The sequence below is a fragment of the Theropithecus gelada genome, chromosome 6, assembly GCF_003255815.1.
Source record: "Theropithecus gelada isolate Dixy chromosome 6, Tgel_1.0, whole genome shotgun sequence".
Taxonomy (NCBI): Eukaryota; Metazoa; Chordata; class Mammalia; order Primates; family Cercopithecidae; genus Theropithecus; species Theropithecus gelada.
Genome location: NC_037673.1, coordinates 157,083,606 through 157,660,321, shown reverse-complemented (window position 1 = coordinate 157,660,321; position 576,716 = coordinate 157,083,606). Strand labels below are relative to the sequence as shown.

The 576,716-nt window shown below is 40.1% G+C and overlaps 2 protein-coding genes and 1 pseudogene across 3 annotated transcripts; all 3 read left to right on the top strand.

Annotated features, from left to right (window-relative positions):
- Positions 1-173,284: 173,284 nt before the first annotated feature.
- On the top strand, positions 173,285-180,142 carry LOC112626731. The gene is made up of 3 exons (XM_025389034.1): positions 173,285-173,452; positions 175,871-175,990; positions 178,325-180,142. The coding sequence occupies exons 1-3, from the start codon at positions 173,340-173,342 to the stop codon at positions 178,572-178,574; spliced, it is 483 nt and encodes a 160-aa protein (XP_025244819.1). The 5' UTR covers positions 173,285-173,339; the 3' UTR covers positions 178,575-180,142.
- Positions 180,143-262,348: 82,206 nt separating this feature from the next.
- ATP10B (ATPase phospholipid transporting 10B (putative)) lies at positions 262,349-536,588 on the top strand. The gene is made up of 26 exons (XM_025389215.1): positions 262,349-262,620; positions 318,128-318,372; positions 389,262-389,387; positions 411,447-411,628; positions 412,290-412,584; positions 414,127-414,321; positions 430,211-430,415; positions 448,322-448,407; positions 458,879-458,985; positions 462,543-462,674; positions 466,869-466,996; positions 468,627-468,879; positions 470,836-471,074; positions 480,624-480,815; positions 482,234-482,837; positions 485,206-485,315; positions 487,366-487,492; positions 490,397-490,581; positions 496,134-496,455; positions 499,415-499,491; positions 500,873-500,998; positions 504,629-504,829; positions 506,328-506,408; positions 507,781-507,885; positions 529,686-529,873; positions 533,803-536,588. Exons 5-26 carry the CDS (start codon positions 412,310-412,312, stop codon positions 534,248-534,250), a joined length of 4,386 nt encoding a protein of 1,461 aa, XP_025245000.1. The 5' UTR covers positions 262,349-262,620; positions 318,128-318,372; positions 389,262-389,387; positions 411,447-411,628; positions 412,290-412,309; the 3' UTR covers positions 534,251-536,588.
- LOC112626845 lies at positions 519,604-519,971 on the top strand (annotated as a pseudogene). Its single transcript, XR_003119967.1, has one exon. The product of XR_003119967.1 is annotated as a 60S ribosomal protein L36 pseudogene (transcript).
- Positions 536,589-576,716: the final 40,128 nt, after the last annotated feature.

Sequence of the window (576,716 nt, the reverse complement as noted above, 5' to 3'; positions counted from 1 at the left end):
ACAATCTGGACAGAAAAAGTACGTCAGTCTCCGGGTTAGACTATCACTTAAGATCATCATAAAGGGGTCTAGAAATATTCGATACATTGGTGCAAATTACCTTCAGAATGAATTTCAACAATCTTTTGATACCATAAAAATGCCGCAATATGATTTGTGGGAGATACAACCTAAAAGGCAAATTACATTTCAGTTAGATGTGTAGCCATACATTATGACATTCTGAGTTCTCTAAAAGTTGAGCTGGAGACAAGCACTTGTTTGCAGGTAGTTTATTTGGGAAGAGATATCAGGAAACAGCAGTGGGGAATTAGAAATGGTATGAGGGTATGAGGAAAAGGATGTGTTATTGAGTTGATCACTGCTGTGTCAAGGACCAATCCTGTAAAGACTCCCTGAAGAGCTGTGTAAAGTGCAACTAGAATGGCCACTGAGGGCTGGAAGAAGGGAGCATTTATCCACCAGCTTTGATCTTTCACTTGGTAAACCTCCCTTGGGCTGTTAACTAGGTTAATACTTCTAGGTTTGTATGTGCACCAATGCCAACTGGATTTCCCCCCATATCCCTCAACTCAGCCACATAAAGGTCCAGACTCAGAAACTGAGAGACCCAATATAGCTGTGGCGAGGTGAATGAGGTGCTATCAGGCCGCTACAACATGAAGCTAGTTACTAGCAGTGGCTGGAGTAGAAAGCAGGTTGAGAGGACCTGAGGCCGGACACAGGAGGTGTCCAGTATAGTATCTGATGTTTATTAAGTGCTCTGGGTGTGTAAATTCTTGGGTGGGAAATGCCTTTTCTTCCTTATCCCATTAACTCTGATACCAACATAACGAGCTGAACAAGTTCCTTAAACCACATTTGATGGTTTTTAACCACTTCTGGTCTTTAATCACATTTGACAGTTAAAGAAATCAGTAGGGGAATTTAAGTTAGAGATACTAAATAACCGTAATAGGAGATTGATATTTATTTCTTGAAATTTTATAATATGCTAGCTAATTCGATAATTTCTTTACTTCAATTGACTCATTAATCCCCACAATAAACATTCCAGGCAGGTAAAATTGTTAACTGTATTTTATGGATGAGTAGCCTGAGGGTTAGGAACGGTTAAGCAACTTGACTAAAGATATATAGCTAGTAAATGGCAGAACGTAGTTGAGACTCAGACTCATGTCTCCCTGGCCCCAGAGATCATGCACTTAAATGTTTTGTCATGTGCTTTTGAAAATTCTTAGAATTTCCTCTGGGCCAAATTACAAATCTATGATTGAATATACTTTCCAATAGAATTTTTTAGAGCATTTGAATAATTCCTATACTATGTCTAAGCTGTACATTCAATCTAGTCCAGTAAATAAAAAGATTGAAAACCCCAACATGTTTATCATTAAATTGGTCATTCTAATCACTTATTACTGATTAGGTGACTAGAGAATGGTGTACATCTGGACTAAATTATAATAAATAAATATGCTGGAGTCTTCATCAACTTCTTGTGGGCTTTCAGTCATTCATTAGTTAGCTTGTAAGTAGTAGAAAAATGATTCATGACTGTAAATTTTATTTAAAAACACATTAATACATTTGTAAAATGATTTCCATGGCATAGCATACTACATCTTCACATGACAAGCAAAAGCAATGTCACAAGGTGAAAAATACATTAGGTCTCACAGTGGCCTGAGGCAACGAGAATAGTTCTGAAACTAGAGTCAGAAGTCATGAGTTCACAAGGCAAGTCCTTTAACCCCTCAAAGAAAGTTTATTGATTTTCAAAATGAAGTACGGTCTACCAGCCAGACCACTGTAAAGTTTCAGATGAGATAATATACATGAGAACACTCATTAAACTTTAAATATGATATAAATGTAATGGTTACCTTTGGTATCTTTGAATACAGTCAGCAGATTTTTGCTCTCAAAACGAATAATCGTATATTATGTTAAGTGAAATAAGCCAGGCACTGAAAGACAAATATCACACGTTCTCACTCATATGTGGGAGCAATAGAATGACAGATATCAGATGCAGGGAAGAGTGTGTGGGTGGGGAGTAGATAGTGGTTGGTTAATGAATACAAACATATAGTGAGATAGAAGGAATAAGTTCTAATGTTTGGTAGCAGAGTAGGGTGATTTTTGCCAAAAATCCATACTCTTACTTTGATGTTGGCATTTCAAAGTTTAGGGTAAAATTGTTTCTATGTATTGTGTATTTCAAAATAGCTAGAAGAGAGGACTTGAAATATTCCCAATATATAAAAATGACAAATACTCAAGGCGATCACACCTCGGATACCCTAATTTGATTATTACACAATCGATGCATGTAACAAAATATCACATGTATCCCATAAATACGTACAAATATTTGTATTAATTTTTAAAATAATGCAGCTATACTAATATATTTTAGAGCTAAAAACCATTGAAATTTAAAAACTGCCAGGAAATCTGTCAAGATTCTGGATAATTGTGATTACCACAGTTATAAGTAGTGGGATACTAGTCAATAAACTTGGTGCTTGAGAATATTAGCATTTTTTCTTTTTCACGTTGTAAAAACAAAACATGAAATCTATATCTTAACCATTTTTAAGTGTACAGTTCAGAATAATCAAGTACATTCATGCTGTTGTAAATAGATATCCAAAACACTTTCGTCTTACAAATCTGAATCGCTATACTATACTCATAAAACAGCAACTTCTTTCCCCTCCTTTTCCAATCCCTGGTAAACACAATTTTTACTAATTGCTGACCTTTACTGAGTGCTTACCGTGTGTCAGACATTTAGCTAAGCACTTTCTGTTCTTTCTCATCTTGTTGAGAAATCCACCTTCTACTAAATACTCAAAAATGCCATAAAATAATTTACTCTCTCAGTTTTGTTTTGTTTTGTTTTTTTTCCCTGTACTTACAAAGTCATATAAAGTCATGGGGATGATATTTTTTCCTTCTATTTCTGGGTAAAATGTTCTGCTAAATGATTCCAGAATTCGAATCTTCTTCATTTGGATTTAGATTCATCAATGGCTGGTGTAAGTAGGAAAGTAAGTCAAAGCATATCTAGATAACAGCAATGGCCCGATCCTGCAAGAGAACAAATTGACAGGTCGGGTTGAAGTTCATTTACTTAAAAAAAACAAAACAAAACAAAACAAAACAAAAAACTCCTTTGGGAAGCTTAGACTTTCTTTGTCCCTGCCTTTGAAGTTTCAAAGGAAAAGTTTTCCCTGCCAAAGCTCTAGGACAAATAAGAAATGACCTACCTGTTCTCCATCTCAGAGCACAAAAGCCCGCAGGGAAGTGGTATTAGTTAAAATGAACCCTATGTGATGTTGTTGCAGCAAAGTACATGCTGACTCTGCCATTGCTCCTGATTCTTTTGTCAAGCTCTCCTTGTATATTCCTCAGTCCGTGATTTCATCCCTACTTTTATTTTTTTAACAGGGCCTTTCAAAAAGTTCCTGGCCTACTTCATTCTGTATCCTAGTAGGTTTGGAATAGAGGCCTTAGGTGATACATTCTTCCTGTTCACAGGACTCAGTGCTGACATGTTTTTAATCTATTTACCTACACACGTACACGCACAATAAGACACAACTAGTAGCATGTAGATAGACTCTGACTCATAGATGTGTTTTATTATTGTTATTTTGGTAATAGCACTTAATATGAGGTCTACTCTCTTAGCAAATTTTTAAGTGTACAATCCAGTATTGTTAACTCTAGGGACAATGTTTTATAGCAGATCTCCAGGAGTTATTTTGTGTAACAGAAACTTTAGACTCATTGAATAGCAACCCCTCATTTCCCTCCTCCCAGATGCTGGCAAACGAAATTCTACTCTCTGATTTAATGAGTTTAACTATTGTAGATACCTCCCATAAGTGCAATCAGGCAGTACATATTGTTCTGTTGACTGCCTTGTTTCATTTAGCATGATGTCCTCAAGTTTCATTCACATTGCCACATATTCCTGGGTTTCTTTCTTTTAGAACTATCTTATGATCCAGCAGTCCAGCTCCTGCGTATTTATTCCAAAGAACTGACATCAGGATCTCAAAGAGATGTTAGCACTTCAAAGTTTATGGCAGCACTATTCATGATAGTCAAGTGTGAAAACAACCTAAATATCCAACAACAGATGAATAAATTTTAAACATGGGACACACACAATGGAATATTATTCAGCCTTAAAATAGATGTGTATGTTTTTTTTTTTTAATTGACAGAGTTTTGAGTTTTATTTTTTGTTTTTACTTTGAACTAATCTTACATTATTTAAAAAATTGAATATTTCACACACTTAAAAATAAGATTTCTACCTTCTCTTGGAAGATTGTTAGTTTGACACCACTAGTCTACATTGTAATATTGCCATAGCTATGAGAGCTGGGAAAATGCTGCTATTTTAGACTAGGTTGATGCTCTTTAATATGCTACTGTCACCTCTGGTCCATTTTCTTTTACATTTCCTGGCTGGCTCCAGTGATATGAAAGCAGGTATCTTTTAGGTAATAAGCCTGATTTTTCACCTCCAGAAGGTATATGTCCCTTTGTCTAGTCATCAGTCCCCCAAAAGAAAGCAAATAAGCTCTGGTTGTCCCTTGCCAGTGGTGAAAGCTTTTTTTTTTTTTTTTTTACATTACCTAGGCTGACTTCGTTTCTTTTGATTCAATATGAGAAACTAGAATATAAATTTCATAAGGAGAAGAATTTGTTTGTTTCCTCCTGTATGTGTCATGCCTAAAATAGTGTCTACATATAGTAGGTGCTCAATACACATTTGTTGAATGACTAAATGAACTGAATTCACATGATATATATAGATACATCTTCCAAATTCTTAAGGTAGAAGAGGGTTATGTTACTCAATTTTATTTGAAAACCATTCTAAACCATTACTATTATTTTTTAAGGGACAGAGTCTTGCTCTGTTGCCCAGGCTGGAGTGGAGTGCAGAGACACAGCCATAGCTCACTGTAACCTTGAACTTCTGGGCACAAGCGATTCCCCCACCTCATCCTCCCAAGGTGCTGGGATTGCAGGCACAAAGGATAACGCCCAATCTAAATCTTTACTTTCAGCTGTGAATGTGATCTTATATCTTGGCCAAAGAATAAAATAAAAGGTTTAGACCATTTGATTTCTATAGACAGAGAATTAATAGTTAAAGCAGTGGGGAGTTAAAATGCTTAAGTTTACATTCCAGTTTACTATTTATAACTCTCTGACCTTGGAGAGGTTCCTTATGGTCCCAGTATCTCTACCTATAAAATGGTAATTACCTTATGGAGTCATGAGATCATCTATGTAAAGCATTTAGAAGAATATTTAACATATAGTACATGCATGATTAATGCTAAATGTTAATATTGCCATACCTGGAAGCTCATTTTAAAATAGAGCTTACTAAATCATTTTATCTGGAGCAAATAATTCATGTTAGGATGGTTGCTGGGGGAGACAGCACTAGAGCTAAGTAGACAGCCTAGAATTTGGTATTCCAGGCAGCAAGAGTTACACAATGGGCTGAAGCATGGGTTTAATTTCACCCCCACGCCCCACACACATACACGTACTGTGCACTAAAAAGGTTAATCTGGTAGTAGCAGAGGGTGAGCTGAATTAAAGGAAGGCCCTACCTGCAGTCTCTTTTATGTACTGACAAATGTAGATTCTAGGTTTTCTTTTGCTTGTTTTTATGTCATGCATATGGAAATAATTCTCATTTTCATTAGTTTGAGAAATTTGATTTAATTCAAAAAGGTTCATTAGTTCCAAAATGTGTAAATTAGGCAAAGCTAGAGGCTCTGGCTCCCCTCCTCCGAGTCGGGACAATCTCCGTCAGCAATTCTCAGAATAATGCACCAATCAAGGAAGAAAATTTCACCCACTCCCTTTGCTCTCTCTATTGCACTTAAGCCTTTCAAAATAACCGGCCCTTGTGACCAAGAGGTCATCTGGAAAACTATCTTGGGAGCTCTTCAAAGTCAGCTCTCTCTGAGTCTTTCTTTATGACTCAGTAAGTGGAGAAGCAAAGAAGAACACATTGTTTTGAGGTTATTTTCAATTCCTGCTCCACTTCGACTCTCTTCATCCTTGGATGGAAAATTCAGCAAAGTTCAATTTTTTGGCTATTTCTCTGCAACTAATAAAAAGTATTTCCTAGAATGGAAAATTATTGAACTAAAGGCATCTTAGAGATTTTTCCAGACAAATGCCTAAAGGAAGGAAACCACTTAATAAATAGCATCCTTAAGAGTAATCTGGTTTTGTGAAGAAAAATGAGTTGATTCAATTTTATGTTCATTCATGTATATATTTATTCATTCATTCAACAAATATATACACACAAAATACACACACACACACACACACACACACAAACACACACCCCTGGCCCTACCTGTATAGCTAAATGTTTATCAAGACAAACAATACCCCAGTCAACAGGGGACATATATACAGACTTGCCTTATATTTGTCATATGCCAGCTCATGGCTGATACCTTTTGGAGGCTGTAGAGAATAATTAACAGTTTGAATTCTGGAGTCACACAGAGCTGAAATAGAATCTTATACAAGCTATCTTGGGAAAATTACTTAATTTATTTAAGTGGCAACTACTTCATCAGTAAACTGGAAAAAGTAATAGTATTGATCTCATATATTGTGGAAGGATTAAATGAGAAAACGCACGTGCACAGTGATTACTGTCATGCCAGGGACATAATGAATGGTCAATAAATGTTAGCTATTATGGCAAAAGTGATGCTATTTTGAAGATACACTACTCATTGATTCTCACTTTTTCAGAATAGCTCATTCCAGTAATAGAGTCTATCCTTGCTTCATTTATCGCTAGATCTTTTGAATGTATCTGTCTATGAACAAAAGGAAGAAGGAAAGAGAGAGAGAAAGGAAAAGAGAGAGAAGGAGTAGAAAATAATACCCATGCTTTTGGAATAGGTAGAAAAGCAGTAGATACAATTTATAAACTTGAATTCATCAATAATATCAAGCCACCATCAAAATGTGAGCTAAAATATTTAAAAGGTTGATTGCTTTTAAGAGTTTTCCATTTTTGATTTGTGATAGGTGGTGATAATAATCAAATCAAATAAACTACATAACATTTAATCAATTAGGCATTAGTAATTATTAGAAGGATAAAAATTAATCGTTTGGTTCCAAATAATTTTTGTCATTCTCAAATTGTTGAGTCAGTGAAATGATTTTATTCTAATTCAAAAACTAAACAGTCAAGAAGCACCAGAGTTAGAAAGAATGAATATGACAGTATTTGATAGCACAACAGGGTGACTATAGTCAATAATAATTTAATTGTACATTTAAAAATAAGTAAAAAGGTACAAGTGGATTGTGTGTAACACAAAGAATAAATACTTCAGAGGATGGATACCCCATTTTCCATGATGTGATTATTACACATTGCATGCCTGTATCAAAACATCTCATGTACCCCACAAATATATACACCTATGTACCCACAAAAATTAAAAATTAATAAAGAAGTAGTAGAGGCCAGGTGCGGTGGCTCACATCTGTAATCCCAGCACTTTGGGAGGCCGAGTGGATGGATCACAAGGTCAAGAGATTGAGAACATCCTGGCCAACATGGTGAAACCCCATCTCTACTGAAAATACAAAAATTAGCTGACTGTGGTGGCATACACCTGTAGTCCCAGCTACTCGGGAGGCTGAGGCAGCAGAATAGCTTGAATCCAGGAAGTGGAGGTTGCAGTGAGCCAAGACCGCACCACTGCACTCCAGCCTGGTGACAGAGTGAGACTCCATCTTAAAAAAAAAAAAAAAAAAAGAAGCAGCAGCTAGAATAAAAGAATAATTTAGGGATTTAGGGAAATCCTCAACTTACATATTTCTAACTTGTCTTTAGGCAACTAATCAGAATTAATGGCATATAAGGTTTTTCACTATTATGCTAATAAATGTTTCTCATTTTCCTGAAGATTCATCTTTCTTCCTTTTAATACCAAAGGGAAATGGTTTGCTTAAGAGAGAGCTAAAAAAGTAACTGCCTACACTGTATGATTTTAGAGGCCAAAGAGGTTCCATATATATTTTCCCCATGTTTACCTGGAATTCCATTCAACTCCTTTAATCACTCTCTGAAACTCAAATTCTCATGGGAAAGTTAAGCATTTAAGCTGCTATCAAGGGTTTATTTTTTTATGAATAAATTTATTTATGCAGCCTGTTTACATGTGAACATATTTGACCAAAATTCAAACAGTCCTGAGGATTAGAAAGAAAAATTGAAAACTTAGCCCTTTTCCCTGAAAAAAAATTCTCAAAGTTTCATATACAAACTTATGTACACACACAAACATTTTTACATAAATGTGGCCATATTATAGATATTGTTTTTTCATGTACTTTTTTTACATAAGACGTATTTTGATGGTCTTTTTGTGTTTGCACCTTTAGGGTCTCTCTTTTTTATGGCTACATAGTGATGATGATTTATTTAACCACTTTTCTTCATGGTCAACATCCTTTTATTTCAAATTGTTTGTTATTACAGAGTGCTGAAATCAATGTTCTTGTATACATGTCTTTGTGTATGTGGGTGAATATTTCTTTAGGATAAATTTGCAAACATGAAGTTGCAGTAATACTACTTAGTGCATTCATAATTTGATAATTATGTTCAATTCCCCTCCCAAAACATTTCATCAATTTAGAATCCCATTATGTTTGTTAGGAATTTGGCAAGTAACAAAAAGTCCTAATGAAAAATAATCTAATTAAATGAAAGTTAATTTTTCTCACAAAACAGCGGGTTTGGAGGTACTTGTTCAATGGCATAAAAATACCATAGCTGTGTATCTGTGAGTGGCTTGGTCTTTCCCCTATGATGACACAATGACTGCCATTGCTTGTGGCATCACGTCTACATTCAAAAATACAATAAAGCAGAGAAGGGAGGCAGCTACTACAACTCTATCTTCTTATCTAAAATACTTAGTTTCTCATACACCCCCACAGTATGTTTATTACCTATTGTTTATTAGATCTCCAAAGCATTTTACTTGTTATAATGGTGTCGTATTACCATCACAGTTGCAAATAAAGCTGGGAAAATGAGTATTTATGTTTCTTGTCTCTAAAGTTAGGCAGGAGCCAGACGCAGTGGCTCACACCTGTAATCCTAACACTTTGGGAGGCTGAAGCAAGTGGATCACTTGAGGTCAGGAGTTTGAAACTAGCCTGGCTGACATGGTGAAACCTCATCTCTGCTAAAAATACAAAAATTATCTGGGCGTGGTGGTGGGCGCCTGTAATCCCAGCTACTTGGAAGACTGAGACAGAAGAATCACTTGAATGGAGGTAGAGGTTGCAGTGAGCCCAGATCGCTCTACTGCACTCCAGCCTGGGTGACAGAGTGAGACTCTCTGTCAAAAAAAAAAGAAAAAAAAATCTATATATCTATATATATATGTATACACACATAGACACACACACACACACTATATTTAGAACAAACTTTAATTTAATCTCTGGTATAACTGAATCTCCAGGGCAATTTGCTGGTTTTAATAAATATAATTTTCACTTTATGTATTATCTTGAGGGAAATTCTGAATGCTGTCAAAATTCAAGAGGAATGTTGAGGGATTTACTGGCCTAATCTGCTAGCAAGTCACAAGACCAACTATGTTTAAGAATTGGGAAAACTAGGCCAGGCTCAGTGGCTCATGCCTGTAATCCCAGCACTTTGGGAGGCCGAGGCGGTGGATCACCTTAGGTCAGGAGTTCAAGACCAGCCTGACCAATATGTACTAAAAATACAAGAATTAGCTGAGCGTGGTGGTGGGGGCCTGTAAACCCAGCTACTCAGGAGGCTGAGGCAGGAGAATCACTTGAACCACGGAGGCGGAGTTTCCAGGGAGCCGAGATCATGCCATTGCTCTCCAGCCTGGGCCACAACGTAAGACTCCATCTCACCAAAAAAAAAAAAAAAAAAAAAAAGAATTGGGAAATCTTTGCTCTGCCTCTTGATGGCAATCGCTTCAAAGCCACATTGCAAAGTATGGAAGAAGTTGGTGCAGCTATGTTTGGAAAGAATCTCCCTCGTGCTGTGATACCATTTATTATTACAAATGAGTGAAATCCAAAAGAAAAAGTTTGGTTTGGTCTATTCTTTTTTGTATACTATGTGACCTTATTTATTTTTGATCCTATAACTTTTCTGTGAAGAGGTATTTTAGTTGTAAGTTTATATATGTAGAAACTAAGGAATTGGAAAGTTAGTCTATTACCACTTCCCACCACTTAATAGAAAATTTCTTCTCATATATCTGTCCTAAACTGTTGGGCATCATAGTAAAAGAGTCTGAATTGTTTAAATGAGAGGTGACCAAAAAAGTGTTTTAGAGGGATCAGAAAGGAAGAGCAGATGGATAATTAAGGAAACAATCTGCCCATTTCAAGATTTTCCTAGAATCTGCCCTGTTTTTTAACATAAAGTATTATTGATTGGGAGGAAACGAGGCCTCTACTATAACACAGAGAATAGGCTTTTGCAAACCAAAATTAATGCATCCATGTAGCACAGTGAAATTTACTGAGTAACTTGTTGAATACAAGCAATCAACAAGCAGGTATCTGTCAGTGTCCTGACTTTGAATGTATAAAATACACAAATAACAGATATTGTTCTATTTATACTGTTTTATATGTAAATAAAACAATCGCTGTCTCTCAGAGAAAATCCATATATCAATCTCATCTCTTGGAAAGAGAAAGAGAGATGTCATTTTTAGGTAAGTCGGGTGGGTACATTTTTAAATATAGGCCTCAATAGTCCAGGAATGTAGACATAAGGATTGGCTTGGCTTGTGTAATTTATCTTCACTGGATGATTTTCACTCTTTTCACCCACCAATCATTTTCCCACCCCACCTCCACCGCAAATTAACTTTCTTACCTGTGTGTTCGCCCTCATGGCCTGACATTATTCAATTTATCAAACCAGAGAAGAACTATATAAGAAATAGTTATCTCTCCTCAAAAAAGACAAAGTTATATATGAGAAACTTGAGTTATAAACCTGTTAGTAACAGCCTCAAAGATCTGAAGGCTTGGGTCTTATCAGGAAGTTCAGAAAGAATATATTTTTGTTTATAAAAATTTCATGTCCAAATGAGAATTGGCTTTTCTCAGAGCGTGCTCGCTCTCGTGGACTCAGATGCTGAAACAAGTCCATCTGGGGACGGGGTGGGGGTCACAGAGAACTTAGCAACTTACAAATGATAGTGACACATAGTTTCACCAGAAGGTCTTTGCTGTGAAGTCACCTGGATATGTTTCTGAGAAAAATAAGTGGTTTGCTTTCAATTATTAAAATGGCTTGTCAGCAATAACAAATGCCAGATCACATGGGCAGGGTAAAATATAAATCTTTTATTTGCTATGCCAAAGAGGGAAATTAGTGATAGAAATTTTGTGTCTTGCCAGAAAGGCCAGAATGATGTCTGAAGGAAAGAGATCATAGAGTTCACTGCTGTGATAGTGCTGGGGACCAAAATCACATTGAACACATGAACACTTCAATACCACAGGGGCCTAACTATTCTAATTATTAGGCAGTGGAAGCAAATTAATAGAAACTACATTAGAAAGGAAAGATAATTTATTTTTAGCCATGGGAACTGTCTAATGTCACTTGGGAATGGAATTACTTAGGGAAACAAATGAAATTGAATATGGTAGCTTTATGATATAAGTTTAATTTATGCCTATAATTTAATTGACTTGACTGATAGCCAAGCTTATTCAGTCAGTCGGGCACACAATAGCTTGAGTGGTAATTGGTCAATTTTTTCACATCACCCTTGTTCAAAACAGGATCCTATTTGGGATCCCTAAGTCTCCCTTTTACAACTCACCAAACTCATTTGGTGCTACATTTTGTGGATGCAATTAACTAGCATTAGAAAACCCTGATTAAAGCATTATGATTAATTCAAGCATATTCATTTCCACTTCATCAGTTCTGTTCATTTGAATCTGTGTTCAATGCCTCTTTTTAGCTACTGGTTCTTTATTTAAGTAAAAAAAAATAAAATAAAAATATCTTTTCTATGCCAGTAGCAAAGAGGGGGAAAACTGGGGTGCTGTAGGGCTGTGTTTTGATCTATTTGCAGATTCTTCCAGATCTGGTAGCCTATAAATTTATTATGCTAAGAGTATTTTTAGACTCAAGTTTTATATCCAATGTGGATTTCAAAGGAACTTCAAGCAGCACATTTCCCCCTCATTTAAGTATCAAGTATCAAAATGATATTTGATGTCCAAGGAACTTATAAAGCATCTTTTTCCTTTGAGCATAGAAGGTCGTAATTTTCCACTATTAAAACGGAGTTAAAGTCTCAGTTTCTATATTATCTTCACCAGTGCTCTCTCCTTCGCTTTGACTGCTTTCCCCTCTAGCTTCTCCCCTCTTTCTTAATGTTTTTTTCGGTTTCCATATTGCTTGGACTTCCTCAGTAAAATCATCCTGTGCCTGCTCAGGGCCATCTATCCCTGATGAAGAAGAGGAACTTGTCTACTGAATAAAATGCTGAGTATTTCACTGAAAATGGCCTTGATGAGCTGGCTTATAGGCAGATAAAGTAACAGAAAACGAGGTCATTCCCTAACAAATGCATGGGAATAGGGACATTTCAGCCACACATCCTCACATATATTAATTCCTTACAGGTTTTTCTACCTCTGTGTGCCCTGGTGAGTCATGTTTAGGTTGACACTTGTTTGTTTCGTTCCTTGAAAATGTGGCATTTTTAGAAGTCAGTAACTGACAATGTCATGAACATTATGCTCAGGGCATTTTCAGCATCAAAAAACTATTCACTCATAATTTATTCCTCCTGATATTACCATTAAATCCCTCCTTTGGTCAGGAAGGCCTCTAATGATTAAGGGAGGCAATTATATCAGAGAAATGGCCGACTTGAAAACTGCTTCAGTCATGACCACATGCCCTGGCTATGGTACTAATCATCTAGAACATTTTTTGTAAATAAATAGCTATTATATTATATTGACATGGTGCAAATTTCTCCTATTCCCAGAAATCAAAACAAAATATGAAAGGAAAACAGGTTGACACTATCAAAACCATAAAACTCAGTGAGATGAACCATCTGAAAGTGATTTCATGAAAGGAAATTTAGATACATGTTTCAACAAAATGCATGGGTGGTACATGCTGGTATGAGTGTGGACATGGGGGCAGGGCTTTTCCAAAGAGTTTAATTATGTGAAGGTCTATTGTCAAACAAACATATTTTCAATAATTCATGCACCAATTTTGTTTAACTTTCATTTTAAATTCAGGGATACAAGTGTGGGTTTGAAACATAGGTAAACTTGTGTCATGGGAGTTTGTTATACAGATTATTTCACCACCCAGGTATTAAGACTAGTATCCATTAGTTATTTTTCCTGATCCTTTTCCTCCTCCCCCCATCTACCCTCTGAAAGGCACCAGTGTGGGGTGTCCCAAATGTCCAGGAGTACTATGCATCCACTAAAAAATGAGATCATGTTCTTTGCAGGGACGTGGATGCAGCTGGAAGCCATTATCTTTAGCAAAGTGACACAGAAACAGAAAACCAAATACCGCATGTTCTCACTTATAAATGGGAGCTAAATACACCAATTTTTTATGCCACTGAATGCTTTCAGTGGGTGATAATTCACACAGTGAAATTTTAAGGTGTTCAGCTGGGACTGTTGAGTCTCTCAATAGAAGGCTACCATATCCCAAATCACCTGTGTTTAGGCTCTTGAAAAAAAGCAAACATTTTAACTATGTTAAGGCACAACATTATCGAAGAGGTAATATTATTATAGAATTGTATTTGATAGTATTATAATGTATAGTATGTATCATATATAAATATATATGTAAACTACCTAGAACATATTCATCTGATTAACCAATTATTATTAATTCCCATGTAGGAGTGAGTTTGTGGAAGTGAGAACATTGGACTAAAAGATAGACAACTTAGATAGAAGTCCAAACCTTGCCTCTTAACTCTCCAAATGGTCTCGAGTTAACATGATTATCCTTTACAAATATCAACATCCCTATCTGGAAAATAGAGATGTATAAGATAAACTTTGAGTCCCTATGAAGATTGTTGTGGAGATCTAACGAGATGATGAATTTTGTAAAAGTATAAATGGTTTTAGCATGAGGGTTACATTCCAAAATCTGTACATGAAATGGAAATCAGTTAATATCAAAAATACCAATGGAAAAATTATCAAAATATCCCTTCAAGTATAGGATTTAAGGTAGGGTTGCCAAATTTCACAAATATAAACATACTGAAAAAGTATTTGTTGTTTATTTGCAATTCAAGATTAACAGGATGTCATCATTTATTTGGGCTACTATAATAAAACACCATACAGTAGGCAGCATATACACAACATAAATTTATTTTTCAAAGCACTGGAGGCTAGAAAGTCCAAGATTAAGGCGCCAGTAGATTTGGTGTTTGGTGAGGGCTGTCTTCTGGCTATAACTTCATATGGTGGAAAAGTGGAAGGCAGTTCCCTGGGTCCTCTTTTACTGTGGCATTCATCCTTTTCATGAGGCTTGAGGTCTCATGATCTAATCTTCTTCCAAAAGCTTCACCTAATACCATCACATTGCTATTTAGGTTTTCAACATATAAATTATGAGGGACTCACACATTCTGACTGCAGCACTGGGCATCCTGCATTTTATCCGGCAACTCAACTTCACTCATGCCACGAGACAGCTAATGTGAGCAGCTCTCAGTAAGTTCAATACAGTCTATTTTTTCTCCAGTCTTGTCACTTGAAAACTGGCATAAGATCCATATTGTGCAAAGAGAAAAATTTTTAAAAATGTGCACCTTCGACCAGCAAACTGACTCACACTCAGTGAGCTGAGGGTTTATCCATAGAGAGGCCTACAGAACCTGAAATAAAGAAGAGCAGATTTATTTCTCTCTTCTGCTCACTCTAGTTCATATGCTTACTGAATGGAGGGGGAGAATGAACCGCAGTCTGTTTTTGCTTTTGTTTTGGTAAATCAGAACAAAGCAGCATAAGTTAATGCACAACGTAAGTGAAACAGGTCAATGGTCACTGGTCTCATCTAAGGCATTATCCGAGCTCGTTGTCTCATGATCAAGAAAATTAAGGAGCATGGACACAAGGGGTGAAGTCGGAGTGAAAGTTTAATAAGCAAAAGAAGAAAGTTCTCCGCAGCAGAGAAGGGAGCCTGAGTGAGTTGCCGCTTCTACAGTTGAATCCAAAACCTTTTATGAGTAACTCCTCTCATCTCTGTAGCTGTGTGATTAAACTTTCTTATCTGAAAAGCTCTCTGTACAACGCCTCCTGTATATGCAGGCGGGATGTCACCAGGTAAGCACAAACCACAGCTGCTCTTGTTGGTATAACTGTGGGTTTGTTTTAGGCAAGCCCCCCCTCCCTTCCCTATGCTAGTTCCCATGGAGTCCACCATGTACATGTCTGAAAAGTGGAGGAAACTTTCTTGGGAGCCCATAATCACACAAAGAACAAAAGACTTCTGTGCTGGACCCTGCCTGCTTATCTCTGCAGGCGCAGTGTGAGTTTTCCCCAGGCTGCTCTATTTTTGCCTGTAGACATGATTTTTCAGGCAGGATGCTTCGCCAAGGACCAGCCGTAACTGTCTGCCTAATTGATTTTTCCTTTTCTTCTCCCTCATAGGGTTGTATGCAGTATATAAAATGTGAGAAAATATCATTGTGGTGACTACTAATCAAAACCTTATATGTAATCTCTGAATGAAAAGAGAAACTTTGCTTCAAAACTTAAGACACATCTTGGTAATCATTAGTCAACATTGAAAGCCAGTATCACATTCAATATTTTTTGTTCCAAGGCAGAGCGCAGTGGCTCAGGCCTGTAATTCCAGCAGTTTGGGAGGTCAAGGTGGGCAGATCACTTGAGCTCACAAGTTCAACAGCAGCTGGGCAGCATGATGAAATCCAGTTTCAGAGGCAGAGGTTGCAGTGAACCAAGATTGTGCCACTGCACTGCAGCCTGGGTCATAGAGCCAGACTTCGTGTCAAAAAAAAAAAAAAGTTTTCACTTCAACAAAGTCACCATTACTGTTTGGAACCTTACTACTCTGCACTTCCGGCAACAGTTTCACAATGTAGAGAATACCCAGGATGAGCATGAAGATCTTCACACAATCTCATTATCATGAATCAGAAACTAACGGTAGAAAACATCAAGCACATGTATTCATTGCTCTGAAAGCCTGTTATAAAAAAAATGAACCTTTGAAAAAAATTAACCTTTTAAATAGAATTTTAATATATATATACCATGGAGATTACAAAATGTCTCTTCTTTAAAACCCCAATACATTATTTGATATAATCTATTACAATCCACAAGGCAAAATAAAATATCTTTATTTATTTATTTTAAATGGACAAATAAAAGTTATATATAGTTATGGTATATAGCATGATGTGTTGAAATGTATTTGTTGTGATATGGCTAAATTTATGAAATATCTTTGTAAGAATATTCATTGCTATTGTCAATTGTTTAAAAGAAATCTCTGTCTTTTGAAACCAAATTATTATAATTGAGAACTCATCAAATGAAGATAAAATGCTATGAAAATCATTGATAGTATAGCTCTTGAAGAAGGTGAGCTATCTAATCAGTAGTTGTTTTCATCTAATTTATTTTAAATTCAAAATATTCATTATATATTGTTTTTAAAAATTTGCTCATGCAACTTACCAAACTAGAGAGTTAATGTGTATCTATGTCAGATTTTTTTTTATTTGACTCACTTTAGCACAGTTTATTGTCAAAATATCCACAATGGCTTCAGTGATTTCCATGTGGGTGAATTCCCAAAAACTGAAAAGCTATCTTAATCTGAAAAGTGACTTACTATGATTTTCATTCTAAAGTTTGGTTCCTGTGTCATCCCTGGCTTGTGAGTAAGATGGCAAATACTTGGAGCTATGCCCTGAGTATTATGAATGAGGGAGTCACTTCCAGTAGCTGTAGATAGCATACAGTTTTGGCTCTATGTTTCCTGAAATTTAACTAAGTTAAGTGATTTACCCCCTAGTTACTGAGATTCTTTCAGGTACCAAATATACCCAGTAAATTCCCAAATGCCCTTCAAAAGAATATTTCCTATAGCTGGCCCAGAAGGGGAGCAGGTAAGAACAATGGTGATTTAAAATACTCACTTCTTTGTCTGTGTCAAGACTTATCACACTACCCAAAGTTATGGTTGTTATGAGATCTTTAGGGTGTCACGTTTTGGCCAGAAACCTCTGTGGCCAGTGATGCCTTTGTTCACAAGTTCTTGTCCTCTGTCCAGGGAGAATGAGGTATGCAGACAAGCAGAGGCTGAACAAAAGAAACAGGAACTTTATTGAGTGTTAGAATAACTCAGAGGAGATATGCAGTAGGCAGCTTCTCTCTGTAGGCAGGTCATCCTATCGAGTGTTTAACTCTCAGCAGAGAGGAGGCCCTGGAGAGGGTTGCTCCTCTCTGCAGTCAGGTTGTCCCATCATCTCCCCAGCTCCTAGCAGAGAGGAGGCCTTGCAGCAGGTTCCTCTCTGCAGCTGGTAGTCCCAACATTTCTGCAGGTCTCTGAAGCTATCAGCAGAGAAGAGGCCCTGGAGTGAATAGCTCCTCTCTGCTGCTGGTCATCCCATCTTCTCCTCAGCTCTGGCTGAGCCCAGGGCTTTTATGGACCTCAGAGGGGAGGAAGTGCCTGCTGATTGGTCACTGGGTGGCGATGGGCAGCCAGAAAAGGCCCAAGTTCCCAATCTTGTCAGTGGGACTGGCAGCCTGGCCCCCAGCCTTCAGGCCTTCTCTGGCCTGAAGGTGGAGCCTCACTGGAGACTTCTCCCTTCTGCCCAGAAATCTGTCTGCCTCCTGCTGCCATTCATGTCACTGGGGCTCAGGGCTCCTCTGGACTTTGCTCCAAGATGAGCAGGCACCGACAGCAGGGAGAAGCCAGGTAATGGGAACAGATACTGACCAGCCTGATGACAGGAAGGCCTTCCCAGATCCCCAAGGGTGCAGGGATGCCTGAGTCTTAAGCTACGGTTTGGGCAGCTGCAGCTGCACCCTGGACGGCAGGGATCCTGCCTGCTCCGTGCCCCCGTAAGAGCACAGGGAGGCTCCTATCTGCAACCACAACTTGAATGCCTGCAGTCTCGCCTAGGAGGGGTGGGGCTTCTGCCTGCTCTTTGGAGTGGGAGGCCTGGGTCCACAGCCAGGAAGGGGTGGGGATCCCACTTGTCCCCTGCTCCCACCAGCTCCAAGGAGCTTGAAGCCCTGGCTGTGCCTCCCTGATGCAGCCAGCATGATGGCTTGACAGGCCATCTGGAGCAGCTGCTGCCATCATGGTGACCACAGAAATGAGTAATAGTTTGAGTAATAGTTTGAGTAATAGTTTGGTAGATTCAGACAGGGAGCACCACATCAGAGCATCCAATATAAACAAATTTCCCTTGTGCAGACATCAGGGCTGGAAATGTAGGTGGAAGAGGTAAAGAATTTGTTACCAAAATGCCAGGCATTGTATCTAAGTCCTGCTGCTCACTGTATAGACAGCTGATCACTGAAACAACGGGTATTGCCGGGGAAAAAGTCTTTATTTGGGTGCCATAGCAGAGGAGATAAGTCTGAAATCCATCTCCCTGATGGACTAAAATTCAGTGTTTATATAATAGGGAAGAAAAGTAACCGTGTGTAGGAAAACCGGAATTAGGGAAGGCTAAAGAAGAGAAGTTGGTTAACAGGAAGCAGGTGATCAGTTAGGCAATCATGATGGATGAGGGGTCTGATACCTCATTGTCCAGATGTGATGATTTGGTGAGTTTCAGCTCCTTGATACTATTTGGGAGGACTGACGGTGATTTCCTGAGAAAGAAACTCAGATAAGACAAATGTAACTTTCTCAAATTTTAAGACTGGGAGTATCAATTTCTACTCAAAAGAAACCAAAAATGTTAGTTATGTGAGACAATTGGGCCAGTTTCATAATCAGGATGGTGCCCATATGGTGTTTTCTCTTTACTTTTCCCCGTCACCATGTGGGTACTCAAGTGTTCAGCTTTCAGAAGATGCTAAAGTCTTGAATTGTTCTGATATCTTATTTGTGCCTTGATAAAACTTTTGTATGTTTAAAGGTGGTTGGTAAACAAAACAGGGATTCACCCAGAAATCCTAGGAATATACTGTCTTGGACTCACCTCTTCACTTCTCTGGGAAGTGAAGTTTACTTTACATCTGTAAAATGGGAGAGAAGGGGAAGTGTTAGATGATTTCCTAACTAGGATTCCTCTAACATTCTCAAAGAAAGTTGTTAAAGTTGGTCGGTAATAAGCTATTTTCTCTGAAATGTTTGAGACTAGATGGTGTCAAGGCCAGACTTAGCAAACATTGTGGCAAATGCAAAAATAGGTCTGCGGATATAAAGTCATAACAGTACTTTTATTCTCTCACTGTTATGCAAGTGAGAGCAGAATGCTGTGGAAGAATCAGTAAAATTCAGTGAAAGTTTCCACAAGCACCTTCTTTTTTCATAGGCCAAATGTTATGCCATCGCATAGACCACAGTGGTTCATGTATATTTTACTTTCTCAGCAGAATACCACAATGGGCTGTGTGGGGTGGGTGGGAAGGCAGGATTAAAGGTCACATGAGTTTTATGTCTTTGTTAATTGATTTTCATCACATGTTAATGAATCCATAGCCCTCAAATGACTCACAGTCTCCATGGTCAGTTTGTTTCTTCCATTGCTCATACTTGTTTTGCATTGCAGCAATCATTTTACGCTCAGTAAAAATACTTACAGTTTTTGCCTGGCAATTGTTGATTAAAAGTGTGTAGCCTTGAGAAACTATCTATTACAAAAACCACTCTGTAAGGCCTTCTTGATTGTTAAACTGTATTTTACCCAACACGGTTTCATACTCCTGGTATTGTGATCCACTTTATTTCTCTTTTTATTAAGAAAGCAAATTCAGTCTCTAAATTTGTTTACACTAATCAGCCACTTCTGCTGGCTAAGGCAGAAATGATAGGGTGGAAAGTGAGGTATTCGATAATATGTTCCCATTTCCTTATACATTTTTCTAAAATACATGTATTCAAATACATTTTTAAACTATTTTTTGTTGTTTTTGTTTTTTGTAAGAGACAGAGTCTCACTCTGTCACCCAGACTGGAGTGCAATGGTGTGAACCTAGATCACTGTAGCCTCAAACTCCTGGGCTTGGAAGATCCTCCTTCCTCAGTTTCCTGAGTAATTTGAACAATAGACATGTGCCACCAGGCCTGGCTAATTTTTTTTTTTTGGTACAGATGGGCTCTCGCTATGTTGTCTAGGCTGCTCTCAAACTCCTGGCATCAAGCAGTCCTCCCTCTTCAGCCTCCCAAAATGCTGGGATTATAGGTGTAAGCCACCATGCCCAGCCTAAAACTATTTTTAAATTGCCCCATTGTACTCACCAAAAAGTCAAAAGAAAAATTCAAATGACCATGTCCAGTGGTGAATTGAGGAAACCTAGAAGCCGTGATCAAGTTTCCCATTCCCACTGAGTAGCTTGTTAATACTGTGCCCTATCTACACATGTCCATCTAGCTTTCTCAATCACATGTGCACTAAAAATGCTTATACAATCTTGCAACACACAGGGACATTTGGGTCAACGATGGATCACATAGATAATGGAGTTCATAATAGAGCTGAATAGATAAATAAGATCAGAATACAACTGAAAATTTCCTATCACAGTGGTAATGTCAAAGAGCAATGTAGTCATTCTGTTGGAAACAGATCAACTGTGCTACCAGTCATGTAAAAGTGTAGCAATACAATCATGTATTGTGCATGTACTTGATAGTGATAAATCATTATATTACTGGTTCATGTATTTACTCTACTAAACTTTTAGAATGTACTCCTACTTATAGAAAAAGTTAACTGTAAAACAGCCTCGGGCAGGTCTTTCTGGAGGTATTCTAGAAGAAGGCATTGTTTATAATTGTTTCTGGCTAAAGTTTTAAAGAGTCATTTAATTATCCTTACTGACAAGTCCAATAGTTTAATTTGTGGTTCACCTGTCCATCTTAAAAATAATTATAGCTAATCAGTAGTTTCAATGTGTATAACAACTATCATTTGTATTAGAGTATCAGGGCAAATGAATGAGGTAAATGTGATTGTGAAAAGCAGGTACATGACTTTATTCTTCTAACTAATAATGTTTTACATCCGGAGACTGCTGGTAACAATAATATTAATGTTTGAATAAGTTTAGAGATCAGATGTACAACATGAGGACTATAGTTAATAAAATTGTGGTATATTCGAGGTTTTTGTTAAATATAGTAGATTCTTCACAAAATCATTTTTAAAAAAGAAGAAAAGGCATCGTTATCATAGAAAATGACAATATCATGCATGTTATTGCCCCTGAAGACCTTCCAGTGAGGCAATAATGAGGACTGGGAAAGTTGTGGCAGTGGAACATGGTAATATTGATGATTCTGATTCCATGTAGGCCTAGGCTAATGTATGTGTGTGTGTCTTACTTTTTAATCAAAAAGTTTAAAAACTAAAATAATAAATAAATAATTCTTAAAACAAGCTATAGAATAAGGGTATAAAGAATAAAATTTTTGTAGAGCTGCACATGTGTTGGTTTTAAGCTAAGTGTTATTATAAAAAAGTCAAAAGGTTAAAAAAAATTAAAGTCTATAAAGTGAAACAATTACAGTAAGCTAAAGTTAATTTTTTATATAAATTCAGCTTTTATTTTAGATTCGGGGGAAACATGCAGGTTTGCTACATGGGCATATTGCATAATGCCAAAGTTTGAAGTACAAATGATCTTGTCACCCAGGTAGTGAACATAGTACCCAATGGGTAGTTTTTCAGGCCTTCCCTTCCCCCTTCTCTCCCCTTTCTAGGAGGCCTCAGTGTCTGTTCCTATCTTTATGTCCATGTGTACACAGTGTTTAGCTCGTACTTATAAGTGAGAACATGCAGTATTGGTTTTCTGTTCCTGGACTAATATGCTTAGGATAATGTCCTCTGGCTACATTCATATGACTGCAAAGTATATGCTTTTGTTCCTTTTTATGGCTGTATAGTATTCCATGGTGTATGTGTACTGCATTGTCTTTATCCAATCCACAACTGATGGGCTCCTAAGTTGATTCTATTTTTGCTATTGTGAAGAGTGTTGTGATGAACATATGAGCACATATGTCTTCTTGGTAGAACAATTTATTTTCCTTTGGATATACACCTAGTAATGGGATTGCTGGATTGAGTGGTAGTTTTAACCTCTTTGAGAAATCTGCAAACTGCTTTCCACAGTGACTGAACTAATTATCTTATCATAAATTATTTTGCAAATTAATACAAGTCCAGAGTTCATCACTCTGTGTATCTTAGTTCTTTCAAGCTGCTATTAAAAAATACCATAGACTGGGTGACTTATAAACAACAGTACTTTATTTCTCATATTTCTAGAGGTTGGGAAGTCTGAGGTCAAGGTCCCAACAAAGTCAGTGTCTGGTAAACGCTCATTACCTTCATAGATGGCACCTTCTCAATGTAACCTTACATGGCAAGGAGGATAAGGGATCTTTTTCAGACCTCTTTGATACAAACACTAATCCCATTCATGAAGGCATGGGCTATTCCCCTAATCTCCTCCCAAAGGCCCCACTTCTTGATACCATCATCTCAGAGTTTAGGATTTCAACATATGAATTTGAGAGTTACACAAACATTCACACTATAGCTCTAAGAATACTTAAGAAACCCTTATAAAATGACAAAATTATGCTGGTATTTATTTTCTTGTTTTAAACAAAGGTTAAGGAAAATATTAGGTAGCCTTCCATTCTCCCAAGCAGCTGAGAAAATATATTGCATATTATTCATATGCTGAAATATCCCCCCGGATTTTTTGTCTGCTCACTCTGTCAATTACTAAAAATTGAGTTCAAGGAGTTCTAATTGTCATTGGAATTTCTATCATCTTTTCCACTGTTCCACTGTTAAGTTTAATGTAGTATCCACATCAATATCTTTTTTGACAAAAGCATTAGTGATTCACAATTATTCTGAATTTCTCTCATTGCCTTAGTTTCACTGGTTTTAAGCATATACTTAAAATATCCTAGTTTATTTAACAATTTGTGTTTCTTGTTGCAAGTGAAATTATTGCAATTTGAGATATAAGAAGAAACTAGAAACCTCAATACCCATAAATTTGGGGCTTCTTTTGTTACATGGGAACTGAATTGAGGATAGTCTCTTGTTTGTGAATACAACATTTGAATGAATATATAGGAAGTTAAATTGATTTGCGGAAGCCTGTGGTTTTTTGTATATGTAATCAGTACTGAGGGGAAAACAGGCACCTCCAATTTCTAAGGTAGCAAGTAAACTTTCCAGAAACAACAGTCTTAAAAAATAACAAATGCTGATGAGAATGCAGAGGAAAGGGGACTCTTACACACTGTTGGTGGGAATGTAAATTAGTTACAGCCATTATAGAAATGAGTATGGAGGTTTATCAAAAAAAAAAAAAAAAACCTAAAAATAAAACTACCATACAATCTAGCAATCCCAGTACTGGGTATGTATCCCAAGGAAAGAAAATCAGTATATCAAAGGTGTACTAACACCCCCATGTTTATTGTAACACTATTCACAATAGCCAAGACATGTAATTAATCTAAATGTCCATTAGTAGATAAATGGACAAAGAAAATGTTCATTTACAATGAATTACTATCCAGTCATAAAAAAGAATGAAATCTTTTCCTTTGCAGCAATATGGATGGAAGTGGAGGTCATTATGTTAAACAAAATAAGCTCTTCACAGAAAGAGAAATATTGCGTGTTCTCACTCATATGTGAGAGCTAAAAATTTTGATCTCATGGAGCTAGGGAGTATAATGAAGAGGCTGGAGGGGGTAGGGTGAGGAGTAATAAGAGGTGGGTTAATGGGTGCTAATACACAGGTAGCCAGAAGGAGCAAGTTCTAGTGTTGTGGCACAGTAAGGTGGTAATAGTTAACAATAATATACTGTGTATTTCAAATAGTTAAAAGAGAAAATTTGAAATGTTTCCAACAAAAAGAAATGAGAAATGTTTGAGGTGAATGAATATCCATTTTAAATACCCTGATTTAATCATTACATAATGTATGCATGTATAAAAATATCACATATACCCCATAAATATGCACAAATATTATGTATCTAAACAAACACACACGAATAAATTAAATAAATAAATAATCAGCAGTTTTTGCTCATCTATTGCAGCTGATTAGTGATATTAATGTGCTGTTTTATGATCAGAATTATGACCTCCCTCACTTTGATTTAATGCAGCACAAACACCACAATATGTGTGAGGTCACACAAGTATAAAATCCTCTTGTTACCCAGACACAAAAAAGCATTCTGTTCCTTGGGCTTGCATAGAACCTAAGTGTGAAAACATGAAATTGATCATTAGAAGAGGCATTTTCTTAGTTTACTGGTCCATGTATGCGTTGCAAAACCCTATACGAGAGAAAAAAGAGACTGTTCCCTCCAAAAATTCTCCCAGTAAAACTTGTAATATTCCTCTGCTTCTTGTGTTACGCAGTCTACCACCAAGTGCTTTGTTTCAGATAAGCCCTTCAGTGCAGGGAAAAGAAAATTTTCTAAATGTCACCCAGAACAGATCTCTTTTGCATGACATTGTTTATAACCCCTCCTAGAAAGTATAGTATAGTAGTTCCCCCTCATCCTCTGGGGATAAGTTTCAATACCCCTAGTGGGAGTCTGAAACCTCAGATAGTACTAAACCCAATATATGGTATTTTTTTTTTTTGATCTGAAAACTCTGAGAGAGCGATGACATGACTAATGGGAGAATAGCATATAAAACAGGGATTTGCTGAAAGGAGGGATGATTCACGTCCTGGCCAGGATGGAGCAGGATGGTGCAAGACTTAATCATGATACTCAGAATGGCATGCAACTTAAAATGTATGAATTGTTTGTTTCTGGAATTTTCTGTTTAATATTTTTAGACCACAGTTTACCAAGGGCAACTAAAACCATGGAAAGCAAAACCACCGACAAAGGGGGAATACTGTAACTGAAATTCCTGCTAAAATGTCTGAACAATTATCTGATTGCTTTTAATCACATTAACAACTTCCTAAAAAATGAAATCTACTTCCTCCTCTCAATCCGTATTGTCTAGAAGTCGTAAACCAGATGTTTAAAGATACAATGCCCTGAAGTCAGCCTGTGAGTCTCTCCTGATAATCTTTGATTGGACATTCATTTCTTTGCATTGTTTTCCTTATGCCTTTATTAAGAGAGAAATATTTATATTGGCTTTCTCTGGAGTCTCTTCCCTTGAAGCCAGCTAGATGAAAGAATTTTTTTCCCGTTCATAATCAATTTATCTGATAAGTTAGCAGGGCTTCTGAAGAGGGGAAAATTACACGCATCCGGGCAATGATAAGGCTATCGTGGAAAGGCAGTTATCGGCACAACTTTAAAGATTTTACACGCAAAACTGAGAAAGGGCATTCCAAACGGAAGAAAATTGGAAATTAGTATTGTGATTTTTCCAAGACTTTTGCTCACACCACTCCACATTTAAATTAAAATTGAACACTCTAAGAGTGCTTGAAATTCCTGCAAAAATTTGTGGGATAAAACACCAATTTTAAATTATTCAAATCATTCTCACAAGCTAAATAAATATTTAGTTACTTTAAAGCATATCACTTACCTGTTTAAATGCACATATTAATACCCTAATTTGCTGCTATATTATAATTACTAACTGGCTCAATCAATATTTGGTAATGTACATTAATTACATGAGTTCCCAAATAATCCTGTATTAAATGTTTACTTATTACATTGAAACTTCAAGTCTTGTTTCAAAAAAATAATAAAGTATTATATTATCTGATGTTTTTCTAATATTAGTATTATTAGAAAGTATCATTTCCCTGCACTTTGGGAGGCCGAGGCGGGTGGATCACGAGGTCAGGAGATCGAGACCATCCTGGCTAACATGTGGAAACCCCGTCTTTACTAAAAATACAAAAATTAGCCGGGCGTAGTGGCGGGCACCTGTAGTCCCACCTGCTCGGGAGACTGAGGCAGGAGAATGGCGTGAACCCGGGAGGCGGAGCTTGCAGCGAGCCGAGAGGGCGCCACTGCACTCCAGCCTGGGCGGCAGAGCGAGACTCCGTCTCAAAAAAGAAAAAAGAAAAAAGAAAAAGAAAGTCTCATTTCAAGATTAAAGCATAGAAACAGAATACGTATTTTTACATAGAAAATCCACATGACAAAGGATTAATAAGGACTGTTTTTTAAAAAACCTCATACGTAAAAAATCTATATTAGATCTCTAAACACACTCAATTCAGTTTGTATGTTCCCTTTTCAGTAAATGTGAACTCTGCTATTAGAGTGAAGAAGTAGGCAAAAGCTGATAACACTGCTATGGTTTGAATATGTTCCTCAAAATCGTGTGTTAGAAACGTGATCCCTACTGCCGCAGTGTTGGAAGATGACGTCTTTGGCGAGTGCTTAGGTCATGAAGGTGCTGAACTCATAAGTGGATTAATACAACTCTAAAATGGGATTTCAGGGGTGGGTTCGCTCCCTCCTACTATTCTGCCATGTGAGGACAAAATGTTACTCCTCTCTGGAGGATGCAGCTACAAAGCACCATCTTAGAACCAGAGATTGAACCTGCCAGCCTCTTGATCATGGACTTCTCAGCCTCCAGAACTGTGAAAAATAAATTTCTGTTGTTTATAAATTACCCAGTCTATGGCATTCTGCTATAGCAGCACAAAAAGGACTAAATGCAAAAATATACAAATAGCTCACTATTCCTAAGCATCTTTTTCTCCCGCTCCTCAGTGAAAAACTTAAAGCTTTAAAACAAATTATTGTAAAATCTAAGTAGACTGTAATCGTAACAGCTGCTTCTGCTGCCATCGTACAAGTCACAATAGGTGAAGGGTTCTAGTTCCAAAAACAGAAGGCTTTTAAACCATCAATCTCAAAACTGTTTTAGTAAAGGAGACTTTTTTTTCAGGAGTAATGAGTATATTTGGGTTTAAATATTATCCTGGAAGCGTTTTCTCGGCACTAAATACACATCTGAACATTGAAACTCAAATATGCTAACAGATGTTTCTAAACAAGAGCATTATGATGCCAGATTTCACTTAAGTTAGGAATATGTTTTCCACCATTTTAAAAATAATTTCTATATCTTACAATAGTTTTAGATTTATAGAAAAATTGGGAAGATCATACAAAAGCATCCATATAGCCCATGCCTAGTTTCCTCAATTATTAATATCTGTTACCAGTTAATATGACACACTGGTTACCAATAATGATACCTTATGATTAACTAAAGCTTAAATCTTATTATTATTTTTCACTTGATGTTCTTTTTCTGATCTATTTTCTTATCAAAAATATCACATTTCATCATTATCAGGCTTTTCTTTGGCTATGACAGTTTCCTTATTTTTGAGGACCATGACAGTTTTGAGGAATATTGGTTAGGTGTTTTATAGAACATTCCTCAAGTTTTTTAATGCTTAGACTGGGATTATGTGTTTGGGGAGGATGACCACGAAAGGAAAGTCCCATTCTTATCATATCAGGGACATAATACTGTCAATATGATGTATCACTGTTGATGTTGACCTTGATCACCTGGCTGAGGTAGTGTTGTCAAGTTTCTCCACAGTGAAGTTTATCTTTTTCCCACTTTTCAGATTGTTTTCTTTGGAAAGAAGAGACTGCACAGCCCACACTCAAGAAGTGGAGAGTTATGTCGGATCTCCTTGAGACTGAAGTATCTAAATAAATTATTTGGAATTCTTCTGCCTAGAAGATTTTTCTCTTCTCTCCCATTGTTTATTCAAGCACTTGTTTATAGGAGTATGGACTCATGAATATTCATTTTATAATTTGAGATATAATCTAATACTAATTTATTTTATTCCTCATACTGTTCCAGCTTTGGTCATTGGCAACTCTTTACTTTGGTTTCTGTGCATTGGCAACTCTTTACGTTGGTTTCTGTGCATTGGCAACTCTTTAAGTGGGTTTCTGTGTCCCTGTGACATTGACATACCTTCATAATTGTGAGGTCTTTTAGTCCTTCTTTTTTTTTTTTTTTTTTTAAATTTATTTATTATTATTATACTTTAAGTTGTAGGGTACATGTGCATAACGTGCAGGTTTGTTACATATGTATACTTGTGCCATGTTGGTCTACTGCACCCATCAACTCGTCATTTACATCAGGTATAACTCCCAATGCAATCCCTCCCCCCTCCCCCCTCCCCATGATAGGCCCCGGTGTGTGATGTTCCCCTTCCTGAGTCCAAGTGATCTCATTGTTCAGTTCCCACCTATGAGTGAGAACATGCGGTGTTTGGTTTTCTGTTCTTGTGATAGTTTGCTAAGAATGATGGTTTCCAGCTGCATCCATGTCCCTACAAAGGACGCAAACTCATCCTTTTTTATGGCTGCATAGTATTCCATGGTGTATATGTGCCACATTTTCTTAATCCAATCTGTCACTGATGGACATTTGGGTTGATTCCAAGTCTTTGCTATTGTGAATAGTGCTGCAATAAACATACGTGTGCATGTGTCTTTATAGCAGCATAATTTATAATCCTTTGGGTATATCCCCACTAATGGGATGGCTGGGTCATATGGTACATCTAGTTCTAGATCCTTGAGGAATCGCCATACTGTTTTCCATAATGGTTGAACTAGTTTACAATCCCACCAACAGTGTAAAAGTGTTCCTATTTCTCCACATCCTCTCCAGCACCTGTTGTTTCCTGACTTTTTAATGATCGCCATTCTAACTGGTGTGAGATGGTATCTCATTGTGGTTTTCATTTGCATTTCTCTGATGGCCAGTGATGATGAGCATTTTTTCATATGTCTGTTGGTTGCATGAATGTCTTCTTTTGAGAAATGTCTGTTCATATCCTTTGCCCACTTTTGGATGGGGTTGTTTGTTTTTTTCTTGTAAATTTGTTTGAGTTCTTTGTAGGTTCTGGATATTAACCCTTTGTCAGATGAGTAGATTGCAAAAATTTTCTCCCATTCTGTAGGTTGCCTGTTCACTCTGATGGTAGTTTCTTTTGCTGTGCAGAAGCTCTTTAGTTTAATTAGATCCCATTTGTCAATTTTAGCTTTTGCTGCCGTTGCTTTTGGTGTTTTAGACATGAAGTCTTTGCCCATGCCTATGTCCTGAATGGTACTACCTAGGTTTTCCTCTAGGATTTTTATGGTATTAGGTCTAACATTTAAGTCTCTAATCCATCTTGAATTAATTTTCGTATAAGGAGTAAGGAAAGGATCCAGTTTCAACTTTCTACTTATGGCTAGCCAATTTTCACAGCACCATTTATTAAATAGGGAATCCTTTCCCCATTTCTTGTTTTTCTCAGGTTTGTCAAAGATCAGATGGCTGTAGATGTGTGGTATTATTTCTGAGGCCTCTGTTCTGTTCCATTGGTCTATATCTCTGTTTTGGTACCAGTACCATGCTGTTTTGGTTACTGTAGCCTTGTAGTATAGTTTGAAGTCAGGTAGCGTAATGCCTCCAGCTTTGTTCTTTTGACTTAGGATTGTCTTGGAGATGCGGGCTCTTTTTTGGTTCCATATGAACTTTAAAGCAGTTTTTTCCAGTTCTGTGAAGAAACTCATTGGTAGCTTGATGGGGATGGCATTGAATCTATAAATTACCTTGGGCAGTATGGCCATTTTCACGATATTGATTCTTCCTATCCATGAGCATGGTATGTTCTTCCATTTGTTTGTGTCCTCTTTTATTTCACTGAGCAGTGGTTTGTAGTTCTCCTTGAAGAGGTCCTTTTCATCCCTTCTTTTAGTCCTTCTTAACCTTCTGGCACTACAAAGTACTCAGGACCAACTTGTATGTTTCTTCTGCTATTGTAATATCAGTCACTTCTCCCAGGAGCTCTGGTTTCTTTTAATGGAGAATATTATTACAAGCCAATATCTATGCATAACATGTGCTGACTTCCACTGGGATATCCTTTCTTCTAGGCCCGTTCAGCTGACAGAACAAGGAAACATAAGTATATGTACTAACCCATGTTTGTATGCATATCTATGAATATTTCTATGTGAAACAGCCATATCTATGTAAGCTAAAGATGAGTTTATTCTGATGTCTCCAACTTTAATTTATTATCCCATGGATTATTCTAGCCCTCTGATGTTGTTTATCTTTAACTTCCCTCTCCAACAGTGAGAAATCTGAATCCCGCTATCCACCATCCATTTATTTAATCGTTTAATGCCAGTGTACAAGCATAGTGGTATCAGAATTGTTAAACCACACCTTCATGGAAACAACTGTATCAACCAGGGCATGGTGCTTATGGACAGTTTCTTTTATCTTTAGTCTTACAAACTCTATTTATTTCCAACATTATTTAGGTCAACAAATTTTCCCCTGCCCAGTTAAGTAGTTCACACATTTGTAACACAGTTAAACTATTTTTTCATATTCCACATTCCACCCCCAAATTTTGCAAACCTCCTAAATTATTTTCTAAATTTGTTGTGCTATAAAGTTCTACGTACTTAAACAAATTCATAGTGTCATGCATCCACTATTACAGTATTATACAGAATAGTGTCACCACCCTAAAAATATCTGCTGCAATTAACCTATTGAACCTCTCCCCCCACCACCATTTTTTTAAAATCAAATTATTTTGACTCATAACCACCAAATTTGAAACCAATTTTATGCATGAAAGGAATTTCTCAAACTACCATAGTTAAGAGAAGACCCTAACAACATGGGCCCCTTTCTCTGAAAAGTCAGGGTCTGAATATGACAAGTACTAGGACACTGGACAACTATAACGGAAGGAAGAGCAGAAAGATAACATGAGAGTATCAGCAATAAATGTCAACCATTTCATAATTTAAACTGCAATGTGTAATTGTTTTAATTCATAAAACAAAACAAAAAACAAGTTTATAACATTATTCATGCAATAAATATTAACTGAGCACTTGCTTTAGGCTAGACATCACCCCACATGACTTAGCATAAATTGTTTTTTCTTCATATATAAAGTGACAGCCTCTACATCATAGAAATGTTGGAGGGACTCTGCAAGTTATGTCATGAAGAGTGCCTGGAGCATCATGATTCTCCAGTGTATAATTCTCCAATCCTCACTATTTTAGAGTAGAAACGAGAGAGAAAGGGAAGAAGAATTCTCATCATTTTTGCTCTTGCTTTTTCTCCCTCTATCAAATTTGATCATGGAGTTGTCAAAGGGTGATGAGATAGCCTTGTGAGATGTGAGTCCCTCTCTAAGCAATCATTTAAGTCACTTATTAAAAATAGGCTCCTGCTCCCAACCCAGGATCTACTAAATCAGAATTTCCAGATGAGGGAGGGGGGTTGGGGGGCCTGATGAACAGGACAGAAGGTGATTGTTACCATCACAGAAGTTGAGAAAACCTTGGCAGTGTCTTTCTAGATTGCACTCAGCGCTGAGAGCAGTCATGCCCACGACCTCACAAAACGAAATGGTAAGAAAGTGTGGCATTGTGGTGGTGACAATTAATATTCATTGAGTACTCTATGCTTGGCTCTGAGCTGAACAGTTTACAAGCATTACGTGACTGTATCCTCACAATGTCTTTACGAGGTAGATATTATTTTCCCCTTTTTGCTTACAGATGAATAAATGAGCCTTAGACAAATTAATTAACTCATCCAAAGTCACCACTAGTGCATAGTGAACACTTGTTTTGTCCGACTTCTAAGTCATTTTTCTCAACCACAACACAAAAATAATGACAGGAAAAATGTTGGAGACTTGGGTACCAGGCCAAGCTTTTGTCTTGTCCATAAGCTCCACTAGACTATAGAATTCAAGTATTTGATATAAGAATAATTTTAGATCAGCCATTTTACATGCCTCAGTTTCCCCATGTGAAAGACAAATGGGAGTACCACATGCTCATCTAGTTCCAATATTTTGTGTTTCTCTTTCTTGTCCACTCTCCTCCCATTTTCTGTTTGTTTCAGCCTTGATCTGTGTATTAGTTTTCTGTCAGAGAAAAGAAAAATGAATCTGTAATCTTCACTTTGATTTTCACAGTACAGCCTTTCTGATTACATTGTTTAGCTATTCCATACTAGATAGAATACTGATTCTGAAGGTACACAAGTTCAATCAAATAAGATGTTATGATTTTGACTATTTCACTAATTATTTTATTTAAACACCCTTAAAAATTGCTGAAACTCCAGTTAGGAATTCCGTCTTTGAATTGAGTTTATATATATTTGGCAAAAGAAATATAGAGCTATTTTCCCAGCAGTTTACAGACATTTTTTCCTTACCTCATGTGCCACAATTGAGGCCTATAAACAAAGCCACCATATTAGTCCATTTTGTATTGCTATAAAGCAGTGGTCCCCAACCTTTTTGGCACTAGGGACTGGTGTCATGGAAGACAACATTGCCATGGACCTGGGGGTTTGGGGCAGTGGGCGGGTTATGGTTTTGGGATGAAACTGTACCACTTCAGATCAGGCATTAGGGTCGGGCAAAGTTGGCTCACGCCTGTAATCCCAGCACTTTGGGAGTCCTAGGCGGGTGGATCACAAGATCAAGAGATTGAGTCTGAAGGCTGGGAAGCTGAGATATATTTCCTTATTAGTTAAGATTAACAAATATTATAAAGGAGTTGAAGACCTACTATCATCAAACTCTGAGACTCTCTCATTCAGGTGATCAGAAGGAATTGAAGAGAATACAAGAGAGAATACGTGTGTCACTCTGTTATTTCATACTACAAGTTCATTGATGGAAAATAATCATGAGTGCACCTAGCATGAAAATACCTGTGATGGCCGGGCACGTTGGCTCATGCCTATAACCGGCAGTTTGGGAGGCCAAGGTGGGAGTATCATGAGGTCAAGAGATCCAGACCTTTCTGGCTAACATGGTGAAACTCCGTCTCTCCTAAAAATACAAAAAAATTAGCCGGGTGTGGTGGCAGGCACCTGTAGTCCCAGCTACTTGGGAGACTGAGGCAGGAGAATGGCGTGAACCCGGGAGGTGGAGATTGCAGTGAGCTGAGATCGCGCCACTGCACTCCAGCCTGAGCGATAGAGAGAGGCTCCGTCTCAAAAAAAAAAACAAAAAAACAACAGATCAGGCATTAGATTATCATAAGGAGCATGCAACCTAGATCCCTTGCATGTGCAGGTCACAAAAGGGTTCCTGCTTCTATGAGAATCTAATGCCGCCACTGATCTTACAGGAGGTGGAGCTCAGGCAATAATGCAGTAATGCTCACTTGCCCTCTGCTCACCTTCTGTTGTGCGACCTGATTCCTAACAGGTCACGGAACAGTCGAAGTCTGTGGCCCCGAGGTTGGGGAACCTTCCTATAAAGGAATATCTGAATTATCATGGGTAATTTAAAAAGAAAAGAGGTTTATTTGGCTGATGATTGGGCAGACGGTACAAGAATCATGGCAGCAGCATCTACTTCAGGTGGAGTCCCAGGAGGCTTCCAATCATGACAGAAGGGGAATGGGGAGGAGGGTGAGCAAGAGAGAGGCCAGGCTGCTTTTAAACAATCAGATCATAAGGTAATGAATAGAGCAAGAACTCACTCATTACTGCAAGGACGGCACCAAGACATTCATAAGGGCTCCACCTCCATGACCCAAATACCAAGCCACATCTCCGACACTGAGGAACAATTTACAACACAAAATTTGGAAGGGACAAATATCCAAACTATATCACCACCTCCTAACATGAAATGCATCTACCACAGGGTCTTTTTATGGCTCAGATCTGCAACCACTGCTAAATCTTAGACAAGTCCCACTACTTCTCTGAATTAGAAGTTCACATCTAGAAAGTGATTTAAAACAGTGACGGATTTTCAACACAAATCTTAATACAAAGGTTAACAATTTGAGAAACATAAGGCATTTGGAAAGCATTATCTAGAGGCTTTTTAGCTAGACTTGGGATGTTTTCATAACGAACTCTGTTTCTGAAATTTGACTGCACTAACAGAAAATTTTAGTATAATAAGAAAGGCTACACATATGAGCTATGGTTTAAAACAACTAGATTAGAGACTTACTCAAGGTCAGGAAGTTAATGGGAGAGCAAGCACTAGAACCCCCCCCCTTTTTTTTTACTCTTATTCTAGAACCTGAGATGCCACTTTGCTTTCCTTTTCCTCCAAATTCTATAATAATCACATTTAGTAAAAGTGCTTCAGAAAATCTGAGCATACAGCAGTGTATATAGAGGATAACTCTAATTAAGAACTGCCTGGAGACAGGGGAGTGAGTTGGGAGGTTGTTACTAAAGTCCCTAAGATTAGTAAGAATGCCACACAGGAAAGCACAGAAGGGTGACTGATGGGAAGGTCATAGGGGGGTTACCCAGCTGGCCACCCAATAACCACGTGGGACAGAGTCCCAGTTCTGAGAGCTCCTGAGGAAGACAGGCAGTAAGCCTCAGACTCTGTGCTCAGCAATGATGAGTCACCGGATTAGGTCTGTGTCTTCACTTCTCCCAATAACCACTGAATAAATAAATATGCCTTTAGCAGAAAGAGGATGAGATTTCAATTCAGCAAACTTGGATTTGCATCTAAGTTCATCCATTTATAGCTACTTGAACTTATTGTGACATTTAACCCTTCTGAGACACAGTTTCCTATTTTACTGGGTTGTTGGGAGGAAGAAAAAGCCAGTGTGTGCCTTATTTTAGGTACTCAAAAGAAGGACTGTTACTATTATTTACTGCAGGTGTTCCCTTGGAACAGAAGGAGTGGTAGAGAACTTGGAGGGTAATATCAAAAAGCTTGTCTATGACACAGTTCCATCTTTTCTCCTTTTACCCTCAACTAAAATGGAACTTAAAGCAATTTGTCCCTTCTTGCTTACATATATGTATAGCATATTTGACAAATGTCCTGTTGATGAGAAATCGATTTTTTAGACCTTACTTATATCCTTTTCCAAAGGAGAGAAGAGTCTCATAGACATTTGGATAAGAGTTAAAATTAAATAAAACATGCTCTGTTTAATTCGAGGCTCTCTTTACCATGACAACTAGCACTTTTCATTACACATTCAGCACACCTCTTCTAACCTCCATTTGCCATTGTACTTTTTGAAACAAACTTAATAATATAGCACCATACATTTTTAACAGTTACATACTTGTAGAAAATTAAGCTTCTGAGCCACTGCTTGCCACTTCCAGAAAGAACAACACAAACTCAGAAATCATAAAAATACATAACATTGAATGTTTGCTCTGTGCTGTGAATTTTGCTGAAGTCTTACATGATTATCTCACTTAATCATCAAGAAAACCTTAATAATAAGTAAGCAATGAATGTTAGTGGATAGTAATATTATTGTTGCCACTCTGTAGCTTTTTAACTATTAACAATAGCTAATTTATTAGGGATTTTTGTTTCCCTGAGCCTCTCGTTTTTCCAAGAATTTTTCTTTCATTCTTCAGCTCTCCCTCTTCTCTTTGGCCCCCACCCCAAATAATATGGAGGTAGCAGGCCAAAACCTTTCCCTCTGTATAGACTGAATTATGTATTTTCAAAATGTATATGTTGAACTTCTAATCCCCAATACCTCAGAATGTGACTGTATTCGGAGACAGAACCTGAGAGACATGATTATTATTAAATGAGGCAAGATGGGCAGGCCCTTAACCTGATTGAACCACTGTCCTTATTTTAAAAAAAAAAGAGAAAAAAAAAAGGGGGAGAGAAAGCCCAGAGGTGCAGGCAAAGAGAGGAAATGACATGTGAAGACACAGTGAGAAAGGAGCTCTTTGCCAGCCAAGGAGTTCCCTTGAGAAACCAGCCTACAGGTACCTTGAACCTGGACTTACAGCCCCCAGAACTGAGGAAGAAAATTCTGATGTTTAAGGCACCCAGACTGTGATACTTTGTTATAAAAGCTCTAGCAAATTAGTAATACCATCTGAAAACATAATCTTCCAATTTTACTTTTATTTTTAACAGTTGTTAACTATAAGGGTCTAGGTTACAAAATAATTATTTTATTTTATTTTATTTTATTGTACGTCTACTTTTTTTTTCTTTTTTTGTACTTTAAGTTCTAGGGTACATGAGCACAACGTGCAGGTTTGTTACATAGGTATACATGTGCCATGTTGGTTTGCTGCACCCATCAACTCATCGTTTACGTTAGGTATTTCTCCTAACGCTACTTCTCCCCCTGCTCCCCCACCCCATAACAGGCCCCGGGGTATGATGTTCCTTGCCCTGTGTCTAAGTGTTCTCATTGTTCAGTTCCCACCTATGAGTGAGAACATGCGGTGTTTGGTTTTCTGTCCTTGTGATAGTTGGCTCAGAATAATGGTTTCCAGCTGCATCCATGTCCCTGCAAAGGAAATGAACTCATCCTTTTTTATGGCTGCATAGAATTCCATGGTGTATATGTGCCACATTTTCTTTATCAAATCGATCATTGATGGACATTTGGGTTGGTTCCAACTCTTGCTATCTTGAATAGTGTCAGAATAAACATACGTGTGCATGTGTCTTTATAGCAGCATGATTTATAATCCTTTGGATATATACCCAGTAATGGGATGGCTGGGTCAAATGGTATTTCTAGTTCTAGATCCTTGAGGAATCGCCATGCTGTCTTCCACAATGGTTGAACTAGTTTGCATTCCCACCAACAGTGTAAAAGCATTCCTATTTTTCCATATCCTCTCCAGCATCGGTTGTTTCCTGAGTTTTTAATGATTGCCATTCTAAATGCTATGAGATGGCATCTCATTGTGGTTTTGATTTGTATTTCTCTGATGACCAGTGATGATGAGCATTTTTTCATGTGTCTGTTGGCTTCATAAATGTCTTCTTTTGAGAAGTGTCTGTTCATATCCTTTGCCCACTTTTGGATGAGGTTGTTTTTTTCTTGTAAATTTGTTTGAGTTCTTTGTAGGTTCTGGATATTAGCCCTTTTTCAATTGGGCAAATTGCAAAAATTTTCTCCTATTATGTAGGTTGCCTGTTCACTCTGATGGTATTTTCTTTTGCTGTGCAGAAGCTCTTTAGTTTAATTAGATCCCATTTGTCTATTTTGCCTCTTGTTGCCATTGCTTTTGGTGTTTCAGTCATGAAGTCCTTGAACATGCCTATGTCCTGAAAGGTATTGCCTAGGTTTTCTTCTAGGGTTTTTATGGTTTTAGGTCTAACATTTAAGTCTTTAATCCATTTTGAATTAATTTTTGTATAAAGTGTAAGGAAGGGATCCAGTTTCAGCTTTCTACATATGGCTAGCCAGTTTTCCCAACAGCATTTATTAAATAGGAAATCCTCCTTTTCCCATTTCTTGTTTTTGTCAGGTTTGTCAAAGATCAGATGGTTGCAGATGTGTGGTGTTATTTCTGAGGCCTCTGTTCTGTTTCATTGGTCTATGTGTACCAGTACCATGCTGTTTTGATTACTGTAGCCTTGTAGTATAATTTGAAGTCAGGTAACATGATACCTCCAGCTTTGTTCTTTTGGCTTAAGATTGTCTTGGCAATGCGGGCTCTTTTTTGGTTCCACATGAACTTTAAAGTAGTTTTTTCCAATTCTTTGAGGAAAGTCTTTGGTAACTTGATGGGGATGGCATTGAATCTATAAATTACCTTAGGCAATATGCCATTTTCACAATATTGATTCTTCTTATCCATGTGCATGGAATGTTCTTACATTTGTTTGTGTCCTCCTTTATTTCGTTGAGCAGTGGTTTGTAGTTCTCCTTGAAGAGGTCCTTCACATTCCTTGTAAGTTGGATTCCTAGGTATTTTATTCTCTTTGAAGCAATTGTGAATGGGAGTTCACTCATGAGTTGGCCCCCAGTTTGTCTATAATTGGTGTATTGGAATGCTTGTGATTTTTGCACATAAATTTTGTATCCTGAGACTTTGCTGAAGTTGCTTATCAGCTTAAGGAGAGTTTGAGCTAAGACAATGGGGTTTTCTAAATATACAATCATGTCATCTGCAAACAGACCATTTGACTTCCTCTTTTCCTAATGCAACACCCTTTATTTCATTCTCATGCCTGATTGCCCTGGCCAGAACTTCCAACACTATGTTGAATAGGAGTGGTGAGAGAGGGCATCCCTGCCTTGTGCTGTTTTCCAAAGGCAATGCTTCCAGTTTTTGCCCATTCAGTATGATATTGGCTGTGGGTTTGTCATAAATAGCTGTAATTATTTCAAAATATGCTCCATCAATACCTAGTTTATTGAGAGTTTTTAGCATGAAGGACTATTGAATGTTGTCGAAGGCCTTTTCTGCATCTATTGAGACAATCATGTGGTTTTTGTCATTGGTTGTGTTTATGTGATGGATTACATTTATTGATTTGCATATGTTGAACCAGGCTTGCATCCCAGGGATGAAGCCCACTTGATCATGGTGGATAAGCTTTTTGATGTGCTACTGGATTTGGTTGGCCAGTATTTTATTGAGGATTTTTGCATCAATGTTTATCAGGGATACTGGTCTAAAATTCTCTTTTTTTGTTGTGTCTCTTCCAGGCTTTGGTAACAGGATGATGCTGGCCTCATAAAATGAGTTAGGGAGGATTTTCTGTTTTTATATTGATTGGAATAGTTTTAGAAGTAATGGTACTAGCTCCAATTTGTACCTGTGGTAGAATTAGGCTGTGAATCCGTCTGGTCCTGGACTTTTTTTGGTTGGTAGGCTATTAATTATTGCCTCAATTTCAGAGTCTGTTATTGGCCTATTCAGCAATTCAACTTCTTTCTGCTTAGTCCTGGGAGGGTGTATGTGTTCAGGAATTTATCCATTTCTTCTAGATTTTCTAGTTTATTTGCATAGAGGTGTTTATAGTATTCTTTGATGGTAGTTTGTATTCCTGTGGGATCAGTGGTGACATCCCCTTTATCATTTTTTATTGTGTCTATTTGATTCTTCTCTCTTTTCTTCTTTATTAGTCTTGCTAGTGGTCTATCAATTTTGTTGATTTTTTTCAAAAAACCAGCTCCTGGATTCACTGATTTTTTGAAGGATTTTTTGCATCTCTCCTTCAATTCTGCTCTGATCTTAGTTATTTCTTGCCTTCTGCTAGCTTTTGAATGTGTTTGCTCTTGCTTCTCTAGTGCTTTTAATTGTGATGTTAGGGTGTCAATTTTAGATCTTTCCTTATTTCTCTTGTGGGCATTTAGTGCTATAAATTTCCCTCTACACACTGCTTTAAATGTGTCCCAGAGATTCTGGTACATTGTGTCTTTGTTCTCACTGGTTTCGAAGAACATCCTTATTTCTGCCTTCATTTCATTATTTACCCAGTAGTCATTCAGTAGCAAGTTGATCAGTTTCCATGTAGTTGTGTGGTTTTGAGTGAGTTTCTTAGTCCTGAGTTCTAATTTGATTTCACTGTGGTCTGAGAGACAGTTTGTTGTGATTTCTGTTCTTTTACATTTGCTGAGGAGTGCTTTACTTCCAACTATGTGGTCAATTTTGGAATAAGTGCAGTGTGGTGCTGAGAAGAATGTAGATTCTGTTGATTTGGGGTGGAGAATTCTGTAGATGTCTATTGGGTCTGCTTGGTGCAGAGCTGAGTTCAAGTCCTGGATATCCTCATTAACCTTCTGTCTTGTTGATCTGTCTAATATTGGCAGTGGGGTGTTAAACTCTCCCATTATTATTGTGTGGGAGTCTAAGTCTCTTTGTAGGTCTCTAAGGACTTGCTTTATGAATCTGGGGTACTCCTGTATTGGGTGCATATATATTTAGGATAGTTAGCTCTTCTTATTGAATTGATCCCATCACCATTATGTAATGGTCTTCTTCCTTCTTTGTCTCTTTTGATCTTTGTTGATCTTTGTTGGTTTAAAGTCTGTTTTAATGGAGACTAGGATTGAAACCCCTGCTTTTTGTTTGTTTGTTTGTTTGTTTTTGTTTTTGTTTTCCATTTGCTTTGTAGCTCTTCCTCCATCCCTTTATTTTGAGCCTATGTGTGTCTCTGCACATGAGATGGATCTCCTGAACACAGCACATTGATGGGTCTTGACTCTTTATCCAATTTGCCAATCTGTGTCTTTTAATTGGGCATTTAGCCCATTTACATTTAAGATTAATATTGTTATGTGTGAATTTGATCCTGTCATTATGATGGTTATTTTTCCCGTTAGTTGATGCAGTTTCTTCCTAGCATCAGTGGTCTTTACAATTTGTCATGTTTTTGCAGTGGCTGGTCCTGGTTGTTCCTTTCCATGTTTAGTGCTTCCTTCAGGAGCTCTTGTAAGGCAGGCCTGGTGATGATAAAACCTCTCAGCATTTGCTTGTCTGTAAAGGATTTTATTTCTCCTTCACTTATGAAGCTTAGTTTGGCTGGGTATCAAATTCTGGGTTGAAAATTCTTTTCTTTAAGAACGTTGAATATTGGCCCCCACTCTCTCCTGGCTTGTAGGGTTTCTTCCAAGAGATCTGCTGTTAGTTTGATGGACTTCCCTTTGCAGGTAATTCGACCTTTCTCTCTGGGTGCCCTTAACATTTTTTCTTCATTTCAACCTTGGTGAATCTGACAATTATGTGTCTTGGGGTTGTGCTTCTTGAGGAGTATCTTTGTGATGTTCTCTGTGTTTTCTGAATTTGAATGTTGGCTTGCCTTGTTAGGTTGGGGAAGTTCTCCTGAATAATATCCTGAAGAGTGTTTTCCAACTTGGTTCTATTCTCCCCATCACTTTCAGGTACACCAATCAAACATAGATTTGGTCTTTTCACATAGTCCCATATTTCTTAGAGACTTTGTTCATTTCTTTTTACTCTAAACTTCTCTTCTCACTTTATTTCATTAATTTGATCTTCAATCACTGATACCCTTTCTTCCACTTGATCAAATTGGCTACTGAAGCTTGTGCATGCATCATGTAGTTTTCATGCCATGGTTTTCAGTTCCATCAGGTCATTTAAGATCTTCTCTACACTGTTTATTCTAGTTAGCCATTCATCTATTCTTTTTTCAAGGTTTTTAGCTCCCTTGCAATGGGTGCAAACATCCTCCTTTAGCTCAGAGAAGTCTGTTATTACTGACCTTCTGAAGCCTACTTCTGTCAACTCATCAAAGTCATTCTCCATCCTGCTTTGTTCCATTGCTGGCAAGGAGCTACAATCCTTTGGAGGAGAAGAGGCACTCGGTTTTTAGAATTTTGAGATTTTCTGCTCTGGTTTCTCCCCATCTTTGTGGTTTTATCTACCTTTGGTCTTTGATGTTGGTGACCTATGATTTGTTTTGTGCGACCACCAGAGCAGGCGCCAGAGAAAAGGCAAGTAGGCAAGGTAAAAAGAAACTTTATTAGCTAGCCAATGTGAAAGAAGAAAGGGTGAAGTTCACCGGTCTCCGGCAGTGGAGGCCAAAGAAGTCGCTCCGGCGTTCTCGGGCGAAGTTCCTGGGTCCGCATGTGAGGAGGGACCAAGGAAGTTCGCGCCGCGTGTCTGCCCGGAGCGGCTTTATGTCTTGGGCCTGGGAGTAGGAGGGCAGTAGGCCGGACATGGGCGGGTCGGGGGCCGTGTGGTAGGCACGGCCAGGTAGGTTTCGGTTTCCTCGGTCGGACGTCAGATTGCACCTGCGCAGTTGGCCTGCATCTTTTCCCGGGCGTGGGAAAGTTGGTGATGAAGAACCCAGAAATACACCATCTTAGTCCCTTTTGTTCTTTGTTTCCCTCCTCCCTCCGTCCAGACAACCTACAAATGGAGTTTTGGTCTGGATGTCCTTTTTGTTGATGTTGATGCTCTTCCTTTGTGTTTGTTAGTTTTCCTTCTAACAGTCAGGTCCCTCAGCTGCAGGTCTGTTGGAGTTTGCTGGAGATCCACTCCAGACCCTGTTTACCTGGGTATCACCAGCAGAGGCTGCAGAACAGCAAACATTGCAGAACAGCAAATATTGCTGCCTGATCCTTCCTCTGGAAGTTTGGTCCCAGAGGGTCACCCGCCTGTATGAGGGGTCAGTTGGCCCCTACTGGGAGATGTCTCCCAGTTAGGCTACACAGGGGTCAGGGATCCACTTAAGGAGGCAGTCTGTCTATTCTCAGAGCTCAAACACCATGCTGAGAGAAACATTGCTCTCTTCAGAGCTGTCAGAGAGGGACGTTTAAGTCTGCAGAAGTTCCTGATGCCTTTTGTTCAGCTATGCTCTGCCCCCAGAGGTGGAATCTACAGAGGCAGCAGACCTTGGTGAGCTGCAGTGGACTCCACCCAGTTTGAGTTTCCCCAGCTGCTTTGTTTACCTACTCAAGCCTCAGCAATGGTGGATGTCCCCCCTCTACCGGGCTGCTGCCTCTCAGTTGGATCTCAGACTGCTGTGCTAGCAGTGAGCAAGGGTCCATGGGTGTGGGACCTACTGAGCCAGGCATGGGATATAATCTCCTGGTGTGCCATTTGCTAAGACAGTTGGAAAAGTGCAATATTTAGGCAGGAGTGTCCTGCTTTTCCAGGTACAGTCGGTCATGGCTTCCCTTGGCTAGGAAAGGGAAATCCCCTGACCGCTTGTGCTTCCCGGATGAGGCAATGCCCTGCCCTGCTTCTGCTCACCCTCCATGGGCTGCACCCACTGTCCAACCAGTGCCTATGAGATGAACCGGGTACCTCAGTGGGAAATGCAGAAATCACCTGTCTTCTGCATCAATCACACTGGGAGCTGCAGACCAGAGCTGTTCCTATTCAGCCAATATTCAACATTCTTAAAGAAAAGAATTTTCAAAGACGGTCCAACAAAATAATTTTAAATGAATGTATGTCATTTTTCCATTTTTGTTCCATTTCAAAATACTTTCTAATTTTCTTTAAGTTTTTTTTTTTTTTTACATTTTAAAGGTAGGGGATACAAGTAAAGGTTAGTTACATGGGTATATTGTGTCATGCTGAGGTTTAGACTTCTATTGATCTTGTCATCCAAACAGTGAGCATAATACCCAATGGGAAGTTTCTCAACCATTGCCCCCATCCTCCCTCCCCTCCTTTGGAGTTGCCATGTCTACTTTTCCCATCTTTATGTCCGTTTGTATCCAGTGTTTAGCTCCCACATTTAAGTGAGAACATGCAATATTTGCTTTTCTATTTGGGTATTAATTCACTTAAGATAATGGCATCCAGCTGCATCCATATTGCTGCAAAGGGCATTATTTTGTTCTGTTTAAATTTCCCAACTTTTATTTTAGATTCACTGGGTACATGCACAGGTTTGTAACCTGAATATACTGCATGATGCTGAGGTTTGGAGTTTAAATGATCCTGTCACCCAGGTACTGAGCATAGTACCCAGTAGTTAGCCCATGCTCCCCGGGCCCCAATAGGAAGAGTTGCTGCCACATCTGCAGCAATGCACTGGGGAGGTGGATTGGGGCAAGATATGTGACCCCTTCTTCAAGTCCATTCCAAGGCATTGATGTTGCCTCCTTCAGTGGCTGGCACTATACTCACATTTCCTTTGACCAAGGGGAATTTTGTTGGCTGTGCTCCTCCCTCCCATAGGGGCAGTCCACACTGAGTGTCAGATTTCTAGGAAAATGGGGTCTACCTCCTTACCTGTCCGCTGAGCTGGTGGGGCACCCTGGCACAACTGACCATGGGAGCAGACTGGGGCACCCAGTAATGATACATACAGACCAGTTTCAAGTTGCAAAGCTGTTCCTGGCTGGAAGTCACACAGCTCAGGAGAAACTTTGGTTTTAGCAACTCTTCTCCTGCCCCAGTCCTGTGACGAAAGAGAACCTAATCCAATGCGTACTGCTGGGGCACTCTCCACACTCACCACTGAAGTCTCGCTGCGGGGGCCCTTCTCCCACTCCAGAGCAAGCACTCTAATCTCCGGGCCAAGTCTAAACTGACTGCAGTGGCTGCTGCCGCCAGATCACCAATAACTGATTTTGTATGAACCTGGGTTTAAAATGGTGTCCTCATTTTAGTCCTGGATCTGAGAAAATGCTTGCAGATTTTCCTGGTGTTTTACTCTCTCTCCATCTCTTAGTCTCTCTCTAAGCTAGTTCCTGGTTTGGGGAGAGACAGGATGCTCTCCTTTGGCCTGGGTTGCAAGGATTAGTAGCAGAAAAGTGAGACATTGGGTCGGGGGTGGAGACTGGCTGCTCCTCTTACGCACTGGAGCTTTACTCACATTATTACCTGAATGCTGGCACAGGGGCTGCTTGGCCACCTTCTTCCCAGGATCTGGGGTTTCTTTCACTGTTCTGATGAATTATCATTTTCCTTGCTGAATTAAACCTCACAGAATCGATTGTTTTTAATTATTATTTTTTTATTTTTAGACAGGGTCTGGCTCTGTCGCCCAGGCTGGAGTGCAGTGGTGCAATCTTGGCCCAATGCAAGCTCCACCTCCTGGGTTCAAGCCATTCTCCTGTCTCAGCCTCCCAAGTAGCTGGCATTAAAGGTGCCCGCCCCCACGCCTGGCTAATTTTTGTATTTTTAGTAGAGACGGGCTTTCACCATGTTAGCCAGGATGGTCACAATCTCTTGACTTTGTGATCGGCCCGGCTCAGCCTCCCACAGAATTGATTTTTATCCACTATTTTGCTATTTGCCAGTGACTGAGGCAAGCGAAAGCCTCTAATCCACCATCTCGGAAAACAAATTTTTTAAACTATTTCTAAATTTCATGGTGACTTCTTTGACCACTGGGCTACTAAAATGTATGCTACTTAATTTCAGAACATTTGGGAATAGTTTATTATTTTTGCTATTGATTTCTAATTTAATTCTACTGCAATAAGAGAATATATACACACCATGATTTTGGTCTTTTGAAATTTGTTGCTTTTGGCTCAGATATGGGTTTATTTTAGTAAACATTCCATATGTATTTAAAAGAAATGTGTGTCTGTACTTGTTGAATGTTGTCTCATAAACACTAAATCTACATCCTAACTGGTTGCTGGTCTGCTTTTTCTACCACTTACTGGCAGTGGTGTGCTAAAATGCAAACTAAGGCTTTGTATATTTCTATTTCTCCTTTTGGTTCTGTCTTAGTTTTGCTTTATATATTTTGATGCTATGTTATTAAGTGCATAGAAATATTGAATAGTTATGTCTGCCTGTTTAACTATCCTTTTACTATAATAAAAAGTCATTTTTTTGCCGAGTAATACCTCTAGTATTAAAGCTATATTTGTTTAATAATATTGCCACTCAGTTTCTTTTGTTAGTTTTCCTAGTATATCTTGATATTTTTATGTCAGATCCTCTATTAGCTTATCTGTAAAATCTAGCTCTTATAAACAGATTTCGTATTTTTAATCAAGTCTGAAAATCTTAGTCTTTTACTTGGATTACTAAGTCTATTTACATACAGTGCTATTACTGCTATAATTTGCTTTACGTTTACCATGTTGGTATTTATTTTATTTTTATTCCATTTGTTCTATGTTGATTTCCTCCTGTTCTACGTTATTTTCTATTAATCGAGTATTTTGTTATCCCTTCCATTAGCTTTTTGGTTATACCTTTTGCCTATTTATTTTAATGGTTATTCTAGAGATTTTACGATATTTTCTGAGCTTATATTGTCTACCTTTAATTAGTAGTGCTTCCCAAATAATGCAAGAACTTTATAATATTTTAATGATTTTACAATATTTTAATGGTTTTACTCATTTCCACCCTTCAAGCTATTGTTTTTCTGTATTCTACCTCTACATGGTAAAAACACCACAACACTGTTATTAGTGTTGCCTGAAATAGTCACTATTTATATAACTCTATATTTTCTAATCCTTTTAATTGTTTTATTGAGTTTTTTATTGTCTCTAGGATAATTCTCCTTCAGCCTGAAGAATTTCCTTGGTGTATTTCTTGTAGTGTCAGTGGGCTGACCACAAATTCTCTGAGCTCTTGTTTTTTGAAACATCTTTTAAGTTTGCATTTATTTTTGAAATATATTTTTGAGAAACAAATCATTTATTATTATTCTTAAATTAATATATATTAGAAAACAAAACACCAATGACAAGAAGTCCACTGTGGGCTAGGAGGAGAAAAGGATCCTATGATAGGAAGGAGGCTCATTTCAACTTTAAATAACTGAATAAAATGAAGGTTGGTTTTCTCTCTCTTTATTAATTAAGGATATCTCAGCACAAATAATTTAATAATTGGGCTTGCCATGGCTTGGGCTTGTAGGGAAGAGATCTGCTTGGTGGATATGCTTATGTACCAACCACCTTGAAATAAGTCCCTCAAGCCAGCTACTAAAAATGGGCCTGTGGCATTTTTGTGTTTAATTCAGCTGGACAAGCTTTGGGGAAGGTCTGGTGCAATTTTTAACCTAGTCTGAAGATGAATGATGATGAATAGCTCTGTAGAGAGCCTGGGACAGAGCACAAAAAGAGGAAAAGTCCCTGGACTGAGGGCTGGAAGCCTGATGCCTTCATACCATGGCTGCCTCTCACAAATTACAATCTTAAGCTAGTGTCTTTAACTTTCTGGCCTTTACTTTATCCATCTATACAATGAAAAGTGAGACAAGATGAGTCTGCGGTCCCTTTCAGTTTCAAAGTTCTGATGCTTTAGGAAAGGACCTATCACCAGAAATGGATTGATGGTTTAGAAAGCAACACATAGAGGACTATTCCATGGCCTTCCCTGGTGAAATAACTAACCCCAGGGTCTGATCATTTATGTCTGAAACTACCTTTTAGGTGTCCAAGGAAAGATTGTAGATAGTTTGTGTCACAAATCAAATGCAACAAAGGGAAGAGAAATGTGGATTATTACATTAAACTCTGCCAGAGTCAGAACTGTAGACCAGCAAAGAAATGAGTCTACCTGAGACCACAAAAGAAAAGAATTTGGAGATATGTCTTCTCTCCCATCTTCACCCCTCTATTATACAGCCCTTCACTGGCCCTGTAGTGTGTGCTTCCTAGAATAATAGGACATCAAATTATGTAGTGCCAGAGACTTTTTTAAAAAGACCAGACAAACAACACAGCACAATATGACAGGAAGTTGTGACTTTACCAGCAGAACGGGCTGGTTTCTCTCAGCCATTAGTTCACTTGCAGGGCCATGAGAAAAACACGTATTGAGTAGCAGTGTTTCAATGAAGTTGAATTCCATTACTTATATTTAGCCTCAGTTGTTCTTAGCTGCAAATGATTTTATTCTGGCCATTTGTGAAGATCCTTTACGTACCATTACAAATAGTAAAAAGCAAAACAATGAACTGTGACAAAATGTATGTGAACTCTACAAGCCCAAGGCTAAGTGTAGACCGAAACCTGACTGAACTCTGCATAACAGGAAGCATCCGCTTGCTGCAGGATGCTGAGGAACATGGCAGATTAGTATGTATTTTATTTTTTTCAACTTTTATTTTAGATTCAGGGGGTGCATGTGCAAGATTTGTTGTATTGTGTGAATCTGAGGTTTGGGCTTCTATTTATTTCATTACCTGAATAGTGATTGTAATACTCAATAGGGAGTTTTCCAACACTTGCCCCCTTCCCTCTCTCTCACCGATTGGAGTCCCCAGTGTCTGTTGTTCCCATCATCATGTCCATGTGTACCCAATAGTGAGCTCTCTTTTTATAAGTGAGAACATGCTATTTGGTTTTCTGTTCCTGCATTTATTTGTTTAGGATAATGGTTTCCAGCTCCACCCATATTGCTGCAAAGGACATAATTCCATTTTTTTTTATGGTTATGTAGTATTTTTATGGTATATATGTAACATATTTTCTTTATTCCATCCACCTTTAATGGGCACCAAAGTTGATTCTATGTCTTCACTATTGTGCATAGTACTACAATGAACATATAGGTGCATGTGTCTTTTTGGTAGAATGATTTATTTTTCTTTGGGTATATACCCAGTAATGGGATTGCTAGGTCAAATGATAGTTCTAGTTTTAGTTCTGTGAGGAATCTCCAAACTGCTTTCCACAGTGACTGAACTAATTGACATTTCCACTAACAGTGTGCAAACATTCCTTTTTCTCTATGGCCTTATCCACATCTGTTAATTTTTTTATAATAATAGCCATCCTGACTTGTGTGAGATGGTATCTCTTTGTGGTTTGTATCTGCATGCATCTGATGATTGATGATGTTAAACACTTTTTCATGTGTTTATTGGTTGTGTGTATATCTTCTTTTAAAAAATGTCTGTTCATGTTCTTTGCCCACTTTTTGTGTAGTTTTGTTTTGTTTTGTTTTGCTTGTTGAACTTTTAAGTTCCTTATAGATTCTTGATATTAGACCTTTGTTGGATGCATAGTTTGCCAATATTTTCTCCCATTCTGTAGGTTGGCCCTTCACTCTATTGATAATTTCTTTTGTTGTCACCTTGGTCATTTCTGATTGTGCTTATTAGCATCTTCCTTCTTTTTTCTTTGTTAATCTAGCCAGAAGTCTACTGATCTTGTTTATCCTTTCAAATAATAAATTTTTAATTTAGTTCACCTTTTGTATGGGTTTTGGGGTCTCCATTTTGTTCACTTTTGCTATGATTTTAGTTACTTCTTTTCTTCTGCTAGGTTGGGTTTAATTCATTCCTGTTTTTCTGGATCTTTATGTGTGATGTTAGATTGCTAATTTGAGATCTTTCTGAGTTCGTGATATAGGCGTTTAGTGCTATGAAGTTTCTTCTTAATGCTGATTTTCCTCCATCCCAGAGATTTTCACATATTATGTCTCCATTTTCATTTATTTCAACTTTTTAAAACTTTTGTCTTTATTTGATTGTTTATCCAAAAGTCATTCAGGAGCAATCTGTTTAATTTCCATATAATTTTGTGGTTTTTGAGAGATCTTCTTGGTATTGATTTCACTGTGGTCTGAGTGTATGCTTCAAATCATTTATATACTTTTTAATTTATTGAGACTTGCTTCATGACCAAGTATGTGGTCGATCTTAGAGTATGTTCCATGTACAGATGAGAAGAATATATATTTTGTGATTGTTGGGTGGAGTATTCTGTAGATGTCTTAACTCCAATTGGCTAAGTGTTGAATTTAAGTCTAGAATGTCTTTGTTCATTTTTTTGCCTCAATAATCTGACTAATGTCAGTGAGGTGCTAAAGTCTCCTGCTATTATTGTGTGGCTAAGTCTTTTCATAAGTTTAGACTCTAGAATTACTTGTTTTATGAATTTTGGTGCTCGAATGTTGGATGCATATATTTAGTATAGTTAAGTCTTCTTGTTGCATTAAATCCTTTATCATTATGTAATGCCCTATTTTTGAAAGATATTTTTATAGTAAAGCTTTTTGTTCTTTCTGCAATGTAAAGTTAATCTATTTTTTCCTGACTTCCATAGTTCTCATAGAAATGTCTCAATATCATTTAGTTTTGTTTTATTTCTGTTTCTGGCTGCTTATTTTCCTTTGTTCTTGGTTTTCAGCATTTGACTTTGTACCAAGGTGCAATTTATTTTTATCTTGCTTGGGATTTGCTTCTTGAATGTGTAGGCTGATGTTTTTAACCAGTGTGGATTTTTCATCATGATCTTTCGTATACCTTTGTTTCTCTCCTTGTGTTTCTGGAACTCTGACATGAATGCTTGGACCTGTGTCCCACGTGTCTCTTATGCTCTGTGCTTGCTTCTTTCATACTTTTTTTTTCCTCAAAGCTTCAGCTATATGTTTTCAATTGGCCTATTTTGAGTTTACTAATTATATCTCCTGCTCCTAATGTCTACTGTTTGACTCATTCAATGAGTTCTTAGTTTCAAATGTATATTTTCATCTTAGAATGTCCATTTCTTTATAGATTAGAAATCGCTAAGGAAAAATTTTCTCCTTCATCTCTATTGTCCATCTATGTTCTTTGACTCATTTATAGTAGTTATTTTAAGTTATTTTTCTGTCTTCCCTATCATCTTGCTTTATCCGTGTCTCTGCTTCTATTGGTAACTTTTTCTCTTATCTGTATCTGTTATATTTCATTATCTGTCTCATGTTTCTAGTATTTTTTTGAATGCCACTTACTGTATATTAAAAGTTTGTACAGACTAAGGTTGATGTCATTTTCTCCCAAGGAATGTTGCCCTTTCCTCTCGGAAACAGGCTGAAAGGCTGATCACTTCAATCCAAGTGAGCATTGAGCAGAGTCTGAACTGGTTGTAGCTTTGGTTGAATTCAATCTATCTCCACTTTCAACATCTCCAGCCCTTTTGTGTGTTCATTCTAAGTATCTCCCATGAGTGGGATTTTTCTATCAAGCACGCCAAAACTGTACAAAATTGTATTACTTGTTTCCTGCCCAGTACCACAGCCTCCCATATCACTTCAGTCTGCTTCAAATACTCTGGTGGAAAAAAAAACAGTCATTCAAAAGGAAATCTTCTAGGCTTCAGATTGCCATAGCAGGAACCATGATCATAACATGTTTTACAGGTTTCCTTTACTCCTAGAAATGCCCCCACCCTGGCAATAGCAAACCAGACTAACAGCCTACTTTCAGACTTGGCAAGTGCCTTCAGAAAAAAATAAAAGGACATATACCTCATGTTACCTGGAAAGGGCTCTTTTCTCTCAGGAATTTAATCCACCTATCTCTTTTGCTTCCATACATTTCCAATACATTTTAAAATAAATTTCCAATTATTAATTTAGCTATATCTGGTTATTGCATAGAAGCCATGGCTTCTTACCACTTATTTTATTCTACTTGAAAACAGAATTTTCATAATGAATTTGAAATGGGAAATTTCTCCATAATCTCCCTCTTCAACCCATCATCAGGCCTTCCATCTTGAAAAATCACAAATTTATTTACCCATTTATTCAACCAACACTTATTGGGTGCTTATTAAATACCAGGTTCTATGCTAGGTTCAAGGAATACAAGCCTGTTCAACACATTATATGTCTCTTGCCATTACAGAGCTTACAACTGAATGGGAGAGTGAATTATCTTTTTGAAAAAAAAAAAAAATCAGCACACAACTAAAAGTGTCAAATGCCATGAAAGAAAAGCATGAGGTTAAAGAGGGCAAGAGGCCACTGATTTAGATTGCAGGGCCAGGCAACTCCTCTCTGAAGTGACAATTTAATGAGACCTAAAAAATAAGGAGAAAATTATTTAAGCAAAGAGTGGAGGTAAGATTATTTCAGGCAGGAAAAATAGTGTATGCAATAAGCTGAAGTAGAAAATAGATGGTTTTTATCAAGGATTTGAATGCACACAAGCTCGCATGAGAGGGAGCATGCTGGTAAATGAGTTTAACAAGAGATTTGAGGCCAAGTCATATAAAGCGTTATGATGGTGGTGTGGTTTTATATTTTATATTGGATCGTTCTGAGCTAGGAAGTGCCAACTTGTTTTGTAAAAAAAGCATTGAAAGGAAGAGTTAACACAGGGAGACGTATTAGGAGGCTACCGAATGTGTCCAGGTGAAAAATGGCAATGGCTTACATTAAGATGGTGGCAGTGGAGGTGAATGTCTGGTTGGATTTGAAATACATTTTAAAAGTATAATCAATAGGACTTCATGATGGAACAAATAGAGAAATGATAGGAAAGGAGATATTAAAAGTTGTGGCTTAAAAAAGTACAAAAGTTTCCATCTTTCCATGCCTCGATAGTGCATTTCTTTTTAGTGCTGAAAAGTATTCCATTGTTTGGATACACTGCAGTTACCTATTGATGGACACTTTAGTTGTTTTCAAGTTTCAGCAGTTATGAATGTAGCTGCTATAAAAATCCATGTACATTTTTTTCTGTGTACATATGTTTCCACTCCTTCGGGTAAATACCAAGGAAACCTATTTTTGGATCATATAATGAACATGCTCAGTTTAGATGTGGAGGTATCTTAAAGGCATATGACTAATTGAAAGAAGCCAATCTGAAAGGCTGCATGCTGTATGATTCCGGTTATATGACATTTTAGAAAAGGCAAATCTACGGAGGTAGTAAAATAATCAGTGGTTGCCAGGGGTTTGGGACAAGGAGGGATGAATAGTTGAGCACAGAAGATTTTTATAGCAATAAAACTATGCTGTATAATTTTGTAATGGTAGATACATGTTATTATACGTTTATCCAAATTCATAGAATTTACAACACTAAGAGTGAATTCCAATGTAAACTATGGACTATTGGTGATTATGATGTGTCATTGTAGGTTCATTGATTGTAACAAATGTGCCATTCTGGTAAGGGATGCTGATAATGAAGGAGGCTATGCACGTGTGGGGCAGAGGGTAAATGGGAAATCTTAGTACCGTTTGTTCAGTTTTGTTGTGAACCTAAAACTGCTCTAAAAAATAAACCCCATTAATAATATACATAACACATGTATATATATATATATGTGCATATATGTGTGTGGTGTGTGTGTATATGTATAATATATATAGGATTATGCTTTGTTTACATAGATTTTATGAAATATTTCACATGCATTGTTTGATTTGATCCTCTCAATAATACAATAAAATCTACATATTATTCCTTTTACAGTAAGGAAAAGGAAGATCACAGAAGTCAAATGTACTGTCTGTGGTTAATCTAGTAACTAATTCACAACTAAGGTCAGAACTAAATTCTCTAATACTGGTCCAGGGCTCTTTTTCTCTGTATAGCTTTATTTGCTTAGAATGTGTTTCAGAAATACAAGAGAGAGTTCTTATGGCAATTGTCAGAGAATTGATGTTTCTGCCATATCCTTAGTAACTACCAAAGTCTCAGCCAAACTCATCATCAAGTAATTCAAAGCCAATAATCTAGAATGTATAATAATAATCATAGCAATATTTGATGAATTTTATTGAAACCTTCACAATATTTCAAACATTTAACATGCATTATCTCTTTTCATTGTCATGATAATTATTTGGAATAGATACTAATATTATAACCTACTTATAAAGTAAGGAACCTGAGGTACAGAAAAATTAAATAACATGCTAGGATGACAGAACTAGTAACTGGCAAAACCAAAATATGCCAGTCTACACCGTGCAGTCTATGAGTTCCAGAGGAAAAATTTTAATAGTGAAATCAAGAACAAGATTCTGTGATTGTAAGAAAGCTTAACTCGGATTTAAGGGATTGAGATTTCACTCCTGTCTTTGTCACTGATAAATTCTGTAGCCTTTCATGCATTCCTCACATCTCCACTCCTACCTCACTCCTGACCTCAGTTTCTCCTCCTGTAAAATGGAAGGCTTTTATCACATTATTTCTTGGGCTCCTTCTAATTCTGATCTTTTTGGGTTTCGTCTGCTTCTAGGTAATCATATTTTTGGGAGTTGGTTAATACAGTTTGTGTTATTGCTAGTCGGTCCCCTCACTGGTAACCATCACCCATTTTTCTCTTTCTTCCTGAAAACCTCCCTTCACCCTACGGTCCCAGAGTTTGCTGGATAATTCTCAGCTGGTTTAGAGAGTGCTCAAGAAACATCAGTTCAGCTCAGTTGATAGCTTGGCAATTAACTCATCCTGCAGTTCACTCTCTGTGTTCAAGTGCTAAATTGCAGAGGGTGTTTATCATATGTCAGGCTGACAGCCTCCTGCTGTCGGCTTTGATTTGTTAAATATCTGCAAAAGATTTGGTGACTGAAACACCTGGTCTGCAGAACATGCTGCACCATAAAGCTATAGGCAGCATCTCACGAAATCCCTGCATGCCTTTCTTCAGCTGCTCCCTATCCTCTCCTTTTCAAAGAGAAATAAAGAGAAAGGGACAGCACCTTGATTGAACCAAGACACATCTTAGACTGGACTGAAATTGATAAGGAAAATGGGAACCTCCGCCCTCAGCTCTCTGCCCTGGAAGATGCTATAATGATAAGTCAATAAGCAATTCTGGAATTCTTATTGCTATGTGCCAGTATCTACACCTGCATAAACTTCTTTGATCTTTGCAATGCCCACAGGGGTTTAAATAACTTGCCCCTACTCACCCACAGGTAAGGTAGTATGGCAGAATCAGATTTGCTTTGTTCACATCTCAGCCCAGCCTAAGGCAGGCTTGTCCAACCCCCCCACCCTCAGGCTGCATGTGGCCCAGGACAGCTTTGAATGTGGCTCAACACAAATTCATAAACTTTCTTAAAACATGATGAGATTTTTGTGTGATTTTTTTTTGAGCTCATCTGCTGTTGTTATCGTTAGTGTTAGTATATTTTATGTGGCCCAAAACAATTCTTCTTCTTCCAGTGTGACTCAGGGAAACCAAAAGATTGGACACCCTGCTAAGGATTTGCCACCAGGTTTCCCAGTCTTTCCTGCTGTCCTGTTCTCCACATCAAGGTAGTAATGAGTTAGCAAGTAAAATACTTTCCGCTGTGTTTTTCTTGTCAGTTATATAATATCACAGCTCAATACAAGTCCAATTGCCCTTAATTACGTTTTGAAGAATCAGTATTGTTAATAACTTCTCAACACCTAGGTTAAACAGGAGAAAGAAGTTAGGGTTCATGTATGGCTAATTATACTATAATTTTGAGTCTACCATTTCCTCTATTCATATATAATGCTGACTCTGATTGGGTGCCATCCCAGTCTACTAATTTGGAAGTTGCAAATCAATGGTCAGTTGGCTCAATTGGACAGTATTTTATTTTTGTAAAAAATAGAGATCCTGAAAACCAGGTACTATTGCTAATATTTGTTGGAGTCAAACATATTGGAATGAGAATTTTGTTTTTTGCATGTGTAAACTATGCCATTTTGGGCAATTTACTTAACTTCTCTGAGCCTCAGTGTAAAATGAAGGTAATAGTACTTACTCAAAAGCTTGTATGAGGATTAACATGTAAGCTTTACAGAGATGAGGAAGCATGGTATTGTGAAAATGCATATGCATTTCAACCGAGTCTTTGGGGCTTCATGACATTGTGTAAGCCATCCAGTGTCTGTGAGTCCATGTTCTTTGCCTATAAATGGGAATAATAATACTGTGTTAGGGTTGTGTTAAGAAGCAATTCAAATAATCTAAGTCAAACACCTAGAACAGTAGTTGGTACAGAATACTTGCTCAGTTAGTGTACTTCCCTCTGTTTACATGCATTTATATTTAATTTCTTATTTTCTTATATTCACATATAAACTAGATGACTCTGCCAAGTCAGTAAGGAAGGGAATATTAATTGGGTTGATAAACATGAACATCACTAGGAAATTTTGTAGATTTAATATATTTGTGAACCAATTAGTTTTTTCGGTTTATTTTGTGGCTTTTTTCTTTCTTTCTTCCTTTTATTTTTTGAGATGAGTCTCTATCACCCAGGCTGGAGTGCAGTGACCTGATCTTGGCTCACTGCAACCTCTGTCTCCAAGGTTCAAACAATTCACTTGCCTGGGCCTCCCAAGTAACTGGGACTATAGGCACGCACCACCATACCCAGCTAGTTTTTATATTTTTAGTAGAGACGGGATTTCATCATGTTGTCCAAGCTGGTCTGGAACTCCTGACCTCAGGTGATCCCCCGCCTCGGCCTCCCAACGTGCTGGAATTACAGATGTGAGCCACTGCATCTGGCTCCAATTAGTTTATTCCAGCTTTATAAGCATGAGTTATGGAGTCTAACTACAAAAGTACATAGGTCTGTCTTCATCCATTTGTGCTGCTATAACAACAACCATAGTCTAGGTGGTTTATAAACAACATAAATGTATTTCTCACTGCTCCGGAATCTAAGAAATACAAGATCAAGGTGTCTGCAGATTTGGTGTCTGGTGAGGTTCCACTTCTTGGTTTGTAGATGGTGCCTTCTTTCTGTGACCTCACATGGCAGAAGGGGCAAGGGAGTTTTCTAACATCTCTTTTATAGGGGCACTGTGATGGTTAATTTTAGGTGTCAGCTTAACTGGATTAAGAAATGCCTGGGGAACGGGTAAAGCATGACTTCTTAGTGTGTCTGTGAGAGTGTTTCCAGAGGAGGTTGACAGGTGCGTCTGTGGACTGAGAGGGGAAGATCCATCCTCAGGGTGGGCAGATACCATGCAATCAGCTGGGGGCCCAGATGGAATGAACAAGGAAAGCAAAGGATTTCCTCTCTCTCTTTCTTAGTGCCGGGACTGTCTTTGTCCTGCCCCTGGATATCAGAACTTCAGGATAAATAGCCTGGGCACTCCAGGACTTATACCAGCAGGGCCCCTACCTCCCGAGGTCTCTGACATTTGGCCTAGGACTAAGAATTGTGCCACCAACTTCCTTGGTTCTGGGGCTTTAAAACGTGGACCAAGGCATGCTCTCAGTATCCCAGGGTTTCCAACTTGGAGATGGCTTGTCATGGGACCTCTCAGTCCCATGTGTAGGCCAATTCCCCTAACAAATAACTCCTCATTTATATCTATATATAAAATCTATATCTATGTATATCTATATATACCTTGTCATCCTAAATAATAGAGAGGAAGATTCTCTAAAATAAAATGATAATTATTCAGGAATGGGCATTGCAATGGGAATACATAGTTTATTAATACCATAATAAACTATGTGTGTATTCAGGGAGGAAAAAGAGGACAAATATTTTTTAAAGGAAAAATGAATAGTATTACATAATTATTCTGTGATAATTATCTGTGGCTACAAGGATCAATAACCAGAATGGTGCCAATCTAAGACTGGGCAGGCAGTTGCTGGGAAGGTATCTTCACAGAAGTATTTTTTAATATAAGGTTGCAGCAGACTTGGTGCAAGGTTGCATTCTTTGCAGAGTTGTTTGTGATCATTTTTGTTCTCAGGCATTTGTGCATAAGAAGTCTCCCTTCAGTCTTTTCTGACTCTGTTGTTTGTTTTTTCCAAGATATATGACTATATTTTGATTCTGACAACTTTCCCAATATATTTCTTATTGGTTCTCTCTGAACCCTGCCTAATACAAATTTTGATACTAAGAGTGGTTTTAGAGGAACAGAATTTTAAGGATGAGTTTCCTTAATTGGTTTTGGAGCTTTGGGAATTAGCTGTTTAATCTAATTAGACCTAAAAAGTCTAAGGGCTCTACCTGTAACAGTAGAGAGAGCCCTAATAAATAGCCCATGGCATGAACTGCTTACAGAAATGTGCACAATATCTGCATTCGATAATCCTAATCAATCATTTATAAGAAGCAAGAAACTTGGTGGTTCTGTGTATGGTACTTTCGAACATTTTTGGAAAACAGACTATGACGACCATTAGTTGGTTGCTTCTAATGTTGCTGGACAAGGATCAATGACCAGGATGGTGCCAATCTAAGACTGGACAGACAGTTGCTGAGCAAATATCGTCACAGAAGGATTTTTCTTTTTTATGTAAGGTTGCAGCAGACTTTCCTTCATCCTGATGAAAGAAAAGGATGAGGTCAGGGATGCAAATTTTTACCTCCAGCTCCAGTAAAAGCCTATGACCTTCTAAGTGTGCCCTGAGCCAGAATCTTCTGTTCTATAGCCACAGGGCTGAAATTGCTAAATCAAACACATGAACTTACCATGTGATTAGCTTAATTACAATGAAAATTATACTCTTAGCCTCACAGGGTGTCTACTAAGGGCATTGACTGGGAAAGAATGGGATTCTATAAATTGGAATGGGGAAATGTGGGAAATGCTGATGAAGCTGGGGACATTGAGCTTCTAAATTCTGATGAGTCTTGTTTTCCAGCAGAAATGGCCTCCCGATACCCACCCCAGTGGCAGAAGCATCCCCACCCACAACATATAGTCCTTTCCACCTCTGTTTCAGGGATTCACTCTGCATTGCCTGAGGAAACAATAATAGTCTCCCCTGAGACAGTTGCCAGGCAAGACACTGCTTATTATCCTCAGGACTCACCCCCACCACCGCTTTTTGCTTCTTGACCTATAATTAGATGCAAATCCCAGCAGACCCCTAAAGGTGAGGAACGAGTAAGACCCATGAGGAGATGTACTACATTCCAAAAGAACTACTTCAGTATTCTAATTTATGCATGCAGAAATCTGGGAAATACATGAGAATAAACATTAAGGGTGTGGAAAAATGGTGGAAGGAACATAAAGTTGAATCTGGCTTAATTTATTGACATGTGTCCACTAAGCAGAGATTCTGCACTTAATGTTGCAGTTCAGGGAGTTAAGAAAAGTGCTAACAGTTTAGTTGTCTAAAAATGGGTCCAAAGATGGCCCACATAGCTGAGCATGGTGGTACATGCCTGTAGTTCCAGCTACTTGAGAGGCTGAAGTGAGAGGATCACTTGAGCCTGGGAGGTTGAGACTGCAGTGAGTCATAATTGCGCTAATGCACTCCAGTCTGGGTGCATTAAAAAGAAATTTTTTTTTTTAAAAAAAAAAGGAAAATGGACTACCATGAGCAAGCTGGAGATTCCAGATCTCCCTTGGTTTATTGTAGAGGAAGGGATTCAAAGGCTTAGGGAGACTGGAACGCTGCAGTGTATTTGTCACTTAAACCTACTCACCCACACTGGAAGAATCCAGAAGACACACCTTTCATGAGCACATTGAGAAACAGATTTGTTAGGGGAGCCCCAGCATCCCTGAAGAGCTCCGTGATTACTCTTCTCTTTAGGCTGGACCTTACAGTGGGAACCTCAGTCAAACGCTTTCTTGGTATCTAGTGTACATGAATGATGCTGTACATGTGTTTGAACGACTTAAGGAAGGACACTGTCCTCAAGTATGCTCAAGAACTTTAGAAGTCCTCAATAACACATACGGGATGATTAACAATTGTTCTTGTTTATTCATTAAATCAAACTACCTCAACTGGGCAAACAGTTGAAAAACTTACATGTAATGGAAATAACTGTATTCTGAGGTGGCAAGGGCCAAGTGCTGGCACTTAATCATCAAAGGCAAGGTGAGCACAGTTGCCATAATGGATAATAGAGACAAAGCAACAATTAGAATAGACTGATTCATGGAGTTCTGTGCTGTTAGCTAGTTAACCATGGTGTTCTAGAAGTGAACTAGGTAGAAAACCTACTAAGATCTCATTTAATCTCTATAAGCAGAAAATTTTCAGGTAAAAGTCTAATTTGAATTATAGAAACAGAGAATCATGGTCCCTCAATCAATTCCCAGACTTAAGCTAGTTTACAGAAACAGATTCCCTTTAATGAAGGGAAGCCTGGGTCCCCTCCAGGAAGGACCTTGGTACATTACCAAAAATTTATACTGTTGATCTTTTTGCCATCTTTCCCCAAATAAACTTATAACCTTTTACCAGGGTCATTATGCATTGAGGAAAGAGAAATAATCAGACCTTTTGGGAACTACTGGACACTGGCTCTGAACTGATATTGATCCCAGGAGACCCAAAACACTACTATAGCCCTCTAGTTAGAGTAGGGGCTTATGTAGGTCAGATAATCAATTGAGTTTTAGCTCAGGTCCAACTTACAGTAAGTCCAATGGGTCCCTAAACCCTTTCTGTGGTCATTTTTCAGTTCCAGATGCGTAATTGGGACATTCTCAGCAGCTGGCAGAATCTCCACATTGGTCCCTGACTCATGAAGTGAGAGCCATTATGGTGAAAAAAGGCAAATGGAGCTGCCTCTACCTAGAAATATAATAAATCAATTACCTCATCCCCAGAGATATTTCAGAGATTAGTGCCACCATCAAGGACTTGAAAAATTTTCACCACATCCCCATTCAACTCTCCTATTTGATTTGTGCAGAAGACAGATGGAGTCTGAATAATGACGGTATATTATTGTAAGCTTAACCAAGTGATGACTCCAAGTACAGCTGCTGTACCAGATGTTATCTTATTGCTTGAGCAAATTCACACATCTCATCACCAGCTGTTGTGGTAAATTCCTTTTCCTTCATACCTGTCCTTAACTTCCACCAAAAGCGGTTTGCTTTCAGTGGGCAAGGCCAGCAATACACTTTTGCTGTCCTCCTTCAGTAGTATATCAAACTCTCTAGCTCTAAGCCACAATTTAACCTACAAGGATCTTAATAATCTTCTTCCACAAGATATCACAGGAGTCTGTTACATTGGTGCTAATTGAAACTAATGAGTATGAAGTAGAAACTACTCTGGACTTATTGTTAAGATGTTTGCCTGTGAGAGGGTGGGAAATAAATTCAGCTAAAATTCAGGAGCTTTATACCCTGGCGAAATTTCCAGGGGTCCAGTGGTGTGGGACATGTGAATCAGATATCACATGTTGCAGAACTACAGCTCCTTTCTGGGACATCCCTGAAGGGTGGTGGTGAAGGATAACCTTCTCAATGCATAGAGACTTTGAGCACTGCACCCAGTTGTGCTTAGAGGGAGAAATGGGCAAATGTGCAATAATATGTTAATTCATGAGCTGTACCCAATGATTTGGTCAGATGCTCAGGCACTTGAAAGTAATATGATTGGAAATTTTCTGACTAAGAAAAATGAGGAAGAGACATCTGGATAGAACTCTCTGAGTGGGAAAAAATATGTGAGAATATCTGTGTCCCATGTGAATGCTTACCAAAGGGTGACCTCAGGAGAAGAGGACTTTAACAATCAAGTGGAAAGAATGACCGATTTTCTGGATATCAGTCAGCCTCTCTCTCCAGCCACCTCATCATTGTCCAATGTACTCATGAGCAAAGTGGCCATGGTGGCAGGAATGGAGGTTCACCATGGGTTCAGGAATGTGGACTTCAACTCACCAAGGCTGACCTGGCTCTGGCCACTGCTGGGTGCTCAATCTACCAGCAGCAGAGACCAACACTGAGCCCCTGATATGGCACCATTCTCTAGGGTACTTCGTGGCAGGTTGGTTACATTAAACCACTTCCATCATGGAAGAGGCAGTGTTTTGTTTTTATTGGAACATACACTTAAATAAACATAGATTTGCCTTGCATGAACAAAATGCTCTGACAAAACCAGCATCCATGGGGTTACAGAATGCCTTATCTACCATCATGTTATTCCATACAGCATTGCTTTTAACAAAGGAACTCACTTCATAGCCAAAGAAGTACAGTAGCATTCTCATGCTCACGAAATTTGCTGGTCTTACTAAATCCCCCACCATCCTCAATCAGCTGACTTGATATAATGGAATCACCTTTTGAAGTCACAGTTACAGAGCCAGTTAGGTGACAATACTTTGTAATGCTTGGATAAGGTCCTCCAGAAGGCTGTATATGCTCTGAATTAGTGTCTGTATATAGTATTGTTTCCCTTATAGCCAGAATTCATAGATCCAGGAATCACGGGGTGGAAATAGGAGTGGCACCAGTCACCATCACCCCTAGTGGCCCACTAGCACAATAATTTTTGCTTCTTGTTTCTCTGACTTAATGCTCTGCTAGCCTAGCGGTCTTACTTATGAGAGAGGAATGCTTTCATCAGGAATACACAGCAGTGATTACATTGAACTGAAAGTTAAGACCGCCACCCAGCCACTTTGGTCTCTTTGTGTCTCTGAGTTAGCAGGCTAAGACAGTGTTACAGTGTTGGCCAGGGTGGTTGATTCAGACCACCAAGGAGAAATTGGACTACTACTCCACCAGGGAGGTAAAGAAAAGTATGTCTCCTGGAATACAAGTGACCCCTTAGAGTGTCACTTAGTATCACCATGCCCTGTGATTGTGTCAATGGAAAATATTACAACCCAATCCCAGCAGGACTACACATGTCCCAGACTCTTCAGGAATGAAAGTTGAAGTTACCCCAACAGGCATAACGATGACCAGCTGAGGTGCTTGCTGAAGGCAAAGGGAATACAGAATGGCTAGAAGAAGCAGCTAGTTATTAATACAAGCTATGACCACCTAACCGGTTACAGAAACAGGACAGTAATTGTCGTGAGAATTTCCTCCCTATTTTTTAAAGAATGTTTGTGTGTATGTATACATATATTAAGCCAATATCTTCATTTTCATTCCTCTCTTACTCCTTTATCATGTAACATAAGATATATTGACTTTATATCAGTATTTAAGTATTATTAACTTTACACCACAGTATTTAATCTATGGGATATCAGAATGACAGTTTGGATGTCTGTACCCTCCAAATCTCATGTTGCACAGTAATCCCCAATGTTGGAGGTGGGGCCGGGTGGGAGGTGTTTGGATCGTGGTGGTGGATCCCTCATTAAATGCCTGGTGCCATCCTCGTGGCAATGAGCAGTAATGAGTGAGTTCTTGCTCTATAAGTTCACATAAGACCTAGTTGTTGGAAAGATCCTGGAATCCCTCTCTTGCTCGCACTCTCCCACATGACATGCCTGCTCCCACTTTGCCTTTCGCCATGATTGAAAGCTTCCTGAGGGCTCCACAGAAGCTGAGCCAATGTCAGTGCCTCTACAGGTTTCCTGTACAGCCTGCAGAACTATGAACCAATTAAACCTCTTTTCTTTATAAATTACCCAGCCTCAGGTATTCCTTTATAGCAGCACAAAATGGACTCACACACACAGGAGAAGAGTAAACATCACCCAGGGACTTTACCTCCTCTTCTGGGGAAGAGATTAGTGTGTTTTCAATTTTATGCAGAATTACGTTAGGCAAAACTACTGTCTTTTTATGGACTTTATTTGGAGATTACGAATGGCTTAAGGAGATACATATAAGTGCCAAGTTGACATGAAGTAAACTTATGATGGTTAATTTTAGGTGTCAGCTGGACTGGATTAAGGAATACCTAGCAAACTGGTAAAGCATTATTTCTGGTCTGTGGGGATGCTTCCAGTGGATATTGATGTGTGAGTCACTGGACTGCGTGGAAAAGATCCTCCCTTAACATGAGCAGACACCATGTACTCAGCTGGGGGCCTGCACGTAACAGAAAATGAGAGGAAACGATTTTCTCTCTCTCTTAAAGTTAGGACACTCTCCTCCTCCTAGTCTTAGACACCAGAACTCCAGACTTGGGACTCCAAGATTTACCCCAGCAACCCCTCCAAGTTCTTAGACCTTCAGTCTCAAACTGAAAATTCACCCCAATTGAGGTGAATATCATAGGTTCCCTGGTTCTGAGGCCTTCTGACTCGTATAAAGCCATGCTACTTGAATCCTGGGGTCTCCAGCTTGCAGCCTATTGTGGGATTTCGCAGTAATTTTGTGAGCCAAGTCCCCTAATAAATATCCTCTCATATATCATATATCTCTAGTATTTATGTATTTATCTAGCTATCTATGATATACCTATTATCTGTCTATCTATCTATCTAGCTTCTCTGAAGAATCCTAATACTATAGCCGCTTTTATGAGTGCTCTGCCAAATTCCAAAGATTAGGGCTCTACCTTAATGACCTAATGACCTCCCGAAGATTCTGCCTCCCCATATCATCACAGTAGGTTTCAACGTATGTATTTTAGAGGGACACAAGCATTCAGTCTATAGCTTGGTTGAAAGTGGGATAGTTGAAATGTGTCAGCTACAGTCAAAGTGACAACTTGGGAATGCAATATGTGGATATCATCACAGCATTCAAAACCTAAGGAAGTGTAATTTCCTCTCAAATTTGTTAAGCTAGAGTAATAAACACACTGAGGCCAAGTATGTCATGGGAAGACAGGACACTTGCTGGGGGCAAGGAGTTCCATACTGCCTCTGCCCTTCACAGATTAGGGCTCTTGTACCTGAATCTTGAAGTCCTACACTTGACAAAATACCTCCCAATGTTTCTCAGTTTTTCCTCACCCAACAATTATCCTTAAGTGTAAAGTTATTTGACTGAATTATTCAGTTGGGAATAGGTAATTATAGCTCTTGGGAAGTATCAAAAAATGTTTCTATAAAGATTTATATAAAAACGTGATTGTAATGATCTTTGAGAGAAGGAGACTCGAATTTGAAGAACACATATGCAGAATCTTTCTGTAGTCCTCTGTAAGAAACCTATCCTTAGGAGATACATGAGCAACTATTTCCTCCAGGAGATGTCTGCACATACAAAGGAAGTAAAAGTTGGCAGATTTCTTGCTCTCCAAAGCTAACTTCTAAGCCAAGAAAGGAATGTGGTAACCACAGAGCCCTGGTACAAAAATGTCTAGTAGATCAGAAGCCAATACCCAAATTATACAGGTGTGATATATGATTTGGATTTGTGTTCCCACCCAAATCTCATGTCAAATTGTAATCCCCAGGGTTGGAGGAGGGGCCTGGTGGGAGGTGATTGGATCGTGGGGGTGGACGTCCCCCTTGCTATTCTCATGATAGTGAGTGAGTTCTCACAAGATCTGGTTGTTTAAAAGTGTATAGCACCTCCACCTTTGCTCTCTTTCTCCTGCACCAGCCATGTAAAATGAGCCAGCTTCTTCGCCTTCCCCCATAACTGTAATTTTCCTGAGGCCTCCCCAGCCATGCTTCCTGTATGTACAGCCTGCCAAACCGTGAGCTAATTAAACCTCTTTTCTTTATAAATTACCAGTCTTGGGTATTTCTTTATAGCAATGCAAGAATGGGCTAATACAAGGTGAAATCATGTACGCGTAACGTGAACCACTGAAACACTACAGCTAAACAAAGGAATTTGTTGAAAAAGAGACAAATTGGTGAGCTGAAGACAGTACTGGGTTTGGAGTCAGAGAGACCTTGTTTAAACTCCTAGCTGTATGACCCAGAATGAGTTATCCATTCTGTCTCAACATCAACATATTTCCTTTAAAAAAGGAAGAGAGATACCAATGTTCACTTAAGTGGGGTTTTATGAGGATTACATGAAATAATATACACAAAATCCCTAGACCAATTTCTGGCACCAAGCAAGTGCAAATGATTGGCAGCTTCTTTCATTCTCAATTTCTTGTGAGGAAAAAGGTACTCTTTCAAAGCATTGCAAATTTTAAAGCTTGTCCAGATTTTAAATCTCCATGTTTCAAAGAAGCACTCAGTCTTAGGCATTTAGTGATAGAAAGGGCCCTTTGTTGAACATTTATTGCATAGATGCATGAAGCCAAGTAATTGATATGTACTCGGACATTAACATGTAATTTTATTATCACTTCCATTTGACAGATGAGAAAACTGAGGCTTTAGCTTGAAGCAACCCCATCAGTAACCTAGCTAGGAAGTAGTAGAATCAGGATGGACTTCCAGTCTACCAGAATTCAGGGCCAGTATATTTAACTGCTGTACTTTTTAGTCACAATGAATTATGGGTTAGATAGCCTCATTTATCCCTATGCCCTATTTTTTTCTCTCTTGACTTCTTTTAAGTATCCTTCTCTACAGTAAAGTCATAACCCATTTGGGATTTGTGAGCATTTTGATGGTGAGCCTGCTGTTACACATTGTTCAGCAAACACTTTCTTGGTATCTAGTGTAAATGAATGATGCTGTACATGTGTTTGAACTACTTAAGGAAGGACGCTGTCCTCAAGTATGCTCAAGAACTTTAGAAGTACTCAATTACACATCGAGATGATTAACAATTGTTCTTGTTTATTCATTAAATCAAACTACCTCAACTGGGCAAACATGTATCAGTATAACTCATTTCCTACTACTTGTGATGCAGAGCTAGAAGTAGCCTTAGGGTTTATCTTTTCCATCTTTCTCATTTTACACCCATCGACACTGAGGCACAAGAGGTTAATGGTAGCGGTACAGTAGAGGTAGCAGTAGCAGCAGCAGCACAAGAGGTAGCAACAGCCATAATCATAGTAGTCACAGTAGCAGCACTAAGTGCTTACTATGAACTACATGCAGTGCTATGCACTTTATCTGCATTATTTCACTTATTCTTCACAAACATTTATGAAAAATTGACATTATTTTATCTCCTTTTTTACATGAAGAAACAAGGAGGTTAGGTAATTTGTTAAAAAAAAGCAATGACACTAGCATATCTGCACAATATGTACAACAGAACTATATAATATCATTATATAATACACAATTGAAATATAAAATATCAAATGCATCTTAAAAGTATTGTCGCCTTGGAACCCCACATACCAGCCCAGATGAATTTGGTGAGTGAATATCTACCGAAATGTGCAAACCCATATAAGTAATGTTGATATACATTATATAGCTAAAAAATGCAGAGAAAACTGTGAACTGACTGTGCAGAATTAGAACAAGCACCAGCAAACGGTGACCCATGAGCAACATCCAGTCCATTGTCTGTTTTTGTAAATAAAGTTTCACTGAAACGCAGTCATACTCATTCATTTATTTATTGTCAGTGGCTGTTTTCATGTGACAATGGCACAGATGAGGTGTTACAACAGAGATCTTGTAGTCTGCAAAACAAAAATATTTACTATCTGGCTTGTCACAGAAAAAAAAGTTGTCGACCCAGACTAGAACATCACCAGTTCTAACGATGTGCCTTCACTCTTCCCAGCTTGTATTCCAACCTCTCTACTGATCTGCAGAGACAACTTCTATTTCAAATTCTGGTTTCACTTTTACCTTGCTCACTTGAAAAAAAAAAAAAAAAAAGAGTTTCTGCACATATGAATTCATTGACAATATTTTATATAGTTTTGCTTGCTTTGCTATTGAAGTATACACATAAAATGTACAAACCACAAATTTGCAGCATGTTGGACTTTTACAAAATGAAAATAGTACTAGTAGTAGTGGTGGTGGTGGTAGCAAGTGTTACCCCATGTAACCACTACCCAGATCCAGGTACAGCACAGAATTAGGACCCCAGAACTCCCCCATGTTCCTTCCCAGTCACTAGCTGCTCCCCAAAGTAACTAATACTCTGACATCTATCACCATAGTTATTTTCGCCTCTTTTTTGATCTGTATAAAGATGGAATCATTGTGTACATTCAAATTTCTGAATCACACTAATTTTTTATATGACTTAAAATTTAAAAAGATATATTGAAAACTTCCACTACAATGGTGGATCGATAAGTGTGTATATGTATTTCTATCATATACGTACCCCCGTATGCATGTATAGTTACATGCATGTATGTGTATATATGAGATATTATATGAGATATATACAATTTTATAATTATTGTATCAATTTGGTAAACTGAACCTGCCATCATCATCTAATAATTTTTATATTACTAATCACGCTCTTTATCTTAAAATATAATTTGTCTTATGACTCAGTTTTCTTTCATTTAGTTCTAGCCTGACATGCCTCCTTTCATCATTTTTCTTTCAAACTGCCCATGGTCTTCTGTTTTAAATGTGTGTTCTTTACGCATCATAGAATTTAATATAAAAAATTCTTATTTGACTCTCTGTCTTAAAATTGGCAAGCATAATCCATTTTAAATGTGATTGCTAACATATTTGAACCGATTTCTACCCTCTTATTTTGTACTTTCTACATTTTAGATTTTTTCTTTCTTTTTTATTCTATCTCCTTTACTGTCTTTTTATTTGATTGACTATTTGTTTTCTAACTCCATTTTTACCTTTTAGTCTTTTGATAGTTATGTACTGTATTTCTACTATTTTACCCTTAACTTATACTAGGATTTAAAATTAATGCATAGGAAAAAAAAAAAAACCTCTCAGCTGTAAAACTTCACCCTATTTTAAAAGCAATTGGGTTATAAATGATGTTTTGTTATTCTATAGTATAATAGTTTAGAGTTCACTTCCAAAGGGAATCCCTATATTGCTCACTTTCAGGGACCAGTAATAACCAAGATACAGACATTTATATTCCTTCTTTTTTTTTTTATTTTCAAATTGTCAAACATCCTTACAGTTATTGGAACTTAAAAGCATTCAAGGCTAGGCGTGGTGGCTCACGCCTGTAATCCCAGAACTTTGGGAGGCCGAGGCGGGCAGATCACCTGAGGTCAGGAGTTCAAGACCAGCCTGACCAACATGGAGAAACACCATCTCTACTAAAAGTAGCCAGGCGTGGTGGCACACACCTGTAATCCCAGCTACGTGGGAGGCTGAGGCAGGAGAATCGTTTGAACCCAGTAGGCAGAGGTTGCAGTGAGCCAAGATCGTGCCATTGCACTCCAGCCTGGGTAACAAGAGTGAAACTCCATCTCAAGAAAAAGCATTCAAAGGAATGCTTTGAAAATGTGAAAAAAAAAAAAAATAGGCTTTTTGTAGCCAGACTGTGAGATTTCACAGAATATGAATAAGGTTCAGTCAAGATAAGGCATTATGACCATGTTTGGAGCAAGGCAGAGGCGAGGCCACACTCTACAGCCACCAATAGCTACACTCTGCCTCCTTTGACTGACATCAGTGATTTGTTGCTTCTTTACCAATGATAACTCTAGGCCCCTGTGATTTTCCTACCTTCTAGATAAAATGCATTAAGATACCCAATCACTAAATTACTCCTGTTCTTTGAAGAGCCTCCAATCGAGAAGGAGCCCCTGCTTCCTTAATCTCACCTGTAAATTAACCCGTTCAAATAGAAATCCTATGAGGAGCCTGCACTAGCCTTCTACGCTTTTAATAAGATGTTCCCATGGTTGCTGTAAAAGGTGTTCTCCCCTGCTGCAGAAAGCTAAACAAATAACATTTTTGCCTGGTGTTTCCAGTGGCTTTTGACCAAGGTGCTTCAATCACCTTGACCTTTTTTTTTTTTTTAATTGTTATTTATTTATGAAAAACGTAAGAAAAAAGAATAAGCCCTAGCTATCCTACCACTCCATAGTCTTTCTCCTCAGAGGAAAGAAACTACTGTTAGATGTTTCTTTTCTATATTTTTTCATATAAGCATTAAATATATTTATACACACACACACACTGCTTGATTTTTAATTACAAAATGTAAAACATTCAGAAATATGCACACAAAAAAATGTACAGCTCAATGGTTTACTATCAAGCAAACATTGATGTAATCACTACCTAGGTCAAGAACTCTGCCAGCTCCCCAGATGATCTTTATTTTTAAAAAGAACGAATATATAAAGTGTATAAGTAATAATGAGATTATGTTGGTATTCCTTTGATTCTAATTTAGCAAGACTTCTAGAATAACCTATACGAAAAAAAATCAAGTTGTTTTAATAAAACATGCTTTGGGTGATAGGGTTTAAAAAAGCATGCATGCAATAGATACAGTCTAAGTTTTGAATACAGTAATTTATGCCCTACTAATGACAGAGGCAATGTGGCAGCACAGAAAAAAACATCAGCAGAAAAGCAACGTTGGCCGGGCGCGGTGGCTCATGCCTGTAATCCCAGCATTTTGGGAGGCTGAAGTGGATGGATCACCTGAGGTCAGGAGTTCGAGACCAGCCTAGCCAACATGGCGAAACCCCATTTCTACTAAAAATACAAAAATTAGCCAGGTGTGGTGGCAGGCGCTTGTAATACCAGCTTCTTGGGAGGCTGAGGCAGGAGAATCGCTTGAACCAGTGAGCTGAGATCGCACCACTGCACTCCAGCCTGGTCAACAAGAGCAAAACTCCATGTCAAAAATAGTAATAATAATAAAATAAAATAAAAATAAATAAAAATAAAAAATAACAGCAACATTGTAGGGTAAACTTTATCATAATTACCTCTTCTGTGTAACTTGTCCTCTCTAAATTTTATTGTGTCCATTTGTAAAATGGGTACATTAATCATCTACCTGCTAATATCACAGTTTTACTGATAAAAGAACACAGGCACATCACTTACAGTTTATTTACAGAGATCTATCCATGAATATCTGTAAATGTAACATGTGTGACAGTGGTAGTTCTCAAACTTTGCTTCACATAAAAATCACCTGGGGAGGCTGGGCGCGGTGGCTCACGCCTGTAATCCCAGCACTTTGGGAGGCCGAGGCGGGCGGATCACAAGGTCAGGAGATGGAGACCATCCTGGCTAACACGGTGAAACCCCGTCTCTACTAAAAAATACAAAAAATTAGCCAGGCGTGGTGGCGGGCGCCTGTAGTCCCAGCTACTCGGGAGGCTGAGGCAGGAGAATGGCGTGAACTCGGGAGGCGGAGCTTACAGTGAGCCGAGATCGCGCCACTGCACTCCAGCCTGGGCGACAGAGCGAGACTCCGTCTCAAAAACAAAAATCACCTGGGGAACTAAAACAAAAAACAAAAAACTCAATGTCCATACCAACTTAATCAGAATTCTGACAGTGAAACCTAATACTGATATTTTTGAAAATACCTCAGATGATTCCAGAGTGCAGTCAAATGTGAGAGCCAGTGGATTAGAATAGTGCTTTCCAAACCTTAATGCTCATACAAATGACTTTCAATCTTGTTAAAGTGTAGACTCTTATCCAATAGGTCTTCAGTAGGGCCGGGCATTCTAAGTTTCTAACAAGCTCCCAGGTGATGCTGATGCTGCTCATCTATGGACCATTATGGGTTAGCAAATAGAGACTCAAAACAATGTATTTAATAGACTGAAAGAGAAATAAAAAGTGTCAACACTTTCATAAATCAGTCAATTTGATAGCAAAGCTGACATAACTTCTTAGTGTCAGAGATAGTCACTACCAAAGAACCTGGCAAGGAAACGAAAACACTTCAGTTGTATACAAAAGAACGTTTTGTGCTTATAATTTCTTCCACCTACCCCCTCACTTTCCCACTGGACTAGGAGAAAAACAAGCTGGAAAGGTTCAGCATACAACTGAAAAGAAAACAGAAAAAGGCAAAAGATAAAAAAAAATTTAATGAACTTAGTTTATAAGGAATTAAGAAGTGTTTAATGGCCGGGCGCGGTGGCGCAAGCCTGTAATCCCAGCACTTTGGGAGGCCGAGACGGGCGGATCACGAGGTCAGGAGATCGAGACCATCCTGGTTAACACGGTGAAACCCCGTCTCTACTAAAAATACAAAAAACTAGCCGGGCGAGGTGGCGGGCACCTGTAGTCCCAGCTACTTGGGAGGCTGAGGCAGGAGAATGGTGGAAACCCGGGAGGCGGAGCTTGCAGTGAACTGAGATCACGCCACTGCACTCCAGCCTGGGTGACAGAGCGAGACTCCGTCTCAAAAAAAAAAAAAAAAAAAAAAAAAGAAAGAAATGATTTTCGATTTATTTGTCAAATTAGAAAAAATATTAATATGTACAGTTAAATGTTGCTATTTTATAGCACACTTATAAATAATGCACTATTTAAAAAAATAAAACATGAGCCAATGTATGTTAATGCATTGTGAAATGTTTCTGAGTTTACTACAGACAGATGCTTCATTAGGAGAATCATAAAAAGAAACTGGAAAGGCTCTGAGCGTTAAAGAATCTTCAGCATCCAGTGAGGCTAAGTAAATGTGTATTTTAGGCAGTTCCACAGCTCTAACCAATATTTCCCAGACACCAATTAATTGGCTTGAATCACAGGCCCAATTATAATCTCCCAAGAGAGATACTCTGCAAAGAAACTTTCAATATTGAGTGTCTACTATGCACTAATGTTAAAAGATACAAGCGAAATAAGGTGTGACCCTTGTTCTTCAGTAACTCAAACATTTGGTAAGAACGTTGTAATATCACTGCCAGAAATTAGACTCTTTCCATTCTTCTCTGAGCAGGGAGATTGGTCTTGTGCTTGCCATTTCTTCCCTTTCTACCTCCCAGAGTTTTGCCAACAGCACGAGACCCTCTTTGATTCTTGCTAATGTAATACCCTTTGAGGATAAAGGGAGTAAGAAGATTAGAGTAGAAAATTCTTCAATTGTCTTGATTTGCCCAGCTGAAGACCTATTTCAGGTACCATAAGCCAGTTGTCGATGAGATATTGGCAGATAAGCTAATGCAAGGCTTTATACTTTCCCAGAGATTGTCATCTGGGCTGCAAATTCACAGTAAAGAAAGGTGTGTTGCCCAAGAAATTAGGGGAATAGTACAGAGAATGGGTGGCACTGAAGATGGAGTTGTATTATTCCTGAGCACTTTGTGCTTTGATTTGAGCAGTCAGTTCTCAAGAGTGCGATTAGAAATTTCTGCTTAAAGAAGTCAACCTAAATTGGGTGACTCTCTGGGAGTGAGAATGGACAATCTTGGAGGTTGGGGAGAGAGAGACTAGACATCAGCAGCTGGGCCTAATGAACTGCTGCTAATTATGTCAGTCCATTTTATTTATTAAGAGTTTCCTGGATGCCCTCCCCCAGATATAATGTCTCTGTCACCATTTTCAGAAGTGGGAAATCCTTACCATCTTCTCTGGGAAGTCCAATGTGCCTGAAATGCTCAGAGCAACTGACATATTCCCCAGTCAAATGGTTCATTCCAGATGTACCCTGCCAAGCTAGAATAACTGTTCTGAACATGGCCAAGTCATGTGGATTTTATCATTAAACTTTTGTGTACGTGATATTATTCCTCTGTTCTGCAGTCACAGACAGAACACCATATACAAGTGATTGTAGCAAAGACTTGGAACCAACCCAAATGTCCATCAATGATAGACTGGATAAAGAAAATGTGGCATATATACACCATGGAATACTATGCAGCCATAAAAAAGAATGAATTCACGTCCTTTGCAGTGACATGGATGAAGCTGGAATCCATCATTCTCAGCAAACTAACACAGGAACAGAAAACCAACACTGCATATTCTCACTCATAAGTGGGAGTTGAACAATAAGAACACGTGGACACATGGAGGGGAACACCACAAACTGGGGGCCAGTCAGGCGGTGGGAGGCAAGGGGAGGGAGAGCATTAGAACAAATATCTAATGCATGCGAGGCTTAAAACCTAGATGATGGGTTGATAGGTGCAGCAAATCACCATGCCACATGTATACCGTATGCCTATACATGGTACATGTATCCCAGAACTTAAAGTTTTAAAAAAAAAAAAAAAAAACTGCTTTTGATGAAACTGAGATAGGGATCCACTAACACCTGCTGTCCAGGTATGCCTCTGGCCCCAGGAAAGAAGTGACTTACTGGTAGAAATCGGGGAAACAAGTCTTCCAGTCAGGGCTTTCTCCACCTCATTTCCTCATCTGCTGAAATATTGGAGGAGTATTCTCTGTAACTATAGGATTCCAGTCTTGTCTTTATCAGCCCAGAGATAGCTTACCAAGGTATAACGTGGACATCTGAAAGTTCCATAGTCTTTGTGGGTCTCTCTAAAAAAATAATAAAATCTAAAGTCCTGAGCTCCTATCTTGGCTTTATTTTTAACTAGCAAGTTGTGAAACTCATATTCAGTTTTCTCACTTATAAAATGAGGATAGGGGAAACATAATACCTTTATCATCATATAAGTCAGCAGGTGATTTTTGTAAGTGCTTAATAAATGATTATGCTGGTGGTGATAACTATCATTACTATTCTTATTAGACAGAAAAAAACAGTCTAAAGTAGTGGCTCTTAACCATCTCTGGTGTTATGGATTGAATTGTGTCCCCCAAAACGGTATGTGAAAATCCTAATTCTCAGTACTGGTGAATGTGACGTCATTTGGAAATAGGGTCTTTATAGATGTAGTAAAGTCAAGTTGAGGTTATACTCGATTATGGACCCTAATCCAGAAACTGGTGTCCTTGGAAGAGGGAAATTTGTACACAGATACACAGGGAGAACAGCACAGGGAAAAGATTGGAGCTCTGTATTCACAAGCCGAGAAACACCAAGCACTGCTGACAATCATCAGAAGCTGGGACGAAGAAAGAAAGGATCCTCCCCCAGAGACTTCAGAGAGAGTACCGCGCGGCTGACACCTTGATTTTGAACTTCTAGCCTCTGGAGCTGTGACAGAGTAAATTTCTTTGTTTTAAGCCTCCCTGATTGTTGTAATTTGTTGTGGTATCCCTAAGAAACCAATAAATACAGTTGGATAACAAAATCACCCAGGAAACATTTTGAAAGACTGCATGTTTGGGTCTCATAAGAGGAATTTTTTTGTTCATGAGATCTAAGAGAAACTAGAAAATCAGCATTTCTTCTCACAGCTTTTGGATAATTCTGTGGTATAACAAGAATTGAAAATTGTTGGCATATAATACCATTGACATTTATATAAAGGTGCATATGTCCTTATATACAGGTACAAATGTTTGAAATTGACAGTGAAGTGTTTCAGAATGAGTGAAGCATCTTGTTCTCTTTTCCTCACACCCAGTGGCTATGGTGTAGCTTGCCATGATGGATAGTGCATATTAAAAGTAATACCTATTGAGCTAAAAACTGATTCTACCCTAAGTGGTTTACATGGGCTATCTCATTTAATCTTAATGACAACACTCTGAGATAGATTCTGTTTATTCTACTATCAATTCTCATTTTAGAACACCATGCTTCAGAGAGAAAAAGTAATTTTCCCAAGATCATGTAGATTAGTATATGGGTAGAGCAGGAATTCAAACCCAGACATTCCAACTCAAGAAGAGGCTCTCTCTGGAACAGCAAACATTTCCTAAAATGTAGGATGTGCATGTTAGGTGCACACATGATGATGATGATTTATTTATTTATTTATTTATTTTTGAGATGGAGTCTCGCTCTGTTGCCAGGCTGCAGTGCAGTGGCGCGATCTCAGCTCACTGCAACCTCCGCCTCCCGGGTTCAAGCAATTGTCCTGCCTCAGCTTCCCGAGTAGCTGGTACTACAGGCGAGTACCACCTCGCCCAGCTAATTTTTGTACTTTTAGTAGAGACAGTGTTTCACCATGTTGGCCAGAATGGTCTCGATCTCTTGAGCTCGTGATCCGCCCGTTTCGGCTTCCCAAATTACTGGGATTACAAGCGTGAGCCGCCGTGCCCGGCCACATGATTCTTTTTGATCAATAAACCTGTGGTTTGAAATAACATAGTGACACAAAGCTTTTTGTTTGTTTGTTTATTTGACAGAGTCTCGCTCTGTCACCAGGCTGGAGTGCAATGGCACAATCTCGGCTCACTGCAACCTCTGCCTCCTGGGTTCAAGCTATTCTCCTGCCTCAGCCTCCCAAGTAGCTGGGACTACAGGCGCCCAACACCACACCTGGCTAATTTTTGTATTTTTAGTAGAGACAGGGTTTCACCATGTTTGCCAGGATGGTCTCAATCTCTTGACCTCATGATCTGCCCACCTTGGCCTCCCAAAGTGCTGGGATTACAGACATGAGCCACTGCGCCCAGCCAACACAGATATTTTCATGCTAGGTGCACACATGATTATTTTCCATCAATGAACTTGTAGTATGAAATAGCATAGTGACACACATATTCTCTCTAGTATTCTCTTCAGTTCCTTCTGATCACCTGAATCAGAGAGTCTCAGAGTTTGGTGATAGTAGGTCTTTAACTCCTTTATAATATTTGCTAATCTTATCTAATAAGGAAATATATCTCAGCTTCCCAGCCTTCCGCAGGCAATAAAGTCCAGCAATAAATGGTATGAATTTGTTTTCACTGTGCTTATTTTTACAGTTTCCCTTTATTTATGGCAGATAACATCTTCCATCTGTAGTAGCGATCATTACTTTTTAAATAAACCGATATATGTTTTAAATAGAGGAGTTTGTTTAAAGAAGTATATAAAGTAAATATGAGTATTTATAAGAGATCAAAATGGTCCCCAATCTAAAAGTCTCGTGAGGAGAATGTTTAACCAAGGGAAGGAGAGGAAAGACGCTGACCATGCTTGGTTACCAATTTCCTGTTCTTTTCAAAGAACTCCTGGAAGACACTGAGTAATGGAGGCCACTCAAGGGATCAATACTGTGCTAATAAGCATGTGAGACACTCTAGGAAGCCGATACACTCCATAGTCTAGAGGCAGAGTCATTTGAGGATAGGGAAACAAGGAGGGCAGGCCCTTACTTGGAGTGTAGCTGAGTACTTTTTTGAGACCTTCTTCATTCCCTCTTCTTACACACACACAGGTGTGGCTGCTGGAAGCCATATTAGTATTATATGACCCTTTCTCCTTGGCTAATGCTTATTAAGCAGAGGTTGAAAACTGTCTCTAACTGAGCTCAATACAAAATACCTCTCACTGAAATTTAGCATTGAAACGAGAGGTACTATTCACTTTTTATCATCTCTTGATCTAAAAGGATGTATAAACCAGGGAGCTGTACTATGACCAGTTCTTGCTATAAGCACAGAAAAATAGAGGAAGTTAGCCCTCGGGGGAAAGAAAATGACAGAGGCCTGTAAAAAAGAAAGATGATGGAAGACTCTATAGGCTCATAAAGCCAAACAGAATAGTCTCTGGTTAACAGTCCTCGATTCTAGAAGTTATTAATACAAATTTGCTGTGCAGCATATTAACTTCAAAATTAGTGTGTTAAACAACAAACATTTTATTATATCTCATGATTTTGTGGATTAGGAATTAGGGCAGAGCTTGTTTGGGTGGTTCTCTTGCTTCATGTGTCTTCATTGGCTAAGGTTACAGTTTTCAACCTCTGCTTAATAAGCATTAGCCAAGGAGAAAGGGTCATATAATATTAATATGGCTTCCAGCAGCCACACTTGTGTGTGTGTGTAGGCAGGGGGAATGAAAAAGGTCTCTAAAAAGTACTCAGCTACACTTCAAGTAAGGACCTGCCCTCCTTGTTTCCCTATCCTGAGTAACCTTAGCCAATGAAGCTTGTGGACAGATTGGTCTGGAGCACTCAAGATGGCTTCATTCTCATGTCTGGTGCTTTGGTGGAGTTGGCAGGAAGATTCAAATGGGAATGTCAGCCTGACCATCTACGTGTGGCCTCTGTATTATGACAGTCTCAAAGTAGCCAGGCTTCTTTCAAAGTTGTTCAGAATTCAGCTTGAAGGAATTCTAAAAGAGAGAAAATGGAAGGTGCCAGTCCTGGAAGGTCAGGACTGGAAATGCACTGCATTCTTTTCTGCCACATGACTAATGAAGCAACTCACTAAGTTCAGTTCAGATGCAAGGGGAGGGGAGCTAGGCTTGCCCTCTCAATGAAAAGAGTTTAGTGAAATGTGTAACCATCCTTAATCCACTACAAGGTCCTTCACGATGGCTGGCTGTACTTGGGTTCCCTGAGAATGTTCTGTGCCTCCAAAGGAAGTAGCACATTTCAGGTAAAGTAATTTGAGCTGCCTTTGTTATTTTTTAGCTATCATATCTATGAATCAATGAATCAGTTACTAGTACAATGCTTTGCATTTAGTTGGCACTCAAAAACCCTTTGGATGAAGTGCGCTGAGTGAAAAACTAGGCTTGTAAGAACAGGTTTAGGAGTTTAGAGTTTGTTGCTAGATAAACAAAGGTTCAAATGCTGGTTTTACAACTTTCTAGTTTTGTGACCCAAGGTAAGTTACTTTCTCTTAGCTTCAATTTCCTTATCTGCAAAGAAGAAATAATAGCAGTGCCTACTTCATTCAATCGTGACAAAGACTCAAGTGGGATCACACACATAAAATTCTTAACAGTTCCCAGCATATAGTCAGCATCCAGTGAATGTTGCCATTATTATTTTCATTCATTGTCAGAGTTTCAACTCCTAAGAGAATGGTTATAAACTCAGGAATATACAACCTAACTGAAGGGACAGAACATTTCTACCAATAGAAAAATAACCTCACAGTCAGCATTAAATTAGAGAATGGTAGAGAGTTTATTAAAGGAGAGGACAACATTATATATCAGGCAGTCAGAAAAAGTTCCAAAGTCAAGGTAAGATTTCTGATGAGCTTTATAGGATAAACAGGGTTTGGCAAGAGTGGAGGCAAAGAGAAGGAATTCCAGGCAGTTGGAATACAAGAAGCAGAGATTGCCACAGGTGAGAATGCTCTTGAGCTCGTCAAGAATTCTTTGTGGACCAGTACAGAGATGAGGGAGATGAGATAGAGAAAATGTAGGTACCAATGGAGTGAGACTTCAATGCTAAGTTAGGGAATTTGAAATTTATGTTTCGTACTGGAAAATATCATAACTTTTAAAATAGTGTTTAGCAACAATATAGTAACTTATTTAATTTTTTTTTTTTTTTTTTTTTTTTTTTTTTTTTTTGCTATAAGCATCAATGGGTTCAGAAATGTCTCTTTGTAAATTCTTCAAAAAGAGTGTTTCCAACCTGGTGAATCAAAACACAGGTTCCGTTCTGTGAGATGAATCCACACATCACAAAGCATTTTCACAGATAGCTTGTTTCTTTATTTTACTATTATTATACCTTAAGTTTTGGGATACATGTGCAGAACATACAGATTTGTTACATAGGTATACATGTGCTATAATGGTTTGCTGCACCCATCAACCTATCATCTACATTAGGTATTTCTCCTAATGCTATCCCTCCCCTTGACCTCTACCTCCTGAAAGGCCCTTGGTGTGTGATGCTCCCCTCCCTGTGTCCATGTGTTCTCATTGTTCAACTCCCATTTATGAGTGAGAACATGAGGTGTTTGGTTTTCTGTTCCTGTGTTAGTTTGCTGAGGATGATGTTTTCCAGCCTCATACATGTCCCTGCAAAGGGCATAAACTCATTCTTTTTTGTGGCTGCATAGTATCCCGTGGTGTATATGAGCCACATTTTCTTAATCCAGTCTATCATTGATGGGCATTTGGGTTGTTCCCAAGTCTTTGCTATTGTAAATAGTGCTACAATAAACATACGTGTGCATGTGTCTTTATAGTAGAATGATTTATAATCCTTTGGGTAGATAGCCAGTAATGGGATTGCTGGGTCAAATCATTTCAGGTTCTAGATCCTTGAGGAATTGCCACACTGTCTTCCACAATGGTTGAACTAATTTAACTTCCCACCAACAGTGTAGAAGCATTCCTATTTCTCCACATCCTCTCCACCATCTGTTGTTTCCTGCTTTTTTATAATCTCCATTCTAACTGACATGAGATGCTATCTCATTGTGGTTTTGATTTGTATTTCTCTAATGACCAGTGATGATTAGCTTTTTTCCATATATTTGTTGGCTGCATAAATGTCTTCTTTTGAGAAGTGTCTGTTCATATCCTTCACCCGTTTTTTGATGGTTTTTTTTTTTCCTTGTAAATTTGTTTAAGTTTCTTGACGATTCTGGATATTAGCCCTTTGTCAGATGGCTAGATTGCAAAAATTTTCTCCCATTCTGTAGGTTGCCTGTTCACTCTAATGATAGTTTCTTTTGCTGTGCAGAAGTTATTTACTTTAATTAGATCCCACTTGTCAATTTTGGCTTTTGTTGCAATTGCTTTTGGTGTTTTAGTCATGAAGTCTTTGCCCGTGCCTATTTCCTGAATGGTATTGCCTAGGTTTTCTTCTAGGGTTTTTATGGTTTTAGGCCTTAGGTTTAAGCCTTTAATCCATCTTGAGTTAATTTTTGTATAAGTTGTAAGAAAGGGGTCCCGTTTCAGTTTTTTGCTTATGGCTAGCCAGTTTTCCCAACACTATTTATTAAATAGGGAATCCTTTCCGCATTGCTTGTTTTTGTCAGGTTTGTCAAAGATAAGATGGTTGCAGATGTATAGTGTGATTTCTGAGGCCTGTGTTCTGTTCCATTGGTCTATATATCTGTTTTGGTACCAGTACCATCAAGTTTTGGTTACTGTAGCCTTGTTGTATACTTTAAAGTCAGGTAGCATGATGCCTCCAGCTTTGTTCTTTTTGCTTAGTACTGTCTTGGCTATGCAGGCTCTGTTTTGGTTCCATATGAAATTTAAAGCAGATTTTTCTAATTCTGTGAAGAAAGTCAATGATAGCTTGATGGGAATAGCATTGAATCTATGAATTACTTTGGACAGTATGGCCATTTTCACATTATTGATTCTTCCTGTCCATGAGCATGGAATGTTTTTCCATTTGTTTGTGTCCTTTCTTATTTCCTTGACCAGTGTTTTGTAGTTCTCCTTGAAGAGGTCCTTCACATTCCTTGTAAGTTATACTCCTAGGTATTTTATTCTTTGTAACAATTGTGAATGGGGTTCACTCATGATTTGACTCTCTGTTTGTCTGTTATTGGTGTATAGGAATGCTTGTGATTTTTGCACATTGTTTTTGTATCTTGAGACTTCGCTGAAGTTGCTTCTCAGCTTAAGGAGATTTGGGGCTGAGACGATGGGGTTTTCTAAGTATACAATCATGTCATATGCAAATAGATATAATTTGACTTCCTCTGTTCCTATCTGAATACTCTTTATTGCTTTCTCTTGCCTGATTGCCCTGGCCAAAACTTCCAATACTATGTTGAATAGAAGTCTTGTCTTGTGGTGGTTTTCAAAGGGAATGCTTCCATCTTTTACCCATTCAGTATGATATTGGTTGTGGGTTTGTCATAAATAGCTCTTATTATTTTGAGATATGTTCCATCAATACCTAGTTTATTGAGTGTTTTTAGCATGAAGGGGTGTTAAATGTTATCGGAGGTTGTTTCTGCATCTATTGAGATAATCAAGTGGCTTTTGTCATTGGTTGTGTTTATGTGATGGATTACATTTATTGATTTGCATATGTTGAACCAGTCTTGCATCCCAGGGATGAAGCTGACTTGATCGTGGTGGATAAGCTTTTTGATGTGCTGCTGGATTCGGTTTGCCAGTATTTTGTTGAGGATTTTCACATTGATATTCATCAGGAATATTGGCCTGAAATTTTCTTTTTTTTGTTGTGTCTCTGCCAAGTTTTGTTATCAGGATGATACTGGTCTCATACGATGAGTTAGAAAGGAGTCCCTCTTTTTATATGGTTTTGAATAGTTTCAGAAGGAATGGTACCAGCTACTCTTTGTATCTCTGGTAGAATTCACCTGTGAATCCATCTGGTGCTGGGCTTTTTTTGGTTGGTAGGTTATTAATTACTGCCTCAATATCAGAACTTGTTATTTTTCTATTCAGGGATTCAACTCATCCTGCTTTAGTCTTGGGAGAGTGTATGTGTCCAGGAATTTATCTATTTCTTTTAGATTTTCTAGTCTATTTGCGTAGAGGTGTTTATAGTATTCTCTGGTGGTAGCTTGTATTTCTGTGCAATCAGTGGTGATATCCCCTTTATCATTTTGTTTTGTTTTGTTTTGTTTTTGTTTCTGGTTTTTTGTTTGTTTGTTTGTTTGTTTGTTTTTTGAGATGGAGTCTCGCTCTGTCACCTAGGCTGGAGTGCAGTGGTGCGATCTCAGCTCACTGCAAGCTCTGCCTCCTGGGTTCACACCATTCTCCTGCCTCAGCCTCCCAAGTAGCTGGGACTACAGGAATCCGCCATCACGCCCAGCTAATTTTTTGTATTTTTTAGTAGAGATAAGGTTTCACTGTGTTAGCCAGGATGGTCTTGATCTCCTGACCTCATGATCCACCCGCCTTGACCTCCCAAAGTGCTGGGATTACAGGTGTAAGCCACTGCACCCAGTCCCCAACTTTATCACTTTTTGTGCAACAATATACTAATCTTATAACTGTACATAACAGTGAGTGAAAGGAAAAAAAATTTTTAAAGGGACAGTGGACATAATATAGATGTAAGGTGAGAAAGCATAAAAGCTGGATGGTGACCTTGGGAATGAATGAAGGGATGGTAGTCATATGTGAGATGCCATGCAGGCAACATTGACAGGGCAGACAGAAATTATGAAAGACTAGATGTGAGGAAAGAGGACAAGTAGATGATGTCATCCAGGCATCGATTCTGAACAAAAGGAACCATAATTGCCCCACTGACAGAAATGGCAACATCTGGGAGATGGCTACTTTAAAGCAAGAGGACAACTGGATGGCAGAGGAGAGAGAGAAGCCTTGTGTGGAAAGACAAAGAGAAGATAAGAGAACAGAGGAAATTAATAAGGTACAAGACATCACCATTGCTTTAACCTTCGAAAGAGAAAATATATAGCCAATGCCATGAATCATTCAGATTAGAAATACAAGCGTTTATACACTTGAATTAGAGCTTCCAAAATAATGGGTCATGTGGGAGACAATTTGTAATCCCAAATACCAGAGATCATCTGTTGCTATTTTCAAAAGCACTTAACTGCAATCTAAGCATTAAACTCACAAGTTGAGGTATGAAACAAGGGGTTCTTCCCCCAGCCCGCTTTCTGCATTTATTCACATTTATATTTTGAGATCATAAATTATTTTACTTTTTATGTGTGTTACTAGGTCCCTTCACATTCTGTGTGCATGTGACATAAATATTCCATGAGGGAGCCATTTAATCTCTCACAGAAAGAGTGCTCTGAGATGTAGTGGGCTCAAAGTGGTTACCTCAATCCATGAGCCGTTCTTCCAGACACAAGATTGTATGTCTGCCTCTGTGTCTTCAAATGTATTTCACGGTGGGGGCAAGCAGAGAGCTACCTGACTCACTCAGCATCACATACCCTCCACCCGGGTAGGCAGGAGCAGTCACTCTGTAACCCACAGAGGCTGGAAGGAATTACCTGGAGTTCAAGCACACTCAGTGCAATCTGAGGACACTATGTTCAATGACTGCTTGTCTCAGAGGTGGCCACTAATGTTGACGCCAAGGTAGAGAGAGTTCTTAACTCATCTTCCTATCTCTAGTTTACTCCATATACTGTTACTAAATTAGTCTTGTCAGAGAAAGGCAGTGGCTGTATCTCTTTCTTGCACAGGTAAGCTATTTTATAGATAAATGGCCTTGCTTCCTTCCAGGTGATTCCCTAGCGTCCCTTCTCCCTCCTAACATTCTCATACTCATTTGGAGAATTCCTCTTCCATTGCATCTTGTCTTGGCATAAGAATTTCCAGTTTCCCCTCTCCCTCTCAACTACAGTAGCATGATACTGCTTTTTACTGCTATCTGGTCCTCTAGAGTCAGTCGGGAGACCCAAACATGGCCAGTCAGAGGGCTTCTCCCTGGATCTTGAATCTTGAATCTCGAAAGACTACCAGTGGCAGAGGCAGCAGCAACAAAGGCAGACCTTTCCTGAATAGGCTTTTCTGGTGATTCTTGGTCCTCCAGGACTTCGTTTCTTCTTCTAACAGGTCCAAGAAGGTGTGCTTACCCTGAGGTCCCTCATCCCATTCTGGATATTGAGGGCCCTAGAATTCTCTGCCCAACTGGTCCCAGCCTACTTTCAGTGGGTCACCATATTCGTAATCCTGAGGGTAGACCACGCTGCCCTTGGTGTCCAAACGCCTAGGACCTAGGGTTGGCCAAAGGGTGGCTCATTGCAAGCAGGCAAGAGAGTGTGGCTAAAATTTGGTCTGCGGTGTCCACATTTGCTCTGGCTAGGCCCTTCCTGGGGCCTATGAGTGGTGAGAAAAGTGGAGAGCAGAGGTTCCTTTGCAAACTATGAAAGCATAATGCCAGCAGGGGCAGAGGTGGGGGTCAGGGAACTCTGTGAACAGAGGTTACATAATTTGGACTGTGAAGGATAAAGAGAAACTTTGTGGCTTATGAAATAAGTGCCCAGAATGGGAGGAAAAGGAGTGATTAGTGGATAAGCAGCTGAACATAAGAATGAAGAGCCTCCCAGAATACCTCCAAGAGAGAGAAAAATGGGGAGCTTCTTTTATGGATTTACTGAGCCATCAAGAGACTGAGAAAGGATCCAGCAAGCCAGAAAGAATTCTTCTTTTTCCTCTCTCTTTATTCCTTTGCTGTGTCTGCATGGCCCCAGGGCAAATGTGCATGCTAGTCACAGTTATTTGGAAGTAACTGTTGCTTTGCACATGTTTTTTGTTGTTATGAAGACATATTTGGAAGGGCAAAGGATAGACCATTTTTTATTTAATAGCTTATTAGTTTGATTTATAATTCATGAATATTTAAACATATAGTATATGAGCCACCCTTTGTACTCTTATCCTGGCCCCACAAATGTTCAATGTGGCCTACTTGTCTTTCTCCAGCCTTGCCTTCAGGCTTCTCACCGTTCTAGAAGCCCCAGGTATTTTTCCAATAAATCTTTTTGTTTTAGCATGTCAGGGTTGACTTCCACTGTTTGCAGAGAGCCTGGAAGTGAAGGTTTGCTTTGTTTAGTCTAATCAACCTGATGCTTTATTTTTGCTTTTGTCCTAGTGGTTATTGTATGGGAGGGGTGTGTACGTGTGTGTGTGTGCGCGCGCATGTGTGTGTGTTTCAAATACAGAAAACATAAAGAAAAAAGAAAAAAATCACCCAAAATCCAATTAACATCTCTGTGCCATCTTTTTCAATATTTCACTTTTGGTAGAAGTGGTATTATATTTGCATAATTTTATATCTATTCTTTTCATTTAGCATAATCATTTCTTCATTATTAAAAATTCTGTTCCTGAAGAACAGAATCTTGTCTGGATATTTCATTACACACCTAAGAAATACCTGAGATTTTTTATTGGAATAAAGGATGTAGAGATTCAGATCATTGTTCACAAATCCTTTTCCACATTTCTTATTGTTTCTTAAAGAAGAAAATGTGCATTTTACATTGATTGATAAATATGAACAGATTATCCTAAGGCATGGTTTTACCAATTTGTCCTCTAGCCTGCCACACTTGAGAATGGCTGATTTCCCCACACCTTTACTATCCAGCTCTCTTTTCATCAGTTATCCCCTGGGGCTATTGTTGGCAGCACATTCTAACCTCAAGGGAGACCCCCCCCCAACATACACACACACACACACACACACACACACACACACACACATCCCCATCACACCTCGCTTCTCCTTCAAGGAAGAGATGTTCCTATAAGCTTTAAGAACAAAATGGAAGAAACGGAGAAGATGAAAGAGATTGTAAATTGAACTAAAGGTGTGTCTCTCTTTTGATAATGTTTAGTTCTTTTGGTCTGTGAAGTTAGAGACCAGACCCCCCTCCTAGAAGTCTACAGGAACTCTTTCTCTCAAGTTGGAAGGCCAAGAAGAAACAGGGTGATGCTAAAGGGAACACTTAGGCCAGTCACTAATCTAGACAAACAACATGTTAATGGATCACATTTGTTCTAGGCCAGTTCAGCAGTGTGTAAAATACAAAGGAATTGGAACTAGAGCCTGGAAATTATTGAGTGAATATTTCCCTGAATTAATTTCTGAGTATCTCTCTCTCTCTGAGGATGGAGATAAGAACAGAGTTGCCAGGGCTGTGCTAGACAGACAGTCATGCGTTTGATGATTTTAGATCTCGACATCAGAGACATAATGCTACTACCTTTTATTTTAAATTCACTTCTAACCGACATCTGCCACAATGCATATAAGATGGACGAGATACAGTTATCTGGTGAACTAGTAGAAAAGGGAGCTAAATGATGCTTATCAGGTGGACCTGAGCAAGGACAAAGGGATGCCAACTAAGTCTGCTCATGTAGGTGGAAGCATCTCAGAGGCTGGGGTTGGAGTGAACAAGGTGGTTTTCCAGAATGACCTACTATGGAAAAAAACAGATGTTAAGTGCAGGGTGTATAGGAAAGAGGAGCTGCCTGAAAAAACAGAGTCTGCCCAACTCAGGTGGCCTGAAATGGAAAAATACGCTCATGAAGGCTGGAACAAAATGCAAAATGTGAAGGCAGGAGAATGTAAGGGAGTTAAGAGAGAGTTTTCATGGCAGTAACCATTGGAATGCTCATTTTTATGGAGAGTGTACTCTCCAGAAGGTGAGTATATTGGCTAGCTTAAAAGCACAGCTTTGTCTCTGTGACAGGCTATTAATATGTGTTAACATAATGGAGGCATACTATTAAAACAGAGTGAAACAATTTATCTGAATAAACAGCAAACTTTATAATGCTGCACTCCTCCAGCCCACCCAGGACCCATCTACCACTGGAAATTTGATACTTACATGCAGATGGTTCAAAATTCAACCTGTGCATTTTGAGGACATTCCTGTTAATCACTCCTACTCTTTTACCTTTATCTCTTTATGGCTAAAAGGCTAAAATCAGGATCCAGATTTACTTCTTATATTTAAAAAAAAAAAAAAAAGGACAACCTGGGCTCTTTAACAGCGAAATGCCAATCTTTGTTTCAGAATATCTGAGAATAGTTGGAATAATTCCAAAGTGCTGTTTATTGTGAATACTAGAAAGATTATGTATATAACACACATATATATCACTCTCAGAAACATAAACACTCTGGAAGTGACTCTGTGGTCTATGTATACCAGAAACAATGTACACTCTTTTGAGAAGGGCTGGAGATATCACTTTGCTTTCTCTAGTTGAAATTACGTTGTCTTTTCTTAGTTATCTTGATATTCCAAGAAAGCCAAAACTGCTGGAAGAGAATGTCCCAAGCCATAACACAGATCAACTGAAGAAAACTGATTGCACTGAATTAAAGTAAGCTTACCACCAGCCCTGAATTAAATGTCAGAAGGCATCGGGGTCCCATATTCATTGTCCTAGCAGAGACAGATGGTGGAGGGCCTTCCTGGCCTCAGAGAAGGAAGCAGAAGTGATTCGTACCCTAAGGATGAGCAAATTTGCAGACCCTGAACTCAGGAAATGCATGTCCCATAGTAGAGAAACATACAAAGTACATGTATCCTCCCAGCATTTGTGAATGTTCGTTCCAAGTTTCAAAGCTGAGGAGGAAAGGACAGTGGAGACAGAAGAAAAAGTCAGTTATTCTCCTTCAATGCACATCAGATTTGGAAGCTAATCTTTGAAACTGCATTTGCTTTTTTCTTTTTGACTTAGGTTAATGGGATGAAAATAGCTTCAGAATACATCATTTCTTTTCCAATTTCACATAGCCACAAACCCTTTATTAAGGAGAGCTGACCTTCCACACTCTAGTGAATGTGTTTTATTCTCTTAATTTATCCAGCCAGCAGATAAGCAGTCCAATGTCACTTGCCAACCCTGGCATGGGACAGTGAGCATCTAATTTGCCCTGTTAGGTGTAATGTAGACAAGACCATTATCAGAGGGAAAATATTATTCCTCCCCATTTGGCCACAAGTGCAGACTCAATAGGGATTGTGATTTCATAACGCGTGATGGAATGCTTCCAGTATAGGGATCAATACAAAGGATGTCCATAGCAGTTTGTTTTGTTTTAAGTTACCTGGAAAGATTATCAGTAAAAATGATTAAACAAAAAGAAAGTGAAATTTGGAATCAGACCTAAATTAGGTACTGGTCCCATCACCCAGCAGTAAAGTCTTAGCCACGTCATTTGACATGATGCTAATTACCCAAACCTGGTCACACATCAAAATCACCTGAGAAGCTGACTTAACCCACATAGACCCTCCCTAAAAGCTCCTGAAACAGAGTTTCTGTTCGTCTCAGAATCTCTTCTTAAGCCAAGAAGCTGTCTTTAAAATAAGCACCCCAGATGATGCTAATAGGCAGCCAGATCTGGGAGCCTCTCATCTAAATGTTCTGCACCTCAGTGCCTCCATCTGTAAGATGTGGTTCGATATCTACCCCCCTTGTGAGTACTAAGGGAGAAAAATGACACGAAACATCTATTTCATTGTCCTGCACTCAATATGTATTAGATATGCTCTTTCAATTAATATGTTTGAGGTGGTTTCTTCCAGAATATTTCAGTGTGGTTTTAGGATGCAACCTATTGATCATAACTGCCATGTATCTATTAATTATTTACCTCAGGGGGTGGTTATAGCCGTATTGTGGCTAAAGGAAACCAACGACAAAATCAACACATAACAAACAAAACATCTTCTATCAGAGAGGCATAAGGATAAAGTCAGAGAAACATTTTTCTTCTTCTTAACCAAAGATTTAACTCTGCAAAATCAGTAAAAATAAAAACCAGGGTAACGTGTCCTTCCCCCATTTTCTTTTCATCTGAAAGCAAATGAAGAAGTAAGAACCACTTTGCAGCAGGTGATCATGCTAATTTTCTGGGCCATTTCCTCAAAGTGTCCTTAAAAGTAGCAATCATCTCTGTTCAAAGCAATTCCCTCCCCTTAGATGCATCAGCTCCCTAAGTGTTTGACATCTTCTAATAGCTGATTCTGTTACCTCAAAAAGCATAGCCTGTGTGGATTAGCTGTTTTACAGCCTTATCCACTGTGAAAACTGCAGCATTTAAAAAAACCACCACCACCACCACCAAATTCCTACCATGGCAATTTTTCAGGATAGATGATCAATGATTGTATCCATATATCTATGTAGCTTTTTTGGTTTTTACTTTCAAAACCATTTTACAGTCTTATCACATTAGCTCTCACAACGTTGGAGGCGGGTAAAGCAGTCATCATTGCTGCCTTTTTAAAGGTGAGAAAACTAAGGAATCTGAGATAAATTGAGATCACAGAGTTGGTTGAGTGACCAAGCTGGAGTCAGCAACACCAGATTCATAATCTATACACTTCAGGACTCCAACCAAATGGGCTTAAGAAAAAGAGAACTTTGTTGGTCTTAGAGCCAGGAAATCCAATGAACAGATATAGTTTTAGGTTCAGATGGTTCTAGGAATTCCAATGATACTATTAAGAGATGGTGGCATTGAGTCCCTCTGACTCAACGGAGTCTCTCTCCATGCATATCTTTGCATGTGTGTGTACGCGTGTGTCTATATGTGTCAGTGAGTGTTGCACCCCTGTCTATGTGTGTTTCTGTGTAATCTCTATGCATATGAGCCTAGGGTTTCTCCTCTTTCTCTGCTTGTGGTTCTGTCTTCCTTTCATCTCTTTCTGCCTTTTTCTGTCTATCAATCTCTTTCTGCCCATCTCTCTGTCTCTCATTCTCCAGCTGTTTTCCTTCATCTGGTTCTCTCTCCCAGTTATCAACTCTTTCATTCTTTTTAAATTTTATTCTCAGGAAAGTTTGTCCCATTTGGTGGCAAGATGACATCTTGACGTTTCAAACTTCCATGCTTCAGTCAAAGATATAATGCAGCTCTCCCACTCTCAAAAGTCAAATCAAACATCCAAAATGGACTCTAGTTGACCCGACATGTGCCCTCTCCCAGACCACACTGGCACCCTGATTGGCCACTCTCTGTCACATGCTGGCCCCTGTCAGGGGGCCTTTATGATTCAGCCCCATCAGAATCACGTGGCCTGCAGAATAAGAGTTCCGTCAAGAAAAAACATGAGATGCTTACCAGAAATGGGAGAAAGGCTGCCCAGTAGATAAAACCAACACATTCACATGGCCTTCATTTGACTGCACCACAGACTGCCTCTTGCAAAGGGTATTTTTAGGAAATCTTGTTCTTTTAAAGTTAGGTTAAAAAAAAAAAAAAGAATTCCATATACTACCTGACATAATGCCATGTAATCATCACTGAGGGTGAAAGCCAGGTAAACAGGCTAAGCTCACATTTCTTACAGATAAACCCCACCCACAGACGACCTCTACAAGAAAATCTGGCTACTTATGCAAAAAGAACATGGCAGAAGGAAGGAATATGTAGGCAAGTCACGTCATCCCTGAGCCTCAGTTTTTCTGTTTGTCAAATGAAGTAATATAAATTACAGGGACTTTTACAGACCACAGAATCCACTCAGCCTTGTTTAAACAGAAAATGATTTATTATAAGCATACATAATTTCTGGGAAACATACTGGGTTGCCATTTAACCAGGAACAAGTGCACTTAAGACACATGGCCAGCCACACCATTGGCTATTCTGTGAAAGCTCTGTGGAAGATGTCGCCCACCACTCAGATCAAAAATGACAGAAGTAGGGAATAGAAGTTTCATGGAGGCTGCCTCAGAAGAAGCAAACACCTCCACCACTGTGCTTGCCAGGAGATCCAGTCTCAATGTACATAACCCCTCTTCTTGCTAGTTTCCCACACACAGATATAGAAACCACAATACAAACCTGCACTATACATGAGAGAAAGGTCTGAAACTGTCGCTTATCTTTGGCATAGGCTCTCTGAGCACTTGCAGAACAGTAGAGTATTAAGTTAAAAAGCACAGGCTTTAGATCAAAGCCAACCTGGACTCAAAGATGTGTGATATTACTTTAACCTCTTTCAACCCTTCATTTTGACCCTCTGTTAGAAAGGAATTCTGTAAATAGAGATCAGGAATGCATAGTATCTAGTACATAGCATACACTCCATGCAAAGCAGCTATTAGCATTTTCTCTATGACACTCAGAAATATGTGAAAGTATATAATAGACATGCTTTTGCCTTCTTTCCTATGAGCATCTCCTTGGCCCACTTTCTACACACAACTTCATTGGCTTTATTTCTCTGCAAATGTTTGTTGCCACAGCCTTCCTAGGTGAAATGTCAATAATTGGCAACCTTCATTTCCAGTTTCTAATACACCTCTCTGAGACCTTCCTCTGCAGCCCACAGAGCAGCACAGCCACCTCCTACCACACACATGCTAGGCTCTGCACCTGGCCCTGAAACAGGAGTCATGAGGCACTCCAGGACAGATTGCTTGAATCTCTACTTCCTGGACACCAGGCCTGTCTCCATGGCACCATTCAGCTGAAAATAGACAAGAGGTTTATTTCAAGATCTAGGGAGGGGAAACAGATAGATGGGAAGATGATTAAAAGGAGAAACTGACAAGTCTTTCTGCAAATTTGAGAACTAACCCCATTCCTCTAAGAGCTTTCAGGCCACCCAGCTTTGTCACTCTCTCTCATTCCTCCTGGCCCGTAGCAGTCAATTGTTAAATGTCATAACTTGATCCAGGATTTCAATTTCATTTTTGCTATTTCCATCTCTTATTTTTTGTATCCTTCAAGACTATAAGGTTCTACAAGAAAAGAGTCAAGATTTGTTTTTTTGTTCTATATTACCTCATTTCCTAGGTTAAAAAAAAATGTGGCTTTGAAGTAAACTTTTATTTTTATTTCTTGCCTACTTAATAGCTATGTGGTATTAGGAAGGTCATGCAACTTCCCTTAGTTTTAGGTTTTGGAAAGAGATGTTAGTTTTAAAGCATCCAGCATAATACTTGGCATAATAAGAGATAGCTATCACCATGAACAGTGCCCAAAAATGTAGGCCCTAAACTCAGACTGTCCAGGTTTTTGTGTTGGTTCCAGCACTTATTGGCAGATTTATGTAACTACATTGTAATTTTCACATCTTCAAAGGTGAGTCCAATAATCCTCCAAAATATATCGCATTGCTATGAGAGTTGAGTGAGACAAGCCATGAGAAGGACTTAGCAAAATGCCTGTCCCAGAGTAAACTTCAGCAAAATCTCCCACTGCCTTCTCTTCAGAGGCTAAATGTGGGTCAGCTGAAAGAATACATGCCATCTGAATCCTCTCTGTATTTCAGAAACATTCTTTGGCTTTCTTTTAAATCCAATCAACTAAATATTTCCTTATGACCTACTCTTCTTTTATCACCATATCCATCCTTCCTTCCTAGACTATCACTTGCACTTCGTGTTTGATACTGTTACCAATTGGACAGTGAGGGTACCTTCTGATAAATTAGTTATCATGGAGCATCAGGGCATTTAAGTACAGCGAGTGAGTACAGACTTTTCCACAGATCCTGCCTTTTCACCTCCAGATGCCAATGGCCGAAGAGCAGAGATGGCCTCTTCAGGCTACATGGCTTGTGGCTCTGTTAAAATGGAAGGAAAAGAACAATACAAATGTAGGAGCACTCTTTAACTTCCCACACCACAAACTCAGCTAGAGTGTTCCGTAGGGTGTACTTTTCTAAACATGACTCTGGCAGCTGAACACGACACGAGGCTCTAGCCCACAGTCACCTTCCCTTTCTCAGAACTCTTGTTATGCCTTTGTCTAACTTGGAATGGCTTAGATTTTGCTTATATTCTAGTTGTGTTGTCATTCTGTTAAGTTTCCTCAGCCTGCCTGGTATTCACCACTCTTATCTATATATGATTTTCCATTTACAGATTACTCTTACATACATAAATACACTCCTGAAAGTGAACCTTGAACTTCTCTTCTCTTCCTTCCTAGTTCTGTGCCTGCATGGCCCAGAAGACTAAGCAGGACTTCTCCAAAATAAGAACACTGAAAGCGGAGACATTCCAGAAGCATGTTAAATAAAATAAAACATGTATTAAGCGCTGCCTACTTTGAGCCCTCACAAGTGAAAGGCTCACAAGCTGGTGAGGAAGACTTCTAAAGAACACATCGCTCTATGACATGAGAAGTCACATCTGTGTTTGACCCTGAGAGGAAGAAGCCACTCTATTAATGGTTCACACAAGGTTCAGGAACCTGTGAATTTATCCTTTCACTAGAATGAGCTATATTTTCTGTCTTTTTCCCTTTACGAGCATCCGATCTCTTTTGGTTAGAGAACACTCGCCTCTTTGGAGGACTTCTCAAAAGCTGAGGAAGTGGTATATTTCTTTCTCTCTCTTTTTTTTTTTTTTGAGATGGAGTCTCGCTCTGTCACCCAGGCTGGAGTGCAGTGGCGTGATCTTGACTCACTGAAAACTTCGCCTCCCCGGTGCAATTCTCCTGCCTCAACCTCCGAGTAGCTGGGATCACAGGAGCACACGGCCACACCCGGCTGATTTTTTGTATTTTAGTAGAGATGGGATTTCACCTTGTTGCCCAGGCTGGTCTCGAACTCCTGAGCTCAGGCAATCCACCCGCCTTGGCCTCCCAAAGTGATAGGATTACAGGCATGAGTCACCACACCCGGCCGGGACATTTCTTTAACTGGAAGCTCTGTACTCTTTTGCAATATTTTCAACTATTGATGTCTTTTCTTTTTCTTCCCCATTCACTAGTGTTTGAGTCTTCTTACCTTAGTATTTCTTGCTGATGCTTTTATTGCTTAACTCAAAAGCTGACAGGGTGTTATGAGGCTACCTTTTGCTTTGGCCGGAACCGGAATTTTTCATTGATACTCTTAGTTGCTGAGAAGAAAAGGCAAGCTTAAGATCATAGAGTTGTTTGTGTGTTTGTTTGTTTTTAATTCTCAGTCTTTGAAGAAATATCAGCTCTTCTTGGTCACACATTCTTAGAAGAACCAGATGTAAGTGGATAGGATTTCCCATGTAACAGGACTTTGGTGGTATCAAAATAATACAATATTATTAGCCTGATATCCAAAATCCAGAAGAACCATGAGCCATCAGCAAATCACAAAATCATTGAATCAACGCTGCAGTGGGAGGAAAGTGAAACGTGCACTGGGGTTTCTTACACTTTGAATGTTGGGTGTAGAAAATGAAGCTGAATCTAATGGGTAATCTAATGTACCTGCAATAAGAAGAAAGAATCCTATAGGATAATGTTAAGACAGCATCAAACTTCTAATTTGGGAATGAGCCAAATTATAGTTCCAATTCGGTTCTTGCCTTCTGATCTACCAAGTGGCAGGTGTGCAAGCAGATTGTAGAGAGCTATTTTCTCTCGTCCTAGTGCACAGAAGAACGGGAAACATATTTAATAGACTGAAATAATATAAAATCCAGAAGCAATTTTTGAGATCTCTGTTACTGCCTACACAGGTTTTAAGTAATGAAATCAGATCCCAGGTAGTGTAATTGGTATGCCAGGTGCTACACAGCTATCAATGGCAGAGCTAAGATTTGAACTCAGCACCTTCAACTTTTGTCCACCAGTCTTTGAGATATGTATGTGTGTGTGTGTGTGTGTGTGTATAAATATATATATATGTATTTGTTTTGTTTTGTTTTGTTTTGTTTTGTTTTTGAGACAGAGTCTCACTCCGTCACCCAGGCTGGAGTGCAGTGGCGTGATCTCAGCTCACTGCAACCTCTGCCTCCCAGGTTCAAGCAATTCTCCTGAGTCAGCCTCCCAGGTAGCTGGGATTACAGGCACCCACCACCATGCCTGGCTAATTTTTTTGTACTTTTAGTAGAGATGGGGTTTCACTATGTTGGCTGGTCTTGAACTCTTGACTTCAGGTGATAAGCTCTCCTTGGCTTCCCAAAGTGCTAGGATTACAGGCATAAGCCACCACACCCAGCCAGTCTTTGAAGTCTAAACACCTCATGTCTTTGAAGGAATACTCATCCTTGATCCTCATTATTAGAGGAATGCTAACTATTTTCATGTTTTAAAAATTGCCACTTTGGTATTATTGGTTCTCCAATATGACAGGAATTTTAAATATTGTTCATCACCCAGGCAAGTATTCTAATAACACAGTTTGAGTCAAGGTTACAAAGTCACTAATCGCAATTAAAGTGTGTGATGTTTGGCCATGCTAATGTCAGAGAAGCAAGCAAATAGTACATTGAATTAACATGGCAGAAATCAATTCAAGGATGTCATATCTCAACAGGGGACTGGTTTCTGAAGTCACCTTCTAAAGCAAACACAACACATAGTTGAAAATTACCTTTCAATGCCCCTCAGAAGGCACTACACTGGATATCATAATACTAACTCTCAGAATATCCAACACAGACTACATTTGCTCCAATTTTGGAACAGATTGCTCTCCCTTCAGTTGAGCACCAGATGAAGTGGTGAGTTGGCTTCCATTCAGGGGCAATGTTGTATGAAAAATATGTATCTTTAAACACTAAACACTCCGCACAGCGAGATGCTCACTCCATGGGAAACACAAGAGAACTTACTACCAACGGAGGAATGGCAGATCGAGGCTTCCATGTTGGGCTTGCCTCAGGCCATATGTTTGAGTCGAGGGACTGGTGAGATTGCCTGCATTATTTAAACTCTTCCCCTTCTCCTTCCTTCTCATAATCTCTGCTGAGCTCCTAGAGTTAAGTTTGCCAGAAATAAATGTATGTTGAGACTTGACTGAACTTATCTATGAAATTTAGCCAGTTTGGTTGTTACAAGTCACTGACTCAGGATAATGAAATGACATATATACACATATATACTTATTTATACTGACTTCTCTGCACAAGAGCCTCTGTGCTTTCATCTCAACTGCATTTATTATTAATGGTAGGGTGAAAATTGTTTAAAGGTAATGTAATTGGGACTCAGAAGAACTAGGTTCTAATCTTGGTTCTACAATTAGCTGAGAGACTTTGCAAAACGTGTCTAACCTCTAAGTCTCAGATTTCTCATCTTCAAAGAGGGGGCTCAGACAAGATTCTAAATTTATATTAAGAGTTTATACTGCCAGTTAGTGCAAGCACTGGGACTTCAATCCAAAATAGAACACAGACTGCAGATTGGTAATATTGTGCATCTTGCTCTTTCTCCCCTTCTTCCCTCTCTCTCTCCTTCTGTTCCCTCTTCTCTCCTTTCCTAGTCTCTTTCTGATCCCTGTTCTTTCTGATTCTCCCCTCCTCTTGCTACTTTCATGCCCTCCTTCCTTTCCTCTCTTCCTCCATCCCTCTCACCCTCCCTTTCTACCTTCTTTCTGCCCTCCCTTTCACTCTTCCCTCCTTCCTTCCAAACCATATTTGGGTGTCTATTGTATGCTAGGGACTGCGTAGACCCAAAGGATACAAAGATAAACTTGAGATTATACCATACTGTCTCTTGTACTTTGAAAATTATTTTTCATTCACTTATCGTAAATGCAGCTGAGCAATCCAGTCTGATACTATTGTCATAGAATAATTCATTGTGAAGTTTCTTTGGAAAATCACATCCTTTATTCAATTTAGATAAGCAAAAATAGTTTTTAAGTTTCAGTAGGAAGTCACAAAAATCATTCTAAAGTATTGAAAAGTTTCCTGAAGCTCTCTATGCTCTATTAATTGATAAGACATAAAGACTAAAAGCATCTATCATAGTATCCAGGGCCATGTGAAATCTTTCTCCTACTATACTTCATTTAGCCTTAGGGCCAGGATAGGAAGGTAATGTGGTTTCCTAGAAAGAGCCTAGCTATGGAATTAGACAGACATAGTTCACATTGTAGCTCCACCACTTACCAGTTGGGTCACCTTGGATGCATAACTTCACTTCTCAGAGTAGCTGATTGTGCAATTATAAAATGCAAGTTACAATATTTACCTTGCAAAACTGTGGTGAGGAATGACACAGTGCAGGCGAAGTGTCATTCCTCACCATAGTTCTGCACATATCATAGGTGTACACATCATAAGTATGTGAGAGTGCTACACACACAGTAGATATAGAAGAAAAGATAACAGTGCATAATTATCAACATAATTCTAGAGAAAGGAACTCACACTCACACAGCACCTTCCATGTGTCAAGAGTTGCGTTATTAGGTTGGGACAGGAGAGCATCAAATTGATCTCAAAGTGTATGATGACTCAAACAAAACAGACATTAATTTATCACTTATCTAACAATGCAAGTGGATGTTCCTGATTGGCAGCTAGCTTCCATACATGTAGTGATTCTGAGACGCAGGATCCTTCTGTCTTGTGGTTTGGTCACCCTGATCATCACATATATTCCACTGACAAAGAGAGGATGAAGAGGCACCCCTGCTTCCTGGACATATTGGTCTAAAAGTGACATATAAATCACTTTGTTCTCAGCCCAATAATGAGAACTACTCACTCACATGGGCACAGCCTATTGTAAGGGAGAGCTAGGAAATGTAGTTACGGCTGAACAGTCACTTCTCAAAAATGACTCTATATCAAGAAAGGACAACAAAATGTTGGTGGGCAGTTAACTCTCCCTGCTACAATGACTGCAACCATATCATGCCTTTAAATCTATGAAGTTTGTATTATATTATTATAGGTAGGTATTATAAAACCCCAAATTATTGATAAGGAAATTGCAAGTCATTTCGTAAGTAATCTGCAGGTCACACACATCCATATGTCCACTCCAATGCTGACTCAAGCATTCCCAATCCCGCCTCACTGTAGTCCTGTGGAACAGAATTCACAGATTCCTAAGTGCTATGCGGACTATACCCTCATAGCTTTGGCCCAAAGGGCATAATTTACATGCAAAATATGTAGTTGTAGGCTTTCTTGAAAATCAGAACATCTGGCAACTCTAAGTCCCCATTCCTGCAGGGATGAAATTGCCTGAAGTTGAGTACTTGCTCCCAGCTTTCAATGCTTTCAAACTGGCACATGTCTTGTGATCCATTCATCACTATCCTTTCCCTCCCCAATTTATCCCTGATCAGCTCCACCTATTATCATCATCTACCTAGACTCTCTGGGCATGTGAGCAGATTATATCTACTATAAGGTATCTTTTTTTTTTTTTTTTTTGATGGAGTCTCTCTGCAACACCCAGACTGGAATGCAATGGTGCAATCTCAGCTCACTGCAACCTCCACTTCCCGGGTTCAAGCAATTCTCCTGCGTCAGCCTCCCGAGTAGCTGGGACTACAGGCACATGCCAGCAAGCCCGGCTAATTTTTGTATTTTTAGTAGGGTTTGACCCTATTGGCCAGGCTGGTCTCGAACTCCTGACCTCAAGTGATCCACCCGCCTCAGCCTACCAAACTGCTGGGATTACAGGTGTGAGCCACCGTACCCAACCCAAAGTATCTTTATTATTTTAGTTCTTGAAAGGGAGCATCAACACTTCATTCTAAAAACTTGTAACAGTGATGAGGAGATAAAAGACATTAAATATGTATTTCTTTTTGAAACTGTCAAAAAGGGATTAATACTCTTTGTGCCCCTTCAAATTTTGTGGATCTCACTCCTATCTTACACCTCAGATGATTATTTCTTTCTGGTTTGCAAACACATCTAAATAAATTTCCCTGCAACCTGGTCCCTATGGGTACAAAATGAGTTCTCCTACTCTGCAAGATTGGTTTTGTGTCTTTTGTCCTAGTTCCCTCCCTCCCTGTACTTATCCATACTCCTCATTCCACTCACAACAATAGCTTGACTTCTATCAGTTCCATCCATCTAATCAATGCATCAGCTATTTGTCAACAGAGCCCAGTGAGTTTTGACTCCATGTTTGCCAGATTAGAGTTCAGTGAAGAAGTTGAAAAGCAGAGGAAAAAGGACGTAGAGGGAAGATGGACATTGATTGTAGAGCTGCATGAGCTGCTAATCTTCTCCCTCTGAGCCTGAAAATCATCTTCAGCTTTGCAGTCTGAGGCACTGCACCTTAGAGGATGCAGATTGTCCAGACAGGCCAATCTCATCAGATTTAATTTCATGCAACTTTAATTCAAAGTCATAACTCTCTGATCCATCAACCAGGCTCTGATATGACAGTGTAGTGACTTGTAGCATGAAAAGCATTCATAGAATTCTCAATATCTAAAATTTATCATTTGAGTTCCCCAAGAGGAAGTTTCTTTTTAAAAGTTGCTTCACTGTATGTAGTTTCTATCATCAGGTGGACTATTTATTCAACTCTTTTCATGCTCTATCTCTGAATTGAGTTTTTATCTTAAAACAATTGTTTTAACATTGCTAGAAATAGATTTATTATAATCTCCTTTTAGCTGTTTTTTATTTACACTATTCCCCCATTATTCAAGAGGGATATGCTTTGTGTTAGTCAGGGTTCTCTTAGAGGTACAGAACTAATAGGATATATGTATCCTATATATACACACACACACACACACGCACATGTGTATATATACACGTATATATATGTGTGTGTATATATATGTATATATGCATGTGTGTATATGTGTGTGTGTATATATATATAGAGAGAGAGAGAAAGGAGTTTATTAAGGGTATATATATATGGATATTATATATATGGAGAGAGAGGAGTTTATTAAGTATTAACTTATATGATCACAAGGTCCCACAATAGTCTGTCTGCAAGCTGAGGAGCAAGGAGAGCCAGTCTAAGTATCAAAACTGAAGAACTTGGAGTCTGATGCTTGAGATCAGGAAGCATCCAGCACAGGAGAAAGATGTAGGCTGGGAGGCTAGGCCCGTCTATTGCTTCACATTTTCTGCCTGCTTTATATTCTCTGGCAGCTGATTAGATGGTTCCCACCCAATTAAGGGTGGGCCTGCCTTCCCCAGCCCACTGACTCAAATGTTAATCTCCTTTGGCTACACCCTCACAGACACACCCAGGATCAATATTGCAACCTTCAATCCAATCAAGTTGACACTCAGTATTAACCATCACATGCTCCAAGACCTCCAGTGGATGCCTGAAACTAGAGATGGTACCAAATCCTATAAATACTGTGTTTTTTCCTATACATATATACATATAATAAAGTTTAATTTATCAATTAGGCATGGTAACAGATTAAAAACAACAATAATAAAATAGAACCATTATAACAGTATACTGTAATAAAAGTTATGTGAATGTGGACTCTCTCTCTCTCTCAAAATGTCTCATACTGAACTCTGCTTAACTCAAACCACAGAAAGCAAAACCACAGATAAAGGGAGACTGCTGTATTTTATTATTTTTTTAATCTACCGACTTAAAAAATTATAAATGTACAATACCATGTTGTTAACTACAGGCACAATCTTTTATAGCTGATCCCTAGAACTTACTCATCTTGGTTAACTGAAATTGCATACCCATTTAACGGAAACTCCCCATTTTCCTCCACCCTCAATCCTTGACAACTGCCATCATACTCTCTGATTCTGATTCTGAGTTTTGGCTATTTTAGATACCTCATAAGTGAAATCATACAGTATTTGTCCTTTTATGACTGATTTCTTTTCCTTAGCATAACGTCCTCAAGGTTTATCCATATTGTCTCTTGGCAGGGTCTTCCTTTTTAAGGATTAATAATATTTCACATAAAAACATTTTATTTTATTATAAATATTTTTATCTATTCATCTGTCAGTGGACATTTAGCTTGTTTCCATATATTAGCTATTGTGAATAATGCTACAATTAACATGGTAGTACCTATGTATCTCTTTGAGATCCTGATTTTCATTCTTTTGGAGATATACTCAGAAGTGAGATAGCTGGATCATTGGTAATTCCATTTCGTATTTTTTGGAGGCACTTCATACTGTTTTTATGTAGTTACTGCAACATTTTACGTTTCCACCAACAATGTACAACTACTCTATTTTCTACACAGTTTTGCTAAGACTATCTTTTCTTTTCTTTCTTTGAAAATAACCACTCAAATAGGTGTGAAGGGATATCTCATTGTGGTTTTGATTAGCACTTCCTGAGTGATAAGTATCTTTTCATGTATCTGTAGCCATTTGCATGTCTTTTTTGGAGAAATGTCTATTTAAGTCCTTTGCTCACTTTTTAATTAGTTTTTGTTTTGTTTTGTTTTCTTGCTGTTGTGAGAGTTATTTCTATATTTTGGATATTAATTCCTTATCAGATAGTTTTCAAATATTTTCTCCCATTCTGTAGGTTGCCTTTTCACTCTGTTAATTGCTTTCTTTGCTATGTAGAACCTTTTAGTTTGATAGTCTCACTTGTCTAATTTCATTTTGTTGTTTATGCTTCTGGTGTCATATTCATGAAATCATTGGCATTCTCAATGTCATGAAGCTTTCCCCCTGTCTTCTTTTAGAAGTTTTAAAGTTTCAGATTTTACATTACAGTTTTTAATCCATTTTACTCACAGTGAAAAACTGAAAGCTTTTCCTCTAAGATTAAAAACAAGGCAAGGATGCCCACTCTCATCACTTCTATTCAACATAGTACTGGGAGCCCTACCCAGAGCGATTAGGCAAGAAACATAAAGAAAGTTATCTAAATCAGAAAAGAAGGACTAAAACTATTTGTTGATGATATGATTCTATATGTAGAAAATCCTAAAGACTACACACATACACACACACACACACACACACACACACACACAAACATCTGTTAGAACTAAAAATAATACAATAAAGTTGCAATATGCAAAATCGACATAAAAATCAGTTGCATTTCTAGATACTAATAAAAAATATGAAAAGGAAATTAAGAAGACATTGCACTTACAGTAGTATATTTTAAAATAGTTAGGAATAAACTTAATCAAGGAAGTGAAAGATTTGTTCCTTGAGAGCTGCAAATCATTGATGAAAGAAACGAGAAAAAAATAAATGATAAAACATCTCATATTTATGGATTAGAAGACTCTTCATTGTTAAAATGTCCATACTACCCATAGCAATCTATACATTCAGTACAATCCTTTTTGTAAAAAAATCTCAATGCTATTTTTTACAGAAATAGAGAAAACAATTCTAAAATTCATTTAGAATTACAAAATACAATGAATAGCCAAAGCTATCTAAAGAACGAACAAAGCTGGAGGTATTACACCTCTTTATTTCAAAATATATTACAAAACTATAGTAATTAAAACAGTATGGTACTGGCATATAAAAGATGCATAGATCAATGTAATAAAAAGCAGGAAAATAAACCCATGCATATACAGTCAACTGATCTTTGACAAGGGTGCCAAGAATACACAATGGGGAAAGAATACTCTTCCACAAATGGTGCTAGGAAAACTTGATCTCTATATGCAAAAGAATTAACATGGACCTTTATCTTATATCCTACACAAAAATTCTTCATTTAGCTTCCTAATTGCTCATTCTTCTGTCCTCACTAACTTAATCATTCTTCAAATCCCCAAAGTAACACTTCTAAGAGAGACCAACAAAACTGTTTCATCATTTAACACAGTATATCCTGAAATGGGTCCCACAGATCACTAGTCCAACAAGAGGAGAGTTGCTCAGGATCCTAAAAGGAGGGTTTCATGCTCATGAAGGTTTGGTGAGTCTGTCCACTGTATTGTTTTTAGCATATATTCATGACACAGTTAACGAATTAAAAGTTCTCAACTTGCCTCAGTTAACAAAACAAAAACTATTTAAATGTAACTCGGCATTTCCCATGTTTATTCTACTATAAAATCTTAATCATCCCCTCTTGTATTGTAAAACACCTAGCCATGTCTACTGGAATTAGTATCCCATAATAAACATTCTGAGAAATGTTTTTCTACCACGAAAATGTGTTTTATTAGACAGAAATGCTTATTTGTCTCTTTCTTTTTTGCGTTTTTCCTCAATCCTATTACATGTGCTAGAGTGAATTATTGATTACAACTTTTCATCCCTTCCAGTATCCACAATCTCTGCCGTGTAACTTTTCAGTTCCTCTCATAAGTGCTGACTTTGACCATGGAACTTGTTTTGCCCAGTGGTATATTACTAACAGACAAAATATGAGCAACAGATTTAAATGGGCATGCATAATTGAGCTTGTTCTCTCATACTTCTGCCATAGTCATGAGAAAAACATGCCTCAACTAACCACCTGTTCCAGAAAAGGATGAAAGACACATAGGACAAAGCAGCCCCAGCCAACTCACAGACCTGCAGCCTGAAGCAGGGCTTCCCCAGCTGAACAGCAGAGGATGATCAAGAAATTAATACTTATTTTGTCTGCCTCTGAAATTTTGAGGTTGTTTGGCAGGCAGCTATAGTTTACTAACATAACATGCTAGCTTCTATTCCAGAAAACATCAGATACAAATTGAAAAACAAAACAAACAAAAAGAGGTGCTCTTTACCTTCAAAGATCTCATAGTAAGAGAGAGGAGAAATAAACAACAAGCTATAGTTCAAGACAAAATAAAAATAAGGGTGCCAAAAGAAGTACTAATAATTTGCTATGGAAACATAAAAGTAAACTGAGGCTATCCAGATGTTTTTGACCAAGAAGGTAGAATTATGGCTGGTTTTTAAAGGATTATACTAGAAGTAGAATCAAGAAAAAAGACATTCCAGGCTAGTGAAACAGCATGCATGAAAAGTATAAACTTTTCCCCCTCGAGGGAGTGATAGTTTTCTGTTTGCAACTGAGAAAACTAGATACCTGCTGGAGATCACATAACTAGTATATGGCTAGGTCTCCAAACTCCAGTTCTAGACCCTGTTTCCTATGTATTTACATAGCCTGGTATTAAATAAAAAAGCAAAAAATGGAAAACTAGCTTGCTGCTGTGCCTGAAAATATCCAAAAGTGTATAGAAGAAAGCAAATGAAGTAAATTATGTATATCAGTCTGGTAGTAATGATCATTATCATCATCATCATCATCATCATCATCACAACAAAAAGAACAACTGCAATAAAAACAAAACATGCAGTAGCCATAATAGTTGATATGTATTGCTCACTTAACACGAGCTAGACTCTGTTCTAAGTGCTTTTTATATGTTATCTTATTTGTTCTTCATAACGATAACACTATGAGGAAAGTACTATTATTAGACCCACTAAACTAGGTAAAATAAGTACAGAACAGATAAGTTATACCACTTTTCCATGGTCACACTGTAACTGGGGAAGTTAAAACTATTCCTGTCTATTCCAGAGGCTTAAGTTCTAACAACTGTTTAACTTCAACAAAAAAATTAGAATCCGCTCTGGGGGCTTTAAAAAAACACTCATGTCCAGGTTCTGCCTATACCAGGAAAACTAGAGCCTCCATTGTGGGGTCTCAAGCATCAAACAATCTTTAAAACTCACCTCGTGATTCTTTGGCACAGCAAGTGTTCAGAGCCACAGTTAAAGCAAGGCTGGACAGAGTCACAGACAGACAGATGGGCTGGAGTCAGAGTGTTCACAAAGAGCAAGAAAGCAAAACAAAACAAAAAAAACCTATCAGACAGAAGTCAAACAGGGTAAAACTGGCCTACGAGTTTGCTCACAAGTTTATAAATCAATGGGGAAAATCTTGGAATTAATTTCCTGGTAAGGGCAGTCTTCTCAACAGAGAAAGATTTCCAGAATAGCCCACTGGAGCATAATTGACCCACATTATGAGCAATCAAAGGTAGTAATAATACTAGATAGTATTTGGGCTCTTCAGAGGAAAGGAAGAAAGAAGAGATGACAGATTCTGTCATTTTTCCTGGTCTGAATCTAAATAAAATTGTGAAATGGTTCAGGGTAGAGTGAACCACCATCTCACTTCTCTTTCTGGATTCTCTTGTATTCCTTTCCCTACGTGTGAAAGACCTACACATTTTCCTTAGCTCCCCAGTGCAGTGGGCATGCTCAGGTCCTCGAGGCAACTGGGCCTATGATACGTCTGCCCCTAAAATGCATAGTTCCCCTGGGCAATACTTGCTCATATAAAACTCCTCACTGAGACTGGACATAGTCTGAGAAGCCTCAGCATTAGGCAGCCCCTGAGAATCAATCAGCACTGGCACATAGGTGTACAAATCAGCCTTGCCACCACAGTCTGAGAACCAAGTAAGATGGCTTTGAGGCAGTGGGACAACTTCAGCACCAGAAGAGGTCAAGTAATGGCAAGAAGGTACAGCTGCTGGGTGCAAATGATTCCCTTGCCTCCTCTATTTGATTAATTGTTCCTTGCATATTTCTTTGTCACATACAAAAGAGGTTTTTGTTGTTGTTGTTTGTTTGTTTTACTTACCAAACCAGACCTCACATTTGCGTGTTCCTGGTCCACTCAGTTTTGGCGAAGACCTCACTGGCTATAGGTCCAACAGCACATGATAGAAGATAAAGTCTTTCACATGTGTGCTTTGCTTCATAGAAGTCCACATCCGAGGGCAGTGTCACTTTGATCCCCTTCAAAACTCTGTGAGTGATGCAGGGTAACTGAATGATGAAATGGAAGCTCAAAATGTAAAGAGTGGTTTTAGAATATTAGAGTTGGAAGGGAATTGTCTCAGCTCATGACATAGTTTATCTTAGGATTGGAATCATGTATGCAGCCAACAAACGTTTTCTAAACACCTATCCTGTGCTGGGTATCAGGTTCTATCTGGTAGAAATAGATACATAAAACAAATTTGATGTCTTAAAGGAGTCTGTATTCTAGAACAGAGTTAAGGGGAAAGAAACAACAACTATGGACTGTGGGCCAAATTTGACCCAACACGTGTTGTGCTAAATCAAGTTCTACCGGAACACAGCCATGCCCGTTTGTTTACATACTATCTATGGCTACTTTTGTGTTACAACAGTAAGAGTTGCATAGTTGTGACAAAAACTGTGTGGCTCGCAAAGCCAAAAATATTTACTGACCCTTTACAGAAAGTTTGCTGATCCCTAATGTAGTAGAAGGAAGGTTAAGTGAAATCAAGTGTGGCAGGTGTGACTATAGAATTCTATGTAAGCTATATGGTATGGGCTAAATCAAGCAGGTGAGTTCTCAGGAAAAAATAATAATAATAATAAAGATGCCTTGAAAGGGATCCAAGCAGAGAGGCAGGATACAGAAATGCCAGGTGGAGGTAACAGGGTCAGGAAAATGATAGAGAGGAAACAGCAGGTTCATGAGAGAACTATGAGTAATTCAGCATAGCTGACCACGTATGGTGCGGTGAATGGGGCGTGGGAAAGGAGGAAGAAGAGTCAGTAGAGAGTCCTCCAGGAGGACTTAGTACAGAAAGCTGAAGTCCCTAACTCTGGTGCCAACAACCCTTGAAACTTGTTTGTGACAAATACAGGTTATACTAAAAATGAAACCAGTATTTCTCTTCCAGGCTGAGCAATCCTCCAGGGGCATTTAAGTTTCGGCAATCATGATGCCATGATATGATCATATGAGTTATAATTTTAAAGAATAAATTGAATCTCTGTTAAATGGATTTTGAACTATTTTATACCCTTATAATAGTTCATAGCAATAGAATAATAACTAATAGCTAAGGAGAGTTACAGGGCAATGTGAGAGCATATTATCAGGAGATCTGGTTTAATCCAGGGGGAATCGAGAAGTTGGTCCCCAGGAACTGACATTGAAGACAGATTCGAGAGGTGAGTAGACACTAGCCAGGGAAAGAGTCAAATAATCACGTGAGATTTCTTAACATCTCAAAATCTGCAAAACCAACTTATTCCAAGATAGTACTCTCTTCTCTGGGTTAAAATCTCATTGTGTCCATCTGTAAAATGAAAATGATAACGGTACTCACTTGGTAGCATTGCTCAGAAAACAAAAGCAAGTGATGCACGAAAGATGCTTCACATAAGGGCTAGCACACAGTAAGCATGCAAGACATGTTAGCCATCCATCTTAGTACCTGTGTTTTTCTTCTAGTCTCTAAGAATGCTAAGTCTGTCTTTATTGCCATGTGTGCCTTTCAGAGTCTAGGTGGAAAAAAATTTAGGTCTATAAATCAAAATGCTGATTTTGGAATATCATCTACTACAGTATTTTTGGTGAATCCGTGAATCTCAGAGTCACCAGGAAACCAGAATCAAAGAAATGCCACCTCCCACTGACTGTGGGACTCCCTTTTCAAAATCTCGAGAAGATGGTTCTTTGAATACCCACTTGGATCATGTCAGTGATGGGGCCACTTCCTCCCTGACTGGGCAGCTCTGATCTCAGGAAAATTTTTCTCCACATGGAGCCCAAATTAACTTTCCTGAGATAGGCACACATCGGCCTTAGTTCTGTCCACTGCCTCACATAGAAGGTGGCTTCTGTCGATTCCACGTGACAACACTTCAAACCACCTGACTCCAGCCTTCTCATGCAGAGCCCAGGCCACAGGATGGGATCCCTCCCCTGCACTGTGCCATCTTTTCTCTCTGAAATCAGTGATTTGAAAAGACAGAGGTCTTTTACACCACAAAGGTCACATCTTATTCATCTCTGTATCCAAGTCCTTAGCATAGCGTGTCTTACATAGTAGACACTCAGGAAGTGTCTGTTTATAAATAAAGGAAAGCATGCCTACTTTAAAGCATATAACTTTTTAAAAAGCAGCATACAACTGAATAAGCTTTTGATCAGTTTTATTCCAAATGCTAATGTGCATCAGAAAACATCATGAAGTTAGTAAAGCTGCAGATTTCTGGACTACACCCTCAGAGACTCTGATTCCATCAAGTTGGAGTCCTGGGCACTTGCATTTTTATCAAGCTCCTTGGGTATCTTTGAATTGGGTGAGCTACTGAACACACTTGGATAAACATGCCTTAAGCACTCCAGACAGCAATCCAACTTTTACTAAACTTGATATTTGGGAGTAGCAAACACATTTTAGTTACTTTTACTTAGAACAACTTTTCATTTGCTCTCTTATTTTTTTCTCCTTGAAGCATTTTTTTCTAGGTTACCCAGCCATAGTTACCCTCTCATGCTGAGTGGTAAGTACGCTCCATCTATTACCTTCTTTGCAGACCTCCTAAGGAGATAATTAGGCACTGCAATTGATTGCAATTTATTAATCAGAGCAGGATGTTATAGTGTTGGGGCGGAGGAAGCACAGTGCTGAAGTTTAGTACAAATGCAAGGCAAGTACACAGATTGACAGGGGAATAAGACAAAAATCACCACCAAATCACGGGGTGTCTTAAGCAGATGCCCTATTTTACACTGTGGTTTCCCAATCTATTAAATGGAAGTCTTAAAACCTCCCTGGTCTACCCCTACAGCCAGAGGTGAGGTTCATTTTCTAAATATTTACTAAGTGTCTACTATGCAATAGGTACTGTCCTTGGTGCTAAGAACACATCAAGAAAAAAAGGCCAAATCCTCACTTTATGAAGAGACAGATGATAAACATGTAAACACATACACTTATACTATACTATATTATACTACACAAAAAACAAGTAGAACTGAATGGAAGGATAGAGAGAGAAGAATATAAGAGTGCTGGTGCAGTCTCCTGTCACATAGGAAGGTCAGAGAAGAACTCTCCAAGGAGGCAATATTTGAGCAGAAATCTAACTGATAGTGTGTGCCTCATGAAGACTAGAAAGAACCGCTCAGGAAAAGAGAACGTCTAGGTGGGTGTCAGTGGGTGAGGAGTGAATGCCACAAGTTGGAGAAAGAACAGGAAGGCCTGCATGACTGTTGAGAATGAGTGAGGAGGAAAATGGTGGACCCAAGATTACACAGGTGGAAACATTGTGAAGTGTAGTATATAAAGGGATAGTATTATTTTTACAGAATATTAAATCAGCAGAAATCTAAGCAGTTACCTAATCCAACCTATTCATTCAACAGGTGGGATTACACAAACCCAAAGAGACTAACAGATCCCTTTTAAGTAGAAGAAGGGTTCCCAGGTCCTATGGTGTGTAATAGGGCTTTTGTCGTCATCATTCTTGGGTTTCTTCTTGCTCTACTTTCATTGTTCTTTTCTTTCCTCCAAATTTCTTCCTTTCCCATTCTTAATGCCTCTTTCTCCAAGTTCCATTTCTTATCTTCCTTTTATCCTTTTCTTTCTCTCCTCCCCTCTCTCTATCCTGTTCCTCTCCCTCTTTTCCTCTTCATAGAATCGTATTTTCTGGCTCCATGACTTGTAGTCAGTGTTATAAGAAGTGAACAACATTCATTGCTCTCTGAGAATAGTTCTAACGTCAGATAATTTTTAAATCTTAACATTCAAGAACCGAGGAATACCACTCCCCAAGTTCTCTCTCTTTTCTCTTTAAAGACTACTTGTTATTATGACTGAAAATCTCTTTTTCTAGTGTCTGATGCACAGCCACATCCAAGATCACAGAGGTTGTATGTATGTACCCCAATGCTAAGTATTTGGCATAGAAAGTGCAAAGAAAGACCCAACTGCAGCAAAATCCAAACAGAGTATTCAAATATAATGAGCAGGCATGAAGTACAGGTCACCATCACCAGGGATGAGGGAAGTTAAGAGACTTTAATCAAACCGCAGTCGATTGACACCTCTTTCAAAGAGGTCTGTTTGTTTATTCCTAGCCCATTTCTGGGAGCAGATATCTTTTTTCAGCTCAGAAGCCTGTGAGAGATGCTAGGGAATGGTGGTGTGCTCTGCGAATTAAAATCAGTGATTCAAGCATATTTCTGACTCTTAAACTAGGAGTATAGAAGCAATGCGAGTTTATCACACCCTTTCTGCAGCATACATCCCTCATTGAGTCTTAATACAAACCCCTGATCATTATATTTCAATTTTGTATTTCTAACCACGTAGCAGGAGAATGCAGAGCTGGCATCTGTAGAAATTGATTTTTCTTTTTCTGTAGAAACAGTCCTTTGCTGTCACAACAAAGCATATTCTTTTCCTTAGAAAGAAAGTAAAAGAAATTACTACCAGTAGTTTTATCCTGCCAAACAGTGAAAATCAGTCTGCCACACAGCTTTTCAACTCCTTCAGCTCTTTCTGCCACTGCTCTAGGAAAACAAAAAAGGTAGCTAGTAGCACTCTAAAATTTATTCGTCTAGCTAATCTCCCTGGGACTCGGTTTGTTTATCTGTAAAGTGAAAGAGTCAAATAAACGACGTTTAAATCTGTGCAATTCTATACTGTTTAATTCCTGCTAGGTTCTAAATTCCTCACATTAGAAATGTGAACACTAATTAGAAATGTGAATATGTTAGGAATGTGAACACTAATAATATAATAAAACCTGGACTCCTCTCTCCTCTCTCTCCTTATGGCTGGTCAAAGAATGAAATATTTTTAGTTATGTTGTATGTCTTTTAATCTTGATATCATTAAAATTATTTATTTTGTATGACATTTTAGAGGGAGCATGGAAGAGATTAAAATTTGCTTATGGATTTCTGTGGGGTACTGGACAGTATCTTACGATAGTGTTGGGATTCAGCTATGGAACTTGATTACATTTATAAATAGTGTTCCACAAAATGTCAGAGAAGAGATTTGGCAAATCTTCTCCCCCAAAAGGCAATGATAAGCCTGAATAAAATAGTTAAAAAACAACCATTCTAAGACTCTGGAAATTGACCAAAGGCATACAATAAACTTGGAAATATTCATTCAAGAAAAACTACTAAATACCTATAAAGACATGGGAGTCTGCAACTTTTTAGGCTATTCCCATCCTCCCTTCTAGCTCCATGGCGTGGAAGTTCTACTATGATTTGGCACAGTGTGAGAACAAACAGCTCTGCCACCAGAGAGAACTGGCTTGAATTGGAGCAGAGTGGAGAAAAGCTACATGCCCAAAGGCATTTAAAAAAAATAATCACAATCTCAGTGCCAATCTGGGAGGGCAAATATCAGAGCTGCCTGAAACCGCAATACTGACTGAACCAAGCAACAGATTAGCCAGAAATGTAGTAGAAAAATCCAAGGAACAAGGCAGACAGAGTGGGTCTCCCTAATATACCAGGGGTTATTGTTGTTGTTGTTTGGTTTTATTTTCTTTTGTTTTATTGTCTGAAATGCTATGTGCCTGTTCAGGAGAGATGAGAGAGGAGTCCTAGCTATCTACTCATCTTAGTTGGAATGAGAGATCTTGCACAGACAGAAAGTGAAAGCTGGCAAATATTCAATAACTGCCTCAACTTTGAAGGCATTCTGCAATTTACACAGAGTGTCATAAGCAAAAATTAAAACTTTCTTTTTTTTCCTTTTTTTATTATTATACTTTAAGTTCTAGGGTACATGTGCACAACGTGCAGGTTTGTTACATATGTATACATGTGCCATGTTGGTGTGCTGCACCCATTAACTCGTCATTTGCATTAGGTATATCTCCTAATGCTATCCCTCCCCCTTCCCCCTCCCCACAATAGGCCCCAGTGTGTGATGTTCCCCTTCCTGTGTCCAAGTGATCTCATTGTTCAGTTCCCACCTATGAGTGAGAACATGCAGTGTTTGGTTTTCTATTCCTGTGTTAGTTTGCTGAGAATGATGGTTTCCAGCTGCATCCATATCCGTACAAAGGACATGAATTCATCCTTTTTTATGGCTGCATAGTATTCCATGGTGTATATATGCCACATTTTCATAATCCAGTCTGTCACTGATGAACTTTTGGGTTGATTCCAAGTCTTTGCTACTGTGAATAGTGCTGAAATAAATATACGTGTGCATGTGTCTTTATAGCAGCTTGACTTATAATCCTTTGGGTATATACCCAGTAATGGGATGGCTGGGTCAAATGGTATTTCTAGTTCTAGATCCTTCAGGAATCACCACACTGTTTTCCACAATGGTTGAACTAGTTTACAGTCCCACCAACAGTATAAAAGTGTTCCTATTTCTCCACATCCTCTCCAGCACCTGTTGTTTCCTGCCATTCTAACTGGTGTGAGATGGTATCTCATTGTGGTTTTGAATTACATTTCTCTGATGGCAAGTGATGATGAGCATTTTTTCATGTGTCTGTTGGCTGTATGAATGTCTTCTTTTGAGAAGTGTCTGTTCATATCCTTTGCCCACTTTTTGATGGGGTTGTTTGTTTTTTTTCTTGAAAATTTGTTTGAGTTCTTTCTAGGTTCTGGATATTAGCCCTTCATCAGATGAGTAGATTGCAAAAATTTTCTCCCATTCTGTAGGTTGCCTGTTCACTCGTACAGTAGTTTCTTTTGCTGTGCAGAAGCTCTTTAGTTTAATTAGATCCCGTTTATCCATTTTGGCTTTTGTTGCCATTGCTTTTGGTGTTTTAGACATGAAGTCCTTGCCCATGCCTATGTCCTGAATGGTATTACCTAGGTTTTCTTCTAGGATTTTTATGGTTTTCGGTCTAACATTTAAGTCTCTAATCCATCTTGAATTAATTTTCGTATAAGGAGTAAGGAAAGGATCCAGTTTCAGCTTTCTGCTTATAGCTAGCCAATTTTCCCAGCACCATTAATTATATAGGGAATCCTTTCCCCACTTCTTGTTTTTGTTAGGTTTATTAAAGATCAGATGGCTGTAGATGTGTGGTATTATTTCTGAGGGCTCTATTCTCTTCCATTGGTCTATATCTCTGTTTTGGTACCAGTACCATGCTGTTTTGCTTACTGTAGCCTTGTAGTATAGTTTGAAGTCAGGTAGCACGATGCCTCCACCTTTGTTCTTTTGGCTTAGGATTGTCTTGGCAATGCGGGCTCTTTTTTGGTTCCATATGAACTTTAAAGCAGTTTTTTCCAATTCTGTGAAGAAAGTCATTGGTAGCTTCATGGGGATGGCATTGAATCTATAAATTACCTTGGGCAGTATGGCCATTTTCACAATATTGATTCTTCCTATCCATGAGCATGGTATGTTCTTCCATTTGTTTGTGTCCTCTTTTATTTCACTGAGCAGTGGTTTGTAGTTCTCCTTGAAGAGGTCCTTTACATCCCTTGTAAGTTGGATTCCTAGGTTTTATTCTCTTTGAAGCTATAGTGAATGGGAGTTCATTCGTGATTTGGCTCTCTGTTTGTCTGTTACTGGTGTATAAGAATGCTTGTGATTTTTGCACATTGATCTTGTATCCTGAGACTTTGCTGAAGTTGCTTATCAACTTAAGGAGATTTTGGGCTGAGACGGTGGGGTTTTCTAAATATACAATCGTGTCATCTGCAAACAGGGACAATTTGATTTTCTTTTCCTAACTGAATACCCTTTGTATCTTTCTCTTGCCTGATTGCCCTAGCCAGAACTTCCAACATTATGTTGAAAAGGAGTGGTGAGAGAGGGCATCCCTGTCTTGTGCCAGTTTTCAAAGGGAATGCTTACAGTGTTTGACCATTCAGTATGATATTGGCTGTGGGTTTGTCATAAATAGCTCTTATTATTTTGAATATGTTCCATCACTACCGAATTTATTGAGAGATTTTAGCATGAAGGGCTGTTGAATTTTGTCAAAGGCCTTTTCTGCATCTATTCAGATAGTCATGTGGTTTTTGTCTTTCGTTCTGTTTATATGCTGGATTACATTTATTGATTTGTGTATGCTGAACCAGCCTTGCATCCCAGGGATGAAGCCCACTTGATCACGGTGGATAAGCTTTTTGATGTGCTACTGGATTCGGTTTACCAGTATTTTATTGAGGAATTTTGCATCGACGTTCATCAGGGATATTGGTCTAAAATTCTCCTTTTTTGTTTTGTTTCTGCCAGGCTTTGGTATCAGGATGGTGCTGGCCTCATAAAATGAGTTAGGGAGGATTCCCTCTTTTTCTATTGATTGGAATAGTTTCAGAAGGAATGGTATCAGCTCCATCTTGTACCTCCGGTAGAATTCGGCTGTGAATCTGTCAGGTCCTGGACTTCTTTTGGTTGGTAGGCTATTACTTATTGCCTCAATTTCAGAGCCTGCTATTTGACTATTCAGGGAATCAAGTTCTTCCTGGTTTAGTCTTGGGAGAGTGTAAGTGTCCAGGAAATTATCCATTTCTTCTAGGTTTTCTAGTTTATTTGCGTTGAGGTGTTTATAGTATTCTCTGATGGTAGTTTGTATTTCTGTGGGGTCGGCAGTGATATCTCCTTTATCATTTTTTATTGTATCTATTTGATTCTTCTCTCTTTTCTTCTGTGTTAGTCTTGCTAGCAGTCTAACAATTTTGTTGATCTTTTCAAAAAAACTAGCTTCTGGATTCATTGATTTTTTTGGAGGGTTTTTTGTGTCTCTATCTCCTTCAGTTCTGCTCTGATCTTAGTTATTTCTTGCCTTCTGCTAGCTTTTGAATATGTTTGCTCTTGCTTCTCTAGTTCTTTTATTTGTGTTGTTAGGGTGTCAATTTTAGATCTTTCCTGCCTTCTCTTGTGGGCATTTAGTGCCATAAATTTCCCTCTACACACTGCTTTAAATGTGTCCCAGATTTTCTGGTATGTTGCATCTTTGTTCTCATTGGTTTCAAAGAACATCTTTATTTCTGCCTTCATTTCGTTATGTACCCAGTAGTCATTCAGGAGCAGGTTGTTCAGTTTCCATGTAGTTGAGTGGTTTTGATTGAGTTTCGTAGTCCTGAGTTCTAGTTTGATTGCTTTATGGTCTGAGAGACAGTCTGTTATAATTTCTGTTCTTGTACATTTGCTGAGGAGTGCTTTACTTCCAACTATGTGGTCATTTTGGAATAAGTGCGATGTGGTGCTGAGAAGAATGTATATTCTGTTGTTTTGGGGTGGAGAGTTCTGTAGATGTCTATTAGGTCTGCTTGGTGCAGAGTAGAGTTCAATTCCTGGATATCCTTGTTAACTTTCTGTCCTGTTGATCTGTCTAATGTTGACAGTGGGTTGTTAAAGTCTCCCACTATTATTGTGTAGGAGTCTAAGTCTCTTTGTAAGTCTCTAAGGACATGCTTTATGAATCTGGGTGCTCCTGTATTGGGTGCATATATATTTAGGATGGTTAGCTCTTCCTGATGAATTGATCCCTCTACCATTATGTAATGGCCTTCTTTGTCTCTTTTGATCTTTGACGGTTTAAAGTCTGTTTTATCAGAGACTAGGATTGCAACCCCTGTTTTTTGTTGTTGTTGTTGTTTTCCATTTGCTTGGTAGATCTTCCTCCATCCCTTTATTTTGAGCCTATGTGTGTCCCTGCATGTGACATAGGTCTCCTGAATACAGCACACTAATGGATCTTTACTCTATCCAATTTGCAAGTCTGTGTCTTTTAATTGGACCATTTAGTCCATTTACATTTAAAGTTAATATTGTTATGTGTGAACTTGATCTTGTCATTATGATATTAGCTTGTTATTTTGCTCGTTAGTTAATGCAGTTTCTTCCTAGCATCGATGGTCTTTACATTGTGGCATGTTTTTGCAATGGCTGGTACCTGTTGTTCCTTTCCATGTTTAGTTCTTCCTTCAGATCTCTTGTAGGGCAGACCTGGTGGTGACAAAATCTCTAAGCATTTGCTTGTCTGTAAAGGATTTTATTTCTCCTTCACTTATGAAACTTGGAGTGGCTGGATATGAAATTCTGGGTTGAAAATTCTTTTCTTTAAGAATGTTGAATATTGGCCCCCACTCTCTTCTGGCTTGTAGAGTTTCTGCCAGGAGATTTGCTGTTAGTCTGATGGGCTTCCCGTTGTGGGTAACCTGACCTTTCTCTCTGGCTGCCCTTAACATTTTTTCTTTCATTTCAACTTTGGTGAACCTGACAATTATATATCTTGGAGTTGCTCTTCTCGAGGAGTATCTTTGTGGCATTCTCTGTATTTCCTGAATTTGAATGTTGGCCTGCCTTACTAGGTTGGGAAGTTCTCCTGAATTATATCCTGCAGAGTGTTTTCCAACTTGGTTCCATTTTCCCCATCACTTTCAGGCACACCAATGAGATATATATTTGGTCCTTTCACATAATCCCGTATTTCTTGGAGGCTTTGTTCATTTCTTTTCACTCTTTTTTCTCTACACTTCTCTTCTTGCTTCATTTCATTCATTTCATCTTCAATCACTGATACACTTTCTTCCAGTTGATTGAGTCAGTTACAGTTACTGAAGCTTGTGCATTTGTCACGTAGTTCTCTTGTCATGGTTTTCATCTCTATCAGTTCTTTTAAGGTCTTCTCTGCATTTATTATTCTAATGATCTATTCATCCATTCTTTTTTCAAGGTTTTTAGCTTCTTTGCACTGGTTATGTAGTTCCACTTTTAGCTCTGAGAAGTTTGATCTACTGAAGCCTTCTTCTCTCAACTCATCAAAGTCATCCTCCATCCAGCTTTGTTCTGTTGCTGGCGATGAGCTCCACCTCCTTTGAAGGGGGAGATGTGCTCTGATTTTTTGAATTTCCAACTTTTCTGCTCTGCTTTTTCCCCATCTTTGTGGTTTTATCTGCCTTTGGTCTTTGATGATGGTGACATACTGATGGGGTTTTGGTGTGGGTGTCCTTTCTGTTTGTTAGTTTTCCTTCTAACAGTCAGGACCTTCAGCTGCAGGTTTGTTGGAGTTTGCTTGAGGTCCACTCCAGACCCTGTTTGCCTGGGTAACAGCAGTGGAGGCTGCAGAAGATAGAATATTGCTGAACAGTGAGTGTTGCTGTCTGATTCTTGCTCTGGAAGCTTCGTCTCAGGGGTGTACCTAGCCGTGTGAGGTGTGAGGTGTCAGTCTGTACCTAGTGGGGGATGTCTCCCAGTTAGGCTACTCAGGGGTCAGGGACCCACTTGAGCAGGCCATCTGTCTGTTCTCAGATCTCAACCTCCGTGCTGGGAGAACCACTGCTGTCTTCAAAGCTGTCAGACAGGGACTTTTACATCTGCAGAGGTTTTTGCTGCTTTTGGTTTAGCTATGCCCTGTCCCCAGAGTTGGAGTCTACAGAGGCAGGCAGGCCTCCTTGAGCTGCAGTGGGCTCCACCCAATTCTAGTGTCCCTGTGGCTTTTTTTTTACCTATTTAAGTCTCAGCAATGGCAGGCACCCCTCCCCCAGCCTCGCTGCAGCCTTGTAGTTAGATCTCAGACTGCTGTGGTAGCAATGAGGGAGGCTCCGTGGGCGTGGGACCCTATGGGCCAGGTGTGGGATATAATCTCCTAGTGTGCCATTTGCTAAGACCCTTGGTAAAGCACGTTATTAGGGTGGGAGTTCCCCAATTTTCCAGGTGTTGTGTGTCTCAATTTCCCTTGGCTAGGAAAAGGAATTCCCTTCCCCCTTGTGCTTCCCAGGTGAGGCGATGCTTCGCCCTGCTTCAGTTGTCACTGGTCGGGCTGCACCTATGGACCAGCATCGACTGTCTGACACAGTGAGATGAACCCGATACCTCAGTTGAAAATGCAGAAATCACCCATCTTCTGTGTCACTCACACTGGGAGCTGGAGGCTAGAGCTGTTCCTATTCAGCCATCTTGGGTGCCCCCTCTCCTGCCTGTATAAAAAAAGAAAACTTTCAAGGTGTTTAAATACAACTTTTGACCAACTTTTGACTCATCATTAAGCTATGCTGACACAGGAGTAAAACAAGCAAACAAAAGACAATCTTAAAGTTTAAAAAAAGAAATAAGAAAAAAAACCTTAATGAAGAGATCACTGTTTACAAGACACAAGGGAGAAATGTTCGACAGAAATAATCCAGTAAAGTCACTAAACAAACTAAAGCAATAACAAAAACATCCCCTGGGAATGAAAAATCAGATTTCAGAGTATTATGTTATCTAAAATGTCCATTTATTGACAGTAACATGAATAATGGAACAAAATTTGAAAATATGGCCAACACATAGTAAAAAAGCTATCAGTAGAAATGACCTGTGAGAGGATCCAGATGTTGGCTTTAGCAGACAAAGACTTCAATGTAACTATTACAATAAATGTTTTGGAAGGAATAAAGGAAATCATGTTTAAAGAATTAAAGGAAAATATGACAACAATGAAATGTGACAACAATGAATAACCAAATAGAGAATATCAGTAAAGGAATAGAAAATATATAAAAGAACAAAATGGAAGTTCTGGAGATTCAAGTAAAATAACTGATAATAAGAAATATATTAGAGGGGCTCAGTAAAAAGTTTAAACTGGAAGAAAAAGGAAACAGCAAGCAAGAAGAAATAAATAGAGACAACACAATCTGAAAGGCATATTAAAAATGAAGAAAATTAACAGTGCCTCAGAGACCTGTGGGACAATATCAAGAGTAACAACTTGTGCATGTTGAAAATTCCAGAAAAAGAGAAGAGAGAAAGAAAGGGACAGAAAAAAATATCTAGAGAAATAATGGCTGCAAACTTGCAAAATTTAAGAAAGATTAACCTATAAATCCAAAAAGCACAATGAAATTTAAGTATAGTAAAGACAAAAATACTAGGTTGGGTGTGGTGGCTCATGTCTGTAATCCCAGCACTTTGGGAGGCCAAGGCAGGTGGATCACTTAAGGTCAGGAGTTTGAGATCAGCTTGGCCAACACGATGAAACTCTGTCTCTACTAAAAATACAAAATTTGTCTGGGCATGGTGGTGCACACCTGTAGGCCCAGGTACTTAGGAGGGCTAGGCAGGAAAATTGCTTGAACCTGGAGGCAGAAGCTGCAATGAGCCAAGATTGCACCACTGCACTCCAGCTGGGTGACAAAGGAAGACTCAGCCTCAAATAAATAAATAAATAAATAAATAAAGACCTCAACACATTATATCTCGACAGTAGAAGCAATAAAAATGGGATAATATATATTCTATATGCTGGAAAACAAAATCAATGAATAGTTTTATATAATTCAAAACTACCCTTTAAACCTGTAGGTGAGGGAGGTATCATATTGATGGCTGACTGGACATGCTCAATATTCTCCTCCTCAACAAAGAAGAACCAAAAAACAAGTAGACAACTGGACATCAAATAGCTTGTCTAGGGGAGAACAACAGAATTCAACAAGAAACTAGTGAAGACTTTCAGAGACAGAGAAGCCTGGGATGGTAGCATAGGAAAAGAAGCAAAGTACCTAAGTGTATTAGTCCATTCTTGCATTGCTATAAAGCAATATCTGAGGCTGGGTAATTTATAAGAAAACAGGCTTAATTAGCTCATAGTTCTGCAGGCCATACAGAAAGCATAGCGGCATCTGCTTCTGAGGAGACATCAGGAAACTTGCAATCATGGCAGAAGGCAAACTAGGAGCAGAAACATCTCATGGAGAAAGAAAAGCAAGAAAGAAGAGAGAGTGTAGGTGGCAAGGTGCCATATACTTTTTAATAACCAGATCTCATGAAACCTCACTCAGTTTTGCAAAGACAACACCAAGCCATGACGGGTCCTGCTCCATGATCCAAATGTCTCTCACCAGGCCCACTTTCTGCATTGAGGATTAAAATTCAACATGAGATTTAGGTGGGGACAAAAATCCAAATTATATCACTGACCGAGGTATGTTCAGAGCCAACAGGGACTCCCAGTGCAAGAAAAGGGAAAGGAGATACCCAGCAGTTCACATTCCCATCACAGATGCCTGCAATCCCAGCTGCAAGAGAGCCCCACAGTCCTCACAGGCCCCAAGCCCATCGTAGGGAACTGCCTGTAATCCACATGATTGCAGTATTCAAGAGAGGGAACTCATGCGGGGTCCTCCCCTAAATACCCAGGACCCAGGCTGCTGAAGTATGGCACCATTTTGAGGATGGAAACACTGCCATAGTGCATACTGCCCAGAAGCTCAGTAGCCCCTGCATCTCCACATCCCTGGGGCCTCACTGCCATCCCACCATACCCACACATAGGACTACAGGCAAGACCCTAGCTGGAACCAACAGTGCAGCTATTAAACTGGCACCCAAGCCAATGTGGCATCTGACCCCCTGGGGAACAGGTAGCAAAGCACAACAGGGAGGCAACCTCCAAGACAAAGTAAGCCAATTAGTGCACTCCAGAGAGCTGCCAGCTGACAGCTTGGGACTTGCCTCTACCAGCAACCCCGACTGTTCAGCAGCAGAGCAACTGTGCACCCCTGTGTACCTGAAGACTAGCCCACCCAGGGCCTTCTATCACTGGTGACCCTATTCATTCTGTGGAACAACGACCATACCTCTGTGCAGGTACCACAGAAGTTCAAAGATTGGTCAGCCTGGTGGTCCTTGACTCCATGAAAGCCACACCATACACTCCTCAAACACCTGTAGCAGAGGCCACTGAGACACTTATAGACACCATGAACACTGAATACAGTCATAAAGAGTACACTACGGCCCCCACTGAGAACCAAGCCAAAACATCCTACCAAACATACTATGGACACACATACAGGAAAAAGATTTTTCCTGTGAAATCTACTTCATAAAATTAGAAGCTGTTGGTCCACTAAGTGCATAGATATCAATGTAGAAACAAAAGAAGAAAAAAAAAGAAAACATGGCACTTTCAAAGGAACAGAATACTTCTCCAGTAACATATCCCAACAAAAAAGAAATCTATGAAATGTCAGAAAAGAAATCCGAAATAATGGTCTTAAGGAAACTCTGTAGATATAATATAATACCAAGAAACAATTCAACACAATCAGGAAAATAATTCATAATCTGAATGATATATTCAGTAAAGGGATATTATTTAAAAAACCAAATGGAAATCTTTGAGCTAAATAATTTAATGAATAAAATAAAAAATGAAATCAAGAGCTTCAATAATAGAGTAGAGCATGCAGAAGAAAGAATTTCTGAACTTGAAAACAAGTGTTTTGAAATAACCCAGTCAGACAAAAAAGAAAAAAAAATTATTTTAATAAATGAAGGAAGTCTATGAAACTTATGGGACAACATTAAGCAAACACATATTACGTTGTGGAAATTTCAGAGGGTGAACAGATAAGAAAAGACATTTTTAAAACCCTATTTAATAAAATTATAGTGGAAAACTTCCCAGGCCTTAAGAGAGATATAGACATCCGGACCCAGGAAACTCAAAGACCTCCAAGTAAATTCAACACAGAAAGTTCCTCTTTAAGGCACATTATAGTCAAACAGTCAAAAGTCAAAGACAATGAAAGAGTTCTGAAAACAGCAAGAAAAAGGTATCATGTCACATACAAAGAAATCCCATCAGACTAAGCAGATATCTCAGTAGAAACTTTACAGGCTAGGAAAGAATAAGATGATATATTCAAAGTGATGAAAGAAAAAGAAAACAACAACAACAACTACTCTTAGCCAACATTACTATACTCAGGAAAGCTACCCTTAAGAAAGCTATCCTTAAGGAATGAAAAAGAAATAATGGAGAAATAAAGTTTATCCCAGATAACTAAAAACTAAGGAAATTTATCACCACTTGACTGGTTCTACAAAAAAAAAAAAAAAAAAAAAAAAATGCTTATGGAACTCCTACATCTGAAGCAAAAGGATGATGACTACCATCATAAACATCCATGAGAGAATAAAACTCATTGGTAGATCAGATACACAAATAAGAGAAAGAAATCAAACCTTATCACTACAGAAAAATACCCAACTGGAAGGATAAAGAATAATAGAGGAAGAAAGAAAAAAGGATATATGAAACAACCAGAAAGCAAAAAATGACAGGAGCAAGTTCACGCCTATCTATAGTAACTCTGAATTTAAACAGTTTAAGTTCTCCAAGTAAAAGATATGGACTGACACAATGGTTGGGAAATAAATAAGACTCAGCTATATGCTGCCTACAAAAAAAAAACTCAACGATAAAGGAATCAATTCATCAAGAGGATAAAACAATTTTAAATATGTATGCACCCAACACTTGAGCACACAGATATATAAAACAGATACTGTTAGAGCTAAAGGGAAAGATAGACCCCAAAATAATAATAGATGGAGATTTCAACATCATACTCCTAGCAATGGACAGATCACCTAGACAGAAAGTCGACAAAGAAACATCAACCTTAAACTGCTCTATAGGCCAAATGAATCTAAAAGATATTTACAAACCAGTTCATCCAACAGCTGCGGAATACACATTTTTCTTTTTAGCACATGGAATATTCTCTAGGGTAGACTATATGTTAGACCACAAAACAAGTCTCAACAAATTTTTTAAAATGAAAATCATATCAAGTATCCTTTCTGATCACAATGGAATAAAACTAGAAAGCAATAACAAGAGGAATTTTAGAGACTACAAATAGATGAAAATTAAACAACAGACTTCTAAACAACCAACAGATCAATGAATAAATTAAGAAAAAATTTAAAAATGGAAACAAAAATAGAAACACAAGATATCAAAACTTATGGGATACAACAAAAGCAATACTAAGAGGGAAGTTTATAGCAATAAATGCCTGCATCAAAAAGCAGGAAGATTTCAATAAACAATCTAATGTTTCACCTCAAGGAACTATAAAACCAAGAACAAACCAAACCCAAAGTAGTAGGTGAAAACAAATAATTAGTATCGGCATAAAATTATCAAAAGAGAGACTTAAAAAGTAGAAAAGATCAACAAAATACAAGTTGACTTTTGACAAGGTAAGTGAAATGGACAATTAGCTAGATGTTTATTTTAAAAAGAGAAAATACTCAAATAAAATCAGAAATAAAAAGAGACATTACAGTTGATATCACAGAAATACAAAGGATCATTAGAGATTACTATGAACAACTAAACATCAACAAGTAGGAAAAACTAGATGAAATGCATAAATTCCAGGACACATATGACCTACTAAGATTAAACACAGAAGAAATAGAAAATCTGAATAGTTCAGTAATGAGAAATGAGATTGAATCAGTAATAACAGGTCTAACAAAGAAAATTCCAGGACCAGATAGCTTCACTAATAACTTTTAAAGTTAGAAAATTTCACACCAAACTTTTAAAGAAGAACTGACACCAATTCTCCTCAAACTATTTCAAAATATTGAAAACAAAGAAATGCTTTCAAACTCATTCTATGAGGCCAGCATTGTCCTGACACTGAAACCAGACAAAGACACACATACACTAAAAACAAAACTACAGGCCAATATCTTTAATGAACCTATATGCAAAACATGCTCAACAAAACGTTAGCAAACTAAACCAATAGCCATCAAAAAGATTATACACTATCATCCACAAAGATTTATTCCAAGGGTTCAAGGATGACTCAACAAATCAATAAATCAATAAAGCAGGGGTTCAAATCAATAAATGAAATACATCACATCAGGAGAATGAAGGACAAAAACTACATGATCACCTCAAAAGATACAAAGCATTTGAAAAAAAAGAAAGAAAGAAATACTGCTTTATGATTAAAATAACTTTTGACAAATTAGATGTGTAAGGAATGTACTTCAACACAATAATGGTCATTTCCAACAAATTTGCAACTGACGGCATATTAAACAGAAGAAAGTTAAAAGCTGTTCCTCTAGGAACTGAGACAAGACAAGGTTGGCAACTTTTACCACTCTTATTCAACATAATACTGAAAGTATTAGCCAGAGCAATTAGAGAGGAGAAAGATATAAAAGGTATCCAAATTCGAAAACAGGAAGTCAAATTGCCCTGGTTTGCAGATGACATGATCTTATACATAGACACATTTAAAAATTTCACCAAAGAACTCTTAGAACGGATAAATGAATTCAGTAAATTTGCAGAATACAAAATTAACATACAAAAATTGGTAATGTTTTTATACACCAATAATGAACTGAAAAAGACATTAAGAAAGCAATCCTATTTACAATACCTACCAAAAAAAAAAAAATGCTAGGAATAAATTTAACCAAGAAGGTAAACAATGTCTACAATAAAAACTACAAAACATTGATGATAGAAATTGATGAGTACACACGAAATTGTAAGAACAACTATGTTTAAGAACTGAAAGTATTAATATTGTCAAAATAACCATATTAGCCAAAGCAATCTACAAATTCAATGCAATCTCTGTCAAAATACTATTTTTCACACAAATTTTATTATGAAATCCTAAAGTCCATATGGAGCCACAAAAAAAAAAAAAAAACCTCATGTAACCAAAGCAATCCTGAGCAAAAAGAAAAAAGCTAGAGGCATCAAACTACCCAACTACAAAATATACTACAAAACTATAGTAACCAAAAAAGCAGGTATCGGTATAAAAACAAACACATAGATCAACGAGACAGAATAGAGAATCCAGAAATAAAGCTGCACAACTACAACCATCTGATTTTCAACAAAGTCAACAAAAATAAACAATGTGGAAAGATCCCCCATTTAATAAATGGTGCTGATAAAACTGGATATCCATGTGCAGAATAAAACTAGACTCCTATCTCTCACAACATGCAAAAATCAGCTGAAAATATATTAAGACTTAAATGTAAGATGCAAAACTATAAAACTACCAGAAGAAAACATTGGGAAATTTTTTTTGAACTTTGGTCTGGGGAAAGGTTTTATGGATAGAACATTAAAAGCACAGGCAACAAAAGCAAAACTAGGCAAATGGGATTATATCAAACTAAAAAGCTTCTGTACAGCAAAGGAAATAAACAATACAGTGCAGAGACCCTGAAGAAAGGGAAAAATGTTTGGAAACTATTCATTAAGCATAGAACTTATATCCAGAATATACAAGGAACTCAGACAACTCGACAACAACAAACAAATAATAGAACAAATGTTCTGAATAGACGTTCTTTAAAAGAAGACATTCAAACTCCCAAGTATAAAAAAAGATACTCAACATCACTGTATCAGTAAGGGTTCTCTAGTGGGACAGAACTAATGGAATACACACACACACACACACACACACACACACACACACACACACATATGTGAGTTTATTAAGTATTAACTCACACAATCACAAGGTTCCACAATAGGCCAGTCCGAGTTCCAAAACTGAAGAATTTGGAGTCTGATGCTCAAGGGCAGGAAGCATCCAGCACAGGATAAGATGTAGGCTGGGGAGCTAGGCCAGTCTCTCTTTTCACATTTTTTCTGCCTGATTATATTCTAGCCATGCTGGCAGCTGATTAGATTGCACCCACCCAGACTAAGGATGGGTCTGCCTTCCCCAGCCCACTGACTCAAATGTTAATTTCCTTTGGCGACACCCTCACAGACACACCCAGGATCAATACTTTGTATCCTTCAATCCAGTCAAGATGTCACTCAGTATTAACCATCACAAGTCCACCCTTTGTCAGCTTGAACCCATACACACCTCCTGAGATCATACATAATCTTCAAATAAAGACAATAATAAGGACATAATTATTCCTAACATAATGCAACTATCCTTGGTACAACAAGAAATGCACCAATCCCCAACCCAAATACTATTACATAAAATTAACAATACTTATTCCCAGAAAAGATGTCCAAATAGGAACAGCTCTGGTCTGCAGCTGATCAACTCAGAAGGTGGGTGATTTCTGCATTTCCAGCTGAGGTACCCAATTCATCTCATTGGGACCAGTTAGACAATGGGTGCAGCCCATGGAGGGTGAGAAGAAGCAGGGTGGGGCATCGCCTTACCTGGCAAGCACAAGGTGTCTGGGAACTCCTTCCCCTAGCCAAGGGAAGCCATGAGGGACCCTGCCTTGAGTGATGGTGCTATTCAGCCCAGATTCTATGCTATTCCCACAGTCTTCACAACCCACACACCAAGAGAGTCCCTCTGGTGCGTACACCGCAGGGGCCCTGGGTTTCAAGCACAAAACTGGGTGGCCCTTTGGGCAGACATTGAGCTAGCTGCGAGAGTTGTTGTTTTTCTTTTTTCATACCCCAGTGGCACCTGGAATGCCAGTGAGACAGAACCCCCAGGCTGAAGCCAGTGAACCAAGTGGTCTTGCTCAGCCGATCCCACCCCCACGGAGCCAACAAGCTAAGATCCACTGTCTTGAAATTCTGACTGCCAGCACAGCAGTCTGAAGTCGACCTGGGAGGCTCAAGCTTGGTGGGAGGAGGGGCGTCCACCATTACTGAGGCTTGAGCAGGTGGTTTTCCCCTCGAAGTGTGAACAAAGCCTCCTAGAAGTTTGGACAGGGCAGATCCCACCACAGTGCCACAAAGGCACTGCAGTCAGACTGCCTCTCTAGATTCCTCCTCTCTGGGCAGGGCATCTCTGAAAGAAAGGCAGCAACACCATTTACTAAATAGGGAATCCTTTCCCTATTGCTTGTTTATGTCAGATTTTTCAAAGGTCAGATAGTTGTAGATGTGTGGCATTATTTCTAAGGCCTCCATTCTGTTCCATTGGTCTATATATCTGTTTTGGCAACAGAACCATGCTGTTTTCGTTACTGTAGCCTTTTAGTATAGTTTGAAGTCAGGCAGCATGATACCTCCAGTTTTGTTCTTTTTGCTTAGGATTGTCTTGGCTATATGGACTCGTTCTTGGTTCCATATGAAATTTAAAGTGTTTAATAAACGGTGTTGGGAAAACTGGTTAGCCATATGCAGAAAACTGAAATTGGACCCCTTCCTTACATCTTATACAAAAATTAACTCAAGATGGATTAAAGGCCAAAACCTAAGGCCTAAAACAATAAAAACCCTAAAAAAAAAAAAAAAAAAAAAAAAAACCTAGGCATTACCATTTAGGACAAAGGCATGGGCAAAGACTTCATGACTAAAACACCAAAAGCAATGGCAACGAAAGCCAAAATTGACAAATGGGATCTAATTAAATTAAAGAACTTCTTCACAGCAAAAAGAAACTATCATCAGAGTAAACAGGAAACCCACAGAATGGGAGAAAAATTTTCAATCTACCCATTGGACAAAGGGCTAATATCCAGAATCCACAAGAAACTTAAACACATTTACAAGAAAAAAACAAACAACCCCATCAAAAAGTGGGTGAAAGGTATGAACAGACACTTCTCCAAAGAAGACATTTATGCAGCCAACAAACATAGAGAAAAAAAGCTCATCATCACTGGTCATTAGAGAAATGTGAATCAAAATCACGAGATACCATCTCATGCCAGTTAGAATGGTGATTATTAAAAAGTCAGGAAACAATAGATGTTGGAGAGGATGTGGAGAAATACGAACGCTTTTACACTGTCAGTGGGAGCGTAAATTAGTTCAACCCTTGTGGAAGGCAGTGTGGTGATTCCTCAAAGGTCTAGAACTAGAAATACCATTTGACCCAGCCATCCCATTACTGGGTATATGCCCAAAGGATTATAAATCATTCTACTATAAAGACACATGCACACGTATGCTTATTGCAGCACTATTCACAATAGTAAAGATTGGAATCAACCCCAATGCCCATCAATGATAGACCGGATAAAGAAAATGTGTCATATATACAACATGGAATAGTATGCAGCCATAAAAAAGAATGAGCTTTTGTCTTTTGCAGGGACATGGATAAAGTTAGAAACCATCATTCTCAGCAAACTAACACAGGAACAGAAACCAAACACTGCATGTTCTCACTCATAAATGGGAGTTGAACAATGAGAACATATGGGCACAGGGAGGGGAACATCATGCACTGGGGCTTGTCGGGGGGTGGGGGCCTAGGGAAGGGATAGCATTAGGAAAAATACCTAATGTTGATGACGGGCTGATGGGTGCAGCGAACCACCATGGCACATGTATACTTATGTAACAAACCTTCATGTTCTGTACATGTATCCCAGAACTTAAATTATAATAATAAAAAAATTTAAAATACTTAAATGCTGATATGAAGTCAATAAATCTTATGTCACATGATAAAGCAGAAAGGAAATTAAATGAAGATATTTTATTAGTCCAAGTGTATACATGCACAAACATGTTTTTAACAAAAGAAGTAGGAAATATTCATGACAATTACAATCCTTGTGTCTGCAGCTGGTCACGTGGTCATAGCTGGTATTGATGATGACCTTCTTCTACTACCCATTCTATATTTCCTTTACCTTCAGCAAGCACCTCAGCAGGTGCTTGGTTTTTTCCCTGGTGGAGTAACCCAAACCTTCATTCCTGAAGGGTCTGGGTCATTTGTAGTCCTACCTGGATTGGGCTATTGTAGTTACCCATTGACCTTAATCACAAAGCATGGTAATACTAAGAGACACCCTAATGTATCTCCTTTATTTTTTGCATACTCTTTCTTACCTCTGTTGTGGAGTAGTAGACTGATTTCATCTTGATAGCCTGGGTCAACCAACCCAGACAACACTGTAACTCTTTTCTTGCCTGTTGATTTAAAGGAAGGAAGAGCCGAAAGTGTCCAGGTGGCAATCTTAACTTCCAGTTTAATGGAATTGTTGTTGTGTCTTCTGGTGGCAGTGTTCCTCCCATCTGGAACTAAGACCTCTAGGCCAGCAGAACATAATGACGTGGGAACAGAAAGCAAAAATGTTGCTAGTGGATCACTAGGGGTGATTGTGAGTGATGTCACTTTCACTTTCACCCCTTGATTCCTGGACCTGAGAATTCTGGCTATGGGAGAAACAGTACGATATATTGGAAGCTGATTCAGAGTGTACATGGCCATCTGGAGAACTTTGCCCCAGCCCTGCAAAGAATTGTCACCTAGTTGGCATTGTAGTTGTGACTATAAAAGACCATTCCACCGTTCTATAATCCAGCTGCTTCATGATGATGGGGAACATGGTAAGACCAGTGAGTTCCATGAGTATGAGCCCACTGCCACACTTCTTTAGCTGTAAAGTGAGTTCCTTGGTCAGAGGCAATGCTGTGTGGAATATCATGATGGTTGATAAGGCATTCCATGAGTCCACTGATAGTAGTCTTGGCAGAAGCATTGCATGCAGGATAGACAAACCCATATCCAGAGTGTCTATTCCAGTGCGGACAAATCTCTGCCCTTTCCATGGTGGAAGAGGTCCAATATAATGAACCTGCCACCAGATAGCTGGCTGATCATCCCTAGGAATGGTGCCAGATCGAGGGCGCAATGTTGGTTTCTGCTGCTGGCAAATTGGGCACTCAGCTGTGGCCATAGCCAGGTCAGCCTTGGTGAGTGGAAGTCCATGTTGCTGAGCCCTTGAGTAACCTCCATCAATGCCACCATGGCCACTTAGTTCATGGGTCCATTGGGTGATTACAGGGGTGGCTGGGGAAAGAGGCTGAGTGGTGTCTACAGAATGGGTCATCTTATCCACTTGATTATTTAAATCCTCCTCTGCTGAGGTCACCTGCTGGTGAGCACTCACATGGGATACAAATATCTTTAGAGTTTCTGACCACTCAGATAGGTCCATCCACATACTTCTTCCCCAAATTTCTTTGTCACCAATTTTCCAACCATGCTTCTTCCAAGTCTCTGACCATCCAGCCAAACCTTTGGCTACAGGCCATTAATCAGTATATAATTGCATATCTGGCCATTTTTCCTTCTATGCAAAGTGCACAACCAGATGCACTGCTCAAAGTTCTGCCCACTGGGAAGCTTTCCCTTCACTGCTGTCCTTCAGGGATGTCCTTGAAAGGGACTGTAGTGCTGCAGCTGTCCACTTTTGGGTGGTGCCTGCATATTGAGCAGCACCATCTGTGAAGCAGGCCCAAGTCCTCTCTTCCTCTGTCAAGTGACCATAAGGAACTTGCCATGAGGCCATTGGTGCAGGCACAGGGAGAGAAGGCAGTGTAGCAGGAGTAGAGACTATGGGCATTTGAGCCACTTTCTTATGTGACTTACTTGTGACTTCAGGACCTGCTTGAGCCTGATCACGTATATAACACTTTCATTTGATGGAATGCTGCTGTGCATGACCCACTTTATGGCTAGATGGGTCAGAAAGCACCTAGTTCATGATAGGCAATTCAGGTCACATGGTGACTTGATAACTCATGGTCAAACATTCAGTGTCCACCAAAGCCTAATAACAGGCCAAGAGCCATCTCTCAAAAGGAGAGTAGTTATCTACAGAAGATGGCAGGGCCTTGCTCCAAAATCCTAGAGGCCTCCACTGTAATTCACCTATGGGAGCCTGCCAAAGACTCCAAACAGCATCCCTATCTGCCACTGACAACTCAAGCACAATTGGATCTATTAGGTCATATGGCCCGAGTGGCAGAGCAGCTTGCACAGCAGCCTGGACCTGTTGCAGAGTCCTTTCCTGTTCTGGACCCCACCCAAAACTGGCAGCCTTTTGGGTCACTCGATAAATGGGCCAGAGTAACACACCCAAATGAGGAATGTGTTGCCTCCAAAATCCAAACAGGCCCGTTGGGTGTTGTGCCTCTTTCTTGGTCGCAGGAGGGAAAAATTGCAGCAACTTATCCTTCACTTTAGAAGGAATATCTCGACAGGTCCCACACCACTTGATCTGTAGAAATTTTACTGAGGTAGAAGGTCCCTGAGTTTTAGTCAGATTTATTTCCCATTTCCCATCCTCTGGCATGCAAACGTCTCACCAATAAGTCCAGTGTGTTTGGTACTTCTTGCACACTGTATCCAATCAGCATAATGTCATCAATGTAATGGACCTGTGTGATATCTCATGGAAGCAAAAAGCAATCAAGTTCTCTCTGAATAAGATTATGACACAAAGGCAGAGAGTTGATATACCCCTGAGGTAGGACAGTAAAGGTTTATTACTGGCCTTGCCAGCTGAAGGCAAATTGCTTCTGGTGGGCCTTAGGAATAGGAATGGAGAAAAAGGCATTTGTCAAGTCAATGGCTGCATACCAGGTACCAGGAGATGTGTTAATTTGTTCAAGAAAATTGGTACATCTTGTACAGGAGCTGCAATTGGAGTCACCACTTGATTAAGCTTACAATAATCCGCCATCATTCTCCAAGATCCATCTGTCTTCTGCACAGGCTCAGTAGGAGAATTGAACAGGAATGTGGTGGGAATCGCCACTCCTGCGTCTTTCAAGTCTTCGACGGTGGCATTAATCTCCACAATCCCTCCAGGAATGTGACATTGTTTTTGATTTACTATTTTTCCAGTTAGAGGCAGCCTTAATGGCTTCCCTATGGCCCTTCCCACCATAGTAGCCCTCACTCTACCAGTCAGGGAGCCAATGTGAGGGTTCTGCCAGCTGTTAAGTATGTCTATGCCAATTATGCATTCTGGCACTGGGGAAATGACCACAGGATGAATCCAGGGAGCCAGTGGACCCACTGTAAGTCATATCTGAGCTAAAACTCCATTAATTACCAGACCTCCATAAGCCCATACATTAACTGGAGTACCACAATGACGTTTTACGTCCCCTGGAATAAACATCAGCTCAGAACCAGTGTCCAGCAGTCCCAGAAATGTCTGATCATTTCCCTTTCCCCAGCACACAGTTACACTGTTAAAAGGCTGGAGGTCTCCTTGGGGAAGGATGGGAGAAAGATTCACTGCATAAATTATCAGTGAGGTAGTGGGGTCCTTCCTCAAGAGGACCTGGTCTCCTCTTCATTCAAGGGGTTCTGGGTCAGTAAACTGGCTCAAGTCTGGAATCAACTGAGGGGGCGTGATTCTTTATTTTTATAATTCAAATCAGTGTTTTGTCCATTCAACCTAGAAGTATTGTTTGTGTACTGTAAGTAGGAATGCAGTAGGCTTCCTATCAAGTTTACTTCTAAGAACATTATGATTAATTAATTAGCCAACGCCAGGGCTCTACACAAGTCATACTATTCTGATTGCCTCTTTGCCTCTGTTTTCCATTACAGTAGCTATACCCACCTTGCCTTTGACAGTTGACTGCTGCCACTTGGCCCCTACCACCTCAGAATCCAATTATTCCCATTGTATTTAGATTTTGTAGTTGAGTGACTGTGGTTCCCACTATTAGCTCTGACATAGAGAGAAGAGGAATTGCAGGGTTTACGAAGATTCAGGTGCTGCCCTCACAAATCTATTTCTCAAGGCTTTGGTCAAGGGTGTATCTTCTAGACTCCCCTAGATTTGATCAATAGGTCTAAAGTGACTAATCCACTCCACCATCCCAATCTCCTTCACATTAAACCAAGGGAGATCAGGCATTTTCCACTTACTCATGGGAGGCCATCTTTTAATCCATATTTCAGCTAACCAAGCAAATAAACTCTCAGAACCTTTTTTAACTCCCCAAGCTGCAACATTAAATGCAGAGTCCCTACTTAGTGGACCCAAATCAGCAAATTCAGCCTGATCCAAATCTATGTTCTTTCAACCATTATCCCACATCCCTAATATTCATTTCCATGCCTGTTCTCCAGATTTCTGTTTTTATAAATTAGAAAAGTCAAGCAGTTCTTTTCAAGTGTAGCACACCTCCTTATGGATCACACTCTCAACCTCACCTTAAGGTGCCCTCCAGGACTTTAGTTATAGGTCTAGAAGCAAACAGGGGTGTTGGTGGTTGTTCCTGAGGAGAATCAACATTATCTTGCCTGGCAAATGCCTCAGGGAAGGCCATCGCTGTTACTTCAGGCAGCTCAGGGTTTATATCCTCAGACAAAAGTGGAAAGGCTGATTGCAGCGTGGGTCAGGGAGAGGATGTTGCTACTACTGAGGGTGGGGAAGCTGTTTATTCTGGCAAAAAATAAAAAATAATAAGATTCATCAGAGTTTACAAACTCAGTGTTTCCAGCTTCATCAGGGTCCTTCCTTATGCCCCCATTCCAAGTTTCAGGGTCCCATTCTTTTCCAATCGATGCCCTCACTTTAACAGTAGACACCTGGCAAAGCTGTGCATGCACCTTTCATTGCAGGTCAGCCACTCCCATAAGAGCTTGTGATATTTTTCCACAATTTCAGCTCTTTCTCTACAGAAGACTCGCACTCAGGGCAATCTTAGCAGATTTGAGGCTCAGTATCTGCTTCTGAAGCCAGAAGACAGAATTTCCGAATTCATCATTTTCTTTCATCACTTTGTCTACTGAACTTAGGAGCAACCAATCAACATCATTGTGTTCCTTGGTTCTCCACATATGGTCAAAAATGTTATGTATAGAGTTGCTAAACTCCTTGCCTCTCATGAGCAGTGAATCAGGAGTGTCAAATGCATTTATTTTGCATAATTCACTAAACAGTTCATGCCAAGGACTATTAATGTTCTCCATACTATTGGAAATAGAGTCCTTAGCATTTTGGGGTCTAATTATATTAAGCACCCAACTTCAGAAACCCCCAAACCAACAAAAGAGCTCCATCTTTAATATTCTGCTCCTCTAGAACCACTTCTGATTCCAAAATCTGTATTAATCAGGGTTCTCTACAGGGATAGAACTAATGGAATAGATATATACATATATAAAGGGAAGTTTATTAAGTATTAACTCACACAATCACAAGGTCCCACAATAGGCCATCTGCAGGCTGAAGAGCAAGGACAGTCAGTCCAAGTTCCAAAACTGAAGAACTTAGAGTCCAATGTTTGAGTGCAGGAAGTATCCAGCACAGGAGAAAGTATAAGCTGGGAGGCTCGGCCCGTCTCTCGTTTCACATTTTGCTTCCTACTTATATTCTAGCCATGCTGGCAGCTGATTAGATTATGTCCACCCAGAATAAGAGTGGGTCTTCCTTTCCCAGCCCACTGACTCAAATGTTAATCTCCTTTGGCAACACCTTCACAGACACACCCAGAATCAATATTTTGTATCCTTCAATCCAATCAAGCTGACACTCAATATTAACCATCACAATCACTAATCAACAAAGAAATGAAAATCAAAACCACAATGAGGTATCATCTCACACCAGTTAGAATAGGTATTATCAAAGAGACCAAAATAATAATAATAAATGCTGGCAAGGATGTGGAAAAAAGGAAACTCTTACACACTGTTGGTGAAAATGTAAATTAGCATAGCTATTATGGAAAACAGTGTGGAGGAGTCTCAAAAAACTAAAAATAGAATTTTCACATGATTCAGCAATCCCACTATTGGGTATTTATCTAAAGGAAAGGAAATTAGTATATCAAACAAATATCTGCACTCTTATGTTTATCACAGCAGTATTCACAAAAGTCAAAATATAGAATCAAGCTAAGTGTCTATCAACAAATGAATGGACAAACAAATGTGTGTGTATATATATATGTAGCTATACACATACATGTATGTATCTATACACACCAACATACACACATGCACAATGGAATGCTATTCTGCCATTAAAAAAAAAATAAAATCCTCTGATTTATAGCAATGTGGATGAGCCTGGAGGATATTATATTAAGTGACCTAAGTCAGGCACAGAAAGATAAGTAATACCTGTCCTCATTCATATATGGGAGCTAAAATAGTTGAGCTTATGGATATAGAGAATGGAATTGTTTTTACTAAAGCCTGGGAAGAGTAACTGGAGGAGGACACTAGGGAGAGGTTGGTTACTGGGTACAAAATTACAGGCAGATGGAAGGAATCAGCTCTAGTGCTCTATGGCACTGTGGAGTGACAACAGTTAGCAATAATTTATTGTATATTTTCGAGTAGCTGGAAGAGAAGATTTTTAATTTTCCCAGAACAAAGAAATGATAAAGATTTGAGGTGATATATATGCTAATTACTCTAATTTGATCATTACACATTTTATACTTTTATTAAAACATAATTCTGTACCTTATAAATATGTATAATTAGTACATGTCAATTAAAATAAACAACCAATAGCTCAGAAAAACCACAAAGAAAACTAGCAAATATTTTGAAGTGAATGGAAGTAAAAACATATCAAAATTTATAATGTATCAATAAAATGGCACTTAGAGGGAAAATTTATAGCTTTAAGTGCCTATATTGGAAAAGAATAAATATCATAAGTTAATAATCTAAGCTTCAAATTTAAGAAATGAGAAAAGAAAAACCTAAACTCTAAAGCCATAGCAAAATATGGAAGGTAGTAATAAATATTAGAGAAAAAATCAATAAAATAAAAATTTTAAAAAATAAAATCAATTTAACAAAATATTGGCTTGTTGAAGATATCAACAAAATTAACCAAATATTTGCTAATTTTCTTTTATTACTTAGACTGACATAGTAAATAAGGTAAAAGAGATTTCTAAAATTAAAAATGAGAGTGGGCATTATCACCAAATTGATTAAAATAATTTTCAGAAATACTATAAATAACTTCCTATCAGTAAATTATACAACTTTTATGAAAAAGAAAAATTTCATAGTATGAATGGGGAAAAAATGGTTTTTCCTGTTTTCACACCTCAACAATCAACTTAGAGGAATTTTGTGACCAAATTTGTAGGGATTTCTCCCCATTAACAAGCAAGCAATCAGTTCTGCAGTGGACACCAGTTGGGTGTCCTCCAACTAAATTTTGACACTATCCACCTGGAGACAGCTAAAGATCACACAGGCTAAGTAAGGGCTCAGTCCCACAGGACAGTCCCCACTTGAGACACCAGTCACAAGTCCAGGGCTGCAGAACTTCTAACTAGCTGGCATCAATTTGGGATTCCTAGGACCCTCTCTTTGGATTCAATTAATTTACTAGAGTCACTCACAGAACTCAGGGAAGCACTTAGTTATGTTTGTCAGTTGATTATAAAGGGTATTACAAAGGATACAGATGAAGCAATGCATAGGGTGAGCTATGGGGAAAAGGGCACTAAGCTTCCATGCCCTCCCCAGGGATGACAAGCTCCAGGAATCCCACATGTTCAACTACCTCAGAAGCACTTCTAACCTTGTCCTTTTGGGTATTATGGAAGCTTCATTATGCAGGTATGATTGATTAAACCATTGGTCATGGGTGATCAGCCTAACCCTTCAGCTCCTCTTCCCTCCCTAAATGTCGAGACAAGCCTAAAAATGTGAACCATCTAATCATGTCTTTTCTTATGACCAGCACCATCCTGAAGTTACCTAGGGGCTGCCATCCAACAGTCAACTTATTCGCATACAAAAAGACAGCAGTTTAAAGAGTCTAAGAATTGTAGAGGTTTGTGATGTCAGGAAACAGCATTGAAGACCAAACATGTATTTCACAATATCACACATAAAAACACACAAATTACCAAAATTGATTCAATAATGAATTAAAAGTCTCATTTATCCCATATGAGTATGGGTTGAAATATTGGAACCTCAGTTGTGATACAGAATTTTGGCTGGGACAGCACCTAACAGGGTTTTCAGTTGATTTACCACATTTCTGGGAGCCTTGTATGATGGACGTAGTGAAGTCGGAGACTCTCAAAGTGGTGGTAAAATTTAGGAGACAAAGTCATGAATCATTTTATAAAACTTTTTATTTTAAAATAATTTCAGGATAGGTACAGTGGCTCACGCCTATAATTCCAGCACTTTGGGAGGCCGATCACCTGAGGTCAGGAGCTCAAGACCAGCCTGGCCAACATGGTGAAACTTTGTCTCTACTAAAAATACAAAAATTAGCCAGGCGTGGTGGCAAGTGCCTGTAATCCCAGCTACTCAGGAGGCTGAGACAGGAGAATCACTTGAACCTGGGAGGCAGACGTTGCAGTGAGCCGAGATCATACCACTGCACTCCGGCCTGGGCAGCAAAGTGGAACTCCATCTCAAAAAAAAAAAAAAAAGAAAAAGAAAAGAACAGAAAAGAATTTCACACTTACAGAGAAGTTGGATGAATAGCAAAGAGCACTGATTACCCAGATTCCCTTATCCTGAACATTTCATTCCATTTGCTTTCTCTGTATATATATTAATACATGACTACTCATTTTTTCTGAACATTGAAAAGTAAGTTGCATATGTTACCACTTTTTACCCCTTCAGTGAGTATTTCCTTAGGAGAAGGATGTTGTCTTCAATCCCCACAGTGCAGGTATCAGCTTCAGTAAATTGAAGATTTGTATAGAACTTGTATTTAAGCTGCCAGCTGCATTTCTTGTCTATTTACACAATAATGTCTTTTATTGCATTGTTTTTCCTCCAGTACAAGATCCCATTTGGTATTTAGCTATCCTATCTGGACTAACCTTTAATTTTTTCTACTTTTATGGCATAATTATTTTGAATAATAAAGTATTTAGGCTATTTTCTATACCATCGTGTATTCCCTGGAAATTCTCTTTCTGCAGTTTATCTCTCTTTACATTTGGAAGAGTGTTTTTAACATTGAGAGTCCTGGAGTTTTTAGGGCCAGTAGGAACCACAACTAGGCCATAAATGACAATTTACGGAGATGCCAGGGTGTGCAGAGGAAAGTTTCTGAACAGAAGGCCTACCTGCAGAGAAGAAAGAGTAGACCATGGGGAGAGGATATGAAGAGTAAGTCCTTTGAGGAGAGGGGACTATGGAGATTCAGCTGATGCAAAGAAAGGAATCTGTCAACTCTGCTAAAGACTCATGGCCTGCATGGGAACGGTTTGGTGTCCTGGATTGAGGATGATTACTTAGAATTACAGCGGAATTGAGGAATTTAAAGCAAGAACTTGATACAGTGCTTGATTTCAGCGGTTTATCATGTTGATAATGAAGCTGTCAATGTAGCAACTGTTATATGTCTGACAAATAGAGGAAGATAAATCTGATAGCCAGCTAGATAGATAGATGCTCATTAATTAATTTTAAGAATTATTTGAAGTTTAGTAGAAATTTTGGTGAAAGCTTAGAAAGTAAAAGACAAATAAAAAGGAATGAGATCATGTCCTTTGCAGGGACATGGATGAAGCTGAAAGCCATAATCCTCAGGAAAATAACACATGAATAGAAAACCAAATACCGCATGTTATCACTCATAAGTGGGAGTAGAACAATGAGAACACATGGACAGGGAGGGGAACATCACACACCAGACCCTTTTCGGGGGTGGTAGGGTAAGGGGAGGGAACTTAGAGGGTAGGTAAATAGGTGCAGTAAACCACCATGGCACATGTATACCTATGTAACAATTCATGTACTGCCCATGTATCCTGGTACTTAGAGCAAAATTTAAAAAGAAAGTAAAAGTCAAAATTAAGGAAACTGTCACAGAGAAAAGAACTACAGGTGTAAAAGAGAGAGAAAGAAGAAAAGTAAGCATATCATTTCATAAAAGAGCCAAGAACTCATAAAAGCTTTGAGTATACTAAAGAAAATGCTTCACCCACTCTCCAAATTGAAATGGGGTTGGGTTAGCAACTTGGGAGATTTGAACTACTCTATAATTATGGGTGAAATTATGATGAGGATGCTAAGGAAAAGGGAACCTTGAAGATAGAGACCAGCAAAATGGGACACTTGCATGGACTGAGACAGCAGACTTGAGAAGCTTCAGGACACTAAGTAGCTCAACAGAGACTTGATAAACAAACAATTCCTGCATTCTTGGGTGGGAGCGGGTGTGTATGTTAAAAGACATGCTATGTACATTTGCTGAGGAGTGCTTTACTTCCAATTACGTGGTCAATTTTGGAATAAGTACGATGTGGTGCTGAGAAGAATGTATATTCTGTTGATTTGGGGTGGAGAGTTCTATAGATGTCTATTAGGTCTGCTTGCTGCAGAGATGAGTTCAATTCCTGGATATCCTTGTTAACTTTCTGTCTCGTTGATCTGTCTAATGTTGACAATGGAGTGTTGAAGTCTCCCATTATTATTGTATGGGAGTCTAAGTCTCTTTGTAAGTCTCTAAGGACTTGCTTTATGAATCTGGGTGCTCCTGTATTGGGTGCATATATATTTAGGATAGTTAGCTCTTCCTGTTGAATTGATCCCTTTACCATTATGTAATGGCCTTCTTTGTCTCTTTTGATCTTTGATGGTTTAAAGTCTGTTTTATCAGAGACTAGGATTGCAACCCCCGCTTTTTTTTGTTCTCCATTTGCTTGGTAAATCTTCCTCCATCCCTTTATTTTGAGCCTATGTATGTCTCTGCGTGTGAGATGGGTCTCCTGAATACAGCAGACTGATGGGTCTTGACTCTTTATCCAGTTTGCCAGTCTGTGTCTCTTAATTGGAGCATTTACACAGAAATTATAACAAACTGTCTCTCAGACCACAGTGCAATCAAACTAGAACTCAGGACTAAGAAACTCAATCAAAACCGCTCAACTACATGGAAACTGAACAACCTGCTCCTGAATGACTACTGGGTACATAACGAAATGAAGGCAGAAATAAAGATGTTCTTTGAAACCAATGAGAACAAAGATACAACATACCAGAATCTCTGGGACACATTTAAAGCAGTGTGTAGAGGGAAATTTATAGCACTAAATGCCCACAAGAGAAAGCAGGAAAGATCTAAAACTGACACTCTAACATCGCAATTAAAAGAACTAGAGAAGCAAGAGCAAACACATTCGAAAGCTAGCAGAAGGCTAGAAATAACTAAGATCAGAGCAGAACTGAAGGAGATAGAGACACAAAAAACCCTCCAAAAAATCAATGAATCCAGGAGTTGGTTTTTTGAAAAGATCAACAAAATTGACAGACCACTAGCAAGACTAATAAAGAAGAAAAGAGAGAAGAATCAAATCGACGCAATTAAAAATGAAAAAGGGGATATCACCACCGACCCCACAGAAATACAAACTACCATCAGAGAATACTATAAACACCTCTATGCAAATAAACTGGAAAATCTAGAAGAAATGGATAATTTCCTGGACACTTACACTCTTCCAAGACTAAACCAGGAAGAAGTTGAATCCCTGAATAGACCAATAGCAGGCTCTGAAATTGAGGCAACAATTAATAGCCTACCAACCAAAAAAAGTCCAGGACCAGATGGATTCACAGCTGAATTCTACCAGAGGTACAAGGAGGAGTTGGTACCATTCCTTCTGAAACTATTCCAATCAATAGAAAAAGAGGGAATCCTCCCTAACTCATTTTATGAGGCCAACATCATCCTGATACCAAAGCCTGGCAGAGATACAACAAAAAAAGAGAATTTTAGACCAATATCCCTGATGAACATCGATGCAAAAATCCTCAATAAAATACTGGCAAACCGGATTCAGCAACACATCAAAAAGCTTATCCACCATGATCAAGTGGGCTTCATCCCTGGGATGCAAGGCTGGTTCAACATTCGCAAATCAATAAACATAATCCAGCATATAAACAGAACCAAAGACAAGAACCACATGATTATTTCGATAGATGCAGAAAAGGCTTTTGAAAAAATTCAACAGCCCTTCATGCTAAAAACGCTCAATAAATTCGGTATTGATGGAACGTACCTCAAAATAATAAGAGCTATTTATGACAAACCCACAGCCAATATCATACTGAATGGGCAAAAACTGGAAAAATTCCCTTTGAAAACTGGCACAAGACAGGGATGCCCTCTCTCACCACTCCTATTCAACATAGTGTTGGAAGTTCTGGCTAGGGCAATCAGGCAAGAGAAAGAAATCAAGGGTATTCAGTTAGGAAAAGAAGAAGTCAAATTGTCCCTCTTTGCGGATGACATGATTGTATATTTAGAAAACCCCATTGTCTCAGCCCAAAATCTCCTTAAGCTGATAAGCAACTTCAGCAAAGTCTCAGGATACAAAATTAATGTGCAAAAATCACAAGCATTCTTATACACTAGTAACAGACAAACAGAGAGCCAAATCATGAATGAACTTCCGTTCACAATTGCTTCAAAGAGAATCAAATACCTAGGAATCCAACTTACAAGGGATGTAAAGGACCTCTTCAAGGAGAACTACAAACCACTGCTCAGTGAAATAAAAGAGGACACAAACAAATGGAAGAACATACCATGCTCATGGATAGGAAGAATCAATATCGTGAAAATGGCCATACTGCCGAAGGTAATTTATAGATTCAATGCCATCCCCATCAAGCTACCAACGAGTTTCTTCACAGAATTGGAAAAAACTGCTTTAAAGTTCATATGGAACCAAAAAAGAGCCCGCATCTCCAAGACAATCCTAAGTCAAAAGAACAAAGCTGGAGGCATCACGCTACCTGACTTCAAACTATACTACAAGGCTACAGTAACCAAAACAGCATGGTACTGGTACCAAAACAGAGATATAGACCAATGGAACAGAACAGAGTCCTCAGAAATAATACCACACATCTACAGCCATCTGATCTTTGACAAACCTGAGAGAAACAAGAAATGGGGAAAGGATTCCCTATTTAATAAATGGTGCTGGGAAAATTGGCTAGCCATAAGTAGAAAGCTGAAACTGGATCCTTTCCTTACGCCTTATACGAAAATTAATTCAAGATGGATTAGAGACTTAAATGTTAGACCTAATACCATAAAAATCCTAGAGGAAAATCTAGGTAGTACCATTCAGGACATAGGCATGGGCAAAGACTTCATGTCTAAAACACCAAAAGCAACGGCAGCAAAAGCCAAAATTGACAAATGGGATCTCATTAAACTAAAGAGCTTCTGCACAGCAAAAGAAACTACCATCAGAGTGAACAGGCAACCTACAGAATGGGAGAAAATTTTTGCAATCTACTCATCTGACAAAGGGCTAATATCCAGAACCTACAAAGAACTCCAACAAATTTACAAGAAAAAAACAAACAACCCCATCAAAAAGTGGGCAAAGGATATGAATAGACATTTCTCAAAAGAAGACATTCATACAGCCAATAATCTGTACTTTAGTCCCCAGCAAATTGCCTTTGAGTTTCTGTTTCAATTTAGAATAACATGCTGCTACTCTATATCAAGCAGTTTTCCCTATTTCCAGTCAATTGTTTTAAAGTTGTATTGTTATTAAAATTTCCTTTTTTTTATTATTATACTTTAAGTTCTAGGGTACATGTGAACAATGTTCAGGTTTGTTACATATGTATACATGTGCCATGTTGGTGTGCCGCACCCACTAACTCGTCATTTACATTAGGTATATCTCCTAATGCTATCGCTCCCCCCACCCCTCCCCACAATAGGATCCGATGTGTAATGTTCCGCTTCCTGTGTCCAAGTGATCTCATTGTTCAATTCCCACTTATGAGTGAGAACATGCAGTATTTGGTTTTCTGTTCTTGCAATTGTTTGCTGAGAATGATGATTTCCAGCTGCATCCATGTCCCTACAAAGGACACAAACTCATCCTTTTTTTAGCTGCATAGTATTCCATGGTGTACATGTGCCACATTTTCTTAATCCAGTCTGTCACTGATGGACATTTCAGTTGATTCCAAGTCTTTGCTATTGTGAATAGTGCCACAATAAACATACGTGTGCATATGTCTTTATACCAGCATGACTTATAATCCTTTGGGTATATACCCAGTAATGGGATGGCTGGGTCAAATGGCATTTCTAGTTCTAGATCCTTGAGGAATCATCACACTGTTTTCCACAATGGTTGAACTAGTTTACAGTTCCATCAACAGTATAAAATTGTTCCTATTCCTCCACATCCTCTCCAGCACCTGTTGTTCCCTGATGTTTTAATGATTGCCATTCTAACTGGTGTGAGATGGTATCTCATTATGGTTTTGATTTGATTTGATTTGCATGATGGCCAGTGATGATGAGCATTTTTTCATGTCTGTTGGCTGTATGAATGTCTTCTTTTGAGAAGTGTCTGTTCATATACTTTGCCCACTTTTTGATGGGGTTGTTTGCCTTTTTCTTGCAAATTTGATTGAGTTCTTTATAGGTTCTGGATATTAGCCCTTTGTCAGATGAGTAGATTGCAAAAATTTTCTCCCATTCTGTAGGTTGCCTGTTCACTCTTATGGTAGTTTCTTTTGCTGTGCAGAAGCTCTTTAGTTTAATTAGATCCCATTTGTCAATTTTGGCTTTTGATGCTGTTGCTGTTGGTGTTTTAGACATGAAGTCCTCGCCCATGCCTATGTCCTGAATGGTATTACCTAGGTTTTCTTCTAGGGATTTTATGGTTTTAGGTCTAACATTTAAGTCTCTAATCCATCTTGAATTAATTTTCATATAAGGAGTAAGGAAAGGATCCAGTTTCAGCTTTCTACTTATGGCTAGCCAATTTTCCCAGTACCGTTTATTAAATAGGGAATCCTTTCCCCATTTCTTGTCAGGTGTGTCAAAGATCAGATGGCTGTAGATGTGTGGTATTATTTCTGAGGGCTCTATTCTCTTCCATTGGTCTATATCTCTGTTTTGGTACCAGTACCATGCTGTTTTGCTTACTGTAGCCTTGTAGTATAGTTGGAAGTCAGGTAGCATGATGCCTCCAGCTTTGTTCTTTGGACTTAGGATTGTCTTGGCAATGTGGGCTCTTTTTGGTTCCATATGAACTTTAAAGCAGTTTTTTCCAATTCTGTGAAGAAAGTCATTGGTAGCTTCATGGGGATGGCATTGAATCTATAAGTTACCTTGGGCAGTATGGCCATTTTCACAATATTGATTCTTCCTATCCATGAGCATGGTATGTTCTTCCATTTGTTTGTGTCCTCTTTTATTTCACTGAGCAGTGGTTTGTAGTTCTCCTTGAAGAGGTCCTTCACATCCCTTGTAAGTTGGATTCCTAGGTATTTTATTCTCTTTGAAGCTATTGTGAATGGGAGTTCCTTCATTATTTGGCTCTCTGTTTGTCTGTTATTGGTGTATAAGAATGCTTGTGATTTTTGCCCATTGATTATCCATTTCCTCTAGGTTTTCTACTTTATTTGCATAGAGGTGTTTATAGTATTCTCTGATGATAGTTTGTATTTCTGTGGGGTCAGTAGTGATATCTCCTTTATCATTTTTTTTTGTTTTTGTTTTTTTTTTTTTTTTGAGATGGAGTCTCGCTCTGTCGCCCAGGCTGGAGTGCAGTGGCCGGATCTCAGCTCACTGGAAGCTCCGCCTCCCGGGTTCACGCCATTCTCCTGCCTCAGCCTCCTGAGTAGCTGGGACTACAGGCACCCGCCACCTCGCCCAGCTAGTTTTTTTGTATTTTTTAGTAGAGACAGGGTTTCACCGTGTTAGCCAGGATGGTCTCGATCTCCTGACCTCGTGATCCGCCCGTCTCGGGCTCCCAAAGTGCTGGGATTACAGGCTTGTGCCACTGCGCCTGGCCTCCTTTATCATTTTTTATTGTGTCTATTTGATTCTTCTCTCTTTTCTTCTTTATTAGTCTTGCTAGCAGTCTATCAATTTTGTTGATCTTTTCAAAAAACCAGCTCCTGGATTCATTGATTTTTTGGAGGGATTTTTGTGTCTCTATCTGCTTCAGTTCTGCTCTGATCTTAGTTATTTCTTGCCTTCTGCTAGCTTTTGAATGTGTTTGCTCATGCTTCTCTAGTTCTTTTAATTGTGATGTTAGGGTGTCAATTTTAGATCTTTCCTGCCTTCTCTTGTTGGCACTTAGTGCTATAAATTTCCCTCTACACATTGCTTTAAATGTGTCCCAGAGATTCTGGTATGTTGTATCTTTGTTCTCATTGGTTTCAAAGAACATCTTTATTTCTGCCTTCATTTCATTGTGTACCCAGTAGTCATTCAGGAGCAGGTTGTTCAGTTTCCATGTAGTTGAGTGGTTTTGATTGGGTTTCGTAGTCCTGAGTTCTAGTTTGATTGCACTATGGTCTGAGAGACAGTCTGTTATAATTTCTGTTCTTTTACATTTGCTGAGGAGTGCTTTACTTCCAACTATGTGGTCATTTTGGAATAAGTGCGATGTGGTGCTGAGAAGAATGTATATTCTGTTGATTTGGGATGGAGAGTTCTGTAGATGTCTATTAGGTCCACTTGGTGCAGAGTAGAATTCAATTCCTGGATATCCTTGTTAACTTTCTGTCTCGTTGATCTGTCTAATGTTGACAGTGGGTTGTTAAAGTCTCCCACTATTATTGTGTAGGAGTCTAAGTCTCTTTGTAAGTCTCTAAGGACATGCTTTATGAAGCTGGGTGCTCCTGTATTGGGTGCATATATATTTAGGATGGTTAGCTCTTCCTGATGAATTGATCCCTCTACCATTATGTAATGGCCTTCTTTGTCTCCTTTGATCTTTGATGGTTTAAAGTCTATTTTATCAGAGACTAGGATTGCAACTCCTGCTTTTTTTTGTTTTCCCTTTGCTTGGTAGATCTTCCTCCATCCCTTTATTTTGAGCCTACATGTGTCTCTGCATGTGAGATGGGTCTCCTGAACACAGCAAAGTGATGGGTCTTGACTCTTAATCCAATTTGCTAGTCTGTGTCTTTTAATTGGACCATTTAGTCCATTTACATTTACAGTTAATATTGTTATGTATGAACTTGATCCTGTCATTATGATATTAGCTTGTTATTTTGCTCGTTAGTTGATGCAGTTTCTTCCTAGCATCGATGGACTTTACATTGTGGCATGTTTTTGCAATGGCTGGTACCTGTTGCTCCTTTCCAGGTTTAGTGCTTCCTTCAGGATCTCTTGTAGGGCAGGCCTGGTGGTGACAAAATCTCTAAGCATTTGCTTGTCTGTAAAGGATTTTATTTCTCCTTCACTTGTGAAACTTAGTTTGGCTGGATATGAAATTCTGGGTTGAAAATTCTTTAAGAATGTTGAATATTGGCCCCCACTCTCTTCTGGCTTGTAGAGTTTCTGCCAAGAGATCTGCTGTTAGTCTGATGGGCTGCCCTTTGTGGGTAACCCGATCTTTCTCTCTGGCTGCCCTTAACATTTTTTCCTTCATTTCAACTTTGGTGAATCTGACAATTATGTGTCTTGGAGTAGCTCTTCTCGAGGAGTATCTTTGTGATGTTCTCTGTATTTCCTAAATTTGAATGTTGGCCTGCCTTACTAGGTTGGGGAAATTCTCCTGGATGATATCCTGCAGAGTGTTTTCCAACTTGGTTTCATTTTCCCCGTCACTTTCAGGCACACCAATGAGTCATATATTTGGTCTTTTCACATAATCGAATATTTCTTGGAGGCTTTGTTCATTTCTTTTTACTCTTTTTTTGCTACACTTCTCTTCTCGCTTCATTTCATTCATTTGATTTCAATCACTGATACTCTTTCTTCCAGTTGATCAAGTGAGTTATTGAAGATTGTGCATTTGTCATGTAGTTCTCATGTTATGGTTTTCATCTCTATCAATTCCTTTAAGAACTTCTCTACATTGGTTATTCTAGTTAGCCATTCGTCAAATGTTTTTTCAAGGTTTTTAGTTTCTTTGCGCTGGTTACATATTTCCTCCTTTAGCTCTGAGAAGTTTGATCAACTCAAGCCTTCTTCTCTCAACTCGTCAAAGTCATTCTCTGTCCAGCTTTGTTCTGTTGCTGGCAATGAGCTGTGTTCCTTTGGAGGGGGAGATGCGCTCTGATTTTTTGAATTTCTAGCTTTTCTGCACTGCTTTTTCCCCATCTTTGTGGTTTTATCTGCCTTTGGTCTTTGATGATGGGGACGTACTGATGGGGTTTTGGTTTGGGTGTCCTTTCTGTTTGTTAGTTTTCCTTCTAACAGTCAGGACCCTCAGTTGCAGGTCTGTTGGAGTTTGCTTGAAGTCCACTCCAGACCCTGTTTGCCTGGGTATCAGCAGCGGAGGCTGCAGAAGATAGAATATTGCTGAACAGCAAGTGTTGCTGTCTGATTCTTGCTCTGGAAGCTTCGTCTGAGGGGTGTACCCAGCTGTGTGAGGTGTGAGGTGTCCATCAGCACCTAGTAGGGGATGTCTCCCAGTTAGGCTACTCAGGGGTCAGGGACCCACTTGGGCAGGCAGTCTGTCCATTCTCAGATCTCAACCTCCATGCTGGGAGATCCACTGCTCTCTTCAAAGCTGTCAGACGGGGACATTTACCTCTGCCAATGTTTCTGCTGCTTTTTGTTTAGCTATTGCCTGTCCCCAGAGGTAGAGTCTACAGAGGCAGGCAGGCCTCCTTGAGCTGTGGTGGGCTCCACCCAATTCAAGCTTCCCAGTGGCTTTGTTTACCTACCTAAGCCTCATAATGGTGGGCACCCTTCCCCCAGCCTCGCTACAGCCTTGCAGTTAGATCTCAGACTGCTGTGCTGGCAATGAGGGAGGCTCCGTGGGCATAGGACTCTCTGGCCAGGTGGATATAATCTCCTGGTGTGCCTTTGCTAAGATCCTTGGTAAAGCGCAGTATTAGGGTGGGAATTACCCGATTTTCCAGGTGTTGTGCATCTCAATTTCCTTTGGCTAGGAAAAGGAATTCCCTTCCTCTTTGTGATTCCCAGGTGAGGTGATGCCTCGCCCTGCTTCAGCTCTTGCTGGTCGGGCTGCATCCACGGACCAGCACCAACTGTCTGACATGCCCCAGTGAGATGAACCCGGTACCTCAGTTGAAAATGCAGAAATCACCCATCTTCTGTGTCACTCATGCTGGGAGCTGGAGGCTGGAGCTGTTCCTATTCGGCCATCTTGGGCATGCCCTAAAATTTCTATAATGATTCAGTCTCAAAGGACTTCATGCTCAAGAAGTACAGTCCATATGCAACAATAATGAGAAAGGAATTTCATTCTACACCCAAAAGCATGAAAAGGGACCCAAATAAAGTGACCACAACTGTATATAATGAAATCCTCTTTCTTCTTTCATCCTTTTTCCTTGATGTGCAGCTGTTCAACATCAACCTCCCCACCAAAATTCCTCCTCTGCTCCCATTAAGGCAGTTTCTTTTCCCTGTCACTTCCATTGCCCTCTCTTTCCCAAACATTTATTCTATAGTTTGTCTTGGCATCTTTCTTGGCAAGAAAGCATCACTCCTTCAGAAGAGGAAGAAATTGATCTGGTAATTTTGGGATTCTTTTTTGTGGGCTGCGTGAGTGTATGTAAATGTCCTCATACTAGTTCATTCTTGCTTTGCTATAAAGAAATACCTGAGACTGGGTAATTTATAAAGAAAAGGGATTTAATTGGCTCATGATTCTGCAGGTTGTGCAGGAATCATAGCTGGGGAGGCCTCAGGAAACTTACAATCATGGCAGAGGGCAAAGGGAAAGCAGGCATGTCTTACGTGGCCAGAGCAGGAGGAAAGGGAGGCGGGGGGAGGTGCTACACATTTTTAAAACAACCATATCTCTTGAGAACCCTATTATGAGAACAGCACTGGGGGAATGGTGCTAAACCATTAGAAACCACCTCATGATCCAATCACCTCCTACCAGGCCCCATCTCCAACATTGGGGATTACAATTTGACATAAGATTTGGACAGGGACACTGACCCAAACCATATCAGTCCCCTACTTTCTTCCCACTGGTCCTGTTGACCCTAGAGTCACTCTTCCACAATACAGTACTTTTCATATTTGACAAAATGTCTTAAGCCTGTAACTGCCCTCTTTTCTGTTCTCCAAATTAACCATGCCCAGTGTGAAGTCTCTGGGCCTTAATATGTAACATACGATGTGAAATTCTTATGCAAAAAGAGGTTAAAAGAACAGACTTTGGTAGTGTTGTTAGCAAATATTAATTAAGCACTCAAATCTGAATTAAGCCAGGCATTGTTCTAGGTGCTGGGAGTAAGGTGCTAAACAGAATCCCTACCCTAAAAGGGTTTACCATCAGGTTGGAAGAGACTGAAAATAAACAAGTAAATATATAAGATATCATAGAGTGATAAAACTATGAAAAAAATTAAAATATAACACGAGATAGAGAGTTGCTGGGAGTTGGGGTAGACTTACATTAGCTATAGTGCTTAAGGAAGACCTCTGGAGGTAGTGACTTTGGGGAAGACATCTGAATAATCTGAAGGAAGCAATTGTGTGACAACTGGAAGTCCAGCACAAAGAACTTAAAATGGTAACCACTTGGCATCTTCAAGGAAAACGAAGAGCATCCCACTGGGTTGAGGGCGCAGTGTCTAAGGGAAAGAGTGATGGTCTATCACTTCGTGGTGGAGCACTTGAGGGAATATGGGTAGGAAGAGCACATTTCACTCTTATCCAGGTTAAAAGCTATGTGAGGATTTGAGTCAGGGAATGCCACGCTGCTTTTGTTTTTAAAAGTTTGTTTGGTTGCTATGTGGAGAAACAACCGACAGGAGGCAAGAGAGATGGCAGAGATACCAGGCAGGAGTGGTTCAGGCAGATGAGAGGGGTTCCAACTATGTTTGTAAGAGTGGAGATGATGTGGTTCTGTGATATGTTAGGGAGGTAGACCCAGTAGGATCTTGGTTTTCCACTTGTGCAGTCCTGGCCTGAGGTGACCAGCATGCTCGTAGAATGTTCCTGAAGTCTTCCTTGTTACAACCTCTGATATCTGTGAGCAAAAAATGTTTTACATGATTACAGAGGAGTTCAGCTCCTTAAAACTCCAATAGTTCCAACACTTCACCTCCATTTTTCGGTCCCATTTATACCGTATAACTAACTATGACTTGCTGATGGCCAGTATTAGAACTCCAGAGTACCAGGACTGTTAGTTTGACTCTAGAGCTCAAGTGGTGTGGAGGGTTATGGATGACTCTACAATATTGATTCTACTCCAGGTAATTAGTCTAGGCCAGGCCAGGTAATTCTGTTTTTTGCAAATGATTGACTACGACACTTACATAAGTCTCACTTAGTTAAGAAAATGCTAGAAGACAGTCTTCTGGAGACTTCTATCAAATACATTCATTATTCCTAGAAAAGAAACACAGAAAGAGAGAGCCATTATTCTCTGGATATTATCACATCTGGAGGTGAGACATGCAAATCCTACAGCCATCATTGAGTTTGTAACCTTCCATAAAATAAAGCCAATGCTGAAGCTGACACAATAAAAAGGTGGAAAGAATTTGGGTCCTTGATGACACTATTAAGGAGCCAATCAAAAATGCCTAGAGCCGGCTATAACTCTAGACTTCAGGTTTTTTGGGAGATATATTTTCTTTTTGCCTTAGCTGGCTTGCATTGTAGTTTTCGGTTACATTCAGCCAAATTCATTCCACTAGATATGTTGAGGTTCATTTTTATAAAAACATTAACAGATATTTATTATGCATCCACTACATGTCATGTACTGTTCTAAGTGCTGGTAATACAGAGGTTAATAAGGCAACATTGCCTATTTTTGTGACACTGAATATTCTCATTTGGAGTGAATAGGAAATAAGTAGAAATAAATCAGTAATCTCACATAACGGTTAATGCTATGAAAATAAAATGAGGTAAGATGCCAGAAAAGTACTGTAGGTCATAAAGAAAGGGGCAAAGTCTTGTTTTAAAAAGTAGGTCTATGCAGAAGTGCACCAGACACATGGATGCTCATCACAGCAATGTAAGAGCAAAAGTAATGATACTTACTGGAAATAACCTAATGAAACACATTTTGAAACATTCATGTGGCATTCAAACAGGCAAAATATATTGTCAATAAAAAAGACTGGGTTAGGTCAGGTGTGATGGCTCACACCTATAATCTCAGCACTTTGGGAGGCTGAGCGGGGAGGATTGCTTGAGGCCAGAATTTTGAGACCAGCCTGTGCAACAGAGAGACCCCCATCTCTACCAAAAAAAAAATTTTTTTTAAAGACTGGGTTAAAAGAATATATGGGATTATATGACACTCTCTCTTTGACATATTATTAATAAAAATAAAAAGCTGGTTGTAGAAGAGTATGTACAGTGTTACCCCAACTATAGGAAATATACAAAGGATTGATGGATACAGAAAGGTCAACAAAGAGAGATGGAGATAGAGATAGAAATAGGTAGAGATTTACTTCTCCTTGGTATGTAGTAAAGTTTATCCGTGTTGCTTACCTTTCATAAGAGACACAGTAGAAGAGGTAGAGAGAAAATAGACTTTTTTATTTCTTGATTTTCTGTGCAGTTTTCAAATTTATTTTACTATGTGAACTTTTCAATCTGTAAAAGAAATACATGAAAAATTTTTAAATTACATGTAATTTTTTTAAGGGGAAAGCAGAGTGAGGAACAATAAACGTAAGTAAAGATTATTGCTTAGGAGTGGCTTTTGACGTACATGACAACAGAGGAGGAGCACCTGAATTGAAATAGGAACCAGGCAGAAAAGGAGGCCATCTGTTCTACCTAGTGTTACCTGGCAAATGGTATCCCCACCATCAGGGGTAAACACTGCAGGAAAAAATTCTACCACCAGAAACTTCCCAGTTCCAAGAGCACATTGTATGGGACCGGGTGCCAGGATTATCCACAAAATAATTTCAGATCAGAGAGATGATGGAGGAGGATTTTATAAACATACTTGAGAACGCCAGAACAGACCAAAGCACCAACAGATCACAGCAGTACCAGGCAAAGTGCCCTATGGCAAGGGACCTCTGAAGACCTGCACATTGAGGAGAAGGTGTAAGATTATTACCAGGTATATTTATATGACCTTGGAGAGATTCTCCCTCCCAGGTCCTTTTGTCTGAGCCAGGCCAAGAACCTATGTTGATTTCACTTAAGCTGCGACCTCCCTCTTCACTGAACATGTGTTTTGAAAAACCGTCATCTGCTACACATCCAACCCATATTTGTGACATGATTAGCAGGTCTCCAAAGGAGGCTGAATCAAAGCCAATCTCAAGAGCAGGGCAGATTGAGCAATCTATTCTACAATAATGGAGAGGATTAGGGGAGGAGCGCTTTTCTGGATGCCTGATTTTTTTCTTTCAGTTGTGTCTTCTTGTCTTATCAATAACCATCATATATTTGATAGTTAGACAATTTTCTGATAAATAGTTCACATTGTGAGAAATAATAGATCAGGATGAAGAAAATAGGTTTTTGTTCACCCATGGAAGATTCTACACTCTCAAAGCACTGTTCTGTGAGTGCCTGTCCTTCAATGTGTCACATGCAGTTGCTTAATGATAAACCAAAGTTGCTGTCAACCTGGGGACTTTTGTTGTTTCTCACATGACTGTGCAGCTTCAACCAGATCCTTTCACCCGTTCCTTCCTTGCTTTGTTCATTGCTAAAGTAGGATACCAGCCAAGGTAACAATCCAGGGAAAAGAAGGTGTATAAAATACACAATGCCTTGCCTTCTTATTAGTTTGTTTAGCTAATCTTAATTTCTAAAGTTATTCTCTTAATCTCTAAAACTCCCTAACTCAAAGCAGCCGAGATGAAGACACATGTGGCTTTCTTAAACCCAAGGCCAGCATTGCTAATTGTGTACAACACCACTTTCTCCTATTGCTTCCAGATGTGAGACCTCAGAACCTCAGGCAGTTACTTTAGAACTGACAGGTAAAGACAGTCTATTTGCCATTCCTGCAGCTGCAAAGCCAGGCATTTTCTTTGAATCCTATCCGCGGTTTGGGTGCCAAAGGAGTCAATTTCCCTTGCATTTGCGTGGTGCAGTGTTTGTGTGTATAATTTACTAGATCATGGCATCACTAATGGGTGACTGCTGAGAAGCTTTTAATTTGCATGGAACAGATCCTTATGCTGAAAAGAAAGCCAAATTTTGCTTATGAATTGTCATCTGTCACTGAGAGAAAGTCTCGAAATATGTGGACTCACTTTCTTGAGACTTTCTGGAGAGTTTAAAAACAACTCTAGGGCTGGGCGCAGTGACTCATGCCTATAATACAAGTGATGCAGGAGGATGGCTTGAGGTCAGGAAATCGAGACCACCCTGGGCAACATAGCAAGACTCTGTCTCCAAATTATTTTGTTTTTAATTAGCTTGGCATGATGGCACATGCCTGTAGTTCTAGCTATGCTGGAGAGTCCAGGAGCTCGAGGTTACAATGAGTTATGATCACACCACTGCACTACAACCTGGGCAACAGAGCAAGACTCTGACTCTAAAAACAAACAAACATACAGACGTAACTCTGCATAGGGGAAAGGCATTTTAACCTCTTTTTATCCATCCCCTTCCCAGGTCTCCATTCAAAGAGAGAGGGGAAAACTGCTAGCATAATTGGTCAGAGATCAAGAATTAATTGCAACATGAATATTAATGGGTAAGGCCACTGCATTAAAAGGCCTTAATTCATCTTCGGCTGTTCTCTACGTGCCTACACTACACACAGCTTGGTCAGTAAGTCAAATCAGGACTTGTCCTTGGCAGAACTTGTCAGCTGCCTCTCTTATTCTGAAACTTCAAGAAACACTCACCTAGCTGAGTCAGGGTTTTCCCTGGAGCCCTGCCATCACTCTGCCTGCATGCTAAATCACTCTGGATGTGGCAATGGGTTAGTGTCTCATTCACTTTCAATTCCTTCTAACAAAAATATTTTGAGCACCCACTATGCGTAGACATCATTGTAGGTGGTATACATCCATCCAACTATATACATACACATATACTTTTACATATGTGTGTGTGTGTATGTGTGTGTGTGTATATACAATATATATATAATTCTCTCTCTCTCTCTCTCTATATATATATATATAAAATTCTAGTCAATAACTAAGTAAAACCTAGAGTTCATCAAATGGTGATAAGTGCTTTGGAACAAAATTAGGCAGGCAAGTGGACCAGGGAATTCATGGAAGGAGGGGAGATGTGTTCTGATTTCAAGTCATATGGTCAAGAAAGCCCTCAATGAGAAAATGACAGTCGAATCATACCTGAAGAAGCCAGGATCTGGTCTTGTGACTATTTGGGGACAAGGGACAGAAGGAGGCATTTCTGTGTGTCTGTGAGCAGTAACGAGGCTGAGCTGCCTGGACAGAGTGAGCAAGGGAAAAGTGACAGGATGGGACATCAGAGTTACCAGGTGGACAAAGGGCAGCAAATTGCATGGGACTTCTGGGTCACTATGATGGCTTTGGGTTTTACTCAGGGCAAGAGGGAATAAACAAAGACAATTCAGGTTGTCTAAGTTTCCTATTGATGCTATTTCAAATTTGTCACAAATGACCACATGGTTAGCAGTTTAAAATACCACACATCGATTCTGTTACAGTTATAAAAGTCAGAAGTCCAAAATCAGCTTCACTGGGCTGAGATCAAGGTGTAAACAAGCCTGTTTTTTTTCCAGAGACTATGAGAAGAGAATCTGTTTCCTTGCCTTCTTCAGGGTTTAGTGACTACCCATATTCCTTTGCTTTTTGCCCCTGCTTCCATCTTCAAAGTGCATCACTCCAATCTCTGCCTTCATCCTGATACGTTTTCCTCTGACTCCTCCAGCATCCCTCTTATTAACACTTTTGTGATTACATTAACACTTTTGTGATTACATCAGATCTGCACAGATAATCCGGGCCAATCACCCCATCTCAAGATTCTTAACTTGCTGGCTGGGTACAGTGGCTCAGCACTGTAATCCCAGCACTTTGGGAGGCCAAGGCAGGAGCATTACTTGAGGCCAGGAGTTTAAGACCAGCCTAGGCAACACAAAGGGACCTTGAATCTACAAAAAAATAAAAATATAAAAATTAACTAGGGTGTGCCTGCAGTCCCAGCGACTCAAGTGGAGGATCCCTTGCGCCCAGGAGTTGGAGGTCACAGTGAACTATGATCATGCCACTGCACTCCAGCATAGGTGACAGAGCAAGACCTTGTCACAAAAAAAAAATAATAATAATTCTTAACTTACTTATTTCTACAAAGTCTCTTTTAAAATACAAGGTAAAATTCATAGGTTCCAGGGATTAGGACATGGACATATTTCAATGGCCATTGTTCAGTCTACCACAGATAATCTGATTGGACTTATGTTTGCAAAGAATTCTCTGGATGCTCTGTTAAAAATGAACTTTTGGACTATAAGGGCAGAAATAAAGAAACCAATTAGGTGGCTCTTGCAATAACTTAGGCAAGAGATGATGATGGTTCAGTCCAGGGTGGTGGCATCAGGGGTATTGAGAAGTCATATCTTGGAAATGTTTTAAAAACAAAAGCAACATATTTTGCTGATATGGGTCATGAGAAAAATAGAAAAGAAACTGATTCCTTTAAGTTTTTAGTTTCAGCAGCTAAAAGGATAGATATGCTTTTCCCTAAATGGGAAAGGTTATCGGTTAGTGTATTGAAGCAGCAGATTTGGAGGAATGATAATGAATTTAGTTTTGTATATTAAATTTAAAATTCCTATTGAAGACCCAAGCTGAGATGTCAACATTTGAATTAAATAGTAATACTTGAGCCTAAAGAGGTGCATCAAACTAGGCTTTACCATACTTGTGCACTGAGAATTATTATACATTGTACTTGAAATACCATTTGGCTGTTATTCCTTGGATTTAATGCAGACAGAAATATTGTGAGAGCAAGGAAACATGGAAGATATGCAAGAGCAGGTCAGGATTAATGATTTACCAAAACTCTAGCTGTAATACCATCAAAATGCCATGCAAGAGACCCAAGAGCCCATTTAACATTAACACTGTATGTATTTGCAAACATAGTTGCAACTTCCAAGGCTGACACTGAGATGTAGAGAGATCTTGTTTCTTGGCTTATGGTCTATTAATCTGGGAACTTAAACTCTGGTTTGCATCAGAATCAGCAGAGTAGTGTGTTAAAATGCAACTTTCTGGATCCGTCTCCAGATGACTCAGGAGGTCTAGATGATAGTAGTAGTGGTCTGCAACCCAGATAACATTGAGAAAGAGCAAAGGAAGGACAGATGGGTTGTGGTAAATGAGTATTTGTGGTGGGTGTTTGATTTGGTTTGGTTAGTAGTTAAGAACTCACTGAGCACTTACCATGGGTAGGTATGATCTCACTTTATTCTCACAATACTTTAAGACGTGGGAGGAAAGTACTATTATTACTTTTATTTTGCAGATGAGAAAACTGAAGGCATAGAAATTAGATGAATTTCCCAGATTACACAGCAGTCAAGGCAGAGTTGATCTTTTCTGCTGAGCTTATTTGGCTCTAACTCCCACATCCGTGCTGGTACCCAGTGTTCTGTGTTGGGGATGGGAACATGGATCAACTGAGTGGTAGATGGAAGGGTATGACTCTGAGACGCTGCTGGTAATGTCTGGATTTCTGTTGGAATTAGTGAGGCAAGCTCTGCAGCCAAGCTGCCTGGTTTCAAACCTATATTCTGCCACTTGACAGCAAGGTGACATGGGCTATGCTATTTCACCTCTCTAAGTTTCACTTTTCCCTTCTACATATAGAGATATAAATAGCACCTATATCATCAGTTATTGTGTGTGTGAAATAAGATGATACTTCGAAGTCTTATTCTCCATGGCCTCCAAAATCTCTCCAGGATCTGCTGTCCTATTTCCTCCTCAACTTCCTATCTGTACTGTTTACTTCACCATTGTGCATCTTGCTCAAAGACGCTTGCTTCTTTTTATTCCACAAAGAAATCTGGCTCACTGGGGACATTTATCTCAGAATTTTCATCTGCCTGGAAAACTCTCCCTTTCCCTCTATCTCCCAGACTGTAATATGGCAATTTTTTTCTTGTCGAGGTCTCAATTCACATGTTTCTCCCATAGATAAGTTATTCCTGTACACTCAACAGAAAGTAGTCTTCTGTTTCCTAGTCACTATCATATTACGGTTTTATCTATCTTTTCTTAATATGTATCACTATCTGTATTTGTGGTGTTTGTTTACTGGTTTATTACTATCCCTACAACTAAAATTTAAGGTGCATAATGTCGCTTGTTCATTACCACAGTCTGAGCTCTTAGAACAGTACCTGACATGTAGAGGGAACTCAGTGAAAACTTACAGACAGGAAAAAAAAGAAGGGAGTGAAGGAATGCTATGTATGACTAAAAAATTCAGGGGAAGAACCCACAGTGGGAATCACTAGCTCCTAGATCTCATTAAATTCAGGACTCATAACCACATTTTTAATATCTTTAGAAAATCCACATGTAACTGGAAATTGTCCCATGCACACAACTCATTTTCCAAACCCATCCCAGACAGAGGGATCAAACAGATGGACTCTGCATTGCACCTGGGAGTGCAGCCAAATCTAGCTGTGCTGGTCGCATTGGAATATCTTACAGAAATGGAGTAGAATTTACAAATTTCAAAGGGGAGTGAGGTCCTACATCCCACTTCCAATTTTGGATCACCTAGGTTATGGCTTTTAAATGGACATTTGTATTGTTTTTCTCTACTTAGAGTTTGTTCCTTTTCTATCAGGGATGATGAGACATCATCTGGCATTTCTGGCAATCCCATCACCACAAGTATCTAAAGGGCAGAGGATTGCTGTTTTGGGGAAAAGATACAGCTTCTCCAGTGAATCAAGTACATGCACCCCCTCTTCTTCAGGGTTGTGGACAATGGTGAGGGAGCAACAGGGAAAGGTTTTGTGTGTTAAAAGACATTTGGGATCCCTCATTTCTTTATCAGTTTCAATTAGCCGTTGGGTAGAAACATCTTTTAACTGAGATATAAACAGGGTCAATTCCCAAAGAAGAACTATGGTGTGTGTTAGGAAGAACTGTTGAGTCCCCCCTGAGGCATCTATAATGAGATTTTTTCAAGATGGCAGCACCAGAGACTTGACATTCTTTGAGAACATCCATCTTACTCAAACTTGGATCTTCTCAGTCTAAATGGCAGACCTCTTGCTGTCCTCCTAACTTTGACAAAATAAGTGTTGGGATTCAGTTCACTTCAGCAAATAGTTACAGAAGAACATCTACCATGTTCCAGGTCCAATGTGTTTTTGTTACCATGGTAAACTAGGCACTCATCTCATGGAGATCCCAGTCCAGTGGAAAATAAAGTCAAGGAAATAGATCATTACAATGCAGTGCAAACTAGGCCCTCTCTCTACACACACACACACACACACACACACACACACACACACACACACATATATATATATATATAAAATAGGGCATATTATACAGTACTTTTTGGAGCACAGAGATATGTACCTAATACCGACTTAGGTGGGGGAAAAAAAAAAGTCTACCAGATAAAGCAATATCCTAAACTGAAACCTGAGTGATTAGATGTACCTGAAAGGATTCTGCACTAGAAGTCAATGGACATGGATTCAGGCCCCATTCTTTGAGTTATTAGCTTTGTATGTATAAGTAAGTCATTAAATTTTGTTTTTTTGAATATCCTCCTGTCTTGGAATTGGGGATAATGGTTCAGCCATCTCACAGGACCCGGTAAAAACAATAGATGTGCAAATGATTGGTAAATTCTAAAGCCTTTTACAAAATGCTAGCTATTATGTGAGGCACGATTTGCTATCAGTAGTCCAGCACCTCAGTTTGTTTGTGCTTGAATTGGGGCCAGAAAGTTTGGTTTCATCCTTTCCCAGCATTATTTATCTCTGAAAGTTCTTGAGGTTATTTTGTGACCAAGCTTCACAAATATAAACCCAAATTTATTGCTGGCTTAACTCTGCAGATATTCAGTCTTATCCTCTGCCACATCCCCAGCTCTGACCCTATAGAGTTTTCTCTACTCTTTATACTTCTCTAGGAAACAAAAGAACATGATCTATGGATATTTACTAGTATGATTTGTGGTTTGTCAGTAGATTTGGGAATAAAATATTAATATTCAAACACCATAATTGAATCACATTCAAATAAAACACAAGATTCTACTGAAAAGCAAATATGAGGAACAAGCTCTTCTATGACAATGTAGCAAGATATGACTTCATTCCTCTTTTTTTTTTTTTTTGTGAGACAGAGTCTTGCTTTGTTGCCCAAACTGGAATGCAGTGGCGTGATCTCTGTTCACTGCAACCTCCGCGTCCTGGGTTCAAGCGATTCTCCTGCCTCAGCCTCCTTAGTAGCTGGAATTACAGGCATGCGCCGCCCCGCCTGGCTAATTTTTGTATTTTTAATACAGATGGGGTTTCACCATGTTGGCCAGTCTGGTCTCAAACTCCTGACCTCGTGATCTGCCCACCTCGGCCTCCCAAAGTGCTGGGATTACAGGTGTGAGCCACCGCGCCCAGCCCATTCCTCATCTTTTATAAAGCATAATAGCACTTTTAACCCATGGGGCAGCCCCTTTCATCTACTGTCCTTAAAGAGAAGTTAAAGATCTCCTAAACTGAAATATCATTTTTCCACTAATGAATGTAATAGCAATCAGTGTGTTCATCTCCAGTGTGATCTGGGATTACCTATGAGATAGTAAACTAGACTCTAGAAACCCTGAGCCTAACGACCAGAAAGCCCATGTCAATTTCTTAAATAGATTTGGGGGAGGGGGGAGGAAACACCCAAGTGAAGAGTGAGTTGGGAGAGCAAAAGACAACCTGAAAGAAAACAAGAGATCCACTAAGGATTAATCTATGGAGACAGCACTTATATTCTGCCCTACATTGTCCTAATTTGAAATAAGCAAGTACTTTTTTTTAGAAACAGATTTTTCCAGAAAACCTCGAAGCAGGATGAGATCTCTTACAGAGAGCTAAGATAAAAGACACCTTGCAACCTAACACCACCTCCAGACTTGCATCATCTGGCCAAGGACTCAAATTGATAAAAGAAAGCTAAATCAGTAGGTTGAGACAAGAATTGATGGATAAAGTTTTCTCAGCAGATGTTGTGATTCATTAAAATTAAGGTGAGAACTTCTAGAATTAGATGTTTCCATCTGAAGCTTTTTTTGGGAGAAAATGTAGTAAACGGTAAAAAATCTGAATTCTGGAATCTGGTTATAGTAAATTTAGTTGTGTTGTTTGCATTTGGGGCTAATACAGAAAAGCATTAGTTTCCCTTCCTACTAAAAGGATGAAATCTAATGAAAGAGCATTCACCTAAGAAACTAGGAAATGATAGCAAATCTCCTTCCAGAGTATCCGCTAAAGGGAGTCACTGATGGGGTAGTATAGAGAAGGTGAGTTGAGGATGGCTTCACATTTAAGAAAAACATCTTTTAACATAACTGAGACAAATATCTGTTTGTGTTCAATTCAAACTTTACATTTTCTCTAAAGGAAGCATATCTTTCTACCCAAATGAAAGTAGAATCACAGAGGCAACACCGAGATGCCTCACAAACAGAAAGCTGACACTATGATAATTTATCAATTATTCTCCTTTCTCCCCTCATTCTTAACATCCTTCTTCCTGCCCTCATATTTAACTCTGCCCAATTTTGCATCCTTTAGTTAAGTGTTTCCTCCATTTCTATATTATGAATTCAAACAAGATTGAGACCAAACATTGCACCTCTCTTTGTATTCTTCCCTCACCTTGCCCACTAAGTGTGTGTATAATAAGCGTCCACAAAGTGTTCGATAAAAAAGAAAATAGATCAGTAAAGTTGGATTCTCAAAGAGACAGGATTTTATTTCCCTATCAATTCTTTGCATGTGCAAAATGAGGAAGAAATATGTTTTAATTAAGTACCCTCATTGCTACTCTTTTATTACTTACTCTTCCCACCCAAATCTCCTCATTCTGCCTACTTCTTTCCCTCTAGACATGACATATATTGCAAATGTCCATGTGTCAAAACTTACCTGTTTACTTCTCATTTATGTAAGAAATTATCCTTTCAGGTTTTCAGGGTAAAAATTGGTTTCCTGATAAACTAACCCATGATCCAATAGCTAATGGCCCATTGTACCTTAGATGTGCTAGTCCTATTTCATGGAGACCTCTGGAGACACAACGCCTTTATGAAAAGATTCTGTGTCTAACTCTAGACTGTTTAATAGGCCAATGGAAAGATAATCTAGAGTGGAGAAGTTTTCTAGTGCCCTTTAAATCTATTAGCCTGCAACTTGCTTTAAGATCTAGTTAGGAATAAGCATCCACACAAAAAAATATGAAAAGTCAAGATTAAAGAGAATATCAATCATTCGATTTTCAAAAAGTCACGCCTAGGCAACTCGTGCCAAAAGCCTCATAAATGAACAGCTGCTTGAGATGAGCTTGTATTTTATGTATTTAAATACATTAATCTTAGAAATATGAACAAGAAGTCAGTGAAGCTGTTTCTTTATTCTTTGAAAGCTGAGATCTTCACGTTACCCTCCTCCACTTGATTTTCCTGCATCTGTTATTTTTCTATAGGTTGTCAGAATTCCAAGATATGAATGATCATTGCAACTTAAATAGGCCATTTTGGCTAAAGAGAAAATCCAAAGGGGAAGTAACAGGCAAAGAAAGTCTGCTATGGGCTGAATATAAAAAGAGGTGACTGCAGAGAACATGCTTCTAGGTGGGAGGAATTGAAGAAAGATTGCTTAATGTTATAGCTCATCTTTGATTTTTAGAGGAAGAATACTTAACTGAACACTGAGGAAGAAGAAAGAGGAGAAGAAAGGCTCCAAAGCAGGTCTTTCAGTAAGGAGACTTGCTCTGCCACTTATAGGATGCTTTAATCTGGAAGACTGAAAGTCACTTTACTTTTGGGAGCCCAGGTTGCCCGATATACAATATAAAAGATATTAGACCAAATAGTCTCCAGTGTCCCTTTGGAGAGATGATCTGATGTTCGAGGAGTTCAAAAAACTACTTGGGGTATTTGGAACTGTCAGCTCTATGATTAAAATTTTCATTCGTATTTATTTTCCTCCTGTGCATTCTCAGGGTGCTTGGCAGTAGATTAGGCATAGAGTTCAGTTCCCAGGCCTTTGGATCTGAAAAATGTAGTGCCACATTCTCATCATTGATTCCAATTGTATATTTTGGTTTATGATGCATAAACCATATTGTGAAAAGTAAACTCTCCAAGCTGATCTACTGAACCATTAAATGCTGCATCTTATCTACAAGCAAAGTTTTCTAAAAGGATTTATCTACAGATAGACCATGAAGCCAACTACAATGATGTGGTGTACTTTGGAGCTTTCAAACAGGCATAGATTACTGGTTGAGAGGGAGTGCAAACAGACTCTGGCCTTCAGAATTGGTGGAAATAATACAAAGCTTAGAAAAACCTAGCAGAGATCATATTGAATATGGTACTCTGTCTCAGTTATTCATTCAATAAAAATTTATTGAGCCCTTATTGTGTACCTGGCACTGTGCTAGGCACTAGGAAGCAGAAGTAGGACAACTTGGTCCTTGCCCCAAGGAAGCTTATGGTTTACAGAGTATTAGGAGAGTTTCATGTGAGACAGGCTTCAGTTGAATGTCAGGAAAGCCCTCTCTCCATAATAGCATTTAACAATTCAAAGGCATCTCTTCTGTCTCTCCTAAAGGAAGAAGAACAGTTCTTTTAGATATTCCTCATGTGGGATGTTTTCCATTTTCTATCTCTGAAAACACTGCAGTTTATCCCCCTTAAGTGGGACCATCAGAAGTGAACCCCAGATGCATTTAATCTGAGAAGAGAGAAATAGGACTCTCCTTTCTTATTCTGAGCACATAGTTACATTAATATAGCCCGCAATCCTATTAGCAATATTAATAATAAAATAGTAAAGTTCCAATAATGATGATGGTGATAAACAAAAATAATAAGAAAGCCAAGACTTTGAATGCCTGAACTAAAGTTCATATTCCATCTCCATCTTGGTTTGAATTCCCCCAAAAGCAGAGGTAGGTGGGGCACAGTTACAAGACCTAGATCACCTGACTATCTGCAGTCTATTCTCTACATGCTGCTCCTTCTGCTGAGAAACCTCTCCTCTCTTCCCACAGGCCTCTCCTTGCCCACTCTCCAGCTGGCAGTGACTTTAACATCCTCAGGTACCAGCCTGGATACCACATGCTTCATTCAGAAAGTTTTTCTCAGCCCTTAGGCCTTGGCAAATTGCCCTCTGGAGTTCTCACGGCATCTTGCCTTTGCTTATCACAGCACTAGTCTTGCTATTTCAAATCGCCTGTTGTGTGTTTAGATTCATGTGACTGTGGATTCAAAATAGACATAGAGGGTGAATGAATAAATGAATGAGTGATGTTGCCTACTTTGCTCAAGGCCAACTGAGCATGAGTTCCCCCCATAACTCTGGTTTCGAAGAAAGCACAGTTCTGCCTTCAGCACAAATTTCCACTTATTCCCAATGAATATTCTTTCACTGGGCTTACTCTGGTTTCCTCTAGTCCATGAAATATGACATATTGTGGCTATTGAAACAGAATAAAGAAAACACATGGTTTTTAGGAACTGCTTGGTAGATGTTAGGAGGGACGATCCCATGATAATCAGGCTTCTCTCAGCCTGTAAGTTCCAGTGAGCCTTTCCAAGCCAGCTCTGTGTGGTATATTCAGGAAACTGCTCAAGTCTCAAGGTTCTGTGAGTCCAAAGATGATGCTATTAATGATGCAAGAAGATGTGCAAACAATGTAGCTTCCCCCTTAAAACTCACTCAGAAAAGGCCTCATACAGCCCAGTAAAACAAAAGTCAGGACCTGAAGAATCTGCAGAAGAATGGGGAAGAATGCAAGCATTAATGCCTCTGAGATCTTGAATTAAACCTCACGTCTGCCCCTTATCAGCTGTATTATCTCACATTAGGTTTTTTATATTCTATGAGCCTCACTCTCCTCTACTGTAAAATGAGGATAACATTCCAGCTTGTTAGGTTAAATGATACAGTGTATGTTAGGGACCTAATAGGCTTCTAGCTGTTTGCTTTTCTCAAAATCTTGCCTGGGATTTAACATAGTTTAATTTTAAAAGATGCATGATTATGATAATATACACACCAAAGAACATCCCATTTGAAGTGGAGACAAAAAGGCAGTTACTATATATATATATGTGTGTGTGTGTGTATATATATGTATATATGTGTGTGTATATATGTATATATCCCAATATAATAACATACATGCCAAAGAACATCCCATTTGAAGTGGAGACAAAAAGGCAGTATGTTACTACTTTTAAGGAGCTGATACTTCTTCTACAAAGGTTCTTTTTTTTTGAGACGGAGTCTCACTCTGTCGCCCAGGCTGGAGTGCAGTGGCCACAATCTCCAATCTCGGCTCACTGCAAGCTCTGCCCCCCAGGTTCACGCCATTCTCCTGCCTCAGCCTTCCGAGTAGCTGGGACTACAGGCGCCCGCCACCTTGCCTGGCTAGTTTTTTGTATTCTTTTTTAGTAGAGATGGGGTTTCACCGTGTTAGCCAGGATGGTCTCGATCTCCTGACCTCGTGATCCGCCCGTCTCGGCCTCCCAAAGTGCTGGGATTACAGGCATGAGCCACCGCGCCCGGCCCAAAGGTTCTTTTAAATCAGTGGTTTTCAACCTTGGAGATAAACCATGCTCACCTGAAAGGCTTGTTAAAATAAAGATTGATGGGCCCAGCCCCCAGAGTATCTGCTGAAATAGGTATGGAATAGGACAAGAAAGTTTGTATTTCTAACAAGCCCCTAGGTAGTAGGGATGCTCTCAGTCCTCAGACCACATATTTTGGGTATCTTGAGGACATCAAGACCAATATCCAGCACCTATAACATTTCCTGGTGCATAGCAATGGCTTGGTATGAATAAATATTATTTTGGCATCCACTAAGAAGTGCGCAAGAAAGCAATGGATGGACTGCACGTTTCTGGAGAATAAGCCACAAACTGTCTTCAGTTGCAGTATACCCATGCTAAATCCTTCAGAGCCTCAGCATTGCCTATTGGCTCATTACTCTCTAAAAGTACATTATTCTCTTTTGAATTAAAAGTTAATTTTTATTATGTTTAACTTCAGTTCTGAGAATATTCTAATCTACTATATTTCTAAGAGTACAAATTGAGTACCATTTCCAAAATTTTATGTACAAAAAGGCATGGGATTAGAATGAGTCAGGGGGCAGAAATGAAAACAGAGTCTTCTCAGATATGATTTTACTCAAAAAGTAGGTCCTCTGCCTCTCTTTCCACTGAAGACATGAAGAAGAGAATGGCTAGATCACAGATCTGAAAGAGGCATCAGGGATCTAAACAAAACACTCCCTCACCCTGAACCTGGCTAGGCATCAAAGCAGGGATGAGAAGGATCACAGGATGTGGACCAGGTAACTTCTAAGAACCCTTTTTCACCAGCACCAACAAAGGAAGAGATTGAGAATCAGATTTAACTCCAAATCCCAGCCTTTTCTTTCTGACCAAGATATTCACCCCTACCATTTGAACACTTCTAAGAATAATTGAGGAAATCCTCCTTGTAAATGAAAGAGGTTGGCCAGGTGTGGTGGCTCACAGCTGTAATCCCAACACTTTGGGAGACCAAGGTGGGAGGGTCACTGGAACCCAGGAGTTCAAGACCAGCCTTGGAAACAGAGTAAGGCCCTGTCTACAAAAACTTTAAAAATTAGCTGCATATGGTAGTGCATGCCTGTTGTTCCAGCTACTCAGGAAGCTGAGGCAGGAGGATCGTTTAAGCCCAGGAGGCTGAGGCTGCAGTGAGCCATAATCATGCCACTACTTCAGACAGGGCCACAGAGATCCTGTCTAAAAAATAAAACAACAACAACAAAAACTTGCAGAGTTCCTGTCTATCTCAAATATTCCAAGGACCCAATTTTTCCTTCTTAAGGAACCCTGACCTCTCACTTTTTACCAAGACATTATCAAGTTTAGAGGGGATCTTGTGTGCTGAAAATTGAGTTGGCCTTATGGTACCTGATTCATTCACTGATTATTTTAACTAATTACTGGAAACCAATGTGACAAGGATTGTGCTGGGCCCTAGGATACCAGATCAAATTCGCTTGATCCCTATCTTCATGGACCTAACTATTTAGTTGTAGAGACACTATGTTCTGACACACAGAGTTTTAACACGACAATATCACATTCAGACTTTCCCAGAATATCCCTAAGCCCTGTATTGGTACATAGAAATGTTCTGAGATGGGTGTTAAAATGCAGCCCCCAGGCTTCACCTTCACAGAGTTCATTACATCTGAGGTCATGCCATGAACCTAAATTTTTCACAAGTTCCAAAACTTTTCTAAGGTAGATGGTCTTCACATCACACTCTGGAAACACTGCTCTATTAAAAGGCATCATTCTTCACTAATGGATTTTTATGCAGTCCCTTATGTAGGCCAGATTGTATTTCCTCCCATTTTAATAAAGGAATTACTCCAAATTAAATCTCTGTGCTTCGCTCTCTTCCTCTGGTATTACAAAGGCCTTCAGGGGGCTGTTTTAATTAAGTAATTCGTGGAGAGAACACCTGTTCAGGTGTGCCTTGGCTTTACTTGGAAAACAACGATTAAAAACAAAATCTTACTATTCCTGGAAGGAGAAGGGCATCTCTTATTTGAAGACATACATAATATTTGCAAAAGAGGGGAGGGCAGTGTGAGTGTATGTTAGGCTGCATGTAGATTCATGTACCATATGATAATATTGACGCACTGAGGAAGGCAGATAGGTCTGATTTCATGCTGCCATTCTAGTCACTGCAGATGACTATGCAGAGCTTTTCCCTTTTTCAAACAAATTTTATTGTGCACATTTGTGGCTAACAACATGATTGATGAGATACATGTAGATCATAAAATGAAGCTTTTCAAATAGAATAATCCTAAATTGGAGGTTCCAAGAGGGCTGAATAGGAAGAGCTCCAGTCCACAGCTCCCAGCGTGAGTGATGCAGAAGATGGGTGATTTCTGCATTTCCAGCTGAGGTACCAGGTTCATCTCACTGGGGCTTGTCAGACAGTGGGTGAAGACCACGGAGCATGAGCCGAAGCAGGGTGGGGCATCACCTCACCTGGGAAGTGCAAGGGATCAGGGAATTCCTTTTCTTAGCCAAGGGAAGCCGTGACAGATGGTACCTGGAAATTCGGGACAATCCTACCCTAATATTGCACTTTTCCAATGGTCTTTGCAAATGGCACACCAGGAGATTATATCCCGCACCTGGCTCAGAGGGTCCCACACCCACGGAGCCTCACTCACTGCTAGCACGTCAGTCTGAGATCGAACTGCAAGGCAGCAGCAAGGCTGCCGGAGGGGCGTCCACCATTGCTGAGGCTTGAGTAGGTAAACAAAGCAGCTGGGAAGCTCGAACTGGGTGGAGCCCACCGCAGCTCAAGGAGGCCTTCCTGCCTCTGTAGACTCCACCTCTGGGGGCAGGGCATAGCTGAAAAAAAAAGCAGCAGAAACTTGTGCAGCCTTAAACGTCCCTGTCTGACAGCTTTGAAGAGAGTAGTGGTTCTCCCAGCACAGAGTTTGAGATCTAAGAATGGAAATGGACAGGCTGCCTCCTCAAGTGGATCCCTGACCCCCCATGTAACCTAACTGGGAGACACCTCCCAGTAGGGGCCAACTGATACCTCATACATCCAGTTGCCCCTCTGAGATGAAGTTTTCAGAGGAAGGATCAGGCAGCAACATCTGCCATTCTGCAATATCTGCTGTTCTGCAGCCTCTGCTGGTGATACCCAGGCAAACAGGGTCTGGAGTGGACCTCCAGCAAACTCCAAAAGACCTGCAGCTGAGGGCCCTGAATGTTAGAAGGAAAACTAACAAACAGAAAGGACATCCACAACAAAACCCCATCTGTACATCACCATCACCAAAGATCAAAAGTAGATAAAACCACAAAGATGGGGAGAAACCAGAGCAGAAAAGCTGAAAATTCTAAAAGTCAGGGTGCCTCTTCTCCTCCAAATGAACACAGCTCCTCACCAGCAACAGAGCAAAGCTGAACAGAGAAAGACTTTGACAAGTTGAGAGAAGAAGGCTTCAGATGATCGGTAATAACAAATTTCTCTGAGCTAAAGGAGGATGTTTGAACCCATCAGAAAGAAGCTAAAAACCTTAAAAAAGATTAGATGAATGGCTAACTAGAATAAACAGCACAAAGAAGACCTTAAATTACCTGATGGAGCTGAGAACCATGGCACAAGAACTATGTGACAAATGCACAAGCTTCAGTAGCCGATTTGGTCAAGTGGAAGAAAGGGTATCAGTGATTGAAGAGCAAATGAATGAAATGAAGTGAGAAGAGAAGTTTAGAGAAAAAAGAATAAAAAGAAATAAACAAAGCCTCCAAGAAATATGGGACTATGTGAAAAGACCAAATCTATGACTGAATGCTGTACTTGAAAGTGATGGGGAGAACGAACCAAATTGGAAAACACTCTGTAGGATATTATCCAGGAGAACTTCCCCAACCTAGCAAGGCAGGCCAACATTCAAATTCAGGAAATACAGAGAACGCCACAAAGACACTCCTCGAGAAGAGCAACTCCAAGACACATAATTGTCAGATTCCCCAAAGTTGAAATGAAGGAAAAAATGTTAAGGGCAGCCAGAGAGAAAGATCGAGTTACCTACAAAGGGAAGCCCATTAGACTAAGAGCAGATATCTCGGCAGAAACCCTATAAGCCAGAAAAGAGTGGGAGCCAACATTCCTAAAGAAAATAATTTTCAACCCAGAATTTCATATCCAGTCAAACTAAGCTTCATAAGTAAAGGAGAAATAAAATCCTTTACTGACAAGCAAATGCTGAGAGATTTTGTCACCACCAGGCCTGCCCTACAAGAGCTCCTGAAGGAAACACTAAATATGGAAAGGAACAACAAGTACCAGCCACTGCAAAAACATGACAAATTGTAAAGACCATCGATGCTAGGAAGAAACTGCATCAACTAACAAGCAAAATAACCAGCTAATATCATAATGACAGGATAACATTCACACATAACCATATTAAACTTAAATGTAAATGGGCTAAATCCTCCAATTAAAAGACACGGACTTGCAAATTGGATAAAGAGTGAAGACCCATCAGTGTGCTGTATTCAGGCGACCCATCTCACGTGCAGAGACACACATAGGCTCTAAATAAAGGAACGGAGGAAGATCTACCAAGCAAATGGAAAGCAAAAGAAAAGCAGGGGTAGCAATTCTAGTCTCTGATAAAACAGACTTTAAACCAACAAAGATCAAAAGAGACAAAGAAGGCCATTACATAATGGTAAAGTGATCAATTCAACAGGAAGAGCTAACTATCCTAAATATATATGCACCCAATACAGAGCACACAGATTCATAAAGCAAGTCCTTAGAGACCTAAAAAGAGACTTAGACTCCCACACAATAATAATGGGAGACTATAACACCCCACTGTCAACATTAGACAGATCCATGAGACAGAAGGTTAACGAGGATATCCAGGAATTGAACTCAGCTCTGCACCAAGAGAACCTAATAGACATCTACAGAACTCTCCACCCCAAATCAACAGAATATACATTCTTCTCAGTACCACATTGCACTTATTCCAAAATTGACCACATAGTTGGAAGTAAAGCACTCCTCAGCAAATGTACAAGAACAGAAATTAAAACAAACTGTCTCTCAGAACACAGTGCAATCAAACTAGAACTCAGGACTAAGAAACTCAATCAAAACCACTCAACTACATGGAAACTGAGCAACCTGCTCCTGAATGACTACTGGGTAGATAACAAAATAAAGGCAGAAATAAAGATGTTATTTGAAACCAATGAGAACAAAGACACAACATACGAGAATCTCTGGGACACATTTAAACCAGTGTGTAGAGGAAATTTATAGCACTAAATGCCCACAAGAGAAAGCAGGAAAAATCTAAAATTGACACCCTAACATCATAATTAAAAGAACTAGAGAAGAAAGAGCAAACACATTCAAAAACTAGCAGAAGGCAAGAAATAACTAAGATCAGAGCAGAACTGAAGAAGATAGAGACACCAAAATCCCTCCAAAAAAATCAATGAATCCAGGAGTTGGTTTTCTGAAAAGGTCAACAAAATTGATAGACCACTAGCAAGACTAACACAGAAGAAAAGAGAGAAGAATCAAATAGACGCAATAAAAAATGATAAAGGGGATATCAGCACCGATCCCACAGCAATACAAACTACCGTCAGAGAATACTATAAACACCTCTATGCAAATAAACTAGAAAACCTAGAAGAAGTGGATAAATTCCTGGGCACATACACCCTCTGAAAACTAAACCAGGAAGAAGTTGAATCCCTGAATAGACCAATAACAGGTTCTGAAATTGAGGCAATAATTAATAGCCTACCAACCAAAAAAAGTCCAGGACCAGATGGATTCACAGCTGAATTCTACAACAGGTACAAAGAGGAGCTGGTACCATTCCTTCTGAAACTATTCCAATCAATAGAAAAGAGGGAATCCTCCCTAATTCATTTTATGAGGCCAACATCATCCTGATACCAAAGCCTGGCAGAGACACAACCAAAAAAAGAGAACTTTAGATCACTATCCCTGATGAACATTGATGCAAAAATCCTCAATAAAATACTGGCAAATCGAATCCAGCAGCACATCAAAAAGCTTATCCACCACAATCAAGTTGGCTTCATCCCTAGGATCCAAGGCTGGTTCAACATATGCAAATCAGTAAAAGTAATTCATCATACAAACAGAACCAAAGACAAAAACCACATGATCATCTCAATAGATGCAGAAAATGCCGTTGACAAAATTCAATATCCCTTCATGCTAAAAACTCTCAATAAACTAGGTATTGATGGGACATATCTCAAAATAATAAGAGCTATTTATGACAAACCCACAGCCAATATCATACTGAATGGGCAAAAACTGGAAGCATTCCCTTTGAAAACTGGCACAAGATAGTGATACCCTCTCTCACCACTCCTATTCAACACAGTGTTGGAAGTTCTGGCCAGGGCAATCAGGCAAGAGAAAGAAATAAAGGATATTAAATTAGGAAAAGAGGAAGTCAAATTGTCTGTGTTTGCAGATGACATGATTGTATATTTAGAAAACCCCATAGTCTCAGCCCAAAATATCCTTAAGCTGATAAGCAACTTCAGCAAAGTCTCAGGATACAAAATCAATGTGCAAAAATCACAAGCATTCCTATACACCAATAACAGACAAACAGAGAGCCAAATCATGAATGAACTCCCATTCACAATTGCTTCAAAGAGAATAAAATACCTAAGAATCCAACTTAGAAGGTACGTGAATGACCTCTTTAAGGAGAAGTACAAACCACTGCTTAACAAAATAAAAGAGGACACAAACAAATGGAAGAACATTCCATGCTCATGGATAGGAAGAATCAATATTGTGAAAATGGCCATACTGCCCAAGGTAATTTATAGATTCAATGCCATTCACATCAAGCTACCAATGACTTTCTTCACAGAATTGGAAAAAAATTACTTTAAAGTTCATATGGAACCAAAAAAGAGCCTGCATTGCCAAGACAACCCTAAGCAAAAAGAACCAAGATGGGCCAGGCGCGGTGGCTCAAGCCTGTAATCCCAGCACTTTGGGAGGCCAAGACGGTCAGATCACGAGGTCAGGAGTTCGAGACCATCCTAGCTAACACGGGGAAACCCCGTCTCTACTGAAAAATACAAAAAACTAGCCAGGCGAGGTGGTGGGCGCCTGTAGTCCCAGCTACTCGGGAGGCTGAGGCAGGAGAATGGCGTAAACCCGGGAGGCAGAGCTTGCAGTGAGCTGAGATCCGGCCACTGCACTCCAGCCTGGGTGGCAGAGGGAGACTCCGTCTCAAAAAAAAAAGAACAAAGATGGAGGCATCAGTTAGAATGGCAATCATTAAAAAGTCAGGAAACAACAGGTGCTGGAGGGGACGTGGAGAAATAGGAACACTTTTACACTGTTGGTGGGACTGTAAACTAGTTCAACCATTGTGGAAAACAGTGTGGCGATTCCTCAAGGATCTAGAACTAGAAATACCATTTGACCCAGCCATCCCATTACTGGGTATATACCCAAAGGATTATAAATCATGCTGCTAAAAAGACACATGCACACATATGTTTATTGCGGCACTATTCACAATAGCAAAGACTTGGAACCAACCCAAATGTCCATCGATGATACTAGATTAAGAAAATGTGGCACTTATACACCATGGAATAACTATGCAGCCACAAAAAAGGATGAGTTCATGTCCTTTGTAGGGACATGGATGAAGCTGGTAACCATCATTCTGAGCGAGCTATCACAAGGACAGAAAACAAAACACTGCATACTCTCACTCATAGGTGGGAAATGAACAATGAGAACACTTGAACACAGGGTGGGGAACATCACACACTGGGGCCTGTCATGGGGTGGGGAGGGATAGCATTAGGAGATATACCTAATGTAAATGACCAGTTAACAAATGCAGCACACCAATATGGCACATGTATACATATGTAACAAACCTGCACATTGTGCACATGTACCCTAGAACTTAATGTATAATAAAAAAGAAAGAAAGAGAGAGAGAAAGAGAAAGAAAAAAAGAAGAAAATGTGGGACATATACACCATGGAATACTATGCAGCCATAAAAAAGGATGAGTTCATGTCCTTTGTAGGGACATGGATGAAGCTGGAAACCATCATTCTCAGCAAACTATCACAAGGACAGAAAACTAGACACTGCATGTTCTCACTCATAGGTGGGAATTGAACAACGAGAACACTTGGACACAGGATGGGGAACATCACACACTGGGGCCTGTCATGGGGTGGGGGGAGGGGGGAGGGATAGCATTAGGAGATACACCTAATGTAAATGACAAGTTAATGAGTGCAGCACACAAACATGGCACATGTATACATATGTAACAAACCTGCACATTGTGCACTTGTACCCTAGAACTTAAAGTATAATAAATAATAATAATAATCCTAAATTACACTTCTAATCAATTTAGAAGGCATGACATCATAGGACAAATACTTGACAGGCTGGAGTCCTAGCTCCTTCAGGACAAGGGAACAAGTGTGTGACCACAGATAAAGAAAGGCCAGCTTTAGAACAATGCCAAGACAGAGAGAGGTCATCATACACCCAGTCTACCTGAGACCCCTGAGAGACTTTGAGCACCTAACCCACTACTGCTGAAGGCAATGCCATGTCAATGAAGGCTGTCCTTTCCTCCCACCTTCCCCACTGGCACAGCCAAATGCTGTGTTAATGGCCTTTGCAAGTTCTAAGTCTTTTGCCCTCTCCCCATAACATGAGAAAAGGAGATTACAGATACAATTTACATTGTCAGACTGACTTGACAAGATATTAGCACAGCCTATAACCAGAGAAAAAAGCCCTTCAAACCCTTAATAAAAATTAGCTGGAAACTATGTCACATTTCAAATCAATATAAGCACTTTTGTCTCTAAGCCAGAGGGAAAAATAAAAATATCAGAAAGAGATAACATAATTAGGCTTCTGTTAAATAAAAATGTTCTATGTTGCTAAGCTATACTATGAAAGCTTAAAAATAGATGGTGGGCATGGACATAAAGATGGGAACAACAGACACTGGGACTACTAGAAGGGGGAGAGAGGAAGGGAGGTAAGGGGTAAAAAAACTATTGGCTACTAGGCTCACTCTCATAGTGACAAGATCATTTATACCCCAAACCTCAGGATCATGCAATATACCCATGTAACAAATCAGCACGTGTACACCTGAATCCATGAAGTTGAAATTATCAAAAAATATTGGCGATAGGTGCACAATCTAAAAAGAGATCTTGAGTGGCATTCACGATGACTTTGGTCTACAATATTTTATTAATATATCTGTATACAAGGGTCCACAATTAAGTTATCCATCAAGTCAAAAATTATCCACTCTTTTGTGCCATGATGATTTTTCTTATCATTCACTCACAAATATTTATGGACCATAACATGCAGAACACAGGGTGCGACACTGTAGAAGGTCACAAAGTTAAATCACAGGAGAGCACCCTCTCCATATGGAGACGATGTGCATGTGAATCATGTCATCTCACCTCATTGAGGAACCCACTACCTGTATCCTCACTGGCAGCTTCTACAGTGAGGAGACAATTGGGGCAGAGATAATAAGAGTAGGATTCTTGTAGAAAGCAGAAGAAAATCTTGCAATGAGTCATAAGGGACAAAGTAGCGATAATTTGTTGAAGAGAAATCGGGAGTGCATTCCAGGCACCAAATCCAAAGGACCAGATTTGGAATCGGATGAGTCTTTCCCTGATGAAACCATGGGGAATTAATTTTTTAAGTTCTATTTTTAATTAGGAAACACATGCAAAGTAAAAATAAGACAATATTGTCCACTGATCAAATTTGCAATATAAAATAATTATAATCAGAGCTGGCAAATCATGCTCTGAGGTTATGTGTGATTGGCTACAACTCTTTTTTAGTGAGAACTGGCAATATATATCTATGGCCTAAAATCTGTCATACCCTCTCAAATAAAAATGCCCCTTCTTAAAAGTTGCATGGATGTTGCTAAATATAAGGAATCTCATTGTGAAATTTTTATAAAATGGAAAAATTACAAAAACCCAGATGTCCAATAGTAGGGAATTAGTTAAATTGTGGTGCATCCATATGGTGACTAAATTATCATACAGAGAATGTTTAATAAGGTAAAAAAATACTCATAACAACTGATGAAGGTGATCCAATTTTGCTTTTTAAAATATTTGCATGAAAAACATTTAAAGATGTATTCACCAAAATTTAAATCAACAATGGTTCTTTGAGTTGTAAAATTAAAGGTAATTTGTATTTTTTCTTTTTATTCATTGGTCATTTTGAAATTTTTTTATAATAAACAGGTATTACTTCAGAGACCAGAAAAACATGAAAAGTAATCAGTTAACCACTAAAGAGAGACATCTGATGAGTAAAGGTCAGTGGTTTCCCACTGCTCACAGTATCAAGGTCAGATTTGCTCACCTGGGTTGGCCCCCACCTGCCACCCCAATCCCCTCTCTCATTATGCTTCTACCAGCTCTCTCAGCTCTAGCCATGCAGGTCTCAAGATATTTTGCCATTTTCCTGGTACCACAGAGCCTTAATATAGTAAATTGTATTATTTTTCAATTATTCATTCCCACATGTAAGGGAAATGGCTGCACGTCAGTCAGGAGTAGGCCAAGGCAGCCTTTTGGTGCAGCATGACCCAGCAGGTTTGGAGCGCAAGCACACAACCCCTCCATGCATTATGTAACCATTCCACGTGAGGTGCATTAGGTAATCACCCATGTAAGCTTGTGCTTGGCTTGGAGCCACTATTGTCAGTACAAAATATAATTACCCTGCTAATGCTGTACATATGGCTTGTGTCCAGGCTCTCCTGTGCCCAGAGAGAGAATAAAGCCATGTTGAAACTGTCCACAATTCCTCAAGTGTTTTTCCATCTACCTGTCACTAACCTGACTCCCCTTGGACCTCAGTTAGAATCTGACATTTGGCGTCATGAACAGATCCTGACGTGAGTGAGCCTTTGGTCCCCATGGATTCCAGGTTGGCCTTGTGGCCGCATCATGGGTTGTGGTACCCAGCAGCAGCTGTGCTGCTCAGATGGGCTCTGGTGGAAACCTGGGCAGCAGTAGATGGGTCCTCCATGAGCATGGAGAAGGCGCTGATGCAGCTGGAAGCACAGAGCACCAAGAAGAAGCAAGCTTTTGCTGGCAGAGTTGGATAGCATTTTTGACTGTGCTGTGAGAAGTACACACCAAGTCCCTGAGGGATGAAGCACAGGTAAGGGCCCTCCAGGCACAGGTCAGGCACCTGGAGGCCCAGCTACACAACTCAGAAAGAGTTAGAAACTGCCATGAATGAGAAACTCCAGAAGCAGGAGGGATGCTTGGAGGCTCAGCTACAGAGCTTGGAAAAGGAATTAGAGGCTGCTGTAAATGCAGGCCTGGCTGCATCATCTTGACTGGAGACCCCCCCACTTGGTCTGATACAAAGGAGGAAGAACCCCCATTGCAGGCTCGCCCAGTGGTCCATCAGAAGGTAGATCATAAACAGCCATTGGGGCCACAAAGGCACACTCAGGGACCCCCCCCTCCACTGTAATATGAAATACTTTATATACTGCCTATACCCCAATTGATTTGCAGGAATTAGGCAAGCAGTGCCGCCAGTGTCCAGAGGAACCTCTGTCCACCTGGATGCTTCATCTGTGGGATGAGGAAGCAGATAATATCTCCTGTTCTGCCTCTGAGGTGGAAAATCTGGCCTCTATCATGACTCACCTCTCCCTCCATCAGCAGTTGCAAGTGAGTAGGCAGTTGGCGCAAGGGCAAGGTGACCACACCCTGATTGAGTGGCTATGGGCAGCCATACAGACTGTGTGGATCAATGCCGATGAAATACTCAAAACCATGAGTAAATAGTAGTCGTATGCTGATTTGGTGCAAGTCATCTGGGAGATGGGTATGCGGCAGGCTATGTTTGACCTGAATACCCGGGGACCAGATGATGAATGTTTCACCTCCCAAATGAAGGATCTTGTGTTGGGTTCTGCGCCCCCAAGTGCCTTTGGCTCCCTAGCTGCTGTCCTCACCCCAGACGTAGGGCACTGCATACATGAAGTGACCACTGCTATGGTGGCTCTCAGGGAAGCAGAAGGCTACCAGTTGGACCAAGGGGTCTGTGCCATACAATAGGGGAAGATGCCCTACCTTCAGGAGGCATCCCATGGGAGAAAAGGGGGCTCCAATGAGTGACACATTCACAGATGTGGGTAGATTTGATTTTGGCCAGGGTTGACCAAGAGAAAATCAATAAGCAGCCCAGTGAAGTTCTCTTAACTTTCTGGAGACAGTTATCTCGAAGCAGCAATTCCAGAAAATGCCCAAGGGGCAGAAGGATATTGCTATGCGACCAAGTCCCACCCAGGTGTTTCAGCTCAAAGACTACTTGCTGCAGCCAGGCAGAAATCTAGAGCCTTTTCTGTTTGATTAGGGAACTGGCAGAGGCACCCAGCTTGGGGAGAAATCAGATGACTGGAGGCCACATATGGAATTAGGGATCCACTGGTCCCCCACCAATGTGCAGTGGGTACTGGCACTGCTGGATACTGGCACAGATTGCAGCCTTGTTTGTGGGAACCTGGATAAGTTTCCTGGCAAACCTGCTAGCACTGACAGTTCTGGAGGCCAGTCAGTGAAAGTGAAACCTGTATCTCTGTACCTCGACATTGGCCACTTGGCTCCCCATTTATATACTATGTATGTCTCTCCCATACCAGAACACATTCTGGGGGTGGACATTTTACATGGCCTGGTGTTATAAACCACGGCCAGGGAATTCAGACACCAGGTGCGTGTGGTGAAGCTCGTGCTGCGCAGACATATGCATCACTAGCCTCGGGTCCTGCCACAACCCCGACGAGTTACTTCCACTCATCAGTACCATTTGTCGGGTGGACATACAGAGATAACTGAGACAACTAAAAAGCTGGAGGAGGTACAGATAGTGCGTGGCACCCACAACCCCTACAGTTCTCCAGTGTGGCCAGTTAGAAAGCCTGATGGAACTTGGCGGATGACAGTGGGCTATCGGGAACTGAACAAAGTAACACCCTCTTTGCATGCAGCTGTACCATCAATCATGGATTCGATGGACCATTTGACAATGGAATTGGGACAGCACCACTATGTAGTGGACTTGGCCAATGCATTTTTCTCCATAGACATCACTCCAGAGAGCCAGGAACAGTTCACCTTTACGTGGGATAGGCGACAATGGACTTTTACAGTGTTGCTGCAGGGCTATGAGCATAGCCCTATCAAATGTCATGGTCTAGTTGCCACAGATTTAGCCACCTGGCAATGTCCAGAAAGGGTCAACCTATTCCATTATATTGATTATATTATGTTAACTTCTGATTCTCTTGCAGATTTAGAAGCAGTGGCGCCCCTCTTGTGGCAACATTTGGCTGCATGTGGTTGGGCCATCAGCAAATCCAAGGTCCAAGGGCCTGGATTATCTGCGAGACTCCTGGGAGTTATCTGGTCAGGTAAGACAAAGGCCATCCCAGAGGCTATCGTTGATCAGATTCAGGCATATCCCCGGCTTCACCATGGTGAAGTAGCTGCAAACTTTTGTGGGCCTCCTGGGATATTGGCAGGCATTTGTGCCCCATTTAGCTCAAATCATAAAACCGTTGCACCGGTTAACAAAGAAGGGAGCTACCTGAGACTGGGATGATGTGGCTGAGACTGCCTTCCTGGCAGCCAAGTGAGCTATTCAGCAGGCACAAGCCCTACAGGTAGTTGACCAGGGGTGCCCATTTGAGCTGGATGTGCATGTGACCACAGATGGTTCCGGTTGGGACCTGTGGGACTGCATGGAGGTCTTGAGAACTCCAGTAGGCTTTTGGTACCAACTATGGAAGGGAGTTGAGCTCCAGTATTCCATGATAGAGAAACAGCTAACAGCTGTATATATTGCCCTTCAGGCTTATTAAATTATGACAGGACGGGCTGCAGTCATCGTGTGGACAACTTACCCGATAGTGAGATAGGTGCATTCCTGGGTAATGACCCCCCAGACTGGGACAGCACAGACATCCACTTTGGCAAAGTGGGGCATCTACTTGAAGCAGCAGAGTACACTGAGTACACATGTCTTAGCAGCAGAGATGCAAGAGGTCTTGGGGCCTGTAGTCCTACTGCAAGATAAGGCCATGGGGCCTGAAGCACCCCTAGACCCTGAGCCTTCACTGTTTAAGGAAGGGCATTCCCCCATTCCCAATGGGGCATGGTACACAGATGGATCTAGCCAAGGTGCTATTGCTGCCTGGACTGCTGTTGCAGTCCAACCTAGTACTGACACCATGTGGTTTGAAACCAGGTATGGACAAAGTAGCCAATGAGCTGAACTCAGAACAGTGTGGATGGTGATCACCAAGAAGTTGACACCTGTGGTAATCTGTACCTATAGCTGGGCAGTCTATTGAGGCTTAACCTTGTCGTTAACTATCTAGAAAATAGAGAAGTAGCTAGTCGGCTACTGACCCATTTGGGGCCAAGCCATGTGTTAAGACCTCTGGGAAATGGGTCACAAGAAAAAGAATACTATTTATCATGTGTCAGGCCATATGCCTTTGACCACCCCTGGCAATGATGAGGCAGATGCCTTGGCCAAGATCCGATGGTCAGAGTAGGCACCTACATAAGATGTGGCCTTGTGGCTACACTGGAAACTGGGACACATCGGGAGTAAGCTGATGCAACAGGTCAATAAGCATTGGGGTCTGTCCCTGCCCACACAAGACATTTGGGAGGCTTGTCAGAAATGCCTGGCATGTGCTCAGGCATACCCTAAACAGAGGAAGCTGCCCAGTGTTACACAGGTAATGATAGGTCAAGCGCCTTGACTTGCAAGAGTATACACATGCACTAACAGCTGTGGGCATGGCCACAGGCCTGTTGTTCGCCTACCGTTGCAGGGTGACTGACCAACAGAACACCATCTGGGCCCTGCAACACTCATGTGCCCTGAATGGTTGCCCTCTGGCCATTGAGAGTGATAGGGGGACATATTTCACTGGACAACAGGTACAACAATGGGCACAACCAATGGACGTAAAGTGGGGATTCCATGTGCTGTACAACCTGCTTGCTGCAGGTATGATTGAGAGATATAATGGGCTTTTGAAAAATAGGTTATGCTTGCATGTCACACCCCCATCTTTGTGGGGCTGGAGTTTAAGGTTGGACCTGGTGCTCCAAACATTGAATGAACAGCCATGGAAATGTGGCTGTTCTGGCCCTGGTGAAGGCTTTGTTACACTGGGCTGCCCACCCGAGCCCCCCGCCCCCTCTCCCCACTGCCACCTTCAGTTGCAGATACAAACCAAGAATTACCTCCTCCAACCAGGTATGGGGATGAATGGAAACCTGTTGTTGCCTGCCCTAATGGCCCCTGAAGGCAGGGGAACAGAAAACCTGGCTTTGGCCATGGACCCTCCAAGACCCCACTGCCAGTGGTTGGCCATCATAGCTCTCTGGGGGAAGGGCCTACATTATGACTTGCATGTCACTCCTTGGGTGTTCAATACATGGCCCTGTAGTTGATTGTTCATAGAGAAATGGCCAGGGAAGGAACCCTTCTCTGGGGGACATACGTACTGTCTGTGTGGCCTATTATGAGCTTTCCTGTGACTTTGGCACAGATACAAGACTCAAAGGAACCATGGGGTGCTGATAAAGTGTGGCACCATCTCCCAGGGCAAAAGCCCTTGGCGTCTGCATTGTTATCCAGAGGTGAAATGTTAGACTGTATTTTGCTTGAGGGACATAACTTAACTCTGTTAGTACCTGTGCCTGCTCTGTCATTTCGACCATAGGTTAACATGCTCCAACTGCATTGTGGACTGGGCCCAGACCTTTGCTGAAGTGACCAATGTTTCCAACTGTTGGATCTGCACCACCCTTCCAGGAGCAGTTGCAGATGGCTTGCCTTGGCACAAACATTCAGCATCTGCAGAGAAATGGACATGGCTGGAGACTTTGATTCCCATGGCCGACACCTGGAATGCAACACGGCAAGCTGCAGACAAAGGATGCTGCAAGACCCACGGCATGCCCGGCCCCTGACTGGCCCATAGCATTTATGATGGGAGGGGCTGGCTAGCAGGGAAACAGGTAGTACCCCCGGCCCAGTGCATAGAGCAACACTGGGGTAACACCACTGTGGGGTGGGTACCCAGCACAGCCTGCGTAAACATAACACATGTCACCACACTGGAGGTATGGTGGAACATGCGACCCCACCAAGGTCAGGCCCTGATGGATTTTATGGCCCCTGGGAGTTTATGGGTCACTGGGAACACAGGGTGTCCTTACTTACCAACAGACTGGCCTGGACATTGTACCTGAGGTTGGCCTTGCGTACCTGGCACTGTTCTCCCTGCTTTGCCCAGATGCCTGCATAACTGGGAGGCACCATGCTCTCAGTTTTTGTGAATGCAAGGAGGCCCCTGGTGGTTCTACACCTTGGAAGTGACTATCGCTGGAGTGGGTGTCATAACTGTAGAAGCAGAAGTTACTGCTTTTGCAGAGCACATCGCTCGGGTTCTGAATCACACCCGAGGGACCCTCCTCCTGTTAATGGATGCGGTTGATCAGATCAGAAAGGTGGTGTTACAAAACTGAATGGCCTTAGACATAGTCACTGCTGCCCAAGGAGGCACCTGTGCCCTTTTAGGAACACAATATTGTTCCTTTATCCCTGACAGTCAGCAGAACACAACAGCAGCCCTTCAAGGGACATTAAGTTTCTAGGGAGCCTTACTGATGACCCCCTGCGGAGATGGAGGGGCATCCCTAGGCTCTGGCCTGTGCTGGACCCTAATATAAATAGCATAACTGGGATCCTAGTAGCTGTTGCTCTCTGTATTGTTGTTGTGGGTTATAGATTCAAGGCTCTGCCCTATAGGCACATGTCTCTGCCTGGAGGACACTCTTGGCCTAGGGAGTCTAGGGTAAGGGAGATGGCTGCACTTTAGTCAGGAATAGGCTGAGGCAGCCTTCCAAAGCAGCATAACTCAGTGGGTTTGGAGCACAGGCGCACAACCCTGCACGTTATGTAACCACACCACGTGCGGTGCATTAGGTGATCATACACGTGAGCTCATGCTTTGCTCGGAACCACTATTGTCTATAAAAGGTATAATTACCTTGCTAAAGCTGTACATATGGCTCACCCCCAGGCTCACTCATGTCCACACTCACTCGCACTTAGAGAGTAAAGCCATGTTAAAACTGTCTACGATTCCTTGAGTGTTTCTCCAGCTACCCGCCACTCACCCCACCAACTCCCCTTGGACCCCAGTTAGAACTTGACACCACCCCTTTCCCTGTAAAAGGAGTGCATTCCTGCCTACTGCTGTGTAGCTTTCCATGTCCCCAGTGGCAGATCCATGCATCCCTGTCCCATCGACTTTCAGCTTTGACCGAAGCAACAAAAGCAGACATGAGAGAGGCCACATCAAAGTAGAAGCTTTAAGAGGCAGGACAATGTCCACAGTACTCCTGGTCTTTCTTTCTGCTATGAGAATAGCATAGCCCATTTAGGAAGCTGTTCCTTCAGCTTGAGTTCCTGAATGGGAAACTGCTGCTTCAATCAATGCATAGCCTCCCTTTAATAAACCTTGTAGTAGAAATTTCTGAGATTTGGAGATCATTTGTTACTACAATACTGACCACTACACAGGGTGCATGGCGTTTCTCTGCCTGAAACAATCTGATGCCAACCTCACTCCTTTGCATTGTTAACTCCATCCCAGTTCTAATCTGACTCTTTGACCTGGACAAATCTCTTCACATGCTTTCCCAGCCCTGGGTGTCTTTCCTCCTTAGCATTTATGCCAGCTGTCATTTCACCACTTGTATGTCAGTATCTGCCATGGTGTAAACTCCTAGAGTCAGCACTTTGCCCAAAACCACACAGCTGAAAGCTGGTGGAGCCAAGGACTTGAATTCCAGAAGTCTGGTACCAAATTCTGTATTTGTAACAACTGGACTAGGCTGCTATTAATTTCATCTGATGAATGATACCGTCAGAGACCAGGTGATAAGTACTGGGAAAAAAAAATTGTGATCTGCACAGGTGACTCAAGGAAACATTTTTTAGTTTCTTTATTGTATACACAAAATCACCTGAGCTTCCAATGAGACGTGGATGAGCAGCCTCAAGACAGCATGTCTTCTTGGGTAAATATAGATTTAAGGGTAGGTTTCCCTACTCTCATTAGTGCCCTCCACCCAATTCACTAGTAACACAAAGCAAATTATAGTAACAACAACAGCATCAACACCTTGGGTCCTCTTCACACCCCTTGCTGTGCCTAGTAAGATGCCCTGTACATATTAAGTGCTTAATCAATGTGATTTGAATCAAATGGATCCTGTAGTCTTTATCTTATGATTAAATGCGTGACATAAACAAACGTCATATGAGACCTAATTGCCCATATAGTAACTCCACTTAGTGGGGCAGGTGGGATGTGAGAATCTCATTCTAAAACTGAATGTGACTCTAGAAATTAGGAACCTGAACACAGACTGCCTCAGCCATAGAGCAGGGAGAGGATGAGTGTGGGGCCCACACACCTGGGTTCTTCTCCAAAAGTAGAGAGCCTGGGAAGGGGCTGGCACGGGGAAATTGGTTTTGGAACAGGTGATCTTTAGGGGCCTGCAGATCTCCTGGAGGTGACGAGGTGTGAGGCCTGGGCCTCGGGTGGAGAAAGGGCAGGCCTAGAGCTCAGTGTCAGTGCTGGTGTAATAACAGTTTAATGACATCATTTCTAAGGCCTCTTATAGCTGGAATATCTTTGAGGCCAAGGCTCTCTCCTCTGACAAAGCTCATTTGTGAGTTAAAGGGAGGAGGGAGAAGCTGGAGTCAGCTGCAGAATTCCTGAGGGGAGGGTAGAAGAGTGAGTTGGAAACAATGTGAAATAGCTGGTTCCCAACTCAGCTGGTAATAAAGAATTTAGGTCTATTCTCAGGCAGCAGTTCTTCAAGTATACAGGTGCAAGACAATCCAAATCAGAACCACCCCAAAGAATTTTTTTTTAAAATATGAATTCTTGGGCCCTTTTGGAATTGAGAATTGTGTGCAGAAATCTGTATTTTTCATATTCCAGGTAAGACTTATGAATCCTAAAATCTGGCAATTTCTGGAAGAAAGTAATACTAACTTGCCCGGTAGGGAAATAGAATCCCAAATCTTTAGATTTGGTACCTGAATAAGCGTTCTTTTTCAAGGATATTTAAGTTACCTTTAAGACCACCTGTGGATTCAGTGGAACAGTTGTTAATTGGGGTGACTAATTGTTTTTTAATAACAGACGTGCCGTACATTGCTAAACTTTCCTTGCTGATTTCCCTGACACGACACAGAGGAAAAAATAGAATCTCTTTACTTCTTGTGAGCAAATTTCAACCTGTTGCTCAACTTCTCTCTGCTGAGAATAAGGGTAGATGCGGCATCATCCTGAGAAAAGCTTGCGACCTTGAGGTACTGGTGCAATATGGCCAAATCTCTAGCACCAAAGACAGAGCCAACTTGGTGTGTATTAAAGCCATTTCATGCAGCAGCTAAGCAGAGACCCCACCTCCTGATACCTGGTCTTCATATTTCTATAGCTTTTTAATCAAACACTAGAAAACAGGTATTCTTCATCTTTTTGATAGCAGGGCCAAAGTCCCAAGTTCTGGCTCTAATTAACCCAGGTGCTCTCTCAAAATCAATTGTATGGCCATAGCTGGGCTGGTGGAGACCAGGGCTAGCCACCCACCAGCTAGGAGCAGTACACAGGCAGTCTCTCTGGGGTGCCTGAGCTAGTTAGGCCAGTCCTGCCAGAAGCCAAGGGAGGAGGGTGGAGATGCAGGGCTTGGAATAGGAGCCTAGAGTGGATAAGGAGGGTGGGGCTAAGTAGGTTTCTGTAGCAGGCCCAGAGAGGAGGAAATTGGGGTGGAGGAATCGTGTTCAGGCGTGTGATACTGAAGGCTGGGCTTCTATATGGGTGGGGACCACCTGCTCCAGCCACCCATGAGAAGGAGGTTCTCTGGCAGTCGCTCCCCTTTGATGGGATATCTGGGGGTGTAAGCAGCTCAGTCTTTCTCTCTAGTGTCCCACCAGAATAAAAATGCCCAAGGAGTGCCAACCCTCCCTGTCAGCTGTGGAGTTTACACCAAGGAGGTAGGAGGTAAGCGTCTTGTTAGATTCTAAGGCTGGGGGGTGGTCTTGTCTTCTCAGTTCTCCCCACCAGTTGCTGGCCTGGGGCAGGGATGCTACTTCAAAGGGAGCTTCTGAGGCTGTCCTTAGTACTCTGGGTCCTGGGGCTGCAAACTGTGTTCATCCTCAGCCACCAGCAGCAACAGGATCCCAGGGACCCCCAATCCTCTATCTATTTGGAAAGCTCTTTGCCCAGGGCATACAGGTGACTGTGTTACGAGGGCTGTTGCAGATGGTAATGGTGATAGCTCTGTGTGGTCGTGGTACCTTTCACATGCCGATGAGCAGAGCGCCCTTGCAGGGAACCTCTACCTTAGCTATTGACTGCTTGGAAATGAGTTGCCTGTCTGGATAGTCTATAACATATAGCCATTGGGCACTACATGTACTATTTCAAGGCCTCTTCCCAAAAGGTTACAAAATCACTATGCAAAGAAATGTGTGTTGGGAAGAGAGGGAGAATTTGGGATTTTTATGATGGTGCCTAATGAAAATCATAACGGTGAGAGCTTATTGAAGCCTTATGATTTGCAAAGCATGACTGAGAAGCACTTTATATAGTATTACAAGCCCATGCGGCAGGTGTTATCTATCATTACTGATGAGGATGGTGAGACTCAGAGAAGTTAACTGAACCAACCAGGGTTTACTGATCCCAGAACCCATGCGCTTGACTTCAGTTGATGAGGCCATATTTGACCAAGAGTCTTCCAGTTTCAAAGTGTACAGGGCTGGTGAGGAACTACTTGGGTTTGTAAATAGCCTTTGTCCAGACAGAACAGAGGTGACTGCCCCAATCCCCAGTGCCCATGCTCAATAACTAATTCAAAGCTTGGTTTCCTCTGAGACCTCAATGGCCCGGTCTTGTGGGCTTGGAGACTGTTAAGAGTACCTGTCAAAAATATGTAACCCATGGCCTGTGCCATTAAGAATACAGGGACTGTGCAGCTCAGGGGTGAAGCTAATCCTTGAAGCTCTAGAGCAGTCAATAAAAAAGGGAAGGAAATGTGTTTGAGAAAGAAGAGCAGGACACTGAGCCAGTCTCACCTCCAAAGCATAGTTCACTGGACTTATGACTCTAAACCTGGCCCTCTCCCCACCCTCACCTAATATCAGGTCCGCCAACCTATGGTGAGCCAGCAGCCCTGGCTGTTGCTGTCCGTTTCCTTCTCAGGACCTCGGCACTCGGTCTTCCCTCTGCCTGGAACACTCATTCCTTGGCTTTTCCCAATATTAGCTTCCTATTTTTAATCAGGTCTTGGCTCAAAGGCCATCTCTTCACAGAGAGCTTCCCAGATCACAGCATCCAAGATACTTCCCCCACTTCCTCTCCCTGTGTTATTTTCATAATGCCTATCACAACTGAGAGTCTGTCTTCCCATTTATTTTTTGACACTCCACTTAGCATAAAAGTCCCATGAGTGTAGAGACCTTTCGTGTCTTCTACCTCCTAGACACTACTGTGTCCACTGGGCTTGGCAGAGTTTCTAATAATAGCAGGGCCTTGGCTAATGCTTGTTGAGTCAATGAGTAATTGAAGGGAACAGGAGATATCATGGCCACCAGTTTACCTCTTTCTCATTCGATAACTCTGCTCAATCCACCTCAGGAAGGTAAATATCTTGGTCTAAAAACAAAAGTAAAGAACACCTGGATTTTTAAGTGCTCAGGGAGCAGCTGATTTCATTCTTGAGGTAAGATAAAAAGGCTAAATGGCATCACATGGATTTAGTCCCCTGCGGAACAGTAAGGTGTGGTAAGACTGGCTCTGCTCACCAGTCTTGAAAAGCGACAACATTTATGACTCACCCCAGCTTGTCCTTCTAGACAGCAGGTATGGTATTGATCTTAATGATGTGGGGGTACTTGTCATGCCAATACAATTTGAGAAAGCTGAAAGTGCGCCTTTTTGTCCTGCTTTATCAAGCCACCCACTTAAATTTCCAGTGCACTTTGCTCACGTATCTCTTTCTGTTTTGGGTGTCATTCATTTTTAAGATGGGAAGAGAGCTACATTTGGAATCCCCCATTCCAAATGTATGTAGAAACACATACAACATGTTTCTATGAGCTGTACTCCTCTCTGCAATTGTGGGCAAGTCACTTAGTGCCTGCATTTCTCATGTTTTTCCCTCTGTAAAATGGAATAATAACTACTGTCCTCTATGGCATGTGAGGTGGTTGTGAGATGCACAGGTAATGTTAGCCCTTTGCAAAGCACTAAGTGTGACAGTGATGTAGAAAACAGCACAGTACAGCTCTTGCTCAAAATCACACAGCTCCACAAGCGATGGGGAGCAGGGAATACACAGGAAGGTGTGTTTGATTTGGAGAATTTCACTTGCAGAAAATCCACAGTTCCAAAAGAAATCTATCAGAGGAAGCGACTTCTAGGCAGGATTTCTTTTTCCAGGCAACTACCTTAAGAATCAACTTACATGCTTTAATTAACACCCAGCCTATTTGCTTTGCAGAGAGAAGTATTTGAATCCAGCCTAGTGATGCTTCCTCCTTGGCAACCACACAGCGTTTGGCAGTATTTCACATGCTGGTGGTTTTTATGGGTCCCTTATTGCACTTATGTGTTCTTCATTGTAATGGGTGTTAAGCGTTTCTGGCGTCAGCCCCAGCCCTGTCCCTGTTTGATTTAAGAGACATCTGATTTTATATCTGATCCTCAGGTTGGCTCCTGTGATCTTGTTTTTAAGTCGCTCCTTACCTTGTTCTATTTCCCTGTGCTATTCTTCATTTGCAGATTTTAGGAAATGCCTCTTTGAGAGAATAAATTTTTGAATTAGGAGCCAAGTCAGAGTCCTAACAATTTTCTGGGGAGCTAGGGGCCCATAAGCAATGTTGTATTATGAAAAGGGAATTACTTTTCTGAAGACCCAGGCTTGAAGCCTGGCCACAATTACCAGGAATTCTTTTCCTACTCCTTGTGCCACGATGGAGATAATAGCAATATTGGCACTGAACTTTTATTGAGAATTTACTAAGTCCTAAGAGTCTTCCTTGGATGATCTCATGTAGATTATCCAATGCCTACTATCCTGTCTACTATCAGTTTTTGGAAATTGAAAATGTGAGATTTAAAAGTTCCAAGCTCACCAGGTGTGGTAAATGATAGAACCCAGATTAGAATGCACACTGGTTGATTCGGAGCACGTGCTCTCATCCACCAGGTGCAATGCCTTCTACTGGGCTATATTACCTGGCAATCCTTGTGGAGACATCAGTTGACATTACCAGGCATCTGCTTTTCACAGGATGTCATCTGATGAGATGAGGCCTATGAAGCTACTTGGAAACTGTGCACTTTTATTCACCATTGTCCACTTGTCTTGTTTACCAAGATTTAGGAAGAATGTTTCTGAAGGACTCCTATTTTCCTACTTTTGTGGCCTTTAAAGAAAATGACAGATATTTTCATAAAGAAAAAAAAAATGATGCAACTTACCAAAGGAGAACATGAAATCAGTCCTAACTTAGAGTATACATTGTTTATAAGGCTGAAACCAAACTGTTTTAAATTCTTTAGGAGAATTTGCAGCTACTATATCCCATGCTAGGAACTAATAACACAAGCATGATAGTCAAAATGTATTTACTACTTCATATCTGCCACTGATAGAAGCATTTCTCTCATATGCAAGAGGCAGTTTATCATAGTGGCTAAGGGTGTGGGTCATGGCTTACAGTGGCTGGCACTGCCAGTTGCTAGCTGTGTGACCTTGGGCAATTTTCCCAACCACTCTGATTCCCTGTCTATAAATGGGGATGGTAATAAACTCATCCCCTGGGGTTGTTGTGAGAGTTATACAAATCAGTACACATGACGAGCTTAAATAGTGATTGGTCCGTAATGAACTTCAAAAGTTTGCTGCTGCCACTACTTTTCCCTCAACCCTTTTATGAGAGAGGTCCTACCATGGCCATCTTGTAAGTGTAAGGAACTAAGGAATAATAGGCAGGCCACATGGCCAGAATTAGGATTAGAACTTTGAACTGTTATAACCCACAGCCTTCCTTCTTCAATGTCATATTTTAATAAACTTTCAAGGAAACACAAATTCCACTGGGAATTCAGTTTGCCAGAGGTTTATACTCAAGAGCCAATCTACTTTCTAGGTAATTATTGGTGTCCTGTCATCTTTAGCCTGGTAAGTGAAGTGTCTTGTTGCAAATGACTTCAGTTGTGTCTCTAGGATTTCGCCAGATTGGCCAGAACTTTCTCCTCTCTTCAGGATTCTCTGTGGGCAGGCAACCACACCAGCCTCAGGTGATAAGTTTGCTTACTGAAAGCAATCAATGGAGCTACTGTTCCCTAAGACAGAGCTCTGGACCTGGCCATTTCGAGGGCCTCTTTCAGTTCTGTGATAGGATTGCCCTATGCTGGCTTATATCTGTTGACATAAAATTTCTTGAATTAGAATGTTAGGATAAGAGACGAGAAGAAATTGTTTCAAGGGCTGTGCTGGGCTGGTCAAACACAACTACTATTTCTCATGTCCTTTAGCCATGATAGCCAGATGGATATTAGAGTTATTTTACTGGATCATTCTCCAACTGGGTAGGCTCTGGCTTCTGCTACAATCCCAGCACACGATCACTGCACCATGACCCCAATAAAGCAGTCATCCTTCTGCTATCTGCACCAAACATGCAAGACTCTCAGGTGCTCCCCATGTAATAACAGCAGTTAATAATTAATACCTTTTATTGGGTATTTACTGTGTGTAAGTTTAATTAGTTCATATAATTCTAACACAGCAACACTCTAAAGTAGATTCCAGTATTATCCTCATTATTTTAAGGAAGAGGAAACTGAAACTTAAGAAGCACACAAAGTTGGCCACAGGTACCCAGCTGAAGGTGGCAACACCAAGGCCTAACCCCAACCCTGTGTGATTAAACACATGCCCTTCAACTCTGCTCAAGTGCTCCAAACTCCTATTGCCTGAATGGGGCTTACAGAGGTAGTTTGATAACACATTACAGATTAGCCTTGAAAAACCTGTTCTGCTGGCAAGGGATGGAGACAAACCTGCCTCACTTGTTTTCCTGAGTCCTTGCAGCCCTGGCCTAGCTGGGGGAGCCTATTTTTCTTTTGCCTAATTTTATTCAGACATGGTTGAGCTGCTTAACTACTCAGCTTGGTTTTCCCAGACAACCCTTTCATGAAGGGAATGTCCCCATAGGTAAACATGAGGTCAGTGTTAGTCTCTCCAAAGCACCTCAGCCCCATCCTTCTGAACACCAATCCTGTTGCATTTTTCCAGTTTCTCTTTCCTTTCTTGTTCTCTGGTCAGCCTGGTTTAATAGTAAGTAGGACTTGATCACAGATCATAAAGTCTATTTTCAGTGCTATGAGATAATTTAAGTAACTGGCTTCTTGGCTTGAAGACTAGCATGTATAGCCTGTCATTTATAAACACAGACAAAATGGTGGTCCCATTGTGGCTGTATGTCAAGAAAATCCTGTTTGTTCCTCATAAGTGGTGTTTATGCAAGCTGGCTGTTAACAGGAAGGTGTGTAAAATCAGAAAAATCTAGTTAAAGCTTGGACATCATCCCCTTTAATGCCTGTGTGATCATGAACAAATGTATTTTCCACAGTTGCATAATACTACATTTATTTCGGTCAGCTCTGCACACATTTATGCACTTTCACAGCGTCCTGGGCACTGTGCTGCTTCCTGTATGTATACCTTTTCACAACCTCCCACCTAATGAGGTAAATACTGTCATCATCATTTACAGATTAGAAAACTAAGGTTGGTAAGGTTAAGTGCCTATTAAATGGCAGAGCTGGAATTCGAAACCAGTTATTTAGATGTCAGAATCCATTCTCCAGGCCAATGTCATGTACTGGGGGATGATTTGATGTTAAATTCTTCCTCTTCCACCACAAGATCATGCACAAGTGTTTCTCATGTGCACAGTCTCCTTTTGAAGCTAATACTGGGGATGCATTTTCAAGCCTTGTCAAGCTGCCCTGCTCTTTCTTGCTTGCCAGCCTTCCAATCGATGGCAGGCACAGCTTCTGTCTCATGCCCTGGCCACAGCTCATTTTCTCTTCTGCTCTGTCTATTCTCCACATCACAGAAAGACACTTCATCGATGAGTGTAAACCTTTTTTCTTTACTAATAATTAAAAGGTCTTCCAAACAAATACTTGTGCTTACCTCTGAAAATAAAACCATCCTATTTCCTTCATCTGCAGGGCAGAAAACTCAGTGGATACTATTGCATTTCAGGACCCTCAGAGAAAAAGCAGGGGCTATATGTGGGGCCAGTTGAATGGGCCTTTGATCAGGAGCTTGGAGGAGTCCCATTAGGATGTAAGCCCGAGAGTGCAAGGATCTTCTCCATCTTGTGTGTCACTGTCCCCAACACCCAGAGCAGCTTCCAAGTACATAGGAGCTGCTCAAAGATATATTCACTGAATCAGTATGTCAACTTCTAAGACAAGTGTGTGTCTATTGCAGATTTGTTTTTCAGATTGGTTTTTGTTTGGTTTGCTTAGGAGTAAAAATAAGGGAGAAGGTTAAGTACTGGGTTATTGGAATTCTTTGTAGACACATTGCCTTCTATCGACATCTCAGTGTTTCTCTGCCTACTTAGTCTGGGTAGTCACAGGTGAAAATTTGGCCAGGTGGCATCGGACCTGCCTTTTTGCCCACATCCTCCTCCATTCTTTACTTCCTTTTCAGTGAATCGTCTGAAACTATAATATTTCTGTTTACTGAGCACTAACAACATGCCAGGTCCAGTGCTAAACACCTCCATATATTACTACCTTTAATCTTTACAATATCTTCACCTCTGCATTTTGCACATGAAGAAAACCGGTGCTTGGAGAGGTAAAACTGACTTGCTAAAGACACACAACGAGTTGGTGGTAATCTCAGACCTCAGTGCCAGGTCTGTGGACTCTCAATTCTGAGCCCTTTGTCTGGTCTACACAGTGAATCTACCTCTTCCCTTCAGCTAAGGTCTGCTATGAAGCTTTTCATATGAGACAGATGCTGATCCTTCTCTGACTTTTCTCAAGCCAGACACCCACCCACATGAAAAGATGTCATTTTCTAGAAGGGACATTCCTTAATGTCACCTACCGTTAAATGCCTGGGGTCGTGTTCCCCATCTCTATCAGAGAACACAAAATCCTGTAAGAGGCCTAGGCCTTAATTCTTGTTTGCCATTCTGTTAAGGATGAGAAAAGAGGAACTGCTTTGTGGTCTGAAAACAACTCTAGCACTTAGAAAAGGCTACTTGTGGGTATAAGACACGAGGCCCAAAAGGGAAGCCATCTTTGCTCTCCCATGAGTGAAGGTAAAGGTCATTTGGGCGCACAGCAGGGAGCCAAGGGAATGTCCCGTGCTCGAGTCCTTCATGTTCAACTTTCACATCTTGTGGCACAGCCAGGTGCAGTCTTCACTGATACTTATAAGACATTGTCATTTCAATGGAACTTAGGTTTGTTTAAAAGGAAGACTACTTTAAAGGGACAATGAGTGTATCTTATCACAAACAGAATGACTATAAAATTAAACACAGAGCAACATGTGTAAACTCTAGCCAGACATGGCCGAAAGCTCTGGTTCCAAGACCTGTAAAAGGAGAGTTGAATATAAACTAGCCCTGTTTTTTGAGTGTAAAGTTTCAGATCGGGAAGATAGTCATTCTGGAGATGGATAGTAGTGATGGTTGTACAATATTGTGAATGTGTTTAATGCCACTGAACTGTACACTTAAAAATGGTTAAACTGGTAAAAGTTATGTATATTTTACCACAATAAAAAAGAATGAGGCAGTTCTTTACAATTATGAAACAACCTTTAAGATACATTAAGTAAAAAAAAAAAAGCAAAATGCTGAATAGCTGCTGTTTGTATAAATGTACATTTATACACATGTACATGTGTATAAATGTACAAAGGTTATATACACATGTACATTTATGGTTGTATATGCAAGGATCCCTCTGGAAGAATGACAATATTTTATCCTGTCAAGGAAATGAGCTTCTAGTATCTGGGACCATAGCAGGGAAGGTGGGGGAAGGGGTGTCTTATCTTTGTTCACTGCTTACTATTTGATTTGTGTTGCATGTATAACTCATTATAATTAATAATAATTTATTAAACCTTTAAAAAGAGAGAAAAAAGACTAGCACCAAACTGAGACTGTATCCTTAAAACTGTGGTTCTCAACCTTGGCTACGCCCTAGACTCCAGCTGTTCAAAGTGAGGTCCCCTGACCGGCATTGACATCACCTGGAAGCTTGTTAGAAATGCAGAATCTCAAGCCCCACCAAGGTTTTTAGAGTCAGAATCTGCATTTTGCCAAGCTCTCCAAAAGGTTTGCATGACATTAAAGTGTGAGCAGCACTGCAGGGGACTAAATAATCAGCATCTCTGAGGTGTGGCTTGAGCCTAGGAGTTTGTGAAAGTTCCCCAGGTGATTGCAAAGGGCAAGTGATGTTGCAAAACACTGACTTATGTAGTTGGGAACATTAAAGTAGTTAAACAGGACCCATTTGTTACTATGCTATTCAGTTCTCAACGTAAGTTCCATGTGCTTCTTCAAAGATCCTTGCATGTCCCATGCTTGAGAGCACTGCCCAGAATGACCATGTCAGAGCTCATGAATGCTGAGAACATAGAAATGCAATACTGAGGCCGGGCGCGGTGGCTCAAGCCTGTAATCCCAGCACTTTGGGAGGCCGAGACGGGCGGATCACGAGGTCAGGAGATCGAGACCATCCTGGCTAACAAGGTGAAACCCCGTCTCTACTAAAAAATACAAAAAAAAAAAAAAAAAAAAACTAGCCGGGCGCGGTGGTGGGCGCCTGTAGTCCCAGCTACTCGGGAGGCTGAGGCAGGAGAATGGCGTGAACCCGGGAGGCGGAGCTTGCAGTGAGCTAAGATCCGGCCACTGCACTCCAGCCTGGGCGGCAGAGCGAGACTCCATCTCAAAAAAAAAAGAAAAAAGAAAAAAAAAAAAGAAATGCAATACTGAGATTCTTCTAAGCTTGGTGGGAAAGATGCTCTTATTTAATAGCTTTGAGCCCATTTCTTCCTTATATAAAATAAGTTTCACTCTACACCAAAACATGCACCTATTAAGCCCTTTTTTATCCAGCAATCGAGCAAAATGTCAGAGTAATGGCAAAATCAACTTTGGAGTTAGAAAGATATGGATTCAAATTCTTCTTTGAGCAGCTTCTACCCACCCCGTAGGGCTGTCATGAGGTCAGAGATGTTCGATCTACTGTAAGTGCTTGACCAGTATTCAGTGTCCACTCTCCCTGCCATTGTCACCCACAGGTGTCCTGAGCCCCTCTCACTGCCACTGTCCCTTCACATTTGCTTATTTTGCTTTGAGCATCTCAGGTACAGAGGACAATTTTCACATTGCAGCTAAAGCCCAGGAACTTGAGTTCCACCTCCCCTGTTTCTTGACAAATGGAAAAACTTTGCTGTCTCTTACCAAATTATCTGACACATTTCTAAAATATAACTGAAACCTCATTACATGGATGAGCAGCTTTCCATCGGCTCATTCCTAGCTCTGATATTAATAGAATTGTTGCCAAGACATCGCAGTCGGCCTCAGAGGCAGTCAGGAAGGCACCGTGGTTAGCGACCCAAGATGGCTGCAATTGTAAAGAGAGCTAGTGGAAGCTACTGGGATTTCTGCATGGGTAGATGCCACTGTAGAGTGGATTCCCTGGTTCCCTTCCATTGACATGACAGAGATCAGTCAGCAGAGAGGGGCTGGGTGTCTAATCAGAGAATAGATATCCTCCTTCCACAGCAACCAGAATCATCTTTCCAAAATGCAAATGTGAACATGTTTAAAACTCTGCTTAAAATCCTCTAAGAGCTTCTCACTGCTATGAAAATGAGTACCAACATTCTTAATAGGGTCTACAAAGGTTGGCTGCTAGCTACTCCTCCCAGTCATCTCCCCAAATCCCATTTGTTTGATTATTGGGTTGTCCTTCCCACTGGATTGAGTCCTTGCTTTGTGTGAGTCCTGGTTCCAAGACTATGGGCCAAGTCTGATTTTGCACAGTATCATAGCCTTAGGGCCTAGTACAAAGCAGATGCCCAATAAATATTCATGGACAGAATAAATGTGTACAGGGATGTCATGCAAGGGTTTCCTGCCTAATCTTCCACTCCCTGCTTTGTAGTGTGCTTCATAGAAACACCAAAATGCTGGTAGCTGCCTATACAGGTACTAGGTCATTTTCTACCTCTAAGCTATCACTTACGTTTTGCCTCATGGCCTAAGATGGTCATCTTATGCCTCTCTCCCTTTGCCTAGGAAATCTTCCTCTGAGCGAGGTTTACCTACTCCATAAATTTCCCTTGGCTGGTGGACCTTCCGGGATGTTATGGACCTCCCTTTTGTCCCTATTATTCTCCAACCTAATCTCTCTTCACTTAACTGTTCCATCATTTGTGTCTGCCTCTCCAACATCCTAAGGAAAGGGAAATGAGAAAATGTGAAGTATGTAGTATGGAAAGTGCTAAGTAAGTAGGATTTATGTGTGTGTGCATGTATGTGTATGATGTGTCACACGGGTATTTCATGGTATGTTGTGGGAAGTCAGGGACCCCTATCGGAGGGACCAGCTGAAGCCGTGGCAGAGAAACATAAATTGTGAAGATTTCATGGGCATTTATTAGTTCCCCAAATTAATACTTTTATAATTTCTCATGCCTGTCTTTACTGCAGTCTCTGAACATAAATTGTGAAGATTTCATGGACACTTATCACTTCCCCAATCAATATCCTTGTGATTTCCTATGCCCGTCTTTAATCTCTTAATCCCATCATCATCTTCGTAAGATGAGGAGGATGAATGTCGCCTCAGGACCCTGTGATGATTGTGTCAACTGCACAAATTGTTTATAGAGCATGTGTGTTTGAACAATATGAAATCTGGGCATCTTGAAAAAAGAACAGGATAACAGTGATGTTTAGGGAACACCAGAGATAAGACTTCTGGCCACTGGGGAGCCGGACGGAACAGAGCCATATTTCTCCTCTTTCAAAAACAAATAGGAGAAATATTGCTGAATTATTTTTCTCAGTAAGGAGCATCCCTGAGAAAGAGAATGCACCCTGCAGGTAGGTTTATAGATAGCCCCTTTAAGGCGTGCCATCTTTTATGGTCAAAGCTGAAGGGATGAAATAAGCCCCGGTCTCCTGTAGCGCTCCCAGGCTTATTAGGACGAGGAAAATTCCTGCCTAATAAATTTTGGTCAGACAGGGTCTGCTCTCAAACCCTGTTTCCTGATAAGATGTTATCAATGACAATGCATGCCCGAAACTTCATTAGCAATTTTAATTTCCCCCCATCTGGTCGTCCTGTGATCTCACCCTGCCTCCACTTGCTTTGTGATATTTTATTACCTTGTGAAGTATGTGATCTCTGTGACCCACACCCTATTCGTGCACTCCCTCCCCTTTTGAAAATTCCTGATAAAAATTTGCTGGTTTTGGTTTTATGGTTCAGGGAACATCACAGATCTTGCCGACTTGTGATATCTCCCCCTGACACCTAGCTTTAAATTTCTCCCTCTTGTGCTCTTTCCCTTTAATTCTCAAACCGGCTGAGACACCTAGGAAATAGAAAAGAACCCACGTAACTATCGGGAGCGGGTTCTCCTGACAATGGTGAATATCATGAAGTGGTCTACCTAGCCTCAAGGCTTTTATACTTGCTGTTCTCTCCATTCAGATGCTCTTCCTACCTCTCCTGCTGCTTATTTCATCAACCCCTCAGAGCTCAGATCAATTCTATGACTGCCACACGGAAGCCTTCTCTGCCCATGCTCATAGACTCAATCAAGCCCCCAGGTTATGTGTTCTTCTAGTTCAGTAGTTTATTACCACTTTTTGATGTAGTTTATTACCACTTCTAATTATAACCAGTATACTCATTTGGTCTAAGTTTGCCTCCCCCTTTATGCTGAAGGCTTCATGGGGACCTGTTCTATCTCCACTTTCACTTAGCACCTAACATAGTGCCGGGTACCCCATAGGTGCTCACTGACAATGAATAGTTGATCATCTGCATCCCTATTAGGGCCCTGAGTGTGAAAAGGGAGAGTAGGGAGAGCAGACAGGATGAGAACATGGAGCTCTCCTTCCTCACTGTGGTCCTGTGAGGGTGTTCCTCAGCTGGCTGTGCAGAAAAACTTTGAGCAGCCCTTTAGCATCTCAGGGACTTGCCTGGAAGTGCTGTGGCTGCTGGTCCTCACCCTGCTCCACAGTGTTCCACTCCCTGCTTAAATCAGGTCACAGCTTCCCGAAAGCTTATTCTTTGGAACACTCAGCCAGATGCAGCTGACAACTGCTGAGGCAGCAAAGGACCATGACAGCAAACCTGGAAGGGAGGGTAGATGGCAGGAAGGCCAGCAGAGTTGTGGCTTGTAAATAGGTCTGACATCCCCAGACATGTTCTGTCTGCAAGAATATGTCTCACCTGAATCTGGGGGCCCGCAGAGTGAAAGCTGCTGTCTTCCTTCTCCATCCAAGCTGGCCTAATCAAAGCACACAAATGCTGTGATTTGACTTGTGGATTGTAAAGATCTTCTAGGTGATCAATGCTCTCACTGCCATCCTAATCCCACTACTTGTAGCTAAATATTTTTCTGCCATTGACATTGACAGGATATTGTGGTTCCTGACATTGCCAAACCACCCCAAAGCTTTTGTTCCATTTGCCCCATCCTAGAAAGCCTTCTGGTGTCTGTTCCCAGCCTGTTTATGGTTAGAGGTGTTTAAACATCCAGGTAGCCCAGGGAAAGGCTTGGAAGACACGTAACTGTGTCCTTGTCTGATAACAGTCCCTCCCAAATGAACGGGTGGTGGCCTGGTTACAGTAATGAGATCACACACACACACACACACACACACACACAAAGGTGCGCTAGAGTCAGGAGCATGGGTCCCACAACCCAGCTCCACCTCTGATGTGCTGTGTGTCTCCTGCCACCTGTTCTCTGTGCCTCCTTTGCCCCTTATAAGACAAAAGGACAGGCAGGAGGAGATAAGTGGCTTTCACATGATGTTCTCTGGAGGTGTAAGGTAGAAGAGATGATTTAGAGTCACCATGGTGGGCAAAGAGGCAAAATGCTGAGACACTCATCCCCCCCCACTCACCCCTACATCTTACACACCTTTGCACACACACACACTTGCACGTATACTCAGAACACAGCACATGCTCTCCTGATCTCTCTTTTCAGAGAAGCTTTCATCTGCGTTCTATAACGGCATGCTGCAAACAACACATGACACCGTAGATGGAAAGAGAATAGAGTCCAAAGGAATGTGATAAGGCTTAGAAGCCACTGAACTAGATACTTTCTTAACTATGCCAGCCCCTTGAGCCTCAGTCGTAATCAGAGGAAGCTTGTCTTCCTCAGGTTATTACAGAGTACCAGAAACGTCATGGTTAAAATGTGGGCTCTATAGCCCAACTGCCTGGATTTAAATCTGGCATCTATGACTTACTCTGTCCCCTTAGGAAAGCTTCTTAACCTCTCTTTTCCTTGTCACTAAAATGGAGATAAAGGAGTGCTTACCTCCTAGAGTCATGAGAATTAAAGAAGTTAAATATGCGTGACACTTAGGACAGTGCTGAACACAATTAGTACTCACAAGTATTGACAGTTGTGATTTCATTGCTTAGCACTATTAAATGGGTGCTTAACACTGGGGAGCCCATGGACCCCAATAAATCTGTTAGAGCTATGGGCCCTTTCCCTGGGAAGCTATCTACAAAAAAAAAAAAAAGTCTTTTGCCTTCAATTCAGAGAGCATTTGGTCCAAAGTCTTCAGTAGAAAACAGACCCCAAATAAGAAACTTGGCTAAAATTAATAAAGTACAGGAAAACAAGGGCTAGAGCCCAGGCTTCCTGATTCTCAGCCTTGTGTACTTTTCAGCACATACATCCCCAAATCCAGACATGATAAGGCGGTCACATAGACTTGGATTCCATAGCTGCACTAATTGTGTGACTTGGGCAAATTTCTGAGCCTTAGTTTCCTTATGTGTAGACTAGGGATATACCATAACTCAAGAGTTGTTATAAAGTTCCTACCTCAGTGGGAGCATGGAGGAGGGGAGCCACACCCATCCTACTCCCTGTTTCTATGGTTACAGTAGGGCTGTTCTAGGAAGTGAAGAGTCCACTCTACACAGATGGCAGGCTAAGGGAATGCAAATAATTCAGCGCTGTGCGTCTTTTGCAGTATGCTGGTATAGAACACAGATGAAAGCTCTGAGAAAGAACAGGAGAGCATGTACTGTGTCTGGGTATACATGCAAGTATATGTATGTGCAAAGGTGTGCGAGATGTAGGGGTGAGTGTGTGGGATGAATGAATGTTTTGCCTCTTTGCCCACCATGGTGGCTCTAAATCATCTCTTCCAAACCCTACAGCTCCAGAGAACATCATGTGAAAGCCACTAATCTATTCCTGCCTGTCTTTTGTCTTATATGGGGCAAATCTCCAGAAGGTGTGATGGTACTAGAAAATAAGTCAGGGGGTCGGGCGTGGTGGCTCACACCTGGGATCCCAGCACTTTGGGAGGCTGAGGCACGTGGATCACCTGAGGTCAGGAGTTCAAGACCAGCCTGAACAACATGGTGAAACCCTGTCTCTGCTAAAAATACAAAAATTAGGTGGGCATGGTAGCGGGCACCTGTTATCCCAGCTACTGAGGAGGCTGAGAGAGGAGAATCGCTTGAATCCAGGAGGCAGAGGTTGCAGTGAGCCGAGATCACTCCAGCCTGGGTGACAGAGTGAGATCCTGTCTTTAAAAAAAAAAAAAAAAAAAAGTCAACGTGCTTCAGAGCCCAGGGAGAAACTATAGGGAGAATACCTCATCCTGTCTTTTTGTGAGTTCTCCTTCCCTAGATATCCAGGGAGGTGACTCCCCTATGGCGCAAACTTCAAACAACTTCCCCACCTTCAAATGTTATTTCATCATATTTTTGAAAAACTTTTAAAGGCATAATTTAATATGATTTGAAAATGGTTTAGTGATTCATTCAAGGAGGGAGTTACTTGTGAGGCTGGCATGAGAACCCAGGACTCCTGATTCTGAATTCAGGGCACTTCCTTTACTATCGCAGGCACTGTGGTCTTTGTAAAATCCCACTTCTAAGCCCCTAAAGTGGTCTCCACCTTGTGCTTCTCCAGCCTCAAGTGAACCTTCTTCCAGGCTTTGCGAAATACCTGCCACAAGCCTTGCCCAGAATTATAGTTGTTATGCTGTTTTTCAGGAGAGGCAGGCATCTTCCTAGATCTGAACACAGAAAGGAATTTTTCTCATGGTCCTTTGAAACGGAGCACTGAGCAACTTCCTCAAACTTTTATTAAAATTGCAGAAAGTCTACCTCCTCCATCTCATGTTGGTAACTTCTTTCCCTGAATATCTGCATAGTTAGTACCTGGGCCTATGATCTTGCCTACTTATAGCCTTCTAGTTTTCATCTATAATCAGCCCTCTACATACGCAGGTTCCACATCCACGAATTAGCCAACCTTGAATTTAAAAATACTCAGGAAGAAAAACGGAAACAATAAAAAATACAATACAGCAAGGACAAATGATACAAAAACAAAACAAAACAGTAAAACAACTATTTAGATAACATTTGCATCATATCAGATATTACAAGCAATCTAGAGATGATTTATACAAGAGGATATAGGTAGGTTATATTCAAATGCTATACCATTTTATTTCAGAGACTTGGGCATCCACAGATTTTAGTATCTACAGGGAATTGAGGGGCCTAGAACTAATCTCACATGGATGCCGAGGGTTGACTATAGTTGGTTCATGTTTATAGGTACGTAACTCCTCAATTAGACTTATACACTTTCTTTAGAATAGGGTGGTGTTTTATGACCTCTTTGGCATTGGTTCTAACACAGTTCTCGACATAGAAGAAAGCTTAGTTTAGCAAATAGTTGTTTACCTATCCATGCAAAGTATAAAGAAGCCTCAATTTTGTTCCATAAATATACATATACATAAACACACACATATGTAGACATATATATTGAAGTGACAACTACTTTGCAATCTACCCTGAATAATTTTACTTTTTCAACCTAACCTGTCAAACAGTGAACAATTTGGTAATTAACAAATTATGATAAATGATTGTTAATTAAATTTTATGACACATTGAACAAGGGCAATCTACTTTCATATTAGAGAGAACCCAATATTTTTCTTGAATTGCTGCAAATCTCTCAAACAAGATATACATTTATTTAAGCCCCTTCCAAAGGGACCTAGTTTCAGGAATTGCAATTTGCTAAGAGATTGGACTGGGTATTTCCATGGCAAATAATTCCATTTACATTACACCCAGGCCCAGTAACACTGCATGCCCTGAATAACTCGTTGCTATCAGTGTGAGGTTTTCAACCCCATAAAAAGTGCAAGAGCATAAAGCATACATAGCGGAGACAGAACACTGAGGTTCTTCAAATGCCATCAGCTTTTTTGCCAGCACTTTCTTCTTAGGAGCCTTTAGTCGGAGGGAAATTAGAGAAATGAGTTGCACAACCAAATTAGGATGGGAGATTTGGGCTGAGTAGATAGAGGTGAAGAAGATAATGGATGAACTGGGGATAATGAGCTCAGGGAGGACACCTGTGAATGCAAATACTAGGTATACGATGTTTTTATTTTCCCAAAGCTGGCTCTATGAGGCTGCAGTCCCATAATGAATGCTTCTAGTGCCAGTGTGGCCTCCATGATCCAACAAAATTCTGAAGGAGGAAAGGAAATAATAGAAGCCAGAAGAGAATCTCTCTAGCATCTTACTTTCTCCATCAAATCTTAGCTCCTGGGATTTTAGAAGTAGAAGGGCAACAGGGAGCAGCCGGTCCTACTGAGTTTCACAGTGTGGTTCAGTGTTGCTGAGGGCTGCAGAAAACACAGAGCTGGGACCAGAACTTGAATCTCTTAATTCCCATTCTAGTTTCCATAAAAGAAGAGGAAAGAGCTCTTTCATCTGTTTAGCTACCTGGAGCCCTATTAGAAAGGGCTCTTGTTGCCTCATTTAACGAAGTTAGGTGTTTCAATGATATTGGAAAAGGTGTCACAATCTGCAGAATGACTATTACATGAGAAACATCGGGACACTGCTCTGTAATTGAGTCATGGCCGGCATGTCCTCTTGTCCCACGAGGCCAGTGGCCTCAACACCATTCTCTCCCTTGCAGTACTGTCTTTTTAAATACCTATTTGTCAAAGAAGCAGGGGAACACAACTTCTGAATTATATGAACTCTATTATTGAGCCTACAGAGAACACAGGGAAGTATGGCATGCCAGATAGACAGCCCCGCTCAACTATCTACCCAGTGGTAGGGAAAGCACAATTATTTAACATACTTCTTTCTTTCTTTTCTTTTCTTTTCTTTTCCTTCCTTCCTTTCTTTTGAGACAGTGACTTACTCTGTTGGCCAGGCTGGAGTGCAGTGGCGTGATCTCAGTTCACTGCAACCTCCACCTCCCAGGTTCAAGTGATTCTCTTGTGTCGGCCTCCCAAGTAGCTGGGATTACAAGTGTGCACCACCATGCTCTGCTAAGTTGTTCTTGTTGTTGTTGTTGTTGTTGTTTTGTAGAAACAGGGTTTCCCCATATTGGCCAGGCTGGTCTCAAACTCCTGGCCTCAAGTGATCCACCCTCCTCAGTCTCCCAAAGTGCTGGGATTATAGGCATGAGCCACTAAATATTTAATATATTTCTAAAATCTTAAAAATTACAAATGATCATTTTCACCTCAATGTCTCATACTTCCTTGGGTAACTTACTCTTCATTATTGTATTCCAATTTCCTAATTGACCTTTATTTAGATCTACCTCGTGAGAACCCAAGTGTAATAGTTATGCTGAATACAAAAGTTCTGCCTGTCCCCTTTCCACCCATAGCCACTTCTTACACAGACCCTTTCAACACCTATAGATGTAATCTCTCTCTCTACTGGAGTGCAAGCTCCTTAGCAGTGGCTACTTTTACTTTGTATTCTTAAGTCTTTGCACATAGCAAAATGTTTATTTAAATATTTGTCAACTTAGAATATAATAATCATGACATTAACCAAAATATTTTCACACTTACTATTTGCCAGACACCGGTCTAAGATTTCTACTTGCATCATCATGTTTAACAAGCAGGTTGCTGTTGCCTCATGGATAAGGTAGGAGCAATACTATCATATGTTTTGTATCTACAATAACCAGGCTGGGTGAGATGGTCCCTGCAGGTGAATTTCATCCATAAGTGTATAATCCTCTGATGACCTTCCTGCCCTCTCAGATCTCCTGCAAAGAAACTTTATTATCGTAAGTCCTGTTGCAGGAAATATATCTTCCATTTCTTAGGACCTAGATATATAATTTCATAGGCTATCAATGCTGCAGACTCATACATGCTTGGGGTAAAATTTCACTGTGCCTGAGCACGTTCACTCTTCTCCCCAACCAAAACCATAGTTGAGGATTAGAAATTACCTTGAGAGGCATCTAGCCTAGCCTCCTACCTCCACCCAGCTCTGTACTCAAGCACCCTGGCCGCATTTGGTGAACAGAAGCCACAGTCTTCCTTCGTAATTCTATTTGAGTTCTTTTCTCCCACCAAATATTTTGGGTCAGTTGAAGTTCGTGTTTATCCTTTTTAGTTCTCAGTTATTGTCTTAAAACCTGGGGTATGTAGAGGCAGAGATGAGGGAGAATGACTTTAGAATTCCAAGAATGTCCAAGGTATAGCAGAGTTAATTTTGAGTTGTATCTCCTTTGTCCTCTGAGCCATGAAAAGGAAGGTAATGGAGATTAGGCTAGTAACGACCAATACACCTGGGACGCCAAAGCCACCAGAAAAAAAGGTAGTTTGAAAGTCAGCCTTTATCATTGGCCAGCTTCAGGCCATTGGAAACATTTCTCCTCAATTTTTTAAATTGGCATTGTCTTAGTTTGTTTGCGTTGCTATGACCCACCTGAGGGTGGGTCATTTATAAAGAAAAGAGATTTATTTGGCTCACAATACTGCAGGATATACGTGAAGCATGGCACCAGCATTTGCTTCTGGCCAAGGACTCAGGCACTCACAGCAGGAGGTGAAGGAGAACTGGTGTGCGCAGATCACCTGATGAAACAGGAGGTGAGAAAGAAGAAGAAAGATTCTTTTCAACAACTAGTTCTCTGTGGGAACTAAGAGTAAGAATTTACTCTCAGGAAAAAGACACCAACCTTCATGAGAGATCTTCTCACCCCAGGCCCCACCCCTAATATTGAGGATCACATTTTAAGATGAAACTTGGTAGGGCCATACAAACAATATCCAAACCATAGCAGGTATTATTCATGAAATTTTCTTGATTCTGAGTCATGTATGTACTTTTTTAACCATTGATGTTTCTTAATCAGATCCAGCCTTAAAATTTGTAAGCACATTAAATATAGTGTTTCTTCCCCTTTTCATAGCATCACAAATTACTGAACTGATTATCTTAATAGTAAAATAATTTAGTCTTGGTGATGAAATAGTGATTTTTGCTTAACTGACAGGATAGTGAAGCCTGAATGAGACTAAACTTTGCAGAGTATTTTGAAAATTGCAGAGACTCATACAAGTACTCGTTGTTATTTTTATTATTCAGTTGGCTGTTTGACATTTACTGAGCACATACTATGTGCCAGTCTTTGTTCTCGATATAGGGGTTGGAGCATTAAATGAAATTGACTGAGTCCCTGCTCTCAGGGAGCTATCCTTCTGGTGGAAAGAGATTGAGAATATGCATACAAATAGGAGATGTCAGAAAGTGATGCATACTATGAATAATATGAAACAAGTGATTCAGTAGTACCGGGGAGGACTGTTTTAGCTAAGAGAATCAGGGGAAAAGCTGTCTGAGCTGAAACCTGAATGCAAAAGGAACCAGTCTTATCTTGAAAAGGAAAGCGGAGCAACTCAGGAAGTAACGAGAGCAAACACAAAGGCCCTGATACAGGCTTCTGAAGAGTCAGGACAGAGTGTGGATGGAGCTTAGTGGACAAGGAGAAGGGAGGGGTGGGATAAGAAGAGAAATGAGCAGAGACCTGATCATATGGGACTTCATGAGGAGTCTCTATATTTTAATTCACCCAACTCCTGCCTTTAACAAACTCAGGAACTAAAGCTCAAAGGTGAAGTGGCTTCTTCAAGGTCATGGAAACACTCCATGATTTTGGAAATTGGATCTCTTCACCTCCTGACAGTTGTTCTGCTTTACTGAGCTGCCTGCAACCGGCAGCTTCCATGTCGGTCAGCAGAGGCCTTGGAGATGGAAACTAACACTGCCCCGCACTCTCTGCAGTTACGATTTTTCTCGAGTCCTTTCTCCTAATGTATTATTTCCTTCCTAATTAGAGATGAATATATTATCGTCACTTAGCTGCTTTATAAACAAAAGAAAAAACAGAAGTGATTCCACATTATTTAAGTAAACATTAGTTACTGAAATATTGAAATTGTAAAAATAGAAACAAGATCCAGTGGGTGGCTCTGCACATCAGCTCCTCAGCTGTCTCTATTGCCATTCCATTGGTAAATACACAGTTACCTTCTATATCTAACAGGATCCTGCTCCTGCATTCAGGAAACTTACCATCTTAAGAAATGGTTCTGCAAAAGCCTCAAAGCCCTCCAAAGTGTTCCTCTGCTAATGTGTGGTCAGGGACCATCCCATGGCATACCTGATGGAGAAACCAGTGTGCTATGTGATAACCAAAGCTCTAATATCAGATTTCTCTAGGCACAGTATCTGTGTAAAGGAGTCTCCAGCAGCTGCACGTCCTGTTTGGGAACCAATAATTCAAAAAACAAACAAACAAAAGCAGCATTGGCTGTGTCTTACCTTCCATCAATGTTTTGAATTCTTTGTCAGATACATCAGCTTCTTATAGTACTGAGAAGAACACCCTTCCTCATAGTCTGGGCTGAAGTGCCATCTGGGCCTCAGTGCCTGCCTTTCTCTATCAGAGCCTTCATCATACTTCATTGAAATTGTCTTTCTGTGTCTGACCCCCGATAAAATCATAGGCCACTTAAGGTGAGCAGGTGCCGTATCTGTTATATCCACCATTCATTCCCCAGAGCCTCACACAGTACCTGGCACATAGGAGATATTTGATTAATAGTTAATGTAGTGAACTAAATTTAGATCACTACCTCATGCAGAGGGTGGTGGGTAGGAATAAGGAAGTTAGGGTCAGAACTTGGAGGACATGAAGGCTAGCAGAAGGTTAGATTTGATGAGAGGACAGAAGGAATGTTGATGATGAGAAGGGAATAATAAGCATCAAACTGTACAGCCTGCTCCCCTCTCAGCAGAGGGATGAGGATGGATGGAATAAAATTAGCAAAATCATTATCATGATGATAACTACAATCTCCTCATGCCGGGAGCTAGGAGGTGACCAGGGATGTTCTCTGCTTTCAGCCTCCATGCCTTTCAGATCACCACTGTGTTCCTGCTGAGGGCAGAGTAAGTGATCCTCAAACCTGGCTGGCCCCAGGGTCCTCTTGGAGATGAGATCTCTGTGGGAGAGAGGGAGGAAGCAAAAAAGTAAGCAATGTCACTTGATCCCAATCCCTCGGTAGCAGATGAGCAGCTCACTCAGGAAACACAAACATTTGGAGTCTGGGTATGAGCTTTGAAATCGGGTCTTCCATAGTTTGAATCCATAGTCTTTCACTTACTAGTTCAAAGACTGTGTGCCAGTGGACATTCAATAAGTGGCAGAGGAGGTTTTTCTAATATCAATTATTGTCTTGTATGATTATTTCATCATCACGCTAGGGAGATCTCCATAGGCCTGAATCCAAAGCAGGAAAACAAAGGGAAAATTGAGAGAGAACCAGGCAAGGACTTGTGGGCTCAAAAGTGTCATTTCTTTTTTGTTTTGTAGATGTCATTTCCTGTTTTAGTTCCGTGTTGTTTGTAAAAAGATAGCACATAGTGTAATGAGCTAGAAATGATTTCAAATTCTAGCCCTGCTAATGCATGGGTCAGGATAATTAACTCTAATGCACAACAGACAAACTCTGAACTCCCAGGGGTTTATTGGGTAGTGGTTTACTCCTCCCTGCGTCATAGTCCTGTTTAAGTTGGGAGACCATCATCCAACCTGTAGCCAAGTCATCCTCGAAGCTCTCCAAGATCACTGAGGCAGAGCATGAGAGATGGAGGAAGCGCACCAGCTTTGAGCTGCTCAGCCTGGGAGTGGGACATGTAGCCATCACTTATATGTCACAAGGACCAACCTAAATGCAAGGAGGCTGAAAAATACCAAGTAGCACATGGATATTTGGCAAGTACTATCTCTGCCACAGACACTTTTTGCTGCTGACATTGGAGAGATCACTCAACCTCTTTAAGTCTCAGTTTGCTCAACTTTGCAATGGATTTAATAGTTTCTACTGTTTGGAGTTTGTGAGAATTACATGGGGCCCAATGCAGTGGTGGCTCATGCCTGTAATCCCAACGTCTTGGGAGGCCAAAGCAAGAGGATTGCTTGAGCCCAGGAGTTTGAGATCAGCCTGGGCAACATAGTGAGATCCTGTGTCTACAAAAAAAATTAAAAATTAGCTGGGTGCAGTCACACACACCTGTAATCCCACTCAAGAGCCTGAGGTGGGAGGATTGCTTAAGCCTGGAAATGGAAGCTGCATTTGATCATACCACTGCACTCTAGCCTGGGCAACAGAACCTATCTCAAAAAAAAAAAAAAAAAATTGCATAGGATAATGCAGGTAAAGAGTTTAGCATTTAGTACATTGCCTGGCTGGCAGAAACTATTCAGTATCAATGTTGTGTGGATTTAAAAAAATATATCAATTAGGGTTCCTTGGCCACAGGCAACAGAAACAGGCTTTATCTAGAAAATATGAAATTTATTAGAAAGATCTGGGGTAGCTTTTATTGAACCTACATGAAGACTGAAGAACCAGATTATAAAAGGAAACTACGGCTCCATGGCAGGAATTACAGAAAACGATTTGATTAGTGCCAACCCTTTGCCAAACTGAAGGCTGACTATTTTGACAGTCTTCCTTCCCCAGGGCTCCACAGAGGAAAGAGGTTGTTCTTTTAAAATAAATCTAGGAGGGAGTGGAGCCTGAGTGGCCACAAATAACAAATACCCATTCACTGTATTAGTTAGGAATAAGTCCCATACAGGTCAAACAAGACCCAATTACAGTGGCTTAAAAGTGCAGAGAGAAGCAGCCAGTTGGTACATTGACTCAATGATGCCTTCAAGGGCCCATGCTTTCTGTCTTTCCTCTCTGCCACCCTTAGCACATGGGCTTCTCATCCCCATACCTTATCGTCACAAGATGACCACTCCATGTTGAGCAGGAGGAAGAAAGAAGGAAAGGCAGTACTGGGTACCGACAGACCTCCATTATATTTCACTGGGCAAAATTGTACCTCATGGCTACTCCTGGCAGCAAGAGATCCTGGGAAATTCCTTTAGGTTTCTAGATACTCTTTGGTATATTTAAGTAAAGGAGAAGAAGTAGAGATGGGTGTATAGATCTGCTCATCTACAGTGTCTGCCAAATGTCTACAGTTTAACATTAATGTTAATAAACCAAAGTCCTATGACAGGAAAGAGGCGAGAGGAAACAATACCAATTGACCTGAAGATACCTTCTACCGACTCCTCCTTCCAAAGTGTTTAAAGGATTATAGAAAAACCTGAAAATTGCTCCTTGGGGTCTGTGGAACCCCTTTTTGGCCCAGGAGAACTTGAGTAGCATAGGGTATGGAGAGTGAACTGGTTGGTTGATGTTTTCCCAGAGGCTGCTTCTGAATAGATTCCTGTACTTGAAGCTCCCTCTATAGTGAAATGTCTCAAAGGTCCAAACACAATCTACTTCCATGGTCACACGTTAACAAGAAAGGTAGAAGAATATTTTACAACGTTAACGTGCCTTGCTTAGTACCTAATCCCTTCTAAGTTCTTGGAAAATTGAAGCTGTTTTCTATTTTCCCTCAGGACCTATCTTTCCCAGCTTTTGATATTCAAAATCTAAAATCTAAAAGTCATACCTTCTTGGGGCAGGTTTCCTTGTATGATAGCAGGAAAATGGAGGGAGTGCAGAGAAAGCGGAAGAAGGGCATGGGCAGGTCTCTGGAGATTTGTAAGTCTTTGGGTAAATAAAATTGTCCCATTTCTCTCTTAGCTCTCTCTCCATCCTTTCTCTTACTCCAGACACAGGGGTTTTTTTTCATTCCAGTGAAAGCAGGTAGGTTTGAAACAGAGGCTCAGCATAAATACTTATGTTTTTTAATATTTTACAAAAGAACTCAGTTTATCATGCATTTAATAACATTTATTGGCTGTTTGCAATGTGTTATATGCTACAGTTGGGTTATTATTTTTTAGCATATTGTAATAGCAATCCTAGCTAACATTTAGGAAGCACTCATTGAGTCCTAGGGCTCGTGTTGAGTGCTTTACATAAATGATCTTTTACTTATTACAAATTACTTATTGCAAGCCCACCATGCAAAGGTCTTATTATTTAACCTGTTGCAGATGAGGAAATTGAGGACCCACATAAGTTATAAAATATGTCACATACAGTTTCAGTGGTAGAGCTATGAGTCAGACTAGCTGTCTCAGGCACTAGGCTATGCTTGCTGTTTAATTTTCTCAGCAGCTCTATGGGACACAGATTGTCTTATCTTATACCTGAGGAACCCAGGACTCAAGGAGATGAATAACTTGCCCCCAGGCCAACAGCAGAGCTATTAAATGGCAGAGCCTGGATTAAACTCAGGCCCATCTGAATCTTAAATGCAAAATTGGGCTATTCCACAAGGCTGAATATAAATTAAATCTCCCTGAATATAAATTAAATCCCCCTTACCTACAATTCTATGAGGAAAAGTTGCATATACAATATAATGTAGTAGTCAAGAGCACAAGAACACAAACTCTAGTACCAAACTAGCTGTCTGACATTAGGCTGGTTTCTTAAACTCCCTGAGCCTCAGCTTACTTAGCTGTAAAATGGGACTAACAGCGCAGTAGTATATAAATAGTAGGGTTGTTGTAAGGGCTTGGTATAATACCCAGTCCAGAGTTACTGTTCAATAACTGCTAGCTCTAATCTTTCTTCCAGCTTGTTTAAACTGTATATATTTTCTCACTCATTGAATAGCCTTAAAGAATCTCCTCTTCTCTTTGGGACTCAGTCTCCCCATTTGCAAAATAGCTAGAGTTTGTTTCAAAATTCTCCGAATCCCCTTGTCCCCTTCCAGCTATCATTCTATGCTTCTCACACTTCACCGTCAGGCGCCAAGTGAAGCCACGCTGTCTTATGCTGGCACCTACGGGAAGCATAAGGTCTCCGTGAAAATAAACACATGGTTAATGTTGGCAACAGAAGCGCCACCAGCCCCCACATTCCTATGATTATAATAGCTGTCATTTGTACAGCCCTTGCTTTGTGCCAACCGCTCTTCAGAACATTATAGATGCATTATTGTACATAATTCAAGAATCTGCTCATCCCTTTCCTTCACTCGTGCTGATGTTGGCAAAATATCTATTTTGCCTAAAATATGTATTGCAAGTTGGGCACACAGTCTTGACAAGGTATCACATTAGCTGAAATATATATTGTAGGTAATGTGAAACGTAAACACACACACACGCACGCACACAGGGAAATATATATCTATAGAGAGATCTTTAGCTTAGTAATGTGATACCGTGTACCTTGTCAGGACGGTGCACCTATCTTGCATCCATGTCCAGATTGTGAAGATCCAATATCTATTCCTCACAGTTGCCCTGTAATGCAAATACTATTGATATCTCCATCTCAATATATAGATAAGGATATGAGGCTCAAAGAGATTGAGTAGGTGACCTAGCTAGGAAGTGGAAACCCTGGCAATCTGACTCTGGGACTTTGTACTATCAATCATTAGACTAACAATGTTCTGAAGGTTTCTGAATGTAAGCCCCCTTTAAAAAGCAGGACATCATATCCAACTTCCTGATAGTAAAAAAAAATAATAATAATAAATAAATAAAAAACACTGGCCTCTTCCTTGCCCGCTGGGAGCTTTCCCAGGGGAGCAGTGTAGTAGAGGTGGTATCCTCACCAGGAAGCCCCCTTAGGTGGGGTTGTTGAAGCCTGTACTGCTGACGCCATCAGTACTCAAGCCTATGGCGAAGAAACTGTCAGATGAGGCTGACCCTAATATCCTTACTTCCCATATGTTCTGCCTCTTTATTCACCAGGCAGACACCAACCTGGGCTATTAGCCAGAGTAACAGATACCTAAAGCTGAGTCTATTCCTTGCTGACCTCGGGTGCTAATAGAGCTGCAGTTTGCAGCTGCTCTGCACACCTGACCTCCTCTTTACCCAAGGAAAATACAAGAAGGGCAGGCAAGCAACACTCTGCTCCTATTCTAATCTTCTGTGTGAGATAACTGAAGGAAGTAGCTGAGCTGCATTTTTGTCAAGCATGTGACAATGATGAGAGGGTGGCTCTACCATAATCTAAATGGGATGGAAAAATGATAGTAAAACTGTAGGCACGGCTTCTGTTACATTTCATTTGCAGTGGACCATCAAATTGTTAGGTATTTGACATTTTGCACAATAGGATAAAGCAGATTCATGTTGTTGCAAGTTTTCCATTTACAGAGAAACGCTCTGTGGCTCTGATCCTTTGATGACTCTGTAAAGCTACTCCCAATGCAGACAACAAAATGTGTTTGGACCTGTGAGAGCCTGTACACCAAGGCCTGATGGAAGTGCTTCTTTCTGTGCTCTAGGAATGGTGAACTGGGGACTGCATGGGGGACCCTTCAAGCTCCAATGTTTGCAACCTGCTCAGTCTCACCACATCGAGAACTGGGAGAGGCTTCTTTGAAGCCCATCCTGGTAACCTAGAAACTTTAGTCAGCAGACCAGGCTCCAGTCTTGGGTCTGACCTAAATGAGCTATACATAGCCCTGAGCACGTTTCTGGGCATCAGCTTCTCTGTCTGTAAGCTATCATGGTTTGAGTGGATCATCTCTAAGACTCCTTCCTTTTTAGTCTGCCACATGGCTAGTAATAAATAGCCATTCGCTGTTGTTAACAGTTACTATTAATCATTAGTTTTTAAGGCAAAGTAGTTGCTGACATTTCTCTTCCAAATCCAGTGCTGGCATCCACAGATCCTCCTACCAGGTACTCATGTGCACCCATTCAAACACAGGTAGGCTCATCCTCTGTGCCTGTCCTAATTGCTGATTACAAACACCCAACGCTTACACAGAGGACCCTTTTAGTCATCTGACTTTAAGATTTTCTTGTTTTCTCTATCACTTACTAATCAATATGTCCCTTCAAATCTCTCAGAATATTTGAAATTATTAATCAGTCACTTGTTAAGCACCTAATATGTGTTGGACCCTCTGATAGGTCCCATAAGGGAAAAATAGAAAATACTAGGCACTGCTATCAGTGAGTCTATGGATATTTGGAAGAAAAGATGCCCAAACTTTTCTCTATCATGCTCAGTTCTCAGTCTGACATTATTCCTTTTTCCTCTGTCATGAGCTCCATTCCTTTCTCCCAGAACCGACTTCAAGACTATTTTCAACTCTGCCATTCTTTGTTTCATCAAATGCCTGGTGTTTCTTCATTTTCAGGGAACTTTAACCCCTCTAGGTCTCACCTATACATTTGCCAAAATCTCTCATGTTGCTGAGTGTTTGACAGCAAGGGCATCATTAGGGACCCTGAAGTTGAAAGTAGTGAGTTTGTTTCTTTAAGGTCACATAGCAAATTAATTGCAACACCTAGAAAATAGGGTTCCAAGTCTCAGTCCTCTTCAACCCTCATGCCCACCGGAATACTTTGTGGAAGCCTCAGTATCTACTTGAGGTATTACCAATGCTATGAGACTAAATTTTCTTTTTTTCTTCAAGGTCTCATTTTTCTAGAATTTTACCTCACACTTAAAAGAGCAAGTGAATTCTATAAAACTACCATTTAGTTTTGAATTTGCACCATGTAAATAGTAATGTGCTTATTTTTAGTTAGTTTTCTGATTAAACCCTTTTTGTATATGACCTCATACCTTTCCTCTATCAGGAATTAGTAGAAGTAGGTGCATTTTAGAAGATGCCCAACAGATGAGGGCTTGGATCATGGTCTTTGACTCATCAGCTGGGTGACCTTGGGCAAATTAACTTTATTTTACTCAACAGCAGAATGTAGGAAAATAAATAACTACATCATGTGGTCGCTAGGTAGATTAAGTAAGGTGTCATCTATAAAACATGGTGCTTAGCAGATAACAGGAGCTCAACAACCTATTCTCTGAACCAAGTTCAACAACTTATTGGTCTCCTACTATACAAAAAGTACTGTCGGGTATGATGGAGAAATAGTTGACCTATTCATTTATGAACCAAATATTCGATGAGTACCTACCCTGTACTCCCTATTCAACCACCATAGTTTCAATTCTCAACTCAAATGTAAGGCCTTTCCTGACCACCACAGCTAAAGTCAGCCCCTCGGTTACTCTTCATTGTATCACTTTCTGTATTCCCTTCATGGTGCTTTTCAGAACCCATCAGTGTTTGATTTCACTGCATATTTATTGGTTGCTCCTTCCCCATAAGCTAGGGAGGCCTGAACATCGTCTACCTTTTTCTTACTAAATCCCCAGCACTCAGCCCAGTGTTCAGGACAAAGCAGACATTCTAACTACTTTAATTTAATGAATGAATCCTTAGCTGCTGGAGATACACTGAGAAACAAAGCAGACATAACTTTTTACTTGAACTGATCCAAAATCAAGTTGGGGAAGTATAAGAAACTTTGAAGTTTCTCTTAACACTTTATTAAGAGCAAACAATGACAGATTTTAAAGGTAGGTATAAATGCAAGTTCCAAACCCAGAAGAAGAAGGAAAGAGGTAGTGGAGGTGAAGGAGATGCAGAAATCTTAGGTAGAACGTAGCTTTGGTGTCAAGTTCACAGTATTTGCAAAGCATTCCCCGGACAGAGCTCCTCCTCAGTTTGGCTTGTGGTGACTCTGAGGGAAGAAATCCCCCATTCTGAGCTGAGAACGGAGTTTTGCTTCAGATGCGTTTTGATTTGCACCTTTGATATTTTCCTACAAATTCAGAGCAATCACATTGTATTGCTCCTGGAAGAGATGAGGCACCAGCTGCTAGTCAGAAATAACCGAGATTATAAGAAAAAAAAATGCATCTCTCCCCTCGCCTAAGGATTTATACTTTTCAGAGCGCGTTCTTGTTCTTTTCTCAATGACATGAGTCATATGTGTTCATCACAATTATTTTTTAAACCACAAATAAGCAAAAAGAAAGTAAATCTTATCTACCATCCCATAATGCAGATATATTTTGGTGTATATGCTTCTAACTTGTTATATACATATGTCCTGATCTTAATGTACATAATTATTGAAGGTGTTCTTTGTGTGTAACAGTATGCAATAACCATTTTCTATACCATTTAATGTACTTCTACGTTAAATATATTTCATAAACAATACTTCAGCTAATGGCAGTAGCACACACATTAACACCTGTGTAAAGGGAAAAGAATGAGGAAAATTTGGGAAAATAATGAAAGGAAGTATATTTAGAAGTTAAGAGCTGAGACTCTGGAGAGGACGGAGGTTTAATCCTACCTCTGTATTTACAAGAGGCAGGGCATCAGCAAGCCGTGAACCTGTCACTGCATCGTTTTGCTCGTCTGTAAAATGGGAATCATGACAGAAAGTGTTTCCTGTGGTGGTTTTAAGGATTACATAAAATAAGTAAAGCCTTGATCCCGCAGTGTTTAATAAATATTAATTTTGGATTTAAAGGGGGAATAGAACAAGAAAAAAAGAGAAAGAAAATGTGCATGAATAAAAATGGGAAAAAGAAAAGATTGAAGGGGTAGGGATGTCTTGTCTATAACCTGGAGAACTACTCAGTAGTTGGGGGAAGGCTGGGAGATGGAAGGCAGGATCAGGAGAGGTGACTGGGAGGGCTGCAGGGGAAGTGATAGATTTTCTACAGCAGCTACTGATCTGTGTGTCTGAGCTCCACACTCTTATGCAGGAAAAAATAACGTAACCACAACACAACATCTGCCCAGAGCATTCTTGTCTGGGCTGGAAGGCTTCCCCTGGAGTGGCTAATGGGCGATTTCTTGCCTCTGCTCTGCCAGGGTGGAGCTGAGGAGGACTGGATGGCAGCTGTCCCACACTCTGGGAAAAGGACCTCCAGAGTGCCCCATTCCAGAATTCCCAGAATCAGTGAGATGCATTATATCCACTGACGGGAACTTAGATCCTGAGCCTCCCAGCCAGAGAAAATCCATTACTGTTCTCTGTCATCTAATTTTTTAGCTTTTAACAGCTTACTCAAGGTATAATTGCATACAATAAACTATTTTTGCCTACTTGTATTTTTAAAAATATTTGTGATGAACATGTATTACTCATGTCACTGAAAAAATGTACTTTTTTCAGTGACTCTCTGAAAAGTATAAATCCTTTTGGGGGGGAGAGATGCATATAATTGAATGTATTATACTGTAATTGCAATTATAATTGCATATAATAAATATTTAAAACATACAATTTGTAACTTAGACATATCCTGTGAAACCATTACCACAGTGAAGACCAAAAACACATCTGTCACCCCAAAGTTTCCTAATACCCCTTTGTAGTTTCTCCTATCACCACCCTGTCTCCCAAAAGCCTTCTACATGACTACATTTTTTCTTTCCCCACTTTATTTTTAATAAATATTAGAAAATCTGGTATTTTGTCCCTATCATTTCATTTTCCTGGTAAGGGGTGCTTACAGTATTTTTCTTCATAACCTACTAAAAACTGTGACCCCCCTTTCAATATCAAACTGGCTTTAAAAGGCAGCAGCATCTCCATATGTGTAAATGGAAATGCTTTTATATTGTCTCTCTTTTTATTATTACTATACTTTAAGTTCTGGGATACATGTGCAGAATGTGCAGGTTTGTTAAATAGGCATACATGTGCTATGGTGATTTGATGCACCCATCAACCCATTACCTATATTAGGTATTTCCCCTAATGCTATCCCTCCCCTACCCCCCAACCCCTGGCAGGCCCCAGTGTGTGATGTTCCCCTCCCTGTGTCCATGTGTCTCATTATTCAACTCCCACTTATGAGTAAGAACATGTGGTGTTTGGTTTTCTATTCCTGTGTTAGTTTGCTGAAAATGATAGTTTCCAGATTCATCCATGTCCCTGCATAGCACATGAACTCATCCTTTTTTATGGCTGCATAGTACTCCATGGTGCATATGTGCCACATTTTCTTTATCTAGTCTGTCATTGATGGGCATTTGGATTGGTTCCAAGTCTTTGCTACTGTGAATGGTGCTGCAATAAACATATGTGTGCATGTGTCTTTATAGTAGAATGATTTATAGGGTATATATCCAGTAATGGGATTGCTGAGTCAAATGGTATTTCTGGTTCTAAATCCTTGAGGAATCATCACACTGTCTTCCTCAATGGTTGAACTAATTTATACTCTCACCAACAGTGTAAAAGTGTTCCTATTTCTCCACATACTTTCCAGCATCTGTTGTTATCCTGACATTTTAATGCTCACCATTCTAACTGGCATGAGATGGTATCTCATTGTGCTTTGATTTGCATTTCTCTAATAACAAGTGATATGAGCTTCTTTTCATATGTTTGTTGGCCACATAAATGTCGTCTTTTGAGAAGTGTCTGTTCATATCATTTGCCCACATTTTGATGGGGTTGTTTTTTCTTGTAAATTTAAGTTCCTTGTAGATTCTGGATATTAGCCCATTGTCAGATGGATAGATTGCAAAAATTTTCTCCCATTCTGTAGGTTTCCTGTTCACTCTAATGATAGTTTCTTTTGCTGTGCAGAAGCTCTTTAGTTTAATTAGATCCCATTTGTCAATTTTGGCTTTTGTTGCCATTGCTTTTAGTGTTTTAGTCATGAAGTCTTTGCCCATGCCTATGTCCTGAATGGTATTACCTAGGTTATCTTTTACTTTTTATGGTTTTAGGTCTTATGTTAATTCTTTAATCCATCTTGAGTTAATTTTTATATAAGGTGTAAGCAAGGGGTCCAGTTTCAGTTTTCTACATATGGCTAGTCAGTTTTCCCAACACTTTTTATTAAATAGGACATCCTTTCCTCATTGCTTGTTTTTGCAGGTTTGTCAAAGATCAGGTGGTTGTAGATATGTGTTATTTCTGAGGCTTCCATTCTGTTCCATTGGTCTATATATCTGTTTTGGTACCAGTTCCGTACTGTTTTGATTACTGTAGCCTTGTACTATAGTTTGAAGTCAGGTAGCGTGATGCCTCCAGCTTTGTTCTTTTTGCTTAGGATTGTCTTGGCTATATGAGCTCTTTCTTGGTTACATATGAAATTTAAAATAGTTTTCTTCTAATTCTGTGAAGGAAGTCAATGGTAGCTTGATGGGAATAGCATTGAATCTGTAAATTACTTTGGGCAGTATGGCCATTTTCATGATATTGATTCTTACTATCCATGAGCATGGCGTGTTTTTCCATTTGTTTGTGTCCTCTCTTATTTCCTTGAGCAATGGTTTGTAGTTCTCCTTGAAGAGGTCCTTAACATCCCTTGTAAGTTGGATTCCTAGGTATTTTTTCTTTGTAGCAATTGTGAATGGGAGTTAACTCATGATTTGGCTCTCTGTCTATTATTGGTGTATAGGAATGCTTGTGATTTTTGCATTGATTTTTTTTTTTAACTTGAGACTTAGCTGAAGTTGCTTATCAGCTTAAGGAAATTTTGGGCTGAGACGATGGGATTTTCTAAATGTATAATGATGTCATCTGCAAACAGAGACAGTCTGACTTCCTCTCTTCCTATTTGAATACCTTTATTTCTTTCTCATGCCAGATTGCCCTGGCCAGAACTTCCAAAACTATGTTGAATAGGAGTGGTGAGAAAGGGCATTATCATCTTGTACTGCTTTTCAAAGGGAATGTTTCCAGCTTTTTCCCATTCAGTATATTGGCTGTGGGTTTGCCATAAATGGCTCTCACTATTTTGAGATACATTCCATCAATAACTAGTTTATTGAGAGTTTTTAGCATAAAATAGTATTGAATTTTATCGAAGGCATTTTCTGCCTCTATTGAGATAATCATGTGGTTTTTGTCATTGGTTCTGTTTATGTGATGGATTACATTTATTGATTTCCATATGTTGAACCAGCCTTGCCTCCCAGGGATGAAGCCAACTTGATCGTGGTGAATAAGCTTTTCCATGTGCTGCTGGATTTAGTTTCCCAGTATTTTATTGAGGATTTTCTCATTGATGTTCACCAGGGATATTGGCCTGAAATCTGTTGTTGTTGTTGTTGTGTCACTGCCAGGTTTTGGTATCAGGATGATATTGACCTCATAAAATGAGTTAGGGAGGAGTTCCTCTTTTTCTATTGTTTGGATAGTTACAGAAAAAAAAAAAAAAATGGTACCAGCTCCTGTTTATACCTTTGGTAGAATTCATCTGTGAATCCATCTGGTCCTGTGCTTTTTGTGGTTGATAGGCTAATAATTACTGCCTCAATTTCAGAACTTGTTATTGGTCTATTCAGGGATTCAGCTTCTTCCTGGTTTAGTCTTAGGAGGGTGTATGTGTCCAGGAATTTATCAATTTCTTCTTGATTCTCCAGCTTATTTGTGTAGAAGTGTTTATAGTATTCTCTGATGGTAGTTTGTATTTCTGTGGGATCAGTGGTGATATACCCTTTATCATTTTTTTTATTGTGTCTATTTGATTTTTCTCTCTTATTAGTCTGGCTAGCTGTCTATTTTGTTTTTTGTTTTTTGTTCTGTTCAAAAAACCAGTTCCTGGATTCACTGATTTTTTTTTAAGGTTTTTTTTGTGTTTCTATCTCCTTCAGTTATGCTCTGATCTTAGTTATTTCTTATCTTCTGCTAGCTTTTGAATTTGTTTGCTCTTGCTTCTCTAGTTCTTTTCATTGTGATGTTAGGGTGTCGGTTTTAGATCTTTCCTCTTTCCTGTGGGCAATAAGTGCTACAAATGTCCCTCTAAACACTGCTTTAGCTATGTCCCAGAGATTCTGGTATGTTGCATCTTTGTTCTCATTGGTTTCAAAGAACTTCTTTATTTCTGCCTTCATTTCATTCTTTACCCAGTAGTCATTCAGGAGCAGGTTGTTCAGCTCCATTTGTTGTATGGTTTTGAGGGAGTTTCTTAATTCTGAGTTCTAATTTGATTCCACTGTGGTCTGAGAGACTTTGTTATGATTTCTATTCTTTTACATTTGCTGAGGAGTGTTTTACTTCCAATTATGTGGTCAGTTTTAGAATAAGTGCTACGTGGTGCTGAGAAGAATGCATATTCTGTTGATTTGGAGTGCAGAGTTCTGTAGATGTCTATTAGGTCCACTTGGTGCACAGCTGAGTTCGAGTCCTGGATTTCCGTGTTAATTTTCTGTCTTATTGATCTGTCTAATATTGACAGTGGGGTGTTAAAGTCCCCCACTATTATTGTGTGGGAGTCTAAGTCTCTTTTTAGGTCTCTAAGAACTTGCTTTATGAATCTTGGTGCTCCTGTATTGGGTGCATATATGTTTAGGATAGTTAGCTCTTGTTGCATTGGTCCCTTTACCATTATGTAATGCCCTTCTTTGTCTTTTTTGATCTTTGTTGATTTAAAGTCTGTTTTATCAGAGACTAGAATTGCAACCCTCATTTTTTTTGCTTTCCATTTGCTTGGTGAATATTTCTCCACCCCTTTATTTTGAGTCTATGTGTATCTTTGCAGGTGAGATGGGTCTCCTGAATACAGCACACTGATGGCTCTTCACTCTTTATCCAATTTGCCAGTCTCTGTCTTTTAATTGGGGCATTTAGCCTGTTTACATTTAAGATTAATATTGTTATGTGTGAATTTGATCCTGTCATTATGATGCTAACTGGTTATTTTATCCATGAGTTACTGCAGTTTCTTCATAGTTTCGATGGTCTTTAAAATTTGGTATATTTTTGTAGCGACTGATACTGGTTGTTCCTTTCCATGTTTAGTGCCTCCTTCAGGAGCTCTTGTAAGGCAGTCCTGGTAGTGACAAAATCTCTCAGTATTTGCTTGTTTGTAAAGGATTTTATTTCTCCTTCACTTGTGAAGCTTAGTTTGACTGGATATGAAATTCTGGGTTGAAAATTCTTTTCCTGAAGAATGTTGAATATTGGCCCCTGCTCTCTTCTGGCTTATAGGTTTTCTGCAGAGAGATCCACTGTTAGTCTGATGGGCTTCCCTTTGTGGGTAACCTGGCCTTTCTCTCTGGCTGCCCTTAACATTTTTTTCCTTCATTTCAACATTGGTGAATCTGGCGATTATGCATCTTGGGGTTGCTCTTCTTGAGGAGTATCTTTGTGGTGTTCTCAGTATTCCCTGAATTTGAATGTTGGCCTGTCTTGCTAGGTCAGGGAAGTTCTTCTGGTAATATCCTGAAGAGTGTTTTCCAATGTGTTTCCATTCTCCCCATCACTTTCAGGTACACCAAACACAGGTTTGGTCTTTTCATATAGTCCCATATTTCTTGGAGGCTTTGTTCTTTTCCATTCTTTTTTTCCTCTAATCTTGTCTTCATGCTTTATTTCATTAAGTTGATCTTCAATCTCTGATATCCTTTCTTCCGCTTGATCGATTCAGCTATTGATATGTGTATATGCTTCACGAAGTTCTCGTGCTGTGTTTTTCAGCTCCATCAGGTTATTTATATTCTTCTCTAAACTGATTATTCTAGTTAGCAATTCATGTAACCTTTTTTCAAGTTTCTTAGCTTCCTTGCATTGGACTAGAACATGCTGCTTTAGCTCAGAGGAGTTTGTTATTACCCTCCTTCTGAAGCCTGCTTCTGTCAGTTCATCAAATTCATTCTCCAACCAGTTTTGTTCCCTTGCTGGTGAGGAGTTGTGATCCCTTGGAGGAGAAAAGGTGTTCTGGTTTATGCAATTTTCAGTCTTTTTGTGCTGGTTTTTCTTCATCTTCATGGATTTATCTACCTTTTATCTTTGATGTTGGTGACCTTCAAATGGGGTTTCTGTATGGATGTTCTTTTTATTGATGTTGATGCTATTCCTTTCTGTTTGTTAGGTTTCCTTCTAACAGTCAGCCCTTTGTGCTACAGGTCTGCTGGAGTTTGCTAGAGGTCCACTCCAGACACTGTTTGCTTGGTTATCACCAGCGGAGGCTGCAGAACAGCAAAGATTGCTGCCTATTCCTTTCTCTGGAGGCTTCATCCAAGAGGGGTACCTGCCAGATGCCACCCAGAGCTCTGCTGCATGAGGTGTCTGTTGACCCCTGCTGGGAGGTGTTTTCCAGTCAGGAGGCACGGGAGTCAGGGACACACTTGAGGAAGCAGTTTGTCCCTCAGCAGAGCTTGAGCGCTGCGCTGGGAGATCTGCTGCTCTCTTCAGAGCTTGCAGGCAGGAACAGTTAAGACTGCTGAGCTGCACCTACAACTGCCCCTTCCCCCAGGTGCTCTATCCCAGGGAGATAGGAGTTTTATCTATAAGCCCTTGATTGGGGCTGCTGCCTTTCTTTCAGAGATGCCCTGTCCGGAGAGAAGGAATCTAGAGACGCAGTCTGGCTACACTGGCTATACATCTCTGAAGTGGGCTCTCCCCAGTTCAAATTTCCCTGTGGCTTTATTTACACTGGGAGGAGAAAACCTCTACTCAAGCCTCAGTAATGGTATACACCCCTCCACCCACCAAGCTCAAGCACCCCAGGTCGACTTCAGACTGCTGTGCTGGCAGTGAGAATTTCAAGCCAGTGGATCTTAGCTTGTTGGCCTTGTGGGAGTGGGAGTCGCTGAGCTACACCACTGGCTCCCTGGCTTCAGCCGCCTTTCCAGGGGAGTAAACGGTTCTGTCTCACTGGCATTCCGGGCACCACTTGCGTATGGAAAAAAAAAAAAAAACTGCAGCTAGCTCAGTGTTTGCCCAAATGGCTGCCCAGTTTTGTGCTTGAAACCCAGGGCCCTGGTGGTGTAGGCACCTGAGGAAATCTCCTGGTCTGTGGGTTGCAAAGACCGTGGGGAAAGCATAGTATCTGGGCTGGAATGCACCATTCTTCATGGCACAGTCCCCCACGGCTTCCCTTGACTTAGGAGGGAGTTCCTCAACTCCTTGTGCTTCCCGGGTTATGTGACACCCCACCCTGCTTTGGCTCACCCTCCGTGGGCTGCACCCACTGTCTAACCAGTCCCAGTGAGATTAGCCAGATACCTCAGTTGGAAATGCAGAAATCACCAGCCTTCTGCGTTGATCTCTCTGGGAACTGCACACTGGAGCTGTTCCTATTCATCCATCTTGCCAGCCAAACCTGTATTGTCTCTTATTATCGTTTTTTACTTGCCTGTGGAATTGGAGATAGAGTAACTAGAGACAATTTGGACACAAAGGATGGAAGATAAATCATGACTTTATTCATTTGACAAAGCGGAGGTTTGTAGAATATTCTTTGTTTATAGGGAAAAGCAATACAAGGTTTTTGTGCTTAATGGGGTTCTCACAGTTTAGAAAGTGGGAACGTACCACAGTCAAGTAAACAAATAATTACTTTTTAAAGGAAAACAAAAATCATGCAGTGACCAAAAAAAATGATATTTTTGTTTTAAATATAAAGCATAAGGAATAGTCTGTCTGAATGGAGGCAATTCATTAAGTTGAAAACAGAAGCCTGGGGAAGTTTGGAGAATAATGTTCAAGGCCATTCATCAGCTAATGCTAAGGACCTTAGTGGCATGAAATTGAGGTCACCAGAACAGCAAGTCAGCATGGCTGGAGCATGCGACATTGGGAGAGGCCTAAGAATATAGTTGAAAGGAGAGACAGGAGCCAGATCACGTGAATTCTGGGAGGCCTTGGAAGGAGCTTGGAGTTTGGGTTTTAGTCTAAATGTGATGAAAAGCCATAGGAAGGTTTAATCACCATCTAATCTGTTGACTATTGCAACTTCTCACTAAATAACATATAAAAGAAAAAAATCATTAATTTATTGATTGAAGCAAATAATTATGAATGTAATATTGTTTCTCTGCTATAGCATCTTGGTTTGCAGCAAAATAACAAATGACCACTTTATATTGAAGAGGAGTGCTATCTGCCAAGCATAATTCTAGACCTCTTACCCATATTTCTCATTCACCTCTACAAAACATGTAGTATTCCTACACTCATATAGATAGGAGCATTGACTCAGATTAAATAATTTCTCCATTTACAAAACTTCAAGAATAGCTCACCTAAGTAAATGAATAGAGCCAGGGAAAATGTCTTTTTCTATCAAAACGTTTCTTGCAATTTTTTGCTGCAAGGGGTCATTTAAAACCTGTTTCTGGCTGGGCACGGTGGCTTACACTTGTAATCCCAGCATTTTCGGAGGCTGAGGTGGGTGGATCACTTGAGGCCTGGAGTTCAAGATTAGCCTGGCCAACATGGTAAAACCTCATCTCCACTTAAAATACAAAAATTACCCTAGCATGGTGGCCCGTGCCTGTAGTCCCAGCACGAGAATCCCTTGAACCTTGGGAGGTGGAGATTGCACTGAGTTGAAACTACGCCACTGTACTCCAGCCTGGGTGACAGAGTGAGACTCTGTCTCAAGAAAATAAATAAAAAATAAAACCTGTTTCCTCCATGGAGCTTACTGATTTTTAGATAAAAAGCAGGTCATGCATTAGAAGGAAGAGGTCAGAGAGGAGGAGGAGGGAGGTAAGAGAGAAAAATCACTGGGTGTAAAGGCAAATCCTGATGGGATTCTAAGGCAAGGGACCCACGATGTTCTTCCAGAGCATGCTTAAACTTACTCTGCCACCTGGCAAAGTAGCATGAGAACAAGTCGTGGAGACCTGGCAGGCTGGCAACACAGAATGTTGGCAAAGAAGCAAACCTCAGCAACTCCACAAACATAGGTAGCTGTTACACAAAAGGCCCCAAAAAATTAAACAGAGAATCACAGTACAATTCCACAGTTCCACTCCTTAGTGTACATGCAAAAGAATTAAAAACAGTTATTCAAACACACACACACACACACGTACACAAATGATCATAGCAGCACCACTCATAGTCATTAAAAAGTAAAGGAAACAGTCAAATTCAGCCTGGTCAACATAGTGAGACCTATCTCTCCAAAAAAAAAAAAAAAAAAAAAAAATTGCCAGGCATGGCAGCGTGTGCCTGTAGCTCCAGCTACTCAGGAAGCAGGGAAGATCACTTGTACCCAGGAGTTCGAGGCTGTGGTGAGCTGTGATTGTGCCACAGCACTACAGCCTGGGCAACAGAGAAAGACCCTGGCTCTAAAATATAAAAGAGAAAAAAAAAAATTGAAAACAACCCAAATGGCCATCAGATGATTAATGGATAAACATAATACGGCATATCAGTACAATGGAATGTTGTTCAGCCATAAAAAGCAATAAAGTTCTGATGCATCCTACAGAGAAAAGCAATTTCAGAAACATTGTCAAATGAAAGAAGCCAGATACAAAAAGCCACATGTTATATAATACCACTTATAAAATATCCAGAATAGACAAATCCAAAGAGACAGAAAGCAGCTAAGTGGTTGCCAGGGGCTAGGGCAGAGGAGAATAGGGATTGACTGCTTAATGGGGAGGGTTTCTTTCTTTGGGATAAAAATGCTAAAACTAGATCAAGGTGGTTTCACAACATTGCAAATGTACTAAATGCCACCATTTATACATACTAAAATGGTTAATTTTAGGTTATGTGACTTTCGCTTCAATTTAAAAACAAACAAAAAAAACTCAGCAGGGTCATAAGGAGCACTTAGTCCATAAAGAACATCTTTAGATAATTTCTTTATTCATTCTACATATCTATGAAACCCCTGTTAGATTACTTACTAGGATGGGCCCAATAATACGTGGTCTCTGCCTTCATGGAGTTTACATTTTAGTGGAAGAAACAGATATTAATCAAAGAAGAATGCAAAATAAGGATGAGGCAAACACTCTGAAGGAAAAGCAGCACGTTGCCAGGAGGGAGTCAGGGAAGGCTTCCCTAGCAAAATGGCAAATGCATCTTCTGAAGAATTTACTAGGGAAGGGAGGAGGAGAGGGAGCAAGATTCTAGGCAGAAGGAACAGTTTATGCCAAGGCCTGGGGGCAGGAGGTATGACAGGAGACGTCAGGCTCTGAAGCAAAGCCTCTCTGGCTGCTTGTAGATATAAGAAGATGTTCAGCATAAGATGAGGCTACCAGGAAAGACAGCCCAGGCCACATCCTGAAAATTCCTGCAGGCCTATTCAGGATTTTGGTTCCAGTTGTTAAAAGAATGAGACACTTCCCAGTTTCCCTCCCCATGTCTCTCCATTCCCTGCTCTGCATTTTCCATCCTCACATGCCTTTATTTACTGTCTCCCACTACTTCTATGTAAGGTCCATGGGATAGATTCTTTCTGCCCACTGATGTGTCTTCAGTGCACAGCATGTACTAGGTGCTCAAAGGTTTGTTGAATGAATTTATGCTGATCACTTCTGTGGTGGGGCACGGGGGCGGGCAGGGGCAGGAAGTGTTGGGTTTTGAGCAACTCCTTTTAATTACCACACATGTTCCACTGCCCGTGGATGGACAACAACTGGTTCTCTTGCAAGAAGCAGATCTTACCTTGAAGAGTAAAGACCATCCTATCAGCTGAGCACTCTAGCCACCTGATTCAGACTGCCCTGGTAGAGGCTAAACCCTCAGATGTCAAAGGGGAAGGGGAACATCTATTCAGTGAGGAATGTTGGAAGGCTGCAGTTGGCTGGCAGGTTCATGTGGCTGTTGAGAGGGCATTGGGACCAGTGCCCAAAGACCTGGACCCTACCAAGCCTTTGGTCATTTCACCATGAAACCTTATGGTCTCTCCATGTATCTAGTTCTCCATCATATTAAGCACATAAATGACAGGCTTAGTTTAGGTGGCTTATCCCCACCCTGTCTTTTCCCACAGTAGATTTTGTCTAATATTGTGACATTAACAATGTAAATTTATTTAAACCATTGTGACAAAAGGTTACTGTGTTGAATGTTGTGACGAAGCAATGTAAATTCAGCAACACTTTTAATGGATTCTTCAATATTCCCAGTAACACCTATATCTCAAAAATAGGTGTATAAATTGTAAAATCTGATATTCAGTCTAGAGACAGGGTCCTAGTGTTCATAGATTTGGAGACCCTTGTTACCCATTTTGTGGCCTCATGAATTGTAAGTCATGTGGTTCTTAAACCAGTGGAATGGAAAACATACAAATCAGAATCCTAGGAACAAAGGAAGACAAAGCCAATTGCAGAAGGGAACATCGAATTGCTTCCCAGTCTACACGAATGTTTTGCTGCTTGTGTCTGCCTCCTCCCCTCTGCTTCCTGATTCCAGAGAGAACGGTCCTTCCAGATCAAGAAGCAGATTGTCTTATTCCCTGCCCAGATGAAACATTCTTTCACCAGTGGGCAGACCCTGGGTGGCTTCCAGAATAGCTCACAAAATGAGGAAGTTTGAGAGAAGCTGCCTAGATATGGAGAGATTTCTGTTAGCTGCTTAATAAAGTTTATGAGAAGCAAAACTTCTGGATCTTTGAAACAGAGAAGCCTCAGGTCTGAAAATTGGTGCTGCCTTCTCTCTTGGTCTCTGCTGCATTTTCAGGATTTTTTTTAAAAGAGATTTCTTTGTCAGAGGTGCTGATACTCTTTCCCCCAAGCTCATTAATTTCTCAGCATTGTACACTTCTTTTATCCTCTAATTAGGCACCACTTCTCACATATTTATGGTAGTGAATGCCCATGGGCCAGGATTACCCCTTCTTGTACAGAGGCCAGTCTACACTTTTGACCTATGTAACAACTGTATGCGGAGGCAGGGCAGGATCCACAGACCAAGTGAGATTTATGACAGGCTCCTTTGTCCATATGCCTTTTGTGCCATACGTTAAACAAATATTTGAGCAATTACCATGTTCCACATGTTACTCTAGATGCCTGGGATTTTTGCAGTGAACCAAAAAGAGAAATCTCTGCCTCCCAGCAGAAGTAAACAATATCATAGGTTAGCAGTTGACAAGGGCCTCTTAGGAAAAAGAAGAGAGGGGGGTAAGAAAAGCTGGGAGTGCCAGAAGGTAGCAATAAGGTGGTATGTGGTTGTACATAGGGTGTCCAGAAGTTGACCCTTGACAAGGACTTGTATCAGGAAAAAGCCACACAGGTATCTTGGGGAAGAACAATCCAGACAGCAGGGACAGTAAGCAAAAGACCCTCAGGAGGGTATGTGACCCATGCATCCAAAGAATAGTCGGGAGGTCAACATAGCTGGAAAAACACGAGTGAGGGTGACACAGCAAGGTCGAGGTCAGAGAAGTAATGGAGCAAGATTGTGTAAGACTTTGTTGGGCCTTTAAGGACTTGGGGTCTTACTGGGAGTGAAATAGAGGCCAATTGTGAGTTCTGATCAGAGGAGTAACGAGGTCTCACTTGTGTTTTAGTCATTATATGCTCATATGGTCGGCCTTCCATATCCATGGGTTCTGAACCTGTGTATTCAAGCAACCATGGATATAAAATATCAGAAAAAAAAAATTTGTGTTGAAGAGGTACAGACATTTTTCTTGTAGTTGTTCCCTAACCAATAATGTATAACCGCTATTTAGATAACATTCACATTGCATTAGGTATTATAAGTAACATAGAGATGATTTTAACCATGCAGCAGGATATACATTGGTTATATGCAAAGAGTGCACCATTTTATATCAGAGACTTGAGTGTCTATGGATTTTGGTATCCAAAGGAGGTCCTAGGACAAGTCCTCCAGACATACTGGAGGACAGCTGTATTTCCATTTGCCTTATAGCCTTAACAGCAATAGAAAATTCATGCTTGGCTCACTTACATTAGAGTTTGCAAAACGCTTTTTATGAGTCTGTCACTCGTTCTACAGTTATCAGCTGATATTTCCTTGTGAAATAGAGCCCTCTCTCATCAACTTTGGGTATTTGATTACCCAGGAATACATTTCCTGCCGGAGGGTAAAAGCAGATGCTTAGGTTGTTCCCTTTAATGGAGCATTTTCAAGGAAAATATTTATTTTAATAGTCACCTCACATAGCATCAAATGTGCCTTGTGCTTTAGAGGGATTCTCCCGTAATCTGTATCTTATATGGTTCGTTCTTGTTGCCTGGAATGAATTTCTGGCATGGACCATTGCCCTGAGTTAGCCATCATCTTTTAGAGGCTCCTCTTGCATTGTGCATTCATGATTTCTAGGAGGAAAAGGACCACTCTGGAAGAAGGGATGTTAATTCCTCCCTAGATCTGTTGGTCAGATGAGCCAATTCTTGTGTCTAGATCCTAAAGGGCAGCCTCAATAGTGTCATCACTCCATGAGCTTCATTATTTAAAGCTAAACCCAAATGGCTTTGCTGGGTTTTTAAAGCTCTGTGAAATCTGTGCCCAGATGGGCTTTAACTTGATTCTTTCCCTGTTACCTCCCCTCACCAATACATACACACACACAGCCCCTCTAAACTATCCAGGGCCTCAAAACACACTCTACTCTATTCCATCTCCAAATGTTGTCTATAGTAAAATTGTCCCCTGGGATGCTTTTCTCCAGTTATCTGTACCTGTTTAGTTTTATCCTTCAAAGCCTCCATCAAATGATCCTTTCTTGATCTCCACCCTAAATAACCCCAAGTTGAAATCCAATTCCATTTTCTCTGTACACCCACATCATTTTGCCTTATCCACCTCTCACTTTGCTTCCCATGTCCTTGCTTGTATAAAAGTTGTGTTTGTGGCAACCACAGCCATGGGTTTACAAATCAGGAGATGTTGCCTGGATTTTTAAAAATTCCCCCGATGGCTAAAAGTAGTGTCTGTTTCCTGGTAGGTGCTCAAACATTCGTGGAAAAGAGTTTGATTCTTTGGTGATTTTCAAATTTCTACTTTCATTTACACATTTAACCAATATATACTGAGCACCTATTGTTTCTCAAAAAGTGGTTACTGTGGAGGATACAAAAATGAATCGAAGCAGATCCTGACTTCTGGGAGAGTCCAATTTAGGAGCGAGAGGACATGTATGTAAGTTACTACAGCACAAAGTAGGAAATTCAAAGAGCTAGAAAATTAAGAACAATAGGTTAAATTCACTCTGGCATTTCTCTTTGTTCTGCCACAGATATTTTCTTCAATAGCTTATGATTCATCCCATCAACTAGGATGAAAACAACTTTCATAAGGCCACAAGGGATTTTCTCTTGTCCCTAGAAGAGCTTTCAGTGTCATGCTGATGCCCGTCTTGAGCAGAGAACAAAGACAGACTCATTCTATGCCATGTTTTTTCTCTCTCATTAATTCAGGCTGAGTTCCCACTCCAAATGGGATTTAATAACTTTCCTTTCCGTCAGCAACAAAGACTCCTATTTTCATGATTTCTGTAAGTTAGGAATCAATACATTTGATCCTGGGGTTTCACCAAGGTGTCTTCCTCTGACTTGCCTGAAAAGCTATTTCTGGGTCCATTGTTTACATGGGCTTATCAGCCATGCAAACGCATCTGGGGAGAAGACACTCACTAAGGAACTGCTTTTTCTCGAGTTTTCTGCTGGTCCAGCCTTCACATTCCCCATCTGGGCCATGCAGGGTGCTGCCTTCCTTGTTAGAATCACAGTGTGCTCCTTGCATCCGCTTTCCTTATTAATACAGGAGATCTGAGAACAATCAGAGTTCTGCAATTCACCCTCTCAGCTCATCTGTTTTCTCTGTTTACTTATTCATTCACTTATGTATTCATTTATTCAACAAATACTGATTAATCACCTCCTTTTTTATATACTCTGCCTATTCCCAAAAGGATCAGAGGTGGCTTGTGGGATCAAACATAATGCAAAACAGGGTAGCCAGGGATAGAAACAGAAAGGAAGGAGGGGGCCTTGCCACCAGTTCCAAAGGCGATTGGAATTTGGCCCTGGTTCTATTGCAGCAAAAGAGAGATTTGTTGGATTCCTGGTTTTTCTTTCTGCCCAACCAAAACATGCAAATTTGGGAACAGAGCATAACATTTTCCTGCAACTAAACATCCAGTAGAGCACTTTGTTCTTGTACTCAAATGCCTTTGGAATAAATGAAAGAATTAATTCACTGTTTCTCAAATTGTAGGCATTTGCACGTCACCTTTCAAATGTTTGCTTAAACGTATGACTGCTATTTATTTTGTCCTTTTCTTTAAATTAACTTTTTACTTTAAATTTTTTAATATTTTTCCCTAAATGGAATACTTATATCAGTTGCCATAATGAAAAAGTAATGATAAACATAAACATAAATAACATTGCACTCTAAATAAACAATGATGCCTGCCTAAAACTCTGAACTGTGGTGTCTCCCACAGGGAGATTAGGGAGATTAGAGCATGTTATATGTTTAAATCATGCTAGCATCAGACTGAGATAGCCAATTCTTTTGATTATAGTAAAGGAAACTTGAAAAATATCACTATAGACATAAGTATGATATTATTTTTAATTATCATCCCACATCATTTCATACTACCTAACATCTTTATACATCTTTATACATGTCAGTCGCCTACTTGGGAAATATTGATCAATTAACTGAAGTTGACTTTTGCGAGAGAGAGTCAACTTCCTCCTACCTGGAAGATGTGAAAACTCCTTGACTCAAACACATTGGGTTTATTTCAACAAGTACATTAAGCCACCCAATCTACTCCCTTTGTAAATCACAAATGACTGTTGCAAGACGGTTGGCTCCAGAAAAGTGTGTGTGTCTCTGTGAGGAGGTAACAGTCCCAATGAGATTTTGGCAGGCTGTTAAAGTAGCAACAGTGAATTACACTTATTTAACAATATTAGGTTGCTTATAAACAATATGCTATAGAGAAAAACGTACAATTTGTTCATTTGAAGAGTCCTAAAAATTCAAAACTGTCTTCCTTCACTTATTACATGCCTCAGTTTCAAGATGCTGAGATTTTCTGATAGAGTCTTAAGGGAAAAGTAGCACTAATTACTTAAAAGACATTTAGTTCCCCGATCGTTGAACTGTACAAACACTAATATGATGTAGGAAAGCAGCCATAACCACTCAAACTGTTGATAACTTAATGTAAAGTCCATGGAATACTTTTGTTAACACTTTTTAAAAACACCTTTAATATACAGGCTCCTTTTCATTCTTTTTGCATGTGTTTTGATAATTTGAAAGGCTTACACTTCTGCTCTAGTAATAATTTTAATTGTTACACTAGTAATTATCATTTCTCTAATTCTTTAAATAGTATCTATCAACTTTCTGTTACAAACATGATAAACTAAGGCATGTTCTTTTCCCATTTACTCTGCCACCCAAATCAGTTTACAGTATTATTGCTAATATTTCCTTTTGTTATACTTCTAGTGCTTCGAGTGCTCAATTTACTATTCTTAGCCATAAAAACGTGAAAAAAATCATTACATACCACCTGTCCTCATTTATCCCTCTCCTCCTTCCAACTTTTTTCAAGGTTAATAAAACTCATATTTTTCTCTGAAACCATTATCCATGCATGACATTTAGTCTCAGCCCTATAGTTTAAGAGATTCAGTCCTCATCACAAGTCTTTTTTGCTATAATTTTTGTAACCATGTACAGATGGGCTGAAGTTTTCATCCAAAAGATTCTTCAATAAAGACTCTTGGGAACAGCATTTCCTACATTCTTGCATGTTCAAAAATGTTTCTCTGTTGCCTTTATATGCAATTGATAGTTTGGTTGGGTACGAGATTCTTGAGCCATGTTTTCTATTCCTGAGAATTTTGTAAGTAATGCATTTCCTGAAACTACTTACCTACTTTATCAGGATTTGAACTGTCATCCTTTAAAACTTGCTTTTCCCATTCCTATATTCGATGTTTACTATATTTATACTGGTTTTTAGTTTTCTTTCTATGGCTTTTCATTTTAGATTTATTTTTGTGTTGGCTTCAGTTTTATCTTTCATTTCTTTTTGTAGACTAACCAATTCTATTTTTTCTTCTATATTCTTACAACATTTCCCTAGGTTTTAGAATTCTGACTTGATCGCTGGTTTCATGGTGATTGCTTCATTTGGTGGCTATGTTGTGTTGTGTGAACAATGAAACCTTGGTCACAATTTTATCTCCTCCATAGCCATATATTTTTGAGTGTTCATTATTCTTGTTTTTTCTCTTCCATTCCTCCATACCATTGTTCTTTATAGTATTTACCTGTTAACGTGACAAATTTTATGACATTTCCTTTGTGATTACTCATCTTTGAATAAGACTTCTTGTTTCTAAGCCAGTTGTTTTCAGAAGGGTTTTATAAAGAAGAAATCATGACTATTTCATGAGTTTATTTTTTAAGGCCAGGCACAATGGTCACACTTGTTATCTCAGCACTCTGGGAGGCTGAGGCAGAAGGATCACTAGGCCAGGAGTTTAAGACCAGGCTAGGCAACATGGCCAGACCCCACTTCTTCAAAAAAATAAAATAAAATTTTTTTAATTTAAAAATAATGTATTTTCTTAGAACAATAATAAGTTCATAGCAAAGTTGAGAGGAAGATGCAGAGACTTCCTACATATTCCATCCCCTACACATGCCTGGCCTCTCCCACTATCAACATCCCCCACCAGAGTGGTATATTGGTTAAAACTGAAGAATCTACACTGACACATCATAAGTATCCCAACTCTACATTTTACATTAGGATTTGCTCTTGGTATTGTACTTTCTTTGTGTTTGGACAAACATATAATGATACGTATCTATCATTATAGTATCACAAAAAACATTTTCGCTGTCCTAGAAATTCTCTGTGTTCTGTCCGTTCATTCCTTGCCTTCTCCTCCCCCTTCCAATGGCAACCACTGATATTTTATTGTCTCCATAGTTTTACCTTTTCTGGAATATTATATACTTGAAATTATAGAGTATGTAGCCTCTTTAGATTGGCTTCTTTAACTTAGTAATATGCATTTAAGGTTGTTCCATGTATTTTCATGGCCTGATCACTAATTTTTTTAGCATTGAATAATATTTCATTGTCTACATGTACCACAGTTTATCCATTCACTTATGGAAGGAAATCTTGGTTGCTTCCAACTTTTGGCAATTATTATTATTATTATTATTTATTCATTTTGAGAAGGAGTCTCCCTCTGTCGCCCAGGCTGGAGTGCCGTGGCGCCATCTCAGCTCACTGCAAGCTCCACCTCCCGGGTTCACACCATTCTCCTGCCTCAGCCTCCTGAGTAGCTGGAACTACAGGCACCCGCCACCACACCCGGCTAATTTTTTGTATTTTTAGTAGAGATGGGGTTTCACCCACCGTGTTAGCCAGGATGGTCTAGATCTCCTGACCTCGTGATCCACCCGCCTCGGCCTCCCAAAGTGCTAGGATTGCAGGAGTGAGCCAACGCGCCCAGCCCAACTTTTGGCAATTATTAATAAAGCTACTATAAATATCTGTGTGCATGTTTTTGTATAGATAAAAGTTTTAGATCCCTTTGGATAAATACTAAGAAGCACGATTGTTGGGTTATATGGTAATAGTATGTTTAGTTTTGTAAGATATCACCAAACTGTCTCCTAAAGTGACTGTACCATTTTACATTTCCACCAGTAGTGAAGGAGAGTTTCTGTTATTCCACATTCTTGCCAGCATTTGGTGTTCTCACTCAATGGCTTTTGATCATTCTAATAGGTGTGTCGTGGTATCCTGTTGTTGTTTTAGGTTGCATTTTCCTGATGCCATTTAATGGGGAAAAAAATAAGCATTTTTTCATATGCTTATTTGCCCTCTGTACATCTTCTTTGGTAAAGGTGTATTAAGATCTTTTGTCGGCCGGGCGCGGTGGCTCAAGCCTGTAATCCCAGCACTTTGGGAGGCCGAGACGGGCGGATCACGAGGTCAGGAGATCGAGACCATCCTGGCTAACACGGTGAAACCCCGTCTCTATTAAGAAATACAAAAAAACTAGCCGGGCGAGGTGGCGGGCGCCTGTAGTCCCAGCTACTCGGGAGGCTGAGGCTGGAGAATGGCGTGAACCCGGGAGGCAGAGCTTGCAGTGAGCTGAGATCCGGCCACTGCACTCCAGCCTGGGCGACAGAGCGAGACTCCGTCTCAAAAAAAAAAAAAAAAAGATCTTTTGTCCATTTGTTAAATGGTTTGCTTGCTTTCTTGCTGATTTTTAAGCGTTCTGTGTATATTTTGGGTAACAGTCTGTTATCATACATTTCTTGTGTAAATATTTCCTCCCAGTCTATGTCTTGTCTTCTCATTCTCTTGATGTTGTCTTTTGGAGAGCAGAAGTTTTTAATTTTAATAAAGTCTAGCTTATCAATTACTTCTTTCATGGAGTGTACCTTTAGTGTTTCATCTAGAAAGTCATCACCATACCTGGGGTCATCTAGATTTTCTCCTACATTTTCTAGGATTTTTATAGTTTTGCATTTTATATTTAGCTCTCTGATCCATTTCAAGTTAATCTTTGTGAAAGATGTAAGATCTGTGCCTAGATTTTTGTTTTGCATATGAATGTCCAGTTGTTCCAGCACCATTTCTTGAAAAGACAGTCTTTGTTCCGTTGTATTATCTTTGCTCATTTGTCAAAGATCAGTTGATTGTATATATATGTGGGTCTTATGTGGTTCTACTTCTGGTCTCTCCATTCTGTGCTATTGATCTATTTCTCAATTATTTTACCGGTATCACATTGTCTTGATTACTGTAACTTTAAAGTAAGTCTTGAAGTTGTGTGTCAGTTCTCCCACCTTGTTCTCCTTCCATATTCTGTTGTTTATTCTGGATCTGTTTCCTCTCCATGTAAACTTAGTTTGTTGATAGCCACAAAATAACTTGTCGGGATTTTGACTGGGATTGTATTGAACCTATAGATCAAGTTGGGAAGAATTAATATCTTGACACATTGAGTTTTCCTATCCATGAAATATCTCTTCATTTATTTGATTTTTCCTTTCATTTCTTTTATAATAGTTTTATATTTTTTCTCATATAGATCATATATTCTGTTAGATTTATACAGAAGAATTTCGTTTCTAGGAGTGCCAATATATAGTGTTTGCTGCGTTTTAAATTTCAAATTCCACTTGACCATTGCTGGTATATACAAAGCAACTGGCATTTGTATGTTAAACTTTATATCCTGAAAGCTTGATAGAATCACTTAATAGTTCCAGAAGTGTTTATGTCTATTCTTAAAGATTTTCTACATAGACAATCATGTCATCTGTGAACAAATACTATTATATTTCTTTCTTCCTAACCTGTGTATCTTTTATTATGTTGTCTTATTGCATTAGCTGGGACTTCTACCATGATATTGAAATGGATTAGTGAAATGGAATTACCTTGCCTTGTTCCTGATGTTGATGAGAAATTTTGAGTTTCACCATGAAGAATGATGTTAGCTATAGGGTTTTTGTAGATATTCTTCATCAAGTTGAGGAAGTTCACCTCTGTTTCTAATTTACTGAGAGGTTTTATTTTTTTTTTAATCATGAATGGGTGTTAAATTTTTTCAAATGATTTTTCTACATCAATTGATATAATCATGTAATTTTTCTTATATAACCTATTGATGTGATGTAGTATATTAATTGATCTTTAAATACTAGACTAATCTTGCATACTTGGGATAAAACTCGCTTGTTTGTGGTATATAATTCCTTTTTATGTATTGTTAGATTATACTTGCTATTATTTTGTTGAGGATTTTTACAAGTATGCTTATAAGAGATGTTGATCTATAATCTTTCATACAATGCTTTGTCTGGTTTTGGTAATAGAGTAGTGCTGGACTCATGGAATGAGTCAGAAAATATTCCCTCTGTTTCTATCCTCTAAAAGAGATTGTATAGAATTGTTACAATTTCTTTCTTAAATATCTGGTAGAATTCTCCATTGAACACATCTGTGTCTGAGGCTTTTTGATGAAAGTTCATTAATTATTGATTCAATTCCTCTAATAGATATAGGCCTATTAAGATTATTTGTTTCTTCCCATGTGAGTTTTAGCAGAATGAGTCTTTCAAGAAATTCATCCGTTTTATCCAGGTAATCAAATTTGTTAACATAAAATGGTTAATAATAATCCTTTTAATGCCTATGAGATCTGTAGTGATGTTTCCTGCTTTATTTTTTTGATCTATATGTGATTTAGAAGTGTGTTTAACCTTCAACACATTTTGGGATTTTCTAGTTATTTTTCTGTCATTGGTTTCTAATTTTATTCCATGGTGATCTGACAGGAGACGTTGCACAATTTCTACTCTTTTAAATTAGTTAAGGTGTGTTTTATGGCCCAGAATGTAATCAATCTTGGTGAAAATTCCAGTTGACTTTTTTTTTTTTTTTAATTTATTTATTATTATTATACTTTAAGTTGTAGGGTACATGTGCATAACGTGCAGGTTTGTTACATATGTATACTTGTGCCATGTTGGTCTGCTGCACCCATCAACTCGTCATTTACATCAGGTATAACGCCCAATGCAATCCCTCCCCCCTCCCCCCTCCCCATGATAGGCCCCGGTGTGTGATGTTCCCCTTCCCGAGTCCAAGTGATCTCATTGTTCAGTTCCCACCTATGAGTGAGAACATGCGGTGTTTGGTTTTCTGTTCTTGTGATAGTTATTATGCTGTTTTTCTATAAAGTACTCTACAGATGTCAATTATATTTAGTTAATTGATGGTGGTGTTGAATTCAACTATGTCCTTACTGATTTTCTGCCTGTTGGATATGCCCATTTTTCAGAAAAAGGTGTTGAGGTCTCCAACTATCACAGTGGATTTATCTATTTTCTCTTGAAATTCTGTAATTTTTTTCCTCATATAGCTCGATGCTCTCTCATTAGGTTCATATACAATAAGAATAGGATTATGTCTCCTGGAAAAATTGACTCATTTGTAATTATGTAATGCCATTTTTTTTTTATCCCTAATAACTTTCCTTACCTTGAATTTTGTTCAGTCTGAAATTAGCATAGCTATGCCTGCTGTCTTTTTATTAATGTCAGCATATATGTTTTTCTCCACTTCCATTCAATAGTGTCTTTATAGTTATGTTTATGGTAGACAACGTGTAGTTATGTCTTGTTTTTGTTCCATTCTAGTAATTTCTGTCTTCTAATTGGTGCCTTCAGATAACTAACATTAAAAGTAATTATTGATATAGTTGGATTAATATGTACCCTATTGGTTACTGTTTTCTATTTGTTGTCCATGTTATTGTTCTTATTTTTACCTTTCACTCTTTTCTGCCTTTTGTGGTTTTAACTAAGCATTTTATATAATTTCATTTTATCATTCTTAGCATATAAGTTATATTTCTTTTCTTTCTTTAGTGGTTTTCATAGAGTTTGCAATATACATTTACAACAAATCCAAGTCCACTTTTAAATAACACTATACCTTGGAAAAATAAAACCCTCCTAGCTTAAATCAGGAAGAATTAGATACTCTGAATAGACCAATAACAAACAGCAAGATTGAAATGGTAATTTTAAAATTACCAACAAAAAAAGTCCAGAACCAGACAGATTCACAGCAGAATTCTACAAGACATTCAAAGAAGAATTAGTACAAGATAGGAAAGAGGGAACCCTCCCTAATTCATTCTATGAAGCCAGCATCACCCTAACACCAAAACCAGGAAGGAGACATAGCCAAAAAGCAAAACTATAGACCAACATCCCTGATGAACATAGATGCTAAAATCCTTAACAGAATACTAGCTAACCAAATCCAACAACATATCAAAAAGATAATCCATCATGATCAAGTGGGTTTCATATCAAGGATGCAGGGATGGTTTAACATATGCAACTCAATAAATGTGATACACCACATAAACAGAATTAAAAGCAAAAATTACATGATCATCTCAGCAGATGCAGAAAAAGCATTCAACAAAATCCAGCATCCCTTTAATGATTAAAACTCTCAGCAAAATTGGCATACAAGGGACATACCTCAATGCAATAAAATCCATCTATGACAAACCCATAGCCAACATAATGCTGAATGGGGAAAAGCTGAAGTTATTTTCTCTGAGAAGTGAAACAAGAAAAGGATGCCTGCTTGCACCACTCCTCTTCAATATAGTACTGGAATTCCTAGCCAGAGCAATCAGACAAGAGAAAGAAAGGGCATCCAATTGGTAAGGAGGAAGTTAAACTATCACTGTTTGCTGATGATATGATCATTTACCTTGAAAACGCTAAAGACTCCTCCAGAAAGCCCCTAAAACTGATAAAAGAATTCAGCAAAGTTTCTAGATACAAGATTAATGTATACAAATCAGTAGCTCTTCTATACACCAACAGCAAGCAAGCAGAGAATCAAATCAAGAACTCAACTTCTTTTACAATAGCTGCAAAAAACAACAACAACAGCAACAAAACAGGAATACACCTAACAAAAGAGGCAAAAGACCTCTACAAGAAAAACTACAAAACACTGCTGAAAGAAATCACAGACGACACAAACAAATGGAAACACATTCCATGCTCATGGATGGGAAGAAACAATATTGTGAAAATGAACATACTGCCAAAAGCAATTTAAAAATTAATGCAATCCCCATCAAAATACCACCATCATTCTTCACAGAGTAGAAAAAGCAATTCTAAAATTCATATGAAACCAAAACGAGACCGTATAGTCAAAGCAAGACAAAGCAAAAAGAAAAAATCTGTAGGTATCACACTACCTGATATCAAACTATACTCTAAGGCCATAGTCACCAAAACAGCATAATACTGGTATAAAAATAGGCACATAAGCCAATGGAACAGAATAGAGAACCCTGAAATAAACCAAAATACAGCCAACTGATCTTCGACAAAGCTAACAAAAACATAAAATGGGAAAAGGACACCTTTTTCAACAAATGGTGTTGGGATAGTTGGCTAGCCACATGTAGGTGAATAAAACTGGATCATAATCTCTCACCTCATACAAAAATCAACTCAAAACTTATTTAAGCACTTGAATCCAAGACCTTAAACTATAAAGGTACTAGAAGATAACATTGAAAAAGCCTTTCTAGACATTGGCTTAGACAAGGATTTCATGATCAATAACCCAAAAGGAAATACAATAAAAACAAAGATAAGTAGCTGGGACTTAAACTAAAAAGCTCTTGCTTGGCAAAAGGGATAGTCAGCAGAGTAACAGACAACCCACAGAGTGGGAGAAAATCTTCACAATCTATACCTCTGACAAAAAACTAATATCCAGAATCTACAATGAACTAAAAAAAAAAAAAAAGAAACACATAATTCCATCAAAAAGTGGGCTAAGGACATGAATAGACAATTCTCAAAAGAAGATATACAAATGGTCAATAGATATATGGAAAAATGTTCAACATTAATAACCAGAGAAATGCACACCAAAACCGCAATGTGATGCCACCTTACTCCAGAAAGAATGGCCATAATCAAAGAATCAAAATACTAGATATTGGCGTGGATGTGGTGATCAGGGAACACTTCTACACTGCTGGTAGGAATATAAACTAGTACAGTCACTATGGAAGACAGTGGGGATATTCCCTAAATAACTAAAAGTAGAACTACCATTTGACCCAGCAATTCCACTACTGGGTATCTACAGAGAGGAAAATAAATCATTATACAGAAAAAGTCATTATACAAACACACACACACATTTATACATTTACAGCAGCACAATTCACAATTGCAAAATTGTAGAACCAACCCAAATGCCCAGCAATCAACGAGTGAATAAAGACACAGTGTTATATATACATGATGGAATACTACACAGCCATAAAAAGGAATGAGTTAACGGCATTTGCAGTGACCTGAATGAGATTGGAGACTATTATTTTAGGTAAAGTAACTCAGGAATGGAAAACCAAACATCATATGTTCTCACTGATATGTGGGAGCTAAGCTATGAGGATGCAAAGATATAAGAATGATACAATGGACTTTGGGAACTTGGAGGGAAAAGTGGAAAGGGGGTGAGCGATAAAAGACTACAAATACGGTGCAGTGTATATATACTGCTCGGATGATGGGTGCACCAAAATCTCACAAATCACCACTAAAGAACTTATGTAACCAAATACGTACCGCAATAACCTATGGAAAAAATAAAAGTAGCACTACACTTCTTCAAGGATAATGTTGAGTATATTATAACTATCGAGTAAAAATGATTAATTCTAATTCCCTCCCTTCTGTTCCTTGTATCATTGCTGTCATTCTTTTCACTTATATATAATAAGTGCATATGTGTATATAGCTATATACGGAATAAAGCATATTACATCTTTATTTTGAGCAGACTTATCTATTTGATCAATTGAAAGGAAAGTTTTAGTTTCACTTATGCTTTGATGTTCTTCCTTTATGAAGATTTGAATTTCTGATCTGTGTTATTTTCTTTCTCTCTAAATAACAACACTTCTTACAAGACAGGTCTACTGGCAACAAATTCTCTCAATTTTTGTTTGAGAAGGTCTTTATTTCTCCTGTATTTTTGAAGAATAACTTCAAAAAGTACAGAATTGGAGGTTGGTGGTTATTTTCTCAACATTTTAAATATTTCATTCTATTATTGTTTACATTTTCTGAGGAAAAGTCAGATGTAATTCTTTGCTTCGTTCTATACGTACAGTATGGTGTTTTTTTCCCTCTGACTTCTTTCAGAATTCTTTATCTTTGATTTTCTGTAGTTTTAAAATGATGTGCTTTGGTGTAGTTTTCCCTGGCATTTCTCCTGGTTAATGTTCTCTGAGCTTTCTGGCTTTGTCTGGCATTAATTTGGGGAAATTCTCAGCCAGTATTGCTTCAAATATTTATTTCATTCTCTGCTCTTTTCTCCTTCTGGTATTTCCATTATTTGTATGTTACACCCTTTTTAGTTGTCCCATTCTTGGATATTCCGCCCTGGGTTTTTAGTTTCAGATTTTTTCTCTTTTTGTTTTTTGGTTTTGGAAGTTTTTGTTATGTTTTCAAGCTCAGAGATTCTTTTCATCTCATCCAAGACTGGTTCTGCTGCTTGCTCTGTCTCCTCAAATTGTGGGGTTTTTTTTATTGTTTGTTCTTGCCTTTTAGTATGTCTTGCATTTCTTTAGAATCATCATATACATTATAACTGAACATGATGTACCAATTAAAAGAAATAGCCACAAATAAGCCTTTAGTATTGTAGTGGTAAGGTATGGGAAGAGGGGAAAATACTCTGTAGTCCTGTGATTCAGTCTGTCTTTTAGTGAGCCTATGTCTTTTGACTGTGAACTTTACAAGTGCTTCTCAGGTTATTTTCTTTCCCCTTACATGGAACAGGATGGCTAGGATGAACTAGAATTTGGTATTTTTATTCTCCCACGTGGAAGGCTGGAGGGAGCCGGAGTTGGGTATTTTCTTTCCCCTAATTCAGTTAGCTCTGATCATATTCCCACAGTTCAGGCTCTGGTTAGTAATTTCCTCTGAGGGCAGGCCTTGTTTAAAAGAACAGAGTTGCCTGGTATATTTCAAAATGGTTCATTTTCCCCTCCCCTGAGAGAAGCATGTTTGAAGGGGAGGGGTTCATTATTTACTGTGAGCATCTGGCCAAGCTCCTAGAGTTAAAACAAAAATATTGGTCCCTCATGACAGGGTCCATCTGGAGTTTTAACTCTCAGACTTGTCCACAGTAAGTCTCCACCAATTTGTTCATTACAGTTCAAGCTTTTCCCATCCTGGCCCAGGTTCCCACTGTGATTTCTGCCTGTGAGTCTGTTTTCCAGCAAGCCATGGTTTGCTGTATTCACCTGTCTTTCAATCTTGGAGGAATGGTTTGCCTTGTGTCCTCACTTTTCTTACAGATACAAGAATATTTGATTTTTCAGTCTGACTTTTCACTTGTTAGAGTGGTGACTTCCAAGATCCTTACATGCAGAATCAGAAACCAGAAGTGCAGGGGGAATCTAAATAAAGGGTTTTGTGAGCAAATATTCTAAGACTTTTTTTTCCCCAACAGAAATAAAAAGTCAGTTATAGGACTATTTTTTTTTTTTTGTCTCTGGTATTGTTTCCTAGAAATCAGGTTTTTAAAATAATGTTTATGTTTAGCTATATTTAGCTCCTTTTAACTAAACAGGGGTAAGGATGATATGACAGTGGCTAAGGAGATGAATTGCATCATCCAGTTCTCATTCTGATGGGAAAAAATGAGAGCAGTCAGTTATGGTACCTGAATTTACAGTTGAGTTGTACAGAGTGTGGTAATAATAGCAACTGCAATCTGAGTATTACACCAGATTATGTGTACACACATATGTCAGATATATATAGAATTCACATATATTTATATACATAATCTATAATAACTATGTAAAACAGACATTGTTACGCTTATTTTGCAGATGAAGAAACTAAGGCTGATAAAATAGCTTTCAAAGGTCAAATAGCCAAAGATGGCAGAAGCAAAATTAGAAACAGCTCTCTCCAAATTAATTCCAATGCATATTTTTCCCCAGTGGTTAACACAGAATTAAGCCTTATATGAATTTCTTGGCTTTCCTGTTCCTGTTAGATTAATGCAATTAAATAGTTGTAGATTGCATGTATAATATACCCTGCCTTCATCCGCTACTGGGGACCCCAAATCTTGATTTTCTTAATCTACATAAGTATAATGAATTCCAGGATCCTCCCACCAAACATTCTTGGAAAGTTCAAGTCATGCCTAATGTGTAATTCCAATAAATCCTAGTCTTCACCAGTCTGCAAGTCTTAGAGGTCCTTTACCTTCCCAGAACTTGGGGTAGTATCATGCTACTGATCAAGAAAGAAGACTTTTCTCTGTGAGCTTATTATAATCCAACCTCTGACGTCCACGTCAGAGATATAGTTACGTGTGTCTGTGTGTGTGTTTAAGAAAAATATACTATTTTTATATTGGAATATAAGCTTGTTTATGATTATCTGCTCACATGCCTTAGAACTTGGGTTCTTGTTAGAAAATATGAAAGGTTTTTCTTTTTTAAAGAAAATGACAAACTTCACAGCAGTGGTCTCAGCAAGTAAAATGTTCAATATATGTGGCATAAACTGCCTAAAGCTCTCTTGTCAACCTTGTGGTGATGTTTACCGGTCTTTAAGTGAGAGAGAAAGAATCAAAGGGATGAAATGAACCATAGGTTTTTCTCTGAGATAATAACCAACTGTTTAAGATATTCAAATTAATCAGGAAGCCAGGAAGAGTTAAAAAGGCATTGACATTCTTGTGCAAAGTTAGCTGCTACACCACATTATCTGTGACGGTAGTCTGGCAGCTTCTCTGGATGCAGAAAGGCGGTTGGTTTTTGTACAGGAACTTCACAAGGCGGACCAGACATGACTGTACAACTCAGGCTTAATGCTCCCCGTGCCTTGCGATGCATGATGCTCAGGACTTCATTGGTTTTCAGAATTTTCGGTGATATTACCCCTCAGATCTGTTATGTGATTTAGATAGGCACAGGACCTGAATAACGATGCATGTTTGGCTCTGAGAAAAATGCATCCCTTCTGTCTGGAAAATCATTTTGAATATTTGCATCCAATGAATGCAAAATAATGTACAAGGACAGTTGAGTGATTTACTTAAGGTTTTTATTTTTTCCTATATTCTTATAACACTTTTCCAATCAATGATTTATTCCCAAATGCCTAGTTAAAACTTCTAATTCCTTTGAAAAGGGGATTCACATCTATTACACTAAAACACAACCATGCCAACAAGTTCTGAGGCTAGAAATTCTACTTTAAAATAGGAGCTATATTGTAATTCTAGTGAATGTTCTGTAATATTGGTCATTTATCCTCCCGATCTAAGTCAAAAATATCACATGTATACATGCTTATCTTTGTTGTTGTTGTTGTTGTTTTGCCTTTTTTCTCTTGGTATTCTTTTTTTATTATTATTATACTTTAAGTTCTAGGGTATATATGAACAATGTGCAGGTTTGTTACATATGTATACATGTGCCATGTTGGTGTGCTGCACCCATGAACTCATCATTTACATTAGGTATATCTCCTAATGCTATCCCTCCACCCTCCACCCTCCCCACAATAGGCGTTGGTGTGTGATGTTCTCCTTCCTGTATCCAAGTGATCTCATTGTTCAATTCCCACCTACGAGTGAGAACATGCGGTGTTTGGTTTTCTGTTCTTGTGGTAGTTTGCTGAGAATGATGGTTTCCAGCTGCATCCATGTCCCTACAAAGGACACGAACTCGTCCTCTTTTATGACTGCAAAGCATTCCATGGTGTACATGTGCCACATTTTCTTAATCCAGTCTGTTGCTGATGAACATTTGGGTTGATTTCAAGTCTTTGCTATTGTGAATACTGCCACAATAAACATACATGTGCATGTGTCTTTATAGCACCATGATTTATAATCCTTTGGGTATATACCCAGTAATGGGATGGCTGGGTCAAATGGTATTTCTAGTTCCAGATCCTTGAGGAATCACCACGCTGTTTTCCACAATCGTTGAACTAGTTTACAGTCCCAACAACAGTGCAAAAGTGTTCCTAATTCTCCACATCCTCTACACCACCTGTTGGTTGTTTCCTGACTTTTTAATGATTGCCATTCTAACTGCTGTGAGATGGTATCTCATTATGGTTTTGATTTGCATTTCTCTGATGGCGAGTAATGATGAGCCTTTTTTCATGTGTCTGTTGGCTGTATGAATGTCTTTTGAGAAGTGTCTGTTCATATCCTTTGCCCACTTTTTGATGGGGTTGTTTTTTTCTTGTAAATTTGAGTTATTTGTAGGCTCTGGATATTACCCCTTGGTCAGATGAGTAGATAGCAAAAATTTTCTCCCATTCTATAGGTTGCCTGTTCACTCTGATGATAGTTTTTTTTTTTTTTTTTTTTTTTTTTTTTTTTTGGTGTGCAGAAGCTCTTTAGTTTAATTAGATCCCAAATTGTCAATTTTGGCTTTTGTTGCCGTTGCTTTTGGTGCTTTAGACATGAAGTCCTTGCCCATGCCTATGTCCTCAATGGTATTACCTAGGTTTTCTTCTAGGGTTTTTTATGGTTTTAGGTCTAACATTTAAGTCTCTAATCCATCTTGAATTAATTTTTGTATAAGAAGTAAGGAAAGGATCCAGTTTCAGCTTTCTACTTATGGCTAGCTAATTTTTCCAGCACCATTTATTAAATAGGGAATCCTTTCCCCATTTCTTGTTTTTGTCAGGTTTGTCAAACATCAGATAACTGTAGATGTGTGGTATTATTTCTGAGGGCTCTGTTCTGTTTCATTGGTCTATATCTCTGTTTTGGTACCAGTACCATGCTGTTTTGCTTACTGTAGCCTTGTAGTATAGTTTGAAGTCAGGTAGCGTGATGCCTCCAGCTTTGTTCTTTTGGCTCAGGATTGTCTTGGCAATGCAGGGTCTTTTTTGGTTCCATATGAACTTTAAAGCAGTTTTTTCCAATTCTGTGAAGAAAGTCATTGGTAGTTAATGGGGATGGCATTGAATCTATAAATTACCTTGGGCAGTATGGCCATTTTTATGATATTGATTCTTCCTATCCATGAGCATGGTATGATCTTCCATTTGTTTGTGTCCTCTTTTATTTCACTGAGCAGTGGTTTGTAGTTCTCCTTGAAGAAGTACTTTACATCCCTTGTAAGTTGTATTCCTAGTTGTAAGTTGTATTCCTAGAATTTTATTCTCTTTGAAGCTATTGTGAATGGGAGTTCATTCCTGATTTGGCGCTCTGTTTGTCTGTTACTGGTGTATAAGAATGCTTGTGATTTTTGCACATTGATTTTGTATCCTAAGACTTTGCTGAAGTTGCTTATCAGCTTAAGGAGATTTGGGGCTGAGACAATGGGATTTTCTAAATATACAATCATGTCATCTGCAAACAGTGACAATTTGACTTCTTCTTTTCCTAACTGAATACCCTTTATTTCTCTCTTGCCTGATTGCCCTAGCCAGAACTTCCAACACTATGTTGAATAGGAGTGGAGAGAGAGGGCATTGCTGTTTTGTGCCACGTTTCAAAGGGAATGCTTCTAGTTTTTGCCCATTCAGTATGATATTGGCTGTGGGTTTGTCATAAATAGCTCTTATTATTTTGAGATACATTCCATCAATATTGAATTTACTGAGAGTTTTTAGCATGAAGGACTGTTGAATTTTGTCAAAGGCCTTTTCTGCATCTATTGAGATAATCTGTGGTTTTTGTCTTTGGTTCTGTTTATATGCTGGATTACGTTTATTGATTTGCGTATGTTGAACCAGCCTTGCATCACAGGGATGAAGCCCAGTTGATCATAGTGGATAAGCTTTTTGATGTGCTGCTGGATTCGGTTTGCCAGTATTTTATTGAGGATTTTTGCATTGATGTTCATCAGGGATATTGGTCTAAAATTCTCTTTTTCTGTTGTGTCTCTGCCAGGCTTTGGTATCAAGATGATGTTGGCCTCACAAAATGAGTTAGGGAGGATTCCCTCTTTTTCTATTGATTGGAATAGTTTCAGAAGGGAATGTACCAGCTCCTCCTTGTACCTCTGGTAGAATTCGGCTGTGAATCCGTCTGGTCCTGGATTTATTTTGGTTGGTAGGCTATTAATTATTGCCTCAGTTTCAGAGCCTGCTATTGATCTATTCAGGGATTCAACTTCTTCCTGGTTTAGTCTTGGGAGAGTGTATGTGTCCAGGAAATTATCCATTTCCTCTAGGTTTTCTAGTTTATTTGCATAGAGGTGTTTATAGTATTCTCTGATGGTAGTTTGTATTTCTGTGGGGTCGGTGGTGATATCCCCTTTATCATTTTTTATTGTGTCTATTTGATTCTTCTCTCTTTTCTTCTTTATTAGTCTTGCTAGTGGTCTATCAATTTTGTTGATCTTTTCAAAAAACCAGCTCCTGGATTCGCTGATTTTTTTGGAGGGTTTTTTGTGTCTCTATCTCCTTCAGTTCTGCTCTGATCTTAGTTATTTCTTGCTTTCTGCTAGCTTTTGAATGTGTTTGCTCTTGCTTCCCTAGTACTTTTAATTGTGATGCTAGGGTGTCAATTTTAGATCTTTCCAGCTTTCTCTTATGGGCATTTAGTGCTATAAATTTCCCTCTACACACTGATTTAAAAGTGTCCCAGAGATTCTGGTATCTTGTATCTTTCTTCTCGTTGGTTTCAAAGAACATCTTTATTTCTGCCTTCATTTCATTATGTACCCAGTAGTCATTCAGGAGCAGGTTGTTCAGTTTCCACGTAGTTGAGCAGTTTTGATTGAGTTTCTTAGTCCTGAGTTCTAGTTTGATTGCACTGTGGGCTGAGAGACAGTTTGTTAAAATTTCTGTTCCTTTACATTTGCTGAGGAGTGCTTTACTTCCAACTATGTGGTCAATTTTGGAATAAGTGCAATGTGGTGCTGAGAAGAATTTATATTCTGTTCATTTGGAGTGGAGAGTTCTGTAGGTGTGTATTACGTCTGCTTGGTGCAGAGCTGAGTTCAATTCCTGGATATCCTTGTTAACTTTCTGTCTCATTGATCTGTCTAATGTTGACAGTGGGGTGTTAAAGTCTCCCATTATTATTGTATGGGAGTCTAAGTCTCTTTGTAAGTCTCTAAGGACTTGCTTTATGAATCTGGGTGCTCCTGTATTGGGTGCATATATATTTAGGATAGTTAGCTCTTCCTGATGAATTGATCCGTTTACCATTATGTAATGGCCTTCTTTGTCTCTTTTGATCTTTGATGGCTTAAAGCCTGTTTTATCAGAGACTAGGATTGCAACTCCTGCTTTTTTTTTTTTTTTTTTTTTCCATTTGCTTGGTAGATCTTCGTCCATCCCTTTATTTTGAGCCTATGTGTGTCTCTGCATGTGAGATGGGTCTCCTGAATACAGCATGCTGATGGGTCTTGACTCTTTATCCAATTTGCCAGTCTGTGTCTTTTAATTGGACCATTTAGTCCATTTACATTTAAGGTTAATATTGTTATGTGTGAGCTTGATCCTGTCATTATGATATTAGCTGGTTATTTTGCTCATTAGTTGATGCATTTTCTTCCTTGCTCCACCCAATTTGAGCTTCCTGGTGGTTTTGTTTACCTACTTAAGCCTCAGCAATGGCAGGTGCCCCTCCCCCAGCCTCACTGCAGCCTTGCAGTAGGATCTCAGACTGCTGTGCTAGGAATGAGGGAGGCTCTGTGGGCATGGGACCCTGTGGGCCAGGTGTGGGATATAATCTCCTGGTGTGCCATTTGCTAAGACCCCTGGTAAAGCACAGTATTAGGGTAGGAGTTACCCGATTTTCCAGGTGTTGTGCGTCTCAATTTCCTTTGTCTCGGAAGAGGAATTCCCTTCCCCCTTGTGCTTCCCAGGTGAGGCAATGTCTCGTGCTGCTTCAGCTGTCGCTGGTCAGGCTGCACCTGCGGACCAGCATCGACTGTCAGACATGCCCCAGTGAGATGAACCTGGTACCTCAGTTGAAAATGCAGAAATCACCTGTCTTCTGTGTCACTCACGCTGGGAGCTGGAGGCTGGAGCTTCTCCTATTTGGCCATCTTGGGCACCCGACCTACATGCTTATCTTTGTAATAAAGCATGTACAGATAATTAGATTTGTACAATTTCATAAAAACCTGAGATTTAGTTCATTGACATTCTTCTATGTGGCAAGTTGCTCAGGAGTAGCCCCATTTCTGTGTGTGTTCTAAAATAAAAGTTATGCTTCACACCTAGGCCATGAGCTTGCTGGAATTACTTTTAAGTCTTTATTATATATTTAGTATAGACACAAACAAGACCAGTGCTATAGCTAGGTAAGTGAGTTCTCCTAGTTGTCTCCCATTACAACTACCTATCATCAATAGAATTTACTTTCAGTGGGCCCAGATATTAACAAATGGGTTATTGAGTGGTAATAGCCACCATTTTTAATCTCTGTAGATACTTTTGTATCCGTGTATATGCTCATAAAATCCTAGTTGTACACAGATTTATGTAACTGCTAACATTTAATTTTTATAATAACTTTCTGAACATTTACAGATGTAGAAACTGAGGCTCAAAAAAGTTAGGTAATTTATCCAAGAACGTATAGCTGGCACATGATGGAACTAGGACATAAACCTAGGTCTGAGTGACCTAAGTTCATATTCCTAGCCATAATACTTGCAATGAAACACAGCCTTTTGGTCCAGTCTTTCATAAATGCAGGCCCTTAATTTGTTCACATAAATCTCTTGCTACTTTTATTTCAACAGTTTGGGGGATACAGGTTTGTTTTTGTTTTTTTTTTTTTTTTTTAACATAGATAAGTTCTTTAGTGGTAATTCAAGATTTTGGTGTACCCGTCACCCAAGCAGTGTATACTGTACCCATTATGTAATCTTTATCCCTTAACCCACTCCCATCCTTCCCCACTAGTCCTCAAAGTCTATTATATCATTTCATTGTTTTCGTTTTGTTTTGTTTTGTTTTTGTGACAGAGTTTTGCTCTTGTTGCCCAGGCTGGAGTGCAATGGCATGGTCTTGGCTCACTGCAATCTCTGCCTTCCAGGTTCAAACAATTCTCCTGCCTCAGCCTCCCAAGTAGGTGGGATTACAGGCATGCACCAACACACCTGGCTGATTTTGTATTTTTAGTAAAGATGGGGTTTACTATGTTTGCCAGGCTGGTCTTGAACTCCTGACTTTAGGTGATCCACCTGCCTCGGCCTCCCAAAGTGCTGGGATTACAAGTGTGAGCCACCACGCCCAGCACATTATATCGTTCTTATGACTTTGCATCCTCACAACTTAGCTCCCACTTATAAGTGAGAACATGCAATATTTTGTTTTCTATTCCTGAGTTACTTCACTCAGAATAATGGCCTCCAGTTCCATCTAAGTTGCTGCAAAGGGCATAATTTTGTTCTGTTTGGGAGTTGAGTAGTATTCCATAGTGTATACATACCACATTTTCTTGTTGGTTGATGGGCATTTAGGTTGGTTCCATGTTTTTGTAATTGCAAATTGTGCTGCTATAAACATATGTGTGCATATGTCATTTTCACATAATGACTTATTTTCCTTTGGGTAGATACCCAGTAGTGGTATTGTTAGATCAAATGGTAGTTCTACTTTTAGTTCTTATTGAGGGATCTGGCCAGCAGCCCGCAATGCAATGGGGCTCTCTCTTTGTTCCCAGGCAGATCAGCAGGTCTGAGAGATAATAGACACACACAAGATAGTGAAAACTGGGTCCAGGGAGGGTCACCGCCTTCTGGTCCTGCGGTGCCACCAATGTACTGGATATACCAGAATTTATTTTTAAGTTTAGTGAGGATGGGAGTAGGTTAGTGAGGGATTTAGGGTCATTTGATTATGAGGTGAGATGGTCACATGGGGATGAAGTAATTCCTTAACATCTGTATGCAGAAGTACAATAAGAATTTACAATATAGTATGTGCGTCAGTAATTTCTAACAGAGCCTTAAAACAGAAACAATCTTACCAGAAAATCTCAGAAGGGAGTATGCCTTAACCCTAAAGAGGCCTGGAAGAGCCATGGCAAGATGAGGGCCTTTATAGCCCTATCTTATCCATATGGACAGGCACCCCCCCCCCCATGCATCCGTTTATAGGCTCTCCACAAGGGTTGCATTCCATTCCCAGAGCTATGAACATCTGCTTTTCTGGGATAGGAATCTTGGTGTTGGGATACCTCCCTGACTGCACATCCATTCATAGGCTCTCTGCAGAGGGAAGCACGTCACACGCTGTTGGCTCATTCTGGCAGTCCAACCTGCCATTGTCTTTACACAATCCTGCATGCAATTTTGTATTTACAATAATCAGGAGAATTTCATATTTTATTCCGTAGCAATAGTTTCAGGGGTCGTCCTACAAGTTCTTTAAGGAATCTCCATATTTTTATCCATAGTGGTTGTATTAGCTTACATTCCCACCAGCAGTGCAAAAGTGTTGCCTTTTCACCACATCCACACCAATGTCCATTGTTTTTTGACTTTTTAATTATGGCCATTTGTGCAGGAGTAAAGTGGTATCACATTGTAGTTTTGATTTGCATTTCCCTGATAATTAGTGATGTTGAGTATTTTTTATGTTTGTTGGCTGTTTTTGTATCTTCTTTTGAGAAGTGTCTATTCATGTCCTTTGCCCCTTTTTGATGGGATTATTTTTTTCTTGCTGATTTGTTTGAGTTTCTTGTGGATTCCGGATATTTGTCCTTTGTCAGATGCATAGTTGTGAATAATTTTTCCCACTCTGTGGGTTCTCTGCTTACTCTGCCGATTATTTCATTTGCTTTGGAAAAGGTTTTTAGTCCCGTTTATTTATTTTTGTTTTTGTTGCATTTGCTTTTGGGTTCTTAGTCATGAATTCTTTACCTAAGCAAATGTCTAGAAGCGTTTTTCCAATGTTATCTTCTAGAATTTTTATGGTTTCAGGTCTTAGATTTACATCTTTGATCCTTCTTGAGTTGATTTCTGCATAAGGTGAGAGATAAGGATCCAGTTTTATTCTTCTACATGTGGCTTGTCAGTTGTCCCAGCACCATTTATTGAATAAGGTGTCCTTTGCCCCAACCTTGTTTTTGTATGCTTTGTTAAAGACCAGCTAGCTGTAAGTATTTGGGTTTATTTCTGGGTTCTCTATTCTGTTGCATTTGTCTATATGCCTATTTTCTTACCAGCACCATGTTGTTTTGGTAGCTATAGCCTTATAGTACAATTTGAAGTTGGGTAATGTGATGCCTCCAGATTTGTGCTTTTTGCCTAGTATTACTTTGGCTATGTGGGCTCTTTTTTTGTTCCATATGAATTCTAGGATTGTCTTTTCTAGTTCTGTGAAGAATGATGGTGATATTTTGATGGGAATTGCATTGAATGTGTAGATTGCTTTTGGCAGTATGTTCATTTTCACAATTTTGATTCTACTCATCCATGAGCATGGGACGTGTTTCCATTTGTGTCACCTATTATTTCTTTCAGCAGTGTTTTGTCATTTTCCTTGCAGAAACGTTTCATCTCCTTGGTTAGGTATATTCCTAAGTATTCCATTTTATTTTTATTTTTTGCAGCTGTTGTAAAAGGGATTAATTTTTTGATTTGATTCTTAGTTTGGTTGTTGTTAATGTATAGCAGTGTTATTGATTTGTGTACATTGATTTTGTATCCTGAGACTTTACTGAATTCATTTACCAGGTCTGAGCTTTTTGGATAAGTCTTTGAGGTTTTCTAGGTATACAATCATAACAGTAAACAACAGTTTTGTTTCCTATTTTCCAATTTGTATACTCTTTATTTTTTCTCTTGTCTGATTGTTCTGTCTAGATCTTCTAGTACTAAGTTGAATAGAAGTCATGAAAATGGACATCCTTGTCTTGTTCTAGGGAAAATGCTTTCAACTTTTCCTCATTCAGTATGATGCTGACTGTGGGTTTGTCATAGATGGCTTTTATTACTTTGAGGTATGTCCCTTCTATGCCAATTTTGTTGAGGGTTTTTTATCATAGAGGAATGGTGGATTTTATCAAATGCTTTTTCTGTGTCTATTGAGATGATCACATAATTTTTGTTTTTGATTCTCTTTGTGTAGTGTATCACATTTATTGACTTGTATATGTTAAACTATCACTGCATGGCTGGTATGAAACACTTGATCATGATGTAATATGCTGTTGGATTTGGTTAACTAGTGTTTTGTTGAGGATTTTTGCATCTATGTTCATCAGGGATGTTGGTCTGTAGTTTCCTTATTTTTTATGTCCTTTCTTGTTTTGGCATTAGGGTGATACTGATTTTATAGAATGATTTAGGGAGGATTCCCTCTTTATCTTTAATAGTTTCAGTAGGATTGGTACCAATTCTTCTTTAATGTCTGATATAATTCAGGTGTGTGAATCCATCTGATTCTGCACTTTTTTGTTGGCAATATGTTTTATTACTAATTTAATCTCTCTGCTTATTATTGGTCTGTTCAGGGTTTCTATTTCTTCCTGGTTTAATCTAGGAGGGTTGTGTACTTCCAGGAACTTATCCATCTCCTCTATATTTTTTAGTGTGTGTGCATAAAGGTGTTCATAGTAGCCTTGAATGATCTTTTGTATTTCTGTGGTATCAATTGTAATGTCTCCAGTTTCATTTTTAATTGAGCTTATTTAGATCTTCTCTCTTCTTGGTTAGTATTGCTAATGGTGTGCCAATTTTGTTTATCTTTTCAAAGAAATCGCTTTTTGTTTCATTTATCTTTTCTATTTTTTTGTTTGTTTGTTTGTTTCAATTTCATTTAGTTCTCTGATCTTTGTTCTCTTCTGCTGGGTTTGGATTTGGGTTGTTCTTGTTTCTCTAGTTTCTTGAGGTGAGAGATTAGGTTGTCTATTTGTGCTTTTTCACACTTTTTGGTGTGGGCATTTAATGCTATGAAACTTTCCTCTTAACGTAGCTTTTGCTGTATCCTAGAGGTTTTGATAGGTTGTGTCTCTTGTTACTTCTTAACACATGCCCTCTCCTCTAGGTCAGTTTTCATTTTATTATCTTATATTCCATCTTTCACTTCTTTGGTTTTGCCATTTCTCCCAACTTTTTTACTTTTTCTCTTCCCTTTCACTTTTCTGTGTTGTAACCATTCTCTGGGACCTCAGACAACCATTCAATTAACAGGCTGTTAATAGACACCTGCTGATTGGTTATTATCCTTGTCTTTCATAAACTCACTAACTAGTGGGAGCATCAGCTATTAGGTAGGAATTCCATCCCATAATGGAAGTAGCTAAAAAAGATTAAAGTGAACCTGTTCCACTGCCTGAGGCTCAAATAAGCACCAGTAGAATTAGATTTTGAATCACTTTATCAAATATCATCTCATATCTTTAGAGGCAAACAATCATATCTGTCTATGGTAAATTACAACCTTCTTGAACATAAAGCACTACGTTTCTTTTGTATGACTTTTATTCATAGCTTAGAAATAGTTATGTAATCAATATTTGATATGTTTTTGGCTAACAAGTATGTATAGGTAAGATATGTCTTCTATCCTATGGACTGTTTCCAAGGAACTTTTGTGTGGTATATGTGTATTAAAAATATGAATATCACTGAGATGGGCGGATCACGAGGTCAGGAGATTGAGACCATCGTGGCTAACACGATGAAACCCTGTCTCTACTAAAAAATACAAAAAACTAGCCAGGCTAGGTGGCGGGCGCCTGTAGTCCCAGCTACTCGGGAGGCTGAGGGAGGAGAATGGAGTGAACCCAGGAGGCAGAGCTTGCAGTGAGCTGAGATCCAGCCACTGCACTCCAGCCTGGGCGACAGAGCGAGACTCCGTCTCAAAAAAAAAAAAAAAAAAAAAAATCTATTTCTGCAAGTATGTTTCCAAATATATTAGAATGTTATGGTAAAGAATAAAGATTGATAAAGGATTGGGATAGGAACTGGAAATGTAAGGATCAAGATTAAGAGCTGCTGATGATTGTACCATTTGATAAATATCCTCTTTCAGGATAGAAGTAACAATTTCTGTCTTATTGGCTCCACGTAATTATTATGTCAAGCCAATTAGGTTAGTGACATGAAAGGCTTTATAAAGAACACTGTATACCAGTGATTCTCAAAGTAACAGCTGAGGACCCCGCAGGGTCCCTGTATCAGTCACAGTTTAACCAGAGAAACAAAACCTGTAGGAGATATCATTGAATACATTTATTGCAAGAAATTGACTTACATGATGATGGAGACTGGCCAGGTAAGCATGAAATCCACAGGGTTAACCATTGGGAAGAAAAATTCTTCCTAATTTTTTTTTTGGAAAATATAGTTATTTATCATAAAAATATGCCATTTGTTAAGATGTAATAGATATATTGTTATTTTTAAACAAGTAACTTATTTTAAAATGTCTAAGTTTCTAATACAGTAAATATAGACCCATGTAAATAAAAACTCATTTGAGTTCTAAATAATTTTTAAGTGTGTAAAGGAGCCCTGATTCCAAAAGGTATGAGAACCACTGTCCTATACAAATAGAGTGATTATATTACCTTTTTTCTTATCAATAGAAAAAACTCAATAAATCTCCTTGTATTCAGCATAAATAATTGTGAATGTCTTCTATTGCACAGCACATACAACGTAAGAACTTTTCCATACTTTATGAATATCAAAACTAATCCATTTCTCCTCATGCATTGATTTGAACAAAAAATTACAAGCTTATTTTGTGACCCCTTTTTGTGACTTGATCTAATGCTGTAAAGTATCTATTTAAATCTTGGATATAAACATTTCAACATCAATATTCAGTTATTTTATTTTAAAACTTAACTTTCCTCAGAATTTAGTGAGTTATCCCTGCCAAGTTTCCTTCCATAATCATCAAAATATTTACTTTGGAGAGATTTTTATTCATGTTTTATATACAAAAAATTAGTAAGCTGATAAAATGAGCAGAAAAGAGAATCATGGTAGTTCTCTATTCTAGTGTGTAAAATAGGAACATCAATTTCTTCCTCACTATTCAGCCACCTTTTGATTAACTGGAAAAATTAAAGGAAAATAGGTCATGGCAAAGTCAAAATCATGAGTAAAACAAAAATGGCCAAGAGATAGTACAAATGCACTTAATAAAAATTAAGCAAAATTACATATCATATTCTGAAACACAGTATTATTACACAGTATCATCCTAAAGAGCAAAGTAAAGAACTATGAAAATAATCTTTTAAGACAGAAGTTAAAAACTGAGTTGCTACAGAGACCAGGCAGATAATATGGCCTACTAAAGCAGTCTGGGTGAGGAATGGGGATACTTGTGCTCTGTCCAAAGTGGGTGGCCATTATTCAGCAATGGCCAGCACTTGACTTGTGGGAATATGTATGCATCATCAACCGTTTTTTTGACTTGTTTCTTGAAAAATATATCTTCATTCTCATGAGAAATCGCCCAATGTTTGAATGCTGCCAATGAATCTAAAATTTAAGTCTGTGAATGCTAAACAAAATATCTCTGCAGATTGTTACCATTGTGTGACATCTGGTTTTGGAACACTGAATATCACATAAAATACTTTATGACAAAGGACCAAAAATTATCCACTAAGGCAACCTGCAGTTGTTGATGTTTTTTTAGCTGAGTCTGTTCATACCCCCTTCAACATTGTTTAGTATAAAGTTTCTTCATTGTTGTTTCATCTTTACCTTCTAAAATTCTTTCAGAAATCAAACTAATTGGTGTAGGAGATGTCATACTCCTTCAAACTGCTCCTTTCTAAAAATTTCCTTGACATGCATCTAGAGAAAGAACCAAGCCTACGTTGGGGAAAGGTAGACAAGACCCATTAAACTTATCTCATTTAGTCAGTGAATCAGTCCTGTAATCATCATAACAGATACAATGTGACATTTACTAGTTTTTCTCTAATTAATTATATATAATTAATATATTTTTGTTTTAACAAATTTATTAAGATTTTGTATTTTCTGCTTTATACATTTGTACATTTGTTTAACTTAGGTAAATATAAGTTAATTCATTCCCAGTAATCAAGAGTTGACTTTTATTTCATGAGCCAAATTATCCTTAAGCATACAAAAGTCAAGAACCCTGGGCAGACAATTGAATATCATTGGAAAAATATTTGAGACTGAATACATACTATTGCCCCAAATAAAGATCATCTTCACAAAGGAAATACGATGGCTTTGTACGTTGTCTTATATTTTTTAGAAATAAAAAGAGTAATATACATTTATTCATAATTGAAATGAAAGATGTAGAAGTAAAAATTAAGCTATTTCTACTTTTCTGCAACAACTAGAGTTGACATCACAAAATGTATCCTTAGATACTGTCACTGTGTTCATGCAAATATCCAGTCACACAAAGATGCACACACAGGTCATTATTTATAAATGGAGTTGCCCTGCACAAGTTGCTTTTCTCAATTAGAATACACTAAAATGCCTCCAAGTTAATAAGCATACCTGATGGTCATACTAAATTTGGTTATCTAGTCACCAGTCACCAGTGTTGAATATGCAAGCTATTTCCAACAAGTAGTGGGAAACAGTCTACTCTAGATGTTAATAAATTCCAGGTTTCTGAGTTTTTTGCTTTCTGCTTTTTACTGTGCCTGGAAGATAAATAGTAGAGTGCCAAGGAGTGAGATAAAAGATGTATTTTAGATATACAGAACACTGGGATCAGAATAGACTTATTTAAAATTTAAAGGGGGCTGGGGGAGGGGCCTGTGCTTTGAATTTACAGATTTAAGAAAGTGAGGAAATCCCAAACAGAATAAATTCAAAGAAATCTACACCAAGATATAATTAAACTTCTGAAAGGCAAAGACAAAGAAAAAATCTTGAATGGAACCAGAAAAAAAGAATAATGGCTTACCTCAGAGGAAGAATAATTTAAATGACAGAGGATTTCTCATTAAAAATCATGGAGGCCAGAAGGAAGTACAAAAATATTTTTAAGTGCTGTATAAGAAGTTTTAATCCACAATTCTATACCCAGTAAAAATATCCTTTAAAAACAAAAGGGATCAATGCTGTGTGTGAAAACAAAAAATTAAAGGGGGAAATAAGACATTCGCAAATGAAGGAAAACCAAGAGAATTAGTTGCCAGCAGACCTACCCTAAAAGAAGGCTAAGAGAAGTTCTCTAAACAAAAAGGAAAGACAAAATAAGTAATCTTGGAGCACCAGAAAGGAAAACATAACATAATTTTTAAAATAGCTAAATACAATAGGCTTTTCTTCTCTTAAACTTTCTAAATTATGTTTCACTATTGAAGTAAAAATTATGACACATCTCATTTGGTTCTAAATATAGAGGACATATTTATGAAAAATTATATTATAAATTGAGAAGGAGAAAGGAAGTAAAGTTTTTGTATGTCACTCAAACTGGTAAAATGATAAAACTATAGATTGTAATAAGTTGTGTATATATAATACAATACCTAAAGCAATCATTCAAAATCTATACAAAGAGATGCACTCAAAAATGCAAAAGCTGAAAAGGGACTTCTAAAAAATGTTCAACCACAGAAAGGTAAGAAAAAGAAAACAAAAAAGGAAGACAAAAACAAAATGGTAATCTTAGTCCCTAACATATTAATAATCACATTCTATGCAAATGATTATGCCAACTAAAACATGTCGTTTGGGGCCTGGAACCTCACCAGGCAGCCTGCCTTTTCTCTCCAGTTACAGACCCACTGGCAGTTTACATACCAGTGACTTGAGAAACAAAATTCAAAAATTATTAAAATAAAGATTGACAAAGTTAATTTTAAAATAATCAATTACATGCTTTTACAAGAAACTCACTTCAAATATAGCAATATAAGCAGATTAAAAATAAAAGGATGGAAAAAGATATATTATGGAAACCAAGGAAAACAAAAGTACCTATATTAATATCGGACGAAGTAAACTTCAGAACAAAGAAAATTACGAGACAGAGAGGGACATTATATAATGGTCAAAGAGTCAATCTACAAGGGAGACACGATTTTAAATGTGTATGCACCAAACAACATAGTCGCAAAGCACGTAAAACAAAAACCAATATGACTGAAAGGAGAAATACACAATTCCACAATACCCCTCTCAACAATTTTTAAAACTAAAAACTCAAGAATATAAAAAAACTTTACATCAAACAAAACAGTCTAATAAACAATGTAGAATACTCCTCCCCTGAGAAAAGTAGGATATTCATTCTGTTCAAGTGCCACCAAACAAATACCAGGAAATAGTATATTCTGAGCCACAAAATGAATGTTGACAAGTTTAAAATAATTAAAATTGTACAGAGTGCATTCTCTGACCATAATGAAATCAAACTAGAAATTAATTATAGAAAGATAAAAGAAAAATCTGCAAACATTTGAAAATTAAACCATCTAAATGGCTCATGAATAAAACAGCAAATCTCAAGGGAAAAATACATTGACCTGAACAAAAATGAAAATACAACACAGTAAAATTTATGGGACACAGCTAAAGCAATACTGAGAGAGAAATTTATATAACTAAATGCATATGCTGGAAAAGAGAAAATTTTCTCAGTAATCGAAGCTTCCATCTCAGAAATCTGGAAAAAGATCAAAATATCCCAAAGCAAGCACAAGGAAATAAATTAAAACACAGAAATCCCTGAAATTGAAACAAGAAAGCAAGAAAATCAACAAAACAAAGAGCTGGTTCTTTTAAAAGTTCAATAAACAGAATTAATAGACCTCCAGGAAGACTGGCAAAGAAACAACAGAATAGACAAAAGGTACCAATGTCAAAAATGAAATGGATATCACCACTGACACAGCAGAATCAAGGGATAATAAGAAAGTGATGTAGACAACTCTAGATAAAATGGGCCAATTTCTTTAAAAAACACAAACTACCAAAACTCACTGAATGCAAAAATAGATATTTTCAATAGCTCTATATCTGTTAAGGAAACAATTTGTTATTTTAAAACCTCCAAAAAAGACATCTCCAGACCCAGATGATTTCATTGGGGAATGCCTACAACTTGTTTAAAGAAAAATTAATTCCAACTCTGTAAGTATTTTCCAGAAGATAAAGTACAATAGGTTATTTCTCAAATTGTTCTATGAAGCTAGTATTACCCTGATATCAAACCCAGGAAAAACAATATAAAAAATTACAGACCCAAAGTCATCCTTAATATAGATGTAAAAGTTATTAACAAAAGATGAGAAAACAGAATTCATCAATAAAAAATTATACATGATGGCCAAATGGAGTCTATTTCAGGTATGCAAAGCTAGGTCAATATCTGAAAATCAGTTAATAGACTGCATTAACAAGCTAAAGCAGAAAAATTACATGATCATATCAATTAATGCATTAATTAAATTCAAATGGAATTAATGTGGAAGAAAACTAATTCACCCATTCTCACTAAAAAATATCTCAGAAAAATAGAAATACTCCCTCAACTTTATAAAAATCATCTGCAAACAATATACAGCTAACATTATACTTACTAGTGACAGACTGAATATTTTCCCCTGAGACTGAGAACAGGACAATGATGTTTACTCTTATCACTTTTATTCAACATAGTCTTAAAAGTTTCAGTCAGTGTAATAAGGCAAGAAAATAAAATAATAGGCATATGTATTAGGAAGAAATAAGACTATTTCTATTTGCAGGTGACATGATTGTCTTTGTAGAAAATCCAAGGAATCTACAGTATGCTCCTAGAACTAATGAGCAAGTCACTAAAATTGCAGAATATAAGATAAACATACAAAAATTTATTGTATTTTGGTACACCAGCCAGAACATACGTGCAGCAAACAAAACGTGTATAGGACTCATATGCTGAAAACTACACAATGTTGATAACATAAATCAAAGAGGACCTATGTAGATGAAGCGACATACTATGTCCATGGATTGGACAATTCAAATAGTAAAGATGTCAATTTTTCCCAAATTGGTATATAAATTTAATCACTATCAAAATCCAAAAAGTTTCTTCTAGATACAAGATTATTATACAATTTATATGAAAAGGCATAAAACCTAGAATAGTTAAAACAATTTTGAAAAAAATAAACTGGAAGGAATCCATCTACCTGATTTTAAGATTTATATGCTTATAGTCATTGAGACTGTGGTACTGGCAGGGTTATAAACAATGGAAAAAATACAGAATCCGGAAGTAGATCCACACAAATATGAAACTGATTTTTTTTAACAAAGTTACAAGAACAATTCAATGGAGGAAGGACAGTCATAAAAAAGTGATGCTAGTACAAAAAATCCAAATAAACACACAAGGAAACCTTGATCTTAATGTTACACTTTATACAAAATTTAACTCAAAATGGATCATAGACTTAAATGTAATACATAAAAGTATAAAATTTTTAGAGAAAAATTGGATAAATATTTAAGATTTAGAAGTAGGCAAAAAGTGAAAAGAAAAATTGATTCAAATTGCTTTAAAAATTGATGTAAATAAACCTTTTGATCTGTGTAATACCCTATGAAGAAGATAAAAAGATAAACTATGGATTGAAAGAACACATTTCCCAACCACATATTCAACAAAGGAATAGTATATAAAGAACCCTCAAAACTAAGAAAAAAAATTAATTAAAACATAAGCAAAAGACATTAAGAAATATTTCACCAAACAAAATATATAGCTGAGAAATAAGCATATAAAAAGATACTGAACATCAACCATTAGGAAAATGCAAATTAAAACCACAGTGAGATATTGCTTTACACCTATTGAAATAACTAAAGAGTAGTGACACCACCAAATGTTGGTGAGGATGTGAAGAAATTAGGGCCCCTCATACCTTGCTGGTAAGAATGTAAAATGGTATAGTCACTCTGGAAGAATATGGCAGTTTCTTAAAATACTAAACATGCAAATACATCTAGGAGTTAAAATACTAAACACACATATATTAAAATACTAAACATACCATACAATCCAGGAATTAAACTTCTGTCTGTGCATTTATATTAGAAAAAAATAAAGACTTCTATTCACACAAAACCTGTGTGCAAATGTTTATAGCAACTTTATAACAGAGCTGGAAATAACTCAGATGTCCTTCAAAGGTGAATGGTTAAACAACCTGTAGTTCAAGTCCCAGATACTTCCTAGTTATGTGAAAACACAGTTATATTATTTTATTCCTTTGCCTCCATTTTCACTCTTGTAGAAGAATAATTGTGTCAATCAAAGTTTTTGAGGGAATTAAATGAGTCAAAGTATGTAGAGCACTTAACACGGTGCTGGCACAAAGTACTCAGTAAAAATTACCACCAATAGGGAGTGTAAATTAGTTCAACCGTTGTAGAAGATAGTGTGGCGATTCATCAAGGATCTAGAACCATAAATACAATTTGACCCAGCAATCCCATTACTGGATATATACCCTATAAATCATTCTACTATAAAGATACATGCACACGTATGTTTATTGCAGCACTGTTCACAATAGCAAAGACTTGGAACCAACCTAAATGCCCATCAATGATGGACTGGATAAAGAAAATGTAGCACATACACACCATGGAATACTATGCAGCCATAAAAAAAGGATGAGTTCATGTCCTTTGCAGGGACATGGATGAAGCTGGAAGCCATCATTCTTAGCAAACTAGCACAGGAACAGAAAACCAAACACCGCATGTTCGCATAAGTGGGAGTTGAACAATGAGAACACATTGACACAGGGAAGGAAAATCACACACTGGGGCCTGTCAGGGGTTGGGGGGCTAGGGGAGGGATAGCATTAGCAGAAATGCCTAATGTAGGTGACGGGTTGATGGGTGCAGCAAACCGCCACGGCGTGTGTATACCTATGTAACCTGCACGTTCTGCATGTGTATCCCAGAATTTATAATAAAAAATAAAAATTACCACCAATAATACTTGCACAGCTTGTAGAAGATAGTCTTAAGATTATGAAATCCATCCTGGTTGTGTGGTACTGTTGTCGGGGATGGGGATGGGAGCAAAAGCCTCTGTCCACCATAACTTCTTTAATTGACTAGTTTGGGCAGCAGGAATATAAAAGCTAGACGTGACATACCGTGTAAAAATCAGAAATGAAAAGCATGATGTGGTCAGTAAGAAATTCAAATACATACAAAAATGCTAAATTGCTTAAGTATAGAAAGATTGCCTGCTGGAAATAGGACCTATCAGTAAAACTGTGAAGTGTGATTTTTAAAATATGATTTATTAGAAAATTCCAGCAGCCAGACAACAGAAAGATAGTCCCTCTAATAAAAACTGAACATAGCATTTCTTATCTATTATTTGTTTATTAGGGTTCTAATTAGCCAGACAGTGTCACCTAATTTCAACACATTTTACAAATAATTTGCCGTATGTCTGTTAGTATTTACAATTTCCAGGCAATTTGGAAAATGAACATATTTGAGGACTCTCTATTCACTGGTTAGCATGAAAACCCAAGGGATGCTATAGACACATTTTTTCCTAAATTGCACGTGCCTCTCTTTACTGGGAAAGTGATCATGGGAAAGAGCTGGTCTTAGGAGAAAGACCAGTGATGGAAATTATACTAGTCTTAGGAGAAAGACGATGTGGTTTGAGGTCCCACGTTCACCACCAAATTCCCGTGTGGCTTTGAGCAGTTGTATTCACTTCTCTGAGCTTCAGCATTCTCCTCCATAGCACAAGGGGCCTGCACTAAATAACCTCCAGTTACCCACGAGTGCAACATTCTACAGTTTAACCATATCTGTGATTCTAGACCACACTTGTCCCTAGAAGCCATGGCACTCTGAGTGAAGGGAAGTAAAGGAACAGGGACTTAAGGATTCTTCTCTTTAGCAGATGGGGAATTTTGAAATGCCAATTCGCTTTTTAAAAAATTCTAGACTGTCTAAAGCACAGGCAAATTTCATGTTCTTAAAAATTCCTAGCTTATGTCTTACACAGCGATGCAGATTTTAGATGGTGTGGGTGTTTCTTCTCTTGTCAAGTGTTTCCTATGTCCATGTTTCTTCTCGGTAGTCTGATAAGATCTGTAGGTACATATAAAGTTCACAGTTACTCTCACAACCAACCAAAATCTTAGGTAAAGATTTTCATGAAGTTAGATAGTATGTTCACTTCTTTCCAACACCTTTTATTCCTAAGTTTGGTAATATTTCTTTTTTACTACCCTTAAAATCAACTTATTGTTCATTCTAGTGTCTCTTTTATTTATGGATCCATCAATAATTATCCATCAATACAGCAACTTGCTCATGACATTTATGCCAATTAGTTGAGTCATAGGTAACTTAATAAAAGAATTATACATGAAAATCTCATTTTAGGGTATGAATCGAAGCCATCAATAAGCCCGTTAATAATTCTGATTTTCTGTATGTTTGCACCATTCACATAATCCGCAACTCTAATATATTGGTCCCACTTTCCTTATTTAGTATAATCAAACAGTAATCAATAAAAACTATGACTACTGCAAAATGAGACTTCTGAAGCTTTGAGGGCAAATTCATCATCAGCATGCATATAGAAGTCACCGCAGAGAGTCTTGTCTTTCTTAAGTGCCCTTGAAACCAAGCAACTGAATTATATTTCAGGCCCCCAAAGGGAGCTACAAGGTTATAATTGTCTCACACTTAATTACATGCATTACCAAAGGTAGATGGACAAAGTCATTTTGTACCATACGTAGAGAATAAAAATCACTATGAATTTTTACATTGCTGGCTCATGGATTCACAGAAAGTAGAAATTTATGCAAGAGCCATGTGTAACAATGTAAATGTTCAGCCAAGTCGAAGAACACTGCCTTCACTATTCTGGGACTCAGCCTCACATTCACAGACTCGCCATTCTTCTCTTTCACTCTTGGGCCTAGTGAGGCAGCTTATTTTTCCTTTTTCGTTCATTGGTCACAGTTATTTATTTTCAGTGTGTCATCTTCTCTAAGTTTCTGAGGGAGTGTTAGCTTGAGGCCTTGCCTTGACATAATCAGATATAATCAGAAAAATGAAAAATTCCATAGGAAAGAGAACTATTTTAGCCAAGGTGTGCGAGAGAAATACCGCCACTTTCAAGGACTGTTTTCTTTTACTGGAGCCTGCTCAATAGGGACGTCAGCTTTGCTGGGGTAAGTAAAAGCATCCTGGCCTTACCTACATAATGGGGGAGTAATTGCCTCTTAGAATCAAGTCTGAGTTCTGAATTAGGTCCAGGATATAACTACTTTTCTTTACACTGCATTTGAAATTTCATTTGGCTTACTGGGTACAAGATCCACATTTCTAACAGAATGTTTTATTTTTTGTCAATTGATTTCATTATGATAAGCTGATGGCAAATGCTACTTCCTTACTCAACAGGGCTTGCAGCCTGAATGTGCCTGAATACATTTTATGATAAATAATATATCCTGCTATCCTGCATTCATCCAGCGCAGCCTGAGAAAGCAGATGGGGTTACAGCCTTCTCCTCAAAGCAGACAGAAACTACAGCTTTGAGGAAGAGAATGAGATCATTACATGGCTTCCCGATTTCATCTTGATAAACTCTGAAGCTGCCATATTGCAGTAGTTTTCCACTATAGGTCAGAAGTTTGACTTTCCTTTGAGTTCAAAGGAGAAAACTGGTGCTTAAAGAAAAATGTGTTCGCTCCCTAAGTACGAGTTACTCCTTCCAGGAAAAAAAAAAAGCCCCATGCATGCAGGTCTATGATGAATACATTTAGGGTAGTCCTGTGGCCTGCTATTAAGGCTGGAGTGACACTATGCCTAACCCTAAGGTGAAAAGTAATGTTAAAAATAAAAATTATACTGAGCTGCTAGTTATTTTGCCTATGGGAGTGCATGCATGCATCTGGTGAAACTTGGTTTTTCTCTGAATTTGCCAGGCAATTCTGGCCAAGGTAGGCAGAGGAGAATCTGAAAACTGTGGAGAGGAGCTTGACCTCCAAAAGCCAATATGGCACTCTGCTACTCCCTTCTTCCACAGTTTCTTCTCTGTTTCCAGATCTTGCAAATGTACAGTCAAGAGTGCTTGGAGTATTATTCCATTAACAGATGTACTGTTACATTAAGCCATTAATCATGCAAATCACAGATGTTGTTTTCTTTCTAGATATTACTATAATTACTCTTAATAACACCTACTGAGTTCGTCATTTCATCCATTGATGACTTTTTAAAAAAATTTCTTGGATAATTCATTTCTTACAGTCTATTTATATGGATTTAAGGGTTCAGGATCTCTCAGGTTTTCACCATGTATTTTTTTAAAGAGTATAGCAGGATAACATCACATTTGAGTAGATTAATAGGCTCTTGAGAGACTGAAGGTTGAAACCCACATGCTGACTTTACAATTAAATCATACTCCTCTCGTGCTAAAAGATGAGCTTTATCTTTTGAAGCCTACAATGCTGGTAAGTCCAGTGAAGGAGGCTACCTTTCGAAGGAATGGAGCTTTGAGGAACGGAATGGAGCTTAGTCCAGCTGCGTAGTTTACAGATGATAAAACTAGGAACTAGAGAAATGAAGTCTGAATTCCTGAGACAAAAGAACACCAGAGTCCAAGGTTCATGGCTCTCAATTCAGTGTTGCTGCTTCTTGTTTTATTTTGCGACAGACTCTCGCTCTGTCATCCAGGCTGGAGTGCAGTGGCGCCATCTCAGCTCAATGCAACCTCTGCCTCCTGGATTCAAGTGATTCTCTTGTCTCAGCCTCCCAAGTAGCTAGGATTATAGGCATGCACCACCATGCCTGACTAATTTTCGGTTTTTTTGTTTTGTTTTGTTTTGTTTTGTTTTGTTTTTTGTTTGTTTTTAGTAGCGATGGAGTTTCACCATGTTGGCCAGGCTGGTCACGAACTCCTGACCTCAGGTGATCCTTGGCCTCCCAAAGTGCTGGGATTACAAACATGAGCCACCGCACCTGGCCCAGTGTTGCTTCTACTGCCACGTTCATTCTTCAAACAGCTTCTGCCACGTCAGACAGGAAAGAAAATTTCTTTTGTGACTCAAAAGTAAACTAAACCAGTTGGATTCCTGAGACTCATTCTACCCATTTACTCACTCTCTTTAAAGTAAAATTTGGCCAGGCATTCTTAAATTTTGCTTTGAACTTAGGGAGCTCTAGCTTTTCTGCCGATTAAATATCACTGATTTCTCATTTTCTGGTGACATCATTTTACGATTCTTTTGACTACAAAGTTTCAGCTTCTAGAGCCTTTTCTTTTCATTTTTTATAAAATACACTTTTATTAAGAGATGAAGTTGGGTAGTCAGAATAGAAGTGAGTGTGGTTTAGCAGAAAAAAAAACCACGGGCTTTGGAATAAAACTTGCATATCAATTCCAGTTCTACTTCCTTTAATTGTGTAGCCTTGGCAAGTTACTTTGCCTGTCAAATGCTCACATTAAAAGAGTGTGTGTGTGTGTGTGTGTGTGTAATTACCTAGTACAATTCAATAACTGGCCCACAGAAGGCACTTAATAATTACTAGTTACTAAGAGAACTGAATGAGAAAGAATATTAATGGATATGGCATTTTTTGTTTATGTTAAGTACTGTCTTAAACGTCTGGAGAAAAGGAGAATGTCATTTTCTGCTTTCAGTATTAGTGATCACTGACTGCTGTTGCCAATGCAGGGAGCCTTGCAGATAGTTAGCAGCCTGAAAACAACCTGTATTATTTGAGAGGAGGTACTTTTGTCTCTTAGCTAAAGTTTTTGCAGGTCGCTCTTGTTTGGTGCAGTATCAATCTGAACTCATTAAATTGAAGAAGTGACACAGGAACACAAGAATACATTGTTTCTTTGCCTCGTCTGCTTAATTAAAAATTCCAGATCCCTCCACTCACAAGATTGATGGTGAAATCTTCACACACATGCCACCGTATGTTCTCTACCTCCTCTTCCCCAAGTACAACCTAAGGCAGTGCGTCCCAAATGTGCTTCCTGGGCTAGCTGTATCAAAATTACTCAGGAACTATTAGAAGGGCAAAATCTCAGGCCCTGCCACAGACACTTTGAGTCAGAAACTCGGGATGACTCAGAAATCTGTTTTAAACAGGCCTCTACGCGATTCTGATGGAGTTCCAGAACCATGACCTGGACAACCCAGTTACTATATGTTATGTAGCGCAGTTACTATATGTACTGCAGTGTTCCTCAAAGTGAAGAACAGGTACCAAGATAGAAGCAAAAATGAACTTAGGTAGGACAAAGATGACTTTAGGTGACACTCACATATTATATCAAATATATATATCATATAGATCAAATGCGATCTAGAAGCTAGATCACATAGTAAAAGTTTTCCCTCTCAACTCTCTTTCCATCGTTAAGTCTCATTTTGGTGTGACTAGACCTTTAATACCTCTCTACCCATTACTAATCTCCCATTTCAACAAAGAGAGCTGGATACAATTTTGAGGTCATTAGGTAGCAGCAGGGTCCAGCTAAAACTCAGCAATAGTTCTCTTCTCCTTTAGCATGCTATTTAAATGGTAATAAACTTTTTCTTTATAAATGTTTACTTTAATTAATCAAAAAAGTTAAAATACAGTTGACACATGGATTAGCAAAATTATGTCAGTCATATGGCGGTGAATGTATTTAGAGAAATGCTGGTATGCTAAAAAGAACCTTGTTGCATAAATGCTTTAATTTCATTTGTGCCATTTATTGGCTGTGGTACTTTTCTTAGCTGTGCTACTTTTCATAGCTGTGCTACTTTTCTAAGCCTCAATTTTCTCATCTATCAAATGGGAGTGATATTAACATCATAGAAATGGTATAAGAACTTAAGAATGGTATATGCCTCCTGTAACCCTCAGAACATAGTAGGAACTTGCTACATTCTTATACTCTCAAATCTCACTTTGAAGTCAGGTTTCTGTGTGGCCTTCTCAATAGCATTTCTGTTGGGGCTTCAGATTCTTCATTGTAATGTGACAGTAAAGAAGACTCGAAGATCTGGAAGGTTCCTTCCAGCTCTTAACTAATATGTATTTCCACATGTGTATTGTATGTGTGTATGTTTACATATAGCATAAATTCTGTATGTAAGTATGACTTAGGCATAAATAGTTTTGTTCCCCAGGCATAAACCTTGAGTGTGCAGGGATAATATTGAAAATAGATGACTGTGTTGGAAAAATAAAAAATCAAATTGTGAGAAATGTGGGCGCTGATGTACATATCAGAGCTCAAAGGTAATTTCATTGTATTTTATCATCATCTGTCAAACTTAAAGCAATACCGACACTAGAAAATAGATTTTTGCAGAGGTTTCTGAGGACAATGGTTTCCATGAGCTGGTGTAAATATATTCAGAGAGACTTGTTCCTACTTAATAACCCGCGTTTTTTCCTTCTGAATTGCTGATGCATTCACTTATAGCATTTGAAAGGCAGTTTGTCCTTTGCTGTCAAGTGAACTTGACAGAATAATAAGAAATCCTGAAAAATTCAATCAAATCTTGTTGCTTCTCAAAGGAATTTCTCGACTACTTATTCTGTTTCAGGAGAAAAAGAGAAGACGGCATTTCTTCGGTCTTGTGTAAGACACTAACCAAGTTTAATGGTACAGGTTCTCATTAGCAGGTGCCACATGGAGTTTTCCCTCTCAGTAATCCAGGGGACAGTTCCAACTGAGGTTTGGGGGTTCTTTGGGGAGTAGCAGCAATACATAAGGGGTCACTACAAGACTGTACTATTATAAAATCAGAAGCTGTTATCAGCTTATTTATTGCTTACAACATTCTTGTGAATCTGGAGACCTAGAAACAAGGAGAAACGGTGAAACTTGCTTCTCTTCCCTAGACAATAAAATAGCTTACATTGTCTTTTACATAACTGACTGTTATAGAATCCCAGAACCTAGATACACTCAAATATTGGCAATTCTGATGAAATGCCCCAGGAACTATTAGACTTGATTTAGCAGGCACTGAACTGAAAATTAGTATGTAAGACAGAGAAAGTGTGCTTGCAATCATGCGGACAACAGCTCAAATTACTCTCTTTGAGCTCCAGTCTCCTTATCTATAAACTGAGGATAAAATGTTTCTACCTCACAAGATTGTCCTGAGAATTAATCAAAGAGGTAATGTTGGAAGTAGCCAGAATATCTAACATTAACTGAGCACTTACTATCTGCCAGGTGCTATTTCAAGGGCTTCAACAGCATGGGATCATTTAAGCCTCAATAAATCTTTGAGATAGTTACCATTATTAGCTCCACGTTGTGGATGTAGGAACTTATACCAGAGAAAATGTAATTAACTTGCCAGCCACAATGTGGCAGGAAGAGACAGAGCCAGCATGGGAACCCAAAAAGTCTGCCTGCAGATGCTCCTTCTTTAAGGCTTAAAAACACTTGACATTGTTATCAGCATTCATATGAGTTGAACCACGTGAAATTACAAATACTTGACCATTTTTGACATAAAAGTAGCAATTTTGTGTGGTGGTACCTAATAAGCACTGGATATGTATTAGTAGTAGCTACAGGTGCTACTACTGCTAATAGTAGCGATCATAATATTGATTTTATCCCAGACCCTCACTCATTAAGGAATACAGGTAATATTATAGAGTAAAAACTACTAGCTTGGCGATCAGAAGCTGGGTGAACTTTAGGTCTCAGTTCTCCCATTTGTATAATAATGGGATTGATCTTTTCCAGTTTTAATTGTCAATGGCAGAACCTTAAAAACGACCTATGAGGGAGAACCAGATATTTCTGTCCAATCTATCTTGGACCAATATCTAGTTCTGTCACGAATGACTGGTATATAGTTCATGTCATATACAACTCACCATGTGAGTTTGACAATACCTAAACTGGTACCTAGCCTGCTCAACACGGCAAGTTTACTGAGCACATGCTTGGATATTGTACTAGAATCAAATTTAGCGCTCATTTCTAAACACCTGTTTTCAATGCCTGTATTTAACTTGCTACAATAAAATAATACACAGTTTGTGGACTGACACTAGTTTATGCACTACCCTTTCAGTAGCATTGGAACTCTGTGATATACATAAATTCTTAAAGGAAATATGTGTGTGTCTGTGTTCCCTTCTTGTAGAAATGTATTCTCTTTGGAGATTAGAAATGAGTATCCACAAAGCAAAAGAATATTTTTAAAAGAAAGACCACAGATGGACCATAAAAACAATATTACTTGGGGCATTCATATAAGATAGAGAAAAGAAATCAGTGTGTACCAAATGTTGTTAGTACATGTATTTTTAAAAATGTTTTTTATTTAAACAATATTTAATGGTCTTTCATGTCATCATATTTGAAGCACTAGAGAATTAGAGATAAACGAGACATGGTCACCATCCACTCATAGCTCACAGTCTAGCCAGAGACCCCAGAATGTTAGCACACAAATGTAGAATAGTGGCCAATGCTCCGAAGGAAGATGTATTTAATTTGGCTTGGGTATCACCGGGGGCTCTACACTTTCAGGTGTGATTTCTTACATTTTGTTGTTTAGAATGGTTTTTTTTAAATCCTTTTTATTCATTTATAACATATAATATGAACTAATCTTAAGTGCACAGCTTGATGAACTATAACAAAGTGAACACAACCATGTAGCCACCACTCGATCAAGAAATAAAATGCTACCAGCTTTCGAGAAGGTCCTGGTGTGCCTCTTCCCAGTCACCACCCTCTCCGTTTTCACAAATGTAACTACATTCCTAATTTCCAACCAATAACTAAGTTTTCCTGTTCTTAAAACCTATTAATGGAATCACACTGATATATTCCTTGGTGGCTGGCTCTTTTGCTTAATGTCATGTCCACAGTCATGGTTCCCAAACTGCGTGCTAAAGCATCCCAAGGTACCACGATGTGCTCATAAGGAGAGAGCAGGATATTTTTTAAATTTTAGAGTCACATAGTGATAAGTGACAACTTTCAGACACTGAATGAAATAATAGCTCATGGTAGTTCAGTTTCAATATTAGATTGTGCTACATTTCTTTTGATGTTATATCTTTTAACACCAGATTTTCAAGAGTATCTGTGATTAAAAGCCAGTACGGACAAAAGTCAATATGAAACAAATGAGGGTGGCTAAATCCAATCTGATTCCAATATTCAAGAAGCTTTGGTATGCCCAACAGGCACACAAATCCTATTAGTAATTTCTTGTGGTTATTTAAGAATGTAAAATATCAGTTTTTCTTTCAATTTATGTGTATTTTTAACATGACTGCTAAGTTATTAAAACATAAGTATTGGCCAGTGGCAGTGTCTCACGCCTGTAATCCCAGCACTTTGGGAGGCCAAGGTGGGCTGATCCCTTGAAGCCAGGAGTTCAAGACCAGCCTGGCCAAATAGCAAAATCCCATCTCTACTAAAAATATAAAAATTATCAGGACATGGTGGTGCACGCCTGTAATCCCAACTACTCAGGGTGCTGAGGCAGGAGAATCACTTGAACCCGGAAAGTGGACATTACAGTGAGCCCATATGGAGCCACTGCACTCCAGCCTGGGCGACAGACCAAGCCCTTTCTCACAACCAAGTATTTATTCAGTTATTGGGACATTACAACTTAATAATCAGAACTATTATGTATTTCTTTTGGTGTGGTGGCACCTGTGAAAACATTCCGGAGACACTAAGGGAGCTAAGAAAGTTTGAGAAATCTTGTTATGAGATTCATTTTTGTTGCCTCATGCAATAGTCATTTGCTAATTTTCATTTGTGTGTGGTTTTCTATCATGTGAGTACACCACAACTTATTTACATGTTCTACTCTTGATGGAAATTTGGATTGTTTCCAGGTTGGGGCAGTTATGAAGAATGCTCCTATGAACAGTTTTGGGCATATCTTTTAGCACATGTGTGTATATATATATATTTCTATTGGATATATATTTAGGAGTGGAGTTGCTGGGCCTTAATACTGCTAAACAGTTTTCTAAAGTGATTATTCCAATTTACATTCCCACCACGGTTATTGGAGAGTATCAGTTCTACTCAAAATAACACTTAATATTTGGAGTTATTTTAATACTAGTAAGTGCAGACATATACAGATTTTTGTACTTTCTAAAGCTTAATTCAATTTTAGGGGTTCTACTTCAGAAAATAATACTAAACAAATTTAAGTTTAAAGTGAGCAATTATTGAAAATGAGAAAATAAATTACAGAAAAGCATAAAATTTTAAAGCTAAAAAAAACCCCAAATATTACAAAATGAAAAAAACTTGAGAAAAATAATATGAATTCACTGCCCGTCACATGCCTGCAATATTTTGTTCCTATGTCCTTTGCTGTACATTCTTGAATTGTCCCTTCATATGGAAATAATTTTGTATTCTCACTTTTTATAGCAAAACAGATTAGTCTTTGTTATAGTATGTTTGATCAAAACTTTTTAAATATAGTTTAGAAAAGTTTCTTTAAGTTCACAATTTGTCAAATTTGGGGAAATTTCTATCAGATTTTTTTTAATGAACTGCAAATTTTCAGTTCATTTTAAGTTGTACAGTAAGCTTAAATGCTCTTTGAATTGGCAACACTCAACAGCTTTTTTTTTTTTTTTTTTTTTTTTTTTTTTTTTTTTTCAGTGCTCTGGTCATGGTAGCTTATGTGTTTAGTTAGATACTCCTCTTTGTTTTGTGTTGACATCTAAATCAACTCGGCAGGCAATAGGGTGTACCTAGAAGACATTTCTATCCTTGGAAACCTGGCAATTAATTACTCAGTAAGTACTTAGTAAGGCAATTAAGTACTCAAGGGTGACCACAAACTACGTAAAAATATTTCACTAAACTGAAACTAAATGTGTCCCCAACTCACTTTAACCCTTACTAGTTCCCACATATACACATAGCTGCTTCTATTGAAGTGATTATATGACTTATCTCCTCTTTTTTTCTAAACCTCTTTATGTTGAAATATATTAGTTGCTTTTCTAACATGAAGCCAGCCTTGCATTCCTGGAATGTATGCCACCTGGTCATTAGGTATTAGCCTTTTTATCAATCTCTGGATTTGTCTGGAAATATTGGGTTTAGGATTGCTGCTTTTATGTTTATAAAAGATTGACCTATAACATACATTTGGATTTTTCTTTCATTTTGTTTAAGGTGTTCATCTGCTTTTGATATCAATGCTCGGCTGGCCTCAAAAAATAAATTGGGAAGTGCTTTCTATTTTTATATTTTCTGAAACAATTTGTATAAGATTGATAGTACTCCTTAGCTCTTGGAAGAAATTACCAGCGAAACCACATGGGCCCTGATTTTTTTTGGAGAGGGTAGGGGGGAATGTTTTAAATAATAAATTCAATTGCTTTAATAAATATAGGACAATTCAGATTTTCTGTTTCTTCTTATAAAAAAGGAGGTTTTATTTTTCTAGGACTGTATCCTAGAAGAATTATTATCTAATTTTTAAATTTATTGATACAAATGTGCTCATAATATCTTCAAATGGTATTATTTTTAAATGTCAGTTGGATTTTTAAAATTAAGTTCCCTTCATTCATTGGTTATTGGTTGTTTCTTCTCTTTTTTTCAGTTTTATCAGTTTTGTTAGCTTTTTCATAGTACCAAATTGGGGATTTTAAAAATTCTTTCCACTATATTTTTTTATTTTATTGCCCTTCTTCCATTTACATTTGTTGGGTTTCATTCATTCTTTTTTTATTTTTATCTTTTTGTAAAATATACTTAAACAATTGGTTTTTAGACTTTCTTCTTTTCTAATATAGGCATTTAAGGCTATTGTTTCCCCGATCATAGCTTTAGGTGCATCCCATACATTTTAATATGCCATATATTCATTATTATGTAATTTAAGATATTTTAGAAACTTCCATTTTGATTTATTCTTTGGTCCATGGGTTATTTAGAAGTTATTGCTTGGTTTTCAAACTTAGAGGAAAATGATTTTTAGTTATCCTTTGGTTACTTATTTCTAGCTTATATCTATTATGGTCTAAAAACATGTTGTCTACGGTTTCAACTCTTTGAAATTTTTTGAGGCTTGCTTTATGGCTAGCCTGTGGCCTATTTTAATAAACGTTTCATGAGCACTTGAAATCCTATGTAGGCCGGGTATGATGGCTCACGCCTGTAATCCCAGCCTTTTGGGAGGCTGAGGTAGGTGGATCACCTGAGGTCGGGAGTTCGAGACCAGCCTGGCCTACATGGTGAAACCCATTTCCACTAAAAATACTGGACGTGGTGGCACGCGCCTGTAATCCCAACTACTCAGGAGGCTGAGGCAGTAGAATCCCTGGCACCCAAGAGGCAGAGGCTGCAGTGAACTGGGAGCTTGCCACTGCACTCCAGCCTAAGTGACAGAGCAAGACTTCTTATAAATAAATAAATAGAAATCATATGTAAAACTAAGAGTATACAGTCAAATACCCTGTATTAATTGGGTTAGTTACTTCTTCCTCTCCCCTTTAATGGGGTTATGTTATTTATTTGAAATATAGTTGGGTTTATTTGTTTTCAGTTTTGTGTTTTTATCCTTCCCGTCCTTGTTAATTTAATTTTTTTATTGAATGCAGAGAACATTAACCTACATCTAAATAGCAAAACTATACAAAAAGATATGCTCAGAAAAGTATCACTGCCTCCTGTATTTCTTCTGCTTCATTCCCCTACCTCACACAGGAGACAATGTTGTTCTTGTCATTGACTTCCTGGGTGTCTCTTTGTAAAGATAAGTAGATATACACATATTCTCTTCTCCTTCTTTTTATACAAGGTAATATGTAGGTTCCTTTGCAATTTGCTCTTTTTTTCACCTAACAATGTATCCCAGAGGTCACTCTACATCAGTTCGTAGAGCTCTTCCTCATTCTTTGTTTATAACTGCATTGTATTCCATGGAATGTATGGGGTTATAGTTTAATCAATCAGTCTCCTATGCTTAGACGTTTTGGTAGTTTCCTACAGATATTACTTCAATGAGTAGCTTCACGCATATATATGTTTGTTTTGCTGGGGATGTATCTTCAGGATAAATTCCTAGAACTGGGCTGCAAGGTGAAAGACAGATGCACGTATAGTTTTATTAACTGATGCCAAATCTCCCTCAGTAAGGACTTTGTATTCCGACCAATCTGCATGCCTACCAGTAATTCATGTTTTCCACAGCCTTGTGAACAAAATATATCATCAAGCTTTGAATTTTTTTGCCCATCTAAGTGAGAAATAGTATCTCAGTGAATTTTAACTTGCATTTATCTTAATGTGAATTAACTTTAATAGCTTTTCATATGTTCAAGGCCCATGTTTATATTATTTTCTAAATTGTCTCTCCTTTTCTTTTGTTCATTTTGCTATAGAATGGTTATTTTTCCCTCTTTTCCAGTTTGTCATTTGTCTTTTGACTTTGCTTCTGGTATTTTTGCCATATGTAGTCAGTTTATCAATCTTTTATCACATCTGGACTTTTTAGTATCAGCTAAAAACTTTTTCATTAACCTAGAATATAGAGGAACTCACTCATATTTTCTTTCAGTAAAGTTACATTATTTTACATTTAGAATTCTGATCCATTTAGAGTATTTTCCTGTATATGACATGAAGGAAGGGATCTATTTTTTTATTTGTGAAAAAATGGTTATCCAGTTGTCCAACATCATTTATTTAAAAGACTATCTTTTCCTTAGTGATTTGAGATACAACCTTTTTAATATACTAGATTTCTATAGATTTCTACTCCATTGTTCTGTTTGTATCCTCATGAGTCACTACCACACTATTTTAATTATAGTCTTTCACAGTGTTAACATCAATAGGACTAGACCCCCTTCATAGCTCTTCCTAGTCACTGTTTTTCTACCTCTTCTTATGTAGTTATTTTTCCATATGAACTTTGGTCCCAATATATCTAACTTGATAAGAAAGCTTGTCAATATTTTCTTGGGCGAATCTATAAATTAACATAATTAACAGATATTAAAATAATGAAAAATGAGATCTTCATTATGTTGAGACATCCTAAACAAGACCAAGGGCCATCTTTCCACTTGCTCAAATGTGCTTTTGCATCTTTCAGAGGTATTTATAGATTCTTCATATACATTTGAACATATCTTCTTATGCTTGCTCCTATTTTTGTTGCCATTGTAAATAAAATTTTCTTATTATGTATTTTATCTATTATCTCTGTACATGAATGCTATTGAGTTTTGTTATAGCTTCATTCTGAAATACGGTTTTTAGCATTATAAAATGTCTTTTGTCTCCTGTTATGCTGTTTTCTACTTTGTCCAATATGAGGATTCCAGTTCCTACTTTCTTATTGTTTTCATTTGCCTGCTAAACAGTCAAATGCTTTTGTCCATTCCTTTAGCCTTTTTAAAAACTGCTATATTTTAGATATGTATTTTATATACAACATAGAGTTGAAATTTCATGGGTCAATTTGAGAATCTTTTTATTTTAATAGGTGAGTTAAACTCATTTGTGTTTATTGATATGACTGTCAAGCCTCTCATCTTGTGTTGTAATTACTATAAGCACTATATTTACTGTGTTTTTTCTATCTGATGTTCCTTTGCTTTTCCTTTTCCCTTTGGCTATTATGAAGTTTTTGTGCTTTTGTTTTAGTGTTTAGGTTTGTACCTCTATAGTACCCTTGACTTTTTGGTCTTACTTAAGCTTGTAAAGCTTTCAATGGCTCCCCCTTCTCGTAACAAAATCCAATAAATTTGCTTTGGCCCATAAGACATTTCATAACATGGTTTTTGACTACATATCTGAAGAGGTTTTTTCTACCACTCTGCACTTAATCACTGAATTCCAGCAACTGAACTTTTTTTGTCATCCTCAAATATATTCTCATCTGAAGGCCTTCGCACTTGAGTTTTCTCCTTCAGAATATCCTTCTTCCTTCCGTAAAATTTTTACACAATTCAATATCTCATTTCATTCAGGTTGTATTAGTCAGTTTTTTGCATTACTATAAAGGAATACCTGAGACTAGGTAATCTATAAAGAAAAGAGGGTTCATTGATGTATGGTTCTGCAGGCTGTACAAGCATGGCACCAACATCGGCTTGGCTTCTGGTGGGACCTTAGGAAGCTTACAGTTATGGTGGAAGGCAAAGCAGAAGCTGGCACTTCACGTGGCAACAGTGGGAGCAAGAGAGGGAGAAGAGGGAGGTCCCATACTCTTTTAAATAACCAGATATCATGTTAACTGAGAACTCACTTATCACCAAGAGGATGGTACTAAACCACTCATGAGGGATCCAACCCATGATCCAATCACCTTCCACCAGGTCCCACCTCCAACACTGGGAATCACATTTCAATATGTGAATTGAAGGGACAGATGTCCAAATGATATCACAGGTCTTGGCCTTCATTTCATCATCAAAAATGTCCCTAACCCCCTTATTTAAAAGATTACTCCCCATCATTCTCTGGTGTCTAGCATGATGCTTGACTTTTTTTCCTCAAAATATGTGCATTGCTAACCATTATTCATTAAAATCACAGGTAGATTCTGAAGGCCAAAGAAAAATCTTTGAATGGGTCCTTTCAACTAAAAATATATTTTCCATGTTTTTTTAACATCATTAAAATACTGGTCGAGCTAAAATTATAAAACTTAAAACTGTGGCTTAAGTATTTTGAGGCTCTCAAATAGATAACAGAAGTGAAAGGGGATTTGGCACTCAAGATGCAAGTGGTTGGCCCTGCCTGATAATCAGACGACAGGCCTGTCTGTGAAAGTTTTTCTCTAGACTCTTTCCACATCACAATTTGAAAGTTGATCTACACGTTTTTCTAATGGTGTACATGGGCTGTTTTCTTATGTTCTCTGACCTCGTTTAACAGGAATCTAGGATAAACGTACATTCTGAACCCATGAGTAAAATGTGTATGATGTGAGGAACCTACAGAATGGAAGTCTAGCACCAGCTGTCCTGTGTAATTTTCCAACTTCATGCTACATAAAGCAGAGAAGAGAAGGCATCATGAATTGAGGAAGTATAGTTCAGTAACCTGGGGCTTTCAGATTTTTGCCAGATGAAAAGACAACTGGAGCTGGCTTTTAAGTACTGGCATAATCTTGTAATTCTGGCAAAAGTTTATGAGTAAGAGATTGCCTAATCCCAAATGATGCCCACAGTGTGTAACTACGTTACAGAATCCTGATGTCAAAGAATTTACTTCCAATAAATTTGCTCAAACTTCTATGAGATATAAAATACCTTTATAAACAGTAATTGTTATTGTGTCTCGGTGAGCTAATAACAAGTATAGGCATATCTCCGGGGCAAGAATGGGATGGAGAATGGATCATGGGGAAATAACTTTAAAATGGTCTCCAGGGCTAAAGCAGATGGTAGTATATTTGAAAAATGCAGGAGAATAAATTATAGCTATTTACATTTCTGCTCTGAAGGCAATGCCTGTGTTTTCTGTAGGATGACTTCTTTGCAAAGGATTATTAACTTGAGAGAGAACTACAACAAATGATATTTTAATGACTAGTATAGTATTAAAAATGTGTTTCTTTTGTTGTGATTTTACTGAAAAAAAATCATATTTTGGTAGAGAGACCTTAATTATATTTTAAAAGCTCTGCTGAGTCTTTCTCATGAAAGAAAATGGTAACACATTTTAGGAGGAAAAAATACTAACATGAGTTTCCCTTTCAGAAATTATTCATTTCAACAAATATTTAACAAGGTCCTGTTATGGTCATGGTATGGCACTATGTCAGGTACTAAGAGGAATAAAATATACCCCTTGACCTCAAGGCATTTTTGATTTTGTAAAGAATATTCCAAAAGCTAATTTTTCTGTATTATATAAGATATAGTAACAATATATAGATGACTCACCCCACCCACATTTATAGTAGCTGATTTTTTAATATCTGTTTTTAAGACCTTTCTAGTCAGAAAAAAAAAAAAAAACACCATAAACTCTTTCTGATAATAACCAAACAACTTGTAGTGTTGGATAAATGTAATCAGCAATGCTGAGAAAACATGATGGACTGACTGATGAGGTGGAAAGACTTTGATTGCCTGAATATGTGATAAGACCGTGTATGTATATGCCTAGAAGCCAAAGAATGATTTTCGCAAAGGGTTGTCATAATACAAAACCCTTAAGAAAAGGGAAAGTGAGACATCGGGAAAAAAATACATTTTCGGCTTGATCAAGGGAATATTTGATCGCTCTAGGAGGAGAATCTATTGACATAATCTCACAGTTCAGGGAAAAGCTGCGAGGAATTGTGACACTATGGAATATAAGGAAAAAATGGATAGAGACTGGGTATGAAGGGGAGGCTCCTTGAAGGAAGTGGTTTTTAATCTCAGCTTTGAAGGTTATGCACGGGTGGAATATGTGGAAAAAAATGATTGAGTCAGAGGTACCAGAGTGAACAAATACATGAAGCCCTGAACTTGCTGGTAAACTTGTGGAGAAAAATAATTTATCTGCCTTGTTGGTAAAAGCTAAGGAAGAAAGATAGTTTGCAAGTAGTTCACAGAAGGTGTTATTCAGTAAGCAGTGAAGAGAATGTAGGGTGTGAAGAATAATGCAATGAGACTAGAGTTTTAGAAAGATAACTTTGAAAGGGCAATGTAAATGACAAGGAGAATATGTGTGACAGTCATTCACAGCAAAGATAACTTTATCTCATTTAGTCCTCTGCAATAACTAGCATATTGATAAGCAGACATTCCACAAATATTTCAATTCAGTCAGCACTAGGCTACAGCATGTCTGCCACATTCAAGCATCTGTGGAGGCTAAAAAAATGAAAAAACTTAAAATTTTTTCAATGAGTAATGAATTTACAGAGTTTTGGAGGTCATCCAAGGTTTAGTTGCCCAACTGTCATTTTCTGTGTGTAAATTTAAGGGGTACAAGTGCAATTTTGTTACATGGATATATTTCATAGTGATGAAGTTCTGGCTTTTAGTGTATCCAAATAATATACATTGTACTCATTAAATAATCTCTCATCATCTATCTCCCTCCCTCCCCTCCTCATTCTTTCGAGTCTAATGTCTATCATTCCACACTCTATGTCCATCCGAACACATTATTTAGCTTCCACCTGTAAGTGAGAATATGTGGTATTTGAGTTTCTGTTTCTGAGTTGCTTCACTTCATTTTGAAATGGTTTGCATCCCACTCCCAAGGATATCAGCAGTCAGGACCAAGTTTGAAGAAGGGGCCATACAAAAGATTACAAATTTTATTAAATAAACAAGCTAGGAATCCAGAATAATTTAATCAAATTGGATGTGACTACCAATCAGAGGGCAATCAGAAAACCCCATGAAGGACCTACTGTTTTTGGATATTTCCAACACATGAAGAAAAATCTTTACCTAGAAGCCACACATTCTAAAACATGCCTAACTTGACTCATAGACATTATACAAACATGTGGAGTATAAACAATAGCCGCTTGACAGGGATTTTGAAATCAGGAAAAGGAAAAGTCTCTTTGGTTGAAAATGATGTGGTAATATTTATCCTCACAATGCTGTGTGTGCCCCAAACCTGCCTTTATCTTTAACCCCTGAGGAGAGAGAGAAGCTGAATTCAAGCCAGTGGGTCAAGATCCAAAAGCAGCACATGAGCTTATTCCCAATGCAGGTGGGAGGTCCCAGAGAACAACATGCTCTATAAAACCTTGGGCAGCAGATAGAGATGACCATATGCTCCTCTTTCCATTTCTACTTGTCATGTTCTACTCCCCTCTCCCCTGTAGGTGACTGGAAAGCAAAAGATAAACATTCTTCTGACAACAACAAAACACCACAAGCTATATATCTCGACTTGTTCTTCCACAAGCACAGTCCATTTCTGAGCCAGTGTTTGGAATTTGAACTGACAACTCAACCCAACAATTTTGCTGCATTGTCTCTCAATCTCAAGTGTTGGGGGGTTTTTTGTGAGTGTGTGTGTGTGTGTTTTCTTTTTTTTTTTTTTTTTTTTTTGGTCACATCTTAGTCCAGGGTGTGAGAAACAGAGCTCTTACAGATTTTTTTTAATCTTGCCGAGGAATTATCTCTGTTTCAGCACCACAACATTTCTTTTGGACATTCTCCCACTGAGCATGTGTTCAGAGGAACTTCAGCCTCATCAGTAATCTATATCTCAGCTGTCACTACTTTTCCAGAAAAACCTGAATTCTCAGTTTCAATGGAACACACAAAATACGTTCTCATAAGACTAAGGTGGTATAGATGGCAAATGTCGCAGGCATAAACATCTGGTCAAGGGGTGCTCTAGATGCATACAGGCTAAGTTCGCTCTGGACAACACCTTTAGGAGAATTGAAGATACCAAGGTCTTACAGATCCTCAGTCCTCAAGGAAAAAGCGTATCATGTTAATTAGTCCATACTTGGGCTAGAAATCTATAGGGGAAGAAACATATACCCCAAGGAGTGTAACCAAAAAGTTTCTCAGCCTGATGAGAATTTACATGTGAGTGTCTGAAAGCACATTGTGAACCAAGAGAAGCGTTGTCACTTGAGCCCCTAGTTAAGGTTTTATTTCCTTAACTTTTATGCATGGTTCTCCCTATTGGGCCATCTGCACATTTCAGTTTTATCCATATTTGTCTCCATCAATAGAATTTCATAAAGAATTTTGCCCTGAAAAAGGCACATCCTTTTGTACAGATCCATCAATGATATATTTAAAATCAACCTTTATTGATATTTGCCTCATGCAGCCCAAGACTGAACTTCATCACCCTAGACAGCATGCTCATTACCCTAGGGGCATAAGAATCAGATGTTGTGCCCTATTAGAAGCACTGTTGGTTTGGTCCCTATTTTATTTTTATTTTATTTTATTTTATTTTATTTTATTCTATTTTATTTTACTTTAGGGACAGGGTCTCGCTATGTCACCCAGGCTGGAGTGCAGTGGCATGATCTCGGCTTATTGCAACCTCCACCTCCCAGGTTCAAGCAATTCTCGTGCCTCAGCCTCCCAAGTAGCTAGGATTACAGGCTTGCACCACCACACCTGGCTAACTTTCTGTATTTTTAGTAGAAATGGGGTTTTGACATGTTGGCCAAGTTGGTCTCAAACTCCTGGCCTCAAGTGATCCACCCACCTCAGCCTCCCAAAGTACTGGAATTATAGGCATGAGCCACCATGAGCAGCCATTTGGTCATGATTTTAACAACCAGGAGTCTATTAGATGATTCATGTTGTATGACTGCCTGCAAGTATGGTAGAACTATTGCCAGGAAACCACAGGGCATCCATATATTGATAACAAAGTTTTTCCATAAAGTTGAGGTTTCCCTCTGAAGTATTTAAATTGTAATTTAACTATTTTGCATGAAAACATTTGGAAATATGTTTTTAAAGTCATTTTTAAGATTTAAAACACGTCTTCTCACTGCCAAATGTAATTGATTAAAAAAAAAATCACACAAAGTAAAAATATGGTTCTGTCTTATAATAAGGTTTCATTTCTCAGCTAAATTTCTCCATCTGTTTATAAATTGTCCACTTCCTCCACTCGATCCTTTCACATATTGTAATCATAGTTATTTTATAATATTTGTCTTCTAATTCTAGCATCTGCACTTGTACGATTGACTATTTTTTCACTTGATTATGAACCAACTTTTCCTGCTCCTTTGTCTGTCTCATAATTTTTGGTTGTATGCCGGACATTCTGTGGGAAAATAAAATGGGATGAAATAAATATTAACTCCTTGAAAAGAGCATATCCCTTTCTATTCAGACAGCTGAGGTGGAAAGTTGAGTCAATCTAATCATCTAATCTATAACTGAGCTGAATCTGAGATTTGCTGCAGCTCTCGTTAAATTCACTTCACCACTACCATCAAACAATTTGAAGGCAGCATTAGGGCTTTACCTTCATTGGGGCTTAGAACCTAATTATTACTGATAGTTTCAAGGTTCCCCTATATTCTACAACCCAGCTTTCAACTGTCCAAGTTGTAGGAGATTTCTCTTGCTCTTTCTTCTTATAGCACAACCATAAACTTTTGAGGTAATATATTTTCTCTCTGCTCTCTAGTTCTGTAAACAGTTTTCTATGCCTTTGTTAAATCTCTCCATCATACTAGCCTGCCACCAGCCTTCTGGAGACTGATGCTTTATATTTAGTAAAGGTTCCATGCTCCTCAGAGAAATCGCTTTCAGATTCCCCGCCCTACTCCAGAGTTTGGCACATTAACACTATGCACTTGGCACACGTGCCATGGAAAAGGTTGGAGAGTGACTGCAGACTTACTTTGGGCTAAATTTGCTCAGGATTTTAATGTGTCATGCCAGCCCATGCCTGGTCATAAAAGATTGATAAAAATTGGGCTTGTTTCTCCTTACCGCCATCTATGGCAGGTTTTGTTCTTCTTGTGCCATGCCCTCAGGGATGATACAGTTGTGGCAGTGTTCTCTCTGAGTAGCTCCTCTCTCTCTGTTTATCATAGTTAGGTATCTTTGTGTCATCAGGAAGATGAGGGTTTTTTTAGAGTATAATCATGCAGCTTATTTAGCTTTATCTCTTTGACAAGTGGGAGCAAAGGTATCTTATAGCAGTCTACGTTCTAGAAGCACAAGCTATACAGTAAAAATTGAAAGCCTGTCTCCTTGTTCCCCAGATGCATCCAAGTGTGTACACACATTCACACACCCTTAGTCATTTGTTTCAGTGTGGGCATATGTGTGTAAATTTTAAATACCTTGCTATATACTCTCTCTACAACTTAACACTTTTTCTCCGTAATGTGTTGAGGGCATTTTTCCCTGTTAGTACACATAGAACTACCTTATTCTTTTGAACATTTGTATAGTGTTTCATTATATTGGTTGGGCCATCATTTATCCAGGCAATTTCTTACTGATGGACGTTTAGTTATGAAATACTTAATACTACAAATATTGTAGTCATGAACAATCTTACAAAGGTAGCCAGAGTTTTATGAGTATTTCTAAGGCTGAATTCCTAAAAGTAAAATAGCCAGTTTGAAGGTGTTGGCTTATTTTAAAAGATGATAATAAATGCAATGTGACCTCATAGTGCTCTGTGGCGTTATTACGATTATCATTGCTATACTGCTTGGATGTTCTGATTACTTGTTAATAAATGATGGGCTATTTGACCCCTTGAACAAAGGCCTAAGACCAGAGAAGCAAAGTAGGTTTTGTGGAATACAGCTCCTATTATTGTTCTATAAAAGGATTCTGTGTTCCAGTTAGATTGGGAATTCCAGTATACTTTACTCACCTACTTTTGTTTTTAGTGATAGAGACTCTGGGAAGCCATAAAGAAAAGTGAGCAATTTAATTTTATTCAACCCAGTGTTTTCTACACATCTTGATTAAGGAACTCTTTCATTGCCTATTACCTCTGGACATCCTATAGAAAGAAAACAGTTTGGTAGATGCCACTGTAAACAAGTTTGTTCGTTTAAAAATATGTATGTTTCTGTTTCTTCAGTCTCTTCCCTGGTAATGAGATATTCAGCACTTTTCACAATGAATTGTCTTTTCTTCTTATCTGCTATTCCAGAAGGGCTTTTTGCTTAGAGATGGGGTAAGTTCATGCTTGTTAGAATTGTTTACAAATCAGAAATAAGCAGACTTTAAAAGGAAGCCTGAGATGTTACCTCATAAGTCAATAATTAGAGCTTTTAGTGCCTGAGCACTGTTGAACCTACTTGACCTTCCCAAAATTCTTCTCATGTTTCAAGATTTTCATCTATATTTTCCCACAAATGAAGTATTATGTACTTGGCAATCTCCTAAAATCCTAACTTAGGAAAGTCTCCTGCTTATTTAAAGTTTAAGTAGGGGTAACGTGCTCCGCCAGAAGAGGAAACTAGGAAAGTTCAGTGATCTTATTCATCATAAGGTATCAGAAGAGATCTGTGCAGTTAAACAAGGAAAACTCTATGCTAGGCAGAGCCACCATTAATTAAGAACTTACCAAATGCCAGCTACTGTGCTAAGAAGTTTATCTGAATCACCTCATTTACTAGGCTCAACAACAAACTAAGAAATACTATTATTATCTCCATTGAATGAATAAAGAACTTTGGGTTGTGTGAATCTGAAAGAAAAAAACTTGTTGGAAGTGACAGGGCAAATATAAAAATAAGTGACAAAGATGAGAGTTAATATAAGCTTGCCTAATTTCAAAGTCTGTCTTTAACCACTACATTATGTCCACTGTGTGTGTGTGTGTGTGTGTGTGTGTGTGTGTGTGTGTGTGTATGAGAGAGAGGGAGAGAGAGATTGAGATGAGGGAGAGAAAGATTGAGAAGAGAGAGAGAGAAAGATTGAGAAGAGGCAGGAAGAAACAGAGACAGAATTCGAATAAAATTAACCAAAGTTATTGTTTGGAGATGTCAGATTAACTAAAATAAGAGTCTGAGGTTGAAGGCCAGCACAAGCTCAGGTAAATTTTTCACTTGTCAGTGATGCTTCTAGATTCCATTATATTTGCTGTCTTCATTTCTCCTCTAGAGCTTCCAGTGACATAGTTGTCAAATATGCAATAAAAATCTACTCTACAGATAAAGGAACTATCAAAATCTCTGAACTTAAAAAAAAAATCCAGAGTTTCATACATAAAAATTTGGCTCAATTTCTAATGAACAGATGACATGAAATCAACAGTGTTTTCTCTGTGGATAGCCAATCAATACAAGTAAAAAGAAAGGCTCAAATCAATCTACAGCTGGATACACACTTGAAAAAACAAAGCATAGGTTTTTAAGGCTCAAAAAAATCTTAAACCTATTTCATCTGGTGTCATGATTACAATTCGCTGTATACAGAAAACATGTATTTATTCAGCACACATGTATTGAACATTTCACTTCCAAGGCAAAATATCAACTGTCACAATGCCTACACAAACATACAGTGATTAAAAAAATTAAGAAGTGAATTGCTCAAGTGCATTTGGGAAGGTTTTTAAAAATGGAACATTAAAGAAAATATGCAATTTGATTCAACATACATAAATCAATAAATGTGATTCACCACATAAACAGAATTAGAGGCAAAAACCACATGATCACCTCAATAGATGCAGAGAAAGCTTTTGATAAAATCCAACATCCCTTCCTGATAAAAGCCCTCAATAGAGTAGGCATAGAAGGAACATACCTCAAGAGCCATCTATAAAATTCACAGCCAACATCATACCGAACAGGCAAAATCTGGAAACATTCTCCTTTAGAACTGGAACAAGACAAGGATGCCCACTCCCACCACTCCTATTCAACAGAGTACTGAAAGTCCTAGTCAGAGCAATCAGCAAGAGAAAGAAAAGGCATCCAAATAGGAAAGGAATAAGTCAAACTATCTCTATTTGCTGACGATATTATTCCATACTTAGAAAACCTTAAGGACTCCACCAGAAGGCAACTAGAACTGATAAATGAGTTTAACAAGGTTGCAGGATATGAAATCAACATACAAAAATCAGTACTGTTTCTATACATTAATAGCATCCAGGCTGAGAGTCAAATAAAGAATGTGAATGCATTCAAAATACCACAAAAAAAGTGAAATACCCAGAAATCCAGCTAACCAATTAGATGAAAGATTGCTAAAAGGAAAACTACAAAGACTACTGGGAAAAATCAGAGATGATGTAAATGAAAAATGTTATGTGCTCATGGATTGGAAGAATAGATATCATTAATATGGCCATACTGCCCAAAGGAATGTAGAGATTCAATGCTAATCCTATCAAACTACCAATATCATTCTTCACAGAATTAGGAAAAAACTATTCTAAAATGCACATGAAACCAAAAAAAGAGTGCAAATAGCAATCCTGAGCAAAAAGAATAAAGTCAGAGGAATCAAACTACCCAATTTCAAGCTGTACTATAAGGGCACAGTAACCAAAACAGCATGGTACAGGCACATAGACACATAGCTCCATCAGACAGAACGGAAAAGCCAGAAATAAAGCCATACACCTACAACCATCTAATCTTTGACAAGGCTGACAAAAGCAATGAATTGCTTTTCAATAAATTGTGCTTGGATAACTGGCTAGCCATATGCAGATGAATGAAACTAGACTCTTACCTTTCACCATATACAAAAATTAAGATGGATTAAGATTTAAATTTAAGACCTCAAGCTATAAAAATCCTAGAAGAAAACCTAGGAAATGCCCTTCTCAACACTGGCTTTGGCAAATAATTTTTGGCTAAGTCCCCAAAAGCCATTGCAACAAACCAAAAATGCACAACCTACAGAATGGGAGAAAATATTTGTAAACTGTGCATCTGACAGAGGTCTAATATCCAGCATTTATATGTAACTTAAGAAACAATTCCACTAAAAACTAGGCAAGTGACATGAACTGACACCTTTCGAAAGAAGACATACACGTGGCCAACAAAGATGTGAAAAAATGCTCAACATCAGTAATCAGAGAAATCCAAATCAAAACCACAATTAGATACCATCTGTCACCAGTCAGACTGGCTATAATTAAAAAGTTAAAAAACAGATGCAGGCAAGGTTGAAGAGAAAAGGGAATGCTTGTACACTGCTGGTGGGAAGGTAAATTAGTTCAACCACTGTGGAAAGCAGTTTGGAGATTTCTCAAAGAACTTACAACAGAGCTACCATTCAACTCAGGAATACCATTATTGAGTATATACCCAAAGGAAAACAGATAGTTATACAAAAAAGACAAATACACTGATATGTTCATTGCCATGCTATTCACAATAGCAAAGACATGGAATCAACGTAGGTGCCCATCAACAATGAACAGGATAAAGAAAATGTGGTACATTTATACCGTGGAATACTGTGCAGCCATAAAGAAAAATAAAATCATTTTCTTTGCAGCAAAGTGGATGAAGCTGGAGGCCATGATTCTAAGCTAACTAGCCCAGGAGCAAACAAACAAATACTGCAAGTTCTCACTTATAAATTGGAGCTAAACATTGAGTGCACATGGACATAAACATGAGAACAATAGATACTGCTGACTACTGGTCAGGGGAAGGAGGGAGGTGGGAAGAGGTGTATGCATTGAAAAACAACCTATTGGGTCCTATGCTCACTACCTGGGTACAGCATACCATGTAACAAACCTGCACATGTAGCCCCCATATCTAAAATAAAAGCCAAATTTTTTAAAAGGATGCTACTACTGACATACAGATAAACTAGCAGGAAATAATTAAATGGCATTGGTGAAATAAATTTTAATTGGAAATCTCATTGTATTAGTCTGTTTCACACTGCTGATAAAGAAATACCTGAGACTGGGCAAGTTGCAAAAGAAAGAGGTTTGATGCACTCACAGTTCCACATGACTGCAGTGGCCTCACAATCATGGTGGAAGGTGAAAGGCATGTCTCACATGGCAGCAGACAAGAGAATAAGAGTCAAGTGAAAGGGGTTTCCTCTTATAAAATTATCAGGTCTTGTGACACTTATTCACTACTATGAGAACAGTATGAGGGAAACTGCCTCCATGATTCAGTTATCTCCCACTGGATTTCTCCCACAACATGAAGGAATTATGGGAGCTACAATTCAAGATGAGATTTGGGTGGACACACAGCCAAACCATATTACTCATATTCATTCAACAAGTATTTGCTGAGCAACTATTACACGTGGGACATGTGCTAGGTCCTCGGAACATAGGAAATATGTAGGACAGTCTCTGACCTCAAACAGCTCGCAGCTGAGTCAGGTAGAGGGCCATAAAAAGGATAATCACACAATCCGTTAAGGGATGTAATAGTAGCATAAACAAAAAGGTGAATTAAAGTCCCAGAGAATGGTTAACTTTTATGCTAAAGCATAAAGCTAGTTGACACGCTCTGGAAATGTTAAAAAGGAGTTTAAGGAACACAGGCCTATTTTACCAAAGAAGAAACTAGGAACCGGGAGAGAAGGTGGCTTGCCCAAAGCTAGCAATTGGCGGAATGGGACTAGAAAGATCCTTGACACCCAGGCTAGTGCCTTCTCACATGCAGTTAAAAAACCTTTACACAGTCATGCATTGCATAACAATGTTTCAGTCAATGAAGGACTGCATATACCACAGTGGTCCCATAATACTACAATATATATTTTTACTTTTCCTTTTTTATGTTTAGATGTACAAACACTTAACCATTGTGTTACAGTGGCCTACAGTATTCAGCAAAGAAACATTTGTACTGGTTCGTAACCTAGGGGCAATAGACTATATCATATACCCTAGGTGTGTAGTAGGCTGCACCATCTAGGTTTGTACAAGTTCACTCCACAATATGCACACAATGATGAAATCACTTAATGACATTTCTCAGATTGTCGGCCCATTGTTAAGCAACAAATGACTATATTCAAAGAAGACATGACTTCTCTGGCATGCTTCTTGCCTGGGAGCAGTTGCAGCCACTGACTTCTACTCCTGAGCCTCTTAGGTTGGGATGAATATATGTGATCATGCCCATGTACCCACTGAAATAACAATTTTATAAAAATGAAAAATGTGTAAACATGGTTATCTCTAATACTGGAAATATGACTGATTCCACATACTTATTTGTATTTTCCAAATACCATAAACATGTATTGGGGTTTTAGGGTTTTTATTTAAATTTTTAATTTTTGTGGGTACATTGTAGGTGTATCTATTTATGGGCTACATGGAATATGGTTGTTGTTTTTCTTGTTTGTTTTTTTTTTTGTTTTTTTCTGTTTGTTTTTTGGGTTTTTTTTTTTTTTTGAGATGGAGTCTCACTCTGTCGCCCAGGCTGGAGTGCAGTGGCGCAATCTCAGCTCACTTCAAGCTCTACCTTCTGGCTTCACGCCATTCTCCTGCCTCAGCCTCCCGAGTAGCTGGGACTACAGGTAGCCGCCACCACGCCCGGCTAATTTTTTGTATCTTTGGTAGAGATGGGGTTTCACCGTGTTAGCCAGGATGGTCTCAATCTCCTGACCTCATGATCCGCCTACCTTGACCTCCCAAAGTGCTGGGATTACAGGTGTGAGCCACCATGCCTGGCTGAAATATGTTTTTTTTTAATTTTTTATTTGAAGTTCTGGATTGCACATGCAAGTTTGTTACATAGGTAAATGTGTGCCGTGGTGGTTTGCTTCACCTATCAACCCATCACCTAGGTATTAAGCCTAGCATGCATTAGCTATTTTTTCTAATGTTTGCCCTCAACCCACCCCACCCCCTGACAGGCCCCAGTGTGTATTGTTCCCCTCCCTGTGTCCATGTGTTCTATTGTTCAGCTCCCACTTATAAGTAAGAACATGTGGTGGTTGGTTTTCTGTTCCTGCGTTAGTTTGCTGAAGATAATGGTTTCCAGCTCCATCCATGTTCCTGCAAAGGACATGATTTCGTTCCTTTTTATGGCTGTATAGTGTTCCACAGTGTATATGTACCACATTTTATTTATCCAGTCTATCTACATGAAATATTTTGATACAGCCATGCAATGTGTAATAATCACATCAGGGTAAATGGGGGTATCTATCACCTCAGCATTTATCCTTTGTGTTACAATCCAAATATACTCTTTATTTTTTATATATATATATATATATATATATAATTATTTTTTACTATAGTCACCCTTTTAATAAGTACTAGGTCTTATTATTTCTATTTTTTGTACCCATTAACCATCTCCACTACCCCTCCAACTACCCTCTACTACCCTTCCCAGCCTCTAGTAACCATCCTTCTACTCTCTATCTCCATGAGTTCATTTATTATAATTTTTAGCTCCCACAAATAAGTGAGAATATGTGAAGTTTGTCTTTCTATGCCTGGCTTATTTCACTTAACCTAATGACTTTCAGTTTCATCTATGTTGGTGCAAACAATAGCATCTCATTCTTTTTATGGCTGAAGAGTACTATATTATGTATATGTACCACATTTCCTGTATCCATTCACCTGTTGATAGATACTTAGGTGGCTTCCCAGTCTTACCTATTGTAAAATAGTGCTGCAGCAAACGTGGTAGCATACATATCTCTTCCATATACTGATTCCATTTCTTTGGGGTATATACCTATGAGTAGGATTGCTGCATTGTATGGTAGCTCTAGTTTTAGTTTTTTGAGAAACCTCCAAACTGTTCTCCATAGTGGTTTTACTAATTTACATTCCCACTAACAGTGTACAAGGGTTCTCTTTTCTTCATATCCTTGCCAGCATTTCTTATTCCCTGGCTTTTGGATAAAAGAAGTGATGATGAACTGCTTTATCACTTATCAGTGATGTTGAAATTGAACACCTTTTCATATACCTGTTTGTCATTGGTATGTTGTCTTCTGAAAAATGTGTATTCAGACATTTTGCCCATTTTTTAATCAGATTATTAGATTTTTTTCCTATAGAGTAGTTTGAGCTCCTTATATATTCTGGTTATTAATCCCTTGTCAGATGGGTAGTTTGCAAATGTTTTCTCCCATTCTGTGCATTGTGTCTTCACTTTGTTGATTGTTTCCTTTGCTGTGCTGAAGATCTTTAACTTGATGTGATCCCATTTGTCCATTTTTGCTTTGGTTGCCTGTGCTTGTGGGGTATTGTTCAAGAAACCTTTGCCCATCCAATATCCTGGAGAATTTCCTTAATGTTTGCTTTTAGTAGTTTCATAGTTTAAGGTCTTAGATTTAAGTTTTTAATCCATTTTTATTTGATTTTTGTATATAGCAAGAAATAGGGGGTCTAGTTTCATTCTTTTGCACATGGATATCCAGTTTTCCTAGCACCATTTATTAACAAGACTGTTCTTTCCCCCACCATATGTTCTTGGCACCTTTTCCCAAAATTTAGTTCACTATAGATGTATGGATTTAACTCTGGGCTCTCTATTCTGTTCTGCTGATCTATGTGCCTCTTTTTATGCCAGTACCATGCTACTTTTGTTACGATAGCTTAGTAGTATAAAGTCAGGTAATGTGATTCTTCCAGTTCTGTTGCTTTTGCTTAGAAAAGCTTTGGTTCTTCTGGGTCTTTTATGGTTCCTGATAAATTTTAAGGGTTTTTTTTTTTTCTATTTCTGTGAAGAATATCATTGTTATTTTGATAGGGGTTCCACTGGATCTGTAGATTGCCTTGGGTAGTATGGGCATTTTAACAATATTGATCCTTCCAATTCATGAACGTGGAATATCTTTCAAATTTTTGTATCTTTTTAAATTTCTTATATCAGGTGTCTTATAGTTTTTACTATAAAGATCTTCCACTTCTTTCATTACATTAATTCAAAAGGTATTTTATTTTATTTCTAGTTATTGTAAATGGAATTACTTTTTACGTTTCTTTTTCAGATTGTTCACTGTTGGTATACAAAAATGCTATGGATTTTTGTATGTTGATTTTGTATCCTGCATCTTTACTGAATTTATCAGTTCTAATAGTTTTTGGTGTAGTCTTTGGGTATTTCCAAATATAAGATCATATAATCTGCAAACAAAGATAATTTGACTTCTTCCTTTCCAATTTGGATGTGCTTGGTTTCTTTCTCTTGTGTGATTGCTCTAGCTAGGTGAAAGTAGGTATCCTTGTCTTGCTACAGATCTTAGAGTGAAGACTTTCAGTTTCTCCCAATTCAGTATGATACCTGCTATGGGTCTGCCATACATGACTTTTATTATGTTGAAGTATGTTCCTTCTATACCCAGCATTTTTAGGGCTTTTATCATAAAGGGATGTTGAATATTATCAAATGCTTTTTCAGCATCAATTGAAATGACCATATCATTTTTGCCCTTCATTCTGTTGATATGATGTATCCTATTAATTGATTTGCATATGTTGAACCATCCTTGCATCCCAGGGGTAAATCTCACTTGGTCATGATGAATTATCTTTTCAACGTGTTGTTTAATTTGGTTTGCTAATATTTTGTTGAGGATTTTTTCATCAATATTCATCAGAGATATTGGCCTGTAATTTTCTTCTTTGCTGTGTCTTTGGTTTGGGTATCAGAGTAATACTGGCCTCACAGAATGAGTTTGGAAGTATTCCTTCCTCCTCTATTTTTCAGAATAGTTTAAGTAGGATTGATGTTAGTTCTTCTTTAAATGTTTGGTAGAATTCAGCAGTGAAGTCATAAGGTCCCAGGCTTTTTTTAAAATTATTATTTTTCTGGGTAACTTTGCATTAAGGCTTCAGTCTTGTAATCTTGTTACTAGTCTGTTCAGGTTTTGGATTTCTTCATGGTTGACTCTGGGTAGGTTGTATGTGTCTAGGAATTTGTTCATTTCTTCTTTATTTTCCAATTTATTGGTATATAGTTGCTCTTAGTACCCACTAATGATCTTTGCATTTCTATGGTATCAGTTGTAATGTCTACTTTTTCATCTCTGATTTTATTTGAGTCTTCACTCTTTTTTTCTTTCATTAGTCTCACTAAAGATTGGTCAATGTTGTTTATTTTTACAAAAGATCAAAGATCAACTTTTTGTTTTGTTGATTTTTGTACTGTTTTCTCCATTTTGAATTCATTTATTTCTGCTCTGATCTTCATTATTTCTTTTCTTCTACTAATTTTACATTTGGTTTGCTCTTTTGTTTCTTTGATCTTTAAGATATATTGTTAGATTGTTTATTTGAAGTCTTTCTTCTTTTTTAATGTAGGAACTTATAGCCATAAAATGAAGGTGATTTAATTTCTTGGTTTTTATTTTTTCTGTATCCATTATATGTTTTTTGATTTAGGTTGCCATGAGGCTTGCAAATACTATCTCATAACCCATTACCTTGAGCTGATAACAACTTAACATTGTTTGCCTAAACAAACAAGCAAAAAGAAAACTAATAAAAACTCCACATTTTAACTTCATGTCTCTGCTTTTTAACTTTTTGTTGTTTCTATTTATATCTTGTTGTGCTGTCCATGTCTTGAAAAGTTGTTGTAGTTACTATTTTTATTGGTTCACTTTTTAGTCTTTCTGCTTAAGATAAGAGTGGTTTACACACCCCAGTTACAGTGTTATAATATGCTGTGTTTTTCTGTGTACTTACTATAACCAGTAAGTTTTGGACCTTCAGATGATTTCTTATTGTTCATTAATGTTATTCTCTTCAGATAGCAGTAGTCCCTTTAATATATCTTGTAGGATACGTCTGGTGTTGATGAAATCCCTCAGATTTATTTCTCCTTCATGCTTGAAGAAAATTTTTGCCAGATGTACTACTCTAGGGTAAATTTTTTTCCTTCAGCACTTTAAGTATGTCATGCCATGCTCTCTTGGCCTGTAAGGTTTCCACTGTAAACTCTGCTGCCAGACATACTGGGACTCCATTGTATGTAATTTGTTTCTTTTACCTTGCTGCTTTTAAGATTCTTTCTTTATTCTTGACATTTGGAAGTTTGATTATTAAATGCCTTGAGGTAGTCTTCTTTGGGTTAAATCTGTTTGGTGTTCTATAACCTTCTTGTACTTTTGAATATTAATATCTTTCCTTAGATTTGGGAAGTTCAGTTATCCCTTTGAATAAACTTTCTACCCGTATCTCTTCCTCTATCACTTTTAAGGCCAATATCACTTTTAGATTTTCCCTTTTGAAACTATTTTCTAGATCCTGCAGGTGTGCTTTATTCTTTTTTATTCTTTTTTTAATAATTATAATTTCATTTGTTCTTCTATTTTGAATGTAAATTTTATTGAGGTATAATTTACATTAAATAAAATTTAACTTTTTAGTGAATAGTTCTATGAGTTTCGACAAACACAGTCTTTTTTTTATTATTATACTTTAAGTTCTAGGGTACATGTGCACAACATGCAGGTTTGTTACACATGTACACATGTGCCATGTTGGTGTACTGCACCCATGAACTCATCATTTACATTAGGTATATCTCCTAATGCTACCCCTCCCCCGTCCCCACACCCTATGACAGGCCTCGGTGTGTGATGTCCTCCTTCCTGTGTCCAAGTGTTCTCATTGTTCAACCCCCACCTATGAGTGAGGACATGCAGTGTTTGGTTTTCTGTCCTTGCAATAGTTTGCTCAGAATGATGATTTCCAGATTCATCCATATCCCTACAAAAGACATGAACTCATCCTTTTTATGGCTGCATAGTATTCCATGGTGTATATGTGCCACATTTTCTTAATCCAGTCTATCACTGATGGACATTTGGGTTGATTCCAAGTCTTTGCTATTGTGAATAGTGCCGCAATAAACATACGTGTGCATGTGTCTTTATAGCAGCATGATTTATAATCCTTTGGGTATATACCTAGTAATGGGATGGCTGGGTCAAATGGTATTTCTAGTTCTGGATCCTTGAGGAATCACCACACTGTCTCCCACATGGTTGAACTACTTTATAGTTCCACCAACAGTGTAAAAGTGTTCCTATTTCTCCACATCCTCTCTAGCACCTGTTGTTCCCTGACTTTTTAATGATTGCTATTCCAACTCGTGTGAGATGGTATCTCATTGTGGTTTTGATTTGCATTTCTCTGATGGCCAGTTGATGATGAGCATTTTTTTATGTGTCTGTTGGCTGCATAAATGTCTTCTTTTGAGAAGTGTCTGTTCATATCCTTTGCCCACTTTTTGATGGGGTTGTTTGTTTTTTCTTGTAAATTTGAGTTCTTTGTAGGCTCTGGATATTACCCCTTGGTCAGATGAGTAGATTGCAAAAATTTTCTCCCATTCTGTAGGTTGCCTGTTCACTCTGATGGTAGTTTCTTTTGCTGTGCAGAAGCTCTTTAGTTTAATTAGATCCCATTTGTCAAATTTGGTTTTGTTGCCGTTGCTTTTGGTGTTTTAGACGTGAATTTCTTGCCCATGCCTATGTCCTGAATGGTATTGCCTAGGTTTTTTTCTAGGATTTTTATGGTTTTAGGCCTAACATTTAAGTCTTTGATCCATCTTGAATTAATTTTTGTATAAGGTGTAAGGAAGGGATCCAGTTTCAGCTTTCTACATATGGCTAGCCAGTTTTCCCAGCACCATTTATTAAATAGGGAATCCTTTCCCCATTTCTTGTTTTTGTCATATTTGTCAAAGATCAGATGATTGTATATTTTCAACCCAGAATTTGATATCCAGCCAAACTAAACTTCATAAGTTCAGGAGAAATAAAATCCTTTACAGACAAGCAAATGCTGAGAGATTTTGTCACCACCAGGCCTGCCCTACAAGGGCTCCTGAAGGAAGAACTCAACATGGAAAGGAACAACAAGTACCATCCACTGCAAAAATATGCCAAAATGTAAAGACCATCGAGGCTAGGAAGAAACTGCATCAACTAATGAGCAAAATAACCAGCTAACATCATAATGACAGGATCAAATTCACACGTAATAATATTAACCTTAAATGTAAATGGGTTATATGCTCCAATTAAAAGACACAGACCGGCAAATTGGATAAAGAGTCAAGACCCACTAGTATGCTGTATTCAGGAGACCTATCTCACGTGCAGAGACACACATAGGCTCAAAATAAAGGGATGGAGGAAGATTTACCAAGCAAATGGAAAACAAAAAAAGGCAGCGGTTGCAACTCTAGTCTCTGATAAAACAGACTTTAAACCAACAGAGATCCGAAGAGACAAAGAAGGCCATTACATAATGGCAAAAGGTTCAATTCAACAAGAAGAGCTAACTATCCTAAATATATATGCACCCAATACAGGAGAACCCAGATTCATAAAGCAAGTCCTTAGAGACCTACAAAGAGACTTAGACTCCCACACAATAACAATGGGAGATTTTAACACCCTACTGTCAACATTAAACAGATCAATGAGACAGAAAGTTAATGAGGATATCCAGGAATTGAACTCAGCTCTGCACCAAGTGGACCAATTCTTTTTTTCTTTTGTCCCCTCTGACTGTGTATTTTCAAATATCCTGTCTTCAAGCTCACTAATTCTTTCTTTTGCCTGATCAATTCTGCTGTTAAATACTCTGATGAATCCTTCAGTATGTCAATTGAAGACTACCACTGGTGTTTCCTTAAAGTCCAAGGGCTCTTCAGCAGCTTGTGTTGAATGCTGCCTGGCCTGGGAATCACCCTTCCAAGTACTGGGCTCCCCTCTAGCCCAGGGCAGATCCAGAAATGCTGTCCAAGAGCCAAGGCCTGGAATCAGGGACCCCAAGAACCCACTTGGTTCTCTACTCTCTTGTAGCTGAGCTGGTACCTAAGGTGCAAGATAAAGTCCTATTTACTTTCCTCTCTGCTTTTCTCAAGTAGAAGGAACCTCTCCCCGTAATCACTCCCCATGAGAATATGCTGAGTCTCACCTGAAGCCAGCAAGTTTCAGAGTGTCACCCAAGGTTCGTTGCATACTACTTAGATATTGCTACTGGTTATTCATGGCCCAAGGCTCTTTAGTCACCAGGTGATGGGTCCTGCCAGGACTGGGATTGAGTCCTTCCCTTCAAGGCAGAGATTCCCCTCTGGCCCAGGGTATGTCTAGAAATGTCATCTCAGAGCTAGGACCTGGAAAGAGGGACTCAAAACTCTGACTGGTGCCCTATCCTACTGAACTTCTGATTTTGATATTTGATAACGGCTGAACATTTTTCAAACGTGACGATAACTATAAAATTACAAATCCAACAAGTTGAACAATCCCCAAATAGGATAAAGTTTGTAACTGAAAAAATGTTGGCATAGCAAGATCAACATCACATGAAAAAGACATTAAAGCAATATTATTGCTAGAAATAAAGAGGCTTACAACACTGATAAAAATTACAATCCATCAGGAAATCTAAAATTTTCCTGCATCTAAGGACATAGCCTCATAAGTATAAATGAATTTACAGAATTATAAAACCACAATTTTGATGGAAAATTAGAAGTGCTTTCTGATTAATTACAAGATCAAGCATATGAAAATTTAAGAACTTAAAAATATATGAAAAATACATTTAGCAAGCTTGATGAAATGGACACACAGAGAACCCACCACCCAAATTAGAGAATAGGTATTCTCTTTAAGCACACACCAAAATTTACAAAATTTTCTATGCACTAAACATAAAGCAAATCTTCATAAATCTAAAGGATTGGTATCATACCAACCAATTTAGTTAGAGTGATTAAATTATTGATAATAAAAAGATAGCTTTTTTAAAATCTCATACATTTAGGAATATTTTTAAAACTTTAAATAGGTCAAAAAAGAATAATAGAAACTGAAAATATTTAGCACAAAAAATGACAATGCTACATATCAAATTGCAAACCATGGTAGAAAAATTAATGCCTGAAATTTCCATATTATGAAAGAAGATTACATTAATAAAAAAACATAGTACAATAGTAGAAAAATAAAAAATTAAAAAACAAACTAACTAGAGGAAAAAATAAAAGGTCAATAGTTCGTTTTCTAAAAAGACTTACAAACCAAACATACTCCTGACAAAATTAATCATATAAAGAAAATAAGATACTTAGAGGTTAACAAGAGATCCAGAATATTATGTACTACTTTAGGCCAACAATTTTGAAACCTTTAGGTTACCTGATCAATGTATTAAAAACATACAATTTATCACAATTGATTCAAGAAAAAGAAAAGCCAAATGGTTACTAAAGAGCTAAAAAGCTTAATATCCAATAAGAGATCATAGCCATCAAAGAAAATAGAATGAATAGTTAAAAAAAATCTCTCTCAATCCCAATCCCTTCTGCACATATCAGTGCAATTTTTCAGATGGGTTCTATGTTTAAGGAACAGATAATATCACTGTTAAACTGTGCTAGAACAGGAAATAACACTTCCAATTCGTATTTAAAATTAACATAATCTTGAAGTCAAAACCAGACAAGCACAGTAAGAGAGAAAAACTGAATTACAGCTAGACAGGCGGAGTAAGTTTCAATGTTCTATAGCACTATAAGATGATTATTGTTAACAATAATATATAGTTTCAAATAGCTAGAAAGAGGATATTGAATGTTCCCAACACATAGAAATGATAAATGTTTGAGATGATGGATATGCTGATTACCCTAATCTGATCACCATACATTATATGTATTGCAACATCACTATGCACACCAGAAATATGTATAATTATGTGTCAAGTAGAAAAAAATAAGAAAAACTTGGTCATCTATCTTTCTAGTGGCCATAGATGGATAATCTGAAATAAAATGATAATAAATAAAAACTGTCAGTTTAGAGGAGGGATCAGCAAGCTACTACTCCCAGGCCAACTTTGACGGGCAGAGTCTGTTTTTAAATGGCCTACAGGTTAAGAATTGTTCTTATATTTTTAAAGGTGTGTTTAGAAGAAGTAAAACAAGCTACAGAGAACAAATGGTGCCTACAAAGCCTAACGTTTTTACTATGTAGCTGTCACAGTAAAAATTAACCCAAGTTACAGAAAAATTTTAAAATTAATCTAATATGCTTGGTGTCCTTGTAAAAATGAGGAATTTGGATACAGAGACAGGAACACACATAGAACACCGTGTAAACATGAAAGCAGATATTAGGGTGATGCTTCCACAGGCCAAGGAATACTAGAGACTGCCAGCAAACCACCAGCAACCAGGGAAGAAGCATGGAACTGATGCTTCCTCACAGCCCCCAGAAGGAACCCATCCTACCATCACCTTGATTTCAGACTTTGAACCTCCAGAACTGAGACAATAGATTTTTAAGTCAGTTGCTTTGGGGCACTTTGTTATGCCAGCCCTAGAAAATGAGCATACATTTCCTTAACAATAAGAAATGAGGCAATGTGCTAGAGAACAATGGAGGAACTGCCTAGATAAAATGGTCACAGAAAATCTTCCTGTAAATGGCTGATTTGGGTTGACACTGGAAGGATAAGAAGGATCCAGCCATACCAAGAGTTTGGGGCAGAACATTCCAGGGAGAGAGAATGATGTGGCCAATGCAGTTAAGGTAAGGAAAGGTGTATTTAAAACTGATTAAAGGGAATGATAATTGTGAAGTGGAGGAGAGGTGATGATATAGATCCTTCAGCCTTTTGAAAGATAAATGATTAGCAAAAACAGAAAACACAAGGTCAAATTTGTCCACAAACGTTTTGAAGTCACCAAAGCCATGCTCATGGTATAGGATCCCCTGACAACTCGCAGAGACAACTTGCCATGCTCAAAGTATTGTCCTCATAAGGAATATGGTGCAATCACCATTTTGGGGGATATCAGAATAATAAAATCACAAATTCATTAGAAAGTCTCCAAGTCCCAATCTTTTCTCCAAAGTACTCTTTTTTTCTTATACAAACACAATTTTATTGTCACACCTTAGAAGATTTACAATAATTCAACACATTCTAATATTCAGTCCATGTTTAAACTTCTCCACTTTTCCAAGTGTGTCTTTTATGGATTTTTTGACTGAATAAAGATCCAATCAAGGTGTTCATATTGACTTTGATTATGTTTCTTTAGAACTCTCTCCCATCTGTTTTTTGACAATGGAGATTATTTTATTCAAGCTATTATAGCAGAGATAGCATTTATTAATGAGAAGCATCTCAAGTAAAAGACCAGGGGACTTGGGGTTTTTTAAAGGCAGGTACAAAAAGGAGTCATATTCACTGAAAATGGTAGAAGTCAGTCATATATAGGAACATGTGAGAGCAGGGTAGCCCACTGTAGTTAGTCAGTTCTAGAACCTTAGAAACGTAAAGAGATTTCTCTGCTATCTATGCATTTAGGGAATACAGCATTCAGATTAAATTCAACATTATCACATTTAAAAATTGAATTCACCTAAAATTGTATATGTTGTATGATCAAACAGTCCTCTTTTTATCACATGGATATAACAGTGTTCAGTTATCCTAATGCTATTTCTCACTGTGGAGGTCCATCCTTCTCCACTAATTTCTCAATTTTCCATTCTGTTTCATTGGACTGTTTGTTTACCCTTGAATTAATACCTTGTGTTTAATTATTATAGCTTAATAAAATCTATCATACATGCGCTTGAAAAAAGTATCCAATTGTTGAGTGTTATCAAAGTATTCTTTACAACATCTCTGAGAAGGTATCTTCACTGTCTATTCAAATATTCTCTATGTGCTCGCCATTTCAAAGCACAGTCCATTCTCTTACTCAGCTCTAACTTAAAAAGTCTATCTTGAATGGTAATCTAGGCATGTGGCACAACATTTAAAAGACAAGAAAAATGGTTTACAGTGAAAATTAAGTTTCCCTCCTTCCTTGTGCCTTACCAAATAGTTTTCCTTACCAGAGACAATCACTCTTACCAGCAAAGTTCATGCATTTATAAACATACATGCAAATTTTATTTTTGCAACATAATAGGAGCAACTATAGATACATTTCTGCCCCTTGATTTCTCCCTTGTAATTTTCATACTGGTATCTACAAAACTATTCATTCCTTTTTAACAGGTATATGTATTGTTTTCTACCGTGGTTCTAATTTGTTGCACTCCCTGGGTCAGGGGAGTGTAATTTGACTGGCAACTCTCTTTACATGGAATCCCTCTGTGATGGTTAATTTTATGTATCAATTTGACTAGACTACTGGATGCCCAGGTATCTGTTAAACATGATTTCTGGGTGTGTCTGTGAGAGCGTTTCCAGAAGAGATTAGCGTTTGAACTGGTGGATAGAGTAAAGCAGATGGCTGTCCCCAGTGTGGGTAGGCCTTATACAATCTGTTGAGGACCAAACTAGAACACAAAATGGAGGAAGCGGGAACTCACTCTCTCTGCCTGATTCCTTGAGCTAGGCCATGGGTCTCCTGCCCTTGGACTAGGATGTATATTATTGGTTCCCCTGGTTCTGAGGCCTTAGGCCTTGGAACCACTGGCTTTCCTCCGTCTCCATCTTGCAGATGACAGATTGCAGGACCTCTTGGCCTCCATCATTGTGTGAGCCAATTCCTCCTAGTAAATACAAATATGCAAATACCTACATATCTTATTGGTTCTGTTTCTCTGGAGAACCCTGACTAACACCCTCTCCATCCTAAACCTGGAGTCGGTTGCTCACACACACACAGCAGCCAAACACAGACAAGTTAACAAGAGCCTCTGGGGCACTAGGGGCCACTTGCCCACACTGTGTAAATGCTCTTAAGTGCCTCACATTTCACTGTACCTGGGGCCCTGGCAGGCAGGTGGCGAGACAGGTTTCTGGCTCTGGAGAATGTGGGTTAGTCTTGGTGACCCTTCCAGGTGAGTGTGACCTAGTTAGTGTAGTAACCCAGAAATGTCCACATACGTGTGCCAAACCTGAAATCAACAGCATTCTGGGCAGCTCTGGTTCAACTTCTAAAATAAGCAGACAGCTTAAAACCTCAGTGATGATCTAAATAGTTTCTTTAAGATACACTTAATTCAGATTTAACAAGACAATTAAATTTAACAAGATGTTGTTAAATACCAGTGATTGTTTAATGTGGATATGCTGAGGAGCTGCCATGCAGGAGACACACATTATTATTAATTACTGCTAAATTATTTTAATCATCAGCACTTAAATTTCAACATTTCTTATCAGATTAGGATACTTCATGTGCAGAATCCTAAAAATGATATATAAACAATGATATATAGTCTTTAAAGCTCTTCTTTCTCCAAGAAGGAGAATAAAAGCAAACACGTGTAATATAGAGACATATACAATGTGCCAAGCACTATTCTAAACACGTCACAAATTTAGTTGACCTTTGAATAGCACAGGTTTGAGCTGCATGGATCCACATACACACAGCTTTTTTCCAGCCAAATACAAATTGAAAATACAGTATTTGAGGGAACCCATGTATCTGGAAGGCCTTTTTTTGGTACATGTAATTTCTGCAATGCTGATTGCAGGACTTAAGTATGCATGGATTTTGGTGGGGGGGGGGGGTACTGAAACCAATCTCTTGCATATATGGACGGAGAGCTGTAATCCAATTAGCCATCACAATAACATCATGAGGTACTACTGTTTTCATTTCTATTTTATTTATAACGAAAACTGAGTCATAAGATGCACGCATATCCCAAGGTCCAACAGCTATGAAGTAACGGAACCAAGATTTGAACTCAAACTGACTGCATCTGGAGTCCACAGTCCCCACTGCTGATCATACTCTCTGCAAAATGATTGCAAATTTGCAAACGTGTAGTTTTCAAACTCCAGTCTAGTTTGATACTAAAGGGACATGAGACTTTGGATCCATATGAACTTGGGTTAGAATCCTAATCTACCAGCTATATGACTATGGACTCCTAAGCCTGTTTTCTCATCTGGAAAAATGTCAGTACTCATCCATTCTCACATGTAAGGTAATGCATGTCAAGATCCTAGCACAGGGGCTGACACATAGTATGAACTCAAATTCATCTATTAGATATTGATAGAGCATTCTCCATATTCCACCCCAGGAGTACACACTGAGGAACGAATGATGAGCAAAACAGTACAACATAGTTCATGTATTTATCACACACACACACATATGAGTATACAATTGAGACCGGACAACTGCTGAGAAGGAGAGGTGCACACTACAATAAGACTGCAAAAAGAGGACTTTGACAAAGATGAAAAATGTTCCCTAAGGAAGTGATGACTACACAACACACAACCCTCATCCCTTATAGAAGTAGCTATTTGGCCAAACAGATCTGCTTATCTCTATGCATGGGTGCAAGGGTAGGACATTTGACTTAGTTTTGTTTTTGTTTTGTATTTTTGCACTGAATCTGTGCTTTTGAACACAGGAGGACATCAGGGCACAGTAACTCCAGTTCCAGTCAGCAACTGGAGTCAGAAATTTGATTTCTGCTTCCCCATGAATCCTACAGGGGCAACGCTGAAAAAAAAACAAACAAACAAAAAAAAAAAAAACCTCTGTTGACCTCCTCCAGCATAGTCTCTGACATCTAAGAGGCACTCAATAAATATTAGTTAAATAAATAACAAATATAAATCATGGGGAAAAGATTCTGAGATTGCATAGCAGCTCACATTATCCAGAGCTCTTTCTCAGTATTATTTGGGTAGAGTTCAGTGGTTGGATCACCAATTATAAATTTTTTCTACCATGTACAAGCTATGTGACCTTGAACAAGTAACCTCTTTTTATTTATATTTTTGAGATGGAGTCTTGCTGTGTCGCCCAGGCTGGAATGCAGTGGTATGATCTTGGCTTACTGCAACCTCCGCCTCCCGGGTTTCAACGATTCTCCTGCCTCAGGCTCCCAAGTAGCTAGGATTACAGGCGCACACCACCAAGCCCGGCTAATTTTTGTATTTTTAGTAGAGACAGGGTTTCACCATTTTGGCCAAGCTGGTCTTGAACTCCTGACTTCGTGATCCACCCTCCTCGCCTCCCAAATTGCTGGGATTACAGACATGAGCCACCGTGCCCGGCCCAAGTAGCCTCTTTCTATGCCTCAGTTGATGCCTCTGAAAAATGAGTTACAATGAGTCTTAAATAATGTATAAAGCATTTAGCACAGTTCCTGGTATATGATAATCTTCATGGCAGTGTTAACTGGGATATAGTGATCAACACTAGTGATGGTGTGGTTGCTTAATCCATATAGCACAATGTAAACAGTTGATCATAACATCCTCCTTCAACATAAAGGAAAAAACTGAGGTTTGGAGATCTAAAGTTATACGGCAAGTCAAGCCCAGGTCAGCTGCTTCCAAACCCACCATGCCAAGTGAGCCAACAGAAGCCTTTTGAACGGGAGCATGCCATGGAGAAAGCACATGAGAGCGAAAGTCTGCCCAGGGAGTGTGTGTAGGAGAGTGAGGTCAGCTGGAAGTAACTCCTTCCTTCTGAGCAAGCAGCTGACAACCTTATGTTGTCCCCCAGTTATCTCCCCTCCTGCCTTTTTCTGGAATGGGGATGGGGGATGCAGAATCGTGAAACTGAAGAGAAACTGATTCCTCCCCCTTGAGCTCAGCAAAAGAAAGATGAGAAGAAGCCAGACAAAAGCATCCCCACACACACTCTGAATCCTGACACAGCAGCGGTTGCAAGTCTGAAACTAAGCTGCCCCCTAATGTACAGTCTCCACATTCAGGAGGCTGAAGCCATTAGCAACTAACTTTAAGCTGGAAGAAAGGGAAAAGAACTCAAGTGCCTTAAGCAGTATCAGGCTCTCCATGTGAACTTAGCAGTGTCCCTTGCCATGTGTTTTGAACTTGTCTAAGTCAGGATTTCCCCCACCTCAGTCCTACTGATGTTTTGTTGGGGAGATGATGGCTGGGAAATGTTCTGTGCATTCACCATAGATGTTTAACAATATCGCAGGCATTGTCCCATCTACGTATCGGTAGACTTCCCCAGGTGCAATAACCAAAAATATCTCTAGACATTGCCAAATGTCCTCTGGGGGACAAAATTGTTTCCAGTTGAGAACCACTGATATAGGTTGGCTTGAAAGCAGGAAATGGTTGTAAGTTAGGCGTGTTCTTGATTTTTTCCTCAGGTAATGTCAGCCTACAAATTCTTCACAAATTGGGACACATCAGGAAACCCTTAGCCCATCCCCTTGACTACTGCGGAAGAAGGCAGTCATTAGGTGGTCATCGTCCTCAGCTTATATTAGGCTTTTATGGCCCATCTATATTTTTAGGAAATTGTTTCTCAGCACCTAATGTGAACTGGTATGAACCATTTCCAGAGACGCAATCTGAAGGGAAAAGTTGTTGTATAAATCCCTTCCACGTCTCAACCAACACCTCTACAAACACAGCTGGAAGCCTGTAGCAGATCAATGGGAACTCTACCATTCTGGCACATGTTCATCTTGACCATCATATTGGCTGCCTGCATCCAATAAATATTTCTTGGACGACCTTCTTTGCTAGGCATTATGCTAGATGAGGTGGGAGATGCTAAGATGAAGAAGGCATTGTTCCCACCTCCAAAGCTTCCCAGTCTGTTTGGAAGAACCATGTGGGAAGGATCATATAAATATCTTCTAACTAAGCTCAAGGCCTGAACTTGGAATCCAGGTTTCGATTCTGTCTCATTAACTGATGAACTTTGGCTTGGCCTGTGTATTGCTAGAGGTCTGGGTGAGTGGTTGAGCTCTTCCTAGACATTGATTTGAGTTAGAACTCCTGTCGTCTTTACCTGGATACCTGATTTGGGGGAGTATGGGTTCAGAAGAACAAAGTAGTTATGCATTTAATACATTTTTATTAAGCACTGCTATGTTCAAGACTGTGCTACTCTGGATATAGGAATGATAAAGCATATTCAATCCATTCCCTCGTGGAGTTTGCCATCTAATGGGAAAGACAGACATTAGATCGAATTTGCACAAAATAAATATGTGATTGCCATTTTGTAATAAGAGCTGCAAAGGAAAAATCAGACATTTCCCAGTCACTCAGCCTGGCTGTAGTCTGAGGCTGAAGGTGATGGGTGATACAAGGAGAGGCTAATGGAGCTGTTTACCTGGGGGACTTCATGAGAGATGAGCATAAGTAGAGCCACTGCAGGATGAATGAGACAGAGGGAACAATGGATTGCAGAGAGGGACAGTATCTGCAGTATTTCTATAAAGTAGCATCATTTTAGCCCCAGTAAGGTTTGCGTCTTTGGAAGCTTCCTGGACAGAGAATCAGTGTTCACAGAGGACCCTGGCAGCTGGAGTGTTGGGTGAATATATCATTAGTGGATTCCTGGGCCACAGATATCAAGGAGGAGACCAGAGTTGCATCAGTGCATGGGAAACTCCCCCAAGAGCTCCTGAAAATAACTCTAGGAGATTCTGAGGGCTAACCAGGATTCTACAGCATGTAAAAGGGACCAAGAGCCGGCAAACTTGGCGTTACAAACCTATTTGATAAGAAGCAACAGAAAGACCTGGGTGGAAGGGCCCTGTAGGGCTCCAGATGAAAGGGAAATTTCAAAGCTTCCCAGAAGAGTAGGCCTATACCTCAGCCTTGAAGTATGGATGTTTTAAATGTGTTTCTTAAGCTGATGTCATTCTTCCCAAATCACAGCTAGAAAATAGTTTCTGCTCAGATTCAGCAAACACTGAAAGGCGAAGAAAAATGGCCTATCTTTGTGGAATCCAGTGAAGAAAGAAACCAATTATATTAGGAACCAAATCCCACATAAGTGGAGAATATTAAACAAGATCCAAGATTCTCCCCTGGCAAGAATATACTGCCTATAATTTATCAATCTACAAATATTTATTCAGCATACACTTTGTACAAAACACTGTAGTTAGAACTCCAGATTATAACCCTAACAATGGCTAACATTAATGGATCAAATTCCACCTATACCACACTTTAGCTGTATAACAAAGGCAAGTTTCTGACTTCTCTGCATTTCAACGGTCACATTTGTAAACTCTTTGCACTTAGTAAATGCTATAGTAATTGTTACTATTATCATCGTTATGATTGTTGTAATCATCATTATAAGCCAGACTGTATTACAGGATTTCATTTAATTCTATTAAGATTGACATTTTTATTATTTCCATTTTATAGATGAGAAACTGAGGCTTAGAGAGATTAAGCAACTAATCAAAGTAATTTAGCTACTAAGTTGCAGAACCAGGATTTAAACCGAGGTGCTGGACTCCAAGTTCATACTTTACTACCCTGAAATGACAGAATTATATGAAATAATGTATATGAAGTATGAGCCAAGATTATGACACTCAACAAATGACAGTTACTGTCATTTTCACCATTATCAATGGCGCCCATTTTCCTTCTTAAATGATATGAAGCATATGCAGCATTTAGTTCAGTAACTGGCACTGAGTGCTCTAACTCAAAATTCCTTGTTACAACTGGTAAAGACTGGGGTTCAGATTCCTAGTCAGGAAACTTTTCATCTTGAATGGGTGAGAACTATGAGTGAATCCATCAGTTTTAAGGAAGAAGGAAAATTATTTTCTCCAGAACTCTAATAAGCTGGGAAGTCTAAATGCTGTCAGGTTGCGGAAAGCTGTGCACTCCAGAACTTTCTAGCTTCTACCCTATTTCCCCATTTGGCCATTCTTCCTCCTAAGTTACCTGTCTTTCCTCAAGTGTCAGGTGCTAGCATTCATGAGTGGCTGAATTCAGACTGTAATTGTGCATCTGAATCCAGTCATCCATTGATTTTTAGGTTCATACTGGAAGTGGTGTTGAGAATTAGAAGAAACATGCTCTCTCCCTCAAATAAGCACTTTTCATACCAACGTCAGCAAAGCAAACATCAGCATTAATTAACAGTGACTTTGAACTGTGTAATGTTTTCCATTAGATCTGAAGGGGGCTAGAGGGAGTAGGACAAGGGACAACACGTGGCCTCACCAGGTATCTGGGGAAAAGGGAACTAAATTTATAATGCAGAAGTAGACTGCTGCTTGTTTAAAAATAGAAGGGACATGTTTTGAAACCTCAAGTGGTTGGTGGTGGAGATGGTTAAATCAGATGACTAATCTCCCAGTGTGCCACGTTGTCCCTGCTCAGAGGGTAGTTACATGGTGGAGGACACTGCAAATGGCATAGGCATCGTAGCCTTGGAAAGATGTGGGGAAGTGTTCTGAGCCCAAGGACTTCTTTTTACTCATTTAAGACACTATTTTTTTTTTTTTTTTTTTTTTTTTTTTTTTGGAGACAGAGTCTCGCTCTGCAGCCCAGGCTGGAGTGCAGTGGTGCGATCTCGGCTCACTGCAAGCTCCGCCTCCCAGGTTCATGCCATTCTCCTGCCTCAGCCTCCCGAGTAGCTGGGACTACAGGCGCCTGCCACCACGCCCTGCTAATTTTTTTTTTTTTTTTTTTGTATTTTTAGTAGAGATGGGGTTTCACTGTGTCAGCCAGGATGGTCTCGATCTCCTGACCTCGTGATCCGCCCGCCTCGGCCTCCCAAAGTGCTGGGATTACAGGCGTGAGCCACCGCACCCGGCGAGACACTTGCCTGAAAAACAAACAAACAAAATCAGCTTTTGTTAGTGCCTATCACCCTTTGATGGATTTCCATTTCACTAACAATAAAATAAGTCTTTTCATGGCCGGGCATGGTGGCTTAGGCCTGTAATCCCAGCACTTTGGGAGGCCATGGGAGGCGGATCACCTGAGGTCAGGAGTTCAAGACCAGCCTGGCTAACATGGTGAAACCCCATCTCGAATAAAAGTACAAAAATTAGCTGGTCATGGTAGCATATCCCTGTAATCACAGCTACTTGGGAGGCTGAGGCACAAGAATTGCTTGAACCCAGGAGACAGAGGTTGCAGTGAGCTGAGATTATGTCATTGCACTCCAGCCTGGGCAACAGAGTGAGATTTTGTCCCCCCCAAAAAAAAGTCTTTTCCTTGCCCCATGTATTAGTTTCCTAGGCTGTCATGACACAGCACCACATTTTGTGACTTTAAGCAACAGAAATGTATTTGCTCACAGTTCTGGAGGTTAGAAGTCTGAAATCAAAAAGTCAGCTGAGCCATTCTCTCTCTGAGGGTATAAGGGAGGAGCTTTTCTTGCTGCTGCTTAGCTTCTGGTGATGGCCGGCAACCCTCGGTGTTCCTTAGCTTGTAGACGTAACTCCACCCTCTGCCTCTGTCTTCATGGGGCCTTCTTCCCTGTCTGTCTCTGTCTCTCCATCTCTGGTTTTTAGAGTTGGTGTGGTGAAGTCACTAAATGTGGTGACAGTAAAGCCTGACCTCAATGTGGGGTCTGAACTCAGGGGGCAGAATGACCCCTGCCATATAAATTACCACAAACTCGTTGGTTAAAACAACAGAAATGCATTCTCTTACACTTCTGCTGACCAGAAGTCTAAAATCTCACAGAGCCATGCTTCCTCTGGGGGATCTAAGAGAGAATCCATTATTTGACTCTTCCAGCTTCTGGTGGCTGCTGGCATTCCTTGACTTGTGGCCACATCACATCAGTCTCTGTTTCTGTGGTTGCATCGCCTTTTACTGTGTCTCAAATATCCCTCTGCCTTTCCCTTATAAGGACACTTGTCATTGGAATTAGGACTCACCTGAATAGGATGATCCTCTCATCTCAAAAGCCTTAAGTTAATCACATCTGCAAAGACCCTTTTCCCAAATTAAAAAAAAATTCATAGGTTCCAAAGACTGGCATGTTGACATATCTCTTTAGGGGGCACTATTCTCCCCCCTATTCATTATGACTATCCTGGAGCTCAGAGATGAGTGAATTGCTGCAAGTCTCTGTGCTAGAAAACAAAGGAGCCAGGTACAGAAACCTTAGGACAGAGATAGGAAATGACTTACCCAGGAGAGTACAGTAGACACCAATCTGAGTCAAGGCTTCTCTCTACTCCAGTCTTCAATGGTTTTACCCAAATGCATGGTAATGTGGGAATTTCCTATAATGTTGGGAAGATATTTTTGTCTAGGTAGCTGTGAAACTTTAAGAAAGATATTTTGCAATTGAGATATCCTGTTTGAGACTCAGCTCAAGATATTCTTTTTCTTTTGAATAAGGATTTTTTTTTTGAAAAGATGGTTTGTAAAAAGATAAACGAAATAGCTTAACATGCACCTCCATCCTTACAGTCAGTGAGAAGCATTCATCTTTTTATACATTCATTCATTCATTCATTCAACAAATATTGAGGGCTGTCTGCCAGGCAGTGTGCATAGTGCTGGGGAGATAATGAGACAAAAGCATTTCTTGCATTGGTGGAATATAATACAATATGGAGGAAACAGACAATAACAGTAACAGTAAAAGTGCTATTTTGAAATTTGGAAATAGTATGAATGAAATAAACATTGTGCTATGAGAGAGTATATTGGCAATGATGCTACTTTAAGTAGAGGAATAAGAGAAGGTCTGTGAAATTTAGATGAGACTTGAAGGAATCCATTAGGCAAAGAGGCTGGAGAAGGCATTCCATTCCAAACACAATGCCTTAAGAGGCCAGGGAGTTTGATGTTTTTGGAATAGTCAGAAGACCCATGTAGCCAGAACTTACAACTGGGTGGGGAAAGTGAGGCTTCCTCTGTTGCAAAAAGGCCTCCTCCATGTGGCAAAAGGTACAACCACAGTTTACTCCAGGATCATCTCATCCCAGCCCAGTGATGACAAATCAAAGAACTTCTATCTTTTCCTGTTTTCTAAATTCTAAATCCCAGAAAAGACTTTGATTGACTTTGGTTTAAGTCAAGTGACTTCACTTGAAACAATCACTGTGGCCAGAGGAATGCAGTATTAAGAAAAGCCAGACCTGGATCGTCTACCTTCCTCTGCGGTCAGCAGCCCCATTAGAATCACAGGATTGGAGCGGCAGGAAATCAGTTGCCCAGAGGAAGGAGGGGATGCAGGACAGACAAGGCAGTAGACATTCACCATCCTGCTCAAAATGCAGCAATTCATTAACTGCTCCCCTGATACTTACAAGCGGGGATATTGTCTGTCTAATTCATTACTGTGTTCCTCGTGCTGAGGACAGTTCCTAGCACATATTAGCTCCTCAAAAACTGTCAATTATATGTATGGGATAAATTAAAAGAATGACATTTTATTACCATAAAAAATTACAGTCACATGTCAATGACAGGGAAACATTCTGAGAAAAGTGTTTTTAGACAATTTATCCTTGTACTAATATCATAGCGTGTCCTTACACAAACCTAGATGGTATAGCTTACTACACACCTAGGCTATATAGTACAGCCTAGTGCTCCTAGTCTACAAGCCTGCACAGCATGTTCCTCTATTGAATACTGTAGGTAATTGTAAGACAATGGTATTCATGTATCTAAATACAGAAAAATACAGTAAAAAGTTAGTATGAAAAAAATTTTTAATGGTATACTTGCATTAGGGTACTTACCATGAATGGAGCTTACAAAACTAGAAATCGCTCTGGGTGAGTCGGTGAGTGAGTGGTGACTGAATGTGAAGGCCTAGAACATTACTGTGTACTACCGTTGACTTTATAAATACCATACACTTAGGCTACACTAAATTTATAACAAAGTACTTGCAATATGATGTTGTGACAGCCATGACGTTGGCACTAGGTGACAGGAAGTTTTCGCTCCATTGTAACCTGACAGGACTACCATTGCATACACGATCCATTGTTGATCAAGATGTTATGTAGCGTATGACTGTATTGACAGTATAAATACTTCTGAATGGATAGTTAAATTCTGTTACACCACACAATTGTTGAAGACTGTTGGTCTACAGAGTGGAAATACTAATACTTAAGCTGTATAACTTGCCAGGCTTCTCTGATAATTGTGCTATTAGATTGTAAAAGGCTTTGGAACGTATTAAAATAAAACTACATACAGATACAAGGCATTTTGTTGTTAATAGTCAGCTAGGAAATGAATGTTCAGCAGAATTGTCGAAATAGGCTCCTAAAGGGTATGGCAGAAAAATAAAATGAAACTTTGAAGAGAAAGTTTCAAATGGCAAAAAATACTTAGGCAGCAAAAAGACAATTTTCTAAAATGATTGGTTTGAGAAGAATGAATCAGCAATAAATGTTGGTGCAAAACATTATTTAAGAAGTCTGAACATACTCCTGATTAAAAATATTTTCAAGAGTGACTCCAGCAGAAATAATAAAATGCTAGGCACAAACCTGTTTCCTTAGCCATCCTGGCTAAGCAGGATGCAAGAGGCTGAACTGCACCTCCATCAAGTGCTCTGAACTGCTTTGAGAGCATGGCATGTGTGTATTCAGTTGAGTGTTTTAGGTCATGTCATTTTAGGGTTAGTGCCACCCTCCTAGAAAACGACACGTAGAAAGGAAGCCAGATTCGACCCACAGGCCATGAGTGACCAATTACATTGATCATGTGGATGAATTGAGGCACAGGTAAACCATTACCCCGAAGACTAAGTAAGCAGCTTAGAAGAGACAGTGTGTGTATCCTCACATCCAAAGGTGGGTAGGAAATCTAGGGCAAGTAGACAGCTGCAGATATTCCTGAGTCACAAGCTGGCTGGTTGGCTCTGCCATCCTTGGCATGTGGCTTCCATCTCTGGGTCCAAGGTGACTGCTGTACTGTTTTCAGCCAACAGGAAAGAAGTGGGGGAAAGAGTCCTGGCAAGTAGAATTGTCTTCAGAGAGGTGACTCAGAACCTGCAAATACCATGCCTGTTCATATTCCAGTGGCCCTAACATAGTCACATGCTTCCACGTAACCACAAAGGAGATTTGACTCTGAAGTCTCTAGCTGCATAACCAACGTACCCAGATAACACTTAGTTCCAGGAAGGGGGTTTATTTCTAAAATAAAAGGGACACTATGGATGCTGGGGGACAAGATCACATTCTCTGATATGTCATGCATATATTGAGTTCATGCTGTGTTTGAGGCATTGTGGGAAATGCAACTGTGATTAATAGGATGGCCTGCATTCCAGAAGGCAGTAGCAATGCCCACATAAAATGCAGTGTGACAAGGGGTACATATAACCCAGTTTATGAAAGTTTAGGGAAGCGGGGATTTATTTCCTCTGAGTAGAATTTAGGATAACTTATTGGAGGAGGTAAGATTTGAAATGGGCCCTTAACACTGGATAGGACTAAGGTAGACTGGAAATTGGAGTTAGGAGAATGGACTGTAAAGAGGGAGAGAAGGGCCTTTGATTGGTGGGAAGGGAAAAGCTTGCATCCTAGCTACAGTCATTTTAATAGCTGTGGCCCTTTGAGAAGCATCCAGTAATCCCACAAAAATGACCACACAAAGGCTGATACTGTCAGTTTTCTCTCCAAGTCCATTCTCTCTTATTTCCTTAGTGATAAGAATCCTAACTTTTCGTTGAGTGTATTATCCTCCTTAGCCTTCTATAGAGCTATATGTGATCCCGTGACCAAGTTTTGGCCAATGAGGTAGAAGTGCAAGTATCATAAACAGCTACTGAGATGTATTCTTAATGTAACAGCTTCCTTTGCACTTTCTTTGTCCTGCTGCCTGTAATTGAGGTGTGATGGCTAGAGCTCTGATAGACACTTTGGATCAGAAGAATAAGGACTAACCCTGGAAGTGACAGCAGAAAGTCAGAATCATCCTTCTTTCCTGATGACACCATAGAACCACCATAGTGGAATGCCCTGGACTGCCTATCTCCAGATTTGTTTGAAGCAAAAAAACAAGACTTTAGGTGTTTAAGTCACTGTCATTTTGGGTTTTATGCCATGTTTAATGACACCAATTTCTACTGAGCACAGGCAGGTTTCAAGCCGCACTTGCTCCTAGATCACACTTACCAATGGATAGAGGTTCAACCAACAGTCAGCATATTCATTTCCTATTGCTACCCTAACATATTACAACAAACACAGAAGCTTAAAACAACACAGCTTTATTTATCTTACAGTTCTGTAAGTCAAAAGTCCAGCATGGGTCCCACTAGACTAAAATCAAGATATTGGCAAAGTTGTGCTCTCTTTTAGAGGTGCTAGGGGAAAATTTGTATTCTTTCTTATTTAGGTTGTTGGCTGAATTTTGTTCCTTGCAATTGTAGGACTGCAGTCCTATATTTCCTTGCTTGCTTTCACCTGAGGTCTATTCCCAGCTTTTGGATGCTGCGCAGATTCCTTGGCTCATGACCTCCTTCCTCCATCTTCAAACCAGCAACAGTGGGTCCAGTCTCTCTCTCACTTTAGATCTCTCCTACTGCTACTTCCATCATCATGTAATGCATCAGCCCTTCTGCCTGCCTCTTTCACCTTTAAGGACTCATGTGATTACACTGGGCCAACCCCGATGATCCAGCATCATCTCCGAATCTTAAGTTCTGTAACCTTAATTCCACTTGCAAAGTTCCCTTTGCCATGTGATGGAACATATTCCCCAGGTCTGGGGATTAAGGAATGGGCATCTTCAGGGAGCCATTATTCTGCCAGAGAATACAAGGTTCCTTAGGCAACCTCATCCTTCTGTCAACTTATGATCTTGTTTCAACTGTCCTCCTCATTCACAGGTGCAATAATTAAAAGGGTAATTTCCCCTTGATGCTTACATATAGCCCTGACAGTCAGAACTCCTGCCCAGTTCTAATTCTCAGGAATAAAGCAGTGTCTTTGAGTGATTACTCATTTATCTTGGGAGTTATGCACCAACTCATAAAAGACACCTAATAGATGTTTCAGGGGCTACATTTAAGGCAGAATTTGGTGACTTCTGGGAGTGCTTTTCTCAGGTAGATGTGAACTGGGACCAGGGTTAAGACTAGAGTTTCTCTCTAACTTTCCTCAAAGCCAGACCTAAAATAGCCTAAGCAACACTGAAAAAGTACTTAGATTTGTTGAGTGGGTTGCAAACAGCAACTTCTTTACAGATTTTTTTCAAGTTGCAATTGAGGATAAGATTGGAAAATAGGTGTATCATACCCAAGGCAGTAATTTCAGAAAGAAGAGAAAAGAGAAAACAAATGTCCCTTAAAGAAAATAAGGCAACAGGGTACCATCTAAATTATCTGGATGGAACTAGGCAAAGGTCAGCCAATGAGTAGTCTTCTGGGGGATCAACTTGGAGTTTAACTCTGGCCTCATTGTACTTTCTCCTTTGTGCACTTTGGAGGAAGGAAGCACTTCAGTGTGAGGTCCCTGGGACGGAAGCTCCAAGAGGACAAGGGATTTGCCTATTTTGTTTTCTTTACACCCAACCTCCAGAGTACTCAGCGAACATATACAGTATTTGCATGAATAAATGAATACATTGTTGATTGACTGACTGCTTGATTGGTTGACAGGTACCTAAGTCCTTCTTTGGTTCCCCATCCCCAACCCCCTGCTGGGCTATATTTGGAAGTTAAACCTTGTGCTTAAAATCAGACATGAACCCAGGTCTCACCTCCACTATCTATTCTGTCAATGTGTTCCCTGTTCCTTAAGTCTGTTTCCTATCTGTAGTCTGTAGCCAATGATTATGCTTGGCATCATGAAATTTCATTAAGATAATAGATGCAAATGCTTAGCACAGTGCCTAGCAGTACAGTCATGTGCCACAAAATGACATTTCAGTCAACACACCACATACACAATAGTGGTCCCATAAGATTACACTACCATATTTTTATTGTACCTTTTCTATGTTTAGATACACAAATACTTACTGTTTTGTTACAATGGCCTACAGTATTTAGTAAAGTAACATGCCTTACAGGTTTGTAGCCTAGTAACAGTAGGTTAGACTATATAGCCTAGGTGTAGAGTAGGCTTTACCATCTGGGTTTGTGTAAGTGCACTTTATGGTGTTTACACAATAAAAAAATCACCTAATGATACATTTCTGTTATTAAATGTGGCATGGCTCTACCCAAATTTGTTAGCACTTAATGTTAGTTCAAACCCGCTTCTACTGCTAAAGGGGTCTCCCGGTGATGGTCAAACTGAATTCCCAGCCTACATGCCTCTACTTGAATCAATTAGCCTGTCTCACCAGCATGTCATGCACATGTACATATGTGCATGTACACGAGGGTGTGTGCACTCATGCATGCATGCACATAAATATCAATGGGCCAAAGTAAATGTAAATGCTATCTTCTCCATGAGGCCAACTATTGAGGCCCTAGTCAGAATTCATCTCTTCACTTTAGAATTCTTGAATGTTGATTAAGTCATCTTTGTATGTGTCACATACCGATGCCTAGCACAGTGTCTGGCATAATATAGAAACCTGTTTCTATATTCATCTGCTCATTCATTTTGGATGAATGAGTGGATGGATGGATGGATGGAAAGTTAATTTACTTATGTTCTCTGGCAGTTCCACAGGGATTTATTTATTTTTATGCCCACAACTGGTCAGCAGAGTGCCTTACCCACTGTAGCTATTCACTAAATAGTGGTTGGATGGTGATAAAGGAGAAGAAAAATTAGAAAATCAAGACCAATCCCCACCTGGAATCATTCTCCTTTCAGGGCATCCTATTGAAAGGAGTTATTGAGAAGAGAGGCAGGGAGTTGACAGCCACCCTCTGGACTCTCTCCCAGGGCCTTTTTAGAATAGGAAAGTTAATTATGGAACCAGATTAACAGTTTCTTTTTTGATACAGCCAAAGTAAAACCAGCAGGATGCAATTTAGCTCTTCCCCACTTTCCAGATAGCAGCAAATTTTCATACAAAACAAAGAGACACTTGAATTGCAAATTACTTAGAGAATCAGCTAGCAACCCCAACGGAAGAATGTTTCTACTTTCAAAACCCGCTGTTGCCTTTTTAGGTTTAACCATGTAGTGGGACCTTCATAAAGGCCTAGGCGTCTTGCTGTTCCAACTCTTGGCCAAGTAGGGAGGAGGAGCAATTCATTAAGGTTTACTGGAATGTCCCAGGGTGAGCTTTTTGCTCAGAATATTTTCCTCTTCTCCAGACTGTCTGTCTCTAACCCTCAGAGCACCAGCCTCCACTCACACAATGAGGGCTAAAGGGTTTCTGGAGGTCATCTCACTGGAGACTAGGAAGAGCAAATGCCTATAATGGCAGGGGGAATGTAACAAATAAAACAGGTGGTGAAGGTGAATGTATTACCTCTAGGAAGTGGGTGAGGACTAGGGCAAAACTTTACCCCATCTAACCATCACTGGACCATTGTTGATTGTTGCTAGACAGTTCCAAGAAGTCTGTAATCTAGATTGTTAATTGAAACATTCTTTTTAGCTGTTGGCATCTAATTAATAAGGGGGACTAATACCATCTATTAGCTGGATATGGCCTGTGGGGCCACCAATTTATAGCTTCTGATCTAGCACACCTGGCTTCCTTATTTGATAGGGAAACCGAGGTCAAGAGACAGAAATAATGTATAAAAGATCACAGAGTATCCCAATCTTCTGACACCTCCTCCAGTGCCTAGCTGATTCCACCATACAGCCTCCCCAAATTCCTGCCCCCCACACAGGACACAGGGAAGTTTTATTTTCACAAGAGCATTTATTAACTTATTTTTCTGATTTAAATAGATAATTCCTACTTTCTACAGAGAACTTGGAAGATTTAACAAGGATAAGAGAAAATTAAAAAGTCACACAGTGGTGCCATTTTATTTATGGAGGGACTGGAAGCTGAGGTGGAAACCTGGCTGGACCCAGGCTGCTTCCAGACACGGCCACTGGAGGGCAAGGTGGCATCTCAGTTAACTTAGCCAACAATAACAGGTTGTAGGAAGGTTAGGGCAGGGGTTGAAAACACAGCCAGGTATGTGGCAGAAATGAGTAAAGGAGGACAGATGAGGAAATAAGGTGAATGAAGTAAATGTGCCCTGCCTGAACCCTGTAGACACCACTCAGATTCAGCTGGTGTCATTGCGTGGGAATGCAAATAATGTTGACAGCTTTTTGGAATTTTTTTAATGTGAAGCTGAAATCTAACCTTAAGTAAAAATTTTCAATGTGTGAATGTAGTCCAAATAACGTGTGTGTGTGTGTGTGTGTGTCTGTGTCAAAACCCATCAAGGAGCAGGATTTGGGCTATGGACTTTCTCTTTGTGACCTCTGTTTAGTGACTCACTGAGAATGAACTGGGCCCTTGGCAGGTCAGTCAGCTGGGTGGAGAGTTTGTTTGTGATTAGTCACAGGCCACCAGAGAGCTGGCATGCAGATGACCAAAATCAGGACAAGACTGAGGAGGCCGAGGCTGTCCATTGACTTAGCTCAGATGTCCCCTGGAGAGTGAGGGTTTCAACAAGAACCAAGTTGCATCTTGGACAGACCCTATAGGGAGATCTTCTGCCCAAATCTAAAGTACCTACCATGGCCTTTTGTAGAGTATGTGTGTGTGCATATGTGTGTGAATAATCTTTACCTTGCTAAAATAATGTAGATTATCTCACTTGGTAGCCTTGTGGAAGAAAACTTCATTGTCTCCAAAGCGGAAATGTTTAAAGTCAGTAAAGTTAGCAATGAGTGTGTCAACTCTTTCCATGTTACTGTAATGAATTACTGAATGAGTCAGGCAGTAGAATGGAATGGAAGGAGCCCTTGAATAGGAGTCTTGAATTTTCCCACCCTGACCTCTCTCTGAGCTTCTATTTCATACTCTATGAAGTGAAAATGATCGTACCTGCCCTGTTTTCTATATTAGTGAGGATTTTTTTTAATAAGAAAAACAGAAAACCCAATGGCTTAAGAGAAAAACAAAAACTAGCCTCAGCAGAGAAGGGTATGTGTTGGTTCACACAACTGAAAAATTCAATCATAGTTAAATCTGGGGGTCCAAATAACATCAAAGCTAGGTATCTCTCACTCAAAACTGCAGTGTTGATTTCCCATGTTGGCTTCCAGCAGTTCTAGGTCTCCATCTTCATCATTGCAAGTACAGTAGAAAGAGACCTTCTACTACCTTTTCAACATAAGTTTCAGAATTGACTTTCATTGGTCTGAAATCCCATGCCCATTCTGAAACCAGTCAATGTGACAAAAAAAAATGAAATGCACTGAGGGGCGAGACCAGCACACATTTCATGGAACAATTAGGCATTTAGCTGAGGGTCTATGGGAACATAATTTGCATTCTGTATGGTGGAAGATAAAGTAGCAGACCTGATTCCCTGGTAGGAATAAAATGTTTCTACTGAGACAGCTCCCTGGGAATCTATTCCACTTGCTCTATAAAGTATGTCTAAAGCTAAAGCCATCCAGTTAAAGAGAAAAGGGCAAAATACTTGATTATTGCTAATACTAAAATGAGATTGTATATTTTGTATTTCTTTTCTCCCCTGTGTCATGCAGGCTTCCTTTGAGAAGAGAATCAGAACCGACTGGTGACATTTGTTTCAATGAAAGCAACAGTGTGAAGGGTAAGTAGTTTTTCCTATTATTCATCTCATTCAGTGGAGATATGAACTCCTTCCCACTGCCAAGATGAGAAACTACCATTTCTTACACATGGACACAAAGATGAGAACAATAAACACTGGGAATTCAAAAAGGAGGGAAGGAGAAAGAGGAGCAAGACTTGAAAAACTACCTATCAGGTACTATGTTTACTTCTTGAGCAATGGGGTCATTAGAAGCCCACACCTCAGCACCACTCAATATACCAATGAAACAAACTTGCACATGTACCCTCTGAGTCTAAATTTCAAAAAACAAAAAACAAAACATACAAACAAAAAAACACCACCGCTATTTCTTCCTCCAACCCAGTAAAATAAACATCAACTGATCTGGTATGTCAGCTGCCAAGTAGATGGCTTAAACTTTCTCCATTGTATATATTCCCCAGACAACATAGGACCTGTCAAAGTATATATCACTTAAGATGTGCTATTGGCTGTAAATAACAGAAAGTACAGATTCAAGGTGGCTTAAATAAAAAGAAAAAAATTTTTGGCCCTCATAAGAAGTCCTAAGGTAAGAGAGGTCCATAGATTGCCAATGGAGTAAATCAGTAATGTTACCAAGACTTGGATTATGACTTCTTCAATGGACTGTCTCATCAGTATCCAACAAACTTCCTCTCATATTTATTGGCCAGAAATGTGTTACACACCCTTGCCTAAACCAGTCCTTAGCAAAGCCAATGGAACCACCATGATTGGTTTAGATTAATGGCTAGTCCCTTCTTGGTGTTAAGAATAGGACTTACATTCCCTGAACTACATGGTTGTGTGGAGAAAAGTGGATATATAAACAAAATTTAAATCTTATTAGAAAGAATAGAGGAAGAATGAGTAGTAATTGTAAAGGCAATCAATAGTGTCTACTATAGTAGACATATATAGTAGATGATACTATGAAAATCTCAACAGTATTTCCTCTAAGAAGAAAGCTTATAAAGTTATTCAAGTTCCAAGACCTCATATACTCCATCATGGCAGAGAAAGCAGGCACCAGACTTGGCTAACCTCCCCTCTAGTCATGGGTAAAATGAAAGAAAGACTCTAGCTACAAAACCCAAGGCATTATCATTATACCATATGCAGACTGTTTCTCCAATTTGCATAATTATAAACTCCCCCTCAAAGAGTAAACATCACTGCCAACTTAAAAACAACAACAACTACAAAACAGTATTAAATATGCATTGCTAATTTGACTTTCTAATTTGTCTGGGCTCTTCACAAAGATGTGCATAACTGCAGATACCGAATGCTTAAGAAAATCCTCCACCTGCCTGAAAAACACATCAACAGGAAAACAAAAGCTAGAAATTAGTTTTTCAGCTAAAGAATTTGAGTTGTTGCCTGAAAATTACCTGCAGGAGTTCATTCTATTAAAAAGGACTCTCAAATTCATTGTCTCAAGCATTGCTTACCACCATTCAAGTATAGGCAATTGCTTTGTGCAGCCAAAAGAAGATCATTTCGCAAGATCTCACCATTCAGTTTTAAGAGTCTCCTGTGAGCTGTGTGTGGCATTATATTTGGTCATTTATAGGAAGTAATTCAAGAGTTTCAGAAAGACTTTTCTGTCCCAAAATCTGTCTTTTATTGATCTGCCTCAAAGATCCACACCACTTGGGCTTCGAAGCTTCCAGCTATCGTACAAATATGCTACCTGGCCAAGGTGGATTAGCTATTATTATTTTCCTCAATTTCAGCTCCCTGATGAGCCATGATGATAAGTGGGACACAGGATGTGTGTATATGCATAGAGGGAAGTCCTCCTGCAAGAATGAATCAAAAAACGGTAAATGTTGGCTTGGACGCATTGAACAGGGAACACTTCTACACTGCTGGTGGGAATGTGAACTAGTACAAGCACTATGGAAAATAGTGTGGAGATTCCTTAAAGAACTAAAAGTAGAACTACCATTTGGTCCAGCGATCCCACTACTGGGTATCTACCCACAGGAAAAGAAGTCATTATATGAAAAAGATACTTGCACACACATGTTTATAGCAGCACAATTCGCAATTGCAAAATCATGGAACCAACCCAAATGCCCATCAATCAATGAGTGGATAAAGAAACTGTGGTGGGTGGTGTGTGTGTGTGTGTGTGTGTGTATGTGTGTGTGTATATATATGTGTGTGTGTGTGTGTGTGTGTGTGTGTGTGTATGATGGAATACTACTCAGCTATAAAAAGGAATGAATTAACAGCATTTGCAGTGACCTGGATGACATTAGAGACTATCATTCTAAGTGAAGTAACTCAGGAATTGGAAAACAAACATCCTATGTTCTCACTGATATGTGGGAGCTAAGCTATGAGGACACAAAGGCATAAGAATCATACAATGGACTTTGGGGACTTGGGGTGAAGAGTGGAAGGAGGGTGAGGGATAAAAGACTACAAATATGGTGCAGTGTATGCTGCTTGGGTGATGGATACACCAAAATCTCACAAATCACCACTGAAAAACTTATGTAACTGAAGTGTACCCCAATAACTTATGGAAGAAAATAAAAATAAAAAATTTCCTTTGAATTAAAAAAAGTCCCCCTGGAGGTATACAACTTACATGTGTACATGTAATTTGCAATATATGTGTGTATATACCTCTATATAATGGAAATACCTGTTATGTATAAACACATAACATACATGAATACAATGTTACATAGTGAGATCCTTTTATACAAGCTATTCTCAAACCTGCTTTGTGAACTCAATATTATAGACATGTTTCCTTTGTAATTTGTGTGTGTATGTACACGTCATTTTTTTACCATTGATTAGTATTGCATCTCAGGAATTAATGATAATTTGTTTACTCAATACTCTTTTAAACTATACCTGTCATTCTTAGCTATATCGTCACTATTTTTAATTATATGAAAGCATACTTGTGCACAGAGATCTTTCTCTGCACATATTGTTGTCTCTTTAGTAAGCTCCTTGAAGAGTCATTGCTAGGTCAGGGACAGGAAGGAAGAACCACAGAGGCCTAGAATATTGACACTGCATGATCCTTTCTGGGGGCTCAGATATGCCTGTGAGGCTGGGCTCCTATGGTGTGTGTGTGTGTGTGTGTGTGTGTGTGTGTGTGTGTATGGAAGAAGAAAATGGGGACAAAGTGCAATAAATGTGACCTTTGCTGATGCCACATTTTTATACCGAGTTGTCACAGAACAATAAGAAAACTGCTGTTATTGCAGACAACCATTAGATTTGTTTTAGTGTTTACTTCAGCAGTGTCTATCTGTGCCTTGTCTAGACTGTAAACTCCCTGTGGGCAGGAGCCAGTTCTGGTGGTTGTTGCTGTTACTGACCAATATATGGCAAGTGCTTAATATATTTACATTACTGCATTTCAACATTTTTTGGGTGAAAGAGTGAATAAATTATATAGAAAATATTTCCTGAAAGGAAAAGATTTTCAAGAAACTTCCTAAAGAGTGACATATCTAGGGAATCTATTATCTTCCCAGTCTTCTAACACAACCCCCAGTATCTCTTTTGTATATAATACTTTCCATCCCGCAACAATTAAAATCTAGAACCATACAATTTTAGGTGTTACTCTACTGTTCTAAGGCAAAAATTAATTCTGCCTCAGAAATTATTGTATAAGGAGCAGGTTGTAGTAAATAGATCATCCTTGTCAGTCAAGAGTGTATCTTTAATGTAAACCACTCAACCCCAGCCTCAAGGTCAACCTATTTTTATGACCAGCATTTGACTTATTTTTATATTTTACTTCCATTTTTAAACAAGACAGGTTGCTGTACGATTATGAAAATTAAAGTAGGAATAAACTTGGACATGTGACTTTATACTGAATTCTATAGATTGCAAAATGGATGGGTTCTGTTATGTTGTGCCAATTTGAGTTGCTCCAAAACACACTGAAAAATGAAATATTTCTCTCTTTCCATAAACAATATTTATTTGCCTTTTCTATTTCCAAAGATGTTTTCTATCATATCATTCAGGATCTTACCTAAGTTTCTTGAATTCTTGTCATCCTTCCCAGAACAGCAAGGGTGGTTTTCAATTTCCCTAACTCACTTAACGTCTATCTGCAATTCTGTGCCCAGCAAAAGAGCTAACTGAACAGATACCCTGTACCCATCACAAACCAGCAATGCCACAGGCTCCTGGACATAGAGCAACATTGACCTAAAAATCTTTCAAATATCCCCAACGAAAAAGGGAGATTTCTATTTGGCAATTCAAAGTGAGATCTGCAGACCAGCAGCACCCACAGCATCTACTACCTCCTTAGAAATGCAGAATTCTAGGCCTCACCCAGACCAGCCTACTGAGTCCAAATACACATTTTCTCAACATCCCCAGGTATTTCATATGCATGTTATGGACCTAAAGGGCAATTCCCTGTGATCATTCACCTGCATTTCTTCCTATTTTCAAGAGATCTCTCTGCTTTAACCAACAAAATGAAGCACATAAATACTAAAAGTACTTTATTTAAATAGCCCACACTATTATTGTACTGGGCAAAGAACACATTGCATACTGAGTTGAAGGAAATGTTCCCTATTTCAAAACAGTTTACTCCTTAGACAATTTCATCATTTTCATAGCAACTTCCCCTCCATTTCTTCATTTGTTCAAAATGGCAGCCCTTAAGATATAAACATGCTATTACTTTTATGCATTGAATTTGGATAAATGCAACACATGTGACACATTTACTATGAAATCAAAGGAAAAAGTCTCCCTAGAATGTAGTGCAGTAAAATCTGTAGTCACTTTAATGATGCCGTCACAATTTATGGTCCTGAGTAGATCATGAATTCTAAACAATTGCTGGAATCTAAAAGTATCTATTGAAAATAAGAATAAATACTGTTGTGGTTGAGTAGAAAAAGTTTCAGGAGTGTTCAGTTTGGGGATCCAGTTATTACACAGTACACTGGAGTAAAAAGGAAAAAAATGTTCCTGGAAATAACGCCAACGAGATGCACAGATAGAAGTGAAGTTTTTAGTATGATCAAAGAAGATTTAACAACTATTTTTAAGTCTGGAAACCATTTTCTAGATGTTTAAGTCTTAACATACTACCTTATAGTTTTGTATATGGTTAATCTCAACTGCCTGCATTTCTGAAACAAATAAATTGTTAGTATTGTGATTAAATGATGCTATTGTATAAAAAAGAATAAATTATGTTCTATGAAATCACCAAAACACCATTTATATGGCAACCCTATTAAAAGGCTAAATCACAGTTTAAAAAGAGAGATAAGGAGAGCTTCCATGCTCCCAGCTTCTACTTCTGGGCTTATCTCCTCCATTCTCTTAAGGTTTCCAGTACTCTCAATCTCTCTTGCCCTCCTCTAGAGGAAAATATATTCTTGAAATGAAATGTCAGTCATTTATATTTTGTATACATTCAAAGATTTGTTCTAATAATTTGTAGTACTATCTCTCACCATGAAGGAAAGAATTTGTCTCCCATTAAAGAAATATTACATATTAGAGTAAAGAGATGATAAGTACTGACTAGATCAGGATTGGTTTTATTTGAAGAGTTGATAGCTTCCTGGACTTTAGTGTTAATATTCTGAGACTGCATCTGGATTCACCACGAGAAAATATTTTGTGATCAGTGATGTCTGCCATGGGTATGAGATAAGGGCATAGCCATACATCGGCTATGTAATATTCCATACCACAGCTTTTACTGAGCTTTTATACAGCGTCCATTGTTAAGTACTTGCAGGCTACCTTATTTGTCTATTGATGAATATCAAATTATCCCCCAAATTAAATGCCTTAAAAGAATAATGCATATTATTTTACAGTTTCTATGGGTCAGGAATCTTTGAGCAACTTACCTGAGTTCTCTGTCTCAGGGGTTTCTTACAAGGACACAATCAAGGTATTAGCCAAGACTGCACACTCACCTGAAGGCTTGACTGGGGAAGGATCCACTTCCAAGCTTACTGACCTGGTGATTAGTCACACTCAGTTCCTCCAAGGCTGTTGCACAGAGCATCTCAGTTCCTCACCAGCCATTTTCCAGAGACTTCCCTCAGTTCCTTGCCAGCTTGCCCTCTCTTTTAGGGCATATACACAAAAAGAGTAAGAGAGATGGTTAGCAAGAAGAAAGTCACAATCTTTTGTAACCTAATTATAGAATTGATATCCCATCACTTTTGCCTAATATGTTCACTGATGTAAGTTACTATATCTGCTCAAGGCCAGGGGAAGACACAAGGGTGTAAATCTTAGGGGGTAGGAATCAGGAGGAGCTATTCTAAATATTTAGGTTGATTTAAATCTTTTCCTTGTATATACAATGCAGGAATAAGTATATCCTCTAGAGAATTGTTTTGAAAAGTACTTGGCTTTCACTGGTGCTGTTTAGTAGCCTTTTTCTGATTATATAAAAACCATGAAGTCACTGCTAGGGCCAGGTTGGGGATAGTGACATTAATAACAGGAACACATAACCAGCTTCTGCACACCTCCTATGTAATTCTCTGATCATTCTCCCTTTGCTTCAATGCCGCACAGGCTTTATTCCATTCCGTCTTCACCATGGTCACTCTTAAGATGCCTACTACTATTATCCCATTTTTATAAGCGATGAATTAGACATAGAGAAGCAGAGTCACTTACTTAGGGTAGCATAGCTAACAAGGAACAGAGCTGGGATTTAGACACAAATCCACCTGACTTTAACAGTGGTGTTATTGTCACTGTGTCTTTTGCCTCTCTGGAATTAGCCGAAAAGTGGTCTTCTAAATATTTTGACAGTGCACCCCTATTAGCAATAACTTTTCAGAATATGCCCTTACTATGTGTATATGTATTTATAATATATCTGTAATTTAAAATAAGTAAATCTTTTTGGATAAAAGTGATTATGAATAGAAGTTACTCGTACCACAATGGATTGTCTTGCCCAGAGCTGATGCTCTCTGGATGTGACATCCTCTGGTCCGTAACTTCCCAGTTGACAATCAAGTGGGCTTGTGGAGATAGAGTTGGATGCTTCTGCATCCCAGATACTTAAAATAGAGGGGAGACACTGACTTTCAGCCTCTTCTTTGCTCTATTATGAGTTTTTGAAGAAATAATGAATAGGAGTTTGGACAATTTCTTCCTCTCACTTTGTGCCATCAAATCTCTTAAGGAAGGATATTGTAGGATTGGAACAGTCTTTCTTCCAGCCTTGGAGCTGTGGTCTCTACTGTGGGAGAAAATAAAATGCTTTTAAATGCTGCCTCCTCATTGGGATGGAGAGATGGAGGAAAGTTCAGATGCTGTTTCCAAGTGACGTTTTATACTTTATAAAGAACTATTTATTATGGCTTTAAAATTACTTACGTGTTTACTTTAAATAGATAATACGTGGACATGGTAGAAAGCATGTTTAATGCATTATGAATATTTACTGAAAAGCTTTCTGTAGAACGTGTCTACAGCCTCTCCACTTTCCTCCCCTAAAGCAACCACTTTGTATGTGTGTGTCCTTCCAGTGAGAGTCTATATCCATACAAATACACATGTGGATGCCCCTTATTTTTTTATAACCTAAGTGATACACCAGTCTCTGTAGGTGGTTTTATTCACCTGTTACTTCTTAGAGATTGTGTTATATTAGTATACAAAACCATTACTTATTCTTTCTAATGGCCACATAATATTGTATAGTAGAAATGTACCAAAATTTATGTAACCCGCTCCTCATAGATGAATGTTTAGGTTGATTTAAATCTTTTCCTTTTACATACAATGCTTCAATAAGTATATCCTCTAGAGGATTGTTTTGAAAAATACTGGGCTTTCACTAATGGTGTTTCGTAGCTTTTTGCTGATTATAAAAAACAATGTAGTCACTGCTGGGGCCAGGTTGGGGATAGTGACATTAATAATAGGAACATATAACCAGCTGGGCACACCTCCTGTGTAATTCTCTGATTATTCTCCCATTGCTTCAATACTTGGTATCTTAGCTGAACAATCCCCACAATGCTACCATGAGAGAAAAGTACTTGTATTATGTGACTTTGCTGGAAGACTAGAGAAATCCAGGCTCCATCTTCCATCTTTGGATTTCCCAATGCAGCTGTGGGAAGCAAGTGTAGGAACTCCTGCATGGACCGGCTAGCAGGATTTATCTATTAATAAGAGGGTAGGGCAGCCTTGAGCAGTGCTAGCACAGTGCAGTAAGGACAGCATCAGCTTTAGGTCAACATATTTAACTTGTGTGGGTGGATCCCTAAACCAAGATAACTGTCACCAAAAAATGGAGGAGTGGATGCTGGCCTGGCACAAACCATGGGTGCCCACTTTAGGGGTTGTTCATGCAGTCCCTTCCATAGCTTCATCAGTGACCTTTCATCACCACCCCTTCCGTAGCTCTGAATATCCTTGTCACTCTGGTCCCCTTTCCTCACTGGGATTAGATGACCTCAAAGATCCTATCCCTCTCAAGCTTTACCCCAACTTTATAATTTGCCATCACGTATCAGGGAGGCAGGGTCTGGCTCAGGCAACTGCCTTTACGATGTTTTATCCCCATCTTGTCAGATGACTCAGAGCTCCCCAGGAGTGTCAACCTCTCTTGCCTTCCTGGTTGGCTGCCTGTGGAAATTACTAGCAAGTGCGCAACTAAAATCATTCTGAAGACATGTGTTTGCTTCAATTTTCAAATCAGTATGCTGGCCAGGGTGTCAAACACACAGAGAAATCTCAGCCTCTGAGTTCTGACTGGGCTTTTTCAAGTATGGACACATTGTTATAAGCATAGAGATGACTAGACTGACTGAACGTTTCCCTTGGGCCAAGTGTCACAGGAAAAAAATCTTACTAATAACAAAAGCAGTAGCAGAGGCTACATTTTGAGTTCCTGCTTTATCCCAGAGTCTCTACGAGGCATAGCGCATCCACAGAGAATGGGACCAGTCTAATTGGTTGCAAACCTCATCTCCTTTACTCAGTAGCTCTGTGACTCTGATACATTTCTTGCCCTCTCTAAATATCAGTTACACCAGCTACAAAACAGAGCAGTAATTGCACCTACCTCCCAGGGATGCTGTGAAAAATCAGACAACGTAGCCCCTGGGACATACCTAGCCAGTGTCTGGCATATAGGAAGCACACAGTACCAGCTGACTAGTTTTATAGCTATTTCTGAAAGATTGTTTCTCATTTCATAAATGTACAAACTCAGAATCCAAGAAGGTAAATAACTTGCCCAAGACCAAAAGTAGCAAAACTGGGACTAGAACTTGGGTCATCTGCCTCATTAATTCTTCAAATATTTATGAGTGCCTCCTATGTTCCAAGCACTGAGGATAGGGAAATAAGTGAGCAAGGCACAATCCTGGCCCCCATGGAGTTTACAGCCTGGTGTGATACCATCAGATCCCTTAACATGCCTGCCATCCATTCCCTTCGTAAAGCTACCCCAGGGCACCTAGTTAAAATGTCCCTGAGTACTCTTGACGGTAACCACAATAGCTAATATTTATAGGATACTAGTGGGTGCTCATTTAATCTCTCCAAAAGCCCTGTGAGGCAGCTACAATTATTATGTCCTTTTTACTGGTTAAAAATCTGAAGCTTAGGCTGAGGCAGGTGGATCACAAGGTCAGGAGATCAAGACCATACTGGCTAACACAGTGAAACCCCGTCTCTACTAAAAATACAAAAAATTAGCTGGGCATGGTGGCGGGCACCTGTAGTCCCAGCTACTCGGGAGGCTAAGGCAGGAGAATGGCATGAGCCCAGGAGGCGGAGCTTACAGTGAGCCAAGATCATGCCACTGCACTCCAGCCTGGGCAACAGAGCGAGACTCCACCTCAAAAAGAAAAAAGAAAAAAAAAGAAAAGCTTGCAGAAAGCAGAATGAGTTCTTGAACCCATGTAGTTAGTAAGTGGTGGAGCTTGGATTTGAACCCAGGCAACATACAAGAATAGTTCACTATACTGTTTAAAGGAGTCAAGCTGAGACTGGGATTGGAGCTAAAACAAAAAGTTATGTCAGTGCTTCAGTCCACATCTAACCACATATAAGGTGCATCTTATTTCTGTGTGCCCTATGTTCCTATAGTAATCCTCAGAGGTTAAAAAATAGATATACTTGCGATAGTTTGCTGAGAACAGAAAACCAAACACTGCATGTTCTCACTCATAGGTGGGAATTGAACAATGAGATCACTTGGACACGGGTAGGGGAACATCACACACCGGGGCCTATTGTGGGGAGGGGGGAGGGGGGAAGGATGGCATTGGGAGTTATACCTGATGTAAATGACGAGTTGATGGGTGCTGACGAGTTGATGGGTACAGCACACCAACATGGCACATGTATGCATATGTAACAAACCTGCACGTTGTGCACATGTACCCTAGAACTTAAAGTATAATAATATAGAAAAAAATAGATACACTAGGAGAGACCTTTGACTGTGAAAACAAAGTAGGCACTATCAAATTAAAATCAGGCAGTGGGATTTAGACTGACTAAATCTGCCTTCCTGCACTCTGCTTAGTTGCATTTTCAAAGACCTCTGTCCTCAAGGGACAAGCTTTGTTAGCCAGTGGCAGATACAGGTCTACTTCAGCCCCCGGAAATGGAGTTTGACTTGGCTGCTTGCAGACAGGCATGGCCTGGGGAGACAGAGGCCAGAGCAAAGCCCAGGGGTCTGGCTGATAAGCACAGCCACGGCTGGTGACTTCCGCAGAGCTGCTGCAGATCACGAACAGAGTTGTGTTCAAGGGAGTCAAACAAACTTCAGTTCTGCCTCCCTGATTCAGAAGATTCATCGGAATCTCCACAGGCGTCTGGTGGGTCCACGGAGGCAGTGATGCTGGCATAAGTAAAATACTATCAGCATGATTTTTCCCCATTTGCTGGCTTTATTCATGGCTCACAGTTACACTCCCTCCAGTGAGGGAGGCTCTGTGCAACCCTAATACACTGTGAGATTGTTAACTGGGAGTAAAAACAAGGCAGAAAAGAGAGGCTCCCTGCAGAAAACAAAGAGGCCTTGCCCTTTACAAACAGACAAAGCCAGACACAGCTGGAGCCTAAGCTTGTGTCTCTGTTACTTGCAAAACATAACACCCAGTAAAATACAGAGACTAGATTTTTATTTTTGTTCCCAACCTGAAATTAAGAAATCTAAAGCAATAAGTCCTTCATGGACCAGGTTTCCACCTGCCTCCCAACACATAAGTCACCTCGGGAAAATATAAAGAATGGTCCCGGACTGTGCCAAGGAAGTGGGGCACAGTTAATAGAGCCAAACATGGCAAAGCACATAATTCTTCGCCAACAGCTTGCAGATATGATGGCTCCCTAAGCCTCAAGTCACCAACAGAGGGTGTTTTTAATTCATTTTACCCTTACCCGTGTACAAATTCTGAATATGCAGAAAGATTGAGGGATTTGCCTAAAGTCATGCAGCAATTTGATGAAAGAAAGAGAATCAGAAGCCTGGATATCCCTGGTTCTTAGGCACACTTAGACTTCAGCTGCTTCTCTGAGGAAAATGTGATAATGCCCGGAGGCTGCTTTGCACAGCCAGGACAACCTGGGGAGCACTCCGTCCTCATTAGCTGTCATTAAGTTGCCAGGACCTCCACTTGCTCTTCCTACGGGGCAGAACTGAAGACCAATGTCATTTACTTTGTATGTCCACCTCCTGGGGTTACATTGGAAACGCTTCTAATGAACCACAGCAGAAGAAAACATCATCCTCAATTAGAGCCCTTAGGAAAAAGTGCTGCATTTTCCTACCTGCAGAGGAAAACACTAAATCAGGAGTCTGTATGTGAATAAACAGAGGAGAAGAAAATTTACAAGTGTGATGACTCCACGAAAGCTTCCCTGAGTCTTTACCATGGCAAATGACCCGCGAGCTTTCAGAGCCACCATATTAGTTTCTTGTAAAGTAGCTTTTGTTGTTTTAGAGCCACCATATTAGTTTCTTGTAAAGTAGCTTTTGTTGTTAATGAAAACATGATCCTTTTACTTAGACAGATTCTGTGACCAAAGGAGCTAGGAGGTCAGGGTGCTCACAATAAGACTGTCTGCCAGGCATAGGAATATCCACATATTATGTAACTGCTCGCTGGAACAGAGGGGGGATGTCTCTGGTGCCATAAAACTCTTTTACCCAGAACTTGCTCCTACACGGCTGAAGAATAAATGGTAGCAGAGTGATTAAGAGTCAGGTGGAACGGAGTTTAAGGCCTAGATCTGCCACTGGCTTTATGTGTGTTGTTGGAAAAATTACTTAACTGCTCCAAATCTAGAATTCTTCAGCTCTTAGCCGCTCTGGAGCTGCTAATGTACCTAACAAATAGCACATAAATTATTTAGCTGAGTAAATGGGCGATCTTAGCAGTAGTATCAGTATCATTCCAACAGAGCTGGAAATTACCCCAGAAACCACCTCACCCAAACAATCCCAATTCTGACTGAACATCAGCATCACACAAGGTGCCTTTAAAATATGCATATGGCTGGGACGCAGACTTCCTACCCGTCCAGCCCGTTTTCAGGCTCTCAGCTTCATGCACCTCCCTAATCCTTTGATAAGCCATTACAAAGCCTGTCTAAAACAAAGCTATTTGCTTCCATTAGCTGAGGCTACAACTGTTTTTCAACATGTCTGAGGAATGAGACCAGGCTTCACTACTTTTCAAAACTCCTCAGGTGATTCTTAGCAACCAGATTAGCATCGGTCCTTAGAACAATCTCGAGGACCCACTAACACATGCCCTGGAGAGGCTGAGTAACCCGAAGGTCACAGAACCACAGAGCTCGTTAACAAATAACAACACACACCCCCTTGGTGCTCCTGATTTCTGTGGAATGGCTGCCTTACTGAGTCAGCACAATGAAATTCTACAAAACAGTAGAATCATTTTCATAGTTGATTGTCTCAAGTGTAGTCCATACAGTCCTGGTTTTACCGTGTGTCAGCAGCTGTTTAGAGCTACCAACAGATTTCTCCCTAAAACTTACACTGTGGGTATCAGTTAGAATTTCAAACCCAGAGATATCTGGGAATCTGTCTGAGTTAAGCATCACCGGCTTGCCCCAGGGAAGATTGGCTTTTTAAGACAGGGGTTCCCCAACCCCTAACAGTCATTTACTTTGTATGTCCACCATACTCACCACATATTGGGTGGACACCATACAGTAAGTCCACACATTATTTTCTATCTTTTTTCTCCCCACCCTCAAAAGTGACTGAGGCTCTGAGTGGTGAATACATTCGCTGAAGGAGGTAGAACTGGGATTGAGTCAAGGCTTTGGCCTCAGTTATAAAGTCACACACCTTCGATTATATTGCAATATCCTCTTTCTTCTGCCGTGGTTCATTAGAAGCGTTTCCAGTGTAACCCCAGGGGGTGGACATACAAAGCAAATGACATACAAGTTCCTAACAGTACTGGTCCATGGCCTGTTAGGAACTGAGCGGCATAGTAAGAGGTGAGCAGCAGGCGAGCATTACCACCTGAGCTCCACCCCCTGTCAGATCACTGGCGGCATTAGATTCTCATAGGAACATGAACCCTATTGTGAACTGTGCATGCCAAGGATCTAGGTTGCTCGCTCCTTACAAGAATCTAATGCCTGATGATCTGAGGTGGAACAGTTTCATCCCGAAACCATCTTCATGCCCCTACATCCCTGGAAAAAATGTCTTTCACAGAACTGGTACCTGATGCCAAAAGGTTGGGAATTGCTGTTAGAGGACACAAGACCACAGTCCAGGCATCACAGTCACATCCCAGAGACACCACCTCCCATTGGCTTCCTGGATGACAGGCACAGTGTCCAAGAGGAAAAGGGCAGATCAGAGAAGTCAACCTGACACACAAACTCATAAGGGATGATACACTTTGCAGGCATCATCTGAGGGTAGTATTAAGAGCTTGTGGAGAAAAGGGAAACCTGGTACATACACTATTACTAGAAATGTCAATTAGTGGTGACTATGGAAAACTGTATGGAGGTTCCTCAAAAACTAAAAACAGAATTACCATATGATCCAGCAATTTCACTTTTGGGTATTTACCCAAAAGATTTGAAATCAGTATGTCGAAGAGAAATCTCTGCTCCCATGTTCACTGCAGCGCTACTCATAATAGCCAAGTTATGGAAGCGACTTAAGTGTTCACCTGTCACACTTCAAATCTCTCTTGCAGGAAGAGCCCTTGGAGGGGCTTCCCTGATTAGTCAGCCTTATCCAGGTTAACCTCTGTCTTAAGGTAAACTGCTTTGGGACCTTAAGTACATCTGCCAAACCCCTTCCCAGCAGTACCTAGAACAGTATGGAATTGAATGAGTGGGAGAGAGTACGTGTAAAACAGGAGCCAGGAATCTTGGGAACCATCTTAGAATCCTTCCTACCACAGATACATTTTTCTTACCAACTCTCGCTTGGATCAAAGCAAGATGGGACAGACAGCTAAGGTACAGCACAAGGGCTATAGTTAATAGTATTGTATTCTATACTAGAAATTTGCTAAGAGATTAGATTTAGGTATTCTTACCACAAAAAGTGGGGAGAGACTATGTGAGATGATGAATATGTTAGTTTCCTTGCTTATAGTAAGCATCTCACTATACCTATGTACATCAAAGCATCATGTTGAGTTTCTTAAATATACACAATTAAAAATTATTTAAAGACATGTATCTTTTATAAAAATGGGACAATAAAATTATGAGAAATCTACCTTTTATGAACAGCTCATAAAATAATTCTTTAAAGATTATTCTCATTATTTTATAATCATACCCTATATGAGGGACACCCAAGTCTCTTCAGCCAGCACTTAGAAGAAACGGAAGTTAAAGATGCTAATGATGCCGTATTATTAGACAGTAGGAATAATCCCAAATACTGCTCAGTATGAGGTGTAAGCCACTTAACCTTTTTATGCCTATATGATCACCTATAAAAGAAAGAGATGTTTACCTTGTAAGACTGATATGAGAGTTTAAGGATCCATTTTACATAAATGATTATGCCAACGAACATACGTCATTTCTTGCAAACTCACCACCTACAGGCACTGTGCATACTTCTGAGGGTACTGCAATATAATCGAAGGTGTGTGACTTTATAACTGAGGCCAAAGCCTTGACTCAATCCCAGTTCTATCTCCTTCAGTGAATGTATTCACCACTCAGAGCCTCAGTCACTTTTGAGGGTGGGGAGAAAAAGGATAAAAAATAATGTGTGGACCTAGTGTATGGTGTCCACCCAATATATGGTGAGTGAGTATGTAAATACCTACACTATAGAAATACTCTTTCTAAAACTGTTACGCCATCATTCAAGTAACACCTTCGTTATTTTTGCCAGAACTGCATACCATCTATTCTATTAATACTGTTTAGAGCAACTATTTTACATCCATGAAAACATGGTTTTGATATGCTTATTTCATTTTTTTCTAAGATCGTGTTAAAATAAATGCTTTGCTATTAAAATAAAAGTACACTAACCAAAATTACCGTGTGTACTACCACAGATAAAAATACTATGCATTGGGAAATGTGAAAAGCCACTTTTAAATGAAAAAGAGTGTTCCTTAGGGTTCCTGAAGAAATAAATTGGGAGCTACCCATATTTCAAATAACTTAATTTTGTTTTTTCAGAGTGCCATGGAATTCAACTCATCTGATTTTTAAATTAAGCCTAAGGAAAAGGAAAAAAAAAATGTGTTCAGCTAAAACGAAATGAAAATATACCAGGGCCAGAACTCACGCTCAGATATTTGCAATTCCAAGGCCTGTGCTTTTCATAACGTAACAAAATAAATGGAAGAAATGAGAAGGAGGCAGATGAGGAGGTGGGGTGGGGAAGAGAGTAGAGAAGGAAAGACAAAATTGCAGAGGAAGGGCAACTAGCCAGTGGGTATCCAGAGAGACAGAAACAGAGCCAAAGAAAGCAAGAAAGGCAGAGAGAGAAGAGAGGAGAGAGAGATGGAGGCAGAAAAAAAGAGACAGAGACACAGAAAGAGACAGAAACAGAATACATTAGGAGGAAGGGGGGAAGGATTTGGTAGATTCTTAAGTGATTATAAACTTTTATTATCCCAAACACTCCCGTGGGCTTTAAAAGTTACCTCCTATCACTTCTCTTTGAATGTTATTTAGTTGATCAATAGCTCTTCAGCTGTTCCCTTAAGCCTTTAGAATCGAGGTGACATGGAATCCCCTTCAGGCACGATTTTGAACTGTACCCCTTGTTTATCATCAGGGCAGGTCTGATTTTTTTCTGAATTCAGGATCTGAATAAATCAATCTGAGATCCTTAACTCGAAGTCTCTGCTTTTGGTCTGATTGTGCTATGGCAATGGTTCTAACTGTACTATGGCAACCGACTGAAAATGATGTTGAACAAGAGCATGAGATGGTTTCCTTTTGACTTTCCTTTTACCGCTAAGTGATTCTCAGGAGGTGGATTTCTTCCAGACATTTGCTTCTACAACTAGAATTAAATTTTCTGCCTTTGCCACTTCCTGTCCCAAGAAGCACCACAGTGCTGCCTGCTCAATACCTAGGGAAGAGCACTTTCTTTCTATATTTTAATTAGGCCCTGACATCTGGTATGGACTGTGAGTGCTTATTTGCACACCTGCAGGCTATTGGCTGTAAAGGCGCCCAGCCTATGTGGAGATTACCAGTGCAGATGGAGACTGCAGTCATTTAATTTAATAGAGCAATTGTGTGGGCCTTGTCGAATGTACTGCAATTGTGAAATGTGGGCCCCGTCCCAATTCCAGGTACTCTGTGCTGTTCCTTATGTAACATGCACTTCATTCTCCTGTCAATCTTTATAATAAACACAGTCAGAAGAGAGGATTGGCAACAGAGCTGTCTTTGAAACCTTTCGGGGGAGAAGGAAGAGAGCTGGGTCTCTAGAAAATAATTAAATTTATAAAGACAATGGAATTTGCCAAGGATTTAAAAAACCACCTACCCTCCTCTGTTAAACAAATACCCCCATATGGCTCCAACTCATCTATTGAGCCTCTGTCTTTCAGTGTGCAGCAAATGATACACATGGGGCACTGAGAAGGAAGCAGATATAACAGGAAATGGTCAGGGTGGCCTTGTGTGCACTTGTGTCTCCATGACACAGGGAAGACCCCTTACTTGCCAACTCCAGACTGAGGCTCCTGTTTTCAGAGCTCACCTGTCACACGGTTTCATTTACCCCTGTGTCCTGCATCCCTAGTGTCAGGCCTCTGAGCCCAAGCCAAGCCATCGCATCCCCTGTAACTTGCACGTATAAGCCCAAATGGCCTGAAGTAACTGAAGAATCACAAAAAAGTGAAAACGCCCTGCCCCGCCTTAACTGATGACATTCCACCACAAAAGAAGTGAAAATGGCCGGTCCTTGCCTTAAGCAAGAAGTGAAAACGGCAGGTCCTTGCCTTAAGCGATGACATTACCTTTTGAAATTCCTTTTCCTGGCTCATCCTGGCTCAAAAAGCTCCCCCACTGAGCACCTTGTAACCCCCACTCCTGCCCGCCAGAGAACAACCGCCCTTTGACTGTAATTGTCCTTTACCTACCCAAATCCTATAAAACGGCCCCACCCTTATCTCCCTTCGCTGACTCTCTTTTTGGACTCAGCCCGCCTGCACCCAGGTGATTAAAAAGCTTTATTGCTCACACAAAGCCTGTTTGGTGGTCTCTTCACACAGACGCACATGACACCCAGTACCTCTCCCAGTGTCCAACGTAGTGTGTGTTCTCAGTAGGCATTTGTGGAAAGACAGGAGAAACAGCAGGACAACTGTGGTAGTATTGCCCAATCCCTGATGCCCATCAGCTTCCTGAATGCATCTTTCTGGATGTTCTTAAAGCTTTAAGCCCACCCTGGGTAACTTGCTGGGAATTTCCACCTGTCAGTATATTCTCTGGCTATAAAACTGAGATGCTGTTCATTGGCTTATATTGTTTCCTACTTATTTCTTGCATGTCTATGTCCCAGTTCCTTTAGGTTTTAGCTGAGGAAGCAGAGCACTTGTAACACAGTAGCGAATGATATAAACAGAATAATGCCTAATGCCATGATACTGATTAAAAGTTGAAAGGAGAAGAATTCTCTACAGCCCTGGAAAGTGAGAATGACCTTGCTTTAGATCATGATGTATGGGTAGTCTGAGAAATTGTGGGAAGTGTTAAAGAAGAAAGGCAATATAAAGGAGTTAACAGCATGGATTTTGAACAGGCCTGGCTTACACACCCAGCTTCACCATTTTTCAGCCATATGAATTTAGGTACACGGCACAATCTGCCTAAATCATAGTTTCTCTTTTAAAAAATGAGCATAATTGTGAGGATGCCACGTGACTTCTAGAAATAATAAAGATTAAAAGAAGCAATAGGTGTAAAGGATTTAGCAAAATTCTAGACATACAGTAAATTAATGCTTTAAAATTCACGGTGATGATGGGAAGAAATAAGAGGAGGATGATAATGATGGTAATGACCAAGACCCCAGGGTAGGCTGGCCTGACTGGAGGAAAGGAAAGAGACTGCGTATCTGGGGAAGGAGGTGGGAGTGAAGGAAGTGTAGCATCAGGTAGGGGTAGAGGAACAGGTTGAAGAAAACCTGAAAAACTGAGAAATACTGAGAGAGAAAAAAGTTTACTTGCAATAAATGCAAGGGAGTCAGACTTCAGAACAAATGCAAAACACACGTCTTTAAGGGAATAAATGGAAAAATGATCAAGGATACCAAGTTTACATTTGTCTGCTCGCAGTGGAAAAACAGCTTTCTCATGCAACTGCCATATTCAGAAGGATCAAGACACAGCCACAGACACCAGCATAGCAAGAATCCAGGATTACACTGCTTTTGCTATGGAGCCAAGGTTTATGTGAAATAATTAAAGTTCAAATAATTTGAGGACCAGAACCAACCAGAGTAACCTGTTATCGTGGGGGGTTTCTGCACACGTGACCCTCACACCATGTTGGAAGCAAAGTGTCATTTTTTTGCTTCTACCAGGGTAATAGTTATAATACATTCTATGGCAACAGATAATTCCAGTTTGAGGACTTAGGATTCAGAGAGACTTGGGTTCAAATCCCAGAATTACCATTAAATGGCACTGTGAGCTCAGAAAATATGCTTAAGGTCTCTGAAGCACAGTCTCTTCATTTGGAAAAAGGGGATGAAAATATCATTTCTTTTATGGATTAAATTATAGTTAATCATTAAGCATAGTGCCTGACACATTGGGAGTATTCAGTCCAAGAGAGCTGCTTTTCCCAGGTTGCCCAAAGTGCAACTTCCTCTGATTGCTCAAGAGACACAAGGAAAATACCAATTCAAAGAAGAGAATATTGACCTATATCAAGCTTGTCCAACTCGTGACCCAGGACAGCTTAGAATGCAGAACAACAAAAAATGTATTAACTTTCTGAAAACACTATGAGATTTTTTTGCATTTTTTTAAGCTCACCAGCTATCTGTTACTGTTAATGTATTTTATGTGTGGTCCAAGACAATTCTTTTTTTTTTCCATTGTGGCCCAGGGAAGCCAAAAGATTGGACATCCCTAACCTAGATGATCCTGGGAGCCTGGAACTTCTCCACCAAGCTTGAAAAATCCCCCAAAGACTGAGTAGGAACAGGTGTTAAACTGCGGCTGCCTTGACCATGATCCGGGTGAAGGTGTGTGTGTGTGAAATAGCACCATTGTGCCCACAGTCATCTGTAGCAAAATGAGAAAAATAAAGAAAATGTAATACTTTTTTCTAAAGCTAATTTTTTTAATTTTAGGGATGATTGTTTATTCTAAGATCATGTCCCTCCTAACTTTTTAAAATTATTCAATTATTTTGGGGGAACAGGTGCTGTCTGGTTAAATGTTTAAGTTCTTTAGCGGTGATTTCTGATATTTTGGTGCACCCATCACCCAAGCAGTGTATGTCTAGTCTTTATCCCTCATCTCCCTGCCAGCCTTCATCCCAAGTCCTCTGAGTGCAATGTATCATTTTTATGCCTTTGCATCCTCATAGTTTAGTTCCCACTTACAAGTGAGAACATACAACATTTGATTTTCCATTACTGAGTTACTTTACTTAGAATAATGTTCTCCAGCCTCATTCAGGTTGCTGTGAACGCCATTGCTTCATTCCTTTTTATGGCTGAGTAGTATTCCATGGTGTGTGTGTGCGTGTGTGTGTGTGTGTGCGTGTGTGTATTTTCTTTATCCACTCATTGGTTGGTGGACATTTAGGCTGGTTCTGTATTTTTGCAATTGCAAATTGTGCTGCTGTAAACATGGATGTGCAAGTGTCTTTTTCATAATATGACTTTTCTTTTCCTCTGGACACATACCCAGTAGTAGGATTGCTGAATCAAATGATAGTTCTACTTTTAGTTCTTTAAGGAATCTCCATACTGTTTTCCACAGTGGTTATACTAGTTTACATTCTCACCAACAGTGTAAAAGTGTTCCCTTTTCACCACATCCACACCAACATCTATTTTTTTTTTTTATTTTTTAATTATGGCTATTCTTTCCAGAGTAAGGAGGTATTACATCATGGTTTTGATTTGCATTTTCCCAATAATCAGTGATCTTGAGTACTTTTTCATGTATTTCTTGGCCATTTGTATATCTTCTCTTGAAAATTTTCTATTCAGGCCCTTAGTCCACTTCTTGATGGGATTATTTGGTTTTTTCTTGCTGATTTCTTCGGGTTTCTTGCAGATTCTGGATATTGTTTTTTTGTCAGATGCATAGTTTGTGAATATTTTCTCCCACTCTGTGGGTTGTCTGCTTACTGATTATTTCCTTTGCTGAGCACAAGCTTTTTAGTTTAAGTTCTATCTATTTATCTTTGTGTTTGTTGCATTTACTTTTAGATTCTTGGTCATGAAGTTTTTGCCTAAGCCAATGCCTAGAAGAGTTTTTCTGGTATTATCTTCTAGAATTTTTATGGTTTCAAGTCTTAGATTTAAGTATTTGATCCAACTTGAGTTGATTTTTGTATAAGGTGAGAGATGAGGATCCAGTTTCATTCTTCTGTATGTGGCTTGCTAATTATCCCAGCACCATTTGTTGAATAGGGTGTTCTTTCCCCAACTTTATGTTTGTGTTTGCTCTGTCAAAGATCAGTTGGCTATAAGTATTTGGCATTATTTCTGGGTTCTCTATTCTGTTCCATTGGTGAATGTGCCTGTTTTTATACCAGTACCATGCTGTTTTGGTAACTATATCCTTGTAATATAGATTGAAATTGATTAATGTGATGCCTCCAGATTTGTTCTTTTTTCTTACTCTTGCTTTGACTATGCGGGCCCTGTTTTTGTTCCATATGAATTTCAGAAATGTTTTTTCTAGTTCTGTGAGGAATAATGGTGACATTTTTATGGAAATTGCATTGAATCTGTAGATTGCTTTTGGCAGTAGGGTCATTTTCACAATATTGATTCTACTCATTCATGAGCATGGGATGTTTTTACATTTGTTTGTGTCATCTATGATTTCTTTCAGCAGTGTTTTGTAGTTTTCTTTGTAGAGATCTTTCACCTCTTTAATTAGATACATTCCTAAGTATTTTTACTTGATTTTTTATTTTTTTGCAGCTATCATAAAAGGGATTGAGTTCTTGATTTGATTCTCAGGTCAGTCACTGTTGGTATATAGCAGTGCTACTGATTTTTGTACATTAATTTTGTATCCTAAAACTTTACTGAATTTATGTATCAGACGTAGGAACTTTTTGGATGAGTCTTTAGGGTTTCCTAGGTATATGATTTTATCAGCAAACAGCAACAGTTTGACTTCCTCTTTATCAATGTGGATGTCCCTTATCTCTTTCTCTTGTCTGATTGCTCTGACTAGGACTTCCAGCACTATGCTGAATAGAAATGGTGAAAGTGGGCATTCTTGTCTTGTTCCAGTTCTTAGGGAGAATGCTTTCAACTTTTTTCCATTTAGTATAATGTTGGCTGTGGGTTTGTCAGAGATAGTTTTTATTACCTTAAGGTATGTCCCTTCTATGCTGATTTTGCTGAGGGTTTTAATCATAAAGAGATGCTGGATTTTGTCAGATGCTTTTTTCTGCATCTAGTGAGATGATCATGTGATTTTTATTTTTACTTCTGTTTATGTGGTGTATCACATTTATTGACTTGCATATAGTTAAATCAGCCCTGCATCCCTGGTATATGCAACCCACTTGATGATAGTGTATTATCTTTTTGATATGCTGTTGAATTCAGTTAGCTGGTATTTTGTTGAGGATTTTTGCATCTATGTTCATCAGAGATATTTGTCTGTAGTTTTTTGTTGTTGTTATGTCCTTTCCTAGTTTTGGGATTAGGGTAATACTGGCTTCATAGAATGATTTGGAGATAATTCCCTATTTCTCTGTCTTTTGGGATAATTTCAGTAGGACTGGTACCAATTCTTCTTTGAATGTCTGATAGAATTCAGCTGTGAATTTGTCTGGTCCTGGACTTTATTTTCTTGGCAATTTTTTAATTACTGTTTCAATCATGCTACTTGTTATTCATCTGTTCAGAGTTTCTATTTCTTCCTGGTTTAAGAGATGTGTATATTTCCAGGAATTTATCCATCTCCTCTAGGTTTTCTAGTTTATGCGCATAAAGGTGTTCATAGCAGCCTTGAATGATCTTTTGTATTTCTGTGGTATCAGTTGTAATGGCCCCCATCTTGTTTCTAATTGAGCTTATTTGGATCTTCTCTCTTCTTTTTTTGGTTACTCTCCCTAATGGTCTATTGATTTTGTTTATCTTTTGAAAGAATCAGCTTTTTGTATCATTTACCTTTTGCATATTTTTTGTTTCAACTTCATTTAGTTCTGCTCTGATCTTTGTTATTTTTATTCTGATGGGTTTGGATTTGGTTCGTTCTTGTTTCTCTGGTTCCCTGAGGTGTAACCCTAGATTATCTATTTATGCTCTTTCAGACTTTTTGATGTAGGCATTTAACGTTAGGAACTTTCATTTTAGCACTGCTTTTGCTATATCCCAGAGGTTTAGAAAGGTTATGTCAGTATTATTGTTCAGTTCAAATAATTTTTTAATTTCCATCTTGGTTTCATTATTGACCCAAGGATCATTCAGGAGCAGATTTTTAATTTCCATGTATTTGTAGTTTTGAAGGTTCATCTTGGAGTTAATTTTAAATTTTATTTCACTGTGGTCTGAGAGAGTACTTGATATTATTTCGAGTTGCTTACATTAATTGAGACTTGTTTTGTGGCCTATCATATGGTCTATCTTGGAGAATGTTCCATGTGCTGATGAATAGAATGTATATTCTGCAGTTGCTGGGTATAATGTTCTTAAATATCTGCTGAGTCCATTTGTTCTCAGGTATAGTTTAAGTCCATCATTTCTGTGTTGACTTTCTGTCTTGATGACATGTCTAGTGCTGTCAGTGGAGTGTTGAAGTCCCCCACTATTATTATGTTGTTGTCTATCTCATTTCTTAGGTCTAGTAGTAGTTGTTTTATAAATTTGGGCACTCCAGTGTTAGGTGCATATATATTTAGGTTTGTGATATTTTCCTGTTGGACTAATCCTTTTATCATTATATAATGTCCCTCTTTGCCTTTTTAACTTTGTTGCTTTGATGTCTGTTTTATCTGATATAAGAATAGCTATTCCTGCTTGCTTTTGGTGTCCATTTGCATGGTCCATTTCCATCCCTTTACCTTAAGTTTATGTGAGTCCTCATGTGTCAGATGAGTCTCTTGAAGATAGCAGATACTTGTTGAATTTTTATCCATTCTGCCATTCTGTATCTTTTAAGTGGAGCACTTAGGCCATTTACATTCAACATTAGTATTGAGATGTGGGATACTGTTCTGTTCATTATGCTAGTTGTTGCCTGAATACTTTGTGGGTTTGTTTGTTTTTTAATTGCGTTTTTGTTTTATTAATCCTGTGAGACTTATGCATTAAGGAGGTTCTATTTTGGTATATTTTGAGGTTTTCTTTCAAGTTTTAGAACTCCTTTTGGCATTTCTTGTAGTGCTGGCTTGGTAGTGGCAAATTCTCTCAGCATTTGTTGATTTGAAAAAGGTGTTATCTCTCCTTCATTTATAAAACTTAGTTTTGCTGGATACAAAATTCTTGGCTGATAATTATTTGTTTAAGGAGGCTAACAACAGGACCCCAATCCCTTCTGGCTTGTAGGGTTTCTGCTGAGAAATCCGTTAATCTGATAAGTTCTTCTTTATAGGTTACCTAATGCTTTTGTCTCACAGCTCTTAAGATTCTTTCCTTCATCTTGATTTTAGATAACCTGATGACTATGTGCCTAGGTAATGATCTCTGTGATGAATTCCCCAAGTGTTCATTGGGCTTCTTGTATTTGAATGTCTAGATCTCCAGCAAGACGTTTTCCTCAATTATTTCCTCAAATAAGTTTTTCAAATGTTTAGATTTCTTTTCTTCCTCAGGAAAACAAATTATTCTTACATTTGGTAGTTTAACGTAATCCTAAATTTCTTGGAAGCTTTGTTCATTTTTTAAATTCTTTTTTCTTAGTCTTTGTTGGATTAGGTTAATTCAAAAGCCTTATCTTCAAGCTCTGAAGTTCTTTCTTCTACTTGTTTAATTCTATTGTTAAACTTTTCAGTGTATTTTGCATTTCTCTAGGTGTATCTTTTATTTCCAGAAGTTGTGATTGTCTTTATGATACCCATTTCTCTGGAGACTTTTCCATCCATACCTTGCATTTTTTAATTTTTTAAAGTTGGACTTCACCTTTCTCTGATACCTCCTTGAGTAGCTTAATAATCATCCTTCCGAATTCTTTATCTGGCAATTTAGAGATTTATTCTTGGTTTGGATTTATTGCTGGAGAGCTAGTGTGATATTTTAGGAGTGTTATGGAAACTCGTTTTGTCATATTAACAGAATTATTTTTCTGGTCCCTTCTCATTTGGGTAGACCATTTCAATGGAAAAGTCTGAAACTCAAGAGCTGTTGTTCAGATTCTTTTGTCCCACGGGGCAATCCCTTGATGTGATGCTCTCCCCATTTCTCTAGGGATGGGGCTTCCCAAGAGCCAGACTGCAGTGATTGTTATTGCCCTTCTGAGTCTAGCCACCCAGCAAGGCTACTGGGCCCTGGGGCTGGCGAATGTGGGCTGGTGCTGGGGAATGTCTGCAAAGAGTCCTGTGATGTGATCCATCTTCAGGTCTTCCAGCCATGGATACCAGCACCTGCTCTGGTGGAGGTGGCAGGGGGGTGAAGTGGATGCTGTGAGAGTCCTTGGTTGTAGTTTTCTTTAGTGCACTGGTTTTCTTGAATGCTGGTTATGCTAGCAGTGAAGTTGTCACTTGGACAGACTCAGGACCTCTGGTTAGCCATGGTGTTGCAGACAGTGGAATTAGCTGTTGTTTTCTCCTTCTTTGGAGCGGGGTGGTTGTGTTCTGAATTGCTGTCTATTGAGTACTCTAAAAGTACTTTTAAGAGTGCACCAGCTTTAGTAATAGAAGGGGGATATAATCTTGCCCTACACTGACCAGGATGAGTACCTGGGTTTCTGAGGTGATGGGCAGACCCATAGAGGTGCCAAGAGATTATGTCTTTTGTCTTTGACTACCAGGGCAGGTAGAGAAAAACCATCAGGTGGGGGCAGGGTTAGATGGGACTGAGCTCAGACTCACCTTGGGCGGGGCCTGATGCAGCCACTGTGGGGGATAAGGGTGTGGTTCTCAGGCCAATGTAGGTTATGTTCACAAGGAAATGATGCCTCCACTGCATCTTACAGGTGTCCAGGGAAGTGGGGGAAAGCCGGCAGTGACAGGCCTCACCCAGCTCCCCAGGCAGCCAGCAAGGCCAGGCTCACTCCAGTTGTGTCCTACCAAGTTTGTATCCAAGCAGCTGGCAAGCAGGCTTTCTAACATTTTTAACAAAACCAGGTTGAGGGTGAAAGTCGTTGATTGGTTTTGTTTTTTATTTTGTTTTTCTTTTAATGACCTTAATTGGAAAAGAAAAAAAATTGGCAATCCTAGTTCAGCTGCCAAAATGTCTTAGAAAATTTTACTCTAGCATATAATCCAAAAGAATGGGGAACCTTGGTTTAGAAAGCAGAAATCTCTTGTTTTGCCTACTGGGACATTAGGAGCAATCACAGTGCCTTTTGTTCATGAGTATTGTGTATGCGGAGGTTACAGGAAGCAAGGTCTTAGGGAAAAAAGAATTCTAGCCTGCTTGATTATCGCTTATTTCAAAATGCAGGCACACAATTTAAAATCCAGTCACACCTCCTTTTACTGAGCTACAAGCCTGCTATTACAAGTGTTTGTAAAGTGCCTGTTAGCAGTTAATAAGTAAAGGTGTTGGCTTATATTCTGAGGGTAGCAAGGTGCTCAGACAGCCTAATTTGCCTGGAATAGGATGAAATTTGATCCCTCTCTTGATGTTCAGACTTGGGGAGCCATATTCTAAAACTCTTGGTACTTTCCTCCATTGCTTAAAGATACAGTTCTAAGAATATTTGTGAAATGTGAAAGATAGGGCCCAAGACCCTGTGAGCATGGCTTACACGTTGCCTCTGCAGTAATGGCTGTGGTGGAAGTGCTAGAAGTCTTCGAGTGACTCCAGCATGCCTATTGACAAGTAAATTCTGGAGCACAGCCAGAGTGGAAATGAAGGATGAGTTACTATATTGAAACAGGAAATAGAATTTAAGAAAATAGGTGCAAAATTTGGATTTTCTCTCTGGAGGAAGATGTTTCTGAAAAGAAAATAATTAGCCTTTGGTGAGGTTGGAATGTAAGGAATGAAAAGTTTGCATGAGGAAGGCGAAAAGGCATGCTTGGAGGGAGCACAGAAAAAAGCAGACCTATGGATATTCCTTTGGGTGTAGACATATTGACAGCTCCTACACAGCCTGTTGCTGTAGGTGTCTATAAAGCATTAAGCTCTGATATGTGGAAAGACCAGATTTAGAAAGGCCTCAGCTATTCACCCATGCCATATTGAGTTCAGTAAAACACATGGAGAAATAACAATCTTTAAAAAAAAAAAAAAAAAAGCAAAAAAAAACTTGCTCATTTATTTTCTTTTGTGCATTCAGTGAATGCTAATTATAGACACATCACTTATGGGTGACAAAGCTATTCTCTGATTATCTGGGTTAAAGCCTTGGAATAAGTTATTGTGTTTACCTGTGTTTCCTTCGTAATACAAACTAAGGACTAAGTTGTTATTCAAAATGTTAATTGTCATTCCAGAGGAGGCTTTGAAAAAATTATCATCTAGATAGATCTACCAGACAGATACCAGCCAGGACTTTTCTTATGAAGCATACAAAATATTTAAAGGTGTCTGTGCCTAGAATTGGATTCAAGTCAGACAATAAGGCAAATTCAGAGAAAATGATTAGAGTTTGAAAGGGCCCAGAAAGACAAATCTAACCTCTTTTCCAGATTCTTAACTCATAATTTTTTATGACTCAAAAAAAGCTCTAATGATCATATAATAATTTATTATGGATTGTGTTTCTGAGTTGATTATTATTTTGAAGCTATGGAGTCTGAGACCCTAAAAAGCCCAAATCCAGCTCTGCTAATTCCTACTGCTTTGTGGATTTCCCAGGAAAATCATGTACCACGGCAGACAGTGAATGAGGATGGAAGGTGTTACATTATTGATAGCTGTGAAAATGCTTCAGAGCTCTGATAAAAAGGTTGGATTAACTCACAAGGTTTACTGAGACCTAAATTCTTCTTCTTACCTGCCCTCTCTTTCTCTACTCTCTATCTAAATCTTGACTCCCGTGTTCCAAAACATGACCCTGTAGGAAAGGAGGAATGACCAGGCCCCAAAAGGGACCCAAGTCTACTCACCCACCAGTGGGCATGGAATCAGAAAAGAGAGAGGCTAGCAGTCTCCCCAGGTGGCCTGGCCTGCCTACGTGTGTTTATCACCGAGACAGGAAGACAGAGTACGAGAAAGAGGCTGGAGTTTTCAGGGTACAATGATCTTGACCCCTAGTTGCCTCCATGTCAATGTTTTGATCAGTCAGATAAGCATCTTCTCCTGTAAAGGAACCAAGAGGACAGTGAACAGAGATGAAAGCCTTATGACACAGAGATATATTTCTGAAGTGCATGTTTATGCCTCTATAATAACAATAATATCTGCCATGTATCAAGTATGTAGTATGTGCTACATGCTGTTCAGAGGGCTTGATGTATGTTACCTCATTTCATCTTCACAGGAACCTGTAGTGTTCGCATTGTTATACTCAAGTTATGGATTAAATAAACAACAACACAAGCTCAGAAAGGTCAAGTTTCACCTCCTTCAGCTATCTACCCAGTGTTTAAATACCCACCGTGATGGATAGTCACACTGGCTACTGTTGGTTTATAAAAATAGAAAATTCACTTTCACCCCCACTCCCACCCTAGATAGCTTAATTCTACTATTGATAATTCTGATCATGATTAATTTCCCCCTGCTATTAAAAATGTTGACTCTCTATAGCCTACTACACTGACTACTATTTGTATCTTCTATAATGGTGGTTCTCAACCAGGGTGATTTTACCCCCAGTAGATATTTGACAATGTCTGGAGACATTTTTGGTTGCCACACTTGGGAGTCGAGGTGCTACTGGCATCTCACAAGTAGAGGCCAGAATGCTGCTAAGCACCCTACAATGCACAGGACAGTTCCCTGCAACAAAGACTTATCAGCCTAAAATGCCAATAATTCTAAGATTGGGAAATCCTGTTCTGCAGCCACACAGGGCAAATTGGATTACATTCTGCATTAGCCCTTAGATGTCTCAAGAAAATAATGATACATCTAATACCTCCACCGTATATATCCCCCCATCCATACTACACTGACTCTCCAGTCTTCCTATGCTTACCTGTTTAAAATTCCATTTAAAAAAAAGGCTCAGAAGACTAACTGAACTACCCAAGGTCAAATACTAGTGAAAAACAAAGCCAGCCCCAGATCTGAGATTACTTAGCTCCAATTTCAATTACCTTCCAACTATATCATGTCTAATCTTTCAATCTATTCATTGGGAATGAAAGTGAATAATACAGATAATGTCTCTGTTCTCACAAAGTGTATACTCCAGTGAACATTAACTCAACATTTTCCCTACCCATGTATGAATTGTCTTCTCCACTGTCATTTGATTTGGTATTACCAACTTTTAAAGCCAATAAAAAAAATTCCCATAGTCAAGGCCCTCAAAGGAAAGCATAACTACTTTCATGTCAAATAAAAGTCTGTGCATATAGATCAATAGAACAGAAGAGTCCAGAAGTGAACCCATACAAATGATTTTGACAAAAGTACCACAGCAGTTCAATAGGAAAAGGATAATCTTTTTGACAAATAATGCTAAAACAATTGAATAATCATGTGTAAAAAGATTACTCTTGAACGCTATTTCATACCATAAACAAAAATTAAATCAAAATGGACCATGAACCTGAATGCAAGATCTAAAATTACAAAATGTATTTTAAGAAAGAAAAAAATGTTGGGGAACTTGAGCTCGGTGAAGATTCCTTTAAAACAACAGCAAAGCGTGAACTGTTTTAAAAAATCAATAATTTGAATTCATAAAATCAAAAACTTTGCAATTTAAAAAAGACTTACAAAAATAAAGCAAGCTATATAGTAGGAAAAAATATTTGCATGACATGTATTTAACAAAAGACCTACATCTAAAATATGTAAAGAACTCTTGTAACTTAACAAGACAACCCGTTTAAAAAATAGGGAAGAATGATGTGATTATTACGCAGTGCATGCCTGTATCAAAACATGGTAGGTACCCCATAAATATGTACACCTACTGTGTACCCACAAACATTAAAAATTTTAAAAAGAGATTTGAACAGACACATCAAAAAAATTTCAGATGGCAAATAAACACATGAAAAGTGCAACATTGTTAGTCTATAAGGAAATGCAAATTAGAACCACAGTGAAATATCACTACAACCCACCAGAATGACTAAAAATTAAAAACATTGTATCAAGTATTGACAAGGATGTGGAACCACTGGAATGTGCATACACCACTGCTGGGAATGCAAAATGGTGAAATCACTTTGTAAACAATCTGGCCACTTCTTAAAAAGTTAAACATATAACTACTCTTCAACCAAGTCATTGCCCTCCTAAGTATTTATCCAAGAGAAAAGAAAAATATATCCTCACAAAGACCTATAGATGAACATTCAGAGTAGCTTTATTTATATAGGGAAAAATGATAAAAACCCAATATCAATAAGTAAAAGAACAATTTGTGGTGTTCTGTACAATAAGAAGGAAAGATTTACTGATACATGCAACAATATGAATCAAACTCAAAATAATTAGAGTCAAAAAAGGTAGACCTTCCCTACACCAAAAAAAAGTACATAATGCAAATAATTTATAGAACAGAAATTAACCAGTGATTGCTAGGATAACAGGGGTGGGGAGTTGTGGGGACTTATAAATGGGAAAATAGAAACTTCTGGGTTGATGGATATGTTCATTATCTGATTGCAATGATAATTTCATGAATGTATACATATATCAAAATTCATCAGATTGTTCACTTTAGACGCAGTCATGCACCTCCTAATGACATTTTGGTAAATGACAGACCACATATATGACAGTGGTTGCTTAAAAGTATAATATCATATTTTTACATATTTATATATTTTACATATTTATATTATACAATATAGCCTAGGTGTGTAATAGGCTATACTATCTAAACTTGTGTAAATGCACTCTATGATATTCACGTAACAATGAAATTGTCTAATGATGTTAATATTGTTTGGATTTGTGTCCCACCCAAATCTCATGCCAAATTTGAGGGGCCTGGTAGAAGGTGATTGGATCATGGGGCAGATATTTCCCTCGCTGTTCTTGTGAAAATGAGTGAGTTCTCAGGAAATCTGATCATTTAAAAGTGTGTGGCACCTCTCCCTTCGCTTTCTTTTCTACCACCATGTAAAGAAGGTGCTTGCTTCCCCTTCGCCTTCTGCTATGATTGTAAGTTTCCTGAGGCTTCCCAGTCAGGCTTCCTGTTAAGCCTGAAGAACTATGAGTCAATTAAACCTCTTTGCTTCATAAATTACCCAGTCTCAGGTAGTTCTTTATAGCAGCGTGAAAACAGACTAATACAGATATAGCAGTGTGAAAATGGACTATTACTGCATTTCTCAGAATGTATTCCCTTTTCTGGGTGAAGCATGACTGTACGTGGAGTGTATTATACCTTAAATATACCTCAATAAAACTGTAGAAAAATGAAATGAAATAAATAAAAGGCAACATGTCGGTGATCTTTGGCTCCCTTTTCCCATTTGAGGGGCTGTGGCATCTGTTTCTATCCTGTAGGGCTAACCACAGTGGCCTCATGAGTGCCTTCTTTTAGTGCCAGCGCCTGAGACCTCCAAAGCCCTGTCATCACTAGGAGGGTTCTACTGGTATAGGCATTCAGTGATTAGCCTGCCTATCCACAAAGAACTAAAAAGGCAATAATTGCTTAGATATTGCACATTGGTGACATTGGTGGCCTTGTCTTGGGTAATCTTCATCATAAGTATGGATTGAGTTACACCAATCATTTTAGAGTCAAAGGCATAGCTTGGAGGTCATCTGAGTCCCAGTCTGCCAAATGACAGTGTCTGAGCACATCTTTCATTTCCACAGACCCTTGCCATACCTCATCCTTGAGTCTCATTTCACATCTTTATTTATACCCCGATTACGTGTCCTGAAAGCTTATTTGTTTTGACTTTTCAGTGTCTCTTTCTTGACCTACAGTGAAATCCTGAGCCACATAAAGACCACAATTCACCAAGACAGATTTATTTCCCACAAAGTCTCTTCTTGAGTATAGGTTAAGCATGGGTTTGAGAGTTAAGAATTTATATGGACAATGTTTGGGAAGATGACAATGATGTTTCTTGACAGATTTTTATTATTTTAACATCAGCTTTCTCTATGTCTCCATATATTAAATACAAGAAAATGGTATAATTTTTATTATATCTGAGAGGCTGCCTGCTATAGTAGAAATTACCACAAACTTTGCACTCAAATCTGGACTCAAAGCCCATTTGTATAGTTTCCAGCTATATGACCTTGGGCAAGTTTCTTTTGTGAAACTCAGTTTTCTCTTTTGTAATGTAGGATAATTGTTGTAAGGGTTTAATAGGATATTTTCTTTAAAGAACCTTGGACAATAAGAAGTCATACTAAAGTGGTTCAAATCATGGGATCAGAAGTTAGACAGTCCACGTTTCAGTCTTGACCTCATCACTGATTTTATAACACTCTGTGCCTCAGTTTTCTTATCTACAAAATAAGGATAATAACAGCATTCAGCTTCTAAGGTTAGTATATGGGTAAATTAGTTAATACATGTAAAACATCTACAGCAGCATCAGGAAAAAGATGCGGACTTGATAAATGTTAGCTACCATTGTTATTATTGTTGCAGTTATTTGTTATGATGTCTGCCACATAATAGGTGTTGGAAAAATAGAAAGCATTGTTCATTTAAAACTATCTCTTGTTTTAAACAACTTCTCCCTCCTGCAGCCCCTTAAGTATTTCCAAGGAACCCCAAATGTTCTTCAGATCACAGTAGGAATGATACATTGTACATGTGTGTTGCTCAGCAAAGCAAATAGAATAATAACTAACGTGAGATTTTAATTATGTATATCGGTGATGCTGCTTTGTAAATCAAAGCTAATTGATTCTGAGTACTTGCTACTTCTTTAACCCTCCTGCCAGCTCAGGAGCAAGCATGCAATTTTCCGTGTAAACAGCAAGGGTGTTTCTAGAAAAAGTATTCAAAATGAGCAGAGGGCCATCTACACAGATGGCAACATCGAGGCTAGGGATTTAGACTTATCATACTGAGTTCAACCCATGGTATGTATCTTAGAAGGGAGAACAACATTTCCTCACTGTAAAGTTAGATAAGCAAGGCTTCACCCTCTGGCAGCCATCCTTTGACTTTTCCTTCAGAAAATGGTCCAAACTTTTTGAATCAATGATTCTGTCTTAACCATCCCCTGGCACACTCCTAAATCTAATGGGTTCAGTAATTTAATTGGCTGTTACATAAAGCAGTATTTTTATTTTTCTAAATGTCTGATTTTCAAACTTACGTTTACTCACACAAAATTTGGCATGCAAATGTAATTCCTAAAGCATAACGTAAGAGGGACTGATGGGTGTAGGTTACAAAATGAAGCTAGTAAAGTTTGGCTGCCCAACCAAACCCCACACACTCCGTGATCCCTACAGCTGTCCCCGAAGTATTTCTTAGAAACCCCAATGTTCTTTGACTAGCACTTTAAAAACTTCTTCCCTAAAGTTACTTTCTTCACTGAAGCCTCTGGATTGTTGTATTTGCATATCTCATGAAAAGCCCACATCCCCCCGGCCTTGACTTCACTGGTTTGTGCTTTGATACAGCTCATCATGTTGAATTTAAGCTGTCTACTTTCCAAAGTGAAAAATCCTAAATTTTTCAGTACTTAAAAAAAATCCTTCTTTCTACCCAACGATCTATTTCCCTATCCATTTAATGATTAAGAAAAAAAGACCGAAATTTTCAAGACTCTTTAATTCAAAAAGATACAATGGTGTCTGTCCCTAGAATTCGATTCAAAGTCAGATAATAAGGCAAACTCGGAGAAAATAAGGAGAGTTGGAAAGGACCCTGAAAGGCAAATCCCTGAGAGGCAGTCCTTGTATGCTAAGTGGAATAGTCATTGGATTACAAACTTGCAGACCTGGATCCTCATTAAACCTGTCACAAGCTGCTTCTGTAACTTTTGCAGGTCAGTTAGCCTCTCTGGACTTTAGGGTAACCCACCATGCTCACCTCATAGCATTGATGACCCTAATGAGAAACTGCAAAGGAAAATCAAAAGGTTCGACAAATGGAAGAAATCATATAGTTTTTCTTTTTCCTGTGGGGGGGGAAAAAAAGGAAGGAGGACTTGCCCCCTGGATTTTGAATTGGCTCTGGTTTATCTTTATTTTCTTGCATGCACAAATGCCTTTTTATGTGAAGATCCTTTTTTCTTTAAGAATTGGAATTGTGGTTGCCCTACTTAGAGTCAAAAACGCCTATGAGCAGCCGTCTTTAACTCCTACACATATAACCAATTAGGGGGATGTACGCTCATCCTGGGCCTTAGAGAATCTTCTTCTGATCCTTACAGTTAGAACTTCGTGTTCAGAGAGCTGCTTAGTTATTAGATTTAATGACCTAGTTCAGCCAAGACAAAAATGTGAAATATACTTTTTCTTTCTCCTGCCCCCTACCACAAACACACACACATCCATGTGCATGATGTACATGCCTTAAGTACACTGTGCACGCACACATTTCTTTTCTCCAGACCCTTTGTGTCAAACATTTTAGAATTCCTCCTGTCAAGCTTTCATGAAGTTCCAGAGTGGACAAGGAAATGGCCCCAGTGACACACATCAGTTCTGATGGACCATTCTGACCAGCAGCCAAGAGTCTCCAGAAGAGTGTGAAAGCACTAGGTAACTGAGAACCAGTCCTTTGGGTGATTAGGTATTTTGCAGAGGATAAATCCTCATCTCTTGCTAGTTATGGGGAGAGAGATGCTTTCCCCCAACAGAGAAAGTGAAAGGACTAGCCCGCTATCAGTTACCATGGCAACTCAGATCCACTACCTGATTAGTTCATCCTGTCACTGTGGAAGACTTGAGGGAAAAACAACATTAAGCTGCTCTGTATTTTGTCAAATATTTTGAAGTGATATTTCATGGCATGAATCTGAAACACCTTTTTAGGAGTGAAAAGGAGCACATGAGAGAGAGAAAAAGGGGGAGCAATGAGCCTGGGGATGCTGGGGACATATTTGAGGGGAAGGGACTGTGGCTGATGTGGTCAGTGCCAATAAAACCGAGAGAGGAGGAAAGGAAAGCAATAAATATGTATTGAGTGTCCACTTCGGGTCTGGGGCTGTGCTTAATAATGCACATGCTGTGGTCTCTCAGAGCCCTCCGTCTGGAAGAGAAACGCAGGTAAACAGGCTATGATCGCATGAGCAGGAGCTGCCAGGGCGTCTGCACAGGGCACACTGCACGCAGAGGCAGGGGGCGCTGACACTGGTGTTTGGGAGGATGGGTGGAAGGCAGATTCCTCATAGGAAATGTCTATCCTAGAATCTAACGAAAGTATAGGGGAGAGCAGGTAAAAAAGTCCTGGGGCATTTCTGGTCAAATTTCTGGTTGAGACAGTGAACCATGCAGAGGCCCTGAGGAGTGAGACACCTCGGCTTGGAAGACTTCAGGAAGTTCCTTCTGTTTAGAGTGGAGCTTGAGAGGGCTTAGGGCCAACAATGAGCATGGCTGGAGAAGTTAGCAGGTTCTGAATTATGACATCACTTATAATAAGTCGTGTTTAAGGGGCTGCAATTTATCTGGACTGTAATAAGGAGCCATTAAAGTATGTGAAGCAAGTTTGAGAAAAATCATACCTGCAGCAGAGTGGAGGATGGTTCTGGAGCCAAACGGTGATGGTGGAGGGAATGAGGGGACATTCTAAAGTGAAGGGTGTGGGTCATGGATCAGCAAGAATGGCAGCAGTGGGGATTAAGCAATGTGCATGGGTTCTGGAAATTTTATGACTTAGAACCAACAATAGTTATTATGGGTGAAAGAGAGAAGTGAAAAATGAAGTCCATGTTGCTGGATGACTGAGTGAACGGCAGTGCCTCTCACTAAACAGGAGTCAGTGATGGAGGAGCGGGTTAGGGCTATTTGCTTGATTACAAAGAAGCCAGGTTGGTCGGGCCAGGTTGGTCGGGCCAGGTTAAGCTTTTAGAATAGCACTTGTCAAGCTTTTGTGTGAGCTTTGTGCATGAGTATGTCCAGAGTCTGAAACAGATGTCATGGAATACTATGAGAAGATGACATTTTTAGCTTAGGACATGGCATGGGTGACTCTATTATAGAATGAAATTTCATGTAGACCCCAATAAGGGGTACATAAGAGCAACCACAACAAAACAATTCAGAACATTTTTTTTTTAATTCTCTGTCTTTAATTAAGACCTGCATACCTTCTACACCTTTCGTTACTGCTATCTGCCCATGAAAGATTGGAGGTGAGCCGCAGCCATAAAAGAAGGAGGAAATTTAATTTCGTTGTTGGTAATTCACCAGAAACTTAGTTGTTGTGGAGTTCAACACTCTCATTCAGGCTCAGAGAAATTTACAGCAAGAATGCTAAAGGTGGCACATGGTAGAGTGCCATGAGGACAGGGTGTGGCCTGTATGAGTAGTTCCTGGTGGTGGCTGACCAGCTGGCTAGAGGATCCCTCCTGTGATCCACCCACATGCTTACTTACCCATGTTCTTTCTTCCAGCAAGTCCAGTGTTAAACTCATCATCTTCTTCTAGTGGTCCACGGCTTTTCTTCAAAGGCTGAACTCATTTTTACATACAGTCACAAGAGACCTTGGTTTCTGCCATTTTAAATGCCAGGTATGAGACCCAGCACCACAACTAGGTGATGTGTTCATCTTAAGCAAGTTGCTTAAATTCTCAGTTTCCTTCTATGTATTGGAGGGATGATAGTGACAATCGTGAGCCCCACCCCACCAGGTGGCAATGAGGGATAAATAAGACAAGGCCTGAGAAGGAAGGGTGGAAACTGGAATAGGTGTTGGGCTTCCTATCATAGTATGAGGAGGGCAGCTGGACTGTGGAAAGAAGAGGCATAAACTCCCCAGCTCCTTCTTCCTGTGGCCCTGACAATGCATGTCAGCTCTCTCTGGGAGGCATTGGCTCGGAGTAACCTTGAACCATCTGTAGGAGGGTAACAAGTTCTGAGAAGATAAAATCCCTTATGTGTAACAGAGCTGCCACTCCCAGGCATTTCTTCTGCCACATGAATGAGACAATGAATGAATCCCTGTACCCTCACTGTGTGTCAACTGTCTAAGGTATAACTTTGAGCACAGTTCCCAAATATAGTACTTTATGTTCTCTCAAATAATGCTAATAACTCACTTTTGGAGTCGCAGAAAGAACATGGATTTGGATTCAGGCTACCTCAATGAACCTCTGACATTTACTAGGTGTGTGGTGTTAGACAAATCATTTAACTTTTGAGGGTGTCTGTTTCCTCATCTGTACAACAGAGATCATTCCTCCCAAACATTACTATAAAGATTAGAGATCATTTATGCAAGGGGCCAAGTGCAGGGCCTAGCACAGAGTAGGCACTCAAGCAGTAGCTACATTATTTTATTCCTAATAATTTATAATAATAATAATAAATAAGAGGTTATGCTCTCCCCAGATCCTTAGCCCACCCTCCTTCAAACTTGCATGAATTACTATGGCTGCATAATAATTTCCCTCAGTCCTGAAGGAAGCATCTAAACTAGTAGTTATGAAACCAATTAACATCAGAGAGGATTGGAAAAAAATCCTGCCTGTGACTCTAGCCCTGTGACTACTCAGAAATCTCAGTCAGCATCACTTCAGCTGGCATCTGGAAGTTACTCCTGCACCTTGACGCACCCCTGCAGGAGCCAGGTCTACTGAGAGTGGGCAGCCCTCTCTGCAGGCAGAGAGGGTAGGAGGCAGGAGAACGAGAGAGAAATACCTAGCTGGGCCTGTGCTCCCCAGCACTCCTTTGTACCCAGTGGTTGTGTGAAGGGTGGATGAAGGGTATTTGGTTTTAATTGGGAAATGCTATCAATGGTCCTGGGCTCATTTAAAAATCCATTAGTATCAGGAAGTGGATAGATTAAGCAATGAGGAAGGGAAAAGAAAAAAGCTGTCAGCACCCTGCTTTGTAGGGAGCGTACCGCCTGTCTAAGCTTCACCAGCAAGGGCTGTGCTGAATGTTAAGAAGCCTGTTAAAGTCAGCTTCAAGATGCTGGGGAGGGAGTGGAGGTGTCTGGGCCAATTCACACGAAGTCCTGGGCAAGCTTATTGTTCTCGCAGCTTCCAAAAGCGGTACTGCAGTAATCTACACTGCATGTTTCAGATTCCTGCAGCTGTTTCTGGAAGCCTGGCAACTGTGCCACCCAGCTGTAAGCCACATCAACACCTGCAAATAGTGAAACCCCTCTTCCCCCCCCCCCCCCCCCCCTTTTTTTTTTTTTTTTTTTTTTTTGCTGACTGCTCAGCTGGACCCAGATACCTCTTCATCCTGGGAGCCATCAGTCAGGCTAAAGGTCTATGGTGAACCTTGAGGCAAACAGGGAGGAGGATGACAGAAATGTGCCAGAAGATGAATTAGAAGAGAAAGCAAAGGGAGGACAAAGATAAAAGCAAGCTATGAGAACAAGAAATGAAAGAGAGCTATGACAGGGCTGTGGATTAGCTTCCTAGGGCTTCTATAACAAAGGACCACAAACCAGATGGCTTAAACCAGCAGAAATGTACTCTTACAGTTTTGGAGGCTAGAAATCTGAAATCAAGGTGTTGGCAGGACCATGGCCCCTCTGAAGCCTCTACATGGGGATCCTTCCTTGCTTCTTCCAGCTTCTGGTAGCCCCAGGTGTTCCTTGGCTTGTGGCAGCCTCGCTCCAATGTCTCTGTCTTCCTCTGGCCACCTTTCTGCTGTGTCTGTGTCTTCTAATAAGGACATGTTATTTTAGATTAGAGTCTACCTAATCCAGTAAGACATCATTTTAATTTGACTACATCTGCAAAGTCCCTGTTTCTGAATAAGGTCACATTCATAAATCTTGAGGATTAGGACTTCAACATGTTTTTTTGGTGGGACAGGATTCAACCCATGCCAGGCTGTTTAGAGGACTGCTCTCTGGTCAATTCAGTACAGCACTGTAGAAGGCCCTGGGAAGCTTGAAAAAGTACTAGTTAGGAATCCAGGATCATAAACTGAAATGCCTGCAGAGGCCAGGCAGGTAACATAACAGGTTCTAGAATAAGAAAATGGTGACTGTCGTTTAGCCTGGAATCACTGGGATGACAATGAACTGGAGTACATGCCCTGGATAAGTGCAAAAGCTACTCGGCCCCAGCCGTTGTCACTTTGTAGGACTGAGGCTCAGGGATGCCAGATCAAATGAGAAACCAAGAATCCAGATTTCTATGTGAAATGTCTCAGTTTTGTTTAAAACCTAGGCAGCTATTTTTCCCCCAAATATGGTGCACAACAAACTAAGACCATCTGCAAATAAGGCAGAGCCATGGGCAGTCAATTTGCCACTACCACTCTAAAACCATTGGTTCAAATCCCAGTCTTGCCACTTGCTGTGTGACCTCGGGCAATTTACCTCCCATCTCTGGGCCACAATTTCCTATTGAGGAATGAGATGGTCTTAATCATCCAATAGAGTATGGTAATAAATGGTAGTGAATATTCAGAGGTATAGGATGCCAGGCCCACACTGGAGGTGCTTACATATTAGTTTGAGCAACAAAACTTACACATTGGAAAATTGAAAGACCAGGCACAGTGGCTCATATCTGTAATCCCAGCACTTTGGGATGCTGAGGCGGGTGGATCATTTAAGGTCAGGAGTTCGAGACCAGCCTGGCCAAAATGGTGAAACCCAGTCTCTATTAAAAATACAAAAAGTAGGCAGGAGAATGGCGGGAACCCGGGAGGCGGAGCTTGCAGTGAGCTGAGATCCGGCCACAGCACTCCAGCCTGGGTGAAAGAGCAAGACTCCGTCTCAAAAAAAAAAAAAAAAAAAAATACAAAAAGTAGCTGGACGTGGTGGCAGATGCCTGTAATCCCAGCTACCTGGGAGGCTGAGGTATGAGAATCGCTTGAACCCGGAAGACAGAGATTGCAGTAAGCCAAGATCGTGCCACTATACTCCAGCCTGGGCAATAGAGCAAGACTCAGTCTCAAAAAAAAAGAAAATTAAGAGACCTCAGCCAGTTGTCCTGAGTATTATGTAAGTGGATCAAATCAAAGCCACTAGAAAGTGCCTGCCCCAGCCTAACACTGAATAATTCTCCTCATGAATAACCCCCACCAGGGCTTCACTCTGAGTGAGGCTGTGTAGCATATGGTTAACAGCATGGTTTCTGTACTCAGAGATGTGAGAGAGATAGCATCTAGTGGGCAAGAAAGACAGCAGTAGAGGGGAGACAGAAATCCTGGAATCCTGGCTTTAATGCTACTGACGACATCAGCTAATCACTAATGAATATTCTACATGTGAGGCACTGTCCTAAGAGCTTTCATGAATTATTCACAATTAGTCCTCATGCCAATACTGGAAGGTAGATATAATTACCCTTGTCTCATTAACAAGGATACAAAGAAGCTGGATTCTAGAGTTTTAAGTAAAATCTCCCAATTCATTTAAATTATGGCAATGGAATAAAGTATTTTTCGAAATACTGTGATGTGTAAATTAAGTCCATCTGCAAACCGGGCCTAGCCCATGGGCAGCTATTTCACAACCTTTGGTCATGAGCTGTGGGTTCCAGTCCAAGCTTTGCCAGTTTTCTGGGTGAACTTGGGTGAGTAACATCTACTCTCTGAGCCATAGTTGAGATATTCCATAGCTCACCAAGGCCACAGAGCTTGTATGTGGCAAAGCCCAGCATCTAAACCCAGGCAGTCCAGGGTCACTACGTTTATTGATGGCCTAGTCTTCAATAAGTGTTTCTGATGCTTTTCTAAGACCTTTCTATCAATCAAGCTACTGAGATCCAGACAGGACACATAATGCTGACTCACCTGCAATGGCTGATATTCTTAACAAACTTTAATGAAGGACAGTGAGGATGAATGCAAATGCCTGGAGGATTGCACAGATTTCTGCAAATCTGAAGGGTAAAGAAGAGATAGGAAGGTCCCTCCTGAACACTGCATCAGTTGGCCTAAGATTGCATTGTGGAGCTTTTGTTTTCCTCAGTCACGTGTCAAATTTGATTCATGGCTTAAAATAAGAGGAATCTGGCTTTAATACTGAATGTCATTTAGTCTTAAAAACTCAATATGAAAATAAAGCTACCCAGTGGTTTTTCGTATTTATTTTTAGCAGAAAACCTTTTTTTTTTTTTTTTTTCTTTTTTTTTTTGAGACGGAGTCTCACGCTGTCGCCCAGGCTGGAGTGCAGTGGCGGGATCTCAGCTCACTGCAAGCTCCGCCTCCCGGGTTCACGCCATTCTCCTGCCTCAGCCTCCCAAGTAGCTCAGACTACAGGCGCCCACCACTTCGCCCGGCTATTTTTTGTATTTTTTAGTAGAGACGGGGTTTCACTGTGTTAGCCAGGATGGTCTCGATCTTCTGATCTCGTGATCCGCCCGCCTCGGCCTCCCAAAGTGCTGGGATTACAGGCTTGAGCCACCGCGCCCGACAGCAGAAAACCTTTAAAAAAAAATGAAATCTCACATAGAATGCCAGCATATAAAATAGAATGAGCTGGTGTTCATCATGTTTTGCTAAGGCATAATAATAATGATAATGGCAATAATAGCAGCAGCCAGTCCTTGCCTTGGGCCAGCCACTACTTACTCTGAGACCTTACCCGTGGTAACTCATCTAAGCCTTACAACAACCCTTTGAGGAAACAGAGTGATGTTAAGTGAAGGAGGCCAGCCCCTCCACACCTGAGGGTGTTTCTCATCAGGTGGAATGAGAGACTGAGAAAACAAAGAGACACAGAGACAAAGTATAGAGAAAGAAAAGTGGGCCCAAGGGACCGGTGCTCAGCATAGGGAGGACCCACACACGCCGGCACCAGTCTCTGAGTTCCCTCAGTATTTATTGATTATTATCTCTACCATCTCGGAGAGGGGGATGGGGCAGGACCATAGGGTAATAGTGGGGAGAGGGTCAGCAGGAAAACATGTGAACAAATGTCTCTGTGTCATAAACAAGGTTAAGAAGAGGTGCTGTGCTTTGATGTGCACATACATAAACATCTCAGTGCATTAAAGAGCAGTATTGCCGCCAGCATGTCTCACCTCCAGCCTTAAGGCAGTTTTCTCCTATCTCAGTAAATAGAACATACGATCGGGTTTTACACGGAGACATTCCATTGCTCAGGGACGAGTAGGAGACAGATGCCTTCCTCTTATCTCAGCTGCAAAGAGGCCTTCCTCTTTTACTAATCCTCCTCTGCACAGACCCTTTATGGGTGTCGGGCTGGGGAACGGTCAGGTCTTTTCCTTCCCATGAGGCCATATCTCAGACTATCACATGGGGAGAAATTTTGGACAATACCTGGCTTTCCTAGGCAGAGTTCCCTGCGCCTTCTACAGTGTATTGTGTCCCTGGGTACTTGAGATTAGAGAGTGGTGATGACTTTTAACAAGCATACTGCCTTAAAGCACTTGTTTAACAAAGCACATCCTGCATAGCCCTAAATCCATTAAACCTTGAGTCAACACAGCACATGTCTCTGTGAGCACAGGGCTGGGGCTAGGGATACAGAATTTTTCTTAGTACAGAACAAAATGGAGTCTCTTATGTCTACTTCTTTCTACATAGACACAGTAACAGTCTGGTCTCTCTCTCTCTTTTCCCCACATTGAGTAATTTGTTCAGGGCTACAGAGCTCAGTGTGGGAGTCAGGCAGGCTATCCCCAGGGCCTGCAATCTTCCCTGCCCTGCTGCTCAGCTCCTCACCCTGATACACCACAGGAGTTGCCCACATGAGAAACAGCTGATTGCAAATGGGAGCTGACAACAGAATTCATGTCTCATGGCCTGTAATTTGTAGTCAACTTTGAAATCGTTGTTTGCATTTACTATCTACGGAAACTTAACACATGTGAATTGTCTGTCTCAATTGACAGTTACAAAGGCCTGTCATTGTACTTCAGTCTCAGCTAATCTGTCATTGAAATGCTTCATAGGGTCTTTCAAATAGATATTTATGTCTGCCTCAAAGCCTAAATTATAAGTGAGAATATTCCAAGTGTTACTCTACAAATCTGGTGAAAACCTGTCCAGTTGTTAGTTGTGGTTAGGAACTAACAGACCCAAATTTTCTTGTATTTGTATCGACAAAAGTAAAGCTGCATTAATGGAGGGAGATGGGAATCTGGGGCCCGCCGCCTGCAATCTTCCTCTCAGCAACCCAGGAGGCAACTCCGGGGAACCCTGGGCTCTGGGAACTCAGCCAGAGAGCCACGGTTCTAGCCAGATAGAAACAACCTTGTCTGTTTTCTCCAAGAAAGGGAGACAGTTGTTCCGACCTGCGGCCTAGGAGAAATGACAGCATTCAGAAGTAGGGTTGCTTTAAGGAAGTATGGAGATGCAGGGGACACAGCAATCCTGGGCCTCCTGAGCCTCAGGCCAGAGAGTGTCTCCAGCACCTTGTAAGAATTTGGTAATGGCTCACCTCAGATTTGCAGAGGCACTGCTGGTACCTGGTTTGTCTGGAACCAAGCATAGGTATTTAATTTGTATGATGAGGCTGAGGCTGACAGTGTAAATAATAAATTAAACCTCTCTTGAGCTTTGTTTTTTTAATACTTCACTAATAAAATATGACGTTTAAGTAAAACTTGGAACTTAAATATCAAGCTTCTAGAGAGTTGAACTAGAACAGATTTCTCAATCTTGGTATTATTGACATTTTGGACTGGTTAATTTTTTGTTGTGGGAGCTTGCCCTGTTCATTATAGGATGATTAGAAGCATTCCTGGCTTCTGCCCACTATAGGCCACTAGCGTGGTCTCCCTCCCCCACTTTCAGCATTCAAAACTGTCTCTGGGTATTGCCAAATATCCCCTGGGGTGAAGGGGACAAAATAAATCCCAGCTGAGAATTTTGAATTAGATTATTCCAGAGGTACTATTTAGCTAAAGTCTTATAATCCCTTATAGTCAAAGATAACTTTGAAATTAAAAGCTTAACTCAATATATTTTTGTACTGCTAAACATACCCTTTGTCTAGACTCCCTGGTTCATAGGTTGAGACCAAGATCATAGTAGTTGGCTGTCATTCGACTTGCTCTTGGCTACTTGACCTCAAGTCAGTTGCTAAAAAAAAAAAAAAAAAAAAAAAAAAAAAAAAAAAAAAAAAAATTAGCTTGATAATCCTGCACTGATTGACCTCTCTAACCATCTCCTGTTGCCTCCAACTTTATTCTTTCATCAGATTTTTCTTTCCACAGTTACAAAACTGGAAGAAAAAAAATGTCCAGTGTCTTGGCTGAGACAGCATAGCTCACTCAGACAGGTTTTCTCTTCTCAAGGGGCATGATTTATTTTTTACTTTATATTTTTAAATTGTCTTTTTCCCATCAACTTGCTCCAATAATTCCTGCTTAATTTCCGAAGGGCTTAAGACATACATCCTATGTAAGCATATGGGTTAAGAGTTGAAACTGCATAATCAGACCACAGCCTACATTTGAATCCTGACTCATCTATTCATGAACTAGTTTCAGAATTGTGGGCAAGTTCCTGAAACTCTCTGCTTCAGTTTTATTGTTTACAAAATGGGGCAGCAATAGTGCCAGTCCCATAGGGTTGTGGTGAAATTTAATAAAATACTCTGTATAAAGTGTTTAGTAAAGTACTATGCATATAGTAAGCATTAAATACACACTATTACCTCTATCATCTTTGCAATTACAATGATTTTTAATTATCACTTCATTCCCTTTCCTCCTATTTCAGCTGAAAGTATCTGGAGGTAATGACTTCATGTAGTCAAGGGATTGCCTTAGGAACTTTGGTTGAAATAAATAATTTCCAAAAGCAATTAAAACTTATTTCATCATGCCTTTCAATCACTCTAAGATCACCAGCCAAGATGATCTTAGAACTCCGCCAGAACCAGAAACTAGGAAGTCCCCCCCAAAAAAAATCCCCAAACCCTCCCCCCAAATTCCCTAAATCACTCTTCCCTTATTTTCTTTCCTTGTGCACCTACATAGGGTCTCCCCTGCCCTACTCAGCTTTCCTTTTCTGGAAATAGTCACTGCCATCATTTGAAGTGGCTACATTTGAGTTCAGAATGACAGGAAAGAAAAGAATGTGTTTCTTTGATAACGCCTATTTGCTCAGCAAGTGAAAAGTGAAGACCTGCATGGAAGAGGTGAATCTTAGGTATAGCCAAAAATACCTATTGCCTCTTTATCACCAACCAGAGTGTACTCCTTGCTGCCTATGTGCCCAGCATAAGGATAAAAGCCCTGGTACTGAAGAAGGGTTCAGAGGACTTGCTAGCCTTTTTGTTTGTTTGTTTGTTTGCAAATGGCAAAAATTTAAGTGTTTATTTTGGAGTCCTGTGTCTTCTGTGCAGACAACCAGCAGTGAAGGATGTGAGTAACAGCATTATGGGGGACATCATCAGCGTACAATATAGTGCCATGTCTACACCTGTGCACAGGCTTGGATCTGCCATTTACTAACCATGAGAAAAAGATTGTCACCTCACATATTTCAAGATACTGTCCTATCCATTAGCACAGATGGTCCCATGCTAGCTAGCCCTAGCAGTGCGAGAAGTAGATATCATTTACCCCAATAAACTAAGAGTCAGGTTGTCAGTTGCTCAAAATTACATATCAGTTCATCATGGATCTGAGAGTGACAACTCAAGCAAGTTATTTGACCTGTTGGATCCTCAATTTCCATAGCTATATTTCTTCCTCATAGGGTTTCTAATGATTCCGTATAGAAATACTGTTTACAAAACATGTAGCCCAAAGTCTGGCACTTACTAAGTGCTCCATAAATATTTCTGAAGATAGTGATTATTTGGATGATGATAATGATGATATATGCAGAACAGTATATGAAAAGACCCTGCACAGCAATTAGGAGACCTGACAGGTCTTAGTCCCCAGATCTGTCCCTAATTGTTAAGCCATCTTGAATTACTGTTTCAAATTCTGCAGCAGAATTTTCTACTGGGCTCATATGGAATTAATATCATCTGCCTCTAATTGCTTATAAAGACACTAAGAGGCTCAATTGGGTAAAAAAGGACCTTTGAAAAATGTAAAGTACAAAACAGATTTACCTAATAAATGATTTTCTCATTCTTTGCATGCTATTGTTGTTGCTGTTACATTTCATCCTGGCAATGGTAGTTCACAGGCTGTTTACCCTATAAGCTCTTCTAGCCCATTCCTAGAAAAGAAGGAACTGCTTGAAACCATCACTGAAGGCAACTCAAAGCAGAGTCAAGATTAGAACACAAATCACTGACTGCCAGTCTAGATTATTTCTCACTCACAGAAGGGGAGAGCTCCTACAGAGACTGATCCCATCCTCCCTTTGGACTTTGTAGAGAGACTAGATATATTTACTAATGGTATTAACAAAAATGAGAGGCATCAGATGATTCTGTGTAGCCATTCTGTTTGCTAAATTTACCAAAGCATTTCTTCAGAACTATTTGTCTTTCCTTCTTTTTCTAGCACTTCAGGGTGAAAGAGTGTTCAGAAGCTGACAGTCAGTGATGTGCTTACTCTATGCACAGTTCATAAAGCGTGACTGCATCTAGGAGAGCTGTTTGTACAAGCCTGGGAGAGGACTCAGTCCACTAACAGAGGCAGCAGAGTTTTCTTGCAGAATAAATATGCAACTTATTAAAGATTATTCTTGTATACTGAATAGCTCCCTGATGGAGGCTGGAGCAAGGGGAGTAAGGATTCGGGAGGCCATTTCTCTTCCATGAGGCTATAAAGTCCCATTGAGACGGGAGCCAAGTCAATTAGAGAGCTGTCAAGGGGGTGTGTCTTCCAAAGCAGATTGACAATAGGTTGGGGATGGAGATCAAAGATCCAAAGAATTCCGCCACTGCTACTGTTTGCAATGCTCAAGTGAAGACACATAACTAGTGCAGGAACTCTTGATATTTCAGGGCTTCTTGTACTTGATGCAATCACTGAAGAAACCTGAGGACAGGTGGTGCCAATGTACCATTACCTAATTCAGCATTTGCTTTGGGTTGAGACCACAGGCCACTGCTGATCTGATCATAGAAGAGAATTTAAAAAACGAGTCTAGTACTGGGATTGTTTAGTATTAGAAAAAAAAGACCAGATGTGAACCCAATAGCCCTTCAGGTATTTGAAGAACTCTCAGGGGAAAGGTGATAATATTTCAACATGGCTCCTCAGAGGAGAGCCAGGGCCAATAAGCAGAGGTCATAGCAAGCTAACCCCACATTTGGAGAGCTGACAATTCAGTGGTCCAAAATGGAATGGAATGCTTTGTGAGGTAGTAAGTTCCCTACTAGAGGTCTCTAAGCACAAAATGCTTTACAAACTGTGTTTTGTGAGTTCTCCTGAAATTCAGTGAAGTTATAGTGTATGCAGAAATTAGCTTTGACAGTGGACCCTAAATGAAAACTATTGGTCAAAATTAATTTTGAAAATCCTTTATCTATTAAATACAATATATACATGATGTTATTTTTCACAACCCCAGACAGTTAAAACTGGATTGCCTCTGGGGGCAATGCTGTTAGAAGTGGATATCCTACCTGTATATATGTTCCCACTTTAGCATTTATTAATGGGTCTTGTCTGCAACAGTTATTACTATGATGACTATGGTGTTTGCTTAGTGATGATTTCCATGAGCTCCCCCCCCATTTATTTATTCAGTATTTATTTTTTAAAAAAGGAAAAGGTGGGCACAATGGCCTGTGCTTGTAGTCCCACCTACTTGGAAGGCTGAGGCAGTAGGATCACTTGAGTCCAGGAGCTGGAATCTAGCCTGGGCAACATATCAACACTCTGTCTGTAAAAATAAAATAACAGAATATGATTTAAAAAACAGGAAATGAATATAAAATGTTTGTGGATATAAAAGCTTATGGATATAAAATGAATATCCATAAACACCAGAATCCCTTTCAGTGGGGCTAGATGCTTGAGGATTGAAGGAATCATAGCCATTCGTATCTCTCACCTACGTTCCCCCCAGGGCACAGTCTCTGTGAATGGATGGAACAGTAGGATCGTTTTTATGTTGTCAGTGCACAGACCTTGAACATTTTTATTCCATTTGTTCTTTAGTATTTTTATGGAGTTTTAATGAGTTATTTCCATTTTATTTTTCAATTGCCCATTGGTCATACATAGAAACGCAATTGACTTTTATACGCTGGCTTTGTATTCTGCAACCTTTTTATCTCAATGATTCTACCTTTTAGCATTTTCTAACATATATTACCATGTTGTATACAAATAAAGACAATTTTACATCTTTTAAATCCATATGGCTATTGTTTGTTTGTCTGCCTTATTGCACTTCCTGGCTACCCTAATCTAATGTTGAATAAAAATTCTGAGAGTGGACATCCTTGCCTTGTTCTGGACCTTAAAGAAAAACATCCAGCCCCTCACCATCAAATATGGATATAAAGTTCTGTGTAGATATCCTTATCGAGTTGTGGAAAACCCCATCCATTCCTAGTTTGCTGAAGATTTTGCTATAAATGGAAGTTGAATTTCATAGAATATTTTTTCTGCATCCACTGAAATGATCACATGGGTTTCTCCTTTGCTTTATTAATATGGTGAATTAAATTCATTGATTTTTGTATGTTAAATCCAACCTTGATTTCCTGGAATACATCCTACTAGATCTGATTTGCTAATATTTTGTTAAGAATTCTTAACCTACGTTCATGAGGTACATTGGTATAGAGTTTCCTTTTCCTGTGATGTGTTTATGTCTGGTAATACTGGGCTTATGACATTATTTGAAAAGGATTCTCTTCTCTTTTATTTCCTAAAGGAGTTTATGTTAGATTCATCTTATTTTACCTTAAATGTTACGTGAAATTCACCAGTGAAGCCATCTGTGTGCCTGGTTCTTCTTTGAAAGGTTTCTTTTTTCAATTCAAATGTTTAATTGACAAAGGATTATTTGGAGTTTTTGTTATTTTTTCTTCTTCAGTCTGTTTTGATCATTTATATTTTTCTAAGGATTTATTCATTTTCACTTGTCAAATTTATTGCCATAAAGTTGTTCATAATACTCTTTTATTATCCTTTCATGATTGTAGACTAGGTAGTACTTGGTGATATCAGTATTTTACTTCTTCTACCTTCTTGAGAAATCAAATAGTGGCATATCAATTTTAAAACAAGATTTTGATTTTATTCACCACTTTCTGTTTTATCTCCATTTCTTATTCCTCAATTTTTTAAATTATATTTATTGTCTTTTTCGTTGTATTATGTTGGGTTTAATTTGATCTTTTTCTAATTCATAAGAGGGAAACCTAGATCCTTGAGTTTTCACTCCTTTTTCTATTTCCAGGATAAGCATGAAAGCTGTAACTATTTCTCAAACACTCATTTAGCTGCATCTCACAAATTTTGTTGATTTTAATTATCATTCACTTCAAAATGCTTTTTCCCTATTGATTTCTTCTTTCACCCAAAATTATTTAGAAGTAGATTGTTTAATTTTCAAATACTTAGAACTTTTACGGATACCTTATTGCTATTAATTTTTAACCTAATTTTATGTTGTCAGAAAGTATACTCTGTATGATTTCAGGCTTTTTAGATTTATTGACTTTTTTTGTCCTAACATATCCTGATGAGCATGTATCCTTGAAAAAACCGTGCCTGCTGAAGTTGTTAAGTTATATGTCTACAAATGTCAATAAGATAAAGGTTGATAGTAATGTTCAAATCTTCTACATCCTTACTAATTTTTTGTCTACTTCTACCAATTACTGAAAGGTATTAAATATCCAACTATAATTCTGGGATTGTCTTTCTCCCCATTAGTTTTTTAATTGTTTGCTTTACATATTTTTAAGGTCTCTTATTAGGTACATATACATTTATAATTGTTATGTCTCCCTAATGATTGATCCCTTTAATATTATAAAATGCCTCTTCTTTTTTCTCATATTAATATAGCCAACCAACATCTTTGGTTAATTCCTAGATATTTAATTTTATTTGTGGCTATTATAAATAGGATTTTTTATTTCTTTTTCAGATTGGCCACTTTTGTCATATAGAAATGCTACTGATTTTTTAGGTTGATTTTTGTATCCTGCAACTTTACTGAATTTGTTTATTAGTTCTAAGAGTTTTTTGTGGAGTCTTTAGGTTTTTCCAAATATAAGATCATATCTGGAAACAAAGTGATTTAGCTTCTTCCATTCCAGTTTGGATGTCCTTTATTGCTTTCTCTCGTCTGATTGCTCTAGCTAGGACTTCCAGTATTGTGTTGAATAACAGTCTTGAAAGCGAGCATCCTTGTCATGTTCCAGATCTTGGAAGAAAGGCTTTCAGGTTTTCCCCACTCAATATGATACTAGTTAAGGGTCTGTCATATATGACTTTTATTATGTTGAGGTATGTTCCCTCTATACACAATTTTTAGGGCTTGTGTCATAAAGCGATGTTGAATTTTGTCAAATACTTTTCAGCATCAAATAACATGATTACATCATTTTCATCCTTCATTCTGCTGGTATAATGTATCACATCGATTGATTTGTGTTGTTGACCCATCCTTGCATCCCAGGGATAAATCCCACTTGGTCGTGATGAATTATCTTTCTAATGTATTGTCGAATTTGGTTTGCTGGTACTTTGTCGAGGATTTTTGCATCAATATTCATCAGAGATATTAGCCTGTAGTTTCTTCTTTCAATACGTCTTTGTCTGGTTTTGGTATCAGCATAACAATGACCTCATAGAATGAGTTAGGTGGTATTCCCATCTCTATTTTTCAGAATAATGTGAGCAGGATTGGTATTAGTTCTTCTTCAAATGTTTGGTAAAATTCAGCAGTGAAGCCATCAGGTCCCAGGCTTTTCTTTACTAGTAGACTTTTTTTCCTTTGAGATGGGGTCTCACTCTGTCACCCAGACTGGAGTGCAGTGGCGTGATCTCGGCTCACTGCAACCCTCTGCCTCCCAGGTTCAAGCGATTCTTCTGCCTCAGCCTCCTGAGCAGCTGGGACTATAGGCATATGCCACCACACCCAGCTAATTTTTGTATTTTTAGTAGAGACGGGGTTTCACCATATTGGTCAGGCTGGTCTCGAACTCCTGAGCTCGTGATCCTCCCTCCTCAGCCTCCCGAAGTGCTGGGATTACAGGCATAAGCCACCATGCCCAGCCTACTAGTAGACTTTTTATTATGGCTTTGATCTTGTTACCTGTTACTGGTCTGTTCAGATTTTACATTTCTTTCTGGTTCAATCTTGGTAGGTTGTATGTGTCTAGAAATTTGTTCATTTCCTCTAGATTTTCCCATTTATTATCATACCTTTGCTCATAGCAGCCACTAATGATCCTTTGAATTTCTGGAGTAACAATTGTAATGTCTCCTTTTTCATTTATTATTTTTTTGGGATCTTCTCTTTTTTTCTTGGTCTGGCTAAAGGTTTTTCCATTTTGTTTAACTTTTCAAAAAAACAACCTTTTGTTTCATTGTCTTTTGTATTGTTTCTAATTCATTTATTTCTGCTCTGATCTTTATTATTTGTTTTCTTCAACTAATTTTGGGTTTGGTTTGCTCTTGCTTCTCTAGTGCTTTAAGATGCATCATTAGATTGTTTACTTGAAGTTTTTCCTCTTTGTAGGCACTTATAGTTATAAACTTCCCTCTTAGTACTGCTTTTACTATATCCCATAGGTTTTGGTATGTTGTGTTTCCATTATCATTTGTTTCAAGAATTTTTTTTTAATTTCTTTAATTTCTTTATTTACCCACTGGTCATTCAGAAGCACATTGTTTAATTTCCCTGTGTTTGAATAGTTTCCAAAATTTCTCTTTGTATTGATTTCTAGTTTTATTCCATTGTGGTCAGAGAAGATGCTTGGTATTACTTCAATTTTTGCATATTTTAAGACTTGTTTTGTGACCTAACATATGGTCTATCCTTGAGAATGATCCATGTGGTAAGGAAAATAATGTGTATTCTGCAGCTATTGGATGAAATGTTCTGTGATTATCTATTAGATCCATGTGGTCTAAATGCAGATTAAGTCTGATATTTTTTGTTGATTTTCTGTCTGGAAGTTCTGTCCAATGCTAAAAGTGAAGTATTGAAGTATCCAGATATTATTGTATTGGGGTCTATCTCTTTAGCTCTAATAATAATAATAATAGCTCTAATAATAAATAATAATTTTATTTATATATCTGTGTGCTCCAGTACTGGGTGCATATAGATTTACAATTGTTATATCCTCCTGCTAAATTGACCCCTTTTTCATTATATAGTGACCTTTGTTTTCTCTTCTTATAGTTTTTGTCTTGAAATCTATTTTGTCTGACATAGGTATAGATATTCTTGCTCTTTTTTGGTTTCCATTGGCATGAAATATCCTTTTTCATCTCTTTATTTTCAATCTATGTGTATCTTTATAGGTGAAGCGTGTTTCTTGTAGGCAACAGATCAATTTTTTTTTTTTAGTCCATTCAGACACTCTATGTTTTTTGATTAGAGATTTTAGTCCATTTACATTCAGTGCTATTCTTGATAAGTAAGGATTTACCCCTGCCATTTTGTTATTTGTTTTCTGGTTATTTTTTTATCTTCTCTTCCTACTTTCTTTCCTGTCTTCCTTTAGTAAAAATGATTTTCTCTAGTGATAAGATTTAGTTTCTTGCTTTTTACTTTTTGTATACCCATTGTATCTTTTTTAATTTGAGGTTACTATGAGGCTTACAAATACCTTATAACCTATTATTTTAACCTGGTGACAACATTGTTTGCATAAATAAACAAGAGCTGAACTCTTCTACTATATTCTAACTTATTTTTAATTCATTAATTTTTATAAACTCTGACAATTTCTGCCTTTTAACTGAAGTGTTTACTTCCTCAATAGTTAGTGTAATTTTAATATGGTTATGTCTTAGTCTACTATTTTCTTATTTACTTTCAATTTGACCCCTCTGTTTCAATGTGTTCTTTTGTTGTGTTTTTATTGAGTTGTTGTTGTTCCTCTTTTCCTAAAACTTTTGGATCATGTTAATAATTTTTAAAGTTTGGTTTTAATTTTTCTCCTGACTTTTTAAGCTACACTTCTCACATTTTTTTCAGTGGTTGTACTGGCTTATGAATCTTATAAATTAATATAAACTCTTAGCTTTTAATAGTCTACTTAGAGTTTATGTGTACCACTTTACATAAGCTTTGCAATCATATAAATGTATTCTCTTCTATACTTTGTTCTATTGTTATATGTATTACATTTACTTACATAAAAACCTCCAGAAGGTAATGTTGTTTTAAATAGGCACATGTATTATAAACTAATTTTTTAACACAAAAAAAAGTCTCTTTTACATTTATGTAGATATTTACCACTTCTAATGCTCTTTATTCCTTTCTGGGAATAAAGAGTTTTCATCTGGTACCACTTCTGCTGTAGCCTGAAGAAGACTCTTTAGCATTTCTTGTAGTGCAGGTCTGATGCACTACAGTACAGGTAACAAATTCCATAGTTGTTTTTTTAATGTAACATATATATTTTGCCTTCATTCTTTTTTTTTTTTTTTTTTTTTTGAGATGGAGTCTCGCTCTGTTTCTAGGCTGGTGTGTAGCCACATGATTTCGGCTCACTGCAACCTCCACCTCCCAGGTTCAAGTGATTCTCCTGCCTCAGCCTCCTGAGTAGCTGGGACTACAGGCATGCACCACCAGTGGTGCCCACCTAATTTTTGTATTTTTAGTAGAGATGGGGTTTCACCATGTTGTCCAGAATGGTCTCAATCCCTTGACCTCGTGATCTGCCCACGTTGGCCTCCAAAAGTGCTGGGATTACAGGCATGAGCCACCGTGCCCAGCCTTCATCCTTCATTCTTAAATAATTATTTTTGTTGCTTATATAATTCTGGTTTTTTTTTTTCTTTTTTTCTTTGGCTCTTTAAACATGTTATTCTAATCACTTCTGGCCCTTATTCAAATCACTGTTTTATATATATAAATGTATATATATTTTATATATTTTAATATATATTTTACATATACACATAAATAAATATATATATGTCATTTTTCTCTGACCCCTCTCATTTGCTTTTTTCCTTAGCTTTTTATGGTCATTAGCACATCTATATGCCTATGGCCATTTTTATATTTATTCTGCTTGTGATTTATTGAACATCTTGAACCTGTAATTTGTATCTTTTGTCAAATTTGGGAAGTTTTGTGTCATAATTTCTTTACATATTTTTAAGACACATTTCTTTCGTTCTGGAACTTCAGTAACATATATTAGACTATTTTACATTATCTAACAGGTTCCTGTGGCATTGCTTATTCACTCTCTATTCTTTACATCATACATTGATAACAAACCAACTAAAAAAGAAATCAAGAAAGCAATCCCATTTGCAATAAATACACAATTAAAAAAGACATAGAAGTTAATTTAACCAAGCAGGTGAAAATCTCTGCAATGAAAACTACAAAACACAGTTGAAAGAAATTGCAGCAGATACAAAAACATGAAAGGATATTCCCTGTTCATGGATCAAAAGGAGTAATATTGTTAAAATGTCCATAATACCCAAAACAATCTACATATTTAATACAATACCTATTAAAATACCAACGATGCTCACATCTGTAACTTAAGAACTTTGGGAGGCTGAGGTAGGAGGATCACTTGAGCCCCAGGACTTCAAGGATGCAGTGAGTTATGATTGTGCCACTGCACTGTAGCATGGGCAACAGAGCAAGACCCTGTCTCTGAAAACAAAACAAAAACAATAACATTCTTAACAGAAATAGAAAAAAAAAAATCCAAAAAGTCTTATGAAACCACAGAAGGCCCCAAGTGGCCAAAGAAATTCTGAGCAAAATGAACACAGAGGCATCACACTATCTGACTCCAAAATATACTACAAAGCTATAGTAACTGAAACAGCAGGTATTGGTATAAAAACAACCACATAGACCAATGGAACAAAATAGAGAACCCAGAAATAAATCAGCATATTTACAACCAACTGACTTGACAACATTGCCAAGAACTTACACTGGGAAAAGCATAGCCTCTTCAATAAATCAAGCTTGGAAAACTGCATATCCATATGCAGAAGAATGAAACTAGACTCCCATCTGTCACCATATTCAAAAATCTACTTAAAACAGATTAAAGACTTAAATGTAAGACCTGAAACTATAAAACTGCTAGAAGAAAACATAGGAAAAACACTTCAGGACATCGGTCCAGGCAACAATTTTATGGTTAAGACTTCAAAAGCACAACCAACAAAAGCAAAAATAGATAATCTTATTGCCATATCTTCAGATTTACTAACTCGTTCCTCTGTCATTTCCATTCTCCTGTTAAATCTATCCAGTGAATTTTTAAATTTCAGATACTTTATTTGGGGCTCTAAGGTTAATCTGGTTCTTTTTCATTTTTCCCCATCTCTACTGATATTTTTAACCTTTTCATTTATTATAAGTAAGCACATTATCCTTTATGTCATTGAGGGTATTTATAATATTTCCTTTAAATTTCATGTCGTTAATTCCAACATCTAGGTCATTTTTTTATTGGCCTGAGTTAATGGTCTTTTCCTTTGAGAACTGGTCACATTTTGGGGGTCTTATCTGTTCAACATCCTTGATATAATGAAGGTTAAATATGGAGATGCTGGATCCCGACATTTTCCTATAAAGACTGTAGGTTTTTTTCTTTTAGCAGGCACTTAACTTGATTAGAACTGAACTGTTTTTGGGTGGGCAGTGGCTCCCATCTTAGTTCAAATATTTGTTTGTTTTTAGTTGATCTTTGAGTCTGCTCCGTGCATAGACAGTTCAGGGTCAAGCAAAGATGAGGGCCGACAGAACTTGGAGTAACCTTTCTTGATCTTCCCCCTTCTTTCTACAGTGAGTATGGTCCCCAGACTGAGTTCCCTGGTTATCATAAAGACAGACATTTTTCCACCAGTACCCCTACTCTTAACCAACTGCACTGGCACCCAGGCCAAAACCAGCAAAAACAGAGAACTCACTCCATGAAACTCCCATTCTCCAAACAACTCCCATCCTCCACACAACTCACCTGACGACTTGACCAGATTCTACATCTAGATATTAGGGGTTCAAATTCAGAAAGCCATTGCCTCATGCCTGTGAAAGACTGTCTTAATGTAACCTTACTCCCAGTCAAACACTTGCAAAGGCATTAGGAGCAGGTACCTATTCACTTGCCAGAGAATATTCCCCGTGCAGAACCAAATTCACCAGCAGAGGATTAGCCTAGGAACAGCATGGCTGATCATTATGACAGAAGATTGGGTCAGGACCACATGGTGGCTCTGAACTTAAACACATTAGAAGCATTTTAATTCCACATCTTTTCTCACAAACTGTAAACAAGGCCGACTCATCGTGGTAGCCTTCCTGGGTTTAAGGCTTTTAATATTTAAATAAACTGAAAATCATAATGAGAGAAACTACCATTGAATAAAAAAGCAGTTTCTACATCTTCCTCATAGATTCTGTAATCAAAACAATTTTCTTGGTTAAGTGGTTTCTGTATCAAACTAGAGAAAACGGGGTAGGAAGGCATTATGGGAGGGTTAATGGGGTCTTACAGAGAACCCAGAGAATGGCTGAACCAGGTCTCAGAGAGGACAGGGACCAGGACAGCTCCACGGGCCTGAGCAGCAGAGGCTCAAGGTCCTTTTCCCAAGTGTTCTGCCGGTAAAGTGCCTCCCCTCCAACTCTGGGTCTGGAGAGAATTCAATTGTCTTGTTTGATTTGAGGATGCATTAAAATTTAACCATGTCCACAGGGGTGGGTCATATATAGAAACATGGTGTGGGGGCTGGAAAGGTACAGTTTTCAGAAGAGAGGGACTAACTGGACAGACACCCTGGAGAGTGTCTAGAATATACAAGGGAGCCAGAGGGGCTATTAGAAGAGCAGCAGGACAATTTCAAAGAAGCTACTTTGCGGGCAGTGTGCGCATGCAAAAGAAAAACGCTTTTTGTACTCAGTCATCCAGTCCAACAACAGAAAAATATTGATTTTTCCCAGCATCTCATTCAGCCCTAAGAATATACAGCAGCTGTACTTGCTGTGTCTAGTATGCATCGTTAACAACTCCCATCAGGTGGGATTGTGGGGGAAGCACATTAGGAGGCCAGTGAATTCCTGGTTGTGTAGCCTCAGACTTATGACTTAATCTTTATTTTCCTCAGGTTCCTCATCTGAGGAAGAGAAATATTGTTCCATTCAGGGTAACAGTGAAATGAGATAGCAAGTAGCAGGTATGAAAGTTGAGAACACAGACTTGAGTCTCATCAGCAAGGTGGAGCCCTGGTCCTGATGCCCATGGCTGTGGGCCCCTGCAGATGCCTTACCTTCTTTGAGCTGCACTCTCCACATCTGTAGAACAAGAACAGGTGAACTTCCTGTGGGCTCTGTCAGCATTACGTGATTTGTATAAATCACCGTGCATAGTGCCTAACAGTTAGCTAACTTAAATCTGTGGTTAAAAACTGTCCTTAAGTGATGGTGCTTTGAAGAACACAGTTGCACACTATAGGATTTTATATTATTGTTGTTAACATGACTGTTATCATCAGTGATTCAAGGAACCCCAGATTCCAAGAAATAAGAATGAAGAAAGTATAGCTTCATAGACATCCCTCCTCCTTCAAAAATCTCTTCATTGCTGTCAAGTAAGATTAAAATGCCTTGACTTGACAGACAAGGCTGTCTGGGCTCTGATTACTGTCTTCAGCCTTACTTCTCACTATCTCTTCTGTTCCCACCATCTCCGCACCTCCCCACCATCTCCCCACCTCCCCACCTCCCCACCTCCCCACCTCCCCACCTCCCCACCTCACTCTACAACCCACCTGCTCGCTATGGGCCATTTCCCAAACACAATTTATACTTCAAATCTCTGTGCCTTTCTTCTTTCCATTTTCTACTCTTAAAAAGACCCTTTGACCTGTGTGTACCTGTTGAAATTCATGTTTCAAGTCCAATAAAACCTCCTCGTAGGCCCTTTCTACTGCCACTACCGTTGACACCTCCTGAATTCGTTTACTCCTTCAAACTTTGCTTGTACTGCTACTCTGATTTAGTTAGCCTTTGTTTTGTTTAGTCTATTTAGCTGCTTCCATGACTCAATTCCCTACCCCATTACAAGCTGCTTGAGGGCAGAGGGGCAGGCATCTGTCATAATCATCTTTGTAATCCTTGTTAGCTAGCGCAGCAGCTGACACAAAAGTGGAACACAGTAGTCATTGGAAAGGAGAGAAGAAAGAAAGGCAGGAGAACAGAAGAAATTGTGTCATGAACCGCCCTCTGTGGAGCTCAGATATGTGCTAGCAATAAGCATTAGTGCTGTGCTCTGATCAATCAAGCTGCACAGCCCACCAAGAATATCCAGAAATGGAAAAATAAACTTCTTCCTTTCATTATAAGCTTCCAGAGTTTTTAATCATTCCATGCTGTCAGATCATGAAATCCCAGAAAATCTGAAGCCCTAAGGGGCCTAACAATAATGTAATTATTCAGTATCTTTATATTGCAGATGTGCAAACTGAGGCCAAGAGAGATTTAGCCTCTGTTCCCCAAAGTTATTCAGCAAATCAGCAGCAGAGCTGAGACAAGGATCAGGGAGCTCTGTGGCTGCCATGTCCAGAACCTCCCCTCGTTAGCAACAAACCACCATTCCCAGGTCTTGCTTGATTTTCATTTTCCTGGGCTTGCCCCACATACCCAATTTCCTGCTGGCCCAACCCAGTGTGGTAGTGGCTCATTCCAGGGGCTTGTTACTCAAACAAAAAGAGAAGAAAACAAGACATTCCGAGAGAATAAAGCAGCCAGCAAAAGGGTTCTGTGAAACAGTGAAGTTAGAGGGAGCCCAGTCCATAAGACCACCTTAAGGTCTGACAACAGTTGCAAGTCTTGGGCTTCCCCAAGACTGAAGGTGTGAAAAATTCACTACCAGGACTCACAGAACTCACTGAAATCTGTTATTTTCATGCCTAGGTTTTATTACATGGAAAGGGCACCAATTAAAATCAGCCAAGAGAAGAGACACCTTAGGCAGAAGCCAGGGAAGGACCAAATGCAGAGTTTCCACTGTCCTCTTCCCACGGAGCCATGGGTAGTGTTATTTCCCTGGCATCAGTGTGAGACAATATTCACAGTGTTGCCACCCAGGGAAGCTCCCCTGAGCGTGGTATCCAGAGTTTGTACTGGGGCTCTATCACATACACATAGTTAGATAACCAAAATAAGTGACTAAAGCAAAGATCTCAATCAATCGAGGTTTGTTAAGCCAGCTTCAGGGCGTATCTGGGAAAAACTCAAACCACAGACATGTCTGGGGCTATTTTTCCAAAGAGGTTTTCAGTAAGTTTAGTATTTACACATTTCCTTAAAGAGGGGAAAGCATCTAAGAAGAGGAGAGGGTAGGCAGTAAGGTGAATGGTTACATTCATGTGAGACGTTAGTTAGTGGCCAGTAAATCTACATTTTACATAAGAAAAGGTGAATGTCTGAAAAGAAAAAAAAAAGAGTAAAGGAAGGATCAATTGCATAGACTCCTCTGCGCGTAGGTAGAGAGCTGACTGATCTCCTCTTGTCTTTCTTCTACACCTGAGAAGATAAGCTTGCAATGACATTATCAGTGTGAAATCAAACAGATTTTCGTTTTAGAAGCAAGACTTAGATTGTAGACCTAAAGTTACAATTGGTATGTCCTTGTTCAGGAGAGGCCAAAAAATAATTTACCTATGAATGATCTGCGGAGGCAGTCACACTCGGAGATACCTGAGGCCTTTTACCTTTCCTGGTGGTCTGGCTAATGCATAATGCTAGTAACAGCTACTCATTTGGAAGAGGGTGTTGCATGACTCAGGCGGTAGGTTTAACCTTCTCTTTGACACAAGGATTTTGGGGTCCTGAGATTTTTAAAATTTTCCTTTATGGGTTGTATGCCCACATGGCTGATTTCAGTCTCCAATGCCCCTGGAAGTTGAGCTGATACCATGGAACCCAAAGTTCCCACCCTAAAAGAACATTGTTAAATTATTTGGCAGGACCCAACACGCCAGGCAAATGAAAATGAAAACACCCTTAGGAATAACATTCCAAGGGCTTAGCGATTACCAGAAGCCAAGGACAAAGGCCAGACCTTCCTTGGGTAAGGTTAACTTCTTTACCACACTGAGCCCTGCATCTATATTCTTCCTGACCCTCTTTACCTTTGTTTGTGCAAAGCATATCGGGAAATGCTTGTGCTTTGGAATCAGGCAGCCTGTGTCGGCTCTACCACTTCTACCTGTGTGACCTCAGCCATTCACTCATGCCTCTAAGTCTCAGTTTTCTCCTGTGGAAAATGATGATAGATGTGCCTATCCCTTGTGGTGTTTATAAGGATCAGCATTCATACTTTCAGTGTACAATGTCCAATATAATACTAATATGTAGTAGGTTCCATAAACTCAGAAAATCTAAGACAGCTCTTAGTTAATTTAGAAAATTTTATTTGCCAAGGTTGAAGACGCACCCGTGACACAGCCTCAGAAAGTCCTGACGACACGTGCCCAAGGCGGTCAGGGCACAGCTTGGTTTTATACATTTTGGGGAGACATGAGACATCAATCAATATATGTAAAAAGTACATTCATTCCTTCCAGAAAGGTGGGGGAAATTCAAAGCAAGGCCCCCACCCCACCCCCAGGGGCTTCCAGGTCACAGGTAGGTGAGAGACAAATGGTTGCATTCTTTTGAGTTTCTGATAAGTCTTTCAGAAACTTCTTGCTCCCTTTCTGATAAAGGAGCAATCAGAATATGGCTGTATCTCTGTGAGCAGAGGGATGAGTTTGATAGAATGGGAGGCAGAATTGCCCTGAGCAGTTCCCAGCTTGAAAGGGCCCAAGACATTTTCCTTTCATAGTACCCAATACATGAGAGCTTCCACTTTGCAGGCTTCTCTTCTTCATCTCTCCTCCTCCTCCTCCTCCACTACTTTCTCGTCCTCCTTTTCCCCCACCCCCTTGCTCTCTCTTTATTTCCTTTTTCAACCTTCTATCTTCTCTCAGGACAGGAAGATGTCACTTCAGTGTGCTGTGAATAAGGAAATGCCAAATTTAAGGGAACTAGACTCTTGCAGCAGCCTTGGGATAGCCTTCCTCCTAGAGACAGCACCTGACGGCATCTGTTTAACAAAGCTAGCTGTCCAGGGCTGGGATGAACAGGACTAACACTTTGTAATGACTTAGCTCCACTCCAGGTCTGGTGTAAATTGAAGATGAAAATGCGTTTTCCAAAAATACTCAGGCTGTTGCTGATGCCTGGGCCTGTTTCACCTTTGGTTATACAATAGTCTTGTCTGGGCTTCTCTTCTGGGCCCACATGGCTGGCTTGCTCGCCAGGCAACTTTCCTAAGAAAAATCCTGCACTTATCCTTGGTTTGAGCAAACAATAAACTCACCATGCAGAGAAAAGGTCTAAAGCACCCCAGAGTGACACGGACCATATTATGAAGCAACAGCTTAGTGAGGCCACGGAACTTGCACCACCCCAAGTTAGGCTCACGCGTCTCTCAGTGCTGCTCCTGATGCCTCCTAGAATTGTTCTGTGGTTTGGGAAAGGCAAACCTTCCCCAGACTCGTATTCCATGATTGAGATTAGCCTTCCATGTTTATTCTCTCCAAAAATGCCTTCTCCTACTCCCATATTCCTCCCTGACTACACGTCCTTCTCTTTACAGAACTATAATCAAGAAGAAAACAAAAACTTTCTGGTTCAGGGCCTCAGTTTCCAGATTATTAAAAAATCTGAGTCACAGATTTTGCCATTTCCTTCCCACCATTTCTCCCCACCAATGTAGCATTCAGAATAATCAATGGCAACAGGCTAGTGCATCTTCTACCTAAGAATCCCATAGTAAACCTGTGATGTATCCAGAAAATTAGGGCTGGGTGAGATGATTAAATATTCATGCACTGCCCTTATTTTACTGCAAGATCTAGAGTGAGGAAGGTAGTTTTCCCCAAGTCACAGACATTCTTAGTGAGTAAAGCAGGGTAATCAGTGAAGATGGAACTTAAGTGAACTCAACCAAAGATTTCGCTTTCTGTATGTTCAGGTTATTTTTATGACTGCCGTCTCTTCAAACTATTCTTCCCCTGTAAGTATATCCTCCTTTCCTCGTCTATTTTGTAGTCATTCTTTCTTCTGTTTCTTTCCTAAATCAGACATCATTATCTTTTTTAATCTTAAACTTTTTTATTAAGTCAGAGGAATAGGTCTTCTTCTTTAATTCATTAATTCAACAGATATTTATTTAGTGTTTCCTACATCCAAGGAACTCTTCTAGGCATTCTAGAAAAAGCAATAAACAAAACAGACAAAAGTCTCTGTTTTCATATTGTTTACATGTTAGTAGTGGATAGCAATGGCAATAAGCAAACAAAAAATATAAAAATATATATTACATCAGATGATAAATGCTTTGAATTAACAAATGCAAGGAAGGAGGACAAAGGCTCAGAGTGGAGGAAACTTACAGTTTTAAATAGGATGGTCAAGGAAGTTCTCATTAAAAAGAGCAAGAAACAGGAGGTGCTCAAGGGAGGTTTGCAAGTATCAAGACAGAAGTAATCACAGGTTCGAAGTCTTTCAGGGGGCACATGACCTGTGTGCCCTAACAATAACTGGGAGGCCACTGTGGCTGGAGCAGACTGAACAAGAGAGAAGGGGAACTTAGAGAGAGGGTCAGAGAAGAGAGGAGGGGCCGGAATGTATAGGGTTGTCAGTATTAACTGCAGAGTAACTAAGGGATACAAACACAATGGAATTTAGAATTATAGTTATGGTACTTTACTTTTACTCCAAACCCACAGGAAGCCAGTGGAGAGTTTTGAGTGCAGTTGAGAAATAACTTGACATATTTTTTAGAATGAGGCCAGGTATATATACACCATAGAATACTATGCAGCCATAAAAAAGAATGAGTTCATGTCCCTTGTAGGGATGTGGACAAAGCTGGAAACCATCATTCTCAGCAAACTATCATAAGGACAGAAAACCAAACACCACATGTTCTCACTCATGGGTGGGAATTGAACAATGAGAACACTTGGACACAGGATGGGGAACATTACACACCGGGGCCTGTTGTGGGCTGGGGGAGTCGGGGAGGGATAGCATTAGGAGACATACCTAATGTAAATGACGAGTTAATGGGTGCAGCACACCAACATGGCGCATGTGTACATATGTAACAAACCTGCACGTTGTGCACATGTACCCTAGAACTTCAAGTATAAAAAAAAAAAGAATGAGGCCAGGTACACTGGCCCATTCCTGTAATTCTAGCACTTTGGGGGGCTGAGGTGGGAGGATCACTTGAGGCCTGTAGTTCAAAGTTACAGCGAGCTATGATTACATCACTGCATTTCAACCTTGGTGATAGAGTGAGACCCTGTCTCTTAAAAAAAAAAAAGATAGCTATTCAGGTAAACTTGTGCCATGGTGTTCATGGTACAGATTATTTCATTACCCAGGTACTAAGCCTAATACCCATTATTTTTCCTGATCCTCTCCCTCCTCTCATCCTCTATCCTCCAATAGGCCCCAGTGTATGTTGTTCTCCTCTCTGTGCTCATGTTCTCATCATTCAGTTCCCACTTACAAATAAGAGCATGCAGTTATTCAGTTTTCTGTTCCTGTATTACTTTGCTAAGGATAATGGCTCCATCCATGTGTCTGCAAAGGACATAATCTCATTCTTTTTTATGGCTACACAGTATTCCATGGTATATATGTACCACATTTTCTTTATCCAGTCTATCGTTGATGGGCATTTAAGTTGATTCCATGTCTTTTCTATTGTGACTCATGTTACAGTGAACATACATGTGCTTTTTTGAGAACAGACTCAGGAGGCAAAATAAAAGTGTAATCAGGTAGGAGATATAATGGTGGCTTGGATCAGGGTAGTGTTAGTGGAGACAGCAAGAAATAGTGAGACTGTTTATGTATTAGTGTAAAGAACATGGTATTTCTTGATTAATTGTATATGGCTAGATATAGGAAAAGAGAGCAAGAGAGAGAATGCAGGGGAGAGAGAAAAATAAGAATGACACAAAAAATTTTGACCAACAACTGAATTGATGAAGTTGCCATGACCATTTGAGGACAAATTACGCTTACTCTCTCTTTCTCAATTTTCTCATCTGCCAAGTGGGGGAAAATAACCAAAATGATATGGTGATTATGATAGTTAAATGAGTTAATACAAGCAAAATGCTTAGAATTGTACCTGGTGCATAATAGTTAGCTACTGTTAGCCTCCTCCTCTTCTCCCTGTGTATTCCTTCAGAGAAGTAAACATAGTCTGATATGATCTTGTTTATTTTTTCTTTATATATCTCCACCAAAATGTAAGCTTCATGAAGGCAACAGGCTCACCTGTCAAGTTCATGCCATATCACCAGCTTCTGCAACAGCATTTCAACCTTAGTATATGCTTGATGAATATTTAATGAGTAGAAGTATGAAAAGGTGTAACAGCCAGTCCACCCAGATTTTCCAAGACATCTCTCTTGACATAGGCACTGTCCATCTCACACACACATACTTGTCCATTTGTGGCTTAGAAAATTTGGTCACTGACATTAAGATGAACTACAGATAGGTTAGATGGTTCACTCAGGAAGATTTCTGTGTGTGCTATGCCTTGGTGAAAGGAAAAGTTCTTTTTTTTTTTTTTTATACTTTAAGTTCTAGGGTACATGTGCATAACGTGCAGGTTTGTTACATATGTATACTTGTGCCATGTTGGTGTGCTGCACCCATCAACTCGTCAGCACCCATCAACTCGTCATTTACATCAGGTATAACTCCCAGTGCAATCCCTCCCCCCGCCCCCTCCCCATGATAGGCCCCTGTGTGTGATGTTCCCCTTCCTGAGTCCAAGTGATCTCATTGTTCAGTTCCCACCTATGAGTGAGAACATGCGGTGTTTGGTTGTCTGTTCTTGCGATAGTTTGCTGAGAATGATGGTTTCCAGCTGCGTCCAAGTCCCTACAAAGGACACAAACTCATCCTTTTTTATGGCTGCATAGTATTCCATGGTGTATATGTGCCACATTTTCTTAATCCAGTCTGTCACTGATGGACATTTGGATTGATTCCAAGTCTTTGCTATTGTGAATAGTGCCGCAATAATTCTTTGGGTATATACCCAGTAATGGGATGGCTGGGTCATATGGTACTTCTAGTTCTGGATCCTTGAGGGATCGCCATACTGTTTTCCATAATGGTTGAACTAGTTTACAGTCCCACCAACAGTGTAAAAGTGTTCCTATTTCTCCACATCCTCTCCAGCACCTGTTGTTTCCTGATTTTTTTAATGATTGCCATTCTAACTGGTGTGAGATGGTATCTCATTGTGGTTTTGATTTGCATTTCTCTGATGGCCAGTGATGATGGGCATTTTTTCATGTGTTTGTTGGCTGTATGAATGTCTTCTTTTGAGAAATGTCTATTCATATCCGGTGAAAGGAAAAGTTCTATCTAAACACAGCCATCAGTGAAAGGTCTGAGATTCCATGGACAGTAATATCAGTATGCTCTGTATGATGCTGAAATCAATGCACCTGGTTGTTCTATAATTAGCAGAGCTGCTGCCCTTCCTCCACCCTCTGCTTCCACTGTCAAGGTGTCGCACATCTCTGGGCTGGCTTTCCATCCCAAGATGGTTTGGCTTGCTGTGCATGGCTGGAGGGAAGCAGGAGAGGGCAAGGACCCAATTAGATTGAAATGGAATTAAGTCTTTGGAGGCCCCTTGTCAGGGCGAAAAGTATTGAATGTTCCCATTGATGACAGATGCTTCTTTATTTGGACTGATCTTAGAGTTTAGAGGTCATTTGTAAATAAGATTTGCTCCATTTGGTATGGCAAGTCCTGTTCTCTATGCCTTATTATTTTTTTTAATCCCTGCATCTTTTCCCCTGTGTTTTGACATGCTTACTGCCAGCGGAAAGGCTGTTTGGTCTGGAATGAATATTCAAATTCTTGGGAGCAGCTAAAGTAGCAACCAAGTTCATAAGGGAACTGATGATCTGTTCACGTGGTGCTAAAACAACCCCGTGGGAAGAGAATAGGCAGAACACACGATGGTATGAATGAATATTCATTCACTTTCACAAAGTGAAGCCTCAACAGTAATTTCCCCTGATTTTAGATGGGAGAAGGGGAAATGAGTTAAATTCATTATTTCTTCTTTAATTTGTGGGTCTAAGTCTTTGTACAGATGATATTCCAGGGAATGTAATCTTCAAAGAAATAATACCCCATTCTGAGTATAAACACAAATTTTAATACAAATTATGAGATTTTTAACCCAGATTAATAGACTTATAAGAACCCATGGGCTATCTGAAATGTGTTTGTTTGCTTGGATGTATTTCGTTAACAGCCACTTACGACAAACACTTCCTATGAAGCACTCGTTGTTCTATTGTTTTAGAAATATTATTTCACAGAATCCTCAGAGCCCAAGAGGTATATATTATTATTATCCCCACACAAAGAAGGTAATCGAGATCCTGAGAGGTTGAGACTCACAGCTAGTAAGAAGCAGAGCTGGGATTTGCATCCAGGTAGTCTGGATCCAATCATTTGCAAAATGGCATAATGGCTGCAAGAGAGGGCCAGCTTTGGAGTTGTTTCTTAATTTTGTCTTATTAAAGGAGGGCAAATTGAAAGGAATCAGGAGCATCTCATAGAATCCAAGAGCCAAGAGAGATGTCAGCCCTGTATGGAATTGTAATCAGGGAATATAAAGTCAAAAGAAGCCTTTTCAGACATCTGTCCTGTCTTTTGGCTCTTTTTCATGTTCACTGCAAGACTGGCCTCGGAACCCACTAATCAGCTTGAATGTGGCCCATCTTAGCTGACTAGCACAGTAGCCCCATCCTCTTAACCTTTTCCACCTGGCTCTCACATTTTCCTCTCATCAGCCTCCCAGTCATCTGCAACTTTAAAAATAATAATGATTAGCCTAAATGACAGAGATTTAAAAGTTTAATTTTCAGAAGCTTCACTGGAAATCTTGAGGGGCACTGCAGCAACCTGTTCAGAACTCTTTATGTCACACTTCTTCCTTTATGCAGTGACACTTGTGGCAATGGTCTGGGGCCTAAATGAGGCAAAAGTGAGAGCATTAGACCTGACATGGCAGTATTAGATATCTAGAAGAATCTATTTTGTACCTCAAAACCTTACTTTCTTTTTGATAAAAATCAATATTATAAATCAAGTCAGCATCATCATGATTTCCCATGGATACTCATTGTTCAGGATGTATTAACAGTCCATAAAGACAAAGTACCAATGGGGTCCATGAACCCCAAGATGTTCTGAGATCCTGTCCTGTGATTCAAAAAAAGCAAGATGTGTGCACAGTCTCCAACCTATGAAGGCCCCACTGGCAACTTTCCACGTTTAAACTTATTTATTATAAATATTTACACACACACACACACACACACACACACACACACGCACATACTTCATGAAAACCCCAAGTTGTATTTACAACAGGCTTACTTACTGCAACCAGCTCTTATACCAATTATCACTTGAGGGAATTGAAATCAGGCCAGTGTAATCAACAATAATAAGAAAACGCAATGGGCTTAGTTGTGGGAGGGAATAATTTTTTATTGCAAACCTCTGTAAGCAATATGCAAATTACATGCTTCTCTACCAAAGCTACAGTGCTGACCAAGGCAACATTTCTCTTTGAAAAACTAAGAACCCATGTGGTGAGACATCCAGGAAGGAATTTTCAGCATGAGGAAAGGATGGTTTGAGCTTATCAGGAACAGAGGGCTATAAACTCAAGGAAAAGCTGCAAATGCAGAAAAGAAAAGAGAGAATCTTCCAGAAAACTGCACTGAAATTGTTGAAATAAGAAGCTAGTAATTGCAAACAATATTTTATATCATACAACAAGGATCAAGATTTCTTGGCCAACACCTGGTTGAAGCTTTCAGGCATATTGACTCGTAAGAAAAGTTGTAAAAGAGCTGACTTTAATTTTAATTCAGTCCAGAGGACCCGGAGCAAAGAAGGGTGCGTAAGAAGCTTGTTAAGAGACATATTTCCCAGGAAAGAAAGCCAGTGTTTTCATTTTAAACTCCATTGCACTCAGTTTTTTTAAGCCTCTTTAAAAAGAAAGAAAAGAAATTATGCTATAGCCTTTACATTCATTGTTTCATTTTTGCTTTCTAATAAATGTTGCAAAAGCACATATTTTGGGGGTTATTTTCCCCTTCATTTATTTTCATGATGAGTGTTGGTATTTTTATAGTATACAGAGAGTTCCCATAAGCATAATCCCAATTCATAACATCACACCAAGGGGAAATAAGGGCTTATATTATGTTCACTAGATTTGCCAGCAGAAAACAATTAGGTTAGCAGTTGCAATTCAAGTAAATTCAGAGTAGCCATAATATCACCAATGCCTTGGGAGGAGTTACAGGACATTATAGAATCTTTACTGAAGGAAGAAATGCAACTTCTTTCCTGCCATTTGTTGATGCTGCAATTCCATTTGTGAAAGGAAAAAGTCCAACCATAATAATAGCTCTGTTCGTTTTTCTGGGGATGGCAGAATCATAGGCCTGAGAGACCTGCATATAAATCCTGCCTGGGTATTTTATAATCTGAGCTTCAGAAGTTGCTTAACCTTCTGGGACTGAGTTTCTTCACTGGAAAATGGTAATAATCACACTTCCCTTGCTAGGTGATGGTAAGTATTAGAGATAATCTACTCAACAGCACCTGCCACATAGACTGGACCAAATAGTGGCCATATTATTTTACTTTTCCTAATGAGGATAATAATGTTTATATTAAAGTTGTGAGATCATGTTCAAACAAGTCACTGGCTCTTACGGATCTCTTGAATGCCCTATTCCATTCCAGTCTATTATTATAAGTCTCTGTTTTATTTAATAACTCATTTCCATTTAACTCAGCAACCATTCAGCAAGCGCTACTGTGGGCGCAGAGCTAGGCAAAGCATACAAACACAAATCATGCATTGGTCTTTGCCTTCCAGGAACTATTGGATTGTTGCAGAAGTAGTTGCAGTTATTTCCATTACTTTCAATGGTAAAATCCCCAATTGCTTTTGCACCAGCCTAATAATTTTTTTTTTTATTTGTTGGCTAGTTGTTCAGTCCCAGTCCAGAGAACTCTGATGAACCTCAGTCCTGTTGAGTTTACTTATTCCTTTGTTTATTCATCTGTTTATTTAACATTCAGGTTCCTGCTATGTGTCGGGACTATGGTGGATCTTGAACCAGATGTAGTCCCTGTCCACGAGGAGCACTCTAGAGGTTTACTGGGGTTGGGTTTGTCCCTACCAAAACTCATGTTGAAATTTGATCCCCAATGTGGCAGTATGGGAGGTGGGGTCTGATGAAAGGTGTTTGGGCCATGGGGTCGGATCCCTCTTGGGTGGCTTGGTGCCATTCCCAAGGTAGTGAGTGAGTTCTTGCTATGGTGATACTGGATTAGTTCTCACAAAAATTGATTAGTTCCCTTGAGAGTGGGTTCTTATAAAGCCAGGACACCCCTGGGGTTTTGTCTCTGTGTGTGTACTCGTCCCCTATGATCTTCACCATGTTACCATACAGCACAAAAGCTCTCACCAAAAGGCAGGACTATGCCCTTGAACTTCACAGTCTATAAAACTATAAGCTAAATAAACTTCTTTTCTTTGTAAATTACCCAGTCTCCGATATTCTGAGACCATGGTGTTGTTAGAGCAACACAAAATGGACTAAGACAAGGAGAATGCACAGTGATTAATGCCATGACCTAGTTTAGATTTGGGAAAGGAATGGCAATAGGAACATCAGTGTATGTATCCGATTCCTGGCCAAAGTTTATATCTCAAGTACATTGCTGCTTTCTGCCCTGCAGAGGCAAGACCATGAATAACAAACACTTAAGCAGCCCTCCTATTTCTTTAGTTTCTAGACCAAATCCTCTCTCTGAGCAATTAGCCCCTTGCTTGCTTTCTCCTTCATCTCAGCCTGGCTGGCCCGCTGTGGCCCCCCAACTGAGATCCCACCAAGTACAGGGTAAATCCAACCTATGTTTTCATTCCAGATTCAGCACCCCACCTTACCCTTGTGACTAGTTTTGGGTACATACCAGAGAGCCCTTCCTAGAAGTCTACTAGGAGATGGAGCAGGGTGTGTGACTGGACTTTAATAAAGCTCATTAAGTGTCTCAGTACAGCATGACAGTTTGGGGCCCCAGTTCTGAAGTCGGACAAGTATGGATGCCAACCTGGAACATGCTCCTGTGAATTGTAGGGTTTTAGGGAAGATATTTAACTTTACTGAGACCTAGTTTCCTCTTCTGTAATATGGAAATAACAATGGTTTTAGCTCTCAGGGATCTTGTGAGTATTAAATAAATTCACATTGGTGAAAGGCTCAGCTTAGTGTGTGATATTTGATAAGCTCTCAACCAGTATATCACTATTAAGCAGGTGCTCTCCAAAACTGCTTCACTTGGGAACAAACTCTCCCAAGTTCACTGAGGGCTTGAAGTTTTAGCAGGGAAGGCAGTTCTCAGGGATTCAGACCTTGTTCTACAGGAAGAGAGAAAAGTGAGACAGAAAAAGAGAACTGAACAAAAGAAGAAGAAGGGGATTGGAGATACACATACCTCCCCAAAGACACACCAGGCCTTGCCCTCTATCCAATTAATCAAATTTGAACATTACATCATTTTTGTTTTAGATTTTCTTTGAAAACAGTTAGAGATATAGTTGAAGTTTATTGCATATTCCCCTCCAATTCCTTTCCTTTCCAAGCATATAACTGTTGTCCTAAACTTGGTATTACTTCCACACATATTTTTCTACTATCATAACTATATGTAAAATTCAAAACAATATAGTTTTACATAAACAATATGTAGCATTGTTTTAAACCTTATATAAATAGCATTTATAACTAAACTGTTGGTTGCCTACTCAATATTTTCTTTTCTTGCTTACAGAACATGCAGCTTATTCTGATCAACAATTTGTCCAGCTAAAGGACTACATCTCCCCCCTCTTCTTGTGGCTATAGGGGCACAGCAAAGGTCACTGGGCTAACCTCCTTAAAGGGACTCGGCTGACAGGTATATCTTTTGCTTTGCTCCCCCATTTCTTTCCTCTTCCTGTGTGGAACATGACTGAGGTGGATGTAGCTCCAATAGTCCTTTGGTTCATGACACCAACTTGATGATGGAAATCAGTGCTAAGGATGATGGAACAGAAAAAACGGGATCCCACATGACCTCGGTGCCTCCATATCAGCCTTGGACTACCTACCTCTAGATTTGTTTTATGTCAAAAAGAAACCTCTACCTTGTTTAAGCCACTTATTATTATTGTTTTTGTAATTGCTAAGTGTGGCTGAACGTAACCCTAGATAATAGAGACTCATATGTATTGTCTTCCCGACTTCTTGCTCAACTTTACATTTTGTTTTCCAGCATTCTGTTTGTTTTATGAGGCAAGTATAGTGTTAAGCCACCAATTCTGGAGTAGATGGGCTGTTTTATAGCCCAACTCTGCCACCGACAGCTATAAGACCTTTAAACTTTGCTTTGTTCTTACTTTCTTCATCCATAAAATGGGGATGCTAACAGAACCCCCATCACAGGATTGTTATCAGAGTTATATGAATTAATATTGACATGCAAAGTGTTTATAGTAGTACTTACAACAAAATAATAGTTAACCCTTAATAAGACATTATTATGTGCTATTTATTCATGAGATACAGTACAGTTTTAACTGCCGTAAGATATTCCATTTTATAAATGTTACAATTTTTTATTCTAATGTTTGATGGACATTTAAGTTGTTTCCATTTTTAACATTTATTGAATGATGCAATTAATATTTCTGAAGGTCTCCTTGTGCACATGTGTGCAAATTGCTTCAAGGTATCTATATAGATGTGAAAATGCTCAGTCTAAGAACGTGCACTTTCAACGTGGCTTAATAAAGCTAAATTCTGGCTGGGTGCAGTGGCTTACGCCTGTAATCCCAGCACTTTGGGAGGCCCAGGTGAGTGGATCACAAGGTCAGGAGTTCAAGACCAGACTGGCCAAGATGGTGAAACCCCGTCTCAACTATAAATACAAAAATTATCTGGGCGTGGTGGCAGGCGCCTGTAATCCCAGCTACTCGGCAGACCGAGTCAGATAACTGCTTGAACCCAGGAGACAGAGGTTGCAGTGAGCTAAAATTACACCACTGCACTCCAGCCTGGGCAACAGAGTGAGACTCTGTCTCATAAATCAATCAATCAATCAATCAATCTAAATTCTTCCCAAAGTAGTCGCAAAAATTTGTGTATGAAAGTACCCATTGCATCTCATCTTTGCCAAATCTCAACTTTAATTAGACTTTTGCCAGTCTTATGATGGTATAACAAGATAACTTTGTTGCTGTTTTAATTTACTTGTCCCTGATTACTAGTTAGGCTGAAAATAACTGTATGATTTGGAGATATTTAGGTTTCTTTTCTGTGAAAAACCTATACATGTCATTTTTTATTTTTCTATCGAGTTATCTTTTCCTTTTCAAATTTGTGTATCTAATAATGTTACCAACATCTCCTCCCAATCTGTGGTTTACCTTTCCATGTTGTTTAGGGCACAGAAAGTTTAATGTAGTGAGATTTGTTACTTTTTCATTATTGATACCTGTGCCCTAAGAGTTTCCTTCCTGCCTCAAGACCGTAGGGATATGCTCTCGTATTTTGTTTTAATCCTCACCCCACCCCTCAATGAGGCAGATCTTTAATGCACCTAGAATTTATTTTTCGTGTTGAAGTAGAAACAAGTTTTTGTTGTCATTGTTATATGAGTTATTGATGGTCTCAACACTATTTTCCAAGGGGTCTGTCTGTCTGTACTGATTTGCAAGGCCATATCTGTCACATAACTAACTCGCATATGTACACAGGTCTATTGCCTGGCTCTCTGGTGTGTATCATTTGTCTGCTTGCTATCATGGTGCCAATATACACTGTCTGACTCTCAGTCTCTAAGGGGTCTTTAATCCATGAGATAATTCAAGAACCTTGCATTGTTGTCATTGTGAAGATAAATCAAATGAGTCGGGATGGATTTTTCCCTAGACAGACAGTTCTTCCGTCACGATGTAGAACAAGTCTCAGTGCCACAGGAACATAGCAGAAGGATGGAATAGATTTAACTCAAACTTGCCTTTTACTTCTCTTCTCAATTTATACCCTGTGATAGTACAGATTCCAAACCCGTACATGCCTTCTGCCCCCATCAGAGGCTTTTCTACATGATTCTGAACTCAACAAAGCCCCACCCCGCACTGCTGGACAGCAAAGCCATTTGTCTTACTAATGGTCCAAAGGAAAGGAAAGCTGCCTAGATGTCATATCCATAGCCTGGACAATTAAGAAGCACTTGTGACAGAGAACATTATATTGGAGATGTAAAAAGTCACCAAATCCTCACCTGTACAACTCTAAAAAGATTGAGAAAATTGAAATTAATTATCCACTCTCCTTGGCTCTCTCATGAAAGGACAGAATGAAGTTATTAGAGATTGGAAGGGGGTGGGGGTTGAGTGTAGCTACCTATACGTGTTAATTTACTTTTATCTCAATTTCCTATATTAGAATAACAAGCCAAAATACCCCCAGAAAGAATGCTAGTTTTGTTTTAAAAATCAGACAACAAAACCTCAACGACACCCTAAAAATGTTGCAGTGGCTTTCGACCTCCTTGGACACCAGGGAATGTCAGTGGGTCTGCCTCAGTGGCTTCAATCAGATGAGCATATAAAAAGCAATGCCCAATGATTTTTCTAGACATCCATGGTCTCTTGCCAACAATTGAGGTTTAATGAAGAGGGGGAAATTAGACCTCAGAGACTAAGTCTTCTGAAGGTGGATATTTCCTGGAGGCATGTGCAACTCTCAACCCCTATCAGGCATTCCAGCCAGGGGACAGCACTCTATCATTCTTCTTCAAGTTTGTAGTGTCTGGTTAATTTATCACTGTGCTGCTTCTCCAAGTCTCCACGGGCATTTTGCCATTCAAGCCACAAGACTACTTAAATGCTGAAGCCTGTGTCTCTACTTTCTTCCCAATTCTTTTTTTTCTCTTCTCTTTCTTCTGTTTCTGCTTTTGTGGGTTTGTGGTCTTGTTTATGGGAGATCCTTAGTCATTTTGACTTTATAGATTCTCTTACACTCATCTGATATTAATAAGCTTTTCTTTACTATAAGAAAAAACAGATTAACAACTTTGGTCTACTATTCTTCAGAAAGATGTACTTGGATTTGTGTGACCCTATTCAGAACATAACATGTGCATATTGCAATAAAGGAAAAAAAGTATGTGATATTGTCTGATGGCTATGGAAAGTCTCTGTTGAGAAATTTACTTTCTTGCAATTTAATGAGTCTTATAATAACCAGAGAGCCCCTTCAGCATCTGAAATGGAGCGAGAAAGTTGTGATTGGCTGTCATCAAGAGCCCAGGGTTCATGCCTTAAAAAGCTAGATCACTGTCCAGCAATATCAACTCAGGGGGTCCTAGATTCAGGGGATCCCACTGTAGTGGAAGAGTCAGAAGAAGTGTGACTCACATTAGAAAGTTGCTCAGTATTGTTTCAGATATGAATAAAGAGGGCTGGGCACAGTGGCTCATGCCTGTAATCCCAGCACTTTGGGAGGCTGAGGTGGGCGGATCACCTGAGGTCAGGAGTTTGAGACCAGCCTGGCCAACATGGCGAAACTCTGTCTCTACTAAAAATACAAAAGTTAGTCAGGCATGGTGGCAGGTGCCTGTAATCCCAGCTACTAAGGGAGGCTGAGGTGGGAGAATTGCTTGAACCTGCCGGGTGGAGACTGCAGTGAGCAGAGACAGAGCCACTGCATTCCAGCCTGGGTGACAAAGCGAGACTCTGTCTCAAAAAAAAAAAAAAAAAAGAATAAAGAAATATTCAAACAAACCAACAGTCCACAAATCTTTAACTCATTGAGTCTTTTCGTGCCCTGAGGCCTATGTGTCATTGTGACACTAAGGCCAGTCTCTACTTTTCTCTAATTTGACATGCTTTCTAATTTAAGAAGTGAAAAAAATCACCCAGGTGAAATCTTAATAAAGTCTGTTGTTTAGTTCATTGTCCTGTATCGATATTAATTTCTTAGTTTTTGACCAATGTATCCTGGCTATGTAAGATTAGGAGAATCTCAGGTAAAGGAACTCTCTGTATTATCTTTGCAATTTTCCTGTAAACCTAAAATTACTTCAAAATAAAAAGGTTATTTTTAAACAAACTAATCAGGGCAATCACAGATGTCTCAGGCTACGGAGGTAAACCAAACTGGAATTCTGATTCACGTTGAGGTAGAAAAATCAAGAGCCAAGGTGTCTGCGCTACGCACTGGGGACTTCATTTTAACTCTACTACTGACTATTCTTGCAACCTTAAACCACTTAACCTCTCTTCATTTTTATTGTTTGTTATTACAAATTACGTCCATGTTAATTATATAATAACACAGGCAAACCTTGTTTCATTGCTCTTCACTTCATTGAACTTCCTTTATTGCATTTCACAGATACTGTGTTTTTTACAAATTGTTTGCAGCAACCCTGCATCAAGTAAGACGCTAACACGATTTTTCCAACAGCATGTGCTGGCTTTGTGTCTCTGGGTCACATTCCGGGTATTCTCACAATATTTTAAACCTTGTCATTTATTACACCTGGTATGGTGGTTTGTGATCAGTGATCTTTGATGTTACTATTGTAATCATTTTGGGGCACTGCCAACCCCCTCATGTAAGGTGGCAAACTTAATCTCTAAATGTGTGTGTCCTGACTACTCCACTGTCCAGCTGTTCCCCAATCTCTCCCTCTTCATGGGCCTCCCTATTCCCTGGGACATAGCAACATTGAAATTAGGCCAATAAATAACCCTATAGTGGCCTCTAAGTGTTCAAGTGAAAGGAAGAGTTTAATGTCCCTCACTTTAAATCAAAAGCTAGAAAATGATTAACCTTCGTGAGGAATGCATGTTGAAAGCCAAGATAGGCTGAAATCTAGGCCTTTTGCACCAAATAGTTAACCAAGTTGTGAATGCAAAGAAAAAGTACTTGAAGAAAATTAAAAGTGCTATTCCAATGAATACACAAATGGTAAGAAAGCAAAACAGCCTTATTGCCGATATGAAGAGAGTTTTATAGAGCTGGATAGAAGGTTGGGCCTTTATTGCCGATAAGAGAGTTTTAGCGCTGGATAGAAGGTCTAACCAGTCACAACACTCCCTTAAGCCAAAGCCTAATCCAGAGCAAGCCCCTAACTTTCTTCAGTTTTATAAAGGCTGAGAGAGGTGAGAAAGCTGCAGAAGAAAAGTTGGGACTGGGCATGGTGGCTCACACCTGTAATCCCAACACTCTGGGAGCCCAAGGTAGGCAGACTGCTTTAGCCCAGGAGTTCAAGACCAGCCTGAGCAAAATGGTGAGATCCCCATCTTTACAAAAAAAAAAAAAGTACAAAAAAAGTCGCCAGGCATGGTGGCCTGCACCTGTAGTCCCAGCAACTTGGTAGGCTGAGGTGGGAGGATTGCTTGAGCCTGGGATTTTGAGGCTACAATGAGCTGAGATGGTACCTCAGCTCCTGGTCACGCCTGGACAACAGAGCAAAACCCTGTCTTAGAAAACAAAAGATAAGGCCGGGTGTGGTGGCTCACGCCTGTAATCCCAGCACTTTGGGAGGCCAAGGCTGGCAGATCGTAAGGTCAGGAGATCGAGACCATCCTGGCTAACACAGTGAAACCCCATCTCTACTAAAAACACAAAAAAATTAGCCAGGTGTGGTGGCAGGCACCTGTAATCCCAACCACTTGGGAGGCTGAGGCAGGAGAATGGCGTGAACCCGGGAGGTGGAGCTTGCAGGGAGCTGAGATTGTGCCACTGTACTCCAGCCTGGGCGACAGAGCAAGACTGCGTCTCAAAACAAAAACAAAAACAACACAAAAAGATAAAAGAAAGAAATGTTGGAAGCTAGAAGAGATTATTTCTTAGGTTTGAGGGAAAACAGCCATCTCCATAATATAAAACTCCAAGGTGACGCAGCAAGTGCTGATGTAGAAGCTGTGGCAAGTCATCAAAAGATCTAGCTAAGATCATTGGTAAAAGTGACTGCGCTAAACAATGACTTTTAGTGTAGATGAATTTTTAGTGTAGACAAACAACCTTATATTGGAAGAAGATGCCATCTAGGACTTTCATAGCTGGAGAGAAGTCAATGCCTGGCTTCAAAATATCAAAGAACAGGCTGACTCTCTAGTTAGAGAAGAATGCAGTTAATGACTTTAAGTTGAAGTCAGTGCTCATTTACCATTCCTAAAATACTAGGGTCCTTAAGAATTATGCTAAATCTACTCTGCTTGTGTTCTGTAAATTAGGACAACAAAGGCTAGAGGATAGCACATCTGTTTATGGCATGGTTCACTGAATATTTTAGGCCCGCTGTTGAGACCTACTACTCAGAAAAAGAAAATAAAAATTTTTTTTCAAAAGATTACTATTTGGCCTGGCACAGTGGTTCATGCCTATAATCCCAACTCTTTGGGAGTTTAAAAACAATTTTAAAAAGTCAAGCATGGTAGTTCACATCTGTAGTCCCAGTTACTAAAGAGGCTGAGGTGAGAGGGTCACCCAGGAGTTTAAGACTGCAGTGAGCTATGATCATGGCACTGAATGCCAGCCTGGGTGACAAAGTAAGATCCTGTCTCTCAACAACAACAACAAAAGTTACTGCTCCTTAACACTGCCCCTGGTGACCTAAGAGCTCTGATGCAAATGTACAAGGAGATTAATGTTGTTTTCATGCATGCTAACATAACATTCATTCTGTAGTTTATGGATGAAGGAGTAATCTCAACTTTCAAGTCTTATGACTAAATAAATACATTTCATAAGGCTACAGTCACCACCCCCCTTATCAGTCAACAGCCCATAACATCAAGACAAGCCAGATGCAGTGACTCACACCTGTATTCCCAGCACTATGGGAGGCCAAGGTGGATGGATCACCTAAGGTCAAGAGTTTATGAGACCAACCTGGCCAACTTGGTGAAACTTCATTTCTACTAAAAATTCAAAAATTACCTGGGTGTTGCGGTGGGCACCTTTAGTCCCAGCAAGCCAGGAGGCAGAGGCAGGAGAATCTCTTGAATCCAGGAGGTGGAGGTTGCAGTGAGCCAAGATCGTACCATGCACTCCCACCTGGGTGACAAGAGTGAGACTCCGCCTAAAAAAGAAAAAAACAAATAACATCAAGACAAAACTCTCCAACAGCAAAAAGTTTACAACTCTTTGTATAAGCTCAGATAATGACTGACATTTTTTAGCAATAAAGAATTTTTTAATTAAGCTATGTATTTTTTAGACATAATGCTATTGCACACAATAGACTACAGTATAGTATAAACATAGCTTTTATATGCACTGTGGAACTAAAAAAACGTATGTGACTCACTTCATTACAACATTCACTTTATTGTTGTATTCTAGAACCAAACCCACAATCTCCAAGTTACCCCTATAGGTAATAATATACATTATAAATTATTATAAATATTTCAGAAGAAAGGGCAATCAGATTCATCTCTAATATATGGAAAAAGTAATAATTAGCCACAATCACATCCTCCAAACCACAATTTCATCACATATGAAGATCCAGTATGAACAAATTTACTTCTGCAGATCTTCTAGTTGACCCAGACAGTTTCAGTTCCAGTATATATTCAGTTCTGGGATATGCAAATATCAAGTCATTTTTCGGAAAAGAGGAAACTAAAGGGTTAGGTAAGAATAAAAATGGTATATAGAAAATAGAGATTGTATAAACTACTATTAAAAGATAAAGAATATTGAAAGCAGGTGAACTGTGTCCTTAGACGTGTACCCTGGTTCTATTGGGAAAGCCTTTCCTGAGACATAGGAGAGCATCCTGTTACAAGTATCTTGGCCAGAAATTCTCCTGAGCAGAGTTAAGAACTTGTAATCCTGTGTAATGGGAAAGGAGTTTCAAAACACTTCCCTAATAATTCACCAATCTCAAAAATTCAGTTTCTCATAATTCCCAGATCAAAGGAGCCAAAAATCCAAAAGCCCTGACTCATAAAATCAAAATAATTTTTGTTTAATATTTCATAACAGATGTTAGCTACAAACAAAATTAACTTCAAGTTTCTTGTGTCAGGAGAGACAAGCATTAAAAAGTTCTGGGGAGGAGGTGCCAAGTGAAATTGCATCATAAACATTGTTAATTACATTAATAAGTGTCATTTATATTGACGTTATTTCACATGCTGCCTTGGTTGTTTTGCTTAAAATGTTTTTTGCTATACTCCCAAAATTTGGTCCAAAAACAGAGAACTTCTATTATGATTTCTCAAGTTCTTTAAGTACAGTTACTTCTAACTGGAGACTTTGAGGAATTTAATTCCTACGGCTGAAAAGAACCATTACAATACAAGCCCAACTTACCTCATAGGATTATTTGGAGAATGAAATGAGATAACAGAAATAAAGTTCTTTGAAATATTTTAAAATAATTTTAAATCAAATTATTGTTTTTGTTTATCAAATAAGTGAAGTATTTCTTAGTGTCAGTCATTGTACCTAGGAAGGAGGTGTAAAGTGATGACTGTCCTCACAAGGCAATAGGGTAGAGGGGTAAGTGCTCCCAGGAGCACTGGGGGATAGAGTGGCAACTGACCTCACAAAGTACTGGCGTAGAGGGGTTACTGTTCCCACGAGACACTGAGGTAGAGTAGTGACTGTTCCCAAGAGGCCCTCAGGAGAGGGGTGACTACTCCCAGGAGGCACTGGAATAGAATGATGACTGCTCCTAGGAAGCACTGGGGCAGAGGGGTAACTGCTCCCAGGAAGTATTAGAATAGAAGGGTGACTGCTCCCAGGAAACACTGGGGCAGAGGGGTGACTGTTCTCAGGAGGCATTAGAATAAAAGGGTGATTGCTCCCAGGAGGCACTGGGGCAGAGGGGTGACTGTTCCCAGAAGGCATTGGGTAGAGGTGTGACTAATCCCAGGAGGCACTGGGATAGAAGAGTAACTGCTCCCAGGAGACATTATGGTAGAAGGGGGTGACTGCTTCCAGGAGGCAGTGTAGAGGGTAGAGTAGTGACTTCTCAGGCAGCTCTGGGGTAGAAGGGTGATTGCCTTGTAGAATCCCTCAATCCAGACTTGTACAGAGGCTCACTACCCAGAACTAAGGGCTAAAATGGGATAAGGAAGAGTACCGTGGAGCACACGCATAGCCCCTCAATCATAAATTAGCTAGGCTTTCTGAGCATGGGAAGTGGGTTACAGCGTGCCAGTAATGATGGTATGTCAGTGGGAGAGAAAGATGGACACAAAATAAAATAATTTCCTTATGACTAGAATGTGAAAGAGAGGATAACAAAAGACAGGGCTGGGAAGAAAGTCTGTGTCTAGTTTATGAGGGGAAGGAGTTGTAAATTATATTAAAGTTTTGTTCCTTATGCTGTCTGAGGTAAATTGAAATCAGAGAGGGTTTTACGCAAGGAGATGGCATGAATCAATCTAGAGTTTGGTGGCGTATTTCTGATTTCACTGTGGAAAAGAGAACAGAGGGGGGCAAAACTGGCAGCAGAGGGACAAATGATGAGTCCAAGTAAGCACAGTTAGAGATGAGAGTGGCCTGGACAGGTGTGTGGCAATGGGTCCAGGGGAGAGTGAAGCAAACTGACACACATGTAATGGGTTACAACCAACAGGACTTGATAATTGATTGGATATGAGAGGTGAGAGAGGAATCAAAGGCTTGCACAACCGAAAGGGTTGGGTTGCCATTCTGTGAGAAAGGTAATAGGGGGCAAGTGCAGATGTAGGGGTAAAGATACTGAGGCTGTTTGGAGGCAAACTGAGATTGACGTTCTCGGGAGACATCCAAGGGGCAATGTTCAATAGACAGTTGAATCCTTCTTGAAATTCCTCCCTACTTTGGGACTAGAAGTTTGAAACATGGAGACCTTTTGAGAATCTTGTTATTATTAATCTAATAAAAGAGGAAAAATAAAGTTGAGAGGGTTCTGTTATTTTTTGGAAGTGTGAGAATGTCCAGCCCAAAGCACATATGAGAAAGGAACTCAGACAAAACAGAGGAATGAAAAGGTCTCCATTTCTGAAAAGAGAAAGAAGCAGCCACTTAGCAATTATGTGCTGCAAGATCACTTACCTTTTATGGAGAGTCCACGCTGCCGTTTGGGGAAGAAATAGTCTGCCCTTTGGAAAGGTCTCTTATCGTGGTCACGCAGCCCCCTGGACTTCACAGAAGTCAAGGTGAGAATTAAACTTGAGACGAAAGTGCTAGAGATGTATATGGGCCTTAAGGATTACTTAGTTCAGTTCTCTCATTTTACAGGGGAAGCAACTAGGGCCCAGGGAGAACAATGACTTGCCCATGGCTACACAGCTGGTTAGTGGGATATAGAAGCCAGATATCTTGGCTTGGCTTACCTTGTCCTTTAATGCTTAGAAGAAATCGCTTGAATCCCCAACCCAGATCCTAAGGAACATCCAGTGCCACTTACCCCACAACTTCTAAAATTCCTCTGGGACTTATGTTTTTCCCAGCCATCGCCGATTCTGATTTCCAGAATTTTCTGTATTTCTCATTCTCCACTCTTTACTGTGGCTTTTCTTTAATCATTTCCCTTTGGCCTGAAGCCAAAGAAGGGGACAGCCCCTCCTTCATGACTTCTAGACCCCCAATCAAATGATACCTTTCATAGTTGACAACTCTATTTTGCGAAGTTTCACTAACAATTTTAAAGTAACATGGAAGGACATTATATCATATTATAATATTTTACATATTTCTAAGTGAATATTGACTTTAAAAAAAACTCTCTGCCCTTTTCTGCCAACATACACACCAAACCTTCTACCATCTTATCTCTGTTTCTCATGCTTTTGCCAGCTAATTTACCATCCCTTTCCCTCTCCCTTTTCCTTTTCTCCTTAATTCTTGTCCCCTTGCCTTTTACCCCAAATGCTGATTAAAAGAATATTCCTTCCCTAGGAAAACTCTGAAGGCAGCCACTCTAGTATCAGTTTTTCTCACCCCATTTCACAAATCTGGTGCTACATTCTCTCTGCTAAGCCAGATGCCTAGTCCGTTAAGGAAGCTGCTCCAAAATTTCCCAGGTCCTGCTCCATGCCTGCCCCCACCTCGGTTCTTCCAGAGTGTTCTCATTGGTATGTAACTCACGGATCATGCGTACATTTGAGGTGAACTGAGTCAGTCGGTGTGTACTATTGTCTTTTAATTGCTTTCAGCTTCATGAACTTTGAACAGCTTTTATCACCTCTCAGCTCAGCACTGATTCATCCAGCTTCTGTGAGCGATTTATTTACTTTTAATTAGATCCAACTTAATTATTTTGTCAGTAAAACATACCAAAAGAATCTATAAAACAATTTTTAAGTGAAATCACCTTTCTGCCTAGAGGGATGTTAAAAATGAAATTATGCATCTCATTTTACCTGTCTCTCACAAAGGAAATATTGCCTGCTCTGTCTTTTTATTTCCCAAGATCTTTTGCCTTTCATTAGGAAGATGCCCGGGAGATCAGGCTTAGAATAAAGGAAAGAAAATGGGAAAAGGCAGTTCGAGTTATCAAGGGAGAACACATAGGGGAGCATATAAGGCAGTGTCTCTCCAGGTTTGCTATTTGGCAACCCCTACATTAAAATGACCTGGGAGCTGGTGAAGAGTGCAGATTTTCCACCCTCATCCCCAGAACTTCTGATTCAGGGAATCTGACACGGGGATCAGAAATGAAGCTTCTCTTTTGCCTATTCTTGTGCTTTCTGGACTCATGCCTGCCTCTGGCTACTCAACTCTCTGATTCACTAATTGGCTATTTCTGCTTCCCCAAGATGCTTGCCCTGTCCTTCTCCGTCAACTGTGTTTCCTTACATCTCTAACAATTTCTGGTCCTTACTGTCTGCCATTCATTCAATTTCCCATTGGTAGCCTATTCAGTATCTTTCCACTTTATACATCTCATCTCCCCAACCATTTTATTATGTCAGGGACTCTGCACCACTGATTTTCCTCTCTGCACTTTACCTTGTACCCTGCTTTCAGTTCTTGTATCCCTTTACAACACCAATGTGTCCAAATGTCTTTAGTACACCAGTGTGTGAAAGATCTCTTCTGTCATCAAATAATTCACAACTTCTGCCTGACAGTAGCTAAAATTCTGGTATTAATCGAGAAAATATATAATTGCAAATCCTACCATAAAATTAATAATGCCTTTGAATAAAATTGCAATATATTAATCTCAACAGTATCTGCTACACTTAAAAATGGTGGCTTGGCCAGGCACAGTGGTTAAGAAGCAAATGGATTTGAAAAATATTTAAAGGGCAAAAATGGATAAAACTTAAAAATAGATTGACTGTAGTAAATGAAAAGAGAAGTCAAAGGTTACTCTTAAGTCATCAAGGTAAACAGAGATGCTGTTCACGGAAATGGGTACTACTGGAACTAAAATGAATTTTGAAGAGAATCCAAGAGTTTTAGAATTGTTGAAGTTGAAATACCTAGAAAACAAGTAGAAATGGCAAATAAGCAGTAGGATATTTTGGTGTCAAGTTCCTGAGAGAAATCTGAGCTCCAAATACACCAAACTGGAGACTAGCTTGCAAGATAATTTGTGACACTGTAAACTCTAATGAACTTGGCAGGTGATGAAGTATAATGTGGCAGACTAGAAGTATTTTCTTGTCTGTTTAAAAAATATCCATGTTTGGAAATCTGTTGGAGTAAAGCTCTTATGAGTTGGGGAGCTAGGAGAAAACTGATCGGGGTTCAAAGCTTTAATTGACTCAAGGACTAGTGTTGGGGCTGAGTGTGGCATACTGAAGATGCTTGAGTCATGGAACGGACTCCCCTCCCATCTTTCCTTTCCCACAAAGGCCCATTCTATAGGATTACATTTGTCATGTATTTTAATTGTCTTCTACAGAATTGCATCCTTTCGTTAATTTTATTTTAGGTGGTTGCTATTTCTTTCTCACTCTCTCTTTCCCACTCGTCCCCACTCTCACCAACCAAAGACAACAATCCCCACCCCACCCCACCCTGCATACATTTCTTCTTAATGTTTCTTTCTCTCTAGAGGAAGTCAGCTTCTGGCATCCTAATTATAGGACATGTTTTGTAGCCTGTGAATAAGGCACAATCACAGCTCTTGTTCTTCCCATTGGGAAGGACAGAGCACTTTTTTGTGCTCCTAAGAACTGATTCCATACAAGCAGCTATATGTAGATGCCTGTAGCTGAGTACAGTGCAAATGGGAATGCTAAAGTTCAGCCTTCCTCAAGGCTTCTAGTCTATGCAAACTCCACTGCAGAATAATGTCTCCGCTTAGACTACTCCTTTCCCACGAAGGCCTCACTGAACTTTCCTGGGCAGATCCAAACTACAAAACTTATGGAGGGTCTTTCAAATGGCGATTTCTGTTTTCTGGCATATTTGTCTCCAACTAGATATCTTTTTTTGAATCTAAAATGTCATCAATTTAATAATACTGTGTGAGTGTATGTAAATAAGCAAACACTAACATAGCAATTGTATGAAACAATCTAGTTTCAAAAATATTAAAATGTGGAAAAAGGACATCTTGTATTCTAATAAATATAGCTTTTACTGAAATGGATTAGTAAGAAACGACAAGTTCTACAGAGAAATCATTCTATTCCCCTTTTCTTTGTTTCTTCGTCTGTAAATGGGTTTCGGTAAAATCAGTAAAAGACTAAGTGATGGTCATTACTCAAGAAAATCCAATCAAAATAAGTAGAAAAAGCAAAATGGGTAAGAAATTTATGATGAGATTGTTTTACTACAAATCCTTCTTTGATCTACTACAATGCTTGGGGGAATGGATAGGAATCTGGCTCACTGAATTTTTTTATTTAATTCAGGGTTGATGAAAAACCTGTTGTTTGTTGTTCTTGTTATTGTTTTCACTTTGTGTTGAGGGGAAGAAACTTGCAAACCATGTTAGCAGCCTTTCCTGTGTTAGTAGGTAAACCACAAATAATGGAAATGACTGACCCTTTCTGGGCGAGTGGTAATGTTTCTGAACCTGGTTCCCAGAAGAGCAAATAGAGACATAGAGGCGTAGGCCAATGTTGTCATAAGGGATCAACAATTTTTATTTTAATAAAAGTAGTTCCTGTCAGTGCCTATTAAAAAAGAAAATCAATACTGTCAAACCACTTCATTTTGGTATTAAGGTTTAGCTCAAAGCCAAAGTTAATACTGAAGTTTTTGGCCAGGCATGGTGGCTCACGCCTGTAATCCCAGCACTTTGGGAGACCGAGGTGGGTGGATCACCTGAGGTCAGGAGTTTCAGACCAGCCTGGCCAAAATATGAAACCCTGTCTCTACAAAAAAATACAAAAAATTAGCCGGGCATGATGGCAGGTGCCTGTAATCCCAGCTACTCAGGAGGCTGAGGCAGGGGAATCACTTGAACCTGGGAGGCAGAGGTTGCAGTGAGCCAAGATCTTGCCATTGCACTCCAGCCTGGGTGACAGAGTGAGACTCTATCTCAAAACAAAAACAAAAACAAAAAAATTGAAGCTTTTGAGAAGTGGGTTCACCTAAAGTAAAATATATTGCATTTAATAAAAATGCTATTTGAGTGTGGTAAAAATTGAGAAGATGATTCAAGAATGATTATAATTCGTGTAAAACTGATATAATTATTGATTTGAAGATCTTCTAACTCCAGACTATTTCTTCTTCGTTGGTTATTGTTTGCTAATTAGATATCTAATAGGAAATCTTTTTTTTTTCCTGAGATTTATACATTTTGCCCTCAGGGTAGAGTGGTTTAAAAACTCCTACGGTTAACTGAAAGCCAAAGTTTCTTAAATTCTAATTCATTCTAATATCAGAGTTTTATATTATTTATCAAGAATCTAAGTATAGATTAGACTTAATTTTATAGATTTTTTCTCCCATAGTCCTAACCCACTGATACACTTTTTAGAGAACTGGGCATGGAGGAAAAATAATTCTGAAGTAAAGACTTATTTCTGCTTTTTAGCCTACTTGGGTCTTCTCTCCATTCTTGAAGTCAACACTTTTGCTGTAGCCACAGAAGACTTGCAAATATGGCTTTGTCTTCCTAGGATGCTTACTTACAGAAACACAGCACGCACACACACACACTCACCCACATATACACACAATAGTACTCCATTCAGCCACCTCTCACTCATTCCCTGATCTCAGTTCAAGCCCCACCTCTTGGGAGACAAGGTCCCATCCCTCTGTAATGTGGTCACTGCACCCTGCTCTCTTTCATGGTATTAAATAAAAAGTATAGGAGGCCATTGTTTTGGACAAAGCTAGGCCCCAACAGACCAAACTAAAAATTAAAGTGGAGTCACTTTCACTAAACTGAAACTAAATTGTTATCCACCTTCAGAGAAATCAAGAGAGAGACATAATTTCCCAAATAGGTCAGTTTCAATTGGTATGAAAAGGAAGTTGCCCCTGCCTTTAATCCTCACAAAAAAAATAACCTGATGTTAACCAGTTGGTTATTTTTCTATTGTTCTGTTTCCTGTTCCTGCCTTACAAGGAAACTAATTTTGAAATGACGAATTCATTTTTGTTTTGTGTTTCTGCTTTCTTCAGCCCTTTCTATAAAGCCAATCTCCTCTGTTCAGCTCATTGAAATGCTGATTATATTTTATGAAATGAAGTGCTGCCCAATTTTAGAACCAAAAATAAAGTTAATTAGGATCTTTAAACCTGTTGTGATTTTGTCTTTTGACAGTGGCACTTTTCCTGGTTGGTGAATATATATTTATTTCTAAAAGTGTGTGTTTAAAATCTCTCAGCCACCTAATGTAAGCTCAGGCGGAAAGGGATGTATGGGTAGGTTTTACTCACCTGGTATATAATAAACAAGGATTCAATAAGTATTTGTTGTTTCAATGAATGACTAGTTGATTTATCCCCTAACAATGAAAATGAAACTTGCTAGAGGTGGGGTTTATTTGGGCTCATTAAAATGAAACAGAAAGGAACTAGAGTCAATTGGAAATATGAGCCAGGTAAGGTGGAGAAAGTTTGGGAGAGAGAAACAGAATTCCTCAAAAAACTGAAGTTAGCCCAGCTTATTAGGCTAAAGGTCCCCCATATAGGATTGTCCTTCTATCATCTAGATGACATTGTGCCCAGAAGAGAATAAGGCTGGTGCTTGAGAGGATTATCACTTCAAGCCATGATCTGAGTATAAATTAACAAAATTAGGTAATCCTCAAGTTATTTCTAGTGGGAAGTGCCATTTCAAAAATCTAGAATGAGACAAAGGTTTTACAACTTAGGGAGTTCTTCAGGCGTGCCTCACCCTAAACTTTCTGCAAGCAGCAATAAACCACACCTCAGATAATGGGGTTATACAATCCCTCTTTGTTTCCTGTTCCACTCTCAGGAAGAAATACTTTACTTGGAGGGGAGGGGGCAGTCGGTCAAAGAGCTGCCTCTGCCCCCAGTCTCCGTCCCTCCAGCCCACCATTACATGCTTCTGCCAGAATGACGCTTGGAATTAGCACTCACAATGTGTCATTTCCCTGGCACTCTTCAGACTCTCTCTTGCCCTCAGCATAACAGCCTCAGCAGCCATCTGACCCTGTGCTGTCTCTCCAGCCTCAACTTCCGCCACTCTTTGTCTCCCGTTCCGTGTACTCTACACCAGGAGTCCCCAGTCCCTGAGCCACGGGCCCATAGCAGTCCATGGCCTGTAAGGAACCAGTCCGCACAGCTGGAGGAAAGTGGCAGGCGAGCTCTGCCTGCTGTCAGATCAGTGGAGACATGAAATTCTCATAGGAACACAACCCTATCGTGAATTGTGCGTGCAAGGGATCTAGGTCACGCCCTCATGAGAATTTAATGAATACCTGATAATCTGAGGTGGAACAGTTTCATCCCAAAACTATCCTCCAACCACTGTCCACGGAAAAATCGTCTTCCGTGAAACCAGTATCTGGTGCCAAAAAGGTTGAAGACCACTGCTCTGTGGAACACCTCATGAACTTCCTCCCGTTTCTGGAACTCATTCTTCTACCTGGAGCACTCTTCCCCAACCTCCCTACCTAGCTAACTCCTACATTTCTTCAGGTAACTTTAAATAAATGTTCCTTTTCCCACGAGCCCTCCCCTGACTATACCACTGTGTGTGTGTGTGTGTGTGCGCGCGTGCACACGTGTGCACATATGTACACATACACATATATACACACACACAAGCATATACATTTTTTCTGACCCATGGAGGCATCTTACCCTTTACCTCTAAATACTCTGGGGTGAATTTCCTAAAAACAAGAGTGTTTTTATATATAACCACCATATAATTATCAAAATCAGGAAATTTGAGATTGTTAAAATGCTATCACCTAACTGTAGTTCACATTCAAATTTCACCCATTGTCCAAGAATGCCCCTTATACCTATTTTATCTTCCTCTAGTATAGGATTCAACCCAGAATTATGCATTACATTTAGTTTCTATTTTTATTTTAATCATAAACAGTTATTTTGCCCCATTTACACTTGAAAAACGCAGGCCAGTTGTTTTATAGAATAGCCCCCCAATTTGAGGTTTCTTAATGTTTCTACCAGAGGGGAAACTTGTGTTCTCAATACATCATGTCAGGAGGCAAGAGATGTCATTGTATCCCATTATTTGTGATACTATAACCATAAAAGGTCCGGCACCCAATATGTGCAGCAAATCAATATGCCAAGATGTCAAGTTGCAGGAGAAAGAGATTTAATTGGAGGGCTGTCAAATAAAGAGATGGGAGGAAACCTCAAGTCCATCTCTGAGGAGTTTGGGGCTAAAGTTTATAAGAGTTTTAGAACAGGCAGAAGTGTGAAGATTGTTGATTGGTCAAAGAGTGCAGGGTGAAATCATAGGACAGAGCGATGAAGAAACTGTGTCCTCGTCCTCATGCTGATTCTGTTCCTATGTGGGGTCCTCAAATGGGTTGGCGTCAGTTGTTTCACTGGACTCCAGGATCTGAAAAACATCTTCAGCAATTCTTAAAAGCCTTACGATTCTAACATCAGAAACTCAATCTTAAAACCCTTATGACTCTAATGTCAGAAATCCTATCTTTAGGAGCAATGGGGAAGCAAATGATCTAGATCTAGTGACTTTCAGTTACAAGGAAGTAGGTCAAAGTGCAACCTGATTAATGCTTAGTTATAACTCTATTTCTGTCCAGAATTCTTGTTAACCCTGTGAGGACAGCTTCAGTACTTGCTCTGATCTCTGTTGTAAGGTGGTGTCTGCCACATTTCTCCACTAAAAAGTGATTCTTTTTATCATTATAATGAATAATATTGGGGGAGGATACTTTGAAACTATATAAATATTTAGTTCCTCATCAAACTTTCATTCACCAATTTGACATTCAAGTTATATCTGCTTTATTTTTAAGGAAGCTCATTTTACATGCTTAAAAAAAAATAAAGACTATTCTTATGATAAATGGACTTTTAATCCTACACCACTGAAAATAACTACATTTCCCACATCAATCCAATCTCTTGATTTAAGAAGATCTTACTACCTAATAGTGACAGAAGTCTGATATGGATGGCATTAACCAAGGCAAGATTTCTCATTTGCATTTTCAACGCTATTCATGATCTTTTCATTTCCTTTTCCTTTGCAGTAAAAAAGAAATCCATGAAAGTGTGGCGGTGTGTGTGTGTGTGTGTTTGTTTTTTGATGGAGTCTCACTCTGTCGCCCAGGCTGGAGTGCAGTGGCACGATCTCGGCTCACTGCAAGCTCCGCCTCCCAGGTTCACGCCATTCTCCTGCCTCAGCCTCTCGAGTAGCTGGGACTACAGGCGCCCGCCACCACGCCCGGCTAATTTTTTGTATTTTTATTAGAGACGGGGTTTCACCGTGTTAGCCAGGATGGTCTCCCGACCTCGGTATGCGCCCAACTCGGCCTCCCAAAGTTCTGGGATTACAGGTGTGAGCCACTGTGCCTGGCTGGTGCATTTTTTTTATAATAACAAAGAAAATATACAATATTATTTCCAGCTTGCTAAATGTCATAATATTGCTTTTGGTCACATTATGATAGGCATCCGTAATTACATTTACCTTTTCATGCTTGCTACAAGGGCTTACTTAGTCTCTGAAGAGCTTCCTGCAGCCTTGGGGTCTGTGGATTGAAAATCAGTTGGATTCATGAAAGCTATGAGGAGAATTATGATGAGGGTCAGATCATATGGGCATGAGGAAAGTAAAATATTACCATTTAAACTAGAAATAAAACTTTTTTTCCTAAGCGATCATATTTACCATGACAGGCTGGGTAATTCATTGTAAGATTAACAGTACTTGACATTCACTCATCCACTTATTCAAAAGAAAATTATCCTATGAGCCTACTACATGAGAAGGACTATTATATACGACTTCTAACTTTATAAAATGTGTCTTTGAATAATATCCATCTGAGTCTTTAAGAAAAATTTGGCCAAAAAGAACCATGAGAGTTTGCTTGTTGGCTTTATTTAAAAGAGTTCAGAAACTGGAAACTCCTAGCTAAAGCACTATTTTTTTTTAATCATCATTATACTTGAAGTTCTGGGATATATGTGCAGAATGTGCAGGTTTGTTACGTAAGTATACCTGTGCCATGGTAATTTTCTGCACCCATTAACCCGTTATCTATATTAGGTATGTTTCCTAATGCTATCCCTCCCCTAGCCCCCCACCCCACAACAGGCCCCAGTGTGTGATGTTCCCCTCCCTGTGTCCATGTGTTCTCATAGTGCAACTCCCACTTATGAGTGAGAACATGCGGTGTTTGGTTTTCTGTTCCTGTGTTGGCTTGCTGAGAATTATGGTTTCCAGCTTCATCCATGTCCCTTCAAAGGACTCATCCTTTTTTATGGCTGCATAATATTCCATGCTGTATATGTGCCACATTTTCTTTATCCAGTCGATCATTAATGGGCATTTGGGTTGGTTCCAAGTCTTTGCTATTGTGAACAGTGCTGCAATAAACATACGTGTGCATGTGTCTTTGCAGTAGAATGATTTATAATCCTTTGGTTATATCCCCAGTAATGGGATTGCTGGGTCAAATGGTTCTTCTGGTTCTAGATCCCTGAGAAAATCACCACACTGTCTTCCACAATGGCTGAACTAATTTACACTCCTACCAACAGTGTAAAAGCATTCCTATTACTCCATATCCTCTCCAGTATCTGTTGTTTCCTGACTTTTTAATCATCACTATCTTAACTGGTGTGAGAAGGTATCTCATTGTGGTTTTGATTTGCATTTCTCTAACGACCAGTGATGATGAGCTTTTTTTAATATGTTTGTTGGCTGCATAAATGTCGTCTTTTGAGAAGTGTCTGTTCATATCCTTCACCCACTTTTTGATGGTGTTGTTGGTTTTTGTCTTGGAAATTTGTTTAAATTCTTTGTAGATTCTGGATATTAGCCCTTTGTCAGATGGATAGATTGCAAAAATTTTCTCCCATTCTGTAGGTTTCCTGTTCACTCTGGTGATAGTTTCTTTTGCTGTGCAGAAGCTCTTTAGTTTAATTAGATCCCATTTGTCAATTTTGGCTTTTGTTGCCATTGCTTTTGGTGTTTTAGTTATGAAGTCTTTGCCCATGCCTATGTCCTGAATGGCTTTGCCTAGGTGTTCTGGGGTTTTTACGCTTTTAGGTCTTATCTTTAAATCTTTAATCCATCTTGAGTTAATTTTTGTATAAGGTGTAAGGAAGGGGTCCAGTTTCAGTTTTCTGCATATGGCTAGCCAACTTTCCCAACACCATTTATTAAATAGGGAATCCTTTCCCCATTTCTTGTTTTTGTCAGGTTTGTCAAAGATCAGATGGTTATAGCTGTGTGGCATTATTTCTGAGGCCTCTGTTCTGTTCCACTGGTCTACATATCTGTTTTGGTACCAGTACCATGCTGTTGTGGTTACTGTAGCCTTGTAATATAGTTTGAAGTCAGCATGATGCCTCCAGCTTTGTCCTTTTTGCTTAGGATTGTCTTGGCTATACGGGCCAAGACAATCCTAATTTTTTGGTTCCATATGAAATTTAAAGTAGTTTTTTTTTTTTAATTCTGTGAAGAAAGTCAATGGTTGCTTCATGGGTATAGTATTGAGTCTATAAATTACTTTGGGGAATATGGCCATTTTCACGATATTGATTTTTCCTATCCATGAGCATGGAATGTTTTTCCATTTGTGTGTGTCCTCTCTTATTTCCTTGAGCAGTGGTTTGTAGTTCTCCTTGAAGCGGTCCTTCACATCCCTTGTAAGTTGTATTCCTAGGTATTTTATTTTCTTTGTAGCATTTGTGAAGGGGAGTTCATTCATGATTTGGCTCTCTGTTTGTCTATTATTGCTTATAGGAATGCTTGTGATTTTTGCACACTGATTTTGTATCCTGAGACTTTGCTGAAGTTGCTTAGCAGCTTAAGGAGATGTGGGGCTGAGACGATGGGGTTCTCTAAATATACAACCATGTCATCTGCAAACAGAGACAATTTGACTTTATCTCTTCCTATTTGAATACCCTTTATTTCTTTCTCTTTCCTGATTGCCCTGGCCAGAACTTCCAACACTATGTTGAATAGGACTGGTAAGAGAGGGCATCCTTGTCTTATGCTGGTTTCCAAAGGGAATGCTTCCAGCTTTTTCCCATTCAGTATGATATTGACTGTGGGTTTGTCATAAATGGCTCTTATTATTTGAGATACTTTCCATCAATACCCAGTTTATTGAGAATTTTTAGCATGAAGGGGTGTTGAATTTTATCAGAGGCCTTTTCTGCATCTATTGAGGTAATCATGTGTTTTTTGTAATGGTTTCTGTTTATGCGATGAATTACATTTATTGATTTGTGTATGTTGAACCAGTCTTGCATACCAGGGATGAAGCTGACTTGATGGTGGTGGACAAGATTTTTGATGTGCTATAAAGCAGCATTTCTTTGCCACCTGGGCAGATCATCTGCTTGATCAAGTACTTAGTTTCAGAAACCACCAAATGGAGTGGAGAGAAAGGAAGGGATCCCCTATCCCCACCCCAGCCATCTAGATTAAGAAAAGCCAGTTGAGTGGACAGTAGCACAGCCCAGTCACCTTATGGACAAATTTCCTAGGAAAGAACCTGTCCCATCTATTCTACTTATCACTCTCCTTTGAGGTTCCAGCCACAGGTGAGTTTCTGCAAAATGTCATCGGTATTAGAAAATGTTAGCGCCAAAGAAAACCTAAAGAATAGGTACCGTTTCCTTTGTCTTAAGATGTGTCCCAATATATTTTTCTGTACTATCCAATTTGTTCCTCAGAAAACTCTTGTGGAAAAACTATAGTAAGAACAGTGTTCCTCATTTCACAGTGAGGAAGCTGGAGATCAGCTGAAGGTGAAGGGACAGTTCCCCACTAGGACTGAACCAGAGCTAGACTTCTGACCTGCAGGGTCTTAGCCCAGCAAGCCACACTTTAGCTATCCCTGACAGCCCCAACTAGGCCAACAGCATGTCCCACCCACTTCAATGCTTCTATGGCATGTATCCCAGTGTTAGGAGCATGTTATTTATGTGATTATTTGTTTAGCGTGTCACCCTAGAACATAGGGATTCTAACATCAGAAACTCAGTCTTAAAATCCTTATGATTCTAATGTCAGAAATCCTATCTTTAGGAACAGCAGGGAAGCAAATGGTCAGGATCTAGTGACCTTTAGTTACAAAGAAGTAGGTGAAAGTGTGGGCTGAGGCTACTTTCAGTGTCCACCCTGCGTGGTTGGGGGAGAAGTGAACAGGCCAACATGCTGCATGTTTCTCCTAAACATAGCTCCTCCTGTGTGTGTTTTCAGACCCTAGCCTGCTGCTGGAAATGGCCCTCTCAGTGGACTCATCGTGGCATCGGTGGCATTGGAGAGTCAGAGACGGCTTCCCCGATTGTCCATCAGAAACCACACCGCTGCTCTCTCCGGAGAAAGGGAGACAGAGCTACAACTTGACACAGCAGCGGGTCGTGTTCCCCAACAACAGTATATTCCATCAAGATTGGGAAGAGGTCTCCAGGAGATATCCCGGCAACAGAACCTGCACAACCAAATACACCCTCTTCACCTTCCTGCCCCGGAACCTCTTTGAGCAATTTCATAGGTACAGATCCACTTATCTGAACAATACTCTTTTTAGAGAAAGAGTCTCATTCTGTTCCCAAGGCTGGAGTGCAGTGGCGCAATCTCGGCTCACTGCAACCTCCACCTCCTGGGTTCAAGTGAATCTCCCACCTCAGCCTCCCAAATAGCTGGGACCACAGGTGAGCACCACCATGCCCGGCAAATTTTTGTACTTTTATGTAGATACGGGGTTTTGCCACGTTGCCCAAGCTGGTCTCTAACTCCTGGGCTCCCAGGATTTGCTTGCTTCAACCTCCCAAAGTGCTGGGATTACAGGAGTGAGCCACCACACCAGGCCAACAATACATATTTTAAACAAGTATTTACTACTTAGATAAACTCAGAGATACTACCCTCTGGGGACCACCTTACCTTTAATATCCAAATACATTTATCTTAAGAAGTTTTTGTGGTTCATTCTTTAATTCAACAAATATTTGTCAGGTTCTACTCTGTCTCAAGCCGTGAGCTGGGAGCTAGAGATACATAAAAAAATAGAGAGGCAGAGAAAAACTGTCCTTATTGAATATATTGTCTGTAAAAGAGACAGTCATTAGTTTTTTAATTATATAAATTGATGTAAAGTTGTAAGTAGAATAGGTACTTCTAAGGAGAGGTATACGGTGCTACTATAGTGAATAATAAGGAAATCTTGGCCTAGTTAAGGAAGTCGGGGAATTGAAGTATAACATGAAAGAGAGACAGCATTACCTGAGTGAAAAGGGACAGACAGAAGTCAGCAGAAGACCTGCAGACAGACCTGCACATGCCAAGGCACTGTGGCAAGAGAGAGCAAGATGCACGTGGAAAACTTGAAGACATCAGCAACTCTTTTGAGATAATGTATGAGATCATTTTAAATTAAAAGTTATGTGCTTATATATCATCCTCAATATTGTAATTATTATTATAAGTGACCATTTACTGAGCAACTGCTATGCTCCAGAGCCCTCTACTGTGTATTACTATGCTCCAGAGCCCTCTACTGTGTATCACACAAAAATTATATATCGTGTAATATTTATAGGACCCCTTTAAAGTCGATAATACTATCCCCATTTTGTGCAAGAGGAAATAAGCTCAAAAAAATCACACAACTAGTAAATAACAGGAACAGAATTTAAAACTAGATGGTTTTCCACTCCTGAGAATAATCATCTCCAGTCTCATTCACAAGAATGACAAAACGAACTTTGGGGACTTAGGGGGAAAAGGTGAGGAGGGGAGAGGAATAAAAGACAACAAATTAGGTGCAGTGTATACTGCTCGGGTGATGGGTGCACCAAAATCTCACAAATCACCACTAAAGAACTTATTCATGTAACCAAACACCACCCCAATAATCTATGGAAATAATAAGTAAATCTAGATGGGTTTGGCTTCAAAGCCATTACCATAATGTTGGAGGTGACACTGAAGGAGAATGTTTAGTTGATCAAGGCCAAACAGTAGGGAAGAAATGGGGGAGAAAGTACATTTTTCTTCTCCATAGTGTTTACTCACACTTCGCTTGCCCCTCCAGATGGGCTAACCTCTATTTCCTGTTCCTGGTGATTTTGAACTGGATGCCTTCCATGGAAGTCTTCCACAGAGAAATCACCATGTTACCACTGGCCATTGTCCTGTTCGTCATCATGATCAAAGATGGCATGGAGGACTTCAAGAGACACTGCTTTGATAAAGCAATAAACTGCTCCAACATTAGAATTTATGAAAGGTAAGAGAAACCATCCCTGTGTTCTTTCTTGCAAATGGGTTATGCAAACTCATCAGCATAGCCTCAGGATGAGTCTCTTTTCTTCCATTTTATTTTTCTAAATTATTTAACTCACTGATTCTCAAGTGGGGGTGATTTAGACCCCTAGTGAGCATTTAGTAATGTCTGAAGACACTTTTGGTTGTCATACTGGGAGTGGGGGGTACTACTGACATCTAGTAGGTAAAATCCGGGGGTGCTGCTAAATATCCTGTGATACAAAGGACAGCCTGGGGAAGAATTATTGTCCTGTCAAAATGTCAATAGTGCTGAGGCCGAGAAAACTTGTTTAATTTGTATAAGCACTTATATTATTAATCACACAGATGCAGTATTATTAAAGGTGAGTTGAAAGCTTAAGAATTAAACTCTAGGATGGCTGGATTATCTTGGGAGACTAAGTTCAGGAGAAACTCTTTGGAGGATGTCAAGCAGTGTCTCCCAAACCAAGAAAATGTCTGCCATTTTAAAGCCTCAGTTGCTTGGGTTGAAATTCTTGCTTTGAGAAGCTGGTAGGTTTTAGGACCCAGAGTTGGTACACCTGTTCTTGGCTGCCCAGGGTGGAAAAGGAAGACACCTGTGGATGACGTCTACATTCCAACAGGTGGAGTCTCAAACAAGTAGAAGGAAGTGGCTTGGTGGATACACACCTGTTCTCTGCAGGCTCTTTCCTCCTCATGTTTCTCCCCTGGGGTTCGCAGCCTGGCTTTTCGTTTTTAGTATCCTTCTGAAAGAAGAGAGAAAAATTTTCAGAGAAGGCAAGCAAAAGATGAAAATTAAATTATGAAAATTAAAAAGACAACATTGAGCAGAGATGAAAAAGGAAGGGAGGAAAAGGTGGAAAAGAAAAGAGGACAAGAAACGAGTGGTGGTCTCTAACCTGCCCTTCGAAGGATGGTCTCACAAAGAGAACCCCAACAGACATCATCATGGGAATCAAATCAAGACCAGCAAGTACACCGTGTTGTCCTTCGTCCCCAAGAACATTTTTGAGCAGCTACACCGGTTTGCCAATCTCTATTTTGTGGGCATTGCGATTCTGAACTTTTTCCCTGTGGTCAATGCTTTCCAGCCTGAGGTTAACCTGATACCAGTCTGTGTGATCCTGGCAGTCACTGCCATCAAGGACGCTTGGGAAGACCTCCGGAGGTACAAATCAGATAAAGTCATCAATAACCGAGAGTGCCTCATCTACAGCAGGTAAAGCAAAAAACTCCGGGGAAGTCTTGGGCCCAGCCTGATCTTTCTGTGGCTGCTACCACTGCAGTTACTGTTTGTAGAAGAGATGGAGTAGGGAAATACATTATTTTATTTCAGGGAAGCTGTTCAGTTCGCTACAGTGAGGATTATAGTCTGCAATCCAAAACAAAAGGAGGATTGAGTCAGTCTTTTAAAATTAGGAGGTCTTCATTATGTAGCATTTTCTTCGCTGTTTCAACTGTGTCTAACATTTAAGAGTTTTGCATATATTCTCATCTCTTCTTAACCCAGTGTGTGGCCATGAGCACATTTAAAGCTGGTTGAGGACACCGGGAGGGAATTTTGTAATTCATAAAATTTGAACCGTTCCTGAGGTGGTTGTGAGAGTTGCAGGAGATAATTATTAGAAAATGCTTAACACTATATCTGATATACAACAAATGCTCAGTAAATGCAAGCTGAAATTGCATTATTTTTAGAATGTAAAACCCAATATTTCCTTCATCACTGTTTTTGAGAGTTATCTTCGATGTTGTCTCAACCAAAGCAAAGACTGCACACCACCTGTCCTGAAGTTGAGAAACCTTGTTTTAACTTATGTAAGTGCTCATATTATTAAGCACACAGATGCAATATTAATTATTTAGGGTGAGTTGAAATCTGAAGAAATAAACTCTAGGATGACTGGATTATCTGATGTCATTAGACATTTATTTAATGTCATTTTATACATGTCATTGTTCTACAAAGGTTCCATTGAGCAAATGACTAAATTAGGTTGTCAGGATAGGACATGCTTTCACTTGGCAAGGAAAGAAGACAGAGTTAGAGTTTGTCTCAACTTTGTGACAACCCATGTAGTCCTAAAAGAAGCAAGGGAGTTGAGTCTGGGCTTACAAAGAGACTAGAGATACAAAGCACCTTCAGAGCTAGCAGTTGGCAGCCTAAGATGATCGAGTCTCTAGCAAGTAAGAGCTTGACTTGTTGCTGAACAAAGAAAATATCCATGTCTCACAAGCAGTACCCTAGGCAGTCTCATTCCCTCTTACTCTTCACCCCAGTTCAGCAGACATTCCGCATTGGCTCCGGTCCTTGTTAGAATGAAAGAGGCTTGCTTCAAGGTATGTACTTCAGCCATTTAGGCACTGCTTACTTCTAAGGAGGGGTTCTCTTCTCCAGGGGACTGAAAGGTGGCCAGCTTGGAGCTGGCTGCTGAAAGGGTTTATGAGCCAAACTCCACTTGGAAAATGGTAGCCAGGGGAAACCTCCAAGATGAATATCTAATGCAATGACTTTAGATGGTATTTACCAATATCATCAAAGAAGCCCCGCAAGAAACTCCATGTTCATCCCTCAGCAGCAAATGAGCTTCTCGTCTCTTTGCTTGGAGGGACACAGTTGCACGTTTACAAAAATTTATCTGAAGGGTAATTTTTTCCCCAGCTAGATCTAATTGTCTTGAATGTTGTAAGCACACTAGACAGCCAGAGTTAAGATTTAGTCGTTCCTCACCTTTGGATATGAAAATTATAAAGAGAGGATGAAATCACTGCTGGGGTGTGATGCCTTTCTTTGAAGAGGCTGTTTTTGAGAAAGCATTGTCTGTCTGTCTGCCTTTCTTTCTTTCTTTCTTTCTTTCTTTCTTTCGTTCGTTCGTTCTCTCTTTCTCTCTTTCTTTCGACAGAGTCTTGGTCTGTCACTCAGGCTGGAGTGCAGTGGCGCCATCTCGGCTCACTGCAAGCTCCACCTCCCAGGTTCCGCCATTCTCCTGCCTCAGCCTCCCGAGTAGCTGGGACTACAGGCGCCCACCACCACGCCTGGCTAATCTTTTGTATTTTTAGTAGAGACAGGGTTTCACTGTGTTAGCCAGGATGGTCTCGATCTCCTGACTTCGTGATCCGCCTGCCTTGGCCTCCCAAAATGCTGGGATTACAGCCGTGAGCCACTGCACCTGGCCGAGAAAGCATTGTTTTTCTTTTGGCACCAATCCACGGTCACTTTTTGTCTTCCACCTTAGTCTTGTTTTCCTCCATGGAATATACACAGTGGGGAGCCAGGAAGCTGGGCCGTCAGGAAGGAATGCACGTGGGCTGCAGTGAGCCTGGTCCTGTTCTCCTCGCTCTGCCAGAATATCACAGAATCATGGCCTGGTTCTTGGGAATAACCTGTGTGGATTGGACTACAGACTCACCTCTGCTGGGAGCTGGCTAGACCTAGGCCAGGCTGCTGTTGTTCTGTTTCCAAAAGAGCTTCCAGGGAACATTGGGAAACCGAGATGATAACAATCTAGAAAAAAGAAACATTAGTCCACCAGCTCACTGGTAGGGAGGAGCATGAAGCTTTCATAGCAGTATTTCCCAAAGTGTTTTCAGTGGAATAACAGTGACAAAGAAATAGTCTCTGAAAAAATATGTGCATGGCCAAATTACATATGCTGGCCCTCCTCCAATCACCCATAGCCCATGAAGGACTAAGAAAAGACACAGCAAAGAAACCTATTCATCTTTGATTAATGCAGTGTTGCTTTAAATTTACTGGGCTTTGGAAATATTTTTTAATATCTAAGTTTGGGAATTTTTACTTTTTCAAGTATATAAAAATAATTGGCCACAGGGACCAGAGAGGTAATTAAATTGACTGAATAGCTTCTAAAAAGCAATATTACTCTTGGACTGATAAATGGCCAATGACACTTGGCATCAGTGTTAGGAGGCAATAGGGAATGGTGGTGAATATGGCAAAGTGGAGAGGCCATGCATTTATCCCAGGAGGCAGAGCTGGTCACTTAGCTCCTGCTAATTGTTATTATGTAGAAGTATAGGCCTAGTGTTGCCAGATTGAGCTTTATTAGGGCAGCTAAAAATTAATATTTTTATTTGAAATAACCTGACTTTTATTTTTTTTTTTTTTTTGAGACGGAGTCTCGCTCTGTCACCCAGGCTGGAGTGCAGTGGCCGGATCTCAGCTCACTGCAAGCTCCGCCTCCCGGGTTCACGCCATTCTCCGGCCTCAGCCTCCCAAGTAGCTGGGACTACAGGCGCCCGCCACCTCGCCCGGCTAGTTTTTTTGTATTTAATAGAGACGGGGTTTCACCGTGTTAGCCAGGATGGTCTCGATCTCCTGACCTCATGATCCGCCCGTCTCGGCCTCCCAAAGTGCTGGGATTACAGGCTAGAGCCACCGCGCCCGGCCATAACCTGACTTTTAACTGGTTTTATATTACTTTGTAACTGATGTAATTTTTTCAAACACTTCAGACCTATTTTTTTGAACCTAAAGTTCTATTTTGCTTATGAGCCCAAAAACTTGCAAACTTTGCTTCAAAATATTCTATAAATCTGGGGCCGGGCGCGGTGGCTCAAGCCTGTAATCCCAGCACTTTGGGAGGCCGAGGCGGGTGGATCATGAGGTCAGGAGATCGAGACCATCCTGGCTAACACGATGAAACCCCGTCTCTACTAAAAAATACAAAAAACTAGCCGGGCGAGGTGGCGGGCGCCTGTAGTCCCAGCTACTCCGGAGGCTGAGGCAGGAGAATGGCGTAAACCCGGGAGACGGAGCTTGCAGTGAGCTGAGATCCGGCCACTGCACTCCAGCCTGGGTGACAGAGCGAGACTCCGTCTCAAAAAAAAAAAAAAAAAAAAAAAAAAAAAAAAAATCTGGAGTCTCTGCAAAAGAATAATAAGGTTCTTTTCTTGTTGGTGCTTTTTTGAGATGGGCGGTAGGGGCAGGGGTCTTAGTACCTTGCCCAGGCTGGTCTAGAACTTGGCTCGAGCTGTCCTCTTGCTTTAAACTCCCAAGTAGGTGGGATTGCAGGCACACCATCACTTCTGGCTGTAGGTTCTTCCTTTGAAGTTCATCCTCAAGGGCCAGAGAGAAGGTATGACCTTGAGTTAAGAATGCAGGCCTGGGAGGCAGAGGCCTGTAGTCTAGGCCCAGATCTCAGACTAGTAATAGCTTAGGAAAGTCATTCAAACATATAGACCTCAGTTTCCACTTTTGCAAAATTTGAGAGTCAGACTAGATCTTGTCCTGTGAGATGCACTAAGAGGGAACAGAACCCATAGCCAAATAAATTTACCCATTAATAGAATAAAGGCTCTAGGATGACCCTCAGTAAGTAGCCTATCAGTTTTGTTTAACCCAGCTGTCAGTTGAGATGTTCTTTGCCACAGTAGGAGAAACTTCCATTTTAACAGGTTTAAACAACGAAGAGACTTCCTTGGCTTAAGTCACTACAAATGTCCTGAGGTGGGAGGGCGATCAGCATGGTTCAATCAGCATCCTAGATCCATCTCTCACCAGTCCTTTTCATTCAGCCCTCCTCAGCATCATCTTAACTCTCAGGCAGACTTCTCTCATGGCAATGAAATGGCTGCAGCAGCTCCAGCCCTCACATCTACATGTGATCGTGTACGAAAAGAGAAAGAAAGACACTTCTGGTAGCCATCTTGGAAGGTCAAGGAAGCTTACTACTACTCTCTAGACCCTCCTCACATCTCAGCGGCCTCACATGCTCATCCCTGAACCGGTCCCTAGAGGCAAGAGATGGGATTGTACTAACTAGGTTATAATACTTGAGCCACAGCCCCACCCACAGAGCCCAGCATGAAGTCAGCTTCCCTGAAAGCCTATGGGCCATTCGAGGAAGTTGTAAAAGCCAAAGTTTTTTTAAAAATGAGATAGTTTCCAATAGAATGAGAAACAGATGTTGGAGAAGCCACCTCAATGTCCTCAACACTATCACTTTAAAATATTTTTGAGCCTTGACTCTTTGTAAATTGCTTTCCACATATTAACAGGAATATACACATCTTTGGACATTCTATACTATATGTCCCTAAAGTTTTTCCACCTCTGAAGTGGATTGATTCTATGAAAGACCCCAGCAGAGGAAGCTAGGACATGCTATTAAATAGATAAGTGTTAGTTATTATCTTAACTGATGGATGCCAAAAGACATATCCTTTTGCCATATCAAGGACACATGGCAGATGTCAGGAAAAGAATACAAGATCTAACAGGACAATTTTCTTTTCTGGGAAGCAACATAAGAAATTACATCTCATGCCCTAGCCCTATCCATTTTATTTGTTTCACCTCAGATTTACACATTTGAGCAACTGATGCCTTTTTTTTTTTTTTTCATTTTTGTGCAATTTAATACTAGAGCCCTTGGAATTTTGCTCATGACCTAAGCCCATGCATCATCCAGCCTAGACTTAGGCTGTGAGGAAATGTCTTTTTGCAAACAGCAGAAGCCTTGTTCACAGAATTACAATCCCATTAGAACATTTTCTTTTAATATAGCAACTGTGTTTGTGGTCTAAAGGTGACCCATTAATCAGATTTATGGAATGACTTCGAGGAGAGATTAGCTTCAGAATTGTATTAGTTTAGTTTCTCCCAGGGCTCAGTTTAATGAATTTAGAAACCATACTAGCAAGAGATTTGTATTTTTCCATCCAGCTTAGTAAATTTTTATTTGTATTCAGAAAACATGCAGTACAGAGCAGGGAATGGGAACCGAGGGAACCCAGGGTGGTTTTTGTTCCCTAATGTAATGAAACATAAGCCCTCCACAGTTTCAGCAGCTGGTCACTCACTTATTCATCTGTTCAGCAAATATTAATTCAAGACTTAGTGTGTGCATTGCCATGGCAAACCTTATGTGCCCTCAAAGGACTCTCAGTCTAGGGGTCACAAGGAACTTACAAATAGCTACAATGTCCTACCTGCAAAGGGACACAGAAGTGCAGAGGATGTGGTGACCCACCCACCTGCAGGAACCATCAAGGCCAAGGGAAGCTTTCAGTAAAGAGGTAAAATTTCAGGAGAGCCCTGAAGGAGGAGCAACATTTAACCAGGCAGAGGGAACATAATTCAGCTCATAGCCTGTTCTTGTGTCAATGAAATGTTGTATGTGTGGCTTTTGCTGGTATTAGAAAGACCAGGACCAAGAAATGATAGAAACTTAGGGGAAGAATAATACAGGTTAGATTTTTTTTTAATCTGACTTTTTACCGAGACTTAGAGCATCTCTCTTCTGTAAGTCAGGCAGATGCTACAATAAACAGTTTTCTGACAGTGTAGCACCGAGGGCCTGGTCTGGCCTGCAACCTGTTTTCTTTTGTCTGTGAGTTGCCTTTTGCACCCGTGTCCTCAGGAAAACCTAGAAGGGAGGAAGCCAGAGGTCCTGGTCCTGGTTATGTCCCTAATTAACTACATGACCTAAATGAAGCCACTTAAGCAGTTGGGGACCCATGTGTCTCATCTTTAAATAGTGATCATGATATCTCTCTGGCATATTTTGTGAAAAGGTGTTAAGATGACATGCAAGAGGGCTTGAAAATAAAGAAGCTATAGAAATAAACTTCAAAATGCAATGCCACAGGGTAAGTAAAGCAATGACCTTACTGGATGCTTGGCATGGAGGGCTTAGACATGGGACCTGGGCTTTTCTCAGAGCTGCCATTTACCAAATGTGTGGCCTATGTAGATATTTGATCACTTGAGCCTCCATTTCAACCTGTATAAAATGGGGCCCATACTAGCACCTAACTCCCAGGGTCATGTGGATCCAATGAGATTATCTTTATAAATTGTTTAGCTGAGTGCCTGCACTATAAGTAGTACTAAGTAATTTTTTTTTTTTTTTTTTTTTTTTTGAGCCCAGGCTGGAGTGCAATGGTGCAATCTTGACTCAATGCAACCTCTGTCTCCCAGGCTGGGGATTCTCCTGCCTCAGCCGCCTGAGTAGCTGGGATTACAGGCATGCACCACCATGTCCGGCTAATTTTTGTATTTTTTGTAGAGACGGGGTTTCACCAAATTGACCAGGCTGATCTCAAACTCCTGACCTCAAGTGGTCACTTCGGTCAGTCTCCCAAAGTGCTGGTATTATGGCATGAGCCACCATGCCTGGCCAGTAATTTTTTTTTTTTTTTTTGTATTTGCAATCATCTCAAGCTTAATTTTTTCAATGCCAACCCCAGCCTGAGCCTTCATCTTTTTTGCTGTGTGTCCTACACATACAAGGGTGGAATTGCTAGTTTTATTGGTAAAAGCCAAGGACATTCACTGAGCCACAGATACATAGGGTTATAATGATTTAAAAGCAAAATCTATGCTTCGCACTGTCATTTTTTCCTGCTAGTCTATGTGGCAGGATTTTAAAATCTGAATTTAGTAGACCTCTCTAGGGGTTAGCCGTCTTTCTTTCCTTTCTATCCACAGCACACTTGAACATACCCACACCAAGATTTAGATTCAGAAAAAGGATGTAAATGGCCTCATCTGGCTCATAGCGTCAGCCACTTGGTCCAACTCAACTTCTTAACATAGACTCCACATTAGAATATCATATTTGTACAGCTGTTAATAAAGCTGCAATTTGGTACTAATATTTCCTCGAATAACAGCCCTCAAGGAAACCCCCAAAGCAGATGAACTGATTGACCAGGCAGAATTTAAGCTTTACCAGGGCTACTTGAGCATCAAAATACAGTCACAAGCCTATCTTCACCCTAAAACTATATTCTGGGGTTGCTACAGGTATTAAATGAGTTACTGCTTTTAAAAGGCTTAGCTTTGTGCCTGACATCCTGTGGCACTCATAAAATGTTAGCTTAAATATTGCTAAGGAGAGTTTGATAGCCTTGATAGGCAGAAGAAGTCATCATGAGCTTAACCCAAGGGGAGTAAGAAAGAATGACCACTGGCTGGAGTTTGGAACTGCATGAAAGAAGACAAAAAAAAATCTTTAACCATAGAACTTGACTCCAAGCTCTAATAATATAACAAAATGGACCTCAGGGAGGACTCTGAAAAATGCAGACAACAGAAAAACATCCATTATCATTTGAAGCCTGGCTATGAAAAGTGCCATTGGCTGGACTTACAGACCAGCAGATCATTGCATCCAGCCCTCAGGCCTTTGCTCTGCACTTGGCACCAACAAACCAGGCTCCTTTCTGAAGCATCCATTTTGCAGGTGCCCACGCTACTCCCACTGCCTCACCCTGTGCTCACAGAAGGCCATAAACCATTTGGGCCAATTCAGCTTGTCATTTCAGGAGAGAATGCTTTAGGTCGTCCCCAAAACACACTGAGTGGGAGAGTCATAAAACAAGAATTCAGGTATCCCTGATGCTCTGCACTCTTGTCATCAGGCATGATTTGTATGTCCATGGGTGAGGATTTATGGCCTCTGTTTTGCCACTAAGGAAATCGGAATTCCAAAAGGGGAGGCTCCTGTTCTAAACCCAGCCTCTGCTAGGTTTATGTCACCTTCTTCTGGGGCTCAATCAGCTTCTTGCCTCACTCCAAAACAGAGCCACGAGACCATGCTGAGCCATGTCGCTCCCACCACCATCACTCATCTGTCCTTGTAGACATACCTGTTCACACAGGTGAACTTATGCAAGTTAGATAACTTTCTGAGCCTGTTTCATCATCTATGAAATAGGGATAATGATAACAATAAAAGCTATTTCATTACTAGGCAGCTAACCTTTAATAGAGGTTAAATGCTGGGTTCATTATAGGTATTCAATACATGTAAGCTAATAATTTAATTTATCATTATTAGAAGTCTCCACTAGGGTATCTATAACAACAACAAAAAAGATAGATGTTAAAATGGCCAAAGGTTATAAAAAACTGCCTTTCCACTACCTGTATTCAAGAAAAATATACACAGAATCAATTGATATTTACTGAACACTCCCCCATGTGCTAAACGCTATACCCAACTCTGTGTGCATATAGAAATATAAGACCCAGGATCATTGCAGCTCTTAGCAAGCTTCTTACATACTTTAAAATGGAAGATGCACATGACAATTAGGAAATAGGATGCTAATATGCAGGGAAGTGTGGCAACAAGATGTGCACCATCATGTCCAGTGCCCAGGAGTGAAAAGAGAAAGGCAGCATTTGGATCTGCAGGGGTTAAAGGACGAGCATTTGGGAGACAATTCATGATCTTGAATACCCCCAATCTGAAGAATTGTACCCTGTGGCTATGACTTTGCTGGATGGCACCTGCGACTTCTATGTCTTCTGAAGCACAGTGTTTCCATGGCCATCACTGGTGACATTCTATGTGCAGTTCTGCTTTCTTTACTGCCACCACATGGTCAAAAAGGTCAGGAGTAGGTTATCCCCAGACCTGAGGCTTCAAACATCCTCCTAGTGTAAAGAACTTTATACTGTATTAATGTAACCCAAATGTTCCACCCCTCACTAGCTTCTGGGTATGAATGAGGTCCCATTAATAAAAACGTCCCAATGACATGCCATTCAGCTCCAATCTGCTTACTTAGGACTTCAGTCCTCCCACCCTAATCCTCAACTCTCCACAGATATATCTAGGCATCCTCAGATTGGTAAATATCACATGTGTCCTCCACTATTTCCAGTCCAGCCAGGGGTTCTGGTCACCCCCTTCTCCCCACCCCCTGCCACTTCTCTGGCCTCAGTTGTTTCTTTCTGGTGCTTCCCTGAGCCCTGCAATTCTAATCCACCTCCCCAACCCCATTGTGATCTGTAGGTCACACAGGTTGTAAGCAGGGAAACCAGGATTCAAAGCCTCTCTCAATCCCTATGCTGTAGTCATTCTCTCGGGCATTCCTCTCTCACCCTGGATTAGCGACATGGCACTGAGCATTCTGGGCTGGCATTTGAGCTTCCTGAAGGACAGCCCAGGTCAGCTCATCATCCTATGTGGAATGGGAAGTTCCGCAAGATAACTAATACTTCTGACAAATCCCCTGTACTCTAGTTGCCTGAAACTGTTTTAATAAAATCCAGATACTTGAGAAATGGAGCCTTCAGCATCCTCTCCTCCCTCTGTTTTCCCTTTCACTTGCTCCCCGATGGCATCCAGTTGGCATCCTCTTAATAATCCCTATCTCCTCTCGGAAAGCCGTTTAGCACTGCACTACTTAATTTTCCTCGTGGCAGAATCTTCCAGATGGAGCCTTCGTCCCAGGCCATGTTGATTTGTCTGATTTTTAAACAGCAGTGAACATCGCATAAAACTAAAATAGCAGTCATTCCCAGGTGTGGACCCACTAGCAGGGGGACAATCCAGGGTGTGTGTATGTGTCCACCTGGGGCAGCTGTTTCAAACAGGCTGGATTAATGAGAGCATGACTTCTGCTGGCGGGTCCTGGCCAGCTGCTGGTCTCCCCTGGGCTTCACTCAGTGCAGGAGCATGCTGCTTTTCTGCATCAGCAGGATTCGGCCAGTCATCACCGCCCCTGACTGAACCCCCTTGGGCTGTGTGCATCCCTGACTTTTCTGCAGACATGGTCCTGACAGTGGAGGAGACAAAGTGGACACTAGAGATTCAAGAGACCAGCATAAAGTGGCCCAGGGCAAGAAGGAAATGTCCCTGATCTCATTTTTTAATCCCTAAAATTCCTACAAAATGTGCCTCTGATTCCGTAACATAACTAAGTTTAGTTACTATAAATAAAATTCTTCAAATTTTTTACCAGCCAATCTACTAAACTGTTTCCCCTAAATTTTTTTTTTAATGAATGCCCCCAAAGTCATATGGATCTCATAGCTTTATTATTCCTAGATGCCTACCAGGGTATCCTGGAGGTAGGTGTGCTTCTGTTTGAGAAGAGCATCCCTGGAACTGGGCAATCTCTGTCTCCGAGAAGGTAAACCCACAAAAGTGACTGAGAATATTTCTTCACCACTGCAGGCGATCCTAAGGAAGAGAGGATTATGTCTAAAGGAAAGACAGACAATTATGACCAGTACAGCAGTGACCTCCTTGGGATCCAGCGAGTAATGTAAAGAAGAGAGAGACTAGTCTGACTCACCACTTGTGGGTGGCTCCATTGATACTTAATGACAGGACTTGACAGGGCAATACTCCAGCCCAGCTCATAGAAGTGAGAACTCAGAAAAACACATATGCCATAAGCTCCTCTCCATGGCACTCCATCTTCCAGCACCTTTATAACCTACATCCTAGAATAAGCAGTGCAGTCCTTTATTACAAAGGGGAAGAATGAGATTCAGTGTTCATGGGTGGAGGTGTATTGGCCTTGCCTTTGATATGCCTCTGTATGCAGATACTGGCCAACTAGTATTTACCAAAACCTTCAAAACCAGTGTGCTCTGGGAAGGTTGGCGATCAGGATTTCTCAGAGTGGAAGGTGTTCTCCCTGAATCCAATCTCAAATACTGGGTAGAATGCTGAGATTATAGCAATCAGCTGATACCCCGCATCCCCAAAGGCATTATCCAGTAGGACACAGAAGCCAAAGGAGGGGGAAAAAAAAGAGGAAAACAAGACAGAATGAGTGATACGTTCTTTGTTCCTTGGGACAATTTTGCTATAATATTTAAGAACATTTTAAAACACCCTCTCAAAAAGAAAAAAGAAAACCAGTCTCTCCTTCACCCTATGAGATTCTTTTCTCACAGAGAGTATGGACCATTCCAGTGCCTATAAGTAGCCTTATACTTGGATATTTAACGGGTTTTCTCGGGGCTACTTTGAAGAAAAAAAATATCATCCCCTGAGTCAGCAGAGAGACCACGAAGTGTTTGACAGTTACAATGGCACCCTTAGTGAAGGAGTTTCCACCCTAAGTATATAAATAAACAACCAAATGTTTAAATAATCGCATGTATTTCCAAAATGGCACAGGGAAACAAATCTGGGGTGACTGCCCCTATTCTTCATAGAAAATAAAAGTGAGGGCTAGGGGGAGATGGGGATAGTTAATGGACACCAAAAAACAAAGCAAAACAAAAGAGTTAGAAAGAATGATTAAGACCTAGTATGTGATAGCACAACAGGGTGACTATAGTCAATAATATGCAATTGTATATTTTTAAATAACTAAATGAATATAATTGGATTGTTTGTAACACAAAGGATAAATGCTTGAGGGGATGGAGACCCTGTTTTCCATGATGTGATTATTACCCATGGCATGCCTGTATCAAAGCATCTCATGTACCCCATAAATATATATACCTACTATGTACCCACAAAAATTTAAAGGAAAAGTGATGTGGGCGGAGTAGAAGCACAGAACGAGCTGATCAACTGAAAGGTGCTTGGAAACCTGTCATGTGCTTTCACATGTAAGGAGGAATTATTACTAAAATGCTACAGATACATCACCCCCAAAATCCTCGGATTTTGGGGTCTCAGAGGGGTATCAATAGTCATTTGGATGACATTTAACTGTGTCTGCTGCACTGAGCTCCCAGAACCGCGGAGCACTTCCGCAGAACCCTGGGGTTCTTTCGAGTTCTAAAGTTGCTCCCCAATTCCAATGCCCCTGTTTATTTTACAGACTTGGCCTTCCAAATGGAAGCACCTTTATTTCAGGGGGCTGGGGAATTCTTCTGAGAAGATCTTTTATAACCAGGAAGATTAGATGTTAGAAACACTTGTCTGAGGTTCTCCAGAGGGCCTCCAGGAAGGGAGGATGACACCAAAACCCTCTTCCTCCTCAGGGACTTTTGTGATGTCAAAGGAGAAAAGCGGAATTCTATTCACGACTCTTTCTCTGTGGAAGAGTAGACATGTCATGCCCAGTGCAGCTCAGATTCCCGCAGAAACAGAAACAAGAACATGCCCAGAGGCACTCAGCATCAGTGGAGAAGCCCAGCAAAGGAAAGCCTGGCTCTCCAGGTCTGGCTGCCTTCAGAGGCACCCAGCTTCAAGTCAGCTGGGCTCAGTTAGAAGGACCACATGTGGGATATTAGTTTGGTTTCAAATCCCACATTTAAAGCGGGACATTTCCAAATGCAGACAGATGAGCCCACACCTCCGGAACAGATCGTGAAACTGTGTCACATGAGGAATAATTGAGGGCACCTGGAAAGTTAAATTTGGCTTGGCATGCCCAAAAGTCTTCATGGGACACCTGAAGAATGCCTTAAAATATTTAAAGAATGCTGGAAGATGGAATAGACCGTATTACCTGGAAGAGCAGAACTGTTTAAATATTTGGTTAAGGCAGAAGGAAGGCTTTCTGAAATGAGAGCTCTTTGAAAATAGAATGCAGCCAGAAGAGGTGGCTCACGCCTGTAATCCCAGCACTTTGGGAGGCCGAGGCAGGAGGATCACTTGAGGTCAGGAGTTTGAGACCAGCCTGGCCAATATGGTGAAACCCCATCTCTACTAAAAATACAAAAATTAGCTGGGCGTGGTGGCAGGCGCCTGTAATCCCAGCTACTCAGGAGGCTGAGGCAGGAGAATCGCTTGACCCCTGGAGGCAGAGGTTGCAGTGAGCCAATATCGTGCCACTGCACTCCAGCCTGGGCAACAGAGCAAGACTCCGTCTAAAAAAAAAAAAAAAAAAAGGATGCATTGGATGCATTGCCTTGAGAAGTGTGGAGTTCCTTAGCTGGAAGTGGGAAGGCTGAGGCTGTGGTACCACCTGCAGGGAGATAGTATACCCAAGCAGTAAAAACTGTGGGCTTTGGTGTCAGGCTGGACCCAGGTTCAGGTTCCAGCTCTGTTTTTGTGAGACTTTGAAAAATTTCTTTTTGACCCCCAAGTACCTCATTTGTGAAATGGGTATAATTATATCTACTTCTGTGGGTTATTATGCAAAGTAAATGAAATGTGAATTAACACGAGCGCTTGGCAGGTAAGAAATGCTAAATGTGTCATTGTTCCTGTCACTATTATTATCTCAGCTTGATAAATTGGATAGGAAGATAAAATAATTTCCTCAGATTTCTTCAGCCCTCTAATTCCACAGTTACTGTAAGGTCTCATTTCGTCAAAACTCCTGGTAGAATCTTCCTAATTCCCTGACTGCCCAGAGTGTTCAATTTCAGTGCAGCTCCGGATCTTCCTGGACAGTGGCAGATATCCTCGCCTTTCCTATTATCACTCTCCTTATAATCAAAAACAATCTTTCCCAAATCCCAGTTCCCTGAAACTCTATTTTCGTTGGTAACAAGTGGCTATTCTGGTAAATGGTGGATATTAAGAGTAGTACCACATTAATATGACAACACAGTTACCTTCTCTTTTAAAATTTTTCTCTTGTAAGGAAGCAAGGCCTGAACACACGACTTGGTCAAGAACTGGCTGTCAGGAAAAATTTTAAATGTTCATAAGAACAGATTTTGTTTTGTTGTTTTGTGTTTTGTTTTGTTTTGTTTGAGACAGAGTCTTGCTCTGTCACCCAGGCTGGAGTGCAGTGGCGCAATCTCAGCTCACTGCAACCTCCACCTCCCAGGTTCAAGCGATTCTCATGCCTCAGCTTCCTGAGCAGCTGGGACTACAGGCACGCGCCACCACACCCAGCTAATTTTTGTATTTTTAGTAGAGACGGGGTTTCACCATATTGGCCAGGCTGGTCTCGAACTCCTGACCTCATGATCCATCCACCTCGGCCTCCCAGAAATGCTGGGATTACAGACGTGAGATACCACGCCCAAAGACAGATCTGTACTAATGAGATTCTGTACATTATGCCTGGCTATTCTAGAGAGATTATGAGGTGGTCAGTCAGGAGTAAGGTAGAATACGAGGCAATCTCATGACGGGCTGACTTGGTGGATAGTTAGGTGCTAGTGGGACCTTCCTCTATTCTCCCATTAGTTGAAACTTAAAGCTCACTCAGACCCCGTCTTTGTCTCACCCAAGAAAAGAGCAGACCTACGTGCAGAAGTGCTGGAAGGATGTGCGCGTGGGAGACTTCATCCAAATGAAATGCAACGAGATTGTCCCAGCAGACATACTCCTCCTTTTTTCCTCGGACCCCAGCGGGATATGCCATCTGGAAACTGCCAGCTTGGATGGAGAGACAAACCTCAAGCAAAGACGTGTGGTGAAGGGCTTCTCACAGCAGGTAGAGCTCTTTCTAAGATCTTCAGTGGTAAAGTCAAATACAGGAAGCAAGCCTACCCTACTGGAAAACTGAACTAAACCTAGTGGGTAGAGGGGAAAGTAGTAGATGCCTCCTTTTCCCTAGCACTTTAGATACACCAAATCCTACCAGCAGCCCTGAGATGGATATTATCTGCATATCACAGATGAGGAAACTGAGGCTTAGGGAAGTTAAATAACTTGCTGAAGGCCTCAGAGTTTCTAAATGGGGATCCACTCTGTTCAATTGAGGAAGCTATACTCTCGGCTCTGAACCGAGGAGTGTAATGTCTGTTCCATCATTATCCCTAGGACCAACTCCTCTTCTGTGCTCATCCAATCCCAACTCACTCTGCCCAGCTCAGCCCTAGCAATCTTTCCTGCCACTAATCCTAATACTCCTTCTGCCCCTCCTAAATTGCAGCAAGGTATCATTAACTATGTTTCCATTTGTGTATTCCTTAACTTCTCAATAGGGCTTAAGCCTCCTTGAGGGCAGAGAGAGATCATTGATACTTTTTTTTTTTTTTTTTTTTTAAAGACACTGGGTTTCCACTGGGTGCGATGGCTCAAACCTGTAATCCCAGCACTTTGGCAGGCCGAGGCAGGTGGATCACTTGAGGTCAGGAGTTCAAGACCATCCTGGCCAACACAGTGAAACGCTGTCTCTACTAAAAATTAAAAAAATAGCCAGGGGTGGTGGCAGGCACCTGTAGTCCCAGCTACTAGGGAGGTTGAAGCAGTAGAATCGCTTGAACCCAGGAGGCAGAGGTTGCAGTGAACCAAGATCACACCACTGCACTCCAGCCTGGGCAATAAAGTGAGACTGTGTCTCAAAAAAAAAAAAAAAAAAGAGAGAGAGACTGGCTCTCAGTCTGTCACCCAGACTGGAGTGCAGTGGCATTGACACTTTTGTTTAATCCCCACCCCTTCATAAACGGTACCTCAGACATCATGGAGAAATCATGATTGTTTGGTGGGTAAAAGCTCAGGGTCTGGGGTCTGACGGAGATGGGTTCAAAGCCCAGGTCCCACCACTCATCAGCCATCTCACCTTGGGCAAGTTACTATCCTCTCACACCTTGGTTCCCTCATCTGGAAAATGGGGACAAAAATAGTTCCCTTTCCATAGGGTAGTTTTGAAGACTAAATGGTAGGTACATGACTGACTTAGCATGAAGATAGGCACATAGTAAAAGACCAGTGAACATTTGGTATTAATATCAGTGCTTTCATAGGCAATATGTGTTGACTGACTGAAGCCGGGTGTGATATTCCAATTTGCAATTAAAATTCTCCTTGTGGGAGTTGATTTCCAATATGGTCCCTTTCTTTAACCAGGGAAAAGAGTACAATTTTATCACTTTTCTTCATTCTGCCAGCCTTTGGCTGGGAAGAAACTGAATGAGTCAGAGGATCTGGGAGAAGGAAGGCAAATGATTTATTCCTCAGAGATCCTCATGAGCTAGAGTGCAGTTTTCCAGACTCACACTTCTCAAAGTAAGTTTTTAAATTCTAGAAGCAAGGGTCATTATTGTACCTTGCCTTGCCTCTCTCTAAGCACCTGACAAACAGTTCTCATAAAACCCTCTTTGTGTGATTGATTTGGTCCTCAGAAGCCTGTTCTCTCGTGCATATCTTGGGAATAATAATAGCTATCCCATGGTTTTGCTGTGAAATTCAAATGGTATAAGAAAAGTAAAGCACAGAATAAAGAGTTTGCTACCCAAGAGACTCACAATAAATGGGAACCATTGCTGCCACCGAGGCTGCAGTTGCCACCACTGGAAATGGAAACCACCACCACCCCCTGTAGATCAGCATGCCTACTGGTCTCCAGGCCCTGAGTCGATCACTGAGCAGCGGCCCTGTCTCCGAGTTTGCTCACCCTCTGCTTATTACAGCCACATTTGCTGAATCACCGTAGGGTTCGCAAAAAGGCAGGGTGAGATCTGGTCTAAGTTCACAGAGTCATTCTAGACAAGCAATAACAATCTGTTTCTGGGCTCAGAACTCTGTAGCCTGCCCTTTGACCAGAGGCTTTCAAATCGTTTCAACAGTAACAATAAGAAATGTATAAAATATTACAAACACACACACACTCACGCACTTGCATGTGTGTATGTGTACATGGGTGAGTATTTAGTATGTAAGAATGACACCTTAGCCTGACCACATGCAAGGCACTCTGAGACTTTCTATGCTATTCTACCCTTTTTTTTTTTTTTTTTTTTTTTAGGACCGAGTCTCGCTCTGTTACCCAAGCTAGAGTACAGTGGCACAATCTCTGCTCAGTGCAATCTATGCCTACCGGGTTCAAGTGATTCTCCCACCTCAGCCTCCTGAGTAGCTGGGATTACAGACATGCACTACCACACCCAGCTAATTTTTTGTATTTTTAGTAGAGACAGGGTTTTCACCATGTTGGCCAGGTTGGTCTCAAACTCCTGACCTGAAGTGATCCACCTGCCTTGGCCTCCCAAAATGTGGGGATTTCAAGTGTGATCCCTGGTGCCTGGCCTATTCTACCCTTTTTTTTTTTTTTTTTGAGTTCTAGGAGCAGTAAAACTTATAAATCTACCCTTTAGCCTCCCTACCCCAACATCTTTATCCAATTCTGAAACTTTCTTACTCTCTCTCTGGCAGTCATTTCAGTGTTGTTTCATTTCAACCAGTGACTTTTCTTTTTGTCTTTGGCAGCAGTTCCCAAACTGCGTTTTGCGTATTAATTAGTCAGATAGTTTGGGATGTAGTTGGAATGAAGAGTCAGGTAAAAGGGACATTCACACTCCAGTGCTATAGACCAGTCAATTTAATAAGTCTCTCCAACTCTAACCCTCAGTTCTCACAGAGCACTTGCTGAGATGATTTACAAAAAGAAAAACAAAAAGAGAGAAATACATTCCTATGCGAAAGGAAGGAGATTATTTGAGCTTGAAGGTTTCCAGGGTTCTCTACTCTGTCTCAGTTCTTGATTCTCCCCCCTCACTTTGCTCGAGTGTTTTTTTTTTTCATTTTAGTAATAATAATAGACTTTTATTGATTCCATAGTAAGGGCTTTGCTTGTTTATCTCGTCTATCCTCAAAACAACCCAGTGAGATGGGCACTATTATTGTCTCCATTTCCATAAGGAAACTGGGGCATACGGAGGTCCTATAACTTGTCCAAGGTCACTGAGCAGGGAAGTTTTGGAGCAGGCTTCAAAGCCAGGTTTGTCCAGAGTCTCAGTTTTTCTGTTTTGTTTTGTTTTTTTGGTTTTTGGTGTGTTTTTTTTTTTGTTTTTTTTTGTTTGTTTGTTTGTTTGTTTGTTTGTTTTTTGAGACAGAGTCTCACTCTGTCACCCAGGCTGGAGTACAGTGGAACTGCAACCTCAGCCTCCCAGGTTAAAGTAATTCTCCTGCCTCAGCCTCCTGAGTAGCTGGGACTACAGGCGCCCGCCACCACACCCGGCTAATTTTTTGTATTTTCAGTAGAGACGGGGTTTCACCATGTTAGCCAGGATGATCTCAATCTCTTGACCTCGTGATCAGCCCGCCTCAGCCTCCCAAAGTGCTGGGATTGGTGGGAAAGTGGGAAAGTGCCCAGAGCCTCAGTTTTTAAGGCTCAGCAGCTCATCTCCCTGGCCCTTTAACTGTTACCTTGAGTTCACACAGAGATGCTTACTTGAAAGCACACATTTATTGTTGCCAGGATTCTTTCCACATACAGATAGCAGGTGGCAGGGATAATGAAAGTGGGCTCAGCCTGCTCCCTGGGGGGAGACATCTTGGCTGCTCTTTGTGACCTTGCTTCTCCCTTATACTTTTAGGGCAGAAAGATTTCTGAGTATGGATAGAACTTGCTTCTGGCTAACTCTATACCATAGGATTTCCCTAAAGTATTGAACAAACATGTGGATGAGAGTTGCAAGGAAAATAAATGTTGCAAGGCCAAGTAATATGAGAAGACAGTAGGTTACCAGTTTTCAAATATTGTGTTCTGCAGAACTCTGATACTTTAATAAGCCCCAAAGAGAAGGACAGGTGCTATTATGTAGTATTTCTAAACATTTAAGCACGAGAAACTTTTATCCCAAGAAACACATCTGGGAACTACTGTAGGAGGGGTGGGCTACCACTAAGGGATTTGCTGCAAGTATATTACAGGCGTTGAAGGTGTATCATAATCATCACTGGGAAAGTTTTTAAATATATATATGCATCCTTCTGTATCACCACCAGTAAATTAGGACTCACTAGGACTGAGTAGGGCCTTGAGTGTGCATATTTAAAAAAATTTTCTCCCAGACGATCTTGATATAAACCTACCACCACCTCCTTGAAAACCTGTACAACCAAGGAAAGGTGCCACCTCCAGTGCTTCCAAAAAACACTTATCCTAGTAATGGGAAGAAAACTACCATCTAGGCACTTCTTACTATATACTAGTTCTTTTACATGCATTGTCTATTTTAAGCCTTATGCCACCATGGGAGGAGGGCATCACTATCCCTATTTTATACATGAAACCTCTGAGGCACTGAAAGAGCAAATCTCACTAATCATCTCAAAGATTTTGAACACCTACAAATATGGTTTGTTTGGAAATTTGATGTCTTATGTAATAAGTATTAATGGCTTTTGATAGTTTATTCTCTAAGTCCCTACTGTCTTTGAGACCTTCACCTTGCCAAAAGGGTTTTTACTAACCACAGAGATTACGAGGAACATCTAACCCCACACATATACCCACACTCATTTTTACCATCTTCTAGAGGACGAGAATTACTGTATTCTGGTAATTCAAAGTCAGTAAGACACACTTTATCCCAGCTCCCATAGATCAGCATTTCTCAGAGTCTGCTAAGCACTTATCCCAAGAGACAGTTCTTGAAAAACCCATGGTCCATGGTCAAGTCACATTAAGAAGCTTTTGTTCTGTGGTCCCCTCTTGCAGGTTCCAATGTTCATTAACATATTAACATCTCTGAGAAAACCTAGAGTCAAGAGGCCTGTTAAACTTTCTTTAGCCCTGAGCTCTCCAAATTTATTTAACCTAAGAATTATTTTTCAGCACAAATATTATTAACATTCCTATAGAGCTTTTCAGAAAATATTAGCCTGAATTGTGGTACAGACATGGTCACAACAGGTGAAGAGTAACAGAAAAGTTGACGAATCCTCGTGGCTTAGGCAGTTCATTCTTCCCTTTCCTGTTTAGGTTCAAATGAAATTATAAACATTAAAGAACTTCTTAAAAGAGTCTTTCTCCCATGACATTGCAGATTATCCTCAAGGCTGCCAAAGAGTTAATTTCAAATCCTTGTCTCAGAATTCTTCTTGGACTAAATCAACTTTTTTTTCCCCCCACTGGAACTTTTATCCCAATGGGCCATCTTTGAATTTATAAAATTATTGACCTATTTTTGAGATATTCACTCTCACTTCCCATTATTAGGGAAAGAGGGGAAAGGGAAGGAATTCAAAATTAGGATTATGCTAAACACCTGTCCAGCGGGCAAGAGGACTTTATTGGAGAGTTCAAACGTACAGTTTTCTCTTTGGTGACATTCTGATACCTGAAACCTCTTCTGTAAAAGAGTTTTAACCTAGGAATTTAACACCTGGAAAGGAGTATATAGTATTCATTTCAATAAATGTAACAGTTACCAAAGCCAAAGAATCAGAAATGCATGCTTCCAATTAGTGTTTCAGATCAAACATGTCCCTGGCTATCTATTTTCCAAATCACTGAAGCCGAAGTCCCACTGAAGCATGGGTCAGATCATTCCCCAGGGCCAACTGGGAACTTGCTATGCCAAGTGCGATCTGTGGACAGTCACTTCAGTAAGCATCACTGAGAACTTGTCAGAAATGTGGAATCTCAGGCCCCACCCCAGACTGAACCAGAATCTCCATTTTAACAGGATCCTCAGGTGATTCACGTGCACATGAAAGTTTGAAAGGCACTGGCCCAGAGCGTCATTGATCAATGTAGTAATCATGCTGTTTGTTGCTCAGGTTAAAAACTCTCCATTGAGCCTCCCTTTTGACTATGGTTAGTGCTTTTAAGCCATTTGCTCAGTTACGAATAGCTGCTGTAGCCTGGATCCTCTGCAGTGAAAGTATGTATTGATTTTAAGGTACTTAGAGAAGAATTTTGCCAACAAAGAGTTGAGATCCAGTAGGAAGAAATTTATTACCATCCCATTTTAGTGATGCCAAACCTCAGTTAAAGCAAAGGTAGCTGCCTGTCTTCTAACCTTGCCTGCCCTTAAGAAACAGAGAAAGTTCCTCTTTCCTGCTAGATTTGCAATGGGACCTGTCCCTGACAGACTTCTCCAAATTTCCTTTAAGAATGAAACTTAGTGCTTTCTACCTGTTGATGAGTGCTTAAATGTTGGGCACAGATCACATTTTCTAGGATTCTTTTAAAATATGACTTCATAGTAGTATATAATATCAAGAAGAGATTATAACACCTATGTGCCATAGGCAGTGAGTGTTCTATATCTATTATTTCTTTCTACTACTCGCAAATAACCCTGTAAAATAGGTGTTTTTATTATTCCATTTAACAAATGAGGCAAGAACAGTTAAGAAACCCTGTTTTCTAGGTTAACTGAGCTCAGATTCAAACTCAGGCACAGATCTTTGGTGGGTTTGTTTACTTTTTGTAAAGGAAATTTTTAAGTATATACAAAACTGGAGAGAATAATGTGATACATTTCTATGGACCCATCACCTAATTTCAACAATTAGTTTATAACCGTCTTGTTTTATCTATGTCCCCACCCTCTACTCTCTGCAAATTATTTTGAAGCAGATCTTCAATATTTCATTTCACCCGTAAATATTTCACTATGTATCTCTAAAGGATAGGATTTTTAAAATATACAAGTATACTATCATACCTAAAAATTGGTAACAATTCTTTGATGTCAACTTTCAAATCAGTGGTCAATATTTTCCATTTGTTTGAATCAGGATCCAAATAAGAACAAATATTGAGATTATTTCTTTAAACTCTTTTATTCTGTAAGTTCCCCATTTAGCTCTCTTTTTAATGCATAGTTTTTGTTGCTTAATAAACCAGGTTGTTTATCCTGTATGATTTCTTTTGTTGTTGTTGTTGTTGTTGTTGTTTTGTGTTTTTTTGAGATGGAGTTTCGCTCTTGTTGCCCAGGCTGGAGTGCAATGGTGCGATCTCAGCTCACCGCAACCTCTGCCTCCTAGGTTCAAGCAATTCTCCTGCCTCAGCCTCTAGAGTAGCTGGGATTACAGGCATGTGCCACTATGCCCAGCTAATTTTGTATTTTTAGTAGAGATGGGGTTTCTCCATGTTGGTCAGGCTGGTCTCGAACTCCCAACCTCAGTTGATCCATCTGCCTCGGCCTCCCAAAGTGCTGGGATTACAGGCATGAGCCACTGCGTGAGCCACTGCACCCGGCCCCTTTATGATTTCTTATAGTCTGTGCGCTGTCTTCCTGTGGAACCATTTAACATGTTTTTCTGACTACTGTATTTTTACAACGTGGTAGTAGGAACTAGTGTCTAAGTCAGATTCGGGTTAGATTTGGCATTTGTGCATGTGCATGTCAATGTTATGTCATAGGAACTGCAGTGTGCTACCATCTCAAGGCACAAAACATCTATCTGTTTTCACTGTTAATAGTTGTTGATGATGGTTGTTTAGATCATTACTTCAATGGAATTTGGAAAACTAGTGATATTCTAATTGGTTTATAAGGAAAAATTTCCCCTCATGAAATATTGGGTCACTGTGGGGTGTCCCCTCTGTAGAGAAAATGGATGCCTTTGAGTCTTTCCTCTCATTCACTTTTCAAAATAATGAGTTGGTTGCCTAGGATCCTCCAAAGGTGTTCAGTGGGTTTTTCTTTTTTAGCATCAATATGAACTCATGGTTTTAAAAATATCTGACATCAAATCAATGCACTTGTTGTCTCTCATTATCGCCCCATCTCTAGCCAGTGGGAGCTTCTTAAAAATGAGAAGTGGCTCCTGAGTCCTTTTCACATGACGTTAGTGGTCTTTGGTAGATCTGGTTCCTTTTAATAGAAACCACAATAAGTACATGCTAGAGGAGTTTATTACTATTGGATTGATTATTATTTCTCTGCCATTTAAATGAACACGACTAGGACATTTTTAAGATTAAATACATCTGGATTCATGCTGACACTTCAAATTCAAGAATAGAGGTTTGGTACTGCACCTCATCAATATTAAATATGTAATCTTTTTCCCATATCAGGCAAATTCCCTGTCCACTGCACTACACCACCCCCTTTTGATATTTAACACTCACAGAAATTCTATGAGGTTGAAATGGTAGGAACTAGCAACATATTACAGATGAGAAAATAATTTCGGAGAGATCAAATTTGTCAAAGATCATCCAGGTCATATAGTGTTGAGCCCAAATTAGAACTCGGTTCTGATGTACCTGATTATTTCTCCCATTGCTGGAATTATTCTTAACTTTCTCTATATGTATTTTTATTTCTCAAATGAATATAATTTTCATCTGTATGAAAATTCTAAAGCTCTATAAACGTTAGATTTAATTATTTATAACAATAATAACTTGATGGTGATGGGACAACCCTATGAAAAACTATTATTTTCTATAGACTTCTGGCCTCATTGTGGTGATCTCCTCCAGTCTTCTACTTGCATGTGGGTACACACTCTCCTCACACACCCATACAACATCCCCTCTTCCCAATGTCTAGCATTATTTGCACACTTCTATTAAAAGGTCTTTTCCTTTAGGGCCTTATGAGGAAACTCTGCTAGGTTATGTGAAAGATGAAATTTTGTTTGTTTGTTTTTGTTTTGTTTGAGATGGAGTCTTGCACTGTTGCCCAGGCTAGAGTGCAGTGGCATGATCTCAGCTCACTGCAACCTCCGCCTCCTGGGTTCAAGCGATTCTCCTGCCTCAGCCTCCCAGGTAGCTGGGATTACAGACACCTGCTACCATGCCTGGCTAATTTTTTGTATTTTTAGTAGAGACAGGGTTTCACTATGTTGGCCAGGCTGATCTCAAACTCCTGACCTTGTGATCCACCCTCCTCGGCCTCCCAAACTGCTGGGATTATGGGCGTGAGCCACCGTGCCCAGCCCGAAAGGTGAAATATTAATGGATTATATCTTAAAGTTATGGATGATAACCTAAGGTATTAATGAATTATATCTTAAAGTTTTCTCCTTCCTACTACCTCCATTACCCAAGACAACGTATTTACATTTTAGTATTGGCCTTCACTGTCTTAACCAATTGTGGGTATTTAAGGTCAATGTGGGAAGCATTTGATATCTCAAATGAAAACCATACCAATCTAATATGTTATATGGATTAGTTAAGACTCTTGGTTACATGTGACAGAACTGTAATTCAAAATAATGTGGACAAAAAAATTAAATTTATTAGAAAAATATGGAGTGGGTTGGCCCTTAGGTTCATGTGGAATGAGGACTTCAGAATCCATCAGTACAATGTCCATCTCTTGTCTATGTTTCTTGTGGTATGTTTGGCTTCAATCTTACCAACCAACTTCCTTCATGTGGAATGAAACGTGGTACCAGTAGTACTTGTGCTTTACAGCTTAACCCCAGAGAGGGTCTAGCAACCTTCCCCGATGTCTAGATTGAAAAGCATCCTGGGGAAAGAGGCTGACTGGCCTGGCTGGTATCATGTACCCATTCCTAGACAAATTAACTCTGGCCAGAAACAAAGGACTCATGTTTGAAATTGGTCTGTGGGGTGTGAGAGTTCTGAATAGCACAGCAATAAAGAGCCATTTATCTATGACTCATCAGAAGTATATAAACCTAACTTATGTGTGACCATGGTCATTCATCCTTAAGGAAGGGGGCTTAATACCCTCTGTCTCTCTCCTATAGTTCCTACTGTTATCCCTCTTCCCAAAATGTCCTTCCCGTCTGACCTCTCTCTGCCTAGGCAACACTCTGACCAGTGTCCCACAGGTAATCATTCCTTCCTCTGTGCTCCCACGGACTTTGCTCTTGCCACTCTCAACTATTATAGTCCATTCAATAAATTCATTTATTCAACCAACATCTGATGAGGTCCTCCTGTTGCCAGACACCGTACTTGGATCTTTGTTTTGTGGTTTCTCAGCAGAGGTGACACATTGTGATCATATCTCTCATGAACAACTTAATATTCTTTTGCCAGAACATGAGGTACAAAACGTTGGATCTCGTATCATCTTCTTGTGTTTCAGTTATCCACAGCAAGAAAGAATTTGTACAGAAAAGTTTTGTCTATGTAGTACTCCCTTAAGGCGCCACTTGCCATCTGGTGGCACCTGTTCATATTTCAGGCATCAGACCACTCACACATTCATTCATCAAATATTTATTAAAAAGCCTTCTCTGCTAGATGCTGTAGCATGCTCTGGGGGCTCAGGAGTAAACAAGAGAGGTACAGGGTGTGACTGCATGCTCTTACAGGGAATTACACAGACAATTGTTAACAATTCTGCCAACAATTAGTTCCTTTTAGAAATGACAGAATAAATCATCCCATTTCCAGTATTTGCTTGGCATCCAAGCCCATGCCCTATATGTTTGGGAAATGCCATAGCAAGGTCTCAAGATTACTTTTAGTCAGCCCAACTGGGAAACAGAGTATTTGTCCACTTGACAAAAGGGAACTCAAACTGTAAAAAAAAAAATCCTTAAGACAGAGTCTCCCTCAGCCCTCCCGCCCAATCTGCCTGCTTTTGTGGGCGAATCACTAGGGAAGGCAGGGACCTGTAGACTGATTGAATATGCAAATGATTTCCTCATCCAGAGCCAGAGGAAAGTAACTGCCAGTCACCCTGTTGTGGGTTCTCTTGAAAAGAACCTTCACCTACCAGGAAGCAGAAAGGTTATCAAATGCTGATAACTGTCATTAGTTTTCAGTAGGATTCTCAGAAATCAGAGGGTTGCTTAATTTGTATACCAGGAAGAAAACCTCAATCACCTAGCTCAGCAGCTGGGGTGTGGAGAACATTTGCTTTCACCATTTAGACAACTGATAACTTAAAATGAAAAACACTGTAGTGTTCTTCCAAGGTTGCAGCATACCTCCTGTGTAGCTTCCTTAGTTGGCATGGTTTGCCCACCCTATAACCCCTACTCCTTGGCACAGTCAGTTGAGCAGTCCACACAACGGGGTCAGTGCCGCCATTTTGTTATCCTCATCCCCAGGTGGCGGTGGCTCTCCTTGGTAGTCCTCTAGCCTGGGAATCATGTAGAAACAGATACCAAGAGCTTCACAGAAGCATGGCAGTCACTAATCCAACCCGTCTTTTTTGGTAAATATTCTTGACTCTTGGTAAAAACTAAATACATAAATGATTTCTATGTTTAAGGAAAGGGTTTTGTTGGTTTCCCTTTCTTCAGTCGACAAAATCTTTCACGAGTGATACTTCCTAATGGACACAGAGGGATTTCAAAGTGGTCTAAGATATTCTTCTAATCCTGTAAGAACTTTATGACTATGGGTTCCATTAAAAAAAAAAAAAAGACCCTTTGTGACTATAAAAAAAAAAAAAAAGGAATTGTCCTTTCAATATCCATTATTTAATAACATATATTAAAACCAAAAGTTACACTGAATCTAGTGAATTTGTAAATGAAATTTTAATTTATTAATCTCAATAATTCCTTCAGAAATCTGAAAGATAGTGGTACATGCCTATGTGAGACTTATTTTTACTGTTTCGACAGACAGCATTTGGGAGCATATAGGGGATTTGTAGACAAGATGCAGTAGCTTAATCTACCAATCAGGAACCACTGGCTTACAGAAACAGCTTGGTTGCAAGAATTACTTAACAGTCTCCTTCTTTCTGTTCCTCCCTTGAGTCATTCCACACAAGTCAAAGCCCCACAGTGGGAGAGTTTAATGGGCAGGGCATCACTACTTACATTCTCATCACAATGATAAACCAGAGAGGATTGGCAGTTTCCCACAAGAAAGCCAAGAGTTTACAGAAAAAGGATGAAACAGACGATGTATAGCCAGAAAACAGCTATCCATTACGAACAATTCCAAAAGATCATTCATACATTTATTTAATCACAAGTATTGATCAATTTGATCATTAATTGTAAAGAATAAAAGGAAATAAGCCTAGAAAAGTAAAACTTGGCCGGGCGCGGTGGCTCAAGCCTGTAATCCCAGCACTTTGGGAGGCCGAGGCGGGCGGATCACGAGGTCAGGAGATCGAGACCATCCTGGCTAACATGGTGAAACCCCGTCTCTACTAAAAATACGAAAAAAACTAGCCGGGCGTGGTGGCGGGCGCCTGTAGTCCCAGCTACTCGGAGGCTGAGGCAGGAGAATGGCCTGAACCTGGGAGGCGGAGCTTGCAGTGAGCCGAGATCGCGCCACTGCACTCCAGCCTGGGTGACACAGCGCGAGACTCCGTCTCAAAAAAAAAAAAAAAAAAGTAAAACTTGAGTCAAGCGCAAGGGAAATGGCCTATTCTAGCTAATGGAATATATGCCAGCCTAAGATGCCAGGCTTGCTGCACCTGGGACACAGGTGAGTGAGGCGGACCTCAACCCTGGGCACTGATTACACCCTGGCACCAGGCCCACTTTCCTTTACTCACAAAGATACCGCTATTGACACATATGAGCTGAAATGGGAACTTTGAGTTGTCTTATGGCTGCAATCATTAATTTGTGTTAATCACCCCTTTCTTCCCTTGATTCTCACTTACTGTCCCATATGACTCCTCTATCATAGATAGTAAATAAAAGCTTGAATGCACACGTGAATGAACAGGAGACTAGACTGGCCCAAGGTGGGATCTAGGACCGTGACTACACTTTCAATTTGTTGAGCCAAAGAAGTCCCATAAAAGAAGGGGTCTTACTCCCATCAATCAAAGTTAAGACTGTACCTGGGGCTTTTTCTATGGCATGGGTCAGCCTTTACAGTGAGGTCTGCTTTGTATCTCCTCACCCATCACCTTTCAAAATATACGCTTCTGACATCACCCTCTCCAGTACTAACCTTACCTCAACACATCTTTATGGTGTGCCTGCAAAAACAAGGTATTAAATGAGATGCCCCAGAGGAAGATGACAGTCTACCAGAGGTTGCACAGATCTAGGCAGAGGTGTTCAATGGAAATAGCAGCAGTGGTGGCAGCACATGAAAAGGAGCAATTCTGATAGGCTGGGGCAGACCCTTCTGTGGGGATTAGAGTGAGCTTCATAGAGGGAGTGGCCAAAAAAAATCTTAAATGCTAAAAAATAAAAATTATCAAAAAAAAAGTCTTCTAGGCCAATTAATGCCTTAACTTTAACCCTTACCCTTTGTAGGTACTTACTTTAAAATGCAAATGTACTTGGAAGACATAACACATTGCATTGCTTATTCATTATAATTTTTGTATATTTTCAACTATATATTAGAGAATGTATTCATTAGGTCCTTCAGAGGCATTGAGTAGTGAACATAGAAAATAAATAGGGCCAAGAGGAGAGCTTAATTACTCATCTTTCCTCTATGCATCCAAATAACACTGTGGTTAAGGAGCAGACTCTTAGGAAGTGAGTGGTGCTAACGTTAAAGCCTGCTGTCCTGCTTTGCTGGCTGGAGGGCACTGGGGAAATCACAGATTCTCCCTAAGCCTCAATTCCTTTATCTGTAAAATCGGGATAATGATGGTACCTACCTGATAGAATTATTGTAAGAATTGAAGAAGATGGCATGTATAAAATACTTAGTTGATTCTTAGTACACAGCGAGCATTCAATAAGTGCTACAGAATAATAATAACAGGAGAGGAGGAATAAAAGGTGATGATGATGATGACGACAATAATGACTTTGGAATCTGACGATGTGAATGGCAATCCTGGCTCTGTTACTTACCAACCATGAGACATTTTAATTTAGTCTCCATCTGCACGTCTGTCCAAACCTCTTCAGGTTTTTGTGAGAACTGAATGACAGGTGTCTGGCACATAGTAAGTGCTCCAGATAGGTAGGTCTGACCTAAAGCGCTGCAGAGATACACACTCTTCTCTAGAAGGGACTGGTCCTTTCCTGTGTCTTAATGGCTCCCTAGGCCTTTTGCTGGATAGCGAGACTTTCATCAAAGGGCAGTGCCTTAGATAACAGGCTGAGTCAAAAAGAAGTGGCCAGTGAGGCAAGCTTCATCCATAAGCTAAGAAAAACTACAGGGTGGTGAGAGGACATTACACCATCTCACAAGGGAATCAGAAACTCCTGAACAATGTTAAAATAAGAACCTTGGCCAGGCACGATGGCTCACACCTGTAATCCCAGCACTGTGGGAGGTTGAGGCAGGAGGATCGCTTAAGCTCAGGAGTTTGAGACCAGTCTAGGGAACATAGTAAGACCCCCATCTCTATAATATATATATACACACACATATATATTTATATATGTATATATAATATATACATATACAATTTTATTTTATAAAATATAAAATCAGTCAGGTCTGGTGGTGCACACCTGTAATCCCAGCTACTCAAGAGACTGAGTTGGGAAGATTGTTTGAACCCAGGAAGTCGAGGCTGCAGTGAGCTGTGATCACACCACTGCACTCCAGCCTGGGTGACAGAGTACGACCCTGTCTCAAATAAATAAATAAATAAGAACCCTGACAGGTTTGTAAGGCTGGGCAACTCTCTGTGTCTTGGGCTGGCCCAGCAGCTGCCCTGCAGGGAAATACAGCAAATCCTTAAAAGCAAGCAGGGTCTCAGTGGTTATCTTTGCAGCCAGCAGGACCCATGTGCCCCTGTCCACAGCCCCTCTTCCTCCAACTGAAGAAGAGAGCCCAGGGAATAAGTAGCTAGAAAGAGCAGGGTCACCTCTCCATGAAAAGAGGAAGATAGGGGCAAAAGTCCTGTGCTCAGCAGAAAAGGAGAACACAGCGGGAGGAAGGGACATTTCAGGAGGGAGGTGGCTAGGAAGCCCCAACAGAGGAACAAGAGTCAAACTTCACCATTGCTGGGGCCCGGGGGGGTGCGATTAAACAGGTGGCAGGGACTCCGAGGCATTACAGAGGGATCATTAGTGCTCAGACCCCACTGCCAGTCATATCTGAAATAAGTTTGGATTTAGAGACCCAGCACTGAGCTGAGTGGTGTGGATCAGGAGTGAAGCACACGGCTTAATCAGAGGCATGAAAGCAGCTGACAAATTACAGCATAATTTGTCATCATCTCAGAGCTCAGCAAGTGTTTGTCCCTGAAAGAATCAATACCTGGAGGGAAAAGGGCCATATTTTTAGAAACTCCTGGATGGGTAATTTATTTCAAGTGAGTAGAGAGTTTATTTATGTTGGCACCCCCTCAGATCCAATGGACAGTATATTTACACGAAGCCAGAAAATGCTATCACTTCTTTGAATCAATTTGCCCCTTTGAACAGTTGTACCTTGAAGCTTTCAGTGATAAACTCACACCCCTTGCTAAAAGCTCTACCCAGGAAACCATTTCCAATCCCACCTTTACCACTGCTGCCTTCTGTTTGGGTGGAATGTTACAGGTTTCAACACTTTTCCACATAGATGCTGTTTTCTGAGGCACAATTAAGATGGGCAGGGCAGGTGATGTTAGCTCCATTCTACAGATGAAGAAACGAAGGCTCATGAGTTGAACGTAGTATTAGTCAATGTAGAGGAGAGTCAGAAAGCAAGATTTCCCCACCTCAAGTTGTGTTTTACTCCCATTGGACTAAAAGAGCTTGTGCAAGAGAAATGCCTTTAAAAAGTAAAGAATCAATGATGTGTTTAAAATATTTAGCTACCAGACTGTTCACCAGGAAGCAATGTGCTATGCAAATAAGGAGTAGAGGGTCTGCAGTTGAACTTGGATTAAAATCCCAGCCCATGAGATTTAAATAGGTTTGACCATGGAGAGCCTTCTTTACCTTTCAGTCACAGATTTCCCATCTCTAAAGAGAGGCAAATTAAAGTTCCTGCTTCACCGAATGATGGTAAGCTTGAAAATAAATAGTATATAAAGTTCTCATTACAGTGTCTGGCAGAAATAAGACTTCAGTAAATGCTATTTATTTTGTTTTATTAGCTACTATTTTCACAGCATTTTTATAATAGCAAAACAAATTGAAACACTATACCTATTCAATGGTGAAATGATTAAAGGAAATATGGTCAATTTTGTTCCTGGACCAAACTGAGGGTTGGGCTGCTATTTCTCATGGCCCAATAACGAGATGCAGATGAACTGGGGAGGAAGAGAGTTTTTATTTCTCTAACAGGTTACAGGGAGAAGGCCTGGAAGTTATTGCCAGACTAACTCAAAATTACAAAGTTTTCCAGAATTTATATACCTTCTAAGCTATATGTCTACATGTAAGTGTGCATTCATCTAAAGACGTAAGTGATTAGCTTCTTTTAATCTATAACTAAGGTCTGAGTCCTGAAGACCTACTTCTGGAGCCTCGGTAAGTTTACTTAATCTAAATGAGTCTAGGTGCTGGGGTGATTACTTTATCTTGTCTCCTGACAAATCATAAGGATTTGGGGAGTTTCTTCAGACACCATTAAACTTGTTTGTGGAGGCCTAGGGAATTTCTTCAGACCCCCGTTGAAACTTGTTTCATCCTGAAAAGGGTCCTGTTAAGAATTCCTTCGTTATTTTCTCATGCTTCAAGGCCCAGGCAACCTCGGTGGGATCTTTGTTACATTCCAGCCTTTGTATAAGGACACTGGCTCAATCAGCTTTTAATGTTTAATCTAGCTACTCAGTGCTGGGACAGTTGTTATGGAGGCCTGCGTTAGTGAGACCTGGCCTGCCACATATTCATACAACAGGTTTTTGTGCAGATGTTAATAAAGATGTAGAAAAATTTAACATGTAAAAATGTTCAAGATTTATGAACACTAAATCTCATTGTTAAAATGTGTAAATACACATGTATATACCTACACAAATATATGTGGGTGTGGAGATATACATATATGTGTGTGTGTGTGTGTGTGTGTGTGTGTGTGTGTGTGTGTGTGTGTTTTGAGACAGAGTCTTGCTCTCCCAGGTTGGAGTGCAGTGGTGCAATCTTGGCTCACTGTAACCTCTACCTCCCAGGTTCAAGCGATTCTCGTGCCTCAACCTCCTGAGTAGCTGAGATTAGAGGCACCACCATGCCTGGCTAATTTTTGTATTTTTAGTAGTGACGGGGTTTCACCAGGCTGGTCTTGAACTCCTGACCTCAGGTGATCTGCCTGCCTCAGCCTCCCAAAGTGCTGAGATCATAGGCATGAGCTACCATGCCCAGCCAATGGATATATATTTTTAAAACCCTGGAAGTATTACATGCACAAGCATTTTAGCTGTGGATACCTCTATGTGGTGTGATTTATAATGCCTTCTTTTTAATAATCTATTTCTATGGTGTCCAATGTGAGAACCACTAGCCACATGTAGCTATTTAAGCTTAATTAAAATCAAATTAAATTTTTAAAGAAAACAATTCCTTGGTCAAACTACCAAACTTCAAGTGCTCAATAGCCACATGTGATTAGTGGCTTCCATACTGCACAATGCAGACTCAGAACATTCCATCATTGCAGTAAGTTCTATTAGATCTGGGTTAGAGCCCCAGACCCAGGCAGGTCAGAGAAATGCAATCACGGTAGTCACCTCCCTCTGCCCTCCATCAAACTTTTCATTGACATTTGCTTTCTCTTCCTTAATGAGGACTTAACTCTTTTTTTCTGACACATTACAACTATCAAAGTGTGACAAAGCAGGGATTACCTTATTTGCAATGGTTCTAACAGTGATTAGCTCTCCCAATGATCCTATTAAGACCAGTTCCCTCTGAATTAATAAACTCACAGAGTCCTCTCTCTCACAGGAGGTACAGTTCGAACCAGAGCTTTTCCACAATACCATCGTGTGTGAGAAACCCAACAACCACCTCAACAAATTTAAGGGTTATATGTAAGTATCTCATGTTCCATGCTGCTAGTAAATATCTCCACTGCAGCTAGAAAATATATTGTCTAGAAATGACCAAAGAAATAAGCATCTTCATCCTGAGGAATTTTATTTTGTATGTGTGATAAAGAAGGACTAGAGAAATTTAAATTGGGAAACTTTTTCTTTTTTTTTTTCTTTTTTTTTTTTTTTTTTTGAGTGCTAGTTAAATTCACCAGTGGTGTTGTTGTTGTTGTTGTTTTGTTTGTTTTGTTTTGGTTTGGTTTTTTAAAAAAGAAACCTTTGTAAAATAGCATCAAAATCAAGATGCTCTGGTTCAGGAAAGTGAATATGATTTAATTAAGATCAATTTTTTTAAGTGCCTATATTGCATTGTAGGTAGGAACAGGGACTTTGGAATTTGACAGATCTGGGTTTGAATTGGGGTTCTGCAAATTACAACCCATATGACCTTGGGTAAATTAATTCACCTCTCTGAGCCTGTTTCCACATCCATAAAATAAAATTATAATATCTACATCAAAGGTTTTTCTTTTCTAAGATTAAGTGTCAGCATACACAAAGCTCTTAGCACAGCAACTGGCAGAGAGGAAATATTCAGTTAACAGTGGCTTCTGCTATTAGGATATTGTTATTCTTATTCCTCAACTTTGGTTCAGGATAAGAATTTTACTGCAATTCTGATCCCATATCAGACCACTAGTATTCTCACACAATAAGAGCCATAAGGGCAGCGAGGCTGGGGGAGCGGCGCCCGCCATTGCTGAGGCTTGAGTAGGTAAACAAAGTGGCCAGGAAGCTCGAACTGGGTGGAGCCCACCACAGCTCAAGGAGGCCTGCCTGCCTCTGTAGACTCCACCTCTGGGGACAGGGCATAGCCAAACAAAAGGCAGAAGAAACCTCTGCAGATTTAAATGTCCCTGTCTGACAGCTTTGAAGAGAGTAGTGGTTCTCCCAGCGTGGAGTTTGAGATCTGAGAATGGATAGACTGCCTCCTCAAGTGGGTCCCTGATCCCCGAGTAGCCTAACTGCGAGGCACCCCAAGTAGGGGCAGACTGACACCTCACACAACCAGGTACCCCTCTGAGACAAAGGTTCTAGAGGAACGATCAGGCAGCTACATTTGCTGTTTAGCAATATTTACTCTTCTGCAGCCTCCGCTGCTGATACCCAGACAAACAGCGTCTGGAGTAGACCTCTAGCAAACTCCAGGAGACCTGCAGCTGAGGGTCCTGACTGTTAGAAGGAAAACTAACAAACAGAAAGGACATCCACACCAAAAACCCCATCTGTACATCACCATCATCAAAGACCAAAGGTAGATAAAACCACAAAGATGAGGAAAAAACAGAGCAGAAAAGCTGAAAATTCTAAAAATCAGAGTGCCTCTCACCCTCCAAAGGAACACAGCTCCTCGCCATCAACGGAGCAAAGCTGGATGGAGAATGACTTTGATGAGTTGAGAGAAGAAGCCTTCAGACGATCAAATTTCTCTGAGCTAAAGGAGGAAGTTCGAACCCATTGCAAAGAAGCTAAAAACTTTGAAAAAAGATTAGATGAATGGCTAACTAGAATAACCAATGTAGAGAAGTCCTTAAATGACCTTATGGAGCTGAAAAGCTTGGCATGAGAAGTAGGTGACAAATGCACAAGCTTCAGTAACTGATTTGATCAACTGTAAGAAAGAGTATCAGTGATTGAAGATCAAATGAATGAAATGAAGCAAGAAGAGAAGTTTAGAGATAAAAGAACAAAAAGAAACAAACAAAGCATCCAAGAAATATGGGACTATGTGAAAAGACCAAATCTACGTCTGATTGGTGTACCTGAAAGTGATGGGGAGAATGGAACCAAGTTGGAAAACACTCTGCAGGATATTATCCAGGAGAACTTCCCCAGCCTAGCAAGGCAGGCCAACATTCAAATTCAGGAAATACAGAGAACGCCACAAAGATATTCCTTGAAAAGAGCAACTCCAAGACACAAAATTGTCAGATTCACCAAAGTTGAAATGAAGGAAAAAATGTTAAGGGCAGCCAGAGAGAAAGGTCGGGTTACCCACAAAGGGAAGCCCATCAGACTAACAGTGGATCTCTCGGCAGAAACTCTACAAGCCAGAAGAGAGTGGGGGCCAATATCCAACATTCTTAAAAGAATTTTCAACCCAGAATTTCATATCCAGCCAAACTAAGCTTCATAAGTGAAGGAGAAACAAAATGCTTTACAGACAAGCAAATGCTGAGAGATTTTGTCACCACCAGGCCTGCCCTACAAGAGCCCCTGAAGGAAGCACTAAACATGGGAAGGAAAAACCAGTACCAACCACTGCAAAAACATGCCAAAATTTAAATACCACTGATGCTAGGAAGAAGCTGCATCAACTAACGAGCAAAATAACCAGCTAACATCATAATGATAGGATCAAATTCACATATCACAATATTAACCTTAAATATAAATGGCCTAAATGCTCCAATTAAAAGACACAGACTGGCAAATTGGATAAAGAGTCAAGACCCATCAGTGTTCTGTATTCAGGAGACCCATTTCATGTGCAGAGATGCACATAGGCTCAAAATAAAGGGATGGAGGAAGATCTACAAAGCAAATGGAAAACAAAAAAAGGCAGAGGTTGCAATCCTAGTCTCTGATAATACAGACTTTAAACCATCAAAGATCAAAAGAGACAAAGAAGGCCATTACATAATGGTAAAGTGATCAATTCAACAAGAAGAGCTAACTATCCTAAATACATATGCACCCAATACAGAAGCACCCAGATTCATAAAGCAAGTCTTTAGAGACTTACAAAGAGACTTAGAATCCCACACAATAATAATGGGAGACTTTAACACCCCACTGTCAACATTAGACAGATCTACCAGACAGAAAATTAACAAGGATATCCAGGAATTGAACTCAGCTCTGCACCAAGCAGACCTAATAGACATCTACAGAATGCCCCACCCCAAATCAACAGAATATACCTTCTTCTCAGCACCACATCACACTTATTCCAAAATTGACCACATAGTTGGAAGCAAAGCACTCCTCAGCAAATGTAAAAGAAAAGAAATTATAACAAACTGTCTCTCAGACTACAGTGCAATCAAACTAGAACTCAGGACTAAGAAAATCAAAGCTGCTCAACTACATGGAAACTGAACAACCTGCTCCTCAATGACTACTGGGTACACAACAAAATGAAGGCAGAAATAAAGATGTTCTTTGAAACCAATGAGAACAAAGATACAACATACCAAAATCTCTGGGACACATTTAAAGCAGTGTGTAGAGGGAAATTTATAGCACTAAATGCCCACAAGAGAAAGCAGGAAAGATCTAAAATTAACACCCTAACTTCACAATTAAAAGAACTAGAGAAGCAAGATCAAACACACTCAAAAGCTAGCAGAAGGCAAGAAATAACTAAGATCAGAGCAGAACTGAAGGAGAGAGACACAACAAACCCTCCAAAAAATCAGTGAATCCAGGAGCTGGTTTTTTGAAAAGATCAACAAAATTGATAGACCGCTAGCAAGACTAATAAAGAAGAAAAGAGAGAAGAATCAAATAGACACAATAAAAAATGATAAAGGGGATATCACCACCGACCCCACAGAAATACAAACTACCATCAGAGAATACTATAAACACCTCTAAGCAAATAAACTAGAAAACCTAGAAGAAATGGATAATTTCCTGTACACATACACTCTCCCAAGACTAAACCAGGAAGAAGTTGAATCCCTGAACAGACCAATAGCAGGCTCTGAAATTGAGGCAATAATTAATAGCCTACCAACGAAAAAAAGTCCAGGACCAGACGGATTCACAGCCGAATTCTACCAGAGGCACAAGGAGGAGTTGGTACCATTCCTTCTGAAACTATTCCAATCAATAGAAAAAGAGGGAATCCTCCCTAACTCATTTTACGAGGCCAACATCATCCTGATACCAAAGCCTGGCAGAGATACAATAAAAAAAGAAAATTTTAGACCAATATCCCTGATGAACATCAATGCAAAAATCCTCAATAAAATACTGGCAAACTGAATCCAGCAGCACATCAGAAAGCTTATCCACCATGATCAAGTGGGATTTATCCCTGGGATGCAAGGCTGGTTCAACATACGCAAATCAATAAACATAATCCAGCATATAAACAGAACCAAAGACAAAAACCACATGATTATTTCAATAGGTGCAGAAAAGGCCTTTGACAAAATTCAACAGCCTTTCATGCTAACAACTCTCAATAAATTCGGTATTGATAGAACGTATCTCAAAATAATAAGAGCTATTTATGACAAACCCACAGCCAATATCATACTAAATGGGCAAAAACTAGAAGCATTCCCTTTGAAAACTGGCACAAGACAGGGATGCCCTCTCTCACCACTCCTATTCAACATAGTGTTGGAAGTTCTGGCTAGGGGAATCAGGCAAGAGAAAGAAATAAAGGGTATTCAGTTAGGAAAAGAAGAAGTGCATTGTCCCTGTTTGCAGATGACATGATTGTATATTTAGAAAACCCCATTGTCTCAGCCCAAAATCTCCTTAAGCTGATAAGCAACTTCAGCAAAGTCTCAGGATACAAAATCAATGTGCAAAAATCACAAGCATTCTTATACACCAGTAACAGACAAACAGAGCGCCAAATCATGAATGAACTCCCATTCACAATAGCTTCAAAGAGAATAAAATACCTAGGAATCCAACTTACAAGGGATGTAAAGGACCTCTTCAAGGAGAACTACAAACCACTGCTCAGTGAAATAAAGAGGACACAAACAAATGGAAGAACATTCCATGCTCATGGATAGGAAGAATCAATATCATGAAAATGGCCATACTGCCCAAGGTAATTTATAGATTCAATGCCATCCCCATTAAGCTACCAATGACTTTTTCCACAGAATTGGAAAAAACTGCTTTAAAGTTCATATGGAACCAAAAAAGACCCCGCATTGCCAAGACAATCCTAAGCAAAAAGAACAAAGCTGGAGGCATCACGCTGCCTGACTTCAAACTATACTACAAGGCTACAGTAACCAAAACAGCATTGTACTGGTATCAAAACAGAGATATAGACCAATCGAACAGAACAGAGCCCTCAGAAATAATACCACACATCTACAGCCATCTGATCTTTGACAAACCTGACAAAAACAAGAAATGGGGAAATGATTCCCTATTTAATAAACGATGCTGGGAAAACTGGCTAGCCATAAGTAGAAAGCTGATACTGGATCCTTCCCTTACTCCTTATACAAAAATTAATTCAAGATGGATTAGAGACTTAAATGTTAGACCTAAAACCATAAAAACCCTAGAAGAAAACCTAGGCAATACCATTCAGGACATAGGCATGGACAAGGACTTCATGTCTAAAACACCAAAAGCAATGGCAACAAAAGCCAAAATTGACAAATGGGATCTAATTAAACTAAAGAGCTTCTGCACAGCAAAGGAAACTACCATCAGAGTGAACAGGCAACCTACAGAATGGGAGAAAATTTTTGCAATCTACTCATCTGACAAAGGGCTAATATCCAGAACCTACAAAGAACTCAATCAAATTTACAAGAAAAAAACAACCCCATCAAAAAGTGGGCAAAGGATATGAACAGACACTTCTCAAAAGAAGACATTTATGCAGCCGACAGACACCTGAAAAAATGCTCATCATCACTGGCCATCAGAGAAATGCAAATCAATACCACAATGAGATACCATCTCACACCAGTTAGAATGGCAATCATTAAAAAGTCAGGAAACAACAGGTGCTGGAGAGGATGTGGAGAAATAGGAACACTTTTATACTGTTGGTGGGACTGTAAACTAGTTCAACCATTGTGGAAGACAGTGTGGCGATTCCTCAAGGATCTAGAACTAGAAATACCATTGGACCCAGCCATCCCATTACTGGGTAGTAACCCAAAGAATTATAAATCATGCTGCTATAAAGACGCATGCATACATATGTTTATTGTGGCACTATTCACAATAGCAAAGACTTGGAATCAACCCAAATGTCCATCAATGACAGACTGGATTAAGAAAATGCGGCACATATACACCATGGAATACTATGCAAACATAAAAAAGGATGAGTTCATGTCATTTGTAGGGACATGGATGAAGCTGGAAACCATCATTCTCAGCAAACTATCACAAGAACAGAAAACCAAACACTGCATGTTCTCACTCATAGGTGGGAACTGAAGAGTGAGATCACTTGGACACAGGAAGGGGAACATCACACACCAGGGCCTGTCGTGGGGTGAAGGAAGCGGGGAGGGATAGCATTAGGAGATATACCTCATGTAAATGGCGAGTTAATAGGTGAAGCACAGCAACATGGCACATGTATACGTATGTAACAAACCTGAACGTTGTGCACATGTACCCTGGAACTTAAAGTATAATAAAAAAAAAATTTTTTAAAATAAGAGCCATAATAACAGATGTGAGTATATGCCCTTATACAATGCTTTCCTACCGGGGTGTCCAAACTTCTGGCTTCCCTGGGCCACACTGGAAGAATTGTCTTGGGTCACACATACAATATACTAACCCTAACAATAGCTGATGAGCTAAATCATCATCATCATCATCATCATCATATCATAATGTTTTAAGAAAGTTTATAAATTTGTGTTGGGCCACGTTCAAAGCCACCCCGGGCCACAAGTGGGCCATGCGTTGGGCAAGCTTGTGGTTTAACAGCTTTTAGAGGACTTCCAGAGAACATTATCACATGTAATCTTCACAATGACCCCAGAAAGAAAATATCATGATGTGTATTATAATAATCTGAGACTTTTATAGATGCAAAGATTCTCCCTAACTCACAGCAGGTAGAAGACAAAGCCAGGACTTATATGGGGGTCTTTTGACTCCAACCCCAGTGTGCTTTCCATAGCAGTACATTGCGGAGCTCAGCCATGTTACACCAACTTCTCCACCAATAGGGCCTGGAATGAGGCTTAGGCAGCTCCCTGAAATGCAGTTGTCTTTACTTTCCTCCACCCACATGTCCTCAGGCCATATGGGATATCAAGAGGAGAAATAGAAAGGAGAAACAATAAGAATAATACCACAGAAACCATAGCTTTTGTAGGCAAATTACTTTTAAAATACACAGAGTGAGCAGAAGGAGACAGGCAGAGAAGGGCCTGAGGTCCTGGGAAAAGGACCTTGCTGCAAAGGAGAGGTAAAGTCTGTCACCTGCTCTGAAGAGAAGGGCGCCCCTTGTGCCTTAGGTTTGTGAACTTGATTCATCCCAAATCCCTCATGTCTTGAGTCACTCTCCATATCCTCTAAGAGAGCAGCCTCATTGCTAGATTTCTGTTTAGGACCCTTTCTCCCCAGAACAGCTCAGGCCAACAGCCAGCCTTTCTCAGCTTTCAACCTGGGCTCCAGCCTGCCCCTCTCAGACAGATTTCAGGACAGAACTCTCCCAGCTTCACTCAGCTCCCAGCACCTCCTCTTCCTGGTTGCTGCTCTGGGAGACCTGTCCATCCTGCACCTGCCTGGGCCTCATGGATGAGTCCTAAAATTCCAGTTGGACAGTGGAGTAGCTAACCCATGGAATGAAGGAGAATTCCTTGCTGTGCTCCTACACCCTTGCTGTACCCAGCAAGGAGAACACCCTCAGGCCTGGCACCCACAGATGGTGTGCACCTTCTTCCTGAGCAGACCCACTGGTCTGATGCCTCTGGGTTTCCCAGAAGCTTCTGTGGGTCCCATTAATTTAGAATCTCCCTGAGGCTGCACAGGCTGGCTAGAAGATGGACAGTTTTTAATGATCTGTTTGAAAGTTAGGGGTGTCCAATTTGAAAAATGTGACTTTTGAACCAAAGAATCTCTACAGAGCGGTGGTTCTCAACCAGGGACAATCACCACCATCACCAGCACCACCACTCCAACCAGGGGACATTTGACAATGTCTAGAATCATCTTTCTTGCCACAACTGGGGAGGGGTGCTGTTGGCATCCATTGGGTAGAGGCCAGGGATGCTACAATGCACAGGACAGCCCCCAACCCCAGCAGAGAATTGTGTAGTCCAAAATATTAATAGCACCAAGGTTGAGAAATGCTAGTCTAGAAAAAGCATAATAGAGCATCCTTGTAAATCAAGAGCGCTAAGTAGACAGCAGCTATAAGATAGCAAATCATTTTCTACCATTCTTTGAAAATGGAACATTACAACTGAGAGAAGTAGAAGCCTCTCTCATATGCTATCACTTCAGAACACCCTAAAATCAATCTTGAAACCACAAGCTACCGACAGTGAGGCAAGCAAGATTCATTAGCCCAATATTAAATCCATAGCCAGCCTCCTCCTTAATAAACAGAGGGAGCAGTGGTGGGTCCTGAACCTCAGTCGTTCTTAGACCACCTTTATGATTTTTATCATATTCAGTAAAATCTGTCTACCAGATTTTTAATTACCTTACTTTTTCTAAAATTTATTTGAAAAGGAAAATTTATATCACCGGGCCCTATGGGAAACCAGGATCACTTGCTATTCTTAAGAGGTGAAAATTAATACAATGAAATCAAAACAGTTATATTCTAACTACAGATTATTATTTGCTACAGCATCCTTTGCATTAAAAAGTAGGATAGACAAACATTAGAATAGGGTCAAGGATATACCAGCATGAAATGTTACATCCTCCTTGACATATTCAGCAGAACTGAAAATAGAAATGACTCTGATTTAGTGTGGGTGAGTGGGGTAGTACTTTAGTTACCCTAATGTGAAAATCTCAATTAGGTGGGTGTCTGTGACCTAGATTCCCTGGTCTTAGGATGTCCCATGTACTAGTTGTATAGCCTTTGAAAAATCTCAGCCACTCTGAGCTTCCACTTTTTCATAATTAAAAATAATCACTCTGCTAATTTCCCAGACCACAAAGAGTCAAAATCATGTAAGCAAATGTAGTTTATAAACACAGTGAGGAATCATGAGCATTAAAGGCATATTGAGTGGCAGTATGGCACTCTGCGGCCAGACTAGTTTTGAATCCCCATTCTGCCATTTCCTGGCTTTATGAACTTGCCTCAGTTTCCCTATCTATAAAGTGGGTATGATAATATGCCATATCTTATGAAGCTGTCATGAGACTTGAGTGAAAAAGGCTTATAACTGGACTTAGCAATAAGAAGTACTGAAGAACTACAAGTTTAAAAACAAGCTCTAAGAGTTCGGATTATTATTTTTCTGTTCTCTCCAATAGTTTTGGAAAGTTATATTTAAGCTTGCTGAAAATCTCAAGGGAACGGCATCAGGATAGAGTAAAGGCCAGACCTCGGGTAATAAATGGAGTCAACTGGACTCAGAAGTTTCTAGTGTGAGGTGGAAAACTACAATGCTCCCTGGACTAAAAGAAGGAAGAAACTATCTCTACTCTTAGGATCTGCCTCCTAGGCACAACTGGCCATAAGCCAGTTCCCTTGCACTTTGCCCCTAAAACAATTTTGTTTGTTTGTTTTTTAAACTGACAGCAAATTTATTAAGAAAGTAAAGGGATAAAAGAAGGGTTACTCCATAGCAGAGCAACCCCTTGCCTTTTTTTTTTTTTTCTTTTTAAGATGAAGTCTCGCCCCGTAGCCCAGGCTGCAGTGCAATGGTGCGATCTCGGCTCACTGCAACCTCTGCCTCCCGGGTTCAAGCGATTCTCCTGCCTCAGCCTCCCAAGTAGGTTGGATTACAGGTGCCTGCCACCACGCCTGACTAATTTTTTGTATTTTTAGTAGAGATGGGGTTTCACCATGTTGGCCAGGCTGGTCTCGAACTCCTGACCTCGTGATCCACCCGCCTCAGCCTCCCAGAGTGCTGAGATTACAGGGTTGAGCCACTGCACCTGGCCCTACTGGTTGCCCATTTTTATGGATATTTCTTGATTATATGCTGAACAAGGGGTGGATTATTCACAAGTTTCCTGGGAAAGGCATGGGCAATTCCCAGAGCTGAGGGTTTCTCCCATTTTTAGACCACATAGGGTAGCTTCTTGACATTGCCACGGCATCTATAAACTGTCATGGCTCTGGTAGGAGTGTAGCAGTGAGGACGACCAGAGGTCACTCTCATCACCATCTTGGTTTTGGTGAGTTTTGGCCGGTTTTTTTGCTTCACTCTGCATAAAAACATTTTGAATGTGAGAATTGAAGCCAAGGCTTTTTCACCAGAGTTCTGCCTTTTATGTTGGTAAATGACAGTTTTCTCAGGGTGGACAATTCCCTCCTAATGGTCTAGCTCCCACCCAGACTTCCTAGGAGCAATGAAGAGATCTGCCCTTGAACATGAACAGGATTAGATTCTGAGCTACCATCACTTTTCTGAAAAAACAGGGAGGAGAGGGATCATGTTCACTCACCACTTCTAGTTCTGTGACACTACCCAGTAACAGCACGGAGAGACCACCAAACCACCCCCTGTCTTTTATTCATCCTCACCAGGGAGCATCCTGACCAGACCAGGACTGGCGTTGGCTGTGAGAGTCTTCTCCTTCGAGGCTGCACCATCAGAAACACCGAGATGGCTGTTGGCATTGTCATCTATGCAGGTCATTGTCTCTGGGTAGTTCCTTTTGTCTGAATTTTCCTTTGTCCTTCCCCTTGCATCCCCTCCTCCAAATCCATCTTCAGTCAATGGGAACTGACAACAGTTCACAGTAACCTCCCATTTACTCATGTAACTTCCCATTTCTCAGCTAAGCAAATGGAGGCTAGGAATCATAGCAGTTCACTCACTCTACAGGAGACATGATGAGATTCTGAGTTAATATCACCCATCTGCACAAGACAGGGAAAGGGATTCATACTCAATCACCCCAATGGTTTTGTGCTACTAACTAAAGTCAGAATGAAGTGTATCTTCTTGAGTCTGTGGAATAACCTCACCAAACTTAACAACTTCCCCTTTGGAGCCTCAATTTCCTCATTTGTACAGTGGGGAGAATATTTGTATCTGTCTCATAGAGTGTTTGTAAGGATCAAGTTACTCAGCACATGAAAAGCATCCAGCACTGCCTATAGCAAAGAGAGGGCTAGTGGGTTTTAGTTGTTTTTGCAGTTATGTTTTTACTATTACCTTTATTTATGTTTTGGCTCCAGATATGGAGGCCTATCTCTCCTTCCAACTTTGATCCTGCTTTCCAATGAAAAAAGATAATAGCAGGACTTCTCACAATGAAATCTAAACTCTTGGAGGGCAGTCTTGGGGCTGCTGTATGTCTAGTACTTAACACCAGTGCTCGTAGGTACTCAATGCACCTGTTGTTACATGAACACCTGAAGACTTCTGCCATAACAGAGGAAACAGGGTCTCTCTGGAGCATCTACCTTCACTGGAAAACTCCAGAATGTGTTTTCTTCTGAGTCTTCCACTAACTGGGACACTCTGGAATAGTTTGCTTATTTGCTTTTGTGTTTGGTTTGTTCTCCATAGAACACCACTTCCAATGGACATAGAAGAGCATTTAAATATCCATCTACCATAAGATTTACTCTTTGGGATTGTCAAAGAAAAACAGTTCCTTTAAAAAATAATGTCACGATTTAGCCAGCTTTCCCTAATTTGGGAGAGGGGCATTATATTTGTCAGTTGAGATGACTTATTTCAAAGACCTTTAGCAATGGAGTTCAACACCATCTGGTAAACCTATTAAAAATGAACTCTCCAGCAATCTCCACTCTACCAAAAAAGAAAATAGTAATCATAACCACATAGATTTAGAGCTTCGCTTCTCTGGCTGAACAGAAATAAAGAAGAAACCTTGAGTAGGTGATGGGAGTGGTATATAGGCGGCAGATATGGAGTGTTAACCATGGCTCCAGCCAGTCGGACTGCCTAGGGGTAAAATTCATTCATATTCTGCATGTTCCTGAACAAGACGGTTGAACTTTCAATGCAAGATGTACTAATTATTTCTGCCTTGTAGCTTTATAAGGTTCAAATGAGATTATCTGTGAAAAGGGCCTAATACGACAGTTGGAATACATCAAGCCCTCAAAAATATGAGAAAGAAAAGATACCAGTTGTTTTTAGCACTATTATCTAGAGCTGGGGTTCTCACCTTTGGCACCATTGACATTTTGGTCCATATTATTCTTTGTGACAGGGGCTGTCCTATAGGGTATTTAGCAGCATCTTTGGCCTCTACCTACAAGATGCATTAGCACCCCCCACCAAGTGAGATAACCCAAACTTCTCAAGATGCTGCCAAGTGTCCTCTGGGGAGTAAAATCACTCCTGGTTGAGAGCAACGGTCCAGAATTCTCATTTCAACCTTGACATTAGCAATGGATAAAACAGGGTCTCAGAGTCAAAGGCCCAAAAAGGCCAAGATGAGATTTACAGAAGAAAGAGGTTCAATGTAGAGGTGTGTGCTCCTCACAGCAAACATTGAGTCCCGACTTACCAGAAACTAATTTAGTACTTTGTGTATATTGATTTATTTTCCCACTTCATATACAATCGTCTCCATTTTTCAGATGAGGAATTGAAGTACAAAGAGATTCACTCACCCAAGGTCACATGCCTCCTAAGTTGAACTCTCTGCAACCCAAGGTCAAGTATCCACAGAGCTGAGCTCTGACTCCAGAGCCCACACTCTTATCCACTGTCCCATACTGCCTCCCTTTGAACCCAACTCTTTCCAAAAGAACAGAGGGGTCTCAGAAGGCAAGGATCAGGCGGGTGAAGGGGATAGTCCCAGGATCCCTGAATGGAGTGAGGCTGAGAGGCAGGCAGAGAGGCTACAGACCCAGGGGTGCTGCTGGAACCCCCACTCACAATTGCAGCAACTTGAGTCTAATTTTAAAAGCCTAGAGTTTTTTCACTCCTACTGTTTTGTTGCTAGTTTAAATCCACAGGGCAACTAGCTAAACAGCATTAAAGCCGTTTGCTTCTGGAGCTGATGTATTGGTTTTCTTTAATTTTGCACAGAAAATATGTGACTGGTGTTTTTTTCATTTAACTGCTGAGGAATATGGCACTGTAGTTAACATTCAGCAGCCCCAAAGGAGAGACTCCATCTAAAGAGAAAGTCTCAGTTTGACTCTTAGCTCTTAGGTATGTGACCTTGGGTCCCAGGGGTTGGTGAAAGGAGAACTAGACTGGCAATCTGAGTCTTGGGTTTGCAATGTGACTCTGACATTGACTTATTCTTTCACTTTGGGCAGATCCTTTTTACCCTCTAGCCCTCAGCTTCCCCTAGTAGGGAAGAACGTGACTGGATGAGATTGGTAGTTTTCAAACTTTGCCATCCTTTCTTTTGACCAAAATTATATGCAAAATTTCAACATAGGAGTGGAGTTCCCCAGGGTTAGTGCTGGGGTGGGGGCCTTTGGTCCCTACTACTCTTGCTCAGGCAACACCAACAACTTAGGCATGACCAAAGAAACAAGGGGGGACACTACTGGTCCCAGGCACTGTCCTACCACAGGTCTTTTGCACATACAGTTCCTCAGCTGAAAACTCTGCTGCCAGCTCCACTCTCCCTTGAGGCCTCCCTTCAATATCATCTCCTTGGAGCAGCTTTCCCTGAGCAGGATCTCCAACACCACCTCTTTTCCACCTTGGCCTTTTGTTTACTATGTATTATTTACTTCACAGGACTTATTAATAATGATAATTATCCTTTCTGTCTTCTTGTATATCTTCACTAGAATGTGAACAGTATGTCTTGCCATTGTATCGCACTGCTCGCCCGTAACAGGTGGAACAGAACCTTTGTGCCAATTAGGAAAAGACAGCCCTTCTTTAAGACAGCTTACTATCATTTGCCAGAACTCTGTTCATAATAAACTTATAAATCTTTGGCAACTACAGAATAAGGGCTACGCTCTAGAGTTGTGCAGGGTGCAGCCTGTGCGTTGGAGCTCTGTCAGTGCCCACCATGGTGTCTGGCATGCATGAAGGGGATGCTCACTGAGGACCTGCTGGTAAGTTATGTGAGGCCCCTACAGCTGTTCTCAGCAACCTTCTGAGGCAGGGCAAGTTCAAGTTGAAGAGTGAAGCCTCTTTTTTATCTTAAGCTCCTGTGAGAAGAGCTGAGGGAATGGTGTAAGACATAGGAAACAGGAGCTAAGGGACTGATTTCCTCATTTTCTCTCAAAGGCCACGAGACGAAAGCCATGCTGAACAACAGCGGCCCCCGGTACAAACGCAGCAAGATTGAGCGGCGCATGAACATAGACATCTTCTTCTGCATTGGGATCCTCATCCTCATGTGCCTTATTGGAGCTGTAGGTATGGGATGTTCGGGAAAGAACAAGGACACAGTAATCGATGTATTTGGGCAAGTTTCTTCAGCTTCCTCATTTATAAAGTAGGACTAATAAAATGTAAATTCTACCCTGCCTACTTTAATGGGATGCCAATGAAACGAAAAGGCAAAAGAAAATCTCTTAAAGTAGTATGTGCTCTTTAACTATTCGGAATATCATCTGATATTTATTTGGTCAAGAAATGTTTACTGAACACAGGCACTCTCAAAGCGTGGAAGGAAAACAAGATGAATCAGACTGTATTTGTTTCCCATTGCTGCTGTAAAACATGAACACATAGCCATTTAGAACAACACAAATTTACTCTGTTACAGCTCTGGAGATCAGAAGTTCAAAATCAATTTCAGTAGGTTAAAGCAGGAGTCTCTAACCCCTGGGCCAAAGACCAGTACCTCCTGTCAGATCAGCGGTGGCATTAAATTCTCATACGAGTGCAAAACCTATTGTGAACTGCACATGCAAGGGATCTAGGTTGTGTGCTCCTTACGAGAATCTAATGCTTGATGATCTGTCACTGTCTCCCATCACCCCTAGATGGGACCATATAGTTGCAAAAAAATAAGCTCAGGGCTCCCGCTGATTCCACTATGGTAAGTTGTATAATTATTTCATTATGTATTACAATGTAATGATAGAAATAAAGTGCACTGTAAATATAATGCACTTGAATCATCCTGAAACCCCTGAAACCATCTCCCCATCCCCGCTGACGTGGAAAAATTGTCTTCCAGAAAACCTGTCACTGGTACCAAAGAGGTTGCGGACCACTGGGTTAAAGTCAAGGAATCGGCAGTTCTGGTTCCTCCTGGAGGCTCTGAGGGAAGGATCTATTCCTTGTCTTTTTCAGTTTCTAGTGGCTGCCCATAGTTCTTAGTTTGTGGTTGCTTCCTCTGTCTTCAGAGTGTACCTCCCCAGTCTCTGCCTACATTTCCTCTCCTCATCTGCAGCAGTAGCTCTCCCTGCCTTTCACAAGACACTTGTGATTACATCATTGGGCCCACCTTCATAATCCAGATACTCTTCTCATCTCAAGATCTGTGACCTAATCCTATCTGCACAGCCCTTTTGTGATATAAGATAGTGTATTCACAGGGCCCCGAGGATTAGGATGTATCCTGGGGAGACAGAGGGTATTATTCACCCTACCACAGGAATTATGGGAGCAGCAATAACAAAAGTCTTTCTTGAAGAGGTAGCTGCTAGAGCTCATTCTCAAGCAGAGTAGACATTTGCCAGAGGAGGAGGGTGGCAGAGCCAAGTGTAGGGGCTGAATGGGGCAGGAAGCTGTAAGCAGAGAGAGGCCACTCTTAGCCCCAGGAGAATCACAAAGCATAGAAGCAGGAAGAAAAATCATTTTGTGCATAGGAGCAGTTGGCTGTTGGGTGTGGCAAGAGTAAGGCCAAGAATGGAGACCAAAGCAGAGCCAGACTGTAGCCCGAGTTGAGTGAGAAGCACCGTGAGAGGTGGAGACAGGAGTGATCTGGAGCCCTTTAAGTTGATCCTCAGAGTATAGAAAAAGAGGGGCCCAGACTCCCCACTGTCTATGGCCTTATTCTAAAAATGATTCTCAGGATGCTAAAGGAGATCCCAAAAATAAACAGGGACAATCAAGAGAAAAACTCATGTCCTGAATTCAGAAATATGCAGACCCCAAACCAATGAGCAGCAGTGGTGTTTGCTGTTTACTTGCATTAGTCAGAAACTGTAACCATTGCTGTTGTTAGAAAAAGATGGTGTCTGAAAGGCTGAGAGCTTCATAGGGGCTCAGGGAGACTGTGTGCCACTACAGTGATGGCGATGGATTGAGTCTTGTGGGTAGCCTGGAGTTCCTAGGTGTGTCTGATAGCACTCTGCTTGAGGCTGGCTCACAGCTGTAAGGAGACCACCTGCGGGAGGGGAAGCAGGGAAACAAGAAAGCCATTGTCCCCACTCCCATTCTCTCCCCAGCCCATGTGGCCACCTGTGTCCCCAGGATGCTGCAAGAACTGTTGCTTCTGCTTCAGGACAGGTTTTTCAGGGCATATCAGAGTGAAAAAGACATTTGAGATCATCTCACTGTGTCTCCAGAAAAAGAAAGTTAATGATTAAAAGGTCACAGGGTGAGATAAGGCACAGGCAAACCAGAATCTGCTTGGCAAATTCCCCAAAACAATAAAGAAATGAAGAAAGTTCATGGGGAGGGTCAGAATTCTATTCTGAGATAACAACTCATACACAGGACTCTGTTGATGCCTAATTAAAGCACAGCCCTACCGAACATGAAAACTCTCAAATGAGCACCATTCCACAGTTCTTGACCATATGTTTACTTTGATTTTGTAAAGGTGGTGTTTCTTATTTCCTCACCCAGAATACTCTGCCCTGGCCTTCCAGACCATCCAACACCTGCTGTGGCTCCAGGACCCCCTCAAGTCCTCCTCATCCATTCAGCCTTCTCGAGTTTTTCCCGTGCTCTTTTCTTATTCCCTTAAAGGCCAGTGGCCCTTACTCTGTGCCATGTGTTTGGTCCTTAGTCATCTGGTTTATAATAGTACCTTCCCATAAATAGCTTCATGTCTGTAAGTTTCCTTTCTTCTATTAGGTATGACGGCATTTGACCCAACCTCCTGGGCAAGGAAGCATCTTTGGCCACTGTAACATCCTCTATGTCTTTCATTTTTCTATACTTCTTGGAGCTGAGAGCATTTTAAACATTAGGTTATTCTATTTTCACAATAACTCTATAGGGAAAGTATTATTACTATTTAACAGACAAGAACACTGAGGTTTAGTGAGCTCTGTAACAGGTGCTCACCTTACATAATCCTCAGATAATGGGTGTTGTTATCTCCTTTGCAGATAAGGAAACAGAGTTCAGTCTGTACCTGGTTCTGTTGCTGTGGGCTGTCACAGCATTCTAGGCTCTGCTATTGCACCTCTCAGACTGTATGTGATTTGTCCTTTTATGCCTTGCTCCCTAATTTGGAAACAAACTCCACAATGACAAGAACTAGTACTAACTTCTTGAATTAATCAATGTCAGACAGAGGGAGGGATGAATGGGTAAACAGAGATGGATGGATGGATGGATGGATGGATGGATGGATGGATGGATGGATGGATGGATGGATGGATGGATGGATGGATAAATGGATGGATGGGTAAGTATGTAGGTGGATGGGTGGGTGGGTGGGTGGGTGGATGGATGGATAAATGGGTGATTATATGGAGTATATGGATGGATGGATAGATGGGTGGGTAGACGGATGAATAGATAGATGAATGGATAGAAAAATGGATGAATAGAAGAATGAATGAATGGATAGATGGGTGGGTGGATGGAGGGACTGATGAATGGATGGATAGATGGGCGAGTAGATGGGTGGATGGATAGATGAATGGATACAAGAATCGATAGAAAAATGGATGGATAGATGGATGGGGGTGGGTTGGTGGGCGGAGGGATTGATGAATGGATAGATGGGTGAGTAGATGGGTGGATGGATGGGTGAATGGATAGATGAATCAATAGAAAAATTGATGAATGGAAGGATGGATGGATGGATGGATGGATGGATGGATGGATGGATGGATGGATGGATGGGTGGATATATGGGTGGGTGGATGGAAGGATGGATGGATGGATAGATGGGTGAGTAGATAGGTAGGTGGATAGATGGATGAATTGATAGATAAATGTATAGAACAATGGATGAATGGAAGGATGGATGGGTAGATGGGCATTAGATGGGATAAGAAGGGGGAGACCAGGGGACAGGTCTCAAGGCTCCCCACCCACGCACAAAAGTGTGCACCACAGAACAAAAAAGTACAAGTATTTCTTTATCTCTTTCCAGCCCCTATTTAACAAGGCTTAATTAAAAAAATAAGTAATCCTCATGCCAATCTCCTCTTGTAAAACAAACTTAATGCGTATCAAGGGATTGAAATGTATATGAAGAACCACTTTAGAGCAACATGAACACATATACATACACCCAAACACACACACACACACACACACACACGCACACACACACAGAGCTATGTTGTATGGAAGAAGGAGGGGCCTTCCAAAGCACACCCATTTCTAAGAATGTGTCAAGGGCTGGTTTAATTGACCAACTTTAGGACTTAGTGGAGATTCAACCTCATTCCTGGTTTTGCCTCCTCTCAGGTCACAGCATCTGGAACGGGACCTTTGAAGAACACCCTCCCTTCGATGTGCCAGATGCAAATGGCAGCTTCCTTCCCCGTGCCCTTGGGGGCTTCTACATGTTCCTCACAATGATCATCCTGCTCCAGGTAGGAAGCCCCCCCTAACTAGGGGCCCAAAAAGATATGTGGCCAAAACCCCTACAACTTTGTAAAATACAGAAAAACCAGTGCTGACCACTAGAAAGTACAAACTGGATTGAGATGAGGAAATGATCATCACTTTCTTGTGCATCTTTGAAAGCATTCACATTTTGGGTGATTTAAGGACCTAGCCCTGTCTTGTAGAGGGGACTCTGCCCCCAGATAATAGCTGGAGGGAAATATTTATCAACTTTTCTATTTAAGAGTAAGATGACAGCAGTGACCCATATGTGCCTGTCCCTCTGCCAGAGCAGATAAAACACAAATGACCTAGGAACAAAAGAAGATAAAGTAGCACAGTGAGCTACAGAGAACTCTCTGACCCAACATTAAGAGAGAGAAACCACGAGTTAGTGTTTTAACATCTGATACATTGAGAAGGAAAAGAACAGAACTGGCCCAACATAGGACAGAAAAAAAAAAAAATAGAGCACCTACAAAATGTGAGGCAGTAATTGATGAAGAGATGAATTTTAAAATCTTTGTGTCTCTAAGAAAATACAGTCTATGAAAAGATGAGGGAAGTTGTGGTTTTACTTTTGTGGAGCTCCATCTACCATTTCTTGTGGTATTGGAGGCTGTTTCACTGCTCTCTTATTGGTGAACATTTTCCACTCACCTTGCAGGGTAATCTATTTTAAATGTGAATTAAATCATACCCCTCCTATGTACAGAATCCTCTCATGGTTTCATATCCACTCAAAGTGGAATCTGAAGTCCTTACTGTGGCTGATGAAGCCCTAAGTGATCTGGACCCTGACTCCCCTCCCTGACCTCCCCTCCTAGCCCTCTTCCCCTCCTAGCCCTCTTCCCCTCCTCACTCACCTGCAAGGCCTGCTCCCTATTACTCCCCAAACGCCACCCCCCTGCCAGGCCTGTGCCTGGCTTTCTCCTCTGCTCAGAACGCTCCTCCCCCAGACAACTTCACAACTCACACCCTGGCTTCCTCATGTCTCTGTTCAAAGGTCATGTTTTACAAGCATCTCACCCAGTCATCAGTCTACCCTCTTTACTTTTCTTTATTCTTCCTCATGTGACTTACCACCACTCATATATATTTATTTGTTTGTTCTTTGTCACTGGAAGGCAAGTTCTTCAAAGCCAGGAATTATGTTCTGTTGACTCCCATTTCCAGGACTTAGAACAGCATCAAATGTACAACAAGCACTTGGTAAACACCAGGTATTGAATCGGTGGGGAGAAATTAACAATACATCTGAATACCTGTAAAAGTGGGCAGCAGCCCTTGGTGGCACAGAGATCTGAAGGGAGTCAGGGGACTCTAAACAGAGATGCTAAGTCTCCCTCACTCTCTCCCAGCTCAGTCACAGACAACCAATGGTGAGTGCCTACCTTGTATCAGACATCCTTGGTCAAAGAAGACATATCTGTTTTTCAGATTCCCCTAAGAACTCCAAGGGATGCATGAGGTCATTGACCGTTAATTTCACAGAAAGAGTCTGTCCTGTGAGCTGACCTCAACTTTCCATTAAATGCCTTTGCTACCTGCTAGTGAGGATCCCAAGGGAGGGAACCTGCCTGGTTTCTGACGTGGTAGAAACTCATCTCTTTTCAGGTGCTGATCCCCATCTCTTTGTACGTCTCCATTGAGCTGGTGAAGCTCGGGCAAGTGTTCTTCTTGAACAATGACCTTGACCTGTATGATGAAGAGACCGATTTATCCATTCAATGTCGAGCCCTCAATATCACGGAGGACTTAGGCCAGATCCAGTACATCTTCTCCGATAAGACGGGGACCCTGACGGAGAACAAGATGGTGTTCCGACGTTGTACCATCATGGGCAGCGAGTATTCTCACCAAGAAAATGGTACGAGAGCTCCCAAGGGCTCCATCCCGCTTTCGAAAAGGAAATGCCCTGCTCTCCTCAGAAAAAGGAGATAAAAGACATTCTCCTGGCTTTCTTAGAGGCTGTATGGCATTTCCACAAGTTGCTTCATGTATCCCTGTGGTCTTCCTTGTCACAGATCAGGGCTGTTCCAATTACTTGTAAATTTTCATTTGTTTACAAAAGTTAGAAGTTATCTCATATGTGGTACCCCTCCAGTTGATCTTTGGTGCCAAAGCACTTTATGAAACGAGATTTTTATCTGTCAGCAATGGATTGCAGACATTTCCCAATTGTGTGCCAGTCACCACAACCAAGGCTTGGAAATTTCTCAGGCCACCTTACCTGACATATCAGGGCAGGTCTGTGTCTAGGTGCATGGTCAGATTTAACACATCCTGAAGATACCTTCTATTCTAACAGATATCTTAGATTGCCACTGACGCAAAGTTTTGATTTAGGAGATAGGGCTATAAAATGCCTGAACTGTTACCTTGCATGGACTGAATATGACTCATAAAACTGACCTGATTCCTTCAGCTATCATCCGCCCAACTTTGTCCCCCACTCCAACACACACACACACACACACTTTCTAAGAAAAATTCTTTTTTTTCCCAATACTTTAAGTTCTGCGATACATGTGCAAAACGTGCAGGTTTGTTGCATAGGTATACGTGTGTCATGGTGTTTTGCTGCACCCACCAACCCATCACCTACATTAGGTATTTCTCCTAATGCTATCCCTCCCCTAGCCCCCCATCCCCCGGTAGGCTCCAGTGTGTGATGTTCCCCTCCCTGTGTGCATGTGTTCTCATTTTTCAACTCCCACCTATGAGAACATGCAGTGTTTGGTTTTGTGTTCTTGTGTTAGTTTGCTGATGGTTTCCAGCTTCATCCATGTCCCTGCAAAGGACATGAACTCATCCTTTTTATGGCTGCATAGTATTCCATGGTGTATATGTGCCACATTTTCTTTATCCAGTCTATCATTGATGGGCATTGGGGTTGGTTCCAAGTCTTTGCTATTGTGAATAGTGCTGCAATAAATATACATGTGCATGTGTCTTTATAGTAGAATGATTTATAATCCTTTGGGTATATACCCAGTAATGGGATTGCTGATCAAATCGTATTTCTAGCTCTAGATCCTTGAGGAATCATTGTGTTCCACAACAGTTGAACTAATTTACACTCCCACCAACAGTGTAAAAGCGTTCCTATTTCTCCACATCCTTTCCAGCATCTGTTGTGTCCTGACATTTTAATGATCACTATTCTAACTGGTGTGAGATGGTATCTCATTGTGGTTTTGATTTGCATTTCTCTAATGACCAGTAATGATGAGCTTTTCTTCATATGTTTGTTGGCCGCATAAATGTCTTCTTTTGAGAAGTGTCTGTTCATATCCTTCACCCACTTTTTAAAGGAGAGAAACTCTTTAAGAGGGCAGTATTCATTCTTTTGAGTGTGAGGGATGGAGGAAGAGAAAGGTGGAGATAACATTATAAGCAGCCCTATCCGCTTTGCCTTGGTGATAGTGGACCATTTACATGGGAGCTTCTGATCTCTTTGTAATAATAAGAGCCTCATTACCAGTACTTACAGTATGCTAGTTATTTTAACACATTATATCATTAAATCTTCAAAACATCCCTATGAGTTAGAAACCTAGAAAAAAAAAAAAAACTCTGAGGGAATAAAGTGACAGGTTATGTCAAAGCTCAAAGTCACATAACTAGTAGGAAATCCACTAGAGTTTGTATCTGTGGGACTTAGTTCTACCCTTCTTTCTCCAGTCTTGGTAGTCCAGATGCCCAATTTTCCAGAGTAGCATAGACCCTTCCCATGCCCTTACCCCACCCCAAAGTCTAGGCTTTCCCCAACATAGTCCAGCCAAGGTACAACTAGTGCAATAACAGGACTCCTTTCTTGCAGCTAAGCGACTGGAGACCCCAAAGGAGCTGGACTCAGATGGTGAAGAGTGGACCCAATACCAATGCCTGTCCTTCCCAGCTAGATGGGCCCAGGATCCAGCAACTAGGAGAAGCCAAAAAGGTGCTCAGCCTCTGAGGAGGAGCCAGAGTGCCCGGGTGCCCATCCAGGGCCACTACCGGCAAAGGTCTATGGGGTACCATGAAAGCTCACAGCCTCCTGTGGCCTTCAGCAGCTCCATAGTAAGTCCCTGACTTTCCCCTTTGAACTGCAAGTGTTCTGTGGGAAGAGATGGGAGGGGGCGCTAGAACATGAAAAAGGAAAAATTGTACAAACCCTGAAGAGCTTTCAAAATGGTGCTCTTGGTTTTGTGTATAGTCCACACATGTGTTTTGTTGGCATAGACAATTCTTAGTCATTAGAAATGTTCAATGTTTAGAAATCAGAGATCTTATGTAAGCATATAGATTTTTTTGCTTCTCTTTTAAAAATTGAATTATAAAAATTCTCCACACTAAGCCAGCATTTCCTCATGGCAACAATTGGCTTGAGTTGAGAGGTTCCTAACTCTTAGACTGGGCATGCCATCTTCAGCTCATCACTGCCCTCCACCCACCTTCTCTATTTATGCAATCACTGAGGTGGGGGCTACTGCATACTCATTATGGATGTTTTAAAAATTATACTGTTAGTAGAAATTAGAAATATCAGTTATGCTTATGTTTCTATAAGGGAGAAAAACAACAGATAAGCCTGTAAGGTTCAAAGAAAAATGGGAGAATATACTTCTTGGTGATCAAAAATAAGTTTTAAATAGTTATGAAGCAAATAATATCTATGTCAAGATTACTCAGCCCATTTCATTCTCTTAACTAATTCCCTTCAGTCCCTATGGGCATTGCTGTTTGTGGCTTTGGTCTGGGGCTTTCTGCTTATGGTCCTTTCACATTTGATCCACTAGGACAGCCATCAGCAAACATCCAGGTAGCAAGCAAAGAAAACCAAGTTTCTCCCCAGAGATTACACAGCATTCCTTAGAAGTCAAGGCCAGACCAGGGCTTCTGCCCACTGTCCTACTCCTTTTTCCTCTGCATACACTCTTTCTCCAGGGAACATAAAAACACATCCTCTGGAATCTCTGCACTTGCACAAGAGGCCACAGGGAGCCCCAGCAATCTTGAACAAGAGGTACATACTAAGAGATGGGACCTAAAATGTTAGCATCCCTTTATTAGAAAATTAGATAGTAAAAATAATCCTTTTGGCCAATTTTTTTCCAGTCTTTTATTTCCGCTATGAATACACACACACATAACTACATATATTTAACATTTTTTGTAATCATGGTACATATCAATTGTAGATGCTGGTATTTTTTTTAACTTAACATGATATCGAAAACATTTTCCATGTTGCTACTTAGTATTCATAACCAAGAACTGTGTTTTCTGACAGTGTCAAAGAAGAAACACTGTGAGCCTGTGTTCTGGGTTGTTACTCATCTAACTTTGGATGAGTACAGAATTGAGTTCCCTCTCTTGGATTATTGTCATGCACAGAAATGCAACATTAGCAAGGATAAGACAAGAACAGTGTGTTAAGATATATGACCTTCATGAATACACAAGTGAAATGATCCATAGATGTCTTCTGGAAGAGTTTCATGTTGGTTTTTTTTTCCCTTTTTGATTTTCCCAAGTGACATAACAACAAGGTGTGCATATTGCTACATCCTTTTAAATTTTGTCCCCATAAATGTAACACACTTCCCCAAGCTCTTTTCTTAAATATTTGTAAAACGACTTTAGTGAATTCTCATTAGGCACAGATTCTATGTGTCTTTGGCACCTTCCATTTCTAGGTACCACAGGCATCCCACGTGCCTGAGAATGTCTCCCCTAGAATATGAGGGGGAGAAAAAGGAAGCTTTCCTTTGTGGATCTCAGTTGGGTCACATCAATTCACTGCCCCTTGTTCAGTCTGACAAGTCTCTGCAGCCCAGAAAAACTGCATCCCTGGACCAGGCAGTAAAATCTTGGATGCAGGACTTTTAGCTAATGATCAGTGAGAGGGACACACTAACCCCAGAGCTATCTCCAGATCCTAGATGTCATTGTCCTGCCCTGGCTGGCAGTCCCAAAGGTAAGTTCTGACGAAGTTCATTCAGGAGCAGTAAGGAAGTTGGCACATGGGTTAAGTCCCAATTCTTGTTGCCTGGGGAAGGGAAGATGGTGACATGTTCTTCCTATGAACAGCTAAGTATACTCTTATGTAATCGGGTCACTTGAAAATCTGGGGTTAGTGGAACAATTGTATTTTTGAGTAGTTTTGAGGAAGGGCACTGGGTTCACAGTTAGGAAATGGAGGTTCTGGTTTTAGCTCTGCTACTGGCTTGCTGGGTAACCTTAAGCAACATGTTAAACCTCCTTCTACATCTTTTTCACCACCTGAAAATAATTTCCTTATAATTCTCACTAGGCTGTTGTAAAGATCAAATAAGATAATGTTTTGCTGACCTGCAAGCTAACTTCCAGCTATGAATTAGGCACATGTGGGGTCTAATGTGTCAGGTTTTCATCTCAGCTACCCCATGTACTAGCTCTGTGACTTTGGTGGGCTTGCTGAAATGGAAGCCTCAACCTACCCATTGTTAAAATGAAGATAATCGTTCTGGCTCATGAGTTTATTTTGAGGATTTAATTCTTAAAATTATGTGTTCTAGACAGATGCCTAATGGAACTTTTAAATGATCTTTCTAAAGGGAAGCTGTCTTCCTTGAACAAATGTTCACATATCTGATGTCATGAAGAGAAAATGGGGAGTTTCCATAAAATACAATTGTTGAACTCTCTCCCCTGAGATCCTGGTGTATTTGGTCTAGGCTGAGTACTGAGCACTTTTAATTTCTGATGATTGTAGGGAGCAGCCACGATGGGGACCCTCCATAAGCAGGCCATCACCCCACCAGGAAAGAGTCTTCACTTGGCTCAAATTGGCACTTTCTACAGCTTGGGAGGCATTTGCTGAAGAGAGTGAAGTATGCAGTCTTTCAGGACTCTAAGGACTCTCATGCTTACCCATCAAACACCTCTAGCTGGTGTCAGATCCTTGAAGTCGTCCCTAGAGAGCTCCTGCGGCAGCCCCAGGTGGCTGTCTCGGTGCCCACCCCCACCCACTCCTGGCAGACTCTCTGCACTTGTCCCCTTCCACATGCCTTCTGTGCCTTCCTGCACCTGCTCATCTGGCACCCAATCTGTTCTGACCATCTCTTGGAACCACCAGTTCTTTACCTTCTCTTAGCAAACTCAGTCAAAATTTGCCTCTGAAACCCCCAGGGAGCATTCTACCACCTTCTAAAGAAGCCAGTTGTTGGTTTCCTTGGCCCTTTGCTCTAAACCAAAAATAAGAATCAACAAAAAACAGCAACAACAGAAGCTGGGTTTTTTTTTTCTTTTACTACAAAAAAACAAACCATCAGTGATTATCGCCTAATTGCCTGCAATAAAATCTGTGGCTTTAAGGTGGGGGTAATATAAAAATGGTGAGTTGAGTCCCAAGCCAATGTTTAATAGTACTGGCAGATGGAAAATGAAATCTTTTTTTTTTTCTCCTTGTCTGTAAGCAGCCAAGATTTGAGCAGAGTCTTTGTTTAAAAATGCCACTTGCAGAATGTTTCTCAGCACCATCAGACCAAAGAATATCTTCCTAATCATAAAATTTGTATTAGGGCCAGTTAGGCTCCTCCAAACTTCCACACTGCTTTCCTCTGTGGACATCCCCCCACCACCCCACCCTTCCAAAGAGAATGCAACAGAGAGGAGCGAAGGAGGTGTCATTGGACCTCTGCCTCCTTTCACTAATCTTGGTCTGCCTTTCTTTCTTTGGAAGAAATTTATGCAGCACTCCCAGTCTGCTCCAAATTGGTGGGACAGCCCACATAGACACACTCCCACTGTAAGGTTAGATAAGAGTCCTGATTTAATTAGCCAAGTACACAGAATCTTTTTGGAAGTGATGTGATCACACAGGGCAGGAAGCAGTGAAGCCTATCTGTACTCCCTTTGTCCCCCAGTGTCCCAAATCAGGGTAGGGGGGACCCAGCCTCAGTGACACTGTTCACAAGAGGTGGGAACTGGCAAGATCTGGAAAACTCCCTTCTTGCTTCACCACTGAGTTTTTTCCTTTGGGCTTATGCCCTATTTGGGAAAAGCTTTCCCTAGTAATCCATGTGTTCCGATTTAAGTGAGCATTTACTAACATTGGACTTTCCCAGTTCTTGATTCAAACTAAATGTCGTTAAGGCCAGAGCCTTAGACATCACTGCCCTAAACAGCGTAAGCCTCCAGCTCCGCAGCAACCAGGGATATGTTTCCATAATAGTCATAGCCCACAGGGTTATGTAATTGAAAGGAACCAAAGGCTGATGGTAGGAAGTAAGTGTCCCTCCCTCCTCTCTCCCCACCACCTCAGGCACAACCATGATTAGCAGCTTCTGTGTGTCCTTCCCAAAGGTGTACAGAAACAGACAAGTATGGCATATACACAAGCACATTCTTTACCACAAGTGGAAGCATACCGTACCCACTGTTTTGGACTGTGCTGCTTTAACCTAATGAATTTTAAAGAATATTTCCTATGTGTAGACAGACAGGTAGACATTCAAAAGAGAGCTGTCTCATCTTTTTTTTTTTTAAATGACTACTATAATTAGTTGGATGGTTGAGCCATCATCTGTTTATATATGTGTTTCTCTACAGTATTCTTAGAGCATAATTGCTAAATTGGCCAGTATGTGCATTTTTTATTTTGGTTGATTCTTCCCAAGACATTGTACCAGTTGAGACACTCATCAACAACAAACAGAAGGGCCTGCTTCTTCCCACCTCTGCCAGTGTCTACATTTCTTTAGAAAAGCCTTTCATTTATTGGGTCAGTCAGCAAACATTCAGTAAGCACCTACTCTGTGGCATATACTGTCCTAGAGACTGGGGACATAAAGTCTAATGGAACATTGCTCCTGCTTTCAGGATCTTACAGCTCAGTGAAGGGGCAAAAGGAGCACCAGTGACTACAGGACATTGCTCTTTGGGCTGGGATGTGTGGCTGCAGAGGTGCTATAGGAGCTTAGAAGAGGTGCAACTATATCATACTGGGGCATCAAGGAAGCTTCCTGGAAAGGTTGGCACCTGGGCTGAATTTTGAGACAGGAGTAAAGGTTAACTGGAGGAATAAGAAGACCATCTAGTGAGGAGTGGGTAAGGAGTGCAGGTTGTGGGAGGAGACAATCTGTAGAAGCAAGATGGAGAATTGTAGTTCTTTGGAGTAGTTGGAATGAAAGGTGCAATCCAGGGAGAGGAGGAGGAAATGGAGACGTAAGAGGAACTATGCCATGAAGAATTTTCTTCCAAGCTCAGGAACCAGGGTTCCTGTTTGTTTCCTTCTCTGGATTCCTGTAGCAACAAACTGCTGTACCCAACCTGTGATAGTCACCCATCTGAACTTGGGTGAGTTATTAAAACTGAAAGAAGAATAGCAGAGTTTGGCCTACTTTTCCCAGCCTTCATTGTGGGAACACATCCCAGCTAGAAAGAAATAGAAACAATAGGATTGCCATGTAACACAGACCCTTGCTACTCAAACTGTGGTACTCAAAGCAGCAGCATGAACACCACCTGAAAGTTTATCAGAATTGCCTATGCTCAGGCCCCACTCAGAGCTGCTAAATTAGAATCTGCATTTTAATGAGATCCCCAGTTGACATGTGTACATGTTAAAGTTTGAGAAATGTTGGCATAGCATTAAAGGGTTTAGGTTTTAGCATCAGGCAGTACCAGATTTAAGTCCCAGCACATTATCTGTGATGTTGTGACCTGGGACAAGTTACTTAACTGCAATGAGCCTCATTTGCTTCATAATTAAAGTGGAATGATACTAATGATATCAGTGCTCTAAGGACGATTAGATAATGGACGTGAGAGCACTTAGCCCAGTGCCTGACTTTGTTATGCATTCTCAATAAGTATAGTCTAATGATAATAGGACCCTTGAGGATATCGTTTGAGCTCAAAAATCACCTTCCTCAAAGGGGTGTTGTATGCATTTTAGGTGTTCTACAATAGAAAGAAATCCAACTAGTTGAGTGTCTGCCTGCCACAAAGCTCTTACATAAAAAACTGATGGCCCCACAAATTTATATTTCTTTTTCTTCAGAAAAATAGTCTGGACAATGGCCAGCAGTAGGAAAGGACACTGCTTTCTTTCTAAGTGCTGCAAGTGCCAGGTTTCTAAATGTTAATGGACCACGTAGGAAACCAGTGTGCTGGAGCAAAAGAAGCCATGAAGAGCATTGCCCTGTGGCAACAAGTCTGTGGTGACTCAATAAAGGTTAGCTGACATCTGTTCCTGGCACCTGCAGGATGAGCCAGGGCCTTTTACAGAGAAGGCTTTTGTTTTAACGCATTGCTACAAGATTGGATGGAAATATATGAAAGAGTAGTTTTAATGAACAGACAGCAGGAGTTAATCAGTGGTGAGCTATTGTGGTATCCTAGAAAGGAGTCAGTTAACAAATGTTTTGAGTGCTTACAATCCACCAGGCATGAGGGACACATCAGAGACAGTCTCTGCCCTCCTAGCACTTACAGACCAGCAGGTAAATGAATATGGAATAAATAACTTGAAACATTTTAACTGTGTCAGCATTTGGAAATACATAACGCATAGCTTGGAGCAAAGCGGTGTGTTACAAGAGGATGGCAGTCAGGTGGTGTGAAAACTGTCCTAGTTCTGACCCTAAATCAATGTGTGATCTCAAGCAGTTTCCTCCTCTCTGACACTCAATTTTGGCATCAGGAAAATAGGGGATTTAGCTTTGACAACTCCAAGCCTGTTCCTCAACTTTGGGTACCTGTGGTGGTAAGATTTAACAACATCTCGTTCAAGTACCCTCCCCCTTAAAAAGAAATCTATTTTCTGAAAAAAGAAAGTTTCCATAATCCCTTTTATTATTCTCATGGACTATCTGCTGAGCCTTAAGGATTAGATATACAAATGCATCCATTGTGTTTGAGATACCCAGACACTAAAGACCCTGGGTGGTAGCAAGTCTCCAAGGCCACTTCCTTCACATGCAGGATCTTGCCTGATATAGGTGTTAAGATTATGAATGCTAGGATCAGACTAACTGAAATCAACTGAAGGAATTCCTCCCACTTACTGTGTGACCTTGGGCAAGACAATCAACTTCCTTGGGCATCAGTCTCCTCATCTGAAATACAGAGACAATTGGGAGGATAATGGTACTAAACAGATAATGTTACTGCAGGAATATAATGAGACCATGGATGCACCAGAACATAAGAAACACCACGTGAATACGAGCTCTCATTCCTCTGTTGGGAAATAAGTTTGGAGTTCCTTGAGTGGTGTTGCTGACTTGATGACAAAAAACTGGATGCTCCCTGGAATCTGGTTTTAGAAGTTTGCAGAGAAACATTAATAAGAGAACATAGCTACTTTACTGTGACCACAGAAATGAAAAACCTTAGACTAGCAGTTCAGGAGTCTGAGCTCTGATTCTGGCTTTACACTAACTCACTAGGCAACTTTGGTCAAATCAGCCCATCTCTATGGGTTTTAATTAAGTCGGGATTCATTTCATCTCAACTTGGGACTATGAGAATCTGATGAAGTTATATAAATGACATTGCTTGGGAAGGTAGGAAGAGCTTCACAAATGTGAGCTCCTACCAGGAATACTGGAGTCAAAGGCAGAGAGCATGGATAATATGTGTGTGCCCTTCTCAGGTTTTCTGGAAATAATGACACCACATGGTATGGATGATTCACACAATTGTTTTCAGGGCAATGGAAGGAAATGCAGGTCTGATTCAGTTTTATTAGCACTCTTCCTTCTGATAAGCAGACTTTTTTCTGGAAGTTGTCTTCTTACGATGGTATGAACAAGTTGGGGCATGACTGTTGACTCTTGAAGAGCACCCAGAATGAAGGCTGGCATTCTTGAAGTGTGTGTGCTCCATTCTTGTGGGGTATGTCTGAGTTTCCTACTCTCTGGCTCTCACCTGTGCCAGCAGCCCTAGGGAGGACAGAATCAGACCTCTTGGAGTCATTGTATTTGGTAGTCAGAAAACAGTCTGAGGCCTCTTTTCTCAAGGGATTTTGTTAAACTCTCAACTTGGGTAAAGCTTGTTGGCCCTCAGTCTTCACCCTGCACAAATTAATCAAGATTCCCTCAGTCTATCATTTTTAGCCATTGACTCTCTTCTAAACTATGATTTAGCTGTGAAATCTGAACACTGATAGGAATGATCTTATGTGAAAGCCTTGTGCAAAATGGCTTTTGTCATATCTAACCATTGAGAGCTGGCATTTGTTGAGCTTCTGCTTCAAAAAAGCTGTAGTTAGAGCTCTAGGAAATACAGCCTCATGGAAAACTCAACCTCTCTATCTTTGAGGCTCTTACCTTATCTCTAGAGAGATTAAACACGGACATAAGAAAAGTGAATTTAAAATAGAGGCCAAAGCAAGATGCCAGTGGGGAGGTAGACAGAGCCAGACACCACTACTGCCATTGCCACTACCACCTCTGCTCTGGTTAAGATCTCACTGCCTGAAAGAAGCTTTTCTGGCATCAGATCCCTGGGGTAAAATAGAGGAGCCAGAGCAAGAGAAAATACATAAACCAAAAAATAAAATATAGGTCAATATGTAGTGAATTCCAAAGGGATGGTTCAAGTGGTAACTTCTACAAAGATGTGAAAATTTGGAAATCCATGGGTCAGATCCAGTTCTTCCTCTTTTTTCTTCTAAAAAAAGAATAGGAATAAAAGAAAAAAAATAGGTCATGCATCATCTTTGCTTTATCTTGAAAAATCAAGAGACTTGGCAAACTAGACCAGTATTGGAGCATTGCACTTAGCAGAGCAGTAGCTACCCTTTAGATAGGGGTAGGACTTGCTAGGTCTCATAGCTCCTACCACCCCATAATGTCCTCATCTCTACCTTGGCCCACCTTCCACATTCACTTTACATGCCTGACTCCTGTGGACATTCTGAGTTAAGAATCTGCTATTGTGGTTCAGGAGAAAGAATTCATTGTGAGCTATATAGGATCTCATGGACAAGTGGGACTTTCCATGGTTATTGAAGTAGGATTTTGGTAGGTAGAAGAGGATTTTTCAAGCAAAGTGTGATCAGAGGAATACAGGAGGAGTATACATCCAAGAGGCAGCAAACAGACCACCAGGCTGAGCTGAGGGTCCATGTTGAGAAGTATGGGAATAAAGAGTGAAAATGCAAACTGTTAAAGAATCTAAATGCCAAATAATTGATCACGCTAACAATGGCTATCTCCTGAAGGTTTTTTGAAGTCAAAAATACCAGGAGGAAATGGAGTTTTAAGAAGACTGTGCAGGTGATACATAGGGTTAGAAAAAATAAAAAAGGTGACAGGCAACAATATTAGTTTACAGCTGGTGCAGAAATTCAGGATTGAGGGGTAGAGGGTCTCAGCATGGCTGGAAGCAACACAAATGGTGGGAAGACACTGAGAGTGAAGAACTGTCAGCGCCTGGTAATGGATGGATATGTGGCACTGAGAGACAGGAAGGACTCAAATAAGAATTGGCAATGGCCAGATCTGTGGGAGAGGAAAACATGTTGGATGCAAGACTGCAATGAAGCGGCATCATCCTTTCCCCAGGCATGTGAAGATTCTTCTGGAGTGGGCTTCCTTCCCAGAAGAGACTCTCATTCTGGCCTTTCTCTTCCAGGTAAAAGATGTAACTCCAGATAAAAACCTACTGACCAAGGTTCGAGATGCTGCCCTGTGGCTGGAGACCTTGTCAGACAGCAGACCTGCCAAGGCTTCCCTCTCCACTACCTCCTCCATTGCTGATTTCTTCCTTGCCTTAACCATCTGCAACTCTGTCATGGTGTCTACAACCACCGAGCCCAGGCAGAGGGTAAGGACCAGCGATGGCTGGGGGAGGAGGGTAAAGGAAGTAGAGAAGTAGAAGGCAGAGTAGGGGTGAGGGGAGAAGTTCTGATCAGGGAGACATGAAATTTGGGTCCTAGCAACAGTGTCATTTCATCACAGTGAGACCTAGAACAGGTCTCTTTACCCTCCCTGGGTCTGTTTCCTCATTTTTAAATAAAATGGAAAAAGATATATATGAGCTATCTATGTAGCTTTCAAAATTTGTCTATGTGTCTGTAGGTAGACATTAAGAGTTAGTGATTACTGAGCACTTGGTTTTATGCCAGGCTCCATACCCAGCACTTTACCTGTATTATCATTTAATCCTCTCAACCCAGCAACTCTATGATATAGGACTGTGGATTTAACAAGCGAAGAAATGGTGGCTCAGAAAACTCAAGTAGGGCAATGAAGGACATATGGCTCATACATCTACACGATTCCATAATGGTTTCTAGTAATATTGTGCTATACTGCTGTTTTTATATATGGGTTTAAAATAGTTAATACTGTGTGTGATGTTCTTTCCATGGGGGAAAAAAATGCAGCTGAATGGTCGTGTATGTAAAATTATACTCTACACTCTACTGAAGGTGAATTTACCTTCAATCTTCCACAGACTCTTAGCCAAGTGCCGCTGTGAGTCACTGATGAGAATAATTAGGTGGTACAACTTGCAACTATGAAACCAAGACAAGAAGTTTCACCCAGACACTTAAACTACAACCTCCCTTCATTATGCCCAGATTCCAAACCACCCTGAAAATCACCTGAGCACTGGAAAGTCAGCAAGTCAGCAAAAGTCTTCAGGAAGTTCTAGGAGGCAGAAAGCTTTATCTTAAAAATTAACTCATTTTTAAGAGGGGAAGAAGTACTATTTGGGGAAAGACAGTATACAACTCCCAATTTTCAGGTTAATGTGGGAGCTTCAGTTGGCACGTAGCTCAAGAGTCCAGCCTCTGGAGTCGAGTAGACCTGGGTTTGAGTTCCAACTCTACTCCCTACACACTGGGTGATCATGGCCAATTTATGTAGACTTTTTGTACCTCAATGTCCTCAGCCATAAGTTGGGTTGATGATAGCATCCCATAGCATTATTGGGAGGATGAAATGAGATACTGCACTCAAAGATAAAGCAGAAGCATTCATGGTGAGAGTTCAGGAAATGTGAACCCTTACTATGAGTTTCTGATTCTCATCTCCTTTTCCTTCCTTTGTCCACGCTCAGAGTGGGACGACCAAAAGATAGTGGAAAATGACCATTGTCAATGCTTAGAATCTCAGGGCTGGAGGGAAACAGCTGGCCTCACTTATTGCAAAAGTGCCTTCATATTCTGCATAGGACAACTTGGTATTATTTCCAACATTGAGAGTAATGTTCTACTTTCCTCCTTTGGCCACAAGGTCACCATCAAACCCTCAAGCAAGGCTCTGGGGACATCCCTGGAGAAGATTCAGCAGCTCTTCCAGAAGTTGAAGCTATCGAGCCTCAGCCAGTCATTCTCATCCACTGCACCCTCTGACACAGACCTGGGGGAGAGTTTAGGGGCCAACGTGGCCACCACAGACTCAGATGAGAGAGACGATGCGTCTGTATGCAGTGGAGGTGACTCCACCGATGACGGTGGCTACAGGAGCAGCATGTGGGACCAGGGCGACATCCTGGGGTCTGGGTCAGGCACTTCCTTGGAGGAGGCATTGGAAGCCCCAGCTCCAGACCTGGCCAGGCCCGAGTTCTGTTACGAGGCTGAGAGCCCTGATGAGGCCGCCCTGGTGCACGCTGCCCATGCCTACAGCTTCACACTAGTGTCCCGGACACCTGAGCAGGTGACTGTGCGCCTGCCCCAGGGCACCTGCCTCACCTTCAGCCTCCTCTGCACCCTGGGCTTTGACTCTGTCAGGAAGAGAATGTCTGTGGTTGTGAGGCACCCACTGACTGGTGAGATCATCGTCTACACCAAGGGTGCTGACTCGGTCATCATGGACCTGCTGGAAGACCCAGCCTGTGGTAAGTCCTGCCTTACCAGGGTTCCAGGCACAGAGAGTTCCATAGTTGAAGAAGCAGTGTGGAATGGTAATTAAGAAGCTCAAGTTGTAGTGTCACCTGGTACAGCAGGTCCCAGCTGGAATACAGACCTACAAGATGCTTTCCTCAAATATCCTTAAAACATGGTGCATTTTACATCTTCTGGACCTAGGGAATCAGTGTCCATTAGTATATTTAAATACTATACAGTCTTGTAGCAGATAAACATCTTTAACTTCATCCCAGTTTTCTAAACTCATTTGAACATGGATTATCCACACAGTCTTTTGCACTAGGGCATCCATTATCTTACCATGGAACACATTGTGGTCCTAACTCTTCATTTTGGGGAAAAGCAAACTCAACTCAGAAAGAAAAGTGACTTACAAGAGGTAACATGGTTAACTAGTGTTAAATCCCAGACCCAGGTATCCTGAATTCCAGGTCAGAACTTGTTTCATGCTGCTAGAATTCTGCACTGGGCTTGGTGCACTCTGGGAAGCCTCAGGTGTTCCTCTTTATTATCCTTTTCCCCAGCCTCCCCCAGATGGATTTTCATAAACTTGCACTGAGCCAGAAAAATGTTCCAAAGTCCCTACATATCAGTGTCCAATTTTGGAACAGCATGAATTAGTGTGCAGCCGCTTCCTGATTGCTAACAAGAAGACAGTTATGGGGCTATGATTCTCCCAGGATAGTAGATTCCAGCCAAGCTTCAGAATTGCCCAGGCAGCGCTGTGCCTCCTGCATTATCAGCTATGGATCAGGGCCAAGAGGTTTATGGGGATTGATTAGTGTGTAGAAGGGGAAGGGAGCTAATTAGTTCTCTTTATCCCCAGACTCTGGCAGACAAGTGAATTCAGTAATTCTGAGTCAAAGGAGCCACGGCACTCTATCCCTCAGCAGCAGTCATCCAAACTGCCCTGGAGATGTCTCTTTATTTGCTCCTCACCTGATTGCAAAATGGATTAGAGATGCTTTCAATAAAAGACACACATACAATGTTACTATAAGAATTGAGAAGCAAAACTTTGAAAGGAGGGAGGAAATAACCTCAGGTTTAATTATATTTATGGTGTTTAAATGTTCAGTTCGATGCTGAGGTTCCTGGCAGCCTAAGCAAGAAGGTAAACTCCAAGACTTGCAGGTAAAAGACAAAAAGGTTTAATCTCAGGAGCTGGTGTCTTTAAAAATAAAATATTGTAAATAGTGCTGAATCAGGTGATGCACAAATGAAGACTATGCTTAAGGCACCAGGAACACCTGAAAAATGAGAAAATAATCTTTGAAACAAGTTTTATATTATATAAAAACAGCCTTGGAGTAGTAGCATGGAAAAATCAGAGTTCTATTGGACTTCATTATACTTTTCTGTTAAGAATTATATTTTTAATTTTGCATTATATATACAAGGATGGGTGAGGTATACAAATTCTGTTCAATCTTAAGACCTCTAAAATTCTCAATCCAGCCCTGGTAAGGAATGATTCTGAAGGCTAGCTCAGTTTCACAAGAGATCGGTAAATGATGTCTGTGGCAGCTTAAAGGAAGTGGTGATGGACTCAATCCCACCCCACATCAGCCAACCCTGGCTGAAAACTTATTATAGAATTAGATAAAGGAATTGGAATTTCAAGAGAAAAAGACAAATTACCTCTGACAGAAACTTATGAAGAACTTTACAAAGGGGACTTTGAGCAACACACACATTTTTCACACTAGATTCATAGGAAATGCAAAAAAAAAAAAAAGTTTTCTCCAAACCTATTTCTTGCATTGAGAGAAGGCCTAGCTCAGCAAAACAAATGAGGAGAAGAACTCAGCTAATGAGATCCAGGCTTGTAGATGTCTTGGGACCTAACTTGATATAAGACCTCAAGTAGAAGACAGAGAAGATGCTAAATAGTCTTAGAGAAGAGTTTCCAAAGTCAGTTGGCCATCCAGGAATAAACTAAAAACACCTTAGGTAACAATAAAGATTCAAACTTCTAGTCCCCTGATTCAGTTGGGCTGTCATTGTACCTGAGAATCTCAATTACTAAATTCCCAGGCGGTTCTCATGCAAACATCTGTTTGGGAACAGTACCTTAGACCACCTACCTCCCTTACATAGCACTTTACTCAGCCAGGCTTTTGATGAGAAGATGTAGAGAGCAGACAATTTAAGGACTCCCTGCATTATCTTCCAGGGCAACCTGACAGGAGAGCTCCTTCATGTTTCTAAGGTGGGCTGTAAGGGATTCCTTCTCTAAAGCATTTGTACTCTACTACACAAGATTCCAGGGTGTTGGGGATGGGGATCCCTGAGCATTTGTACATGGCCTCATGTGGGACAATGGTTATTTGACAGTGCCTGACATGAATGTGGAAAAGAAACTGAGAAAAATCCAAGCCCGGACCCAAAAGCATCTAGACTTGTATGCAAGAGATGGCCTGCGCACACTATGCATTGCCAAGAAGGTAAGAACAAATTCCTCCAAGCATGCTTTGAATATCATTAAATAGCTGAATGACCTTGACCTTGCTTCTTTTTCTTTATAAAAGACCATTGGAGGTGGTTGTTTTAATATTTTTAAGATTTGCCGTTCTGACTTGCCACAAAAACCCAAGACGCTGACAATTTTGTTGAAGTCAAAATCTGAAAAGCTAGGTCCCGTATCTGTGTGGCTTTGCCATGCCCTGCTTTTCATTATATGTGTAATGGGTAACACACAACTGATAACATTTTTTCAGTTATGATTTTGCTTTCCAATTATATTTTTTAGACATGCATTATTTTCCTTTCAATTTGGGGAGCTTTTATATGGTCACATAAAAATCTAGATTTCCGATTTCTTTTAAAAATTTAGAGGATCTGGCCAAATCTGTTTTCATTCTGGAATGGCAGCAATCAGCTACAACCAGGAAGTTGATTCCTATGATGAGGGATATGTTCAGCTGTGTTCTGTGGTTGGCCACAGTCCATACAACTCCCTATTACATTGCACTCAGCCCAGCCATAGTTTTGTAGATCACCTAACTCACTCTCCGCAAGATCTTTGACTTTGTAGCTTCTGTAAGGCAGGCAGGCAGGCAGTGAGGGCTGCAAATTGCAGAGTGTGGACACCGGATGAGTCACCTAAAAGCAAAGCTAATAGGGTGCTACGATGGGCATACACTTCTAGATAGCTAGACATGGGTTCTCTTGCGTAAATGCCCAGGGCTTTTCATGTCTTTTATGGTTCTTAGGGTAACATTAGAGATCAGGAATGCCCACTTTAAAGCCAGAACCACCTGGACACTAGTCCCAATCTCACTACTTTTAGATGTGTGACCTTGAGTAATTTCTTCACTTCTCTGAGTTTTATCTGTAAAATGGTGCTAATCAGCCCTCTCTCATGCAGTTGCCATGGAGATTAAAGTAACCACATGTGCAGCACCTGGGACAGCGACAAATGCTTACCAATACTCAATCGGAACTACACCCGTACCACCATTTTTTTTTTTTTTTAATTATACTTTAAGTTCTAGGGTACATGTGCATAACGTGCAGGTTACATATGTATACTTTTGCCATGTTGGTGTGCTGCACCCATCAACTCGTCATTTACATCAGGTATCACTCCCAATGCCTTACCACCATTTTCTATTGAAGTTATTTGTGCATATTTTGCCTCCCCTAATGGACTATGCATTCCTCAAAAGCAAAAGGCCTACTTGTGTCCCTTTGTTTTTCTCTATAGTGCCATGCAGAGGGACTTGAGGAATATTTGATGCTTGAACAAAATAATCTTTCATTGCTATAAGACACCATATGCATATGATGTCAACAGGAGGGTCTAAAATGGGACTCTGAAGGAAGAAGATGTGGCCGCTAGCTGGATTGTTGCAGCTACTGGGCAGTCCATGTGTATGACACCATGCCTGGTGGAGTGCTCTACAGGTTATGCAAGATTTGGCTGCTGCTTTCTTTCCAGCCTCATTTTTGAACTCACTTTCTCCATCTTTCAAGGAACAGAAGGAAGGCCAAGTTCATTGCTGTTCCACAGCCTTAACTCTTGATCTTGCCCATGACTGACCCTCTGTCATTGGATCTCAGCTTGCAGGTCATTTTGTCGAGGAAACCTAAACTTCCAAAAGAAGGCAGCCCCCTATTCAGTTACTCTTCTATCCCATCACACTTTCTCATATCAGTCATTTTCTGCAAAGCATTCCCTGAAATAATTATTTTAAATTATTTATTTGGATAATACCTCTTACCCAGCAGCATATAAGCCCAGGCATACAGGGACCTTGTCTGTCCAGATCGTCTCCAGTGATCTGAGCACAACAGATGCTTAGTGATAATGGAACACAAGGATAAATCTTCATTGATTTACGTATTTTTTAAAAAATCATTGAGAAGAAAGCCCCATCTAATTATGTAGGGAAGTTCAAACAGGCCAATAGGAGGCCCGGCAGGTGGGAAGAGAGAGAAAATTATCTTGTTGATCCACCCAAAATTGTTAAGGAGCCTTTTCCTATCCTGTAGGTTGTAAGTGAAGAGGACTTCCAGAGATGGGCCAGTTTCCGGCGTGAGGCTGAGGCATCCCTCGACAACCGAGATGAGCTTCTCATGGAAACTGCACAGCATCTGGAGAATCAACTCACCTTACTTGGTAGCTAAAAATAAGTCGTCATTATAGGAAAAAAGGAATGCAGCCAGTTGAGAAGGGAGCTCTTGGCCCCGATTCTGACACTACTAATATGTCTCCATTAGCAACCTTCCCTGGGGTTCCCTTCCAGGTATTTGGCACAAATGGGCCGTGCCAATACCCAACCCAGAAGCCACACACAGATTCCTGAGGATGCTCTGGGAGCATTCCTGCATTCCCTGCTGGAAGAAGCCTCTGAGTTTGGCTGCTTTTCCAATAGCACACTCTTCCCTTCATTCAAATGTTTGCTAAGCACCTACTATGTGCCAAGTGACATGCTAGGCTTTGGGGCTGCAACAAGGGACAGGAGCCAAAAAGTCTGCCCTCCCAGAGCCTGGAGTCTAATGACGATACCAGATGATTGAGCAAGCAATTTCAACAGACTGTGGTGAGAGCTGGGCTAGCAGATGGGCCAGGTGGGATGGAAGCACAAAGTAGGAGATGCCAGCCTAGCACAGGGGTGAGGGAGGGTCTAGGAAGGCAGTGAACTGAAAGCAAGAAGAGAAGCTGGTCAGGCAGAGAGGGAGGACCCAGTTGAAGGTCTGGAGGCTGGTGGGAAACAGAGTTGGGGGAAATGATGGAAGGCAGGAATGATCAGCAGGACCCAGATTATGATGGGCCATGTCAATCAGCTGCTAAAAGTTTGGAGAGGGCAGAGGGTGAAAGCAGGGACAGATCTGTGCTTTACAAAAACTGCTGATTGCTGCAGCATGGAAGTTAGATTGCTGTGCTGAGAGAGAGATGAGAAGCACAGAGACTGATTAAGAGACAAGCTGTGCTTTCTGTTGGAGGAAAAGCATTGCTAAGAAGCAAGGGGAAGCTTTATTGAACAGGATTAATGTCCTCACGCCTGGGGAGCAAAATCTTGGTAAGCAATGCCCAAACAGCAAGCACTGGCCACATGGCACAAAGCCTTCTTTCTTCTTGGTGGACAATGTTGACCTGGGGATGAGGACCAAGTTCTAGACAGGGACACACTCCTCTGAGACTTGGCTTCTCCTCTGGATGAGTCACATGCCTCCAGCTGCCCAGCCAAACAGGAGTTCAAAGGGAAATATCCAAGGTCGCTGTAAAGTAGGATGGCTGACAAGCCGAGGAGGCGGAATGGGGTTGGGGAATGGAATGCATTAGCTCCCCACATCCTTTAGCCTATGGTTTCCTATGGTTTCCTATGTCTCGGCTGCAGAAGCCTCTGCTTGCTGCCTCATAAGGTCCCCTTTAAAGCTGAACACAAGAACTCACTTGAACAAGAACCAGAGAATGGCTGGGCCAGACAACTCTACCACATGATACCACCAGGAAGTCATCCCATTCAGGCACCTGATCCCTTTCTCCCTTCCTAGAGGATTCTTTTGTTTCGGGACAGCACTCTAGGCTCACTCTATGAGAGGCGTTCCTCCGGTTCTTCTGTGTGAAGAGAACACACTTGTCAGAACCTGCTGGCTTCCCCTAGCTGGGAAAGGCTTTCACAACCTTCCTGTTTCATTTTCTCTTTCACACAAATAAATGTGTTTTTCTCCTCTCTCCTTCACTCTGCCTCACTGTAATAAGTGAGCTTCCTCTCACCTTCCAGACTAACGCTATAGGGGAAGATGAGGCCCAAGCCATCACTTTTTATGGGGTTGTTTACCTGTGCATATGGCCCTCAAATGCAAAACAGGCACATTTCAGGATAGTGGGGTTCTTTGTCTCCCTTCAAGATGGCTTGGAGAGGAGGGCTGAGAAGAGAATTCCACTTTCCACCGAGAAACTGGCACACCACTAAAAAGCTGTGATGCCTTCATGCGGTCTCAAAATATGAAATAATCTTTTCAATATGCATCCAACGTAATCGCTTTGCCAACCTATTGTCACTATGGATTATTAAAAGAAACAAAATGCCGTGCTCCTGCCCAGAGTGAAATGGGTAGCCATTAGTCTGTGATCTGAAATGAATCTCAATTGAAAAGCAGATTTATTTTTGCTTAATCACTTAGCAACTATTCAATATTTGGGTATCTATTCATCAGGGCTGGTGCAAAGCTTGAGATCCTTCAAAAATTATGGAATCTGCCTGTTTAATTTCCTCCAAGAATATTATCAAAAATGTGAGTCCCTATTAATTCTGCTTTGATCAGTTGCAGGGCAAAGATTTCAGTCCTTTCACTTCTATTCCTATTGCTGCTAGGCCAGTCCAGGCTACTGTTGCCTCTCCTCTGCAGTCCTGCCTGGCCTCCTAAGTAGCTTTTAGCTCTGAATCTCATCCTGCTTTTCCAATCTCCAACCTATTCTCTTCTCTAGAATGATATTCTTAAAAGTCAAAACTGATTCTGTCACTCCCCAGCATAACACCCTTGAATAGCTTTCGTTACTACCAAATAAATTGCAAATCCTTTGAGGCCCTGACAAGGCTCTGCACAATCCAGCACCCCTAAGTTCCTTTTCTGGCCTCATCTCTCACCTAGCTCTGCCTCCATTTCTGCATCTTCCTCTACTCTAACCTCTGGGACTTCGCACACGCTGATCCCTCAACCTGGAATTTTCCTCCTCTGCCACCTCTTTGCATTATCTCCCAGGTCTCACTTTAAGTAGCACTTCCTCAGCAAAGCCCACCCTGATTTTCCAGGTGAAGTTCAGGTCTCCTGGTATATATTTACAGGGTACCCTGACTTTCTCTCATTATATAGCTCAATTATAAATTATTATTCAATGACCATTGAACTCAGAGGTAGAGACCAACTCCATCTAGTTCACTGTTATATCCTAGGTGCACAGCCTAGCACAGTGATGCTATGTAATAAACGTTGCCTGCCTTCACAGGGCTTTGGGGAAATTAAGCAACTACTCTTTTACCACAAATGTGAACTCTGTTGTTTTTGATCACTCCAGGAGCCACTGGGATTGAAGACCGGCTGCAGGAAGGAGTTCCAGATACGATTGCCACTCTGCGGGAGGCTGGGATCCAGCTCTGGGTCTTGACTGGAGATAAGCAGGAGACAGCGGTCAACATTGCCCATTCCTGCAGACTGTTAGATCAGACTGACACTGTTTACACCATCAACACAGAGAATCAGGTGAGGTTATCCTCTGTATTGATATCTGCAGATATCAAAGTGTAGAGCAACCCCTCGACCAAGAGGATACAGGTTTCTAGGTGGGATTTGGGTATACCAGGGAAGCACCCAACCCCCAACAGATCGCTGAATCTTGGAGTCTGGAGGACCCTGGAAGTCATCCAGCCCAATATCCTTTATCTCATCCCCATACATGGTTGGCTGCTCTCTTTTATATTACTTCTGGCACTGCTTGTTAGAAAGTTTTACCTCTCCCAAATTCTATTGCTGGTCCAGTCTCCCCATTTGCCCCACAGATAAGGAAACTGAAGACTACTGGGGCTAAGTCACTTGCTCAGGTTTACCCTGCTTGTTTCTGATAGGTAGAACTAAGTCTAGAACTGAGCTAGTGCTATTTACATTCTACCACACTATTTGCCTATGGAATCTCAACTGTCATTTTCTCACTATTTAAGACTAATTTATCCATTGAAAAAGTCCCAATTAAATTGAAATTATTCTGAGCTTAAATTTTCAGCATCAATTTATATGTCAAACTGGTCTGCCACGGAGTAAAAACCTGAAAAGAATAATGCATGAAGCCAATATGTTTTTATGGGATAAGAGAAAGAATGAAGCAAAGTTCTAAAAATGGCACTTTTCAACCGGAATAGATTACGAGTGGCAGGGAGTGAGATTTGGAGAGAAGACTGGGAAAGCTGAAGAGGCATATTCAAACCTATAACACCATTTTGATTTTAGGGGGAAGTATCTGTTTTCACAATTCAAATTGCAGAAAGTAAAGCGCCACCACATGTTCTTGGCTGATGAAGGTGGGGGCTGGGCATTGAGATGTGTGCTCCTATCAGAAGGAAGCAGGGGTTGGATTACACAGAGGATATAAACCAGAAGAGCACTCTACTGCAGGGGTGTGGGCATAGGGCTCCTAGGGCACCTACACCTAGGACATACCATGGAGAAAAGAGAAGAAGATGGAAAGAGGAAAAGAAGGAGAGAAGACACTGGATTCTAAGTTTTGCCTGAGGCTGATGTAGACCTACAGTAGAATGTTGGGGAGGTTTATATTTCATTTTTACTCCATGAAGCAACAATATACACCTCTTTTTAAAAAATAAAACTAGTATAGATTATGAAAAATGCCAGAGGATCTTTAGATGAATTGGAAAAATCATTTACTTTCCTGTCAGGTGCACAGATTATTAGATTAAACCTTAATGAATTTTCAAAATGAAAATAAGCTCAGGGAAAACTTGGGTTTTAATATTGTGCTTAGGAAGGAAAGTAATTTTCAGCTTGCTTGAGTGCTTGATCCCCATGCCTGCCTGTCCTGCTTGTAATGGAAATTTGGTTTGCAATGATTCTTTCACTCCAGGTAATTCTAGAAGGAGAACATCTGCAAACCAGTGAGGCAGTCAGCCAGAGGGAGATCTGCTCATTGGTTAAACAGCCGAAGCTCCTAAGGAACAGTCAGCCATACTCCACCTTTAATTCAGTCAATGACAGTTCTTTCTGTCCAGCATCCTCCAGGATAGTGCCTGAATCCTCAGCCATGCCTACACCCTTGGGCTCACTAAACCTGTAAGATTAGTCTTTTCATCTCTTTACCTGGGATGAAAAATAAAATGTTAAGCCAGAAACTGGGGAAATATACTCTAAGTCTTAGTTTATTTAAACCCTAGTTTAATGTAGTTACATATTTCCTCCAAGGTTTTTAATTTGCCTAATTCACCATAAATTGATTTAGGATTACTATCTCTTTGCTAGGTGTATTAAAGCAGTATTGAAGTTATGGGATCTACCTAGACCTCAGAATTCTCATCCCAAAGATGAGAGAATTACTAATCACTGATGTGTTCATCAACCAAGGAATTTTAAGAGGAACTAACGTATTAGATAGGAACTAATACTGAAACCACTATTATTACTATTGTAATAATTTTGTTAATAATAATTAACAACATGCATTGAAGTTTTAATATGGTTCAAACGCCATTCTTCTTGCACTTCTATTCTCCTCATCTGTAAAACAGATTAAAACTATTAACTTCACAGATTACTGGCAGGATTAAATAAGATCACAGAAGAAAATGACTTACTTAGTACAGTACCTATGTTAGTTATCTACTGCTACATAACAAATAACTCCAAACCTTAGGACCTGAAACAACAGACATTTATTATCTTATGGTTTCTGTGGATTAGGAGTTCAGGGGCATCTTAGCTGGGCATTCCTAGCTCAAGGTCTCTCTTGAGGTTGGACTCAAGCTGTTGGTCAGGGCTGTGGGCTCATCTGATGGCTCAACAGGTGGGTGGTTTGGGCACGGGAAGGAGTTCTGCTTCCAAATTCACCCACATAACTGTTAGCAGGCCTGTTTCTCACTCTGTGGGCCTCTCCACAGGACTGCTATACAACATGATAGCTGGTTTTCCTCAGGGCTAATCATCCAAGAGAAAGTGAGAAAGAACACCAAATTGGAAGCCACTGTCTTTTTATAACCTAATATGGGAGGTGACATCCCATCACTTCTGCAGAATTCCCTTCATCAGAAAGGAGTCTCTAGGTCTAGACCACAGTCAATGAAAGGAGACTACACAAGGGCATGAATACCAGGAACTGGAGATCACTGGGAACCACCATCTTAGAGGCTTCCTACCACAGTACAGGAGGTATTCTAAATGTTCAATGAATGGTAATTATTGTACTATTTTAAAAGCTGGAAATAAGTAAATTCAGAGATGACTTAATTTTAAAGCTTATGTCTCCAATGACTTGCTTTAGTCATACATTGGAGGAATTTATATAATTGGTGCCAGTCCCAGCTTCCAAAGGACTACTTTGATCTCTTCCAGATAAGTGCCTCTGGTATAAGCGCACACTCCTAGAACTGCTTCCTGTGGCCCCCCTGGGCTCTATGCATATTCTAGTGCCTGTAACACTCAATTTAGCATCTTAAAGGTAGGCACAGGAATAATAAACTATGTCTTTGTTCTTTCCAAAATAAGTTATGCCAAGACAGAGTGCAGTGACTAACACCTGTAATCCCAGCACTTTGGAGGCCAAGGCAGATGGATCACTTGAGGTCAGGAGTTCAAGACCAGCCTGGCTAAAATGGTGAAACCCTGTCTTTACTAAAAATATAAAAATTAGCCAAGTATGGTGGTGCATGCTGGTAATCCCAGTTACTTGGGAGGTTGAGGCACGAAAATCACTTGAACCCTGGAGGCAGAGGTTGCAGTGAGACGAGATCATGCCACTGCACTCCAGACTGGGTGACAGAATGAGACTCTGCCTCAAAAAAAAAAAAAAAAAAAAAAAAAAAGTTATGCCAGACATTTTCCCAGACAGAAATCTCAAGATCAGTGTTCCCTAACCCTGGCCCTTCAGAATTGCTTTCACAATATTTTCCAAAATCTGTATATGACTTGTACTGTTTTTTTACTTAATAAGTTGACTCACTTTGAGTATTATTTTTAGAAGAAACTTTTAGCACTTCAATAAATGTAAAATCATCATCCCTTGCCATGGATGAAGGAACACTGTAAAATGAAGACCCATGTGAAGAAAACAATGATATTAAAATTGATTAAATTAATTCAAGATGGATTAGAGACTTAAATGTTAGACCTAAAACCATAAAAACCCTAGAAGAAAACCTAGGCAACACCATTCAGGACATAGGCATGGGCAAGGACTTCATGACTAAAAGCCAAAATAGACAAATGGGATCAAATTAAACTAAAGAGCTTCTGCACAGCAAAAGAAACTACCATCAGAGTGAACAGGCAACCTACAGAATGGGAGAAAATTTTTGCAATCTACCCATCTGACAAAGGGCTAATATCCACAATCTACAAAGAACTTAAATTTACAAGAAAAAATCAAACAATCCCATCAAAAAGTGGACAAAGGATATCAACACTTTTCAAAAGAAGACATTTATGCAGCCAACAGACACGTGAAAAAAATGCTCATCATCACTGGTCATCAGAGAAACGCAAATCAAAACCACAGTGAGATACCATCTTACACCAGTCAGAATGGCGATCATTGAAAAGTCAGGAAACAACAGGTGCTGGAGAGGATGTGGAGAAATAGGAACACTTTTACACTGTTGGTGGGACTGTAAACTAGTTCAACCATTGTGGAAGACAGTGTGGTGATTCCTCAAGGATCTAGAACTAGAAATACCATTTGATCCAGCCATCCCATTACTGGGTTTATACCCAAAGGATTATAAATCATGCTGCTACAAAGATACACGCACACATATGTTTATTGTGGCACTATTCACAATAGCAAAGACTTGGAATCAACCCAAATGTCCATCAATGAGAGACTGGATTAAGAAAATGTGGCACATATACACCATGGAATACTATGCAGCCATAAAAAGGGATGAGTTCATGTCCTTTGTAGTGACATGGATGAAGCTGGAAACCATCATTCTGAGCAAACTGTTGCAAGGACAGAAAACAAAACACCACATCTCACTCGGAGGTGGGAACTGAACAATGAGAACACTTGGACACAGGGCAGGGAACATCACACACCAGGGCCTGTCATGGGGTAGGGGAATCAGGGAGGGATAGCATTAGAAGAAATATCTAATGTAAATGACAAGTTAATGGCTGCAGCAAACCAACATGGCCCATGTATACATATGTAACCTGCACATTGTGCACATGTACCCTAGAACTTAAAGTATAATAAAAATAAATTGATAATGCTGTTTTCTGCGACTTTATTAAAAAGTGATGTTCAGAAAAGTTGATATCAAGAATAAATTTGAATCAAAATATGACTATCTTTGATATAATCAAAAGTAATGGAAGAAAAAAATTGAAAAAGGAAATACTTTCTCACTATATTTCAAGGCAAACACCAGAAAAAAATTAATAAGCTTATTTCCATCAATAAGAGTTTCATAACCAAAGTCCGTTCAAACCAACATGATCAATGCTTCATGCCACAGTTCTTAGCACCCTTCGTGGAATACAACAATGAGAAAACACAGGGACAATGTATTTTTTCGATTAGGAAGCCACAGTTCAAGTAGTAATGATCCTGACTCCACTACTAAGTTTGGATGATCTTGGGTGAGTTATTAAAGATCTCATTTCAATCTCCTCATCTCTAAGACTGGGAATACACACCCTATCTACCACACAGGAATGTTCTAAGGAACAAAGGGGAACTTAAATGACCTGTGAGAAATAGAAAACACCATACCATCATGACATATTATCATTATTTACCATCATATTAGTATTATTTATTATGCCATCCTTGTATCTGTCTCCATCTTGCTGAGCTATTTTCACTCCCACTCACAAGCAGTGTCTTCTATTTTGTCTGTTAATTTGGTTCCAAATTAATATTCCTTTGATGTTATGTCATATATTGCAGAGAGATGTAAAAATTGGAGAATAGCTTATAAGTAATCTCTATGATAGTAGATTTTTATGACTATCTTACTAAAGAATAAAGTGAAATTGTTAACATGCATTTCCAAGGTTGCTTAAAAATACTGTATTATTATGCCTCTTTATAGGAGACCTGTGAATCCATCCTCAATTGTGCATTGGAAGAGCTAAAGCAATTTCATGAACTACAGAAGCCAGACCGCAAGCTCTTTGGGTTCCACTTACCTTCCAAGACACCATCCATCACCTCAGAAGCTGTGGTTCCAGAAGCTGGATTGGTCATCGACGGGAAGACATTGAATGCCATCTTCCAGGGGAAGCTAGAGAAGAAGTTTCTGGAATTGACCCAGTATTGTCGGTCCGTCCTGTGCTGCCGCTCCACGCCACTCCAGAAGAGTATGGTAGTCAAGTTGGTGCGAGACAAGTTGCACGTCATGACCCTTTCCATAGGTACCCATCATACTGAGATGCGGGTGGCACCTTGGCAGGGATGATCTGATGAAAGACCGGACCAGAGGTGGGAGGTCAGGTCTCAAAGTCAGAATGCTTAGGCTGAGAGTCATTGTCTTAGAGGAAGAGAGTCCAAAATGACAATCAAGATGCAGCAACTAGGGGATGAAGTGGGACAGTGCATCAAAGTTCCTAGAACTAGCAAGTCAGCTAAAGATAAATCAGGATTTAGATGGAGGTCAAAACCAGCAGAGGCCTTGAATTCAGTGCATCCAGGTAGTTCAAGAAATGTTGCCATCAATGATATATACTCAGACCATCTTAATTCTGGGATTCAGATCATTCTCCCTTTCATACTTTGTGCATGCCACAGCTTCAGGTGTTCAGGGATTTGATAGTATTCTGAGTGTTGATGGCTGGTGGGGAGATTTTAAAGATTGGAACTGTCTCATGTTTAACTTGCGTTTATTTCTAAATATGAGGCCAGCACAAAGAATATCACCAATAGATGCTAGCACTGGTTGATAAAGAATTTTTCAGAGGGGGCTAAACTTTAATCATGTTGGGACAGAGAAATGAAAACTGCACTTACTTAACACCTTTCAGGAACAACCAAATCTGGTTTAAAAGAATCTTTGTGATCTTCTGTTACCCTCAGCCACAGGTCTTATTGTGGTCACCTTTCTTTCTCCAACATTTGCCTTTCCATGTTCCAACAAATGAAACTGTTTACCATTCTGGGCCGTGTCCTCTCTCACTTCTGGGCCTTTGCACAAGTTATTTCCTCTGTAAAACACTTCTTCCAATCCCACCTAACTTTGCTTTCCCCTGGGGGCTCCCACAGCACCCAGGACTCATAGCTCAAAGCACTGTCATACCTTCTGTGATGGCCTCCTCAGTAGACCATCACAGTAGAACATCTACTCGAGTAGACCTCAGTAGACCATCACTCAGTAGAACATCTATACTCGAGTTCCTCGAGCAGAAAGATCACGTCAGCCTTATTCACTGTTGGATCCCCTGCCCAGCACATACCAAGCACATAGTAACTATTGCCTTCTCTTAGGGGATGAAATGGGACAGGGATATCTCTGAGGGATATTCTTACAGATGTTGCCAGCTTCTCCTCCTTCTACACAGGCATGAGAAAAGATTTTCTTTCCTGACATTTCAAATAGAAACCCTATTAAACATGATGGTTTTGTTCCTGGTCTTCAGATAAGAACAGTAGAGAATAACAAGAGTGGGGCAGAAAGAAAGCAGAGAACAAACCTTTAGCAACGACATCCTACTTTTATGCCTGGAATTGTCCTCTTCAGAAATTCAGACACACATAAGGCAATAGCCCAAGAATGATTTTCTGAGGTCAGATATTGGCTTCACTCCCATAGCAACAGAAACAAAACCAGCGTGGCAAGAAATAGCATGGTTTCACACCTCTACTTCTCCTGGTTCACTAACAGAAGAGGTTAAAGGTTGGATTTATTCTGCCATGGGGATGATTAAAATTATGCATTGCTATGCAATCAAAAAAAATTTTAGAATAAAGGCTACTTATGGCAAAATTTTTAAGACCAATAAATGTGTCATCAGATAACTAGAATCATTCTCTCCCTCCCATTTTATATTCTACATCATAATATATCATATAATAAACATATATATTTTATATCTTTACAAATATATAAAGATATAAAGATATAAATTTCTATATATAGAAATATAAAAAATATCAATATAAATTCTATATCATAATAATATATTAATTGAGGCTTATTCTGAGAAACTGCTAGAAAACAGGTATGGCCAGGAAAAGAATGAAGGCAGCATAGTCTACAACAACAAGGGTTGGCAAACTATGGCCTGCAGGCTGAATCCAACCCACGGCATGTTTTTGTATGGATACTAAGAATGATTTTTCTATTTTTCAATGTAAAATTTATAAAATACTAATAGCCTGTCAGCAAGAATAACTGTTCAGTTTTGCTTCTTGGCTCACAAAACCTAAAATATTTACCATCTGACCCTTTACAGAAAAAGTTTGCTGAACTCCCATCTAAAAGATAAAGCACTGGGGAGAGTTTAGCTTCCGGGGAAGGCCTCGCTGTATAGAGCTATCTGTGGCTACTTAAATTTAATTAAATCGAATTTCACCAGCAAAATTTCCATAGTCACATGTGGCTACTGGTTTCTGTATTGGACAGTGCAGATATAGAACATTTCCCTCATCACAGAAAGATCTTGAACAGTCTTGGTATACAAGGAGACTGTGTGTGTGTGTGTGTGTGTGTGTGTGTGTGTGTGTGTGTTTCTATGCCTTACCTCCAGTTTCCTGAAACAACTCAGTTCATTGAATGGGAACTCAGTGTGACTAAATGTATTGCAAAAACATGAGTCAATCTCATTTTTCTACACTGAGAAACAAAACAATATCATCCCTCTCCTTGGAAACCACTGACAATTTCTGATGATTTCACTGTCCAAACTGTCCAGTTGTCTTGATATGGTTAGTATTTCAAGTTTGACTGGGGGAAGTGTGTTGGCCCTGGAATCTGAAAGATCTGGGTTCCATTTCTCCTGGGTCCTTTCTCTAGTGGAATTACCCTTGCCAAGTCTCTAAGTTGCTCAACTTCTCCATTTGCTGATCAGTAAAGTTCACTGTAACATTTGTGAAGGCATTTTTTTTTTTTGAAAACTGCCCAAGTCTCTTGATTACCATTATATCCCCAATACCTAGTGCTGTGCCTAGAAAAAAAAAGACACTTAGTAAGTCCTATATTTGTTGAATGGTAAAGAAAATGGTGGACTTATTGTCCAAGGAAAGTACTATAGCAATAACTTTCTATAGCACTAATGTTGAAAGGATTCAATTGTACATAACTGGGGACACTTTATAGCTACCTCATTGTCACTGAGCAGTTGAACCAAAAATAAAGATACCTCATGACCTCTCTTTCAGGTGATGGAGCAAATGATGTAAGCATGATTCAAGCTGCTGATATTGGAATTGGAATATCTGGACAGGAAGGCATGCAGGTATTGTTCTCTGCAACTGTTCTTGTTTCTTCCTTCCTTTCTTTGGTCCTTAGTTGAGATATAAGGAAATCTCCAGAGTGTTGGAGAAACTTCTCCCTGAGAACTTCCACCCACATCCAAAGTTGCAATGCCCTCCATAAGCAATGACAGATATAAGGACATTGGAAATCCTTTTGCAAATGTACACTTTCATAGTGTCAAAATTCAGCTTGAAAGAAGAATACTAACTTGACTGCTAAATGTTCCCATTAAAACAGACAACATTTTGTGTTTGTGGGTTTTGAGCCATTAACAATTGTATTTCCACCACCAGTGTAAACATTTGGCACTGCTTAAATTTGTTGATGAGGATAGAGAGCATTGACTGGGAAGCTGCAGAATAGTTCTGAAATGTTACCCTTTGCGTATCTCCTATATGCCAGCAATCTGTTAGACCAGGGGTATCCAATCTTTTGGCTTGCCTGGGCCACACTGGAAGAAGAATTGTATTGGGCTACACATAAAATGCACTAACTATAGCTGATGAGCTTTAAAAAACTGCAAAAAAAAAAAATAAGTCTCATAATTTTGGGCCACATTCAAAGCCATCCTGGCTGGCATTAGACACTTCACATTTAGGATCTCCTTGAACTTTACTAATCATCACACCCTCTAATGGATTGCTATTCCATTTTTTAGATTGGGAAACTGAGGCACAGGAAATTAGACCAAAATTTATACCAGGATTTACAAACAGGCATGTTCAGTGTTCACGTTTTCAAAAGAGTACTATAAACTGTGTCTTGTTCTGAGTAATCCCAGGGGCAGAAGACATATTTCAGCTCCAGGTAAAGGAAGAGCTGTCACTTAGCTCCATCTGTGAATGGAGCCAATGGCCTGCCTCAGGGGGTGGTGAAAGTGTTCAGAGGATTGAAAATTGCTTGAATAGAAGCCCCTTCTCTCTGGTTAACCATCGCATCCCTAGCACAGTGCCTGATACATAATGGACCACAGTCACAGATGGAGCTAAGTGACAGCTCTTCCTTTACCTGGAGCTGAACTACGTCTTCTGCCCCTGGGATTACTCAGAACAAGACACAGTTTATAGAACTCTTTGAACATGCCCGTTTATAAATCCTGCTTGCTGGATAAACGGATGCAGAGCCACCCTAGACCACTGATCCCTTCTGATCTGCCCTCCTTGGATTCTAGTGAGGTTTGGATTTCCCAGAAGGGAGGGTGGGGTGTCAGAATCCAAAAAGCTACCCAAGAGTGACCACAACAAGGGGTCTTTAGGACTCTGCTGGCCACAGGCCTAGACCAAAGCAACGCCCTTGAGAGAGTCCCTCTGGGGCACTGGCAGCCATGGATGGAAGCTGATGTGTCTGTTCTCCCCTCTCAGGCTGTCATGTCCAGCGACTTTGCCATTGCCCGCTTTAAGCATCTCAAGAAGCTACTGCTTGTGCACGGCCACTGGTGTTACTCGCGCCTGGCCAGGATGGTGGTGTACTACCTCTACAAGAATGTGGTAAGTAGCCTGTGGCATCCTCCCCCACCCAGGCCTTGGCAGTCCTTGCCACGGGGCCAGATCTCCCCCTAGCAGTGGGCAAAGCACCTCAGCATAAAAGGAAGGAGTCGGGCTGGCATAGTGTTGGATCTTGAAACTGTTCCTTAATAGCTCTGTGACCTTGAGCTAGACTCTTTCTATTTTTGTGAAGTTATTGGGAGAATTGGCAATGCTGTATGAAAAGCACCTGGCACACAGAGGGCAGCACGAATGGCTACTAGTATAGACTCTGGAATCAGACACATTGGGTTCAAATCCAGATTCCCATATGTAGTAATTTCCCTAAATCTCAGTTTCACCATCTGTAAAATGGGGGGGTGGTAATAGTACCTTTCTCATATATTTGCTATGAGAACTAAATGAAAGCTTGCATATAAAGTGATTAGCATATCATAATCCTCTATAAAGTTAACCATTTTTTGTTATTGTTGTTGGTGTCATTACTCTTGGAGTTAAATCTCATAAATGAGATTTTCTTATTGTAACAAAGAAGGATTTGAAGAGCTAGTCTGACTTGTATCTTAGATTTCCTCTCTATATAGAGCCAGCTCAATGCAAGAGCTACACCCCATGCCTCGGGAGAGTGAAGATGAAAAGTACTTCACAGAATATAAGGCTGGAGCCCACGGCTTCAACTTGGGACTTGTACATCACTTCAGTGCCCCTGGCTTTCTTTCAGGGAGTTCCTGGAAGGCAGGATACTAAATAAAATGTCTACTTGGCAAAGATGTTTGAGGTGCAGAGATTGTCTGCGTAATCTTACCTGACTCCAACATGCTGTATGACCTTGAAGAAACTGAAGCTCACAGAGATTAATTAATCTTTTCATCAATAATATGGGGAAACTATGATTCTATGTCAAGAGGCCTTACAGTCAGAGCTCTGAAAACCATATAGCCCTATACAATACAGACAATAAGTTGTGTCTCCTAAAAACTATGTTGGTTTCTGTCTTGTTGATGAGGTCCCAAAGCAAACACATACCAATTGAGGTATTAAAACTGTCAGAAGACTCTTGTTTGAAAAACCCTTTATTTACAATGGGTATAGGAAGAAGTCAGAACATTGCTATACTAATGGAGGGAACAAAAGACTGAGTTTTTCATTATCTAGTTCAAAGGCTTTCAATAAACTCCAAGATCTTCCAAACAAAATTTCACTCCTCTTTGCATAAGTAAAAGGGGAGGATTAAGACCAAGGTGATGGAAGAGAAACAATAGCCAGGTAGTAGCTACAAAATTGCATGCTTTTCCCTCTTGCTCCAGTCTTTCTTTCAGACTCTGACACAGTCACCCTTGCTCAGGAATTACTTTCTGTGCAAAGTTCAATGTATATGTAGACAAACAGCATGACAAAAAGTAATGTAAATTCAGTCAACTCGATGGTAATATTATCTCAGCAAGTCTATGCAAACAAGTCACTCCATCTGACTTGAAACTCACTTTGAGAGTGAAAGACTGTTTACTTAGAATTCAAAATGCCCCTGTTTAATTTTTTTGGCAGCTCAAGGAATAATTCTTTTCAATAAGCACAGCCTCTTCTCTGCATTAAATTTGTGAAATAGGAAAGAAAACGTTTCCAAGCAGCCACGCTTTCAAAGCTTAAATGATATTTATTTCCAGCCCAATGCCATGCTCAAAACTGCGATACTGATGCCGCATTATCTCCCTGTTGCAATTAGAAGGTGGAGAACTATGACTTCCATATCCGAAACCAATTTCAGAGGGGATTAAAACCCGGCCTGCTCTGAAATTTGAACAATGAATTAATTACTGCACTGTAGCATCTTGAGAAAGAGCAGGCATCCAATCTCAGCAATGCTGCCACAGGGTTCAATGCACTTCCTGCAAGGTACAAAGATTCCAGTTAAGCAGATGTGAAAAACAACCAAGATCTTACCAGGGCCTCAGTAGGAAAGAAGCACTCTGTAATGTTAAAACTCCAGGATGGGTGTTAGCATAGAGTTAAGATTAACTGTATCGATTCAAATAACAATTGAATGTCTGCTGTGTGTTGGGAACAGGGCTGAGCAATGGGTATAGAGCAGGAATCAAGCCAATCATGGCCCGCGTGAGGCTTACTGTCTACATCAGGTCTCAGGAAGCTTTCTCTTCAAAGAGCTAGATAATAAATATTTTCAGCTTTGCAAGCTGTATATGTCTAGGAAAGTCTAATTGTACAAGACAAAGATAGGACTGAGAAAGTTTAGAGGTGGTTATAAAGAGAAGAACTTTGAAAATTCAGATGCTGATTGTACCACTCTTTAGCTCTGAATTTCGGCAGGGGGCAACAGTGTGTCAGAACCTCAGATTCTTCATCTGTAGAGTGGACCTAATAATGTTAATATTATTGTTAATATCAACATGTGTGATATATTGTACAATAACATAGTACTATTGCTATTAGCAATATTAACCTTGCAAGGTTGTTAGGACAATCTATAGTGTGTATTGCACATCCAGTGATGTACTATATGCTAATATTCTGATGTATATCTCACTCCTGGCACATATAGAAGGTCAAATCTTATACCGATGTTACTACTAGTGGCAATATGTTTGTTAAAATAGAGAGCCCCTCCAAAATAACATTGACTCAGCAGTTCAGAAATAGGAGTTACAGCTTGAACACAAACCTGCTGAATGATTTCTTGCAAGACCCTTCACATCTCTGTGCCTCAGCCCCACATAACTGAGAAGTTCTAGTTCTAACTCCAGGACCAGCTGCTTATATGTATGACCTTGGTCAAATCACCAAACCATATCGCAATATGGCAGACAATAACAGTGACCCAGCCCACCCACTAGACAGGAGATCTTGAGTGAGAAAGTTTTAGAAAAAAACGAACAACCTTTAGGCAGATTTTCTCATTCACCCTTCTGAGCTGCATGACCATTAGAAAAGTATAGTGACGTCAACCTTCTCACGAGGTCATCATCCTACCAGGTGTCCTGCTCGTGGTTTAGTCTTTCTATTACCCCTTTGTCAGTGACATCTCTTTCTATTACCACTCTACTGCCATTCATATTTCACATGCCATTGGTCTAAGTACTACTCTTCCCAGCTGACAAATGATAAAATGATGTTCAGAAAGGTTAAGCAGTTTGTCCAAGGTCACACAGCTAGTAAGTGACAGAACTGGGGATTTAAAACCAGGCCTCTCTGCCTCCAAAATCTGTACTTTCAACCACCATGGTACAGTAAGTCCTCACTTTATGTCATCAATAGGTTCTTAGAAACTGTGATGTTGAATGAAGCGATGTTATTCCAGGACTTACCATACATCATTTTGCTTTAAGTTGCAGTTTCTAAGAACCTATTGGCAATGTTAAGTGAAGACTCACTGTCCACTCCCCTTAAACAAGTTGGTGGAATTCCCTTCAGGTCCTGAAGAATGTCAGTAGCAATAGTAGTAGTGGTAACAACGGTAGCTACTACTCCGAGGATTAGAATTACCTCTAATCCTTACATAACCCTGTGTGTTATAAATGAGGAAACTGCCACTCCAGCAGCTCCCAGAGGTCCCAAGCAGCAGCTGGTGACCAGCTGCACACGGAGTCCCACTCACAAGGCCATGCTCTTTGCCTGCAGTGCTATGTCAACCTGCTCTTCTGGTATCAGTTCTATTGTGGTTTCTCCGGCTCCACCATGATTGATTACTGGCAGATGATATTCTTCAATCTCTTCTTTACCTCCTTGCCTCCTCTCGTCTTTGGAGTCCTTGACAAAGACATCTCTGCAGAAACACTCCTGGCATTGCCTGAGCTATACAAGAGTGGCCAGAACTCTGAGGTAAGGGGATCGGGCAGCCAAGGGGAGGTGACTTCAGCTTCTTACTGACCTCTACCCTCCCTGCTGGAGGCATCAGAGAAAGCTGTATGCTGGGGTCAGGAGCCTGCATTCTGACCACTGTTCCATCATTTCCTTTGAGTAACTCCTCTCTCTTTCCTGACCTGTTACCCATTTGCTGTTGAGGGCATTGGGCCAGACTAGTGGGTATTTTTAATTATTTCTTAATTATATCACACATTAATATGGGACTGCCCTAGTCGAAGGGGAAGAGGCATGCAGAAAGATCCTATACCTTTTGGCGGTCCCCTCCAGGCTCTGAGATGCGTCGATAGAACCCCCAAAACCCAGTTTGGGAACCGCTGGGATTTATAGCTACTTGCTTTTCACTGGATAAGATATACAATGGTTCTGTTTTCATATTAGGGAAGGTAAAACTTAGAACTCAAAATTACATGTGCTTTAGAACTTGCTGGTATCAAATAGACTAAGGCAGGCCTGAGAAGTCATCTGGTGGCATCCTAGGAGGTCCAGAGAGGCCACACTGCAGCCCTGAGTGATTTGGAGAAGTCAGACAGCATGCACTCCCAGCACCAGCAAGAAGCTGGATCAAGGGACCCTGGATGCCTCGAAGAGGGAGCTCTGGGAAGAGGGATTTTGCAATGCCAGAGTATCTTGCACCTGGAGGAAAGGAGGGCAAAGCCAGGTGTGGTGTTTGAGAGCTGGCAATTATTTATAGACAAACAGCAAGCCCAGTTGTAACCCAAAGACAAGAGGAGAAAGCAACACAGAAGCCCAGGCAGTCCAGACGAAGGGGGCGTGGTGGGAGCACGTGTTCATCTTGGGCTCTTTTAAGTTTACCCTTCCCATCAACGTGCAGGCTGCATAACAAATTCCTTGAGTATCTAAAAGAAGTTAATGAAGCAAAACCCAAAAACTGTAAAGGTTTGACTTTTCCCAGGGAAGGCACAAAGACTGATGCCTGAGAAGCATTGTTTCTGAAGCTGTTGAGCTTCAGAAACTCTTGGGAACCTGTGATTCAGGCTATGATTGAGATCTCTCAGATGCCACTTGGAAACTTTAGAATCTCTACACGTACCAAGTTTGTAGCAGCACTAGTAATAGAGCTAATGAGTGATAACAATGAATAACTGAGTACTTGCTAGGTACTAAGGCCTGAGTACTTACTAGGTACTAAGGCACAATTGCATTGAGTCCTCTTGAACCCCAAGGAGATAGACTGTGTTATTTTTGCCCACATTTTGTGGAAGAAGAGACTAGTTCTCTGCACAGTTTAGTAATTTTCACAAGGTCACACAGTTAGTTGAACTGAAGTCTGTCACCCCCAAGTCTGCTCCTAATTACTCCATTCTACTACCACAAATACAAGAGGCATTGTAAGTGTCTGGTTGTCTGTCCCAACCACATGTAAGAAAGTTGCTTGCCAAGAATTGAGGCTTGCTATAAGGGTGGTAATTATTGGTGTGTTCTCTCCTGGCAGTGCTATAACCTATCGACTTTCTGGATTTCTATGGCGGATGCATTCTACCAGAGCCTCATCTGTTTCTTTATCCCTTACCTGGTAAGTCATATAGTCCCATTCTAACCACATAAATTGCAGAGAAGAACTCGTCCTTTTTATATAAAGTTCCAGACTAGTAGTGTCCTTCTGGACACTTTAGAGCAGAGGCTCAAACAGGTTGTCTGCAGACTACATCCAACCCAAGGTGTTTGAAAAGTCAGAACACTACCTAAACATTTTGATTACTGCTGGCTCTTGAAAAACTGAAAGCTATATTTATACTGGGTCATTTTTTCCCTTATAGCAAAAATCTGGACTTGACTTTGCAGTTGGGCTCACCTTGTGAGCATGTTCTCCAGTTTGCCTTAGTCTCTACCACTCCCCTTTGTCTTACACCTGGCTATCTTCACTCATTAGCTGTTTCCTACTTGAACACTGAAGGTATTTGAATTTACTACCCTTGATTTTTATACAGGCTTGTGCTTTGAAAGTCAAGGAAGCTAGCCTTCAGGGGCTGCAAGTTCTGACAAGGAGATACCACATTATCTGAAAAAAGTAGCAAGAATGCAGATAAGCAAGGGATACCAGCCCAATCTCAGTTTGATTCCTCAGTTTAAATGGTGAGAATTTAGGTAGCAAACAATATATGTCTTCTTCCTGGACCCAGGGAACAGGATGAGAAGCAATCGCCACGAGGTAAACACTATTGCTTATCCAATCTCTGGGCTCCTATTCTTTCATAATTAGCGAGATGATGGGGCTAGGGGAGGCAGGGATCTTGTGCTTTGCTTGAATTTCCTGGCTTACAATACCCTCCCTGGCCAGGCCTCTGCTTGGCTTTCCTGCTATATCTTTTGCCCTTGAATATGCTTGACAGACCTGCAATATAGACCTCTTTGGAGTTCTACAAACCCTCTGTGTTCACCCTCAGTTCTGACCTTTGCTGGAACTGCATTTACCCTCTCTTTCCAAGTGATTAACTCCTCTTATTCTGGTCTCAGCTAGTATATCCTCTCTTCTGTGTTCCCAGGGTACCTTGTACTTGCCTCTATTATAGCACTTACTTCCTTAAATTGTACCACATCCACTCTGCCTAATAGAGTAAACACATTGTAGGCAAACACAGAAGTATCCTCAGCTGTTAGTATAGTGTCTGATGGGCTCTCAATGAATTCTTTCTTCATTCATTCCACAATGGTTTTACAATCCCCATCTTGGCTTACTCCTGCAAACACCATTTCTAAATTAGTCCTATCAATTCCTTTCTCATCTTGATCTGTTCCTCAGATCAGTACCACACGGATGGCTGCTGGGTACCTCCTCCTTCTCCATTGACAACTGCCTTCATTGATGCCTTACAAACACTGTGTCAAAGCCAAAGTTTTAAGTCCACAGACATACCTGACAATGCCTGTCTGTTCCTCCTCTGCAGACCTATAAGGGCTCTGATATAGACGTCTTTACCTTTGGGACACCAATCAACACCATCTCCCTCACCACAATCCTCTTGCACCAGGCAATGGAAATGAAGACATGGGTAAGTGTCCCAGAGCCCCTTTGGCTTGAAAATTGCGCTCCTGTCCATTGACTATACTCAAATTTCTGAATTGTTTCATTCTGTGTTATTGATCCACTCAATAAATGCACACTAAGCTGCTACCTATGTCCTATCTGTACAGAGATGAAAGGGGTGAAAAAGATAAAATTCTAGCCTCAACTTGCTTTTCATCTAGTCAGGATGTTAAAACTAACATATATAAAACAATGAGACAATTAGTTGCAAACATAGATAATATCAATTGATAAAAAGTTCAGGGGTATGGCCGGGTATGGCCAGGCATGGTGGCTCATGCCTGTAATCCCAGCACTTTGGGCAGCCAAGGTGGGCAGATCACCTGAGGTCAGGAGTTTGAGGCCAGCCTGGCCAACATGGTGAAACCCCGTCTCTACTAAAAATAAAAAATTAGCTAAGTATGGTAACAGGCGCCTGTGGTTACAGCTACTCGGGAGGCTGAGGCAGGAGAATTGCTTGAACATGGGAGGTGGAGGTTGCAGTGAGCCAAGATCATGCTACTGCACTCCAGCCTGGGTGACAGAGTGAGACTCCATCTCAAAAAAAAAAAAAAAAAAAAAAAAAAAAAAAAAGTTTAGCGGTGTTTAAGAGACAAGGAAAACACTGACCACTGACCATACATACCTGAGGCTGTGTTAGGGAGGAATTCTCCACATTTAATTTTAGGGTGAATGTTTAGAAATGTGCCTCCAGGTAACCATAGCTCAAGCATATCCAAATATCACATTTTTGACATCTAAGAAGGCAGTGTCACCTTTCTGATTATATTCTTCTAGTCAGTAATAACTATAAAAACTAATAGCTTGGCCGGGCGCGGTGGCTCAAGCCTGTAATCCCAGCACTTTGGGAGGCCGAGACGGGCGGATCACGAGTTCAGGAGATCGAGACCATCCTGGCTAACAGGGTGAAACCCCGTCTCTATTAAGAAATACAAAAAACTAGCCGGGCGAGGTGGCAGGCGCCTGTAGTCCCAGCTACTCGGGAGGCTGAGGCAGGAGAACGGCGTGAACCCGGGAGGCGGAGCTTGCAGTGAGCTGAGATCCGGCCACTGCACTCCAGCCTGGGCGACAGAGCGAGACTCCGTCTCAAAAAAAAAAAAAAAACAAAACTAATAGCTTACAATTCTATGCCAGATGTCTCTCTACATGATTAGCATGTATTATTTAACCTCTAGAATCCTTTGTGTTAGGTGTTTTTATATTCCCATTTCACAGATTTAGAAATATGGTAGATGCAATAAGGTTTAACTTGCCCCCAAGCACTGCAAGATAGAAGCAAGTTTTGAACTCTGGCAGTTTAATGTGAGCCTCTAACATCCATGCTAATAGTGTAAGTAGGTAAGATTGAATGGTACACAGGGAACACTTTGCTGAAAGATTTGTCCTTGCTCAAATGGCTTTCTGGAAGCACAAGCATTAAAAATTTGGAAAACAGCCCCAAGTAGGCTCAACATGTTCCTACATTCTGCAATGGAACTCTCCACCCCAACCTCCCACCACCACTGTCACAAGCTAAAGCAGGCCATAACCAGCTGGGCAGTGGTTAAGAGCCACTCAAAGGTAGTTTTGGATCACGGAGTTCTCATTTTGAAAACCCCCTCTCCTATTCAACATAGTATTGGAAGTTCTGGCCAGGGCAATCAAGCATGAGAAAGAAATAAAATAGGAATTTTTTTTTTTAATTTATTTATTATTATTATACTGTAAGTTGTAGGGTACATGTGCATAACGTGCAGGTTTGTTACATATGTATACTTGTGCCTTGTTGGTGTGCTGCACCCATCAACTCGTCATTTACATCAGGTATAACTCCCAATGCATATTCCTAAAACAGGAATTCCTATTTATCTTCAAATAGGAAGAGAGAAATTAAAATTGTCTCTTTACAGATGACATGATTGTATATTTAGAAAACCCCATTGTCAGGGCAGGCGCGGCGGCTCACACCTGTAATCCCAGCACTTTGGGAGGCCGAGGCGCGCAGATCACGAGGTCAAGAGCTCAAGACCAGCATGGCCAACATGGTGAAACCCCATCTCTACTAAAAATACAAAAATTAGCTGGGCATGATGGCATGTGCCCATAATCCCAGCTGCTCGGGAGTTCAGGAGGCTGAAGCAGGAGAATTGCTTAAACTGGGATCTGGGAGGCGGAGGTTGCAGTAAGCTAAGATCGCACCACTGCACTCCAGCCTGGGCTATGGAGCAAGACTCCATGTCAAAAAAGACAAAACAAAAAAAAACATTGTCTCAGCCCAGCCCAAAAACTCAGGATATAAAGTGAATGTGCAAAACTCATAAGCATTCCTATACACCAATAGACAAGCAGAGCAACAAATCATGAATGAATTTCCATTCACAATTGCTACAAAGAAAATAAAATACCTAGGAATACAGCTAACAAGGGAAGTGAAGGATGTCTTCAAGGAGAAGTACAAACCACTGGTCAAGGAAATAAGAGAGGACACAAATGGAAAAACATTCCATGCTCACGGATAGGAAGAATCAATATGGTGAAAATGACCATACTGCCAAAGATATTTATAGATTCAATGCTATTCCCAAACTACCATCAACATTCTTCACAGAATTAGAAAAATCTACTTTAAACCTCATATGAGAACAAAAAGGAGCTCGTATACCCAAGACAATCCTAAGCAAAAAGAACAAAGCTGGAGGCACCACACTACCTGACTTCATACTACACTACAAGACTACAGTAACCACAACAGACATATACACCAATGGAACAGAGCAGAGACCTCAAATAACACCACACATCTACAACCATCTAATCTTCAACAAACCAGACAAAAACTAGCAATGGGGAAAAGATTCCCTATTTAATAAATGGTGCTGGGAAAACTGGCTAGCCATGTGCAGAAAAAAACTGGACCCCTTCCTTACACCTTATACAAAAATTGACTCAAGATGGATTAAAGACTTAAACATAAAACCCAAAACCATAAAAGCCCTAGAAGAAAACCCAGGAAATACCATTCAGGACATAGGCACGGGCAAAGACTTCATGACTAAAACACCAAAAGCAACTGCAACAAAAATGAAAATGTACTAAACTAAAGAGCTTCTGCGCAGCCAAAGAAACAATCATCAGAGTGAAAACGCAATCTACAGAATGGGAGAAAATTTTTGCAATCTAACCATCTGACAAAGGGCTAATATCTAGAATCTACAAGGAACTTAAATTTACAAGAAAAAACAACCCCATCAAAAAGTGGGTAAAGGATATGAACACATACTTCTGAAAAGATGACATTTATGTGGCCAACAAACATGAAAAAAAGCTCAACATCAATGATCATTAGAGAAATGCAAATCAAAACCATAATGAGATAACATCTCACGCCAGTCAGAATGGCAATTATTAAAAAGTCAAGAAACAGACGGTGAGGCAGTGGAGAAATAGGAATACTTTTACACTGTTGGTGGGAATGTAAATTAGTTCAGCCATTGTGGAAGACAGTGTGGCGATCCCTCAAGGATCTAGAGCCAGAAATACCATTTGACCCAGCAGTCCCATTACTGGGGATATACCCAAAGCATTATAAATCATTCTATATAAAGACACATGTATACGAACATTTATTGCAGCACTATTTACAATAGCAAAGACATGGAACCAACTCAAATGCCCACCAATGATAGATTGGATAAAGAAAATGTGGTACACGCACACCAATAGAATACTATGCAGCCATAAAAAAAGAATGAGATAATGTCTTTTGCAGGGACATGAATGGAGCTGGAAGCCATTATCCTCAGCAAACTAACACAGGAACAGAAAACCAAACACAACATGTTCTCACTGACAAATGGGAGTTCAACAGTGAGAACACATGGACACAGCGAGGGGAACAACACACACTAGGGACTGTCAGGAGGTGGGAAACAAGTGGAGGGAGAGCGTTAGGACAAATACCTAATGCATGCGGAGCTTAAAACCTAGATGACAGGTTGATAGATGCAGCAAACCACCATGGCACATGCATACCTATGTAACAAACTTGCATGTTCTGTACATGTATCCCAGAACTTAAAATATTTTTAAAATCCTCTGCTCCAGTGTGTGCCAATGACAGAACAAAGTGATAAGACAAAAAAAGGCATAGCCGAATTAAGTACAGGATAAATTTCTTCATGGGCCAGAAACACCAGAAGGGCTGCAATACAATGAGGAAGGGAAGAGGAAAAGAAGGCACTGGGAAGGCTCAAACTGCAGACTTTCTGGGAACTGGGACAGGACACAGATCATGGCAATGGGGACTCTGGCTCCTGTGGGGTAGGGCAGACTGGAACCCCATCTACTGCTGGGTCTAAAATTCTCCTACTCAAGAAAGAAATTTAAAGAAAAGATAACAATGGTAAGCTGTTTGGAGGTATAGTTTTTGTTTGGTTGGTTTTGGTTTTTTTTTTTTTTTTTTTTTTTTTTGGAGATGAAGTCTTGCTCTGTCGTCCAGGCCAGAGTGCAGTGGCTCCATCTTGGCTCATTGCACCTCTGCCTCCTGGGTTCAAGAGATTCTTTTGCCTCAGCCTCCCGAGTAGCTGGGACTACAGGCGTGTGCCACCATGCCTGGCTAATTTTTTGTAATTTTAGCAGAGACAGGGTTTCAGTGTGTTAGCCAAGATGTTCTCAATCTCCTGACCTCGTGATCCACCCACCTCTGCCTCCCAAGGTATAGTTTTATCAGAAGCTGTTTGATACTAGAAACCACCAAGCTAATGAAACATTTAGAATTCTTGAAAATAAAATATTGCATTGAAATTAAAACTACGATTTGTAGGATCTGCTCGAGATCAGACACTGGCAAAAAATAAACTGCCAAATTGAAATGTTGTTTTGGGAGCTTATCCAGAATGATACACAAATATGAAAAATAAGAGGAGATGGTGGCTAGAACAAATGGCTTCAACCTCTCTAAATAGAAATCTCAGGAGGAAAAAAGAATGATGGAGAAACAATATTTGAAGAAATTGTCATTGAGGCTGAAAATTTATCAAAAATCTGGATGTATTGCCTGAATATATCATAATTAAGTTGTATAATATAAAAGATACAGAGGCAACCCTTAAGTCTGCCAGAGACTATAAACAAATTACTTGAAAAGGAACAGCTACGCTGATGACCAAACAAGAAAAGCCAGGAGACAATGGAGTAATTATCTTCAAAAAACCTGAAGGAGAAAAAAAAAACTAGAAAAGCTACACTATTAAGAGTAAAACAGGCTGGGCGCGGTGGCTCAAGCCTGTAATCCCAGCACTTTGGGAGGCCGAGGCGGGCGGATCACGAGGTCAGGAGATCGAGACCATCCTGGCTAACATGGTGAAACCCCGTCTCTACTAAAAATACAAAAAAACTAGCCGGGCGTGGTGGCGGGCGCCTGTAGTCCCAGCTACTCGGAGGCTGAGGCAGGAGAATGGCCTGAACCTGGGAGGCGGAGCTTGCAGTGAGCCGAGATGGCGCCACTGCACTCCAGCCTGGGTGACACAGCGCGAGACTCCGTCTCAAAAAAAAAAAAAAAAGTAAAACAAAATAAATCCTATTTTCAAATAAACTCTATAAGGTTTACTACCCACAGGCCCTCACAAAAAAAGGAACACACTTCTGCAAGAGCATAAACAAAAGCTAAAACTGTAAGACACAGCATAAGGAAGGGCTATTCAATAGGTAGGTAATTTATGCTAAAGCCTTCATAGTGGATAGAAGAATAAAAATACACTTTTTTTTTTTTTTTTTTTTTTTGAGATGGAGTCTTGCTCTGTCACCCAGGCTAGAGTGCTGGAGTGCAGTGACACGATCTCGGCTCACTGCAAACTCCTCCTCCCAGGTTCATGCCATTCTCCTGCCTCAGCCTCCTGAGTAGCTGAGACTACAGGCACCCACCACCACACCTGGCTAATTTTTTGTATTTTTAGTAGAGACAGGGTTTCTCCATGTTAACCAGGATGGTCTCGATCTCATGACCTCGTGATCTGCCCGCCTCGGCCTTCCAAAGTGCTGGGATTACAGGTGTGAGCCACCGTGCCCAGCCCTAAAAATATACATTTAACTATACATTTTTCCATAAAAGTTTGGTTTTTTTAAGTATCTTAAGATTAATCACTAAAAGGGAAGGAGAAAAAAATCTAGACAACTGTCAATTCTGCAGATGTAGGAAAGATGAAAAAATGAGAGAAGGGGTGGCTGGCAAGATGGCCGAATAGGAACAGCTCCAGCCTGCAGCTCCCAGCGAGATCAACACAGGTGGGTGATTTCCGCATTTCCAACTGAGGTACCCAGCTCATCTCATTGGGAGTGTTTAGACAGTGAGTGCAGCCCACGGAGAGTGAGCCAAAGTAGGGTGGGACATTGCCTCACCCAGAAAGCACAAGGGGTTGGGGAACTCCCTGCCCTAGCCAAGGGAAGCCATGAGGGTCCATGAGGAACAGTCCACTGCAGCCCAGATACTACAGTTTTCCCACAGTCTTCTCAACCCACAGACCAGGAGAGTCCCTTAGGTGCCTATACCACCAGGGCCCTGGGTTTCAATCACAAAACTGGGTGGCCATTTGGGCAGACACCGAGCTAGCTGTAGGAGGTTTTTGGGTTTTTTTTCATATCCCAGTGGTGCCTGGAACACCAGCAAGATAGAACCATTCACTTCCCTGAAAAGGGGGCTGAAGCCAGGGAGCCGAGTGGTCTAATTCAGCAGATCCCACCCCCATGGAGCCCAGTAAGCTAAGATTCACTGGCTTGAAATTCTTGCTGAGAGCACTGCAGTCTGAAGTCAACCTGGTACACTCCAGCTTGGTTGGGAGAGGGGAGTCCACCATTACTGAGGCTTCAGTAGGTGGTTTTCCCCTCACAGTGTAAACAAAGCCACCAGGAAGTTCGAACTGGGCAGAGCCCACTGCAGCACCTCAAAGCCTCTGTAGCCAGACTGCCTCTCTAGATTCAGGTGGGGCATCTCTGAAAGAAAGTCAGCAGCCCCAGTCAGGCTTATAGATAAAACTCCCATCTCCCTGGGACAGAGCACCTGGGGGTAGGGGTAGCTGTAGGCACAGCTTCAGCAGACTTAAACGTTCCTGCCTGCCAGCTCTGAAGAGAGCAGCAGATCTCCCAGCACAGCACTCGAGGTCTGTGCTAAGGGACAGACTGCCTCCTCAAGTGGGTCCCTGACCCCTGTGCTTCCTGATTGGGAGACACCTCATACAGGAGAGCTCTGGCTGGCATCTGGTGGGTGCCCCTCTGGGATGAAGCTTCCAGAGGAAGGAGCAGGCAGCAATCTTTGCTGTTCTGCAGCTCTGCTGGTGATACCCAGGCAAACAGGGTCTGGAGTGGACCTCCAGCAAACTCCAGCAGACAGGCCTGATATTAGAAAGAAAACTAACAGAAAGGAACAGCATCAACATCAACCAAAAAGAGTCCGCACAGAAACCCCATCTGAAGGTCACTAACATCAAAGACCCAAAGGTAGATAAATCCATGAAGATGAGAAAAAAACAGCACAAAAAGCCTGAAAATTCCAAAAACCCAAATTCCTCTTCTCCTCCAAAGGATCACAACTCCTCACCAGCAAGGGAACAAAACTGGATGGAGAATGAGTTTGATGAATTGACAGAAGTAGGCTTCAGAAGGTGGGTAATAACAAACACCTCCAAGCTAAAGGAGCATGTTCTAATGCAATGCAAGGAAGCTAACAATCTTGAAAAAGGGTTGGAGGAATGGCTAACTAGAACAACCAGTTTAGAGAAGAACATAAATGACCTAATGGAGCTGAAAAACACAGCATGAGAACTTCGTGAAGCATACACGACTATCAATAGCTGAATCAATCAAGCAGAAGAAAGGATATCAGAGATTGAAGATAAACTTAATGAAATAAAGAATGAAGACAAGATTAGAGAAAAAAAGAATGGAAAGGAATGAACAAAACCTCCAAGAAATATGGGACTATGTGAAAAGACCAAACCTACATTTGATTGGTATACCTGAAAGTGATGGGGAGAATGGAACCAAGTTGGAAAACACTCTTCAGGATGTTTTCCAGGAGATCTTCTCCAACCTAGCAAGACAAGCCAAGACACATAATGGTCAGACTCACCAAGGTTGAAATGAAGGAAAAAATATTAAGGGCAATCAGAGAGAAAGGTCCGGTTACCCACAAAGAGAAGTCCATTGGACTAACAGCGGATCTCTTTACAAAAACCCTACAAGCCAGAAGAGAGTGGGGGCTAATATTCAATATTCTTAAAGAAAAGCTTTTTCAACCCAGAATTTCATATCCAGCCAAACTAAGCTTCATAAGCAAAGGAAAAATAAAATCCTTTACAGACAAGCAAATGATGAGAGATTTTGTCACCACCAGGCCTGCCTTACAAGAGCTCCTGAAGGAAGCACTAAATATGTAAAGAAAAAACCAGTAGCAGCCACTGCAAAAACATACCAAATTGTAAAGACTATTGACACTATGAAGAAACTGCATCAACTAATGGGCAAAATAACTAGCTAACATCATGACAGGATCAAATTCACATATAACAATATTAACCTTACACGTAAATGTGTTAAATGCCCCAATTAAGAGACACAGACTGGCAAATTGCATCAAGAGTCAAGACCCATTGGTGTGCCGTATTCAGGACACCCATCTCACATGCAAAGACACACATAGGCTCAAAATAAAGGGATGGAGGAATACTTACCAAGCATATGGAAAGCAAAAAAAAAAAGCAGGATTGCAATCCTAGTCTCTGATAAAACAGACTTTAAACCAACAAAGACCAAAAAAAAGAAGGGCATTACATAATGGTAAAGGAATCAATGCAACAAGAAGGATTAATTATCCTAAATATATATGCACCCAATACAGGAGCACTCAGATTTATATATCAAGTTCTTAGAGACCTACAAAGAGACTTGGACTCCCACACAATAATAATGGGAGACTTTAACACCCCACTGTCAATATTAGACAGATCAACAAGACAGAAAATTAACAAGGATACTCAGGACTTGAACTCAACTCTGGACGAAGCAGTCCTAATAGACATCTACAGAACTCTCCACCCCAAATCAACAGAATATACATTCCTCTCAGTACCACATCACACTTATTCTAAAATTGACCACATAATTGAAAGTAAAACACTCCTCAGCAAATGCAAAAGAATGGAAATCCTAACAGTCTCTCAGACCACAATGCAATCAAATTAGAACTCAGCATTAAGAAACTCACTTGAACTGAACAACTACATGGAAACTGAACAACCTGCTCCTGAATGACCACTGGGTAAATAACGAAATTAAGGTAGAAATAAAGAAGTTCTTTGAAACCAATGGGAACAAAGACACAATGTACCAGAATCTCTGGGACACAACTAAAGCAGTGTTTAGAGGGACATTTATAGCACTAAATGCCCACAGGAGAAAGTGGGAAAGATCTAAAATCGACACCCTAACATCACAATTAAAAACATGAGAGAGGCAAGGCAAACAAATTCAAAAGCCAGCAGAAGACAAGAAATAACTAAGATCAGAGCAGAACTGGAGATAGAAACACAAAAAAACCTTCAAAAAATCAATGAATCCAAGAACTGTTTTTTTGAAAAGATTAACAAAATAGACCACTAGCCAGACTAATAAGAAATGAAAGAAAAATCAAATAGATACAATAAAAAATGATAAAGGGGATATCACCACTGATCCCACAGAAATACAAACTACCATCAGAGAATACTATAAACACCTCTACACAAATAAACCAGAAAATCAAGAAGAAATAGATAAATTCCTGGACACATACACTCTCCCAAGACTAAACCAGGAAGAAGTCAAATCCCTCAATAGACCAATAACAAGTTCTGAAATTGAGGCAGTAATTAATAGAAACCAAACCAAAGAAAGCCCAGGACCAGACGGATTCACAGCCGAATTCTACCAGAGGTACAAAGAGGAGCTGATATCATTTATTCTGAAACTATTCCAAACAATAAAAAAAGGACTCCTCCCTAACTCATTTTATGAGGACAGCATCATCCTGATACCAAAACCTAGCAAAGACACAACAAAAAAAGGAAATTTCAGGCCAATATCCCTGGCTAAACATTGATGCAAAAATCCTGAATAAAATACTGGCAAACCGAATCCAGCACCACATCAAAAAGCTTATCCACCACAATCAAGTCAGCTTCATCTCTGGGATGCAAGGCTGGTTCAACATACACAAATCAATAAATGTAATCCATCACATAAACAGAACAAATGACAAACACCACACAATTACCTCAATAGATGCAGAAAAGGCCTCCAATAAAATTCAACACCTCTTTATGCTAAAAACTCTCAATAAACTAGGTACTGATAGAATTTATCTCAAAATAATAAGAGCTATTTATGACAAACCCACAGCCAATATCATACTGAATGGGCAAAAGCTGGAAACATTCCCGTTGAAAACTGGCACGAAACAAGGATGTCACCCTCTCTCACCACTCCTATTCAATGTAGTATTGGAAGTTCTGGCCAGGGCAATCAGGCAAGAGAAAGAAATAAAGGGTATTCAAATAGGAAAAGAGGAAGTCAAATTGTCTGTTTGCAGATAACATGATTGTATATTTAGAAAACCCCGTCGTCTCAGTCCCAATTCTTAAGCTGATAAGCAACTTCAGCAAAGTCTTGGGATAAAAAATCAGTGTGCAAAAATCACAAGCATTCCTATACACCAATAATAGACAAACAGCCAAATCATGCGTGAACTCTCCCATTCACAATTGCTACAAAGACAATAAAATACCTAGCAATACAGCTAATAAGAGAAGTGAAGGACACCTTCAAGGAGAACTACAAACCACTGGTCAAGGAAATAAGAGGACACAAACAAATGGAAAAACATTCCATGCTCATGGATAGGAAGAATCAATATCGTGAAAATGGCCATACTGCCCAAATTAATTTATAGATTCAATGCTATCCCCATCAAGCTACCACTGACTTTCTCCACAGAACTGGAAAAATCTACTTTAAATTTCATATGGAACCAAAAAAACAACCCATATAGCCAAGACAATGCTAAGCAAAAAACACAAAGCTGGAGGCATCACACTACCTGACTTCAAACTATGTTACAAGGCTATAGTAACCAAAACAGCATGGTACTGGTACCAAAACAGATATATAAACCAATGGAACAGAATAGAGGCTTCGGAAATCACACCACACATCTACAACCATCTGATCTTTGACAAACCTGACAAAAACAAGCAACGGGGAAAGGATTCCCTATTTAATAAATAGTGTTGGGAAAACTGGCTAGCCATAGGCAGAAAACAAACTGGACCCCTTCCTTACACCTTATACAAAAATTCACTCAAGATGGATTAATGACTTAAATGTAAGACCTAAAACCATAAAAACCCTAGAAGAAAACATAGGCAATACCATTCAGGACATAGGCATGGGCAAAGATGACTAAAACACCAGAAGCAATGGCAACAAGAGTGAAAATTGACAAATGGGATCTAATTAAACTAAAGAGCTTCTGCAGAGCAAAAGAAACTATTAGCCAAATGAACACGCAAGGAGGATGGTTGGTTGTGGCCAGCGAGGCTGAAGAAGCCGGGACGTGGGTCTCTGGGCCTTGGGAACCGAGCCTGTACTCACCTCCGCCCCTTCTCCCCGACGCTGTCCGCAGCCATGGCTCTACGCTACCCTATGGCCGTGGGCCTCAACAAGGGCCACAAGGTGACCAAGAACGTGAGCAAGCCCAGGCACAGCCGCCGCCGCGGGCGTCTGACGAAACACCAAGTTCGTGCGGGACATGATTCGGGAGGTGTGTGGCTTTGCCCCGTACGAGCGGCGCACCATGGAGTTACTGAAGGTCTCCAAGGACAAACGGGCCTTCAAGTTTATCAAGAAAAGGGTGGGAACGCACATCCGCGCCAAGAGGAAGCGGGAGGAGCTGAGCAACGTATTGGCCGCTATGAGGAAAGCTGCTGCCAAGAAAGACTGAGCCCCTCCCCTGGCTTCTCCCTGAAATAAAGAACAGCTTGACAGGGGGAAAAAAAAAAAAAAATGAACAGGCAACCTACAGAATGGGAGAAAATTTTTGCAATCTATCCATCTGACAAAGGGCTAATATCCACAATCTACAAGAAACTTAAATTTACAAGAAAAAACAATCCCATCAAAAAGTGGGCAAAGGATATGAACAGACACTTCTCAAAAGACGACATTTATGCAGCCAACAGACACATGAAAAAAGCTCATCATCACTGGTCATTAGAGAAATGCAAATCAAAACCATAATGAGATGCCATCTCACACCTGTTAGAATGGTGATCATTAAAAAGTCAGGAAATAACAGATGCTGGAGAGGATGTGGAGAAATAGGAACACTTTTACACTGTTAGTGGGAGTGTAAATTAGTTCAACCACTGTGGAAGACAGTGTGGTGATTCCTCAAGGATCTAGAACCAGAAATACCATTTGACCCAGCAATCCCATTACTGGGTATATACTCAAAGCATTATAAATCATTCTACTATAAAGACACATGCACATGTATGTTTATTGCAGCATTGTTCACAATAGCAAAGACGTGGAACCAACCCAAATGCCCACCAATGATAGACTGGATAAAGAAAATGTGGCACATAAATACCATGGAATACTACGCAGCCATAAAAAAGGATGAGTTCATGTCCTTTGAAGGGAACCATCATTCTCAGAAAACTAACACAGAAACAGAAAACCAAATACCACATGTTCTCACTCATAAGTGAGAATTGAACAATGAGAACACATGGACACAGGGAGGGCAACATCACACACTTGGGCCTGTCAGGTGGTGGGTGGGGGTGGGTGGGGCTAGGGGAGGGATAGCATTAGGAGAAATACCTAATGTAGAATTAGGAGAAATACCTAATGTAGATGATGGGTTGATGGGTGCAGCAAGCCACCATGGCACATGTATACCTACGTAACAAACCTGCACATTCTGCACATGTAGCCCAGAACTTAAAGTATGATAATGAAAAAAATGCATTTTAATTTAAAAGCAATGAGAGCAAAGAAAATGATGACAACCAAAAACTGCAAAATGAGATGTTTAACTAAATTGAAATGTATCAGTACTCATAGTAGATGTAAGTGGATTAATTCTTCTAAAAACAAAAATTACAGATTGGATTTTTTTTCATCCAGCAAAAATAAGAAATGGACAAATTCACAATCATAGTTTGAGATTTTCATACAACTCTATAAGAAACTGGTATAGATCAAATAGACAAAAAAATAGAAGGGATATAGAAACTTTTAATAAATTATGTTTGATTTGATATATAAAACTTTGCTCAAAACAGATAACAAATTTTTTTCAAACATACACAGACCATTTTCCAGAGAGATAATTCTAAATCAAAGGAATGTGAAAGAAAAAAAATCATAAAGTTTATGTTCTCTGACAGGTTATTTAAATTAGAAACCAGCAATAAACAGGTAGCCGCATAAAACCTAACAAGCTTAGAAATTTCAAAATGTACTTCTAAACAACTTATGAAATAAAGAGTAAGTCATGATGGAAATTCTAAATACTTCTTGCTGAATGACTATAAACATATTAGTACTTTTAATGGCAAAATCCACGATTACTTATGTACCAACATAAGGATTAGAAAGCCCCTAGAAAATCAATAATTATCTGTCTTAAGTAGGAGCAGTAATTCCTTTCCCTTCAGCAGTGATTGGTCCAGGGTGGGCACATGATCCAGCTCTTAGCCAATGAGAGGTCAAGGGAAACCTGTTTATTATTATTATTATTATTATTATTAAGATAGAGTCATGAGGTAAAAGCCTTTCATCCCACCTTTTCCTTCCTGTTTTTGTCAGTGCCCTGTGACCAAATGATGTGTGGCACTGCAGCCACTGTTTTGGGCAATGAGTTTAAAGACAAAGTCAACTACTGCTGGAGATCCCAGAGCAGAAAGATGAGAAGAGCCTGGATTCTTGGACACACTGAGCCCCTAGATGCCCACCTTCAGATGTTTTGCTATAAAAGATGATATTTCTTCTTTGCTTAAGCCGCTGTCAGACACACTGTCACTTGCAGTTGAAAATATAATGAATGCCATCACATTCCCAGTGCCATATTCCTCAGATTACCTTCCGAGAAGGAAACTAAAGCTAGCAAACCCTTGAAGGTACAGGGATCAGTATTACAGCTGAGGTGTCTGGACTTTTCCTGGGAGGGAAATGTGTTCAGCAGATCCTCCCATCTCCAATGTGCCAACATCTACCTATGATACTTACCTCTCCCTTGCTTTACATCCTACCACGGCTCCCCATTGCTCTTAGGACAGAGTCCAAACTCCTCACTTATGGGCCTGTAATATCTGGCTCCTGCTGGCCCCCTGGCATCACTAGTGACGCTTTCTACTTCATACTTAGACCCCAGCCAGACCAAGCTACTTTTACTTCTCGAATATCCTATCTCACTTCTAGGCCTCTGCATTTGCTAATTTCTCTCCCATTTCCTCTGGCTCTCTCTTCATCCTTCAGGCCTCATCTCAAATGTTGTCTCTTCCAAAAGGCCTTCCTTGGTGTCTAGGCTGGATTCTGTAACCCCTTGGGGCGCCCATTGTGCCTTGCGATTTCTCTTATTAAACACTTATTGAACTGGATTGTGATTGTTTTCATAACTGCTCTGCACTATGCTGCTTCCAGCTCTCTTTCCTAACTTCTGGCCCTGATTACCAAATGTGAGCTTAGGCTCATGGCCAGATTCTTGGCTGTAGACTCAAAGACAACTGCTTCCCATAGACCTATCCATCACTTTTTTGCAGTCATGTCTGCAGTTGGATGTGCTTGGTTTCTCAATGTGGTGACTTTTATCCTTTAAGTCCTCTTCTGGGCTTCACTTTCTCACTCCTCTCAATTATGGGAGGTCTAGTCCCTGTAGTAAATCTCTTATCCTAGAGGCTCACAGTAACTCTGTTCCCCTGACTGATACACAATCCAGAGCAGACACTGTCTCCTGGTTTTGGAAATGGAGACATGACCCAGAACCCCATCCAGACAATTCTACCCCACCCCATTCACAGTGATTGGTTCAGGCATGCACATATTACCCAATCCTCGTCAATGAGATCCTGCCTTAGGATTTTTGTTGGAAAGCCAGAGCAGTCTTTCTGCTGTGGTTTCTGAGCCAGTTGTTTGGAAGCCTGGAGCAACTGGCAATTTCTTGCCATAATGTAGAAAGGACTACTGGAGGATGAGGTCAACAGAGAGGAAAGCAGGATGAAGAAAGGGAGAGGTGCAGATTCCATGTGACATTGCTGAGTGCCTGCATCCAGCTTTGCCTGAAGCTAATCTTACCTCTAGGCTTATTATAGCTCAATTCAGTCATAGTTGGTTTTTTGTACCATCTAGTCAAAAGAGCCTGGCCAATGTGTGAACAATAACTATCTGTTAAATAAATGAATCTCAAATTGACTGTGGCTATTTAGGGTTTTTTTTTTTTTAATTTGTTTAATCCATTGTTTTCTTTTTAGAAGAAAAAAATAGAGGGTCAGTGTTACATAAAAAATGAATCCTAGGCCGGGCGCGGTGGCTCAAGCCTGTAATCCCAGCACTTTGGGAGGCCGAGATGGGCGGATCACGAGGTCAGGAGATCGAGACCATCCTGGCGAACACAGTGAAACCCCGTCTCTACTAAGAAATACAAAAAATAGCCAGGCGAGATGGCGGGCGCCTGTAGTCCCAGCTACTCGGGAGGCTGAGGCCGGAGAATGGCGTGAACCCGGGAGGCGGAGCTTGCAGTGAGCTGAGATCCGGCCACTGCACTCCAGCCTGGGCTACAGAGCGAGACTCCGTCTCAAAAAAAAAAAAAAAATGAATCCTAGATAGAATCCTAGGAAGGGATTTTAATCATCATTTAATCCCATACTTTTTATAATTACAGATAGGGAAATTGAGGCTCAAAGAGGGTATCTAACCTGCCAAGATCACATGGCCAGGTAGAGAATGTATAATCTGAATATGTTCATAAGGAAACATCAGACAAATGCAAAATGAGCATTAATCTTTCTTTAAAAACAAAAAGGTGGTAGGTAGGGTGAGAGTATTCCAGTATTTTTCAAAAATGTCAATGCCATATAAAACCAAAGGCTATGAAATATTCCAGATTAAAGGAGACTAAGGAGACATGAAAACCAAATGTAATATATGACCCTAAACTGGATTCTGTACTGAAGGGGAAAAAAACACACACCTTTAGGACATTATTGGATCAATTAACAAAATATGAATATAAAAAATTTTAGCTATGTTAAATTAATTTTAGCAATGTTAAGTTTGGTAAAATTTATCAAAATGCAGTCAAGATCACTCAGCAAGCCTGAATAAGCCAAATCCTATCCCCAAAAACATTAGACCCAAAGGATTTAAAATTTGATCAAACTTGTAAAGAACAGGTGATCTCTATTTTATATCAATTTTTTCATGGAATAAAGAAATAGAAAAAGATAAGTGTCTTAGTCGGTTTATGCTACTGCAACAGAGCACCTGAGACTGGGTAATTTACAAAGAATGGAAGTGGATTTCTCATAGTTATAGGGGCTTATAAATCCAAGACCAAAGCACCAGCAGGTTCAGAATCCAGTGAGGGCTGCTCCCTGCTTCAAATGGTGTCCTCTTGCTGCATCTTTGAGAAGGGCACAAATAAAAGGTGAATGCTGTGTCCTGACAAGGCAAAAAGAGATGAAATGAACACTGTGTCCTCACATGGTGGAAGGACAAAAAAAGCACTAGGATGCTTCCATCATCCTCTTTTATAAGAGCGCTAATTCATTCATGAAGGAAGATCTTTCATGACTTAATCACTTCCAAAAGGCCCCTCCTCTTAATACTATCACAGTGAGTATTAGGTTCCAACATACGAGTTTAGAAGGGGCACCTACATTTAAACCATAGCAATAAGCAATTTGTTTTTCATGTTTAAAATAACTGATATCAAAATGGGCATGGGCAGTTTAAGGAAAGAAAATTACAGACCAATCTCACTAATTAACATAGATGTAGAAAAAAAAATTTTTTTTTGAGATGGAATCTCACTCGTCACCCAGGCTGGAGTGCAGTAGCACAATCTCGGCTCGCTGCAACCTCCGCCTCTGGGTTCAGGTGATTCTCCTGCCTCACCCTCCCGAGCAGCTGGGATTATAGGTGCACACCACCACGCCCAGCTAATATTTTGTATTTGCAGTAAAGACAGGGTTTCATCATGTTTCCCAGGCTTGTTTTGAACTCCTGACCTCAAGTGATCCACCCACTTTGACCTCCCAAAGTGCTGGGATTACAGGCGTGAGCCACCACACCCAGCCAGATGTAGAAAATTCTAAATAAAATACTGACAAGTCATTTTGGGAGTGTGTTAAAGATAATAAAGCATAACCAAGGAACTTCCCTATCCTGTTAGTAGATCATAAATTCTGAAGGGCTATTTGAAAACACCTAGAGGAATTTAAAGGACTCATACTTTTTGGCACAATTCTAAGTACATACCTCAGAAACACTCTTGCACACATATATATGGAGACATGTACAGGAATGTTACATCGTTCTTACTAGCCAAAAAGGGGGCCTAAATGTTCATCGATGAGAAAAATAAGTTGTGTCATGTTCATACCATATAATAGTTAAAATGAATGTGCTAGAGCTATGTATTTCAACATAGATAAAACTTTAAAGCGGTGATCCCCAACCTTTTTGGCACCAGGGACCAGTTTCATAGAAGACAATTTTTCCATAGAATTGCGGGGTGGAGGTGGTTTGGAATGAAACTGTTCCACCTCAGATCAGGCATTTGAGTTTCACAAGGAGCATGCAACCTAGATCCCTCACATCCACAGTTCACAATACAGTTCTCATGCTCCTATGAGAATCTAATACCACCACTAATCTGACAGGAGATGGGGGGGAGCTCAGGCTGTAATGCTCACTCACCAGCCACTCATCTCCTGCTGTGTGGCCCAGTTCCTAACAGGCTACGGACTGGTACTGGTCCATGGCCCAGGAGCTGGGAACCCCTTCTTGAAAGTATAAAATCAAGTGGAAAAAAAAGCTGCAGAATTGTCTTTGTCTTTTCAGGCTGTCATAACAAATACCATAGACTGGGTGGCTTAAATAACAGATTTATTTCTCATGGTTCTGAAGGCTAGAAGCTCAAGGATCAGTGCAGCAGCTGATTCAGCATCAGGCCCTCTTCCTTCCTGGACAGCTGCCTTCCAGCTATATTATCACTCACATGGCTGAATGAAAGAAGGATCAAATCTCTCATGTCTTTTCTTATAAGGGCACTAATCCCCATTCATGGGGGCTCTCCCTAATCACCTTCAAAAGGCCCCACATCCAAATGCTATCACATTGGAGATTAGGGCTTAAACATTATTAACTTGGGAGTAGGGGGACATAAACATTCAGCCCATACAAAAAGGATGCATATATGATAAAGCAAAAAAGCATCCATAAACGTGGGTAAACATGTACATGTGTATGAAACATGTCAGACTAATACTGAATTTGTGTTCAAGATTAAAGAGGTCATTTGCAAGAGATATACCCTTGCTTTAACTGTATCTATAAGAGTTAATCTTTCCATAAAATCTGAAGTAAATATAAGATTAAAACTGATGAAGCTGAATGTTGGGTGTATGAGGTTTATTGTCTGCATGCTTGAAATATTTCACAGCAATTTAATTACACTTTTAAAAAACTAGTCCAAGATATTTTCCAAAAGGAACTCTCCTCTCTATGACTCTCAATCATTAGATTTTTTAAAACCATTCAAAAGGTGTAATGCCCTGAAAGGTTTTTAATCAGGCCTCAACATTGTATTAAATGAGTGGTGAGACTAAAGATTCTGTATTCTGATTGAACACTCAGTCCTCTTTCTCAAAGCACTGAAGCCATCTGCTTTAAAAGAGAAAAAGTACTCTTTTAGCACTATTAACCCACGTAATGTATCTTCAGACTAGGTACCCTGAGTAGTTAGTGGTGATTTCTGGTGATTTGGGGAAAGGAGTCAGCTACTAAAATAATTATGAAAAGTATGCTTCCGTTTTGAAAGTAGTTGAAGCAGGAAGAGAATCTATTTCTTCCCTGGGTAGAAATATAACAAGAATTTTAAGAGCTTTGACAGTTTCAGTCCCCATTAAAGCAATTGAAAAAGTTAGCTAATTGCTTTCTTCTTCAGGAACTGGCGCTAGGTTATTTAGATCACATCCCTCACTGAGAACAACAAAAAATACTGGATAACTTTAAAAAAGGAAAAAAAAAAAAAACTCTTTAAAAGCATGAGCAAGCTGACAAGTAAGCAATGACCAAACCTCGGGGAAAGGGAGATGCTAGAGAAGCAAATTGAGCCAATGCCTTTCTTAAGGGTATTGGCAACTCTCCCAGAAATGAACTTTTGTTTTGGCAGACTTGATTGAGCAAAAGGTTCAGAAATCAATACCTAGACTCCTAAGTTGGGAGTCTAAGAGACAACATTAAAATAGGATTTTTTTTTCCTCTGTGCTGAAAAGAGCAGAAAGAATCAACACCAATTTGCCCTGGGGAAATTGTGACCACAGACTGGCCTTGGGTACATATGTGGCCCAGGTTCATATCACCTGTGTGAGCCAAACTCTCACCTATGAATTCAACTTGAAGTGCCTCAAGATTAGCAGTACACAACGATTGCAACACACACACACACACACACACACACGCACGTACACAATTCCTTTCTAGAGAAAGTTACCTTTATTCTAAGCCTCAAGTTGTGTCTAACTTTGAGCACAATAAGCACATTCAAAAATAATGAACCTCATAAAAGAATGAGTCCATGAGTGAAAAACCAAATATCAGAAATATTTTAGAAACCGGAATTATCAAATATAAATAAAAGGAAAAGCTATGTTTACTATGTCTAAAGAAATAAAGAATATGCTTTAAAATATCTGCAGGGATTGGTAAACTATATAAAGCAATCTAGCCGATTTGAAAAATCAATAGAACATTTAGAAATAAAGACTACAGTAAGTTTCAATGGTTGGCTAAGTAGAAAATTAGATATAGCTAAGGGAAGAATTATTGAATTGGTCAAAAGGAGTGTTCAGACTATAAAACAGGAAAAGTAATGAAAATCATAGAAGCTATATTAAGTAAATAGAATGATATTTTAAGTGGTCTGACATATATTTAATCAGAGTCTCAGAAATGAGAGAGGGAATGAAATATAGGCAATCTTTGAAAAGATTGTGATGAGAATTTTGCTGAAGTGATCAAAGATTCAAGCTCAGCAAAACCCAAGCAAGATAAATAAAAAGAAATTCATACTTATTCTGTCATAGGAAACTATAGAACAAAAAAGACAAAAAAAAGTTATAAAAGTAAGCAGACTTTAAGAGATAAAGATTTCCTTCTAAGGAAGAGCAAGTAGAGATTAATAACTTTTCAGTAGTAACAATGAAAGCCAGAAGACAGTGGAATGCCATATTAAGCACACTGAAAGAAAATAGCTGCCTAACAAGAATACCATATTCATCAAAAGACGAATTTCAAGAATATCAATGAAATAAAGCATCAGCATATCACTATCAGACTCCCAAAAGGACATTTTACGGGATGTACTTAAAAAGAAAGATACCTCAGGTGGAGGGTCCAAGGAATGAAGGCAGGAAAAGTGATAAGCATGCGAGTAGACCTTAGTGAATACTGACCATACAAACAATAATGCTAGTGACTTGAGTGATTTTAAAAGATGACAGAATTTAAACAGCAGCAAAAGCAGCCAGGAGGGATGTAAAGAGACTTAAAGTGCTCTAAATCTTGTGTGTAATTCAGGAGGATGGAAAACTAGTTGTAAGCTTTAGACTGCAGTAAGTTTGCTTGTTTAGACTGCAGTAAGTTTGCTTGTTTTCACTTATTGAGTAATCACTAAAAGAATAGGAATGGAATATATAACTTCCCAACTAGGAAAGAAGGAAAACAAAATTATACAAAATAGTCAATATGTTTAAAAGAACAATAGAATGACTATAGTTAACATTAGCCAATTGTGTATTTCAAAATAGCTAGAAGAGAATAATTTGAATACTCCTAGAATAAAGAAAAGAAATATTTAAAGTCATGGATGTCATGATTATCCTAATTATATACGAATATACCAAATTATTGCATGTATCCTGAAAATATGTACATCTAATATCAATTTTTTAAATTAAATAAAAATAAAAGACAACAAGAACGGGAAAAGAAAAGCACAAACCAGGCAGGACAAAATACAATTAAAAAAAAAACCAGAATACTGCACTGCTTTGAAAATGAATAAACTACTGCCACATGGAAAAAATGGGCTCATCACACAAACATAACATTGAGGGGAAAAAAAACAAAAAGTCATGCGAAACATGATTCTATTTATCCATTTAAAAACAGGCTATGTAGGAAAACCTAGATAGGTAGTAAACCTACAATGGATAGCATAGAAATTATCACCAAAAGCAGGGGTGAGACAGAAGAATAGGGTCTTCTGGGGTATGTGTGTTCAATTCTTCATGGCAGCAATCTGGGTGTTTGCTTTATAATGATATATTAAGCTGCACCCTTTTTTGAATTTTGTGTGTGTTGCATTTCAAAAATAGTTTGAAACAAAGTTAACTAAGTAGTTTGATTACCCTGCCTCCTAATCTCAGCTTACCTTCAACAGTGTTTGCTTCTTTCCCTCCACAGACCATTTTCCACGGAGTCGTGCTCCTCGGCAGCTTCCTGATGTACTTTCTGGTATCCCTCCTGTACAATGCCACCTGTGTCACCTGCAACAGCCCCACCAATCCCTATTGGGTGATGGAAGGCCAGCTGTCAAACCCCACTTTCTACCTCGTCTGCTTTCTCACACCAGTTGTTGCTCTTCTCCCAAGGTTTGAACACTGGGGCTGTGTTTCTTTCCTAAAATTACCAATCTCCCTTTAATAAGATATTTTTAAAACCCAAGAGTCAGGAGTTTGGCTTCTGCTGGGATCCTTGAGGCTACTGTTTCAGAAACAGAGAGGTGGGACAGAAAGAACGATGAATGACCAAGGAGGCAAATAACATGGACTGTGGTCCCAGGTTAGCCACAAAGTAGTGAAGTCACCAAATCAGTGTGACCTCCGTTGTGACATCTATAAAATGGGAGTATCAATTCCTACCCTCCTGCCTTACAAATATTTTTGTGTTATAAGGAATTATTTTGAGAAGCTCTGTGGTCCTTTTTTGTATTAGTCCAGGAGTCTCATACTCAAATGCCTACAAGGACAGGCCAGCAAGTTCAGCAAGCCAGATGGCGTACAGACACTGGAACAAAGAGCTTCTCAGCTTCTATCATGGACACAAGGAAAGATCAAGTCAAACATTTCAGAGCTTCAGAGTTTTCCCAGAAATTCAAATTTTGCATGAAATTGCCAACATTTAAGTATTATTCAAATTTGTTTAAACACACACTTTCCATACAAGACCTGCATTAGACAAATTATCCATGCCCAGGGACTATGTCAGATATTTCCAAGTTAAACCCTCTACAGTAAATGTACCTTTTCCAGAAAAATAGCAAGAGCAACTATAAATGCCTTGACTTTCCTTGGAGCTCACTCTTAACATAGGCTCTCCCATCTAGTCTCTCATTTTGTTTTTGCCATGAGCTAAGTGTTGGGCAGAGCTATGGCTCTAGTACCCCGCTCATGGGACGGCTGAAGTACCAAGAGGGACCAGAATGTGTTCACAGGCCTACCACCGATCACAGTGGGAGCTAGGTTCTCCCAACTCAAAGGCCGGTGTTCTATTCTGCAGCCCACACTCTCTAGTCAAAGCAGTGAACTTGACGATGATGTGCCCACAGGCAAGACTTAGCCTCTTTCCATCCCTAGGATCTCACCACTCTGAACATCGCAATCAAGCCGTTTTATCATTTTAAGCGATAGCAAATAGACAATTATACAAAACTTTTTTTATCCCAAAATTAGATACCCATCAACAGGCCTTACTTCATTTAATAAGTTTGGTGGTTTTCTTAACCTCGTTTCTCTTGCCCCTAGGTTCTCTTGCCCCCAAGTTCTCTTGTCTTCTAACTTTACGTTCTCTCCATAAACAGCAATAACTGTCATGAATTTAAAAATTATTTTTAGCAGACGACTCTTCATCATAAATTCCCAGCCCAGACCTCTTTTATGAATTCCAGACACATCTTTCTAGCTACCTATTCGTCACCTCCACTGGGCATATTAAGTCTGAGGAAACTGGGAGACATTTCTAATTTAATTCATGATTCCACCCTCTATCACCAGCACCACCCCAGAAATCTGGGTACCTCTCTAGAGTTTCTTTCAGCAAATGCTACCCACTTAGGACAAAGGCAGGCCCCGAGGAATTATTCTTGACATCACCTGCTAACCCACACCCACGTCTAGCCTTTCACCAAGTACTGACAGTTCTATCCACCATGTATTTCTCAAACTCATCTATTTCCATTTCTACGGCCACTGCTACCAATAGACTATTACCCTTTCACCCCAAATTATTTCAGTAGTCTCCTATTAGATCTTACTCTTGTCCATTATCGTTGGCTCAAAGTGTGATGTCACCTATTTATAACCCTCCAAGGGCTTCCCAAGACCTTTGCAGTAAAGCACAAAAACCATAAACCTGGCCCACAATTCCTCCCTGCTCTGCTTGTGCCAACCCCTCCTGGGTCATATTCCCCTACTCTTGTCACCACTCCCCAAGCTTCAGCCATCGTGCCTAGGTTTGGATTCTCATCCCCTTGGCATGGCTACCTCCTATGCATCCTGCAGTTTTCAGCTTTAAAAGGTTACTCTGTGTAAACCTTTCCCCAAGCCACCACCTTCCTCCTCCATTCATTTTTTCAGCAAATACTTTTCAAGTCCCCACAATGGGCCAGGCCCCCAAAGGATTAAGCCATGAACACAAAAGACAAGCTTTTTGCTGTCATGTAACATGTGAATATAGTTATAAATGGAGGGGGCATTTCCTCAAGGAAGAAACATTTAAGGGCTGATAGGGTATGGGTTTGAGAAATACATAGCGGGTGGAACTGTCAGCACTTCCTTCCTTGAGGAAGAAACACTTAATTTTAGTGATCGGGTGTTTGACACTCTCATGGCCTTCTCCATTTATAACTATATTCACATGTTACGTGACAGCAAGGACCTTGTCTTTCCTGTTCATGGCTTAATCCCTTGGGGGCCTGGCCCGTTGTGGGAACTTGAAAAGCATTTGTTGAATAAACCAATAGAGGAGGAAGGCAGTGGCTCAAGGAAAAGGTTTACACTACGGAAATTCCAGTTTTGAAGCAAAAAGTCAAATATTTCCTGGGACACATACATGGCCTTACTACTTCACTGGGTGAGATGTGAGAGAATGAAAACAATTTATCTGGTTCCATGCGATCTACTGTAATTTTCAGAAATCTCTTGCCCACTGGCAGGGGTTGGCTGGGCAGGGGTGGGAGGGTCACCCTGCAGCTTTTAGACATAGTGGAAGAATAGGAGCCTTCCTGCTTATAAGACTTCAAACAAAAAATTTTTAAAGACTATCTTTGGGAATGACCTCAGATGTCCTCCAGGCCAGATAGATTACTTTTTAGATAAGGCAATGGACATCTGGAAAGTGGATGTGAGTTGCCCACTGCAACGGCTTGTGTATATTTTCTCCATACACCACATAGTTTTATTCACATTCTTACCCCTTTCCTTGCCTACACTTTGAACAGAGAGAAGATTCTAGACACAGATAAAGACTTCCAATTCCAGGCCGGGCACAGAGGCTCACGCCTGTAATCCCAGCACTTTGGGAGGCCGAGGTGGGTGGATCACAAGGTCAGGAGATCGAGACCATCCTGGCTAACACGTGAAACCCCATCTCTATTAAAAATAAAAAAATAAAAATTAGCCGGGCATGGTGGTGGATGCCTGTAGTCCCAGCTACTCAGGAGGCTGAGGCAGGAGAATGGCGTGAACCCGGGAGGCGGAGCTTGCAGTGAGCCAAGATCGCGCCACTGCACTCCAGCCTGGGTGACAAAGCGAGACTCCATCTCAAAAACAAAAAAAGACTTCCAATTCCAGAGTCTACTACAGACTGTATGCAGCTTGGCAAGGGTATAAAAACCTTGAGTCAGTCAACAAGGAGATCTGTTAACATCTCAGGAGACTTTGGGAATCTCACCTCACCTCTTGGGGCCCCTATTTCTTTATCTGGCAAATTGTTGTAATAGGATGACATTGTCAAGTCAGCAAGGCCCACAGATTCAAGAAAAGAATGTGGATTCTAAAACTATTTTAAAATCATCAAGTGTTACAAAGGCTTAACATGACACAGCAATTAAATTTGCCTAAATTGGAGTAGCCCAGAAATAGAATGCACTGCTTTGTGCATGGCAAATAAGACACAAGTCTTTGGATTCAGAGTGTGTGGTTCTGACCATAGCTCAACCACTGTTGAGTGGCTGTGAACAAATCATTAAATCTCTCAGTCCCTCAGTTTCCTTATCTGTACTCAGAGGCAAACTTAAGTAATAACCGCATGAGATTGTTGGGAAAATAAAATGAGTTAATAATGCATAAAGCACTTAGAATAGTCCTGGTGTATAATAAATGTTAACTGTTATGTTTTGTTGTTATTTTTTTGTTGAGCTACCCAAGACTAGAGGTGTCCAGGCATGGATTTAATAGCTAGGAGTGCAGTAAAGAGGATCTTGCCCTGGGCAGGGAGCTGGATTCTAAAGACCATCTTTTAATGCTGAAGTTTATGAAGTAATGGAAATCAGAAATATCTTTATTCTGTTATTTCCCACCAGATACTTTTTCCTGTCTCTACAAGGAAGTTTTGGGAAGTCTCTAATCTCAAAAGCTCAGAAAATTGACAAACTGCCCCCAGACAAAAGAAACCTGGAAATCCAGAGTTGGAGAAACAGACAGAGGGCTGCCCCTGTCCCCGAAGTGGCTCGACCCACCCACCACCCAGTGTCATCTATCACAGGACAGGACTTCAGTACCAGCACCCCGAAGAGCTCTAACCCTCCCAAGAGGAAGCACATCGAAGAGTCAGTGCTCCATGAACAGAGATGCGGCACAGAGCGCATGAGGTATGACTCATGCTCAGGGGACTCCCCAGCTCAACTCTCAACTGGGGAGCACCTGCTGGGGCCTAATAGGACAGTGGCCAACTCAAGAGGACAGACTGATATGTCCCGGTGCTCAAAGAGGGGCAGCCATCGCCGATCCCAGAGTTCACTGACCATATGAGGAGCTGCAGAAATCCATACAAACTCAACAGAGGCCACTCAATCACTGGCCCACGTAACCCTTGACCCCTTCCTTTTCATAGAGGAAACAACGTGCCAGTCTTATTCTTTTTTTCTCCAACAATCTTGACTTCCATGGAGGAAGCGCTGTCCCCAAGGGGTTTGACACAAAGACTGGAAACCCAGTCGGCCTTTAGTTTTCTGCTGCTGCCAGGCAGCACATTTTGCAAACAGTTTGGAGAAGGAGGTTGTTTTTGTTGCACTGAGTTCTCAAATTGGTTTAGCCCAAAGCTATTCTTCTGACCCTCTAGATAAGTGTAGCCTACAACCCAATGCAACTGGGCCATAAGTTTCCAAGATTCCAAGAAGTGTATCAACCCAGGCAATATCTCAGGATATGGAAGTCTCTGGGCTTCTTTACCCCTCAGTGCCCAGAGTTAAAGTTTCATAAGAGACTTGTGCACATAAGGGCTTCATCTCGAGTGTATTGTGGTGATGGCCTAGTTGGGATTAACATCCCTTCCATGCACAGCGAGTTGGTTCTGCCTTTTGTCTGTAAGCCAAAGAAAAGCCACGTCTAAAAAGCTACTACTAAAAGCCAGAAAGAAAAGTGGATTTGAACTCAGTGTCACAGACTCTTCTGAGGGTTGTAGGGTCACAGCTAGTGTAAGAGGCATGAAGAATAGACATGCAAAAGGGAACAGGTGAACCAGAGACCCCTGTTTTGACTGACAGGCCATATGTCCCACCATCTGGGGAATCTGACAAGAGGACATAGGTGGCACTCTTTTTTAAAAAAGCTATTTATTGTATTTATTTTTAAATAAAACTGCCATCCTCATTCAGCTCTTAGAACAAAAGAAAAAAAAAACCTGTAAATCAGGAGATATAAGCACATCCGCACCCAGAATAGGCCCATATGATAAAGCAACCCTGAGCTTAAACAATGACATTTTCAAGGGTAGAGCTCATATGAAACCCCACTCAGCTTATTCCAGAACACCACCCTCTGGAAGACACTGGCCTGCTTCAGTTAGAGGAGTCAGAGGAAGTGTCACTTCACGGGGAAAAGGAGGATTATATAGACTTCCTATCCCTAGAGGTTATGTCAAATATATAAAAGAGCTCAAAACAGTGTTAAAAGAATGAACAGTAGAATTTTAATAGGCTGTCAAGAGAAGCCAGGTCTGCTGTGGGAAAGTATAGCCTAACCCTAGTCTTGTAAAATAAGCCAGAAAGGGTACTGAGCCACCTTAAGCTAGTACCTATATAGTAGGCAAAAAGGACAGAAATAGATGCAATAAGTGTGGTGAGTCTTTGAGCCTATGAGTCGTGCCATCAGCCATAAGTTGACCTATCACTCGAGAACCTCCTCAGCAAAGATGCCAGAAAACATTCAATCAAGTTGGCAAATGGCACAGGGAGCTGGCCTTCTGACCATCTTCCTGGCAAACCTGGACTGGAAGGGCCATTTGCAGCACCGTCCTGGAGCCAATATACTGTTTCACTGCCTCTGCCACATAATGATGTCAGCACTAGCCAGCTGCTGGGTATTTGGAGGAATCCTGCATGAGGACTGCCCATGAAGGGACAGGTACACATACCAGGCAAAGTGGTGATGATGTGAATTGTTCCCAGTAAGGGGACTGAGTGAAAACTTGGAACTCAGGCACCCCAATGTTTTCCCCAAACAATTTCTGGCTACTACTAAAAGCCAGAAAGAACAGAACAGTGGCCTCAGGAGATCTGAGTTTGAATTCTTGCTCTGCCTCCATTCTCTCTAGGATGCAGGCAGCTTGAAGCAGGATGCCACACCTGCAAGTTGGTTAGAATTGCCTTTCTTCCCAGGCTTGACATAGGTATTAAGTCAAAATTACATGAAACCCAGTGGTAAAAAGCCTCTGAAAGCTGTAACACCTTCAGTAATAACAAAGGGATTTTTATTTCAGAGCTAAGGGGAAAAGAGATTGAGAAGTTGAAAAAAATAATGTCTTATTCTTTTCCTAAGTTCCAAACTATAGCCAGCATTTTGATGCTGCTGTTTTTCTTGTATGACCAACCACCCCAGTTTGCCTGGGACTTTCTCATTTTTAAGAGTCCCAAATCCTAGGAAACTGGAGCAACTGATACAACTGGTCACCTACTCTTGCCCCTCTGTAAATCAAGCCAACTGTGACCATCCAATGTGCCATCTTACAGGGAAAAGTTATAACAACTATTCCCCTATAACATAATGCTAATGATTGTACTTAGTACATTTTTATACTTTTATTATGTTTTACTGATTGGAAATATGTCATCCTTTATTAAAAATAAACGTGGTTTTTCATAGTTGCCTGTCAACCTAAGTTCATATTATTATTCTTTTATATCATTATCACTAGTTCTGAGGACTTTCTCATCCCCCCATCCTCTTCTGCATTCATTCATTTATTCATGTATCTGTCCAATAAATTTCTGTTAAGCCCCTACTAGATGCCTGACAATGTGCGAGGTGCTGTGAGGAGCTCAATCTGCCTTTCAGAAGCTTACATATTTGTCGAGAATCCAACGCCACCAACCCCCACTGAAAGTACGGAGTATCAGGAACATATTCAGCTATTGGACCCAACATGAAAGTATGACAAATCAAAAGGGCTGTAAGAATTAGAAGCAGTACATGCAGTCTAGAACTCTAACCTGGCTACTACTCTCCTCCTGGAAGCCCAGCACCAACCTCAAATCAAGATTGATTTGGTCCAGCACCAACCTCAAATCGAGACTGATTTGGGTGCCTCTTTTTATTCAATCAGTATCAACTAAGTGCCTGTTGTACATAAGCACTGTGATAGGCAGCAAGGATAAAATAAGGAAGAAAAACAGGCCCAGTTCCTGCCCTTAAAATTCCTAATCTAGAAAGCAAGACAGATAATATTAAGGAAGTCAGTCAATGTGATATTACATACTATGAGAGGAAGCAAGAATGGAGATGAAGGGAGAGGAACGGTTCCCAGGATAGTCAGAGAAGCTTTCTCCAAGGAGACGACATTTCAGCTGAGACCTCAATCATGAGAACAAGACAACAAAGAAGGGCCCTTTCAGAGAGTTAAGTACAAAAGCCCCAAAGAAGAGGTTGTGGTATTTAAGGAAAAGGAAGGAGGATGGTGTGGCTAGAAGCCAATAAGACAGAGGATGTGCTACAGGATCACGTTAGTAGTAACGACTGTATTTGCTTGCTGTGTGCTAGGTGATGGTCTAAGCAAACATCATCATGGAAACCTCACAGCAGCTTTATAAGGTAAGGATAGTTACTCTCCCCTATTTCAGTTAGCTTCTGCTGCATAACAAACCACCCCACAACTTGGTAAATTAATGCAGCAATCATTTCTGTGACCATGATGCTGTGTGTAGGCAACTTACACTGGACTCCTCCAGGACATCTCACCTTTGCTCCACACAGCATCAGCTGAACTTGCTTCTGTCTGGGACCTTGGCTGGTATGGCTGGGATCTCTCTCCATGTGATGTCTCATCCTCAAGGAGGCCGGCCTGGCCTTGTCACATAGCAGCAACACTTGGAGTGAGAACAGAAGCTGCAAAGCCTTTGAGATGTAAGCTCAAACTCACAAATCATCACTGCCCACCACATTCTATGGAAGCAAGTCCCAAGGCCAGCCCAGTTTCAAGGGTATAGGAAAACACATTCCACTTTTAATGAGAAGAGCTGTAAGTAAACTTGAGGCCATTTGAAATCTACCACATCCTCATTCTCAGAAGCTAAAGCTGATGTGTTATAAACATATCACAGTCATACAATTAACGAGCAGCAAGGTAGCATTCTAATCTGTGGAGTCTGAAACCAGAGGGTGTACTCTTGTTTTTGAGTTGGAGTTTTACTCTTTCACCCAGGCTAGAGTGCAGTGGCACAATCTCAGCTCACTGCAACCTCTGCCTCCTGGGTTCAGGCGATTCTCTTGCCTCAGCCTCCCAAGTAGCTGGGATTACAGATGCCTGCCACCACACCCACCTAATTTTTTTTTTTTTTTTTTTTTTTTAGTAGAGACAAGGTTTTGCCACGTTGGCCAGGCTGATCTCAAACTCCTGACCTCAGGTGATCCACCTGCCTCAGCCTCCCAAAGTGCTGGGATTACATGTGTGAGCCACCGCACCTGGCTGAGGCTGTACTTTTGATCACAGGGCTACAAAACTGCAAGATGAAGCTGGAAGGCAGGTGGGGACCAGATCACAGAGAACCAGAATTCATGCCTGCATTGCCCTAACATATCTCTCCCTGAGTTGGGCACCCAGCCAGACCTTCCCATGGGCATGGAGAGCCCCCCAGGAGAAGTCAGTCACCTGGGAGGATGAATCCTCCCAGGTACCCAAAAAAGAGAACCCCCAAAGGAGCCTGGGACCCAGGCAGGACTCCACTGATAAACGAGGTGGGGCCTATGAGCTGGGGCAATGCCCTGAGCAGGCAGGCCTTTTGAGGGCACTACCAGAGGAGTGCTGCCCAGCCAAAACTTCAGGAGACCCACAATGAGATTGTGGACATTTTCAGACAGGAGCCAAGTCCAGGAGTCTTTTCGTTGGAAGGTGTTCTGGTGCCACCTAGTATCGGTGGAGGAGGTGCCTCACTGGGAGTTCTTCCTGTATCAGGAGCAGGGGAAACAGGACTGAGGGTGGCAGGTTGGGTGAGGAGAGTATGGGGGGATGAAGCCAGGAGTCAGAGACTAGGTTTCAAGTTTGGGTCTACCAGCAGTTTCTATGATGCCTCTGGACAAATCCTGTCACTAGGTTTCAACCTGTTTCCTCAAACTCTCGAGGTGGGAATCAGACTGGTTCTAACATGCTGTGATTCTTGAAGCTATGTGGGGAGGCTGGTTACAGGGTGGGAATGACCTCCAGTATATTCAAGTCCTTGTGATTTACTGTTTTGCAGCTATCTCTCTCTGCCTCCCTCCCCTCCCCACCACACAGACACACAGACACACAGACACACAGACACACAGACAGACAGACACACACACACACACACCCCCCCAGTGGAAAAATCCCTTGAGGGAGGGACCCTGGACTTATTCCCTGCTGTGTTTCCAGTGCTTGGCACATGGCAGTGCCCAGGAATACTGTGATTGTTGCTACTGAAGAAAATCGTAAGTGAGGGCTGCTCTCAGACAGAGGTAAAGGGGAGATAATGGGTTGGACCCCTATGCCTTTTTGAGGTCCTGGGTTGCCTTTTTCAGATTAATGGTTATTAAGAAGTTGCAAATACCTGATGAGGGCCCAGGGCAGCTGCCCTCCCCAACTGTCAGGAGGGAAACCGAAGCCAGAACACCTCTTTTCCTCATGCAGGCCCTAAAGTATGCTAAGGAGTGGGGAAGGAGCTTTCACCTCCTGTAACCTCCAACACCTGTGCTCACACCCCCCCCCCCCAACAAAACGTAATTGCTTACTATGTAATTGAAACACCAAGACAAGTCTCTAGTGCCCCTGTCCAAGCACTGCCCTGCCTGGAAGCCCCTCCTCTGTGGATATGCAGACTGCCACAGTCCCTCCCCTGACGCTTAGTAGGTCTGTGAGAAGGGCCAACTCCTCACAGGTCAGGCCTATGGAAAAGCAAGCCCAGGTGCCAGAGGGACCAAGACCACCTGGGATACGGTAGGATCCTCAGAGCCTGGGGAAAGCAAATGTGTGCTTCTCTTCTGGTCTGAAGACCCCAGAACAGCACAGGGAGGCTGGCTGAGCAGGTACCTGACTTTGGGGAAAAGGTTTTTCTCCAATATTAAGAGCTCTTCCTATCCCAGCTAACCTATGTGCCCACAAGACAAGGGGAAAGATATTCCTGCACGTAAAATGTCACTATTTCATGCAGATCATGAAACTCAAGAGATAGGCAGATGTGACTGGGGTTGCCCAGCAATTTGGAGGCAAAGCTGGGACTACAATTGAGGTCTCCTGACGCCCCTCAACAAGGGCTCTTCAACAATCTCATCAGAGCTGAGCAGGCAATTCTTTCCAAGGCTGTTTGAATGTTTAAAAAATACAAAGATTTGCCCAAAAAGGTAAAATAAAAAAGTATTAGGCTACGTGGCAGGGGACTTAGTATATATGTTTGACAAGAAGATCTTTCCAGAACTCCTCATATCACCTTGTTTGCAGAGGGCAGCCTGGAATTGAAGGATGGCCTACATTAGTAAGAAGAAACCTCTCAGTGTTCTCTTTTCTCATCTGCAGAGGCAGAACTGAATTCCAAAGCACCACCAACTGTTGCTTCTGAGCCCTTAAGATGACCTTACCTTCTTCCTACAGGAAAAAAAAATGCATATTTATAAGCATTTGTTCTTTTTACTGGATGTCCAAGACAAATGTGTAAAGAGATGCACACATTTTGCTTTCCCCAGTTACAGCAGACTGGTATGTTGGACAGTGAGGGTTTCCTTTTAAGAAGGAAATCCAAGACCTGCTTAACATCTTAACATCTGCTAGGCTTCTAGACAAGCCCTCCTCTTAAAGAGCAAGGAATAGAGCTCCAGAGAGATGTGAACTTACCAGAGGCTGAGTCACCTCTTTTAATCTCAGTTACCCCCAATAAGCCTGCCTGTTGGGCAGAAGAGAGTGATTTAGAAGGTCTGTTTCATGTTGAAATGAACTTCTGGGATACCACTCAATGGGGACTTTTACCAAATGGACCCGTTGATGCTTTCCCAAGTAGGAAGTGCCCAGGAATACTGTGATTGTTGCTACTGAAGAAAATCATAAGTGAGGGCTGCTCTCAGAGACAGAGGTAAAGGGGAGATACACCTTTTCGGGGTCCTGGGTTGCCTTTTTCAGGTTTGTGGCTATTAAGAAGCTGCAAATACCTGATGAGGGTCCAGGGCATCATCCTCCTGGCCCCACCATCAGTCAACTGGCTCAAAATAATCAGAGGACATCATTCAGATCACGGTTTTAATGAACATCATGACCTAATGTGAGATTCTGTCTTGGTAACTCATCTATTTTATCAGCTGTTTAGAGTACTTCATCCTGGAGAAGGAGCAGGAGTGAGAGGTCTCAGGGTAGAGTAGGAGGCCATGGTGGGGAGATAATCACCTTCGGCCAGAAGACCCCATGGAAGTGGCTGCCTGCACATCAGACTGCTGCTGATACAGCAGGATAAACAGGGAATATACCTCCTTTCTTTGTTCCCTGCAAATGCTAATGTGTTTTCCCATTTGGCTTCCTTGTTCTATTTTATAGATGGGCAACCTGAGCTTGATACCATTCCCAAAGTCAACAGACAAGTATGTGGCTGAGAGCCAAGATTCAAGCTCAAGTTGCCCAACTTCAGGGTCCAAAATCTCACCCACTAGGCAACCCTCCTTCTATAGCGTAGTGAAAGAAACTCTGGCTGAATTTAGAGTCAAGAGATCTGGGCTCCCAGATCTGCAAATTTCTTGTAAGACTTCTCTCCTCCTCTCCTTCTCCTTTAAAATGAGGGGGTTAGCCTAGAGGACTTCTTAGGGTTCCAAATTTTTCTGAATTAATGGTTCTCATATTCAGTTTACACTTAAATGGCCTTGAAGCTTTCTCTCAAGCTATCAATAAGAAATCTTTTTTTTTTTTTTTTTAAAGTAGACGTGTTAGAAGCCAGACTGATCCAGCTCCTGAAAAGGATAATTAAAGCCACCAGTAAGTCAACTGAAAACGTGCTGACTGGCTAAGCATTAGCAAATCACAAATACAGATTGTGGATGGGAGAGGCAGACAGGGTAAGCAGGTGGTAAGAAAGGAATCTGAAGGATATTAAGATAGCTCCCAAAGTAAATAAGTTAAAAATCACAAATTCATGCCCCAATTCCTGAACCAGGTGCTCCCTCAGCCACCATCACCTGACTTGGACCCACCTCACCAAGCCCAGAGCCCATGCTCATGGGAACCCTGCAGGGACCCTTACACACTGTTGACATTCTGAACAAATTTTGTACTTTGCAACCTCTGTGCTTTTGCTGTAGCCATTTTCTTTCCCTAGAATGCCTGCTCAAAGCCCAAATCTCAAATTCAGACCTCTAAAGACCACTTTCTCTATAAAGCTATCCCTACTCACTGAACTTCCAAAGTTCTTTGTACATCACTGGGGAACCTAATATAGACAGGCTTCTAGTTACTCATGTCTATGTTGGGTTTTTTTAGTCATTCCTGCTAGAATGTCAGAGCCTGAAGTCACAGGTCATGAATGATTCAACCTTAGGTCTTTCCAAGGCTAGCACCAGGCCTTGGCCAATGATAGTAGTGGACTAGTTCATAAAAATGTTCTCTCATCTACTCCTGACCACAAAACCAGGAGGCAGAGATGTGGAGCAATCTTTCCCCGACCCCGACTTTCCCCATACCAGGTGGTCTCTTATCTGGGCCTCCCCTTCTTTTCCCCAAAAGACCAGATGATGGTCAAAATTCTAGGAAAATCGATGGTTCTAATCTATGAGGCATGGCCCAGGCAGTTGCTGAAACTTCCCAGCTCCTTCCCTCCCAGCTTCCGCACAGGCACACAGTCGACAAACACTGACACAGAGCCGAGAGAAGGATTGGCGCCCTGGAAGACATGTTGACATTGGCCCAGCTCTAATTACAGCTCTAACAGCCAGAGCCATGCCTGGTAGACAAACCAAACCAGAGGCACATTAATTTCTGCCCCTGGGACGGCTCACATCAGCGTGCTCAAAGGGGCCCTGCCCAAACCTCTGTTGCCGGAGGAATGCACCCAGCCCTGACTCTCTCATTTTTAATTAGAAGTTCCCATTAAAACCACTACAGCAATGAGACACACACCAGGCAGCATACTTCAGGACAATTAGCACACTCCTCAGGTGGCTAAAATGGCCTGGCCCTGGCCTGGGGCCGACATAATTGCACCAGAACATACAGCCTACCAGGAGGTTGCCATTTTAAGTGGAAAGAAACAATTAGTCACAGTCTATTGGGCAGTTAGATCTGTAGGAAATTATTCAGTATACATAATTTAAAAGTTTGCCATGGGTTAAGATAGACAGAAATCATCCCTTGCCTATGGCTAACTGGGACCATAAGCAAATTTCTTTCCCTGTCCCCCGCGCCCATCCCATTAATGCTTCATGTGTTTGTGTGCAGGCACCCACTGCGCAAAGCAGATTTATTGTAATTATGTGTCTGGATCACTGGAGACATGAGCATTCCATTCCTGGAATGTAGAAAATAATTAGTGGGGCAAAGAGGGTCTGGAACCCTCATCTACCTTGCTGCTCCATGCTGAATCCCCAGGCCACTAATTAAAACATGCCCCTAAGATAGCTCCTGGCTGAGTCTTCCTGGTGATACTGAGCAGTCAATAAGATGAGCAAATTAGAAGACCAGAAAGACCCCTCTGAGCACCAGGAGAGCTGCAGAAAGCAACCCCAAGGCTCCCTTGGCTCTATTTGAAGCCACACTCTCAGTTTCCACATGTACAAGTACGTTGTCCACACTTGATCACCCCTCTCCAGTTCTCATTGCTAAACCACTGCACCTTCTGCAGGCCAGTGGTGCTGCTATAATTAATATTCAACTGGCATTTCCACTGCGCACTCAAAGCCTGTTCTTTCAGCCTTTTCAAATCCAATTCAGACCAAAGTAATCTTTGCCCTTTCATTTTGGTTCAGGCAGCAGCGATTGATAGGATTGCAGATTATGGTTTATTAGCATTTATTGAGCAGCAAAGGAGCCCTGCACGATAGTGGTTGTCACTAGGTCTCTGACTCCCAAACTAAAATTAACAAGCCAGAAGGACGGAAATACTGGGCAGGAAAGAGGCCAGTTCAGGGAGTTTTTTTGGTTTGTTTTGTTTTCTTGAGATGGAGTCTCGCTCTGTCTCCCAGGCTAGAGTGTAGTGGCGTGATCTCGGCTCACTGCAAGCTCCACCTCCTGGGTTCACGCCATTCTTCTGCCTCAGCCTCCCTAGTAGCTGGGACCACAGGCACCCGCCACCATGCCCAGCTAATTTTTTGTATTTTTAGTAGAGACGGGGTTTCACCGTGTTAGCCAGGATGGTCTCAATCTCCTGACCTCATGATCTGCCCACCTCGGCCTCCCAAAGTGCTGGGATTACAGGCGTGAGCCACTGCGCCTGGTCAGGGAGAAGTTTTATGATTTTTCATTCAAGACTCTAGATAGAGTGGAGGGTTATAAGGCTTTGAAGAAAGGGGCAGCCTGGCTAAGAGGAGGCATCCACCATTAGGTCATTCACTTTCCAGTGTCCAGTCACCCTTCAGACTTCTCTGTGGATCTAGGGGTGGTGGAAAAGGGTAAGGAAGTCTCAATTCAAGTCCTGGGCTAATCCAGTGCGTGACCTTAAGCCAATTACTTTCCCTGTTGGGGACTCGGCTCATTTTCAAAATGAGAGTTAATGGGACCAGTTGTATTCAGTTGTATTAAACCTAGCTCTGCAAAACCCCGGGGAGATGTGTGCAACTATGAGTGACTGCAGTGGGGAGGCTGTAGACAGACCCAGAGCCAGAAAACAAGATGTGGAGTTTGATTGGGGGCTTAAATATCGGGACAGAGTCCAGTGGCAGTGAGATGGACAGGAGAACTACTTTACATACAATCCAGTAGCAGCGAAATGGACAGGAGAACTGCCTTACATACAGTCCAGTGGCAGCGAGATGGACAGGAAAACCACCTTACATACAGTCCGATGCTGGTAGGCTGGGCAGAAGAATCACAATCACTTGCAAAATGCAAGCAGTTTCTATAGCATTTTCACTTAACACTTCCCCTAACAATCTCCACCTAACAAACTTCATTCAACCCAAAACTTGGGGCCTCAATCCCCTGTATGGCCTGTGTTCCACAGGTGAGCCAGCAGCTCAGATGTTCCTCATAGACAAGAACGAATCTCCGCGTTGACCACTCCCGGACTTTCAAGCTCAGAAGACACATTTGGGTGTGTCTCCCATTCAGGGTCATTCTCGGGGCATGCTTAAGTTATTGCTTTCAGGTGTGTTTCCCATTCACAGGGTGCAAAGGGTCAGGCTTCCTTCCCTACATCACCAAAGCTGCTTTCATCCTACCTGTTTCACATTCCAGGCCTTCCCCTATGATTTTGTGTAAAGAAAATTCTTCGTTTTAATCTGTAGAACACAAGTTTGAAGCCACCAGATGATCTCTAAAATCATCCACACCTCTAGAGTCTATAAAGTAATAAGAACTGAAAAAGTGTAAGGAATCTACCGTGCTAGTACAGAAGCAGCTGTATATTTTGAAAGGCCACAGAGATATGAGAGGGAGACAGAAGGAAAAAAAAAAAACATGAAATCCCACCAAAGTCCCCTGGTGCAGGCAGATAGATCCAGATCGATAAGATTTTCTGCCCCTTCTCTCTTGAAGGGTTGCATTGCTCACCCGCATAAGCTTCAATAATAAGGAAGGTATCCCCCACCTGTAGTGAAAGTTTTATAAAGGCAAACTCCAAAACCTAAAAGACATCTCCTTGGATCCTCCAAGATGAAATCAGTTATTTGTGTTTCTGCCATCAGTAAGTCTTGGTTGAGAATTTCTCACTTTTTTTGGTTGGGTTTGGGGTGTTTTTGTTGCAGTTGTTTTTTAAGACAGACTCTTGCTCTGTGACCCAAGCTGGAGTACAGTGGCATGACCGTGGCTCACTGCAGCCTCAACCTCCCAAGCTCAAGCCATCCTCCTGCCTCAGCCTCCTGAGTAGCTGGGACTACAGGCATGTGCCACTACATCTGGCTTTTTTTGTTTTAGTAGAAATTGAATCTATGTTGCCCAGCCTGGTCTTAAAACGCCTAAGCTCAAGCAATCCTCCTACCTCAGCCTCCTAAAGTTCTGGGATTACAAGAGTGAGCCACTCTACCCAGCCCAGGAGTTCTCACTTTACAATGGCCTAAATGGAACCACCTGCCAATAAGCACCAAGAGAATGCCAATGTCTTTATGTGCATTATATTTTTATTCTTTGTGGCCTTCTGAAAAGTTCTACCTTCTCCCTTGCATTTTAAATTATAAATGTGCATGTGATTTATGTATTGTCATCCTAAATGGGAACCCTTTGACTGTATCCCTGAGACATGGCTGTAGAGAAAGAAGCTTGCTTAAGCACAGCAACTTCTCCAGACGTCCTTCAGAGAAAGGAGGTGGCATTGAACACAGTGCTAAATCACATCGGATGCAAAGTTTACCAGTTAGAGCCCAGGCCACCATGCCCATCTAACCCTGACGACTATCCAGCACTCAGTAAGTTTGAGATTGAGAAGGATAGTAAGAGTGCCCACCATGATAACTACCATTTCTTAAGCATTTACAGTAATTTGGGTCCTGTACTGATGCTCTGCCTACAACTCTTATCTTTGATATCCATACAAAGTATTGCCATTTCTGTTTTAGAGAGGAAACTAAAGCTCAGAGACAGTAAGTTATTTACAAATGGCCACATGGCTAGTATGAGGCAAAGCTGGATTTTAACTTCAGTTCCTCCAATCCCAAAACCTGTGTTCCTACACACCAAAGTCTGGATTGTTCTGGCTCAGTCTTAAGCTTCTATCATGACAGAAGACATTGCTTACCTGCTTAGAAAGTTTCAATAGCACCTTACTGCCAACAACAGCGGTTCTCAAACCCAGTATTATATGTGAGCCAAATGCAACAGCTCACCATTGCCCAGGCCCCACTCCCTGGGTTCTCTTTTAACTCTGCCTTGATGGGGCCCTGGCTTAAGTAGTTTCAAAATATCCCCAGATGATTCTAATTTGCAAACATGATAACAACTGCTCTGGTCTACTCGACAGAATTGTTTTGTTTTGTTTTGTTTTTCTATGTCATCATGGTTTTTCATAGATCACTGACTCCTGGTAAATTTATAATGCAGTTTTAAAAATCCGACTCAGTTTCCCAACTTCCCATCAAGCATAACAGGTGGACAAAAATATATCCCATGTTTACAGCACTTATTTCTTTTCAAAGCATTCTCAGGTGCCTTCATCTCAATTGAGCCTCATGACTGCCCTATGAGGCAGACAGATGGAACAAATGTTATTATTCCTCTTCAAGATGAGGAAACTGAGGCTTAGGTAAGAGATGTTCCCAAGGTCACACAGCAAGTGCATGGCAGAGCTGGGACTAGAATCCAGGTCTCCACAGGGCAGTGTCTCTCCAACTTTAAAGTCACTAAGATACACTGGGATGCTTGTCCTAATGCAGTGTCCTTGGCTTCAAACCCAGAGGTCCTGATTCTGTAAGTCTTGAGAGAAGCACAAGTACCTTCATTTTCACCAGTGTGATTCTGATGCAGATGACCCAAAAGTTTCCATTAGTGAAGCACTGCCATTGAGGAATTCTTCAGCCAATTACTTTGAATATTATCCTGCCCAGAAGAAAGGAAAAGGACCAGCTGATCTAATTCAAGATCCTTTCCAAATCCCTGGTATTTCATTTGCTTTCCCATTTACTCTCTCTTATTGCCTACTAATATCCTTCCAGAGAAATAATAATCAAATACAAACTCTAGATCAGCGATGGTCAGTGAGTTTCAGTTCAGCATTCCATCTCAAATCAACCAGCAGTGTCTTCTTAGAGCCTTGGATTAGGAAGCAATGAGACTAAAAAAGAACAAGATCATGTCCTTTGCAGGGACATGGATGTAGCTGGAGGCTATTGTCCTTAGCAAACTAACACAGGAACAGAAAAGCAAATATCGCATATTCTCACTTATAAGTGGGAGCTAAATGATGAGAACACATAGACACATAGAGGGGAACAACACACAGTGGGACCTATTGGAGGGTGGGAGGAGGGAGAGGATCAGGAAAAATAACTAATGGATATTAGACGTAATACCTGAAATAATCTGTACAACAAACCCCCATGACACAAGTTTACCTACGTAACAAATCTGCACAGATACCTCTGAAGTTAAAATAAAAGTTAAAAAAAAAAAAGAAGAAGAAGAAGAAGCAATGAGGCTGTTCCCAGACATGGCAGGAAAATAAACTATGACCAGTTAGTCCCATCTGTCATGGGCACAGTGAGGACTCTGGCAGCCTTGCACTTTCATTGTTCTAAAGAGTGCTTCATCTCCAGTTCTGTTCTTATTTTTCTAGTTAGAGAATATTTCTACAAAGAGAGACCTAGTTTATGACTACAGATAATAAGAAATGAATTTTATAAACTGCTACCATGCTGCCCATAAACTATGGGTTCTGCTTGAGACATTCTGGATGCCATGATTCAGATGTAAATATCCCCTGAAATCCATCAATGTCTGGGTAGCCGATTAAGCACCATGGACTATAACAGTGTTCCCTTCTCTAATCTTCAGGCATTTTTGATTTTTGTGAGCTGATATATTATCACGGTGAGGGGACTTTCTCACACACTCTGCTCATGGTAACAGATGAGGTGTGAAATTGATTCTGAGCACCTAGAAGGGTTATGATTTATCATCACATATTAAGCCTTGTGGAGCTTTACTGGATGAATCCCAGCTATACTCAGAATCCAACCACACTTCTAGAAAGAGAACACGGAGTGACTCAAGATACATTAAATTCAGATGTTTCACCATTGACACCCATAAGGGACTCCCTTTCGTTCATTCAATCAACAAATATTTACTGAACACCTAGCATGTGCCACGAAATGTTCCAGGAGTGGCAGATGTTGCGCTGGACAAGAAAGACAAGATCTCCTCAGACCCACTTATCCCTAGTGCTGGCTCCCCTCACTGATTATAACTGGCACTCACCACTGAGTGAACACACCAACAGCCTGGTGCCTGGGGATCGGTGCTCAAGGTGGCCTGAACTGGACACCATTCCATACTTCTCTGGACTCCAGAAGCTTGAAGAAGTCAACTTGATAATGGCTAATGCCTTTATCGTGACTCCATGCTGATCCTTCAATGCAAAGAATGTGCCCACAGAGATCTCTACTGAGGGTGTGTATTCCATGTGAGCCTCCCAGGAAGTCCCTCAGTGGAGGATCAGCTTTGGGCAAAAGACTTACCCAACTGAAAGTATGTAGACAGGAAAGAAATCTCCCTTCTGCTAAACAGTGCCTTAAAATATATTCTTAGCACAAGGTGGGGCAAGGGAAATGGCAGGCAGGACATCAGAATCTCATAGCAAGGTTTATTTATTTATTTATTTATTTTTTGAGGTGGAGTCTCGCTCTGTCACCCAGGCTGGAGTGCTGTGGCCGGATTTCAGCTCACTGCAAGCTCCGCCTCCCGGGTTTATGCCATTCTCCTGCCTCAGCCTCCCGAGTAGCTGGGACTACAGGTGCCCGCCACCTCGCCCGACTAGTTTTTTGTATTTTTTAGTAGAGACCGGGTTTCACCATGTTAGCCAGGATGGTCTCGATCTCCTGACCTCGTGATCCGCCCGCCTCGGCCTCCCAAAGTGCTGGGATTACAGGCGTGAGCCACCGCGCCTGGCCGCAAGGTTTATTTTTAAATACACACTCCTAAGTCTCTGTTCCCTCACCTCTGAGTTCTGCCTCTGAAGATTTGGGTTGGGGGCTAAGTCATATCTATTTGGAAAAAGTCCCCACAGGTGATTCCGATGAATCTAGAAAACATGGCATTCAAGTTTCACTTAGATATAGGCCAGGCCTCTGTCAAAACACAAAGTACAGCCAGGCATGGTGGCACCTGAGGTGGGAGGATTGCTTAAACTCAGGAGTTCAAGGTTGTAGTGAACTATAATCACACCACTGCACTCCAGCCTGGGCTACAGAGTGAGACCCTGTCTCAAGAAAACAACAAAAAACAAGCTACAAGGTACAAATATCGTCAAAGTTGGGGGAATATAAACCCACTGGGCTGGGAGTCATGAAACTTGAGTTCTAGTCCTGATTTTGTCTCTATCAGCTATGTGACCTCAGACCATCTGCTTTAGTTTCTGGGCTCCAGTTTCATTATATGTACAATGAGGGGAAAGCGGTCAACAATTTTTTATTTATTTATTTATTTTGAGATGGAGTCTCGCTCTGTCACCAGGCTAGAGTGCAGTGGCGTGATCTCGGCTTACTGCAACCTCTGCCTCCCGGGTTCAAGCGATTCTTTTGCCTCAGCCTCCCAATGAGCTGGGACTACAGGCATGTGCCACCAAACCCAGCTAATTTTTGTATTTTTAATAGAGACAGGGTTTCACCATTTTGGCCAGGATGGTCTCAATCTCTTGACCTCGTGATCCACCTGCCTCGGCCTCCCAGAGTGCTGAGATTACAGGCATGAGCCCCTGTGCCCGGCCCAATGATTTCTGAAGTGTCTTAAAGAGCTAAGATTATGTGGCTACGTTTTTTCACATTTGCAAGCCAATTTTAAACAACAATTGAGCAGTGTAAATCACTGATAAATAGTTATTGTAGGAAAGTAATGCATATTTTAAACACATTAGTCTTCCAGAGCAGTCTATTGTGTGTTTAAATGTCATCAGGATCCATAATTAAGCATCTGAGGTGTTCAGTGTGGAATTTTTATAAACTACCCAGTAGCAAACTCATCCTTGTGCTATTTGTTCCCCTCTCTTCTGCCTTCTTGCCCCCTACCCCATCCTTTGGGTGTCCACACAACTGGAGTAGTTAGTAATTGGCTGTAAGTGGCAGCTACTGGATTTCTCTAATAATATGCCTATAAATCTCTTCTTCTCATTAAAGAATCTAGAGTTGTGTCTTCCAATAGACTTTTGGCAGACTGACTTTTTGCTTAATCATTTCCATGTGATTCACATCCTTGAACTTTTTCATTCTGATTGTCCATCCCTCTATACCCCACTCACGTACACATGCATGCAAATATTCTCTCCTAATAGCTAAGACAATTCACCAAACAGCACATCCACTGGCAAACATCAAGATTTTTATATCTGTTCTTTCTCCATAGAGATAACCTCTTTCAAGATAATGATGTGATTAAAATCTGACTTTCTTGCCCTTTCAAACGAGTTATCTAATCACAACTCTACCCTTAGCCAAGCCACAGTGCAAAATCAACAAGAGTAATTTGCTGGGAATCCTTCACCAGTTCACAGTTGACTCAGCCAGTGTTTCTCTATAGAATGGGGCTTACATTTTGCTACTGCCCTGGAATCATAGCATATTAGAGCAGCGGATCTTCAAACTTTACAATGATAAGAATCCCACAGCCTCTGTACTCTGCTCTATGCTGCCAGCCCTGGAAGCCTACATGCTGCACTTCCCAGATTCCCTTACCAGGGCTGTTGGTCAGGTTCAGCTAATGTGACTCATTGACAGCCAGAAAGAAGTCATCCTGATTCTAGCGTCAGCAGAGTTTGCTGTCTCTTCAGCAATTCTAGCAGCAGCAGCCTGACACATGTCCCTCTGAGGCCCCAGCACTGCCCATGAAAGCTCCAGACCAGCAGCTTCCTCACCAAGAGGCCTCATTCTTCTTTTTAATCCTTAGCATACTCCTTCCTTCTGTTCCTCCAGCCCTGTTAACACCTTTATAACTATGGTAGACGATTGGCAGAAAGTGGTACCAATTAATCCCTTCCCTCTCTCCACAATGCTTTGCAATGTGACTTTAAAGCTTCTCCTATCAAAATATAAAGTCCATTTCTCCACTTCTTGAGTCTGGGCTGGGCTTTTCTCTACCATTTTTTTTTTTTTTTTTTTTTTTTTGAGATGGAGTCACTCTGTCACCCAGGCTGGAGTGCAGTGGCGCGATCTTGGCTCACTGCAACCTCCGCCTCCCAGGTTCAAGCGATTCTCCTGCCTCAGCCTCACAAGTAGCTGGGACTACAAGTGCATGCCACCACACTGGGCTAACTTTTTGTATTTGTATTAGAGACAGGGTTTCACCGTGTTAGCCAGGATGGTCTCGATCTCCTGACCTTGTGATCCACCCGCCTTGGCCTCCCAAAGTGCTGGGATTATAAGCGTGAGCCACTGTGCCAGGCCTTCTCTACCTCTTAAATCTGGGCTGGCCTTATGAATTTCTTGGGCCAATAAATTGCAGCCAAAGCAATATGATGTCAGTTCTGATTCTCGATCTAAAGAGACTTTGCATGCTTCCACTGTTACTTTGGGAATCCTGCTGTGCTGCCATATGAATGAGCCCAGGCTAGTCTGCTAGAAGATAAGAGACATCATGGAGTAGAAGCAAGAGGCCCCAGCCAATAACCATCTGATATGGTTTTGCTGTGTCCCCTCCCAAATCTCCCTTGAATTGTAGCTTCCATATTTCCCATATGTTGTGGGAGGGACCCAGTGGGAGATAATTGAGTCATAGATGCAGTTTCCCCCATACTGTTCTCACAGTAGCAAATAAGTTTCACAAGATGCGATGGTTTCACAAGGGGCATCAGCAGAGTTTGCTGATGAACCCCTGTTGCTTGGCCCTCTGATTCTGTCTTGTCTGTCGCCATGTAAGGCATGTCTTTTGCTTTCCACCATGATTGTTAGGCCTCCCTAGCCACATGGAACTGTGAGTCCATTAAGCCTATTTTTCTTTATAAATTACCCAGTCTTGGGTATGTGTTTATCAGCAGCATGAAAACAGACTAATACACCATCCAGACCCCAGAATCAGAGCCACCCCACTGGCCTGACACTCACCTCAGGCATACAAGGGAACCCAGTATAATTCCAATTACTGATAGACTTATGAGCAGTAATAAATGGTTGCTCTGTGTACGATATAATAAATTTCTCTTCAAAGGTTTTAGCCTGTAAATTGTTAAGTACAAAGAGTTCTGAGATCCTCTCCAAAGAACCAATGTATCAGTATGTTCAGCTCCCCTGTTCTTTCTTCCTCATTTTAAAGTTTAACTTTCTCCTTCTTTACTTCTCCTTGCCCCTAGTTTCAGTAAACAACCCCTCCCAGCCTCTATCACCTGCTCTGACCTTAGTCACCCTTGGTCACTTGCTGTGACCTTAGTAATCCTTGGTCACCCGCTCTGTTCCTGGTCATCCTGAGTTACCTGTTCTGTAACCATCCTTCCCGCCAAACTACTCACCCCACAACTCTGGCTCGTACTCCTGCTCTCTTTAAAATAGCCAATTGTAATTAGCTTACACTGTGCGGTCCAACCCTAGCCAACAGGGGAAAGACATAGCAGTAGGGACTAGCTGCATTAGGATAAGAACCCCTTCCCCTCCCTTGTCCAGTGTGCTCTCACCATTGCTCCATCAGTGAGATGCACCATTCTATAGAAGTAAATTGCTTTGCTGAGAAAATTTATGCTCGAGTGCTATTTCTTTTGCAGCATCGAAAATTTATTTCTAACGTTCTGTTTTAAGCTATTGGTATTAGTATGTTTTGTTACCCTAAAATAAATAATTGATACAGTAACTGATTCCACGCGTTAAATCTCTCTCCATTGCTATTTTTCTGACTCGACCATGATTGATAAAGGAAACTTGTGAAAAACGTAAATCTCCAGTTAAGCACTCCAGACAATTTTGATATATATGGTCTTAGACCATTCTTTGCCAAACACAGCTTTCAAGGGACTGAAGAGATCATCTCCTCTGTGCTTTCCCCTCTCAGGCAGTTAATAGATAAGATCACCCTTAAGGAAAAGCTCAGCCTGTTTAAATACTTAGCAACCAATTCCAATGTCCAATGAATGTCACATCATTGTCAAGGATTCTTTTTTGCTTAATTACTACCCTCAGTCCCTCAAGTGGCAGTTTTTGTCTCTTCTTATTTCTTGCTCAGAAGGAGAAAATAGAGTTTTGTAGATATCCCCCCATGTTTATTGAGTTATAATTGACCAAAAAAAGTAGATATTTAATGTGTACAATGTGATGTTTTGATATACCTATACACTGTGAAGCGATTATCACAGTCAAGCTAATTAACACATTCATCACCTCCTATACAGGTATGTGCCAAATCACAATATTTCAGTGGACGGATGGCATATGCAACAGTGGACTCATAGGATTATACTGCATTTTTACTTTACCTTTTCTATGTTTAGATACACAAACACCATTGTTTTACAATTGCCTACAGTATTCAGCACATGCTGTACAGGTTTGTAGCCTAAGAACAACAGTCTAGACCACCCAGTCTGGGTGTGTAGTAGGCTCTGCCATCTAGGTTTGTGTAAGTACCCTCTATGATGTTCACACCACGATGAAATCACCTAATAACACACTGCTCAGAATGCATCCCTGTCATTAAGTGACTCATGACTGTAGTTACTTCTGTGCCTCTGTGTGTGTGCGTGCGTGCGTGTGGTAAGAATGCTTAAGATCTAAGATCTACTCTCTTAGCAAATATCAAACATACAATACATTATTATCGACTATACTCATCATGCTGTACATTTTATCTCCAGAACTTACTATCTTGTAACTGAAAGTTTTTACCCTTTGATCAAAATCCTCCCAGTTCCGCCACCCCCAGTCTCTGGCAACCACTTTTCTACTCTGTGTTTCTATAAGTTTAGTCTCTTTATATTCCACATATAAGTAACACATGCAGTGTTTGTCTTTGTGTGTCTAGCTTACTTTACCTAACATAACATCCTCTCTGAGTTTATTCATGTTGTCACAAGTGGGAGGATTTTCTTCTTTTGAAGGATATTTTCTGTAAGTAAAACACTTTTCCCACCCCTAAGTTAACTAACTCCAGCTAGATTCTTTAAGTGTTCATCTCTGGTCCATTGGAATTATTAAAAACGAACAAGCTCCCTCCCTTTGATATCAGACTGATCTTAGATAATCCCTGCTCTACTATGTGACTTTCTGTACATCATCAAACTCTCTATACTTCAATTTTCTCAGCTGCAAAATAAGGTCTGATGTGAAAAATAAATGAAACAAAGTTTGTAGGAACTTGATGTGTCAGGTTTTGTCTTTCTTTTCCCCAAGACTGTTCTCCAAGATAGATAGAAAATGAAATACTATGAATATGGTATGGATCCAAAACCCCAGATGATAAACTTTTATCAGAGCATCATGAACAGACTCTGCCATAATGATGGCCAAAAAAGCCCCCATGCCTATGGCTACTGCTGTGAAGGGCCAGTGCTGAAACCAGCCACATGCCCTGCTCCATGAGGAAGGAACACCCCGGAAAAACCTGCCTCAAGGGAAGACCCAGAAGAGGCTGATCGGTCCCTCTGAGTTCACCCAAGCAGCGAAAAGGTTTTAATTGGGCAACAAAGGGAAAAAAAAGGAAAAGAAGGCAAATTCCTATTGCCCAACAACTGTCAACACTTTAAGTACATCTGCCACACTCACTGAAAGAAGCAGGGAGCAACAGTGAGACTGAAGATCTCAGAGGAAACATGGAGAAGGGGGTTCACATCATGGAGGAAACATGGAGAAGGGGGTTCACATCATGCCCCATGGTAACCACTTCTCATTTTCCTCATTAGGTCTCTGTTCTCTAAGGCCCTCCTAGGCTTTGCTTGGGGAAAAGGCGGTGAAAGGTCAAGATGAAAGAGTAAAAGGGAAGCCACGAAAGAATGTCGAGTTTCTCTCTTCTTCCCACACGTGATGTCCTCGTTGGATCCTGCCTCCCTCCAAAACATCTGTTTTACTATTTGAACAATTAAGCAGCATTTTTTAATACTTAAGATTAACCCTACCCTAAGCAAAGTCTTGTTTTTAAGACAAAGTATGCTCCCCAAGAAAGAGCCTAATGAATGGAGTTGTCTCCACTGATGTGTATATGTCTGTGTGTGTCTATACACAGTATTCTGTAATCAAATCCCGTATATACACACAATGAATACTGTATCTATTTTTACATATAATATACATGTATTGTCCTTAATTTTACTGAAACATAATAATTATACATATTTGTGTGGTACAGGTGGTATTTTGATACATGCATACAATGTGTAATCAGGGTATTTAGGCTATCCAGAACCTCACACATTTGTCATTTCTTTGTATTAGGAACATTTCAAATGTTCTCTTCCAGCCATTTTGAAATATACAATAAATTATTATTAACTATAGTCTCCCTACTATATTAGCCAATATTAGAACTTATTCCTTCTATCTAACTGTATTTTTATACCAATTAACCAACCTCCCTTCATCTTCACCTCCACCCTTCCCAGCCACTGGTAACCATCATTCTACTCTCTACCTTCATGAGATTAACTTTTTTAGCTCCCACTTATGAGTGAGAACCTGCAAAGTTTGTCTATCTGTGCCTGGTTTATTCCACTTAACATAATGACCTCCAATTCCATCAATATTTCTGCAAATGACAGGATTTCATTCTTTCTTTTGGATGAATAGTATTCTATTGTGTATATATACCACCTTTTCTTTATTCATTCATCTGTTGATTAACACTTAGGTTGATTCCATATCTTGGCTATTGTGAATGGCGCTGCAGTAAACATGGGGGTGCAATTGTCCCTTTGATGTGCTGATCTCCTTTCCTTTGGATGATGCCCAATGGTGGGTACTGCCGATCATCTCGCAGTTAGTTCTATTTTTAATTCTTTGAGAAACCTTCGTACTGTTTACCATAATGGTTGTACTAACTTACATTTCTACCAACAGTGTATATACCAACAGTGTATAATTTTCTCCAAATCCTTACTGACATTTGCTATTTTTTTGTCTTTCTGACAATAACCATTCTGACTGGGGTGAGATGATATCTCATTGTGGTTCAGGTTTGCATTTTTCTGATGATGAGTGATGTTGAGCTGGAAGAGAAGTTCAGTGACCTTGGCCAACCCACCCATCTCCTTCTCTGGACCTCTGCCCACACCAGGTAAATTATGTAGCGATTAGACCAGATCATGTCTAAAATCCCTTCCAGCCCTGAATATTCATATGGTAAATTCTTCCCCAACATCTTATTGTATTTTGAGTTTTATCCTCTTTCTTACTAAAGCAACTAAAGAGCATTAGGGGAGAAAAGGGAAAAGCAAATGCTATAGAATTGTGTTTATTAACTAACCTAGGGAAATGAAAAGGCAACAGAGGGGATTCTATTTATATCTCCCTAAGGATTATGCCATAATCTGTATTATTTGATTTTTTAATTCATTCATTCAGAGCTGGAGCCCTGTAGGGTGCTCTTTAAGCCTGACACTGAATGAAATAATTCAATTAAAATAAGCTCGAAGCTTTTTCAAGGCATTAAACTCCCTGAAGAGAAGATTTAGGACTGGCTCGAGTTGGTTTTAGCATCAGCATTGGTGAGACCATAGGAAAGCATTGGAAGGGTTTGGCAATGAGTGATTCTGGAGGCATTAGAGGATGTGAGTTCCAGGCTGCTTGGAAAGGGACTATCAATATTGGAACTGTGCTTCAGGGAAAACAGACTCTTCCCCAAAGCTTCTTAACAACTCACTGGACTATCAATATTGGAACTGTGCTTCAGGGAAAACAGACTCTTCCCCAAAGCTTCTTAACAACTCATATACTCCAGATAAAACCTACTCTTCCATATAAGAAAATGAAGTTTAATAACTATTGATAACAAATACCATTCATCGAGTGTTCTTTATATCCTAGATTTCATCATGTTCCAAGCTTTTTTTTTTTTTTTTTTTTTTTTTTGAGACGGAGTCTCGCTCTGTCACCCGGGCTGGAGTGCAGTGGTGCGATCTCAGCTCACTGCAAGCTCCGCCTCCCGGGTTCACGCCATTCTCCTGCCTCAGCCTCCGAAGTAGCTGGGACTACAGGCGCCCACCACCTCGCCCGGCTAGTTTTTTTGTATTTTTTAGTAGAGACGGGGTTTCACCGTGTTAGCCAGGATGGTCTCGATCTCCTGACCTCGTGATCCGCCCGTCTCGGCCTCCCAAAGTGCTGGGATTACAGGCTTGAGCCACCGCGCCCGGCCCCAAGCATTATTTTATACAGTCTTCACAACTGTCTGAAGTTAAAAATCATCAAGCCCATTTTGTAGATGAGGAAACAGAGGCTGCCAAGAAGTGCCTTGACTTGCCCAAGATTACACAGCTAAGAAACTGCAGATTCAAACCCCCAGGTCCATGGTGCCAAAGCCGGTGCTCTTCAGCATTATACCACTTAAAATGCAAGCAACCTGTTACTGCAGGAAATGGAACTGGGAAGAGGGCTAGGAGAGAAGCGCATCCATACAAAGAAATAGAGACACAGTCCCTTCACCAAGGTGCACACTGTCTGGCTTGCAAACATGATTCATCCTCAGAATAGCTCAAACTAAATTAAAAATGACTAAGGTTAGAGTCATACCTGAGAGCAAGTTTTCATGTGGGCAGGGCATAAAGGAGGGGATTAAGGAAGAGAAAGGTATGAAATGGACAAGTTGAGGACCTAAGTCGCCCTTCGCAAGTCTGCCCAAGGCCAGAGCAGCTACCTAGCTTTTTTTGTTTGTTTGTGTTTACAGTGGGCATTTCATGGCACTAGGAATTGTGTCTTCCTCATCCAGCTGCATATCATCAGTACCTGGCACCTACATTTTGTTTGAAGTGGGGGATGGTCAGGGGATTCGAGATATATACATGTCAGGTATAAGAGATGCCAAAGGTTAAACTGACCACTCTGAATTTCTAGCCCTAGATTGGTGGTTTTAAAACTTAAGTGTACATTAGAATCACCTTGGGAGCTTGTTAAAACACAGATTGCTGACCCCTAATCCCAGAATTTCTGATTCAGTAGATGGGGGAAGTTTTGTATTTCTTACCAGTTCTTAGGCAATGCTAACGCTGCTGGTTCAGAGTCTAACCCTTTGAGAATCAGTAGCAACCTCCACTGTGCCTGAGAATCACCTTGGGGAGCTATGAAAACGTTTAGGCCATCCTCCTGATAAATTACATCAGAATCACTGTGGGTGGGGCCAACGTATACACACTTTAAAAACTGGGTGATTCCATGTACAGCCATACCACAAAGTAAGTAATGTAGAAGATATGTGGGCCCAAAATGAATGCACCATAAAAGTAACTAATATTTACTGAGCACTTACCACGTGACACAGTCACTCTACTAAATATGTTACTGCACGATCTCACTTAATCCACACATGAATTTTTCAAGTAGGGACTATTATTCCCATTTTACTTATAAGGAGGGTCAGATAAATTAAGATATTTGTCTGAAGGTATAAATTGTTCAGTGATAACGTGGGAATTAAATTCAGATCTCTGTGTCCACAAAGCCTCCTGCCACTTGGGGTCTTTAGCTCTCTTCACCAAGCCATTTAGTGTTCTGGCCTCTGCCTTAAATTTTCAGTTTTTTGATTGAATTCAGATGCCAAAATAATCTGAGATGGAGCAATTTGAATCAACCTTATACTTGGCATCACAGAAACCAACATATGTATGTGTGCATTCATAGATACATATGTGAATGAACAAATGCAAATCACAGAATGGTTGTTTTATTTAATTCAACATTCTTTTTTATAAACCCAGTTACTGTCTGGCTTATCCTCTTTTGATAGCTCATTACCATTTCCAAGAAAAGTTCAAACTCAAAATGTGGCATTCAAGGCCCTTCATGATGAGGTCTCTGTTTCTGACTCTCCAGCCCCTCATCCTTCCTCCTCTGTTCTCACCAATCTATTTCCCATTCCCCAAGTCCAACCATGCCATCATGCCTTTGCTCGTGGTTTGCTTTCTCCTTCTTTTCTCCTTCATTCCTTCTTCCTTCCTCCCTATCCAAATGGAGAACTTTTAACCACCTTTAAGTCTTAGGTCAACTATTAAATATCACTTTCTTTTCCATCATCCACCTTCATATTCTTTCCTCCTCTGAGTAATCATAGCAACATGTGTACTCATATCTCATTTCATTGTTCTTTTTTTTGAGACAGGATCTTGCTCTGTCATCCAAGCTGGAGTGCAGTGGTGCAGTTGCGGCTCACTGCAGCCCCAACCTCCACAGCTCAGGTGATTCTCCCACCTCAGCCTCCTGAGTAGCTGTGACTACAGGTGCACATCATCACACTTGACTAATATTCTGTACTTTTTGTAGGGACAGTGTTTCACCATATTGCTCAGGCTGGTCTTGAACACCTAGGCTCAAGCAATTCTTCCACCTCAGCCTCCCAAAGTTCTGGGATTACAGGCATGAGCCACAGCACCCAGCCTCATTTTATTATTCTTTTGTATGACTGCTTATACATTTAACCTGTTCACTGAATTTTCCAAAAGACCACATTAGCAGAATCCCAGCTCTCCCTGAAGATTTCTCAAATGAGAACTGTGCTCTCTCCCATCCAGTAGGCCTGGAGATGAAGTAGTATCCATCCTCTTCTCTTCTAGACCACCCTCTTTCCTTCCTCTGTAACATCCTGCAGCTTTGAATCCATATCATCACATTACACCACCCACCACCCCTCCTTGCTACAGTCCTACTTTCAGGGTTACGCCCTTTGTTCCTTAGCTACTTCACTCTTGCCTCACTGTCACTCTGTCCAATACCACTCCTATCTTACTTATCGGTGATTTCAGTTTCTACATTGTTGATCCTTCCTATATCCTGCTCACTCAGTTCCCTCATTTTGTCACCTTCGATGAGCTTCTCCTCTATCCTACTTCAGCCACTCACTCCCAGGGTCTCACACCAGACCCTAGACCTTGTCTTTAGCAATCATTAAAGCCCTTCTGAAATCTCAGTTTCAAGCATCCCACTCTCTAAGCACCACTGTCATACCTCCTATAAACACCCCCTTTAATATCCTGATTCCTGTGATCCTTAACCCCCCAGGGACCTATGATCCATGGATTCTACCCCCTGTTCACTGTGTTTCACCTTCTCCCTGACACCAAGTCCTCACTGGCTGGCTGTCCTGACATGGCTCAGATTCCTTGGTCCACTGTTACCATCTCTCACTCTTGCCCAACCCACAGGCCTCTTCTCACTTTGTCAAAGTTGCTTGGCTAAAGTACTCCTTTCTTGGTTAAAACCAAGTCTCTGCCTGCTCTGCACCTGCACCCTGAGCTGAAAGTGTCTGGAAAAAAAGCACAACCATGCCCACTGAGTCACTGCAAAGTCATAACCGTGACCCTCAAGTAACTCCTTCTGCTAGCTTATTCATCCTCCCACCCTCCTACGGCGATGACTCTTTCACGCCTTTTCCTCTCTTTTCAAACCTCAAGCCCCCACCCCCATTTTCAGCCACTGACTTTGCTTCTCTAAATCATTAAGAAAATAAGGCAGTCAGGTAGGCACTTCCACAAGCCCCCGTCTTTACTTTACTCTTCTACATTTGCACCCACATTCTCTGCCACCCTGCCTGTGGCTGTTATATAGGACTCCAGAGGCCATCCCTCTGGCCACCCAGGGATTGCAGCTCTTGTGACACCACTAAGCCAATATTCTGCCCCCTTTGTGCCAATTTCTCTAGCTAACCTGATGATTGGATGATACCCCTTGGACAGAACATGAGCCACGTTGGGGGTGTGGATCTCTTTTCTTGTATTAAATCAGCGATTTAAATTATGCTTTTGTGCTCTGTACCCAAGGAGAGGATAAGGCCTTTGACATGTTATTGTTTCATCTCTGTATTTTTCCTCCAGTAAATAGGCAGTGAATACCTATTTATCTGGCTTCTACTGATTTCAAGTACTATAGTGACCCAGAGAAGAAAAATAAAATAGGATTTGAAGTCCCTCATGTATTGTGTGTTTATTTGGATTAACATGAGCAGTCGTTTGACTGAATCAGTAAAAACTAAATTTTATTCAGCCTTTTTCCTTTGTAATCATTGGACGATCTCATAAAGTAAATAATGTGTGGGGTGAGGAGTCATGTGTGGGAATGAGTGGGAAAGGGGTAAAATGCCACTTTTTGTCAACTGTTTCAAAAAGTCTTAACTTTTCCCAATTTTTGAAAAACAGGAATATGTATTATTTTTCTTCTCAGCCCAAATTGTCAACAATTCCAATTCTCACTTTCCATATTATGTTAGTTAAGGGTACAGAAAAGAGTCTTCTAAGATATTTGCATTTTGATTCACATTGAACAGTTACCATCCACCCTGCTATTATACATGCATTTTACGTCTGTTATGTCAATCTTGTGCTCAGAGGGGAGGCAGTATATTAGCATCATTTCCATAGACAGATTTAGAAACTGAGGCTTAAGTAAATGAGATCAACCCAAGATTTGTAGCTAGTAAATGAGGGTGCTGAGAATCAAACCTAGGGAGCCTGACTCCTGAGCGTGTATACAAGGGATGTTATGGCACCTATCATTTCCCTCTCAGAGATTCACTCCTTTGTGTCTTAAAGTCTGCTGAGTATGTAGAAGGAAAATGGGATGAATGGGGTCAAGTTTCACTGAGACAACAAAAATGAGTTAGGTCTTACAGAAGGGTCCTCAAGAAGGGCCCCTTTGCAGGAGCTAAGTGCAAATTCTGTTCTTAGAGAGGTTCCATTTTAAGTTTGTCTGCTAACACGTTGGCAAGGACTGGGTGAACCCCATCTCTAAGTGGCTAAAGGAGGCTTAAGGCTTAAGGCGGTGATTTCTGGAGTGAAACTGCCAAGGTGTGAAGCCAGGCTCTTCTCCTTAGTAATTGTGGCATCTTGAACAAGTTACTTAACCTTTCTTACCCTTAGATTCTTCCTGGGTAAAAAAGAGATGACTGGCCAGGTGCTGTGGCTCACACTCTAACCCCAGCACTTTGGGAGGCCAAGATGAGAGGATCACCTGAGGTCAGGAGTTCAAGACCAGCCTGGCCAACATGGTGAAACCCCATCTCTACTAAAAATGCAAAAATTAGCAGGGCATGGTGGCTTATGGCTGTAATCCCAGCCACTCGGGAGGCTGAGACGGGAGAATTGCTTGAACCCGGAAGGCGGTGGTTGCAGTGAGCCGAGATTGTGCCATTGCACTCCAGCCTGGGTGACAGAGTGAGACTCCATCTCAAAAAAAAAAAAAAAAAAAAAAATGACTATAATAGCAGCTACTTCAAAATCAACTCGGTATCAGTGTTCGCCAAAGGGGTACCATTAAACTTCAATGCAGCATGATAGACTAAGCATACGATGACTGGACCATCTATAAAACTACGGACTCTAACCCACAATCTGCCACCAGCCCTGAAAAACAACCCACTATCTTCAGTAACCAGCCAAGACAGACCTGTAGGAAGTCAGACTACTAGATCTTTGTTTGCTAGAGAAGCAAACAAGTCAGGAAGCCAAAAAATAACCCCTGTAACGATTAGCCTAAAACAGGCAGGACTTAATTATTTACTGACAGCTTCACTAAATCTTGCTCCTCCTTTCAACTTAGAACCAACTTAGAAAGCCAAATACGCACCCTTAAGCAATCACATAGGATGCCCTGCTCCTAGTCAGCCTGCCTCCAGCTTCTCCATGACAACAGCCTTCAGTCAGGCCTTCCCTTTTTTCCCCTGTAAAGCTCCTCCACCCCTCTGCCTAGCTTTGAGTCTCTGCCAAAATACAAGTGGTGGTAGCTGATTCCCTTGATGTAGCGAGCTCTGAATAGAAAGCCTTTCCCTGTTCTCATTGGATTGGCCTTAGTTTATTTCCAAAGCATTAACTGAACTCATCTGGGTAACAAATGATGGAGACTTAGATCAAGGTCTTAACGGTGAGAAGATGGCAAGAAGTGATCAGATTCAGGATATATTTTTAAGGTAGAACTGTTACTGGAAAGGGGTCCCGATCCAGACCCCAAGAAAAGGTTCTTGGATCTCACGCAAGAAAGAATTTGGGGTGAGACCACGGAGAAAGTGAAAGCAAGCTTATTAAGAAAGTAAAGGAATAAAAGGGCGCCTACGCTGTAGAGAGAACAGGGCATTCCGAAAGCAAGAGGAGGAACACGCCCACCTTAGGTACAGTGCTTGTTTACCTATAAGACAACAAAGCAAAAATCTGGGGAGGTGTGCTCTATTACGAGGGCTCATTACAAAGGATTGTTAATCTTTGTGTAACTACTGTCTTCTGCAAGAATCTATATTATTATCATTAAAACGAAACTTATTCTTAGTTTAAACTAAGAATGCTTTTGTTCTCAAGATATCTAAGACAGAAGGACATCTCCCGGGTCTCTTAAGTCCTGGGTCTGCTAAGTCCTGGGTCTGTTTAGTAAATATTGAACCTGTTCCCTTAACTGTAAACATCCTGTGACTAAGATTATCTAACCTCCTGAGAAGGCAGCCCAGCAGGTCTCAGCCTCATTTTACCCAGCCCTAATTCAAGATGGAGTCGCTCTGGTTTGCATGCCTCTGACAGAACCTTCAGAATGTAAAAGGCAAGGCAAAGTAGTTTGGGTCACCAGGTGGGCAGTGGTGCCATGCACAAAGTTGGGGAAGGCTAGAGTACATTCTCAAACTGGAAAGGCAATGCCTTAGATTCACCTGCTCCATGCATACGCAGCAAAAAATAAATAAATAAATAAATAAATAACAAAACAAACCTTCTCTCTCTAAGGTACCATCTCTGCTAGCCCAGTCCGGGGCCAGAGAATCATTTCTCTGGATAGAATAATTTCTTTGGATAGAATAATTTCTTTGGAACTACCTCCAGGGTGTTAGTTCAGGGGTATCCGTACACTTCCAATGCTCACTCCCATTCCCATTTACTTCCTCCCCGCTCCCCCTACCCAAACGAATCTCTTCAATCCCCTATGTGAAATTTCACCTTTAGAGCTAGCTTTGATCACTATTAAAATGTTAACGAAACAGCATAGTCTTGAATTTTTAAAGTATGTGTATATCTGAAAACAAATACAGCAAAATATTAACATCATTTATTATCTCTGAATAGTAGTATTACAGGTGATTTAAATTTGCTTTTTAATACATTTCTGTATTTTCTAAGCCTTTAATAATAAAACTTTTCTTATGAAAAAAGATATTTCTTAAAAATTGAATTTCTAGGATGGTTCACAAATTAAAATCTGCTAGTCATTTATTCCTTGGCATGAATGAATGGAGTGTGTCTCACCCATTTCTGATGGGGTGTGCAGAAGATACAAGACCCAGGATGGGGGCTGCCTGGGATCAAAGGCACAGGGAGGAACGTATTACCCAAACATTCACAACATGACCAAAGGCAGCCTTGCTAAAACCTGAGGGTTAATTTATGGCACTCTCTGTTCTACCATCTCTGCAGATATGTAAGAGAGAACAGAATGGATTCAGCTTGGGAATACAAGCTGTGAGAAACACAAATAAACTAGGTATTTCCAAACTGTTTCAGTGGGATCACTGCCAGTCCAAGGACAAGGATCGGTCTATTTCTTAATCAAATAATTAAAGTGTTTGAAATGCGAACAGAGGCAAGTTCAGAAACAGGTGGTCCAAAGAGAACCTTGACTGGGGCTGTTTCAGCACTGACCAGATCTAATGGTCAAGGCCTAAATTTGGAGACAAAGTGCATGACTGTATTTTGACACTGAGGTGAGAAAGAAAGGAAGTGAAATGATTTCAGGCACTGCTACCCTACCTGCAAAAAACAAGAGGACAACTGCCACTGCCCAATCCCCAATTCAACAGGACTTCTGCTCCAAAAACTTTAATGTGTTGACTTATTTCAACACATTCTTAGCTGAACTGACAAGGATCTATTTCTTTGCTTCAAGCAAAGAATAGGCTCCTCCTGGGCCTGGGATTTCAAATACTTAGCACATTGACTGATTAGTATTAAGAGCAGGGAAAGAAAGAGACTCTTTCCTTCCAAGGCCACCTATCTCCTGCAATGTGTACATAGGAGAAATGTAGATGGATGGACTCTCGAAGACTCAAGTGCCTACAAAAGTCCAGAAACACATTGTCCTGCAAAACTGTAATATTTGAGGAATACTTTAGACAGATTTTTTTCATCATCCCCTCTAGTTCTTATTAAGAAAACTTATCTATTAATAAAACTTGGAAATAAAATAAGATGATCAATGCATATCCTTCCAATGTTATTAACAGGTTCACCAGAGGATGAGGACTATTTAAATATAGATGACTTTATTTGATTTTACCATTCACTACTTAACCAGAAAACAGACATTGGGGGAAATAATGTTAACTTGTACATTTCGGTCCCAAAGGCTACAATTTCATTGCCCTATAAAACATTGACCAATTTTTTATCTTTTACCAAATCCATTTCCCCATTCCTTTGACTGATTTACTATATAAATCTCTGTTCCTCAAATTCTCTTATTGAACCACCTCCACTTGCTTATTGAATCATTCATTCATTCATGAGCTGAATAAAATCTTTGACATATCTTCATCGTCTTTTCTATGAATCATGTTTTAAATTTTTTTTGAAAGGTATTCCCCACTTTGCAGATGAGAAATGTAAGTCTGGAGGAGAACAGGAGAGCCGCACGTTATCAGGAACACAGCCAGACCTTGAAGCCAGTGTTGACACTGAAGTTCTTTCCACACAGCCAAACTAAACAGCTGTGGCCCTAGCCCCATCACTTTCCCTCTCTTGGCTCAGCTTCCTCATATGTAAATTGGGGCAAGTGGAACAGGTCATCTATACAGTTCCATCCAGACCTACTATTATTTGGTAAGGTTAATTACTTAACAAAATGATTTAAAAAATAAAACAGGCCAGACTGATCTCCAAGTCCTCTTCCCATTTCCCCCATCAACACTGACCTCTCCTGCATCCAATCCATCAGTGAAATGTTCAAAGGAAGAATTTGTTTATGTTATAAATTACAAAGTCATCAAGGCTGAGGGCAAAAGCTACTGAGAAATGAAGGCCTCGCACACATACCCTCCTTAAAGGTGTATCTGTATTTACCTCCCAGGAAAGACAAAATCTTTACTCAAGAGAGTGGTGAATCCAAGGCAATATGACAGGCAAGTGGGAGAGCAGAAGAACTTTGATACCCATACATCCAATGTATGTGGAGGGCTGGTATTCGGTCAACATGGACCAGAGCTGTGTACCAGCCAGCCCCAGTGTCCATGCCACACCAGCTGTTATACATTTTGAACATCATCCTTGTTTCTTTGCCTTGGTTCATAGAGTCACATACAACAGTGACAAAACCTCTGCGTCTGTTACTAGTCATTCATTTTCTCAAACCCAAAATGTAACATTCGCACTTGAACACTTCAGTTGATCAAGATAATTAGACTGGATTCTCATTATTCTTCATTAAATAGAAAATAGACTTAAGTATTTTTCTTTTCCCTATTAATATGTCCTAATGTTTTAACACCGAACTTCAATACATATTTCTTCAAAGCTAGAATTTAAATAATGAAAATAACAAACCCTGAGACTCTATTAAAGATAAGGAATGAGCTTCCATCCTGATCCCCTCAATAAAGCTTGTCTTTTTAATGTTCTTTTTCTTATCTTCCTGGCAATTAAAAGACAAGCATCTTTGCCAGAGAAGGGTATGTGTGTGTGCGTGTCTTAGAGAAGAGGAAACTAATGGGACACTTTTTGAGGCTGCTAATGATCTTACAACATAGCATGTCTTGACTTGTGGAAGGGTCACTTTTTAAAAAGACAATGATAAGCCTTCTCTGTTAGCATCAGATCTCAAGGCAATGTCCCAGAGTAGGTAAGACACAGCACAAGTGGCCAAAGATGCATGTAGAACAGTGGTCCTCAAACCTGGCTGCACATTCAAATCACCTGAGAATCTTTTAAAATATATATATTCATGCCTACCTACAGAATGGGAGAAAATTTTTGTCATCTACCATCTGACAAAGGGCTAGTATCCAGAATCTACAAAGAACTTAAACAAATTTACAAGAAAATATCAAACAACCCCATCGAAAAGTGGGCAAAGGATATGAACAGACACTTTTCAAAAGAAGACATTTATGCAGCCAACAGACACATGAAGAAATACTCATCATCACTAATCATCAGAGAAATGCAACTCAAAACCACAATGAGATACCATCTCACATCAGTTAGAATGGCAATCATTTAAAAGTCAGGAAACAACAGGTGCTAGAGAGGATGTGGAGAAATAGGAACACTTCTACACTGTTGGTGGGACTGTAAACTAGTTCAACCATTGTGGAAGACAGTGTGGTGATTCCTCAAGGATCTAGAACTAGAAATACCATTTGACCCAACCATCCCATTACTGGGTATATGCCCAAAGGATTATAAATCATGCTGCTATAAAGACACATGCACAAGTATGTTTACTGTGGCACTATTCACAATAGCAAAGACTTGGAACCAACCCAAATGTCCATCAATGATAAGAATGGATTAAGAAAATGTGGCACATATACACCATGGAATACTATGCAGCCATAAAAAAGGATGAGTTCATGTCCTTTGTAGCGACATGGATGAAGCTGGAAACCATCATTCTGAGCAAACTATCGCAAGGACAGATAACTAAACACTGCATGTTCTCACTCATAGGTGGGAATTGAACAATGAGAACACTTGGACACAGGGTGGGGAACATCACACACCGGGGCCTGTCATGGGGTGGGGGAATGGGGGAAGGATAGCATCAGGAGAAACACCTAATGTAAATGATGAGTTAATGGGTGCAGCAAACCAACACAGCACATATATACATATGTAACAAACCTGCACTTTGTGCACATGTACCCTAGAACTTAAAGTATAATAATAAAAGAAAGTACCATGAAAAAGCTACCAAGAATTCCTGGAAAAAAATATTCATGCCTGCAGCCCTCAGACCAATAAAACGAGAGCAGACCTCTGGCAGTGAGGTCCAAGTATAGTAATGGTAATTCTAACAAGCAGCTAGAAGTATGAATCCCAGAGGTAGAGAGATGTTCAAAGAAGCTCTGCTTATAGAAGGAAAACAGTGTAAATAATATGATTTACTCATTGGGAGTGATTAATGAAATTACTATGGTACATTCACACAAGGGGATACTATCCAGTCATTTTTCTTTTTAAGGCAAATCTATAGATGTTGTGCAAGGCCATTTTCTCCATCAATACTTTGGGCACAGTGATTAAGTTTGAGGGGGTACGTATAAAACCATTTGAGACCTGAAGAAATTGATTACAAAATATAAAACTAAAACTGCAAAATCGTAACTAATAAATGTTTTTCTATAAGGCATAATATGTCAACTTAGCAATTATTAGGCTTAGTATTCATAACATTTTCATTACATTTGAAAACAGTTGTTAAGTTATATTCTCATCTCAAGAATTCCCAAGTATTCTCAAGGTCAACGGTTCTTAAAATATGCCCCCAAGAGGAGCAACATCAGCATGTTAGAAATGAAAACCTTTGGGCCACACCTCAGATCTACTGAATCAGAAACTACGAGGATGGACAATTATCTAATTATCTGTTTGAACAAGCCCTTCAAGGGATTCTGATAGATGCTTAAATTTGAGAAGCACTCCGCTAGATGATTACCAAATTAAAAACGTAAGAATCTTATAAAATTGAAATTAAAATAAGCAATCATAAATTAAGTAACATTAAGTAACCAGGTAATTTATAAGGCCCAATTTGAAATCCTATCAAAAATTTCTACTGACATATATACATTTTATATATATATAACACTATATATATATATACACACACACACATATCCTCAAAAAGTTAAACATAAAATTGCCATATTTCAACTGAACTTCAACAAGGGTGCTAAGAATATGCAATGGGAGAAAGGGCAATCTCTTCAATGAATGGTGTTGGGAGAACTGGATATCCACATGCCAAAGAAAGAAATAGACACTTACCCTATGCCATACATAAAAATCAACTCAAAATGGATTAAAGATTTAAACGTAAGACCTGAAACTGTAAAACTCCTAGAAGAAAACATTGGGGAAAATATTAGTGACATTGATCTTGGCAATAATGTCTTGGATATGACATCAAAAGCACAAGCAATGAAAGCAAAACAACTGGGACTACTAGAAACTTCTGCACAGCCAAAGACACAATCAACGAAGTGAAAACAGAACCTACAGAATGGGAGGAAACATTTGCAAACCATATATCTGCTGAGGCGTTAATATCTGAAATATATCAGGAACTCCTAAAACTCAACAGCAGAAAAACAAATGACCTAATTTTAAACTGGGCAAAAGACTTTAATAGGCATTTCCCCAAAGAAAATGTACAAATAGCCTACAGATATATAAAAAAATTGCTCAACATCACTCATCATCAAGAAACTACAAATCAAAACCACAATGAGATATCACCTGACATATGTTAGGATGTCTATTATCAATAAAACAAAAGATCAGTGTTGGCAAGGATGTAGAGAGAAGGGAGCTCTTGTACATGGCTGTTGGGAATGTAAATTAGCACGGCCATTATGGAAAATTATGTGGATGTTCCTCAAAAAATTAAAAATAGAACTACCACATGATCCAGCAATACCATTTTGGGGTATACAAACAAAAGAACTGAAATTAGGGTTTCTAAGAGATATTTGCATTCCGTGTTTATTTTAGCACTATTCACAATAGCCAGAATGTGGGAACATCTGAATACCCATCAACAGATGAATGGATAAAGAGAATTTGGTATATATATGAATATTATTCAGCCTTTAACAAAAAGAAGGAAATCCTGGCATATGTGACAACATGATAAACCTTGAGGACATTATGCTAAGTGAAATATGCCAGTCATAGGAGAAAAAATACTGCATGATTGTGCTTACAGGAGATACCAAAAATGATCAAACTCATAGAAGCAGAGAGTAGAATAGCAGTTGCCAGGGGCAGGAGGGAGGGGAGAATGGGGAGCTGCTGTTCAGTTTCAGTTATGCAAGATGAATAAGTTCTGGGGACCTGCTGTACAACATTGTATGTATGGTTAACAATAGTGTATTGCACACTTAAAAAAATTGCTAAGAGGGTAGATGTCACATCATCTTCTTAACACTATTTTTAAAAAGAACAAGAAAAAAAGAATTACCATAAGACCTAGCAATTCCACTCCAAAGGTATACCCCAAAGAATTAAAAGAAGAAACTCAGATTCTTATACACCATTGTTCATAGCAGCAGTACCCACAATAACCAAAAGGTGAATCTAAGTGTTTATCAACAGATTAATTAATTTTGAAATGTGGTATGCAAATACAATGGAATACTATTCAGCCATAAAAAGGAATCAAATTCTGACATATGCTAAAACATGAATGAACTTCAAAAACAAGGTGCTAACTGAAATAAACCAAACATGAAAGAACAAATATTTCAGGATCCCACTTATATGAGATACCTAGAATAGGCAAAATCACAGAGAGAGAAAATAGAATAGAGGTAACCAAGAGCTGGGAGGAGGGGAAAATAAGGAGTTACTGTTTAATGGGAACAGTGCTTCTGCTTGGGGTGATGAAAAAGTTCTGGAAATGGATAGTGGTCATGGTTGCACAATATTGTGAAAGTATTTCATGCTACTGAATTGTACACTTAAAAATGGTTAAAATGAGGCTGGGCACAGTGGCTCATGCCTGTAATCCCAGCACTTTGGGAGGCCAAGGCAGGCGGATCACCTGAGTTCAGAAGTTTGAGACAAGCCTGGTCGACATGGTGAAACCCCATCTCTACTAAAAATAAAAAAATTAGCCAAGTGTGGTGGTGGATGCCTGTAATCCCAGCTACCAGGGAGGCTGAGGCAGGAGAATCTCTTTAACCTGAGAGGCAGAGGTTACAGTGAGCTGAGATCGCACCACTACATTCCAGCCTGGGAAACAGAGTAAAACTCTGTCTCAAAAAAAAATGGTGCATTTTGTGTTTTTATATGTATTACTACAATAAAAAGTACATATATGTCATATATATATAGTTTTTTTATATATATATAGTTTTATATATATATAATTATATATATAACTGTATATATATATAACTATATATATATATATATATATAACTTTCATTTGTTTGACATGAGTGAGGTGGGACCTTCAGAGATTTTCCTAGGGTTAAGGGTCTTTCAATGTCCACAGTAATCACTTAGAAATAAGTTCATGTGAAAAAAGTCAAGTTGCTTTGTCAAAAGTGCTTCTTCTTCTTGGTGCTCAGCTCAGAAATCACTTCCTCCTCCCATGATACCCCCAGGTTCGTCGCTTCTCCTCTGCCCTCCCTCAGTACCTCTACCTCTACAATATTGCCCAACACCACATACTAGACTGGTTTGTTTACCTATTTACCCCAGTGAACTAAAGCTACTGAGGGCAGGGACCATTGTTCATGAGTCTCCAACATCTAACAGACCTGGACCTCAGCATTCAATAACCATTGAGTGAATAAGTGAATGAGCCAGTGAATAGATAAATGAGTTCATAAATAAACAAATGATTGTCACATCAGCCATCAGGTGTCCACTGAGATTATGTGCAAAATTTTGTACATACATAAGTTTTCAGGAGAGAAGTTCTATATTTTGCATTGGTTTCTTAATGGGATGCATGACCCCAGCATACCTAAAACTACTGATGTAAAGAGGGGACAGGATGGGGAAGGACTAGATTTCCCATGGATGGCCACTGGCAAGGACTTCAAGCAGATCAAATAAGAGTGAGCAGCAGATAACATATTACACTGTGGACAAAAGCAAGGGAGGAATCAGACACTTTACGTCAAGGGTCCTGCCGCGTCAGCTGACTATTCCTCTTTGATTCCGTGAGGTTCACCAGTTCTTTGATTTTAGAAAAACAAACGAATACTCTGGTCACTATCACTATGTCATTCTGGCAGACTTTAGCTAGACACAGCTGCTTCCAACTTTAAAAATTTTCAAGGACCTTTTTTTTGGAACAGCTGAATCCTCTACTGAGGGAAGGGCCCATCATTGATCTAAATTACATGTAATTCAGCAGCCATTTAATAAGGTTCTACTGGGTAATAGAGGCCAGGGATGCACAGATGATTATGCCATGGTTTGAGGGGCACTTATAGTTTCATGAAAGAAAATCCTCTACTCAACCCACATAGTAATCAAAGAAATCAAAATGACAGCAAGAAACCTCTTTGGACCCATCAAACTTTTTGTAAGGATATGGGAAAATGGGACCTTCCTGGAGATGGAAACAAAAGGTCATTCTGGAGGATACTTTCTTGGTGCTTACCATGTATCCTACCTTACCTTGCCCTAGGGTAAGTGGTAGCTTACCCTACTACTCAGCAATCCTACTTCTGGCATATACCCCCAAGAAATTATCTCACTGACTCATAAGAGGATTTTTACAAACTTGTTTTCTAAGTCTCCTAGAAATCCCAGAGAATCTTGTTTTTCCTTCTCCCACTTACACAGGGCATGTGGAAACTTGAGGTAATAATTCTTGGCCACAGGGGAAGAATTCTGATGTATTGCCCTGTACCTAGCCTGACCACCTAGTTCTGTATTCCCATCTCAAACCACCCTGGGCCTGTAATTTATCTGTTTCCAGTAGTGGGTAGTTATAACAGGGTAAATGTTCCCTGGTGTCAGGTCCACAACTACGCCAAATGTCATGCTTGGGGTCAGGTTCCAGCCCCAGCTGAGGTCCAAGGGGAGTGGGTGGATGGTGGATAGCTGAAAGAACATTCAGGGGACCATAGGCAGGTGAATATGGTTTTATTCAGCAGCTCTCTCATCAGCAGCTTACTCACACTAGCTCTCTCACACCGTTCACTTTCAGCTGCTTGCTCCGGCCACTCCCACACATAGCTGCACGGCTGGCTCTCCCTTGCCTTCAGGATCAGCAGCTTAACTCTTTCTCTCTCTGGGCACAAGCTGGTTTCTGGCTTCCCCTGTCCATCTGCCAGATGGTAACTCTCCCATGCAGGGGTCAGTAGCTTTACTCTGGGTGCCAGCGCTTGCACAGAAGCCATGTCGAGCCCTAGCCTCCCTCTATCTGCAAGAAGGACAGCTCTGGTACTCTCTCTCTCTCTCTCTCTCTCTCTCTCTCTCTCTCTGTGTGTGTGTGTGTGTGTGTGTGTCTCTCTCTCTCTCTCTCTCTCTCTCTCTCTCTCTCTCTCTCTCTCTCTCTCTCCACAAGAGCAAGAGCCTGTACAGCATCAGCAGGGTAGCTATACCTTCTACAGACAATAGTGGCTCGAAGCCAAGTATGAACTTACACAAGCAGGTCGTATAACAAGTGAAGTATGCACCTGCGAGCCAAGCTCACCGAGTCACTTTGGCCTGGATGTCTGCCTCAGCCTATTGTTGACCCTTTGGGTTTCAGTCTCTCCATTGAACTTTCTGTTCTTAGTAGCTCATCTTTTGTGTGGAAACTGATAATTTGTGTGCTCAGTGACTTGCATAACAATTTCTCATTGAATATTTTTATTAATGTGTTCATTTGTTATGAATCTATTCCCTAAATAAAATATAAATAAAAATATGTTGACATTATGATTAAGAAAAATAGTTTAGGATAAACCATCATTATATAATTTAGAAATATATAGAAAGAACTCGGGAAGCAAGTATTAAGCCTGCTTTCCAATATCTCTTCTCTGTGCTTTGAATGATAAAACCTATATCACTTTATGTAGCAGTGAAGCTTTATTTTTTTAGCTTACTAAGAAATATTTCAAATACAAAAATAAGCTCTACTTGCTCCATCTGATGTCTGATTCTGAGCAGGGCAGCTAGCTGATTTGATAAAATGCAGTATTTCCCCAAGGTCAAGACTGTGGATTAAGTGATTTTGAATATTAAATATCTTCATAACTTCCTACTAGAGCAGGAACAACCAAAGAAAACTGCAATGTATTCAGTACTCCATCCCACTAGCAGGTGTTGGTGGTTCCAAGCTTTAGCACCATCTACATCCTCTCTCTGAATATCTCTCTATCCTGCATTAGCTTTTCTTAGAAAAACCCTCGGACATCATAGTCTATGTTTTGATTTCTATTTAAAAGGTCTCAAATGGAAACAGAGATGGGCTTCAACCAGAGTGCAAGCCAAATAAAGTGGAGGTTCATTCCCCCCTCCATTAGCTGCTCCTCATTCCACCACCCCTGGAGAAATGAAGGGCTCTTGCCCAAAGTATATATTCAACACAAAGGAAGATGAAGGCCTGGACCCTGATGGCAAGGTTTATAGTCTAGTGGTTAAAAAATTAAAACACGTAGGCATTAAGAAGGAATAAACATTTCAGGGGAAGAAGTTTGATGCCAAGTGAGTTGAATAAATTGTAAATGCCATGGGAATTTAGACCACAGACAAATCATTCCTAGTATTTAGAAAAGACTCAGTGCAACCAACAGACCATGAGCTAAGCCTTGGAAAATGGCAAAAATTGGGTGGGTGGAGAGGAGGGAGGGTGTTCCAGGTGGGGGAAGCTGAGTGAGCAGAGGACCTAAAAATGGAAAAAGACAAGACATACGGAAGCAAATGGAAAAGCTTGTCTGAGCAGACATAAGCTGTTTAATTAGAAATAGAAACTGAAGCCAAACCATGAAGGGTCATAAATACCAGACTGCAGAGTACACACCTGACCTTTTCCCCTCTATTCTCTGGTGACACCAGTCTGACGAACTAAGTCACAAAGGGGTTAATGGCAGATGTCTTGCTTCCTAATTTTCAGATACCCCATGGATAGCAAATACCTTTCCTGTTCCATACAAGATCCCATCTATTGGTAGAAACTGTGTGGAAAACTGTTTTTGAGGAAGATTCTAAGGTCACATCTGAGCAGATTGTGAGTGTTGTGACTTCTTATTGGCATTTGTCAAGGATAAAACAGACAGGAATTGCAGTAAGAATAGCAGTGAAGATGCTTTGTATTTGCCTACCGTGATTCCAAAAGGGATGGCGATAATGGTAAGAAATCCAGGCATCAAGGTTGCTTAATGGGGAAAGTGAATGTGCTGACAGCTTTACTAGTCAACTGTAATTGATTAGTAATGTCTGTCATGGGCTCAGAAGGAAGAAGTAATGCTATGCATGCTACACACTTACTGAACCTACCTTTACACTAAAAGTACTTCAGGCATCAGAACTAACCCATGCAGAAAGTTAGGTGTTCTAGTTTTGTTTGGTTTCATTTGGTTTAGTTTGGGATTGGAAAAGATATAGTTTTCAATTTGTATAACCAAGTTAGCAGGTATTCATTCTATGTAAAAGACCAGCCCAAAATGGACATGGTGCCTCAGAATAAACTCAAGACAGGTTCAGAGAGCCCACTCATCACAGAGTTCAGGGATTTTAAGAACTTTAATCACAGCAGTTTTGTTCATCATAACCTTTTTATTTGATGAGAACTACCCAGTATTCGTGAACTTGCTGCCCATGCCTGACAATGCTTCCTGGTGCAAATTAGCCCTCACTGGCAGGTTTTCACCCTGATCTCTGATCTCACTGCCTCTAGTTTTCCCTCCTGTTGGAAGCCCTTCATCTCCTTCCCTTCCACACTCCTGGGGAAGAAGGAGTTTGTCAGCAGAGAGAGCAATTTTCTCGTCTTCTTTTTATTCTTCCTGTAAATACAAACAAGCAACCAGAACTACAAGAACTTTCATATTTGCAAACACCCCAGGGTGTTTCACAAAAATCAATCTGACCAAAAACCATAAAATATAAATTCACCTGATACAAGCACAGGATGACTGTGGAGATTTCTCCCCGTATGTCTGCATTACACAACGTCCATACAAATTACTCTGGAAACT

What these genes read in the sequence shown, in the direction of transcription:
- ATP10B (XM_025389215.1), top strand. Translation starts at nt 412,310, where the DNA reads ATGGCCCTCTCAGTGGACTCATCGTGGCATCGGTGGCATTGGAGAGTC. An exon ending in AACATTAGAATTTATGAAAG is followed by an intron (nt 414,322 to 430,210) that starts GTAAGAGAAACC and finishes GTCTCACCCAAG; the next exon opens with AAAAGAGCAGACCTACGTGC. An exon ending in GTTGTTGCTCTTCTCCCAAG is followed by an intron (nt 529,874 to 533,802) that starts GTTTGAACACTG and finishes ATTTCCCACCAG; the next exon opens with ATACTTTTTCCTGTCTCTAC.
- LOC112626731 (XM_025389034.1), top strand. Translation starts at nt 173,340, where the DNA reads ATGTTGAAACTGTCCACAATTCCTCAAGTGTTTTTCCATCTACCTGTC. An exon ending in CGTCATGAACAGATCCTGAC is followed by an intron (nt 173,453 to 175,870) that starts GTGAGTGAGCCT and finishes ATTCTCTTGCAG; the next exon opens with ATTTAGAAGCAGTGGCGCCC. An exon ending in CCTGGGAGTTATCTGGTCAG is followed by an intron (nt 175,991 to 178,324) that starts GTAAGACAAAGG and finishes TTTCGACCATAG; the next exon opens with GTTAACATGCTCCAACTGCA.